Below are 576716 nucleotides of genomic sequence, written 5' to 3' on the forward strand. Positions count from 1 at the left end.
AACACCACCTTTCGATTTCAATTTACTTCTGAAAAACTAGTCACAATTATAAAGTAGGAGGAAACGAAACAAAATGCTTAATTTCCTGTTTTCAAAAGAGTGTTGTTCATTTCATACATTATCTACAAATATGCATACCATATTAACATACTTTACAGAAGACAGAGAAGAAATAAAACTTATTCATATATCATCACATAAATTGCATAACATATGCAAAATTTTCATTAATTTACTTCATATGTTTCTATTCAAAATCTATTTCACTACTTTCAAAACAATGTAAATAAGGACTCTGGGTTCAGGCAAAATGTAGTGCTCTTAAACTTTCCTGAAATTTAAAATGTTGTTTCTACTATCATAAGTTTGACCACCTCAGTAATATTTAATGCCCTCAACTGGAAACATTGGTAGTGATGTCAGTGTTTCCAGTTAACCATCATTTCAATATTTTCTCAAAGCATGGAATAAGCATAGGCTTTGTTTTCATTTTATAAGATATATTTTTACTAACAGAATAAATGGGGTGAAACTACTTCTGTTGGATGTTTGAAATACTCTCATAGAAGAAAAATTAATTTTAAATAACCATTCTGAATGATAAAATTACTACAGTGAAGTACAGACAATAATCTGACTGATAATACTTAAATATGACTCTGCTGAAATAATATAAATTAAGAGTTTTTCAAATATCTTCTACATAAAGCTCATGAAAAATTCTATATTCATAAAGTCTGAAAGTAGTTTTGTGTAGTGGTACATTTATGAGTAATTAATTATTCAATGATTGAATAAGAATAAAAGTTTGTTAAAAAAAGGAAACAAGTCAGTATGAATAAATGTTATATTGAGCATTTTCTTTTTCTAAAGCAGTAAAATACATATTTAAAAAAAAAAAAAAAAAAAAACTGAAAAGATATTGCAATGGGTATTCAAGTGGAGTGTCTGTCAAGCCTAAAAACATACTAATCCAAATAATGTTAATGATTTGTTTTATTTACAACAAAAATTGTGCATGTTATTTAAAATAAAAATTGACGTCATTTGTTGTTTGTCTGTATCATACAATTAACATATAAAGATATTGCCATTTTTCCATCACTTTATTCAAATATGCAACATCACTTCAAATGTCTTAAATAAACTCAAGCGGACACACTTTATCAACCAGCAAATGACGTTAATACGAAAGCCCGATTTGCTCAGCCACAGTAAATCCAACTTCTGTAATGTATCACATAACAAACATAACACCAAAATATAAATTATGTCTAATAAAAATCTCTGGAACATGTGGGTTTCTTCAAGACAGTATTCTATCATTATTCAGTGCGTATATTACATGTACAAGAAGAAAATATATATACACGATTTTATTTTTTTATATACTAGCTAAACCCGCCGCCATTTCTTGCCTGTCATAACCTCAGATGTGCATCAAAGTCTGATGGGTGTCCATTAACTTCTCGTCTATCTTTGGGGAAGTAAGATTCCTGCAAATTCAATACTGCAGCTCCTGGTATTAGTTTGTGGGGTGCCATAGGAGAAGAGGTTCGAGTAGTGGGAAAGCCTGTGTGATTTTGCATTGGAAAAGTGCATGGAATGAGAGGTGGCGGAAGTCCATTCAACATGCTTGGAGGCCCAGGTTTCGTCCTTCCAGATGTACTACACAGGCTGCTGAGATAAGGGCTCACAGGAGGAGAGAAGAAACTAGAAGCAGAGGCAGGTGGCAGTGTTGGAGGGGTAGTAAAATGAGATTCATTTGTCCTTAGTGGTGGTGGGAGGAGTTTAGAACGATCATATGCCGCAGCCACCGCAGCCCGCTCCAATTCTAAAGCATTTGAGATTTGACGAGAGAGTTCACTTCCAGCACATGTATCTCGTTGTGGGAAGGAATCATATCTACGCACATCATGTTCAGGTCTTCCTTGTAACATTTCCCGAGTCCTATAATGTTCTATAGCAGAGCCTGGAATTGTAGTAACTGTAGGACTAGGAGTTAGTGGACCCCACAGTGGTGATGTTTGAGAGTGATGGGCCAATGTTTCTTTTGCAGGAGAAGGTACCAAACCATGAGGACCCATTACCCGTGAATGATCAATAGAGTTCAAGCCCAAGGCTACAGAGTTATGTATCACACTCCTAGATGAGACTAAAGACACAGGATCGGATGTTTCAGACTGTGGAATGCTACCGGGTCTTTTACGTATTCTTTCATCCCCAGGAATGCTTGACCTGGAGCTCCTGGAAACTGGAACCGGTTCATCGTCTTTCCTTTCTTGCTTTATTTTTACTTCCATTCGAGGAGGTGGAGGTGCATAATGCCTTTCTAAGGCCCCTTCATATTTCACTGGATTGTTCGGAGGAACAACGGGAGATCGTGGTAACTCTCTAGAGTCTCTAGTCCTCTCCCATTCACGGGCAACTGTGTGATGTGGATGATGATGTTGAGTATGGTGAAGATGATGATCCCTGATTTCACCGTTCATTATGATAGAACTTTTCTGTAGTTGATGATGCAACCTGAGCTCTCGATCTCTGCAATAATTAAATAATAAAAATAAGATAGAGCAATTTTAGACATAAATTTCATACACTAGCCATCTAATCCTCACTTCTATAATATTTTCCAAAAATAATTATCATGCATAACACAAGTTTAAAATTTTCAGTAACAACAATTTTCCTTAATAATGTACAGAATAAAGCAGAGTTTCTCCTGGGTGAAAAATTATACTTAAGTATTTCAGTTGTTAAAGGAGAAGGGGAATCCAAGTTATATACTTATTAATATTAAACATCATGTTTATGTTTGATTTAACATTTACTCCTTATAGTAATATATATTAATATATTAAAATAGAAATTTTTGAAGAAGATATACCCCACACCAGTCTTCCTTGAAACATACAGTTTTGCTATAAACCACTACCACTTTAAGATTAATTTTTAGTAAATTTATATAATTTGTATATTATTAAATGAAAATTTTATTTTTTGCTACATAAAAATGTTTATGAATCTAAATACTTTCTATTGGATCTTAGTGGGTTTTCACATTTATAAGATAATTAAAAAATTAATGATTTTTATCTCTGCTTTAAGATAAACTATTCCACGAAAGTAGAAAAATTTAAGATCGATGCAAATATTACATATTATGTATTTTGAGTAGGATTCATTTTCATGCAATTATTTCCAAATACCATTCATTCACTGCTTATTTAGAAGATATTTTACTATGTGCTCCAAAAATACTCGGATTCATTATTTAAGAATTAACTGGCTTATAATTACTACAGAAACTTATTTACTACTATCTCAAATTACAAAGTTAATGGAGTTTATTATTTAAACATCATATATACAATTCAATAAAAATATTACATACACCCCCCCCCATTTTTTGAGATAATGATTGGTGCCTCACATGAATTTATTTCAAATTTTAGGTAAAAAATAAACATTTTAGCAACACTACAATAAAAGAATATGAATAAAAAGAGAAAACGTAAATTTTTAATATTTCAGAAGAATAAGTATATCTACAATTTTTGAAAATGTTGTTTATAGGACAAATGTACATTTTTCCTCATTAAGAATCTTGCTAAAAAATCTAATATACATGTTAAAGTCATCACATTCAACTTTAGAAAATGATAATAAAAACAAAAACTATTCTATACTAGAGTTGAATTTTAATAAGCAAAAATTGGAGAAATCAGAAAAAATTGTAGGTAATAAAAGTTTCAAATTAAAAAACACTTCCAACAAATTATATTTAAAAACATTTTCAGTTCTAACCAGATATGCAAAAATATAGTTAACAATAAAAAACACAAGTTACTGTACATATTAATGATAAAAATTACTTTAATGCATTACAAATGTTCTTCAAAACATTACATTAGAAACATTCTTCAAATCAAGATAACTGGATTGTTTTCGTTTTATATTGGTGCACAAAATAACTGTGGTATGAAATCATACATCAAAGTGAAACTCGAACATTTTTTTTAATATTTATTTAACGTATTTCTCAATAGCAGAATATTATATGAAATATTAATTGTGTAATAACAGTCGTATTTTTTAGATTTCTTAAAGGTATATTAAATATTTTAAAATATAAAATCTAAAACACCCGTATTCTTTAATTTAAAATAAAATACAGATTAAATTTCTGAAATTAATTACTATTTTCTTCAAAGTATATTTTTAAATACCTATATAATAATAATAATAATAATTAAAAAAAACACCTGTGCAAAGAACATAACAGCAGTATAAATTACTTTCCATTCAAGAAATCTACAACAGAAACTTCAAAATAATATCCAATTTCCCTTTATCAAGAAAGGTATGTGAAATAATATTTCAGTAGCATTCAAAAAAGAAAAAAAAAGGGGGGGGGATATAATGTCAAGATCAAGAAAACTATTACCATTTTGACTGTAAAATAGTAGAAGGGAACTTGAGTTACTGAAAATTCTGAATTACCAAAGCTTGAGTCTTATTGTATATTCCAGCAATAAAAAGCAAGCATTTTCTGACTGAACAACTGCTAACATTTTACACAAAATGGAAATTTATCTTAATTCAGTAACCTTCACTATTCAATTCTTGCAAGAAACAACAATATGTAGTGCATCCAAACAATAATATAAGAGCAAGCTTCTATTTTTTCATTTCTATTATCATACACTAGTTTAATAAATGGTTGAATGTTTCCAATATGAAAAAATAGTATTTTCATTAGTCATTTAAGAAACAATAAAACAGTTTTCATGCAAAAAAGGATTTAAGTAACATATTTGCACCTACTGAATGGCTGAGATCACCAGTTTTTAAGAAAATAACTCTAAAGCCCACATTATTAATTTTTAAAAAATTAACTTACTGAAAAAATAAAATTCACAATACTGAAATTTCAACAGAAACTTCAAAAGAACTGAGATCTTTTACAGATCTAGATACAAAATAATCAAATTTGGGTCTACAGACCTTTCAGACTAATATTTTATCTATATATTATTATGCTTTTTACTTCTGTACCGAAAACACATAAGTAATAAAATTTCTATTCTTAGAAATTTAAAGATCATTGGAGTTTGTTCATTTCATTTAAAATGAAAGGAGTATAATTTTTTTTTTTTTTTTTTTAAGTTTAAAATGTTTTTTTTTTTTTTTTTTTTTTTTTTTTTTTTTTTTGTGTGTGTGTGTGTGTGTGTGTGTGTGGAAGATTTAAAGCAAATCATTCTGGATATTTTTAATTAAATTGATATATATAAAAGGACATGTTTTAAAAAGTTTAATTTCACTCCATTCCTTTTATGATAACTGATATAAAAAGTGTACACAAAGAAAAATATATTTTTCTTAATAAATAATTTTTAAGAAACACAGATTGGGAAAGACTGAAACAAGAAATGGAAAAATCAATTAACCAAGGGTGGGCAAACATGTTTACTGCTGTGAGTAAAATATTAGTCTTAAACACTATCATATTTGAAATATAACAGATTGAAGCAACTGAGCTTTCTGCTAAGGTTACACAAAAATAAAGTATGAAGCATCATTAAATCCTAGGTTATGTTATTTGTGTATAGCAAAGCACATGAGGGCTATCTGCCTAAGGAGATGGCTGCCTTCCTTAGGGCAATTTCCATGTAAAAGTGTTACACATAGGGAAAACTAAAAAAACTAAGCAAGCTCATTTGCTGGGTTCGAGTCCAGGATGAACTGCCAGTATTCAGCAATCTAAACTACTTAGCTACTGAAGAGGTCCATTAAATTTTATTAACTTTAAATTGTTCTTAAAATTCTGGGATATGATGTGAGAAGTCTATAAAAATCTGGCAGCTGAAGCATTGTCCATCTTTAAATTAAGAGTTACCTGGCATATTCTTTTTATTAACTACTAATTCATTATTTAATCTTTAACAGTAAACCATGTTGTTAGGAGTAAACTACTGCTTTATAGAGAATGCTTTCATTGAGGATAAAAGAGCTGTCTTGTATTTAAGTTAAAAATGGAAAAAAAATAATCCAAAAACTATATGCAGGTAACCTATTCACCATAAATTGCAATGAGATGAGCTGTCAGTGTTACCTACTTTACCACTAGTAGAAAAGAACATTACAGAAAAACTAGGAGCACAGGAAATCAATTATTCTTTAATAGTTGCTAAGAAGAATTTTCACTATCGGGAGTATGTCTTGAAATGAAAGTTACAAATTTAATTTGGCATACTGAAAAGAATTATTTGTTGATCTGTATTAACAGTGAAGAAAAGGCAGATGATAAAGCTCTAAATTCATACTGCATAACAGAATTCAAACCAACAATAGAAAAATGGAATACTTTTAAGAAAAATAAATCATTTTAGCATGATTACATAACCACCACAGCTGCTCTTAAAGTACAAGATATTTTTCTTTACAGGATTACATGTACCAAATAATTTTTTTACAGAAAGAGTGTGACTGTTGTTTATTAGGCAGTGTTAAATTAAAGATGCTATTCTTATGACTTACAATAGTGTTCTTGTTTTCAAAGTAGATGTTGTTACATTTTTATTAAAGTGTGTCATATTTTGTTCTTTGTTTATTTAGATAATTAATATAAAAGACATAATTCTTATGTTTAGAAAAATTCTGCCTTGAATAATATGAGATAGCCATCTTTAGTTTGAATTTTTTTCTAAAAGCAAAGGAACAAAACATTTTTCTTTAAAATTTGACTGTATGCAATATGTTTCGCATCATGAAAAAGGTGTATCAACGTATGTGATATGAGTATATATATAAATCTGAGTCTAACAAAAAAACAAAAAAAACAAAAAAAAAAAAAAAAAAACTTTAATCAATTTAAAAAATAATAATTATTATTAGTAATGATTAAGAAAGAAAAGTTTTTATAATTTTTTTGGGGGGAGAATGCCCCAATATTCAAAATATTTGAGGCTGTGATTATGGAGCCAATATGGGTGGAGCATACAAAGGAAAGGAAAAAAACTGTTTGACAAAGAAGTTATCATTGTAAATTCATAAATTGTTCGCTTGTAGTTTAAATTGGTATGTAAAAAATGCCCCTTCAAATTCCAAAATGTTAACAATTCTTAGAGCTGTAGAGACATTAAGTATTTTTTAAAAGCAGGAGACATGAGAAATGCCCTAGCCGGTACTAGAACCACAGACCTCTCGAATACTTGCTGAGCGTGCTGACCACTAAACCACGAAGGCATGCTAAGAAGGCAAAAGAAATACGTTATAGAGCTATGCAGAGGATTTATAACTTTTTTTTGTATGCTCGCTGAGTTTACAGGATGCATAAAGTCAATATGCAGTGGACACTGAAAGCAAATGCTGTTAAAAACAACTGAAGCACATGGGTTACTAAAAATTTATGCCATCAAGTGATAAATCATTGCAAAGGGGTCAAAGTAATAGTATTTTGAAGCAAATCAATTTTAAAGTCTTATATACATGTACATGGAATTTAATACTACACGAAACAGATAAAGTATATGGAGTCTTCCAATAACAAGCTATAACTGTCTATATAAACAAAACATGTATCAAGTATGTATTATATCTTTTCTAGGAGCTGAGAGAGAATATTTCTGAGAAAATTCTTATTCTTGAAAAATGTGAAACTTTTCCTCTAGAAACAAATATATTGATAAAAAATAAATACTGATAAGTATAATGAAAATAAATAGAATTTGAGCAAAACTGAAAATAAAGATTAATAAGTCAGATTAATCAACTAATCAGAAAACTAATTTTTCATGAATATATTTCTTCATTGTGAAACATTAAAGAAGTATTAGATGTTTTAATCTCACCAGCTGCTGCCTAATTCATATAGTGGTTAACGACTCTGACTGCTGTGCCGAAAGGTGTGGGTTCAAATCCCGGGGAAGGCATGGATGTTTGTAAATATATAGTGGCATAGTGTCTGTGCGGCACTCTAAATATGTGGCGAGACAAAAGTCCTATCGAAAGGTTGGTGGTAGGGGGAGAGAGGTGGGGACCATCGGACTCCCCTCCCCTTCCAAGGCTGTCTCTGGCAAAAACACAACAATGTTTGAACTAATGGTTGGAACTGAGCTAAGTCAGGTTGTCAATTATATGGTGCTCAAGGCTCTTGCATATGACAGGTGCATTTGTCCCTTAACACAATGAGTGCTGTGGGCTTATGCACATGATTGTCAGACAACTGAACTGGTGATATGAAGCATCAATGTCACTGGATTTAGCTAAATGGAATTGTAAGCTATTGACAGGAGCTTGTAATTTAGCATTTAACTTTCTGAACATTATTAATATTGCAAAAATTCAACCAGAAATATCCAATATCAAAAACCACACTATTTCAATAATTCCATGTAGCTGATGAGATCTTTATTTCATCAAGAAAAACTTTCAAAGCATGGTCCATTTTCTATACAGAACATGAATAAAATAATCAAGAATGTTTTAAAAACCTTTTGTCAATTTTGATTCATTAAAACAAGAAAAGTTAAAAAAAAATGTTTGAAAATTAGTAAAATGCTTTTATATTATTTCAGTGTAATTTGCTATTTATTAAAAGGTAAATTATTATACATATTTTTCTAAACATATAAAGTTACGATACTATACTTCTAAATGTGCATAAATAGTTACTTTTATGACTATAAAAGTATGCAGCAATAATATTTATATAATACATATATGCATGTGTATCTGTGTATATGTAAACTTTTATTTGTAAAATTGTAAAGTTTATATATGCATATACATCTGAAATTTAGAAATTTCAAAATTAAATCAAAAGTGGCAGCAAACTACATAACAGGAAGAATAAATATAAAGATTTAAACTTAAAAAAAAAAGTATAACATAAAAATTCTAATATTAGAAAAGGTAAATGTGTGCGCCAGGAATGCAGTCAGCTGATCAATGTTCATATTTACAGAGTGAAAAGTATTGACATACTTTTCTTTTATACTCATTAAAATTTTTACATTCGGAATATTAATTAATGAAAATATCCGAATAATTTGCTCTTCATCTGCAAACTTCACCAAATTTCTTCACCTGTAAACATTATTACTGTTTACAGGTATTTTAAAAAAAAAAGAAAAGAAAAGAATTGTTGACTCCCAAAAACACAAATTCAGTATTTGAAAATATTAGTAAATATCAAAATGTTTAAACTAATTATTCTTTGCTTTGAAACTGCAGAGGCAATGATTTTGTTTTGAAAACAGGTAATATTTTTATACATGTAAAATTGTAAATTTTAAAATTCTAATAATACATTCCATAGGATGTTCTAAGCCTTATTATTATTATGGTCAAATTTTATGATTTGGATTCTGCGAACTTTTATGTTCTCAGTTTAAGATATTATGACATGAATGAGTCATAAGGCACAAGTTGCTTATTTAATTCCTATTTCCTTTAGCAATTATTTATTGTTACCTTAGTTATTATTCCTAGCATTAGTAATGATAAGTTAATATGATTCAAAATGGCAAAGAAAAAAGAAGGGCAAAGAGGGGGAAAAATGTGTGTGGTGTGGATATGCAGCTGCAGCTGGCAATATTCCAAAAATAATAATTGCATACTTTCTTATTTAGTAAAAAGAAACAAAGTAAAGAGATAAAGTTTGTAGGTCATTTTTAATTTAAGGCATTATTGGATTGATTCTTTACAGAAGAGGGGGGGGGGTCTTATTAGTGTAATATAACATAACAAATAGATGAAAATTCTTAGTCTTTTTTTAAGGAGGAGCCCAAACATTTTCAACACAGCCACCTTACATCTGGATTATTATCAAAACAAATTAATGAAATTAATCAAAAATTGAATCAAACAGAAAGTCAGAAAAGAAAAAAATTAAAACTGAAATGCAAGGTCATTAAATTTTTTTTAATCAATCCTCTTAGGATTTTCTTTTTTTTTTTTTCTTTTCTTTTTTTTTTTTTTTTCTTTCTTTCTTTCTTTCTTTTTTTTTTTTTTTTGGTGTGTGTGTGTGTGTGTGTATACATTTCTTTTTTCTCCCCCCTTTTTTATCTAATTTTCATTACATGTAGTAAGCACAGCTCTGGCATCAATTATATAAATAATCTATTTTTACTATACATTTTCTAGGGATATCAAAATAATCAAAATTTTGCTTCTTCAAAGTTGATATAAGAGCAATAAAATATGGCATATTAGCATCTGTGCTCAGAGTTAAGAAAGACTTCGCTTCCTGAAAAAAACAGCATAAAGTACTTTTGGGTTGCTAAATCTCACCTATTGTGACCTGTTCTCACTTGACACATGTTGGAAAACTTATAATTTATAAATGCTTATTTCTTTAATCTTCAAAAATATATTTCAGCTGCCATTAAAGCATGGACAACAGCAGATTTGCAACCACTACTGTAATGAAATTTATAGTGATGTATATTTGTCTGGCTCATGTTTGCTTTATAGAACAGTAAAAGAATTCCAGTAATCTGCAATTTTATACACAAGTACAAAAATACTTAAGGAATGCATATATTCACTACACAAATTTGCATAATAAAAAATATATGAAGCATTACATATAATTTTTTTAAAAAATTACCTGTCTTTCTGTCTTTCTTGTTCCCTTCGCTCTTGTTCTCTTCTTTCTTGTTCTCTCCTTTCCATTTCTCGTCGTTCTAGTTCTCTCCTCCTTTCCTGCTCCCGCCTTTCTTTTTCTTTCCGTTCTTGTTCCTTTCTTTCTTGTTCTTGCCTTTCAAGTTCTCTCCTTTCTTGTTCTCTTCTTTCTTGCTCTCTCCTTTCCCTATGAAATAAAATGTATTGATATTTAACAAAATTGCAAAATAATTTTAAAAAGTACAAAACTTTATGCCCCAAACAAAATGTCTGTAATATTAAAAGAAACATAAAAAATTGATTCTGGTAAATCTATTGTTCCAATAATAAAAAATAAACACAAAAATGAGAATTATTACAATAAGTTCTGGAATACATAACTTCAATACACTGTCATAATTTATTTTAATATTTGATAATAAATAAAAGAGAAGTTTTATTTGGCTCATTTGATTATAATAAAACACACAAGGGATATCTGTCTAACAGGAGGGATGCCTTCATGGAGGATTTTCTCAGAGAAATTTTCCCCATTACACATGGGGAAAACCAAAAATGCCCATGCAGCCAGCTTATTCACCTGAAACTGAACCTAGACTGAATTAGGAGCACTCAGTAATTTTACCACTTGTCCCATGGAGGGCAGAATAAAAGAAACAAAATATGTATTTGAATAATTTATGTATAAAGTCATTCTAATTATGAGCAACAAAAGTATTTAATTACTTTTATAAACAACTTCTAGATACCAAATTCAGTATTAATACAGTTCTTTTATTAATTCCTAAATGATAAATATCTTCTGGTTAAAGATAATCTTGCTTTTCTGTTTTCATATCTCCCGCAGCATCAAAACTTTTGAAAAACAAAGGAATTCTTTAATGATTGAAAATGTTTATAGTCCAAAGGAATGAAGCTCAAGAATGCCACAAAACTCTCCAACCAAAGTTGAATAGTTCTCTCCCCAGTGATTCCCTTTGTGACTGACAGGTGCTCACAGTTTACATATTAATTTTGTCTCAATTTATCTAACTGTTGGTAGTATACATTAAGATTAATGGTTCGGTTACATAGAAGGAAATCCCAATGGATTAATTCCTTCATATTCCACTATACACTTAACAAAACCATTTTAAGATATAATTCTTTCTTTCAAGATTGGTGAAGCAGGCTTTGATATGTAATACTCGGTTCTTCTACATTTGATATTAAGGCAAAGTACCAATTTCTCATTTCAATCTGTTCCAAAAATGGTTTACATCTAGAAGAAGAAAGCAAAGAAAGAAGGTTTTGGTTCTCACTTGTCACTACTTTATACTCACATCAATGTGCTATTTTTTAACAAGTATACAGTACAAAGTCCGAGATCCGGACTCATTTGGACACCGGTGGTTCCAGATTTAGGATTTTTTCTGGATATTACATCATCAGCTTAAATCTAGTAAGATGGCATGTAGAAATTATAAAATTAAAAATATGAAATTGTGATTTATGAAATAATGAAGCATTTATTATCTAAAGGATATCACATCAAAGTTTACAACAACAACAACAAAAAGGGCGCTTAATATTTATTTGTTAACTTCATTAAACACTTGAATGTAAATTGTTTAAGTTGCTCCATCTTTCTCTTTAATTCAGACATAATTTCTTGTTCAGTTACAAAGTTCTATTGTTCAAGTCCTGTAACTGCTGTGTTGAGAATTCTGACTAACTTGTCAATCGAATTTTTTTTTAAATTTACAATAACCTCTTTGTCACTTTCATCACTATCGGTAGCGATATTTTCTGGATCTAGAACCATACTACAGGTTTCACTATCCGTTAATTGATTGATGATTGGAGCTTGTCATCACAATGAAAAACTTCTGTTGTATAATCTTCATTAATACCGCTTCTCCACATTTCTTTACAAAATCCATTAATTGGAAAATTTCCCCCTTGGTTTGCGATATCTGAAAACTTTCAAATTTGCAGCTATCATCTTCATCATCCTTACCATGTGTGTGTGTGTGTGTATTTAATTATGGCAAAGCACACTAGGGCTATCTGCCTAAGGGGAGGGATGCCTTTCGTGGAGGACTTTCTAAGGGAAACTGGCTCGTATACACGTTACACATGGGGAAAACCACGAAAACGCCCATGCAGCCAGCCCGTTCGCGGGATTCGAACCTCGGACCGAACTACCAGTATCCTTACCATGAAATATGGTAGCTGGCCATAAATTTTTCCAAGCATTTTTTAAAGTATTCTGGAGGCACTTCTTTCCAAAATATTGTGATACTCCACACAGCAGATTTTATGCTAAAATACTGCAAAAATGTTTTAATAGTCTTGCCATTATTCAAGAAATTTTACATTGATTTTAAAAATGCTACTATATATTTGCATTTCAGTGCATACACTATTCCGATATCCATAAGCTGAATGACGAACATACAATTTGGAGAAAAGAATAAGATGGATACAACATTATCTTTCACTAACACTTTACGTGCAGGATCAGCGAAATAGTTGTCTACAATCAGGTAAATTTTTGCATCAACAGGTAAACCAACCAAATTCAAATGTTACTGAGCTTCAAGTATGAAATTCAATCATTAATTAACGCTTATATCATCCAAGCTCTTTTATTTGCACGATTTATGACAGAGAAAATCTTTAAATGATTGAGGTCATGTAACTTTTCCAATTACTAAAAGTTTACATTTGTGTGTTCTTCCAGCATTTGCACATGCTAAAATTGTTAGTCTCACTTTGGAATCTTTGACAGCTATTATTGTTGACAGCTGTTATTGTTGTTGAGCCTTTTCTGTAGAGGTTATCAAGATATTTCGGGGTACATTAATGCCAGAAAAGACCAGCTTCATCAGCATTAGCTTTTTCACCTGAAATTTTTAATTGCCTTTTACCATTGCGATTTTTAAATTTGGTTGACCAACCTATTGAATATGTGCAATCAGTTTGTCAGATAACTTCATCATGAAATATTTTGGCTTCAGCCATTAGCATTGTAACTGTCAATGGCTCATCCTCACTGCGATGCTGTCTGATCCATTCAATCATCACTTTTAGCATAACAAATACTTTTTCTATTATTCATTACGAGTGAAGTCCTAAATTCTGCGGCCATACGATCCCTGGTGCCGGTTCTGGGTTTATGTAAATAACAAATCAGTTATTCTTAATCAAATAGCACTAAATGTAAAATGTAATCCTTTGGGCTTATGAGTATCATTAACAAAATCTACTTTTAGCATAAAGAAAGAAATTTTTCCTTGTCAACATTTCTTAGTGCATTTAAATTAATTCTGTAACCATCGCCAAACATAACGTCAACATAAAAGGTTACCATAATTCTTTGTTATTCAATCACAATTACAAAAAAAAAAAAAAAAAAAATATTGACGCATTGATGCATGAGTCATTACTCAAGGTGCCATGTATCGATAAACATGTGGTGATGAAAGCAAAATATAATAAATAATGATATGCCAGGTTGGCATCAGGGATATAAAATATTAGTAGGTATAAAATCAATGATGTTTTGGTTTGAGATGCATGACAAACAGATACGCAGCCAAAATATTAATCACACAAATTTATGCTAAAATGATTGTTTCTTCAATAATGAGGTATTTTTAGTGCCAAAATGAAATTAAGAATCAGGACTCTCCACATGTTTTATTATTGGGGGGGAGGAATATCAGATTCACATGCATATTCCACCCCCCCCCAAATAAAAGTTGGTGACGACTTTGAGGTCTACATTTCAGATCATTCCCGAACATTGGACGTCCGGATCTCAGACTTTGCACTGTATTCCATTTTTAGAAATTAATAGATGAATTTCAAAGTTACATAAAAGTCATAATCATTTCAATACTCCCTCCTTAGTTTCAATACTCTGTTTTATTACTGGGGGGGGGGAATCCTGTAACATTCAAACATGTCACCATGAAGGTTAAAATGTTGCCAAGTAGATAAAATGGGTGGAATATTTCCCCATTCAATCGCTGTGAGTAAAATACTAGCTACAAATGATGACAATTTTAATTCTGGTAACCCCTATTTAAAGCTAGTACATTTTCCCCATTCATTTTCTCTTTCGCATATGATCTGTGGTATCTGTGTTAAGTGTTATTTCTGTGCCACATTATATTTTGTTTAAGATGAGTGGGAAGAAAATTTCTTATATGGCAAATTTCAAACTGCAGGTAATCATGTTTGCTGAAAATTCTGACAACAATATGGCTACCTGGCATTTCTCTGCAAATGAAAAACAAATTTGAGAGTGAAGAAAGCTGAAAGCAATTTTGGCCAACATCTGATCTTTCAGTGTGGCCATGACGTAATAAATCAGCATTACAAATGATATTGAAAATAAAACAATCCCTTTCATTTAAAATTCCTTTTTTTTTTATTCATTATCTTAAGGAATAAAAAGTGTGATATTTAGTGATTGATCCATTGCTTTCAGCTAATGAAAATGTATCTACATTTTTTGTGAGGTTAGCAGTTCTGTACATAAGTTTACCTTTGTCATTTAACTTATAAAGCTCCACAAATTCTCAGCTTATACCCAGAAATATGTTCTCTCACCTTTATAAACAAGCAAGTAATTATTAATTTAAGCTTGAATATATAGAAAAGGAAAGTAGTTTAGTTACCAGAATTAAAAAGTAGTGATGAAAAGAAAGGTTTCTTCATAATTCTGAAACAAGATATATTGAAATAACCATTTAGAAAGTAAATTTTTTTATGCACCCCAGTTTGTCTAATATTATGGAAGGTCAATCAGTGTTTTCATAACAAAACATCAGTTGACAATAATGTGCATTAACTCTTAAAGGAAAGAAAATAAACATTCAGATTCCAACTTTCAAATTTTTGAAAAATCAGAAAAAAGGAAAGGGGGAAAAAAAACTCACATGGTTTTTTTTAAATATTAAGTATGGCATTTCCAGCCTCATCTGAATGATAAATATATGTTTTCACTGCAGTTAAGAATTAACAGCAAAAATCAATAGGAATAGCCTGCTATAGAAATCAGCAATGAAAACCATTCTACATGATGTTGAATATATGAGTGAAGTATACTTTGAGCAACATTTTGAATAATATGATTTAATAATTTTAATTTAAATATTTACTAACAACAATCCTGACATAAAAATATGAATCTTGATGACTACAGAAAGGTAATTAGAGGGATATTTTACTTCAATAGTTATATCAACAATCCATACAAGAAAAATCTGATGTGTACATCACATGACTTCCTTGTACGGAATATTAAATTATACGCATTTTTTCTTGCATTTCATTTAAACTTATTGGATTGAATTAAATCTACTTCGTCGAGAGCGCATAACCACAATAATATAAATGCACTCTTTAAAATTCACTATATTTGTTTACCATAGTCACACTCTGGCATTAGGTTTACTTAACAGCGTTTCATTTCATTCATATTGTAACTCAGAATGCACAAAATTTATATCATTTGAAGAATTATCAAATAAGTTTAATAAAAAAAAGCGAGATTAATAAATATATTTCAATTAACATTGAGGAACTAAAATTTTGAGAGTTGATTTTTACAAAACTTGGTAGTTTGAAGTAATTTGAGTCGTAGAATTGAAATATGGAAAAAAATTGGTATGTTATTTCAGAAAAAGTCCAATTTTGTGTCAAAATACCTATATTAGAACAGTGCTATATATAAATCTAATACATATCCTAAGTCGCGCTTTCAAGACATGAAAAACACAAGTTGAATTTCGTCAATCGGCCCAGTAGAGCAGGAGATATAGAACTGCCCCCCCTTTTTTTTGCATAGTGTACAAGCCATGGACATAAAGCTATAGTTGCGGAGTATGGTATGCAAAAGTACCTTATATTACAGCTAATTCTTCCTTATCACCCATTTTCTACTGTTTGAAGAAATTTTTTAATGATGAGCTAGATGCAGCAGCAGAGTTTGACATTTCATGTTTATTACTAGTCATAGAACATTTAATATCTGTATATCTACCATGGCTTATTGAAAATTTTGAACAAAGTGTATTGCACTGTATGTTGGAATCAATTATAGTTTTTTCAATAAATGGGTATTCCTTCTGTAGGTCTTCATTAAATGTACACTTCCCCCTTTTTTACTTTTTTTTTTGGAACCTATTACTAAAAAAAAAAAAAAAAAAATGAATGGCCAAAAAAAAAAAAAAAAATTAAACTCAGGAAGATATACTCTTAGCACATATGTAACACACCATTGATAAATAAAAAAGACAACTTTGCTGTTGCCAAACAAGAAACGTCATTAAACAAACACGCTTCAGCAGATTAAAAAAAAAATTCTTTTTTAACTCTTCTAAATCAAAATGACGATGGAGTAAAAATTTTGCAATCTAAATGGAACAAAAGTAAGATGATTTTAGATGGATATCTCTACAATGAAATTTCAGCAAATGCAAAAGAATTATTCTTAGATGCTGCGATGTAATAATGTGTAAGGGGATGATACGAGGGCCATCCAGGAAGTAGATTATGTTTCTGTCTGTGTCCGCTAGGGGCGGGGCTAGCGCGGCCATCTTGGGGTCAGAGCGTTGCGCAGCTCAGTCTGCATCTAGCCGTGCTAGTGAGAGGTTCGTGCTGTGCTCCGTTCAGATACTGTGGCGGTTTGAAATGTCTGCGTTAATTGAAAATCCCGCGAGCTGCGAGGTGCGCTCAGTAATAAGGTTTCTGACTGCAAAAAACTGTAAACCAATAGAAATCTATCGGCAGCTTCGTGAAGTGTATGGGGACAACATTATCACTGAAGGTGGAGTGCGTCAGTGGGTCATAAGATTTCAAAATGGCCGAACCAATGTTCACGACGAAGATCGAAGTGGGAGACCCAGCATAGTGACCGCCGAACTTCTCGAAAAAGTCGATGCTAAAGTCCGTGAAAATCGAAATTTCACAATAACGGAACTTTCTTTGAGTTTTCCACAAATTTCGCGAAGTTTGTTGCACGAAATCATCAGCGAAAAGCTTGGTTACCACAAGTTTTGTGCAAGATGGATTCCAAAAATCTTGACAGAGGACCACAAAAATCAGCGAATGGCTGCAGCGTTGAACTTTTTGGACGCTTACCATAAGGATGGTGACTCTTTACTCGATCGCATCGTTACTGGTGACGAAACATGGGTGAAACATGTGAACTGTGAAACGAAATTGCAATCAATGCAGTGGGGGCACACAATTTCTCCCCAAAAACCCAAGAAATGCATGCAAACAATGTCGGCAAGGAAGATGATGGCGACTGTTTTTTGGGACAGAAAAGGTGTAATTTTGGTGGACTTCCTGGAAAGAGGCACTACAATAAACTCTCAAAGGTATTGCCAAACTCTCCAAAAACTCAGAAGAGCAATTCAAAACAAGCGCAGAGGAATGTTGAGCTCTAAGATCTTGTTGATTCACGACAACGCCCGGCCCCACACGGCAAATGTCACTCGTAAAGTTCTTGAATCTTTTAAGTGGGAGTTGTTTCCTCATCCGCCGTACAGTCCCGACCTGGCACCGAGCGACTTCCACCTATTCCCAGCAATGAAGAAGTGGCTGGCTATGCAGCGTTTTGATGACGACGCACAGCTGCAAGAAGAGGTAACGAAGTGGTTGAAGGCGCAGGCGGCCGAATTTTTCGACGAAGGAATTTCCAAGCTCGTACATCGCTACGATAAATGCCTTAATTTGTATGGTGACTATGTAGAAAAGTAGTATTTGAGTGTGGCTTTCATCTGTATATAATAAAATTTGTTTCCTATACTTTGTTTATTTTTTTATTCCAAAACGTAATCTACTTTCTGGATAGCCCTCGTAAATACTAATGTATGTAACACCGTTGAACACCTATTTTTTAATTTGCAATTACATACATGTATGTATTATGAATTCAAATCACAATCGAATTAGTACATCAATTAAAAATTGTAATGCCATCATTAAGTGAAAGTCTGAACTGCTACTATGAGCAGTAAGCAAAAATTCTGTGTATTTTGGGGGATTGGGGAGTGAAGGAATGAGAAATAGAACTCCCCCACTACAATTTTCTAAGGTAAATGTTAGATAGGTAATTGCATGTTTATGTGGTCAGTATGGGCTGCATTTCTTAACTTGTGCTTATATTCTCAGAAAATCTACACTGCTTACATAAATACATACATTAAACTTTTACCTTCTCAGACTACTGTTTATCAGAACAAATGAATTAAATTCGCTATAAATTCAGGAAGAAAAAATGAGCTGTAAAAAACTGAGTCAGGGACTGAAAATTCAGGATGTATGGTCACCTTAATTTAGATCAAAATGCAACTTGCAAACACTGATGTTCGCAAGTATTTACATCATTAAGATTATCTTTTATTTTTATTTGGAAGTCATTCTTGCATCATTTCAAGACTGTTTTCACCCATATAAAAAGAAGCCTCACTTACTACTTAAGAACTACTTAAGAAACTGAGTTCATATGTAATTAATCCCTAAATAGTTCATGACAAGTACATAAGAAATAAATTATTTACAGAGACTATATATATTTACCTTTCTTCTTTCTCTCTCCTTTCCTGCTCAGCTCTTTTTTGCCTTTCTTCTTCTCTTTTACGCTCTTGCTGAAGACGATCCCTTTCAGCCTCCTCTTTCAGGCCACCCCAGGGAGATCCGCCTGCAAAGGGGAGGGCTGTGCGCTGAGCCCATGGATCTTGTGTGAGACAACTTGTCCTTAAATCTGCACTCAACATAGCAGGCCCAGGAATACCTATATTAATTAATAGGAAAATATATATTTAATTGCAGAAAATACAAGAAATGAAAACTTGCAAAGAAAATTTATAATCCCCAACAGGAAAGCTGAAATACATAAACTTTTTTAACTGCTAAGTTGGTATGAGTTCTGATTTCTGCACAATTCTGAATAAACTTCAGATAGTAGGGAAAATTGATTGTTGTGATGAGGTGGTTCATTGTTTAAACATATAAGATGTCCTCCAAAACCAAATGAACTCTGCTTAGTAAGCTACCTTATTCGGAGTACACAAAATATGACTAAAGATGAAAATATGAGATATATTTCTGTTACCTTTAATTTTTGACAAAAATGTTAAGGGAAAAAATAATAATATCATATCTGGTATACGGAAAGTACGTTTTATAGAAAACATGAACATTTGTACATGCATGTGACAATATGTTTACATGAGAAAATGTTCAAAATTATTTCTAAATATATCTAGTTATGCTCATGTGCACCACGTTATGGTTAACTGAACACAATCTAGCAGTATAGCATCTATAAATATGAATGAAGCATAAAGGTGAACAAATAAGTTTCCTTCTGTAACATGGAAGGTTTGATACACCAATTCCTTTAGATGGTACGCATAAGAAAAAATCCAAAGGTCTGGCAATTATGTCAATTACACAGCTGGACTTCCAGTTACACGAGTATTTTGTAGTTACCTAGAGTTCAGCTGCACATGCCACCAGCTAATGTCATATTGTTTCACAGTAGCTGAGTGCACTACTAGCTCACAACACATTTTCTTTACCACCTGTTCTAAAACATTCGAGTATCATGTAGTTGGTTCTCTGTTTTTATAAAAACGTTGTATTAATAAAGTTCATGTTTTAGCAACAAGGAATTATAACTTGTAAGGATCAACACTGAATCACATCCAATACTCTTACAAGGGCACTATATGCATGAAGCTTCAAATTGGTTGTTTCAAGACTTTTGTTTTCTTTGCTTCAATCACTTACCATGGAGGAAGCAGCAGCAATAAAGATATCGATCTACAATCCTATTGATCCTGCACTGAAGTTTGCTATGTGCGAATAACTTTCATTTTAGCTATACTGAAGCATATTATAGATATTAAGATGAAATTCAACTATTGCATCCCTCATTTGCTGCCAGAGATTGTCTTTTTAGTTTGAGACATCATAGTCTGGCAGAGCACTGATGCTTCTTATCGACCAAAAAGGTGTCATTTTTTAGACTTGTGGAGAAAGCTGTACCCAGGATATCTGGAAATTACTCACCAAGAAGCAGCTTGGAGACAATAAACCTTCTGAATTGTTTCAAGTCATGAAAAGGCATGTGAACACAATAGAACAACGAAAAACACAATTCGTTTGACTCACTGATGATGGAATTCTTTCTTCAGCAAATGCTGGTAAATGTTCAACCTATTTCTCACATTTGTTGAACTCCTGGATTCTTCAAAAGCCGCCAGCATTGAAAATAGGATATTAGTTAAGCACAATTTCTTCACCTCTATTGATCATTGTATGCAATAATTCTAAAATGGATTCGCTGTTGGATAAGGTGTGCAAATTATCCCTTTAACTGTCAAGTTATTTTGATGATTTGGGTGCACAAATTGTCAAATTGAACCAAAGAACGTCTAACCTCTAACCTTTGAAATCTTCCGTAGAGTGCTGCCATCTATTGAATTGAGCACACATTAACTTTTCCCGAAAAACAGTCGGGTTTGACAAAGAGATGAAGCCCAAATAAACGTCTCCCGATATATATTCGGGTATAACAATACGATGCACTCAAAAAAAATTACCCCGAGTAATACTCGGGCGTGACATTTTCGAACACCAGTGCTGTGCCCGAGATTATCTCGGGCATGACAGTTAAAAGGTTAACGTAGTGAGTTCTTGTCTCTATGATAATTGCACAGTGTTCTTAAGAAACACTTTAACAGAAAACAAAGCCCTTCACCTAAAGCTGCTTCAAATTTTTCGTATTGCTGATACCAACATAAATATAATGAGAAAACACAAAAATGTATTCCTCCATGTACATTCCATGGAAATGAATTGGAGAAAGCATAACGATTTGTGCTTGACCCCGAGTCTAGTCATGTTTTTATTAGAGACAAACATATAACATCTCCTTGTGCAATACTGGCTCAGACGTTAGTTTCCTCTCAGCAACCAAAGCTAAAACAGGTCAGACACCTATTCTGATGTTTTCTGCCGATAACAATACTCCAATTCTAGTTTATGGACAAAAAACTAAGTCTTGACCTTGGACTTTGCCCAACTTTCATTTTGTATTTTATGTGTCAACAAATATTACTGGAACCAATTTCTACAATATTTTGATTTGCTACCTGATTTAAGAAATGAAAAATCTATTGGTTTAAAAACTAATTGTAGTAGCATTAACACACATTTGTATTCTATCAAAAAAAATTACTGTAAATAGTGTGTATAATAAAATACTTTCTAAGTATCCTTCATTACCATAGCTTCCTGATCTTAATAAGAGGGTAAGCATAATATATGCATTTCATAGTAACAGTAGGCTCTCCTGTGTCATGTAAGCCTAAACATTAGCTCTGGATAGAATTAAAAGCTGCTAAACACGAAATCCAAAATATGATCATTTAAGGCACATGCGACCCTCCACACATAATCACTCCTCTCCTTTACACATAGTTACAAAGAAAGGCACAGATAAATGGAGACCCATGGCAGATTTTGGAGGTTAAATGCTCAGGCAGTGAGGGACATGTACTCTATTCCCAACACTTGTGACTTTGCAGCACAGTCACAAGGAGCAAGAATATTTTCTCATATAGATTTGGTAACATCTTATCATCAAATTCCAATAAATCCTTCTGATATTCACAAAATGGCTATTGCCAGACCTTTTGGAATTTCTGAAAGCACAATAATGCATGCAGATTGGACTATGCAATAGAGCTGCAACCTTTCAGCGGTTCATTGATGAAGTAACTAATGAGCTGTTAGAGGTATTCACTTTTGTTGATAATATATTACTTGCATCAAGGAGAAAATGAAACATTTGACACACTTGAAAGCTCTTTTTGAAAGATTAAGTAATTATGAGTTAACAATTAGTATCCCTAAATGCATCTTTGCTTTTTAGATTTTCATGTATCTGAATAAGGTTTATCATTTTTACCACACAGACTGCCATTCAAAATTTCCCCCAACCAAACTCTTTAACACAGTTGCGAAGATTTCTTGGCATTTTCAACTATAACAGAAGTTTTGTTCCAAGAACTTCCAGATGTTTCAGTTCCCTTAAGTATGTTATTGAAAGGCTGCATTAATAAAAAGAAACCTTCACAGCTGAGTAAAATAAAAGAACAATCTCTTACGAATTATTCACCAATGTGAAAAAAGACAATTGCTGAAGCTACGATTCTCAGACACCCAGTTGCTTGTGCTACTTTTAAACTTTGCACTGATACATCAGATGTTATGGTTAGTAACTCATTAACATTTTTCATCCATTTACAAGACATGAAATGCAATAAAAGCATTTTCTAGAATTCATTCTGGATACGAAAGCATTCATCAGTTTATGCCAGCAGCATGCTGTCTTTATCAGATTGAGTGTTGGTAGTTAAAACTTTTCTACAAGAATGGCGAAATTCTTTGCCATGAATTTAGTATGATGTTTTGAGGAAATGGGAAGCTTGGAGAATCGTCCTACACCATCCTTGAGTACAGACTGCCCACATGTAATGCAAAGTGTCATGAAAAATTTGGCTGCCGACACGTCAACAGGCGGTAGCACTGCTCGTGAAGATGGGAGAATAACTAGAATTCCGGAATTGTTGATTTGATGTATTCTGTAATGAATCTCAAAACTGTATCTGAACAAAATGCAGGCACTTTAGGAGTTATTATTAGCACATATAGATAAAAGAAGAAACTTTACTGTGGGTGTTGCCACAAATGGAATATGACCCATCACATGGATGGATGATGCCCACTTTTCAATGCACTGTTATGTCCAGTCGCATCTAGGCCCCATCAAATACTCATGACTACCTGACAAAGGCACTGCATTCATTTCGTGTGACCGTTTGGTGTGGTTTCACAATACCTTTCATTCTGACCTTTTCTTTTTTTGAAGATCATTGTCCTATATCTGACTAGAAAACCTGTACAGTCACTGCAGAATGGTATGTTATGCTTCTGTATGACTATGTTGTGCATGCATTGCCTGTCAGCACCTTCTTGCAGGGTAATTCTCCATCCCATGCTTCACATGAAGCCAAGACTGTCCTGTTAAAAATTTTCACTGAAGTTATACGGATGTAAGTTAAAGTGGCCATTCCGATCACCAGAAGTTATACCACCAGATTTTTGGTTGATGAGTTTACTTAAAAGTCTTGTGTATACTACGGCTTCCCAGACACTTTGGTGGAAGTGAACGATGCCTTTTGATAGACTGATGAAGGCAGTGATGTCAACGTGCTGCCCTCAACTGTAAAGGCCCGTCCACACGAGGACGCTCCTGACGTAGTTGATGTAATTTTTTTGACGCTGGCGTAAATTCGCGTGACGCAGAAGACGTAAAACTGAGTACGCTCCTGTTCAGCTTTTCCGCCCGCGACGCGCACGTATAGCCAATAGCCGACCAAGTTCTTACCACGTGTCATAATCAGAAAACCTTCTTGCTTACCCGTTTCAATATGGTGCACAAAGATGAGTTTTCGCTTAGAAATATAACTGTGTACAGCAATAAAATAATCAGCATTGTTCACGCCATCTTCAGATTTCTCAAACCGTACATATTGGTATACATTTAAAATTCTCATTAAAGGGGAAAACTGTATATTTATAAAGCAATGATCCGACCAGTATATCCATATGCTTCACCTATTTATAACACTGTAAGTAATAGGAACCTAAATAAATTACAGTTTCTACGAAATCAAAGTTTCTGCCTTACAAAATACTCCTTAATTATTATAAATATTGGTTACATCATGTGTAATAAAAAGCTCTATAAATATTAAATATATTAAATAAGAGGGCTATCCAGAAAGTAGATTACGTTTTGGAATAAAAAAATAAACAAAGTATAGGAAACAAATTTTATTATATACAGATGAAAGCCACACTCAAATACTACTTTTCTACATAGTCACCATACAAATTAAGGCATTTATCGTAGCGATGTACGAGCTTGGAAATTCCTTCGTCGAAAAATTCGGCCGCCTGCGCCTTCAACCACTTCGTTACCTCTTCTTGCAGCTGTGCGTCGTCATCAAAACGCTGCATAGCCAGCCACTTCTTCATTGCTGGGAATAGGTGGAAGTCGCTCGGTGCCAGGTCGGGACTGTACGGCGGATGAGGAAACAACTCCCACTTAAAAGATTCAAGAACTTTACGAGTGACATTTGCCGTGTGGGGCCGGGCGTTGTCGTGAATCAACAAGATCTTAGAGCTCAACATTCCTCTGCGCTTGTTTTGAATTGCTCTTCTGAGTTTTTGGAGAGTTTGGCAATACCTTTGAGAGTTTATTGTAGTGCCTCTTTCCAGGAAGTCCACCAAAATTACACCTTTTCTGTCCCAAAAAACAGTCGCCATCATCTTCCTTGCCGACATTGTTTGCATGCATTTCTTGGGTTTTTGGGGAGAACTTGTGTGCCCCCACTGCATTGATTGCAATTTCGTTTCACAGTTCACATGTTTCACCCATGTTTCGTCACCAGTAACGATGCGATCGAGTAAAGAGTCACCATCCTTATGGTAAGCATCCAAAAAGTTCAACGCTGCAGCCATTCGCTGATTTTTGTGGTCCTCTGTCAAGATTTTTGGAATCCATCTTGCACAAAACTTGTGGTAACCAAGCTTTTCGCTGATGATTTCGTGCAACAAACTTCGCGAAATTTGTGGAAAACTCAAAGAAAGTTCCGTTATTGTGAAATTTCGATTTTCACGGACTTTAGCATCGACTTTTTCGAGAAGTTCGGCGGTCACTATGCTTCGGCGGTCACTATGCTGGTTAGTTTTAAAAATAAATGGGTGTTATATTATTTTTAAAGGTAATTTCAGAATAAAATAGTTTTAATTACACAGATCCATCAATCCAGCAGAAAGTATTTTGCTGCAAATGTGTGTTATCAATGTTTACATTAAAAAAATAAATAAAATCTATTCAACTTAAATGTTTTGGATTAGGTCCTGCAATTATAAAGATAAAAGAAAACATTTTTATAATAAGTAAATCTGTTTTCAGTTTCATTTACTGGCAATGCAGAAAATGAATTAGATAAGCTTATAAAGTGATTTGAGTTATAGTTTTCTACCTGAACCCATTCTGGTGAGCAGGGAAACTTTTAATTTATTATAAACTTTAATCCAATTCTGTCTTTATATGACAAGTCATTAAAAATGAAATAAAATAAAAAATAGCTTAATAAAAATTTTAGCTAAATATTGTTTTAATTATACAAGCTATACTTAGTGTGCAGAGAAAATAATAGAACAAAAATGTTTCTTCTAAAAAGGTTACACTGAAAAGAATAACAAATGACAATTATTATTGCAGTACAGTACAAAGTCCGTAATCCGGACATCCATTGTATTGAGAATGATCTATAACCCAGAAATCAAAGCCACAACTTTTTTTTTTGTATGCTTTACGTATGCACATAATGCATTTATGCATGCCTGTTTAGCACAAAAAACGAAGCAACTTAAACAACTTGCATTGAAAGAAATGTTTAATAAAGTAAACAAAAAAACATTAACCTTTCTTTTTTTTCTTTTTTTTTCTTTTTCTTCTTTTTTTTTTTTTTTTTTTTTTTTTGTAAATTTTGATACCCTTTAGATTATAACTTCTCTTCATTCACGTAATGCATTTACGCATGTGCGTTTAATGTTTAAGCATGCGCATTTAGCACAAAAAATGAAACAAACAACTTACATTGTAAGAAATGTTTAATAAAGTAAACAACTAAATATTAAGCTCTTTTTCTTTTTTGTAAATTTTGATACCCTTTAAATCACAATTCTCTTTATTTCATAAATTACGGTTTATATTTTTAATTGTATAATTTCTGCATGCCATCTTATTAGATTTAAATTGATGACCTATAATCCGGAAAAACCACAAATCCTTAATCGCCGAAGTCCCGACGAGTCCAGATTACGGACTTCATACTGTATTATGTTTTTGTATCCCACTTTTGAAATATCATCAAGTATTTAGTATAACATGCTAAATAAATAGATAATAATAAAGAAATCTAGGATAAATAAAAAAAAATTAGACCTCCAAGAAGTTTCCATTAGTTTATAAAGAATCAAAGCTAAAATGAAGCCAATAATTATAAATTATCATCAAATAAACTATCAAAACAAATTCTGAAAATGAATTACCTAAAGGGCCAAGACCAGCAAAACCAGGTGCACTTCCTGGAAAACTGGGATAACCAGGACGTGCAAATGGACCTAAAAAAATAAACAAGAATGTTATTCCTTTGTTTTACATGGGGGTAAAAAGTAGCTTATAATTACCCATCAACAATGTATTTTCCAGCAAGGCTGTGCTGCAAAATACAATATGCAAATCAGATAAATATATGCACATTTTTATGAAGTGTTACAGACAATAAATATACTTGTTTCATAAATACCATCACATTTCAGACATATAATGATAAAATAAATTTATATTATTAAATCTATAAATTCTCTAATTTTCACATTAAAAGGGAAGCATACAATTTTGAACAAAAGAAAATGAATTCAATTAAAAAGGATCAGCCGTAAAAAAACAAATTCAGTCACTCAAATAAAATGTAAGCTTACACCTTTTTATATGAGCTTTCAGCATTATAAATATAAGAGACATTTATAGAATGGATGATAATTTCAAAACAAAATGGAAAGCACTGAATTAATGCAATTTTTTAAAATTTTGGGGGAAAGGAGTTAAAAATACCACAAATGAGCTCATAATATATACAAAATAAAATCCTCAGTTTAATAAATTTAGAAATTAAATTAAGATGTGACTAGTGGTTTTAGCATTCTGATCGTAATAGCTACGTTTACAAATTTTACACAAGAATTAAAATTCAGAAGAGAAAACTATGAGCTATTTAGCTTCACCTAGAAAAAGTAATAAATGTGCAGACTGTATGTCTGTGTGTATGTTTTTATAGAAAATTATATTTCTTCATTTCTCAGATGCATCTTATTAGGATGGCATGAAATAAAAATATATGAAGTTTGCACATATAAATTTTTTTCACTTAGCAAATTTAATCATATTAAACAAAGTGTATGTCTATAAAAATTGACTAGTTTAGTAAGTTTTAAATGATAGTCCAAAATTTAATTTTTAGTCTTATTTCCTTTAAAGACTTAATTATTATTATTTTAATATTGTCTGATCAATATTTTGCAGCCTAATTACTGAGCTATAGATATATGCTACAATTTGAAAAATCTCTATTCATCTGACTTGAAGATATATGTTTTAGGGATTTCTTATAGTTTTCAGAAAGAATAGCTAAAAAAGCCTGAACATTAATGTGCTGATTCCACCATTTCATAAAATATTTAAATCAATCAATCAATACATTAGTGTATTCATGTGTATTACAGTCTGCATCTATTCAATGATTACTGAATCCTGTTGTCCAGAAAATTATTGGAACACCAAGTTATATGCATCATATTATGGAGACTCCTTCTAGAATAAATCAGTTTGACAAGAAATGAAATGAATGTTTCAATGAAGCTTTAACAAAAGTTAAAAATACTAATTTATTTAGTAAATTTACTACAGATCACTGTAAATTTGTAAATTTTCTTTGACACTTTTAATAGTTTCCAAGTTGTTAAATATTTTCAGTCATTTATAGACATGAGGCAGTTTTTTAAACCAATTCATGGAATGCTCAGAAACACATCATTACTATTTTCCATACATTATATGGGCATCTGGTGCAATTTTGTACTTTAAATATTACATTTAAGAATGTATACACTGAAGTATACAATATGATACATCTCTTATAAACTACACTTCAGAAGCTTTGAACCTTTTATTTACAATATTTAGATATATTTTCCATTAAATGTATCTATTTGTATAAAAATTAGTTGAATTTGTTTTTATTTCCTTACATTTACATGTACATTGCACACACACACACACACAAAAAAAAAAAAAAAAAAAAAAGGAGAGGGAGAGAGGAGGACAGTTCTATATCTCCCGTTCTACTGGGCCAATTGACGAAATTCAAATTATGTTCTTGATGTCTCGAAAGCGCTACTTAGGATATATATTAGATTTATCTATAGCTCTGTTCTAACATAGTTATTTTTACACATAATTGGACTTTTTATGAAATAACATACCAATTTTTTCCCCATATTTCGATTCTACGATTCAAATTATGCCCAAATACAAAATTTTTAAAATTTGGTGCGAAATTTACGGAGAAATTCTGAAATTTATGTTGGTTCTTTTTTTTTTTTTCAATTTGCGCTAAGAATAGTTCACCTGGCGAACTTCTTAATGTATGGCAACCTATTTTCCTTTCCCATGAGAGGAAAAAAAAAATCACAATGTTCTTTCTTTCAAATAATGTTTTTTACATTATATTTTTATGTTATTATTTAATTTTTTTTTCTTTTTCAAATTTCATTTTAATTGTTTATGTTGCATGGTTTCTTTCGAGTAACTGTTCTAAAAATTTCTATTTACCCAACCGAAATGCGTAGTTTAAATATAAGGTGCATCGTTTATTTTTTCAGATAGTTTTCTTTACAATTTTTTTTTTTTTTTTTTTTTTTTGGGTCACAGTTATTATTTTAAGTAATTTTTAAATTTTTAGACTTTTATTTTAATTGTTTGTGTTGCACTATCTCTTCGAAATTTCTATTCATTCATTGGAACTGAGCATTTTAAATATATTTATTAACATAAATTTTCCAGGATTTTACTTTATTTATTTAAATTGTGTTTCTTTCGAAAGAATACTTTGTCCCAGACTACGATGCATCTGAAAACTGAATATATTAAAAAAGGAAATACAGTAAAGCACAGTTAACACGGCTTTCATTGTTCCGTTCAGAAAGCATATATAAATGAGAAAGATGTATAACCGACATTTTAACATAGGATGCTTTAAATAGCTTTAACATTGTGCTCATTGCATTACACAATTTTATCATCCTACATTTAGTTTCTTAAAATGTTATTAATATTTTAGTCAAATGTTTGATTTTTGAAATGGTAAGAATCAAACATCATAAGATTAAAAAGTTTTAAATTAAAAAAAAATACTGAATTTTATGCAAAAATTTATTTTTTCTTCTTAATCGCTTGCTCTTTTTCTTTAGGCATTCTGCAAGCATATTAAAAAGCCTCCAACTTTTCGAAACATCTTAATATTTCTGATATTCATTTTAAATAAAGTTCTCACCTTCCATTTCATAAAGGCCAACAAACAGCCGAGCAGTAAAAGTTGCTGAACACTGGTAGCTCACTCCGGGGTTTGAATCCTGACGAACGGGCTGGTTACATGGGTTTTTCTCTTATTGTAATGTGTATGCCAGCTTATTTCTCTTAGAAATTTCTTCATGAAGTCATCCCTCCTATTAAGCAGATAGCTCTGTTTTGCTGTAGCTTAATAATAATCTAAATCCATTTCATCAGTATTTAGCCACAGCCTTTATCAGTCTTTAGAGGCTAAGCATTTTGAAGGCATGAGATGAAAGGAAAGACCGGTTTCATCAAGAGGGAAAACGTCTTTATGTGACATCCACGTACATCACTGGATAAATTCATGAATATTCAAATAATTTGACTAAGAAATCATGGGATTCTTCGTTTATGATATGATGTTCTATAACGTAATTTAAATTGGTGCAAGCATATAGTCGAAAACCAGTCGCTCTTCACTTTAATCTGCAATTATATCATTTTTGTCTTTTTCGTTAGCACAAGCTCAGTTGATGGTATTTGCTGGTGTACCAAGTGTTTTCTCTTTCAACACCCAAATTCCTTGAAGTATTCTGAAAGTATATTCAAAAGCATCCAACTTTTTGAAACACCTTGCTATTTCTGACAGCCAAATTTCCCTTCAAATTTTTGCTTACTTTTCTACCTAATTTTCTTCTTTCCTTCTACATTTATTTTCACTGCTCACCACAAGAAAAAGATTTTTTGATTTTTACACTTCCATAAATTTTGCATTCTTGTCAATCAAGAACAAAATCAGGGCATTCAACCAGTTCTGAAGAAATATATGTTTTTTTAGGCATACTCATTTGAGAAGGTATAACACTGAAACCTGATATTACACTTTACTGGTCTAAAAATAAATTGATCAGAACTCCATTTTAGGGATCTTTTTTATTATAAAAACATCATTTTTATTATACTTACATCTTTTTATTATACTTTTACTCTAAATAATTAAATTTTGTGCATTCAATTTTTTCTTTTACTCATTATTTTGCGAAAGTAAACAGTTTTTAGAAAGTAAAACTTGCACTTATTTTGCCCCTAATACATCGCATAACTACGCACGCCTGTGTGAAAAACCGCGGCACTGGGAAATGAATATTGTACGTTTTCCGCGGCAGTTAAGGGGTTAAAATTGAGGAGCTAAAATTTTAAGAGCTAATTTTTAAAAACTACTCGTACGATTTTTACAAAACTTGGCAGTCTGGCATAATTTAAGTCATAGGAATCGAAATATGGAAAAAAATTGGTATGTTATTTATTGGTATGTTATTATTGGTTAATTGGTAAGTCAGATTTTGTGTTAAACTAGCTATGTTAGAATAGTGCTATATATAAATCTAATATATATCCTAAGTTGCACTTTCAAGACATGAAAAACGCAATTTGAATTTTGTCAATCGGCCCAGTAGAATGGGAGATATAGAACTGTCCCCCCTTTTTTTTCGCAGTGTACCAACTATTATTCCATTTCTTTTAATAAACACTTCTATTTATAAATTTTCCCTGCTTAGGCAGTTCCTAACTTTTAATTCCTGAAGAATTTCTTAAAGGGCTGTACTGCAGTTAAAATCAACGTTTTTAATTGCCAGTAACAGATGTTTGCAAAATTAAACAATAACAGCTTTGTGTTTAGAAAGGCGTTTTTTCTTTTAGTGATCAATTTTAATGGATTTATAGATAATGTTAACTATGGTCAAATATGAAGCTGGATAATACGTAAACTACTGATCAGCAAAGTACAGGAAAATACTTTAAAAAGCTACAGTTTTAAAATTCCATTATTGCTAAGTTATACACTTTGTTTATAGGTATTTCTAAGGAGTGGGAAAATGTAACTGAAAACTGAAGAAATACAATATCTAATTTTCACAAAAATTCCATGTAAGCAGCCCATTTCAAAATCAATTAAAAAAACACACTACAACTAAAAATACTATTTGCAGCACATCTAGAAAATTTTAACAAATTATTATTCGAATAAGACATATACAGGGGCCAAACAAAAATATGGAAACACCTCGTAAAATGCATGTTTGAACTGAAATGTTTATTCTTCCAAAGCTGCTAGGTGGCACTGACGTGTTTGCTCACTAATGCACCTGTACAGCATGCTCAATACATTACAAGTGTCATTCGTTATCGAGAGTGTTCTGTGTAGTTGCGAGACTGGCTTATCCAGGACTGGCTTTCTATGCATGAAGGTAAACTTTCAGATCTACCATGGGCACCAAAACCATCAGATATCAATGTTATTGAGCTTTTGTGAGCTATTTTGGAGAGAAATTTGTGTGAGTGTTATCTACTGCCATCATCACAAACGGAACTTGCTAATGTTCTTGCAAAGTATACAAGACCTCTACTTATTCATTCCGAGAATGCCAAAGATTTTCCTACACCATATTAGTTACAGCAATATGTTTTTATTTCTGTGTATCCATATTTTTGTCCTATCCTTGGAAATGTCACTAGAAGCAATACATGCTCAGTTTACTAAAATCTGAGGAAACAGCTGGTAAGATGATGCAATTAAGTGGAAAATAAAATTTTTCAGATACTGCAGAATTTAAGCAAATAAAATACACCATATATTTAAAAAAAAAAAAGGCAAAATTAAAGTAGCCACTTATTTATTACTTTAGACAACACATATTATAAAAGATTTAATTTTCATAACAAAAGATTATTAATTAATTCCTTCTGAAAAAAAAAAAAGTAACATTTAAAAGTATGCCATACCAAGATGTGCTGGTGTTGGATTTAAGAATGTAGAATGATGAGAAGAGGGTTCAAATGATCGAGGATGTGCAGAAGCTGTAAACAGTATAAGCATATTATTATCAATAAAACAAAATATAATAAATGAAAATAAAAACTTGAGAAGTAAATCTTATGATAGTAACAAGAAAAGCACCACAAGCAAATTAGAGTGATTACTTTCTGCCCACTTAAAATATAAGTATAAAATCATCTTTTTTCATGTACAGGTTTGATTTCAAAATAGCGCTATAAACAGATATTGAAATTTCACTAATAATTGTTTAATTCATTAGGAATAGCAGATTTTTAAAACTGATAATCTGAACAATTTACAAACTGCATTTAATATAAAAAAAAACAGTATGGCACATTATTATTCAAAATATGCTATTGGTTACAAATTTGAATTAATTCACATTCTGTGTGATTAAATACTATAATATTCTATTAATAAACAATACTACATAACAAAAATCTGAATTGTTTTGTAGAATACAATCTATGCATAAACAATATGTCATTGATATGAAAGTAAATAAAGTTTTAAAAAACAGCAATTACTCATTTTTACAATAGATGCTTTTCATAAAAAAGAAAAAAACTTTTAGCAATTTTTGGATGCCATGTTATATTTTAGCATTACAATAAAGATATGTAATCTTTATCTGCTTGTTAGATATTACGTTACAGTCATAAAATAACCATCAGATTAATTTCTTTTATTTAGGCATTATTACGAGGGCAATCCCCAAAAAAAGGTCTCCTATATTTTTAGATATACAAAGAATCGTTTATTTTCTATAATTGCTACATCACTTTAAAGATTGAAGAATGCTTTATTTTTCAACATAATCGCCATTCCGGTCGATGGATTTTTGTAGACGCTGTGGCAGTTTTACAATGCCCATGTCATACCAGCTTGCCGCCATGCCCTTCAGGAAGTGTCGAGGAGCTTCAGGAGCATCCAGATGATCCTCCGATCTTTACGCATTTTACGAACTCAACAATCGCGAAACTCAAAGAATACGAACTCAACAATCGCGAAAGTTGAGGATTTGTCTTGTCGGCAATTGACGGCCTCCCGCTCCTTTCTTCTTCATGAATTTCAGTACGACCGGCTGTAAACTCTCTAAACTCTCTACACCACTTGCGAACGCTTTTGACATCCATGCACGACTGTCCATACACTTCCGTAAATAGGCGGTGAATTTCAACTGGTTTTAACGCCTTTTGCGTTCAAAATCGAATAACTGTGCGCACTTCGCACTTGGCGGTAACGTTTATCAGGAGCTCCATTTCAAATGGCTGCCAAGCCAAGACTGAGCATCAGAGCGAAGCGCCTGCGTGCTTATGTGGTAGCGGAGAAGGCACCACTCCCAACAGTGTTGCCAACAACTGTATTAAAACTTTCTCTACGTCCCCAAAAAATAGGAGACCTTTTTTTTGGGATTTCCCTCGTAATTAATATAGTATGGTTCAGTGTATTAAAAATATGCTCACAATACAAATAAATTTGAGCTTGAGTGCAGTGATCCTGTCTTCTTACATTATTATCTCTAGAGGAAAATTTGTTTTTAATTAAAGAACTTGAAATTTTGTAAAACCTTCAAGAAATACATTTAAAGTTTTCCAATGTATATACTGCCTTACTAGAAATGAATGTTTTACATTATTAACTTGAATGTTAAAAATTAATAGAGTCAAAAGTCTTTAATCCAGACATCCATAATCCGGAATGATCTAATCTGGACTTCAAAGCTACGAACTTTCTGCGCATGCGTAAATGCATAATGAGGTTATGCATGCGCAAAAATATGCATAATACCTTTATGCATGTGCATTTAATGTATAACGGACGGTATAAGCTAAGCTAAAATTATCTAATTATCTATTTTAGTTAATGTTGCAGATTCCGTTGTTCCTTAATCTTCTAATTGGATCCGGCTTATTATTTTTTGCAGACTGTTAGAGCAATTTTATAAAAGTAAGCTTGAACGATTATGTCAAAAAGAATTTCCGATTACCATTCCGAAATCTGTTTATCAATTTTATGCTGCTCTGCGGAAGGGAAGGGGGTCATGGCGTGCAATGAACTGGAATTTGATCTGTCAGCACTATCCTTATCTTCAGGGCAGATGTTTTTATTTTATTCAGCTTATAATTCCTTACTAAATGTAGTATTTCATCTTGATGTACTCCGTCTTTGATGTGATTTAAATCAAATTCCTCGTCATTTATAAATATCACGAATACACATCAAATAGTTTTCTGGTTGCAATTTTCTAATTTCGACTATGTATAATGTATGCTTTACGCATGCGCACGTTGAAAGAAATGTTTAATGAAGTAAACAAATAAATATTAAGCTTTTTTTCTGTAAATTTTGATACCCTTTAGATCATAATTGCTCTTTATTTCATAAATTACGGTTTCATATTTTTTAAATTTTATAATTTCTGCATGCCATCTTACCAGATTCAAACTGATGATCTATAATCCGGAAAAACCTATAATCCGGGATCGCCGAAGTTCCAACGAGTCCGGATTAAAGACTTTTGACTGTAGAACTAAAAGTATACTACATATCCAATCAGTCTCTATAAATTTTTTATGGAGACTATTGCAGGATTTACAAATTTAAATGGTTTATAAAATTAAAAACAAAAAAAAATTGTTTTTAATTATTTATGTTCCATACAAGCATAAAGTAGAAAATGTTTAATTATTTACATTAATTCATTTATTAAAAGGATGTATATGGGAAAATGAAACAACTTTCTCCAAATTTATACCTAATTCAACGAATATGGTTCCCTTTCCTAAACATACAGCCCTTTTCAAAATTTCAAATTCCAAGATGCTTAAATTCTACTCAACAAATCAACAATATTTTTCCCACCTGATTTTTTTATATAGCTTACAACTGAAATACCCATTATAATCTAAAAATATAACTTCAACATTATGAATTCTAATAAAGAAACATGCTTGCACTGACCTGCAGCAGACAGTAAAGAGCTAGAAAAAGGTGAGAGTTCATGTTGTCGTGGCATGGAACAAAAAAGATGATTTGTTGCATGTAAATGATCTGCAGGGGGCTTAACTGCTGCTGCTAAAGCAATACCAGCTTTGTGGGCCTCAGCCTGCTTTTGTTTTTGTTGGTGATTGTAAATTTCCCATGCTATTCGAACATGCATGGCACACCATTTCCCAGGCTTCTGAAAAGAAAAAGAACATAAAAGTATTATATAATTTATTAAAATAATTTAAGAAAAATATAAAAGCCAATATATTATTTAAAAGCAATAAAACTTACCATGCTTTTGGTTTTTGAAACTGAATTGATCTAAAGATAAAGAAGAAAAAATTACAAATTACTATCCAGCAATAAACAGGATTATCTCAGCAAAGAGAATGAATTATCATATATTCATTCTAGCAACATTATTGGAAATTATTAATCCTCTAACTGACCAAAAGCTAGGCTCCGAAAAGTCCAAAATTTAAAAAAAAAAAAAAAAAAAAAAAAAGACGACACGAAAAAGTATTTTGCTGATCTTAATATCAAAATGCTCTTACTACTTTATACCCAGACTCTTTTTCTTCTATAGATCATCCTTAATATTTTGGACACACTTCAAGATGCAGATACACATCATTCTTTAGAAGTATGAGTCAACATATTCTTGGATGTATATATACATCCTGGCCAGTTGGAAGGTTAATTGACATTTTACACAACTATAGAATTAAAATTTCATTTAAATCTTACCTTTGGCTGTAATGCTGCAAGATGGGCAGGTGGAACGAAAGGTGTGGATGCCCCTCCACCAGGTGCAAAAAGTGAAGATACGGTAGGATATCCAGAAAGACCGATCTAGAAAAACATAATATGTAAAATAATTTTTAAGTATATAATAGATCAACAGCAGTTTGTTTGATAAAATTTTTATCTCTTAATTTATTATTATTTTCTTCAAATAATATTCCTAATTCAAAACATGCAAGCCTCGCTGACATGTTTCAAACTATAAGAAATAAATTCTAAATTATGGAAACTTAACAGTTAAATCAAAATTATTTATAGTTTTTTAATTCTGATAAATCAGTAAAAATTTTTAATATAGTACAATAATTTCCATTTTTAAGTCATACATTAATACATAAAATTGAGCTACTTCCCCCCTCCCTCTGCTCCCCTTGTTAACATTATTTTTTTTGATAAACTTATTTCAATCTACAGGAATGTGTTCATACTCAAATTCTTCTATGCAACACTAACAAATTTTTGCTAATAAGTGCGAAGAATTATGAATTTATGTATTGAGCAAAAACAGTAGCTGAAAACAGAAGAAACAACATCAACTGACACTGATTTAAGATACGTTAAAAATTTCAGCAAAGAGCAAGTTAATTAATGTTGTTTTAAAAATATAATTTGCATACATCATTACTCATACTGAAGGATACAAAGACTAAGATATTTAATCTTCTGCTTTCAAGACGTTACACAATAATTTCAAACCACACTACAGTAACATTTCTGTGGACAAGCCCCCTATATAAAGTTGAATTCTATTTTTATTTAAAGGTGAATTCCTCTTACATTACACTTTTAATAAGCTTCATAAAATTATAATGCAGCATTTTGAAGATTTCTGAATAAAAGCTATATAACAGCAACTAAGATGAAATAATAGATCTTTGCATACGCTCGATAAAAGAATTGATTTATTTAAAATAATTTATTTTGTAAAATTGCTTTTAAATTTGATTTATCTTTGCAATAATAAGTATTTGTCACAATTAAAACATTTAGAAACAAGTGCCAAGTCTTAGAAGAGTATTTAGCTTTAAAGTAGCTGTATTACTAAAAATAGCTTGTAACCATTACCCCTTTCTGAGGTTAAAAAAATATACTCTTATGTACATAAACATACAACAAACAAATTCTTCTGTTTAAGATCATTGCTTTCACATCTAGAAAAGTAGGTGCTACATGGCAAACTTTGCCTAATCTAGTGCATATTGTGCGTGATTTTAAGAAAGTATCAGTTGAGGAATTCAAGTCCTGTTGGCAACATTATTTATGCATTTCCTTGATAACTCCAAAATGTTTGAACTTGATTTATTGCTTACAATTTCTTTAACTTAATATGGTTGACACCCCCCCACCAAAAAAAAAGAAAGAGTTACGGTTTGTCAACATTTTAAACAACTAATCATGAATTTTGTGCAAAAAAAACTTTATTGTTCATCAACTTTCTAAACAACTAATCATGAATCTTGTCCTTCATGACCCAAAGGACTTACATGCTTTTTCATCTACTATCTGAAACATATCCTTGAAACTTTTGATGTTCAGAACAGTCTAAGATTTGAGCTCAGCTTCATAAGTAGTGGATTTGAATTTTTCTACAGAGACATAATCGAGATGATAGTAAAAATGCTAGATCAGATAACAAAAGGATATTATTAGTGTTAACCAGCGGCCGAGACGTAAAGTCGCTGAACACTGGTGGTTCGGTCCGAGGTTCAAATCCCACGAACGGGCAGGCTGCATGGGCGTTTTCGTGGTTTTCCCCATGTGTAACATGTATACGAGTCAGTTTCCCTTAGAAAGTCCTCCACGAAGGCATCCCTCCTCTTAGGCAGATAGCCCTCGTGTGCTTTGCCATAACTCAACTCAACAACATTATTAGTGTTATCAGTAAATGTAGTGAAATAAAGCCCAATTAATAGAATATTTCACCTGCAGCACTTGATGTAGATACAAAAGAGAAGATTCAAGAACAGCACTTGATGTAGATACAAAAAAGCTTGGCATGAAACTTGATAGTGTAAAGAATATCAGAATCCAAATTAATGAACTAAAAGGGGAGGAACATTATGACACAATACAGTATAAAGATCTTTTGAAGAATGAAAAGCTTTCTTCAAAATGGAAGTCTAATGCATGTAACAACTATTAAACATTAGTCCAGTGAGATAATTTCCTTTAATGCAAATTAAAACAAAACTTTGCAATATTCTAGAAAGGCTAATGCAAATTTGAAAGCTCAAAAGCTCTTAATCTGTCTGCACAGCTTAACAAGTCCGAACTATTTATTTATATAATTTTTAACATTAACAATTCTTCCAAATATTAGTTAATATTAAACATTATATAAAACATTTTTAGGTTTACATATGCATGGGAAGGATGAAACATGATGTCTGAACAATTGAGGAGAAGGTAGATAAGCTAATTTCCTCTGATGAGTTGGCATAGTCTCACGGACTTTTCAGTTGTTCATTTTTCTAAAATTAACTAAAATGTTTACTCATTTTTAATGTAATTTTAATAGTATTTGCTTTAATTGCTCTTGCTTAACAGACAGGAGATTACCTTTGCCTAATTTACTTCCCTTTTTGATTGTTTTAAATTCAATTATTTTAATCATTCTAATTATAAATTTTATTAAATTTTGACCTTTATTGGAGTTGGTACATAAAGTGCATAGTTTATCAGGTTTAAGTTTTGATTTCAATTTTAATTCTTATCTTTTTTGGATAAATGTGCACAATTTCTTGAGAATTATATTTATTTATAATTTCATTACTTCGTTTATAACTTAAATAACATTTATACTAAAAGTATTAAGAATTCTTTAGGTTCCTCTCTTTAATATTGCTCAGAAAAATCAACTTTCTAGTTTCTAAATGTTTAAGTGTGTATGTTACTCAAATCGATTTTTATAAAATCACCAATTTTTATTTTCACATATATCCGACTAGTTTGGCAGATACTTAATCAATCATAATTAAATATGATAAATTTCTATTTACATTGTTTTTTAAAAGAAATGATGTAGGCATTTGAGATGTGAAGCAGCAAAGCATCTTGCCAAGAGGAAAGCTTAAGTGAAAGTGGATGCTGCAATTCAAATGAAGTAGGGAGGGAGTCAAAAAGTTTCAGTTCCGAGTTAAAAAGTTTTGATTCACAATTACTTTGATTGGACAAGAGGTATTTGCATTATGCGTTATGCCGGATCACATGATTAATTTGAATGATGCAGTTTAGACTTATAGCGCTATTTTTAAGACAGAGAGAGGAAGTTGCCAAATTAAATAAAAAATAAAAGAGGTTATAGCCAATTAAAATTAGAAGTTTTGCTTTCACATTTTTTTATCTTGCATACATATATTACTAAAGCCATAAATCTGGAGTTGATATTGAAGCTAACCTCTAAATCTTTAAGTGCTATTCTTGAGAAAGAAGTGAGGATGAGAAAAGTGCAAAGATATTCTCCGATAATTCTAGTAATTTCACTGCAGCCCCATTCTGAGATTAAATGTTTGTATAATTTGATTAGTATAATCTAATTAGTACTTAGCAAATTACTCTTTAGAATAAATATTTTGAGTGTTCCTTCCTCCTTTAGCTCCTTTGGGGAAACTGGAGTAAATATTTTTAAATATCATTTGAAAAAATGCACTACACACACAAAATTTTCATACATAAACATCCTCACTATCACACAAACTGAAGGAATCCTAAATTCTCGAATCAATTCAACTTTGTCCTCTGATATTAACAACTTGGAACCTTTAATATCAGGCCATATTTTGGTTGGTAAGTCTATATTAGTATTAGCAGAAACCAAACTTATTACTAAGTGAGATAATATCCTTTTGACATGCACCTACCTACAAAAGTAATATAAAGTATTTGGAAGCATTAGCCTCATGATCATTTACATCAATTAATACAGAGACACAAATTAAATCTTTCTAAAGCTAATATAAGAATTAAAGAGGAAAATTCTTCTCTTTGTATAGCTTATGTGGTGGATTGAACTAGATAAGTCAGGCACCAATGGTAAAATCAAGCTCTGATAAAAACAAAGACAGGTACATTGCTCAAAAAAAAAAAAAAAAAAAAAAGGGGGGGGACAGTCCTATATCTCCCGATCTACTGGGCCGATTGACATAATTCAAATTGCGTTCTTCCTGTCTCGAAAGCGCGACATAGGATATATATTAGATTTACATATAGTACTATTCTAACATAGGTATTTTGACACAAAATCGGACTTTTTCTGAAATAACATACCAATTTTTTTACATATTTCGATTCTACGACTCAAATTATGCCTAAATATGAAATTTTGTAAAATTTGGGAGCGAAATTTACAGAGAAATTCACAAATTTATGTTGGCACTTTTTTGTCAGTTTGCGCCAAGAATACTTCACTTGGCGAACTTCTTAATATATATCAACCTAGTTTCCTTTCCTGTGAGAGGAAAAAAAGTTACCACCGTTTCTTTTTTCCAAATAATATTCTTTATATTATATTTTTAATTATAACTTATTATTTTAAGTAATTTTTTCTTTTTCGAATTTCATTTTAATTGTTTAAGTTGCATGGTTTTTTTTTTTTTTTTCGAATAACTGTTTTAAAAATTTCTATTTACCTATTCGAACTGCGTAAATAAAGGTGCAGCGTTTATTTTTTTTCAAATAGTTTTCTTTATATATATTTTTTGTCATAGTTGTTATTTTAGGTAATTTTTAAATTCTTATACTTTTATTTTAATTGTTTGTGTTGCATTGTCTCTTCAGATAATTGTTTTAAAATTTTCTATTTATTCCTTCGAACTGAGCATTTTAAATACATTTATTAATATAAATTTTCCAGAATTTGATTTTATTTATTTGAATTGCGTTTCTTTCGGAGGAATACTTTGTAACCCAGACTACGATGCGTTTGAAAACTGCATTTAGTAAAAGAAAAAATACAGTAAAGCACAGTTAACATGCCTTTCAATGTTCCGTTTAGAAAAGATATATATAAATAAGAGAGATGTATAGCCGACATTTTAACTTAGGATGACTTGCATACACTGCTTTAAACAGTTTTATCATTGTGCCCATTGCTTTACACAATTTTATCCTACATTTGGTTTCTTAAAATGTTATTCATATTTTAGTCAAATATTTTATTTTTGAAATCGCAAGAATCAAATATCATAAGATTAAAAGATTTAAAAAAAAAAAAAAAAAAATACTAATACTAAATTTTAGGCAAAAATTTATTTTTTCTTCTCTTTTTCTTCAGGCATTCTACTTTATTCTTGCTCTTTTTCTTTAGACATTCCGCAAGTATATTAAAAAGCATCCAACTTTTCGAAATATGTTGATAATTCTGACAATCATTTTAAATAAAGTTATCGCCTTCCATTTCATAAAGGCCCATAAACGGCCAAGCGGTAAAGTCTCTGAACACTGGTAGTTCACCCCAGGGTTCAAATCCCGGTAAATGGGCTAGTTGCATGGGCGTTTTCGTGGATTTTCTCATGTGTATTGTGTATGCCAAATAGTTTCCCTTAGAAAGTTCTTCACAAAGGCATCCTTATTTTTAGGCACATAGCCCTGATTTGATGCAACTTAATAATCCAATTCATTCCATTTCATCAATATTTGGTCAGAGCCTTTATCAGTCTTTAGAGGCTAAACATTTTGAAGGTATGAGATGAAAGGAAAAACTGGTTTCATCAAGAGGTTTTGGTTTATTTAATTATGACAAAGCACACTAGGGCTATCTGCCTAAGGGGAGAGATGCCTTTGTGGAGGACCTTCTAAGGGAAACTGGCTCGACTACACGTTACACATGGGGAAAACCACGAAAACGCCCATGCAGCCAGCCCATTCGCGGGATTCGAACCTCGGACCGAACTACCAGCGTTCAGCGACTTTACCACTCGGCCGCTGTTTCACCAGGAGGAAAAAAAAAACCTCTTTAGGTGACATCCACATACATCACTGGATAAACTCCTGAATCTTCAAATAATTCGAATGACAAAATCATGGGATTCTCCGTTTATGATACGATATGATGTTCTATAACGTAATTTAAATTTATACAACAATATAGTCTAAAACCAGTCGCTCTTCACTTTAATCTGCAATGATATCGTTTTTATCTTTTCTGCTAACACAAACTCGATGGTATTTGCTGGTGTACACGTCCAAGTGTTTTTCTCGTTGAGCACCTAAATTATTTGAAGTATACTGAAAGTATATTTAAAAGCGTCCAACTTTTTGAAACATCTTGGTATGTCTGACGGCCAAATTTCCCTGGAAATTTTTGCTTACTTTTCTCTCTAATTTTCTCTTCTTCTTCTTTCCTTCTACACTTATTTTCAGTGCTCACACAAGAAAATTAAGATTTTTTGATTGCTAGACTCCCATAAATTTTGCATTCTTCTCAATTTTTTAAAATATGAATTACATGAATTCCCTTTCAGCTGAAGACAGCTTTTAATTTTCTAGTCATTTTAACTATAAATAAAGTTTAAAGCGAAGTCCAAAGGATAAATATTTTAATTAAAAGATTTTTGCTAAATGACAAAGAAATAAAACAGTCCAGCAGGGTTTATTCTGAACCACCGAGTGACCCGATTCTTATATCAACTGAAACAATCTAAATCATATTAAAGATCATGTTTTTTTATACAATCTATAATGCAAAAAAAAAAAAATAAGAGAATTAATATAAAAGATTATATTTATATATATATTTTTTTTTAAAGCTGGGACATAAACCAAACTGTCAAACTTTTAAATTTACATGGTGGTTATAATTAAAGTTCGAATTTGAAATGGTCATAAAAGGAAAACTACCGGACCAAATGTTATCAAACTTAGGAATCGTGTAAAGGAGGTTATGGGAATTTATTTTCCGCGGGAAAAAAAAAAAGAGTTCAAAAACTCACCAGCAGAGCGAAATGACGCTGTAAACAATATTGTTAAATGAAATAAGACATGAAAACATCTGTTTAAAATGTGTTTAATAGTTTCCGAAACGTGTTACAAAGCATGTTCAATGTAGCGTCCAGCATTTTCTGAAAGCAAGTTAAATCCTGTTACTGCATTCTCAACAGCAGCTCTTAGCATATCAGGAGGAATGTTACGGACATGCTATGCAATCAAATGCAGTAGGAGAATGCAATGGATCTAGGTAGATAGCATGAGAGACTTCCTTGGCCCAAATCGATTAAAAGCGTTTTGAATCAGTGTCTTCATGTTTTAGGGCCGAATTCAGGGTTCAAAAATTACAAATTAGCGATCTGTCAGAAAACGATTTCCAGATTGTACGTACTTGTGTGAGTGATTTGCGATCTCACATTTTCTAATCGCTAATTCGTGGTTTTCACAGATGAATTTCTCACTTACACGGATGGCGCACTCGACGTTTATTGAATTTAATGCCTTTAAATGATATATTGCTTAATTCAAAGTTTCTTAAGGGTATACAACTTATTAAACTCATGTAAAAAAAGGTTAAGTTAGATTCTGAGCCATATTTCGTTTAACAATATTGTATACAGTGCCATTTTGCCCTGGTGGTGAGGTTTCGAACTTCCTTTTTTCACGGAAAATAAATTCCCATGACCTCCTTTACACGATTACCAAATTTGATAACATTTGATCCAGTAGTTTTCCTTTTATGACTGTTTCAATGTGGAACTTAAAATTATAACTACTCTGTTTATTATTAAATTTTAATTTGAAGCTATGCATTATATGTATACCATGCGTCAATTTTTGCTTTTATGGAAAAATAAAGAATCGAAGCAAATATACTTAAGGTAATGGACCAAAACTGAAAAAATTTCCCTCTCTCCGAAAATCAAATATTGAAACTTCAACCTTGAATTTATTGAGTTATCGAAATATTTAATTTGACTAATTTCTAAGTCCTAGTTCGGACAACAATGCCGTCAAGAATTCTGAATTACTTAAGCTGAAGTAAAAGATTTAGTATATATTCGCTGTATGTTAATAATGTAATCAGAGTGTAATAAAAATAGATTATATAATTTACGCTGATGCAACTTTTTGTCTGACTGCACAACATGTAATGGAAGAGAAGGCTTGTAGAGATCTGTTTTTGACATGCCTCTAAAATTAGATGTCATACTCCTTTTGTCTCTTCAATATCAAAAAACTTTCCTTTGAGAGGCAACTTTAGTTTTTGGGAAAGAAAAAAAAAAAAAAAAATCACAAGAAGACAAATTTGAAGAACATGCAGGACGATTGAGTACACATACTTATTTTCGGAACACAAGCGGTTCTCCGACTGGTTATTGAATAATGAAAAGATGCATTGTCATGCAATACAAAACATTTGGAATACGTTTTCTGACTGAATAACGTAAGATTAAAAGTCATCTGCTTAATTCAGAGCCATTTACAAGTCAACTACTCGGCAACTACAGAATCGTTTTGATCCCGAGCTTGTAAGACAAACCTAATATCACTGGATTTAAACACTTCTTTAATCTTGCGAGAACATTCCTTCTTTAGCTCATATTCCAAGAATATTAAGTGAATACAATTATTGCAAAAAAAAAAAAAAAAAAAATTGAATATTCATTTGCACTACGGCTTGGCAGTTAACTAACGAATTAACAAAACTTAAATTCTGCTTTTTGTGTCTAAGAATACAACAATATTTTTTAAATATTTACAAATAAAATATTAAATTGGAGATTTACTTGGAGCCTCATCAGTTGCCTAGCATTTGAAGATTGTTAAATACTAATTGTTTGTTGCGACGTCTAACCCAGGCTGCATGGTTGGTTTTCATAGTTTTCTATGTTGTTTTCATAGTTTTCTATGTTCTCCTTACAAAAGTTCTCTATGAAAGCATCTTAATCAAATAGCTCCCATGTTGTTTCTATGTTCAAATAACCAACTTAGTTTAAGCTCGATTTCCAATTGAAGTTACTAGCAAAACTCGAATACTCATTAAAAATCATGTAGCTTGCCAGTCGGGAGTAACATGAAGATAAGGCGCCAATAATTGAATCGCTGTTATGGTACGCTGTTTCTAAACTTAGATGGTCATTCCTTAATTAAATAGCCCACCAGCGGCCGAGCGGTAAAGACGCTGAACACTGGTAGTTCGGTCTGAGGTTCGAATCCCGCTAACAGGCTGGCTGTATGGGCGTTTTCGTGGATTTTCCCATGTGTAACGTGTATACCAGCCAGTTTCCCTTAGAAAGTCCTCCACGAAAGCATCCCTCCCTTTAGGCAGATAGCCCTCGTGTGCTTTGCCATAATTAAATAATCCATCCAATCCAATTCAATCCTTAATTAAATATAATTGATTTGTAACTTCTACTAGAGTTGACAGTAAAAATTGAAGTGTAAATAAATAATATCGTGTGCAATCTTGATTAATATAAAATTAAAAATATTTGAATAGAAAAATATTTGCATTCAGACAGAAAGTTTTTTGAAATATTTGCAGTTACTTTATAAGAAGGATTTTTTAATAACCGTAATAATTACTTATTATACTACTGATGATCAGGATTCAGTTCTTGACAATTACATTCTAAATTAGAATTTTAAGGATTGTTCACAGAACCTGCTGACTTATCCAGCCATTAAGTAGCTGCAGATCATTTCTACATAACTATTGAACTTCCATTAATTCAGTCTCTAGAGGGTTGTATGTTTATATCATAATTTGACTTTTATAAAAATGATTATTCTAAATCTTATACTTCTATAAAAATACACTGTGATTTAAAAATATGAATGATAGTATCAGCCGCTCTTTCAGCCACTTCATAAGCAACAGTTTGTTTAGAAATAAATTATGCAGTTAATGTCATAAAATATTTTCATAAAATTCAAATAAACATCAAACGAAAATTCTCAGTTTTAGACGAAGTTAAAGTAAAGTAGCAGACGATAAAACGCCGAAGGTAAAAATTTACTCTTACAAAAATTTACTCTTATTTTTTTTAAAAAAGGAAGAAAGAGAGGAATTAAAAAAATAGTTAAAAATTTCAATAATATCATCTATAATTTAAAAAAATAGCTTTTCATATAGTATTAATAAATATTTATTACGCCTTTTTGAGAGAAACAATATCATTAATTCTCCGTAAAATTTTACTTGAAAAAGGTTAAAATTAGCTGTGGCAATTCACTGTAACAAAAATCCATAAACCACATTTGGCGTTATTATCGCTCAAAAAAAGATGCCAAATTTCAAAACGCGAAAATATGTAAATTCGTGTATATCTTAGAAATTTTTGAATAAAAAAGTCTAATTTTTTGCAGATATGCTTAAAAATACACCTACTTTAAGATGATGGTAAAACTTTTATAGGTTATAATTCAAAATTTTTTCGAAAAATTTATAAAAATTATTTAAAACTAGAAATTTAAAAAATAAAACACAAAAAATGGGTAAATTTTATTTGGAATGAACCTAAATTTCGAAATGTGAAAGGAAAAATCAAAAAAGTTTAATAAAAAAAGAGATATTAATAAATATTTGCCAAATTCAATTAACATTGAGGAGCTAAAATTTTGAGAGCTAATATTTTAAAAACTTCTTGTACGATTTTTACAAAACTTGGTATTCTGGCATAATTTGAGTCATAGAATCGAAATATGGAAAGAAATTGGTATGTTATTTCAAAAAAAGTCCGATTTTGTGTCAAAATACCTATGTTAGAATAGTGCTATATATAAATCTAATATATATCCTAAGTCGCGCTTTCGAGATATGAAAAACACAGTTTGAATTTTGTCAATCGGCCCAGTAGAACGGGAGATATAGCACTGTCCCTTTTTTTTTTTTTTTTGAGCAGTGTACATTTAAAAAACCTATCTCAAAAACTTGCACCTTGCAATTACTGATTCTAAAGCATAAAATTTCATATTTCTATCGTTAAAAAAACACAATTATTTATGTATCACAAAGACACATTATTAAAACAACTAATACAATACTTTTGTTCACACAGAATTATTTATTTTGAAAAGTATTTTATTTTGCATTTGCTTTGTTATGTATATTTTACATCGTACTTAAATTTGGTTTTCTATCAGTACGTATACTTTTTGTAATTAGCATGTTCCCTATATTTGTTGAATAATGTATATATTAAATGCAAAATACAATCAGTCTCTACTTTCATATCTAAAGCACTTGGCAAAGCAAGGATGCCATATTTAGCATGATATAATGTGCACTGCATACATCACTTAGAAAACAAAAGGAACAGATATTCTGTCAGCAACACCATACCATTGGTGCATCTACTAATAAATTTGAAGCATTGGAACGTCGGTTATTATTGTTTTCAATTTTTTCTTCCGATTAACTTGCTGTTAATAAATATTGTTTATATGAATATTTTGGTTCATCAAATTTTAAATGACTGAAATTAAAGTGTATCATGGCCTATGCAACCAATGAACAAAAATTTATATAAGAATCATTCATGCATATTACAGGCATATATGTGCCTCTTCCCATATCCTGATATATTAATATATTCATGCATATAACAAAGTAGCAAATGATGGTAGAGCGTGTGAGCTATCTAATAATAACATAGCTAAATTCAATATAGAAAAAACAAAAAATACTTGGTAAATAATAATATACTTGGAATGGTTCATACATGATTAGGACAAATTAATCAACATGATAGATCTATATCTATTTCATAATCAGAACAACAGAGAGTGATCTAGGCAGCAACAAAATGAATTACTACAGCACATATTAAATGATACAAAGGAGAATTTTCATAAAAGAGAGCTGTTTCATGATGGATATGAAAAAAACTTTTACACACACACACAAAAAAAAAAAAAAAAAAAATTTGAGCAGGAAAAAATTTGAGCCACGATTACATAACCTGGCATACGCATGTAGTTTGGCAAGTTGTTGTGTAAATGATTAAACTTGCAGCACCAATCAGTAATGTGGAGTGATATAGCATGCACCTGAAGTGCGCAGATGGTAGAATGTAAAGGGGCAAGTGCGGTGAGTGACAAGCATTTCCAACTGCACTACATGACATTATAATGAAAGATGATAGAAAGACACATTTGATGGCATTATGAACAGTTATCGGACTTTGGGAGGGGTTGCATTATAGGGCTAAAAGAGGCCAGTTAGTTGAACAGGTTGAAACACATGCACATTGGTTGAAATGATATGGTTGTTGTCCGTTGCTGGAAAGTGAAGACATAGTCAGCCACTATAGTGGCTAGAGCCTACCAGTGTGTGATATGATCACCCAATTAGAACAGCTGCCATGTCCGCACCAACGATTATGCTATTATTGATTCAACACCATTTGACAACTTGCAGGGATCAAAGGATAGAATTGCAGAAGACTAAATGAAGTTCGACAGATCTAAATACCTATCAAGATACTTGCACTGACCCTTCCCTATAAGCTGTATTGTCTTACACAGTCCCCCCCTCACTCAGACTGGACAATGTCTGATTGGAGAAATGTGTTCTTCAGAAATGAATCACGCTTTTCTCTCAATGCTGATGACCACCGCAATATGTCTACAGATGGATAGGTAAGTGATCCAATATAACATTTGTTTCCAAGTGGCACACAGCCAGAAGGCAGGGTGTAATAGCCTGGGGAGTGATCAGCTGGAACAGCTGTTGACCATTAGTCGTGCTGAAAGGTACTATGACTGATTGCAGGTATGGTGATGACATATTGCAGCCTATCGTACTGCCTATGCAGGTCATCTAGGTTCTGTTTTCCAGAAGGATAATGCTCAGTTACGTATAACTTTCCAAACAATGCCTTTGACATGCTATAATGTCCTCAACTGACCTGCCAGATCTTCAAACCTATCATTTAAGAACGTGTTTGGGACATGTTAGGCAGGCAAATTCAGCCATGGACAAATATGTCCCAACTCGCTGATCAGTTTGTTCATTTGTGGCACAATCAACCACAGAGGAACATCGGTAATTTAATAGACATCCTGCTGAACAGAGAACTGGCTTGCATAGCTTAGCTGCCGCTGTGGCTTTACCAAATAGTGATTTTCACATTCTTTGTATTGCTACTCTTTAATAAAATGATTTTTTCCCCCAATTTTTAATGCACAGTTACTATTTTAGTGTTTTCCCAGGATTATCAAATGCTACCCATACCCGACTAGGTGCAATAGAGTGTGGGGTGGGAAATATGGACACTCAGTAATTTGATACTGTCCATAAGAGAAATGCTTGTTAATTACAATATGGTATTCTAATATAAAGAAAATTAAAACATTACCTGAAAATTATATGACAGATCAATTCAAGTAATAATAATTACATTTCTATTTAATGAGTCAAAACAGTCATATTTTATTTATGAGTCAAAATGGAAAGCATTTCCATTTTCTTGAGTACTAATTCTATTTTACGAGTCAAAATGGAAAGTATTTCCTTTTTCACTGAATATCAGCACAAATTTTTCACATATTTTAACACAAAAAATGAAAAAATATTTTTTAATTCAATGACTGAGAAACTCTACTAATTATTATAACAGAAAAATACTCACAGAAGGTCTTCTATAAAGAGATGAATCCAATTTTGGGTACTTTTCATACTAAGGAAGAAAAATCAAAAATTACTTAATTTCTGCTAAAGGTTTAACCCTCTGAGCAGCACAGCTTTTTGCATCTGTTCATGAACAGCTGTGTTGAAACAGCACTTATTAGCTAGATTTATATAATTGCTTATATTACCGTCTATTTTCATCCATTTGAATGAAAAATTATTATTATTATTAGAGGAAATGAGAGGGGGAACTTTATATTATAAGGTAACATATAAAGTGACCAAAAATATCTCTAGTTAATAAAGGTAATCATGCTGCTCAGAGAATTAAGTAAAAAACAGAACAAAAAGTTATTCAATCTTTGCTCTTACTAATTAGAGAAACATTTTATTCAAGATAAGTTACAAAATTACTTAAAAATGTTATTTAAACTACACATGTATTCAAACGTTATTGCATTTGTAACATGTGATGGATTGTGCATTAATTAAAACATATACTTCTGAAAGTTTTTAGAGCATCCTTATTACCAGGCACATAACAAATATTATATAATGTCATGTACATTTTTCTGTAGCAAAGAAAGTTTCTGAAACATTAGTAAAATATAATATGCCAAATAAATACATAAAATGAAATAAAATAAAAATTCCAACTGGAAAGTTTAGGCTGAAAACTTTAGTGCTTCCTTTTTTAGAAACAGGTAAACTCTCAATTTCAATATGCTGCAGTTACAGTAATAACAGCTTTCATGCATAATTTACTTAGTTGCATAATAACCACAATCACATTTTCCCCCATAATACGGTACAACTTAAACTCTTCAGCTATCTAAACGTGACCAAATCTTTCTATGGTTTTGTAGAGTTTTAGGCTAGGTCCATTGAATATGGCAAAGCACATGGGAAGGCTATATGTGCCTAATGGCTGGGATGCTTTCATGGAATACTTTCTATGGGAAACTGGCTCAAATTCATGTTAAACATGGGGAAAACCATGAAAAATAACAATGCAGCCAGCCCGTTTACCCGAAAAATAACAATGCAGCCAGCCGTTAGGTTCAAACCGAGGACCGGTATTCAGAAGTCTTGAATCACTTGGCCACTGGCCGATTTATAAAATAAAAAAGTAATACAACTTATAGAATCCCAATCAAAATTATTACATTTTACTATTTCAAAAAATGCTATTATAAAATTTTGCTGTTTTCAATAAATTCTGGAAAATAAAATTTGCATTAATTCAGTCTTTGTGCACACGAGTTCTCATACTTGGTGATATTATTCATTGCAGTTTTACTTTTACAGATCACATTTGGGATTTAATTCGACATAGTTTATTATATTAGGTGTAACTGTATAAGGTATTTCTCCCACTTCCCTAGCGTGCCTTCGTGGTATAATGCTGGGACGGTATTCCAGAGGTCCGTGGTTCAATTCTCGGCGAAGGCAGTTGCATATTTTTCATCTTCGGCTTCCAAAAAATCCTAATGACTCTACAAGTGGCGCCTGAACTAAAAGGGTTGTGGATGATGATTCTCCGCACCCAGGATTTGGTGACTAGGTCCCATAAAACCCTAGTCACCCTTTAAAAAGGGGAGTATATGAGGTATTCCTCACGCATTCTGCACACTGGGCCGGTATTCCAGAGGTCCGTGGTTCGATTCCCGGCAAAGGCGATTGCTAATTTTTCATCTCTCCAGCTTCCAAAAATTGCCTAATGTCTCTACAACTGGAATCTTATACTGATATCATGAGAAACTAAGATGATGAAAGATACTTCTCTAAATAAACTTCATTATTGTAAATTGATTTATTTTGCTTTTCGAACTGCATGATAATTTTGTATACCTCAATCAATTAATAAATTACTTCTCATTATATATAACTCATGTTGTCTATATAATTTAGACTAAGCACCCAGAACTACACAACACTTACCAGATGGGAAGCTGGCTGTGTTACCATGGGAGCACCAAGAGGAGGAGGTGCAATAAAGGGGGCTTGTTGATGCATTTGGCTATGATGCTGAACCTCACTTTGCATGTATGGAGGAGGAGGTATAGGAATGGAATGGTCCTGAGAGGCTAAAAACCTTGTGTCCAACTCCCTTCTTAGAAGGTCGGGATCTGATATTAAGAACAAAATACATGTGATTAGCATTTTACTCTGAAACATGTTGTGATTAACCATTTGGGATTTTTTTTGGTACAGAAAGCTGAAAATCTACATGCATTTAAAACAAGGCAAGTATTATACAAATCAATTTTAAAGATTAGACATTCAAAAGACATAACAGATTTTTGTAATAGCAGACTATTTGTTAGATGCGCTTAAAATGCATTCACGCTATAATTCAGTAAAAGTAATGATAATATATTTAACTAGCTGTTTTAAATATCATTTTTAGTCAGTCCGTTGAGAACAATTGCTTTCCAAAATTTTTCCAAAAAGTTTTCAGTGTTTTCCCTCTAAACACTTCTTAAATTTTGCTTTAGAAAGCAACAGCTAAAATAAAAGTATAAGTTATGTTCTTATTTATTAAAAAAGTGAAACGCATATTTCCCACCAAAAAAAGTTTTCCCAACAGTCAGCATCTAATTAGTACTTCCAAGATAAAAATAATAATTTTAAACACAATTTGTTTTCCCCATTATCATTTGTGGGAAATTTAACAGATCTAAATTTCATTTAATTAATACCCATGATTATTAATGAATAAAATTTCTTTAAAACTAAAGAAAATAATGTTGAAATTAAGAAAGAAAATAATAAGATTAAAACAGAAACATTATCCCTGAGAATAATAACTACCTTAATTAATTAAAATCTAATTATTTTTGTCATCTTAAATTAACAACACTTTAACACTTCCAAGCTCTTGAGCAAAAGAAATCAAATTACACCCCTCCTCAAGCTTGCAGAGCATTCTACAATGTGTAAAGGTAGTCTAACATTTTCTTGTAGTATGTACAATATCACTTTCATTTGCAGAAGAATGTCCGCAAATGCCCCTTTCATTCTTCTTTTTAAGTTGCCCTGCACTACATGTGCTGATTCCTTGCATTTTGCATCCCCTATGATATCATGGTGCTGATACTTGTCTCTGCATTACCTTTCTTCCAAGTTGGCTTTTCACTGTACTGATCAAAGCCATTTTCAAGAATTTCTTGGCTGTATATTAAAAAACTTAATTCGTTGCCTAAGTGCATGACAGATATTGTCAATAAATCCATCTGAATGACACCAGTTTGATGCTCCCCATGAATGCTCTAATCCAAATCATTACAAGTTTTTCAAATTTTTCTTCTATTTCAAAATTATTTTTTTAATGTTTTAAAAATGAGAAAAAGATTAAATGATAGTGAAAATAAAAGAAATTCAGTTGTATAACAGCAATGCTGCAAGGCCATAATACAGAATACTACATACAAGGCATCATAATACACGGACTACCTCTAACTCTCTCAAAACTTTTAATAGTTTTGAATTAATGAAAAAGAACATGATGAGTTCTGATCAAATTAATATACACAAATGGTGTCTTTTCACTTGACAGCAATAAAAATTCTTCTTTCAAAATTTTACAATTATTTCAGAAGTGCCAAGAAGCTGACCATTTTATTTAATTATGCTGCTTAACAAAAGTTTCATTTTTTTTTTACTTATCAACTAATATATAAAAATAACCACTTATATTACATTTCAGCAATTAGACCTAAGATTGAAAAACTGCTAGACAAAAACTTAAAAATAATGCAATGCATATTTTAAAAGAAAAATACTTAGCTTTACAAAATACAAGACTATGTGAGAAGAATAAAAAATAAGGAAAATAAAATTTCAAACATTTTATTGCCCTCTGAACTCACGTTTCTTATACTCACTGTGCTGTGGAAATAAAGTCTCAGCTCTATATGGGGAAGGTCCAGCTGTGGATTCCAGAGGCAGTGTGGGTGTTAGTGACCCAGGAGTAAAAATGGTATGATGTGAAGCAACTGGTAAAAGTGGAGGTGGTGGAGGTCCAGGATGATTGTTGAATGGAGAGGTATGATGAGCTGGTGGAAGTGTAGGAGGAAGTGGCAGACTGGTGCTTCCACTGTTACTCAGAGCAGGTGATGCTTGAGGAGGAGCAGGAGATGAGCGAGGCGCTGAAGTTGATACTGTATTAGTTGTGCTAGAACTCCTGAAAAACCAATTCAATATACACATAACTATTATGATGAAAAAAATATTATGATTTATTTTTTTTTAAATAGGGTAACACAAATTTACTAGTTCTGATTTGGATAACAGAAAATTTTATTATACAGTACAAAGTCGGAGATTTGGAATCGCTGGCACTTTGGTGATTCTAGAACTTTCCAGACTTTAGATTATCAATTTAAATCTATCAGATGACATGTAAATATGGAAACACTGGGGTTTCACTTATTGTTTAGGTCAGATAGAAAAATGCTAATCCCACACAGACACTCAAGGGTTATAAGTGTACTCCCAGCCAATATCAACATATTGTCAATCAAATATTCTTATTGGTCTAGGTGCAAACAGACATGCAGAAATCTCAGAAGAAAATCTGCATTTGCAGCCCACCATCTATTTCTTTTAATTGAGTATTATATTATTTACTCCCAGACATTGTTGGAAGGGGAATTTTTTAGGGGGGGGGCAGTGGTCTAGATATTAGATCATTCCAGATACTGGACATCTCAATTTTGGACTTTGTACTGTAGTAACCCATGAAACACTCAGCCAAAATGGTTTTCTACATGCAAAACAAAATATCCAAATATTATGGCTAACTTTTTAAAAAACCCAATGCTTTTGTTAAAAGTGTAAAAACCCATGTTTTGTTACTTGCATGATAGAACACAGCTGATATAAAGTTTCCAAAAATACATATAATATTTCAAAACTTCTAAAAATTTTGAAATACTAAATAATACTTCTAAAAATACTCAGAAATGAGAGAGAGGGAGAAGTATGAAGAATAAAAAACAAACTTTTCAAAAGTAACTAAAATTCAGTGTTTAAATTTTAGTTTAGGCTAAAACACATTTAATACAACAAATCCTAAGAATATTGAAATCAGTTTTTTGACAGTATGCAGAATTCAAATGCAAATCCTCTATTTTTACCCATGAAAAATTATTTTAAAGCTAACTTATCAATTGCATGATTAAAAAATATTCATTTAGCAAGCATGGCACCTGATATACAGGGTGCGACAGCATTCATAGTAGGATATTAAAAACACACTTTAAGGCAGTAACTGTAATTTATTTATTACCTCTTATGTCAATTAATAGTTAAAGGTATGCCATTTCCTAATGTGTAAATCATTGCCCATTGCGTGGATTACTTTTTGAATATGATGCCTCCTCTGCACAGCACATTCATCTAGGTGGCGTTGGAAGCTTGCCATAACTCGGTGTAGAGTATTCCCTGGAACATTGCTGACAGCAGTTCTGATGCGACACTTCAACTCAGAAATGGTGCCACAAACGTGTTCAGAAAACTTCTTGCTTCGGGTGGCCCCAAAGGAAAAAGTCTGCACATGAAAGATCAGGTAAGCGAAGCAGCCAGGAAATGTCACCAAAACGGGAAATTACTCTACCTGGAAATGTCTGTCATAATGGTCCGGCCACCTGGAACTTTCCCATGATGTCCCAAGTTGAAATGCTGCCGAAATAGACACTGGGTAGCAATAACAGAGTAGTTATTCTTGAAATTGCTTTCAACAGCAAAGGCACGATACTGTGCACTCCACCGATCCATATCACTGTCATACTCGAAATGGCAGCTCATTAGTATACGAATGCGGCACGAGCTGGCGCGCATTCATGCAGTATGTCATTGTGCTATGCAAGTCAAATTATGCTATGAATGCTGCCGCACACTGTACAATCAATGCCAGACCTACAGCTATCTCCTTATAGCTCATTGTTGATCAAAGATTGGTTTCAATCAACTTAACTTTGAAAAGTTTCTTTTGCAAGAAGGAACTGAAACACATACTGTCAAAAAGGTCTTTTGTACGAAATATAAGCTCAGGGCTGATTCTTCGAAGTACCATTTCCTACATAAATTTTAACATTTTCAATGCAAACCACTTTTTAGTTTCACCCTTATCATCAACATCTGCAGCTTGAATATTGCATCTTAACCACTTAATTTTTTAGTAAGATTTCATTTTTTTCTACCTCATTAAAAGTTTCCATGAGACTTGAAATCAACTATGGAAGTTCTTCAATTTCTGCTTAAATAAGTTGCAATAATTGAATGGCTGCAAAACTTTTATGTATTTTTTACACCAGTTGGCCCATTTACACATAAACGTCCTCACAGAATAGAAAGATGCTTTTTTGTTTTCCTACATATCGCTACATATATTTAAAAACTTAAAGGTCCCACCCTAGTCAGAAGCCCACAGCAGTCTTCCCCCTCCCCTGGTACACCACACTGCATAGACAACCAGTGACACTGCCACATGCCTATATAATTATTTTTATTATGTAATTTTTATGTAAATTATTTTCATCCACAAGCCAAAACATGCAACTTATCTCCAATTATTTATGCAACAAACTTATTATTGTTAAGACTAGTTTACATTTTATAATAAAATGCAATTTAAATGGTATTCATATAAAATTATATTAATATTTTTACATACATTTTCTTACAATTTCTTTATACTATTTTACAGATGGAATTTCTTTAAATTTAACACAAACACACTCTATAAAGCTCAGTAATAGACATGAACTTGCCTAATAACTTACATCATATAGTTGTATGTGAAAATGAATTTAATTCTAACCAGACTGATGATATCAAAAACTTATTTACAACAAATACATAAAAATAACACTGAAAATAATGAAGCAAAATGTTTTTAGAGCTCTACATATTTTATCCAACAATAAAAAAATTATATTTTTGTTTTTAAACACAGCAAAATATACTTTCTGTCTATACAACTGTAAAACAAGGCATCTTCCAAGGTTAACTAAAACAAGTAAGCAAATAACACAATCTGAACATAATGAAAGGTTAGTGGAAAAACTTAAAGCTAATCTTACCCACTCCAGCACTGAGGTTTTGAGAAGACTAAACCTGCCAGACTGCTAGCAGAAGCATACACAGATGTGCTAGTTAAAGCAGAGCTTACAGAAGGTACAACATTACTTGAATTACTATGACTGCGACTTCCTCCTCCTTCTCTGTCTTTGTTCACTGGTGTACTTAACTGACTGAGACTGGACAAACTACTGTTGCTATGAGAACTGTGCGTATCTCTGGCAGGAACAGGAGTTGGTGTGTTTGGGTGAGAAGCCGCAACAGTTGGGCTACGACTTCTTGACGCAAGCACATGAGATGACGTGGCACTCGACACTGTAACAGATGTAGACACTGAAGTTCGCATAGAGCTGGATGCTGCTGAATTAACAGCTGCAGGAGAAACTGGCAATATGGAAGGTGCACTAATGACTGGTGAAGAAAGAGATGCCGGAATAGTCAGAGGTGACATTCTAGGGGAATTGGAATAGTCAGTTGCAGCATTCAGTTTTCGTATAGGTTGAGAGGTAGAATAAGGAATGCCATATGATGACCTTGATTGCCCTGGAGATGATTGAAGTCTAAGATCACCAGCCATAGCAGGAGGTAGGATAGTAGGTGGCGGTGGTTGTTCAGTTTTGCAGACAGAGACACCAGTTTTTATGCTCATATCCAAAGCACTTTTGTGACTATTTTGAATGACAGGAGCAGACAGTACAGGAGGAGCAGACACACAAAGATTTGTGGCATGGCCATTGCTCACTCCCATCTTGTCAGCTGTAGAATCTTTATTGACAGAGGCAACTGGTGGTGAGATGCCCTTGTGAAGAAATTTGGACTGTGATAAAAAAATCACACCATCAGGGGAAGAAGGTGCTGAATGGTCAGAAACAAAATCATACACATTAATAGCTGGTTTGCTTAATGTAGCCACACTCTCCCTGCATGAAGGCACTGCAGGAGCCCTCTTGTGAAGAAATTTACTCGGTGACAACAACTTGGTTGCAGTCACAGGTGAAGGTGGAGATGTATCTGATACAAATTCATAACCATTACTCAAAAGTTTGCTTCCAGAAGCACTTTCTTTATTATTTACTGCTGGAGTATGGCCCTTGTGTAAAAAGGGAGGAGGTGGCGGTGATGCAGGAACAACTCCAGAAGGAGGAGAGGCGGGAGATGAACAAGAAACTGGAATGACTGCAGGACTGCCTATCTGCGGTTCCCGTGGACTAGCAGCACCCACAACCATGGTTGAGGAAGTATTTGAAGGGCTGGCACTTGCTGTAACAGCAGCCACCGCAGTTGATGGTTCTGGATGATGAGTCCCATTCTGTACAGGATGAATAGGAGGCAACACTGGGGGAGATCGACAATTCTGAGAATGACCAGGGTTATTCTTCTTGGCAATAAAATTACCTATAATATCATAAAAAGATAGTTTTAAATACATAATAATAAAATATCTAATTAAGAAGTAAAAATTAATAAACAACATTTTTTATTAATTGTATTTAAATAATGACAATGAAAACTTTCTTACTGGCTTTTATTAATAATGAATGAATTCCTTAACACTTGTGTAACCCCTCTGCGTGTTTTTTTTTTTTTTTTTTTTTTTTTTTTTTTTGTTGAAAATGTTATAAAAAGTAATTCTTATCTCCACGCATAATACTTAAAATTAATCAATATAGAACAGTGAAATGAAATCATAATTGTACTTACTATCAGTAATTTTACTATTGAACAGATCACATTCTGGCTCCGAACCCTATAAAAATATTTTATGATATTAAAGGCATGGCAAAATATTTAATTACACAGAAATGTACATTTTCCTGCAGTCATATATTCCATTGAGAACTTTTTCATTAATATATTTAATACACTTATTTAGAAAAATACATAAGCATTGGTATTTGGATAAAGCATTATTTTGTATACATATTTTTATGAACTCCTTTATCTCGGACAAGTTAATTTGATGAAGTTATACAAAGTACAAACTATACTGAATGTTCTTCAATGCAGATAAAGCATTTTAACTCTACAAAGATAATTTTGTAAGGTTAAATTTGACAGTTTAAAATTTGTTTTTGAGTATACCATCTTCATACGTGGGCTCAGTTTGAAGCTACTGAAGCTCCATGTTGTCTCTAATGTTATTTGATATATATGTCATATCCATAAAATTACTCATACAGCTTTTATTTTTGCAATGATTGGTCACAGATATATACTTCCAATTATAAAAGTATTTAAAATGATAAAATATTCATATTTTGGCACTTAAAAAACAATATCACAAAAATTACAAAATCTAGCTTTTTGTATGGTCCTCCTGTTCCTCTAGTTATAGTTATTAAAAGTTTATACTCATTATAAAAAGTTAAAAGAAAGAGCTTCACTTCTGTTTAACAAAAACTGACTGAAGTATTTCATTTCAAAATCTGCAATTTCTGTCTTCAGGCCTTACTAACTAATTAAAAAATAAATTAGAATAATTTGAGATTGATTTTTTGCCATTTAGTATCATTTGGTGATAGTCCTCTATGAAGTATAAATAGCGTGTAATATTCCGCAATTTATAAATTTTTTTACATCTGGTATGACAAAAACATTTTTACACAAGCAATTCTAAGTTTTTAAAAGCTAAAATTGCATTAATAATATTCACATGCAGTTTTATTATTTTAGAACCATAATTTAACAGTCAAGATCAGAGACAAATTTAGACTTGATAAGGACCTAAGCAATTTGAGACATGGGGGCCCTTTATAAGTCTGTTATACAGTCAAAAGTCATTACTTCGGCGATTCCGGATTATCGATTTTTCTGGATTATAGATCATCAGTTTAAATCTCGTAAGATGGCATGCAGAAATTCTAAAATTAAAAATATGAAACTGTAATTTATGAAATAAAGAACAATTCTGATCTAAAGGGTATCAAAATTTACAAAAAAAAAAAAAAAAAAAAAAGCTTAATATTTATTTGTTTACTTTATTATACATTTCTTTCAATGTAAGTTGTTTAAGTTTCGTTTTATGCGATAATACTTTCTCTTTAATTCTATAAACAGACATAATTTTATGTTCCGTTACAAAGTTTCGCTGTTCAAGTCCCGTAATTGCTGTGCCGAGAATACTGACTAACTTGTCAATCGAAATATTTTCGTTTTCACTAACCTCTCTGTCACCTTCTTCATGTCTTTATCCATTATTTGCAGCAATTCCACTTTTTGTTTGATGAACATCGAAACATACTTTTGTTTTGTAGATCCTTTGGGAGCTCCAGCATCGGAAATTCTATTTGACATAATTGAAAGTTCAAGTTTACTTTTATAAAATTGTTCTTACAGTCTGCAAAGCTTATACCGTTTGTTATACATAAAACGTGCACGCGTAAATGCCTATGCGCATGTGTCAACACACCGCGTGCGCAGAAAGTTTTTAGCTTTGAGGTCCGGATTATGGGTGTCCGAATTAATGACTTTTGACTGTACTATATTTTAATTTTTGGAGGCCCCCAAGAAAGTGGGTGCCCTAAGCTATAGCTCGTATAACTTATATGTAAATCTGGCACTGGTCAAGATCCCCCTTTTGAGAAAAATACATTGATCAAAACATTTTACATTTCGGCATAGCTAACTATTCCCGTCTCTCAACCTACAAACATCAAAAATACTTTTCATCGTGTGCAAATTTAAATATTTCATACATCAATTTGTGTATTACCTTGTATATAACTCAAAACTGAAATATTTTGGGCAATTTTCATTTCTCCCCCCTTTCATTTTCCTTTCTGTCTCTCTCCTCTTTTTTTTTTTTTTTTTTTTTTTAAGAATAAGTGTAAACTCTCACTAAATGTAACTGCAGGTCCCAGAGAACCATTTAAAAAATTAGATTTTGTGATTTTAATAAATTAGATATTTTAAATTTTAAAATGTCATCTCATGGTTATTTTCCTCATTTAAAACACTTTTGTAAAAAAAAGTATATGCCTATGACCAATGACTCTGAAAAATAAAGGCCACATAAGGACTTGTGTCATGATGTACACACCTTTACTACAACCTTTAAGTTTACTCAGGTAAACAGTTATGGAAAGGATATAAAATTTGTTGTACAAAAATTCCAATACTGATTCATTTTATGGTTGTCATTTTGATGACATTATGGGAAAAGAGCAGAAACATTTAAAACAATCTTGTAAGAATTTTACTGTGTAAATATAGTACTTTTGCATGTTTTCTCACCTATGTCCGATAACTATTTTTTCACCTGAAACATCCTATTTGCTCTGCCATGTTAATGGTCCCAACAGAAGAGAGAAATGAAGCAGAGGAAAACAGCATGTCAATTTTCTTAATGTGAAATATGGTTTAAGATAGATGTTTTACAAATAAAGAAATTATGCAATTTTTGCGCGAATGAGACAAAAACTAGTCTGAATGAGGAAAAATATTTGAGGAAGATGTTGTTTCATAGAAACTTAAAATATCTGATAGTGATTTTGAAGTTGATTAAAAAAAAAAACTAAGCTTTTCGTTATGAAAGTTCGCAAAAACTAAGCATACAATTCACTCAAAGAACTATGACATCTCACAGTACTTCTTAAGTGGCATTTTCAAAGACTGAAGAATGTTATCTCTACAAGAGATGACACAATATGGACATACATGCCTATCAGCAGTCAATCAGGATATTTTCAATGTCAAAATATATTAGTGAAATCTGGTGTAACAGCAGCATATACAAAGACAAATGTGGGAAATGAAATAGTAATAGGTTCATTACAATTATTTTAGATGAATGAATAAAAGAATGTATTGAAACACAAAACTCCTAAACAACTTCAAGTAACAGTTAGTAATGCCACTAGATGAGTTTGATACCTTTCCAGTTCTTTTTTACACTTTAGGAACTCATAGTGGAAAAAGGAATGTCTATCAATAGTTTACGGAACAATATGTGGGGATCTATTTTTTTTTTAATGGTACAAAACCACATGAAAATGGAGGAAGTCAAAGAAGCCACAGTCAGAGAAATAATGAGAGTTATGAGATTCAACAAAAAATCCACATCACCTCAGAAACTTCAAACGGCTATTAAAACATAGTATTACAATAACCAGAAAGTGATCAGAGTCCACATTTGCTCCTTGGAATGTCCTTACATCCAAAAGACTACTTTTATGTCTCAGACCTATGAGAACATGGTCAATTTGGTTTTGAATTCTGCCATCAGGAGACATCCAGCATAAACCCTATCAAGAATATATGAGAATTCATTCTTCTCCTCATCTTTTTGTTCCAGGGAAGCATGAGTGCATATAATTGAAATATACTGTGCTTTACCCCTAATGTGTATCCTGTAAATTCTTTCATTTGCTGGTTTAAATTCAATGATTCTATCCCTAATTCACTTACTGACAATAAAACCAGTATTGAAACGATGTGTCTTTATATGACAGACAGCTAGCTGTAACAGACATTGCAATTTTGTTATCAATCACTCCTTGCCCAGTCCATTTCATTTTCTGGATGGCCAGGACATTCAACTTGTATTGGGTGAAAATGTAAATAAGCTTTTTAAAGCTCCACTTCCATAAAATTTTCATACATTCCATGTTCAAAATTTCAGGTCTGATTTCACAACAAGTCATCGAGAATGTATCAGTCTGTAAAGTTCTTTTCAAAGTTTCTTAATCGGGAGAGTTTTTACGAGGCAGGGTGGATTAGCCCTGAGCCCAACCCCTTACTTGCAGGACAAGGCAAATGGTATGCAACAGCTAAGTCTCAGACATGCTTGCCTTCTTTATACATTTCACAAGTTCATTTTTTCACTTCCATGGTGAATCCTAACAATTTTATTTATTGCTCGACTCCTCTCATGAACTTTCCAAAAACTCATTGATAATGAATTTGCAAAACACTTACAGGAAAAAAAAATCTCTTGAAAATTCAATGTTATAACATGGGCTGTTTATTGAGCAGTAGCAATGGCATAATGACATTTATCTGCGATCATAGCATTGTCTTGAAAGAGGTAACCAAGTGCAGTATCTGCTGTCATCACTCACTGAACTTATGTCTTATTCCAAACAAACATTTTTGCATCCAAACAGGATGTACACCAAGCTGGACATATTTTAGTGCGGATATATAGTGAGGGACCCCAGTATATTCATAACTTTTTTTAATTATGAATTAAATTTTTCTGAAAGTGAATTAATATGTGTCTAAAATTTTTGATATTAGTTATCACACCTAACTAGAATTATTATATATCATTTTTAAATGATTATCACACCAAGACACTTCGAAGTTACAGGACAGAACACGTGATAAAGCAACCAAATTTATTTTAAATACATTTAGTTTTCGAAGTTTTAAAATAATATTTTTTTTAATATCAGTGATGTACACATTAATTTTTTTTTAATAAGTACTTCAGAAGTATAAATGAAAATGAGAACCTGAAGTTTATATCAAAAATCAATTGTTTTTATTACCAGCATCAACTTTAATGCAAAATTTTGATTTAGTTGTACTCAAATTTCAAATAAAAGATAATTATAATTCTAAAAAACGTAGCAGTAATCGCAACCAACACTGCTAATGATAAGCTTGATACAGTGGTATTTATACTTAACAGCTTAATTTTGAGTAATTTTAAATTTTGAACACAAACTCATATTCCCCTGCCCCCTCGAGACAAGTCTTTACTTTTTTTTGGACAGAAGTTACTTCAGATATGAGAAAAAGAACTTTTATTAAGATGTAACTATTTACTTACTCTTTCATCCCCACTTTCACTATCACACTAAAAATGAAAAAGAAAAAAAAAAAATTAGTGCATTTTAAAAGAGAAAAAATATAAATTACAATATTGTAGACTGATTCCGGAATGTCTTCTACAGTCTTTGCTTACTGACCTGCACCTTTCACAAAGTATATAACCAAGAATTTGTTTTAACATTTAAGGCACATTATCTGGTGAAAGTTATTAATGCCAGATCTTATAAAGCTGTAATCTAGGAAAAAGCCTGGACATTGAAATAAATAAATAAATAAAGCATCTGACACATGTATACTGAAAAATTAATAAAATGGATTTTTTTTTTTTTTTTTTTTTTTTTTTGGTCAGTTTAAATAATAACAAGTACTGAAGAGATAAACTAAGACATTAGCAAAAAGTTAAAGGAACAACTATAAAAATACATGTAGCCTTAATCACTTTGCAATTGAGACCACAGAACATATACAAGGATCTTTATTTTGACATGTCAAAATGCAGAATTATATATTTCTGCAAAAAATAAATTTTAATAAGAATGTAGGAAGCATGATATAAAGTGGGGTAGAGGAAAGTTGGTTTTGCAATATTTTAAAGATATGTAGAAAAATTAATAAAGAATGTGATCCCTCCCCCTGACTGCAATGCAAGCTTTACAGGACTTTTTCCAGGATATGCATTAGAATGTCTACAAGTTCTTACAGTAACAAAATGGATTAATGATGAATAATACCTTGAAATTCAAAGATAATAAAAAGATAGGGGATGCAGTGATGCAAGTTTCATCCTAGTGCATCTTTGATTAGATTTAAATCCAGAGAATATGCAGCCCCCCTCCATCAAATGAATTTTTTCACCATCAAGATTATCAGTCAGTTGTGCACAGTTGGTATGAGTATTATTATCCATTAGGAGGAAATTATTACTGATTGTATCCCTGAACAACTTGACATACAGATCAAGAACCACATTTCTATATTATTTCAGCAGTCACAGTTATACTAACAAAAATGTGCAGCCATTCAGAATGATACCCACCCAAACCAGGATTCCACCACATTTGTATCGATTTCTTTCACAAATATTTTCAGGCTTACTGCATGCACAAATGTTTTCAGGCACTTTACTCCCTTCAGATTGCAACACTTCTCAAGTCACTCTCCAAGCAAAAATGAAATTTTTAACGAGAAATTATCTCCAATCACAATCTTTATAACACTGCAAATGGGCGCATACTATAACCTGAATTATTAGGACACAAATCATGGATTCTCTAGCATGTAGCCCTTTTTCAGCAACCTCTCACTCATGGTATACCTAGATAATTTAGTTCCTGCAGCTGAAGAATATGCAAAGGCTTGCAATATGGACTGATATCAACTATCAGTTTCTTTAAGCAAATGATGTCAAATAATGTCCATGAGAGTCTATTGTAGCCCATTTTCAACCTTGACCTGACTATTTGCACATACAGTCAAAAGTCGTTAATCGTCGGGACTTTGGCGATTCCGGGTTATCGATTTTTCTGGATTATAGATTATCAGTTTAAATCTGGTAAGATGGCATGTAGAAATTATAAAATTAAAAATATGAAACCGTAATTTATGAAATAAAGAAAATGATCTAAAGGGTATCAAAATTTACAAAGAAAGCTTAATATTTATTTGTTTACTTATTTAATATTTATATTTATTTCTTTCAATGTAAGTTGTTTAAGTTGCTTCGTTTTATGTGATAATACTTTCTGTTTAATTCTATAAACAGACATAATTTCTTGTTCAGTTACAAAGTTCCGCTGTTCAAGTCCTATAATTGCTGCATTGAGAATACTGACTAATTTGTCAATCGAAATTTTTTCGTTTTCAATAACCTCTGTGTCACTTTCTTCACTATCGGAAGCGAATTATAATGACGAGGAATTTGATTTAAATCATATCAAAGACGGAGTACATCGAGATGAAATACTACATTTAGTAAGGAATTATAAGCCAAATAAAATAAAAGCATCTGCCCTAAAGATAAGGATAGTGCTGACAGATCAACTTCCAATTCACTGCGTGCCGCAGAGCAGCGTGAAATTGATAAACAGATTTCGGAATGGTTAGAGAAACAAAGGATATGCCTTTATCCATTTTTTGCAGCAATTCCACTTTTTGTTTAATGAACTTCGAAACATACTTTCGCTTTGTAGATCCTTTACATATTAGTAAATATATATCGGAAATTCTATTTGACATAATCAAAAGTTCAAGCTTACTTTTATAAAATTGCTCTAACAGTCTGCAAAAAATAATAAGCCGGATCCAATTCGAAGGCTAAGGAAGAACGCAATATGCAACATTAACTGAATTAAATAATTTTAGCTTAGCTTATACCGTCCATTATACATTAAACGCGCATGCGTAAACGTATTACGCACATGCACACACGCATATTTGCAGCTGTAAAGGTCTTACGCAGACGCATGTGCAGAAATTTTGTCACTTTCAGGTACGGATTATAGATCATTCCGGATTATGGGTGTTCGAATTAACGACTTTTGACTGTATTATTAATGGCTTTAAACTATTTCTAGATTTTTGACATTTTTGGATATGTTTAATTCTTCAAACCTGTGTCAGCTCCTGTTCTGCTTTCATTTCCTCAATCGCAGAATTATTTCTCATAGTCTATCACTTTCTACACGTGAAAGTTTTGGAAATACTTTTGAAATTACAATTTGACACACACCTTGCATTCCTTTTCACACATGACAAAACAGTGGGAGCAAAAACTTGTAGATTTCTATTTAATAAAGATAACACTAGACTATGCAATATAGTTGACCTTCAGCTTTCAACCAACACATTTTATTGGAATTCTCTAAATAAATAGTATTTTATATGTGAACTTAAGCTTATTTTTTTATTCTCAGCTTTATGTTTAATTTAGATTCAACAATTAAGTCGTAAAATTTCTATATATGGACAAGAAGATATGAAGCTGTAACATATCTCTTAAGTATTTAATTTTTTTATGGTTATTAAAAGTCCTCAGCTCGCATTCCAGTTATGCACTGCAGTGGGCGCAAACGAACACAGCTCGCATTACAAATTTAGGACTGACAGACATCTTGCATATTTGAGAAGAAAGGATTAACCTCGCAATGACCAAAGAATTAAAGCTATCAGTATCTAAACTGGAAGAGGAAGAGATTACTTTTGCTTAGATTCATATAGGAAAAAACAACCCCAAATAAACAAATCTGATACATTATTAAAAAAATCTAATGTGGACACTACATGACTCGCTGCCATGGCTATTAATGTATACACATTTTTTTGCTGCATTTGATTTAAACTTATTTCCTCAAATTTCGTTAGAGGTATATTCCTCATTCAATTAACTCACTTCTCATTTCGCGGCAAAGCAGTGAAACATCTTCATTAAAAATTGTAAAATACAAAAAAACATAAAACACCAAATACAGTTGAAAAAACTGTTTTCTAGAATTAAAATTAGAGCTTCTATGCAAAAACAAGTAATTCGGCCAACAGGGAAGAAGGCAGATTTTTTGATGCACAAAACTGAAAGTTTACTTTTGGTCCCACTCAGCAAAAAGACATTAAAGGTGCAGAAACTTACTTTATTCACTGTTCAACTGAGTTTCAAATATAAACAAATGGCAGTTTGTTAGGCTTAACTCACCACTTAAACTTCTAAACTATTAATAATTCTACAGCCATTACATGCCTATTAACTAAAGACATAAAAAGCTTAACTGGAATATAAAAAGCACATTAATTCCAGTCACTTTTAAAACAAAAAATGCGCAATTTACAAACTTATAAGAATAAAAAACTAAACTCACAGAGCACGTAACAGCATAGATATATATATTTAGATAAGATTGGAGCAGCTGATTGCAATGGAACAGGAAGGTGCACAACTACATGTTACAGCAGTCCCATATATAAAATTTCAAAGTTCTTCTCTTTTCACTCTTGAGTTATGTGAGATACATACGTATATACGTATGTACAAACGTCAAAGGAAAAAAATCTCTTCTGAATCCACTTTACAATCCTGAAAATCCATTTTACAATCCTTTTTGGCAAAAGCAGTCCTTTATTCTGCCCGTACATACAGGTGAAAAGCAAAAACATCACTCAAATAGTTTTGAGAGCAGCTGAAAGGGATATTTTTGTTGGAATATGAAACCTGAAATTTTTCCCGATTACAATACTTTCTTTACTTCGTACAAGGAAGTAAAAACAATATAAAAATTTTAGAGGAATGAAAAATATCTAATTACACAATTATACTGAAAAGTATGTTCTAAGAAAAAAGTATGCGTAATAAGTGCAATTCATTTTTTGCACTATCAATTTAATATCTACCACAAAAATCTTGACTTTGGGTAAGAAACAGGAAAAAGATTTCAGAAAGATATAAAAGAAGGTTTTCAAGGTTATTGGAATGATGCCAAAAGAAATAATTTTTCTTGGCACCTCACAGAGTGTTCTAGCAATTAAGGACAACACAAGCAGGAAAGCTGCTAAATGTTCATTTGAAAGGGAAAAAAGAACAATTTAAAAGAGAGTTTAATGATCCCAGCAATTCTCTTTTTGCTTTCATTCTTTAATACGAGGGCCATCCAGGAAGTAGATTACGTTTCCGTCTGTGTCCGCTAGGGGTGGGGCTAGCGCGGCCATCTTGGGGTCAGAGCGTTGCGCAGCTCAGTCTGCATCTAGCCGTGCTAGTGAGAGGTTCGTGCTGTGCTCCGTTCAGATACTGTGACGGTTTGAAATGTCTGCGTTAATTGAAAATCCCGCGAGCTGCGAGGTGCGCTCAGTAATAAGGTTTCTGACTGCAAAAAACTGTAAACCGATAGAAATCTATCGGCAGCTTTGTGAAGTGTATGGGGACAACATTATCACTGAAGGTGGAGTGCGTCAGTGGGTCATAAGATTTCAAAATGGCCGAACCAATGTTCACGACGAAGATCGAAGTGGGAGACCCAGCACAGTGACCGCCGAACTTCTCGAAAAAGTCGATGCTAAAGTCCGTGAAAATCGAAATTTCACAATAACGGAACTTTCTTTGAGTTTTCCACAAATTTCGCGAAGTTTGTTGCACGAAATCATCAGCGAAAAGCTTGGTTACCACAAGTTTTGTGCAAGATGGATTCCAAAAATCTTGACAGAGGACCACAAAAATCAGCGAATGGCTGCAGCGTTGAACTTTTTGGATGCTTACCATAAGGATGGTGACTCTTTACTCGATCGCATCGTTACTGGTGACGAAACATGGGTGAAACATGTGAACTGTGAAACGAAATTGCAATCAATGCAGTGGGGGCACACAAGTTCTCCCCAAAAACCCAAGAAATGCATGCAAACAATGTCGGCAAGGAAGATGATGGCGACTGTTTTTTGGGACAGAAAAGGTGTAATTTTGGTGGACTTCCTGGAAAGAGGCACTACAATAAACTCTCAAAGGTATTGCCAAACTCTCCAAAAACTCAGAAGAGCAATTCAAAACAAGCGCAGAGGAATGTTGAGCTCTAAGATCTTGTTGATTCACGACAACGCCCGGCCCCACACGGCAAATGTCACTCGTAAAGTTCTTGAATCTTTTAAGTGGGAGTTGTTTCCTCATCCGCCGTACAGTCCCGACCTGGCACCGAGCGACTTCCACCTATTCCCAGCAATGAAGAAGTGGCTGGCTATGCAGCGTTTTGATGACGACGCACAGCTGCAAGAAGAGGTAACGAAGTGGTTGAAGGCGCAGGCGGCCGAATTTTTCGACGAAGGAATTTCCAAGCTCGTACATCGCTACGATAAATGCCTTAATTTGTATGGTGACTATGTAGAAAAGTAGTATTTGAGTGTGGCTTTCATCTGTATATAATAAAATTTGTTTCCTATACTTTGTTTATTTTTTTATTCCAAAACGTAATCTACTTTCTGGATAGCCCTCGTAGATGTCTTTTGAAAATAAAATACATTAATTTAAAATTTGATGGTAAGTCTTACTCAAAAAACAAATTATCCATGACTAATTTTTGAATAAATATTATAAAAGATAGAAAACTTGTATAGTATTATGTATACAAACTCTGGAACTAGAAAAAGAAATACTTTTGGAGAATACAAAATCTACATTACCAGTAGCATTACGGTGTTTTCTGTATGCCTAAATAACTATGATCAGCAGTCATTGTTCCCCTCCCCTTGATAAGACGTAAGCGTTATATTGTCATGCTTAGCAATCTTACTAGAATAGATCTCTTCCCTTGTATTTTTGAAAGAATAAGGTCCTTTTCTTTTTGAATGATTTATTGTGCCAATGCAGCTTATTCCTGAACTCCTAATTTCTTTTACTAATTTCAGCAAATTAAAAATTTTTTCATTTTCAGATTTCTTCCACTACTGTAGTAAAGTTACATCAAGTGAAAAGTTGCACGTTCACCAACTTGTTTCATCTTTTGACTGCACAACACAAAACAAAACTTACAAACAAAATCTTACAGACAAAACTTACAGACAAAATTTAATGCCGAATTTGTCCAGCTTTTTTGGTATATACTGAATAAATCGGCATCAGGTCTTCATGAAAAATCATTGTTCATCCACTGTTATCCTTTCAGGCAGCTTATAACAATTCAAGCAGTTTTCGAAAAAGCATTACAAATATTCAAAACAAGGGCAAATAGATCAATTTGTGGGATCTAGTTATTTCTGTCAAGCCAAAATATTTCATAACTTCCAGAAATCTGTCCCTAGCCATTGTCTCAGTCAGAAATGCTTGGCCACAAGATTCTGACCATAAACTCAAAATAGAAAGGCTTTTTGCAGCCAAAGCTCCATGAACACACAACAGTGAAATGAAAGCATTTAATTCATTGAGTGGAAAACTTCTATTTGAATTTTGCAATTTTTTACGTGCACTGCTGAATGTGACACAATATGTTTTTCATTGATAAACAATCTCCATGCACTACTTGAGTTACCATCAATTATTTTCCTATTTACATGCAAAGTTGGCCCAGTTACATTACTGTAAGACATTCTGCTGCAGTCGTCTCCCTGTAACACTTGTCGAAATATTTTCTATTTTCCAAACTGAGCCATCATTTTCTGTTTCTTCATAGTTTTGAATTTCCTTACTTTGGATACATCTTCCTCGTTTTTGAATTCGGTTTTGTTACCTTTCATTATTTTCTCGAGTTTGATTACAGCTGTTGATTTCACTTTTGGAAACTATACTAGTATAAGTATAGTAATAACTATACTAATATAAGTATAGTAAGGCAATGTAATATTTTCTTGATTTGAATTTTTACTTTCTTTTCTGTTTTGTGAACAGACGAATCACATTCACCTGTTTCAGCAGGAACAATTTAGTCCTTGTTGGATGTAATTTTGGTATGAAATTCTTCCTCAAGTTCAGTTTCTGAAGCAGAATTTTCATCAGAAAGACTTTCAAAACCTTTCAGCATATCTTCCTTCATTAGGGATTTCCTACCAGTGCTTGTACACGACATGATAAACAGGTCAGAGCAAAAAAACTATCCAAATGAAGTAAGGAACATTTGTGTCTACTGAAAAGTAGTCTTTCTAACACAAAGAAAATACGCAGACATGTGATGAGTAAAAATTCCAAGGTGTTTTTATTCCTCCTTCTCCCCTCTCTACTCACTTCTGGGAAATATGCAATCTTCCTTATAAAAAATACACTTGTTTATGTACCACAAACTGGAGAAGGCTAAAAAAGTCATAAAAATAACGAGAAATATATAATTTTTTGAATATGATGAAATGACCGATAGATGTAATTCTAGGTATAAAAAATAATATTGGCAAAAATTATTATTTAAAACAGACAAAAAATATTATGTAATATTCAGAAGTTTTTAGAAAAAGTAAAAAAAAAAAAAAAAAAAACCAAGGTTTAAAATAAAGAATTAAAAAAGTTATATCCAATTACAATGAAGATATGGTCAAAATGACTGTTGTTGTAATTCTAGTGTTAAACATCATATAAAAAAAATCTCAAATCAGAAAAGGCTATCCTTGCAACAGATCAAGACATCCCATAATAAACATTTCTAGATATGGCATTTTTTGGCTTAAAATAAACACCCTACTTATCTCAGTGTCATTAAACCAAATAATAATCAGCAATTAGATATCTCACAGGCACAGCATTCACAGAGCATTTCAATTAATTGTCAGAAATAGTGAGAAGATTTTTTTTTTTAAATGACAATTTTTAGTTACTTCCTTGGTGGCAAGAGGTGCTTAGATAGCATAGAGATTCCTGCATTTCTGACTATAAGTATAAAAGTGTAACTCATAGTAGAGAAGCAGAGTGCACAAAATTTTCTTAAATGTAACAGCAGCACATTTAATTGACATAATTCACCATTTTTCTAAAATTTATTATGAAATACAGATCTTTGGGAAGAAATATGAAACAGCTGAAAATTATTATAACTACATGGTTTTCCATAACTAATTTTAATTCCATGAATAACGTTTTATGAATATTTTGGAGATGTGAAATTTCAAAATGGCTTGAGATGGTAAGAATTTGAAAAAAGAAGAATAATTTGTATAACTAAGAAGATAACTTTTGTGTGTTTGTTTCATTATAGTTCTTTAAAAATGTTATGCTTATAGAGCATTAATTTTATCTGTCCTTTAATCAGATCATGACATCATTGAAAGTACTGTTAATGTTTACACATATAACAAAATGGACATCATTTAAACTAAGGAAAGAAAGATTTAACTTTCTGATCAGCCAGACTGTATATATACAGCCTGAAATATTTTTTGTAATGCTTTTAAAAAAGTATATACATTTGCATCTTGAAATATGTTCAGGAAATTAAGTCAATATATTAAAAGTGCATAAATCAGAGTATAACGTTACAGGGCCATTTTAGCATCAAAATCATGAAAACAGTACTTTTTCATGGCAGCTCTAGGAAATTTGAGGTTTCTTAGTGAAACCCTTTTCTTAGTGGAGAGTTAAAATAAACAGCTAAAAACTACAGAATAATGCTTATATTAGACTATACAGGATTTAATTTGATATATAACAATTTTACATGAATATGATTTTATAACATAATTCAGTATATGAATTATTCTAACTGAAAGCACATGTGAATTAGATGGATTGAAAGTTGAAATTTCTGTCAAACAATGCTTAAGTACTTTTAAATAGATAAAACAATAGGCACTAATGGAGCTTATACTAACAAAAACTCCCCTATAAAAAATTACGATACTATTTATAACCGAATAGTTCAATATCAAACACTTAAATTAATTACATTACAATGCTTTGCAGTGTATTATACAAAAGTAAACAAATCTTTATCATACATTTTAAAAACTAAAATGGATGACTAATTCATGCATAATTACCATTCATACATAATCACATATAAAAATTCATTTACACAGAATTCATTTCTAATGTTAAACACATAAAAATCAGAAGTTTAACAATTTATAAATAAATTTATAAACATTTATTTTTTGCATATAAATTTGTATTTTTTATTTTATCAATAATTTCAATAAAAAATTTACTTTTCTTACCAACGACGAATATATAATACATGCAATTTTACTTGAATTTACATTAACATTCTTAGAACAACTTAAGTGAAATAAAGTGGAAAACAAATACACAACTTACCATATAGCCTCTTTCTAAACTTGCATGACTGCTAGCCTGTTAAAAGGAAAAGGGAGGAAATATAGTTCACATGTCAATGCAACAAACTTTAATGTCAACAACAATATACAGAATTCATTTTCTAAAATTGGCCAATTTCTTAAAGAGTGTTATAAAATTATCAAACACCACCCCATGCCAAAAGATTTAAACTAGAACATCTCTAAATATTGTTAAGCACGTTCTTCATACTTAAACAGTTTATTACATTTTAATTCTGGAAACTTCTATTGCATTTCTCTCTTAATACATATCACACATAAAACTTAAAAGCTGGCTCAGTTTTTAATCAGAATTCATCAATTCTAGCTCAAACTGGGTAGCTCTGAATTGTAATTCATGAAACTGAATTGTAATACGAGCAAACAATTATACCATTTATGTAGAAGTTTGCTCAGTAATAAACAAGGTTTTCTGAGATTAACTTTGCCCTTCTTCATGAAAAAGTACAAATTGTTAAGCAGCTGGTAAACGTAGAACTGGAATGCAGCTACATGTTAGATAAAATATTTATGAGGCTCAATTTCCTATTCAGTCATGAAGTTTTAAAAAATTTAAAGTAAATAAAGAAACAATTTTATTTGACTAATTAGAAAATGACTACAGTTTATATATTTGAGTTCTTCATAGTTACACTGTAAATTACTTCTGCCTGCTTTAATATTACTGCAATCAACCATATCAGATGCAAGTCCATTTATGACTGACCAAATAAAATTTATCAAAATTTCAGTACCTAAAATGCCTAAAATGCACGAATAACAAGGATGCAATACTGTTGCTAAACTTTGACCAGAAATATCTTAAATGACACCAAATTTTGATATTTTTTTTTAAATGTACACATATATCTGTACATATTTGAGATTTGAATGAATTAATCTTTACGAATTTTTATTTACCTTTACTTATATGGAATTTTTGTTCAATATCAAAACTTGCTAAATGACTAGATACATCATATATGCTCTAATATAGATGAAATTTAATTATTTCCAAAATAATAAACAGCTAAACTTTCAGACTCCTTATAAAGCTGAGATTATGAATTACAATTAAACAATTTAAATAAAAAAATACAAAAAGACTAAAAATCCCAGTCCTATGGGGGAAATACAATGCAAAATAGCCTGAAAAAATGATAAATTGATTAGATTTTGACTGGATTCAAATTAGTCCCATCAAAGGAGAATAATGTGCAAGTAAATACTTTTTATTAAATAATTGTATACATCAAAAATGTCCATTTTGAAATAAGGTGACACTCAAGAGAAAATTACATCTAGCTTTCTATAATAACATCCTATGCAAGGGATTTAGGAGAGTAACTAACTCCTACATCCAAGAGAAAGTATCAACTAAGTCAGAGATGGGCAAACTATGGCCCGTGGGCCAACTCCAACCTGCCAGAAGGTTCTACCTGGCCCGCGGATAAAATTTTAATTTGACGGTCCGAGGCAAATTAAAAGATTTTTTTTTATTGACATTATGGCAAAGCACACTAGGGCTATCTGCCTAAGGGGAAAAGATGCCTTCGTGGAGGACTTTCTATGGAAAACTGGCTCGTATATATGTAACACATGGGGAAAACCACGAAAATGCCCATGCAGCCAGCCCGTTTGTGGGATTTGAACCTTGGACCGAACTACCAGTGTTCAGCGATTTTACCGCTCTCCCGCTGGTGGGGCACAAATTAAAAGAAATATATATTTATATGTTATATAGCCATCTCCTTTTCTACTTTGTTTAAATATTATTTTTTTCCTTCCCTTTTTTCAAAGGACTAATTATCTTTTTACTTCCCTATTTTTGTTCTACAAAACATAAGCTAATGGAAATAGCAAGCACAAACAGCTTTCAATCGGTAAAGTGTTAAAAGCGGAAGTTCTTTGTTAGTTATAGCTATAGATTGCTACCAACAAGCGTTATCTCTTTCTTGGGGAGCAGACATATGGGAATCCGATACAGCGACTTTTTCTTTTGGTGCGAGTTCTAATATTATTGATTGTGTATGGAGAGATTGCGCACCTATACCATAATTGTGAATAGTGGTAAAATTATTAAAAGTATAGCGTAGCTAGTGTTAGTTTGGGTTATTTGTAAAATATTTCAATTCCAAAATTACTACTAAAAACCATAAAGTTGATTCAGAGTGCTGTCCTTTTAACGATGAATGAATGAACCTGGAAATATTTTTTTTTTTTTTTTTTTTTGTTTTTTTGTTTACAGTTGTAAAAGATAAACCAGTGTGTCTCATCTACAATGAAGCTTTAGCAGTCTTCAAAGAATATAACATTTTCCGTCATTTCACATCTAAGCATAAGAATTCCAATTACAAAACAATGTTTGAATATGAAAGAAAACAAAATGCAGAAAGTCTTCATAAAAAATTATCAGGCCAACAAAATTTTTTCAAGAAGGTAAACAGTATCCAAGAAGCAGTTACATATGCAAGCTACATTACAACATACAATATTGTTAAAAATAAATAAAGCTCTCAGTGATCGAGGGTTCGTTAAATACAATGCATGCTCCAAGTTTGTGATGTTTCATGTCCAGACAAGAAAAATAATTTTGAGACTGTAAGCTTATCTTGAACAATGGTGACTTCTAGAATCAAAGACATTGATAAAAAATTTGACATCACAACTAGAGTCAAAGACTGGCCAATTTAAATTTTGCTCCATAGCTATGGATGAAAGCACTGATATAAATGATATTTGAATGTCAAAAGGCAAGGGGAAAATCAATTTATCGACGATATCTGGGCCCATCTCAAAGCTTTTAAACTAAATCTTAATCTGTTTGCTGGGCAGCTAACTAAGAACGACTTGTCTCATTCCCCGAGGTTAAACCTCAGTAAATGAAGAGAACCTTAAGAATTATGAAAATGGCTTGAAAAAAATGCATTTTGAATTCAAATGAAGATTTCAGTGCCATTCAAACAGAATTGGATATTTTTACCATTCTTTCAATGTAAATTGTAAAGCAACAAGGTCAGCTCTGCAGCTTGAATTAATTGAGTTGCAATCTAAAAATCATATCAAGCAGTTGTTTCTAAATATTCCAAAGTTAGAGTTTTATAAAAAAATTATCGAAAGTAAGTTTCCCAAATTTAAAATCTCACGCCCAGAAAATCAGTGCTATGTTTGCTTCATCTTATATTTGTGAACAAGTGTTTTCAACTATTAACTTTAAAAAGAATTATTTCAGAAGTAGACTGATAGATGAGCATTTAGCCTCGTTCCTTAGAATCAGTACATCTCACTTCAAACCTCAATTTAAGGAACTTTTAAAAATGAAATTGCAATTTCATTCATCTCATTAACTTATTTAAATTGTAATATTTGTATATTGTTTTTAGAAAAGTTTATCTTGGCCTGCCAAACATTCTTTTCAATTTTTGGCCAGGACCGAAAAAGTTTGCCCATCCCTGACCTATGTCATAGATGGCGACAAAGTAGGAAGTAAAAAAGACCATGTCCGAGTATGTAGTTAGATTTTTTATAGACTTATTATTAAAGTTCTTTTTTGAAATATGATCCACTGCAGCTACAATTAAGATATAAATCTTTCTTTGCTTAATTTCTAGAAATATTAATTATAAACTCCCAGCAAATACATATGTAGAGAGCATAGTTATCTCCTACATACATATACAGAAAACATAGTCATGATTTTTCATTATTCTTAATTTAGAAGAAATATATTAAAAGGACACTAAATTTCAGCTTACGTCACTAAGTTGGTCCCTCGACGTGCTCCTCTGAGTCTCGAGGATTTCTTCACCGGGTCTAGAGTTTTCATCATTAGACAGATTGGGCTCTTTCAAGTTATTTCGAATCTAAAAAAGATTTGAGAATAAAATATTTTACAAAAAATAATAGCATATAAAAAATTATCTCATGAATACTTAAAAAAATAGTATTTTCTTAAAAATAACTTGTATATTTAATTACAGCTATACAGTTCTAATGGCAAAGTTTTAAATTAGTATTATATTATAAACCATATCTCACATTATTTATGGAACATGAGCTTTAAATTAGATAAATTTATTGAAGACAGTTAATCATAATTGAAGGTCAATATTATTAAAATATAAATAATAAAAACTTCTAAGGTCTCTATAATGGGATTTAAAGATTAATCATTTATGGTGAAAGCCAGAATGCTCAGGACAATTACCTTATATCATATTTGCTTTAACCTTCCAGCACGCGCATATGCGCAAAATTTACGACAAATTCAGTTTTAAATGCACTCTTTTCGCATATCGAAGCTGAGACGTCTGAATGTCATTTTTATTCCTCCTTTCTACCCTTCCTCACATCATGGAATGTGCCAGAAAGAAGTCGTCATGGCAGCTTTTTCGTGAGAGTTACGAAACGCGCATATACATGAGTGAAAATATTTTTTTCTCAAATATTTTGTAATTTTGTGTTATTAATTACCGTGTATTATTTTAATTTAAATACATTTGGCTCTGCAAATTTTATATTCATTTTCATGGCAAAAAAAAAACATATGCAACCAGTTGATTTTCTTGGATTCTTCAAGAATTATCTGAGGAAGAAAAGGAAGACAAGGAAACCTTTGGATGAGAGAACAATAGTGATTTCCATTCCTTATTTTCTTTTATTTCCATTTTTTTAGAAATAAATAACAGTATTAAAGTTAGTTTAAAGTGTGTTTTTGTAACCAGTAAGAAGCAAATTTCCTTGCAGAAGTAAGTACTGCTAAGCTTACTTTTTCTCTACCAAGGTGTTTTCCTTTTTTATTTGTCTGTACTTGCCTTTGACGAATATTAAAATTAGTTCAAATTTGTTTTCTGTTCATCCTGGAAGAGGAAGAAAACACACTTCTGCAGAAACAGTATAGGAGGTTGCTTTTCAAGTGGTAGAGGACACAGCTTCAAACTTTCAGGCCCCATGTTCAACTGTCCATAAAATCTTGTGGAATATCCTCATATTATCCATCCAAATTTTTACTGGTGCAGCAGTTGCAGTTGCAAAATAAATTGTAGTGCGGATTTAAAAAAAAAAAAAAGGGGGGGGGTCTATTTTAATGAAGATATTAATTTAATTTTGTAATTTTCTTTTTGATTTCAATTTTGCTTTCTATTTAATTTTATTTCTTACTTCTTTGATATGAACAAAAATTCAGTTCCAGAATAAAAGATGGGGAAGGCATCTCATTGTGGATCAAAAACTGCTAAAACCACCACTACCAAAAAAAGGTTATTGCAGGAATACAAATGAGACCTTAAATTATACAGAAAATGAAAATATACTTAAATTAATAATATCAGAAACATACATAAAAACATAAACATGAAATACATTCAAAAATAGTTTCTTTAATTTCTTCCATAGTGGAAGAAACATATTTCTTCTTGCTGGCCCCGCCCATTATGGGAAAAATTTGTACACCTAATTTAATATGCAATGAAACTCTTTCTCCCTTTTCCAGCATTTACATTAACTGTAACATAAAAATAGCTATTATTCTTGAATACCTTAAAAAGCGTACTAACCAGTTAAAAATTAGAATTACAATGAACTACTGTAAATATAGAAATTATAATTACAATGAACCATGAAACATAAGCAGTAATACGACCATACAAAACTGGATATCCTGCTATATCAAATGGGGAAGTCAATTCTGCTATATCAAATGGAGAATTATTACGCAGACTGAGGACTTGCACTGCAGTTAGCAGACAAGTGCTATGCTAATATTTATATTCTCCATTTGCCACTTTCTTCTTTTATTAAGATTTATTTGAAAACAAAATAAATTTCATATATGAAATGAGCCTCTGTAAAGCATTAGTTTGTAAATTAATGTTCATACAGCCTGCTTGCTTGTATATCATTAATACCCTTTATAAACTGACCGCTATGCAATAGATCATAAAAAAGTCCCAACTGATCTTGTATCAGCTTAATGTAATTTACCTAAATATAATGATCTAGTGACTGACCAAAATTATATTACAACATGCACGAGAATAAGGTAAAATGTGAAAACATTTGTCACATTCAAGATACCCCCCTTTCTTCTGAAGGCAATAAGAAAACAAAAATTAAGTGCAATTATACCCAGCCATTTCCCAACACAACCAACATTAATAAGATATGGAGGCTGTTCGCACATTTTTTAGATGATTTTTGTTGTATTTACAGAAGTATTTTACCTAAAAATGTTTTATTTGAAAACTGTTACTCTTCTCTACCTTTCTGCACCATAATTTTCAAGATAATAAAGCTATTTGCAGTATGTGAAGGGATATTTTATCCCATTCTTCTTGAATAGCTTTCCAAAGTCCAAGAGGGTTATAGGTTGACATTTGGACAATATTTGTGACCCTATTTTTCCATTTCTGTCAGAAAAATGTTTTTCATAAAGAATTCTGCAGCCCAATCTGCATTTGGTGATATATCATGGACAAAGATGATGAATGCATATTTAAATGAACGTTAATTACTTTGTTTACAGTTGACGCTGAGCATTTTAATGATTTTGCAACTGCCCTTTGACATGGCGAATTTTTGTTTATCATTAACCCTCTAACCGGCAAGGCCATCTGCAAGAACATATATATATATACGTGCATATTAAAACATGTCAAAGTAATTAGTGCAATATATTAAAAGCACACAAATCCAGAAAAAACACCAGGAGAATTTTTACATTACAATCAAGAAAATAAATTTTTCTCATAGAAGTTTTGGGAAATGTGTGCTTTCTTAGTGTTAAATATAGAAAATGCCGTGGTTCGCAAAACAAATATTTGCACAGATAAATAAGTACAAGCAGAATAATACAAGCAAGCAGAATAATACTAAGCAGCGATAAGCGGTTACAGAGGTCATATATATAACTTCACAACAGATCATGGTTTAACAAATCATAAACAAGACACAATAAGTAACCAATCAAAAGAAACATACAGAATGGGATTTAGTTTCAGAATAACTCGGACCTGGCTGAAAGCTAATGAATGTTTCGGACTTGACAGAAAGCTATACTTCCTTTTACACCAGTAAGAATGCGATTACAAATATCTCAACACTTAGCAAAATCCTGGCTGGTCAGAGGGTTAAAAGGTCTTACTTTTACAACATCCAAACATTGCATTTTTTGCTTTGGTACGTATTTGGAACAATTTTTCCACTTGAAGCCAACATTTTTTTCCTTTCTTGTTGACAACAGATTTGCTCGTTCTCACCTGCATTCCTGCAACTTGTTTTGTAAAATACACAGCTCGACATTGAAAATGCAACACCAAGAAGAAGTTGTCAGAAATTTATGCAAATTTTAGAGTAGACGTATGTCACTGAGTTATGCAAATGATGTGAAATGTGCAGCTCTCCAACGCACATGAAGTAAGATATAAGGGTAGGAACGTGCAGAATGGGCAATATTCATGTCGTATTTTCTGCCAGATGAATTATCAAAGAAAGTTGGTTTTTGTCCCGGAGGATACATGTAATAGGAGAGAATGCCAGGCCTCCGTCAATGAAGGCACTTCCAGCAGATAGACGATTTTACGAGGGGTATGGTGATCGGACTGAGAAGGGCGGGTTGGTCCTTACGTCAAATTGCAGCTGATACCCCCATGGATGCGAGCATGGTGCATCGGCTATGGCGAACATGGTTGGAACAATGAAATGTGGGATGAAAGAGGGGTGCAGGTGCAGCCAGAGTGACGTCAGCACACGTGGAATGACGCATCCGCCGACAAGCTGTGGTGGTCCCACAAATCACTTGTACTGCGATTCTGCAGCATGTACAAGATACCCTGGATGTTTCTGTGTCGACCAGAACCATTTCCCATCAATTGGTTTAACGTGGCCTGCACTCATGGCATCCATTAAGAAGACTGCCATTGACCCCACAGTATAGACACCAACGTTCCGAATGGTGCCGGACTGCAGTGATGTGGATGACAGAATGACGAAATGTAGCGTTGTAAGATGAGTCATGCTTCTGTGTATTTAGTGACAGTTGCTGCATTCGTGTGTGGCGTTGACGTGGAGACAGATCTAATCCGGCAGTAACTGTGGAACGCCCCCGTCGTGCAACAACAGGGCATAATGGTTTGGGGCACTATTGCTTACGATTCCAGGTCACCTCTAGTTCGTATTACCTCTAGTTCAGGGCACTATGACGGCCCAACGATACTTGGATAATGTACTGCAGCCGTTGGCAATCCCCTACCTTCAGGGGTTGCTTAATGCAATTTTTTCAGCAGGATAATGCCCGACCACACAGTGCTCACATCTGCCAACATGCTCTGCAAGCTATACAGATGCTTTCCTGGCTACCGTACTCTCCTGACCTGTCACCTATCGAACTTTGGTGGGATGTGATTGGACACCGTTTGCAGACTCTGCCCCTGCCTCGTTCAGAAAACAAGTGTGGCAAATGGTTGAAAGGGAACGGAGAGCCATTCCTCAGGACACCATCTGCACTCTTACTGACTCTATGCCTAGACGCATTTCTTCATGCATCACCGTCCGCGGTGGTCCTACATCTTACTGAGCCGACGCCGTTCTCACTCTGTATTCTGGCTATCATTTTGAAATAAAGATCACTTATTGCTGCTTGCTGTCTGTCTTTTTTCCAAATTTCTTCACTTTCTGACTACTCCTTCTTGGTGTTGCATTTTCAATGCCGAGCACTGTATAAAAGTTGTTATGTTGTGAGGATGATTAGTGGTTTGTTAAATGAATTACTTCTCTTTCAGTAAAACGAATATGGGTTACGTTCCCAGTATATTAGAATGATGTACCTAATACAGCCATGCCTACATATTTTTTTCACCTAAAGTAAATAAGCACCCCTGTTTACAAGTGACCGATTTGGGGAAGGGATTGCTCCAATTCGTCTTCAAACGTTTCAAATTGCATACGGCTCTTTGATTCAATTTTTGATTAGAAATAAAAGAAAAGACAATTCTTAAATAAAATAAAACACCATTTGAATCATGCGTATAGTGTACATGATTCGTCTCCTTTCTATTCTACAGTGATAGAATGGGAAAAGTAATTTCACATTCATCAAGAATCTGTAGATGATTTTCATGAAGGTCGATCATTGGTAGCATTGGCATCAGAAAATACTATGTGCCCTTAGAATGAAATGTTGAGTGATAGGAGACAGCAGCAAGACAGGATCTATCTAAAACTGTTTTGCGCATCTCCTATAACACTTCATATGAATGGGTCAGTTAGCCTGATTTCTTTTAGCAATTCAACTATTTTTTTAGCTCTAGTTTCAATTTTCTTTTTAAGCAAAGAATTTTAAAGAAAATTAATTTACTCGCATAAAATAACATCAATGAATACTTAAGTTTTACAATACCATTATCTATAGAAAAAACTAGCATGGTTAATGATGAATAAATCAAAATAATTATTTAAAATGCATTTCAAATTTTCTTACAATTCGTAGTGAACCAAAAACTATTTACCTTATTGTGTAAAAAGTTTTTCTTTTTGACTTTGGGCAGTGTGTTGTTTTTCTTTGTTTTGGGCTTCTTATCAAGCTGAGGCAGCGATTCTTCCAGAACAGGGGGATGGTCTGCACTATTTTGACGAGGAGTAGCATCTTCTGTGCTGCCGCCATCACCTTCCGCCGCTTTCTTTTCATATTTATTTACAGTACGCTGCAAGCAAAAGAGATGTAATTGTAAATGTATGCAGTTCAGGATTTACGTATAAGCTATACGAGCTGTAGCTTAGGGCCCCCACTTTCTTGGGAGAGTGACCAAAAAAAATTTAAATATAGTATAATTATAGTATTAAAATATAGTATAACAAACTTATCTCAAACAGCTTACCTTATCAAGTCTAAATCCAGCTCTAAACTTATAAATACTAATGCTAACAGTACACAGTAATACATACACAATAAGTTAAATGTTTTGATGATGGATTAAAATGAGAGAGCTGAAACTCTGCTCAAAATGGTAAACATTTTTAGTCAAAGAGGGCTTACTTTCTAAAATAAATTCTTCACATTTCCTAATTCTCAAATGATGATTGAAATAAAATAATTATGAAAAACTTATGTTAGATAAAGATATTTGCCTTGAGAACTATCTACTGCAAGATGGATGGCTTTATTGAAGACTTAGGAGAATTGGCCTATCATAAAGGTGAAAATTAGTTCAATCCCTTGCAGTCTGCCTGCTTAGTCATCAATGGGAACTGTAATCCCTGATAGAAAATCAGTGTTTGGAAGTTTTATTTGCCCAGCTAATGATATCAGTTTAATTGTGAACTTAAAATATTTCTTTCAACTGCATGCAAAATTTCCCATCAGAAAAAGGCAGTAACAATTGAATTAAATTACTATTAAATTATAATTTTCATTATCATGTAGATATGCATTAATTTCAACAAAAACAAAGAAAATATGAAGCTGATAACAAAGCTTGATATTTCTTTATCAGTAGCAAATATCAGGCCATTTCTGATGCTATAATTCCAGTAGTTTGATATTTTTATTTATTTTTTATATTAATACTTTTAACAATGCATTACTGTTATTTTATTTTAAAAGAAAGCATATATTACAAGTATATTCATATGCTTAAATGCATAAAAAAGTTCACGTTTAAAATTCAATAAATTTTCCAAATAGATGTTTAATTCCCACCACCACCATGTTACACACCCTGCATTTAAAAAAAAAAAAAAAAAAAAAAAAAAAAACTAAATAATGCTCTTGCGTAAATCTATTTCAAAAGATAAAAACAACTAATAATTTATAGTTTAAAAAAATTGCAGCAAATTATGTAAGGAAGAACCGCTGCACATCAATTCAAACTGCCTTAGCTAAAACAATACAAAAATACAATACTTGCGAACCCCTGATTAAGTAGCGGAAGTATAAATTTTCAGCAGATAAAATTTCTATACCGAACAAAACTAACACATCAGTGGACAGACTAAACAAAAAAAGTGTTTTCTTATCCTGTGGCGAAAGCCCGCAGGAGAACGAAAAAATAAGCAGCCCAAATTCCATCTGCGGTCAAGAAAGGCAGGTTTATTGAGGCATTAGCGAAGCAACACGAACGAAAAAGAAGCCTTCCCAATAGCAGCGCGCAGCGAATCAAGGTCACTCAGTTAAAGAGCGCGATGCGACAGGAAGGTCGTTACACCCCAACCAGCAGGTAGGAAAAGGGCGCTTTTGGCTACGATCCAGCATCGTCGCTCGCAGACGACACAGGTGCGCCAAGAAGCTGATCATTCAAAACTGATGGAAAGTGTTACTTATAATAACAAAACAAGCGTCTTAGAATGCAGGATAAACAAATTCACTTCTTAAAATACAAATGTTATTTTGTTGTGGCTTGAACTTGCGCAGAAATTTAAATAATGGTTAATATCGTTTTATTTGTTTTTAGCTGTTTTTGGAATTGCAACGAAAATATTATTCAATTTTTGTTGTTCTAAAGAATTGCTAAGAGCTTTAAAAAAATTAATTTTGAATTAAAATGTGGATTAAAGTTATTTAATGAAACGGAGTTCAAATTATAAAGATTCATTTGGAGTCAGTAGCCAATAACTTTATATTTAATACTAGCACTTGAAGAAAAATATTGGCACTTGGGAGGTGCACAATGATTGCATGCTTTGGCGGCATTTCAAACATTTAATTTCTTTCCAATCATGTTTTAAAAATTATCCTAAATTGCAAACTAATTTTGCTTCGGTCCATCATAAGGTATACGTGCCCACGGTTATCCAAAACTAAATTTGAGCTATGTAAGATTCATCTAAAACCTGCAAATTCGTGTATAACATTCACTGCCATTAAACAAAAGTCCTGGTCTAGAACATTCGGTCACATGTTTCTGGTTTATTCCCATACCAATATTTTCATCAAATGTTGATAAACATAGAAAAAGCAAATGATGTATAAACACCAAGTTTTAAACATAAGAATTAACTGAAAATGACAAAATGATTTGATACAACCGTCCAGTCTTTCCCAACACTGGAGAATAAAACGATAGTAGCGCCATCTTAGGAGTGAAAGAAGGTTAGGTTAGGTTATTTAATTACGGCAAAGCCTCGAGGGCTATCTGTCTAAGGGAAGGGATGCCTTCGTGGAGGACTTTCTAAGAGAAACTGGCTTGTATACACGTAGGAGTAAAAGAAATGCTGTAATGTGTGCCATCGGGTGTGCTGAACCACTGAATGTCAGACTGCCTTGCTTTTGCTGTATTTCTAAAAAGTATCACCGTAGCAAAATACAGATAACGAACCAACTCTCTTTTTGCTTATCACTTAAACTATTAGCATACATTGCACATTTTGAAACTGTTCTGAAATTATTACATGCACAATTTAAACAAAAAATTTTATTTCACAGGTGATATCGAGCTTCAAACTGCATTATACTTGAGAAAGAACGCTTCATTTAATGAGACAAATAACCACAGTTTTGCTTTTCTTATATTTATGTTTCTTTCTCATTGCTTATTGACATACTTGAACATCCTTTTTAAAACAGTTCTAAGGGGCTGAAAAGGTCCATGTATTACTGTTGAAACGACTTGTTCAGGAAATTTATAACAGCATATTTATTTTCTGTGTACTTTTTATACTTATATTTTAGCTTAGCGACTTCTTTTGCATAGTTAAAAAGCTGCAAAACTGACCAACATCAAACAAAAATTAACGAATACATCTTCACAGTATTACGCTCAAATCTAAATGATTAAAATGTGTAGTATTTTTTCAGTCTTTTTTAATTACTATTTTGGGGAGAACGACGTCGCAGAGTATTTAGTAACATGTAGATCGCACAGAAACCGCACAGAAGCAATAATTTTGGAAATTTTTTATCAAGAATAAATTTTTCGTACTGCTTTTCTATCATAATTTATGCATAAATTGAAAGACTAAGATCAGAAATTAATATGTAATGACGTTACGGATCAGAGGAGAATGAATTTGAAACTAGAATAAGAAAGGCTCTTTAAAAACACTGTTATATGCACTGTTTATGAGTATTAACAAATAAACTATGATAGGAACTAAACAACGATAAATAAAAATTCATCATAGAAATAAATTTTTCAATTGAAGCTTATTTTTATTCATTATTATTATTCATAAGTTTATTTTTATTCATAAGAGAATGAATGCTTATGCAGCAATATACTGTATCTTAACATTATGAAAGCAATTTCGAAGGTTTAAAAAAAATATTTCTCGCGGTTCAATTTCTGTGAACAATTTCTCGCTACCCCCAAGCACATGCGAAATAGGCAAAACTGCATTCCAAGAATGCTACTAAAATCAAAGGTATTGATTGCAAATTCGAAATGAGTATAGTGCGACGATTTCAGCGACACCTCGCGAAATTTGCTGAAAGTTATTGATTCCAATGAAAAGCTTATACAAACGCTTTTGTAAGGACAGATATTGGTACTATTCTGTTTGAGGGCCGTAAAAAAATTGCAGCGAAAATGTATGCGCAAAAGCGCCAAATCTAGCAAACGCGCCCATTTAACAGCGCGCCAAATCTAGCGTACGCGCTGATTTCAGATTGCGTAAGTTTATATACTTCTATATTTCTTAAGACGCCATTGAAATACTAGCTTAATTTTTAAGTCCTTTTTTGATTTTAAATCCTTTTTTGATATGCTATGGATTTAACAATTTGGGAATCGCCCATGACGAAAAGTCGGCAATAGAATTTTGGGTAAAGTGCAGAATCACCCACTGCTTGAAGCGTTTTTAAGAATTGCACAAACTCGGTATCCATGTGCACATCGACCTATTTTCACTAAAAAAAAAAAAAAAAAAAACTCCTAGAATTGCACAAAAATGGCACTGCGCACGCCCTTGACTTTATCTATGTACACATAGACCTATTTTCACTTAAAAAGTAAAAGAAAATTGACAAAAATCCAATTGTTCTTACCCTTGTAAAAAGCGGCAAACAAATAAGTGAGCGATTCTGCACTTTACCGAGAATATTTTCAAAGAAAAGGCATCATTCATTGTAGAAAATTACGTTTGAATAACCAACGAGATGAAATTATGCTTTAGCGATAAGTCGGTAGCGAAATAGCGATGCAGGCATCCATTCAGTTATGTTTAGCAAATTTTATATAAATTATAATAATCTGAAATAGTTATTTACTCTTATGCTTCCATTCAGTCATGTTTAGCCTTTTTTCATATAAATTATAATAATAAAAAAGTATTATATGAAATTAACATTTCATCTAAATTAAAACATCAATCTTAGATAGTTATTTACTATTATACTTCCTTTCTTGCCGCAATTATTATAGGGTTGCAGCAATTAGTTTTGGCAGAATTGACATCAACAATAATTTGGCGATTTTTTACGGCCCTCGAAACCGAATAGTACCATATTTATTTAGTTTTTAAAATGTCTAAGAAAAGTACAACTATAATTTGATTAACTAGATTGCAGCGATACTCTTACGTAGGGCAAATAACAAGAACAACTGTCATGGCAAGTCGTCATGCTGCGTAGTTAATTGTGCAGTACGGCAAGGGCTATGGACGGTAATTTTTAGAGCAAAGTAATGCAGAAAATAGAAACTCCAGGGTGTAGATGTTAATGTGATATATATGAAAAAGAAAATTATTCACTTTACTGGTCCGATATAAAAGGGAAATCAACATGGGAAGGAAATGAAGAAACTGTAAATCATTAGTTTTAAGGAAAAAAAGGCCGAACAAATTTTGCATCTGCAATAATCCTGATGACGGATCTTAGGAAATTTCACAGGCGAAATTTGTTTGTCTATACTTTCTTTTTAAAATTACAGCTTACGAGTCAGTCTCTATAAACTGGCTGATACAAAAACTGAAAGCCAGATCTTTTTGTTGGCGACTTTTACTGGATACTGACTCTTCTGAGATTGACAAGCTAAATGGAGGAGGGAGAAGGGAGGAGAGCATGGCAAGTCGGTTCATGAAACGGAAAAACACATCAGGAATGCTTTCTTTGTAAGGAACAAAGGTGATGGCAGAATCTAGTTTTCTTGTTGCTGCGAAATAATAATAATGATGATAATGATAATTTAAAAAAAGAAAGTCGCGCTCAGTGAACCTTGAACCTCTAAATGAAATCGAATAGTCACAGCGTCGGTAACTGGAGCTCTCCCCCCTCCCCAAATTGATTACAATGATCAGCCCGATCGCACCTGACGTAAAATGAACAATTCATGATCGATTGATGCCTTCTTCGCACGCTAAGGAAGAACGAGGGAAGGGAGACAGACTGTTCCAAAAATCCGCTTATACAGCCCCAAGGGGATCGTTCCAAAAACTCTCCCATAGTAGTTATAGTTCGAAAAGTTCAGTCTAGTTCTTTCCGAAAGGAGACACATTACAGGATTACGCTCCGTGAGGGGGGGGGGGACCCACTTAGGTATCATACCAGCTTCTAATTATAGAAATTTAATCTAGCTTTAAAAGTAATATTTTATGTTAAAGATATAACTGCTCTGCAAAGAAATGCGAGGAGTTCTCGTAACCTTTTGTTAGTTTGTTAGTTATGTAGGCATTTTTTCATAGATAGCGAAATCAAAATGAGGGAGTATTTGCGAGATAAGTTTAGTATATTTTGATCTCATTTTGGGCATTCAATTCACTGAATCACACACCTTTGCAAATAATATTTCAAACTGACAAATGGAAAATAAAGAAGACATCCTACAATTTTGCAAACGAATTTTTCACCTAAGATCTGATCTTCCAAAAGTTCTAAGCACTATGGTTGTTTAAGTTTTTCATTTTTTTAACGAAAGATCAACATACCTTGTTATGTTACGCTAATATGCATTTATTACACTTGTGATTTAGCAAGTCTTGAGTGAGCAAGAATGAGATTTAAAGAGCCAATTCTTAAAGTGTTGTCAGTTAGTCAAGCATAAGATCTTCATTGTTCGAATTTCATCAATCTGTAAGTGCTTAACAAACTGAGTGACTTAACAATAAACGCTTTCTTAATTCAGATCTTTATCTTAGTCAACCAGCGACCGGGCGGTAAAATCACTGAATGCTGGTAGTTTGGATCCCAGCGAAAAGGCTGGTACAATTGACGTTTTCGTGGTTTCTTCATATGCAGCGGTTTCCCGTAAAATAGCGGAGTATCCCTCTCATTGGCGGGTACAATTGTGGCGAGTCGCCGTAATCAAATTAAAAAAATCTTCATTTTATTTGATGCTTTGGTTTTTTTTCCTGGCTTTTCCTGGCATTCAGCATGATAATTCGTTCCTGCTCTTGCCAGTATCCTCAGAGAATCCCTACTGGGCTTGATATATGATAAAGTGCGAAAGATGAGAGTTTTCCATACGATGTAGGATTGAAGAGGTGATACAAGAAGCACTACTTTTACTTCGATGTTTCGAAAGCAACGCTTGAGACTGATGAGGGGAGATGTGGTGGGGAGTCCGAAATGCTTAACTTGCCAACTACTGTACAAAGCATGCAGTATACAAATAGTAAAAGAAAATCAATCATCTTATTTACAGTATATCCAGCTGACATATACAGCACCACTGTAATTATTAATACAAAATGTTTCCAGCATTATATATTACGAATGTTGGTACAGAATAGTTATTTCGGCGGGGGGCACAGATTCTTTTATAATAAGACTAATACAAATTTAAATATATTTAATTATAGTAACATTTAACTGTCATTTTTAAGAATATTTGCATGGTTCTTATAATTTTTATAGCATGTTTTTCACTCGTATATTACGCGCTTTGTGTAGACTTTTTAAACCAATTAATTTGCTATCAGGTAGTTCTCCTTTGCTAAACTATTCAAATATAAGTTGTTCAAATCACTGATATAATCCCGTGCATAGAATTCGGAATATATGCAGGATCTGGATTGATCCTGGACTACCCTACGTAATTGAGAAGTTTGTTGTTTTGTTTCTTAAGCAAATATTCTTTCTCCCCTTTTCCAAGCGCAAGCATTTTTCCAGCGTGGTTTACAGCGTGCACGTTCTTTGAAGCAATTTTTATTCAAAAACTATTATCTGGCTTTTAAATGTACCGGAAAAATGGCTGAAGGAAACACCAAACATTAAATTTAAAAACTGCGTAGAATTTTACTCTGCAGAACAACTTCATAAAAAAAAGTTATTACGTATAACAAAATTACAATGAAATAAGCAATATCCCTTAATACAAATATTAATTATCCTAATAAATAAATTAACCAACTTCCCTTTGCAAAATCTTAAGAACTCAAATGGCATAAAGTTTGTTAAGAACTTTGTTTCCTTAAAAAATCACTCAAAACTTTTCAATATCTTAAAAACAGTGAAATGAGCAATAAATAACATAAAAGAATACAAAAAAAAAAAAAAAAAAAAAAAAAAAACTTCTGAAAAGCAAAGTATAATTAATGATATTTTATCTTATATTTTCAAGAGAAAAAAATTACAATGAAATAAGCTATATCTCTTAATACAAACATTAATTATCCTAATAAAAAATTAACCAACTTTCCGTTGAAGAAAAAAAAATCACGCAAAGCTTTTCAGTATCTTACAAACAGTGAAATAAGCAAAAAATTACATGAAAGCAACTCAAAAAACATAAAATGCTGCGCAGAATTTTACTCTGCAGAACAACTTTATCAAAAAAAGTATTATATATATAAAAAAATGACAACGAAATATGCTAATCTCTTAAAAACAGTGACATAAGAAATACGATGAAAAATTGTTGCCAAACCCATATTTCTAAAAAATGAAACTATTTAAAATGATGCGATTTCATTAAAAATCTATCAACAACAATAAGACTTGCCAAAATCACATTATTAAAGATGCGAGATGTGAGAAGTATACTCGGAAGCTTCATTTAAAAAATTCTTTAAAAATACAAAATATTATCATTTTTCCAAAATTCTTTTTGTAAAAGCAGTTGCAAGGATGAAAGTTTAAAGTGTCTAAAAATCAAAGAAAAATAAACTGTACATTTTTAAAAATAAACTTTTTTAGAAAAAATCCCGTTGAAAAGGTGTTAAGCTCCCTTTGTTGAATAAATTCGTATTTAATCGATTTATTGGAACAGGAAATTTATTTTAAGTTCGTAAAATGGCTAAGTGCCTACGTTTCATGACGATGTGAAAATGGAGTGTGTAGAGTAAAATCTCGCTTTCCTATAGCACATTATGTCTCAAAATGACGCGATTTCATCACAAAAACATAAAATTAAAAAAATTCTAATTCGAATTTCGAAAATATCGCTTCGAGGTGCACTGGCTCTTGTCTAGATGCACCTATTTACCAAATTTCGTAGTCGTGGGTCTATTAGCTTACGCGCAGCGCGAACGAAAGACACACACACACACAGAGAGAGACAGACTCTTTCTTTTATTATATGTAGAGATTACTTTCAGCTCTCATGCTCAGGCATTACCCATTTTCTATTACTCTACCCATTTAAAAAAATGCTTTATAACTATCGAGTTTATTCTAATCATGATAAGCTCGAGTAAATGAATTTGCTTTGAATGGGGAAAGGGATAACAAAAGCCTTGTCACTGACATATGCATCTATTCATAACAAGAGCAGTTATGTGAAATGTAAATAATAAATCACAGCGCAAAATCTCCTTTTCCCACTAAGACCAATCTTCCAAAATATGTTATGGCTAACCACAACTAAGAACTCGTAACTAAATCTATTTGTTTTCGAAGAGCGAAAGGCATGTTGCAATTTCTCCTCCATTAGCTTTCGTTTTGTTTCACAAACACTTTGCTACACTGCCTTCTTAGACTTGCCCAAAGAAATGATACACCTGGACGGTTGGTTTAACATCTTTTCGTGTAACGAAGATGGCTTTAAAAAGGGCTTACGAAGGAAGTATAAGGTTATTTATTTCGGTTAATAAGCATTCGAAAGCTGCTTGCATCGAAAAATGTCTTTGTAAAAGATTTTCCAAGACAAAAAAGACTTGCATTTATTATGTTGCACTAACGAAAAACAAACAAACAAAACAAAACAAAATAATAATAATAATAATAATATATATGTATTATTATTATTATTATATATTATTATTATATTATTATTATATTATTATTATTATTATTATTATTATTATTATATATGTAATAATAAAATTCCATAGTCAAGAATACACTTAAAATTCTAACTGTATGTTCTTTTCTTTTTTAATGGCGACGGTCTCTTATTTGAAAGTACGTGGAATTAAATTCACAGCCCCGTAGTCAAGTTGTTTTTCCCGCCTTTTCTACACGTACAGTTATAGAATGTTCTGGAAATATTTAAAGCGAACTGGAATGGCTGACGTCATTTCTTGGAAGCTCCGCCTTTCCAAAGGCTATAAAAGGCCTCGCAAAAGAATATCGGGGGCTTTTTCTTAAATGTCACGATGCAGTAAACTTCATACAAAAAGTTATCTGTTAGTCTTTTTATTTACTCCGGATATCTGATTTTGTAACTGCTATTTCTCCTGAATAATAATAAATGGATCCTGTTTTTTTTTTTTTTTTTTTTTAAACTTATCGTCTGATAATTTAAGCTACGACTAAAGCTGGTACATCACATATATATATATACGCAGGCAGCCCGTTCAACCGCCGGGAATTAGACCCGCATGAAGAAGCAGAGTTTCGATTATATCTCTTTTTTTGCCTGGGTCAACCATACGAATGTATGTAGCCAACACATCCTGCTGCCAAGAGTCGAATCCATGACATAGCTAACAATATTCCCTGGCTTTAGGCATTCACATAATTCGTGAAATCTAATTCTGCGACGAGTACTAAATTCCTGTAACAGTCAAATAACATATGCGTCAAAAAAGTAAGTCTAATACTATTGTTTTAGACTATAACTTACTTCTATTTTAAATAAAAATGGTAAATATGCTCCAAATAAAATCAGTCGGACATTTGATTTATTGATATGCGAGATCCGACATGCTGTGCTGTTGGCTTGTTAAACTAATGCTCACCTTAGGGTTTACAAAACTTTTAGCCCTGATGACCCATATACATCTAGCAACGAATTACATCTGCATATAACTGTTTTGGGGAAAGTTAAGACTCATAAGAAAACAATCATATATACGACAGGGACAACCTATACACATTATTCATATATACACACACAAGGTGTCTCACTAGAAACGGGCCCGACGAAAATAAGAGAAAAATCTTATAATAAGAGAAAATGAAACCAAATTTTTACATGATGCGCCTTATGTTTGAGAAATGAAAGTATACTACAAAAGGTGCTGGAAGTGACCTCCCCCCCCCACCTGTATACATAGTTCAAAACGGTGCAACATTTTCATGCGTGTTGCTGCCAGAGTACACGTGGTACAGTGATGAAACGTGGTTCGGCTCATCAGGATACATGAACTAACAAAACAGAAGTTAGCGTAGTGACAACCAGCATGCAACTGTCGAGGAACCTTTCATTTAGAGATGATAGGACTGATCCTAATTAATTTCTAATTATAACTTTTAAGAAAACGAAATTAGCGTATTTTATCCATTATTTTAAAATTAATAAATAAGTATTATTAACTTGTTTTAATGTTATAAATGCATACAGTTATCTCTTCTAATTCTAATTGTTTTTTCCCAGTGAAGTGTACCAGGCACTTTTCATGAAGTTTTGAACAAGTTGGATGATGAGGAGCTGAAACTTGACTGGTACCAGTAAGATGGGGCTACGGTCATACGTCTACAGGGAGTATGGCTGCGGTGCAATCATTTTTCCAGATTTAACCCTTCCACCCGACTTTTTTTCTATGGGGTTGCCTTAAAAGTAATGGAGTAGCATAAACAACCACGCACTATCGACGAGTTACGTCAGAACATCAGCCGTGAAATCAGGGCAGTGACGCCCAATACTCTGGCAGGAACATACGCGAAGATGCAATGCCGTGTTGAGCTGGGTGTACACTTTCAGCACTTCTTGTAATGCACTTTCATTTCTCAAACATAAAGGTATATCATGTAAAAATATGGTTTCCTCTTATTATAAGATTTTTATCACACTTTCCCGGGATCCTTTCGAGTAGGACACTCTGTGTGAGCGTGTGTGTATACATATATTGTTACGTTTTTCTTTTCTGTGACCCCAGTTGTTAGGTTATTTTCTTCCTTCGCGTTCGTACGGGGTTCGTATGGATTTGGAGTGAATAATGACGACACTACTTGATAAAGTATCGTAACACAATTTATTGGCCAATATTAATCAGGACAGCTCAAAAATCTCGTTTAGTCTTCGAACTGTTATAATCACGCTGACACGTTCAGCGACACAGCCTTCACACTGTCGGGCAATAACGGTGGAGACAGCTTCACTGCAAAGCACCCGAGTACAGCTCCCAACTCTGCTTGGTCGTTCTCGAACTCCACGTACTCTCGAGACTATCCACGCGATGCACTCGACGATACACAAGAGTATAGCTCTCGACTCAGCACAATCTAAGACAAAACTCGACGATGCACTAATTCGCGACGCACTAAAAGACTCTCTCGATGCACTCGACGACCAACTCGGGGCTAGACTTCGAGACACTCGCTCAATGACTGACTATCAGCTGGCTAGACGAGGCACACACACTCGCCCTCTCGACGAGGCACAATCTAACTGCGGACCAGCAGGGTTTATATAGCTTTCGGCTTGTGTTCGAGAACATTCTGGGCTAAACCGGTAAGAATTCGTTCCAGAAGGTTCTCCATCCGTCCATGGCACATCGCCAATTTTGTCGCCAAATCGGCGATTTCTCATCAAATAAGGCAACCCTGCCTTCCCTTGCCATTTTATGGCAACCCTAAAGCTGCTTTGCGGGGAAGCTATCTCATCGCTCCTGTACATTTTGTAACAATATGATTAGAAAACTTTTTATATACCATCTCAAAGGAAGAGAAATTCAATCAAAATATTTTTTCTAATTATAAATTATTGGTTTATTACTTTGTAGCTTTATCGCAGGTTATAAGCTTTTCAATTTACTCATAATTACTTTCATTTAGAATATATAATAAAAAGATAATAATTAAATCAAATGCGGTGGCAAAGTAGCTAACTTTTTATATTTACTCTATTTCGAAAATGTGTTTCGAAATAACAACACGTAACAAGCGTGAAATAACACCATTACGAAAACAACTGAAAACAACACTTGTTTTATTGTTATTACACGCTATTGTTTATTACAATTAGTATTTTAACTTCGCATTTATTTGCTTACAACTAGCTGAGCATTTTAAATAATTTATAATCGTAGAAAGCATCCAAGTGATTTTGCATAAACACGACATTCCTTCTTAGCCCCTCTTTTGAAAAATAAGTAATTCTCTTTAGCAAAGTTGTTTTGTCAAATTTAAGACAACGAGCTTGTATTTATTTAAATGTAACGGTTACGTATATGTATAAATGAGAGTGTAATTTAGACTATAATTTACGAAAGAGTTCTTATTATATCGAATAGGAGAGAAGCACGCCAATGTAAAATTTATAACCAAGCCCCTCCCTCAAAAAAAATTTAGATTTGATTAAGTTTTGAATAAAACAAATTCTAGGGCATTAGTTCTTCTTCTTTAGCAACAAGGGGGGGGGGAGAATGCCATATAGGTTCAAAAATATACCGATGTATGGTTGCTCTTCCCCCTCTCTTTAAAAAGCTGCTATTCTAGTTGTCTTAGAGTAATAGAATTTTCCCATTTAGTATGCAGACGAAGAAAAGACGATGAATACCACAGTTTTTTTTTCTAGCATGATTTAATAGTAAATGTGTGAGGGCTGCAACTTTTAAGAAAACGAAATTAGATTATTTTATCCATAATTTTAAAATTAATAAATAAGCATTATTAACTTTTTTAATGTTATAAATACATACAGTAATAACATCTTCTCTTTTAAATTGTAATTATTTTTTCACGCCCAGTTCATTTTAAGGCTAGTCTTTCAAACTGAAAACGTTAATTTCTTTGCTGTGAATTGCATCAACGCTCCTCCCTTCCGTTTTCACGGTAAAAGCTCTATGAACTAATCCTTCTCTTCTAAGTGTGTCTTCCAACAGCTTGTGTTGAGTACAACTTCTTGATTTAAACCGTAACCTTGACAAAAGAAAAGTAACCGCTCAGAGAAAATGAAGTAAATTAGGGTGTCAAGGTATTTTATTACATCTGTTTGCTTTAAACTAATCGCGAAAAAAAGTTTTTTTCCGCTTCTTTCGCAAGCAGCTGCTTTAAATGCTTTTATAGATAAACAGTACAACAAAAATATATTAGGAACCCGTTTTATAAATACTTACAAAGAATTATGAAATTACATACTTACGAAATTAAACTTCAAAGTTCGAAAACTAATTTTATGCATTCAGGCAGACAAATTATCTAAGTCCTCCATACTTAACCCCCTCCCCAGGTCACACGCATAATTTATTATGTTACACGGACTGCAATATAATGTAAAACACATCTTAGTTTAGCAATATAAAAATGAACCTTAATGTATCCAAATAATTTTTTTAAACAATTTATGCGATTTCATTGCAGCAAAACTTCTTAGGATTTTTGATAAATCCGGTATCATAAGTCGGTTTCGATGTAAGCTTTCTGTGTATTAATTCTACTTTCTGTGTTCTAATTAATAATATGTATTCTGTTAATTTTAGAACAGAACATGGCAACAAAGTCGTTATAATTACTATTAATTTTAACTAATCTTTAAATTTTTCTATGGTTTAGTTTTTGTAAATTACAGAAACTATTATTTTCAATCAAGGCACCTACAATAACATAGAGACACATGCTGTCAATTCTTAGTGAATTATATGATGAAATGATATAAGATTTCGTAAATACGAGTATTTTTTATTTCAATAAGGAAGAAAATTCCTTTAAAAAAAACCTCGTCAATGAAAGATATTCATAACTACACACATAAACTAACTTTTTTGTATCGATATTATTCTTTTCCAGAAATGTGCTTTTTCAAAAATATCGACATGATCTTTGACTTGATTTCGTTATGATTCTTCATAGGAAGTATAAACTACTCAAATTTACGTCCCCCCCCCACACAAAAAAAAGCGCTAGCTGTTTGTTAACCACTGCGTGAGTTAACTATTAGCGGCATTTCAAAATGATGTAAAGGTAGTTTTGAATTTGCATTTACGATGTATATATGCTGGAAGACGTGTGCGATATTGTTTATTTTAAGATGCAACTTCAATAAATATTATTCAATTCATCATTATTTATGGTTCCAATGTGCTAGAAATTTTTGTCGTGCTCTTGAATTATTTGCATCAGCAGTTTAAAAAAAAAAAAAAAAAAACATTGCTTGATAGCGGTTAAAAGTGCTTTAACTGATCTTGCTTATGCATTAGATGAAGCTGTAAATTCTCAAATAGGACTACTGATATTAAAAAGTTGATATAACAGAGTGAAGAGTCGGAAAAAGAGTTATTTAAAAATATGTTGCATACTATTATCTGCAAAATTAAGTCGAGGAAAAAGAGTACTAAAAAAATCTAATTTTTAGAATTAAAAAAATTGCAATTACTTAATTATTAATGTTCTTAATCAGATCGAAACTCATTTGATGTATCGCAAGCTCTCAACGTAAATTTCAGAAGTTAAAGCATACATTTGATTTAAAAGAAGTTGACATTAGCTTATATTTAATACTTTTTGATAGGCAAACTTGAAAAAGCACGTATTAATAAAGATATCTGAATATTGTCATCTTTAGGTCTATTACCATACAAGATAATACATTTAGTGGCGCCTTAACTGGATATCAAATGATTATGAATACATCAAGAATTTACAACTCAATTTTTTAACTTAAATTGAAATTTAAGTTAAAAAAAAATTCACGAAAAAAGTTGTCAGTCATCAAAGAATATTGAGTAATTCATGGAAGGACTTCGTACTTGTATTGCGTAATTTTTTTATAAAAACAGATTTCGAGGCTGATAATAACACAGTTTTAATTATTCAAAGGCATTACTCATAACGCATCAGCTTAAAAACTGAGCTCAGTTGCAATTAGAAATCATTTTGTTGATAATTGGTCTAAATTTTAAAATGCAAAGTAAACTCGCAGAAAAATTAGACGATTATGGAAGTACTAGAACTGATTGAGAAATAAATATAAATTGAACTACAGATCAAAGCCTTTATCCAAAACACGTTATCCTTATGAAAACCAATAAATTAGAAAATGAAAAGCAACTATTTAATGAACAGCAATTCACTTATGACCCAAACTGAAATAAATCAGGTGAAAATGCTCCCTATAATTGCTATGAAAAAAAAACATTACTCTAACGCATGGGTAGTCAACCTTTTTACACCTACCGCCCACTTTGTAGGCAGTAAAATTTCTAAATTGCCAACCCAGTAACTTAATATAGCGCAAATGCAAAGAAGTTTTTAAGTGTAAAAAATGTATAGTTAAATTTGTACATTTATTTACACTATAATTCACAATATTAAACTTTTAACAGAGAGAAAATTCATTAACAAACCAAAAAGCCGTTTGACTATACGGAAACAGGAGAGTACTGCGCGCAAGGGGTGGATATGTATCAACGTATGAATACATGTTTCGATTCTCATTCATCGTTATCGAACAAAAATCTCCATGCCCACCGTGAAAGCTCAAATCACCCACTAGTGGGCGGTAGGGACCAGGTTGACTATCCCTCCTCCAAGGGAAGCCCAAAAGACTAAAATTTTGCAATAATTGCGGAAACGCAGGCCATTAAACAAAGGAATATCCAAATAAATCCAGCCCTCCATTGGTCAAGGTCACTTATCCAGCCGTTTCAGTTACGATTATTAACTAAAAGGATTATTGGTAAAATACAAACTGAGGGGTAAAAATAGATATCGCCGCAGAAATATCTGATAGGAAGCAATTCCGCTAAAAAATTACTGTGGAAATATCTAGTTATGTGAATAATCCCATTCTAGGTATAGGAACACTTACGGAACGCTTTGGAATCGCAAAAACGAAACTAGTAATTGATAACCGTTGAGTTCAATAATGTTCTTGTTCCCGCTGATAGCACTCGTTGCTCCTCTCATCATAATGATGTCGCTGATTCACGTGATCTGGGAATGGTAAGGAAGAAAGGTAAATCTAAATTATTTCACTTAACAGAGAGTGGATTTTTGCTAAGATTCAGACTGAAAATTAACTGCGAATTGTTTTCAAAACGTGCGAAATGCTTGAACTCTAATTATTCATTACAGTTCAAGCATTTCGCACGTTTTGAAATGTGAACATCACAATGATTTTCTTTTGCAACAAAGAAAGTAATAATAAATTTTCTAATTCATTATGGCAAAATAAAAGTACCAATTATGTATACCAGTAATGAAAGCTTCTAACAGAATAAAAATCAACTAATTTTCGAGGACCATTAATTACTGAAAATATAAAAGGAAATACATCGCTAACTGAGGAAAATTGCAACACACTTAATATTTTAATAACAAAAGAAATTATTAGAGACTCTTTCGGTTTGTGACCAAATTAATACTGATTCAAAATTAACAGATCAAGAACCTTAACGTCTTTGTGGGCTGCTGAATGAATTCTGAGCACTAAAACCAGATGACCTTTGATGCATTAACACTGCGGTAATGCATACTAAAGAAATACTTAAGTAAACCAGCTGTATGGTAGCCATATCGTCTCCTGTACTTGTATCAATGGAAACAGGCGACTATCATGTAGTAATAAATTAGCGGCAATTAATTTCTCAGACTACTTGTTAAAGATAATTTCGATATCGATGTTTCGATGATTGATTTAATCGGCTTTTTAGATTTAAAATGTTTTGTGACCTCGACGCATATCAAAGATTTAATCAAATTTTGATGGATAACGAATCAGCATGAAAAACAACTTTTACAATATTTAATGGACATCATGAACTTATTCGTCTATTTTTTGGTTTAGCCAATAAACCAACTGTATTCTAAAAAGGCCATTTCTGTAGCCTTAAACGATTTATTATGGAAAGACAGTGATATGTTTATAGTTATATTGAAGAAGACCATCTGTTCCTCTCCATATACAAGCTAAAGAATTGAAAAATAGGATTACTACCCTAAAGAAAAATGCATCCAAGGAAACTTAAAAAAAAAAAAAAAAAAAAAAAAAAAAAAAACCAGTTTTTCAGATTTTAACAATCGCCTAGAAGTGTTTGTTAAAGTTTTTACCCTTTCGCTGAGCTCGCAGTCTACTAATGTCCTATTACACTCACTCCTGCTAACTTCCCCCTCCCCCCATTTTTGTCTTTTTAATTTTATTATTGAGCATTATTTTCTTTGCCATATATATGTTAACAGCAAAATTATTAAAAATTTAGAAGCAGCATAACAGTATACGTTTAGAATTTTCGATGTAGCGTTAAGTGTTGTCATACATTTTTCTGTCCCCCCCCGTCTTTTCTCAATTCATCACACCAATGTTCAGTTTTCTTACTAAAATAGCTTACTTATAGCGTACTTATTACGTATTTACAAAACTTCTTTTTCCTTGTCTTCATATTATTAACACTTTGCTAGTTTACTTTATCTATTAAATATCATGCTCTTGGCGCTTACATAAAATTCGATTCAACAGGAAAATGACAAACTATTAAAAAACGGCATATCTTTAAAATTTCCGATAGGATACAGTGTTGCCGCCATTTCTCGCTTTGAGATCATTCAGTTTTTTAATAAAAAATTTGTTTTTTCAAAACAAACTCGAAATTCAAAGTTCGAGCTTCCAGGTGCCCATGTACGGGTGGAGGACTACGTTATTTAAAACTTGACGGCTCTAAGTATCGCTGTTATTTTACAGTGTGAGAAACATACATACCTGCATACAGACTCTGCATTGTTTAATTTCTTTAAATATAATACAGTGCGATAATATTTTGCGTAACACATCTCAAAGCTTCCAAGTCATCTCGCAAAAGTAAGTATGATATTCGTTAATAAAAGTGATAACTATTTTTGACGACATTTGAAATGTCTACGGCTGAACGACTCACAAAAATGACATTTTTAAAGGACACTCCTTTTGTTTCGTAAAATTGGTAAAGGCCACTCATTTTGTTTCGTAAAATTGGTTTTAAATTTAATAGAATTAAAAATTTAATAGGTTATTAATTAATGCATGGAATCCTTTTCGTTTCTGTATTAATTTTTTGCATACATTTTCACATTTAAAATAGCGTTTAAGTGACGTTCTCTAAGAAATAACTGATTAAAAGCGGTAGATCGCCTACGACATCAATACTGAAATTTATATTTGGTTGATTAACGCAGCAGTGACAACAACTAAGACTGCCAACATTTTAAAAATCGCGAAAATATATTATTAATGGCTTCCTTCCCGATTCAACACACTTACGTGTTTCCATTCAATGGAACTTCAGAGAAATTAAATTTCTACGCCAAATATAACATAGCAGTGCCAAATAAAAGCCTTTATATAACGCAAGATGAATTATCATTTCTAAACCCTCGTTTTAATTGTGCGAGTCTATAATAAAATAACTCTCCAAAATCTCACTGATGAAAAAGATAAATTAATAAACAGTTGTGAACTTGGACGAGGCATTCGTGACAAAATTCGCAAGGTAATCGTTTAATGGTCATTAAACCTTTAAAAAATTAATTTCAAGAAAATGTTATTTTTTAATACTACTAAAATGCAAAGAGAAAATAACCAAATTAAAATGGAGAGTTGAGGGATTATTTCGAATTTTAATTTACATTATTTTTTATCTTATATATACATTTTTAGACGATCGGCCATTTCGCAATAATTTTTTGGAATGCTTAATTTTAATATAGTACATCCGATGTTACTATTGATAGTACGTTAATAATTCTCTTTTCTTTCAAATGTTGCTACCTACGATGCAAATATTGTCAATCGTTAAAATAGCTTCCCATTTCATTTTTACTTCCTTGTACGAAGCAAAAAGGAAGAACTGTAATTGTGAAAAGTTTCAGGCAGCATATTTCAACGAAAATATCCATTTTGACCGCTATCGAATGCAATTTAACGATGTTTTTGCGTGACATCTGTACGTAAGAACAGAATAAAAGACTCTTTTTCCTCCAAAAAAAATTATAAAACTGCTTTAAAATGAATTCTGAAGAGAATTTTTCGTGGTGTCTGTACGTATGTATCTCGCATAACTCAAAAACGAGTAACCTCAAGAACGTTGAAATTTTGTATATAGGACTGCTACAACATGTAGATGTGCACCTCGTATTTTGGTTGCAATCGGCCGCACCAAACGTATAATTCTACTAAAATTAATCTTAGGAGATAATATAATCAATATTTCTTCAGTAAGTAAATTATTAACTTACTTTGCAGCTATTGCGCAGGTAGTAGAATAACTTGATTTCGCACAAAGTGAATTTAAGATCATACAATATTTATACACATATATACACCCTGTGGTGTAGTGGCCGAAACCGCTATGCAAACCCTGGGTTGTGACATCAGGTTGAAAACAAAACACAGCATAATAAAATTTATTGAATGCTAAAAAAAATGGCTATATACAATTCTGCAGAGAAAAACCTATCTATTTCAAAAATTAAATTTTATACATTTTACGTGCGAGAGCAATACGTGGCTCTCGAGCTTCCGTTTTTAACATTGCCAACGATTTAATTATTTTAATAAAGACTATTTTAACAACTATTGAAAACGTGTTTGTAAGTTAAAAAATAATAATTTTCAGCTTATTCTCACGAGACATCCTTGTCCATATTAATCTTCAGTCTCTTCTTTTATGTGACCTTATCACAACCCACTCTGTTACTCGGCTCAATGATCTCAGTTTCTTAACTCTTATATGTTTGTATATTGTGCATTTTTTGCTATAAGAATGATTGAATTATGTTGTTCTTATCTTCCCGTTAAGGGTTTTATGCCTTTAGGAAACCTGCAAGCAATATTTGTAGAATTATCAACAATTTAAAAGCTGTTTAAGTGCGGTTAAGCCTAATTTTTAAATAACATGGCGACATGTTTGTTTACATTTGAAACAGCAGAACAGTAGGTTTGTTGTCAACCTAGAAAGAGTAAGCTTCGCAACAACAAAAATAACGCCTTCATTTATTATTGCGAATTAAATCATGCTTAATCCTTTTTCGAGGAAATAAAGTGTTTACGATTTACTTCGTAATTTTTAATATAGATATTTTGAGTTTTTATGTATTTTTGCTTTGGCAGGAAGGGAGAACTGAATTAATTGAATGAGAAATACTGAATCGTCTGTGAAAAACTGTTTCTTTTTTGTTTTGTTTGCTTAATTTCTTTTATACATCGTTCTAGATTTTTTATAGTATTTGAATAGAACATGTAGCAACGATTATATAATTCTTCAAATGATATAAATTTTGTGCATTCTGAGTTATAATATAATCAGAAGAATAATTTTTATGAAATTTTACAAATGCCTTACAATATGGCGCAACCAGGGCTCCTGTCAACTAAAATCCTTTTCATCCCTACTAATAGATGGCGCCACACCAGAGCCTCATTTGTTCAAGTTTACTTACCGTATTTATGCGAATCTAATGCACCATCGAATCTAATGCGCATCCCCATTTTAAAACTTAATAATAAAAAAATTGTCGGCGAATGTAATGCGCATCAATAGTATAAGGAATTTATTGAACCTTATTTTATACAACAATGGATTTGTATATAAACTATCAATCAATGGTATGATAATTTTATTTAAATTTAGATACCATATTTTATACAACAATGGATTTATACGTAAAGTAGCAGAACATAGAATTAACCTATTAGTAAGCTATTGTTATGTGAAACAATCATTGTTAATTACCACTACCGTATATATGGTACCTATCGTAAAATATGAACATGAAATAAATCGTAATATTTCTATCTAGCTAACAGTTTCTAGAATCAGTGATTAATAGTAAACGTCTTTATTCATTAATGTTTTCATCACTGGAATCCTCGCAGCTCTCTTCGTCAGAAGCAGACTCATTTCTTCTTTCCTCATCATCATCATCGTAATCCTCGGCGTTCCAGAGCACGTCATCTTCATTGCCATTCCTTGAATTTGAAATGCAGCATTTCTTGAAAGATTTCACAATCATTGGTGCTTCGATGCTTTTCCAGGCAGCAGAAACCCAGTGTGCAACAATGTGCGGTGCAGCACGCATATTTTTCCTGTCAGGGTCAATTCGCGGTTTGGCTCACAAAACCATTTTTCGTACTCCGCCTGAACGTACCCCTTAAAAGGTTTATTTATACTAACGTCCAGGGATTGTAACAGAAACGTCGTCCCTCCAGGAATTATAACAAGATCACTGCCTAGGCTGTGCCTTTTCTTTTTTACGTCGTCGGTGAGATGACCACGAACTGCGTCCAGACGAAACATTGATGGTGGATTGGAGAGCCCACCGAAACGGCGTTCCCATACATTTCGGAGCCAATCAAGCATTAATGATTCCGTCATCCACCCCTTCTCTTGGTTTCGAATCAGGACATCATCTGGGAACAGCTTTTCATTCTTAGGGGTTTTAGGGATGTTTTCCGTTTGAAGATTAAGAAAGGGGGAAGTTTGCACCCGTCTGCTGTTATTGCCAGCATCACTATTACGCGTTGTTTTTCACATCCCGAAGTTTTGATGATAGTTTCTTTAGTCCCCTTCTCCGTAATGGTGTAGTTACGAGCATATCAAACCAAATTGGCGTCTCGCCAGCCTTGCCAATTTGCCCCATTGAAAATTTTTTTCCCTTCCGAAGAAATGTTAGTAGTTTTCCCTCAAAATTTGCAGGAAGCTTTTGGCATGTTGTTGTACGGCGTCTTAGAGATAAGCCCATCCGCTTCATAAACTGATCCACCCATCCACGGCTAGCCTTAAACTCTTGTTTCGGTATTCCAAGAACTTCAGCCTCCTCTTTTGCTTTATTTCTTATGGTGTCACTAGTCACAGGTTGTCCATTCTCCCTCCTTTCACGTACAAATTCCAAAACGTTTTCTTCAATTTTAGGGTTTCTTCCTTTGCGAGGGCCAGTGAATTTCTTTCTACTAGATTTAGTTGCAAACAGTGCCAATTTCTGTTGCCGCCACAAGCGAACATTGCTCTCAGCTACGTTGAACTCTCTCCCTGCCTTTCTACTGCCATTTATTTCAGCATAAAGAATTACTTTACGTTTGAAAGTAGCGTCATATGACATTCTTCTCTGTTTGCCCTCCATTTCTTGACTACGTACTCTGCAGTTTGTATCCTCTATGCAATAATGTGTCAACGATAAATGTAACGGTAAATGTAGTCGAGAAATACAGTAATCCATTGTTACGATTTAAATTTGGTTGACGTCATCGGCAAACTTTGCACTCGAATCTAATGCGCCATCGAATCTAATGCGCACCCTAATTTTGAATACTGCATTTGGCCAAAAACGATGCGCATTAGATTCGCGTAAATACGGTATTTTATGGAGATTACTAGCGATGGAGATTACTAGGCACAGGAGCCTCCGTTGCTAGTAATCTCCGAGTTCTAGCTCAGCATGTGCACAAGTATTTCGATATTATTGGATACAACTTACTCTATTCCTCAAGCATTTAAAAATCAAGTATAAAATATTGGTAAAGGCCGTTAATGGCCGATTGCCTCTTACTAAGTGCTAAGACAGACACAGTTAAAATATGAACGAAATATAACGCTGTTAAGTGAACCTAGCTCCAGAGTGTCGCTATAGTAAACAAACATAGTGAATTTTAAAGACTGTATTTATTCCATTGTGGTTTACGCGCTATCGGCGAAGTAGATTTAATTCAATTCAATGAGTTTAAATGAAATGCAAGAAAAAATGCGTATAATTTAATATTCCGTACAAGGAAGTCATGTGGTGTACACATCAGATTTTTTCTTTTGTGAGAAACCTTTACAGGAATTCAAAACGATAGTCAGCAAAATGATATCATAATAATTGCAATAAAACCTCACTATAAAAATAAAACATAAGACTACTGCACCTACGTTCCAAATCTGTAGCCTAGCGTGTGACAGATATGAAACATAACACTATTTTTACTATTTATTATAAATCAGGAGAGATTACTAAATTCCTCATGCTAAACTGGGCCAAAATCTGGAACAAAACTCAAATATTTTTTAAAAAACCTCACCTTTACGTCAACAATCCTCACCACAAACGAACCTGAACTTAGTGCATCCGCAGATAACAGGGAAAGGAAACTTCTCTCAAAAAGGTTAAAAAATAAATAAATAAAAGAACCATGAAAGAGCTGCGGTGCAGCCTTCGAAGCAAGCATGGAATGAACAGCCTTTTTGAGAAAGCGTTATGCATTTTAGAATAGTTGCGGTAGTAACAACGTGAACCGAATTAAGTTGATAGATTTTCTCTTTGTTCAACACAATCCTTTAAAACGAAAAACGACAGATCGAACGCCCGTAAATAATTTCCATTCAACGATGTACTCGAAAGGCGTGTTTTTAAATTTTGCATTTAAATGTATTTTTAAATTGATACTTATAGTATACGTGAAGAATAAATTCCACTTGCTCATGAATTCAATAGTATGAAAGCTTCTCCTATAGACAAGTTCTTTCTTCAGTAATCGACTAAACTTTGAAAATTTTTCTTTTTATAGTTACAATGATTTTAATTATGGAAGGGGGAAGGAACCCACAACATCATTCATATCAACCCTTTCCTCCATTTGCTATTTATTATTATTAGCACTTAAATTTCAACAAATTTTGTTATTTTCTCTTCTTTTAATGAAATTAATTGTTCAGTACTTAAGAATTTATTTCAGATTTAATTCTTTGAGAATTTATAATACTCCTTGCCGTTATGATTACATGTAAGGCAATGATTATATGTAAGACATTATGCATTATGATTTATGTGTAAGACAACGTTAACATTTTCACTAAAAAAACCTGAATTTATGTCAGAAAAAGTGAAATAGCTAATCATTCTAATTTCATAGCTAATCATTGCTTGTCTCTTAACATTCTTGTACTACAGTTCCACTGATTTTACCTAAAAAACTTCTTCCGCTCGCAAATGAAATTCTTTGAAGGCGAACCAATTTTAACTACTACCTGATCCCCCCCCCACAGTTCTTCAAAGCTTTATTTCTGACATTATATACTCATTTTCTTTCTGCCCATCAGTGACCAAATGCATAAGAACGCTGAACATTGATGCTCCATATTTGATTCTCGACGAGCGGGCTGTTGCATAGGATTTCCATGACTTTCTTTCGCATGTAAAATTAATTAAAGCCTAGGGAAGTTCTCCTAGAACAGTTAGCCATTACATACTTTGCTTTAATCAACCAGCCAATTGTTTCTCTTTTATTATACGCCAAACTTTTAACTTAAATTATTACTTATTTCACATTTTGAATGAAGTAAATCCAGTTAATGACGCTGTCTCTTTGGAAGAAAAGTACAGAGTTCTGTAAAATCAATATCTATCTCAATCTAAGTTTCAAATTCACTTAAATTTTATACTGACGTATTGTTGTCCTGCTTATTATAATACTTAGGGAAGACAGCTGTTATACCGTGGGGTCTAGGTCCAAATTTCATGAAGAATTCCAAAAGGCGTGATTGTTTACAGCTATATAAGCTAGGTCATTCTTGACTGGCGCTAAATGTTCGTCAGCTGAGGGAAAATATGGAACGCTACCGAACAAAGCAGGAGGACCTATGAATACTACAAAAAGTTTCGCTCGATCGTCTTGAGTAATCCCCACAAATAACGAGATTTGTCACGGGGCACCGGCCTTTCTCCTCCTATTACTATGAGCGAGGAACTGCAAATACCGAAAGTTGTGTCTGTGGAACCATTGGTAAACCAGACCATTATTTGACCCAATGTCCTCTAACCGCACAGTGGCATGTGCAGCTTCCGGAACAGGCAGTTTCCCATAAGCGTTATCTGATCAAACAGCCAGCATTTCGCAGCAAAATATGCAAGATAATGCAGAAACTGTAGGAATTGAGAACAGATTTAAGCAGTGTGGAATAGTTCCCAGTCAATCTCTCTTCTCTCTCTCTCTCTCTTTTTTAAATTGTATATATTATAAAACACGTATGTAGTATTATAGCCAATGAAAATTATTATGAATTACAGATAGAGGACAAAATAATACGAACACCTGTGAAATAATAGAAAATCTTTATTAATAGGGAGTTGAACCACCCTTTGATTGAAGTACAGATTGAAATCGACGTGGGATAGATGCATAAAGATCATCGACATTAAATTATTTAAAGGAATATTAAGCCATTCCTCCTGCAGAGCGGTCTCTAATTCCAAAAGTCCGGATGGAGGTGGAAATCAGGAACGAAGTTTGGACTCCAAATATGCCCATAAATGTTCAATAATATTCAAGTCCGGAGACTGAGGGGCCAAGCGAGATGTTCAATTGCATCGTCATGATGTTCGAACCATTCTTGAATAATCTAGCAGTGTGGATCGCTGTCGTCTTGAAAAGTGGTCGCTCCCCAGGGAATACAGTCTCAAAAGGATGGACATGATCAGGGAAAGATTGCTTAGATAGTCATTGGATGTGATCCTCCCATACAGAATAACAAGTGGCCCAAGACCGAGCCAAGATATCGCACCCCCATACCATAATGACACCACCTCCATGCTTCACAGTCGGCAAGAGGCAGTCAGGATGAAACGCTTCTTTGGGCGTTCTCCAGACATAATTTGAAATAGGGTGAATGACGATTAATCTGACCATATTACCTGCTGCCACTGCTGTGGGGACCAGCCTTTGTGATCTCTGCACCATTGGCGTCGCTTGAAAGCATTAGTTGCTGTCACCAAGGAGCAACCATTGGAGTCAGGTCACTTTTCGACACCACCATACCTAACCATTCGTTCTCCGAACTCCTTCATGAGGTACTGCTTCACTTGTGACGCATTGCGCGTCAGGCGCGCCATCATTTTGGAACCATCCATTCCGGAAGTGAAGCAACGGCAGGTTCTCAACAAAATCGGGTATTGTTCTTCCAGGAATTCTAAATATTGTGCGGCCGTTAACGTACCCTGGTAAAATACTGGACCGATTAGCCTGTTATTATAAATTCTACACCAAACATTAATCGAAAGCCATATTTTATGTCGAATGTCGGCAGAACATGATGGATTTTTTAATGCACAGTAATGGGTGTTCTGCTTACTGTACATTTCATCGCGCGAAAAGTATGCCTAATCCGTCCACAATATATCTGCTTGGACCTCTATCTGATTCATGACGAAGTTGCACCTTGCGAAACGTCTCTCGGCATCCCCTTCATTAATGCCTGATTAGGTGTTGGCCGGTGTGAATGAACACCTAATTCATTTAGGAGTTCCCAAACGTGACTTTTTAAGAGGCCACAGTTTTCACCTATCTCTCTTGTGCTGCTGTTTGGATATAAGGGCGTACGATAAGAAATATGTTCGATATGTGAGGGCATACGATAAAAAAGTACAGCCGGAAGAGCTAGTCTGTCGGATCGAAATCGAGTTGACAGCCGGCCGGCGAGTGCCGACTGCATCGAAGAGAAGCAGTTCTTCGTTTCAACTGTGCGTATGCGGAAGTATTGAAGGAAGCTCGACAAAAGTTATATATCCTCAAGAGGAAGACCCAAGGAGTCCGTGGATATCAAATTTATTACTGTACGACGTATATGAAAATTTTTATGGAATTTTTTAGTATTTCAACGAATTCACGCATCGTCTAAACCTCGCACAAGGTCTTTAATTAGCCGTCCAGTGGCCGACGCCTAAAGGATTGTCCTGAAACTTATATCAATAGAAGCGCAATATCAGCAGGATCATTTTAAGCCCAAGTTCTACTCTGAGGAATAATTAGAACTCAAATTATCGGCTAATTAACTTATTTTCACGTGGAAATCTGACCTCTGACCTTTTGCTTCGACTCGACCCACGTCCGGTTCAACCCCTCCCCCTCCCGGGAAGCACAATAACATGGGACGGAAAGCCAGCTAACAAAGGATACTGGATAATTGTTTCAGGAGGCATCGCGGCTCTAATTATTACGCTTCAATCACAGGACCATATGCACATTTCCTTACGAAATGTGCGAAGCATAAGTTACTAATTTTCAAATTAATCGGCCCAGTAGTTCATTTTCTACACATTTTCGCTCAATTTTCCACACTTAGAATTTTTCTTATGTATTCATAGCAGCAAGCTTGTAAGACATCCTAATTAAGCGTGTTACTTATTATTGACTTATCCCAAGATTACGTGTTGTAACCTCTACCACGTGTTTTAGCGATCAAGTCTGTGGCTACAGTGTACAACTGTGTGAATTTTATTGTGTTGTGTTAGTGTTATAGTGATTACGTTGTGATTTACATCTTTAATTATCGCCACTGCTAGTTGGATTTAAAGCAGATGAAGAACTGCGTCCAAGGTAGGACCTCACTCTGTCTCTTATTAACAGTTGATCTATCATTATTTGCATATCCAGCATACTTATAATTAATATTAGATCCCAGTAATAGTCCCATTTTTTCAGTTAATTATTTCTTAAATTTACTACAGTTTTGTTTTACAACCAAATCCTCAGTCCTGATTGCTACATCTGTTATTATTTCAATCTGAAAAGATATGTTATCTATTTCTGTAAATGAAAGTTTATGTCAATGCACTCTTGCTGCCTTATTCTATGATTATTTAATTCAGTAAATTCATGCCTCACAATCTTACTATATTAATTATCATGTTATCTGTAATTAAAGTACCTATTGCTTTTAATTAAGCGTATAAGCGTCTGCTACAACATTTATTATTGAATTCAGTACTGATTAGAAATACTTCTGTTATCATATATATGTAATAATGTGTAATGTTCAAGTTTCTGAAGTAATTAATTTAATTCGTATATGTATATACGCATTTTTATATATATTCTCATTTAATTCGTATATGTATGTGCTATTTCAATGATTGCGGTTCAAGCTATATTCATATATGCATTATTAATCTCAAGTGTTTGTTAATAGCTTAAATAGTCTCTGCTATATTTCCAGTTTTTGTTGTAATATTACTATTTCTGTTTACACTATTCCACACACTCACCTACACAGCGTCTCACGATGTTACAACGAAATACATCCCTTCCACCTATTCTCAGTGACGACAATGAGAGCACTCCTGTATGCCAAAAGCCTCACAACCCAAGAGATTCTCTACTATGATACAACAGGAAGGCAACGGTACTGAAATTCCAACCACAGCAATTGATATTTACTCCCGTTGTGTTGAAATTGCCAACGCGCGGCATAGCTCCAGGTATGTCATACCAGCTGGTTTAAGAGAACTCGCTGCCCTCCTCACTGCTCTATTCAATCTAGCCTCAGATCACACCACTGATGTAACAACTGCCACTGAAAATAACTTCTGCCTCCCCAAAACAATAGCAAAAACACAAAATTGCACCAGACTAATGACAGGCAAACAGCAGTACGACCAACTAACCCGACAACTGCAAAATACCAGCAAAATAACTCCCATCCCAACTGTTCCTCAGTACACTGTCCAACAACTCATGCTGCAAAGCAACAACACCACAATGAAATCCCAAAGGAGCAAACTAATCTGACCCAGAATCCTCCAACAACGAGTATGCATCCAGCAGCCAACTTGCCTAACAAGAACGAGCCAACTCTGCTGATATACGCCAAGGACGCCAGAAGCGTAAACAAATTACAAGATATGCTCCAAGAGATTATTCCAATAGAAAACATCCAATCGCAAGTCAATAAAATTGTTCCAATAAAACAAGAGGGGCTAGCAGTTAAATGCCATGCACACGAAGATGCAATTAAAATCAATCAGCTGCTCAACAATTCAGAAAAGGCAAAACAACTAATTATCACCAGGATTCCTAAAAAGAGAACACCGAAATGTACAGTGCACCTATTGCCATCGCATATTACGGCTGAGGAAGTTCGAAATACCATTGCCAAAGCAGCGGAATGTAACCCTCAAGACGTCACCCCGCTATTTAAACTGAACGACCGAAAGAACACTATAAAATGGATAATTGATTGCACGCCAAATGTCTTCCACAAATGCATCTCTCTTAGGACTGTTAACTTTGGATGGCGATACAACCTTATCACAGAATTCATAGGAGCACATCGCTGCACAAACTGTCAAGCATTCAGTCACCGTACAAAAGAATGTGAATACCACTCTCACTGCGCTTACTGTGGTGGAAAGCACAAAGAAGGAGACTGTAATGCTAATTCCCCAAATTGCATCAATTGCGAAATTAATAACCTACACTACGGAACAGGCTATAGCTGCAACCACCCAGCGTATGCCAACTCCTGCCCATCTTACAAAGAGGAAACAACCAGAATTAGATCTAGAACACAATATCAGGAGTAGTTCGATAACATTTTCATAATATTTATCATGTACCAGCATCCAATTTCATTAATCAAGTCCACTACCTCTCCGAGCTTCAAAGCACTACAAATAAATCTTCAGAGGTCGAAAACTGCCACCGATACACTAGTACATTACGTCTCCGAGAACTACTATGATGTCACCTTTGCACAGGAGCCCTATTGCAACAACGGAGCCCCAAGAAATATTCCAACTACATGGAATATCTTCTCGCAACAGTACCTGACAAACCCCCAAGAGCAGTTATCTTTGTCATCAATAAATCATGGTCTCCTCTTGTGATCAAAGATCACAGAGACATTGTTACCATTGCTATAACAACAGCAGGCACGCAGCTCCTCCTAACAAGCGCTTATGCATCTCCAGCGGAGGACCTACACATCACACTGCAAGAAATCAACCACAATCTACAAAGCATGCAAGTCCCCCAAGTCATCTGTGGCGACTTCAATGCTCAGAACCGTCTATGGGGTTATCACTTCACATCGCCACGTGGCTTACAGATGGAAGACCTAATACACTCTCAGAATTTAATACTCCACAACAACTCTGATGACTCACCTACTTTTGAAACAATTAACGGTAAAGGTTGGCCAGACCTTCTACTTACAACCCACCATCTGATCAATAACATCACCAATAGAAAAATCAGTGACGACCACTCCAATTCTGATCATCACTACATCACCTTCGAAGTCAACATGCAAATTGAACAAATCCATACAATGCGCTTCAAAATCAATCAACAAACGGAGAAGAAATTCACCAAATCTCTAAGAAGGATCGCCAACAACATTCTGCAAGAACTCACAACATGCAACTCCAAAGATGAAATCAATGCAAGCGCAGAAAACACCACGCGACAAATCCAAGAACTTTGTCAAAATACACTAAAAATAAAAAAAAGCCAACCAGTCTACAAGAGCCAATTGGTGGACAAAAGATCTGCGAGCTGCAAGACAAAAAACAAGAGACCTCAGAAGACTTATGAAAACGCGCACCACAGAGGAAGAGCGAAAATCAGCATAGATTGAGTATAATAAACAACGGGCAGTATACAAGAAAATGATAATTACAGCTAAATTACAATCATGGAGCAAATACTGCACTATCAAGATACCTATGGAGATACCTATGGCACTATCAAGATACCAATCAAGATACCTATGGCACCCTCTATAAAATGGCCACATCAAAAATATTTAGACCTACGCAAATACATGCCACCCATCAAATCCAACAAAATAACAATGCAGATACCACGCTGGACACCCTCAATGCAATAATGGATGAAGTCTTCCTTAAAGATGACAGCAATCAAGACACCCCTGAACAAGCACAAATGAGAGCTAACGACAATCTCCCCTCCACTCCTGACGACATCCCATTTACTAAACATGAATTGAGGCAACACGTCAAATCCTTAAATAATAAGAAAGCCCCTGGCCTTGATAGCATACCGAACAAAATTCTAAAAATCATATGCAGGGCAACTCAGATCTTCTACTCACCCTCTACAAGTGCCTGGAATACAAATGTTTTCCAGACTGCTTTAAGATCGGTCAAATAGTCTTCTTTTCCAAGAACCCAGAGGATCCGCGCTCATACCGTCCGATCAACCTACTACCAGCAATGGGCAAATTACTAGAGCGACTGACAATTACAAGAGTCAAGTATCACCTCTATAAAAATAACAAAATCAGCAAGTATCAGTTCGGATTCAAACCTCATAGATCCACTACTCACGCAATTGACTCTGCACTCTCAGAGATCTCAAAGAATAAACAACACCAAATGTATTCTGCACTTCTATGCCTGGACCTCAAAATGCTTTCGACTCTCTCTGGCGGCCAGCCATAAAACAGGCCCTCAGAGAGATTGACTGTCCCAAAAATCTTTACCAATTAATAACTTCTTACCTCGACCATAGGAAAAGCATCGTCATTTACAACAACTCAACCATCCACAGAAATCAATCTAGAGGATGCCCACAAGGATCATGTATGAGTGCGGACCTCTGGAATGTCACCTTCAATCACATTATTGACCACACCTGGCCGGAGCACACCAAAATTGTGGCCTTTGCCGATGATGTTGCTTTTATCGTCAAAGGCTCCACCCGCGACCATCTCCAAGAAAATTGCAACGTTACGCTTGACATCTTCAATCAGCTGTGCCACAGGATTAAACTGCAAATCTCTCACTCTAAAAGCAAAGCCCTGATTATTCACAAGCTTGGACGCTCCATCACCAGATACCCAATTCTGAAAATAGGCAACAACAAAATAAAATGTGTTAAGTCCATTAAATACCTTGGCTTAATTATCGACCATAAGTTCAAATAAATCGAACACCTTCAACAGAAGAAACTCACCACCGCCAAAATTGCTCAATCCGTAAAGACTATGAGAGGTTACTCCTGGGGCCTCAACAGCAAAATCATGAAAATATTACTCAAAACTGTAATCAACAAAATCATCACCTATGCAGCAGCAATATGGGCATTTCCAATGACAGAGCGCAAAAGATTATTAAATTCAATTCAGCGACCATTCCTACTCAACATAACAAGAGCATATGTCACAACTTCAACAAACGCCCTGCAAACACTCGCCGGAGTTATTCCCCTACCAATAGAAACTCAAGTAGAAGCAATCTCGACAATACTATTACAGCTAAGAAAACCAGCAAAATCCGCAGATACCATGTTCCACCCTGATGAATATGAAGAAAAACCCCAAAAATACCAGACACATCCAGCCTTCAAACTCCATAACCTCCACTGCAACTTCAACGAACCTCCTCCTAACACCAATATAACAACTTTCACAGATGGATCCAAAATTGACAATAAAGTGGGCTGTGCAACAACAATCTGCATCAACACCAGTACACCTCAATCAGCACCAGCATCAGTTCACTCGGAATGGCAGGAGCACCTGAGATCAAATAACAGTGCCTACCAGGCCGAATTAACCGCTATTCGCCTCGCCATCAACCACCTGCTACGAGACCCAACAGACACCATTCATATCGTGACAGACAGTCAGTCATCTATACAAGCTATTCAAAGCTTCTACACCAACTCACCAATAGCACAGGACATCCAGAAGACCATAAGAACAAGTAATAAGCAGTTCATTCTCTCATGGACCAGAGGCCATAATAATTGCGAAGGCAATGAGAGGGCGGACTTCCTTGCAAAACAGGCAGCACTTGATCACGTCGGTGACGGTATAAACATCCCCTGGCCACAACCGGCATTAAAATCAAAGCTCAAACAACTTGCAACTGAGACATGGCAGCAAGACTGGGAAAATGGTACAACAGGACGACGTACCTGCAGCTTTATACCGAAGATAGACGATACACGCACAGTATCCAACTATTTCTTGACACAATATATCTCAGGTCACGGCCCTTTCCCTACATATTTCTTGGAAAGAAATTTTACTTCTACTGATTTGTGCGTATGTGGGGAAAGAGGCGACCTTGACCATTATGTCTTTCATTGCCCACTAACCGCCAACCTACACGTCAAACACCCTACTCAAGTGGGAATGGAATTTAAAAGATTCCTAATCAACCATCAACACACCTACAAAAACATTAAACTAATCATAGACACGCTACAACAACAAGGTAGAGAACTATGCCCCGCATAAATAACAAAACGGACATAATGATGAATACTTAGCAACCGAAGTGCCACCAGACAGCTGTCCAAAGAATCATGACTGTTTGCTCACTTCCTCTGAAGAATGACATCTAATCTGCAGCTTCACCATTTAACTTTCCATGGAAACAATCTAAGGTACTCATATGATTCAAATATGATATTCAACGGGGAGTGCTCCTATCCTAAGTCATCACTATTTATGTGAGTGATAATTATCAACTACCAGTGCCTTCAAACTACCAAAGCGCAGTACTTTGAACTTTACACTATTATCTGATGCCTATTATACAAAGTGCTCTCCATGCTGCTGCGCACAATTCTGTGCACATTGAACTCTATGCATAATGAACTCTGTGCAAAGTAAACTCTGGAAAATCTGTGCACAATCACATAATGATACCACCAACACAAAAATAACATAGCATTATAACTCACATCACATCCATCTTCCCATATGCTAAGGCATTCCTCCAAGCACACCAACAAATGTCAAACTGCAACAACTAATTAATTGTAACATGTTATCTCCATACTGATTCCTGTATACCAATATATCTGTACCTCGATTACCTGTACCCCAGTTTATCTTTATAATTGTTCTTCCTATGTAAATAACTTTTTACTTTAATGTAATTTATTATGTCAACTGCGTAATGTAATGACTTGTAATCTTTTGTCTTAATAAATGCCAGAAAAGGTTAGTGCAGTGGGGCAATACCATTTTCGTCTATGACGATGTCGTGGTGCCCCCTGCACTTTTTCTTGTCCTGTCCTGTCGGATCGAAATCGAATTGTCATGCACAGCCTGTCTACCTTAAACGTTTTACAATCTGTAGGATGGTTTTGTATGAAGGATGTGGCCCTGCAAGGAAACGTTGCCGATCGTGTTTTGCGCCCACATTCACCGTAAAGTAGGACGATCTCACGATAATAATTTTTTGAAATTTGCTGCATGACCATGAGCTTCAACATACAATCCCGAGGAGATATCTCTCTTATAGCTGTCTCAGATGAACAGGTGTGACGTTTCACACACTATTTGCATAATGCACAAATTCGCATGCCAAACTCAAGTTGCATTGAGTTGATGCGTTTTGCGATACGATTGCGCACGATCTGCATATTGTCAACTCTGTTTGTAATGACAGTCAGTAGAAGGATGGTCTGAATCACAGTCCTCTCGATTTTGAATTACAATCAGTACCACTGTGTCGCGATACGGGCTCGTGTTTCGTCCGAAAGATAATCTTTTCTCTCTTTGTTCAAGTTTTGTGACGTCACAATTTTGAAACCATGGACCTTATAAAAAATAGACTAACCCAAATGGGTTTTCTCCCTCGTCTGAGGCGTTCCCGGCTGTCACCTTGATCACATCCGGAGGAGTAGGGACGACTTGCAGAAATTCAACAGTGGTTGCCTATCGCAGCGTGTATAATTGTCAAGAAAAAGCTGGTTGTAGCGCCTCATTTCACAAATTACAATTTCTATATATTTTTATTTTTGAAATTGAGATTGATTTTTAAAAATTTAGCATATTTATCAAGCATAATTAACATTCCAAATAATTATAAAGCTATTGCATGCTTTCAGAGCTGGATATTTTTTTAGCTTTTCCTATGCTGTAAGGAAATTTGTAACTACTTCTTTTAGAAAATAATATTTTAAATCTGAACTAATAGAAAATTTCAAACAAGCAATTTTCTCTTGCAATTTTTATGCTTTTTATTGGTGTATATAAGTAAAAAATACTAAAATATTTAAAAACGAATTTTTGAAAGTTTTGTGTAAAATTCTAAATTGTGCTGCTTTCTAAAATTATAGATGAGTAATACAGCACAATTTCTATAAAAGAATTTTATTTCAACTATATTTCATAATACATCATAGGGATAAACACTTTTGACTCCTTAAAAATTTTTATACATTTAATTCTGATATTAAAATTGTATTTAACCGTAATAATTAATTTTTCTTGTATTTTATAGTGATTATTTTTTAAATTTATTTTTAGTTCTGCATAAGATTTTTTTTATTTACTGTTAATTTAATTTATTAGCTCAAAGGGGCGGTAGCCTAGAAAGGCTGTTAGTTTCGAAGCGGCATTTTGCGCTGTTTTACTATAAATGTCCGTGTCTCCTTGCAAATTGTTGTTACCAAATATTATCGCCCTGTACTATATTTAAAGAAATTAAATAATGAAGAATCTGCATGAATATATGTATGTTTCTCGCATTGTGACAAAAACGACAGTATCTAGAGCCATCAAATTTTAATGTAATCCTCCACCCGAACATGGGCATCTGGACGGCCGAATTTCGAATTTGTTTTAATCTATTTCTTATTTTGTAAAACTTTAAACGAATTTTTGATTAACAAACTCAATGAGTTCAGAGCGAGCACTGTACGGAAAATAACAGTTTTATCTCCAGTGCTGAAATTCTAAAGATACGCTGTTTTCAAATGTATGTGGTTTACGGGCGAAGAACATGATATTCAATAAACATAGATAACACACAAAACGTTAAAAAAGGTTCCTTTTGTGCGTAATATAAAATCTGAGTGCTTCTAGATTTTATTTTACTTTTTTTTTCCTTCATTACACTCAGAAAATTTTATGCTCGGAATTTTAAAAATTACTAAAATAAATATTCCACTAAGTTAATGATGATATAATCAAATAAATTATTGTTTTGTAATGTTATTATAGTTTTGAAAATGGTCATTAAATTAAAAAAAAATATCAGATCTTGTTTAATTTTACCCTATTTATTTCAAAGCATCACGTACTATCAATCTTATTTAATTCTAAGTTATTTGTACGCAAATATAACTTCATAAAGTTTGTGCTTAGAGTTTTTACCGTTTTACCAAAGTAAAGATGTTTGTACAATTGCGCGTGAAAAAAAAATGCGCGAAATGCAGTAAAAAAGTGCTTTAATGAGATATATTAAATACTATCTGGAAAAAACTGTGACTTTCATTATCTCATCACTATACAACGTATCACATTTAATAATTAAAAAGAGTTATGTGATACAAACGCCATAGGTTTCAGTGTTAAAGTAAACCAGATCGTCCCTACTCTTTCTTCCGGACATGTCGATGACGCGCGCCCCGCCCACTGGGTTAGTTTATTTCTTCCACTGGGTTATTCTAAGGTCCATGTTTGAATCTCGCGAAAGAACAAATGTGCGTTTCCAGCGTTCTGTGTTTAGCATTCATATCCACAAGGTGTCTTTTTGTAATAAATCGACGATGCTCTACAACTTTGTAATTCACTTTTGCTTCCTATATCGTATCGTTTTCGAGATAGAGACGCTAACTTCGTCGTTTTCCACCAGGCGGCGCTGTAAGCTATCTCATTCAGCAGCACGTAGCCACTTTGCTATACTTAGACACCACTTTTATGACTATAGTTGCAGCTGTTCGGTAGTTAAACGGGTAGTACCGGGCTTTAGTGGACACCCTGTATAGTATTCTCATACTGGGTGAAATATGGAAGAGAGAAAAGAGGAAAATATATATATTAGGACGTGTTAAAAGCTCGACACATCAAGCAAAGACTGGAAATAAAATCATTTAAAACAGGTAAAATTCTAATGAAAATCTGTTTGGATAAATATTAATTGAAATAAAGACTGAATTGGACTTAATTATTTTATTACACAAAGTGACTACGGTTACATGCCTATAGGGAAGAATGCTTTCAGTAAGGCCTAGTAAGGATACCTAATTCTTATTCATATGACACACAAGAAAAACAAACAGCCAACTCTTCAGTTTCCAGAACTACAATCCAGTGACAACTAGCAGTGCTTTCGAGTTTTCGAGAGGGACTTTGTTCGCCCTCGAAATCGATAGAGTTTCTATGCTAAAAATCTACGCCTAACACAGGTGTGTTGCTTCACTTTTATTACTGGCATTATTACTTTCAATTATGACATGCATTTTTTTTCCGCTAAAAATAAAGACAGATAATAATAACATGCTTCTTTAATATGAGTTTTATTTCATTACTCTTACTCTCGTATTATTGCTGTACCTCAATTTTTATAAATTTCATACATTTTAAGATATACCGACTATTACCAATGTCTCTTTCTCAGATTGGTAACAAATTTTAATTTGGAATTAATTTTTTATTCAATATTTAGCTTTAATTTTACTGCAATCACTTACTTATAGTAACTCTTAAAGCATTTATGAGGTCAGTGGTCAATGATTATGGAGATCTCGAGAGAAGGAATGTGCATGTATCGATCCTGTAATTTCGGCTTCCAAAAACCATAAAAAGTACGTTTCGGGCATACATGAAGCGTAAAGTACGAATTACTTTATAATTTTGAATTTTTTGCATTACAGGAACTACTATTTTCTATACTTCAGCAAATACTCTCCCAGATCAAGGAGAAATAAATGTATAAATTATAGCAATAATTCGTCTCCATAATTCTTAATTTAAATAGCAAGTAGAAATAATTTGTAAGTACACTAATAGTGAAGCATCTTCATTACTAATTTAAAGCTTAATTCGAATAAAATTTACACTGAATGGTTGCTTGTTTATATTCATTAACATTTAAATTCTGATACATTAGAGTGATCAAATTTCTTTATTGCCAGTTTTGGATGATTTCAGGGGGGGGGGAATCTTGCATTTTATTTCAGACAAATCCTAATAATATTACATAACACAAAAATAATAAAACAATCAACAATAAGTCTCAAATACCATCACATTCTAAAAGATTTTACTTAATATTAGCCCGCTGTATTTCTTTCAAAATTCTATACATTTTTTTTTTTTTTTTTTTTTTTTTTTTTTACCCTGGGGAAAAATCGCAAAGTTTTTTTCAGTTTCTTTTATGAATTCCACCAAGAAGGCAACCATTCTCATAAACATCTGCATGCTCTTCCATAATCCATAAGTCAAAACAACTCTCAAAATTATGACTTTTCCTTAAGGACTTATTAAACTCCATGCAAGATTCAGAAATAATACATGTCGTAATTACAGTAGCTTTCACAAATTCGACCTCAGCAGGATACCTCATCCTGCACTTTATAATGTTGAACATAACATTAACCCGTGCAGTTCATTCATTAATTTCGTGGGTTTGAATAAAGTACTATTATTCTGAAGGCAGGGAAAAAAATTAACTTCCTGTCCTTTCAATTTCTTCCTAGGTCTTGCTGAATCTTTTCCGTAGTTACTGCAAATACTTTAAATGTTATACTTCCTTAAATAATTCGTTATCAGATACTTAAAAATCCCTCATTTTTATATAAAAAATTTTACTTTTAGGTTATACAATTGTTATCAATAAATGCATTTATATTTTGCCTGCTCCCGAAAAATTGAAACCTCAACTCTAATATGGAGACTTGGGTTGGGCCGAAAAAACACCTTACTTTTTTATCGCTATACTTCGGAAAAGTTGTCTATCGACTAGCTGAGCAAAATGGGGAGAGAAAAAAAAAAAAAAAAAATCACAAATATAATTGTAACGATAGCAAATTTAGTTCTCAGACTTAATTGAACTTAAAAAACATAGATGAATTTAGGAAGTTGATACATTTTATTTTGAATTGTTATAGAAGGCTTCTCTGCTTCATAATCTAAACCAGCAAAAATTTCACACACTGTCCAAAACACACAATTTCACAGACGATTCTGGAGCGATCAGAACGTCACGATATCTAATTCAAAATTTACTGCAATGAACCCATTGATTCAGCGGAATGTTTTCTTCGCTCGTCCCGAAAATTTGATCATTGCAATGATTGTGGATGAAAAAAGACAAAACTTGAGCTGCGCCTATTGTTAAAATCTTTCCAAGCAAAAAATTATTCGATACATCACCACGCCAAAATTCAACTTCGAAACAACAGACTGTATCAATATCATTCGGTAGAAATCGTATGGTGGGATCTCTCCTTCTTCACTATTAAGGAACATTACGGATGAGGACATCGAAAATCTGTTAACGATTGGCACGTCGCTGCAGCTGGATTTACAAAGCTTCCCTTGTCACACCAAAGCTGTGGAATGGTGTGACAAACTTGTGATCGAATAATCTAAAAAGGCGCCTCGCGCTGACGCAACAGACGTCTTGATTAGGATGACCTCCTATCAAGATGTAATATTCCAGTATTTTACCGAAAAACTCTTTTTAATAAAAAAAATTTTAAATCATAAAAATATTCATTGTTTGTTTATTATGAAAGAAAAACAAAATTATCAGAAATTACGAAATGTTGCTGTTTTGACAAAAAATTTTGTTTTTGAGCATTTTGGACAAACAATAAACAATTTGAAATTACAGGTTTTAAACGTTTTTCGTGATCTTTATGCCCCAAAAATCACATTAGGAACAATTTGCATTTTGGCAGCAATGAGTCCAGTAATCATAAAAAGGACAAACAATAGCAAAATTTCGCCATTTTTCAAAACGCTAAGCGAAAGGCGCGAACGGAAAACATATTTTGATATGAAAATACTTCTTTCTTTCCATTTTGCATAGCTAGGCGATAGGCAACTTTTCCGAGATACAGCGATAGAAAAGTGGGTTTTTTTTTTTTGGGGGGGGGGGGCTAACCCAATATATCACTTTCTTTTGGTATAAAAAATCGTTTCCTTTTGATTCGTTATCGTATGCAAAGTAAAAGGTAGAGGTCCTATTTATGGCATCGTTATATTAAAACTGAAGATATTTTTGTAATCAGAGTAGGAAACCAAGATATTTAAACAGTTGTGTAATCATTAAAATTAAGGAAAAATGAAAAAAATAAATAAATCACTCCTGCTTATTGCTTCGAACAGAGCTTCTCAATGGGTAAGTATTTAAAATATTAAACCGGTATACTAATGATTACCGAACAATGTTTTTTGTTCCTTTCGACACTGTACGACTCAAAACCGCTGTAAATTTATTTCTTGTTTGATACCAAGAACAAAAAAATTTTTTCGTCACAAGATCTGAAATTAATTATTCACAATCTTAATTCCTACCTTGAACATAAAGAATTCGCAAAAAATGCCACTAAGCTTCTTCATACCTTTAAGGATACTACCTTATGGAACCTGATAAAAACAGTAAATCTACATTCTCGATGCTTCAAAATAGTCAAGGATCTGATTATAGACTTCTGCAATTTTAAACTAAAGAACAGTAATTTTTTTCACAAAAAAACTTTTTTGCACTATTCAGTTCAAACACCCTTCTAATACCTAGCATTTTTTTAAAAAAATTTCAGCACTTGCTTCCTGACCAACCACTCCAAATTAAACCCTGTTTTAAATTTGAAAAAACCTTAGGTCAACTAGTTATCAACCACCACGTTATACAAGATAATAGCAAATGTAATTGCCATTTGACTGTCTACAAAAAATATGTCGATCCTTTCCACCAACATATTATTACTGGAGATCTTAATATCATTGAAGATGTTGAATTACGTACCCTTTTGCAACTTGGCACCAAATTTCGTCCTACTTTCGGTATTAATAGACACGTCTGCCTCAAACAATTCAATAATGATCTTGATAAATTTATTATTTTAGCTAGTAATAGATCCAATTTACCCACTACAACTTTTCTTGAATGGAAAGCTGCACTTATTAAAGAATTTCAACGTTTGCTGTTCAAGTCACCTTGTTTCAACTCTTTACACAATAAAAAACGTCTGGAGGATCTAATTCAAAAATTGCAAGATCACTTTATCATCACGAAGATTGACAAAGCAAGCAACAATTTTAGTGTTATTTAACAACAATTCTACTTCAACCTTCTGCATAAAGAGTTAAATAACACCTGCACTTACCAAAAAATCACTACCAGTGCTCAGATTCTTCTCAATAAATTTAAAACACTCCATAAAAGACTAAAAATACAACCCCAGAAATATAACAACAGGTTTGCCAATCTCTATGCCTTACCTAAATTTCATAAGTCTCCAATAAAATTCAGGTTCATAGCTAATAGCACCAAAAGTTATCTCAAAGAAATAGATTATCTCTTTGCACAAAAACTTCGTATGATACGTGACCTAATTAATAACTATGATTTTGAGGGTCTGCATTGCAACTGGATGATCTCTAGTAACGAACTACTTCTTAAAACTATGAATTCACTTAAAATAGACCATATCCAATGCTATGACTTTGAAAACCTCTATACATCTCTACCGCTTCAAGAAATTTATACAAGTTTACTAGCTCTTCCAGATTTATTTCCTCAAATTTCTACCATTCTCAGCAACGAAAAATGGCAACTATTCCTCACCAGCGTGCTCTTCAATAATTTTATTCAATTTGACAATAACATCTATAAACAAGTACAGGGAATCCCTATGGGCGGTAATTTTTCAAGCTCTGTCTGTGAATTATTCCTGTTTACAAAAGAATTGACCTATGTCCGTACACTCAGTACAGAAGAAAGTATCTTTTACCAACACATCTATAGATATATTGATGATGTCATTGCATTTAATAACTACAACAAAATAGAAGTAGCTAATATCTACCCTGCATGCTTAAAACTAAATAAAAGAAATAATGTAGTCTACCTTGATTTACGTATTATAGATTACAATTTTATTAAAGTTTACGACAAAAGAAGAGAATTTAATTTTTCCACACTTAAATTAACTAACTGGAATTCAAATATTTCCAAAAGAGTCATACTCAGCATAATTTATTCACAGCTACTTAGAATAAACAGAATCTGCAATACTGCGAAACACTTACAAGAAGAAATACTATACTTCGTAACTATTTTGAAAAGTAACCTAATTCCTCATAAAATAATTAAAAATACCCTAACAAAAGCTGGCATTAGCCTTACCAATTTTTAGATTTTTTGAATTAGATAATGATATTTTATGCCTAAAGCCCGAAGGACGGTTTAAGATGGATGACTGATTCAGAAAATCTAATGTAAAAATGTACAGATAATTCTTGTTTATTCATTCTCTTTCCTCCAAAATTTTGGCACTTTACTTTTAAATACTATTGTGTAAATAGTTTTAAATTTCTATAATGGCCAATTTTACTGCTTTTATTAACAAATCGGGCCTTTTCGTTTTTTATAGTAGCTTGATCACCCGCTAGCTTGAAGAATTACGACCTTTTTAACAAATGACTGTTTTTACCTTTTACTCTTGCTTTTGTGGCCAAGTTTTTGTAGTTTTAGCTGAATTAGCCATTTTCACTTTCAGTCACAATTTTTTTTTTGCTTCCAACTACATGTCAGACGCCATTTTTGAAATATTTTCACGTTTTACCGAGTTTTCCGACCCCCTTCGATAATAGGAGACGAGTTGCAGATAACGGACAATCTCTTCGTATTGGCTAATGCCCACAGAACTTCGCTCCCCCCTACATACGTCATACGACTGAAGTACACAGAAGGGAATTACAACCACTTTTCTACTAGTTTTAAGAGGGAGAGCGCTTTGCATCGCCACAGGTCAGTTTTTTGTTTCTTTTGTTACAACGTTTTCTTGGTCTTAGCAAGACCCACTTTGTTGGTTATCATCTTAATTTTCTTTTATTTTAATTACAGATTTTCATTACAGATTTCTAAAATATATAAAATTGTTAATCTTTAAGCTTGCAGGCCCAGCCCGTATGTTTTTTTATATTTAGGACTAATAGCAGACCGCTATCTATTTTTGTTTTTATTTTTATTTTTATTTTTATTTTAGTCTAGATTTAAGATGTTTAGGTATAGTTTAACATATTTTAACACCTTAATGTGTCATTTTGTGCGGACGCGTCGGGAAATTGGAACAGAGAATTGAGACTATTAAAATTTTCCAAGACACTTTGTCTAAATTAAAACATTTTTGTAGCGAAAAAGTTTCAATTGTCTGTTTCGGCGAAACGCGTAATGGGGTTAGCTTGATTCGACGTTCAAACAAATTAAATTTCCCTTGAAAAGCCAGTTTGGAAGTCGAGTTGGGCTAATTTACCATTTTCCGCTTACTTTTTTATCTGATTCTGTTTTTTTTTAATGTTTTACATGTTTAATGATTTTCATATGTATTAATTTTATAAAACGTGTTGAACTTTTTGGAGCAGCAGCTCCTGGTAACTTTTAGGCGAGCTTACTACAATTTTTATAAATTAAACTAAAACATATACAAGTATACTAAATTACAGTAAACTGAAAGAAAACCTAGTAAAACTGTACATTACATAACGATTTTAATGATTGAACTTTTTTTCAACAGGATATATTAAAGCGGGAAACAGCCTAAAATTCAGATAATGAGAGGTGTCTAATCATCCTAATATAAAACGCTTAGCGCGTTCTCACACTTCGCTATACATAACAAATATACTGATACCACTCCTTCACAAATAATTACAGTCACAGACTAAGCTACTTAGTACATAAAATAACATCAATTTCATTCCAAAATGAAGGTAGTTAACACTTTATCGTAAAAATAACATTAACCCAACAAGCTTAAATTAAGAGGCAAATTCAACACGAGATAATTTTTCAAGTTAAGAAACAATAAAGAGATGAGAGAGCGAAAGAAAAAGCAGACGATTCTTCTCGCACAGCTACGCACGTAATGACGAGAGTAGTACTTATTATGTTAATTACAGTTGCGACGCGATTCCTTTCCGCTTGCATATTGGGGCCGTCTCCACACTGCGGCGCATAACCTTTCTCCAAAATATAAAATGGTACGAGCGAGAAAAAAGGGGCAGCCAGTTCGAAGAAGGCAACAAGCAGTAAATATCAGTTTTGATTACTGTAAACATCTTCTGACAGGACTATACAATTGATATAAATATCAGTTTTGATTACTGTAAACATCTTCTGACAGGACTATACAATTGATATAAATCTATATCAAGTGAAAAAGAGAGACAAAAATCAATCCTTTTAAATTAAACTAATAGTTTAAACAAAAAGGGCGATCCAAGTCCTTAGTTCGCTTTTCCAAGTTCTCCGTTCATCCAAGTCCTTTGTTCGCCAATAGGTGCGCAGCATCTCAGTAGTTCTGACAGTTTGGCTTATAAGCTCCCTTCAGTGACATAACTTAGCTCCAAAACGACATATTCTTATCTCGTTTATGTTTTCGTGCTGCATTAATTCCCTTGAATACGGAAGTCGTTAAGTTGATGAATTCTACAACTAGCGATAGTAGTTAAAAATTTTCAAGTGATGAAGAAAATCAATATGCGAACACTCAGAATTTATGGGGAAAGAGAAGGCAAACAAGAGTTTACATACAGTGTCTCACAAAAGTGATGGGACACTTGTGCTTTACAAAAGGAAACTGTAGTAAAATAAATTTAAAAAACATGTAAAAATGTTTTGTGGGTGTGTTTCATACTTAAATTTAGTAACAAATATTACATAACATACATTTTCTCAAAATATTAAAATATTAATTTAATAAAAAGACAATTGTATAGAACGGACCAAAAAATGGCTCACATAAGTGATGGAACACTTACTTTTCCATCAAATATTTATCCAAAAATTTTACTTTTTAAAAGGTTTTAATATTTTGTTGGATTTCCTTTTACTTTTAAAACATGATTTAATCTTCTTGGGATGGATTCGACTAATTTATTGTGATTTCTGGAGTGATTTTACTCCATTCTTCTTGAAGCACCGATTTTAATTGTTGTTTTGAAGAAATGGTGTGTTTGCGAATTCTTGATTCTAATTCTTGCCAAATATTCTCTGTGGGATTTAAGTCTGGAGATTGTGGTGGTGTTTTTATTATTTCAGGACAGTTATACAGCAGCCAGAGTCTAACGTTCAAAGCAGTGTGCTTGGGGTCATTGTCCTGGTAGAATTTAAAATCGTTATGAAGGTTCAATTTTCGAGCTGAAGATTTCAAATTTTGATTTAAAATGTCAATATACTTGTACTGATCCATTATACTGTCAATAAAAACAAGATTACCAACTCCAGCGGACGACATACACCCCCATACCATAACTCCTCCTCTACCATGTTTTACTGTTGGCACCAAGTTCTGTTTGCGAAATTCTTCCCTGGGTTTTCTTCACCCCAAGATTCTACCGTCAGAACCAAATATATTAAATTTACTCTCATCAGCAAATATAACTTCATTCCAGTAATCAGAATTCTTATTTATGTTGGATTTTGCGAAAGCCAGTCTGAGTTTTCTATTCTTTTCACTCACGAAGAATTTTTTCCTGGCTGCTCTACCGTGATATCCAGCAGATCGAATTACTCTTCTAATAGTCCCAGGATTAACAATTACTCCATATAATGCTTTTAAATCAGCAGCAACTTTATGAGCACTCATTCTTGGATTTTTCTTAATGCTTCGAAAGATAATTCGCTTTATTCCATTGGATAGCTTTGATGGTCTGCCAGGTCTTCTTTTATCCTGAAACATATGATTTTTTTTATATTATTTAATGATATTGAAAACTGTTGAATGACTCAAGTTAACTGTTTCAGCAGTTTCTCTAATAGATTTTCCACGTTTAATATGCAAATTAATAACTAATTTTCGAATTTCAGGCAAAGTTTCTTTTCGTTTAGCATTCATGGCTGCACAGAGCTAAAAAATACGAAAATTCCAAAACAAACTGGAGAGAAATACTGCAGACAATTTTATAAATTATTGCCAATTGCTTTTGAGTAAAAATAAAAACTCCAAAAAATATATTTATTGTAGTACTTAGTAGTATCTAATGGTGTCCCATCACTTATGTGAGCCATTTTTTGCTCCGTTCTAAACAACTGTATTTTTATTAAATTAATATTTTAATATTTTGAGAAAATGTATGTTCTGTACTAATTGTTACTAAATTTAAGTATGAAACACACCCACAAAAAATTTTTACATGTTTTTTTAATTTATTTTATTACAGTTTCCTTTTGTAAAGCACAAGTGTCCCATCACTTCTGTGAGACACTGTATTACATTATAAACATAGATTTTCAGTGAAGAAAGCTTAAAGGCAAAATTTCTAATGTTCAGAATGAACTGACATTCAATAAAAAGATTCCTACAGTTCGCCAGAAAAAGCAAAGCTATGCAAAAAAGTTATCTTGTAAACTTCTAATGAACACAAATCATTATGACAATATTATGATATGGAATGAAGCTTTTTTCTACAGAAGAAGCGGACTACGAAGAAGAAAGAACATGCTTTTCAGTTTCTTTAAATGGTAAATTCCTAATTTTGGGTTTAAAGTGCTGCTACAGTTTTTAAATAAATATCAATGTTGAAGTTTTTTATAATTTCAAACACCTTCTCCACTTGCCATCTCCGGCCATAATTCGGAAAAAGGAATTAAATCCATTATTTGTTTTTCATAATATATTAATTATTTTTCAAACTTGCCCGATAAAAGGGTTACCACTAAAGTAGAAATAAGATGATTTTTTTTTTTTTTTTACTTACTGCTTTAAGCAATTACTATTCAAATCAATAATAATTCTTATTTTTGCTAATACTCCATAAATTCATTAAACTAAATTAGCCTAATTTAATTATAAACGAATAAGGAATTATTAAACTAATACCATTAAAAGCAAGGTCGGTGAAGCCTTGAGCTCAATGAAAGAAATACAACTGAATTTTATTTAGCATTTTCTCTTCTGTTCCCTGATCTAAATTTCTTTAATCTAAGGCAAAAAATCTGTTTCGTAAATCTCTTCGCTTCAAGACTTTTTTCAAGTACCTTTGCCAAGTCAGTTGATTGTGCAGCACGGGTTGCGAAATCTACTGTACCACAAAAACTAGATCTTTGCTGGAATGCACTATTTATCTTGTCACCATGTACGTTAGCATGTTACTCAAAGCTCAAACAGCAAATTTATTTTTCCTGACTTCGATATGTAAATCTTAAAGTAGGTAAATGATATAAAGAAAAGCAAATTATATTAATATATATAAATATATATACATAATGAAGAGTAACTGAAATTCTGCAACGGAAACAAAATAACATTGCATTAGAACAATGTTTAGTGTAATTAAATTGTGGCCTCGTTGATCCATGTCTTAATATGAACCAATGCTAGAGCATGGAAAATAAACCAGTGTAATCTGTAAAAGTACTACAGAATTTCTTCAATATCGCCTCAGCGGTAATTAATTTTTCCTTCCTTCATAAATACAGTTCGAAAAAGGGGGAGAGAAGGTGCAAGACAATTCCATACCTTCTGTTGTAGATGGCCAACCGACAAAATTCAACTTGCATTTGCATGTAAAAGATTAATCAAATATTTAATTTAAATACTTTTCTTACATGCCATAACTAAAATTACACAAAACTGAAATATCTTATAATTAATTAAAAATAAGGTTAAATAAATATTAAATTACACATTTGTGAACAAACGAAAACGTAGTATCCGAGCACGTACATAAGTTACTTATTTTTTAAACTTTAAAAATTTAATAATGCATTGGATTTCTTTTCCTTTTTATAATTTCATTGAATCTTTTAGGCATTTATTTCATATATATTTTGACAATATTTACTTCTGCATTCCCCCATTTACGATGAGAGTTTTATTCCCCCTTCGAGTTCCTTCATGTTAGAGATTTTAAACTTATTCACTTTATCTTTCAAATGATAATAAATATGCTTCACGCATTTGAAGTCTGGACATTAAGCGGTTTGATTACAAGGACACAGTTTGCAAATATGAACATTAAACGTAGGTGGATCCCCCCCCAAAAAAAAACGAAAGCTGCAAGCATCAGCATTCGAAAAGTACCGTATTTGTCGACGTAATAAGACGCGGGTTTTTTCTCTGAAAATACGTCGGAAAAACGGGGTGCGTCTTATACGTCGGTACGCAGTTTATTAGGAGTTATGGGATTTTTTTCCCTTGTTTCCTTGCGGAGTCTGAATATTACAGTCACGTAAAGTGAATGCGCATGCGCTGTCATCGACGATCATAGCTGGGCTCGTTTAACTTTCCATTTTTTGTGAACAACTTTTGAGTGAATGAAATTTCTACTGCTCAATTTTCTTAAATTTGTTTGTTAATATATAAGTTACGACTTGCTCAAAAACAAGACAGCATTTTTGCCATCTCCAGCATACAAGCTACGTGTGATTGCGTATGATAAGAACATGGAAACAGGACTGCAAGATACTTCAATATTTCAGTTGATAGGACTGCCTGAGGCATTTCGGGGCCACTTCCAACTGAGAAAATGACAAGAACTTGGCAGAATTAGGAAGAGGTAGTAATACACTGGATGGTACAGAGGACAATTTGTTGTATGCGGTCTCAGATGCTGATTTAGAAGAAGTTTCAAGTGACTCCTCATTCAGCTCTGGAGATGAGTGTCTGGGTTTTGACGAAGAAGCTTAAAAGGTGTTCTTTTACAGATAGCTTGGGTATTTGGAGAAAGCATTGCTTTGTATTTGTATTACTTTATATTTAAAATACTGTAAATTCTCTATAATGATCAATAATAAAGTTTTATCCTTCAAAAATGTGTATAAAAAAGGGGCTGCGTCTTATAGAGCGGTGTGTCTGATACGCCGGCAAATCCGGTATTGTGGAAGGAATACTTTATCCACAGAGTGTAAGGCAGATGGTTATAGTTGTCCAGCAGCGGCTGTGCACATAAGTAGAGTATAAGTTCGCAGACGCGTCAGAGCGACTGAAATGGCAAGACGTTTAGGAAAGTTGCGAGACGTGATTCGTTGTCCTGATCCGAGTATCTGGAGCATGACGATATCGTTACTGCCGAACGTTATTGTGCCATTTACACAAGGTTACGTGAAGCCATCCGACGTAAGCCCCGTGGCATTTGAATGATAGTGTAATCTTCCTACATGGCAATGCCTGGCCCCATACCGCTCGCCAGACTCAAGAACCGCTGAAAAAGTGGAACGTCTGTAATCAGCCCCCCATATAACCCAGGCTTAGCAACAAGTGGCTATTTTCTTTTTACGAAATTGAGGGAACATTTATCTGGAATGAGGTTCTCTTCAGGCAGTGATATGAAAACAGCCACCAAGAACTGGCTCAATCGGCAGAGACGTGATTTCAACAAAGCTGGGTTAAAAAAGTTGGTCTTGCGTTCAGATAAATGCCTAAATAGGTTTGATGATCATGTGGAAAAATGATAGGCACGTATGCCTCTTAATTTCCTCTTCATTTTCTGTCTATTGTTAATAAATAACTTTTTATAATCCTTGTAACCTTTTATTTATTTTTTTTATCCACCCTCGTACTTGGTACTCTAAACCTGATAAAATTTGTAATGCGACAGTATTGCGTTTTGTTTTAAGTTGTATTTTAAAATATTTAAATAAGTACGTTTATTCATTCTATCATCAATAAAATATAGGTTCGAAATCCCAAAGTACTTTTTAAACTCCACTATTACGGAAATTTTATCGAAGGAGGAAGATGTTTTTTTGAAGATCAGTAATGAATTTTCGTCACATTACAGAAAAAAATCGTTATTGTGGCACTTACAGAAAAGAAGTTCAAATGATACAGAAAGAACAGAAAGGTGTTTAAATTACATAAAAAAGTGTTCAGAAAATGATGGCCAGAGTTGAGTATAGCGAAAATGCTGCAAGTACTTCGAAGCAAACTAACTTCGCTGCTAGACGCCATGCATATTACAGTCAATGCTGGGAGAGGGGAGAGGGGTTATATATAGAAAAAACTTCGAAGGAACTGCAAGCTATAGCTAATGTTTCAGATACAAATGACAAAAGTAATGACGATTTATTTTTAGAATATCTGTCAACTGACACCAATATTGAAACAATGTGTGTAAAAATGACTGTGGTATCATTTAATCTGCGTTATTAAGCATTAAAAGAAGAGCAAAAACTGACAGCGAAAACGATACAGAAAAAAGTGATGACATGCCATCATCAATCTAATCTGGAAGAGCACTGCAAGGTCTAAGCAAAAAAGAAATTTTAGAAGGAAATGTTTTCCATTCTTGAAATCTTCAGTTGTCCCCGGGGGCTAAAAACTCTAGCTACGGCTCGGGGATACTGTTGCGTGCGCACGGGTTCATAATGGACTGAATGCACTTAGAACACTGTAAAAAAAAGTTCGCTCTTTACAGGCAAAAGTTTTGTAAAGTTACAGAAATCAAAAAGTTACGCAAGAATTTTCTGTAATGGTAACAGGTTGAAAGCAAACCGTGGCTGGTACAGCTAATTTGCCTGTAACATTACAGATAATGTTTCAGTAGCCGCGCGGAAGAATCACGTGACTGACTGGAAATTAGCCAATCAGAAGAAAAGTGTTTGAAAGCTAGTTGCAAAAAAAAACATGGCTGAATGTATGTTGGTTGTATAGCGCAGGTAAGTAAGAAAATGTTTACAATTACTGCTTGAAATATTTTTTGCTCATTTTATGCAGATTACTCTCATGCACTTTGCACTGTTATATGTAGTGAGTAAGTATTTAAACGTTTAAGCTTTGCGATTAATTAATATCAGTGTTCGTAATGTCTAATGAGTTGAAAGAGTGCAAAATATTTATTCCAAATGCAGATCTAATAGTAGTATTTTGTCATTGTGCATCCGATAAATTACGCCTTAAATTGCCCGTACTATTATTTAAAACTAATTATTCCAAAATTTAATCACTGTTTGTGGTATATAATTGAAATGGTAATGTGGTTGTTGAAAGCAAAACTAATCATTTTGGAGTTCTTTTCCAATCGTCTGACCAAAGAACGTTCGACATCTTTTTCCCGGCAGGCCTTGCGAGAAACGTTTATATAAACATTTAGAATTCTGAATGTAATGTATATATTTTTTTGCTTACTAAGTTTAGTTTATTCTTTTTCTAGGATTATCTAATTAGTTATACCTGGTTTATAATTCAGTCTAATATGTTTATGTACGAGTGTGTTATGAAGTAAAATTACAAAAACTTGAACAACGCGGTCGAGAATCTCGTTTATTCCTTTAGTGTAATAATATTTTTTCAGTGATATTAATTTCTTACGAAAATATTATAATTCAAAAATGAAGTAATTATATTGATTAAAAATATGCCGTATCATACTTTTCGTAATGTTTTGTTTTACTAACTAGATGCAACTTAATTATTCCATATATTTTAATATACCAATATCAACAGGGGAAAAATGGAAATGACCTAAAATATTTTTCTAACAATTCGTTAAACTAATTATAAAACAAAACTAAAATTTTGTGCATTATTTCCAAAAATATCATTTCATTAATATTTTATAAATGACAACATATATTATATTGTATATATAACTACCATTGCATACTTATAAGTTTTTAAACATTTAATGTAGAATTTATGTTGATTTTATTTTGCCCAGTTTTAATACAGTTTTGAAGTATGATAGTCTTGTTACTAGGATAGCATGAATCTGCTAATACAAGTTTAATACATTTCTTGACAAATGTTTCTCTTATTCATGTAATATAATATATAAATCATAAAATAAGTTTTCTTAAAAATAAATTATTATTGTTTATTGGAATTTAAAACAATTCTGTATCTGTATGTTAGTATTAAAAATAAAATAATAATTAAATTTTAATGAAGCATTGATTTTAGCATTTAACAATGTAAATATATATACTATATACCCACATGAATAAATGGAAGTGCAAGCTACTTTTCCTTACAAAACCGCCCATGAATATATACTTCCCTTTAGGCTGATAGCCTTTGCATGCTTTGCCATATTCTATCAATCCAAATGATGCAAATATGCAGAAAATTTTACTTTCTTTGAAAGTTAATACCGGAAATAAAATTCAGTGCATTTGTAAACTACATTAGTTCTCTTATAGCTTGGCATTTAATTGCCCAATGATTTACTAGTCCAAACTAAGGCAGAATTCAGATATCCTTCAAACAAAAGAAAATTAATAAGGTCTCATTTTTAGACGTATATATGAAGATTTATTTTTTAAATATTATTTTAAGTCAACCAAATTAATTTCAAATTTAAGTAAGTATTCATGCCTTTCAGTAGCATTATTTTTGATATCTTAAATTAAATAACTGAATGCAATATTTCTTGTTAATAAAAGAAAAGCAATGTTATGAAAGACTAGCGAAGTGGATTTGCAAGTTCTAATTACGAAAGGTCCCATGCTTTAAGGGGTCATTTTTAAAAATACTTAATTAAAAAATAAAATATTTTACGTAAAACTTCCAAACTTCACACATGTGGAATATTAATTCTATATATTTTATCTCATTCTTATTTTATTAATTAATTTCATAGCATTTTGTGTGACACTAGTAGTAATTATTAATTAAATTTTATGCTGTTTCTGATCTATGTTTTGATTTTGTTATTAATTACGTTAGTTTACATAAGATTTAAAATTATGTAAGGTACAAAAACCTTCTGCATCTATTCATATATGCTGAAGTGAATGAAATTATGCCAGTGAAATTTTTTAAAATCAAAAACAAATTTCTGTGGAAAATTAAAGTTATAAATTCTAAATGCAAACAAAGGAGTGAATTTGAAAGTTATCAAATAAGCCAAAGTGTTGGTCATTTTTTCAGTTTTGCAGAAGAATTTTTATATATTGCAGAATGGGAATATGATGTTTGGTTTTGTTAGTATTAATTATTACAACTGAATTATTGCAACTTACATTGCAACACGTAATTTAGCTTAAAATTTATTTGAACTTAATTTTCTAATTTATTTTGATCATGTGTATTTCATGTGTCATAAGTCTTAGAAATGAACTTAATTCTATTTATTTACACAATTTTTTTAAAGAAGAAAAAGTTACATTTGGTTTGCTTAGTTGCACACGAAGATACATACCTATATATAGAGAGAGAGAGAGGGAGAAAGAGGAGTTATGTTTACTTGCAGACTTTTTTCTTCCTTTTTACTATAGTATGAAAATCAAGGGGGAAATTAAGCAATCAATTTAATTTTGAAGGATGTAATTACAATAAGATCATAACCAATCAAAAATATTCATGAATGAACTACTGGTAACTATCATAGTATTGTTATTTAAAAGAAACCTACATTCCAATAAGAACGCTTAGTAACATAACCATTTAAGTTATCTGATAAAAGTAATTTTCATTCCTACTTCCCTATACCTTGAATTTCACTCTTAGTATTGCCCACTGCTACTCCCTAGACCTCAAAGCATTTAATGCATCTGGAACTGCAATTTGTGTCTAATTCTACAGCATGCAAGTTATCACCGTTTAGTTTGTACTGCCACGAGCAATGATTTTCAGAATTACCGTATTGCGTTGCATATTCCACCCCACCCAGCTTTAGAACCAGATTCTGAAAATTAAAAAAAATATTTACATAATTTTCCCCCTTTTAATGCATTCAGAAAATGAATATCCCAAGATTTTAAAATGGATTTATCTACATAATGATTGTTTTCGTCATACTAACAAAGGCAAACTTTTGCACACTTAAGGCCCTGTTGAATCTTTCTCTTCTAACTGTTGAATATTATGTCAGCCTAATACAAACAATGATCTATGATAGTGAAAGCAAATACCAACTGCCATTCACTGTGCAATTTTGCCATATCAGCTGAATGTTCACCCTAGCAAGCATCGGACCACAACCTTCTCGAATTATTTATGTATGATCTGAGGCCTAAGGATTTGCAAGAACAACAATGAGAATGACAGAAGTTCAAATTATAAAGAAGAAATGAGATAACTTATTAGATGTTGCAATTATGTGTATTCTTATTGAAATAGAGGTTTCTTTTAAATAAATAATATTGTGATAGTAGTAGTTTATCCATGATTACTTTTCATTTGTTATATTCCTACTGTGACTGTGTCCTTTGGAAATTAAATTATTCGTTTAATTTTTCCCTCTTAATTTTTGGAAGATAAAATTAGTAAAAATAAGTGGGAATATGCATCAAGACCATTATATATCCCCATTTTCTTGAAGCTGTTCACTATTATTGTTTCATCAATGATAGGCCATGCACACAAAATCCACTAGCAAATCAGTTAGTAAGATGAAAATGACCACTATGCGAACAAAACATTTAGGGTAACTTGTTTTGTGAGCGCCTTAAGGAAGACAAATCTTTACCTAAATCTTTAAAACATATTCAGAATCCTGTGCTAAAAGAAAGCTAGGGGGAAAATGTTGTCCGAGTCCCAGTGATTCCTTTGAACGAATATGTAATATTGTTTTAGAAATTTAAGGTAATAAATATAATATTTTTCGAATGCTAAAACAGTTAGAGAAATTTATTCAAGTTCTGAATTCTGAATATAAGTATACTGTATATTATATTAATTAACTATGGTGGCTTCATTTATGAAAATATTTGAATATTGGCTGTTTTTGTACAATGAACCTTCTCTAAGCTAGCTATACGTGATTCCTGAAAATTTTGATCTTTAAATGATAGTGGGCATCCTAGAGAAGTTATGTTTACTGATTAGTTATTTTATGAGGAATGCTGGTTAAATTTAAAAAGTGATTGACTGAGGTAGCTTGTCGTAATGAGACGGTTCACTGTAATCCAATTTTTTAAAGAATTTAAGCTTTTCTTAATTAATTAAGCTATTATAAAGAAACATGATTAAAAGTGTTATATAAGCACATGTTTAAAACATCTATTAAAATAATTTTTATAAGCTTTTTAAGAGCATGATTATGATTTTAAAAGAAATGTTTTTTTTCTTTATTTAGGAGACATGGTTTACAACGAGGGGCAAAACCATTCATTTTTTCCAAGCAGTCGAAATGAAGTTTTATGAAATGTTTATTAAATTGTATTATGTTATTTTTTAATTAATTCTCTTTTTCGGGTTTTATGTAAAGTTTATGAATTAAGTAATAAATTATTTTTACTTCTGTATTTTAATTAGCATATTATTTGCTTCATAGTGTTTCACAATAAAATTATAAATTCAATAAACTTCTTAATTAACATGCTGTAATATAGAGAGAGCATAAAGTTTGTTTTCTGTTGTCACATGTTTATTTCACAATTTTGTATGCGAATCTCGAAATTTATAATAACTAAAAATACTTTTTAGTATCACTTTCAAAATGGTAAATATTAAGCTTAGATTTATTACATATTATGTTTGTAAAAAATTATACGTAAAATTAAAATGCATTAAATTTTAAGCTAAACTGAAGTATTAATTTTAGAAATAAATTTCTTAAAGGCATAATTGCATTAAGAATTTTAAGGGAACAAGGCTTTAAAAATTAAGGTCAGTTGGCAAAGTTTTATGCTTATTCAAAAAGCATGACATTAGGTTTTTAATGAAAGACTTCTATCTGTTAATTCAAAGGAAATCATTTGAAGGTAAGTAAAAACGTTATGCATTATTTCAAAAAATAGCAGACTGTTGACAAACACTGAGTGCAGATAAGAATAAAAAGATTAGTTAGACGTTGTAATTCAAGCGTATGAACAAAATTTTGAATTCCTTGTAGTAACAAAATGAAGTTCATTGCTATGTTGAATTCTTTAATTTACTGAAAATGTCATTTTTTAGAATGAGAGAATATATTTATGAAATATGAAGAACAGATGTTCTGAGTTCTTCATAGAAATATTTCACAAAATGTCTTTTACTGTAATAATATGATCATATCAACATGCAACACGTTTACTCATATAAGTTAAATCTAAAGCAACATGTGTCTATTTTAGCTAAAATTATACTAAAAAGAAAGTTCTAGAAAACATCTTATTAACTGACACTAAAACATGCAAATAAAACATACTATTTTTTTCAGCTATTTTACAGGGCAAATATAAGGAGTAGCATATCAATTTGAACTTTTAAATTAATCAAAATGATAATATGAAAGGCCTTTCAATAATATCAGACATAAGTTTCTCTTCATAAAACAAAAATACTCTGCAACAGACTAATGTTACTTTTTGAAAAACGAACATTGCTGTTGAAAGCACATCTTTTAAATTAATGCTATTCTGAGGTCAAATTGACTAATTTAAAAAGCCAAACTATTATGCTTCACTTGCATATATCTGTATAATGATATACACATGCAGATATTGTTTTACTCAAAACATCTTGATTTCAATATATTTTATTATAATAAGCATAATTTTAGACAAAAAAATCTATTACTTTTATAGACATATCCTTTAGTATTATCTATGAAAAATATATTCTACACACATAATTACTTAATGGGATATTAGGAGGAAATAATCTGAAACCTTTACAGATACAACCATTGGAATTTTACGTGAGAAAAGTATCTTCTACTCACATAATAACTTGCTATAATAATACAAGCAAATAACCTGTAACGGTTACAGATATATCTGTTGAGATTTTACATGAGAAAAACATGTTCTTTTTACATAATTATTTGCTGCAATATTACACGCAAATAATCTGTAACCATTACAGATATATCGTTTGGGAATTTACATGAGAAAAATATGTTCTACTTACATAACTATATGCTGTGATATTACAAGAAAAAGATCTGTAACCATTACAGGCAAAACTCTTGTAATGTTACAAAGAAAACACCTGTTTCTGTTACTCAAATAACCCATGGCATCCCAGTTTCCATGAGTTTTCTTAGTAACCTTACAGATTTTATTTTACAGTGAACCAATGACAGATTGATAAAATTTATTTTCCTAAAGAAACACTTCACAATTCTGGAACTTTTCGCGAGTACTTTTGTGAAAAGAAACTCTTCTTAGTATGGTAGAGCACAATCAGTACATACCATTTCAAACCACAAAGACCGTCAAAAACGCATTTAAAGAGCGAAACTCGCTTGGAGATCTCTCAATACACCCGAGTCAACGTTGAACTGAAAACAGAAGAACTTTCTGATACTTTGTGAGTATATTGGCATGCAGCAGGACACAATCAGCGCCTCTCCTCCTACCAATTCCTAATAGAATCATACGTTGGGCCTGGCGTATAAAAGTTCGTAATATTATTATTATTATTATTATTATTATTATTATTATTATTATTTTTTTTTTTTTTTTTTTTTTACGTGAGGTAGAACTGAAGGGATAAAAAGACTGAAGCACTGTGCTTCTTTACTAACGACCGATGAAGTCCAGAAGGCTGCATACTGGTCACGTGAATGTTCTCGACAAATCAAGAGATGCGGGATTTTAGCTTAGCAACTACTTCGTGATACGGGGAACACATTATTACAGCAATCAAATAGAAATAAATTAACTTATGCACATTATGTACAATAAAACTGTTCTTGTATAAACAAAACAAATCTTTGTAACTTGCAGGCGAACTGAGAACCGATGCTCTCTCCAGTTCTACATAGCTTTCTCCCGGCCGTCAAGAAATTTTCAGTTCCTTCCATTTCTCGAAATTACTGGAAAGCATAAATGGTTAAAAATTACATATATGGATCAATTACAGTTATTTTATTACAGTGTTTATTACCGCCATACAGGGGACCAAACCAAAATGTCGCCAAGTTTGGCGAATTCACAGAAAATTTGGTGACAAAAATTAGTGTCTAAAACCGTTCTCTAGCTTCGCGCTGTCTCTCAAATTTGGTAATATAACCATTTACCTCAATAATAATTAGCCTTCCCTCTGTAATGTTATTTTTCCGGCAAAGCTTGGCACTTCTTCAAGGCGTTTATGTTACATTATGCAAGAGATGCTACCATTTTAAAAATAAAGTCATTAAAGGTATTTGCATATATACAAAATTCATACCTATATAACGGGTGGCCATAATTAAACTGACAGTGCTGACAGTGTTCTGTAGCGCGATCTATTTGCGAGAATGACGCCACATTTTGTAGGAAGATTAAACGAGACGGGGGACGAAGGATTCCGCGAAAAAACAAATTAGTTCCAAAAGTCACCGCTAGGGGAATATTTGGCGCTGTGTAATAGAAAATAAAGTAGAAAATAAAATAAGAGTGTTAACAAATGCAAATTAATACGGAAAAAAATTACTTTTTATTATGCACATTTTCTGATTTAGTTCAAGTGCAATATGGCAACACTTTCAAAACAGCGTAAAATCTACATAAACACCGATATCACGTACACTGAGCAGAAGAAGAAGTTCTTTATTCAAATTTCACGTTACATCCATTCACACAGTGCCAGCTGTTTGGGTTTTAAAAGAAATGGAACTGTGAATACCCAGAACTGCCAAATTTGGGATGACAAATCACCACATGCAGTCACAGTTCCCTTACATTCACCAAAGGTAACTGTTTGGTGTGGGTTCACAGCGGAATTTATCGCAGGTCCATTCTTCTATGAGAACATTACCCCGACAGGACTGGAAACCTGTTCTGTTACCGGAGAGAAATATCGCCACATGTTGAACAGCTTTGTCATTCCGTCACTTCAGCAAAGACAATGCCTAGGGGAAATCATTTTCATGCAAGATGGAGACCCTCCACACGTTGCTGTACGGGTGCAACAGATGCTACGACAGAAATTCACAACAGAGTCATTAGCCGCTACTTTCTAACTTCATGGCCACCTCGGTCGCCTGATCTTACCCCATGCGACTTCTGGCTATGGGGTTACCTTAAGTCCAAGGTCTATCAAGGAGTGGTCCAGGACCTGGCTACGTTGAAGGATAACTGTTAGGTATTTAAATAAATTTAGGTATTTTTAGGTATATACATAAATTTAGGTATTTTGCATAGTGAAACTCGAAAGGCATACGAAACGAACGTGCGCCAAGATATATATATTGGCGAGAGAAAAGTACAGTTCATGAACAATGCAGTATATTCTATTCTCACCTAGCTACTTGTACCTGGCCAAAGGTCTAATCCAGTAGTACTTTCTTCTCTTTCAGGTACGATGTCGAAGTATGTTCTTGTTTATTTTTCTTATTGCCTAAAATAGGTAAGCCTGGTGATTTAGGACTGATGATGATTCTCTGTAAGTTATTCTTTTCAATACTTCAGTGTTTTAATGTCCTTGAACATTATTACTTTTGTTATGCTTAAGCTAAGCAGAATTATCCTATTTTATTAAATAAATATTTCGTAGTTAATCTTTTCACTTATGATTCTTTAATTCTGTGCTTGAGGAAACGTACTCATTACGCCTTTAGTGCTAATGCACAACCAACAAAAGATTATGAGACTGATAAATTTAAATTTTGTAATGTTGTAAGATTTCAGGCGCATAAAGTGTTAAAACTCTTTGTTGGGAAAAAAAAAAAAAACTAGTTACAAAGTTTATAAGAATAATTGTAACAAATAATAATGTCTATTCTAAAAAAATCAATTTGTATAGAAAAATTAACAGATGAAAATTATTCAGTGTGGAAATTTAAAATAAAACAACTTCTAATAAAAGAAGGTTTAGATGATGTTGTATTCGAAGAAAAACCGGAAACTGATACTGATATTTGGTTAAAGAATGATCGTAAAGCTAAAGCTTTAATATGCTTAAACATTTTGGATTCGCAAATTATCTATGTATTGCATAGTAAATCTGCAAAAGAAGTTTGGCAGAAGTTAAAATGTGTCCATGAACGTGTAAATTTAACAAATAAGTTATTTCTTCTTAGAAAACTATATTCCATTAGATATATATAATGAAAGTTCTAAAATGCAGGAACATATCAAAGGACTACTAGAATTGGCTGAAAAGCTGCGTAGTATAGGTGAAGAAATTAAATAAAATAACTTAATAAAAATATTACTATGTTCTTTACCAAATTCATACAACTCCTTACTAACTGCAATAGAAAGTAAATCGGAAGCTGAATTGTCGCTAGAATATGTTAAAAACAAACTAATAGATGAGTATTGTAGACGTGTGGAAACTAAGAAAGTTCAAAAGTACGATTCAGTTGCTTTAAAAAGTAAAAGCGAAAATAAATCAAAATATGTTACACGATATTGTAATTATTGTAAGAGAAATAACCATACGATAAATGACTGTTTTCATTTAAAACGCAACGCTAGAACTTCCCCGAAAACAGATGTAAATAACAGTAAAGTAAGAAATTATTCTCAAAATTATAAAAGTAATGCATGCCAAATAGCAAATACGCAAAGTGTAGAAAACACAACAAAACTTAAAGAAAATAAGTATCTTAAAAGTATTGAAACTGAAAATTCGCAGATTCAGTTTAATCAAGTTCTAAAAATGGAAAATAAACATGAAAACACGCAAACGCAAGAATGGGTTATCGACTCAGGAGCCTCAACTCATATGACGAGTGATAAGAATTTTTTCTCTTAGTTAAATGACTCTAATAAACAAATAGTAACCGTAGCCGATGGTGCTAAATTAAATTCTTATGGTATTGGTGAAGGCTATTTTAAAGTTCAAAACTTAAAGGGTCAGGTTACCCAAATAAAATTACAAAATGTATTGTATGTACCAGGTTTAGATAGTAATTTACTTTCTGTTCAATCTGTTACGAATAAAGGTTGCATTGTTACATTTGATAGTAATAAGTGTTACATAAAGCGTAACAATATACTCGTAGCCGACGGCAATGCTCAGCAAGGTTTATATAAATTGACCGTAAACTCAATTGACGAGAAAGTATACTTGGCTAATGATGTTTCATGTTCAAATACGAACTGTATACTAAAATGGCATCAAAGATTGGGCCACAGAAATATAGATGCCATAAAAACACTTGAGAAAAATGATTTGGCAGACGGCATTAAACTTGGCCAAATGCACTCATAGTGTGGAATGTTCTACTTGTGTAAAAGCGAAACTAACTGAAACACCTTATCCCAAAATTAGTTTTAGATCTAAAAATCCACTGGATTTAGTGCACACAGATGTGTGTGGGCCAATTGAAGTCAACAGCTTAGGAGGGAAAATATATTTCGTAACTTTCATTGATGACTATTCGTGTTATACTCAAATTTATTTTATTACTTCAAAAGATGAAGTATTCGACAAACTTAAACAATATGTTGCATCGACAACAAATAAATTTAGGAAGAAAATAAAGGTTCTCAGATCCGACAACGGTACAGAATACTGTAACAAAATTACTGAAAATTATTTAAAGAAACTTGGTATTTTCCATGAAACTTCGGTTCCTTATTGTCCGGCACAGAACGGCGTCGCAGAAAGGAAAAATCGCTCTTTAATAGAAATGACAAAAGCTATGCTAATAAACTCTAAATTACCGAAAGGATTCTGGGCCGAAGCAGCAGCTACTGCCGCATATCTTCAAAATAGGTTACCAACTAAAGCCACAGATAGAACACCATATGAATTGTGGAATGGTAGAAAACCAAACTTAAGTCACTTACGAGTATTTGGCTGTAAAGCTTTTTATTACGTGAACAAACAAAAACGGCGTAAATTCGACAACAGAGCTGAAGAAGGAATATTCGTAGGATATGATTTACGAAGTAAGGGATACAGGATTTATGTAGGTGGATGGAATATAATAGTAAGTAGATCTGTTAAATTTTCAGAAAACGCGTCTTTATCTGACAAACATGCAGAAAATAATGCTGAAGATTTAGAATTAATTCACTTCAATAATTCGCAAGAAGATGAAGAAAATAATGAAGAAACATCTCTTGGCGATGATTTTACAGAAGATTCAAAAAGTTCTGAAGAGTTAATTAAATGTGAAAAAAATGTAGAAAGAAGGGTTTCTAGCAGATCAACCAAAGGGGTCCCACCGGAAAGATTCTCTTATAAAGCAGAAGACGAAGAATCAATCTTACCTAAAAATAAAGATTCAGAAAGCTTTGAAGAAATTCTAAACTTATCAAAACGTGAACAAGAAGCTTGGATCAAGGCTATGCAAGAAGAAATACATTCTCTAAAAGAAAATGAAACCTATACACTTACAGAATTACCGCCAGGAAAACATGCAGTAGGCAGCAAATGGGTGTTTAAGACAAAATATGATAAAACTGGTAAAAATATAAAATACAAAGCACGCTTAGTAGCCAAAGGATTTACTCAAAAATACGGCAGTGATTATGATGAAACGTTTTCACCAGTAGTAAAACACACTACGATAAGAGTTTTCTTAGCATGAGCAGCGTATAATAATGCCAAGGTACATCAACTAGATGTTAAAACAGCTTTTTTGTATGGCAACTTAAATGAAGAAATGTATATGGAACAACCAGAAGGATTCGTAGTTCCGGAAGAAAGACATAAAGTTTGTAAATTACAGAAGTCGATTTATGGTCTCAAACAAGCAGCTAGGTGCTGGAATGCAGAAATTGAAAATACATTGAAGAATCTTGGGTTCAGACAAAGCAAAGCAGATCCGTGTCTTTTCACAAAAGTGGTTCGTGATAAAAGAATTAATTTAATAGCGTATGTTGATGACATCCTAATAAGTTCTACAGAAGAAGGACTAATTCTTCAAACAATTAATGATTTAAAGAAACGTTACCAAATAACGCATCTTGGTGAAGCTAAATATTTCTTAGGCATAGAAATAAATCGCAAGGAAGATGGAAGTTATCTCTTATCACAGAAAAATAAAATAAATCAACTTGTTAAGCAATTTCAACTTGAAGAAGCGAAACCCGCCAGCACACCAATGGAAACAAACTATTATAACCTAAACAAGGAAGAAAATCTCCTAACTTCAAATGATAAATTTCGCCAAGCTATTGGAAGTCTCATCGTCTATCACAAGACCAGATATCACAGCTTCAACTCACATACTCAGAAGGTGTAATAATCCACGTCAAAAGGACTGGAATGCTGTTAAAAGAATCATTAGATACTTAAATACGACAAAGAATTTATCCTTACAAATTTCGACGAGTGAAGAACCTAATATTACAGTTTATTCAGATGCTGATAGGGGACAAGATATTAAAGATAGAAAATCTACATCAGGAAGTGTTATTTTATTAGGAAGAAACTGTATTTCGTGGTTTTCAAGAAAACAAACTTGTGTTTCGTTATCCTCAGCAGAAGCTGAATATGTTGCACTATCGCAAGCTACGCAAGAACTATTATGGCTATTAAAATTAACAGAAGATTTCAATCTACCCCAAACTCTACCGATAAAGGTATTTGAAGATAATCAGTCTACTATAAGACTTGTAGAATCTGAAAAATTCAGTTCGCGCACAAAACATACTGATACAAATACATATACGCGATATACGTATACAAATACGTATACTGATACATATACGCGACTTGAATAACAAAGGAATAGTAAAACTTGCTTATCTTTCAACAGAGCAAATGGTTGCTGATATTATGACTAAACCAATTCCTAAAGCTAAATTTCAGTTTTGCAGGAATGAATTGCAATTGATACGAGTTTCATTAGCAAAACAGGGGCAATGTTAGCATAAATTTAGGTATTTTGCATAGTGAAACTCGAAAGGCATACGAAACGAACGTGCGCCAAGATACATATATTGGCAAGAGAAAGTACAGTTCATGAACAATGCAGTATATTCTATTCTCACCTAGCTACTTGTAATTGGCCAAAGATCTAATCCAATAGTACTTTCTTCTCTTTCAGGTACGATGTCGAAGTATGTTCCTGTTTATTTTTCTTATTGCCTAAAATAGGTAAGCCTGGTGATTTAGGACTGATGATGATTCTTTGTAAGTTATTCTTTTCAATACTTCAGTGTTTTAATGTCCGTGAACATTATTACTTTTGTTATGCTTAAGTTAAGCAAAATTATCCTATTTTATTACATAAAGATTTCGTAGTTATCTTTTGACTTATGATTTTTTAATTCTGTGCTTGAGGAAACGTACTCATTACGCCTTCAGTGCTAATGCACAACCAACAAATAACATATCACGGACTGTACGGGAGATTCCTGCAGACATGTTACTTTCTGCTGTTGCTGCACGGAATGCACTATGTGGTCTACAACAACGGCAGCCACATTGAACCTCATTTGAATGCAAAATAAAAGGTAATTCCCGTATTGATTTGCATTTGTTAACACTCTATTTTCTATTACACAGAGCCAAATATTCCCCTAGCGGTGACTTTTGGAACTAATTTGTTTTTCGCGGAATCCTTCGTCCCCCGTCTTGTTTAATCTTCCTACAAAATGTGGCGTCATTCTCGCAAATAGATCGCGCTATAGAACACTGTGAGCACTGTCAGTTTAATTATGGCTACCCTAAAAACGCTTAACGAGAAATTCAAATTAAGCACAAGTTAAAAAAAATAATGATAATTCTGATCATAGAAACCAGACGCTATTTTGCATTATTCAGTTAGCTTCCCCCCTCCCTCTGAAACCCAAAAGGGGCTTACTAGTCTAGAAATGGGATTTTGCGGCGGTTCATTATACACGCCATATCACTGCCAGGACAATAAGTGTACTCCGGCATGGAGCACTATCGGATGACTTGAGATAAAACTGTAAAGAATATCCCCATTACAATTTCTTCTTCTACAATTCTAATCACAGTGCTTCGCATTTAAATTACCGGCCACAATGGTCGGCATATCAGTAGGAAATACAAAATTAAAAAATTGAGAACTAAGGTTATTCTGCGAAGGGTTATTCAAATTGTTACCACCAAATCTTATCGTACCGTATTATTTTTAAAGAAATTAAAATAATGAAGAATCTGCATGTATGTACGCATGTTCCTCGCAGTGTTAAAGAAAAACGAAGGTATATTGGGCCATCAAATTCTGAATAACGTAGAACTCTACCCGAAGATATGCACCTGGACGACCAAATTTTTAATTTGTTAGCCCAAGCGGCTGTTAACTTCGTTTTCGTCTTTTGCGTTGGTTCACTATAAATGTCTGAATCGCTTTTCAAATTGTTGACACCAAATATTAGAGCCTTGCATTGTATTTAAAGAAATTACATAAGGAAGAATCTGAATGAAGGTATGTATGTTTCTCGCACCGCGAAAACAACGGTACCTAGACATCAAATTTTGAGTAACTTACTCCTCCACTCGAATATAGGCATCTGGAGGCCCAAATTCGAAATTTGTTTTAATACCTATTTTATATTTTGTAAAACTTTAACGAATTTTTGATAAACAAACTCAATGATTTCAAAGCGAGCAATGACACTACAGTACAGGGGGAGGATTTATCCCCAAACGCGCGAGACTGTGTATCGGTAATTCTGAAGATATGCTCTTTTTAAATTACTTTGATACTGTTGTTGAACTGAATTTTATGGTTTAAGTGCAAAACACGTGATATTTAATAAATAAAGGTAACACGCAAAAGGTTAAAAAATGCCCCTTTGCGTAATATAAAATTTTGTGTAAAAAAAATCTGATTTATTTCATATTTTGTAAAGCATTAATAAATTTTTGATTAACAAACTCAATGATTTGGAAGCAAAAGTAAGCGTGACAGACATTCTTACAAGTATTATGCAAGCGATGTGTTACCGCGATCGGAAATAAAATACTTTTATCTTCCACTCACCAGTATGTTGCCATTCAGTAAAGCCTAAGATACAATAAAATTTAACCTGAAAGGTTACTGAGTAAGGAACTATTTAAAAGCAATAAACACAGTTCTTAAGAATATTTGTCTTAAGAATATTTCATCGATTCACTACAAACATTCTTTTCCTTTCCAAATTGTTGCCACAAAATATTATCGCCCTGTATTATATTTAAAGACATAAAATAATGACGAACCTGCATGAATGTATGTATGTTTCTCGCATTGTGCTATCAAACCGCAACCGTACCTAGATCCATCAAAATTTGAATAATGTAATCTCCATAGAATATGGGCATGTGGAAGACCTAATTTGAATTTTGTTTTATTATCGATTTCATATTTTGTAACACTTCATCAAATTTTTGATTAACACAAACTAAACGATTTTAATGCCAGCAATGGCAACACTGTACGGGGAAAAAAATCTCCACCCCCCTTTTTTAAATCTCCAGCGAGCGAGACTCTGTATCGGAAATTCTAAAAATATGCTCATTTTAAAATTATTTTGCGATATTCTTGTTGAACTGAATTTTGTGGTTTAAGTGCGAAGGACATATGTTTAATAAATAAAGGTAACACACAAAATGGTAAAAAAAAAGTCCCTTTGAACGTAATTTAAAATCTGAAACCATTCAGATTTTATTTTTATCTGAATTTTTATGGTGTTTCTTTCTTTTCTTTTTTACTGAACATTTTTTCCTTCTATAATTCTTTTTCACTTTGGATAAAAGATAGTCCGATGCATTTGCAGCTAACCTTCCGAGATTTTTCGAACTCTGACACATACGTCGCTATTTAATATTTGATACATTAACTGTGCAAATAAAAGAAACCTAAATCTATTATTCTGAGACAGATCTCGAATAAACACTGTGTTTTATAATTAGTGTAAACATTAATTTCAATCTTGTTAACTTTTTCTAGATGAAAGTAAAAAAATAACATTTTAAAACTTTTCAGCATTTAATTTTAAGACTTCTTTAGCTATTATATACTGTCTTCTTGAGCCAGATATATTATTTGGAAATTTTTTTTTAATTTTGTTGATTAACGAGATTTAATTTATCGTAATAGACCAGTACTTAAGTTTTTAAAACATGCCAACACTGCGACTGTTTAAAAACAGTTTGAAATCCCATTCTCCTAATCGAGAAAGGGTTTACAGTCAAGTGAAACGAAAAGGCTTTCCACTCATCTCCGAATTTTGAAAAACCATTTATGTTCAACGTGAATACCTTTTGGTGGCATTCATTTATGAATGACAGTGATTGAAAATGATTGAAAACTAGCAGAATGAGAAGGTGCATGACCGATTAATGCATCTACAGAAGTCTCGGGGGGGGGGGGGGAAATGCACAAAACTTTTTATTCCAAACATAAAAAAGAATTAAACAGTAACTCTTACAGAAGCGATGTCGAATATTTCAACTTTAAATGTGGAGGAACAAAAATTATTAATCTTCTTTAAAGAAAGTAAGTTGACTAGAAGTTATAATAAATAAGAATGCAAAGTTTTTAATTTAATTAAACTAGCTATCTTATCATCGCATTTATTAACTTTCAGTAACTTCCACCAGAATGCAAATTAGTTGAAGCACAAACAAGCTTTTAGGTTCTGTGTTTTTTTTTAGAAAGCGTTTGGCAGCAAAGAGTGCCGCCTCCATGCTTTAGTTTCCCTGCTGTTACAAATTAACTTGTCGGCTTAAGCCTCTGCTAAAGAGATTGCTTCGCAAGCACTTTGTTAAGAATGAACTAAGTATTCTATTTAATTTTAACAGTTGTTCTGGTTGCCCGCAAGCTAATGGAGCTCTGTTTCTGTTGAATTTTGCGTTTTTCGTAATCCACAGATTAACATGTTAATAAACAATTTTATTTAAACTTTTACTCAAGTCATTTTAGTCAGTTTACTTAGTCATTATTTTTTGTTAGGAAGGCCGAGGGAACGGAAGTAGACTGGAAATATCTAACTGTTATAGATTTACAGTTACTCAAGAGGTTGTTTAGCATTTAAGGTATTTTGGGTAACAGTATTCGATTACTAACGAAACGCAGGTTTTGTTTTCAAAATTGAGCACCATCACATTGCTGAGTTAATCTTAACTAGCGAGATACATATTTAATATTCGTTTAATCAAATTTCAAAAAATCCAAAAGCAGAACGGGTTGTCTACAGTAAGATTCAGGCAAACCAGAAGATGATCAGGGTAAGACAGTGCCGAATTGAGTACTCAACGAATTACAAACTAATGCTTCAGTTACACAAAAATATTCAATATAATTTTATAATAGGTATGTGCAAATAGTACAGAATCTTTAATTAAAGCCCATGAAAGAAAATAAGTTACGAAGGCAATGTAACAGCTATTATCTGCACAACATCATGTTACTTAAATCCAAATGGAAAATATAACGATCCCTCCCTCTGCCCAGATCTAATAAAATAACGTAAATGGATGCATCACGCCAGATGTATTAATTGCTTTCAAGACAGGTACCTCATTACAGCGTACGCTTTAAACACATATGCAGAGAAATGAGTGAAGTTTCAAATATGAAGCAATAAGAAGATATCTCTTCTTGTATTAAGTCATTAAAAATTCGACATTACATATATGAACTATTAATACGCGCGAACCGCTTTTCGTAAGATAAGTCAGTAAATACATTGTCGACATCGAGAAAACTAGAAAGGCCTTCCGACACTACCTTTTAGTTAAAGTGCAGTTTCCCAGGCGTGCTGCATGCAAACAGCTTTTCATTAGATCAGTACCTTTCCGACATGGAGAAAAACCGGGAAGCCGACCAGCAGGTTATAACAAAATCTACAAATAAGCGCGTGGCCTGGCTCTCTAGGGAAGCGCAGGCGAGCGAAGTGCGATAACCCTTCTACAAGGCGCTAGCAGCGGAAGTCGTCGCTCTTTAATGTGATTCATAATCATACGGTACGTGAGAGGAAAGAGTTGTGACGCACTGGTCTGAGTCTACCTGCCCAACCATCCGCAAATCCGCTGCGCCTGCCTGTCCAGCGGCTGTTTCCACGCACATTCGATTAAAAGTGTGTACCCAGTGTCACCTCCTCCAAGGAAATCCAAACCTGAAGAATGTCTCCTTCAAAAACATTTTCATTTAATTTGATTTGATAGCAGAACTATGTCGGGGGACAGAGATTTTGAAATCAGTCTCTATTGTTTTCATCGAATTAAGACCATAAAATGATGCATTTGGGTAGCCCGTAAACGAACTAATGCTTTCATTATCTTCCGAATCACATATCATTCAAAACCATTACGTCATTCTAAATGTCATATTCAATAAAAAAAAATTTAAAAAACTTATGCTTCAACCAATTCCTTTCCAATTTTTGTACGTAGTAATTATGTACAGACATGTTTTGAATATGGCGAGTTGAAAATTAACATGAAACGAGAGCATTCAACGTTCAGAGAAGTACTCTGACCTCGGTCAACACAATCCGCTATCCTATATATTCCGTTTATTGGGGGCGGGGCAACACTCACTTCTCTTTTGATGAGGAAAAACTGCAAGAGGAATTACAGAATGATTTTGAAGTCCCTTAAAATCTGGGTTCTAGGCTCCGGCATTGAAAATCAAGGCAGTAATCACGGCTTCTTTTTATAGATGTTTTTGTTTTAAAGATAATATAACTAAAATACATCTTCAGCTAGAAAAGACAAAGAGGAATCTCAGTTTCCGTTCTTTGAGTGTGCTCTGGATCTAACTTGTTAAATAAATGGGGTGATGCCTGTATGAGATATTTTTAACAAAAGCAATTTAAACTATTTTAATGAATTAAAAGAAATCCCTATGCTTAAACGTCTCCCCCTCTTCCCTTGACTTCCGAGTGCTTTTAATGTTTCAATTTATGAGATGCTAACAGACTGATTTCATACTCAGTTCTTTTAATCCTTCGTGGAAAAAAAATAAATAAATAAATAAATAGCTTTACCAGTACTTACTGTACCAAATGAGATCATGCACGACGTCAGATAAATAAAAATTCTTCTAATTAACATCCTTCTATGCAATCTCCAAACTAACCTTACAAATAATCAGGTCTTAATTAATTCGTTTTCAGTCTTATTTTTTGTCACACACAGTTTTCAGTGTTTTCCTTTTAGGTTAACACACATTTTTATCTAGTTGTATTGTCCAGGATAGTAGTAGTCGAGCAATTAGCATGGCAGTTTTAAAATACAAGTTTGTTTTCCCTGTAGAGATGGCCTAAGGACTTCCGGGCAAGTTCATTTCATTCTTTCCTGATATACTACACAGCCTAAAATGCGCTCCATACCAGGTTTCGAAATCTGTTGAAACAGTACAATTATATCAAATTTGCGCAGGCCGTAAAGTAAATTATTATTATGATTGTCATTATTATTATAAATGAATAAAACAAGCTGAAAATTGCAACATTCACACACGTTCTCAATTTTAATGACTACAAACAAGTTTCCTAAAAATTACTCCACATTTTTGTTGCGGCCAGTAATAGATAAAATGCTTAATGACCTCTATTTTCTCTTAAAACACTGCATGAGATTATTCGCCGTGTCGTATCCATAAATAAGCAAGAAATGAAGACGGCTGACTGAAACTGTTAAAACCTCCCTGCAGATAAGCTATCTTGTCTTGCTCAACATTTTATCCGCCAAGCCTCAGGACTGCCTGGAATGGTTAAAATCGCTGAATACTGCGAGTTCGACACGGGCTAGATCCCAGGCGAACGGACTGGCTGCATGGTTGTTTTCGTGGTTTCTTTCCATATGTTACGTGAATAAGAGCTAGTTTCCCCTTAGAAACTACTCCACGAAAGCATACCTATCCATAGGCAACCCTTGCGAGCTTAGTCATATTCAGTTAACCTCACAAGATATTTTCTCCTGTTTTACATGTGCCGGCATATGAAAACCTTTATGGTGTAATTGGAAAGTACGTACAGCTAGCAATCGGGAGGTTATTTTAAATAAGCTCTTCAACCTAACCTGATAATCAGCCCATCCAAACGACTGCTATTTAGATACAACTCTCTCGCTTTGTAAGTAAACTAAGTTTGAATAGTGTGACTTTTCGTCACACTATTCAAACGCTTTTTAAATTTATCACAATTAAACTTTAGAAACATCAGCAGTTTGTAAAGGCATAAACAAGTTATTAATAAATGCCTTTAAATGAATCGACCATCATAATGCAGATATAATGGCAAGACACTTGTTAATATTTAGCATTTTAATAATGTATAGCATATTTTTTGAGAAGTTAACCCTTTCGCCCCGGTGGTCTAACACTGAAATCACTTATTCAAAATTTCATACAATGTAAGCGGGTAGTTTTCTTGCGCAACCTCATTCATGAATAGGTAACAAAGGACGCCAACTTTTGGTGTGTATCGGAAAATTCACGATAACATGCAGCGTTTTATCAATATTGGCATTTACTTAAATGTGATACCATTTGTAGAGTACCCAAACTTTGCGTTTTCTGTATTGTGCAATAAGGTTTACAATATCACTTGTGGAATGGCTGATAAATTATTTCTCTGAAATTTTCACAATCCGGAGGGGGCGACAACAGTGAATACGAGTTTTAAGGATGGATCAGAATCAGAAGTCGATTGCCCTGTCTAAGTAAAAGACTAGAATGAGAAAAAATGACATGTCGACAAAGATAACATGTTGAAATCTTAGTACTAAATGTCAATGCAATGTTGTATGAAATGTCGATATAATGTTGTATAAAATGTCGAAGTAATGTCACTATAATGCTTAGTTCTTCTGTACTACTTGAATGGATGGATAATTTAAGTGACAATCGTAAAATCGGAATTGTATACAGATATACTATTAATGAATAATACTACTTTAATAATAAAATATCACAGTAAACGTAGTTTAGTTTTTTCTAATAAAAGGCTTCAGATATGGAAAGAGCTGGATCACTAGCCAGCCGAATATGTGAAGAGACCCAGCATAACATTCGTTTTTACAAAAAGATTCTACATATGTTGTTGCTGTTGTTGTTTATGCTCACTTGTCTGACGTAGTCAGCCCAAGCCCACGAAATTCTTCGTGGCAAGGAGGGCTAGAATACGCTTGCCGTTGGCAACAGCCTTGTGCACCATTCAGGTGGCAGTGCGATTTAGCTCAGTTGCGCCCCCATTTTTGATGGAGAGCATACATACCCCATGGAGGCAGGAAAGGAAGGAGGGGCCAGTCGGCACTAGAAGTGAAGCACTACTTTGAAGCTTGGGTCACCAGATGGAGTGTTTTTTGTTTACATTCAGAAGCTCGCTTGACACGGTTCTGATAATATTTCGACACACGACAGTTCCATACAAATCGAAAAAGGGACACTTTCGCATGAAAGAAACATTCATAGTGTGATGGATAATAGCAATTTGTATAGTTTAGTGACATTTACGCAAAAATCACATCTTGGTTATTTTTCGATAACTAACAACAGCGCGATTTTGATTATGAATTTGTTTTATAAAATTCTAAGCTGTTGAACTACAAAAATATAGATTTTAAGAAAAAATGTTATGCTTAAAGAATGAAAAATACCTTACGGTACATTTAAAATTGTATACGTCTTTCGATACCCTTGACAGAGTATTCGCTACTTTTATTTTATTTTCCAAACACCAAAATGTTTTAAATAAAACAAATTTTTTTCACATCCATATATTATTGTTGCATATTATTGCAAAAAGCATGTATCTGCCTTTGACGAAATACATAAATATTCATTAAATTATTTATAAATGTATTTGAAATGAAGAATTTATTCACTTATAAACAACTTTGAAAGTACTGTGAAGAAATCTAATTATTAAATGTATCTAATTTATAATGATTATAAATGTCATCTAAATATATAATAACCTTAATATTGAATTGTAAACATAAATTGAAATATGTTGACAAATACGTTATAAAACTATTTAAGCAAGAATTGTTCGTATTGGAAAGCAATCTGTTAAAAGGTATTGTAAAGCAAATGCTATGAGATGCGCACTTAAGAACGTAATAAAGAGTTTTTGGAGTATGTATTGTTAAAATCAAGGGTAAAAAAAAATCTGAAAAATATAATTAAAAGAATTATTCCCCTTATTTATTAATTATTCCCCATTATTTTATAATAATTCAGTTACAAGTTTTAAATAATACTTTACAAAAAAAAACTTATTTTATTCCCTTTCAGAAATGTTCAGAGAAAGTCATGTACTATTTAAAGTATTTCGCTAATTCCTAATAATTCTCTAATTTAAAATGAACTGAATAGAGCATTAATTATAAATTGACTTACATTTTTCGATTTAAAAGAAGCCAAAAAATCATGTCATATTTAAGAAAGTATTTTAGGAAGAAGCTCTATAAATAGAAAAGAAATAATGCATAATTTTAATATTAATAATACAATAAACTTTGATCTTAATTTTTGTACCTTAACCGAATAAAATCGAATTACCTTAACTTTTTTTTCTAATGTAATTAACGAAAACTTGTGAAAATATTTCATTCAAATTAAACCATTCTGAGAAAACTGTTCTGTGAAAAGTATAGCATTTAATTCCGTTCAGAATGAAATGTTGTTTAAAAATATGTTGTTTTCATATACTTAGGACTCTGAAGTGTTGTAGAAAAAGAGAATATATACATTTATATGTATATTTACGACGTAATTACAAAATATTTACATCCGAACGCGTCAAATCCCATTGAACTCAATGGTAAATGACCCAATGTTTTGGTCACCACGTAGGGATCGCCGGTGCTTCAGAGCAGGGTACGGGAGTAACTTGTTTAGGGCAACTGCATCTTATTTCCTACCTCCATGACATACCCAGAGGGGGCGGGTCCTAGGGTCTTCCCTTCCATCAAACCAACCACCATGCCGTACCAACACTGTACATTTACAAACATCTATGCCTTCTCCGGGATTCGAAGCCGGGCCCTTCGGCACGGCAGTCAGCGAAGCTAACCACTATACCGTTTGGGCGGCAGATTCTAAATATAACACTGAGTATTTGATTAATAGCTATGTCTTCGAATGGCATTACTCCACCCATTTCGCTTATTCGTGTTTGTAGAAAATCTAATTAAAGTTTCAAAATAAAAACTTGAGAAATTTATTTGTACTTACGGAAGAGCAACAGGAAATCACGGAAGGATATAAGCATTTATGGAAAGATGTAGGAAACTGATCATAACTATAACAAAAACTAAAGACTGTTTCTTATGAATTAATTAATAAAACATTTAAAAAACTGCTGTCTGGAGAAAAATCATCAACCTGACGCAACAAACAAATTGCGCCATGCATTACTAAGCATCATTCCAACTGTTTCATTTAACTGTTTGGCTCCCCCAAAATAAGTAGCCAATAAATAAGTTTATTAGCTTGTCACAAGGTTAACATAATAGTAATAATTAATACAAAAACAAAGTTTTTATTGAATTTTTAAATTATTATGGAAAGTATGGTAGCTACACTACAATACCCTATACGTCTTAATTTATTTTTGATGAAACTGGAGAAAACATTTCTTATCGCGAGTCCAACATCGCGAACAGCGCCCTGCCATTTTGTGAGATGGGTTTCAACTTTTGTATTGCATAGAATACATTACAAAGATGTCCCATATATTGGCTTATGAGCTACTTCTTGTTAGTGGATGATGATGATGTGTCTATGGCAAAGTGCAATTATATAGCTCCGAAGCTGTCAAAGACAGCTTTTGCAACCTCGGCAGCTCTATCAGTATAAACAGTCTGGCCTGGATTGCTGGGCAGCTGAAGATGTGATGGCGAGACAGTGGGATGTCATCTGGGCAATGAGGACAAATGTTGGTGTAACTACGCTGTCCGTCTGCAGAAATCCTCATCCCTTTTAAGTGATTTGTCTTGTTAGTGAATCTCGGATAAATTTAGTTCCGTATTTTCCATCCACATTTTATGATAGTTATGATCAGTTTCCTACATCTTCCCATAAGTGATTTTCTGTTGCTTTTCTGTAAGTACAAATAAATTTCTTAAGTTTACATTTTAAAACTTTAATAGATATTCTACACACACGGCTAAGCGAAATGGGTAGCGAAATGCCGTTCGAAGACATAATTGCTAATTAAATACTCAGTGTTATATTTAGAATACGCGAGTTGTTGTCTTCACTTTTCCACCCACACTTCTGCAACGCTATTAATCCTTTCGCTATATTTCAGTCATAAAGACAAATTTTCACTCTTTATTATAGAACAAAGATGTAAGCATTTGTAATCGTTACGTCAGCAAAATGTCAAAATATATGACGTCACAAACATTTGCCTTTTCCTGCTATTTTTGTACAAAGATTTCAGCATGCTAGCGTTATCGACATGTTCTCACTGTAGACGTTTACTAAGACAGGGCTATTGACTTCTGATTTTGTTACATACTTAGAAATCCTGTTCACTGCTGTCACCTCCTCCGGATAGTGAAAATTTCACAAACAATTTACCAGCCACTGCATAAGTGATATTGAAATTACTGCACAATACACACAAAACCCAAGGTTATGGTACACTACAAGTGGTATCACATCCAAGAAAATGTCGATATTGATGAAATGCTGCATGTTATAGCGCATATTCCGCTAAGCACCAAAACATGGCGTCTTGTACTACCTATTCATGCACGTGGTTGTGCAACAAAGGTATCGGATTACATTCTATAGAATTTAAAAAAAGGTGATTTCACTGTTAGAAGACACGGAACAAAAGAGTTAAGCTCTCAAATAAATATGCCACACTTCTATAATAACATTAAAATGCTATACAAAAATATTATTTACTAAGTTAAAAAAGTTATTATAGCTTTATCTCTGTTATAATAAATCTGTCTGGTATTTCTTAGGGAAATTTACGGCTTTAAAAGCTATTTAGTTTCAATAGTAGTGACTTTCTCAGAAAACCATTATTTTTTAAATACAGTTTAATAGCTTTCTTTGTGAAGGAGAATTGCAAAAATGAAATTTAAAAAAAAAAGCGTTTACATATAGTTTTGAAAATTATTCAAGTAACTAAAATTTTCAAAATTCATTCTCGCTTAAAAAAAATCACAATAAAAGAATTAAAAGGGACTAATTTTTGAGTCTCCGAAGGTATTTCATGAATTTTTATTCCGATTATCAACTAGAGATTAACATATAGTATAAATACATGACATGGACACCACAAGACTTCCTTGTACGGCCTATTAAATTACACACATTTTTTGTTGCACTTCATTTTACCTTACTTCCTCGAATTTCGTTAGAGATACATTTCTAATTCAATCAATTCAGTTCTTTCGCGACAAGGCAAAAAATACATAAACACTCAATCTTCATTGAAAACTGTAAAATACAGAAAAGCCTAAAACATCAAATACAGTTAAAAATAGTTGAGAAACAAACAATTTTTACAATTCAAATTAGAGTTTCTACGCAAAAACAAGCAATTCGGCCAGCGGGCAAGAAGACAGATTTTTTGGCGCACAAAACTGAAAGTTAACTTTTTGACATGCGGAGCAAAAAGACATTGAAGCTGGCGGGCCAAATATTCTACTAAGAGTTTCAAATGCAAACAAATAGGGTCTCGTTAGGTTTAGCACCACTTTTAAATTGTTGATAATTCTACAACTACTGCACGCAGATTAACTAAGGCATAAAAACCTGAACAGGAACATAAGAACAACCTAATTTAATCACTTTTTAAGCAAAAAATGCACAATTTACCAACCTATAAGAATAAAAAAATTGAGCTCTCGCGTCGGGTAACAGAGTGGGTATCTATATATATTCGGTGTGGCTAATGGCAACCAAAAAGGGAGGTGCACATCTACATATTATAGCAGCCCCATATATAAAATTACAACGTTCTACGGCTACTCGTTTTTAAGTTAGGCGAGATACATACATACCTACATACGTAAGCACGGTTAAGTACAGACGTCACGAAAACTTCTCTTCTGAATCCATTTTAAATCCATATCACAATCCCGTTTTGACAAAAAAAGTCCTTTATTCTGTACCTACGTACAGATGTCATGCAAAAAATATGGTTCAAATTGATTCGAGAGCAGTGAAAATGGATATTTTCTTTGAAATATGATAACCGAAATTTTTCGCGATTACATTATTTGCTTTACTTCGTCAAAATTACTTTATTTTACTTGCCCATGAAATATTAACTTAAATTTATTTACTAGAAATACAATTTTAAATAATTTAAAATTACAAGGATAAATTCCCTCGAATTTTCATATAATCGAAATTCAACAAACTATCATATTCAGGGTTATAAGGAAAGAATCATCCGATTGCAAAATTTAATATGTTTCATTCGAGGCACTTATAAAGGAAAGAGACCAAACCAGTAAAGAACTCCAAAGCAACAACAGTGAGGAGATAAGACGTAAACTTATAGAAGTAAGTCAAAAGGTGGAAGAAGCCATCTCGGCTAGCAAACAAGACAAGTGGACAGAGCTGTGCGAAAAAGTTGACCCAAGAAAAGGAACGTCCCAATACTGAAACTTGATTAAGGCCCTAAACAACTCAAGCAGTCCAGCAGCCAACATACAGGCGGAACCTCGGTCGAATGTGATCTCCACAAACGGCTCGAATGCCAGAACAAACAAAAAAATAGCAAACTTACTTGCTATAAGCACTACGAAGCTTCTAGCAAATTGCAGTATACGATAGGAGACATATAATAAGTTAATAAAAAATACCTATCTGTTATTAAAAAAAGCAGGCAAACAACCGACAACAGCATTTTCACATCTGACTTTGATCCTGAGGAACTGGAATCTGCAATAAATAGTCTGAATCAAAAGAAATCCCCAGGACCAGACCTCATTTTTGGACAAATGATCACACATTTTGGTGCAAATGCTAAAAGAGACTTGCTGAATATCTTTAATATCTCATGGCGCTCTGGTAAGTTACCCAAATTCTGGAAGAACTCTGTAATTATTCTCATCCTAAAACCTGGAAAATCTGCAAGTAACTGCGCTAATTACAGACATATCTCGCTCACCTGTATTCCGTGCAAACTTATGGAGCGCATTATTCACTCTAGGCTGATTAATTGGATCACAGAGAACAACATTTTGTACTCATATCAGACTGCATATAGAGCCAATCACAGCATTGTCGATCAGCTTTTCTATCTTTGCCAATCGATTATTGACGGCTTTCAAAACAAACCCCATAAGAAAACCACCATGATTCTTCTTGATCTTTCTGCTGCATTCGACAGAGTCTAGAAGCAGAAACTGATCAACCTTTTACACGATACAGGCATGACATGTTATGCTCTAATCTGGATTAATGATTTTCTAAGGAAAAGAAGCTTTAAAGTCATGGTTTATGGCAGTTTCTCCACCACTCACCATACCCGGGCGGGAGTTTCTCAGGGCTCCGTACTTAGCCCTCTTTTTTTCTTCCATACATGAATACGATTGACCCCCCACATCAGTAAAGAAATCAAAGTTGCCTGTTATGCCGACGATGTTGCAGTCTGGCACACCCACTCAAATCTCGAAGTCTCACAAAAGGCTCTAAATATCTGTATGAAAGGCATTGAAATCTGGTCAAAAGATCTTAAAATTAATCCAGATAAAACAAACTTTTGTGTCTTCTCAACAGATAGAAAAAATAGAAGCTCGTTTCATCCTATTATAAAGCTATTAGGTTCTGATATCAAACAAACTTCTAACCCCAAGTATCTTGGACTGACTCTAGATGCAGAGTTGAGATTCTCTAAACATCTTGAACATGTTTCAATAAAGGCACTGAAAAAGCTAAACATCCTTAAAAGACTTTGTGGTACCTCTTAGGGATCAAGACCCAAAACCCTCATGAATACTTACACGTCCATCGTCAGGCCTGCTCTCGAATACGCAGCACCCATATGGACATCGGCAAGGCCTACTGTTAAAGGAAAGATCGACGCTGTTCAATATAGGGCCGCTAAAATCATCACTGGAGCTGTTTCATCAACGAATAACATCAAAATTGAAAACGAATGCGGTCTTGCCCCCTTGCAGAGCAGAAGAAAATTAATAACAATTAAATTTACCAACAAAATACAAACCCTTGGTGAACATCATATCTCAAGTAGAACCTTCAGGGCATGGAGTGACAATTGCAGGCTTAAGAGATCCTCAACCCTCCAACATGACCAAGATATCAGAAATGACATCAATCTCAAACATGAGACTCTCAAAATTTTCAAACAGCCTTACAACATTCTGTGCCCTCTCCCCCAAACAAAAATTTATTTAAATCTCTTACAGCCTTGTACCAAGAAAGATCTCACCGCAATAATCAAAGAAAAGGGTGACCATACCATTGAAGAACTCACGACCTTAACTCAAGATCTGACGATCGCCTACACAGACGGCTCTTCCGATTCCAATCTGAACAGAGGAGGAGCGGGAGTCTTTTTCATCTGACCAGATGGAGTGCAGAAATGCCACAGTATTCCTGTTGGGAAAATCGCCTCCAACTATACATGCGAGCTCGTCGCCATCAAAAGTGCTCTGGAGATTTATCTCTCTAAAGAAGACCAGAGTTCCAAGGGCATCATCATCTTTTCTGACAGCAGATCAGCATTGCAAGCGATCCAGAAAGGCAAATGTCAACTCAGTCATCAGATCATTGAGCTCACAAACAAAATCATTGCTGCCCAAAGATCCTGCATCTTACAATGGATACCGGCTCATGTAAATATTTTTGGTAATGAGAAGGCCGATGAGCTTGCCAAGGCATCCCGTGATTCTCCTCAGCCATCCAACTGCCTATCCCTCGCTGATGCCGTTTTGTTGGGTTGCCAGCCAAAGACTAATCGGTCAAGTTAAAGGAAACTCCATCCCGAAATTCAACTGTGAAAGAGCCATATCGACTATCATAACCAGACTTAGGACAAATCACTTAAAAGGAATGAGGATTTCTGCAGACGGACAGCTATATAATTGCACTTTGTCATAGACACGACATCATCATCATCATCAATATGTTTCATAATTACTAACAGTAAATTATTACTGTAAAGGAAAACGTTAAATTCTTAGTTTGTAACACTGTCTTTTCGCAACAGGTAGCAGCACTGTTGTCATTAAGCAGGTTTTGAAATTTTGAAAAAAGTGGAAATTGTATATAAGCAGAAAGCCTTCTTGTGTGTTTTCCTTTGCAAGAAGTCAATCAGGAATCACTCTTCAGCGTGAATTTAGGAGAAAGTATCATACAAATAAAGGACTAACATCTCAAAGTATCCCCAGCAAGTGGTATAACCAGTTCCAGGAAATTGAATGCCTATGTAAAGGCGAAAGTCCAGGGCAACCAGGTGTTTCAGCAGGTTATAGGTAAAAAACCCACGGGAAAAAAAGCTTACAGGAATATTGCTCACAGGAAAAAAGCCCACATAGAAAAATACATGGAAAAATGCTCACTTAGAAATATGCTCACATGGAAAAAAACCTCACATAGATATACGCTCACATGCAAATAAGCCAACTGATAAATGAAATACGTAGAAATATCCTTACATTAATCAGTCAATAATTAATCGATTTGAACATCTGACACCTACTTGAATTTTTTAAAGAAAAATTATTTGATCATTTGAAAAAATTATTGTACAAATTGCTTACATTAACCTTTTCAGAGGCGGTATATAAAATAATGAAAAACTATAGTAAAATTTCGCATGTACTGTAATATTTTATACCACTGCTCCCTGTACGACATTTTTTTTGTAACTGCCAATAGCTTTTTTATTATTATTATTATTATTTACTTTGTTTTTGCATACTTTTGATGTGTATCTATAGCAATTGATGTCTGAATGTAGTTATTTAAGTTTGGAGCTAAAAAAGCTCTAGAAGACCGCAGTTTTAATCGAAGTGTGGAATCATTATGAAGCAGCCTTCGAAAAATCTCCTAAAACAACAAATTATTACGAAACCTTTCATAAGGTACTAAATTCATTATTTAATTGTAGCCATCCTATTATGCGGTTTTTATTTGACAGACTGAAAAAAGATTTAGCCTGCCAACGTTTATTACTAGCCATTGTAAGTACAGGGCGTACTGAAGTAAAAGAAAATATTAAAACTTACATTTGGTAATCGCGAATCATGTAATAAACTATGACGAAATCGATGATAAAATTAGATATTTACATATATTAGCTAATATTCAATAAGTTTGTAAAGACATTAGGTATTTTGGAAGCAGGAGATGTGAAAAATGAGCAAAGCCTTCGTCGGGAATCCAACCACAGACCTCTGGAATACGCGCCCATCGTGCAGACCACCACACCACGAAGGCATGCTAAGAAGGCGGGAGAAATACCTTATAAGTTTATGTGAAATATACATGATTTATATACAACAAGGTATTTTACGTGATTTAAATAAAATAATTATCTCTATTTGCTTATTCTTCTAAATGTTTATATTATAAAATGTGTAACTTATACTTACTATTATTTTGTCCTGTTTTAACAATTAAAATTGTAATAATTTTTCGCTGTATAGTCCGTTTCATTTTTCTTCCTTCCTCCTCTCTTTCTCTTAATTCAAAACAGCCCATTTGTTAATCTTATATAGCAACTAAATCTACACATAAGTTATACAGTTTTATATAGGTGTTTTTGTAATTTAAATAATTTTTCCTTGAAAAATTCAAGTAGGTGTACGATGTTCAAATAGATTAATTATTGATAGATTAATGTAAGGATAATTCTACGTATTTTATTTATCAGTGGGCTTATTTCCATGTGAGCATATATCTATTTGAGCTTATTTCCGTCTGAGCATATTTCTAAGCGAGCATTTTCCTATGTGAGCTTTTTCTAGGACGGCATATTTCTGTGTGGGCTTTTTTTCTTGTGAGCATTATTCTGTGAGCTTTTTTCCTGTGGGCATTTTTCCGGTCACCGTTTCAGCAGAGTATACAGAGTGCACATTTCCTTACAATATTCTAAACACGCGGGCTTCGATGTGACTATAAATTCGTTAATTAGCTGCCCCCCCCAAAAAAAAAAATCGGGAACAAAATAGGACCCGTCTTCATTCTGTAATAAACTCACGATTTTATGAATAAACTGTAAAAGTTAATAATATACGTTATTTTGTAAATTTTACTATTTTTAGTCAATAAAAAGTCACGGAGTAATTTAATTTTATTTGAAACAAATATGTATTTCGTTTCACAAAGCAAATTTTTCACTATTTAATTTTAGCATAATAAAAATAAAAACAAGTTTAGGGTTTAGTTTTTACGGTATATGTACATAAAACTAGTTTCTGTACCTTAATTTATATCAAACAGAAATGTTTGTATCTAGTCAAATAAAAAATAATTTTATTCCTTAATTTTTGTCAATGAAACTTAGTATTTTTTTTCATGAAATGTAAATTACTTTTTTAGCGGTAGAAACATTTCTGTCGGCGTAAAATCGGATTAACCAAAACGAAAAATTCCTTCATTTGCATTGCAGTGAATATGTATCTTAGTTCACGGGAAAAGATGAAGGACATCCCAATTATCAGAAATTTTAGTAAATCAGGAGGTGCTGCGGTTTTAGCTCGTTCGGATATTGGCAGTTCTACTATATACAAATTGAAAAAGCAACTGAAACAAAATTATTCGGCGTATCATAAAGTGACTTGCAATAAACAAAAGAAATCTTACGGAAAGCAAAAGCATCTGAGAAACTGAGATAGATGACTAAATAAGCTAAACTGCTGAAATGAAGTATTAAAAATTATACACCTATTCTTCAAATGAGGAAACAAGTTTGGTGTGCTAAGCTTCTCATTCAGTACGTACTATAAATCGAAAGCAAGCAAAACTATCAACTCAGCGTTCTTCACCCATGAGAAGGAAAAATTTTGTTTGCACAGTAACTTGTCATGAACAGTACACATCAAAACATAAGCTTCGGTTCATTAGACCCTTCGATATACATCATTTACTATGCGAATTCCATTCTTCGCTGAGCGAGGATACAAGAGCCGCTGCGAATGGCATTGCGGTTAGAGGAAATTGGCCACCAATATGCTAACAGGCTTGAGTTCGAATCCTGAATACATATGACCTTATGATTGTACGAATCCTGAATACAATACATGAGCTTATGATTGTAAGAATCCTGAATACAACATATGAGCTTATGATTGTAATGTTTTAGCGGAACAAATGATTTAAAATCCGGCAAATTCGAACAGTTCATATAAAGTCACAAACTACGACACTTTTGATTTCAGTTAGTTGCTTTCAGGAAAAACTGGGTTTGACCATATGCAGTTCTCCTGGCCCTCCCTTGACTGAATAACGATTTTAACATCCTCGTTTAGTATCTTAAGAAAGACACCCTCTTGTTTTAGAAGATTATAAGAATTTTATTGTCATTCCTTTCTTTAAATCGATTAGCTATAAAACTCCACGTATTTTACATAAATTTAACTTTCGGGTAATTTTTTTTCTTCTATCAATAAAATTCCCAGCTCCCTACTTAAGGTCCCAATACCGGATATGAATTCCTGAGATATTTACAGGATTACTCGCTAGTATGGTTTAATTTACATTGGTCAAACTAATAGAGCTTTAAAATTTCGCGTTAAAGAACATGAGGCTTATGAAACACAGAAAAACAGAAACACAGAATGAAACACAGAAATCATCTGTTGCCAAACATTGCTGGTCAAAACAATCAAACTTTCCATTTTTCTGCTGCCGAAATTATTCAAAAAACATCTTCCATTGCTGAATTAGATTTGCTAGAGGCGTTTCGCATTAAAAAAAAAAAAAAAAAAAAAAAAACTTTCTGTTCTAGTTAACGACCCTAATTCCAATCTATCTTTATCTCAGCCTTTAAAGAACTTATATTTTAGTACTCTTATTTCATCAATAGATGATGAAAGTAGCTTTATTTTTTTTTCAATTATTTTTATCTCATCACCATATTTTCTCATTCATTTGCACTTAGGCAGTTGAAAAAGATGGTTCTGTATTTAAATCATTGAAACTAGTTTGAAAAATTTACAAATGTTGTGCTGAATTTTGTTGTTTAACTTTTCCAATGAACACTGACTTGTTTAAATATATTATTCCTAGGTACATACACAAATTTCTTGCCATAAAAGTTCGATAAAAAAAAAAAAAAAAAAACTGACTGTAAAACATACGAGATGTCGGCCAACTACATTTTTGTCTAGAAAAATTAATTCGTTATAATTCTAACCACGAAAACATTTTACGATACTAAACATCGATTTGAAGAGTCAATGCGAACACTTATGTCTTTCTAAGGGGAACTGGCTCGTATACACTTTACACATGGCGAAAACCACGAAACCGTTCATGCAATCAGCCCGTTCACCGGGATTCGATTCCTTGGACCGAGCTACCAGTGTTCAGCGTCTTTATCGCTCGCCCGCTGCTAAGCCCTCTAAAAAAATAAATAAATAAAAAGGTATTCGACGCAAAGATTAATATTACAGAACCTTGCGCGCTACTTTAATGACTTCTTCACATTTAAATCTCCCATCACATCTCATTCAAGTATTGAAGTATCTTAAGATCTACCCCAAGGTCACTGAAATGGGCTGTTAAAGTAAAGAAATACGAAGGTGAATAATACTATTTGATAAAAGAAACTAATAACCTAAATGACCAAAAAATACTGTTTTCCGCTATCTGACAATAATACATGGCAGCTAGCATTCTTTCGCAGAACGTGCAATCATGAGAAACTACAAGCCCAATATTTGAAATATAACAGAAAAACTGCAAAAATTATGCAAAGCCAAATTCCAGATAAGCATTTTCATTTTTCGAAAATTTTCAATTTTTTAAATCTTTTTGGTTTTTTTCAATTTTTGAAATTGTCTCCAATCTCCAAAATATTATTATATATTTTATTTATATCTTATTTTAGCTCGTTAATAACTTTTAGTGGAATAGAAGAATTTTTGTTCACATTAATTTGTATATAACTGTTTCAAAATTAATGTTGGAAAAAGAAATTTTTTTTCATTTGCAACAATACTTATAAATCAAGAATTTCCTGTTTCCAATTTTCGCAAAAAAAAAAAAAAAAAAAAAAAAAAAAAACACCCGATGGTCCCAAATTAGCTTATATTTAAAAATGCATTTTTGCTTCAGTATTAATGCCAATCAAAGAAAAGACTCTAATTTGCCAGTTCAAACTGATGTACAGCAGGGGGGGGAGAAAAGGAGGTGGCTAAGTAAAAAAGCCGATCCCGTATATTTTCCGTTCCAGTCGGCCAATCGACGAAATTCAACCTACGTTTTTGACGTCTTTGAAAGCGTGACTTAAGATATATATTTGATTTATAAGTGTATATAGCGTTGTTCTAACATAATATTACTGTAGCGTTATTATATTATATTATTTATACCTAGCGTTGTTCTTCTTGGTATTTTGATACAAAATCGGCCTTCCTTTGAAATGATAGGGCTTTGTAAATTTTTCGAAAATAATTCCGCAATTTTGCATATCTGCAAAAAATTAGAAATTGTTATTCAAAAAATCCGAAGAGATAAGTGAATTTATATACAGGCGGGTTTTGAAAGTTGAGATCTTTGTTATAAGATTTAAAAATGCCAAATGCGATTTACGCACTTTATTGCAATCGTCAATGAATTGCCGCAGTTATTAAAAAAATGTTACTAAAAATTATTCGCTTGGAATTTATTCTCATTTATATTAAAATGCTGCATGAAAAATATTTATTAATAACGGATAAAAAGCAAAAAGATTTAAAAAATTTTAAATTATTAGGAATGTTAATTAAATTTTTCATATGTTATTATTTCATATATTATTATTATATATTATATTTTAATACATTTATTATTATTATTTGTGAACGTAAATTTTTATCTTCGCCTTGTTATAGTTTCCCACTTTTATTTTAACTTATATTTAAATCGAAGTTTCTAAAACAAAAAATTGGTTAGATAACATAATTTTAAAAAGCAGTAGTTCAATTAAATGTTTAAGCATTTTAAAACTTGCAATACCAACCTAATAAAATGTTAGTATTTTATGAAATAAATATCATACCGATTATAGATAAATGAATTAAACTTGATTTGCAACGTAATTAATTTAAGGGCTTTATTGTATAATTATGCTTTTGTGCGTAATTAATATAAACTTCTATTTCGTTAATACAATCCATCTAAAATAGTCATTATGAAAAGAGAAAAAAAAATATTTTTTAATGAATTTCGCTAACACAGTTTCACGGGTTTTGTTAGTCAATAACAATTGAAGTGGATTGGATTGGATTATTTAATTATGGCAAAACACACGAGGGCTATCTGCCTAAAGGGAGGGATGCCTTCGTGGAAGACTTTCTAAGGGAAACTGGCTCGTATACACGTTACACATGGGGAAAACCACGAACCACGAACCACACATGGGGAAAACCACGAACCACGAACGGGCTGGCCCATGCAGCCAGCCCGTTCGCGGGATTCGAACCTCGGACCGAACTACCAGTGTTCAGCGTCTTTACCGCTCGGCCGCTGGTGGGCACAATTGAAGTGAATTTGCGCTTATTGCTTTTAATCGTTTAGTTTGTTGATTAATAGCAGAATAAATAAAATTTATTATCTTACTCTTCGACAAATAGTAACCAGCTGGTGAGTGGAAAATAAAAATATTTTGTATTAGAAAGCGGTAACACATTTCTTTTAAATCGCCGAGTTCTTTTATAAAACTCGAAAGACAAACATCTTATATTTTGACAATGGGCAACACACTTCTTTTGTATCGCTGAAATTTCTGCTTAAATCAAAGACATAAATATATTACGCTCTGTCGAGTGGCAACACAACGCTTTTGAGTTCGAACCCAGTACGACCAGTATTCAACAGTCCTTAACCGGTCGGCTAGTGTTGCAGTCCATTTAAATTAGAACTCAACTTATTAATCTCTAATTTACTATCAGATTTATAAATAGGTTTTAGCCTACAATTTACTATTCGATTAATACATATTTAAAATATTATATTCTCAAGCACAAAACGCACAGTCTAAGTTTTGTTAATGCGTTACTGTGTAAACTACCTACTGTCCCATAGCCGTAGAGCAAATAATGTTCAGCTAGTTACGTATGCTGTAATTGTATTCCTTTAGTGGTCTAGGAATCTAAGCTAAATGAGAGACGATAATTTCTTTCCGTTTGAGGAAGATTAAACAGGAGTTAGATTTTTAGATTAGTGACATTAGGTTTACCTTACAACATGAAGTGTCAAAACAATTCTGTAATTTTAAACGTTTGGCTAGCTGACTTAACAGCTCAGAATTAAGCAGACGATTTTTATTTTTACTCATTTAGTCGAAAATCGTTCTATTGCAAGATCATGCGACTTCCCACCAGTTAATAACCACTTCGCAGAGCCGCTCTGTCCTGAAAATAAGTATGTGTACTCAGTCATCCTGCGTGTTCTCCAGATTTTCTTTATTTCGCGTTCTTTTATTATTCGCGATACAAAATTGTATATGAATTCTGAATTATAGATGAATTTAATGGATTAGAATTATCTAATATATTATACCTATTAAACTAACAGAATTTTTAGATTAAAATTGAGAGATAAATATCTTAAATTTTACCGAATGGCATGCCTGGCGTGCTTGAGATAAAAATGTTTTATTTTGAATAGTTTTGCAATTTCTCGCTTTTAAAGCGTTGAATTTGTTGATAAAATAACGTATAATTGTGCAAAATGTGAAATAAACAAAACAAACAAACAAAAAATTCTAAATTCTAGCTTCGAGGTGCACATGTATAGGTGAAAGACTAAGTGTAAAATTTGGTGGCTCTAGGTGTCGTCGTTTTTTCCCCAATGCAAGGAACATACGTATGCCATCTTCATTATTTTTTAATATTATATGGTGATAACATTTCGTGGCAACAATTTGGAAAGTGAATCTCGACTTCGGATTGCAATAGTGCAGTCACCCGGGTACCTGTGGACCACGCACTATCCCTGTCGAATAATTCTTTTTACGAATCATGTTAAGTTTAAAGAATGTCTATCATGATAAGTCCTTAAATCTAAAAAAAAAATTAGGACGTTTCATAGAAGAAGTGATACGGATAAAACGTGAGTTTGGAGATTAATAACATCTCTGTTATACCGTATTTTTTACCAAATAAGAAATTCAATGAGAAGAAAAAACGACATCCAATCAATAATCCCTTCTTCAATCATGGAGATCATAAAATGTTGGCAATGATGGAAGCAACTACCGTATTTTGAGAAGAAAGAGGAGGAAGAAAATAAATGGAAATTTCACATCCCAGAGGTAGGGAATTCTGGCAGATTTAAAAGCAAAGAAGTCGGAGAGGGGGAGAGAATTTAAAAAATAAATAAAAGACTCATTAACGTAGAAAAGATAAGAAACACTGTTCAGAGAATGCTTACGAAATCTACTTTTTCTCCTTGTTAAAACGAAGACGCTTCCTTCGAAAAAGTTTCGATAAGCCAATGAAATCCATTTACTTATTTTAAATGTACAAAAATATGATTATCAGTTCAAGAATTGAAAGTGTACTTGAACTAAAATTGGAAAAGTTGGAACGAATCTGAATTCGATTCCTTTCATATACAAGGATGGCAAATAAAAGTTAATGCGGAAAAAAAAGCACCTCCATTTCAGGACCATCTCGTCGAGGAGAGGATACGCTCCTGCTGCGTAACGATGCCAGCTTATTATAATTGCTAATATAAGAAAGCACTTAAGAAGACTTTTAGTTGTGAATGACAGAACTTTTCTGTTTGATCTGGTTCTGACCGTAACCGTGAACAGGTGAGATTTTCATAAAGTGGATATTAAAAGTTTAATGTATTTCTTTATAATGTTTCTTGCTGTTGAAAAGAAACGAAACACTGCCGAACGTAATAATATTTCAAGAGTTTCCGCTATCACTTTCAAATAGACATTCGGTCATCTTCCAGAATTCTTCAGAATGGCACGATTGCATTCGACATTCGTTTAATATAGCCCTTTCTCAAATATAAATACATAATTAAAAACAAAAAGATTTGAATTACACTTCAGTATACCTTAAAACATAAAAAAAAGTATTATTGTATAAATTATTTGCAATCATGATGATTCGTGCCGGCCATCAAAATAAGGATATTATGACTGCTGCCCAATGTTCCATGAACACAATAAAAACAATCAGGCATGAACTTGCAATGGTGACTACGAGGATGTAGCAAGAAGAAAGATCCCTAGCAGACGATCTGATGGTTGTCTGAAAATTTCTACGACTTCACCAGTCCAAATGTTTGGCCTCCAAACTCCCCAGACCTTAACCCCATGGATTATTTTGTATGGGGCGCAGTTGAAAAAGACACCAATCGCACTTCCAGTAATACAAAAGTCCAGTTAATGGATAAAATTAAAACAGTTTTTGAGGCCCTTCCCAGGGAGACTGTAGCATCAGCTTGTTCGAGGTTTCGAAGCAGGATTGAAGCTGTGATCGATGCTAATGGTGGTTATTTTGAGTGAATCTTGTTGATAGTATTGTAATTTACTCTGCCTGTAATTTATTTTGTCAATTCATTAAATTTAATAGATACAAATCGGATTTTCTTTTTCCTTACGAAACTGTCAAATTTATCCCGAACACCCTGTATATTTATATAAGTATAATCCTGTGCGACATTACACACTAGCAACATTCAAGTAGAATTTTCAACTGCTTGAAACCGCCCGTGAGACATTATCCGCATGCAACATCTGAGTACAATTTTCAACTGCTTGAAATCTTTTCCATCCTACTCACATCAATTTCGGTAGCTCGACTATATATGTTATTTCCCTTTGCTTTAACTTCTACAAAGTAATATTATTTGAGAAAGAGATTAAATAAAAAACACAGAAAACTTACTGCTAAATTGTGAAATTCCTTTATGTTGATTGACTGATTATTTTATATGTTTTGAATTTTCACAGTTATTTCTCCCTTTCGCTTCGCCGCTGGAATGCACATTATTTCGCGTGTCTTAAAGGTTAGGGTTTTAGATTGTAAGACAGAGTTGTACGTCAATGCCATATAAAAGGGGAACCGGAAAGTAATGTCGCTTTCTTAAATTAAATTCAAACGAATAAATTTTTAACATGTTTTTATTTTTACTCAATAATGTAATCACCCTCTTTATCAACAACCTTTTGCCATATAGTGTGCAGATTTTCAATCCCGGATCGATAAAAATCAATTGAATTTTGTGTAAAATATCTCAAGATGGCATTTTGGACATCATCCAAATTTTTAGATTTCTTGCCACTAAGAAAATGCTGTAGGGATCGGAATAAAGGGAAATCCGAGGGTGCGATATTGGACGAGTATGGTGGGTGAGGCAGTACCTCCCATCCCAATTTATTAATATTTTGCAGTGTTCGTCTTGCACATTGCGGTCTAACATTGTCTTGCTGCATAATGACTCTGTTTCTGTTGACAATTGCCGGATATTTTTCGATTAAAGATTGGTTCACTTGATCCAATTGTTACAATAAAGGTGTGCACGAACAGTGTATCCAAGTTTCAGCAATTCATAATGAACTATCCCGCGAATACGCCAACAAACACACATAAGCGCCTTTTTGGGATGTAAACCCTTATTAAAACTACCTTTTGCGTTTTGGATTATCATATAGGACCCATTTTTCGTCTCCAATAATCAAACGATTCTGTATGGTGCCGTTGAAGCAATATGCTGCATGTGATGGATCGGTTGACTTTGGTTTCTTCGGACAAGTTATAGGGGACCCAAACACCTACTCTGCTTATTCTTCCAATATGCTTTAAATGCTCTTGAACAATCGGCCAAGGTTGGTTAAGGGTGTTTGATAGTTCCTCTATTGTTTGATATAGATTTGCTTCCTCTTCTGTGCTTAGCATGTCGTTGTCTAATGTTGTTGGTCTTCCGATAGGAGTCAGAGAGATAAAAAAACATCGCAAATGCTTTTGGTCGCAACTGTTGCGTTACTACGCTTGCGAAACTCAAAAAGCATACAATGCCGCATAAGCTCTTCTGGTATTTGGCTGGCCATTTCACCCAAAATTGCAAAAAAAGGTTTAATAGTGAATTATTTAGAAGTGAGAGAGTCACAATAACCTTAAAATGACTTTGGCACGCCTTCGAGATACACAATGAGCTGACAAATGACAATCAAATATCGACATGCGCAGAAACGACATTACTTTTTGGTCCCATTGTTATTTCGCGACGACGAAGATCTACAATTGAAGGACTGAGTACGTTCTGCTTCGTGGTTAAGTTTTGAGCCAACTTTGCGTTAACTGATCTATGCAGCCTTTGGCAACCAGCGTATCTGAATTAAAATTTTACATCTGGCACTATCCTTTAAAATGTTATCGCTAAGCAGTTGGCTGATTTGCAAGAACCAGGAATTCTTCATACATGAAGTCTAAAAAATCTAATGTGGACACTTCCTTGTACGGCCTATTAAATTATGCACATTTTTTGCTGCATTTAATTTAAACTTATTTCCCCGAATTTCATTTGAGATATATTTCTCATTCAATAAATTCAGTTCTCATTTTGCGGCAAGAAAATAATACATAAAAACTCAAAACATCTTCATTTAAAAATGTAAAATACAGAAAATTCTAAAACTCCAAATATCGTTAAAAACCGTTAAAAATAATTTTTACAATTAAAATTAAGAGTTTAAATTAATTAAAATTAGGCAGAGAAACAGAATTTTCGTGCACAAAACTTTTAGCCCCACTCGGCAAAAAGACACTGAAGTTGGTGCAGAAACTGACTTGATTCACTATGCTACTAAGTTTCAAATGCAAACACATACGAGCGTCGTTAGGCTTAGTAAAACTTAAACAACTTTTAAATTGTTGATAATTCTACAACTACGACAAGCAGATTACCTAACAGTTTAACCTTAACATAAGAACAATATCATTCAATCGCTTTTAAAGCAAAAAATACACAATTTACCAAAATATAAGAATAAAAAAAACTTTAGCTCACCAAACAGGTAACAGAGTGAATATATAGTATATACATCTATACTTCTTGTGCGGTCGATTGCAACCAAAGAGGGAGGTGCACATCTACATATTATAGCTGTACCATATAGAAAATTTTAACGTTCTGAGGCAACTGTTTTTGAGTTACGCGAGATACATACATATGTGCAGACATCACAAAAAATCTCTTCTGAATCCATTTTAAACCTATTTCACAGCACGTTTTGGGAAAAAGATTCCTTTACTCTATCCGTACGTACAGATGTAACGCAAAAACATCGTTCAAATAGAACCGAGAGCGGTTAAAATGAATATTTTCGTTGAAATACGATACCTGAAATTTTTTTGCGACTGCAAGACTTCCTTTACTTCGCGTACAAGGAAATAGAAACAGAATTTGATTTCTTACAATATATGAATACTGCGGGGAGAAGGGGGAAAAAAACAGTCCTATATTTCTCTCCGGTTCTACTGGGCAGATTGACGAAATTCAAACTGCGTTTTTAATGTTTCGAAAGCGCGATTTAGGATATATATTAGATTTATATACAGCATTATTCTAACATAGGTATCTTGACACAAAATCGGACTTTTTCTGAAATAACATGCCAATTTTTTCGCATATTTCGATTTATGCCTACATATTAAATTTTGTTAAATTTGGTGCGAAATGTACTGAGAAATTCAAAAATTTTGTCTTGACGCTATCTTTTCAGCTTGCGCCAAGAATAGTTCACTTGGCGAACTTCTTAATATATGGTAACCTATTTTCCTTTCCCTTTTTACATTGCCCGTGAGTGGAAAACAAGTCACGTCGTTCTTTCTTTCAAAAATTGTTCTTTATATTAATATTTTTAATTAAAATTGTTATTATTTTAAATAATATTTTTCCTTTTCGAAAATCATTTTAATTGTTTCAGCTGCATGTTTTCTTTCAAATAACGGTTTTAAAAATTTCTATTTACGCATTCGAACTCCATAGTTTAAATAAAAGGTGCATCGTTTATTTTTTTTTTTTTTTTTTTTTTTTTATCAAACAGTTTTCTTTATACTATATTTTTAGCCATAGTTATTATTTTAGGCAATTTTTAAAATTTTAGACTTTTATTTTAATTGTTCATGTTGCATTGTCTCTTCAGATAATTGTTTTAAAATTTTTTCTTCATTCATTCGAACTGCGCATTTTAAACATATTTATTAATATAACTTTTCCAGAATTTGATTTTATTTATTTAAATTGCGTTTCTTTCGAAAGAATACTTTGTGACTCAGACTGCGATGCATCTGAAAACTGCATATATTAAAAAAAAATAATAATAATAAATAAAAAAATAAAAAAACAGTTATCACGCCTTTCAATGTTCCGTTTAAAAAAGAAAAGATACGTACAGTGACTCCCAAAAGTATTCGTACACTTATGATTTTCATTGAAATAGGGCTCTATCCATTAATTAAAAGTAAACTTTCTGAATGAGATTTTAATAATAAGATCTATAATCTATTCGTAACAAAATTACATGAAATATTTTTTAAATATAGTGAATTTTTTTAAAATTAATAATCAAAAAATGACAAACATTTTATCTCACAAAAGACTTCGTACACTTCAAAAAAACATTGACATATTAGCAAATATTTTAATTTTTCGTAAATTAATATTTATTTTCGTTAAATTAATATTCCTTTAGCATTCACAACAACAGTTAAACGTCTTGGAATAGATTTTACTAGTTTTTTTATAATTCCTGTACCAATGTTCATACATTCTTCCATCATGACTGTTTTGAGTTCGATTTCGTTTTGATGTCATGTTTTCGTACTCTAACCCCCAATTCTTTCCATATGTGTTCTATGGGGTTTAAATCTGGCGACTGAGGTGGTGCTTTCAAAACTTGTGTACAATTATAGAGACACCACAGGCGAATGTTGAAAGCCGTATGCTTAGGATCGTTATCATGATTAAAAATAAAGTTGTTTCCAATACTCCAATACCCAAATTTTGGGCTGATAATTTTATATTGTCTCTTAAAATATTTAAATAAAAAGAATAAATCATTATGGCATCAATAAATACCAAATTACCTAGTCCTGATGCTGCCCTGCACCTCCACCTCCATGCTTAACGTTTATAAGTTCTTAGAATGAAGTTCCTCATTTTTTCTTCTCTGTACAGATTTTCTAAAATTCGACCATAGGAACCAAAAATGTTAAATTTGCTTTCATCAGCAAATAGGACATTACTCAGTACGTTTCGGGTGTATTTATCATCGATTTTGCGAATGAAACCCTAAGCTTTCTGTTTTTCTCACTAACAAAAACTTTTTTACGGGCAGAACGCCCATGTAATCCAGCTTCTCTGAGAACCCGTCGAACAGTTTCAGGTGAAATTGAAGTAGAAAACTTTGCATTAAATTCTGCAAAAACTTTTACAGCACTCAAACGTGCGTTTTTCACAAATTTTCTAATAATAAATCTCTCATCACGTCTAGTTAACTTTCTCGGTCGACCTTTCCTTACCTTGTTTTCAATCCGATTTTCTTCTTTAAAGAGTTTTATCACACACTGCACCATAGAATGGGATAAATTAACTAATTTAGCGATATTTCGAATTGATTTACCACTACTACGGTGAAAAATTACCATTTTTCGAATGCTGCTTGTAATTTCTTTCCGACTGTGACCCATTTTTCAATAATAAATAGAATATTATGAAGTAAACAATAAAAAATTAAAACAAACGATTTTTAAAATGCCACCACAATGTGAAAATTAAAAAAAGCGGCAAACGATAATTCTAATGAGATACATTCCGCAAGAGAAGAAGAGGAAGAATGACCTTGCTTGTTTGCATTAGATGTACATAAGTCACGTGATCTCTGAGGTCATCTGCCCCCCCCAAATTAATTTAATACTAAACTTTACATTGCTTATTTCTCAAAATACTTCATTATTGGTATTTTCCTTTAGACCTTTAATTTTTAAATTATAATTACTCAAGGTACCACTTAGTTGGTATTTCTTTTTCGACATACTTCACTATGTATTTACTTTTGGTTTTGACTTTTACCCTTGCTTGCATGAATGACGAAACACGAATTGAATGATTGAAGAGTTAGGTTTGGAGGCAACTTCTCCTTGATAAGTCTGTCTCCTGCCTGTTCAACAGCCATTCACTTATGCATTTTTAAAAATTTTTTAGATTAATTTTAATTTGCTAAATTGGTGATTTTATTTTCATGTTTTTGTTTTGCACTTGATTTACTTATGCTATCTGAATTCAAATGATATTGTAGATTAGTTCGAAAATTAAATCTTTTATATGTTTGCACATTATTTTAACTTTGCTTTTTTTACGTATATACATGTTTGTTTACCAAAAATATACATAAGTCACGTGATCAATGAGGTCATCGGAATGTATCTCATTTTGATTTTATCCAAAAATATTTCAGTGTAGGAAGACTTTTGTGAGATAATAATAAAAAAAATGGCAAACATTTTAATTTCTTAAAAATAAAGTTTCGCTATATTAAAAAAATATTTCATGTAATTTTGTTACGAATAGATTATAGATCTTAGTATTAAAATCTCATTCAGAAAGTTTACTTTTAATTAATGGATACTTTCAATGAATTACCCTATTTCAATGAAAATCATACGTGTACGAACACTATTGGGACCCACTGTAAATAAGAGATGTTTATCCGACATTTTAATTTAGGATGACTTGCATACCCTGCTTTAAACAGTTTTATTATTGTAAACATTGCTTTACACAAATTTATTATCCTACTGTAACAGATTTAAATATTATTAAAATCTTGTAGTTTAAGTAATTTAAATAGATGAACATTAAGGTATATGTGAATGGCAATGTTTGAAACCAGGCTCGAGTGCCACGTGCGACTCTCGCACGAAGAATGTAATTTATTTTTAAACGTTAGAATTCTTTTTTTTTTTTTTTCCCCCTCCCTTGTTTTGTATGTCGCCATTTTGAGTGCTAAATAAAGTTTTTTCTGTGTTTCATCATTGGAATTGCTTCATACTGCCAAAGAAGTATCACAGTCATAATTATTTTGGAGGCATTGACGAGATCGAATAATCATGCGTATTTTTCTTTTATTAGTTCATCACTGAACATAATATTAGCAATACCAGATTATTACTTCCTGTTAATATTGAATTGCTTTATTTTATTAGTTCATCATTGAACGCAATATTAGCGATACCAGATTATTACTTCCTGTTAATATTGAATTGTCTTATTTTATTACCGTATTGGGTATTATTTTTAATATTCATTTCAGCTGTCCAGACAGTAGAAATATATATATTGCTCTATGTAGTTATTCTTATTTTAGTCACAATTAATGTGGTAGAGAGAATGAGCTTCATATAATTTAAATATTTCATTTTTGAGGTATACGTATTTAACAGAGTGCATTTAATTCCATGAATCCTGACTGCATTAATTAATTAAAGTAACTGAATTGAGCTATTTGAGGAAGTATAAAGAACACAGTGTTCCTTAATTTTAAACATAGAAACAATGTCTTACTTAGGAAGAGCTCGTAAGGAAGATTTGCAAAATCTCGCGGCTGAACTGAGAGTTCATGTGACTGCACATTTCAAAATAGACGATTTAAAACAGAAAATTGTTGAAAGTAGGGATTATGATGAAGTATTCGTCGAAGGAGTCTTAGACACAATAATAAAAGAACGGAAAGAGAGGGAGGAAAGAGAAGAACGGAAAGAGAGGGAGGAAAGAGAAGAACGTAAGAGACAGGAAGAAGCAGAAGAGCGGAGAAGGAACGAACAGTATGAATTAGAGAGATTAAGACTTGAAGCAGAGACAAAGTCTCAAAATACCGGACAGATCCGGCCGAAAACGTCAACTTATGCAGAAATTCGATGACAAGAAAGGAGATATCAGTCTATATTTGCTATTGTTTGAAAGGCAAGCAGAATGGGCTCAAATTAATAAAGAATAATTTGTATCTCATTTACTAGGACTACTTCCTTACGAAGTAACCTAGTTAATAGCTAGAGAACCCTCCAATAAAGCTAAAGACTATGAACACGTGAAGAATTTATTGTTAAGACGGTTTAAACTAAGCCCGGAAAAGTTTAGGCAGAAATTTATGAAACATCAAAAGAGTACCGAATCCACATGGGTGGATTTCAATTATGAAATAGAAAATTATTGCAAGGAATGGGTGACTGGTCTAGGAGTTAAGACTTTTGATCAGTTGCTAGATTTGATGGTGATTGACCAACTTAAACGTCGAGTTCCTCCTGAAATTCGAGATCATTTTCTTGATGAGTGGGTACAGATGATTTCATCTGAAAAATTAGCTGAAAAACTTGATGCCTATGAAAACGTTTGTGGAAACTTTCAAAAAAAGGCCTGTAGTGGATCGGCAGAAAGAAAGACACAATGCACTAACGCAAGGTAAATTAAGTTTAGATAATAAACATAAAACTGAAGGAAAAAAAAAAAAACTGTCATCAAGATTTAATTCGCAAAGCTGGTTTCATAGACCTAGAAGTCCACATCCAGATGATAACTATGAAAAACGAAAGACGCCACAATGCTATCAGTGTGGGTCCTATCAACATTTAAGACCCTAATGTCCAAAACTTAAGAATAGTACTGAATCTTCTGCTAATCTTAACAGTGTGCAAAACCAGAGGATAAATTTCTATTACCTTATACTAGTATGGGTTACGTAAATGGTCATAAAATTCTTATATTAAGGGATTCAGGTGCTAGTATTGATATAGTTTGTCGCAAATACATCACTCCGGAAATGCTGACAGGTGAAAATGTGCGGGTGCAACAGCCATTAGATTTGAATCCAAACTGTTTACCATTGGCTGAGATCAAACTAAATTGCGATCTTGTTCGAGTAATAACTAAGGCTGCCATTATTAGAAATAAACTCGACAAAGGAAGGTATTTATTAGGCAATCGAAACTTTTGCACTGTTGAATAAACAAAGAAAGGAACCTGATAGTCATCCTCACCAAGTTCATGCCGTCTCTACTAGAGCTCAAAGGAAAAGAAAAATAGCTGAAGAGAAGATCTTAGACCGATGAGGAAGAAAATAAAGCATCCAGAGATGTCTTTAAAGAAGTTAAATCACCGGAATGAAACGTGGAAGATGCTCGCGAAAATTTGAAAAACTATAAAGAAATTAATATTGTGAATCATTTTGCAATGCAACGTTATCATCATCTTTCGGCTTTTGATGTAATATCAAAGCCACTACTAATAACGAAGAAAACAATTGTCGAAAGCAAATGACATTTGAATATTATCCGAAAGGCACAAATGAACTGAAGAAAAGCTTTCCTGTGAATTATAGCCGAGGAACTGGTCCAACATGAAAGAAGAGACCTAGGCGCCGTCAAGGAAAAAAAAAAAAAAAAAGAAGACTAATTTGAACACTGTCCATTTTCTTCCTATTTAAATGTGGTGTAAAAACATTTGTTTAAAACTTTAAAATTTTGGCCTGAAGTTTGGAAACTTATCAGAAAAGTTACCTTTTCTCTTTAAGCAAATGAGCAAGCCGAGCTTATAAACTTTCGAATTTTACAGAGAACTTTTCCCTTCGGTAAAGTCTCTCCGTTGGGGGAGAGGTTGTAACCAGCTTTAAATATTATTAAAATCTTGCAGTTTAAGGAATTTAAATAGATGAAATTAAGGTGCATGTGAATGGCAATGTTTGAAACCATGCTCGAGTGCCACGTGCGACTCTCGCACGAAGAATGTAATTTATTTTTAAACGTTAGAAATTTTTTTTTCCCCCCTTGTTTTGTATGTCGCCATTCTGAGTGCTAAATAAAGTTTTTTCTGTGTTTCATCATTGGAGTTGCTTCATATTGCCAAAGAAGTATCACACTACATTTAATTTCTTAAAATATTATTCATATTTTAGTCAAATATTTTATTTTTGAAATCGCAAGAATCAAATTTAATATAATTAATATATTTTAAATTAAAAAATACTAAATGTTATGCTTTATTTTTTCTTCTTAATGGCTTGTTCATTTTCCTTGGGCATTCTGCAAGTATATTAAAAAGCATCCAACTTTTCGAAACATCTTGGTATTTCTGACATGAATTTTAAATAAAGTTATCGCCTTCCATTTCAAAATGGCCCACAAACGGCCGAGCAGTCGCTGAACACTGGTAGCTCGCTCCGGGACTCGAATCTCGGCGAACAGGCTGGCTGCAGGGGCGTTTTCGTGGTTTTTCTCATTTGTAAGGAGCTGGTTTTCTTTAGAAAGTTCTTCACGAAGGCATCTTTCCTTTTACGCAGATAGCCCTGCTTTGCTGTAACTGAACAATCCAATTTAATCCATTTCATTAGTATTTGGTCAGAGGCTTTATCAGTCTTTAGAGACTAGGCATTTTGAAGGCATGAGATGAAAGGAAAGTCTGGTTTAAAAAAAAAAAAGGAAACGTCTTTAGATGGTATCCGTATACGTCACTGGATGAATTCCTGAATCTGCAAATAATTCGACTGAGAAATCATATGGTGCTCCGTTTATGGTACGATGTGCTGTTTTATGACATAATTTAAATTTATACAACCATATAGTAGAAAACCAGTCTCTGCTCGTCTCAGATAATTTGAAAGTGATTCAATTCAAAGAGGTAATTACGCACGTAGATAAAAAAAAAAAATCTATAAATTTCCAATTAAGTTAAAGTTTCGAAACATCCACTTGAATGAATCTTAGAAGTGACGAAGGTAAACTACATACAAAACGGCGTACTCAACTAAACTGCTTATAGCAAAAATTCAAGAGAACTGCGTGGAACCAGGGGGAGATCCAACCCCATGTAGTGAAAGTTTAAAGAGAATCATCCGGATTCTGTGCTGCTGAATGAATTATCCTGATTCTATATTGTTGAATGAATCATCCTAATACTGTATTGTTGAATGAACCATCCCGATTCAGTGAAGGTTCGAAAAGAATCATCCAGATTCTGTGTTGTTGAATGAATCATCCCCATTCAATGAAGTTTGAAAAGAGTCATCCTAATTCTGTGAAGTTTTCAGTGAATCATCCAGATTCCATAGAGTATGATGAGAATCATCCTGATTCTTTGCTGTGCGATGAATCATCGCGATTCAATGCAGTTTGAAGTGAGTCATCCCGATTCAGGAAGTTTGGAGTGAATCATACCGAATCAGGAAGTTTTGACGGAATCATCCGATTCCATGAAGTATGAAGAGAATCCTCCTGATTCTATGGAGTTTTGAGTGAATCATCCCGATTCCACGAATTTTAAAAAGAATCACCCCAATTCAATGAGGTTTGAAGTGAATGATCCCGATTCAGTGAAAGTTTAAAGAGAATCATCCTGATTCTATGCTGTGGAATGAAATCATCTCGATTCAATGAAGTATGAAGAGAATCATCCCGATTCTATGCTGTGTGATGAATCATCCCGATTCAATGAAGTATGAAGAGAATCATCCTGATTCTGTGTTCTGAAATGAATCATCCCGATTCAATGAAGTTTGAAAAGAATCATCCTTATTCAGAAATGTATAAATGAATCATCCTTATTCAATGAAGCTTGAAGGGAATCATCCAGATTATATGTTGCTGATCATCCCGATTTAATGCAGAGTATAAAAGCACAAAAATATATGATCATCGACGTCTTACGAACCAACTGATAGAGTATAGGAGACGAGGCAGACCAAACCAACATATTTCTGGCTCTTCGCAGAGACATCGTACGAGCCAGAGGGGGAGAGACACTGCAACCCCACGGTTCAAGGAGCGCCACCTAGCGACCGCCGGAAGAAACACCGCCCAAAAAAAGATAATAGCCTTCAGTCGATGTGCGGGAGTCATGAACCAAGCATGCTGTTTCCTCGAGATGTTGTTCCCCGAGATTTACTTTGTAACTTAAATGTATAATTATAACGCCCTTAATTGTAATGTTTTATCTTAATTATGTTTTGTTAATTAAAACTATTTAAAAAGGCCACGTGAGTCTTTGTTTATGTTAGTTTTGGTTGTACTTTTAAATACGGTGAAAACCTAATTAATAATTAACGTACATACTGTTGTGTGCGTACGGGTTCGTAATAAGTTGAATGCACAAGTCCGATGAAAAATGAATAAAATTTATTCTTATCACAACAAATAAGAACAAAATGCTTAAATTTCCTTAGAGATATTCGTACAATATCCCAGTATCTCACAATAGTTATCTTTTAAACTACTAAAACGTTCAACAGAACGTAATTCAAACAGAGAAAGCTAATGCGATTTCACCGCGAATTCGCTACAGTAAACAACAACAGTTTTCCTAAATGACTGAATTGAGAGGTTTTGATACCTCTTTTATAAGCTTTTTAAAAAGCACGAGAATATTCTGGTATTTTCTCGATTTCTCTAGATATTAAAGAGTACAATTACGAAATAGCTATTATTAAAATGTTAAATGCCCGTGCTCCTGTATTTTAATTTTTCCGCCGTAGCTTTCTCTTCAACTAAGTCGCGTGCAGCATTGCATGAGGAAATGAAACAATTTAATAACAATTATATCAAAAATAGCATACTAAATAAATCAATACAAAAACCGTAACAATACTAAAAATAATAAAGTACCATTTATTGGTATAAACTGAAATTTAAAATAAATTATTAACTGATTAAATATTGGTTGAATTTTTATAAAATGTTCTGGAAATATCTACAGTAAATTAAAACATTTTATATCAAATAAAATTTAATAAGAGCTTTTTGTATTCTGCAATCGATAAAATATTAGCCTAACAACAGGAAGTATTTTCACTTTAAGTAATCAAAGGCTTGACTAGTTAAGTTTCAAAGCATATCCTTACGAGCATGCTCTCAAATAAACATCATTACACATTTATAAAATGGACAAAAATATAAATATCATACGATTTGTAAAATCTTATGCCCTAAGCATAGGGAATCTGGATACCTCGCAAAATTTTAAGTTCAAAGCCTGAGAATGATTTGCAAAATCAAACATTCCACACTCTGGCACAATCAATAAAATCTTATATTCTAAAACATCCATCGATTTGGGAATCGAAAGAATATTATTTTTGCATTCTCTAACTTTTAGTGTCCGCTGTTTCAAAACATTTTCATGATACTTTCATATTTGCCACTAATAAAGATGAGCATTAAGTAACCAGCTTTAACTCTGTTCTATTATTTGAAAATACATAAAACAGCGTATTTTATTATAAATTACATAACCAAATCATATAAATACTCCTTTGATTTTGTTAATGAGATGTAATTCATGATCTTAAAAAAAAAACATAACTAAGTTTTTGCAGATTAATTACATTTTGTTTGTTTCGACTTTCATTTTATTTTTCTGCCTTGGCCAGCATTAAGTATGGATCAATAAAACCATTTTAAGACATTAGGGACTTCAAGGCCTCATCCCAACAGTAATAAAGTACTTAACTTACTAGATCTTCCTTCCATTGAAAAAGCTTCCAGAAAAATGCTTAAATCAACAACTGATCTATGTAAAGAAAGGAACTTACCTAAAAATAAGAAAAAGAAAATTTTTCATTACATTTTCCAGGAAAAAATGGAACATCATATTTTTAAAAAACACATAAATAGAAAAATACAGTTTATAAAATAGCAAATAAATATTTTCGATAATTCCAACAAATAGTTTTAGTATTTTTAAAGGTCATGCCTTCATAAACAGGTTTAATTATAATCTTAAGATGAGAATACCTTTCATGCTACATTTCTCCTATAATAACAAATAACAGTACAATCTCTTTCTCTTCATGGTGAAAATAAAACTTAAAATTAAAAACAACAGTAAATAGGAAACTAACCTATATTAATTTCTGAGTTAATTATTTCCACTGAAATAATATTATTTCCTTATTATTACATCATGAAAAAGAGATATTTCATTCAAGGGAAAAAATTTAAGTGAAAATCAAATAGACATAAATAAATAAACTTTTAGCATTTGTGGACAGGTAACATATCCACAAAAAAATTCATTAACTTAATTCAGAAAAATACAATTATACACATGTTTCAATAGTTGTACAAGAAGCCCCTGCCTTATGAAAGACTTAGCTCTTACCGGAAAAAAATAAATAAATAAATAAATACAAACCGAAAGAATTTTGCTTTCAAGAAATATAACAAAAAAATGCGATATGATAAGCAAAATGCACTTTAAAGAAAGTGTCACAATTTCGATACTTCGCACTTTTTGATGACGTGTAATCTGAAAAAGGCTTCTCGTTCACATGCAAGATACAAAATATATGACAAAATATGATTTTGGAATCTAAATGTTATTATTAACCACAGGCAATTTTTTTATTTATTATATACATATTATTTTATTTATTATATATTATTATAATTATTATTATTATTATTATAAGTAAGGTTGTAAGAACAAACGAAAAAAGACCAATTTAGGTCAAAATTTTGCACATTGTGCAGCAAAATTAAGGAAATTGGAAGATAAAGTTTAGTAAGCTCGCCAAAAAGTTACCAAAAACTGTGTCTCCGAGAAAACTCCAACATAAGCATATTTAGTTACTATGAAAAGTGTGAAAGAGGAGAAAAAATATTTGAATATATACAAGTTAAATTAATAAAAAAGCTATATGCTAAACAAATTAGGAAATTTTAACACAGTAAAAAAAAAAAAAAAAATCAATTGAATGAGGTAAAATAATAGGCTATATGCTAAATATGTGGTTAATTATAAAACACAGTAAAATACTAATCAATTGATCAAGGTAAAACATTAAAAAAAATATATTAAAATTAAGAAGCGGAAAATGGTTAATTAGCCCAATTCGAAGTTCATTTTGGCTTTTCAAAGGAAATTTTTTTTAAATGAATTTCGAACCAAGCTAACTCCATTACGCGTTGCGCCGAAACAGACAACTGAAACTTTGCGCGACAAAATTTTTTAATGAATTGAATAAACTATGTCTAAAAAACTTTAGTCTCAATTCCCTGTTGCAATTTCCCGACGTGTCCGCATATATTGACACATTAAGGTGTAAAAAATGGAAAGGCAATTCCGATGTACAGAAAAAATAAATAGCGGTATGCTATTAGTCAAAATATACAAGAACTTAGGGGCTGGACCTGCGAGCTTAATTAAAATTTTGCAATAGAACCGTAAATTATATTTAAATCAAAAAGGAAAAAATAACAAAAAAGACGACAAGAAATATGGGTCTTGCCAAGACCTAGAAAAACTTTTAGAGAAAAAAATTATAAAAATCAGACCTGGAACAATGCTGTCTTCTCTGTTGACGAGGAAACTCGAAAAGGGCTTGCACATCCCCTTGCGCTTCCAATGCCCTCCAACTTGTCGTATGACGTAGAAAGGGGGAAAACAATGCCACTGGGCAATAGCCAATGTCAAGTGACTGTCTGTTGGCGGTTATATATATATATTATAACAATATTATAATTTTTACTTAAAAAAACCCTGTTAAACTAGAAAATAATACTATTGGAGTTTTGTGCGTAGATGAAAATCAAGAAATTAATTACTTAAGTAACGTTCAACTTTGGATATGCACTTGTTAAAAATATTGCTTCTCTTTAAGTTTGGTAGTTTATTCTTCCTAACTTGTCTCCAGAAGATGGTTAAGAAAACAACATTTTATAAAAGTAAAGGCATTACGATAATTCACAACTAACATAAAAGAATGGATCAGCTGAAAATTAAATATTTCACCTTCATGTATAACGTTCACATCAGAATTTTAACAATCAAAATGAAATTTTTGTCTTCGTCAATCATTTCACATAACTAGCTTTATCTGCTAAGAAGTGAGAGAGAAACGTCAAATGAGTAATAATAAAAATATTTCAAAAGTTAAAAAAATTGAATATTATGTGTTAACAAAAATATTTAATGGTATATATATATATATATAATACGAGGTCTCTAAACCAAACTGTTTATTTATTTATTTTTTTTTAATCTACTTATTTTTTTAAAGGTTACGTAAGCCAGCAGAAACGAAGTTCACGGTTAACCTAAAATAACAGTTAATGCAAAAGCAGTTTAAAATAAATAAATAATCTGAAAGGTTTCAGTGGGTTACCTTTATTTATTAAATATCACGTTCTATGTACTCAAACTATAAAATTCAGTTCAACAGCAATATCGCAAATTAATTTTAAAATGAGCATATCTTTAGAATTTCCGAAACAGAGGCTCGCGCGCTAGAGATAAAAATGTCACGCCCCCCTCGTACAGTTTGCCATTGCTCACTTTGAAATCGTTTAGTTTTCTTATTCAAAAATTCGTTGAAGTGTTACAAAATATGAAATTGATATAAAAACAAATTTCAAATTCAAAGTAGGGCTTCAACATGCCCATATTCTACGGAAGATTACGTTATTCAAATTTTGATAGCTCTAGGTACCATTGTTTTTTATCATAATGCGAGTAACATACATACATTTATGCAGATTCTTCATTATTTAATTGCTTAAAATATAAGACAACGCGATAATATATGGTGGCAACAATTTGAAAAATGATACAGCCTTTTAAAGTTTTCGACGCAAAATGGCAAAATGAAATTAATAGTTCTTCAAGGCAAACTGCCCTTTTGAACTTAAAAAAAAAAAAAAAGAAAGAAAGAAAGAAAAACCTGAAAGATTTCAGATTTTAAATTACGTCCAAAGGGGCGTTTCTTAAAACTATGTGTGTTACCTTTATTTATTAAATATCATGTTCTTCGCACATACACCATAAAATTCAGTTCAAGAGCAATATCGCAAAATAATTTTATATTGACCATATCTTTAGAATTTCCGATACACAGTCTTACGCGCTGGAGATAAAAATGATTTTCTGTACATCGTTGCCATTATTCGCTTTGAAATCCTTGAGTTTGTTAATTAGAAATTCGTTAAAGTTTTACAAAATATGAAATCGATAATAAAACAAATTCCAAATTTGGGCTTCCAGATGCCCAGATTCGCAGTAGGATTACGTCATTCAAAATTTGATGGATCTAAGTACCGTTGTTTTATGATAATGCGAGAAATATTTATGCAATAATTATTATACATTTATGCAGATTCTTCATTATTTAATTTCTCCAAATATAATACACGGCGATAATATGGCAACAGTTTGAAAAGTGATACAGCCTTTTAAAGATTTCAACACAAAATGTCAAAACGAAAACAATAATCGGCCCACCAGCGGCCGAGCGGTAAAGTCACTGAACACTGGTAGTTCGGTCCGAGGTTCGAATCCCACGAACGGGCTGGCTGCATGGGTGTTTTCGTGGTTTTCCCCATGTGTAACGTGTATACGAGCCAGTTTCCCTTAGAAAGTCCTCCACCAAGGCATCCCTCCTCTTAGGCAGATAGCCCTAGTGTGCTTTGCCATAATTAAATACACCACACCACCACACCGAAAACAATAATCCCTCACGGACAGCCCCTTTGGACTAAAAAGAAGAAAGAGAGAGAGAGGAATCCATATTACTAACAAATTACCGGCATTTTTAAGCAGTTTGATTTGGAGAATAGCTTAATTCAGTTACATAAATTAAATCAGCACTCAAAACAAGAACAACGAACTTCAAAAGAGAAGAACGTTTTTGTTAATTATTATTTTATAGTTACAACAATAGATTAATGGCTGTGCGCATAGTTTATTTTTAAGGTTGAGCAATTTATTTAAATAGATAAGTTAAATATGTTAATATATTTAAGATTATGTGTAATTATATTATGTACTGTTATGCATAAAAATACTTCTCAGACACTGTGATTTATTGACTATCAATACTGTTCTTCCGTGCATTTTCTACACTTTTTTGCATTTCCCACAAAAGTTTTGCATTATTCTGATAGCTTGTGACGATAATTTTTTTCGTCCTTCTACAATTAATAAACCTAACTTTTTTTATACAAGGCCCGGTTAATCCTCTAGATGGTCAATAAGGGACTGACTGCATTTCCCTTTCAGCACTCAAGTGTTATTAGTCTCGAAACTCACTTTTCAAACTTTCACTTTTAATGCATATAAGCCTGCACCCGAACATGGGCACCTGAAAAACCGAATTTTGATTTTTTTTTTAAATTTTGATTTTATTATTTCATATTTTGTGTACATTTAACAAACTCAGCGATTTGAAGCAGGAAGTGAGGACATTATTTGAAATAAAAAATTTTTTATCAGTTGCCATTTGGCAAAATGTATAAAATTTTATCTTCCAATTTTAATTCACAAATGAGATACATTCCGCAAGAAACGAAGAGGAAGAATGACCTTGTTTGTTTGCATTAAGGTATGCATAAGTCACGTGGCCTCTGAAATCATCTACATCGTTAACATTAGCTACACATCACTCACAAGATATCTGAGGTTATCAGAATATATCTCATTCGGCTAATAAAAGCAATGTGTTGCTACTGCCTCAAACAGAATACTTATCTCCACGCACAAGCATGCTGGCTTTAGTAAAACATAAGGTGTTTTATTTTCAAATTTAATCCTTCTCTTATTAAGTAGCAAACCAAGTGACTGAACATCAATAAAGACAGTTCTTAAATGTTGGAATTTGCATTCCTCTTGTTTGCGGCTACGTTGAGCAGAAAATGTGAAATATATAAGCAGTAGTAGTAGAATCCTCTTGACGGAGAAAGAGTGTGTAGTGTCGACCAGGAAAAAAATAGAAGTCCTGGTGGACTCTTTTTAAGTCCACCCAGACTTCTATCCAGGACTGGTGTCGACTGTGTCCTTCCTGATGTGCCTATCCGGAGTGTTTGTCGACGGGGCCAGCAGCCGTGATTCTCTCGAGCGTGGTGCGGCAATGTGATGCATGGAGTCCTGACATGGAATATCGCAGTGGAAGATTACATTGTAATAGCAATTTAGGCCAAGTATTCCTGATAATTTACTACATCGCCAAGTACCTGCCTGTCTAAAAGAATTATTAAGCAGACTGAACTCATGTCGTACCAGTCAAGTACGTGTATGTTCTTCATCGTATGATTTTACTAACGTGTTTATAGTCTGACATATATGTTCATCTATTTTGTTAGCGGAGATTATAATTTCTTAATCTCCGATTAAGGAAAGCACCGATTAAATCTTATGTTTTCAACTTACAGCAAATGTACTCCTTTAATAGAGAACCTCGGTTTTACAGGTACTACTGCGTATAACTCTCAAGGCCCTTAAAAGAACAAAAATTTCAAAAACAATATTAAGCAATTTTTTCTACTTTTTAATCTGATAGATTTAAATAAAAATACATTTAAATCGTGAGATGTCTAATTAGAAATATTAAATATTTTAATGAAATTATACTAATTAAAATCATTATAATTTTCTTCTTCTTTTTTATAATAACTCATTTAGGCAGCTGATCGCTCAAACGGATTGTTTTCAGAGAAATAATATAACAAATATAAAAATAAGTACGACAGCTCCTAACACTCTATTGGCAATTCTAAAGCTATCTTGTTTTTTAAATAGTCTGCTCTTGAATTTTATGTGGCGTACGTGAGAAGAAAGCGATGATAAAAAATAAAGCTAAAATGACAAAAAATTGTTTTGGCAGGACTACGCCCAAGAGCAGACTGATAACTTACGATGCACAGCGACAGCATTAAGAAACTTTAAATTCTCTGGCCCGACGGTAAAATCTAAATCTTTCCAGATTTTCTTTCCCTTTGGGGGGAGGAGAGAGGGGAATCTTTGTTGAGGATTTAAATAATGTAAAAAGATAACACAATGGATTAAATTTCTTTAGAAGTTATTAACTTGGATAAATACGTACTTCATGCAGATTAGCTTACAATTTTGCATATTTCTATTAAAAATCAGACAATTCTTTCCCATGTTTTTTCGTAAAAATCATAAATTTAATGTCATAAATCTAAATGCATCTTGCACTTTAAATATTTTATGCCAATATAAAAATAATGTCCCGTTTTAATTACAGGTGAATTCAAACAGGTCAGTAATTTTACTTTACAGTTAAAAGTTACTTGTTTAATTTCAAAGCCTACATGATCAAAAATTTATTTCATTGGTTTTGTTTTAGTCTAATGCAACAAATTTTACACTGAGTTAAAAAATAAATTTACCCTTTAATTTTGTCTAAAATTCGAACTTTTAGATAAAACTTTTAGAAGAAAAAAAAGGGAGCGATTTATTTAGTTCCTTTATGAAAGAAAAAAAATATTTTACTTAATGTATTACCTTTTATAATAAAATATAATAAAAACATTTTCTCACTTCCATTACAAAAAAGGTAAATACTTGATTTACACAAAGTAAATAACCCAACATTTAAAAAGCATTTTATGTGGCTTAATGATAATATCTATAAAAATTCAACTGATGAAAGACTGGGAACTGTCTTGGTTATAAACATTTTCTAAGGAATTTTCTGAGATCTCCTATAGAAAGAACTGTAGCCATAAATTAACTGCAGAAAAAATTTAGAGTAAGAACATAAGTGATGATGTTTGAAAATGATAAGATGTAATCCAGTAGCAGTGCGGTAGATACGGTAGGTACGTGACGGCATGAACAACTATGTATTATAGTCATGTAAAGTGCATTAAAGTTGCAGATAGACAAAAACTAGAATTATTTTTATGAATATACTGTCTAGCATTCCTCAACACAAAACTGATACGACGCTTAATTAAAAGGATTATGGGCAAATTTTCATAATAATTCATTTCATTCATAAATGAAAAATTTCCGTTCAACATGTAATGCAAATTCTCTAAATACGAGGGCAATCCCAAAAAAAAAAAGGTCTCCTATTTTTTGGGGACGTAGAGAAAGTTTTAATACGGTTGTTGGCAACACTGTTGTGAGTGGTGCTTTCTCCACTACCACATAAGCACGCAGGCGCTTCGCTCGGATGCTCAGTCTTGGCTTGGCAGCCATTCGAAATAGAGCTCCCGATAAACGTTACCGCCAAGTGCGAAGTGCGCGCAGTTATTCGATTTTTGAATGCAAAAGGCGTTAAACTGGTTGAAATTCACCGCCTATTGACGGAAGTGTATGGACAGTCGTGAATGGATGTCAAAATGTTCGCAAGTGGTGTAGAGAGTTTACAGCCAGTCGTACTGAAATTCATAACGAAGAAAGAGCGGGAGGCCGTCAATTGCCGATGAGACAATCGCGAAAGTTAAGGAACTTGTGCGTAAAGATCGGAGGATCATTCTGGATGCTGTCTGCATTTTGGTTCCTGAGGTTTTCAGAAGCACCATCCACAGGATTTTAAAGGAAAAGTTGCAATATCGGAAGGTGTGTGCAAGATGGGTGCCGCGTATGTTGACAGAAGACCACAAACAGCAACGGGTTTATTCTTTCCGCGAATTTCTTCGCCGCTGTGGAGACGAAAAGGACAACTTCTTGGACTTCTTGGAAAGATGAGGGTCAACACTTCCTGAAGGGCATGGCGGCAAGCTGGTATGACATGGGCATTGTAAAACTGCCACAGCGTCTACAAAAATGCATCGTTTGAAATGGCGATTATGTTGAAAAATAAAGCATTCTTCAATCTTTAAAGAGATGTAACAATTATAGAAAATAAATGTTTCTTTGTATATCTAAAAATATACTGAGACCTTTTTTTGGGGGATTGCCCTCGTAATTCCACAATTTGACTGCAAGACGATGAATGAGGCGAAGAATAATTCATGCAATAGTTTGGCGGATGAGTTTAGCAATGTTTCTCACCCTGATATTCACAGGTTTAAAAAACTCAACTTCCGTCTACTCACACAGCAGCTGGAAGCTCAAGAAATAAGAGCGGCTCAGCAAACGCCACATGCTCTCAAAAGGAACCTTGCACTTTTGTGGCTTATTATAGCTGCTGAGTTTCCCCTCTTCACTTTCTTTAGTGGAAAACAGGAAGGGGGGAAGACGAAAGGCATGGGTGTTTCTCAATCAGATCCCAAAATTACTTGTTTAATCAACTCGAGAAACATGACGAATACCTTATACAAATTACACGTGAAAAGATCTTGAAGTTACGTGGGTAAGATTTTCTGCTTCTTAATTTCGGTAAGGAAAAAAACAATACAAGACGAACCTCACACATTCTTAGGTACACATTTCGCACTGTTTACCAAGCAAAAAAATCATTCGTTTCCCTGCTCTAGAGTAACTTAATAAATGAGCAGTGCATTTTAATTAGTTATTAAAACTGCTTCAAATCCATTCAAAATTCGGAAGTTTGGTAAATTCATACACTAATTCCTAATCTTGAGAAACATGCATGACTATTCTTTATATCCCCTTTGTGCCCATTATTTTGTTATCTTCTACTTCCTCAATATAAAAAGGAGAAATTTTTTTTTCCGCCGGGTGGGGGGACGAAATCCATATTCAAGTCCTCTGTTTGTTGTCTCAAGATAACACGATGATTCGTAACCTTTCATGCTGCATTAACATACTGCAAAACAAAGTAACAACTAGTTTGCTGAAGCACTTAGGCGACCCAATTAACACATTGGTAACAAAAATTCGATTAAATTTGAAAATAAGAGCAACATTATCACATCTTCCTCGCAACTCGATCCACTAGTGGCTGAATATTAAAATCGCTGAAAGCTGGTTATTAGGCCCGGGTTCAGATTTCTATGAATGGGATAACTATATGGGAGGTTTTGTGATTTTTCCCATATATAATGTCAATACGACAGTTTCTCTTAAAAAATTCCTCCATGAAGACATCCTTACTCTTAGGCAGATAACCCTCGTGTGTTTTGCCATAATCCCCCTTTCCCCGTGGAAAAAAAATATCAACTCTTCAATGGAAGCTGGTTAATAATAGAAGATTGTCTAAAATCAGATAATTCGTTCATATTTTATTTAGCTAACAGACAGATAATGAAAATGTAATAGGAAAACCACAGAACGAACAATATTGTAGAAAGGTGGAATCGCAAACTCAACAAGTTTACTGAATATCTCAAGAAGTTTATGCAGCTCGTTAAAAAATTCAAAGGAGAGTCAAAGCACAATGACTATCAAATCGATTGTACAGATCTTAATTTTTCTGGAAAGAAGAATGCGTTCAGATTGACAAGATTAAAGTAAATTAATTTAGAAGCAATGAATGATACTAAAAAAAAAGGGTATCAAACGTTCTATATATGTATGAAATATATGTATAGACAATAAAAAATTCAAGAAGATAAATGATAGTTTACGCTTTGAACACAAGAGATTAATCGCTTAATAATTTCAAGGGGAAAAAGTTTTAAATTTTCGTTTTAACGACGAAGAGGAAAATCCATTGATAACTGTGAATGAAATACGCCAGCATTTTTGCTGCCAGTCTGAAGCCTGGATAAAAGATGAGAGAAATAAATGATTGCAAAAGAGATTTAAATTACGTTGACAATGCTGATAACTACAATATATTGTTAATAGCGATGTTTATACATTTTAGCAAGCAATCAACGTCACCAATTCAAGTTTACTATAAGATAATCAAGAGAAAATGTTGATTCTGCGCGAAAATCACACTTTATGCAAATTACGATTACCTGCCGATCAATGAATATTTTTGTGCGGAAATAACCCTGATTTCGATTTATGCAGGAATGCCACGTGAGGAAGACCCCATAAATTCGCTCCTTTTAAGCGGGAAGGAAAAAAACAAAAAGCTATTGCAACAAATTAAAATATTCTTTTTATCGCATCGTTTTAAAAAGCAAAAGATCTCCTCCTCGCTGACATACATACATGAAAAATAGGTATTGATATTTCAAAGGTCTTACTAGCTTCAATTTTACACTTCTTCAAGTTTCTTATTTAATAATACGTTTTGTTAAAAAGAAGATAACTACAAATATAATTACGATGCATATCAAGCTTGGAAACTTACGAGTTATCCTCGTCATTTACAGTGAATGTCGGCATAAGAAAATAACTTTTTTCCCCTTTTCAAGAAGACAAGATTCAACGGCTTCAATTAAAAATTTCAGAAAATAAAAAGGAAGTAGATACCACAAAATATTCACGTGCTACTTCTGCTCGGGGGAAAAAAAAAAAAAAAAGAAAAGAAAAAGAAAAAAAAAAAAAAAAACCTGCTTTCGCGAGTGATTTAAATCTTTTAGTGCACCGCGATATTTAGACAACAATAATAAAAATGAGTTTGTATGATTTCTGCGATTATCTTTATTTTTTCTCGGGAATTTTTTTCCCTCAATGGCAGATTGTGTACAGTTACAGTGTAACACATTCCATTAATCTATAAAAGACCAGATGTGGTAGTCTCTTTATTATGGAGGCACCTAATAGGTAGGCCAACATCGCCTATGAAGAGACGGACAGTTACAACCATGCTTTCTCCAGGATTCGAACCCAGGTCCTTCAGTAGCGAGGTCAGGCTTTCCTAACCACTATTCCGTCTATGCGGCTTTTCTCGCGAATTTAACAGATATATTTAACGCTGCAAAGTGATCTCGGTTGCAATACCACTACTGGCCACCCTTCATTTCCTTTGCTGCTCACGAAGTCATCAGACTTTAAGCCCTTTCAACCCTAAATTTTTTTTAGACTCGCGCTCGCGCGCAGACACACACACACGAAAAAAAAAGTTTCAAAAAATTTGAAAGTTTTCAGATTTTAAATTACGTCCAAAGGGGCATTTTTTAACGTTTTCTTTATTTATTAAATATGTTCTTTGCACTTATTCAGTTCAACAGCAAAGTCGCAAAATAATTTTTACATGAGCATATCGCTAGAATTTTCGATACACAGTTCCGTGCGCTCGAGATAAAAAGGTCCCCCCCTCTTAGTGTTGCCATTGTCCGCTTTTAAATCGTTGAGTTTGTTAATCAAAAATTCGTTAAAGTTTTACAAAATATAAAATTGATAATAAAACAAATTCCAAATTTCGGCTTTCAGATGCCTATATTCGCAATCATGGACCTTATAAGAAATAGACCAACCCAAATGGGTTTTCTCTCTCGTCTGACGCGTTCCCGGCTGTCACCTTGATCACATCCGGAGAAGTAGGGAAGACTTGCAGAAATTTAACAGTGGTTGCAGCGCCTCATTTCACAAATTAGAATTTCTACATATTTTTTATTTTTGAAAATGAGATTGATTTTTAACAATTTAGCATATTTATCAAGCATAATTAGCGTTCCAAATAATTATAAAGCTATTGCATGCTTTCAGGGTTGACTATTTTTTTAGCTTTTCCTATGCTGTAAGGAAATTTGTAACTACTTCTTTTATAAAATAATATTTTAAATCTGAACTAATAGAAAATTTCAAACAAGCAATTTTCTCTTGCAATTTTTATGCTTTTTATTGGTGTAAATAAATAAAAAATACTAAATATTTAAAAACGAATTTTTGAAAGTTTTGTTTAAATTTCTAAATTGGGCTGCTTTTTTAAAATTATAGATGAGTATTATAGCACAATTTTTTAAAGGAATTTTATTTCAATTATATTTCATATAGTGATAAACACATTTGATATCATAATTTTTATACATTTAATTCTAATATTAAAATTGTATTTAACTGTAATAATTACTTTTGCTTGTATTTTATAGTGGTTTTTTTTAAATTTATTTTTAGTTTTGCATTAGATTTTCTTTATTTACTATTAATCTAATTTATTAGATTGGACCCATCTACTATAATATCTACACGAACGATATCCCACAATCACCACACACCACCCTGGCTATGTACGCCGACGACACGGCAATTCTCTCGAAAAATGCATCTCCTGGTCCAGTTATACAAGCACTCCAAGCTCACATCCACACACTCGAGTCCTGGCTCACAGCCTGGAAATTCAAGATCAACGTGGAAAAATCGGAGGCGATCTGGTTCACAAAAAGAGTCACAATAGACTCGGAAGACTCGATCCGGATGTATAACACCCCTCTGCAGTGGACTAGGCAAGCCCGATACCTAGGCATTACCTTAGATAGGCGACTCACTTGGACCCCACACATTACACAGCTTATTGCCAAGTTCCGTGCTCGTAAACGAACACTTACCCCCTTAATTAGCCGGAACTCCGTTCTCTCTATTGATAATAAGTTGCTCATTTACAAAAGCCTTTTACGTCCCATACTTTCTTATGCCTGCCCTGTTTGGGGATATACCAGCCGCACAAATATAAACAAACTGCAAGTCTTGCAGAATGTAACGCTCAGACAAGTCACCAGCAGCCGTTGGTTTATCAGAAATACGGCTATACATGAGGAGTTGGAAATTCCAACTATCTCAAACTATTTTGCACTCCTTGCTGACAAATTTTTCTACAATATTCCAAATGTCAATGATAGTTCCATACCTGTGCCTCAATACACATGATGTAACACAGGATGTAAACAGTAAACGGCCGCTTGCGGTACTAAGGTACCTTGTTTAATGCAACCTTTAAATTATACTTAATTAAACACTCTCTCTTTCTCGTGTTTTGATTTGACTCGCCGCCTGCTACAATGTCTGTATATAGTGTATATATCTCTCATTATGTATTTTCTCTCTTAATGTATCTTTAATTATTTATGGGAATGTTATGTATTTATGTATGTATATATGTATTTATGCTGAGTGGTCACATGGACTCCAATTCAGAGTAGAGATAGGCAATTTCTTTTCACTTATGCCACTGCACACTTATCTCCGCCTAAGGCTGGAGTTTCTTCTGGACTCATTCATCGGTTCGCTAGTTACGAACTCTATGTGTATTCGAATTTTCTCTCCAACTGTTCGACTCAAACTCAAAGACTCGAAAATCGCACATCTCCTATGCCGGGATAGCGTCGTAACGCGGGGACCCTTTTTGCGATAAACTCATCGAGTTTGCCTGAGCCGAGGATCTTCCAGCTCTCTTTCCCAATCATTAACCTCTAGAGAACATTTTAGGTTCGCCGTGTATTCTAAGTACCCCCTTCCGCGCGCTTACAAAAACCCATGCCTTCTACGGCACGCTTCTGATGTTTTGCTGAATTCCTAAGACTGGGGGCGCGGGGTGAATGCAGCTTGTCTGCCCGGGGCGGTCAACCTGTATAAAGATGCACGCACTTTTTTTAAGCTGGCTCTTGTTCGCTAAGATACAAAAGTGCTCTACTTCATTATGAAGATCAATTTATACGATGAAGAAAAGAACGTCAATATCCTGGGATGACCGTGTGAAGGAAGATCTTAATAAGGATTTTGATAAAAGATTTTTTATTTTTTAAGGTAAATAATCGCCTACTTATATAAAGGCTTATTATGAGATCGTCGGAGCTGCGGGAGGTGGGACTAGAAGCCAAAGAATATGTATACATAGAGATTCTTTGCTAGAAGCTTCCCTTTTTACGAGGTAAAGAATCAGAATTACTAGATCCAACAGCTAAAAATTTGCGACGAGCTGACAAGAATTGGGTTAAGCGATGAGTTTAATACGGTTACGAGTACTTTATATTTAGATTTTGTTCCTTTAAATATCATTATATATTTTCCTTCCAAAGAGTGCATTTTTTGGAACGAATCCTACAGTTATGATTAATATTTCATTCATTTTAAAACAATCGATATTAAGTGACAAGACGGCCCTATGGTAAGCGACGACCGAATTCCCAGTAGCACTATCCGCCCCTGACTGTCTCCGATTGCAATCTACTTCGCCTTGACGGCGTGTTGACAGCGAATTCAGTGAATTGAAAATATAAACTCGGACTTCAAATAACTAAAATTCGCGGGCCGCCAGTTAAGCACACAAGGGATATTTATCATCATAACTCCATCCTAATTTTGACTAAGAACATTCCATGGAATTGAAAACATTTTAACCTTTCTTGCCCCACCACAGATCTCGCAAGAGGACGTTCAACAGATATTATTAAGTGACGCCAATCCGTGTAAAGAAACATTTGGAAGGATCAAGATTTGAAGCTAACAGAGTAGTATGTATGCGTAGTATAAATATGCACTAATCACCATATTGTCAGGGACGACCTACTCTTCAAGAGATCTTTTATTACATAACATATCCACAAAAGTCCTTACCCAGCCTTTACTTTTGCAACCGTTGATCGCAGACGTAATTTCCAGCTACAAGAATGTTTTAAATGACGCAGATTCGTGTTTTCGTACTTTTAAATTTTAAATCTAACTTTTTATACATTCGTTCGGTCTCTATAGTTACGTTTAGAACAACGTTATTATCTCTACATACGAGGTGTGACACAAACATATAGACACACACAAAACCGAGACTGAGTGTGTAGCTTGAAAACAAAGAGGAGTTATTAACAACTGTTTTGGTGACGTCATGCCACACACCTCCTCTATCCATGCGTCTAGTTTTGACTTAATTGACCACGCCGATGGGGAGTACTGCGTCACTGAGTGAACACGTGCAACTACATTCTACCGGAAAAATGACTAATGTCAAAACGGAATAGAGAATCAACATTAGATTTCTTGTGAAACTTAAGAAATCAGCAACGGAGGAAACATTTCAAATGTTCATGTTTAATGCTTATGGAAATGAAATTTGTCTGATGCACATGTATTAGAATGGCAAAAGCGGTTTTCAGGGGAAAGGGACAGTGTAGAAGATGATGAACGGGTGGGGGCGCCCAGCACATTCATCATGATTGAAAGGGTTTCAAGTGTTAATCAACACTACTATATTGAAGTACTTGACTTCATGGCCATAGTTGTGGAGTGATGGATGGCTGTTGCACCAAGACAATGCACCCGCTCACACGCTCCATCTGTCAAGCAGTTTCTGACGAGCAAAAACATTACTGTAATGGGGCATCCTCCTTATTCACCTAATTTGGCTCCATGCGACTTTTTTTTTTTATTTCCTAAAGTTTAATCTTACTTAAAGGGAACCAACCCATTTTACCTCAGCTGAAGAGGTTCAGGCAAAAACTGAAAATCTCTTGAAGGGCCTTCCAAAAACCTCGTTCCGGAACTGTTACCAGCAGTGGCAGCACCGAATGCAAAAGTGTGTGAATGCTGAAGGGAACTAACTACTTTGAAAAGATAATGTCACGGAGAACTGATTCTTTAAGTACAATGATTTATTGGGACAATCTTTTGTTTGTGTGTGTGTGTGTCCCATCTTGTACAATAAAAGAAAGAGTTTGTCAGTGTGTGTGTCTTTTGTTCGTGCTGCGCGTAAGCAAATAGACCCAGGGCTACGAAATTAGGTACATAGGTGCATCTAGACAAGTGCCAGTGCACCTAGAAGCGATTTTTTCAAAATTCGAATATCTTTTTTGATGAAATCGCATCATTTTGAATAGTTTCATTCTTTTAGATATGTGGTTTTGGCAACAGTTTTTCATTCATTGCTTTGTATACTGGACTGCTGAAAATATGAGGATAAAATGCTGCTTATTTTCTTTTGATTTTTGGACACGCAACACGCACATCGCGATCTTCTTATCCTGACGCGCATGCGTCTCGCGAGGCACAACAGAAATAAGTTCCTTTTTCTTTTCTCTCTCTTTTTATTAGCAAATTGCAAAGAATTTTCTATATTTTGAATTATGTCATCCACAAAGCAATATTTTGATTGGTTATTGCTTTCTGATGATAGTTTCATTCTTTTTAGAAATGTGGTTTTGGCAACAGTTTTTCATTCATTGCTTTAGACTGCTTATATATAATTTTAATTATATAAAAAGTTTTTTTTTTTTTTTTTTTTTTTTTTTTTTTAAGAAAACACTTCATTTCCTTTATACCATTTGAATTCTTAAGATTTTGCAAAGGAAAGTTTGTTAATTTATTTATTAGAATAATAAATATTTGTATTAAAGAATATTGCTTATTTCATTTTATTTTTTTTTATGTAATACATTTTTATTGATTTTTTGTTTTGTTTTAATTTTGATATTTGATAATGTTGTTCTGTAGAGTAAAAAACTCTGCAGTTTTTAATTTTAATGTTTGGTGTTCCGTTTAGGCATTTCTCCGATACATTTAAAAGCCAGACGAACAAAAGACAAAATATTTGATTTTTGTACGACAAAAACTGAGATATTTAATATAAAAATTTGTGATGTTTGACGTTAACTAGCCTCAAGGGGTCGATTAATAAAAAAATTAGTAATAATTCTAGGTTTGATTTTTCCCTATCCTTAAAATGTCATTCAGGGATATTTTATTAACTAGAGTGTAATGTTCTTTAGTTTAAAACTTTGTTACAACTGATATACTAAAGAATTTTCAAACAAATAATTTATAAGTTTTGAGACGTTAGAAATAGGTTATTACTTAAAAACTATTAAAAGTGTCAAAAAAGAAAATTTACAAATTTAACAGTGATCTGTGGTAAATTTACTAAATAAAGTAGTATTTTTACTTTTATTAAAGCTTCATTGAAACATTCAATTCATTTCTTGTCAAACTGATTTATTCTAGAAGGAGTCTCCATAATATGATGCATATAACTTGCAGTTCTAATAATTTTTTGGACAACAGGATTCAGTAATCATTGAATAGATGCAAACTGTAATACACACTAATACAGTAATGTATTGATTGATTTAACTATTTTATGAACTGGCAGAATCAGCACATTAGTCTTCAGGCTTTATTTATACCCCTGGATCATGTAAATCTGTCACTAATATCCGCTTTTGTTTATTCTTTGCCACTGATTATTTTTTGTGCTGTATGCTGATGTTATAATTTATTTTTATACTGCAACCCATGCCTCTGTGCTTCTGCTTAAACTTTTTATGTAATTATGCTTACATAACAACTATGTAATATAACTTTTAATCTCTTTATGTTTGCTGTCATGGATTCAAGATGTCACTACTCACACTTAACCTTACATAATGTGTCACTAGCCTGTTTATTTCAGACAATCACCAGCTCAACGGCCCTGTGCCCCCATACTTCACATCTGCTATTCCCACTCTTCATTTAAAAAAAAAAAAAAAAAAAAAAAAAAAATTGAATCCTAAACCTAAATTCAAAAAGTTATGAAAATATTTAATAATACAAATACATTATAACCTGCGTACGGATTAGAGAGCTAACAGACAATTAAGCATTAAAAGATTGACCTCTCCTTCCAAGGAAACGATAATGATTTAATTTTTTATGCATTAATTTTATTTATTATCATAGTCAGAAAAAAGATAATACTTCAGTTTAATTTCGGTTAATTAAAAATAACGTTGCATTTTATAATAAAAACTCTGTGTGTTTATATTAGAGCTACGGTTAAAAACAGTTATTTTTTTTAATGGTAAGCTGCATAGGATACACATCTGAAATTTTTGAGAAAAATATTTTATTGCATAAAAGCACATACAACCAGTTTAACATATCAACTACTTCGGAATAATCATATGATACACCCTTATTTGAAATTGATTCTGTTTACCAAAAATATGTGCAAGTTTTGGTCTGAAAAAAAAAATGTGGTATTTTATTTATCTAATTTAGTTGAAAGGGAACGGACAGTGTCTAGGCAAGCAAAACAAACAACTAATTTTGTTGGGATGGAGCATTTTGTATTTTGCTTCATATAAATTTCCCTCACAAAAAATTTCTTAAAATATTCGATTAAAAAAATAACATCTCTTAATTGTTTTACCTTCAGAAGTAATGGATTTTTAATTCACTAAAGCTAAAGAACATTTAAACTTCATATCCTTTGCTGAAATGTAATATGATAAGCACTAAAACCGAATTTCTCCGTGTGCACTAGATATATTTAGCATAAAGAAAAGGTTTCAGATCTTAATGGTCGCCCAAAAGAGCTCTTTTAATAGTTTTATATGGTTTATCAGCAGAAATTATGAACAGAAATGGCCCAGCGAAACATTTTATAGGATACTTGATGAATATACAATTAATAGAGTCCCATCGGAACGTTAGATATCTTCTGCATATTTGAACAGTGAAAAAAAAATTATTGTTGATTAACGTTTTTTATTACATATACCATGAATCAAATGTATTTTTCCTGAAATCACATTATAAAGTTAAAATATAATCCTTTTAAGAACTGCACCTATTGATTTTAAATAGCTTAGTTTGTTAATAAATAGCAGACTGATCAAATTTGAAAAATAGACTCAAAGGGGGAAAGGGGGAGGAATTTGAAAGCTTTCAGATTTTATATTACGCACCAAAAGCGCGTTTTTTTAACGGTTTGTGTGTTATCTTTATTTGTTAAATATCATGTTCTTCGTACTTAAACCACATAAATTCAATTCAACTGCAGTACCACAAAATATTTTTTAAAAACCCATATCTTTAGAATTTCCGACACACAAAAAATTTTCTTTTCCGCACAATGTTGTCATTGCACACTTTGAAATCATTGAGTTTGTTAATCAAAAATTTATTAAGTTTTACAAAATCTGAAATAGATAATAAAACAAATTCGAATTTCCAAGTGCCCACGTTCGGTTGGAGGACTACGTCCTTCAAAATTTGATGGCTCTAGGTACCCTCCCCCTCCCCATGCGAGAAACATTCATGCAAATTCTTCATTATTTAGTTTCTTTGAATGGCGATAATATTTAGTGGACATCTAAATTCATCGTTAGCCCTTTGGGTCTAACGATGAATTTACAGTGTACGACGTTACTCCAAATTAACGCAAAATTATGTTTCGAAACACCCTTTTAGGTTTAAAAAGTAATAATAAATAATAAATAATCGTAATTAAATATCCGTATGGGATGTGGTGCCATCAGTCCACATATATAGAATTATATGTTCGAAATTTAAAATATGCATACATAATCCACGTATTTTTCTCACTAGATTATATCCAAGTTCAGACATCACATAATTTGACAAGTACATTTTACTGAAAAATGCACCAGTCATGACAGTTGACCTAAAATATAAGGACAAATAAAAATCTCAGAACTAAACTTTTGGAGGAAGATTACTCAGTACAACTCCCTTATCTTTCTTTACATTTGAAGAAATGGGGACATTTAATATAATTTCATTTGAAGGAAACAGAACATTTAATATCATTTCTTGGTGTTTATGACGGAACAGTTAACTCTACATGTTCATCAGCGATATTCGCGGTTTAATGAATTTTAAAACACAATACAAAAAGCTTAAAAGAAATAATAATGATAAAAAAAAATTAAAATTCCAGATAACGCATTTCAAAAACCATGGGAGGAGGAGAAGGGGGTGAAAACGCTGAAGGAGGGGAGATGATGAATATACTGATTCTTCTACACGGAAAGGCTCCCTGCCGCTTTTTTATGATGGCGCAAAAGCTGAAGCGTTGCATAAACGCCGCTTAACCGCAGCTGAAAAAAGGTCAAGGTTGTTCATGTTCAAACCCCGAAACATTTGATGTATCAGGAAGTTCATACACCGGTGAAAACGTTCTTAAGAAAGGGATAAAACTTAAGAGAGTTACGGTATTCCAAATTTCACTTAACTTTCTTTCGTCATAAACCATACTACTGCCTATACTTTTTACATACCTAACGTATTAGCAACGGTTAGAAAATTTTATCCATCATACATGTTGAGAAATGATAATGAAATGAACAAAAATGAACAACATATTCAGCAAAAAATAACTGTAGAAATATTAATCCCTGGCACTCAAAATACTCCTTCCAAATACAAACAAAGTATTCCTTCATTATTTTCTACGCTTCGCGTTGTATTCAAAGTTCGCCTTTGAACACACTCCAACTAAAAATCAAAACATTTTGCTAAATTTCTTACATGCAAATCCCCCCCTCCTTTTTACTTCCTTGTACGAAGCAAAAAGGAAGTATTGTAATCGCGAAAAGCTTCAGGCAGCATATTTCAACGAAAATATCCACTTTGACCGCTTTCGAAAGCAATTTAACGATGTTTTTGCATGATATCTGTATGTAAGGACAGAATAAAAGACTCTTTTCCTCCAAAAAACTAAAAAAACTGCTTTAAAATGAATTCTGAAGAGAATTTTTCGTGGCGGCAGTACGAACGTATGTACGTACGTGCGTACGTACGTATCTCGCATAACTCAAAAAGGAGTAGCCTCAGAAAGTTAAAATTTTGTATATAAGACTACTATAACATGTAGATGTGCACCTCGTATTTTGGTTTCAATCGGCCGCGCCAAACGTATATAAATATATTTATAAATATATGCACTCTGTTACCCGGTACAGTGACCTCAGTTTCTTTACTCTTATATGTTTGTAAATTGTACATTTTTTGCTTTAAAAGTGATTGAACTATGTTATTTTTATCTTCCGGTTAAGGGTTTTACGCCTTAAGTAAATCTGTATGCAATATTTTTAGAATTATCAACAATTTTAAAATTGTTTAAGTGTTGTTAAGCCTAATTTGATGGCGGCCATTGCTCTTGTTTACATTTGAAACAGGAGACTAGTGGATTTGTTGCCAATCTAGAGAAACTTAACTTCGCAACAACAAAGAGAACGCCTTCATTTATTATTTAAATCATGCTTAATCCTTTCTGGAATTTTTTCGAGGAAATAAGCGTTTAAGATTTACTTCGTAATTTTTAATACAGATATTTTGAGTTTTTATGTATTTTTGCCTTGTCGCGAAGTGAAAACTGAATTAATTGAATGAGAAATACTCAATCGTCTGTGTTTCTTTTTTGTTTTGTTTGCTTAATTTCTTTTATACATAGTTCTAGCTTTATTATAGTATTTGAATAGAACATGTGGCAACGATTAGACAATTCTTTAAATGTTATAAATTTTGTGCATTCTCAGTTATAATATGAACGAAATATAATACGGTTAAGTAAACCTAGCGCCTAGAGTGTCGCTATGGTAAACAAAGTGAATTTTAAAGAATGCATTTATTCTATTGTGGTTTATGCGCTGTCGGCAAAGTAGGTTTAATTCAATCTAGTAAGTTTAAATAAAATGCAAGAAAATATGCGTATAATTTAATATTCCGTACAAGGAAGTCATGTGGTGTACACATCAGACTTTTTTAATGAATTTTTAGGCACATTAGCTTTTTTAATGATAGTCCTATTACTCTACCAGCAGCTGCACGATCATAACCAGGTTCTGGTTAACAAAATACCCATAGAAGAATCATCAGAACGTTGCTTTAAATATTTGCTTTGCTCAAAACTTTAGCGTCTATCAAGGAACAAGCAATAAAGCTAATGAACACTGGTAACTCGACCCATTTCAAATTCCAACGAACTGACTGGCTATGTCTGTTGGTTTATTTTCTGGCAGACTCGTCTTTTTCAAGCATTTCACGTTAGATTATACAAAAAATACTACAATTTAACATATAATTTCACTAAAATTATTTACATATATACAAAATTCGTATCAATATTATGCTTATATTCAGTTTCCAAATCAATAGCCGGAACACCTGCAAAAATAAAGTAGCCTACTGTCCGATAATTTCTGATAATACAAAGAAGACTTTTCCGTTGACTCTTTCCGAGATTCAGTGTTAATCGTTCAATAAGAACTTAAGCACAAGAGCCATACGAAATAAATGACAAAATATACCGCTTGCTCATACAAATTAATACTTCGCAGCTTACATCAAAAGTATTTTTGGCTTTTCGGTGAAAACAATTAATAATTTTTCACATTGTTCTGCTAATCTCATGTTTTCAAAAACGACTGTAGCTTTATTTTTGAAAGGTTGAAGGTAAGCTTGTGAAAGAACGCCCAATAAGAGACAAAATCCAATAACGACTGTGTTCTAAAAAAGAATACCAGCCAAAAGTTTCTTTTCTTAAAAAATTAAAAGCAAATCATCTGCGAATCCAGTTTTCACACAATCGTATAATGGTATTTGTTATCACTTTTTTGCGATTACTGAAATTCCAGACTCCAGCATTCTTTGGAATTGCGTAGTGATTATCGCGTGACACACAAAAGGCCCTCTCTTCAGGAAAAAGTTTATTTTGTTTCGTCAAGCTAGCTCATTTAAGTTCTGCAGCAACTGTAAATTATTTGAAATAAATTTTATCCACGAATAAGTTCAATGCGTTATTCAGATACTCGAGATAATTTAGAACAGAATAAACAACTCATACTTTAAAATTTATACCAATCGTAGACAGCTATACAACTTGAGAGTAATTATGTTCCTGAAGTTTAATCGAGATTTGCGTTGAAACACAGTAAGATTGCATTTTGTGGAATACTTTCGTTCGTCACATTATGCCATGAATATCGCAAAAATTGCGATATATCCGGCACAATAAAAATGGTGGCGTTGTCGTGTCTATGATAAAGCCTACTCAAATAGTGCCATGGGGCCAAGATGACAGCCCTGGCAATTTGCAAAATGTTATCATCGTACAGGAATAAAAATGGTACGTCTAGTTCAGTAAAAAGGTACGAAAAAGGTGCTTAACGTAAGGACTGCTTCAACTGAAATTCGCAAAACAGAAAATTAAGAAAGATTAGACAGTAGGAGAACATTTTCTTCTAGTTTTGAAAAACCAAAACAGAGTCATAATGAAGTGGAGTATGCAATGAAAGTCATAATACAACTGCAAAATGATACACAAAATACGAACAAGAATTTGGAATGGAAACAAAATATAAATAAGTAAAATACATGCAAATGCATGGGTGCATGTGCTGCATTTACTTCGGAAAGTCAGTCAAAAGCTGTGCAGCACATATGGACGTAATATTTTGTTCTGGAGTATTTCATATTCAGACAAGGTGAAGTTCCCAAGATGATAACAAATAGTAAGTTTCTCGTAAAAATTAATAGTTATTTTATTTAGAAACCTATCAACTGTTTCAACAGTTGTTCTATCGTTATGCAACGTCCAATTAGGCACAAAGACATGTGCATTAGTAATGACAGGAAGATATTTGTCCTGCACTTTGTGAAATATGACCAAGCCCTTTTTAATAAAAGCAGAATACTGAAACCCTAAACGCCTTATACTATATACATACGTGGCCTTTTTTTTAAACAGAAAAACGTGATACGCAGTGATCACCTCCGCCACTCAAATGGAATGCAGCAGCAGAAACTTCATAACTTTATGCGCATATCCTTTCAAACTTCATGGCGCAATCTTCCACGGTGCTTCAACACCCCCTCCCCAATAAATTACAAAACTGCGTACTTTTATTTTTTAATAAACCAGAATTGCACTGTTTTTTAGTAGTATAATCTTCGTTGAAACCAATATGATAAAGGTCACTATACAATTTCTTTGTTTGCATTAAAGCAAATACATATTTGGTCTAAACGAGAAAAACAACGTAATTAATTGAATTTTTCGAATTTCTGAACACCCACACGGTTCTGGTCTAGTTAGTTTAGATATCTAGAGTTCTATTGTATAATAAAATATGGTTGGAGGGTAAATTAAAAAAATGATACCTCGTCCAGCATACAGCATACAGTTTTTCAGTACTGAAAAATTTTTTTAATCACATAAACAATGTGATAATCGTGACAGTGCTTGACATAGATAGCAAAGCACATATAATTTAAATTGGTGAAGAAGGTGTGTGCCCACCGTTTTCAAAATTAAAAGCATGCGAAATCACACATCGATAGTTGCACATTAGAGCTTAAAAGGGAAAGAGCTAACCTGAAAGGCTTAAAATTAAACTAAAGTAACCTAAGGTTTCATTCCAAAGGCTGTTATTGTCGCGTTACGTATTTACGATATAATCGATTACGATCCGCACTTTTTAATTCTTACCATTTCGTTCAAAAAAAATTCCACTGAAAAGAATGCGTTAAGGTAAAAAATGTCAAAGGAAAAGTACATTATCTTCAGGAAATCTTACTCTAATACAGTAGTTTCTTAAATCAGGCTATTAATAAAGAGTTAAAATAGGCAATAATACGACACCACAACGAAATTGCTTAAAATCGTTACGACATACCCCCCCCCAAAAAAAATATCTAAACGGAGGTAAGCAACAGAACTTCCATCAAAAATACAGGCTGCGTAGAGTTATTTTTTAAGGCTAAGAATTTGAAAATTTTGGATTTCAAAATTAATTTTAATCATTTACTACACGGTTTTTTTACAGAAAATTTCAAATATAGAACAAATTCAAACTTTGTGATTAACCGCCTTGCTTTATCGCTATACACTAGCGACTAAAAATAGCTTCTCGAGTAAAAAGAAATGAACATGTATTTCACAAGCGAATTTTACACACCTGTAAAATAACACATGAAATCAACAGTAATTTCAAACTAAAAAAAGCTGTAAAAATTTAGACACACTTGTCATAAACTGGCGGGGTAGTTATTTTTGCACTTACAGCAACAGGACTCCTTTTACACATTTCAGAACAAGCGGAAGGCAAAATTTAGTTACAAGTTATGTTTCGCATTACTTGCTGTCTTTAATAGGTTAGGTTAGGTCATTTGAATATGACAACAAAAGAGGGCTATTTGCTTACAGGTGAGTGTGTAATTATGGCAAAGCACACTAGGGCTATCTGCCTAAGGGGAGGGATGTCTTCGTGGAGACTTTCTAAGGGGAACTGCCTCGTATACACGTTACACATGGAGAAAACCACGAAAACATCCATGCAGCCAGCCCGTTCACGGGATTCGAACCTCGGACCGAACAATCAGTGTTCAGCAACTTTACCGCTTGGCCGCTGGTGGGCCCTATTTGCTTACAGGTAGGTTTGCCTTCGTAGAGGACTTCTTAAGGAAAAATGGCACAATTCTTCGAAAAGGCTTAACAGGGAATGTGCATGAACAGTATTCCAAACATTTTAGAACTATGAACTGTAGGGTCCTACTTAGCTTACTAATAGTTATTCTACTTTGTAAGCCTTCCCTGGATTCTCTTATCTCCCCTCGCATTTCCTCGCCGAGAGTACTTAAACTTTTGGAATGAAAATGTCAAACACAGCATGATTTCGCTAATGAAGCTCCCGTTTGCTATTTTGTTCTCCAGCTGTTAAAATCTTATTAGCAGCTATGCATTCTGACCGTCTAGTTAGTATAACGGTGAAGTAAGTTTAAGTTATCACCGCAAGTGTTTTTTTTTTTTTGGTGTGTGTGTGTGTGAGTGTGAGTGTGTGTGAGTGTGTGTGTGTGTGTGTGTGTGTGTGTGTGCGTGCGTGCGTGCGTGCGTGCGTGCGTGCGTGCGTGCGCGCGCGCACACAAATTCGTACCTTCTGTTAAACAACACCATTCTGTTGTGTTCGTCTTCACACCTGTGCGCGAATTCGCAAGGCTAACACGCAAGTAGGTTTAGTTACCATTTCATAACAACAAAACATACTAGATCTCGCAGAATGTCATAAATTTAATCCTCGATGGCTTGATGTGCTAGTCGCATGGAAAATTTCCCCAGTTTTCTCTAAAAGTAAGATACCCGAGCTAGTTTCTCTCGGAAAGGTCTTCTCTAAAGCAGAGTATCAAAGTAAACAATCATACCTACTTTCGGTAAGAACTTCTTGCATACCACCATACAGTCACGGCCATTCTCTTTTTCATTCGATTAAAATACAATCCTAGAAGAGCAAGATTTATTTTACACATTTACTGCTTTTACATAATCATATGCATTTCGCCATTCATCCTCATTTCGCCATTTACCATTCGATAAGAATAATTTCCTATTTATGCATATATTTATTTTAGGTACTGATCTGGCCCAAATATAAGACGATACGTCATTATTAAGGATGTTTTAATAGAAAGTAAAAGGGTTTTTCAGGAAAGATGGTCTGATTACGTGAATTTAATCCACTGAAACTGACTACAAGAAAGATAATTATTTGGTTTACCTACCATAACTTGAGATAAAAATTAAGATTTTTCTGGGGGGGGGCGAACAGTTAAATAGAAGAGATAAATTACCTAGAAACATTTTTTAAACGCTAGACAGAACGTGTACGATGAATATAATTAATATAAATTTCAAAAGAGCACTTTACCAAGGAAAAAAAAAGCTGATGTGTACACCACATGACTTACTTGTACGAAATATTAAATTATATGCATTTTTTTTTATTTCATTTAAACTTATTGGATTAAATTAAATCTACTTCGCCGACAGCGCATAAACCACAATAGAATAAATGCATTCTTTAAAATTCACTCTAGTATTTGTTTACCATAGCGACACTCTGGCACTAGATTCACTTAAAAGTATTATATTTAGCTCATATTATAACTCATGCACAAAATTTATATCATTTAAGGAATAGAATTATCTAATCGTTGCCACATGTTCTATTCAAATACTATAATAAAGCTAGAATGATATATAAACGAAATTAAGCAAACAAAACAAAAAAGAAACAGTTTTACACAGACGATTGAGTATTTCTCATTCAATTAATTCAGTTCTCACTTCGCGAGAAGGCAAAAATACATAAAAATGTAAAATATCTATATTAAAAATTACGAAGTAAATCTTAAACACTTATTTCCTCGAAAATATTCCAGAAAGGATTAAGCATGATTTAATTGGCTATAATAAATGAAGGCGTTATCTTTGTTGTAGCGAAGCTAAGTTTCTCTAGATTGGCAACAAATCCACTAGTCTGCTGTTTCAAATATAAACAATCAATGGCCGCAATCAAAAACAAAAGACTTAGCGGCACTTAAACAACTTTAAAATTGTTGATAATTCTAAAAATATTGCATACAGATTTACTAAAGGCATAAAAACCTTAACCGAAAGATAAAAACAACATAATTCAATCATTTTTAAAGCAGAAAATGTACAATTTACAAACATATAAGAGTAAAGAAACTGAGATCACTGAGCAGGGTAACAGAGTGGATATATACATATTTATATACGTTTGGTGCGGCCGATTGCAACCAAAATACGAGGTGCACATCTACATGTTATAGCAGTACTATATACGAAATTTCAACGTTCTGAGGCTACTCGTTTTTGAGTTATGCGAGATACGTACGTACATACGTTCGTACAGACGCCACGAAAAATTCTCTTCAGAATTAATTTTAAAGCAGTTTTATAATTTTTTTTGAGGAAACGAGTCTCTTATTTCGTCCTTACGTACAGATATCACGCAAAAACATCGTTAAATTGCATTCGATAGCGGTCAAAATGGATATTTTCGTTGAAATATGCTGCCTGAAACTTTTCGCTATTACAATACTTCCTTTTTACTTCGTACAAGAAAGTAAAAACATCGCATCACTTGCAATTTAATGCATTCGCCTGGAAGGGCCAATACCCATGCACATTTAGCCTCTTCATCAACGAGAACGTTGCCAAATGTGCACCACAAGGGGCAATTGATTTTACATTCGCGACAACAGACAAATTCTGTCCTAATTTTGGTGAAGAATACCTCGAGATATGGATCCGAAAGTGTTCCTCTTCTCCGATCAACAAGACAGTCGAAAGAGCTTTCGATTCGCGAGAATTTAAAATGCCTCCCTGATGTCGCACAGACATTATAAATTTACAAACATCAAAGCTTTCTCAAATAATCGAACCCGGGCTTAACCATAAAGCAGCCAGCAGCGCTAACGACTATACCGATCAAAGTGACACTTAATGAAGTATTTTATACAAAATAAAATATATATATAGTATATTGGAATCTAATACAGTGTGAATAATAAGCCAATGACCGTAATCTGAATCATATCATCTCTAGTGATTTTATAGTTTAAAAAAAAGTGTGCCAAAGGATATTTCTCTTTTAATTTCATATTAAGAGACTGCCTTGCAACTTCTCTCTTTTGCATTCAGAACAAAAACCACTATTAAGCAAATCAACTAGCTTAAACCAAGAAAAGTCTTTCGATTATCTAGATAAAGCATTTTTGTCTTACATAAAACTGCGCATAAAAATAAAAGTTCAGAAATATATTTTCTGATTAGAATAAATTTTCTAATTAGGTAACATATTTTAGCACTTTATTAAATTTGTAACGCAACATAAGTATATATGCGAAAACCAAAAATATATAACCTTAATTATTGTATGCATTTTACGTATTTATTCAATGAGAATGAAAAAAAGATTTTTACGGATTTTATTTTTAAACTGGCAAATTTTATGGGCTTCTTAACTAAGTTTTTTAGCAACTTGCAAATGGTTATTATTCCGTTTCACAATCGTCATCTGGAAAAAGGTCTGATTATTCACAAACCCATATGCTCTGGGCCTAGAAATTCAGATTTTAGGGGCTGAAAATTATTCTGTTATCCCTCATTATCTAGCTGAGTAGCGCTGTGATGAAATGATTAGTAGTCAGACTCATTAAATTTTGATGGTTTTTATTATCATTAGAAAACAGACTCACTTTTAATTATATATACCAGATACATTTAAGACCATTCTCCATCTCTCTAAAAAAATGCTCAACATAACGCAACAAAAAATCTTATCAATTCATCTATAATTGAAACGAGTTTGTTCAAAGGCTCTTAGATATTTTAGGATTACTTCTGAAGCTTTAGGAACTCAAAAAGTTCCTACAGCTGAAAGCTCTCGTCAAACAGCGGTATCTTATTCCGCGAGTAGTTCCGACTTTTGCTATGCTTGACAGAAAAAACTCGTCGAAAACCGATTCTCACGTCTCACATCTTAAAGATCCTATCTCATATCCGAACAGCGATAAAGAAATCACTTCGCGACGGATGTAATACACTATCCCACGGATGATGGTTTGCGTTCCAACAGTTCTCTTCATCACAGTTGATGCCAATTCTTTCGTTACAAGAACAGAAAACAATTATTTATGATAGCAATTACGACAGGAAGAAGAGAAATAATAAACATGATATACAGAAAAGTATCGACAACATGTATGACAGAATTAATTGCACGCTGTAACAAACGATATCTGTCTTAACACTCTGAACACGTTCTTCACCTTTGTTGCAACACGTGGTGTAGATACAGCTAGTAAAGAATAGGATACGAAAAGAAGTAATGCTTCTGTCTGACAATTTCATAAGTCACAACTTAACCACCGCTATTGAGAAACGACAATACCATAGTATAAATATGAAATTTGCAATAACATCAGGTCTGAGGATAAATCGAAATTAATAAGGATTAGTCAACTTCTTCCACAGCTAGGAAAAATCCGGATTTAAAACTTTTAAGTTCAAACTACAATATTTTATTTTAAAATAGACTAATATTCTAATTATCTAAATCCCTAATTGTTGATTAAAAGTCACGCAAAATTAAACTTGCTGTTAATATCTTTAATTGTCTGAGTGTATAATTTTTTGGTTGATTTAAACAACACAAGATGGTCATCTCTACATATAATAAATGAAAGACTCTGTGTGTCTTTCGTTCGTGCTGCGCGTAAGCTAAAAGACCCAGAGCTACGAAATTTGGTATATATGTGCATTTAGACAACAGCCAGTGTACCCCGAAGTGATTTTTTCAAAATTCGAATCAGATTTTTTTTTATTTTATCTTTTCAATATTATCGCATCATTTTGAATAGTTTCATTATTTTAGAAACGTGGTTTTGGCAACAGTTTTTTATTCAATTGTATACTGGACTGATGAAAATCAGCACTGTTGCCACTGGGAAAATGAGAGCGATAATCCTGTGCAGTTTTTAAATTTAATGGTTCTCTTGGATACTGGACGTTTGCTGAGAGAAGGCAACGGGAAGTTGATTAATTTATTCATTAGGATAATTAATATTTCTATTAAGGGATATTGCTTATTTCATTGTAATTTTGTTATATGTAATACATTTTTTTTAATGAAATTGCTCTCCAGAGTAAAATTCTCCGGATTTTTTTAAAATTTAACGTTTGGTGTTCCTTTCAGGCATTTTTCCGGTACATTTAAAAGCCAGACGAAGGATGGTAAGTAAAATAACACAAGGATGGTATAGGAAAATAACACATACACTAAGACGAACATTCATTAATATAAACCAACGTCTTATGACATGTAGGTTGTCCTATAAATATTCGAAATGCCACGGAATGTCGTGACTCGTCAAACTAGCCCTGACATCATAGCCCAAACTTCACTGTAAATAACTTATTTCGAGTTCAATTCTAAAAAAACCTTATGCGAATATCGACATTTTATATCACATGACAAAATTCACATCCAGTTTCAGTAACTAATATACATATATGTAATAATAAAATTCCATAGTCAAGAATACACTTAAAATTCTAATTGTATGTTCTTTTCATTTTTTAATGGCAACGGTCTCTTATTTGCAAGTACATGGAATTAAAATCACAGCCCCGTAGTCAAGTTGTTTTTCCCGCTTTTCTACACGTACAGTTATAGAATGTTCTCGAGATATTTAAAGCGAACTGGAATGGCTGATGTCATTTCTTGAAAGCTTCGCCTTTCCAGAGGCTATAAAAGGACTCGCAAAGGAATATCGGAGTCTTTTCTTTAATGTAACGATGCAGTAAACTTCATACAAAAAGTTATTACTAATTCTTTTTTTATTTACTCCGGAGATCAGATTTTTGTAATTGATATTTCTCCTGAATAATAATAAATAGATCCTGTTTTTTAAACTTATCGTCTGATAATTTAAGCTACGACTACATTTATGATTCTTCACCAATCTATTTTAGCAAAATCAGTTTTTATTGACACTCATTTCAAGATTGAATCACTCAGGCACTTTCTGGCATCAAACATACTAATCTTCTTTAAATTATATAGCAATTATAATTTAGAACATAGGCCAGAGGATATGCAGGACTTTTGTACGCCATGCTAACTAGTATGTGAAAACTACTACTAAAGCACTTTACTTCAGAAGTGGTTAAGAAACATTTTGTAACAAGATACGGAAATGAAATTGATATGAAAGAAATATAAAATGAATAGGATAGAAATCAATGAAATACAACATCCGGAATTTTTCGTGATTAGAATACTTTCTACAAGAAAGTAAAAAGGAATCGCTTCCGTATTTAGGCAAATAAAAATAATTTAATAAATTAAATATTTCACCTTTTAATTTTCTTCGGGAAAAAGATTTTCGTACTTTTTAATATTTTTTAACAAAGCGCTAATAAAATAAATAATAAAAAATAAATAAATAAAAAACTGAAAGTTTTAAGATATTAAATTACGTCCAAAGGGGCGTTTTTTTAACATTTTGTGTGTTACCTTTATTTATTAAATATCATGTTCGCACTGAAACCATAAAATTCAGTTCAAAAGAAATATCGCAAAATACTTTTAGAATGACCATATCTTTAGAATTTCCGATACACAGTATTCCGATATACATTTTTTTTTTTTTTTTCCTTTTCTGTACAAGGTTGTCATTCTCGCTTTGAAATCCTTGAGTTTGTTAATTATAAATTCGTCAAAGTTTTACAAAATATGAAATAGATAATAAAACAAATTCCAAATTTGGAATTCCAGATGCTCATATTCGCAGCAGGATTACATCATTCAAAATTGGATGGCTCTAGGTACCGTTGTTTTATCACAATGCAAGAAACATACATACGTTTATGCAAATTCTTCATAATTAAATTTCTTCAAATGTAATACAGGGCGATAATATTTGGTGGCGACAATTTGAAAAGTGAAACGGGCATTCAGAGTGAAAATCGCAACAGGAATAAAGCCCCTTTGGACTAAAATAAAAAACAATAATACTACTAAAAGAAATAAATAAAATGCTCTCATTCTTACATATTCAGCACACAGAAGGGAAAAACAGAAAGCAAAAGGGAGAACCCACAAATATCTTCAAAATTCTTTAACAATTACCTTGTACTTGCGTTTAAAAAAAAATAATAAATTCTGAAAGATTTTAAACTTTAACAATTGCCAAAAAGGTTTTTTTACAATTTGGCTGAACTCGCAATATGTAGTGCTCGCAAGTGCAAGTATGCTCTTGCACTTACTTTTGTTAACTCCCTTTTTTATGGGGGTGAGTTTTATCATTATTATGCATCGTTTCTTTGCACTTCCGACACATACAACAATAATCCCAAAAATTTTAAAAGTTGTGTTACAGCATATATTTAGACTTCCCGATGCAATATTAAGAGTCGGCATATATTTTTATATACATTTTTTCTTCGGTGTTTTCTCAGTTTGTTATATCAATATTCAGTTTTCTTGGTGAGATGCCTTACAAAAAATTTTCGTCTTTTTATTATTAACTTTTCATGCGTTAACTTTGTTTAATATCATATTATTCGCAGTTATACCAGAAAGAAATTCAAATAAACAGCAAAATCACAAAATATTTACAAACAGCATATGTTTAGAATTCTTGATGGAGTATTGGAGGGTTTTTGCATACTTTTATATTTGCATGCTATTTCTTTAAAAACTAACCTAAAATAGTTATTATAAAAAAGAAGAAGTATTTAATGATTTTAATCAGTCCAGCTAATGGAATTTCACAAAAATATTGAATATTTCTACTTAAATCAATCACATTAAAAAGTAGAAAAAAATAGTCTAGTCTTAAGAACCGTATTTATAGTTTTTAAATTGCTTAATCATTTCTCAATGACCTTCTAAATTAAGGCCCACCAGCGGTTGAGCGGTAAAGTCGCTGAACACTGGTAGTTCGGTCCGAGGTTCGAATCCCGCCAACGAGCTTGGGTTTGGGCGCTTTCGTGGTTTTCTCCATATGTAACATGTATACGAGCCAGCTTTCCTTAAAAGGTCCTCCGATAAAGCATCCTTAGGCAGATAACCTTCGAGGCTTTGCACTACTATCATAAACCAAACCTAAACTAATCTTCTAAATTAAATTTGAAAATATTTCAAGTTTTACTGAATGGCTACACGATGGCGCGTGGAAGATAAAATATTTGATTTCTAGCCCGATTTGATTACTTTCAATACAGCCGAGTGTGTTAATTAAAATATCTTATAATTTTTCAATGGCGACAGTCTGGAACATTGAAGGTAAAAATGTTTTATTTTGAAGTGTTGCCACTGCTCGCTTTAAAATCGTTCAGTTTGATAACCAAAAATTCATTAATGTTTTATAAAATATGAAATAAATAATAAAATAAATTCGAACTTCCTGATGCATATGTTCGGGTGAAGGACTACGTTATTTAGAACTTGGTAGCTCCAGGTACCGACGTTTTTTCGAAATGAGAGAAACATACATACATATATGCAGATTCTTCATTATTTAATTTCTTTAAAAATAATACACGAGGAAATTATTTGGTGGCAACAATCTGAAAAGAGATATGCCGTTCAGAGTGAACTAATGCAAAATCCCATTTCCAGAGAGAGTATTCCTTTTTGGGGCTAAGAAGGCTTAACGTTCCAGTGAGTTTGAATGTTTGAGATTATTCTGTATTGTTGCATGTTTCCGCCAGGTGTGACACGTTTTTAAAAATTTACTTATTCAATTTATTATTATTTTATTTGTTTATTTTATGAATAGGACAAAAAACAGAAAATATCTGCTTCCCATGTACATCAAAAGCTGTTTGGGAAGTTCGGCAAATGCTTGCCTGCAATCGCACTCAAGTTTTTATTATCACAAAGATACAATCAAAGTTTTCTAATATATTGAAACGATATTCAGGTTGTACAACTGATCTAATAAACTAAGATTAAAATCCCATAAAATTAATCATAAGTAAAAAATTCAATATACAATAGTTTTGTAAATGCTCATCACAACTCATTCAAGAATTCTGTTTTTTCTGACGATCATCAAATTATAAAACATTTTCAGACTATTTTTCTGCAACAATGATGCTTTTCACATTACCTGAATATACACGAACCTTACAGGAATTCCTACACATTGATAATTTTTGTTAGCTTTAAGTACGGTGCACCAGAAATAAAATGTAAAACTTTTTTTTTTTTTTTTTAAATCGTGGGAATGGCTGTTAATTCTTTCCGACATCTTTTAAAACAACTCATTTTATGCTTCTCTTCTTCAGTTTTTGCTTCAACTCTTGTGCATTTCTTATCTGACCAATCTGACCTGTCTCGTCCGTGCTTATTAAAAATACTTCCATCGCAATTGTGGAATAACCTAGTTTCCAATAATTAGTTCCAATTTCATATGTTTCAATCGAAAAATTTTGCCATCATAAACTAGGGTTTTCCGACCCTTCGAAGTTTCAATATATTCCATTTTTCCTGCTTATGTTCCTTCTTAAAAGAACAAACATAAGCAGTACAGTATACTGAACCAAACTAACAAAAGAAAAAAGAAGAGGCAAAGCTGCTACCACAAAACAGTCTTTAACAAAGATAAATGCGAAAATAGGCTGATGCGAACTACGTCACAGTTTTGGTATAACGAATGGAGGCTGAAGTGTTGTTATAAACTCACCTTCCGTTACGTTTCTATGGAAGGGTGGAAAACGAACGCTAATAGCGGAATGATGGTCAAAAGCTATTTCCGGTTCCAGCTAAATCAGGAACAAAATCGTCTGATGAGATCTGATACTTTATTTATTACTTTTATTTTCTAGACATTAACTATAAAGATCTCTTAAAAGTATAACCACGGAATGTTTTTAACCAACACACAGTAGAAAACTGAACGTTATAATTTTTGCATCATTTATCGGTTCATTTTATCTTTTCCAAAAATAAATGGCATTCTTTCATCTCTGTGATCTACATTCGATATTAATTTCTTTTCTAAAAAATTAAAACATATCACCTACGGCCGACTGATGCAACCCTGGAATACGGCGCCTAGCGATGCTGGATGGCTGTGACTCATTGATATATCACGTCACCCAACATAGATACAGCTTGTGAACCAACGGTGGGTTATGCCTGGTTGAACGCCTTTGTTAGTACGAATATTAATAATGCTATAGAGATGTTTATACATATCGTTTTATAACACTGTTTCATTACAAGCAGTGTGATATTATAATCTGAAACACAAATTTATAAAATTCCATAGCGCATGAAACAGCGACATTTTGCAGTCCTGATTAATTAACAGCAGAACGATATCAGATAATGTAACATAACTTTAAACAGATCTTAAATATTAACGGCAATTTCATAAATAGCAATATAACGCTAGATTCCACGGAATAGAAAATCGCAGAATCAATTTCTTTATTATTTTTGGTTATAAAAGGTTGAAAGGCTGATACGAAGTTAAACTGCACATTTTCTGATCTGAAACTGCCATAAAGACACACACTCTTTATTTGAATAATCTGAAATCAATATGAATCCGCGCAGAAGATAATACATGCCTTATTACGAGGACACATTTAAACTAGCACTTTTAAAGTCATCTCACCCTATTGAAATCTTTAATGCCGTTAAGTTTTGCGTTTTCTAAATTCACACGAAATTATTAAACTGGACATATTAATAACATTTTTCTTAATAATTTCATATTTAAAACAATATATCACAGAAGAAAATGACAGGAATGGACGAAAGTTAGAAGAAATTATAATACAAAACGAATGGAGATCTTCAAATATTCTAAGCAGTGTGCACAGAAGTTTTTAAAAAGAACTGTTGGATTTATGTATTCCTCATCTGTTACGAAATTTAGATTTAATTAATTAATAAATACTTGACATAAAGGAAAACTGAAATCTTGAGACTAAAATGTATGATTAAATTCAATATAATCTCAACGCTCCAAATAAAACATTTCGTAAAACGTTAATTAACAATTCTGGAAAATAAAGCATTTAATCCGGGAGGGGGGAATTCATGTATTGCATACTTCAAAGACGGGAAAATCTCTGAACTATTTGCGACAAAGCACAGAAGGACAATAAAGAAATTAACCCTATAAAACATTAATTGCCAAGTACATGACATCTGGCGCCCGAAACGGTTTCCCGAAAACAATCACATTATTATCTGAAATAAATAAGCTTCTACATTGTAAAATCATACAGCTGTATATTTGCGAGGAGATTCGGAAATCGTATCGCTTAATTGTATTGACTCTATTTTTACTTCGTTGTACGAAGTAAAAAGGAAGTATTGTAATCGCGAAAAGTTTCAGGCAGCATACTTCAACGAAAATATCCATTTTGACCGCTATCGAATGCAATTTAACAATGTTTTTGCGTGATATCTGTACGTAGGGACAGAATAAAAGACTCGTTTCCTCAAAAAAAATTTTAAAACTGCTTTAAAATTAATTCTGAAGAGAATTTTTCGTGGCGTCTGTACGAACGTATGTACGTACGTACATTTTTTGCTTTAAAAATGATTGAATTATGTTGTTCTTCCGGTTAAGGTTTTTATGCCTTTAGTAAATCTGTATGCAATACTTTTAGAATTATCAACAATTTTAAAGTTGTTTAAAAGTGCCGCTAAGCCTTTTTTAGATGGCTGCCATTGATTGCTTACATTGCAAGCAGACTAGTGGATTTGTTGCCAATCTAGAGAAACATAGCTTCCCAACAACAAAGATAACACCTTTATTGTTTATTGCCAATTAAATCATGCTTAATCCTTTCCGGAATTTTTTTGAGGAAATAAATGTTTAGGATTTACTTCGTAATTTTTAATATAGATATTTTGAGTTTTTATGTATTTTTGCCTTCTCGCGAAGTGAGAAATGAATTAATTGAATGAGAAATACTTAATCGTCTGTGAAAAACTGTTTCTTTTTTTGTTTTGCTTGCTTAATTTTTTTTATACATCGTTCTAGCTTTATTATAGTATTTGAATAGAACATGTGGCAACGATTAGATCATTCTTTAAATGATATAAATTTTGTGCATTCTGAGTTATAATATGAACGAAATATAATACTGTTAAGAGAACCTTTTATGCGCTATTGGCGAAGTAGGTTTAATTCAATCTAGTTTAATTCAATCAAGTTTAAACAAAATGCAAAAAAAAAAAAAACGTATAATTTAATATTCCGTACAAGGAAGTCATGTGGTCTACACATCAGATTTTTTTAAATCGTTATTATCTTAAAAGACGACAAAAGATAAGTTCATAAAGCAAGATATTTTCACACAGTATATAAAATAAATTTAAAACTATTATATGTTACTGCGAGGGAGGAAAAATATGTTTGGAATCTGTTACGAAAAATTTACCTAATTCAGTAACTTAAGTTTAATTTATGAGATTTTTAATATATGAATATTTTCAGGGTTTTTGAATATATGAATTTGTTTCAAAAATCACTTGATCTATCCGAAAGTGTAAAAATTAAATTTGCGAAGATTAATTCGGTCGTTAAGCAAAGACGTGAGAAAAATCCGTAAAAATAGCTTCAACATTATACAAAAACATCGTATAAAATTTTTGATACGTATGATCAACACCAAAAAAAAATATATACATGCGGAAATTTCATGACTTCCTGCCTTTTTGCCTTACAGCTATGCGATACAAACCATTTCTTTTTGCAATATATTTTCTTATATATTTTACATAAAATTCTTGCATTCAAAAGCTTCAGCCTTTCTGTATTTACGCACACATGAACTTTTTTTTTTTTTCGAGTGTGTGTTTTTGTGTTAGCATTATAAAGCTTTTGCATTCAGAGATGATAAATACAATGAAAGCCATCACATTACTAAAAAACAGTACAAATAATTGCACATACCTTCGGCATTTTGAAAATGTTCAACCTTTGTTATATTTCTAAGAATTTATCACTCACAAAGGTATCACTTAAAAAGAAAATCTTCTAAAATTAATTATTATAATTTAAAATTAAAAAACATTTAAAATCTAAAGATAATATATATTATTTATGAGGAAATTCATACTTTGAATTAATTTACAAAAGAACAGTGGTTTCCATTTCTTCGAAAAATATTTGCAAGGTAATATCCCAAATACGGGAATACACTTTATTTCAAGAATATGTAATATAAGCACTATTATTTCTAGCAAAATGAAACACCTTCTCCCTACAATCTAGATGCAAAACCTAGAAGACAAACGAAATGGCTGATGAGGGAGCACTGAATATTCCCTGTCTGAATCAGATTTCAAGGATACTCATTTTTTTATAAGGAAAACACGGCAAGATAAGTTATGGTACAAAACCCATAGCGGTCAATGAACTGAAAACAGACATTCAAGAGAAGAAGTCAAATACCAAATAAAACCATCCGCTACGCTTGCATTTCCAATGGTCTGCGTTTTATTAAAAATGCCTAAACCAAAATAATGCCCAATTAGAAAACTTGCGATAAATTAAAGTAATTTGCATTTATTTTCTTTAAAAATAGGTATACAAAATTTTATATATATTAATAAACAAAGCAATTTTCATAATCATTATTTTTTAGGGGGGGGGACTATAGTACCTGCTTCAGTTATTGAGCACGTATAACGGTATACATCAGGGGCGGTCGAACTTCATGTCAGTAAGAGCCGCATGCTCGAATTCAGGTAAGTTCGGCGGCCGCAATTTGATTTTCAAAAAGCCATAAGTGCATATTTACATCTAAAATGTGTTTAAAAGAGTACGCTTCTTTTTGCACTTGTTTTTAAAAAGAGTAATATAGGTTTCAAATGGAAAGACACGTTTGATTCTAAACAGTATGTCAATGACAATTTGCTTTGCTTTCTTTTCGAAAATGAGTTAGTTCTAGTTTACCATATTTCGTATATATATTTTTTTTCGCATAAGAACCGCACCATTTGACTGTGAGAACTGCACGCGGCTACCTAGCCGCGTTATGGCCATCCCTGGTATCTATGAAATAATAGCAGCTTCTTCATGTCTGGTTTCAAATTACTGAATAGGAGTATAAATTCACTCAAAAATTACAAAAAATGGAACTCTCGTAACGACTCTCTACTTAACGCAGAGTATTCACAAAGTAATAAATAGGACATCGTTAAAACTTTAAATCCAAGTCCTCTAAACAGGCCTTAGTTCTGGGGAATGGTGAGGGGTGCAACAAATAAGCTAAGCTGCATTCAAATTTTTTAGCCTCGTAAAGCTAATGGCAATCCCGTATGTCCTAACATCTACTTAGCAAATTCATCTAAAGTATTTCGCGATCGGTAATATTTCATTCAATAGAGCAAAATGCTATGCTGGACATAGCTGATTGTTTTTATCACCAATTATCCTGGTGAAACAATCCTATGTAATTCGCATATAAAACATCAGTGCTCTACCTCGTGATCATGCTGTTCTACCAGTGACCAAATGGTTAAGACCGTTGAATACTCATAATTCGAACTAGTGTGGGTTCGATTCCAGGCGAACGAGCTAGCTGCATGATTTAATTGCCAATAATAAATGAATGCATTATCTTTGTTGTAGTGAAGCTAAGTTTCTCTAGATTGGCAACAAATCCACTAGTCTGCTGTTTCAAATGTAAACATCAATGGCCGCCATTAAAAACAGGCTTATAATTTTTTTGAAGGAAAAGAGTATTTTATTCTGTCCTTACGTACAGATATCACGCAAAAACATCGTTAAATTGCATTCGATAGCGGTCAAAATGGATATTTTCATTGAAATATGCTGCCTGAAACTTTTCGCGATTACAATACTTCCTTTTTACTTCGTACAAGGAAGTAAAAATGTACAATTTACAAACATATAAGAGTAAAGAAACTGAGATCACTGAGCCGGGTAACAGAGTGGATATATTTATAAATATATTTATATAGGTTTGGCGCGGCCGATTGAAACCAAAATACGAGGTGCCCATCTACATGTTATAGTAGTCCTATATACAAAATTTCAACGTTCTGAGGCTACTCGTTTTTGAGTTATGCGAGATACGTACGTACATTCGTACGCACGTACGTACATACGTTCGTACAGACGCCACGAAAAATTCTCTTCAGAATTCACTTTAAAGCAGTTTTTTAGTTTTTTTTTTTTTTTTTTTTTTTTTTTTTTTGGGGGGAGGAAAAGAGTCTTTTATTCTGTCCTTACGTATAGATATCACGCAAAAACATCGTTAAATTGCATTCGAAAGCGGTCAAGTGGATTATTTTCGTTGAAATATGCTGCCTGAAGCTTTTCGCGATTACAATACTTCCTTTTTACTTCGTATAAGGAAGTAAAAAGGTATTCCTGAAATGCTACTGATTTTATTCCAGAATATGACAGATGCATGTTGCTGCAAGACCAGCCAGGTCTTACTATCTGTTAAGCATTGCTCTAATTTTGATGGGAGAACAAACACCTTTAGATACACACCCTCGAAGTTCTAGGGTGAGTGAAAGTGATTTCGGCAACTGACAATATTGCTGGTGAGCTAAGGAGAAATGGTTTACTATCCGCGTTCTGCTTAATCTATTTACTATTATTTATTGTCTTGTGATTAATTCAATTTTATAATAAAATATTTATTTCTTCTACAGAGATACGAAAAAATAGCAGCCTACAACAATACTTTCTTTCTTCAGTAATATAATTTCTATGGAAACTGCTTCCTATTTTTATATAGCATGAAATATTCTATTTTTTACAGTATATAAGTATACTTTATATATTTAGATAATCCTGCTTAAAACTGCGTGCCATCTTTTGCAAGCTTTCGGTAAGCTCTCAAGCCCTCCCTAAAATAAAGCTGCAGGACCTTCGCGGAAAAAATTCTTTGAAGGAAACACTGATTTTCTTCCCAGAGATTCGGCTTTTCATTTAGGATTTAATAGTGTCTTCCTCCCCTCCCCCCAATCATTAGCATAATAATCTTTTTTTCGTCTCCATTCACAATACGCCTTAAGAATTTCAACCTTTCACTTTTCATGTACAAAGAACAGCAAATCGATAATAGTTGCTGAAGTTTCTAATGGACACAAATATCAGCATAAGCAAAATTTCTTATTAATTTCAAATGATCTATTGCTGTTGCTATGCGCAAACTTATCTGCTGGAAATATGTCAATTTGACTTATTTTTTAATTCATTACCTTCCACCCCTCTTCTTTACTCACTTTTAAGCATTTTCTAAAGATTTTTGAATTTCTACTTTCAGACTCCTTAAATTAGTCTTAGCATCTGGGTATAACAAAAATCTTCCGACTGGCTTCGGCAGCATTTCAACATACGTGAAACTTATTAAGCATGATATGGAGAATAACATCTTCCGATATAATTTACCTATTAATAAAATTAATGAAACATTAATTCAGTGAAGTTGGGAAAGTAAAGGCATGGTATCAAATTATAATAATGTGTAAAAATTTCATTCGCAAAACAGTCTACAAACACACAAATTTAGCAAGCCAAATCCTTACTTCTCAATAGCTTTGCTAGAAATCTTTTAATTTCTTTTTTTACCGCTGGGAAGAAGGCATTGTGACAAATAGCAAATAATTAGTCAGTGGTTGTTGCCCTCCACCCTGAGAGGGAATACCGCTCATTTTGGGAATTTCTATGTTAGAAGTGCATCAACCAGTAAGTGATTATTAAATAACATGCATTATTTTTAGCTCTAGAGGGAGTGGAAAACAAAAAGCATTTCTTATATCCTTAATTATACAGAGTAAAAAAATTTCTTTGCAAAATGTTATACTATAATGATTTTCTAAAAAAATTTATAAGTCTTTAAACGAACGGATCAAGGTATTATCAGAATCATAACTTCATACTGTTAAAGAAACCAAAGTATATCGAAAAATACCAACTGTAACATGTGTGCCTTCCACTTTTTTTTTAATGCATTTTTGAAATCAGTAGTAGAAATCTTTGAGCCACCAACCTGGAAATTAATATAATCTCAAACATGAGTGACTGAATTCCATAAAATGAGGAAGCATGAACACAATTCAAGGCTTTTAGTGACTGGGTAAAAACATTTCAAAAAAGGAAAAAAAAGAAAGAAAAAGAGAAGGTATGAAGACAGCCGATAATGATTTTAAAAGCAAAGAGCGGAATGTACCAATTAATATCAGTTAGAGGGATTCAATACTGCTTTCCCTCTAATTATTTGCCCCTAGGCGCAAAAAAAGGAAAAGAGGAAACTACTTTTTGTTTGTTTGTTTGTTCCAAGTGCGTTTAAAAGGGAAGACACCTCAATAAGTTAATGGCCGATGAAAATTTTAAATGCAGTAAAAAGTAACCGAAATAACAAGTATAAAATAACATAATGAACATCACTGTACGCAGAGAGGAGAACTACAGAAATTATAGGCAACTACATAATATTCCGATTTTACGAAATGTCTTTTTATTAATTACACTAATGGTGTAAATGCTCATAAAATAACTGATGGGGGAAGAATTTTTAAATATGAAATTATAGCGCGGAAGTTACGATTCAAATGGTAAATACTCTAAATCTTTCAGCAATCAATAAAAAAACACCGTCTTCCTGTGGCTAACTTTATTACAATGGTAAGCAAATAATGCAGCTATAATTATCCAGATAAATAATAATTTTTTTTTCTTCTTCGATTTTAATGAGATGAGCTAATAATGAAATCATGAAACTAGTCGCGTTGTACGTAACGGAAAAAGAGGAAATTAAATTACTAAACAGAGCAGCAAAAATTACCTGATTAAAATTGTAAAATAAAAATTAAAAAAATAAATAAAAAAAAACTGAAAGGGCTCAGATTTCAACGGTCGCTCAAAAGAGTTTGATAAGGTTTTTCTACGCTTTCGCTGAGCTCGCAGTCTACCGGTCTGCTGTTAACTCCCGCCTGCTAACCCATTTCTATTATTATCTATTACTTTTACTATTAAGCATCATTTTCTTCGCACTTACGCTAATACAATACCAAAAAAATTTTAAAGCAGCATGTGTTCAGAATTCCCGATGAAGTATTAAATGATAGCATACATTTTTATATACTTTTCAATCAATTCTCAGTTTATCAGATGGATGTATAATTTTCTTAGTAAGATGGCATGAAAACTTTTTTTTTTTTTTTTTTTTTTTTTTTTTTTGTCTTATTATTAACTTCTTGCCTGCTAAATTTATTAATTAAGCGTCATGTTCTTCGCAATTACGCCACATAAAATTCCGCTCAATAGCAAAATCAAAAAATATTTTAAAATAGAATCTTTAGAACTTCCCATATATAGTCTCAAGCGCTGGATATGACAGATGTTTTAATCCGTACAGTGTTTGCCAACGCTCACTTTCAAAATCCTTGAGTTTGTTAAAAATTCCTTAAAGTTTCACAAAATATGCAATGTAAAATTCGAATGCAAAATCTCGGCTTCCAGGTGCACATGTTCGGGTGCAGGACTACGTCATTCAAAATTTCATGGATCTAGATACCGCCGTTTTTTTCACAGTGTTTTTCTCATTCATGAAGATTTTTCATCACTTAATTTCTTTAAAAGTAATACAGGGTGATAATATTTCGTGAAAGCAATTTGAAAAGTGATTCAAATATGTAAAAGTGATCAATTTCAGAAAAAAATGAAAGAAAAATGTAAAACCTTTCAATTTTAATAACAAACTATGAAAGCAATGTGTCGCCGCGCCCGGAAATGAAATACTTTTATTTTCCACGTGCCGGCATGTTTCCATTCAGTAAAGCCTAAGATACTTTCAAATTTAATCTGAAGGTTACTGAGTAAATAAACTAAGCAATTTGAAAGCAAAAAATACATGTCTTATAATAAATTAATATAAATTTTAATTCCTCTATCAGCAAACTATTACTTTAAATATTTCCTGATAGGTAAAATTAGTTAAAACGTACAGTTTCACTCCACAGCGAAAAGAGTCGCAATTAGCCAGTTTTCCATTATTTTCTGCGAATGCCAAAATGATTCTCCACGCCGTTCGCGGAGGGTTAAGGTATCACAATTTGTGCCCAAAGCCTTACGGCAATGTTTATAATTACTTTTACCAAAGCAAGCAAGTGCTGTCTTAACTATATCGATCACATTTCGAACCTAACGAACAGAATGACTACATGGATGTTTTGGGTTTCTTTGTCCACGTTTAAGATAAATGCAAGTCTCACTCGGAAACACTTTCAAAAACAATTTTCCAAGAACACATCCCTCCTTTTACACAGATAGAACAAAGACTGCAAGAGTTTCGTTAATGCAATCGATTGAACATCCAATGAATATCGACTGAATAACTGCGGAATGGAGCAGATGGAAATAATTTTTATTATTAACAGTATGTATGGTGTATTTAATTATGGCAAAGTACATTAGGGCTATCTGCCTAAGAGGAGGGATGCCTTTCGTGGAGGACTTTCTAAGGGAAACTGGCTCGTATACACGTTACACATAGGGAAAACCACGAAAACACCCATGCAGCCAGCCCGTTCGCAGGATTCGAACCTCGGACCGAACTACCAGTGTTCAGCGACTTTACCGCTCGGCCGCTGGTGGGCCTTTATTAACAGTACGACTCAAAAGCAAAGGACAATGCTGATATATTTATATACTTCATACTTCGATGCATATCCCAAAGAAATATTTCAGGCCCGAGTTTCGGACTAGAACTATACAACTGAAGGCCGCAGAGCAATGTTTTAATCACAAGAATCATGTGTTAATCATCTAACTTAACCACTACAGAATCGTGAAAATAATGTTTCCAATTCTCGTGCCTCCATATTTTTTTTTAGAACTCAAATTGATAAGAAATATTTGAAAACAACATGTTTTCTTAATTGGCAAATTGGTGATGCAATCTCGCTAATATTTTAAATATTTTCCAGGGGACATTTCATTACTAATGCCTGAAAGTGCAAACTTTTTAATATATGCTAAATACGTGATTTCATATTTAGCCTAAATAATACACATACACATCACATTCGGGAAAATTTTTATAAGCTTCCCTTTTCGTATATGAGGCCTACCAGCGGCCGAGCGGTAGTCGCTGAATACTGGTAGTTCGGTCCAAGGTTCGAATGGGCGTTTTCGTGGTTTTCCCCGTGTGTAACGTATATACGAGCCAGTTCCCCTTAGAAAGTCCTCCACGAAGGCATCCCTCCCTTTAAGCAGATAACCCTAGTGTGCTCTGCCATAATTAAATAAACCAAACCAAACCCTTTTCGTATATGTTTACTTTTTCTACTGAACCGAATATTCACATAGATTTCACGATGACTGAACAAGTTGCAATACATTGTTTAAATAGAAAATTATTTTTTCTATATGACAGTCAACAAAAAAAAAAAAAAAAAAAAATCCTAAGCCCACTTCAAAACAAAATATCACGGATTCCCAGGCACAACGAGGTTATGCAAAGCAAAAAGTGCGGAGCTTAGTATGTTGAGGTTATAATCAGCCATTAACAATCACTGCGGCCATAATAGTGGATAAATTTTCAGTTCTGGTTATTAAACGAGTTATTGAATTTTAACATCATAAATTTATCAAAAAACCATCAAATATGAGTAACAGACTTTCGAGGTTTTGATGTGTCGAACGGCAACATGAATCTGCGTATTTATATATTATACATGCATAATAATATTGACACGTTACACATGGGAAGAAGATAATGATACATTTCTATATTCAATTTAATAAACGCATGTTTGAAGCCGCCTGTAAACTAACTAAGCAGCAATGGTACCGCTCTATTTTTCTCAGTTGACACCTAAAACATTAGAATACTTCCAAATAGTATTTTAGGGCTAAAAGAATTCTAAATGTAACGTCTAAATGTAATGTCTTAATTTTTTAATAATTGCTCATACAGCCCTTGTGTGCTTTACCATTTTCTAATAACCCAGTCTAACAGTATATAACTGTGATAAATTCTCTACCCACACAGACTATAAGTGATTTAATGACAATAAACTTAATATCAAAAATCTAAAAAAGAATTTTACACTGCTCTGCTTGTTAAGTGAGAAGAGAGTAAAAGAAGTCTCCCTTGTTGCTTTGCAAAACCAAAGACTGATATATAAACCGTTAGGGTAAAGTTTTTATACTATTACAAATTCGATATGGAGGTAAAAGTACGAAAAAAAAAGAAAAAAAAAAGTTTCTAAGCATTTCGTACATTGCCTAGGAACTGAATTACCATGCGTAAAATTTAAAAATAGTGGTTATAAAAAACGAAATGTTATGAGGCTGTTAAAATTTTCGTTACACCGTGATTACAACACAAAGCCACATCCATGCGTTAAATTCGATACTTACATGCTACAAGCAACATTAAATAACATCCTCTGAAAGGCAAAAAGAATAAATGTGAGCTTGACGCTCTTAGATCTCTTTTCAATTCGAAGTAAAGCTGACAGAATCACGACAGTAAACAAATTGGAATAAAACGTTAATTTGCTACCTACATTACAGCTGTTGTCAATCAGGGAAATTGCATTTAAACTACAGGCCTTTTCATTATGACCTTTCCAGCTGTTAAAACATACAGAAATGAATAAACTATAGAGAAATAAATAAATACAGAGAAAGAAGGGGAAAAAATTCTTTTGGTAGGAGGGTTCATCGGGGAAACCTCTACCATGCTCACTAAAGCAGAAACAATCACTTTCGTTTTTTAATTCTCTTAATTTACAATCACAATGGGGAGGGGTGAGAAAGATAAAAGTAAAATATGCAACATACAATTAAAAATATGCAACATACAATTAAAAAAACAACGTACAATTAAAAAAAAGCGTCTAGTTAGGTAACCATTTCAGTCAGAAAACCCCAATTATTAATGAAAGAAACTTTGAAGCTCAATCAGTTCAAAGTTTATTCATTGCTAAGGAGACAGGTACTGAAAATAAAGATTTGCAATTAAAACTCTCCTTACTGAATAACACTAGACAAGCTTTCCAACTGAAAAATCCACATATTTTAACATAAGACTAATTAAAATGGAAATATAGCGCAGTAATTAGTTCATTAATTAATGAATCGGGAGAAATAACGAAGATGATGGTTTCATTCACAGAAATAACTCAGAAAGAAATCTTTTTTTTAAAGAATTATAACACACAGCTGCATTTTTTACATTAAATTTAATTACGTAAATAAACGAACGGTAATAAATTATATTTTATTTACATAATAATTATTATGTAATTTATTATTATTATTATGTAATGATTATTATTTAATTACATACAAAATTAACATAAATTTAATTTAAAGAATGAAAAGTGAAGAATCGAAGTTTTCATATGATTTCAAATTTTATTACAGTTTGAGAATGTCAGAAGCATAAAAATTAGCCATTTTATACAAACACAGAGGTTACACAATTAATCAAAATTTTTTAGAATTTTAATTCACCACTTCGCTGAAATGTAAATATAAACAAACTCTCTGGCTCTTTAAATCGCAAAAGCTTAAACATTGATTTTCATAGTCTCTCTGAATGCATCTGACCTCTTAACTATGTCTTGCAAGCATTTGTAATTTCCTTTCACTCTATATCCAAGTTTCAAACTAATAGCTAAATACAGGCATGTTTAAAAATTATCAAAGGATTATTTACTTTCTCGTTAAAGCAAAAATTTTTTAATCTTTTCTGAAATCATGAGCACAGCCTTATTTCCATAGGAGTACACAAAGCACATATCGCACACACTTCCACTTTTAAGAGGGCCTTTAAATCCTTATACAGTATATAAGATACGTAAAATATTATGCAGCTTTTTAATCCATGCTTCATAAATATAAAATTAAAAGCAGGAATGAGATGTCAAAAGTCGAATTTTACTTTTTAAAGTTTTTCTTTAAAAATCAGATTAAACTACTGAGAAAACAATTAATTTTTTTTCATTTAAATTCAAACATTATTAAATTATTTAAAAATGGTCAAGATAACATAATTTTTTAAACAATTCCAAAATTAATCCCGATGGTTAGGACATATAAATACCACAGAATGGCACATTCAAAAGAAATGTTTTTACTAAATTGGAAAAAATTAAATTTTTAATTCTACCTTTCATGCATATGCCTTGTTGTTGATTGATAAACAACTAGTATATTGACTTGGTTACATCTATATAATTAAAGTCTGTTGCAAAATTAATAAGAATTCTTCATTAATAAGAACTGTGCGAAAATGCCCCTTATGCAGAACTGCCATGTGCACAAGTATCACATCATCCCCAAGTTTGAGGCAGCGTTTCAAACAACTGGAATGTGTTATCAATACATTATCGGTGTTTATACTTCGACGATGATTGAATAAGACACCACCGTCTCGAATAACTCCGATCTCTGCAAAATCTAAAAAACGCTAAACAAGACAGCTGTTTAGTGATAACATTTTTAAAGACGATTCAGTCTACAATCGGATTCTAAATGTCAATTAAACTTTGCGTGAAAGTTGGAAAATGTACCAGCCGCTAAGTAAACAAGAGAGGTATAGTTATACTGATGATATGAGGCGGCATCATGGCTGATGGAATTGAACTTGTAAGTGCTAATAAAGGCACAATGATCGTCGACCACTATTGTGAAGAGGTTATTTGAAATGAACACCCCCCCTTTTTTTTTTATGAATAGATAATGCCACGCCTCACCAAATCACAGCAATGCAGAATCTCCTACAGAATGGATATTTTCCATCGAATCGACTAGCCTGTTTGCTCCTCAGCATGGAAGGACATTATGTGGACTAACTAAAGATCGCAGTCTTGGCTGAAAACGAGCAAGGTCTCATCCATGCTATAAACGAAAAATGGAACAAGCTAGCAATGGAGTTCCTAAATCACGTCCTAAGGAAAGCGCCACGATGTTCTTATTGGTGCATCACTGTTCACGGTAAACGTATTCTCTACTGAAAAGTCAAATTATTTGGGTATATACACACACTGGCCAATGAATTAGAAACCTTAGAGATTTTCATTTGAATGCGTACTAGGGATTAAGTATGCAATTTTTTTTTATGACGAGGGTTTCACGTGGTTAGAATGCTAGTATAAATACGGTGGAAGAGTGCTTTTCACGATGAATGAAATAAAATGGGAAAAACGACAGATCTTTCACCATTTGAAAAAGGGCTTGTTGTTGATACCCGTTTGGCAGTGTCGGTGATTTCAAAATCAGTTGGAATCATAACCCACTGTCCTTTTCTAGAAGACGTAACTGCAGTTCAAGCACAGTTTTCCAAGAAAATGATTGGCGGCATCTCCGACGAAATGTACGGCAGAACAGGGACTCTACTATGCTTCAACTGGCACAGATCGTAAGCCAAGGCTCTTCCCAACAGATTTCAGCTCAAACCATGCGCAGAGAATTACAGAGGATAGGAATGCATAGTCATGCCTGTGATAAAAACCACTCATTTCTGCCCGACATGCAAGAATTCGTTTGCAGTGGTGACGGGAAAGAAGACACTGGACATCTGAGGATTGGAAACGGGTAATATGTTCGGATGAATCACGCTGCACCTCATTTTGAACTGATGGTCAATTTGGCGAGAACCCCATGAATACGTCTTGCCTTACTCGCACTGTACAAGGGTCTGGTGGGAGTATCATGATATGGGGTATATTCTGCTGGCATGGAAGTGATGCTCTGGTGTTCCTTGAGAGTAAACAAATAGCCATGAGATACCTAGATATATTGGGAGATCAAGTGCACCCTGCAATGTTGCATTTTTTATCCTGATCGCGGCGGATAATTCATGGACAATAATGCAACTATAAATAATGCCAGACGTGTTCAAAGTTGGTTTGCTGAACATCAGTTTGACTTCCAACACCTTCCCTGGCCACCGCATAGCCCGGATCTTAACCCCGTAGAAAATGTGTGGGATATGGTGGAAAGACGCATCCAACAGTACTCTCCTCTTCCATCTAATTCACAAGATCTAAAAAGCTGCATAGCTAATGTATTCTCAGGACATAAATGTACTCCAGAAGCATGTAGACTCGATGCTCAAATGAATCAGTTTTCCGTTCAAAAGGTGGTCCAATAAAATACTGATCTTGGGTTTCTAATTCATTGGCCAGTGTGCGTACTTTTTACCTATCTTTCACCGGAGTGCAACTGCTATATCAGGGCTGTCCAACTGGCGGCCCGCGGGCCGTATAAGCCCGCCAAATTATTTTTACGGCCCGTGAGTACATTTTACTATGAATAAATTTATGTTGTTAAATTATTATTAATAATATTAAAATTATTTTACTATGTGAAAATTTAAATCTAATTTGTATTTAAAGTACGTACTATTTAGTTTGCGTAACTTCGCTTAACCTGGCTGAGTACAGCAGCAATCCATTTAACGTCTTATGATGGTTGGCTCAACGTTGGAGCCACATACTATATTTGTGGTTGGTTGTTGTTTACCTACGGCTGGCGCACACTACACTGCGCTATTTGGTTGATTCATGCAATCGTGCGAGTGCAGTCTTATCTAGAATTTGTTGAGGAGTGACTGTGTTATAATATTATTAACTTAATTTCATATTTATTTATTTATTAAAATAATTACTGAATATGAGTGCTACCAATAAAAGAAAAGTAGACCTCGAAAATCGAGTATTTCAAGATCGCTGGGAAACAGATTATTTATTTATTCTGAACAAGAATGGTAAACCACGGTGTTTGGAATGTTTACAAATAATAGCTGTGTATAAAGAATATAACTTGAAGCGCCATTATCATCCCATGCATGAAAAAAGGTATCATTCGTACACGCGAGACATGAAAATACCACTAGTGAAAAAAATGAAAAAGCAGCTGGATCATCAAACGATTTATTTTAATTAAGAACCAAAATTTCAAGAAGCATCTTTAGCTGCATCGTTTGAAGTTTGTTTAGAAATAGTAAAGGCAAAGAAGCCATTTTTGGATGGAAAATTCTTTAAGGGGTGTTGGAACCCCAAAATCTTCAAAAAATTGTGATTTCGGATTTTTGCATTTTCAAATTCCCTACATTTTTATCTTTCTAAAAATACCATTCTTTAATCTGTATGAAAATTAGAAATGTAAAAAATCTAGTTTTAATATGTCATCGACTGCTTTGATCAATGAGGATTTTTACATAAAAACGCGTTTTTCTCCAAACGTGATTGTTTTACACTTGATGTACCTTTTCTCAGGAACTACTGCTCACAGGTATCTAAAGTTTTTATGACTTATTTATTAGGTTTCCTAATATTAACTGAAATGACCTTTTTGTGATAAACTTAGAATAAAAAATTTTAAAAAGTTTTTTCTGTGAGGAAAGTGCTAAATTTTACTATGCCTAACAAAATATTCTGTAAATTACTCTAAAGTTCAAAATGTTTCAAAAGCTTAATCAAATAGGTATACTTTAATTATACAAAAAATTTCAAGCGTGTATCTACAGAAGATTTTGAGAAAAGGAACATCGAAAATGGCCAATTTAACATTGTCGGTATAGGGGTTTCTGATACCCCTTAAAAAATGTCATTTATTTTGTGATCCAATTAGTATTGATATCAACTCCGTTGATCTTAAATATCAAATAGAATTATGCGACCTGCAGGCTGACCCATTTTTTAAATCTCGTAGAGTAACTGGAATAGAAATATTCAAAATTGAGAGATTTTGGACTTCAAATTGTATCAATGTTCGGAAGTATATATATATATGCTAGCGTGCATACTCCGATATGAAAAATATAAAGTCAAAATATAGAAACAGTTTCAAAGATTCCGCTCTTGAAGATATAATTAGACTTGCCACAACAAATATTGATGTGGACATACAAGATATTGTTGCTAAATTACGGCCACAATGTTCTCATTAATATATTACGAATATTTTAAAGTTTTCTTTTTACTATAAATAAAATATTTTTTTAATTAACATAAACTGACTTTTCCTTTATCAACCTTCTTGGCCCCCGAAATGTTTGGTGAAGAAAATATGGCCCGCGGGCTATGATAAGTTGGACAGCGCTGTGCTATATAAAACTTTTCTGGAAGACTTACTAACACTAACTTATTATTTCCAATAGGCTGCTGGTTACTATCTTGAGTTAAACAGAGGAAAATAGTTTGTCTTTCTACTTCCTTGTACGAAGTAAAAAGTATTGTAATCGCGAAAAGTTTCAGGCAGCATATTTCAACGAAAATATCCGTGTTGACCGCTATCGAATGCAATTTAATGATGTTTTTGCGTGATATCTGTACGTAAGGACAGAATAAAATACTCTTTTCCTTCAAAAAAATTATAAAACTACTTTAAAATTAATTCTGAAGAGAATTTTTCGTGGCGTCTGTACAAACGTACGTACGTACGTACGTATCTCGCATAACTCAAAAACGAGTAGCCTCAGAACGTTGAAACTTTGTATATAGGACTGCTATAACATGAAGATGTGCACCTCGTATTTTGGTTGCAATCGGCCGCACCAAACGTATATAAATTTATATATATATATCCACTTTGTTACCCGGCTCAGTGATCTCAGTTTCTTTACCCTTATATGTTTGTAAATTGTACATTTTTTGCTTTAAAAATGATTGTATTATGTTGATTTTATCTTCCGGTTAAGGTTTTTATGCCTTTAGTAAATCTGTGTGTAATATTTTTAGAATTATCAACAATTTTAAAGTTGTCTAAGTGCCGCTAAGCCTTTTTTTTTTTTTTTTTTATGGCGGCCATTGATGTTTACATTTGAAACAGGAGACTAGTGGATTTGTTGCCAAACTAGAGAACTACGTTATTTCAAAAACGTAGCGACAATTATATTGTCGTAACGTTAATTCACAATAATAAATGAATGCGTAATCATGCTTAATTCTTTCTGGAATTTTTTCGAGGAAATAAGTGTTTGAGATTTACTTCGTAATTTTTAATATAGATATTTTGAGTTTTTATGTATTTTTGCCTTCTCGCGAAGTGAGAACTGAATTACTTAAATGAGAAATACTCAATCGTCTGTGAAAAACTTTTTTTTTTTTTTTTTTGTTGTTGTTGTTGTTGTTGTTGTTTGCTTAATTTCTTTTATACATCATTCTAGATTTATTTGAATTTAGAATTCTAGATTTATTAGTATTTGAATAGAACATGTGGCAACGATTAGATAATTCTATTCTTTAAATGATATAAATTTTGTGCATTATGAGTTATAATATGAACGAAATATATAAGTTAACTCTTATATAATTATTGGATTATATAACAGTTAACTTAGTTTCCGTTATATAATTATTATATAAGTTAACTGTTATATAATTATTGATACTGTTAAGTGAATCTAGTGCCGGAGTGTCGCTATGGTAAACAAATACTAGAGTGAATTTTAAAGAATGCATTTATTCTATTGTGGTTTATGCGCCGTCAGCGAAGTAGATTTAATTCAATGCTGTAAGTTTAAATGCAATGCAAGAAAAAATGCGTATAATTTAATATTCCGTACAAGGAAGTCCTGTGGTGTACACATCAGATTTTTTGTTTCTATTTTTGTACAGTCTTTTTTATATATTCAAAAATGTCACTCTAAACTATCTATATATATTTGAAAATGTTGTTCACCCTAAATTTTGGAAATGAACCAAAAAAAAAGGACTCATCAGAAAATTATTACCTTAAAAAGCAACATTTTAAATGTTATCAATCAACGTCATGAGAAATCCGGAGAATGAATTCGAATACGTGCACTGGAACTAATACCAATAACACACATAAAGAATTACAAATAGAAGAAAGTATGATGAAATAATATTCACTGTCTAAAAAAGAAAAAACCAGAACAAATTTTCTCTTTCATATAAAGAATCACTGCCAATTATGATCACGACAGACAGATGTCCTATTAATGACACCTTACAGTTGTTCGGAAAGCAAATACTGTTTTGTTCCTCAAAAAATAACGCCACATGCTTTTCTGGACAAAATTATATAATGGCAGATACTTTCGAATATAAAGTTAGCTGACAACTATAACGGCATAGTTTTATTCTAACAAACAGAAAAATGATCAGCATAAGAAAATATTTTATTGTTTTCTACTTAACACACATAGAATAATTACAATGCAGAGCGAGTCGAAAATGTTCAGGGTCGTTGTGTGCGCAAAATGCCATTCACAGAAAAAGAAAATGAAAATGCCACTCACATTCTTAATTTTTCCCTCGATCTTCTTTCCTTACATTTCGCACAGGCAAATGTGAAGAGCGAATTAGAATTTTGCAGGTATCCTGCGTGCGCTCTGAGATTGAAAATGTTGTCAAACGCTTAATGAATTTTTCCTAAAGGAACAAAATAATGCCGAAAATATAGTTGTTGACGGAACATTTCATGTCAGGGAACCGACAACATACTTATAGGCAAGTAAAGTAGCTTGAATCAATTAAGCTGAATGCCGGTTGTATTATAACTATTTTTACTACTTTTTCTTTTACACTTTTTAAACTTCTGAAATTCAACTACTTTCCATTTTAGAATCTTTAGATCCTTGCGAACAAACAGGAAATTTTTCTTTAACGATTTCACAAGCTACATTCGCAAAATTTGGACACAATAGATTATAAAACCTTCGAAAAATCAACGTGCAGCTGCTTTAGTACAGATAAATTTTCATCAAAAGTACAGCTTACTATGCATTGGGACTACATGTATTAAGAATGGGAAAACTGAGCAATGTTATTCAAAATCAAGAACATGCATTTTAAAAAGAATTCCCTTTAAAATTCATATTAACGGTTTATTTCTCCGTTTTAATTAAACAATAAATAATATTTCTATAATTATACAAGTATTTCCGTAACTTCAAGGGGTGTAAACTGGCTTTATTCAATGACGTCTTTCTCTTCATCCTCCTATATACTTCTTCATTTTCAAACACCGACGTACGTTTCTTCGGGGTTTGGTTGATTCCAGTTTCTGAAAAAAAAAAATGCCCATACTGTCCATGGAATTTAATTTGTGACAACAAGTGCCAGGAAACTGTCTTCTTTTGAAAGCAAATGCGGTTAATAATATCAAGTTTAAGGGCATGTGTAATTTTCAGAAAGATATAAAATTATATCCTTTACCCTGAAAGTTAGTAAATCAACAATAAAAAGGGACAATAATTAGCAAAATGTCCCCACAATGGCTAACACTAAGCTAGCGTAAGTTGAGCTTCTAATAGTCTTTACAAAAGAGAATACTACAAATTTCTAGAGTAACTTACCCAGTATAAAACAATCCAAGGAAAAGAAAGGAACTGTATTAAATGTTCTCGAGTTTTTAACCCTTTCGCTATAACAAGCAACTGCAGTCGCTGACCACAAGATGTCTTCGTTGTACGACGAGAAGACATACCAAAGATGGCTACTAATCACTTCAGTCAAATCGTTGGGCTTTTTTATATAACATTCAGGATTTCTACAGTATTTTATCTTTTTATGATGGATGGTTCTGCAGTATCAGTAGCGAAAATAAAGATAAAATTGTAAGTCAGGGACTATACTAATTGCACAGTTTATTAAAATCTTACTTAGCTACGGACTATATACTGTCTATAAATGAAGCCCAACTTCAGCTTTTTTTGTACTTTTCTACACAAAAATGGTACCAATGCTTGTAGCTCATGAAAAAGAGATGGAGAGGTAATACCGTAAATCAATAGTAAATTTAAAAAGGGCGGAACGACTTTCCACTCCTCGTTGAGAGGAATAGTTAGACATGGTTATAAATGTTAATCATTCACAAAAAAAAGTTTCAAATTGCATAAGAATTATTTCTTTTATTTACTGGACCTATGCATCTGGAAAACTTATCCCTTATTCAGGTTAAAATATATCAGTACCAAAATATCATCTCAAATTTATTCGGCAAATTCTAGAGCGTTATCAACAATCGAAGATTACAAATAACTGCAATAAATCAAGAAATAACACTAATTCGTTGCGTTTTACAAGGCACTTCTCCTCACTTTATACAAATGATAAGACAAAAAGAAAACAAAACTGAGAAATTACGTGATAAATGCAAAAACTAATAGGAACGAAACCCGATTACCAGTACCTCATCTCAGATGTTGGGCTATGTGTGTATCCCAGCTTCGAAAAGTATTATACAGAATATTACTAATAAATATTAATATACTGTAAAATTACTAATGGCTATTGCTTTTGCGTGTATTTCTAAGTTTGTTTAAAAAATATTTATTTTAATGTATAAATATAAAAACGAACTTAGTAAGTCTTAAAAAGCATCATCAAAAACAACTTATATGGGAGTAAATCGCTCGCTGACTATCCGTGAGTAATGTTTACACTTTTCGTAAAGACTTCCGTTCAAAGGTAGCATCTCGGTGTACATGATGCTTAAAACCAATTTAAAAAAAAAAAAAAAAAAAATCTTATGTGTACGCCACATGACTTCCTTGTACGGAATATTAAATTATATGCATTTTTCTTGCATTTCATTTAAACTTATTGAATAGAATTAAATCTACTTCGACGATAGCGCATACACCACGATAGAATAAATGTGCTCTATAAAATTCACTATATTTGTTTACCATAGCGACACTCTGGCGTTAGGTTTACTTAACAGCGTTTCATTTCATTCATATTGTAATTCAAAATGCACAAAATTTATATCATTTGAAGAATTATCTAATCAATGCCACATGTTCTATTCAAATTCTATAACAAATCTAAAACGATATATAAAAGAAATTAACCAAACAAAACAAAAACTGCTTTTCACAGACGATTCCGTATTTCTCATTCAATTAACTCAGTTCTCACTTCGTGCAAGGCAAAAATACATAAAAACTCAATATATATATATATTAAAAATTACGAAGTAAATCTTAAACACTTATTTCCTCGAATAAATTCCAGAATGGATTAAGCATGATTTAATTCGCAATAATAAAAGAAGGCGTTATCTTTATTGATGTGAAGCTTAGTTTCTCTAGATTGGCAACTAATCCGCTACTCTGCTAAGTTTCAAATGTAAACAAATATGGCTGCTATGTAAAATGTATGTAAAACCGCCTTGCTGGAAATAATAAATTATAACAGCTGTGAAGAGTATACAGATGATTAGGATAGTCAAGTTGCGACATTAAATTAATAGTGATGGAGACATAACTGCTCTCGTCTCAATGAGCTCGTCAATGCAAATCCATACACAACTGAGCCATACTACAATTTAGGGTGGATCCGTGTTTTATAAAGATGGAGATACGTTCCACACTCTGCATCCTAGGATGTATTAGCTAAGACTTTAAGAATATTAAAATTATTGAAACATATTTTCCTCAAATATAGGGCATGTGAAAGGATCACTTTAAAAATTTCATTTCAGGTGCTAATGTCATTAATAACTCTTCAAAATTCATTTCTAGGAGCAGACTAGGCGAGAATTTACCATTTTACAAACAACTTGCACGAGTCAGCGCGATGGACCGATAGTTAGAGGGATCTTCGGGTCTTTGCATGGCTTCGCTCCAAGAATAACAGCTTTCTTCCATTAGTTGGAAAAGCTGTGCTCCTTACTGCACTCAATTGTAAAGAAAGGACTTATAGGGGAAATGCTTCAGCATTTCGTAACTGACACCACCTGGATTGGGATTGACCTATGTGTCTGCAACATAGCTATTCTTAGCTCAAGCGTAGTAAAATCACTATTATAAGGGTCAGAATTAGAAGAGCTGAATGCAATGGGATTTCGCTCAGAACGTAGCTCAACAGAAAGAAATGCTGGTGGGTAACTACTGCTGGAAGAAACGCCAGCAAATGTCTCACGAATAGTGTTCGTAATTTCTTTTGTGGTGCTAATCCCTCGGCCACCTTTTTCCTTTAGTGGGCTTGGTATATTCAGCATGCTTTTTTACCTCCTTCCAAACCTTTTTATTTGGAGTTGAAGATGTTATTGACGACGCATATGATATACACTAATCCCTTCGTCTCTGACGTCTTACATTTGCTTAGACTTGAGAATAAGATTTGAACCACGACAGTTTCAGGATATGAGGGTGGCCATTATGTAGGATGTTCGTCTTTCTAGTGCTGTATTTTGTTTTACACCGGAGCATACATTTTGGGATGTTTAGTCCGTCAATAACCGTAGAAGATAACAGAAGAAATTGATGTGAACATAGAAGACACTACCTGTTATTTAATGTCTTCTATGGCTATTTCAGTCCGGATGTACACAGGTTCTTTACAAGTTTTGTAATTTTCTGCTTTACTGTAAACTTTTAATTTTATTATGTTTTGTTTCTTTAGTATTTGCAACTTTGGTATTAATGCTACTGAGGCATTAATGCTGCTGAATTTTCTTGTGAACTTTGGACTGGCTATTTATTCTGTCAGCAAATTATTTTAGTGACTATTGATCTGATTGATTTTGTGGCATTTTCTAGCATTAAGCTGAGTAAGGTTTCCTTCCCGGCTACAGTTCTGTTACCAGTCGTCTTGCTTCCCCATGTGAGATATTTTCAGAGACTTTGCTGGCCTGCACTTCTTTCTCAGTTTTTCATTTTGGACACAGACGTGAGAATGCCACGTGATCCCCTTTGAAGTTTGCACATTGTGGCTTAGTACCGAGTTATCGCTGTCGTGGACTTCTTCAGAACAAAGTGCACGTGTGAGTTTAGCACGACAGGACATTTTTGAGCTAGCACCGAAACGCTAGAACTGAAAGCATCGCAAGGGCTTTGGTATGTAAAGCTTACGAAGTAACGTAAGCACTGAAGGTCAGGATTACGGGTTTCTTATTTATCAACTGATCTTTCTTGCGCATCCTCATCCGCTTAGCAGCACAGACATTATAGTTGGAGGGCTCACAGACAATGTTTTCCTCTTTTGATACGAAAAGAAGGTCAGCTTTCGAAATTATGCCTCAACAATAATTGAGTGTCTTGTGCTCCGAGATATTTATATCAACTATCCCCAGCTTTTTTACTCCAAGAAGTGTAACTGCTTGAGATGGAGAAGCAGTTTCAATGAAAAGGTCTCCAGACAGCAGTCTTTTAATTTTCTTGGGTTCACCTATAGTTGCTTGTATGTCTTTGCGTATGAGGAAAGCTGGTATTATTTGTAACCGCCTATTGAATTACTAATAATGAGAAATCGAGGTATATTTTTGTCTTCGTTTGCACTTACATTTATCTTTTTTGAAAAAGAACGATTTTCAGTTGAACTAGTTGAATTTAAATTTTCTATTTTATAAGAAAGAAAATGTGAACCCGGCGGCCCCACCCACCAAGGAATCAAACATAATAACTTAGAATCTCTGGCCAGGGCTAACCAGGTCTATATACAGAATGAAAGTCTATATACAGTCAGTGGCTTGGAGATAACACTTCGAGAGTCAGCTTCCCCGATAACAGCAGACTTTCGAAATGTTAGCTCTAAGCCACTGACACAAGGACTAGTGAGCAGCCGATTGCTGCTAGTGGAGACAACCAAATGCCTCCCGTTTTGACTGAAGCAGAGGCCAAAGCAAAGTGTTGGGACAATTAACTTGCCCCTTCTTCCCAGCCATACCGGTCACCACCCACGGCAAAAGCATACCCAGCTTTCTTTCTATGAGAAACTACAAACAAAGAGATGTAATAACATCTCACTTTGAGCCCCAACCTCCGATGGTTGGTGGTAACAAAAGGGTAACATAAGGGTGGCAAAAAACAGAAAAAGAACAGATAACGATAATTGAAAACGAAATGAGGAAAGATCACTAGGGCTTCAGGACCGTGACCCTCCGTTTCACGAAGAGAGTGATCTCTTGAAGGAGCAGGGCACTACGAGGTTTCAATGTGTACGTTTTGCACAAACAGCGCTTTCTCTTTGAATTTGACTAAATTACAGAAGTCACACATACTTCAATGTTGGCGTAGCTGGTGAAATGCAGAATTTTCTGCATCATTTAAGTGATCTGCACACTGGCGAGATGTATGAGTGCAGCTGTTCAAATCCTTCGAAACGTTTGTCAGCATTTTTTAATCCAAAAGAATCACTTTTTCAAATTAAATTTGAAGTTCTAGCAATCCAGACAGCTAATGAAGTGCTTGCACCAAGAAAGAGTTCAAGTATTTGAAACTATGGCAAAGGTGCACGTTTGCGATAGCGCTAAGATATTTTGTTCACACGAAGCAGACCAAGCTGGCGTTGTAAACTATCTGCTCCCAACTAATTGCAGTTAGATAACAATGGCGATGTCTTCCAACAGATCCGACACCTATGAAGGCCGCTGCTCTTTGCTGCTATTCTGTAAGGCCATGTTTAGAGCTCGGGAATCCAAGTACCACAGCTTGATCTCAAGTTGATCAGATCATGTTAAAAAAGATTGGATTGGAGTACTTTTGGCGGTATATTTCCTACGCGATTAGCGCAGCCCCTCGAAGTTACGTCAAATAAATGATTAATTATATAATTACGAAACTTAAAGTTCACATATACTGATTACTAAATGCACAAAATTGCATTTTGTTAGGTGGCCGAATACTTTTATGTAGCTAGTTTCTCTTTTTTAATATTTATTGATATTACTTTCTTGAATTTTGTTGTTATACATAATATAGGACACAAAACAGATATTTCTGCAACAAAACAGGCGCACATAAAGTTGTTCTGAGATGTATAATATTATTATGGTGTATTATAACAACATACTTGACAGTTTCCAAATATTTGACAAAGGTAACACTGACGTAAAATGAGTTCATGCTTTTTTAAATGAACTAAAATTCCTTTTCACTCTCAGATTACCCACATTTTCTGTATTTAACAAACACCTATTGTAAAAAGCTGCGTGATTCCAAAAGACTTCGCCAAATGATAAGCTATATATAAATGTTTAATATAAGCTATATATAAATGATAAGCTATATATAAAGGTTTTAATGGGTAATGTGCTGGGATATAAATCAGTCATCCAAGAAAAAATATAAAACCACATGCTGCCATAAATGTAAGCATCTACTGATTCATAAACGTCATAACGAAGAATAATTTCGGCCAAATATCACCTGCCATGTACTCAAAAAGATTAAATAGTTTGAAATGACAAAAAGTTGAAGTTGGATGATTCCAACCTTTGGAACTAATTGGCACGATTGTAAGAAATGAAATTTTACTATGTTCTAGAGTCATCAGGATTTTGAAAAAAAAAAAAAAAAAAAAAGGACATGTTAACCCCTTAACTGCCGCGGGCGTATATATACGCCTTGCTCAGCCGATGCGTTAACTGTCCCAGGCGTATATATACGTCCTTCCAAACTGCTATCATTTGCTTTGCGCTGCTACACCTAAAATTATTCGCAAAGTTAACGCATCGGCTGCGCATCTGGGGCAGTTAATGCATCGGCTGAGCAAGGCGTATATATACGCCCGCGGCAGTTAAGGGGTTAAAAATGAGCAATACCCTCCCCGGGAATTGAACCTGGACCTCTGGAATACGCGCCGAGTGAGCTTCCGTTACACCATGATGGCATGCTGGAAGGAGAAAGAAAATACCTTACAATGTTTAGTCAGACAAGAAGAGAATTTAATTTTCTTGAGAAGAATATTTTTAGAGCTTTCAAAGTGCAATGCAGTGCAGATTTAGAAGCATCGAAGAAGAAACCTTACATCATTGCAAGCAACCTAACAATTGCTTACAACAAAGTGGATCATTCATAAATAAATCTTTTTTATGTAACATATAGTCAACATTAAAGGTGAACAGTAGCTTTATTATAAACTTTCAATCAAAGCTACAGTTAATCTTTTAACGCAGTTCACCATTAATTAACACATTAAAGGCGGGGGATTTTGACGAAAGTAGACGGATCAATTTTATATCGTGGAGTCAGTGCCGAGTTCGATGTACCAGGTTGTAGCTCTTCAATGTCCATCAAATCGTCTGCATACATATCTTTATTTTAACGTGAAACCATATTGAAGGATTTTAAAATTTAGTAGAATTTGAACAACCGAACAGCTTCAAACCACAAAACATACTAAATACAAATGTAAAGTGGCGCATGGATTGCGCAATGTGGTTTATGCGCTAGCTACAGTCGAGATAAATCGTATTCCTACGACTCCTGCCTTTAAGCTACAGTCGAGATAAATAGTAGTACTACGACTCCTGCCTTTAAGCTACAGTCGAGATAAATCGTAGTACTACGACTCCCGCCTTTAATGTGTTAACATAAAGCACAAAACAGAAGCAACAAAGCTTACTTGCTGTTCACTTCCTTTAATTCTACACTGTAAGAAATAATTGATTTAGTGACAATTTCTTCCGTTCCCAATTCAGCCTCGATATTTTTTTACTCGTTTCACCCTTAGAGGGATAGATTCAGTAACGTACACCTATTTGGCAAGCGCTTAGGATCTAAAATTGCTCATTTCACATCTCTCCTGCTTTTCAAAAATTCTAATGATTCTACAGTGAAGCCCGAACTAAAAGGTGGCGAATGATGATTCTTCACCACCAGAATTTGACCATGACGGAAAACAATTCCAAGATTTCAATTCCAAGAACCATGACGGAATTGAAAACTGCCTTGCTCCAGGTGTGAGATCGACTGCCACAAGGCTGCCTCAACTGCTTCCTTTCCAGTATGCCATCTCGCTACGCGACTTGTCTGGCTGTGAGAGGAGCATAACCGATATTAAACTTAGTTCGATAACACAACGAGGATTTTGGACATCCCTGCACTACGAGCCTTGCTTATAATCATGCGTACATAAAATGACTTTTGAAAGGTGCATGATACATCTCTTTCTCTGTTATAAATGTATATTCACACCAAATTTCATTAAACTCTGTCCATTAGTTTTTCAGAAATTCGACATAATGTGCGGATGTTCTTAAGTACGAGTGTACTTTACCTGTTCATTTGTGGCTTCATTCGATGATGAAAATTACTAAATAAAGTGAAACCAAATTCTTCTGCAACCAAATCAAGCGAATATGGAGAGTACGGCAGTATCTCTAAAGTTTTATTATCAAGGCACTTCGTGTAAGTTTCCAAAGACCAGATTCCACGTCTCTTTTTAAACCATTTTTCAAGCAATGAAAAGTACGCAAACATTCCGCTGTAAGATCGTTTTGTGACTTCAGTTTTGTTATTCACAACTGGTCATTTTTAGAAAAAAAAAAAAAAAAAAAAGTTGCACTCTTTCGTTGCTTTCCTTGTTTCCAATGGCGATATCTCATGAACAAAGCACATAATCATCAACGGTTCATACGTATACATATATAAAAACAGATCATATAGCTCATTTTTCTTAGAGATAGACAAATATACATTACGTCACCTGTATAATTTCTGGAATTCTTCGACTTCTGTTACTGAAGTATATTTTGAATATAAATTTGCATCGATTCACATTATTCTCTTCGTACTTGTTAATGAGAAAATGGGGGAATACTTTAGATAATTAACTTTACGAAATCAATTCATCATGAAGATTTTAGTTTCCTCGTTATTTACATAGGTGATACGTCAACTTTTAGTCAAAAAATTTTTTATACTAACATTTTCTCCGGTAGCTGGAATAGAGAGACGGTATCGTGGATCAGGAATTGGCTTAAGTGTCTTCAACTCTGGTGAGTAGTCTTCTTAGAAGAAAACACATTTTTTAAATACTATGGCATACCCAGGGGCTCCTTAACATGTTAAATGCTTATGACATACTTCTGGATTTCGATTCATTTTTATTCATTGGCACTGTTTTCTAAGGATTATGAATGTCACTGATGCTTTTTCTGCATCTGTTTAAAATCGTTTTCAAATCACGAAATTACATCATCAGTATACCTAGAGTGCAAATTAAAGGGACAGGATGATGGTTAGAATATAAACCTTCACAAAAACTTTTTGAAGTCCTGCCTAGAGAAAATCGCGAATCCAGATTGAATTATCAACGTCGTAAGGTGTATTCAAATATCCCACTAATACACTTATAAACAGACTATATAAAAATTTACTTTTATGGAAGTTTAACGAGTTACTACAATTTTTCTTTAAACATTCTGCTCCTGTTAAACATCAATTTAAACCAAAGACAATTCCAACCAAATTAGCTTCAACAAATCATGAGTGTGATCAACCAATATATATTTCCATGGCAATGCACTTTCATTGCCCAGAAAAATTTCTACTGGAAAAAATATTACATTTGATAACAAGAACTAAAGCCCAATATTCCAATTTATCTCTCCACTCAATGTGTAGCCTTAGCAATAATTTACACCCCACTTCGGATCACTCAAGAGGATGAAAAATCATGCGGCGAGGGTGGGAAGGCTTTTCCGAATGTCATTCGAAGGGGCCTTAGCAACTGGCGCTTTTCGCTTTACTCTCACCCCTCTGCAGGAGGTAAATGGAATCCGTCCATCAGCGGGTCGGTCGTTCCTTGCCGTACGAGATGCAGCAGCAACAAGGATGGAAATCGCAAATACTGAGGAAGGATACAGGATGTTTACATGCATGTGAATGGCAATACTTCTAATGATGCAAGAACTTTTTGCATTCGTGACATGGAGATGTTAAATTGTCGGTACATCACAAAGAGTTACGAGGAAAGCAAAATCGCATTCATACACAGGTGCGGAAAGATGATCTACTTGACCTTAAAATCTTAATAATAGTAAAGTTACTTCGGCATAAAAGACAGACGGCACAGCATAACAACATATTTTGAAAATGGTGTCTAATAATATATAAATATTAATAATTCTATAACAAAAATATTACTTTATATAAAAATTTTTAAAATACTTCTTATATGACAGCCGTTACTAAATAATTGATGTTACGTGCATAGCATTTATTAAATTTTGTATTCACTAATGTATGGCTTATTATTTTGAAAATATTTAATCCAAAAGTTACCAGTTAATACAATGTTTCTCTGCCGAATTCTCTATGTATTTTAAAATTATTATACTTAATATGGCCAGGCTCGACTTCAGACGACTAAAGGTAAGCTGTCTAAGTCCACTGATTTATGTAGGGAGTCAGCCAAATTTTTTTCATGAGCCAAATTCTTCTCTTGATGAAGCAATAAGGGTAATATGTTAAAATACTTTATCGTGTGATTAAGCGTCGTTAAGAAACCAATGTCTCGACGTCTGGCCCGAAACACGGGGTGCTGGGTATGAATGTTCGTAAGTTAATGTTGAAATAACTTATTTCTTGATTTCGTCTTTATAAATTTATTAGTCTAAAATATTTTAAATTTTAAAATACATAAATTTTCTCATCACAAAATCGTATCTGTGCTTTTAAATTCCTTTTACATCCATGCTACTACAGTTTTTGCATTATTAAATTTGTACATTAATTTCGTCAACTAGCAGCCGAACAGTGAAGTCGGTGAACATTGGAAATTCGGCTTCGGTTCCACTAGGGACGAATAAACTGGCAGAGTGAACGTTTTTACGGTTTGTCTAACGTGCAACGGGGATACGCGCCGGTTTCCTTTAGAAAGTACTCTACGAAGGCACTCGCGAGCTTTGCCATAATAAAAAAAAAAAAAAAAAAAAAATATCAACAAAAAAAACCAAACCATTATTAACTTTCTTTCGTATTTTAACCTGTATTCAAAATTATTCGAATTCGACGGGGAAGAGACCAGGATCCCTCCTGGTGAAATACAATAAGAGGGAAACGGATGGATGCACTGAACATTAACTTTTGGATAGCCCTATCTGAAGATGCAAGGTACGCTTACAAAGCAAATTACAGGTTTGAGAGACTCCATACACCCGCCTCTGCTTTAACATCTAACACTTTCTTTACTTAAACAACAATTTGAGCAGCTCAACATGTTAAGCGTACAATGATAGGTCATTCTTTTAAGACTGAAAAATTTGATAGATGTTCATTAACGGAAAATTGCGTACATTTGCAACGTACATTAGCGCAAATGAAGATAGAATAAACAGATGAAATTAATGCTTGAAAAATTATCATCAGTCTGACATTAATGCATAAAAAATTATCCTGGAATTATTTTGCTTGACGGACCTTAATCCTGGAGAGGCACAAAAAATATGAAAAGAAGGTGCTTTGTCAATTCACATGCATTCTTTACAAAGTAATTATCCTACAGTATGATTAGGATTATGATTTTTCTTTTGTGAGGGGGAGGGAACTCGGGTATTAACAGCTGCAGCGGTGGAAAGGCGTTTACCTACGCTGAAGTAAAAAAATATTTTTAGAAATCACGTTTAAATTAGAAAAAATTGTATTTTCGTCGCTAAAAAACGAGACTGCTGAAAAATTACAATCCGATGATGACACCTCATGATTTAAGAAAAGCACGCATAGTTCATTTATAATAGGATGCAAATATTAGCAGTAAGGCATTTTTCATTAATTAAATAAAAATATATTTTGCATTGAAATATTAATAAGTGCAATTTATATGGGGCACTCAAAGCAGTGGTCAAGCGCCGAAAACGTTGAAGTCGGGCCTGATAATGGCCATTTCTTTCACAGAAGGCTGACCAGTAGTATATCCAAGTGATTCAAAAAAATAACCATATAAATGAATGAAATCGCTTAGTAAAAATTCCAATGAATACCAAACAGGATATTACAAAAAAAACTAAACACAGTGTTGAACGATGCACAACTCGCGAATCACAAAACAGCTTCTCGCCGGAAATGCGGTTCACGTGATATCACTCAGCACTTTCACTTTAAAAATAAAATTACAGTTTGTAACATATATTCAACAGCAACACTTTTAACAAGTAGTAATTTAATTTTTTAAAATCATATTACGTGTTTACTATTTACTTGCTTCATTTCGTAACCATAGAAGGAAGACATTTCTAAAATTTGACACAGCATTAAATTTTATTGTAATATAAAAGAGTATTTTCTATACACAAATTTATGCATCTCCAAAGTAAGTATACTAATACACCTGCGTCACACATTTGATAACGGGTATGCACACATCTGTTACGTCATGCAGCAACCGCATTTCTCTCCCAAACCTGATTCTTTGGTCACTTTGCACGCAGCCCTGAGCACCTACAGGGAGCTCGCTACCTGCGCTTTTTAAAGCGAGGGGGGTACTAGGCATTACAATACGCACAATAATTTCAAAAGAATTTCGAAGTCTGAGACATGCGCTAGTAACATACATAATGAAACAAAGCTAAATAATTTTGTTAATGTGACTTACTTGAATCTATTCTGAGAACAAGTAAAGATAATCAGGCGAGCAGAAAAGAAAAATATTATATATTGGCAGCAAGATGTCTTAATGATGTATCTAGTATATTACAAATAGAGTAAAAAAGAAAATACATCACATAATCTACTTCATTTAACGAATTAATTGAACGATTTAAAATCTCTGCTAGTTGCTATATTACTAAGTATAAAAAATGAATAACTTTTATGCAAAAATTTTTTTCACTAAATTACTTTCGAATTTGGATTTCAATTTTTCCACGCGTTATCCTACCACATTTATTTTTATTATTCGCAAACAGTGCTACGGGTTAAAACAAAAATCACTGGTCCCCCTTTTTAAATAAATTACTATACCATTACTTTTCTGTTAACGGAGCGCCACTTAGAGCTAAACATAAATGTTGGATCAAAATCTAAAATGTCGATATCCTTAACGATATGCAAAGCTTCATAAAAGAATAATGATTTAGGAAATCCAGAATAAATATAAAAAATACGCACAAATACAAAACAGGTTTTACCCGATTTTATTTCACACTGCTTAAAATGTTTCTTTTGCTTTTTATGCAAATACCGCTCCACGAGTTCGATAAGACAGGAATACAGATAGTAACGACCAGTCATTATCTAGCCACTATCCAATGATCGGGGGACTATTTCACCATTTTGTACATGGTGCCCAGCATCAGAATCAATAACATTTTATTTGTGGTTAACTTACAAGTGAGCATTTGCCAGCTGCCAATTCATCTGCTTAAACAACTGCAAATCTCGGAGAGAAAAATTCTTGGTTTGACGTTCATTCCTCCGGCTTATTCGCAACGAAATCAATGCACAGCTACACATGATTAGAAATAAACAAGGTACTATATTTAGCCCACATTTGGTGACTGGCGCCCCGTTAACGCGAAAGTACCCATTATTTTCTATTCGAGTTGAAAGTTTCTTTCTTTAAATATTTTTTATAACGGTTGCCTGGTAGCCTTTTATTTGAAAATGGAATGACAGTTACACTCAAATAACAATGCTTTGTTTGTTATATGGAAGAGGATGTATATTCTAAACACACGGCCTACTGAAAGTTACGTAGAGCCTATTCTGGTAGACATATTTTGTTCAAACTTTAGTTGGTGTATTTAATTATGGCAAAGCACACGAGGGCTATCTGCCTAAGGGGAGGGATGCCTTTCGTGGAGGACTTTCTAAGGGAAACTGGCTCGTATACACGTTACACATGGGGAAAACCACGAAAACGCCCATTCGGCAGCCAGCCCGTTCGCGGGATTCGAACCTCGGACCGAACTACCAGTGTTCAGCGACTTTACCGCTCGGCCGCTGGTGGGCCGTTCAAACTTTAGTATATACGATATATAGATAACGGTGAAAAGAAAACTGCAATAAAAATAACAGTTCAAATTCGACCACCTAGTGAATAAGAAGTGCATGAAGAATAAAAACACAAAACTTTAAATCACAGCATTAGTTCAATGTGCATTTCATTTGTGTCAATCATACATTCAAAGTGTGTTTACAGCGTATTCAACCCCAGTAGCGCGAACGATTTCTCGATCACCTGCAGCAACATGACGTCTTATGCTTGCTTTCAATTCAGGCATAATTCGTATACTTTCCTCCACAGAGACGATTTTACAGAAATCTTCACAACCCTAAGTCACAGGGATTCAAGTCCGGAGTATTAAGAAATCAAGTAGTCGAAAAACTTCTCGAAATGATCAGATCAACTCTAAAGAGTGCACGAAGCAGTGCCTTCGCTGGTTCGGCAATGTCAGGTGGTGCACCATCTTATATAAAGACAGCAGTCTCTAAACATTCTTATTCTTGTAAGATAGGTATTACTTGCAGCTGAAGACGTTTGCAGCAACGGATACCCGTAATGGAACACCGCTGAGGGTCTTGACACCACTGAGGGTCTTGAGGAATAATCTTTTCAAAGAAAAAGAATGAAATCAGCGGCAAAACCATACTATACGGTAATGTACTCAGGATGGAGAAAACAATTCATGCACAACACTAGGACTTACAGTACCCCACATGCGACATTGAGTATTAATGCCTCCGTCTAGGGTAAAATGCGACTCATCCGACCACAAAAGTTCCAAGGCCATATAATGTTTAGCGCTTATTCTAGATAGCCAAAAGAAGGCTAGCATAATCAATGCTTTTCTCAGGTCTTGCAGAACTTCGATCTTAATTATATACCTATTTAAAACGGACCATAGGATCTTTCGATCAAGGAAGAGACAAATCACGTTACACCGCTTGAGCACGTGTTGATGAACAGTTGAAAACTAGATGCTCTTACGACCCTGGCAACAGCGACTTCTTCACAGTTTCATTTGAAGTCCGTTTCCCTACCCTTCCTTGCAGCTCACACAACTCCCTAGTGTCTTCAAATTTAGCAGTCATCTTTCTCAAACCCTGTAGGTACTTTTGGAAGCAAGCAGGATGAAAAATTAGCAAACGCCTTCGCCGGGAATCGAACCACGGACCTCTGGAATACCGGCCCGCCGTGCAGAACTACTACACCACGAAGGCACGCTAGAAAAGCGGGAGAAATATCTTATGTATACTCCCCCCTTTTAAAGGGCGATTGGGGTTTTTAGAGAAACCAATCGCCAAATCCTGGGTGTGAAGAATCCTCATCCAACACCCTTTTAGTTTGGGCGACAATGTAGAGACATTAAGTACTTTTCGAAGCAGGCAGGATGAAAAATTAGCAAACGCCTTCGCCGGGAATCGAACCACGGACCTCTGGAATACCGGCCCAGTGTGCAAGAACCACTACACCACGAAAGCACGCTAGAATGCGGGGAAAAATAAAAGCGGAGGAAATAACTTGTAACCCTACCTCGAAATAGTTCCTTTTCGTCCCCTCAATGCAAATGAAAAATGACCGCCCGTTCTGATAAAATAACTTGATCAGTAAAGTTGTATCTTTCTTCTCTGAAAGCATCGTGAAAAATGATTTTACGACATTGACTACTAGCTTTTTGAAACGCTTCAAATTTGCATAATGTCTCTTCTTCACTGCATGAAAAGTGCCGCCTGTCGGTCGAAATTTGAACTATTTTGTATTGCAGATTTTTTTCCCCTAATAGTCTGTTTCAAGCATATACCAACGAAATAGGTCTGCCAGAACAGTCTATACGAAGGTCTAAATAGCATAACTTTAATTATAAACACCCTGTACATAACTTTCTTGGAAACAGCACCAGAAGGAAAAAAGAACAGCTTATTTATGTTTGTAAATTATGGAAAAAAAGGAGAAAATTTTTATTAATTTATTAAAAAAGTTTCTTTACTCATTTTAAGCAATTTTTCTGATTTTAAAATGATTAAATATTTACAACTTTAAAATCTGTTGCAAGGCTTTTAAATATTTCTGAACTTGATTATAACATTATTATGAACTCTTACAGCCTTTTCCGATCATACTACTACTTAAAAGGTTAAGATCTTCCAAGACTTGGTATTACAACAGATTAATTCATAAAAGTGTCAGATGTTATGGATACAGATTTCTTTAGCAAAGTGGATGGAAAGTGACAAATAAATTAAATTCGTAATGTTACAGTTTACAGTACTGCTTCCTTGAAATGTTTCCAATAGCATTTCCCGTTCTCTGAAACTGCATACTAAGCTTCCGCACTACAGATATTCTCTTTTACAAATGGGAAATTCTTAAACTGAAGTTATACTTCACTTAAAAAGGAGAGTATTTCTTAACAGCAAATCCTAAGATAAGTGAAACCCGAATACATAAAATACTTGCCTATGCTTTAAAAGAAATCTATATTTAAATATACTAAACTTATGTACTTAAAATGCCTACTTACTAGGTTACTTTTCTTTTGTTCCAACTCTAACAAAGCAGGCAGAAAATTTAACAAACCTTCAAAACGAACACACACTTACCTAAAAAAGAAAAAAATTTCTTCAGAATCACATAACAAACACATTATACTTAATTTACATAATAAAAAACTTTAAAAGGAAACAATGGATAGGATACAAAATACTAAATTTATAATTAAATACATCAAATATGATATTATAAGTTAAACATTTTGCTTGTATTACGTATTATTACATTTTTCACGCTATTTTTAAAAATAGCCAGCTTAAGAAAATTCACATTCATGTTTAACAGTCAGGTGAGTTACTATAATCCACTTCCATTCGAACTTTAAAAAGATCCACTTGCTCGCGTTTTCCAGAAACAGCGGATAAGCCGATTAGAAAAGTTAATTAACATTTAGAGCTCAAAAGGTTCTTCTATAAAGTGATTACTCTATTTGTGAATAAACTGGCCAAAAATTAACTATCACACTTTGAAGCACTTTCATTATTCTACTGCATTTTTGTAAGCTTTTATTTATCTTACTCGTTCTGTTTGTCGCTATGTCAAAAGATAGTCATCGCTTTTTAAACTACTCTCCCTGAGAAGCTTTCGAGTTTAGATGTAGACGTTTTTCTTAATTTAATGCGGAAAGGATTTTTCGCATATATCTCCGCTAACAAACAAACAAACTAAAATCGCAGAATTGTATGGCTACGCGACCAGCCTTCGTATGGCTTTTAAATGTACCGGAAAAATGCCTAAAGGGAACACCAAACATTAACTGCACAGAATTTTATTCTGCAGAATAACTTCATAAAAAAAGTATTACATATTTAAAAAATATACAATGAAATAAGCAATATCTCTTAATACAAATATTAATTATCCTAATAAATAAATTATTCAACTTCCCGTTGCCTTCTCTCGACAAAGGTCCAGTATCCAAGAGAAACATTAAATTTAAAAACTGCACAGAATTATCGCCTTCATTCTTCCGAGTGGCAACAGTCATATCAGAAAAAGTTGCGTGCTATTGTTGCTGATATAATGATAGAGAATTATCGATTTTGAAAAAAGTTGCTTCGAAGTACATTGGCTCTTGTCTAGATGCACCTTGTACCAAATTTCGTAGCTCTGGGTCTATTAGCTTACGTACAACACGAACGAAAGACATATCCAAACATACTCTTTCTTATATTATAAGAGAGAATTAGGGAAACTGAAGAAAATCGCTTAATTTCTCGACTACTTGACGGCCACTTTTTAAAATTTCAATATCTAAAATTGTATCGGTTACAACATTTTAAAATTTTCACACAATATTAAACAAACTCTACTTCTACTACTACAAAAATGATAAAAATATATAAATCGGGAGACTTTCTACACTTTTTAAAAAATATGCAATAGAATGAAGCAAAAAAGTAAGTATCGGTTGTTCTTCCTTGGGGGCACTTGAAAACAGTTTTTAAGGTTATGATGTCATTACGCTAGGCTGTTTAAATATGAAAAATTACACGAGAGTTATATGCTAAGATGAGGAATGCTCTTGCGGAAACTGGCTTGTACTCATATTATACATGAGGAAAATCATGAAAACCAGCTTGTTCCGGATCGAATCTGGGTCGAACTCGCAGTATTGAGCGGTCTAACAACAAGGCCATTTGGAGGGCTTTTATACCATCACGTCACACTTTTTTCCCTTGGTTCAGTACAGATTTTTATCAAATTGATTTTATTTATTGATTTATTTGTCTCACTTCCCTTGCTACAAAAAAAAAATTCAGTTTCTACAGAAGTCGTTTGTCACTTTATAAACAGCATTCTCCTCCGCCTTTTTGTGGATAAATTTTGCATTTAAAATCATTAATTTTTGTTAATCCAAAAACCAATTGAGGTTAAGGATTGGTTAGAGTTTAAAATTATTTGCATTATAATATATGTCATCTTCCCCTCCAAAAAGAAAAAAAAAATCATAAAATTATACACATTTTGTTCAACTTTTCACTTCAAAAAAATTGATTTTCTTAATTTTATTGTACTGCATAATATTATCTTTGTTCATGGGAGATTTAATTTCTAATCTCCAAAAATGTAAGCTGTAGATTTAAAATCTTCCAAGGTATAAAACTAACGTTTTCATAAGTTTTAATTTAATCCACGGTATCTGTCACCATGTTAAAACGTTATCATCGATTTTTAAACTATCTCTTGATAAATTATTGGCTCAAATTAAAATATTGGCATACGCTCATTGTGGGTTACAAAGCAATGTGGTGCAGCAAGTTTTTCAAAATTTGATTCAGATTTTTCGCAAATATCTTCGTTTAATGAACAAACTAAAATTTTACCTTCTGCATCGTCAAACATTAGACCTGAAATAAAAATATCTTTTAAACGAAGTTTATATAAGATTTTGCTCATAAAAATCCGTGGATTTTTTCCACCATTTCAGGCAACAGACTTGTTGGTATTAACAATGATTATTCATTGTTGAAATTCGATTTTTCAGTTGAATAATTTGTTTCATTTTTCATCATAAATAACTTTTTTCTTTGCCTAATCTGTTCCTAATTCATCAATTTCTGAATAACTGAAATAAATAAATTTGAATTTTAATAAACTGGTCTAATAAAATAGATAAAGAATTTTAATATTTAAAAATTATTTTATTTAATGAAGGTCAGTTAATTTTAAAGTGATTAATAATTATATTTATGAAATTATTTTAAATAAGAGATTATTATTTAAATATTTGAAATTTTAAGAATTTTGTAATTATTTTAAAGAACGAGAATGAAATAATTTTAAATATGAGTAAAGAAAATGGGCATAAAAATTACGTTTTGAGTATAATATAGAAAATGTGCAATGTTTAGAAAAATGAGCATTGTTGTGATTACTAAAAATATTTAAAAAATGAATAACTGCATGCAAAAATTGAGTATGCTTAAATTTTTCATAATTAAGAAATAATTAATAATAATTAATTAACATTATTTTGAAACTTAAACATGTAATACTGTTTTTTTATTTTTTTATGAAAATGAAAGCTTAAAATTTTTAAGCTATTAAAATATACATTTAAATAGCTATTTTTGAATTAAGTAAAGAATTTTAATATTTTTTCCAAGGAACATAATTAAATTGTACTGTCATTAATCATTATATTTTTGAATTATTTTAAAAATGTTCGAATTAATGTTAAGAGTTTTATAATTATTCGGAGAATGAAGTGAATATTAAAAAATAAATAAAATTAATAGATTTAAGCAATTTTAAATTATGGTAAATGAATGATGAAAATTTACGGCTGATTGCGTGTTAAGTATAGTCGAAGAAGTACTGGTTCAAAAAGAGAGAACCTGTTTTTACCTCTTTTGTTTCTTTTTTCCCTCTGCTTCAGGTTACAATATAAACTTAGAAGGCTCCCACCTTATAATTTTTCATGTATAACGATTATATTTTAAAAATATATAAAAAGTATGGTTTTAATTTTTTTAATGTATGATGGAATGTTTAAGTACTGTTCACAAAGGCCAGTTACCTTATGTAATGAACGAAGGCCTTTATAAGTAACCACCAGAGCATCCCTTAACTACTGATGTCATACATCACTCAGTTTAAATGGATTTGCCTAAGAGACTTGATTTAATGATTTAAATTTGAATAAATGGATTAAATGGATTTGCCTAAGAGATTTGTATTTGGAAAAAGCTGTGGGATCTCCCAGTATTGTGCAATATAAGAAAATTAGAAATGCAATAACAACAGTAAAAAACGTTCTTTCGGTAATATTATTATAAAATTTATCATGTTAAAATATGAATTATAATAATGAAAATTAATTATGTTATGGAATTTTGAAATTTGTTGTGATTGTTCAAAATAAGTAATAAGTGTATAAAATTTTATAATTGTGATACTGTGTGTAAAGCCTGAAAAAATATGATTATGTGGTCTCTAAAACGCAAATACTTTTGGACTGGAATTTTCATAGGATTCTAAAATATTATAAAAGTATATTTTTAAATTATTTAAAGAATTATTTTGGACAAAACTTTATTTGAATTTTCAAATTATTTCCCTTCCTCTGCTAATGCTTTCGCACATTATATCTTAAAAAGGCTTATCTCTTGCCAAGCCTTTTTCTTCTTGAAGGGAGGCAATTTGTAAAATATAAAATATCTACCTCTCTGGTAATAAATTGACAATAGTCTTTAACTCTATGCTCCCTTCTTTATTCTAAAAATAGTAAAGCCTTCCTTCATAGAAGGTAACGGCTGCCCACCTATTAGGTGCTTCTACAATAAATTTGTCAGCGCCAGTAGTGGCCAAGATTAAGGCCGTTAAGTGATGACCGCCAATGGAAAATAATAAATAATATATATAATCAAAAAATAATAATTAAATGAAAATTAGTGGTTAGCTGTCCAACATGAAGAATATACCTTAGAACTTGGGGGGGGGAATAAAATTAATATAAGAGCAGCCAAAGAATTTTAAACAGAGCCATCTTTCTGAATTATAACTGTATGGTTATAAATTCATTAAATAAGTCAGTAAAAATGTGCCAAATAAAAAGAAATTAATTTAAAATAATAATGTATGGCCAATAATTTTTATACTATACCAATAAAGAAGGCAAATAAAATAAATAAATAAATCTTTTTAATAAATCAAAACGTAATCTGCTCAGACGTGATCTGAAACAAATAATACTGTAAAAAAATAAACAGTATAAAATAAGAATTCTCGAAATTAGGAACCGGAAAAAACGTTGTGCAAATTAAAAGTAATCCGCTAAATTCATATCTTTAGTAAATGTTGAAAAAAGGAAACTGCGAAACTGCCAAAAAACTTAAAGTAAATGAATTTTAAAGCCAAAATTAAAAGAGAACTTGGGGGGGAGGACAAATGAATGTTGCAATCAAAATAAATTTTGAAGTAAAATTTAAAGGATATGAAACTAATTTATTTTAGAAAGTTATTTATTTATTAAAAATAAGCTAAACTTTTAAAACACTTTTTTTTTTCCTATGTTGAGTAAAAATTGGAAAAACCAAATAAAAGAATTTAAGAAAAAATGAAAAAAATTAAATAAAATATGTAATAAAATATTAAAATGAGAAATATTTTAAAAAGCAATAGGCCTGAAACTGGGGAAAAGTAAATTACAAATTAAATTGAATAAACTAAATAATGAATCGAATGAAATCAAGATTGGTAAATTTGTTAATATTTGCAAGAAGGACGTTGAATTAAACAAATCTGAACTAAATGTTTTGAGAAGTATCCAAGTGCCCCGTACTCTTGCTTTTTACTGCAAAAACAGTCTTCGAAATGAACATTTACGACATGCTTTTATAAACGAACGCGGTTGCTTAGACTACTTTAAAACAGACAGCAACACTATTCATCCCTTGCAACTGTTTTAATATTGCACCAGCGGAATCCCCAAATTTAGATGTCTATATGCTAGCGAAATTATTAAGGAAAACAGAAGACATTCCCAGTTTTGGTAATATGCTCAGGTACCAGAATTTCAGACAAACATATTGCTTAACACGCAAACAGGCAAAAATCTATTAATCAATTAAGACAGGCAAGGGCTGGGGAGAAAACTGTTTCGCTTCTCTACCCCCTTCAATTTTCTCGCGAAATGCATTTTTACAACCTGTGAAGTAATGTCCCACAGGTGTGTACCCCATTCACTTCTAGCGGTTGATATGCCAAAGGCAATCGGCAATAAAATTAAGTTGAAAGTTCACGTTAATGATCTGCTTGACACCAAATATACGATATTACTGTTTGCTCCCAGTACCCGCACATTTCTTTTTTATTCATATTATTCAACAGGTGCGAAAAACGCAGCTGATTTTGAGAGGTCTTCAAGGGGGAGGTTACAAAGTACACCAGACGTTGTGAACGATGCTCGAAAAAAAAGGTCTATTTATTGAATTCTACTCTGTAACTTCATAATATTGTTATTTAAAAAAAGTAACCTTATTTATTTCATAAGCTTCATATCATCAATAAACATATTTTCATATAAAAGAAACAACAGCATTTCTAAAGCTCGGTACACTGCAGGTTTTTTTTTTTTTTTTTTTTTTTTTTTTTTTTACGATCTTCCGGTAGATCACATAATTTTTCGGCTTTTAATTTTAAGACTTTACTATAGGAAACTACCATGAAAAATGTTTCCCAGCAATAAATTAAAAGTATCGAAAAAACAAGCAATAAATGGAATTTACTGAAATTTTGAAAATAATTTTTAGAAAATTACAACGCAAAAACAATTCCAGCCCTAGTGATTTTCAGCATAATTTTTTCGTACTAAATTTCGTTTCATATGGATTGTTTACTGTAGATATTTGTCGACTTTTTATAAAGACTCAAGCAATGTTTAATCATTTCATATTTGCATTTAATTACGTTTTACATCAATATATGGAACATTACTAAGATCGTTCGCAAAATATTTACGTACACTGCCCCCCCCGCCCAATAAGTATTGAGGTAGGAAGTTCTTTCTTACCACCATGCATGGACATGGAGGTAGGAAAGGGAGGAGGGGCCATTACGCGCTAGAAGTGAAGCACTGCTTTGAAGCTTGGGTCACCAGACGGGGTGTTCTTTGTTTACATTCAGAAGCTCGCTTGACAAGATTCTGATAGTATTTCGACACACGACAGTTCCATAGAAATCGAAAAAGGGACACTCTCGCATGAAAGAAACATTCATAGTGGGATGGATAATAGCAATTTGTATAGTTTACTGACATTTACGCAAAAATCACATCTTGGTTATTTTTCGATAACTAACAACAGCGATTTTGATTATGAATTTGTTTTATAAAATTCTAAGCTGTTGCACTACAAAAATATAGATTTTAAGAAAATTGCTAAAAGAGATCTGCCAAAATTTATTTTCTAGAAGATTTGAAAAGTTTGAAACTTGATGGCTAAATGTAAATATAAAATTACGTATGTTAAAATATTTGTAATTAGGCACATAGGTCAGATTAAGTTTTTATTAAATAGAGTAACGCATGCAAGGGCTATCTGCCTAAAGAGAGAGATGCCATCGTGGAGGAATTTTGAAGAAAAACTGACCTTTGAGTGGGTATTAAAAATAATACTTATAATTTTCATTCAAATTATATTCATATATATTTTTTATGTAAAACTTTCGGGTGTATGCTAAATTAGTGTAAATTACTTTACACGAAAAATATAGTGAATGCACAGAAATTAAAGATTTGCACATGCCGGTAATTATAAATAGGAAATATGTATGGGTATTTATGCATGTGCTTGCAAAAAGCATGTATCTGCCTTTGACAAAATACTTAAATATTCATTAAATTATTTATAAATGTATTTGAAATGAATTTATTCACTTATAAACAACTGTGAAAGTACTGTGAAGAAATCTAATGATTAAATATATCTAATTTATAATGATTATAAATGTTATCTAAATATATAATAACCTTAATATTGAAACTTGTTTACGGCGACTCCGTCTTACTTCCTACCTCCATGCCACCATGCCAATAAGGCCGGGGGGGCGCAGTTCTATAGCTTCTGTTCTACTAAGCCGAATTGCGCTTTCCATACAGGAAAGTTCTACTAAGCGCTTTCCATACAGGAAAAACTCAATTTGAATAAGCACGATTTAGGCTATGTATTAGACTTATATATAGCATCATTCTAACATAGGCGTTTTGACACAAAATCGGACTTTTTCTGAAATGATATGTCGATGTTTTTCAATATTTCGATTCACTACGACTAAAATTATGCCTAAATATTAAATTTTGTAAAAATTGGTGAAATTTCCAATTTTTTCAGTTTTTGCCAAGAATAATTCACTTGGCTTAATTTATAGCAAACTATTTTTCCTTTTCTTTTTTTCATTACAGATGAGCGGGAAAAAAAGGTCATCGTTCATACTTTAAAATAATTTTAACAAAGTACGTAAACCACATTTAGCGATATTATCGCTCAAAAAAAGATGCCAAATTTCAAAACGCTTCATATATATCTTAGAAAATTTTGAATAAAAAACAAACGGATTTTTTGCAGGTGTGCCTAGAATTACACCTACTTTAAGATTATGTTAAAAATTTTATAGGTTATAATAAAAAAATTTTCGAAAAACTTATAAAAATGATTAATAAATACAAATTTTAAAAATAAATCATAGAAAATGGGCGAATTTTATTTGGAATGAATCTAAATTTCGAAATGTGAAAGGAAGAATCAAATAAGTTTAATAAAAAAAAGATATTATTAAATATATATCAATCCAATTAACATTGAGAAGATAAAATTTTTAAAGCTAATTTTTTAAAAACTAATCGTACGATTTTTACAAAACTTGGCAGTTTGGTATAATTTGAGTCGTAGAATCGAAATATATATATATATAATAATTTATTTCCTAAACAGTATTGATTAATTGATTATATTATCTCCTAGAACGAGATACGAAACGGTCTTTACCCCTCCCCCCGCATTGTACAAGAGTATAGCTTCGTCACTTACTCGTCTCTAATAAGCTCTCAGAATTTCCTGGTTAATGGCGATATTGTTATGCTACCACTTTCTACCAGACGTTTTACAAGTATTTAAAATACTTTTATGCGTCGGATGCTGATTATTGAAAAATTTAATTGAATTCTGTCTCGCGGATGCTCATGTATTTCCATTACATTGACTGTATAATCATTTATATATTTATCGCAACAACAAGTAAACTGGCTACTTGAAATTATTTTCGACTGCCAGTACAATTCAAAAATTCTACTACGCAATTTTGGTTTAATATAGAAATGAAAAACACTAAACGTAAGTAAAATGAAGATAACTTAAAGACTCTACCTTTTGCAGTACGCGTTCTCGTTGTCATGACTGAAGCCTTGAAAGGAGGCAGAACTGAAGTTTGAAATGTTTATTCGAAAGTAACAGACTATACCTGAAGACAGAATAGATAAAAAGCCCACCGTTTGCTAAGTAGATACGGCTGCTGAACAGTTCGACGTGAATTCGAAACAGGTTGGTCGCATGGATGTTTTCATGACTGACGAGCTATTTCCCTTAAATGCTAGTTTCCCTTAAAAAGTTCTCCATAAAGGCATTTCTCTTCTTGGAAGGACAGCCCTCATGTCCTTTACAGTATTCTATCAAACAAGCACGAAGGGAAGGAAAAAAAAAAAAAAACTAAGATATATCTCATTCTTTGGCAAACTTCATACAAAAATCTTGTAAGAAACTGATGGTGACATATTTCATCTCATCCTTGCTTGATTATTTAATGGTTAAAATCTCCTATACCAAACTCGGTAACGTCTGAATCTGTAATGTTATTCAGTTGATGGTGGTCTTTGAAAAAGCATTCTAGGTGCGGTGTAAATTTACCCAATCATAGTTTTATTGCGTTTTCTTACAATGATACAATAAAACTACAGTTCCGTCCACGAAGTAACAACCAAAGAATCATTTATATTCCTGGCATGGCGTTTTCTAATTATGTCTCATATATGTAATTAATTACCTTCATGAACCAACCTCGATATATTAGTCCCTACAACAAATTTTCATCTTAAATACCAGTGTACGCAATACTATGAAAATGAAGTGCATATGGAACAAATCACTGTAATTTAATTCAGCTGCCCTTAACTCGAACTTGTTTTCAATACTTAACTTTTTATTAACTTTCTTGGAATTAATGGAAACTGCACTGTAAAAATTACGAATTAATAAAGAATTTTGAAAAAAAAAATTTGCTTGCAATTGTATTTTTATAATGGAAGAAGTAATATCACAACCCAATTAATTCACATTAAATAATTTTGTTGTTCATTACCTGATAGTGTAATGAGTCAAAAATATAAGGGGGGCCGAAATAGCTTGGGAAACTTGGTCAATAGAAATTAGGTAGTTCGGCCATATACAGCCAGAATGAAATGCAATATAAACGAGTTTTAGATTATTATAAAAAAAAAAAAATACTGTTAATAGCGTTTTGTTACCTTGAGTATGGTATTTTAAAGCGAAACTTTTCCGTCTGTTTCAAAGTTGCAAATTTTTTCTCAAATGAATGTCTAATTTTTCTTAGCTAATTCTGCCGTTAGTTTTAGTTACTCACCCGAGGCAAATGCATCATTCATCTCTCTCTCATCTCCGCTTTCCATTTAAAGTTAGATCAATGTTATTAACAAACATTTGTAAACGAATTTTCCCATAGCAGCTAGCGTCACGAACTTTATTATGTGTATCAAATGTGACGTTACCCATGAGAACTAAAGCTTATCTTGTAAGCAGTTAACATTTTCTGTGACTAATATTGCAAAGATGTGAGCTTGAGGGAAGGCTGAAGCTTAATCCCATAAAAATAATAATCGTTGACAAATCAAGAATTTCAGTAGTCAGAAGCGAATTAAAACCAAGGTGGGGTGTTCCGCAGAATACTATGCTAAAGAAAGCTAACGTAAAATCCTTCATGGCAAACCGTGCAGTCAGTCCACAAATTTGGCTATTTAAAGACAATGTGCTGCCACTGCCGAAAATGCAATACTTTTACTTTCCACCGCCAGCGTGTTGCCATTCAGTAAAGCCTATGACTATTAATTTTCAGGTTTAATCTGGTAAGTTACTGAGTAAAAAAACTACGCGATTTAAAAGCAATAAACACGTTCCTTAAGAATATTTTTTCTACTTATTAATATAATAGATTTAAATAAAAATGCGTAAAAATCATGAGATGAAAAGCGTTGCCATTCTACAAGTATCTTTAATTTATCATTGATTCTGCTTGGCGGCCCACCAGCGGCCGAAAGGTAAAGTTGCTAAACACTAGTAGTTTGGTCAAAGGTTCCAATTCCGCGAACAGGTTGGCTGCATGGGCGTTTACGCGGTTTTTCGGATGTGTAACGTGTATACGAGCCAGTTTTGCTTAGAAAGTCATCCACGAAGGCATCCCTCCCCTTAGGCAGACAGCCGTCGAGTGCTTTGCCATAATTAAATATACCAGATTCTGCTTGGCTAACTGCTGTATCTCAGGATCTTACCATTAACTGTGGTATAAGATCTTTAATTTGCTTTTCAAATCAAACTTTTATTTAGCTTAACTAGTCCAAGCAATTAAAAAAATAATGAACATGTACTTTTAATTTATTTTTAATACTATCGCTGATGTAATTTGCAATACATTTAACTCATAAGAAAAAATATATCTAACTAATAATTTTTAGAAACATTCGCATCGTTACTCGCATCAATTAACAAAAAACATTTCTAGCACACATTTATATATACAATTCGAATAATCGTTTGCACACCACTTAACTATATTAAATTTGTCCGTGTAGTTCAGACTTCATTGCTTAAAAAGATATCAAATTAATAATAATTTTAATTGATGTAATTTATAAGAAATCTAATTCATATGCTTTAGAATTACTGCATTTTTATGAGATTAGAAACATTTGCTCTATTATTTTAATTAATGAAAAATGTTCAGAATGCCAGTGTTCGTATTTACAGATACATTTTATTTTTATTTATTTCCCTCCCCCCAGTTCTTGCGTTTTTTATTGTTATTCCAATTATAAGTCTGCTTATTAACTATAGCGTTACTTACTGTTCTTGTGTTTGGCAATTATATTTCTGTTTTACGCACTTTGGCTACTACTTGGTTTTAAAAAGCAGAATTTTTTAGTAACCCAACAAATTTTTGGAATGGGAAAACTTTGTTAAATGTCTACTTCGGAAAGAGTGAAGACCCTTCTGGAGTCTGAGCAGGAGGAATACTTTTTTTACGCGCAGTTTTCGGTTCACGAGGTTATAAATTTCGTAGCACAGTTGGATCATTTTCACCCGTCTAGTGCAATCGGCCTATGCACATTAAAAAATACCTTAAAAATAAATACATACGTAAAAATTCGTAGATTGACCTTTGCTTTTTAGCTTAATTCTGTCTCAACTGAAATTAAGTATATTTCAGCGTTCATGTTTTTCGCGGTTTGCATTTCAATTAATGCACAGAAAAACGATTTAACATTTTGTTAAGCTTTGTAAATCACCGTTAAGTTCAATAGCTTCTCTTGCGCATTTTAAATCTTTCGCCTTCACGCTGCTTGCAGACTATATAGATAATTAATTAATCCTGAAATCTCTAAAGATTAATAGAAATAAACTAATACAAACTTAGAAGAATAAACTCAATGCAACTTGCAACAAAATAACCTATGGAAATGGCGCTAACAAACGCAGATGCCAAGCTGCGTACTGGATATGAAGCATTTATTGCATTATTATGTTGCCATATTTTTAGACCAAAGAGGCGGTAGCGCAAATAATTAGTTTTCGTCCTTCGTTTCGATTCCTACCTCCATGCTACATACAAAAAAAAAAAATTTTTTTTGAGGTAGGAATGCAGGAAAAGATTGAAGCAGGAATAAGTAACTTTATTTATATCAAACTTCGTTCAGAACCAGAAATGATGCACGATATAAAGGAAAATGGTCGTTCACGAATGACAGATCCAAGTTCTCCTCGATGTGGAAAATAACTTTACAATCATTAAAAATTAAATATTCTTCGCAAGTAAATTTTTTTTCAAGTTACAATCTTCATACAAATATTCAAGTATAAAATCTGTTTCTAAACTGGTGATAATTTCCAGAAATCGGTTAGCAGCAACTTTTGCACCCTCCCCCCCCCAGGTCCAGAGATCAAAGAGAAAGTCCAGAACCGTATATTTTCAAAAAAGAAATCTTTTCTGTCATCCCTCCTCTGAAAGTAAGCAGTTAGTATATTTTTTCGTCAAGGGGAAAAGAAATCAGTTCCGACCTGATGATTTGATACGGTTGGTCACTCCATGCGTCTAGAACAACTGCACCTTCTAATCATAAACAGTTGGACCAAAACGTCAAAATAAATATCAAGATTTGGAGGCGATTTTAATATAATCAAAACAAATCGTAGCTAGAGTTTCAGTCTAGCTACGATTACAGTAACTCGAATTTTATATCATTTCGATTCTGAAATTATGTAAAAGCGCTGTCAACTGAATAATTGGCCAATGTTTAATATTTAAAGCATAAATGGAATAATCTGCCATTACAAATCTCTAATATACATCGGTTTAAAAAAAATTCTTCCCCAAAAATAACTATCTTATAATATTTTCATAATGAAGATGGAGGCTCGTTCACATCATGTCTTTTCACCCAGAAGAAAACTGGCCTCATTAATGCTACTCTGGAAAGCAAATCTGGATTATTAACAGCCTATTTAAACGAAGGAAAGAAATATTAACAGAAACGCGAAACCAAAGCCTCAAAAAGGTCGCAATTAGCTCAGGAAAATGGACTACATTTATTATTAGAGTGGTAGACGTCAGGTTTTTAAGGAATATACATATTTATAAATAATAAGATTTCGAAATGCTCTTTAAGGTAAGGAAAAGATTAACCCTATTTCATTCAGATAAGAATAAATGGGAAGAAAAAAAGAAAATTAAGTTCGTGTGGGGTGGAAATATGGAATACATATAAGAAAATCCTGGTCCTTTCAGCTTCAGTCTCTAGAGAAAAAGCTTCGCAGCATCTGGCAGAAGTAGCATCAGGGGTAGAACTACACAGGCCCGAAATTTTAGCCAACTGGTTTTATTAAAGCCCTATATATATGAATAATAAATAAGCCACGATCCTCAATAAGCTAAATGCATGAATTATAAATAATTGTGATGGGTAGCAATCAGATACTTTAGTAATAAAGAATCAGTTTGTGGACAATCCGAGGATCATAAGCAGCAAAGATGGGTTTAATAAAGTTTAATTGCTGTTGATTAGTAGATATTTGTTTTGATTCTCGAGATTTGGAACGTAATAAGCGACTGATTTTATTAACCAATGGGTTTAATAACTGGCGGGAACTCTATATCGGTTTTCACCTACAAAAAGAGAGATTCAAGCATGCCCCCTACTCACTCCGCACTTACATACCGCACGTGACATTTTGTAGGCAAAGCCTTAGCTAGGGTTTTCCCTCCCCCCGTTTTCCAAGATTGGAAAACATTTCATACTAAAATTTTGGAAATTTGGCGCCCCTTTTTGGCGGATGCTGCGCCAGAGGACAGGTGCTTGCTCCCCCTAGCTACACCACTATTTGTATCATTTCTCACCCCCCGGCTCCATTATAGCAATTTTATTTCATAATCAACATTTTCTGACAAACGAAACTATTGCAGTAACAATGAAGATTTAAATTGTAATAATAATGACGGTTTAAATTCTTCTGAAAATTAAATCCATAAAACAATACTAAAAAACTATGCACAGAATTAAATGTATTTTTCAAACTAAAACCAGTAACAGATGATGCTTTCCTCAAATGAAAGGTAATATATTGACACAGATGTGTTTGTCATTTATTTACATCTCTATTTGTACGAGCTATCAACGCCCATACTGGGATAGATACACCCGCCTTTTTCTTCCATCAACCGGAAGGAAGCCAAGACTTCCGGTTAATCGATTTCCTCCAAAACTAATGTATTCAAATGCAATTTTCACAATACTACATGGTGCAAACCACACTACACAGGTCCACGGCTAAATTTAAATATTAGAGAAATCACTAATATCAACTAGCCTTAGTTCTCATTAGATGCTTCTCAGAAAGAAAAATAATTAGGGGAGGCTGACAGCAAATCAAAAGCACATTATTTATTTCGACCTACATGTTCGAAACAAATAGTGCAGTTTCGTTCTAAAATTGTTACTTATCAAACATTACTTAATCATTATACTTATCCCAAAGACTTATATGAGCTCTCACAATATTCAAAAGGTAGCTCAGCTAAGCTATATTACCAAGCTCAATCATACAATACCTATGTTGAGCGGGGGGGGGAGAGATAAAAGTCTGTTTAATTTTAGAGAAATAATTTTACATTCGCTCCCAAAAAAATTAATGCTTTTCAATGTAACTGACATCAGTGTTGATGATCTTCTTCAAATGACGGATTACTGTCCGTATCACTTATTCACAACCGAAATAATCCTGGCTATCTTCAAAATCACTTCTTGTCCCCTCTAATTGCAAAGATTTTGGCAGCAGGGATTTCTGATGAGGGGTATAATAGCGAATGAAAGGCACGATTTTGACAAGACGACAAAAAGAGAAAGGACGAAATGGGAAATGCCCATAACATTAATTACTTTTGTCTTTACCCTAAACAAAATGCTATGATGATTAAGATGACATCAACAGACTAGTCCAGATACAATAACTGAGAAGACTTTTAGTAATTCTAATAGCAAACCCACCGATCGAAGAAATGCATCAAAATTAACGATTACCATGCAGTAACATATCGAAAAACAAAGCTTTCAGATTTGGAACGGGAGGACTACCTTAAATTAGCTCTGCAAAATTGAAAGGATTTTTCCATGCACATCAGCAGCAAAACATCGATTATAATAATCTTGCCAACAATAAAATTATATTATAATTACCAAAAGTTCTTCAAGTTATGTCATATTCAAAAGAAACATATAATTTACTTTTTAGATCCTGAAAAGGGGGTAAACATATTAAGAGAAGTCACATCATGATTTTTGACATAATTGCCAACAGAAATGGTACGAGAGAGAGTAAAGTATGTCGCCATCTTCGCCCAAACTAAAAACTTCGCCCCACATGTCTGGAATGACAAGACAGCAGATCTCAGACTTTCTTAAATGCAGTTTTAGGAGTTTCATACACTTAAAAGCATTTTAAAAGAAAAAGTGAATTTATCTTACAGTCCACTCCTACCGTCTTTTTAAGTGGGATAATTTTTTAAGCATGTCTACTGAATATCTAAACGTTCATCACGTCTAAAAGTGTTTCTATGAACCGGTGTTTATCTAGTGAATCGGAATTATTGAAGTCGCATCTTTCATCACTGGATTGCATCGTAAGTTTCTTACTAAGCATTCTTATGCAAATGTCACTACTAAATATTCCTGATGAAGAGCGGATATGTTATTCTATGTTATATTACAATGCTTAAATGCGATCAAAAACAGAATTTCCAAGAAAGGAAGGCACATGATACTGTCAGCCGAAAAATCATAATTTCACACTGACGACTGTTCCTCTATTACCACGCAACACAGAGGCCTTGAATGCTTTACATGATCAAATAACAAACCAGTACTCAATCAAAAATTAGAAGCTATTAATATGCTATCATAATACTCACAGCATGCGATGCATACCGTAATATGTATTCTCAATGTAAACACTTGACTCAGTTTTACTTATGTTCCTTTGTATGTTTCTCGCATTCTGATAAAACAAGCCATCAAATTTTGAATAACGTAAACCTGCACTCGAATATGGGCATGTGGAAGCCAAAATTTGGAAGTTATTTTATTATCTATTTCGTATTTTGTAAAAAGTTAACGAATTTTTATTAACAAACTCAACGATTTCAAAGCAAGCAATGACAACACTGTAAGGGGGAAAATTATCTCTAGCGCGCAAGACTATATATCCAGAAATTCTAAAAGTATTCTCTTTTTAAATTATTCTGTGATACTGTTATTGAATTAAATTTTATGGTTTAAGTGCGAAGAACATAATATTTAATAAATAAAGGTAGCACAGAAAACGCTAAAAAAAGGCCCCTTTGAGTGTAATATAAAATCTGAAAGCTTTCTTTAAATTTATTTATTTTTTATTTATTTTTTTTTTATTTATTTTATTTTTTTATAAGTTGTTGGTTTTAAAATACGTGCGAAAAGTTTTAAATTTTTCTGAGACAAATTCAGAAAAGAGGTTGATCATGTGAAACTACATTCCACTGCCTGATGAAGAGTTACGGTTTTCAGAATCTTCCTATTTTTCCCATTTTGTTTTAGCCTACTATGAAGGATTAAAAAAATTTCTTATTTTATTGCATCGAGGGTGCATGTGACACACAATTAAAGAAATTTACTTTTTTAAATTTTGAATTTTCATAAGGAGGCGTTCCGTACGAATAGTTCAGGCAAGGGGACCGATGATCCAAAAGCTTGATGCATGCCTCTACGTGCTTGGAAGCAAGAAATTATAATGAAATCTAAATGAGACGTGAATCTGTAGCACTATGTTTTGAAATCCTCTGATATCGCCAGCTTTTAGCCTTTTAAAAATAAATCTCAATCCTTCGTAACCTTAACAAAGCAGCGTCATATGATTTGCTTAATACGCCAACTCACATAACCTTCCGATCAACTCGTCTGCTGATAACTGAATAAAAGGAATTGCGCCGTCCATACAGCAGACGGTCAGAGAGGGGTTCATCGTACTCTACTTTCTCATTCTTGCTCAAACATGTCTCTCATTTACGGACTGATCTCTACAGTTGTGTGACCTACTGAGATTCGAAAACGTATGCATGCTGTTTCTCGTTACATCAGCTACTATTCACTGTATTACCAAAAGAAGCATATCTAAAGAAATTCAACGCCCGAAATCTTCGAATTACATCACAATAAACCATTTCTTTTCCCAGGTTTCGAATTTCAGTTAGCGACCATCAAGAATAGAGGTAGTCGCACTTTCAAGACAACAGATTAAAAAATATAAAAAAATAAAAAACTAGATGGTGCCAGTTGTAATGTTAGTCAAATAAACAGCATTTTATTTACATGTTTCCATTACTTGGTCTATCACGTTCTTGTCACGCAAAATAGTCTGAACATGCAAACAATTTTTCCTTTTACTGAAACTCCAATTCAGAACTCATCAGGGTGAAATAAATTAAAGCTTCATAAAAGTCGATTAATATGTTTCGAAAACGTGTTTCGATTTCCTGGTTCATTTGAGATCAAAAACCGGAAAAAGAATCAATTTTTCATTTAGGACATTAAAATTCATATAAAACCGAAAAATCGTAAAATTCATATAAAAGCGAAAAATCGAATCTCAAATACACCAGAAATTTTCCTACGCGCCTTCTAAACAGATGGAAAAAAGAATAAAACATAGTATTGTGCCATATTGGCTACTCAAAAAAACCACAAAACTTTATGTACAATGACCATTCTTAAAAAACAAATTGGTCTAAAACCTATATGCAAATCCTACATTCAAAACGCATATATAAACAAAGGTTGAACAAATATAATTAAAACATAAAACAAATATTAATATAAAACAAATATAATTTAAGTCAAATTCTCATTTAAACAACACTCAAAAATTGGGTGGTCCTCGATTATGCTAAACTAAATTTTTGAATACCACACAAACTTACTGAAATCTTAGGATAATCTTCTAAATGAAAATTTACTGAATTCTTCAGACAACCAAACTGTGTCCATTGTAAAATCCCAAGCTCCTCTGGAGAAGCAAAAAATGTTAATTCTTGGGAAAAGTATGCGATAAGATTCAAAGTGTCCAACAGCAAAACTAAGTATTTCATGTGTTCAAAATGTCCTATCCTGTTAAACTTTGTGTGCGGGGGAGGGTGCAAATCGTTTGATTTCATTATTTATTATTTTATTATTATTTATTCTTATTCAATTAATTCAATCCTCATTTCTCTACAAGGCTAAAATACATAAAAACTCAAAATATCTAAATTAAAAATTACGAAGTAAATCTTAAACACTTATTTCCTCAAATAAATTCCAGATAGGTTTAAGCATGATTTAATTCGCTATAATAAAGGATGGCATTAACTTTGTTGTTGCAAAGCTTAGTTTCTTTAGATTGGCAACAAATCCACTATTCTGCCAAGTTTCAAATGTAAACAAACATGGCTGCCATGGCAAAAATAATTAGGCTTAGCCGCACTTAAACAACTTTAAAATTGTTGATAATTCTACAAATATTGCATACAGATGTACTAAAGGCATAAAAACCTTAAACGACAGATAAAAACAACATAATTCAATCATTTTTAAAGCAAAAAATGCACAATTTACAAACATATAAGAATAAAGAAACAGATCCACCGTGCCGAGTAACAGAGGAGATATATATATATATATATATATTTATATACTTTTGGTGCGGCCGATTGCAACCAAAATACGAGGTGCATATCTACGTTATAGCCCTCCTATACACAAAATTTCAACGTTCTGAGGCTACTCGTTTTTTGAGTTATGCGAGATACGTACGCACGTACGCACAGACGCCATGAAACATTCTCTTCAGAATTTATTTAAAATCAGTTTTATAATTTTTGGGGGAGAAAAGAGTCCTAGCGGTCAAAATGGATATTTTCGTTGAAATATGACACCTGAAATTTTTCGAGATTACAATACTTCCTTTTTCCTTCGTACAAGGATGTAAAAATAAGCCTGCCTCAATAAAATGCATTTTTAAAATTACAGACGAACATGACGATCTAGTTTTTCTTGGTTAAACCCTTTCAAATATTATATTACAAAAAAAGTGCTTGCCCATAATTAATCAAGTAATTACCAAGAAAAGAAATAACAGCTTAAATTAAAATTCAGTTCGATTTATATACTCTACCTTAAAATGTAGAATTTGGCGTCACATAATCGCTAATTTTCTGAAGTTAAAAACGAAAATTACAAGCACAATACCCAGAGAAATTTCTAATTAATGCCTTTGCGATAAAAATTTTTGTGCCAACTGTGACAAAACTTTCATTTCTTATTTGAAAATGCATTATAATCAACAATGCTGCTTAAATCCTTCATTTCAAAAATCAGATTTTTCCATTTACAATAGAATCTTCATTACTACGTACCTTCCAATAACAGTTAAATATAGGTTTTGCATATTATTTCACGTACTTTGAAACTAACTTTTCAAAGAAAAAATTTTCAATGTACTTGCAACTAACAGAACACTGTTTCTTTATTTTCTATGACATAATTGAGTGCGTCTCAAAATTTATTTCATTTACGACAGCACAGAATTCGCATTAGAGAGCAAAGATATCCAACTAATCCGTAACATCCCCTTCAAATTCAGTGGTATATTACATAAAAATGTTAAGCTTATTTTAATGCACATTTAATACTTCTGCATATTAGAATCAAATCTATTAGATACCTTCGCAGTGGTTAAAAGTTATTAGGAAAATGACCCGAAATACTAGGCTTATTAGGAAGCTAAATTTGATTTATAACAAAAATTGATTTTCGTGAAATATGAAATTTTAAAATATATTTTTATTACACGTACACTTACTGACTGAAATAAAATTGTAAGGAACTGAGTATTTTCCTTTCACGTGTATTATCGTGTATTCACAGCATTTCAAACTGAAAATCCGAAGGTTCCCGCGTTGAGTGTAGGTAAAAGCAACTAAGGTGCTGACGATATTTTGTCAATACGAATCTTTATTGATCCCTGAAATAAAAAGATAATATATACAATAATTCGGCACCCAGTTGAAACTGGCCGATCGTTAAAGAGTCTTTTGGTCTGCAGCAGTGATCTTTAAATATAGAAAAAATGAAAGGCATTAAAATATTCTCTTTCGATCCGTGTGCTGGAATATGGAGGTTCAAAGTTGGTGGCCATACATAAGCTTGGTCTATTTTGGGTTGATATTTTATCAGTTGTTACTTTCTACAAAGTAAAAAAATAACTATCTTTTTTTTTTTCTCTCCCTAGGATTTATTACACTAAAAAGTACTTTTCCCAGTTCCATTCTCGGTGGGCTATATCTTCATTCAGCCGTGCTCTCAGTTTCACATCGCCCTCCAAAAAGAGAAATACACTCTTTTCCAAAAATTCGAAGCACCAAGAAGGACTTTTACCATCGTGACGAAATTTGGTATGCAGAAACATGTTGATCGAACATGCTAATGATTAAAGTTTCAAGGAAAATGAACATGAATTGCGATCATAGCCCGCATTTCTAATGCGCAATTCGCAAAGTATAAAATCAGTAACAGAGGCGGAAAATTGATCTTTTTTTGTTGTCGCCATTGTAATTCCGTAATAGAAGCAACTAAGGATACCATTATGACGATACGGAAGACCTTACAGACAACTAAACGATTTCGAAAGTGATCGCATTCGAAGCTGTGTAGTCATACCGAGCAATAAGCCACCTGCAGAGTACAGACACTGCAGTGCAAAAATGTTGGCAGCAATGAAACTCCCGACGAAATGAAGGCTCTGGAAGGCCAAGGAGCGCAAATGCGAGGCAAGATAGGACGATTGTTCGCCATAGCCGAACCGCCCCAAAGGTATCACTGTCGATTATTCAACGCACTACAGCCACGTCTATATCTCCCTCAGTACCGTCCACCATCACACGGCGCTTGTCTGAGGCAGAGTTACGCTCACAGAGGCATTTAAGACGTTTGCCTTTGACCCCACAACATCGGCGGAGTCGTCTGAAGTGGTGTCGCAACCAATCATCATGGCTGCCATCAGACTGGCATCGTGTTAAGCGATGAATCCCGCTGCACTCTTGAAGCAGATGAACACGTATTCGTGTCTGGAGAGGATGGGGATAGAGGTCCTAATTATCCTTTGTTTTACAAAGGCATACAGTCAATAATCCCTGGAGTGAAGGTGTGGGCGCTATTTCTTCTTATGACAGCAAGTCATCTTTAGTCATCCTCAGTACATCTTTAACGGCTCCACGATATGTGGATGATACCATCTTACGGCCGGTTACCTTACCCTTCATGGCACGTCATCCTGGGGCCATTTTCCAACAAGATAATGCCAGGCCACATACCGCTCGCATATCTCTGCACTGTCCCTGTGCTGTTGATATTCTTCCTTGGCCAGCAAGGTCACCAGACTTTTCTCCAATTGAGCATGTCTGGGGCATAGTAGGCTGCCATATTAGAGTACCACAAAATATGGCAGATCTGGAGCGACAACTGATGAACACCTGGCAGGATAAAATTAGGAACCTCTACCACTCCTTGCCTAGACGAATTCAAGCCTGCATTGCCGACAGGGGTGGTTCGACCAATTACTACACTCCATGGGTGATTGTGAGTCGTGAACAGGGACTGTGGACCTTGATTTTTGAATCATTTTATTATCTGTGTATGAGCTTACACATATTCAATTTCATCAAAAACAACCACTTCCTTCACAGTGCTTCGATTTTTTTGCAAACGAGTACTTTAGTAATAATTTCAATGTGCTGTATTTTACTCGAAACTGTGACATTGTGTGAATATCCTGTATTCCACTATAATAATTAGCATTAATACCAAAACAAAAGGCAGTAAAAATCTCGTTACAAAATTTTATAGATGATCACAGTCTGTGGAATAATACGTCCCAATATTATCGTCTCGCCTCCTTAAAAAAAAAAAAAAAAAAAAAAAAAAAAAAAAAAGATGCAAGTCAACATTTTGACTCAACATAGCGGGTGCATTCATGCAAAAGTCATGTAAAATTCTTCCAGTGATAATACGGATAAAAGTAAAACAAGAAAATTACATCAATAATGAGAGAGAAAGAGAGAGTAGTAGTTTCGGAGGTGGGGATATCGATCGCGTCCGTCGCTGGTTTTTTCGTACTGCTGCTACAACTACGCTTACCAAAGTCTCGACTGAATATCGATTGAGAAACGGCTTTTTCATTTGATGGAAGTTTTTTTATTACCTTCATTTTTGCCTCCTTTTCTTTAAAGGGCTTAATCACAATACTTATTGGCTGCAAAAGAAACGCAGTTTATCAAAGTCAATATCTAAAAGACATTTTACGTCATTTTCTTCCTCCTAGCTTTTTAAAGTGCAATGAAATTCATGAACTTGGCTAACAATCTAATTTACTTTCCGCAGAAATCCAATTCACAGTTAATGAGTATACATGGTATTAATGATCTTTTATTATGATATTGAGAATTAGCCTTTTGATTACTAAACTAGTTCGATGCATAAATTAAACAAATTCTGTTACTTGAATGAAAGTTTTGCAAACTAAAACTTTTTAACTCTTACTTTTTCTCATTCTTAAAGCTGGAAATTACAGAAGCCGGACGCCCGTAACTTTGCAAAATACCTTAACAAACCCACTAACAGGCAAATGCGCTAAAGCTGGAGAACATGGCAGTTTGTCCCGATTTTTCAGCACTAATGTGACACATGGCAGTTTCGCACACCATCTCTGTGGGAACATAACATTACCGTTGTTCGTAGCTTTAAAATAGTCATGCAACTAGTTGGTTTTTACTTGAATTTAGGAGAACTATAGGCCGCTGGCTTTATGTAGACATAAGCGCAAAGCGCCGCGGTAATTGGCGAAAAATTAAACTTTATGGCAGATTACTTTTCTTCGATCCCAAAGCAGAAGTTGATACTAGTCCGAGCTGGTGAATAACAGATTTCCGACAGGTTGAATGAAGATTTACTACAATTTGTCAGCTAGTAGCTGTAGGAAGCATGAAATGGAGAGAGGAAAAAACCATTGAATTGATGTACACATTGTAACAGATTTAAATAATATTAAAATCTTGTAGTTTAAATAATTTAAATAGATAAACATTAAGGTATTTGTGAATGGCAATATTTGAAACCAGACTCGAGTGCCTCGTGCGACTCTCGCACGAAGAATGTAATTTATTTTTAAATGATAAAATATGTTTTCTTTTCTTGTTTGTATGTCGCCATTTTTTTTAGTGTTAAATAAAAGTTAATCCTGTGTTCCATCCTTGGAGTTGCTTCATTTCGCCAAAGAAGTATTACAGTCTTAATTATTTTGGAGGCACCGGCGAGATCGAATAATCGTGCGTATTTTTATTTTATTAGTTCATCACTGAACATAATATTAGTGATACCAGATTATTACTTCCTGTTCATATAGAATTGCTTTATTTTATTAGTTCATCACTGAACGCAATATTAGCGATACCAGATTATTATTTCCTGTTAATATTAAATTGTCTTATTTTATTACCGTATTTGATATTATATTTAATATTCATTTTAGTTGTGCAGACGGTAGATATATATATTGCTGTATGTTATTATTCTTATTTTAATCACAATTAATGTGGTAGAGAGAATGAACTTCATATAATTTAAATATTTCATTTTTGAGGTATATGTACTTAACAAAGTGCAATTAATTTCGTGATTCCTGACAGCATTAATTAATTAAAGTAATTGAATTGAGCTATTTTGAGGAAATATAAAGAAAACAGTGTTCGTTAATTTTAAACATAGAAACAATGTCTTACTTAGGAAGAGCTCGTAAGGAAGATTTGCAAAATCTCGCGGCTGAACTGGGAGTTCATGTGACTGCAGATTTGAAAATAGTCGATTTAAAACAGAAAATTGTTGAAAGTAGAGATTATAATGAAGTATTCGTCAAAGGAGTCTTAGACACAATAATAGAAGAACGGAAAGTGAGGGAGGAAAGGGAAGAACGGAAAGAGAGGGAGGAAAGAGAAGAACGGAAAGAGAGGGAGGAAAGGGAAAGAGAAGAACGTAGGAGACAGGAAGAAGCGGAAGAGCGGAGAAGGAAAGAACAGTATGAATTAGAGAGATTAAGACTTGAAGCAGAGACAAAGTCTCAAAATACCGGACAGATCCGGCCGAAAACGTCAACTTATGCAGAAATTCGATGACAAGAAAGGAGATATCAGTCTATATTTGCTATTGTTTGAAAGGCAAGCAGAATGGGCTCAAATTAATAAAGAATAATTTGTATCTCATTTACTAGGACTACTTCCTTACGAAGTAACCTAGTTAATAGCTAGAGAACCCTCCAATAAAGCTAAAGACTATGAACACGTGAAGAATTTATTGTTAAGACGGTTTAAACTAAGCCCGGAAAAGTTTAGGCAGAAATTTATGAAACATCAAAAGAGTACCGAATCCACATGGGTGGATTTCAATTATGAAATAGAAAATTATTGCAAGGAATGGGTGACTGGTCTAGGAGTTAAGACTTTTGATCAGTTGCTAGATTTGATGGTGATTGACCAACTTAAACGTCGAGTTCCTCCTGAAATTCGAGATCATTTTCTTGATGAGTGGGTAGAGATGATTTCATCTAAAAAATTAGCTGAAAAACTTGATGCCTATGAAAACGTTTGCGGAAACTTTAAAAAAAAGCCTGTAGTGGATAGGCAGAAAGAAAGATACAATGCACTAACTCAAGGTAAATTGGGTTCAGATAATAAAAATAAAACTGAAAACAAAATGTCATCAGGATTTAATACGCAAAGCTTGTTTCATAGACCTAGAAGTCCACGTCCAGATGATAAATATGAAAAACGAAAGACGCCACAATGGTATCAGTGTGGGTCCTATCAACATTTAAGGCCCCAATGTCCAAAACTTAAGAATAGTACTGAATCTCCTGCTAATCTTAACAGAATTAGTGCAAAACCAGAGGATAAATTTCTATTACCTTATACTAGTATGGGTTACGTAAATGGTCATAAAATTCCTATATTAAGGGATTCAGGTGCTAGTATTGATATAGTTTGTCGCAAATACATCACGCCGGAAATGCTGACAGGTGAAAATGTGTGGGTGCAACAGCCATTAGACTTGAATCCAACCTGTTTACCATTGGCTGAGATCGAACTAAATTGCGATCTTGGGCGAGTAATAACTAAGGCTGCCATTATTAGAAATGAACTCGACAAAGGAAGGTATTTATTAGGCAATCGAACTTTTGCACTGTTGAATAAACAAGGAAAGGAACCCGATAGTTGTCCTCACCAGGTTAATGCTGTCTCTACTAGAGCTCAAAGGAAAAGAAAAATAGCTGAAGAGAAGCTCTTGGAACCGATGAAGGAAGAAAATAAAGCATCCAGAGATGTTTTTGAAGAAGATAATTTACCGGAACTAAATACGGAAGATGGAGCTCTCATGAAACTGGTAAAAATTGACTCAGAAGAAATTGCACAACTTCAGCTTGCTGATAAGGAACTGTCTAAAATCATCCAAGAAGTTAAAGAAGGTACATGCAAAAATGAGAACTATAGTCTGACAGGAAAAGAACTTTTAGTTAAAAAAACGACGGATAAAATGGGCTTTGAAAGACAGCTTGTCGTTATACCTGAAAAACTCAAGCCGTCAATTATAAAGATGTGCCACGAAGGAGCTTCTGGTCATTTGGGTGTCAAAAAGACCAAAGACAGACTTGCTAGATATTTTTACTGGACGAGGTGTTACAAAGAAACTGAAGATTTTGTAAGAACCTGTGATGCTTGTCAGCGCGCTGGAAAAGGAAATGACAAAAAGAAGGCTCCAATGACACTAGTACCAGTAATTTCCGAAATATTCACTAAAATAAATGCCGATGCCGTTGGTCCGCTACCTATTTCGAAGACTGGAAAAAAATATATTATTGCAGCTCTGTGTATGTCGTCCAAATATCCAGATGCTGTAGCGGTGACAGACATTTCTTCGCCATCTGTGATTGATGCTTTCTTACAGATTTTCAGTCGTATGGGTTTCCCAAAAGTGATCCAAACAGATCAGGGGACCTCTTTCGTCAGTGCTTTGACAGAGGAATTTTTGGAGCGTTTCGGCATTAAACATGTAAGAAGCTCTGTGTATCATCCACAGAGTAATCCCGTTGAGCGATTCCATAGAACGCTAAAAAGGGTGTTAAGAGTCGTATGTATAGGAGCGACTTCGGATTGGGAGAATTATCTATCATCAGTTCTTTTTGCTCTCAGAACAGTCACACACGAAAGCACTGGTTTTACACCAGCAGAATTAGTTCATGGCAAAAACCTACGAACGCCAGTCACTTTACTTTATGAGCAGTGGCTAGAACCGATTGAAGAAAGTAATAATGTTGTCAGTTACGTCTTCGAACTTATTAATCGAATGAAGAAATGCCAATAACTTGCCGTGGAAAACATGAAAGAAGCTCAACAACGGAGGAAAACATGGTACGATCGAAACGCAGTGAAAAGAGAATTTGCTAGAGGAGATTTAGTTCTTGTTTTATCAACGAATCGTCAAAATATAAACTAGAAGTACAGTGGAAAGGACCTGGAAAAATAGAGCAGAAAATTTCAGAAACCAATTATATTGTAAGTTTCGAGGAACAAAATGAGCCAAATCAAGTATATCACATTAACATGCTTAAACCATATTACACAAGACCAGATATGATTAATATGATAACTGAAGTGGAAGGAGACTTAGAAATGGACATTCCTCGTTTACCTTCCAATCCAAGTATATTAAATTTCTCGGACATCATAGAGGAGAATGAACTCGAGAAAAGGTTGAAATCCGAGCAAATAGAAGATTTACGAAAGATTTTATGGAAATATTCTGGTTGTTTTTCAAATAATCCTGGACTAACAAACTTAGTTTGTCACGATATTGAGCTATTAAATAACGAACCAATACAAATAAAGCCATACAGACTGTCACCCCGACAGACTGAAATTCTCAAAAAGGAAATACAGAAAATGCTCGATCTTAAAATTATAGAGCCGGGAGAATCGGACTATACATCTCCCATGATTTTGATAGAATCTTCATCAAAGGATCCTCGGCCTTGTATTGATTATCGTAAACTCAATGCTGTTACTAAAACTGAATACTATCCTTTGCCTAATATTGAAGAACGTATCGAAACTGTAGCAAAAGCAAAATATATTACCCTATTAGATTTATCTAGAGGCTACTGGCAAATTCCGTTAACAGAAAGAGTCCAAAGATATGCAACGTTTGTAACTAGTTTTGGAAGTTTCAGGCCTCTACGTTTACCCTTTGGATTAAAAAATGCCCCATATTTTTTTAGCAAAGTTATGACTAAAGTCCTGGCTGGATGCGAAGGTTTCGCTGTACCATACCTGGATGACATTGCCATTTACTCAGAAAACTGGGAAGAGCACCTTAAAAACTTAACTTCTGTTCTAGAGAGAATACAGAAAGCAAATTTACGACTAAAACCATCAAAATGTAAATTTGCACAAGGTCAAGTGAGATACCTAGGCCATGTTGTGGGACAAGGACAACGAACCCCGGATGAAGTAAAGATCCTGGCTGTAAAGGAGTATCCTACACCTAAAACCAAAACAGAAGTATGTGCTTTCTTAGGACTGGTAGGGTATTATCGCCAGTACATACCGAGATTTTCAGAAATTGCTTCACCCCTCACGGACGCTTTGAAGGGGGTAACAAAAAAAGGAAATATACAATGGTCTGAAATATGTGACAGAGCTTTTAAAAATTTAAAAGAGTTGCTATGCAAGAAACCAATTCTGTATCCTCCCGATTTTGATAAAAGGTTTATTATACAAACCGATGTCTCAGACAATGGCATGGGTATAGTACTATGCCAATTAGATGATGAACAACGTGAACATCCTATCTTGTATATAAGCAAAAAATTTACTAAGTTTGAAAAGAATTATTGTACTACTGAAAAGGAGTGCGCTGCTATCATCTACGCTATCAAGAAACTGCATTTTTATCTGGATGGTCAGCAAGAATTCTTGATTCAAACTGATCATAATCCTTTGGTCTGGCTACAATCCAACGCCAAATGTAACTCTAGATTGATGCGCTGGGCACTCTCATTACAACCTTATAATTTTAAGGTCATTCATCGCAAAGGATCTTTGCACAAGAACGTAGATGTTCTGAGTAGAATTAAGTAATGTAACTCTTAGTGTATGTAACCACGTTTAGAATTAATTTTATTATTCAATGTATGCTCAACTAATGTATTTGAAAGTTCTCCATTTCTTTCTTTTTAAATGTGGTGTAAAAGTATTGTTTAAAACTTAAAATTTTTTGGCCTGAAATTTAGAAATTTATAAGAGAAATAACCTTTTCTCTTTAAGCAATCGAGCAAGCCGAGCTTATAAACTTTCGAAATTTACAGAACTTTTCCCTTCGGTAAAAGTCTCTCCGTTGGGGGAGAGGTTGTAACAGATTTAAATAATATTAAAATCTTGTAGTTTAAATAATTTAAATAGATGAACATTAAGGTATTTGTGAATGGCAATATTTGAAACCAGACTCGAGTGCCTCGTGCGACTCTCGCACGAAGAATGTAATTTATTTTTAAATGATAAAATATGTTTTCTTTTCTTGTTTGTATGTCGCCAGTTTTTTGAGTGTTAAATAAAAGTTATTGCTGTGTTCCATCATTGGAGTTGCTTCATTTCGCCAACGAAGTATTACAACATCAAAGATGTAACCACTTATGCACAATAAATGGCACCTCCACACAACCTGCCCGAAATAATCAATCAGCCTTATGATTTATTAGCACGATTTTCTCATAGTGTCAATTCCTGTGTTCTGATGTTTTTTCTGAGTGTTTATCGTGTATTATTAGTTCTCCTCCCCCACTCCAAATACTTATTAGAACACCTGCATAAAATGAATTTCACTGTAACATCTAAATGCAAACTATGTGCAAGCTGTAACCACTATCGGTATGGATGCAATAATGTTTAAATGTAAAATTATGCCCTATCTCCTACAATCAATGTGAACACGCCTCCTTTAAAGTGTACGTATAAAATGATGTATGATATACTCATACTTTGAAGTACCTTACAGTAGAAGTAGGAATAATAAATTTTATTATTAAAGAGAAACTAAATCCTCCGTTATTGAATCCGCTCCATCTATTTTTAAAAACTAGTTCTTTCACCAGGCTAACTGGATCTTGGGTAAATGATAGACATTTATGCTAATGAAAAAAGAATCATTCGGTTTAAAACAAAGTGATTACGACAACCTTGGATCTCACTAATTTCATCCAAATTTTGCTTAATTAAGAAGGAACTTAAGTCGATATATATGCTAAGGGAAAGCAGGCACCTCTCAAAAGTAAAAAATTAAATTAAAGTAGTCATATTACTTTAATTCCTTTTTTTTGTAGCAGTAGGCAAAGGCCTACTCATTAAGCCTAACAGTGAAGAACTAACCAATTTATTTATATATATTGGTTACAACACTATAAAATTTATACAACAATGAGCACTATAAAAATATCGCACAAAACGCAATTTTTGATTTATTTTGTTTTAACTTATTTTTCCCACAAAATTATTTTCAACCGACAGATGATAAATATCATAAAAGTGTAAAAATATAAAATACTCATATTGGGAATCCAAAGATAATTTACATCAATTTAAATTTTTATTTATAAGTTTGTGAAACAACATACAGTGATATAAAAATGAGGATCCACTGAAGTTGCAGATGATATACGGTTGACATTATTGGAGTTCCAATACACGAAATGCTTCAAAAAAGGTAGTAGCGACTTTACTTCTTTAAATACTAATCCTTCTCCTTTACCTTTATAAGGAAAATTCGTAAAATTATCAAAAAACAAATTTGTAGACTTTGACCACTTTGTGAAATATATTTTTGACCGAAATCCCTTAAGAAAAAACTGATTTTTCTCTAACCTTCATGGAATGCAAAATTAAAGAACTCAAGTAAGTGATTAATAACTTCGAATATTAAGTGGAAAGCATTGCTTAGCATTGTAGTTGCCGCAATAAAATATTAATTACCCATAGCTCATTGTATTTGGTACATAAACCTTCAGAAATACCATTTACTTTGCAATTTCCTATTTAATATTTTGTTTAACTGTGGATTTAAAGCACATTTAGTTTTTGTTCTATACGGATTACATAAATGATAAAATTTCATAAAACTATTCTACATCCAGTGCTGAAAAAAAATATCCAGTTTTCAAAAAGTTCTCTTGTTTATTTTGAGAAAATTTACATTTCAAAGAATATGTCTAGGAATCCTATTTCAAGCTCTAGATACATTTTTAATAACTTCCACAATTCTGTTTTCTCGCTGATGGACGTAACGCAAAAAATAAAAAAGCATATAAACAAGCAAAAAATAAAAAAGCATATAAACACTATCTTTAACGTAGCGCAAAATAAAAAAAAGTTGCATAGACAAATCATTCGATCTCGGCGGTCACTTCAAGTAAGCATATGTCATTTCTCTGCACTCTTAATCTACCATTTGAGCAAATTTTATAATTAATATCATTGGGGAAAGAGGCAGAAATATTTTTTCAGATGGTTAGATTATCACTATAATACCCGTCGCTCTTTTTGTAGAATAAATTGTTAAGAGTGCTCCCATCGCTTTTAAACGCCCTGTATTTGCAATATCCCACTCAATCATACACTGAAAAGCACTGTCGAGCACCATTTTATATTCTTTCATATCATTTCGCATTCAGTGCAAACAATGAATACTAAATCTTCTGAAAAATATGAGAACGTTTTAAAAAATATATTGTTTTTAAAATGCCTGATCATATAATACTGATAAGCACTACTCTTTAACATCTTGAAAGATGAAATGCTGCAGAAAATGACAAAATGTTTTGTTTAGTCAAATAATCAACTCAACGCTCACTAACGAAAAACTAGTTCAGGCATAGCTAAAAGTAGGCAGCCATGAAAACACTATTTCAGGCATTGGTAAACTAAGGGTAGCGTGCAGCATGCGGCTTTTAGGTATCTAAATGAGGCTTGCGCTTACTATCATTTGTTTTATTTTTGAAGTAATATTCCAACTTGAAACAGGAGTCGCGCTATGGTCAGCTTAACAGTTAAAGGTATTTCTCCGGCCTTCTTAGCATGCCTTCGTAGTGTAATGGTCAGCACGCTCAGCGCGTATTCGAGAGGTCTGTGGTTCAAGTCCCGGCGACGGCATTGCTCATTTTTCATCTCTGCGCTGGGCAGTTTTCTATAAGATGGATGATTCTTCACTTCGTTACCCCATTTCAAAAGCAAAAAATACTTATATCAGCCACACTGAGTAATTCTTAAGCATCGGAGATTCCCCCTCCCCGTTAGCATATTTCACAAGTGCACATCAGCGAAGCCACTGAGGGAGAGGTTTCGAAAATGAGCTTCTATTGCTCTTGTGACGCGAAATCTTCGAGCCTGTGGGCATATGTTGTTTACGTTTTAATTTGCATTTGTTGCGCAGTTATAAATGTAAGGCGTATTAGTAGAAAATCTCGTAGCGATTTCGTTTTATGAGTTTAATTAATCGCTGCCACTTCACTTTTACGATTTTTATCACTCATTAATATTTAAATTAATCGCTGACGTTTCACTTTCCGGAATTTTTTTTCACGCATTAATATTTGGATTGATGTTCACGGCATTTTATCGCTCTTCACATCGAGAAAATGACTCAAGCTACAATTAGCCCGAATATTATGCATTTACTAACACCTATGGATTAAGAGAATTCAAGTGTATAGTTTTTTGGACTGAAGGTGTTACAATGAATTTAGTGTTTTCTTATTTCAGTGCTTGCATTCTTTTGATTTTTAGAGTGTAAGATTCAGAATACATATTGTGTATGATCTGATTATATCCATTGTTAACATTAAAGTTAATATGTGAATAAATTGAATATATTCGTTGTGATATAAAATAAATTCATTCAGTTTGATGAGTATTTCTTGTGTAGACAGTACATCTAAGAGAGAGCAGTTATTAAATGTGAAATTTAACACACTAAATGTATACGAATCCAAATTAGTAAAGTTCACTTTGAATAAAATTCTGCATTGGTTATTAGAACATGTTTTTCATATAGACTGCAATAAAAAGTCCTGACTTCTATTTACATAGAAATTGGTATAAATATTTTTCTCATATGCATAGTTTTATGTAGATAGCATTTGGGTTCAGATGTTTATCACATATTCCTTTCTTCATCTTATTTACCACTTATTCAGTAATATTTCACATGGATATTTTTACGGAGTATCCAACATTTGTATTTTTGTATTTTTTTCAAATCCTTTCAACCAGGTAGCGAAATCTTCACAGTTGCATATATTTGATCTAAGTTCGCAATGAAAAGTTTCTGAAGAAATCTACGATGCTTTAATTATTTTGTACAGAAAATTGCGTAGCAGAATATTTTCAACCATCTTGCTTAAATCTTAAAGCACACGAAAGGTCATGTGACATGACAGAAATATTACTGGATGCCCATTGGTCCATCCTAGAAACCACTCCCTCGGTGGCTACACAGATGTGCACTTGTGAAATATGCCCCCGCCCGTTACTAAACTTTTTCTTTTTACATAACTACTAAACTTTTTCTGCAAAGTAAGCTACACATGCACAATATATTACAAAGTTTTCTAAAACAAACAATGATATTCTCAAATCGCGTAGAAAAGTAAGGAATACAAAACAACAAGAACACAAAATACCTGCTGTTGGAGATAGCAAATCGATGTAAAAAAATTATTCTAATTAAAAATAGAGCAATGCGAGTTCAGAAACGGTGGCGATATAAACACCAGACATGCTAATAAATCGATCAACTATAAAAGAATTACTGAGATAACTATTATCTTTTTATGGGAACTTATTTTTATTTCCTATTAAATACAACATCTATTAATTACTCCTTTTAAAAACATAATTTATGACGAATTTTGTTATGTCTATGGCTAAAAGAATATTTGTGAAAATAAAAGCGGTTTGGTTTGCTAAAGTATGTGAGAAGCTATTGATTTTTTAAAGTATGTGCTTTTAGCAAAGCTCAGATCACATAAATTTACGAGTGTTAGAGGGAAAAACTTAAACAGGATGTTGGGTTATTTAATTTTTGAATTGAATAGTTGAAAATACTGTGTTTCTTTACGTACCATTTTTCTCTTTACCACCAGTGGTACGCGTAACACCACTTGAGAATCGCTGGTGTACATCGTTTAAAAGTTTAAAATTTATGTTTCGTTGGAACATACTTTCCTGATTTCAGTGCAAGAGCAACAAAAATTTATTTACTTATATTTAAAGAATCCGACTGAATATGAAATGTCTTTGTTAAATTACTTGAATCTTTTTTTTTTTTTTTTCCCCTTCTCGAAAAACGTCTTTTTAAAATTATTTAAATACAAGTTTTGGCTCTTCAGCCTCGAATTCTAATAAGCGGTTCTTACTGACATAAATTTTGGTTACCTCTCCATTTTTTTTTTGTTAAAAAGCTAATGCGGCAGATACTCTTTTCATTAATATAAATATATATATATAACCTTCTGAATAATTTACTACATATTTTTAGAGTTATTTTGAGATTTAATATCTTCACAAAATAAAGAACTGGTTTAGAATATTACGAAAATTCAACAATGAATCATTTCGATTAATAACTTTGTTGAAATTAGTTTCCAAAATTTTAAGCTAGTCTTTCCTACCAAATATTTCAAAGAATGCCTTTGGCAGTGGGGTAATTTATTCACTCAAAGACACCGCCTTCCATACCAAGAACTGTCCAGAGGGTTATTTGCAACGCATGAACAAGTAACAGAAACGCGGAAGCAAAGCCAGGTAAGTCCTTACACGAATAACAGAGAATAATAGAGCTGGAAAGGACCCGAATAATAAGAATTTGAAAGCATATATTTTCAATGCAAATCGGCCAAAGTTTTAATGATTTAAAGCATTACTTATTCAGGCTGCTATTTTATTCATTTGGTTAAGAAAATAAAAGAACTAAAACAATTCTTAATAGATATGCGATTATGTATACGAGTATTATGGTCATCAAGTGATACACTTCAAAAGTTTAATATATATTTCTTCAAGTCGATTGCATCAAATCCTAAAAAATGACCATACCACAATCGAGAATTTGGAGGAAGGGGATTAATCCAGAATGGTTGATCGTCCAGTCACTTAATTATGGCAAAGCCGTCTAAAAGAGGGCAGGCTTCCTAAAATACTTTTAAGCTGATATAGGATAGATACTAAAGGATTTGCTTATCACTTAGGAACGACATATATAGATTTGATTACAGTTAATAAACTTCTTATACAAAGGAAAAAATAAAATATTTCTAAATAAAAATACTAAGCTTTTAAATGCATATTTTAATAAATTTTAAATCGTTTAAATTGAAACTTTTTTCAAAATAATAATTATAAACTCCACGGGTGAAATTTATTATTAATGACCCTTATTTCAAGAAAATAAAAAAATTCAGATGATTTTTGGATTAAATGATTTTTGGATTTATTACCGCACAGTACAAAGGGCACCTACACAAAAGTAGAGAAGTATGTTAAACAAGGCCCACTTTTGCTATTTACTATATGAAAATTGTTATTACAAACATAACTCTCTCGGATTTGGCTCATACTTCATAAATAACCAACTCGTTTCGTAAAAATATAAAGCGAAATTAAGAATATAAAGCGTTCACCAATTCGTCATCACATCATTGGCAATCCTCGAATACTAACAAAAAAACTTTAAAAGGAAAATTCTATAATTTTAGATAAAGAACGATGTAAAATTTTAAGTATAGATTAGCTATTAAATTTTCACATAAGAATCCCATTCAAATTGCATACGAAAAATCTACTTACATAAAATATGATTTTCCTCATTCGCCTTCTTATAAACTTGATATAAATTATAAAGAATTTATTTAAAGCCCTTATTAGTTAGAACTCTAGGTTGCGGTTCAAAACCATCGTTACCGTATTTACTCAGCAAATACCAGAAGCCATCTTTATCTTAGTATAGTTATTTATCGCTTTGAAGTACCACTTAAAATTAAAATGCAAATAGTAAACATTATCAGAGTTGATAGCGTAGAGACGCTCACTGCAATAGTAAAAGCACCTTATAATTCCCAATAAACTTTTAAGCTTCTGTTTTCAGTAAAATCAAAATCTGCATTAATAGCATAAATAGCTTTAATGCGATATATATATGGTAAGAAACTCGTAAGTATTTCTCAGAAATTAATTCCGTCTTACAGATAAAATCATCAACATGTAATTTTTATTACCGCAAAAATTCAAAGCTTTAAGGAGAGCGTCTCTTAAATCTAAGTGGATAGCTATTCAAGTTTACGAACTTATAACAACATTTTGCTCCCTAACAAATAACTATGATGCGTAAATAATGAAGACGACATTTAACCATACTACCAAATTACGTGCAATATTTCATACACAAGCTACTAACGGCCTGCTACTTTGACTAAATAAAATGAAAATGAAAATATAAGTATGTATTGCTATTGTTTTTGTAATCACGGCACATCAAGAGTGGAAACAATTTTAAAAAATTCTATGCTGGCATTAACACGACATGAGGCAAAAATAAACGGTAAACGACATGAAACTCATTAGTATGGCAAAAGTAAATTAAAATGCAAGCCGTACCAAGCAAATTATGTGGACAGCATGTACTCACTAGAATAAATTAAAAAGGCTATACGTCACAGCAAAACAGAAAAATAAACGGATTCGAATCCCTCAAGCAAAATAATTACAACATGTACAGTAGACATTACGTTCAATTATGAGCCTGAAATGTGCAACATCTAAAAGGTGTCATGGTTAATTTCCTAACAGTTAACAGCTAAGTTAGGTCACGACTGCGCAGCGTAAACAAATGAAATCGCGACGAAAAGAGAAGGGAGGGAGAAATTAATAAACAAAGAATAAAATCGGCGATCCACAGAAAAACGCCAAGAACCAACACCGTCTCTATCTCAGAAGTTGATGTAAGAACGCGACCCTTCGACAAGCAGCTAGCTGTATCTGACCTAGTTTCCTATACGGATCAATATTTGGCGAGTTATCCACCTTTCGCAGAGTGAGTTTCTTCACCTTCCACCTCCTCGCGCGCAACCATCTTTTCTGTCTTTCTCATTCGACCGTAAATAACTGCACGCACGTTCGCGGAGGATTGATTCGCAATCGCTTTTTCAATTCGCGTCTCTTGCCTTCTAAGGACACGCACATTACTACTCTCTTACTCATCAGAAACTGATAAAAGGCAAGTTCATGAATGGTAAACAAAAGTTTCAACATCTAAAAATAAATGCAAACTGTAGAATGATTTGTATAGTCTAAAAAACGCAATGAATAAAACATATAATTTATGACCTTCATAAAATCAGCTACCCATGACAAAGCTGCTCACTGTACGCTGGACCCATGGGCCGAAGAACAGGCTGGCTACATGAATTGGTTTATTAGATATCTGCCTTAAGGGAGGGATGCCTTCGTGGAGGACTTTTTAAGGGAAACTGGCTCGTATACACGATACACATGGGGAAAACCACGAAAACACCCATGCAGCCAGCCCGTTCGCGGGATTCGAACCTCGGACGGAACTACCAGTGTTCAGCGACGTTACCACTCGGCCGCTGGTGAGCCGCTGGCTACATGGAATACTGGTGGTCTTCCCCAAGTGTAATATTGTAATATTGTTAACAGCAAACAACTCTCAAGCATTTTGCCGTAAAATTAGTTCGCCACACAACAAACTACCGAAACTTCACAGAACCGGAGCTAAGGCAGCAGCAAATTTTATTTAGACTTTTAACCAGCAATTTATTTATTTATTTATTTAAAAATGTATAACGTACCATCACAAAATAAGAGAATCCAGAATTTTTTGCTATTATCGTTATTTTGTTTTGTTATCTTCCATGTCATTTTTCGATACCAATTAACACCATAAAACATCCTGTGGACTATTTCTGCCCCCCTTCTCTATTACAACCGGCTACAACAATACAATCAATTCTATAATTCGAAAAGCTGCCATAGCACTATTCGCTGGCATACTTGAAATGCTGTTCTTCGGTTCTAGTAAGTATACTTACTTCTTCATGCACTTTTCAATCAGAATACAAATTCAGCTGCTGTTCCCAAACAAATCATCATCTGGAACAGCAGAAAACACTACCAACATATTACACATATCCGATTACCATATCAACATAAAATTTCTTGTTGACACAGGTAGTAACATTTCTTGTATTCCTGTGGCAAGCGGAAAGCATATCAGCGGCCGATTTGTATAAAGGTGCCAGCACCTTCATGAGGTGGCACCGTTATGAGGGTGACCTATTTGGCTGTTTAAACAATAAAAATAAAACAAGGAAGCTGAAGATGTTTGCACTCAAGAGAATATAAGCAAGGATCATGTGCAATGAGAAAAAACTGGAAAAAATGAAGAAATCAGTATCAAGGATATTATTATTGTGTATATTTCTAGTAAACTAAAACAGTAAAAATATTGCAGATGTTTAATATTATACTTTTTTTCTTCAGTTGCATTTCACTAAAAGAAATATTAGAAGCTATGTTTATGTAAATATTCCAAAATTCGGAGTAAAAGAAGACATTCAGTTCAGGCATTTTGGGACAAGAATGGTGTGGTGGTGTATTTAATTATGGCAAAGCACACTAGGGCTATCTGCTTAAGGGGAAGGATGCCTTCGTGGAGGACTTTCTAAGGGAAACTGGCTAGTATACACATTACGCATGGGGAAAACCATGAAAACGCCCATGCAGCCAACCCGTTCGCGGGATTCGAACCTCAGACCGAACTACCAGTGTTCAGCGACTTTGCCGCTCGGCCGCTGGTGGGCTTTGGGACAAGAAATAAGCATTTCAATTTCGTATTATCAAATACATAAATAACTTTACGATAGTTTTCACTAAACAGTAAATTTTGAAAAAAAAAACAATATTTGCAACCAAGAGCCTTAAATCTCTAAAAACTTGATTTTTGATTAACATTAACTGCAGAACTTTTTTAGAATGTCTACAATTGAAAAATTAAGGCTGATTTCAGATTCCCCACCACCTCTCCTCAGTACCTTTGCAATGCAGCAGTAGTTTGTGTTTCATTTGCCGAGTATCACTGAGTATACCGTCACTGAGTATATCGCCGAGTATACCGTCAGTCAATAAATTTTGCACATCAGTGCGCTTCCGTAACTGAAGCCAAAGCCTCCAAACTCCAACATAGCCAAGAGCTATTAAAATGTCTTAAAGTCAAATCCACTTGGCAGAATTAAGACTGGCTGAGGTATGTACAAGAATCAAGTATCCAAATATACGTGTAAACGCGAAAGGAAAGAAGAAAGCGAGAGTTCTTTCCAAATATTCTTACACTAATACCAAATGAAATAGCAAATTTTTTGAAGACTTTAATAGAAACGTAAAGCTAAAAACATTGAATTTGACTTTTTTTTTTTTTTTTTTTTTAAACATCTGTTATTAAGGAAAGAATTCTGCGAAGACTCGCAAAGAAAACGGAAACGATTGATGAATGATGTTGAATCGTTATCTTCATAGATTGCGAACTCAAATTACTAGGGTCCTTTTTATTTTACAAAAAGGAAACTTAGCCAAGCAATGTTTGAACCTGTAAAAATTCACCTGACCTACGGAACTGACAATGACAAAATCGAGAAAGAGAGAAATTGATGAAGCTACGTATAACCAGATGCTCAAAAAAGCATACCTACGGACAGCTGTTGATCAAAAGTGATTGCTCCAGACACTAGCAGCTGCTTTTCAAGAGCAGCTGAAACATGTTTTTAGAACAATTTTTTCGTCTTGCAAATTTTTTTGAATAAGTTTACGAAATCGCAGACGGCAAATGACCTCGATTTTTTTCTAAAATACTTAATGACAGCTTAAAACTTCGTATCATATTTTCCGAAATTTCTGGCTCCCAAAGAGGAGCCAAAAAGAAAGGTATTAACTTCTGGTGATCAGTGGAAGAACTCTTTCTCCATTTATCTACACCGTTTGTATGTTCGGTACACCCATTGTACCGAACATAAAACCAAAGCACATACCGATAATCTGCAGGGCAGGCTCTCTTTCGAACAGAACGGAAAGAAATTGCTTATGTTTCATATTGAGACCCCACTTAAGCAAATTTTTCCTTCTCGTGATATCCAGCAAATTCCCCAGATGTTATACCGCCTTTGGGGAATGAACATGACAGTCGGAATTCAGAAATAACTTGGTGTATGATTTCATATTTAAAAATTAAGCAACTGCTAAGAAATAAAAACTCTTTTATTTCCTTACTGCTAACTAAAATACATTCGTTTGAGGAAAAATAACCAAACTTTTGCATATTGTTAATACTCCCATACATACGGTATTATGGCAATACAGCATTTAAGAAAAGAAAAATCATTCATATATCAGCGCTTTCTTATGCAATTGCTCTTTGTAGTTGGACCCGCGATGAAATCTAAGTGCACTAATAAAATTGCTTCCAGTTTTGTCAAAACATGTACGCGTCTGTCTGTTTGTTTGTTTGTTTGTGGCATTATCTCCTCCAGAATTCCAAAAATTCGAGGGAAGCGATTTCGAACATTTGCATCTTCGTACGCCTTTCATTAGCAGAGATATTAATTAAAAAATCTTAAAACGCTAATTTTCCCCCATATTTTTCTGACTGGCAACGGTTTCGCAAGCTCAGCTTGCGACACTGTTCGCTTTCAAATCGTGTAAAGAGATAAAAATCTGCTTTATTTCGAAGAGTGTTCCCACTGTTCGCTTTCAAATCGTGAATTTCTTAGTAAAAAATTTAATAAAATTTTAATTAAATAAATTTAATAAAATTTTAATTAAATAAGTTTTACAAAATATAAAATAAAAATTGCATTGCCAAACATTAAATATATTATTCCGGATTCCAAAAATTCGTGAGAAGCCATTCTCACTTTTGTACGACTTCAATCAGCCAGATATTAAAAACTTTGAAAACGCTAATTTTCGCACTTATTTTTCCAAATGGCAACAGTCTCGTGAGCTGGAGTAAATGTCGGCTTTATTTCGAAAAGTGTTGCCACTGCTCACTTTCAAATCAGAGTTTGTTAGTTAAAAATTTGTAAGTTATCTGAAAGAAAAATAGCACTGAACTTTAAATATATTATTATTACATAATGGCACATTCTGGACATTGAAAAAAACACGCGCTTCCATGTGACGGCATGGAAGTTGAAAATGTTTTGTTGATGTCAGCAATTTAAAATTTTGTAAAAAGCCAATAAATAAAGACAATAAATTTGTAAAAAGACTTTAATTTAAAATTTACTATGCTTTCACGGTTCAACATCCTGATTCGCCAGTTGATATCACGTGACCCATGGTGATCTCATCTCACAAAAATCTAATTCCCTCAGTAATTATCTACATTAATTTCAAGTTAAATCTTAATTGAAATACAAGATTAAATGCAAGAATTATTTCAATTCGTACAAATAGCTTACTCAGAAATTACGTAAAACCGCAGTGCTTTACTTCGCTAGTGCATTCTGATTAGAATTGATGAGTTTAACCCTTGACTTTGCGATAGTTTTGCTTTCGGGTGAGCGGTGTGATTGCATCCTAATTGACTTAATTACCGCGAATAGTCTTAGGGCATACAAATTGATCTATCTGATAAAAATTCTATGTAATTGTGTGCCAGTATTGAAAGAAACAATCTGATAAGAAATGGCTGTTACTTGTTTTGAAAATGAGGCCTAAAAGGTTACCAGCGAGGATATTCCGTTTGGCATCAGTTGTACCATTATTGGCGACTTTATCGCTTGCGCCGGCAAAACTGAAAAGTACCCATTATTCTTACAAACTATAGTCTTAAACTATTATCTTACAAAAAAAAAAAAAAAAAAAAAAAAGCCCTATATTTAAACTGAAACAAACTTCGAACTGCGCGAGTCCAAGTTTGAGATTCATTGCATTCATTCATTCCATTGAACCACTTCGATACAGGAAGCCGAACGCGTAGGCTGGATGTTTGAGCTCCATTTTGTACCTCGTGTTTTTCGACTGCTACGGGTTTGTGTTGCTCTCGGTGTTTGGTGATTGTGCTCTTTTTGAGATTGCGTGCTTACATCGATTCTACTGTGTTGTGTATTACGGATAATGGAGAGAAATGATTTCCCCCCGTTAACGAATATGGATACCTCTAACACTGTTCACCTTCACCATATATAGGAGGCAAAAAAAATTACATTACTTTAAAATTTAGTAAAATTTAAACCTATCTTAACATTAGTTTCATTAAAAAAAATCTGATGTCTACACCACATGACTTGTATTGGAATATTAAATTATACGCATTTTTTCTTGCATTTCATTTAAACTTATTGGAGTGAATTAAATCTACTTCGCTGACAGCGCATAATCCACACTAGAATAAATGCATTCTTTAAAATTTACTCTAGTATTTGTTTACCATAGCGACACTCTGGCGCTAGATTCACTTAACAGTATTAATAATTATAAGCAGTTAACTTATATAATAATTATATAACGGAAACTAAGTTAACCGTTATATAACCCAATAATTATATAACAGTTAACGTATTGTTACGAATTTGGTATTTAAAAAGCTAATGTTAGTTCAATTATAAATTAAATGGTTTTATTTCTCGCGCAGTGCAGCGCGTGACGAATATTAAAAGAAAGCTAAGCCAGAAAATTGAAAATACAAGAGCGCGTGCATTAAATAAATAAATATCTCTTTTTGATTTCGAGAAAGTACTGGAAAATTCTAGCGCGTGATTTTAAAATCTTATAAAAGGAGGAAAGCATCTCAATTTGTAGTAGTTGCTTAGTTTGTTGTTGTTTAGAAAACTGCTCTTGTTGATTGTAGCGAATTCGCGGATTAGCTTTCTTTAGCTGTTTTGAATTACGTTCTATTGGACATTTGAGTAGTTAAAAGATAACTACTGTGAGGTATTGTAATACTGCATGATAATTTGAGAAGATTTAAGCATTTTTGTTGTGATAATAATAAATTTTTGTTCATTTTGCATCGGACTTGTGCATTCATTTCATAACGAACCCGTACGTACGTAACAATTTTTGGTGTCAGAAGTGGGATTTGAATGCCAATAACAAGAGCGATGGAGGAGCAATTGAGACAGCTCATCCGTGCTTTTGCTGCATTTAAAGAAGAAATGAAAGAAAAGATGGATGCTGGTCAGGAAAAGATGGAAGATTCCGTTAAAGGAGAGATGAGATCTGTTAGGGAGGAAATGAAACTGGGCCAGGAATCCGTTAAGGACGAAATGAAAGCCGTTCAAGCTGGTCAAGAAGAAATGAAAAGAGAAATTACCTGCATAATAGAAAATAAATTTGAAGCTATGGAAGGCAGAATTGACACAGTTGAAAATAAAGTTGGACAAATTGAAGAAAAAGTTTCTTTCGTAAAAGATCAAATTGAAGAAAGAGTTTCTTCGGTGAAAGAAGAAATAGAAGAAAGAGTTTCTTCTGTAAAAGAACATATAGAAGGAAGAGTTTGTGCAGTCCAACACCAAATTGAACAACAAATTGATGATAGGGTTTCTGCAGTAGCCAAAGAAGTGGATATTTTAAAGAAATTCGTAGCGACGGCAGGGAACAATAGTGATGGTTTTAAATTTTTACCCATGCCTGCTCGTTTCTCTCTGAAGTTATCCACTTATGATGGGAAGATCTCCTGGCAAGTGTATAAAACACAATTTTCTATAGTGGCGGATGCGAATGGATGGGATTCCCAAACTAAGGCCTGCAGACGGATATCCTGCAGACGCTTCCTGAAAACCAAAGACTTGACTTCGAAGCTCTATCCGGCGCATTGGAGTTGCGCTTTGGCGAGAAATGTTTAAAAGACTACAGCAGGCTTCAATTAAAATCCCGTCAACAGAAGCCCACCGAATCACTCCAGGAACTCGCAACGGATGTTGAAAGGCTGTCCCACCTCGCCTTTACGGAGTGCCCGAGAGAAACGAGGGAAATCCTGTCGCTGCAATATTTCGTCGATGGCATCCGGGACTCTGAAATACAGAAAGCACTGCGAATGGCGGATGTTAAAGATTTGAAAAGCGCTCTAGTGTACGCCATGAAATTCGAGGCAGCCCAGCAAGCCACTCATCGAGACCGCCACCCAGTCAGAGCTGCTCAAGTCCAGGAGCCAGGGGATCAAGTCACCGCTCGTCTAGACGATTTAAATAGACAACTGAACGCCTTGAGACGGAATATTGGTGAGAAGAAACCGACCGTTAAAAGCTGGAACTGCGGTGCTGAAGGACACATACGACGAAACTGCAGAATACCCCAGGGTACGGATGTTAAGACCGCTCCTAACAAACAGCAGGGAAACTAATTAGTGGCCATCTCGCGGGGCGGAGGTTGCCAGATAATGAAAAGCCCCAGTTTAAAGCGTTTCAGATTTCTGCAGTGAGAGGCGGCAGTAATGGACTTTTTATAATAGGACATATTAATGGAGTTCCTTGCAATATGACGATAGATACAGGAGCCAGCGTTACCATCATCCGAAAAGATTCGGCTCAACAACTGGGAAACAAACTTATCTGGACGCCGCCCTGCGTTACCCTCCAGACTGTGTCCGGTGAGAAGATCAACATCGATGGAAAAATAAACGTTAACATTACGTTTGGAAGTGCCGCTTACCATCACACGGCATATGTAGCAGAGATCACTGATTCTTGCATACTCGGATTGGACTTTCTAAGGAAATACAATTTTTCCTTGGACTTAAACAATAACGAATTGCGTTCTACATCTGAGGACATAGAACTATTCGGAATTAATGATGGAGTGAAATCTATCCACAAAATTATAGCTCAAGATGATATCACAATTCCCGCAAGAACCGAGTTTTTACTTCCTGGATCCATAGCCGAAAATAGAAATTTCCGCTACGGCATCATAGAATATCCCGATAACTGTAATATCCCAAAAGGAGTACTAGTAGCCTCAACACTCGTCGACCTATCCAGAACGGTTATCCCGGTGAGAGTCGCCAATGTAACTGAGAAGGCGAGAGTTATTAAGAAAGGTGAAGTGGTTGCAACATGTACTCCAGTAACCACCGTTGAAAGAAAGAGTAACATCCAAGAATCCGTTTCTTCAGAAAGCATTACATCAGAGTTACTTCAGAATGCGCAATTAAACGATGAAGAGAAGAATGCTGCCGATCGCGTCATTAAAGATCTTCAAGTTGTTTTCTCCCGCTCGTCTTCTGACGTGGGTCGAACTAGTTTGACACAACATAGAATAGATACCGGCGATCATCCCCCGATCAAGCAACATCCAAGGCGTCTAGCGTTTGCTAAACAGGAAGAGGTGCGAACACTGTTAAAAGATATGGAAGAAGGCGATGTCATCGAGCCTTCAGCAAGTCCATGGGCATCTCCCATCGTTCTCGTCAGGAAGAAAGACGGCTCAACAAGATTTTGCGTTGACTATCGCGGGTTGAATGAGGTTACGAAGAAAGACAGTTACCCTCTTCCTAGAATTGGCGACATTCTAGACACTCTTTCTGGAAGCAAGTGGTTCTCAACGCTTGATTTAAAGAGTGGGTATTGGCAGGTAGAAATACACCCTCATGACCGAGAAAAGACGGCATTTACTACGGGACAAGGGCTTTGGCAATTCAAGGTGATGCCGTTTGGACTGTGTAATGCGCCGGCAACATTCGAACGCCTCATGGAGACTGTTTTGAAAGGACTTTCCTATGAAGCCTGTCTGATATACCTGGACGATATCATCATCGTCGGAAAGAGTTTTGGAAAATCTTAGGAAGGTGCTTCAGAAACTGAAAGAAGCCAATCTGAAGCTGAGTCCCGCTCAATGCAAATTGTTCCGAAAGGAAGTGACTTACCTGGGACATGTCATCTCTGCAGAAGGTGTGCGCACGGATCCTGAAAAGGTATCAGCGGTTAAATCCTGGAAACGTCCCGAAAATATCCATCAGCTGAGAAGCTTCCTAGGGCTTTGCACCTACTATAGGAGATTCGTGAAGGACTTTTCTTCCATCGCAAGACCCCTTCACAAGCTGACAGAGAGCAACCAAAAGTTCTTGTGGACAAAAGAATGCGAGGATGCATTTAACAACTTAAAGGATGCTTTGACATCTGCTCCAGTCCTGACGTATCCTCAGCTCGACAGACCATTTATTCTCGACACGGATGCGAGCAATGAAAGTGTCGGTGCTGTTTTGTCCCAAGAAATAGACGGCCAAGAACGTGTAGTGGCGTACTGGAGCAAGTGCCTGTCTAAACCGGAGAGGAATTATTGTGTCACCAGGAAAGAGTTGCTCGCCATAGTCAAAGCTGTAGAACAGTTCCATCACTATCTATACGGCAGAAAATTCCTGCTCCGCACCGATCATGCATCATTGACCCGGCTTTTAAATTTCAAGAATCCTGAGGGTCAAATAGCCAGGTGGATACAGAGACTCCAAGAATATGACATCACTATCCGTCATCGTAAGGGATCATCACACGGAAACGCCGACGCCCTGTCTAGAAGACCTTGCCAAGAAAACTGTCGATATTGTTCCAGGGTGGAAGCGAAATACGAGCTGCTGACTCCGGTCGCAAGACAAATTACAACATCAACATCGGCTGATCGAGAACCGTGGAGTGATGATGAAGTCAGGAAAGACCAGCTGGAAGACCACGACATTAAACCCATAATTGATTTAATGGAGTCATCAAACAGAAAACCTACTTGGCAGGACATTTCTATCTGTAGTCCTACAACAAAACAATACTGGGCACTCTGGGATTCACTTCACATTCGAAACGGCGTCTTATACCGGAAATTCGAATCGGATGATGGGAAGACGTTCCGATGGCAACTGATACTTCCAAGATCACGGATTCCTGATGTCCTTAAAGAACTACATAACAGCCCTACAGGAGGTCACTTTGGAATTATGAAGACCTTACAGAGAGTTCGTGAGCGCTTTTACTGGAATAATGCAAAGGATGACGTGCAAAAGTGGTGCCGATCTTGCGATGCCTGTGCAGGTCGGAAAGGACCGAGAAAACGCAGCCAAGGCAAGCTGCAACGTTACAACGTAGGTGCGCCGTTTGAACGTATCGCCTTTGACATCTTGGGACCTCTGCCACGAACTGCTGATGGCAACAAATACATACTCGTTGTCATTGATTACTTCACCAAGTGGCCTGAAGCGTATCCTATTCCTTATCAAGAGGCTGTTACAGTAGCTGAGGTGATGATACAGCACTGGATTCCCAGGTTCGGAGTACCTCTTCAGTTACATTCCGATCAGGGAAGGAATTTTACCTCGGTAGTAATCAAAGAACTATGCAAACTACTCGGCATTGACAAAACCCAGACGACGCCATTACATCCCCAGTCGGACGGCATGGTAGAGAGGTTCAATCGAACCATCCTTAATAACCTCTCATTAGTGGTTTCCAGAAACCAGCAGGACTGGGACAAGAAATTATCGCTGTTTTTACTGGCTTACCGCAGTGCTGTCCACGAGACTACCGGCTATTCCCCATCACAGATGCTCTTCGGTCGTGACCTTCGTCTGCCTTGTGATCTCTTGTTTGGTCGCCCTCCGGATGCTCCTTCATCATCTGAGGAATATATTCAAGATCTCCAGGCCCGGTTTGAAGTGAAGCACAACTTTGCACGAGAGCGAGTCAACTTGGCGACGGAGAAGATGAAGACCCGATATGACACAAGAGCTACTGAACATCAATTCCACGAAGGAGACAAGGTGTGGTTGTGGAATCCGAATCGACGGAAAGGACTTTGTCCGAAATTACAGTCACCTTGGGATGGCCCGTACACAGTCCTAAACAGGCTGAATGACGTCGTGATTCGGATTCGTAAGTCTTCGAACTCTAAACCTAAAGTCGTTCATTACGACAGGTTAGCTCATTACTATGGCCATAGTACATAATGTAAATAATTGTAAATAGTATCAGACCATGGTCCTTTTTGTTTTTAAATTTGCATTTAGTATTTGATTTGTATTTAGTATTTGTTTTGTATTTAGTATTTGATATGCATTTAGCTTTTGATTTGTTTAAGTTAGTTATTGCATTTATTGTTCATGTTGTTTGATATTGTAATGTTTATGCCTCAGTTGCATTTATACCACAGTTGTAAGTTTAGCTTTCTGTCCAGGGATTGTACTGCCCGGGACGTGCAGTCCTTGGGAAGGGGGCAGTGTTACGAATTTGGTATTTAAAAAGCTAATGTTAGTTCAATTATAAATTAAATGGTTTTATTTCTCGCGCAGTGCAGCGCGTGACGAATATTAAAAGAAAGCTAAGCCAGAAAATTGAAAATACAAGAGCGCGTGCATTAAATAAATAAATATCTCTTTTTGATTTCGAGAAAGTACTGGAAAATTCTAGCGCGTGATTTTAAAATCTTATAAAAGGAGGAAAACATCTCAGCTTGTAGTAGTTGCTTAGTTTGTTGTTGTTTAGAAAACTGCTCTTGTTGATTGTAGCGAATTCGCGGATTAGCTTTCTTTAGCTGTTTTGAATTACGTTCTATTGGACATTTGAGTAGTTAAAAGATAACTACTGTGAGGTATTGTAATACTGCATGATAATTTGAGAAGATTTAAGCATTTTTGTTGTGATAATAATAAATTTTTGTTCATTTTGCATCGGACTTGTGCATTCATTTCATAACGAACCCGTACGCACGCAACAGTATATATTTCGTTCATATTATAACTCATAATGGACAAAATTTATATCATTTAAAGAATAGAATTACCTAATCATTGCCACATGATCTATTCAAATACTATAATAAAGCTAGAATGATGTATAAAAGAAATTAAGAAAACAAAACAAAACAGGAACAGTTTTTCACAGACGATTGAGTATTTCTCATTTAATTAATTCAGTTCTCACTTCGCGAAAAGGCAAAAATACATAAAAACTCAAAATATCTATATTAAAAATTACGAATTAAATTTCAAACACTTATTTCCTCGAAAATATTCCAGAAAGAATTAAGCATGATTTAATTGGCAATAATAAATGAATGCGTTATCTTTGTTGTTGGGAAGCTAAGTTTCTCTAGATTGGCAACGAATCCACTAGTCTCCTCTTTCAAATGTACACATCAATGGCCGCCATTAAAAACAGGCTTAGCGGCAATTAAACAACTTTAAAATTGCTGACAATTCTAAAAATATTGCACACAGATTTACTAAAGGCATAAAATCCTTAACCGGAAGATAAAAACAACATAATTCAATCATTTTTAAAGCAAAAAATGTACAATTTACAAACATACAGTGGGTACAAAAAGTATTTGCACACATACATTTTTGTTCACAATTTATAAGAAAATGCATTAAGAAATACAAAAATTGGCATTTAAAAAATAGAATAAGGTTATTAATTTAAATTAATTACAAAAAATACAATAATATTAATAAAAACACTTTTTGCAACAATATTAAAATAGCTTATGTCAAAAAAGTATTTGCACACTCAACTCAACTTTAGCACATTTGCATTTTTATGCTATTATTTGACAGTCATCCCGCAGTAAATAACATACGTAAGAAGACTATAAAAGGAGGTGTTGTCGAAACGTTATCAGTTGATTGTCGATTCAAATTGTAATGTAACCTAAGAAATCTGAATTGCGGATTTCGTTGCGAGAAAAAATTGTTTCTCTACGTGAAAATGGCCTAAGTTATCGAGAAATAGGTAAAAAAGTAAATGTTTGCTTCTCTACTGTTCGGTATGTTATAAAACGTTATAAAGAAAAGAGGATCTACATTAAACAACTTGCGCTTTGGATGCCCAAAGAAACTTTCACTGCGAAAAATCATAAGAGAAGCATAAAAAAATCCATTTGTTAGTGCAATTACTTTAGCAAAGATGTCGCTTCATCATCTGGAGTTCAAATCTGTGCCCAAAGTGTTCGAAATGTCCTGCATGATGCACACATTTATGGGAGATCATCAAGGAAAAAACCTCTCATAACTGAACGAAATAGACTGAAGAGACTTGAATTCGCTAAGGAATATATCAATAAGCCAATTGATTTCTGGAAAAATGTCATATTCTTCGACAAGAGTAAGTTCAATATCTTTAAATCAGATGGCAGGAAATTAGTTTGGAGAAAACCTTGTACTGCTTTTCATACCAAAAATGTGTTACCTACAGTTAAACATGGAGGAGGTTCTGTTATGATTTGGGGGTGCATGGCTAGCAAAGGAGTTGGTAATTTGTGTTTCATTGATGGGAATATGACAGCTCGAACCTATATTGATGTGTTGCGAGATAATTTGCCACAAGGTGCAATAAAATTGTGTATTAGTAATTCGTACTATTTTCAGCAAGACAATGATCCTAAGCACACTGCCGGTATAACACGTATGTGGTTGCTTTATAATGTACCCAGAAAACTTGCCACTCCACCACAATCACCAGACTTAAATCCTTTGGAAAATTTGTGGAATTCTTTGGATTTAAAAATAAGAAAAAGGAAGATTTCAAGCAAATCTGCTCTTAAACAAGCCCTTATTGAAGAGTGGTCGAATACTGACCCTACTGTTACAGAAAATGTAATTAAATCAATGCCAGCAAGATTACAAGCAGTAATAGATGCTAAAGGAATGTATACTAAATATTAGTTATTTGAAATTTGCTTACATATTTTACTTTTTTTTGTATTCATGCAGGTGTGCAAATACTTTTTTGATATGAGATATTTTAATTTTGTTACAAAAAAGCATTGTTATTTATATTATTGTAATTTTTCTGTTTGTTTTGGATGATTAAACTTATTCTGATTTTGGCAATACCAATTTTTTTATTTTTTATTGCTTCTTTTTATGAATTGCAAACAAAAATGTAGGTGTGCAAATACTTTTTTTACCCACAGTATAAGAGTAAAGAAACTGAGATCACTGAGCCGGGTAACAGAGTGGGTATAATATAAATATATTTATATACGTTCGGTGCGGCCGATTGCAACCAAAATACGAGGTGCACATCTACATGTTATAGCAGTCCTTTATACAAAATTTCAACGTTCTGAGGCTACTCGTTTTTGAGTTATGCGAGATACGCACGTACGTACATACGTTCGTACAGACGCCACGAAAAATTCTCTTCAGAATTAATTTTAAAGCAGTTTTATAATTTTTTTGAAGGAAGAGTATTTTATTCTGTCCTTACGTACAGATATCACGCAAAAACATCGTTAAATTGCATTCGATAGCGGTCAAAATGGATATTTTCGTTGCAATATGCTGCCTGAAACTTTTCGCGATTACAATACTTCCTTTTTACTTCGTACAAGGAAGTAAAAAAGGAAAGAAGGAAAGAAATCTGATAAGTATCCCTCTTTACTATCTCTAGAAATTATATAATAAAATACAATATTATATGATAAATTAAATATTTATAATAAAAATAATATGTATAATAAATATAATTGTGTATATATACATACAGTTAGTCAATAAAGTCTGCGAACATCAAGAAAAGTAATATCAAATCCAAATTTTATGGTCCGAAAAGGGTAGTTTCTTAAAGTTTTATTTTTTAAATATTTAGTTTCAATAAAGGGCTTTGAAATTATTTAACTGTAATATTTTTATATGTTATAATTTATGCACACTAATTTTTAAAAGATAAGTGGCCAGAAATCAAAGCCAATAAAGTTTGCGTACAACGCGAAGGAGGCGGGAGATTTCTTATCAAACTTGAGAATGCAAAGAAGGTTACACTTTTTAAGGTCATCGACTTCCGAAGCAAATTTCACGTTGATTGGAAGTTGTTATTTCTATTTTCTTTGACGAAAATGACAACCAATTAAGAAATTCCTTTAGTTACGAGACAACTAATTATCAAATTGAGAGATGAAGGTGAAACTCTTCGTTATATTGGTAAAACCATTGGGAAACCATTTTCTAGTGTGCAAAGAGTTATTCAAAGCTATCGTGACACTGGTAGTCTTGCTGTAAAACCAAGATGTGGGAGACCGAAGAAGCTAACGCAGAAAGAAGAAAGAAAAATTCTTTTACGAATTAAACAAAATCCTAAACTTTCTGCTGCAAGCATTGCAAAACATTTTTTTAACTAGCAACAAGGAAATTTCTTCTGAAACTGTACGAAAAGTGCTGCGAAAAGCCGATTATCATGGACGCAAACCTAGGTCTAAGCCATACATTTCCGAGACAAATAGAAAGAAAAGAATTGCTTTTGCCAAAACATATTTAAACTCTTCGCGGGACTTCTGGAGCAATGTAATTTGGTCAGATGAAAGTAAATTTACAATATTTAAAGTTAATGGCTAAATCCAGCTGTCAAACATGGAGCTGGCGGTGTGATGGTATGGGGGTGTATGTCGTCGAAAGAAGTTGGAAATTTTCACATTATTGATAAAGTCATGGATAAGTATGTTTATCTGGATATTCTGAAGAAAGATCTACGAGACAGTGCCCGAAATTTAAACCTTTCTAATACCTTTATTTTCCAACAAGACAACGACCCGAAACATACAGCTAAAATTGTGAAGGAATATCTCCTCTATAACACTCCAAGACAGTTGCGTACTCCTTCACAGTAACCAGACCTCAATCCAATCGAACATTTGTGGGCAAAATTGGAGAAACGAATTCGAAAACACAATATTACGTGGCGAAATGAGCTAATTAGTAAATTGCAGAAAGAATGGGCGAAATTTACGTCGGATGACACTGAAAAACTAGTTCAGTCAATTCCCAGACGTCCGCAAGCTGTTTTGAAGAATAAAGGATATCCTACAAAGTATTGAAGTAATGTAAAAAACTTATATTTTGCTTTTTTTTTTTAAAGTGTACGCAGACTCAGATTTCTGAGTTTTTTTGACAAAATATATTTTTGAAAAAATTTAAAAAGTATTACGCTGATATTGTTTACTTTTTACTTAAGCTTACAATTTTAGCTAATAGAAGAAAAAAATGCCATGATTAAAATACATTTTTCTATGCTTTATAAATAACCTATACTTAAAATACTGACTTAAATTTATTCCAATAATTCATAGCAAATTTCTGTTCCTTGGAGATGACATATGAAAAATCTTCTCTAATAATAATATATAATATATAATTTTTATATTACGTAATGTACGTAATTTTTATATTAACAAATTATTCATGGCATAACTTTTCAATTAAGTTTTAAGCAAAACTCTGCTCCTAACAGTGAATTAAGTAAGAACGAAATATTAACAAAATAATTTAAATATTCACATCAGACCTCTACCATAACACAAAAATAAGCACTGCACTTTTGATCAAAATAAGGTTTTAGTTGAAAAGAGCTGGAGCATAAATAAATACATTTTTAAGAAAATTAAGAAACGATCATTATGATAATTACCTAAAATAATAATTGAAAAGGAACGCAGTTTTAAAATTTTTATGTGTGTGTGATTATGGCAAAGCCTCGAGGGCTATCTGCCTAAGGGAAGGGATGCCTTCGTGGAGGACTTTCTAAGGGAAACTGGCTCGTATACACGCTACACATGGGGAAAACCACGAAAACGCCCATGCAGCAAGCCCGTTCGCGGGATTCGAACCTCGGACCGAACTACCAGTGTTCAGCGACTTTACCGCTCGGCCGCTGGTGGGCTAAAATTTTTATGAGATGACATCATATCAAACACCTTTCAAAGCATTTCAAAAATTTATTCATTGTGCAATATGAAAAATGAGTCAATCTCATTTTTCATATTGCAGTACAAAACGTTTCATACTGTTCAAAAGCATTACCTAACAATCCCTATTTACATTTGCTTTCACAAAGTAGCTTAAATATTTTCATTTATTTCATATCCTTTAATTCAGTATAAATGTCAAATTCTGATTCGACCGCAACCTTCACACATCCTTTTACTTTCCTTATTCATTTACAAATATAACCATAACTAATTCTTTAGAGTCTAAATAGACAACTATCAAGAAAAAAAAACTTTTGTTTCCATCATCTAAATCTCCCATTCCACTATGACACATTAATTGATTTCACTCCACGCGTAGAGAGGTTGCTGCCAAAATACAACGATGCAAGATAAATGTCGAGAAGGGAGAGACTGAAGAGTAATTCTGACCGGTTTCCCGCCTCCTAGGAGTTCTCGACCAACATAAAAATGCGGCCGCTGATTATACGCTACGATAACTAAGAGCAACTTTTGCATGGATTTTTAATTCCTTAATTTTCAAATAACAAAAAAATAAATAATAAAATAAACAAATAAAAAAGAACGTAAATTCTATCTATTTTTTAATCATGAAAAGTTATTCTATTACTGAAGTAAAAGCCAAGCTTACTTATGCACAGTGAGTAAGACAGAATTTCCGGACGGAAGCCAAAGTTACGAATATATTAGCATAATTTCTAATCTCTGCTTCTTACCTTCAGTAACTACTGAAATGTACTTAATGAGTCTTTAAAATGAGTTTATAATACATGAATGTTTTTACAAAAGGCAGCAACTGTTTTAATTGTAATATTTAGGAGATACTGCGAATTGTCTTAAGGAAATGCTTTCGGACGCAATATGGCAATTAATCCTGACGTCTTTTACAACTGAGCCACACTAAATTTTCGAAAGCTGATTGTACGTAAGCGTCACGACAGCAACAGATGATCATTTCTAACTTGTACACTACACACACACACACACACACCAAAAAGAAAAAAAGAAAAAAAAAAAAAAGAAAAAAAAAAAGAGGGAAGAGACAGTTTTATATCTCCCATTCTACCGGGCCGATTGACGAAATTCAACTTGCGTTTTTCATGTCTCGAAAATGCGACTTAGGATATGTATTAGATTTATATATAGCATTGTTATAATATGGATATTTTGACATAAAATCGGACTTTTTCTGAAATGACATGCCAATTTTTTTTTCCCATATTTCGATTCTACGATTCAAATTATGCCAAACTGCCAAGTTTGGCAAAATTCACACGAGTAGTTTTTAAAAATTTAGCTCTCAAAATTTTAGCACCTCAATGTTAATTGAATTTGGTATAGGGGAGAGTAGCCTAATTTGAACCAATTTTGTATTTTTCACTATATAGAAGGACGGAAGAAGTGCCAATAAAAATTAAGTAGTAGAAAATAAACTCACTAAGTGTACCTTCAAAATAGAACCATTTATTAAATTTTAAAAATTATTTATAACGGTGAAAAATGAATTCAAAAAATCGTGTCATCGGTTCTATTTAGGAAACCGGTTTCCTTATTTAGACCGCTAGTTTCCTAAATTTGACTATAAATTTTCTTAACGGCAATTACAACAAAAGAACTTTTTAATTGCAGCGCTAACTCCAGCACATCGAGTATGTATCCAAGCGTGACATTTCATGCATTGTATAGTTTCTTCACATAATATAACAAAACCATGAATCACCAGTTTCCTTTTTATGTTTCTGCATTTTGTTAAACTTTGGCGAACTGATTTTTTTTTAAAGTTTTGGTATAACAGCGATTTGTAAGGGCTGCTTGTTATTTCTATTGCTTTCTGGGCTATTGGTGCCCTGCGAGAAGACGAAGGGCCAGTTGGATTTGGATTTTTTTTTGCGCAGGGTAGTTGAGCGTCTTAAAATGGAAGTTTCTCTATTTTGGTTTCACCATTTTCATTTAGAAAATGCTCATATAAACCGCATGGCAAGCCTGAATATTTTATATTCCTCAGCGAAGATCAAATTTTGTCTACCATTTTCCATTTATAACAAAATGAAAAAATACCCATTTTTCTGATATGTTTTTGACTTCTAAATAGCATAAAATGCATAAGTAGTATATATGAAAAAGGCGTGGTGCACTTGTGTATTGCTAAACAATGTTTGGAAAATAATAAATGGTTAATTAATACTGTCTGTTTTTCTTTAAAACTTCCCTGCTTGGCTTCAGTATTTGCTTTATTTATCTCGAGTGGGAAAGGCGAAGAGAAAACTCATCATCATGATAATTTTAACGTACTCAGTTACATGTACACTAGAGGGACAGAAATACGAATAAGGCTTAAGTACAAATTGATGAAAAGCTGTTAGCTCACTGATATATAATTTCGAAAAATATATAAAAGGCTATATATAGTGTGTTGAGAAACTCGACCACTGCCTTGCATATGAAAAGCTTTGCATGAGCTTAACTTACGTTAGTACTAAAAATACTCAATATCAAATATCGACCCTAACATAATTTATTATAATCCTGTAAGTCCTAAGGCCAGGATGAAAACCGTGCAAAATTTCTTTTCCCAAGTTGATGAATCCTTCAACACGACTAGGGAAATCTCAATTAAAATCAGTAGGTCTGAATGGCCGAGGCAGAGGGGGGGGATATGCACTTTGACAGGAGCTTCTACAAGGTAAATCAACCATGTCTTAATAAGGGTAAGAAGAAGAAAGACATGAAAATGCGTAGAATCACTGAAAAAAAGTAAAAAGAAAAGGAGAAGTAGCATGTTTCTATACTCTTCGTATGGTTTGGCTATGCACAACACATCAGGCAAGAGTAAATGGCAACAAAATTGCATTTCAATTTTATTAAAACTTTTATACTGTTTTGGTATGATGACCTGCGGTGTTCAGGAAAGGAAGAACGTGAAAGTCGTCCCACTGTTCACGACTGTTCACGTTGTGCAAATATTAATTCGATATATTTTCACCTACGATATATTTAGCGCTAAAGCAAAATGCATTAAATCTGAAATAGTCTGATTTTTTTTAATGTAGTACAATAAATCATACGCGCTGAAAAACAATCAATACCATTTACCATTAAGAATTTAATAGGCTGAACGTTAGTGCAAGAGAACCAAAATATGATAACCCTCTTAGAAGTTCGTGTCTTCAAGAAATTGCCGCTTTTGTTTACTAAAATTTCACCCATAGTAATTATAATTTATTGATAACAAGAATTTATACTTTTACAAAATTTAAATAATTTAGGACAATTAAAAGACGTGCATAAAAATTTCTTTAAAACATTTTATTTCTTTGGATGATGAAAGATCCCTTAAATTCCTACTAAGTGCTGTTTACTCAGCAATAGATATAATACCCTAGAATGAGAAAAATTATCTATTCACGTGACTGTGAGGTTATGACAGACGTCACACTGAATTAAAAATGATAAGAACTACAGTCTACTGCGCCTGCCAGCCTCAAAGAGAAAAAAATGCAATTGTATTGTTAACAGGATTTTTATAAGTAGATAAATAAATACAGTATGTGGAAATTTATTACGTTAACTTATGAATGTTTGTGAATGCACTACGATCTTATTGTTCTGTTGGTGAAACTTTTTCGCTTTATCAAAACTGAATACTTTTGTTCTCAAAAAAAAAAAAAAAAAAAAAAGGATATACTGTTAATTTAGTCTTTCAGAATGAAGAGAGTAAACAAGACATTACGGGATCTCACTTCGGATATTTTAGTTTCCTACTAAAGCACATGAGTCAACGCGATAAAAACCTACATTCAACCTAATTTAACATTGCTCTGGAAAATATGAATATATCCACATTTGAATTTAATAACATGAAGAAAATGAATTAATAAAGACACAAATCTTAAGATATTATACGTACAAACATATCAGTTAACATATCAGTCCATGACGACTTCAAGTTCAGTAAAGTTTCAGATTCACAGAAAGAAATGATTAGGCATCTTATCGCTCATAATGTGAAATTCAATAATAAACCTTTGAAACCAAATCTAACTGCGAGAGAAAGAGCTACAATGCGCGAGATTCATTCTAACCCGGATATTGTCATTTCAAAGGCCGACAAAGGTGGCCAGATAGTCGTCATGGATAAGAACACTTACATCGATGGTGTCACTAAACTCTTAAACGAAGGACCATATAATCCGATCCCTAAAGATCCTTCACCTTCGGACTTATCCAAAATAAAAACTGCGATCAAATCTTCGCAAATCATTTCAAGCAACTTAAAACATTCGCTTATCCCATCTGTTGCGAATTGTGCCAGATTATATGCTCTTCCCAAAATTCATAAAAGTGGTATTCCTTTCCGCCCTATTGTATCAAATTTAGGTACTGCCTCGTATCCATTAGCTAAATATTTAGTTTCTAGATTTTCCACTCTATTAGACAATAACATTTACACCATAAAAAATTCAATAGAGTTTGTAAAAAAGGTTAAAAACATTTCTCCTCGTAATTTACTCATGGTTTCTTTTGATGTAAAATCATTATTCACCAATGTCCCAGTGGAGGGTGCATTAAGATGTCTAGAAACCAGACTTCGCGAATTTCATTTCTCTTGCATCGAAATTGATGAGCTAATTTCTCTCACTCAACTCTGTTTGAAACAAACACATTTTGTTTTCCAAAATAAATATTACAAGCAAACTGAGGGATTAGCCATGGGAAGCCCCCTCAATCCCATCCTGGCTGATATCTACATGCATTATTATGAATCAAAATTGTTTGAAACTTTAAACTTCCCGGCATGGTTCCGCTACGTAGACGATACTTTTACCCTGTTTGAAGGTAATAAAGATGATTTAAATAGAGTTCTTTCAACAATGAATTCTATTGATCCTGCTATTCAGTTCACTTTTGAACTTGAGACTTGCAATTCTCTTCCGTTTCTCGACATTCTGGTCACACGTAACACATCCAACTTCAGTACTACAGTTTACCGTAAACCTTCATCGGTTTGCCTTCCACCACACTTTAAATCATGTCATCCGACTAAACAAAAGTTAGCTTCATTTTATTCCTATGTTTTCCGTGCTCTTCAAGTTTGCTCCTCCAAACTAGCCCTTGATGAAGAACTAAATTATTTAAAAGCAATAGCTATTGACAGGGGCTTTTCACCCAACATTATTAATCAAGCAGTTAAAAAATTCTCATCTCAACACACTAAAAGCCACACTCTTATTTTAGGAGATTATAAAAATTCTGTTGTCATTCCCTTCTTTCCATCAATTAGCTATAAAGTTGCACATATTTTGCAGAAATTTAACTTTCGGGTTGTTTACTCTCCCATCAATAAAATTCCAACTTCTATACTCAAGGACCCCATTCCGGATATGAATTCCTGGGGTATTTATAGGATTCCTTGCCAGTGCGGTTTAATTTACATTGGCCAAACTAAGAGAGCCTTAAAATTTCGCGTCAAAGAACATGAGGCATATGTTAGAAAAAAGGAAACACAGAAGTCTTCTGTTGCTCAACATTGTTGGTCCGAAAATCACACTTTCAATCTTTCTGCTGCCAAAATTATTCAAAAAACATCTTCCATTGGAGAACTGGATTTTCTAGAGGCATTTCACATTCATAAAAATCTTTCTGTTCTAGTTAACGATCCTAATTCCAATCCAAATTTCGGCTTTTAGAGAAATTATGTTTTAGTTCTGGTTTCGCCAACAGATAGCGCTACTTGCTTATTCTTGTCCAGGCTTTCTTATCTTATCTAAACATTATTTCCTATCTTGTTCATTTGCGGTTTTGCAGCTGAAGATGATGGTTCGGTAAAACCATCGAAACTAGTCCTGTGAAAATTTTGTAAATATAACGCTGATTTTTGTTGTTTGACTTCTGAATTAGTATTTATTCGGCGTGTTATTGTGTCTTTATTAAGAATGTTTTTTGGCGAAAAACTTTCGTTACAACTAGATATTAATATTTCAGGTTGACATATATTTCAAATAATTCGAATATGTTGAATTAACCATTAAATAACTTACACAAAAATAAATAAATTAAGAAACCATCCTAAGTTTTCAGATCAAAATTTCCAAAGTGGGAAAAAACTTGAGAATGAATAATGGCAACCTAGTCCCCTTGCATTATTTGGTAAATTTTTCTTTAACACAAAATTAAAATACACATGTTTGTATGCATATAATTATGAATTTTGCACATAAATACAAAATTTGTTAATATAATATCCGTACATTGAAGAAAAATTACTAGATTATTTTATCACGGATCGTAGATGCTTATCGGTTAATCAGGTTCTTTATTGCTCATTTCTAAGAATAATAATAAAAAAAAAAAAGCTGTTCACATATAAATGTATTCCCAAACAAAGCGATTATTTATTTTTACTGTAAAAATTCGTAACTAAGCGTACTTATTTTTTTGACAATATGAATAAAAATTAATCATAAATAATTTTCAAATCTTTGAATAAAATTTATAGTACACTGTAAATTAATTAGCTCAATTTATAGTTTTTTTGTGCGTTATACATATTCATTTTTAATAAATAATGAAAATAATGTTAATTCGGACTTCAAATAACTAAAATTTTGAAATTTTTGAACACCGCATTTACACATACATAATTGAAATGCATTTGCCGATGGCATAAAATTGCTTCGAAGGCCGTTAGTTTGAGACTATTCATCTATATTATCTATACATAGCCTAAGATCATTCAAACGGTTTCTATTTCAATATCTGCATATTTATTTAACAAAATTTTGAGGGTTTTTTGTGGGGCGGAGGGGGCAAATGAAGTAAAACTAAGACCAACAATCATTAACCAAATGACGTTTAAACAACTCTGGAACTACCAGAAAGTTGAAGAATCAGTGCAATAGTTCTTCAATGAAATAATAACAAATCTCTATCCTTACGAGTTAAGTTGCTAGATATTTTAGTTTCTGTGTATTAAGTCGGCGGCGACTGCGGCAACAATTCTTAATTGAGCAATCGCTGCAACACAGCATTTGGACAACTGTCCTGAATAATGTGATTTGCAGCTTATACGACATAGTAACATGAAATAGTTCTGATAAGTAACTATTATTCCTAAGCCGTGCCGAGAACAATTTCTTAAACAGCAGCTAAAATATTTAAAAATAAAATCTTAGTAAATTTATATTTCAGTACTCTGAACATAAAATAAGATAGCTTAGACATTCCAGATATTTTTTAACAGAAAACTCGAGGAGTAAATCAGAAATTACGTGACACAATTGAGATTATTTGAAAAGGGGGAGTAAATACCGAAGTTTCTTTCAAAAAAAAAAAGACAAACTGCCTACGCTAAATGAGGTTATGTGTGCTTTTTTGAAAGGCAGATAAATACCATGTGGCTTAGTCCTGTCTACCTGCTCCAAAACAAACAAATATACTGTACAAGTCAAGCCAACAGATTAACTTACGCCTGACACATATCGCGTGACTCAAACTGGAACACAAAACTCTCAGAATCCTACCAGCTTCACTTCAGGTTATTTCAACCCTCTCATGAAATAATCACCGATTAAAACCATAATACCGAAATCACTTTTTTTACTTATGCTTCCGCTCATAATCTATCAATTATTAATTGAAATTGATTATAAGTTACGAATATCACCTAGTATTTTAAAATTTAATACCTACATTTCACTAAAACAGCGTGATTTAGTAAACATGCTGAAAGCGTGCAGACGTGACAATAGAGTAATAACTGATGCAGAAAATGGAATTAAAAGGGAAAAAATGCTAAACAATCGATTCAACAAGGTCTCCACCTTCCTCTACCACCATCTCGAGAGGCCTTTCGGCTCGCCGCATATTTAGAGTGCCCCAATGCCTCACAGGAACCATACATTTACAAACATCCATGCCTTCTCTGGGATTCAAACATGGGATCTTCGGTACGGCAGTAAGTGTCACAATGTCAATGTAATAAACATAAGTAAATTTTTGGGGAAGATAAAACAGGTTTATGTTTTAAATAATATAAATTTATACATCGAAACCTAAACGTACCTAAATCAATGAACATTAACTTAAACACCGCCCCCCGTCAAAAAAAATTAACACCCCTATGTCCACGAATCTCTTACTCTCTTTTCATCTTATCCCTGAGAGGCAGGATACGCAGCCCATTCGATGTTTGAATTTGGCAAATCGATACGACAGATCACTTCTCTTATTTCTCACTAAGATTTTAGATTACACGATACGGCTTTATTTTTTTAATTAAACTTCAACTCACAAAATATTAAAACTATATGAACAGACGTCACAAACCAATTTAAACATCTCAAATTTATTGAGAATATAGTTTACAAAATATAATGTCAAACACCTTCTTTTTTTCTTTCCATCAGATGAGTTAAAACTAGAGATTGCACAGGGTTACTACTTCATGTGTGAGCGGTAAGAGTCGCCAATGAACGCTGATTGTTCATCGTCTGTCTACTCTCAATTTTAATTTTCAAATCACTCTTTTAGCAAAGCATAAAAATTTGTAAACTTGAGGAAATATCAGTTCATTCTTTGTCAGTATGAGGCGCAATAGTATCGATCCCCACCCCCTTTTCCCACCTATGATGCTGTACGGCTGAACCTTTAGGAGAGTTTACTTATTAACACCGAACAAACGTAACTTGTATTTCATACGGGTAAAGGTAAATTCTGGTCTTTCATTTCTTATTAGAAGAACCAGATTAGAAACACTACTTGTATGCTATTATAATCAAGTATTTCGTTACTAGCAACCTAATTACTGCCAGTTTAAAAAAAAAAAAGTTTTGCTGTATAGCTACATAGTCTAATGGTAAAGATTGATTTTCTAGAGCATTGCCCAAGAGATGCCGGCTCGTACTTGCGTTATACACGGGATAAACTACGAAAACCATCCAGACACCTTTTTCGCTAGAATTCCAACGCAGATCGAACTACCAGTGTTCAGCGGTTTGAATGCTCTCCGGCTGGTGGTCAGCAGAAAAAAAAAAAAAAAATTATTACGGTTTTCCAGAAAAACTATCGGTACGAAATTCAAAATACTTCAACTGGTGTAAATATCACGACAAGATTTAAAAAAAAAAAAAAAAAAATGCACTAACAATTATCTTGGAATTCAATCAGTAATAATCTGATTATTCAGAAGTCAAACAACAAAAATCAGCGTTAATTTACAAAGTTTTCACAGGACTAGTTTCGATGGTTTTACCGAACCATCATCTTCAGCTACAAAACCGCAAATGAACAAGATAGGAAATAATGTTTAGATAAGATAAGAAAGCCTGGACAAGAATAAGCAAGTGGCGCCATCTGTTGGCGAAACCAGAACTAAAACATAATTTCTCTAAAAGCCGAAGGCAAATTTGGATTGGAATTAGGATCGTTAACTAGAACAGAAGGATTTTTATGAATGTGAAATGCCTCTAGAAAATCCAGTTCTCCAATGGAAGATGTTTTTTGAATAATTTTGGCAGCAGAAAGATTGAAAGTGTGATTTTCGGACCAACAATGTTGAGCAACAGAAGACTTCTGTGTTTCCTTTTTTCTAACATATGCCTCATGTTCTTTGACGCGAAATTTTAAGGCTCTCTTAGTTTGGCCAATGTAAATTAAACCGCACTGGCAAGGAATCCTATAAATACCCCAGGAATTCATATCCGGAATGGGGTCCTTGAGTATAGAAGTTGGAATTTTTTTGATGGGAGAGTAAACAACCCGAAAGTTAAATTTCTGCAAAATATGTGCAACTTTATAGCTAATTGATGGAAAGAAGGGAATGACAACAGATTTTTTATAATCTCCTAAAATAAGAGTGTGGCTTTTAGTGTGTTGAGATGAGAATTTTTTAACTGCTTGATTAATAATGTTGGGTGAAAAGCCCCTGTCAATAGCTATTGCTTTTAAATAATTTAGTTCTTCATCAAGGGCTAGTTTGGAGGAGCAAACTTGAAGAGCACGGAAAACATAGGAATAAAATGAAGCTAACTTTTGTTTAGTCGGATGACATGATTTAAAGTGTGGTGGAAGGCAAACCGATGAAGGTTTACGGTAAACTGTAGTACTGAAGTTGGATGTGTTACGTGTGACCAGAATGTCGAGAAACGGAAGAGAATTGCAAGTCTCAAGTTCAAAAGTGAACTGAATAGCAGGATCAATAGAATTCATTGTTGAAAGAACTCTATTTAAATCATCTTTATTACCTTCAAACAGGGTAAAAGTATCGTCTACGTAGCGGAACCATGCCGGGAAGTTTAAAGTTTCAAACAATTTTGATTCATAATAATGCATGTAGATATCAGCCAGGATGGGACTGAGGGGGCTTCCCATGGCTAATCCCTCAGTTTGCTTGTAATATTTATTTTGGAAAACAAAATGTGTTTGTTTCAAACAGAGTTGAGTGAGAGAAATTAGATCATCAATTTCGATGCAAGAGAAATGAAATTCGCGAAGTCTGGTTTCTAGACATCTTAATGCACCCTCCACTGGGACATTGGTGAATAATGATTTTACATCAAAAGAAACCATGAGTAAATTACGAGGAGAAATGTTTTTAACCTTTTTTACAAACTCTATTGAATTTTTTATGGTGTAAATGTTATTGTCTAATAGAGTGGAAAATCTAGAAACTAAATATTTAGCTAATGGATACGAGGCAGTACCTAGATTTGATACAATAGGGCGGAAAGGAATACCACTTTTATGAATTTTGGGAAGAGCATATAATCTGGCACAATTCGCAACAGATGGGATAAGCGAATGTTTTAAGTTGCTTGAAATGATTTGCGAAGATTTGATCGCAGTTTTTATTTTGGATAAGTCCGAAGGTGAAGGATCTTTAGGGATCGGATTATATGGTCCTTCGTTTAAGAGTTTAGTGACACCATCGATGTAAGTGTTCTTGTCCATGACGACTATCTGGCCACCTTTGTCGGCCTTTGAAATGACAATATCCGGGTTAGAATGAATCTCGCGCATTGTAGCTCTTTCTCTCGCAGTTAGATTTGGTTTCAAAGGTTTATTATTGAATTTCACATTATGAGCGATAAGATGCCTAATCATTTCTTTCTGTGAATCTGAAACTTTACTGAACTTGAAAGCTTTTTCGATAGGAGCCAAAATCTTTGGAATCGAGGGTTTACAGGTTTGTGAGAAGTTAAAATTATATTTTAGAATTCTCTCTTGTTCTTCTGAAAGACTAACATTAGAAATATTAACTATTGGCTTGATGTTTACAATGGGAAGATTTTTTGAACTACTTGAACTGGAAGACTGTAAAAGAAGTTTTTCGAATTTAACTGCAAGGGTGTTTTTATGACGGTTAACTGCATTCTCCGTTCTAGACCAAGACTTTTGTTCAAGGGCAGTGAACTTTGGATATGTTTTAGCGAGTTCCAGATGAAGCTTATAGAGTTCATGTTCAATTTTGGACAATTGTTGACGTGTATCCCTTATCACGGACCGAAGTAAGGCAAGTTTGCAATTTAACAGAATTCTTGAAACGCGACTCGAAGGTTTTTGATTAGATTTGATTTGAATAAAATTGAGGATCAATTTTTTACATTTACATTTAAGTAAAAAGTCAAGATGATTCAGGAATTTTTGCCGTTTCAGGCGTAATTTAGTGAAACGATTAACGGATGAAGGCATGATAAACAATGCAGAAAATCAAACTAAATTAACTGAGCAATAATAAAGTACACACAAAATAGCAGAAAAATCCCTCACTGAAATGAATAGAAAACAAAATGTTTGTAAGCAAAATGCATGAAATCAGACAAGCAAAGCACAATATTCAAATGTACAAAACATAAACATAACTTGAAAATTGCAAAAATGTACTCACCGAAACTCCTACAATCACAAAATGGCGGCCACACCACGTGCAAAAAAAGAAAGCAAAATGTAAGCCTGTTTGGGGCTTCTATAATTAAGACACAATAACACGCCGAATAAATACTAATTCAGAAGTCAAACAACAAAAATCAGTGTTCATTTACAAAGTTTTCACAGGACTAGTTTCGATGGTTTTACCGAACCATCATCTTCAGCTGCAAAACCGCAAATGAACAAGATAGGAAATAATGTTTAGATAAGATAAGAAAGCCTGGACAAGAATAAGCAAGTGGCGCCATCTGTTGGCGAAACCAGAACTAAAACATAATCTCTCTAAAAGCCGAAGGCAAATTTGGATTGGAATTAGGATCGTTAACTAGAACAGAAAGATTTTTATGAATGTGAAATGATTTAGAAAATCCAGTTCTCCAATGGAAGATGTTTTTTGAATAATTTTGGCAGCAGAAAGATTGAAAGTGTGATTTTCGGACCAACAATGTTGAGCAACAGAAGACTTCTGTGTTTCCTTTTTTCTAACATATGCCTCATGTTCTTTGACGCGAAATTTTAAGGCTCTCTTAGTTTGGCCAATGTAAATTAAACCGCACTGGCAAGGAATCCTATAAATACCCCAGGAATTCATATCCGGAATGGGGTCCTTGAGTATAGAAGTTGGAATTTTATTGATGGGAGAGTAAACAACCCGAAAGTTAAATTTCTGCAAAATATGTGCAACTTTATAGCTAATTGATGGAAAGAAGGGAATGACAACAGATTTTTTATAATCTCCTAAAATAAGAGTGTGGCTTTTAGTGTGTTGAGATGAGAATTTTTTAACTGCTTGATTAATAATGTTGGGTGAAAAGCCCCTGTCAATAGCTATTGCTTTTAAATAATTTAGCTCTTCATCAAGGGCTAGTTTGGAGGAGCAAACTTGAAGAGCACGGAAAACATAGGAATAAAATGAAGCTAACTTTTGTTTAGTCGGATGACATGATTTAAAGTGTGGTGGAAGGCAAACCGATGAAGGTTTACGGTAAACTGTAGTACTGAAGTTGGATGTGTTACGTGTGACCAGAATGTCGAGAAACGGAAGAGAATTGCAAGTCTCAAGTTCAAAAGTGAACTGAATAGCAGGATCAATAGAATTCATTGTTGAAAGAACTCTATTTAAATCATCTTTATTACCTTCAAACAGGGTAAAAGTATCGTCTACGTAGCGGAACCATGCCGGGAAGTTTAAAGTTTCAAACAATTTTGATTCATAATAATGCATGTAGATATCAGCCAGGATGGGACTGAGGGGGCTTCCCATGGCTAATCCCTCAGTTTGCTTGTAATATTTATTTTGGAAAACAAAATGTGTTTGTTTCAAACAGAGTTGAGTGAGAGAAATTAGATCATCAATTTCGATGCAAGAGAAATGAAATTCGCGAAGTCTGGTTTCTAGACATCTTAATGCACCCTCCACTGGGACATTGGTGAATAATGATTTTACATCAAAAGAAACCATGAGTAAATTACGAGGAGAAATGTTTTTAACCTTTTTTACAAACTCTATTGAATTTTTTATGGTGTAAATGTTATTGTCTAATAGAGTGGAAAATCTAGAAACTAAATATTTAGCTAATGGATACGAGGCAGTACCTAAATTTGATACAATAGGGCGGAAAGGAATACCACTTTTATGAATTTTGGGAAGAGCATATAATCCGGCACAATTCGCAACAGATGGGATAAGCGAATGTTTTAAGTTGCTTGAAATGATTTGCGAAGATTTGATCGCAGTTTTTATTTTGGATAAGTCCGAAGGTGAAGGATCTTTAGGGATCGGATTATATGGTCCTTCGTTTAAGAGTTTAGTGACACCATCGATGTAAGTGTTCTTATCCATGACGACTATCTGGCCACCTTTGTCGGCCTTTGAAATGACAATATCCGGGTTAGAATGAATCTCGCGCATTGTAGCTCTTTCTCTCGCAGTTAGATTTGGTTTCAAAGGTTTATTATTGAATTTCACATTATGAGCGATAAGATGCCTAATCATTTCTTTCTGTGAATCTGAAACTTTACTGAACTTGAAAGCTTCTTCGATAGGAGCCAAAATCTTTGGAATCGAGGGTTTACAGGTTTGTGAGAAGTTAAAATTATATTTTAGAATTCTCTCTTGTTCTTCTGAAAGACTAACATTAGAAATATTAACTATTGGCTTGATGTTTACAATGGGAAGATTTTTTGAACTACTTGAACTGGAAGACTGTAAAAGAAGTTTTTCGAATTTAACTGCAAGGGTGTTTTTATGACGGTTAACTGCATTCTCCGTTCTAGACCAAGACTTTTGTTCAAGGGCAGTGAATTTTGGATATGTTTTAGCGAGTTGCAGATGAAGCTTATAGAGTTCATGTTCAATTTTGGACAATTGTTGACATGTATCCCTTATCACGGACCGAAGTAAGGCAAGTTTGCAATTTAACAGAATTCTTGAAACGCGACTCGAAGGTTTTTGATTAGATTTGATTTGAATAAAATTGGGGATCAATTTTTTACATTTACATTTAAGTAAACAGTCAAGATGATTCAGGAATTTTTGCCGTTTCAGGCGTAATTTAGTGAAACGATTAACGGATGAAGGCATGATAAACAATGCAGGAAATCAAACTAAATTAACTGAGCAATAATAAAGTACACACAAAATAGCAGAAAAATCCCTCACTGAAATAAATAGAAAACAAAATGTTTGTAAGCAAAATGCATGAAATCAGACAAGCAAAGCACAATATCCAAATGTACAAAACATAAACATAACTTGAAAATTGCAAAAATGTACTCACCGAAACTCCTACAATCACAAAATGGCGGCCACACCACGTGCAAAAAAGAAAGCAAAATGTAAGCCTGTTTGGGGCTTCTATAATTAAGACACAATAACACGCCGAATAAATACTAATTCAGAAGTCAAACAACAAAAATCAGCGTTAATTTACAAAGTTTTCACAGGACTAGTTTCGATGGTTTTACCGAACCATCATCTTCAGCTGCAAAACCGCAAATGAACAAGATAGGAAATAATGTTTAGATAAGATAAGAAAGCCTGAACAAGAATAAGCAAGTGGCGCCATCTGTTGGCGAAACCAGAACTAAAACATAATTTCTCTAAAAGCCGAAGGCAAATTTGGATTGGAATTAGGATCGTTAGCTAGAACAGAAAGATTTTTATGAATGTGAAATGCCTCTAGAAAAAAAAAAAAAAAACATTGTTGGTCCGAAAATCACACTTTTAATTTTTCTGCTGCCAAAATTATTCAAAAAACATCTTCCATTGGAGAACTGGATTTTCTAGAGGCATTTCACATTCATAAAAATCTTTCTGTTCTAGTTAACGATCCTAATTCCAATCCAAATTTGCCTTCGGCTTTTAGAGAAATTATGTTTTAGTTCTGGTTTCGCCAACAGATGGCGCCACTTGCTTATTCTTGTCCAGGCTTTCTTATCTTATCTAAACAGTATTTCCTATCTTGTTCATTTGCGGTTTTGCAGCTGAAGATGATGATTCGGTAAAACCATCGAAACTAGTCCTGTGAAAACTTTGTAAATTAACGCTGATTTTTGTTGTTTGACTTCTGAATTAGTATTTATTCGGCGTGTTATTGTGTCTTAATTATAGAAGCCCCAAACAGGCTTACATTTTGCTTTCTTTTTTTGCACGTGGTGTGGCCGCCATTTTGTGATTGTAGGAGTTTCGGTGAGTACATTTTTGCAATTTTCAAGTTATGTTTATGTTTTGTACATTTGGATATTGTGCTTTGCTTGTCTGATTTCATGCATTTTGCTTACAAACATTTTGTTTTCTATTCATTTCAGTGAGGGATTTTTCTGCTATTTTGTGTGTACTTTATTATTGCTCAGTTAATTTAGTTTGATTTTCTGCATTGTTTATCATGCCTTCATCCGTTAATCGTTTCACTAAATTACGCCTGAAACGGCAAAAATTCCTGAATCATCTTGACTGTTTACTTAAATGTAAATGTAAAAAATTGATCCCCAATTTTATTCAAATCAAATCTAATCAAAAACCTTCGAGTCGCGTTTCAAGAATTCTGTTAAATTGCAAACTTGCCTTACTTCGGTCCGTGATAAGGGATACACGTCAACAATTGTCCAAAATTGAACATGAACTCTATAAGCTTCATCTGGAACTCGCTAAAACATATCCAAAATTCACTGCCCTTGAACAAAAGTCTTGGTCTAGAACGGAGAATGCAGTTAACCGTCATAAAAACACCCTTGCAGTTAAATTCGAAAAACTTCTTTTACAGTCTTCCAGTTCAAGTAGTTCAAAAAATCTTCCCATTGTAAACATCAAGCCAATAGTTAATATTTCTAATGTTAGTCTTTCAGAAGAACAAGAGAGAATTCTAAAATATAATTTTAACTTCTCACAAACCTGTAAACCCTCGATTCCAAAGATTTTGGCTCCTATCGAAGAAGCTTTCAAGTTCAGTAAAGTTTCAGATTCACAGAAAGAAATGATTAGGCATCTTATCGCTCATAATGTGAAATTCAATAATAAACCTTTGAAACCAAATCTAACTGCGAGAGAAAGAGCTACAATGCGCGAGATTCATTCTAACCCGGATATTGTCATTTCAAAGGCCGACAAAGGTGGCCAGATAGTCGTCATGGATAAGAACACTTACATCGATGGTGTCACTAAACTCTTAAACGAAGGACCATATAATCCGATCCCTAAAGATCCTTCACCTTCGGACTTATCCAAAATAAAAACTGCGATCAAATCTTCGCAAATCATTTCAAGCAACTTAAAACATTCGCTTATCCCATCTGTTGCGAATTGTGCCAGATTATATGCTCTTCCCAAAATTCATAAAAGTGGTATTCCTTTCCGCCCTATTGTATCAAATTTAGGTACTGCCTCGTATCCATTAGCTAAATATTTAGTTTCTAGATTTTCCACTCTATTAGACAATAACATTTACACCATAAAAAATTCAATAGAGTTTGTAAAAAAGGTTAAAAACATTTCTCCTCGTAATTTACTCATGGTTTCTTTTGATGTAAAATCATTATTCACCAATGTCCCAGTGGAGGGTGCATTAAGATGTCTAGAAACCAGACTTCGCGAATTTCATTTCTCTTGCATCGAAATTGATGAGCTAATTTCTCTCACTCAAACACACTGTTTGAAACAAACACATTTTGTTTTCCAAAATAAATATTACAAGCAAACTGAGGGATTAGCCATGGGAAGCCCCCTCAGTCCCATCCTGGCTGATATCTACATGCATTATTATGAATCAAAATTGTTTGAAACTTTAAACTTCCCGGCATGGTTCCGCTACGTAGACGATACTTTTACCCTGTTTGAAGGTAATAAAGATGATTTAAATAGAGTTCTTTCAACAATGAATTCTATTGATCCTGCTATTCAGTTCACTTTTGAACTTGAGACTTGCAATTCTCTTCCGTTTCTCGACATTCTGGTCACACGTAACACATCCAACTTCAGTACTACAGTTTACCGTAAACCTTCATCGGTTTGCCTTCCACCACACTTTAAATCATGTCATCCGACTAAACAAAAGTTAGCTTCATTTTATTCCTATGTTTTCCGTGCTCTTCAAGTTTGCTCCTCCAAACTAGCCCTTGATGAAGAACTAAATTATTTAAAAGCAATAGCTATTGACAGGGGCTTTTCACCCAACATTATTAATCAAGCAGTTAAAAAATTCTCATCTCAACACACTAAAAGCCACACTCTTATTTTAGGAGATTATAAAAATTCTGTTGTCATTCCCTTCTTTCCATCAATTAGCTATAAAGTTGCACATATTTTGCAGAAATTTAACTTTCGGGTTGTTTACTCTCCCATCAATAAAATTCCAACTTCTATACTCAAGGACCCCATTCCGGATATGAATTCCTGGGGTATTTATAGGATTCCTTGCCAGTGCGGTTTAATTTACATTGGCCAAACTAAGAGAGCCTTAAAATTTCGCGTCAAAGAACATGAGGCATATGTTAGAAAAAAGGAAACACAGAAGTCTTCTGTTGCTCAACATTGTTGGTCCGAAAATCACACTTTCAATTTTTCTGCTGCCAAAATTATTCAAAAAACATCTTCCTTTGGAGAACTGGATTTTCTAGAGGCATTTCACATTCATAAAAATCTTTCTGTTCTAGGTAACGATCCTAATTCCAATCCAAATTTGCCTTCGGCTTTTAGAGAAATTATGTTTTAGTTCTGGTTTCGCCAACAGATGGCGCCACTTGCTTATTCTTGTCCAGGCTTTCTTATCTTATCTAAACATTATTTCCTATCTTGTTCATTTGCGGTTTTGCAGCTGAAGATGATGGTTCGGTAAAACCATCGAAACTAGTCCTGTGAAAACTTTGTAAATTAACGCTGATTTTTGTTGATTTTGTTTTTTGACTTCTGAATTAGTATTTATTCGGCGTGTTATTGTGTCTTAATTAATCTGATTATGTTAATGCCACAAAAATCCTACTTTTAGGAAATCCACCCTCGTTTACTATCTTTTCATACATTTACCACGTACCTTTAAAGCTATGAATATACTGCGTTACAGATTAAATAATTAATTCTGAGCAAACATTATAAATATTCTTTCAAATTTTTTTAATTCTACTTTCTAAGAGTTGCGTGCAAAAAAAAAGGGGAAAATACAGCTAGAGAATTCCTTTTTCACTATTTTCCCGTACAGTATATAATTTATTCTATGAAACAATGAGGCCAATGGTCAAATAAGAACGTATAGGGGGGATGGAAGTGCATTCCCGCTGCTAAAAGTTGGCTGCATTTCCAGAATAGCTAGCGAATACCAAGCCACAACCGCAAATCAAGACATAGTATGGCCTTGGGAATTCTGCGGTTTAAACCAAGACGAAGCATAAAAGGGTCGCCAGTTGCGGTCAAGGGCTTTTGCATCAGCTAAATTTTTAAAAGCAAGAGAGCGAAAAATTGGATATAACTGGCAATGGCAGTTACATTTTCGAAAATATATGGAACAGAAAAACTACTATTCTGAGGTCGGATGATATTCAAATTTTTCTTCAGCTCGTAAATTTTCGCACACACATAAAGTAAGAAACGAGAAACTTACAGTAAGAAACGATGTAAACACTTATTTGCTATGTTAAACATACACAAGATTGCTATGAAAAGAATTCTAAATCATAATATGAATTCCCTCTCAGTTTCTACTTTCAGTGACCTTTCATTCAATATCTATTTTGACAGCTCTCGAATCAATTTAACCGATTTTTTTTGCGTGATATCTGTACATACGCACAAAATAAAGAACTCATTTTTCCAAAACGGTTTGTAAAATGGATTCAGAAGGGATCTTTTCGTGACGTCTTTGCTTAGTACGTACGTATCTCGCATAACTCAAAAAAGAAGAATTATTGTGTTATGTCCTACGAAAAGAAATTAAATTAGGAGACTTAATAAAAGGCAAACTTTTATGCTACTGTAGTAAAATATGTCACCAGTATCTTCAAAGGCCGCAAATATTTTTAATAGATAGCACTTCGTGCTGTCGTGTCTTGTCTAATTTTGCCTCTGTATGCTGTGTGAATACAAGCATCGTTAACTAAATAGCATAGTTTTTACAGGGAGAAAAGGAAAAGCTCTTTCTCTTTTTCTCCTCCCGCAACATAAAAGCGCATTCAAAACTTTCCTAAATGCATGCGGTACTTTTATAGCATTCAGATGGACGAAATGAGTATTCGTCGTGAATTTGATGCAATTATTATGTTTTAGGGAATATTATTAAGCAAAGGCGAGTATTCTGCATCGATGTTTTGCAATGTATTGTATAATTAGTTGGCTTTTTTTTTTTTTCTTTTTTTTTTAATTTCTTGGCTTCTTTCAGAGTTTCCTATGATAATGTAATCAAAATTGCAGCGCGCGATATATTTATGGTGTTCCCGAAACAATTTTATGCGGTATGCAAATACATTTATTCTAAACTAATTAGCATTATTATAATAAAATTTGAAGAAAAACATTTTAATAGTTTAGAGGCCAATTTTGCATTATTTTCAGTACCAAAAATGAACGCAACTCTCCGGAAAATAGAGAAATTAATAAATTGACACTGTGACATAATTAGTATTCAAAATTTAAAGATTCAGATTACTTTTATAAATACTCGCCGAAAGATAAATATTCGCAGTTACGAATTTTTGCAATAAAAATAATCGCTTTCATTAGCGCTTGAAAATAATAACTTAAAAATTACTTTAAAATAATCGAAGTACATTTATATTTGAATAATACTTTTTTGTAGTTGAAAATTAATAAATTTATGAACTGAACAATATTGCAGATGAGCATTTACAATTTGTGATGAAGATACTTTCCAGTAATTTTCCTTCGAAATTACAAACTTTATGAGCCAAATTAAACTCCATGAGGGGTTGTAGCTGAAAGGTCTCGTAAGAAACGAAGAAATTTATCTTTATTTAAATACAAATATTATCTTTTTCTGTACGCATCATAGAAATCTCTAATAAATAAAATCAGAGAATATATTTCATTTTTGTCCTCAAGTTTTGTCCCTTCTGGGGAAGTTTTCCCATATTTCTTTTTAGTTTGGAGTGAAAAGAAGTTATTTAGTAGTAACTTCAGTATATTACACACATATGAATAAATATCAATCTAAAAATCTTAATAATTTGCTGTCAATGAGTTTGAATTACAAATTGTAACCAAGAAAAATTTCTTGCCAGTTCCAGCTTTCAGATTTCAGGCAGAAAATGACTATATATATATTTTCCATTATTTTTATGTGTATATTTTGAAAAATACATAATAAAAAAATTTAAGGTTTGTTAACAAAAAGCTATCTTTCTTTGCCACCACTCCCCCCCCTTTTTTTCTAATTGTGGGCAGTCTATTGCTTTTCATACCGTGAATTTGGCCCACGTGCAATTTGAGTTTGAGATCATTGTGATAGTTTATTAAACCTAAATTATTACGTGAAGCAATTTTTTTTTTAATTTGAAACATGACTGAAAATGTAACAGACTTTTAAAAGGCTCACTGCTACCGATAGTTAGATTCTGATCGTCTTCTAAAAAATAAAAAATACTTAAGAGATGGTAAAACACGTAAAGAGAATGTGCATATAAAGGTCAAAACACAAGGCATATTCATACTGTACATAAGTATAAACTTGTACGTAAATTTATACCAAGCAATAAATACTAACAGTATTCGTATTTAAAGTAATAAGATTAGTAAGAGTAATAAGATTTAATAAGATTTTAGAGTATTTCTTAAAACTGCTCGCTTGAAAGCCCCACAATAACAGCAGAGACATCCATTTGGCCTCGCAGTCAACATTTTTGTGAGGTTAAGCGCACACAACATAACGCACTTTCAGAGTAAGCTCACACTCGTCCGAGGAATGATAGAAATATTGGCCCAGTTCACCTTTAAATCTGTACCAATCTATCGAAATATTAAAGCAGGTTAGATATATCATAACTTTCAAATACGTTAGCTAACTGTACCTGGATAAGAGACACAAGTACTCTAGTTTTAAATCAATATATCAGGTATATTTTCAACACAAAGAAGCTTTCGACAAATAACTTTCAAATACGTTAGCTAACTGTACCTGGATAAGAGACACAAGTACTCTAGTTTTAAATCAATATATCAGGTATATTTTCAACACAAAGAAGCTTTCGACAAATAACTATAAAGTCTCATCTTTAAAACATCTTTCGAGTCGATTAACAATACCAGATTTTATTAAGTTGTTGGTCACTTATTTCTATTTTATTTCTTTATCAACATCTTCATTAAATTTTGAAAATATTTTAAATAAATAAAGAAAGCAAACGATACATAAACGCGAAAGTTTTGAACAAAGGACTACCTAATAATCGCAGAGAAATGCGGCTGCTGAGCCTTCCGAATTTGAAGAATGCAATGCCAATAGCACCACCACATTACGCCAAAAATATGAGGGAAAGGGCTAGGGATCATCGGGTGTACTGAACCCCCAGACGCCAGATTTTCACAATTTTACTATAATAGGTTTTCGTTCGCTAAAGGTAAACACTCTGAAAAAATTTAGGAAAACTCACAAAGTCGTAAAAAACCATTTACTGCTAACTATGTTTATATTTTTAACTGCATATACTCACATTATGAAACCTTGGAATTATCAATTCTACCTAAGAAAATAAAAATTTAAAGTTTTAAAACATTGAAAACAACTCAAAACTGTGCTTTATCGCTAAATAATACTGTTTCACAGCTCTTAATCGCATATTTACAACACTCCTACAACTATTTTTTGCATCATTATGCATTTTTAAAACAGCAAATTCTTCTCTCCTCAGAAACTATTACTCACAAGAGTGTGAATAACTGTTTAAAATTATTCAAACTACAACTAACTGCGTTAAAATATTCTGAGTTATAATTATTATTCTACTCAGATGATCACTGACAACAATTTAATCAATTTAACAATTATGAAGTTATAATTGTTTTTACAAGGGTATTTTCATGCAGGCTGAAAATCATTTTTAAATGTTATTCCATGATTAAAATACTGAGATTTATTGCATGACCTTACACTTTCATGATTTTAATATATTTTCGCATGAAATTTCTTATCGAAAATGATTACAATACCTCAAAATCTTTTTAAGTAAATACAAAATTATATGAATTTTGCTTCCATAAACAACCAAATGACTCGATACTGATGATTAAAATTGAGGATCAGATGTATGCACATTTTCCTTCCATAAGATAAAACTGTAGAAGCTAAGTACTAGTTTTCGACCATGGTACATTCCAAATATCTAATACAAGCGCGAAGGAAATAAGACCAGTTAACAGTGCTTTCCTAATTAACTGCAGTAAACTCGTTAAATAGAAGAAAGCAATAAAAATGCCTGGGCAGCCACCCGTTAATGATAAAATTTTTGTCTCTACTACTAAACGTTCCACAATAATCTCTTCTGTTCAACTCTATTCTTTCTTGACTGAAGTAAAAGCCAAGCTTACGTATTATGTACAGTGGGTAAAAAAGAATTTTCGTACGGAAGCCAAAGTTACGAATATATTAGCTTATAATTTCTAATCTTTGCTTCGTATCTTCAGTAACTACTGAAATGTAATTAATTTGAGTCTTTAAAATAAGTTGTAATAAATGCCTGATTTTATAAAAGGCAGCAAGTGTTTTAATTGTAATATTTAGGAGATACTGCCAATTGTCATAAGAAAATGCTTTTGGACACAACAGGCCAATTAATCCTGACGTCTTTTACAACTGAGCCACATTAAATTTTCGAAAGCGGATTGCACGTAACTGTCACGAAGACATGATAACAATAAATGCTTAACGCTAGATTGTAGCTGATCGTCTTAAAATAGAAGCTTCTAAAGCTATTCGTGAGTTAGTGACTTAGTTACCAAATGATGGATTAACTATGAAAAATACCTGATGTGGATACCACATGACTTCCTTGTGAAACCTAAAATTATGCACTTCATTTAAATTCATTTCCTCGAATTTCACTACAGAAATATTTCTAATTCAATCAATTCAGTTCTCACTTCGAAGGGAAAATGAATAAAAATTTCCAATATTCATTAAAAACTGTAAACTATATAAAAACTAGAAACAAAAAATACAGTTTAAAACAAATGAGAACAATTTTTACAATTAATATTACAGTTCCTACGTAAATTCATACGCAATTCGACTAGCGGGCAGGAAGACAAAGTTTTTAGTGCACAAAATTGAAAGTTAATTTTTTGTCGCAATGGGTACAACAGCACTGAATTTGGTGCACCAACTGACAAGTAACAGTTTCAAATGTATGAAAATGGCGCTTATAATTCTATAACTGTTGCATACAGATTACCTAAGGGCACAAAAACCTTCAGCTGACTTCAGCTTTCACTGAAGTGACATCTCAAATTGGGAAATGCCAAGCACTTTACAATGCACATGCGGCCTATAAAAAACCTTTCATAGGTCTTCGTAGCACAAAAAAAAAGGGGGGGTGGACCTCAGTTAAATTCCTACGCAATTCGACTAGCGGGCAGGAAGACAAAGTTTTTAGTGCACAAAATTGAAAGTTAATTTTTTGTCGCAATGGGTAAAACAGCACTGAATTTGGTGCACCAACTGACAAGTAACAGTTTCAAATGTATAAAAATGGCGCTTATAATTCTATAACTGTTTCATGCAGATTACCTAAAGGCACAAAAACCTTCAGCTGACTTCAGCTTTCACTGAAGTGACATCTCAAATTGTGGGAAATGCCAAGCACTTTACAATGCACATGTGGCCTATAAAAAACCTTTCATAGGTCTTCGTAGTACAAAAAAAAAGGGGGTGGACCTCAGTTAAGAAGCCTTTATCGATATCCGGGAATCGGTCCTTTTTAGTGATGAATCAAATTATAGTAGTAGGCAGCTCCTCAGTCTGAGATGGTCGAATTATGGTCTGAAGGAAACCAAATCAACAGATACTAGGAACGTGGAATTGTGAAACATGGTAGCGGAGGGATTATGGTTTAGGGGTGAATGTGTGCTTGCTGGTATCGGCAATTTACATTCCATAGAAAGAAATATGGATAGGTACTTGTATCTTGGCATTCTAATGCAAAACGTCTTAATCAAAACATTAAATAGTCCCTTGTATCTGCTACTTTCCAGTAGGAAAACGATACTGAACACACCTTGAAGATTCGTCAAGAATAGTGCATGTATCATATTTAACAGCAGCTTCAAAGTCCACCCCACTCATCCGATTTAAATCCAATCGAACATCTATAGAAAGAAATCGAAACTCAAAAAAAAACACGACACTAAGAACAGGATTAAATTAAAAAGCGCTATTCAGGGCATTTGGAGCAACATTTCATGTAAAAAAAAAAAAAAAAAACTCACGGAAGTCATGTAACAACGTTTGTGAGAAGTAATAAAGGACAAATGAGAGCCTACCGACTATTAAATATAATTTGGTTAACATGAAAATGATCCTGTATGTACTATGCAAATACTGTACGCGAAACTTTTTTAGTTCCCCATTAACATTTTTTGTTTCTTTAAATTTATTATTTAATTACCTCGATATTCTTCCTTTACAATATTCACAAATAATATATGCAATTGTATTGAACAAATTTTTTTTTCTTTCTTTCTTTCTTCTTCTTCTTCTTCTTCTTTTTTTTTTTTTTTTTTTTTTTTTTTCTTTCTTTCTTTCCTGCAAAGAATTGGATTTTGAATGACAAATGAAACTTTTATTTGGGGTCGTAACTGCGTACGGGAATTTTTTTTTATCCACTATTAAACTTTGTCTAATCAACACGAACAACAACAAACTTTGTCAATCATATGCAACTTCATGCATATTTAATGATTCCAAATCAGTTTTAAAACCTTCCACTGTAAAACCTAATTACCACAAAATAAATTTAAAAAATAAAATATTTTGAAGGCTTGATGTTTCCAAAAGCCAGTATTTGCAAATATAGCATATTCTAGGTATTCGGTTTTTCACTCGCAAATCCCGCGTTATGACCTTAGCATCAATTTCACTGCACAAGCTAGGAATAACAAAAGTGGCTAATTACAAAAATACGGATCACATCTCGTGGATCGACACGCTCGCTACATAAACAAAGTGCAACTTCTGGAAAGTTTCCAAACACGAGTTCATGAAATGCTTCTAAAGCTTATAGCAGTTCAGCAATTCGTGGAATGGGCAATTTTTCAGCCATTTTTCACGCCTGAGTACCAGAATTGTGGAAAATCTACATCCGCCAAGTACAAAGAAAATGAACTAATTGACACAAATTAGCATCAATTAATCCTACTAAGACACACCTAAAATAATCAAATAAAAAAATAATTTAACAAAAAAAAATTTTAAGGGTGAAACTCAAGGTCGTCAAAGATATCGTTAAAAAAAACTTCAACAGCAGGAAACATTATGCTTTTCGGTCATAAAAGGAGTTTTTATTTCCTAAATGATATCGCGCAGCGTGGTACTTTAAAAATCTTAAAATACTATAAAATATCTAAGTATTTTGGGTAAAAAAAATCATCTTAACTGTTACTGCTGTTTATCGTAAGCCAATTAATTTTACCCAAGGATTATATGAGTTGAACAATAATGAACTCTCAAATTTTTAATGAGCCACGCTGTGGTGAATCGCATTTCATAAAACAATGTAACAAGCAATACAAAAAGTAAGTTTTCCATTCAGTGGAACTCGCATTAAATTTGTATATGAAGCTGATGAAATATTCAAACTCATTCTACGGTACCGCTAGACGAATTTTTGAGCGTTAAAAGTTCGCTTATATATCCCCATTCACACTCCTATCCCGACCCTTAGAAAGGTACGCAGACGACTAAATGATAAACTATGGATTAGTGGCAGAGTGGTGCCAAGTCAGATATTCGCATTTTTAACTATTTAAAACTTATTACTGCTTATTTCAGAATATCTGATTCTTAAATAAGAACTTGCAGCTTAAATAATTATTGATTGCATTTTAATTTTGTATCATATTACATACCAAAGTATAGAAATATAATTGTAAAAATGATGATATAGAATGATTTGGCTTTCAAAGCGGTAACTTCTTTAGCCCTCAATAACAGCAGAACAATAATGGCAGATATAATACCTAGTCATTGTTCTCATCAAGAAAGAGCATTTAATGAGCTCATCTTTCCGAAGCTGCTACTTTCAGCTGCATAGGCTCGTGCTCCGGGATATTATACCGGGCAAGACTAATCGAAGAAACATCATTACCGCTACACACTGCTGAGTAGAAATTAAAAAGGCCATTTTTACTGGACCGCTTGGCTTTAAAATAAAATAGTGTTACTTCGTTACTGCGTCTGAAAAACGCACGAATCGCATTAAACGACAATAGAATAGAAATAAAAAATAACTTCTGATCAAAATAAAAAATACCACATAACACTTAAATAGCTTTAATCAAGTAATGAAAGCTCTATTGCTTTCTAGTCCGCATAACTCTTTTCTTTACCCCAAGTAGCCTATTTAAGCATGCATTGTTAAGGACCTCTAAAAAAATGCTTCTCAACAGTTTTTTTTCCCCCTTTCCGAACATTAAAACTAACTACATAATATTTTTTAATTACTGATCAAACTAAACGACCATTTACTCTTCATATATCAGATTTTTACCCATCAACTACTGTTAGCGATTAGCGTCATTTCATTTCAAGCTAAATATTTGTTAACAGTTCACTATTATTACATTGTTTTTTCAAAACTTTCGTTTTTAGTCAAAAGAGGCAATTTGCCCAGATGGACTATTAATTTCGTTTTGGCATTTTGCGTCGATCCACTATAAGCTTTGTTTCACTTTTCAAATTGTTGCCACCAAATATTATCGCCCTGTATTATATTTAAAGAAATTAAATAATAAAGAATCTGCATAAATTGCACGTATGTTTCTCGCATTGTGATAAAACAACGGTACTTAGAGCCATCAAATTTTGAATAACGTAATCCTCATACGAATACTGGCATCTGGAAGCCCAAATTTGAAATTTGTTTTATTATCGATTTCATATTTCGTAAAACTTTAACGAATCAAATAAACTCAAGGATTTCAAAATGAGCAATGGCAACGTTGTATAGAAAAAACATGTTTATCTCCAGCGCCCGAGACTGTGTATTGGAAATTCTAAAGATATGCTCATTTTAAAATTTTGTGATACTGCTCTTGAACTGAATTTTATGGTTCCAGTGCGAGGAACATGATATTTAATAAATAAAGGTAATACACAAAATGTTAAAAAAAACGCCCATTTAGACGTAATTTAAAATCTGAAACCTTTCAGATTTTTTTTAATTATCCTAAAATTATTTTTAACAAAGCAAAAATTTATATGCAGTCATTATTATTTTCAGCTCAGTAAATAATATACCACAACAATAATTCATGTAAATAATTCTATAAAACCAACGTCAATATCAGATACAATTTTGCCAAAATTTCTTTGAAATAATGTAATAGTTTATTTTTAAATACTACTGTATGACATTTACGAATGAATAATCATCATTAGAATCTGACCCCAAAAAAAAAAAAATGCTTCCGAATGCTGACCGCATTCCTACCTTCACTGACTATTTCTTAAAATATTAATCACTACCCTACAAACTGCATCTTTAAAACTCATATCCGAAACTTCAGTCGCTATTCTCTACCGCAGATACACGACCAAAAAGGAAGAAGAGAGGAGGAAAGGAATAATCGATCCAATAATTTGATCATCGGTTTCTCCAAAACATTACGACACGGAGTTTTTAAAGCGAAAAGATTTCACTTTATCTATTTTAACTTCTGCGCAGCAATTCAAGCATATCTTTATCAAAAGAAATAAACTGATTTTTCAACAAACAAACAAAAGTTAAAGCACACTTTATTTTATTTTTATTATTCCCTCTCCCGTAATTTTAAAAAACTAGCTGCTGATTAGCAATCAGCACTTCAGAGTTCACCAACTATTAAAAAGTAATCGTCCAAATAATCAGGCCCTGGTATGAATATATGAACATGGCAAAGTACACACGAGATATCTGCTTAATAAAAGAGATGACGCTAATCGGATTGCCTCGTCGTTAAAATGCTAAGAATGTTATAGCAGCACTTTAGAAATTTAATATACAAAAAGATGTTAGTAAATTTCAAAAAGATGTTAGTATCACTTACCACAATCCTCTTGAAATCTGAGAACAGCAATACGGGATAATGCTTGCAGAAACTGATTTTGGCTTTACTAAATTAAAAAAATAGCTATAAAAGTAGAAGTTAAGCATGGCCAAAAATGTTTTGGCTTTTTAAAAATAAAAAATGTTAATTTATTACAGAAAAGATGAAAATGGAAGGAACCCAGACACTCTCTCTCTCTTTAAAGGATTATTTGATTACAGCAACAAATTATGATTATCTGCTTAGAGGAAGGAAGGCTTTGTGGAGGACTTTTTAAGGATAACTTGGTTCTTATTCATGTTTGCACAGAGAAAATCGTAACTCTGATGCAGCCAGTCTGTTCGCTGGAACATGAACCCAAGTCAACCTATCAATCAACCTTACCGCTATCTCTAAAGGCACACTTGTGATTAAAAAAAAAAAAAAAAAAAAAAGTGCTAATTGTTTCAGAAAATATTGCGGTTTGTTCATTTTTTACGTTCTAAATAATTTGCTCAGCTATTATAGCATTCTTTTGTACCTCGATATCGGAAAATAGACTATACTCGAGAGTGAAACAATATTTTATACTTGTAAATCAGAAAAATTGTATTTTTACTGCTTCCCCTTTATTTATTTATTGATTTAACATTGAATATTTCTCAGAGATCCTTGTTTAGCAATCACCCAAATCATCACGAGTTTCGATCTTCCAATCATTGAGCAGAGAAAAATAATCTTCCAAATAAAGACTTTCAGAATAGCTACACATAATTTAAGGAATTTTGGCGGTTTTTTAAAATTGTATATTTATATTTTTTATTTATTCAGTTATTTATTTTTAATCCTGCAGCTAAAAACCAGGATTTTATGATCTAAAATCCGTTTTAAGCAGCCCCAGGATTTTAAGTGAAGATGAGATCACATCTTTAAATCAAACAAAATTTATTCAAATACAATCTTACACCAGTGGATTTATCAAAAAGCTCTTAAAAAAAAAAACTACCAGAAAGGGAAAAACACGATTTTATCTAAATGCACTACATTTATTTTAATGAAGCAAAAAAAGCAGAGTGCCTACAAAGAAAATATGAGAACATTAACAGAATTTTAAGGAATAGTATGACATGAATTCACCTGACATACGAATAAAAGTGACATGAATATCAAGGACCAGCAGACGTGATAAGAATTGCATACATGAGAATTGATTATAAGCAATTCGCCTAAATTTCTGACCGTTTTTAGTGAGTTTAATCACATTGCGTTACTTTAAAATATTTTTAAATACATTTCATTCAGTACTTGATTTTTAGCACTAACTAAAATGCAGTCTTCCTGATATAGCAGAATTTCTGTAACACAAAATTTATTTCTTCATTCGTCGGTGCTAATCCCTGCTAAATGATTAAAAAAACCACAGAACGCTGGCTTAGTCCGAAAATCCTGAAGACAGTATTTGTCTACACAAGCTTCAAATTGAACTGCTGAGAGGGGTTGACAATTTGCAAACAGAACTGGTGTTATCAATTACAAAAGCTGAAAATGTACATATTTACTAACAAGACCATTTATTCATAACAATGCGAAAATGCAATTAGTTTACTGTCTGAATTACTGCCAAATAAGTAGCAATTGGTAATTGGATAAAGACAGATACGGTTCCAAGCATAGATAACGCAGACAGCCGCTTAAAGCACTCTTTACGGAGGTTTCAACAAAGTTCCTGGCACGAACGACAATATTTTTGCAGAATGACAAGGGAATATAATACTGATTTATTTGGCGTGTTATTGTGTCTTAATTAAGGGAATATAATATCAAAATACTGTGCGAAGCAACAAAAGAAGTGCAATCTAAAATTAACCTCTTCACCCGATCGAACCTTATTTCCCCAATTAGAAACTGCATCTGTGCTTTTAATTTTACTTTGCACTGCTACAGTTAATTTGCGTTTGTACTGTAACTTGTATGTCAAACCGTTAGAACTAAAGAAAGTAATTTCTGATTAAGAAAAGTATGACGAAGTTCCACTAGATCCAGAAAAGTAATTTCCAAAATATTTCTCAAAGATTTTTCCGAGGTTTAATTCCGATGTCGAATTACCAAAGCATGTCACTGTAACGATGCCGATTGAGTCCAGACACCAAAGAAATGCAATAAATTATTCGTTAAAAAAAATGCACACTCCAGAAACAAACAAATGATCTTCATTATTCATTCTGAGTTAAGAGTAGACCGTTTTCAATTTTCGAAATAATTTTCGAATTTTTAGTCCTTTGTTAGCTAACGCAACGCGTATATGGGATTATTGGTAATTACAAATCCTCTACAAAAGCAAACTCCCTAGTTAAATAAATCTTACTTGTTTCCCTCTTTCAATAGTAACTGTTTTGGATCTTCATTTCAGATTTTTTCAATCATAAACGTTTGTTTCCAGGATCCTCCAGTGACCTGTCCGATAACACTGACATTCGACAAATTCAAATTCTATGAAATGGATGGTTGTATGGATGTTTCCGTGTTTTTCCCAACGTATAATGCATATATATACAAGCCAGTATTTCTCAAGCCCAGAAATTCATTCACGCAGACATCCTTCCCTTTAAGCAGATAGCCCACATGTGCCTTATCATAACAGATTAAGCAAACTTTCACTGTTTTACATTTAATTAATAATTAATTATACATTTTGCAATGACAGACGTTAAATTTTGATTTGGTTTCCTTTGATTACCGTAAAGCACACTAGGGCTATTTGCCTTGAAGGCAGGGATGCCTTCGTGGAGGATTTTCTAAGGAGTATCTATGTTATACATGGGGTAAAGTGACCACACGTCCCGATTTTTGGAGGACTGTCCGGCGGATTTTTTAAAATGTCCCGCTTTTTAGAAAACATCTGCATTTCTTATTTTAGATGTACTGTAAAAATATATAACCTATTATTTATTAATTATTATAGTAAATATAAAGAAATAAAAAATACATAAATAAAAAAACCCATAAACTAAATCAGGCGATGTAACGAGTTAGACTTACTCGGTGGTGTTCGATCATTAACGTTACGTCTCGTCAAGGAATACGTATTGTTAACGGTGGAACAGCTAGCATTAGCTGAAGGGCCATTTGCTTTCCACACCATAAACCACAGTCAGAAGTTTCAAATCAATTGATTGTATGTCGCAAATGATCAAAACATTGTACGACAAAAAAACTTGCATGTGCAAGGACAAAAACCGAAGCAAATATTTGTAATGTTTTTCCACTATATTCTTTTTCACAATTGCAGAAAGCTTTGTGATGCTTCCAACCACATAGATTTAATATTATTTCCCACAATTGTTAGACTTTTTGATCCACACAGAGAAATTAAAATTAGAATATTAGATTTTGTTTCATTGCCGGGTGAAAATCCACAAATAATTTTTGATTCAATAAGTACTATTTTAAAAAAATAATAATTTGAACAATAAAATTATTGGCTATTGTGAGGACAACACTAACGCCAATTTTGGTGGAAAAGCTAGAAGAAGCATCAATAACGTTTTTACGAAACTTAACGAACATTTGAACCAATAAATTATTGGGGTAGGTTGTGTAGCGCACATTCTACACAGTACTATTCAAACAGCATCTGACTTACTTTCAGTGGATCTTGAAAATATTAATGCAAAAATTTATTCGTATTTTATATATATACATTGTGCGTGTTGAATGTTTGAAGGATTTTTGTGAAAGCGCAGAAATCGAATATAAAAGAATTATTGGTTACAGCAAAACATGACGGGTAGCTCTTTTACCATCGTGTTCAAATCGTGAAGTGTCAAATGAAATCAATAATTTAAAAACAAAATTGCAAGAAAGAATTGATAATGATTACGTTTCTTTAGTAATTCGAAAGTACATTACTAGGTTGGAAGAACAAGGTGCCATTAAACGACCTGATTTTCTGAAAGAAGTCAGAAATTTTTATAACTGCTTGGAATATCTTGAAGAACGGACAGTTCAATTCGAGGATATTAAAAATGTTCATTAGGTGACATTAAAAAACGAGATTTTATGGAAATATGTGGCAAAATCTTTTTAATATATTAGTAACCACTTTCCAAAAAATAATATTTGCGAGAATGATCTTTTTGATGAGATTTGATTTTTAAAAATATATACATTACCAAAGAAAAAATTAAATGTTCGTTGTCTGCAAATTTGGAAACAGACAAAAGAATGGACGGAGTTATTCCTTCTTTTTAAACAGAATAATATTCCTTATGAAAATATTTTGACAATTGTAGAGCATGCGCTCTCCCTTCCAGGAACAAATGCAGCAATAAAACGTGTTTTTTCTAGTATCGATAAAGTATGGACAATTGAAAAAACGCAGTTGAACATTAAAACTTTAAAATATGTATCAAGCGTAAAATATAATTTGATTAATTCATGTGAGTAATTTCACGACATTTTAATAAATAATCCGAATCTATTGCAAAGTATTTACTCGGATAAAATATATGGCCGTGAAAGAAAACCATATATTTTTAATAAAATTTTAAATTAAAAAACATAATATTCAAATTATAGTTTTTCACACATATTTTTAGTTACCAATAGTTAATAATCAATATATTTTTGCATATTTATAGAAAAGTACATGAATGTATACAATAATATGCATTTTTTTTTTTAATTATTGGTCTGCTTTCATACCTAAATTACAATTTTCATTTCATTCCATTTGTCTCGCTTTGTCTCGATGAAAATGTGGTCAATTTAACATAGGGACACAAGTGCAGCTCCATTCGCTTGGAATCGAACCCAAAGCAAACTATCAGTATTCAGCCACTTCGCCCGAGAGGTATTAAATAACAGCGCCATTAAGTTACCGAATCCAATAATCGTATATTAATTTGCTACACTCCATGTATTCCTAACCTCAATACAATAACTGCATATTAAAATAGAATCCGTGCTTTTGAAAAGTATAATCATAAATATGCGTTGCGTTTATTTTTCGATCTGTTAAAACAGAAAAGTCTAAAACGAAGAGACTGAACTTATCAAATTTATAGATTTATTTACTATTTTACTACGGCAAGACGTGGTAGTTTTGCTGCCGCCGTCAGACCTACTGATCTCGTGGAGCCATCTGTATTTGGTAATCAGTACAATTTGTTATTGGTCTACGCAGCTTGGAGTTTGGCGGTTTTCGCTCATACATGCCGCCAATGAAGTTTCGAGTCCTTTCTTGCTCTGCTAGGGTTGAGACCCGAACTAGGAATGCACTGAAACGTAACAATGATCCAAACAATCAAGGCAAAAGTGCATTCACTTCTACATCAAGCACCATTCGGTCCTTCGCATCCGTGACTGTAGGTTCCCGTCCTATCAGTGAAGTAGCCGAATGACAAAAGCGACTCTAATACACCTACCTGAGAGCTGCGCTGGAGTGGCCTGACCCACAGATGATCCAGCATCACAACCTCAAGACTTTATGAGAGAAAGAATTCAAGAACTGAATATGATGATAGACCAGATGAAAGCCGTGGATGCATCAACAACGACGTTTGGCGGCAGTTATAGACGGAGTCACCGGGTCACTGATCAAGTACCTACACAATATAAGGAATGAAGCCAGCGAGTTAAGAGGTAAGTGTAATCTTCCTTGCTCGTTAGGCATTGCACTCCCTAAACCCTTTTCTTGCAAAAAGAAAAAACGATGAATCTAAAAGTAAACGTAAAATTAATCTTAGCAATCCTAGTGTTGATAGTAAATGTTTTCAAATAGCAATTAAAACTGGTAAGCAACTTAAAATTAAAAAATTCCCAAGTCAACTGAAACTGTACACCAGTTTATTGTATTTACTGTTAATAAGTCTAATGATACCCCATAATGCAGCAGCAGCCGACCACAAGCCCTCCCCCGACTAATTCCTCCTATTATGGTTCCGGATGTCTAACATTCGAGGAATTTCTGAAAAAAACTAGCCAACAGTATTTATGCTAATTCTTAGGAAAACTCCAGCCAAGTGAATTTTCAACTCTTGCCACCCAGTGCAGTTGATCATCAAAAACTAAGTGCCTTATTCTGTGATTCTAACATTGAACATTACGTGGTGAATGCGAAGTACGCTCGCTCGATAAAAGTTGTGATTCGCGGACTTCCCACCAGTGCCAACAAAACTAACATCGTTGATGATCTGACTGAAAAAGGTTTTTTTGTCAGTAAAGCTGACAAGACTAACTAGACGTAAAACCAGTGCTTCTCTACATGGTTCAGGTAAGCAAGACCGAGACTACAAAATCTATGAACTTCAAGATCTTATGTAATTCTCTGTTAACCATTCTTTGAAAAATTGTTTTTTCAAGCCACATTCTTTGACACGCTCGCTTGAGCACAAAAGTTTGCCCTGTTCAATTAAAGGATGAACAGAAGAACCCAAGTGCAGTAACTGCCAAGGAAATCACGTAGCATCATACCGTGGATGTTCAGAATAACCCAAAAATAACGTTTATCAGAAAAAAAAAAAAAAAATTATAATTTAATTACGAAAGGAATTTCCTATGGGGAAATCGCTAAGCGACAGGGTAAAAACCCCAATTTCAAGCCAGTTAACAATCCCCCAAAGTAGACTACTGCTGCACAAACTATTGTAAATGATGTAAGAATGATGTTAATGTATCTGAAAATATTAATTATTGAAAAAAAAGTACTCCAGTAACTAATAACTTGCATAACTCATTCGGAAAACCTCAAGTTTAACACTCTTTTAATTTTTTAAATATTGATGAAATTGAATGAAATATCTGGGGAAAAATAATAACTATTCTGAATAATATACTCAAAATGTCCGTTCTTAAATTAAAAGTATTAACCGATCCTACTGATAATTTCAAACTTTCATCCGAAGAGTTTATGAGCTTAAACATGAGTATGCTCTCGATCTTCTACAGAAACACATGCTTGGCCCGCATAATTCAAAGCCTACAACTTGGATGCTCATCGACGGAGGGCTATGAGCTTAAACATGAGTATGCTCTCGATCTTCTACAGAAACACATGCTTGGCCCGCATAATTCAAAGCCTACAACTTGGATGCTCATCGACGGAGATGGAGACGACGGAGAAATTTTGATTTTAGCTAAAACGCTTCATTTCTCATCATATCATGACATTACCACAGCTTTTAGCAACTGAAGTCTTAGCTATCACCCTCACACCAAACACTTCACTGTGAATACTGATTTGCATGCATTATTTAACACCAATAATTGAGTCATGTTAGGTGAAGATTTTAATGCACACCATTGCTTTTAGAACTGCTGGGATTTTAATCCACACGGACGAGCAATTTATAAATTTGTCCAAGCGGCTAACATTACTATTGCAACTTCAGACAATCAACTCACTGTGGACAGTGGAGTAGCGAGCATAACTGGCGCTCGGGGCAAAATACCTTTTTGGGCGTCCCCCTCGGAAAAAACACAGTGATATGATGAAAATCTTGTTTGGAGACCATTTGGCGCCCCTTTGCGAGTGCCGCCCGGGGCATCATACATCCTCTTGCCCCCCCCTCGCTACGACACTAACTGTGGTACTTACTGGTCGTCCATCTACCATTGATTTTTTTCATTTTAAAAAATATCATTGCTCCGAGTTATATCAAGAATATGTGTGACCTTTCGTCAAACCATAATCTTGTAATGGTCGAAATCAATGCCAATAACTACAGACCGCACAAGGCCACCCAATAACCACACCAGTAGAGTCCTTATTACTAACTGGGCAGGATATGCCAAAGCTCTGAACACCTTCAGAACGATGCATACAAGAAATGAGCTAGATGGTTTAACTAATGAATTAACAAAGGAACTACATCATGTACTACTCCAAAGCAGTAAAGTGGCGGTTGGAAAAAAAAGTATAAAAATGCTTCCATTCGTGAACTTAATTGACGTCGCAACCATGCAAGAGAAAACTGGCTTAAGGCAAGATGCCCGGACGACAAACGAGTTGTGAACCACCAAATTCAGGAGATCAGGATTTCTTATTAAAGGACATGCACGACTTGACTGGACCAGATACTTGGGATCACTTTCATTAAATGATAATTCCGGAACTCTGAATGCTATTTCTAAGTACAAAAGAATTACGCAACACTAATATTCCGTCTCTTAACGGCCCCAACGGGATTGCTTACACCAATTTTGAGAAAGCTGAGTATCTCGCAGGTAACTTATGCTTCTCAATTTCGCACGCACAACACTTCCCACCCACAAACAGGAAGCTTCAGTCTCAGCACTCAACTCACAGCTCTTATCAAAAATATGCACAAGCAATACCCTCTTAATTACACCATTAAGGGTGAGTAGACATCGAAACGAGAAAAAGTCTTGGAATTGACAGGGTCAGTAATAAAATGATCAAGGACACGAGTCGGAAAATTCTGTGGGAATTCACGAACATTATCAACTGCAGCACTTTACAACCAATTGAAAGACTACTATTATTTCACCAATGCTGAAGCCAGGTAAAGACCTAACTGATCCAACCTCCTACAGGATCCAACTTCCTTCAGCATTATATCAGCTCTTTGCTGAAGCAGTGATACTACCAGAATCACCTGTTTCCTGGAAGAAAACAACATCCTGATTGCACAGCTTCAGGAAGAAGCACTCCACCAGCCACCAACTTTATCGAGTTACGGATTTCATCAACGACAGAAGCAACCCCCTTCACAAGGAAAATTCGACTCGATCTGAGTAACACCCTCAACATGTATAATATTGCTATCCCGTGAGCCCAGAGAGTGAAATATTAGTACTATTTTAGACCAAAACTTCATATGGACCCAATCATCACAAATATTACTAATAAGTTTCGAAGTACTCAAACCTTACTCAACCCCTTAATTGCCTGATTTCTCTAGAAAACAATTTACTCGTTTATAAGACCTTATTGCTTCCCATTATTAGCTGTGCCTGTCCTGTCTGAAGTTATCTCTACAATACCACTTTAAAGAAACTTCAAATTATGCAAAACGTAACTCTACTAATTACCAAAATTGAATGGTTTATCAGAAACGAAGCCATCCACGATGAAATGAATGTTGATAAAACAGGTAAACATATTGCTAAAATAGCAAAGAAATTCTTTAAAAAAAAGTGAATCACCACGTGAATAACAACTCGATTCCTTTGATGAACACTGACTATAGAGAAAAAAGTAACAGAAAATGGCCCGTAGAGGTTTTGCTCTCCGTATAAATTAAGACACTTATTATAATGGTAGACGAGCTTGTTAATTCCATCGTCACAGAATGCTGCCGCCCGAGACTTCAAATGCACGGACGCCAGCATTCAGTTCCTCGTCATCGTCGAAGCTCTGTGTTTCAAGCCAGCCACACACAAGTGTCTTACAAATGACGAACTTTACCCAAATCTCATCTCCTGTTACGAGACGGTCGAGAAGTGATGGTACATGATTCGTGGTACGCCTCGAGAAATGTCAAAGTTCCTGCCAGGCGCTTCTTTTTGCGGTCTTCTGACAAGAACTTTGGTAACCATCTCGCACAAAACTTGTGATAGCCTAGTTCTTGCGTCACCGAACAAAGTTCATGAAATTTGAAGAAACTCTAGTGAGAGCTCCGAAATTGTTAAGTGGTGGATTTCGTGAATCTCTTCATCGATTTTCTCTACGAGTTCAGCATTAACAATGCTCGGCCGGCCACTTCGCGCTTCCTAGGGAAAATTTGTGCGGTCATTTTTAAAGCATGATGCACCATTGTCTCACTCATTACGTCGTCTCCATACACCGTACAAAGTTCCCGATAAATTTCAATTAGTCTCAGTATTTTTGTGAACAAAAATCTAATCATTGATCGCACTTTACAACTGGCGGGATTTTCTATTGCTGCACATATTTTACATGTTCACAATGAACAAAGCAGAGGAAATACGTGCCGTTAACGATTACAACCCGGATGCGTAAAGATTAAGTACAATTCAACACCAAGATAGGGATACTAGCACTATCTCTCACCGCGCAGCAGCGAAACTCAAGTTACTTTGTGAATAGCCCTCGTACATGTGTGTGTTTATTTCCTCATTTGTCTTTCAATTGTTTAATGTATTCTTTGATGCTTTACATATTCCCCTACCTATTTCGGCCAATTATTCATGCTGGCTTCCTAGTTTTCAGTTACAGAGTTGTGGTCGGGATCGGTTCCAGTTTAATAGTTGCAAGTTTGCTCTCCCAAATTGCAGCTTTGTTTACCTCCCGCAAGCCTTTAGCTTTTGCCTTGTATATGTGCGGAGACTGTACGGGGGCATTTGTGCTTCCTTTTTTAATCGATTTTCTTTTAGGTGAGTACGGGTGGCGCATGGTATTTTTAGTTCTATGTGTTTTGAATGTGCCCACCTGTTTGGCTGCTGCTGCGTTCGAGAGGCCCGAATTTTATTTTGTCGAAATTTCCGAGGAAGTGGAAATTAAGAATCCTACGGAAGAAGAAAGGCCAGAAATGGTTGTTCCTGTTCCCGAGGTTCCAATTTCAAGTTCCTTGAAATTATGGCATAATATCAGGGACTCAACAGGGTTGACGCTCCTGAAGAAATGGGAGTTGTGGTTGATGTTGGTGGCTATTGCTTCTCACGGATTTGGCAGTGCAGGCTTGAAGTCCATTTTTGAGAATGGCCTGAAGGAACACGAGTTCCCGATAGGACATACGTACTGCTTCTTGATGACGGTGTTTGTTCGATTCACATACGGCTTGTTTAGTGGGCAGTCTCGGATTCCAAGGAACTTGGAATACTTCCTATCGTCCTTGGCCAATGTTGGTGGCGCTAATTTAATGCTGGGCGTAGGTTGCGAGACTGGCTCACTATCTGGTCGTTTTGTGTCTAATGGCTATCGGCAATGGGATTTGGTTCTCAGAGAGTCTCACTTGCATGAAGTTACACTTTACTTGTAAGGATCCTAAGTTTTACTAACGTTTATTTTATTTTAAATCTTTACTATCACTTCTTATTTTCTACTTCTGGCCAGAATTAAAAGCTTTAACTTATTTATGCAAATTTGTCTTGCTAACGCCAAGTACTTAAGTTGTGACTTTTTGCCAAGCAAGAGAGAGAGGAAGGAGTTATTAGAAGCAGGCCGCTGGCCATAGTAGTTTTACTCGTTTGCTGGTTGCCTTCAAGGCCAGAGGTTTAATCCTCTTGATAATTTTAAACATATCGTAGTGTTAGCAGCTCTCTGTACTACATACGGATTTTGTTAAATAACGGCCAATCTTAAAGTTAGGCACTTGTATATTAATCCAAAGTTAGTTTTAGTTAAAGTTTTAGTTAGTAGTTTTATATTCTTACGTTCAGACCACAAGTGGTTGGTCTCTGTATTCCGAAGTACGCTGTAAAGATAGAAAAATAAAGGGTTTCGTATACCCTTCCTGTGTGTATTGTCTACTTCACAATTTATTGAACATAGCTTGAGTAAGCTCCCTGTTCCGAGTCAGGACAGTTCATGTTTCCAAAGCAAGTAAAGAGGAATACAAGTCCTGATATACTTACCATGAAATTAAGCCTAGCATTTTTTCCTATGTTAGCCAAAAGAATGTTATGGCCATTTCCACCACTATCATTAAGTGCAGGATGGGGTTCACCCCAAGGTGCCTAATTTCCGTTAACGAAGTTCACCTAAGTCAGTGATGGCGAACCTATGGCACGCGTGCCACAGTCGGCACGAGATTAAAATATTTACTTCCTTAATCAATAATCACAATAAAATATTATATAATTTAAACAAGTGTTTTAGACTGTTCTTGAACGTTTCACTTACTTACGTATCGCATTATGCCACTGGAATAGGGCCTAAGCCTAGGTATAAGATTTTCATACATCCCCATAGAAATGAGATATATATTTATTGACTCAATTTAAGACGTTTCAGTTTTTTGGACCAATCATATTACTTGTTGCATGGCACAAAATACACCAAAGTTGAAGCTAATGTTTGCTAAACGAATGCAAATTTATTGCAGACTGCCGGAGAGTTTTAATACTTCCATTGTTATACATTCCAGTTTTCAGATCTAAGCATTTTGAGGTAAATTATGAATAATTCTAATTTAATATCTTAAACGGAATGGCACGCGGCCATTCCCTTTTGAGCACGCAGCAACGAAAAGGTTCTACCACTGGCCTAAGTCCGCCTCAAGCGTTTTAGAACCCTGTCTTTTTCTCTGCGTTGCGCTACATACTGTGTTTGCTTTCATGTTTTCGATTAGATAATTATTTATTTTTACATATATTATTAATAGTTTTAATAAAATATGCGAGGAACTGACTTTATCATTCACAATGTTATATCTATGTAATGAACAGTTATATCCATCAAACACGAAAAGTACTTCCCAATGTTAATCTTGGTTTTGTTTTAATCAAGATCTGCATTTTTTAGTTGCATATCATAAAACATACTTTTTATCCAATTTATCACCCCTGAAAATAATCGTAAAATACGATAACATGCGAAAGCAAAATTCACTAGATTGCATTATTTTGATTACGACAAAGAACACAAAGATACCAGTCTAACTCGCATCGAAGTCGCCTCAAACGCCTGAGCACTCAGATATCGGCTGGACGCCCGAATAATTTCCTACCTAGTGCTTTCCTCCCTCACGTTACTGCATTACTCATTGCTTTCAGATGTTGTTAAGTGACATGTAAATCATTCTTTTGAAGCTACTAAAACTAGTTCTATTATTTTAATGCTCCTTCTCTTTCCTTTGTTTACTGTCAGTGTTTAGCTTTTGATACCCAAAGTTGCAATCCTGTCCCAAGGGGGAACTTCACACAGGATGAAAGTGTCCAAGAAAGAAGTTCTCGCTTTACTTAAGTAGGTTATTGTTAGCGCTGTAGTATTCAATTTGTCATGGGGCAAGGAAAAGCAATCCAGGAGAAATTTAGACACGGGCGTTTTCGATGTTCGGGAAAAAGAGATTTTGCACTCTCTCGATGCGAAAGACAAGGGACGAGATGCCTTCCTAGAGGGATTTTTATGGGAAAATCGGCTTTATTTACGTTACGCATGAAAACGCATCGTGAAAAAAACGATAACTGTCATGCGACCTGCCCATTCGCCCGGATTTGAAACAGAGTCAAACTACTAGCGTTCAGAGATATTTTTACCTCTCAGTTTGTGTTGGGCGTAAGCAAAGCGGAAAAATAAGGACTTTAAACGGCAGTAGCGCGTTAAAAAAAAAAAAAAAAAAAGGGAGAGAGAGAGCACTAGGACCATCTCTAATCTGTTACTTTACGCACTCCAAGGTAGTTTTTTCTCTCTTGGCTTGCCCCGTAAATACGATAATGACAACTGCAGAAGACAGTCGCATTGCCTAAGTTTTTCCGCCGCTTCATTTACATCAAGCCTATTTAGCTTTGTGAATAGCACATAAGAAGGCGACTTAAACTAGTCTCAAATGCCGTGGAGAAACAAATGCTGTGTGGTGATGATTTTTTCGATAGCCAAAGGTCACGAGAAAAGGGTTTTCCTAGGCCAAAGCTTTAATCCTGAGTAACCAATGATATTTGAAAACATAATATTTGAAGATCCAGGTGAGTTCAGCGAAGCCGAACTCTAAGAAATGAAGAATTTGGCCAGAAAGAAGAGCAAAGAGCTCGGTCAGAGATGGCTAAGAGTAATTCTACAGGTACAATGAGGATTTGCAGGGGAGGAATAAGGAGGGAGAGCTCTTTCAGTAGCCATATAAATTTCGAGGAAATGCCAAAAGTTTGAGAAGAAATTAAATGAATTTAATGTAAACACAGCGGTGTTGACGACACGCTTTACGATCGTTAAAGAGGGTGGATTAAAAAAGCCTTGAAATACCTTTCTGACTGTAGTTACGTATCTTCACATGCTAGGGTCTATTTGTTGTTTCTCTTACCTGCAATTCACCATAAAGGCCACTTCTAAGAGATTACGCATGTGAGGTAGCCCCAGATTGGCGTTAGTTGATGGTGCCTATAACATCGAAAATTTTTTTCTCTGATACAGCTCCAACAGCAGTATCGAGGATTTATGTATTTGCTTCCAGGTTAAAACCCTTTTCGGCACAATGTGCCTAGTTTCCCTCTGTACACACAGAAAAATAGAATGGAAAAGGCTTTAAGGTTACTATACATTACTTTTAACCTTCTTCATTAATAATAGATGGCAGCACAAGGCAACCGATCCATGCATATCACCCATTTTTAGTTTCTAAAGACCCTCATTTTCAAAGAAATCTTTCAGACTTTTTTAGGATATAAAAGGAGTTGCTTGAAAAGAAATTTCTATGTTAGTTTCTTGGCTATATGCTTATCTCTTTGTTCTATATTAGTTTTAAAATTTTACCTTAACATCTTGCCTAAAATCGGACGATGAACATCTGATGTGCCCAGAGTGGGATCACAGAAACAACAGACCAACAACTGTATCGTTATTTCACAACAGAATTTTCTTCGGTCAGCCCATTCCCAACAAAAAGGTGGGTGCACAACTGTTTTTTTTTTTTTTTTTTGTGTGTGTGTGTGTGTGTGTGTGTGTGTGTGAGGACGTTTGACTATCAATTAAGGAATTGTTGGAGTGTTTTTCTGAAGCTCGTGGGGAATCTTATCAACTCGCTCTTTGAGTTCAATAGAGCATTTTTTTCCCCCTCGGTTTTTGTTGAAAGACGTTTTATTAGCTTTACGTCTTGACAGTTTTAAGTTGTAGAAGTTTACTTAATTTTATTTTACAGTTTATATATTTGCAGATATGAGTTTATTTTTTTTCTGATTTCTAATTAATTTGCAAATGGATCGGAAAGAGTTGACCTTACTGTACTACCAAACAACAGCCCCACAGATCCCGGTACATATGCAAAACATGCAATTTTGGGTTGTGCTTCTTTAAAGGTGGTGTCATTTGCTTCAAGCAGTACCACCATGAAAAACATTACAGGAAAGTATAAATATGAAATGAAAATAGCATACTGCCAAGTTACCTTTTTTTTTTTTTTTTTTTCCCATTTATACGCATGTAATCATCATATAACCAAGAAGTGCTTTTTTGGGGGGATAGAGTAGCAGGCCTCCCCGTGGTGCACCCAGGGGTAATGCTAAATCTGCTACCGTCACCAGAATCTGGTGTTTTTTTTATCGTAGGCAAAATCTCTTATTATATTACGCGCTTCCCAGCAATGCTCGCTTCAGCGCTTCTTTCGAAGCTCTATTCATTCAGTGAGTTCGCCTCGAGCACACACCGAAAATTAAAACGGTAATTGCTATCTTTACAAAATTTTACCTGTGTATTCCTCTAGACCTGATTAAACTGCCTATCAATTTTTTTTAGTCCAAAGGGTTTTTCTCCCTGAGGGACTATTGTTTTCGTTTTCCGATTGTGCATCGAATCGCTCTGAATGTTCGTTTAACTTTTCAAACTATTGCCACCAAATATTATAGCCCTGTATTACATTTGAAGAAATTAAAGAATGGAGAATCTGCATAAATGTATGTTTCTCGCATTATGATAAAACAACGGTACCTAGAGCCATCCAATTTTGAATGACGTAATCCTGCTGAGAATATGAGCATCTGGAAGCCCAAATTTGGAATTTATTATCTATTTCATATTTTGTAAAACTTTAACGAATTTATGATTAACAAACTCAAGGATTTCAAAGCGAAAATGACAACCTTGTACAGAAAAAAAACATTTTCATTTCCAGCGCGTGAGACTGTGTATCGGAAATTCTAAAGATATGGTCATTCTAAAAGTATTGTGCGATATTGCTCTTGAACTGAATCTTATGGTTTAAGTGCGAAGAACATGATATTTAATAAAGGTAACACACAAAATGTTAAAAAAAATGCCCCTTTGGACGTAATTTAAAATCTGAAACCTTTCAGATTTTGTTGTTGTTGTTGAAATTCCAACTTTAAAAGGTAGCGTGCCAAAAAGGGTTAGGATGGCACTGAGAAGAGCATTTGCCGATTGTCACGTTTAAAGCAATGTTTTTTGACAAGGCTTATTCATTTCATGAAAAGCACAATCAAGAAATACAATAACGAATGCTACCCGTACGTCTTTATTAAATACAAATATGAATGCACCCTGCTTTTGAGGTTATGGCAATACTGATTTAAAAACCAGGTTCCCCCCTTTTCAAAAAATTTTTCTAAGAAAGATTCACAACCTTTGGTCCACCAGTCTAAATTGAAGCAAGTTGCCAAGTGGAACAACGGTTATTGTCAAAGACCAAGAAAGGGTATAATTTCTATTCTTTCTATCACAAAAATTTTTGTTCACAAGTTTACAGATGAGAAATATATAAAAAACCCAAAGAAAGAGAAAACAACTATCTGATTTCGCACAGAATATAATCTAGAATGTAAAAGTTCATGTTCAAATTATTCCCTTGGCCATTAGAAACCAGAAAATAGTTTCTAAGCAGAAGCCGCAATCATAAATAGCAGCAAGATAATTTGCTTCGTATAAAATTAAATTTGGAAGTACTATATATATATATATATTACCTAATACCTAATCGATGTCCCGAACTAGTGGCCGAGTGGTTAAGACCGCTGAATAATGGCAGTTAAACCGGGTTTGATTCCAGCGAACAGACTGGTACCATGATTTGTTTCTCTTGTGTGTAATGTGAATATGAGCTAGTTTTCCTCAGAAAATCCTCCACAAAGGCATCCCTTACCCTGAGCAGATAGCCTTGTGTTTTTTACCATATTAAAATAATATAACCTTCCCGAATCAATGTCTCATATAAAAGTTACTGTTACCTATAATCATATTTCCGAAATCCAGTATTTCCGATATCACAATCACGGCAAACTCTTAATTCAATTTAAGCACTGCAGTTTTATTTGCATTAATACCAATGTTAGAGAGGAATTTTCACATTATTTATTGAACACGGTCCTTAATTCCCCTCAGCCCCCATTTTAAAGACTTATCGGTTTTGGATGTGTGCCATCAAACTTCCCTTCTTCCTCTTCGTAAAGCTGGCGAGATGCCAAAATATGAAGCATTGAAAAACAGCGCTGTGTAAAAAAAAAGGGGGGGTTATGTTTAGTTAAATAAGATTGCATAGTATAATAAAACTTTATGAATTTCCAACTCATCTCGAATACACTTACCGAAGAATAGCGACCACATTCATAGTAAGGAACACTCACTGATGATAAAAACTTTACCGAGCTAAAAATAGTTAGTATGAGTTTTCCACATTAAAAATTTACGGTAATTACTTCTATTAAAACCGTAATGCCCATTCCCAAATCATTTAGAAATTTCAGCATCTGAGGAAGTAAGGGCATATTCTAACCTGTTAAAGAAAATTATTCCCGTGCCTGTTCTACAGAACCTCACAACAAACCAGTTTTCATCCATAATTCAATGCGTGCGGAAGTGGTGGGGAACGCAACTGAAATGCATGAAGCAATCTTTTCTACATGATTTAATCAGCAGAGGAAATGGATAATGCGAATCATCAAAGTTAAGCAAAATTTGATAACAATATTTTATAACGTAAATGTGGCTTACGCAGTCTTATCTACACGCATAAGAACATACTGCAATCATCCCACCATCTTAAATTTGACAAAGTTCTGTGATACTTTTTTTTAAAGGAACTATGCGTAACTTCAAAGGCACAAACAACAGAGCAACAATTTAGCAGAATTTTATATATATATATATATATATATATATGGATCTCATTTTAAAAATGCCAGCTAGAAAACTTCTAATTTAAAACATTTATTTTTTGCAGTTATGTTCATGATTTCAAAAGACTTTTTTTCCTTTCGAAAGATGATTTCTTAAGAAATTCAAGATAAGTTATAGAGAAATAATTTATGGACATTTAAATACAGTAGAGTTCCACAATTATTCGACATAAAGTGGACTGAGAGACTCTCAAGTTTCCGAAAAGTCGAGTTTTGTGGACTAAGGGGTGGGTTTTTCAGAAATCTTAATATTTAACTGTAAATTACTTTAGATGTTTGTAGCTCAATAATGGACATGGAAAAGTACAGAATGCAATTAAAATTAATGTTGATTTTTTTTATGTCAAGTTCTAGTACAACAGGAGTTATAAAAAGAACAAATATCCTAAGAACTGTAAAAATGCTTACATACAAGAATGAAGAAAAATTACTAGTAGTTCTTGGAATCATATATATATACATATATATGGAAATAGGAAAATATCATGTGATGGTAGATTGTCTGTCACACGCATATTCACAAAGCCTACAGACAATTTCGCTACGGGCTGCTCTCATTGGAGAAAACATCTGCTTGGCGGTCATATTTGGAATGGCGAGTTATCGCCCTGTAGGAGTGGTAATTAACAGCAAACAAACGGAAACAGCGTTTATTTCATTCAATATTTTTTTTAGTTTATGAATGAAAGCTTACAGGAATTGTGGGGAATATATCTTAAATAACCTACTGATCTTATTAATAGTTTATTTGTATTTGAATTTAAACTTTTAAAAGTACGTAATTGTTTTACAAGAAAAGGTGTTTATATCGAGACAGCATATGCACTTTTTCGTTATTTCACTTAGGAAGAGTCTTGTGTAAATTTTCATAGCGCATTAATTTATACAAATAAAGGAATATTAAAAAATTAACCTAATGAAAACATTCAGTAAACATTTAAGGGTGTCGGATACCTATTCTTTTTACGAGTAAGTATAACTAAAATTATATTTTATTCCATTATGCGCTATATCTATTGAAACGCTTTTCGGGATCTTGGATCGTAATCTTGCTTACTGGTACCTACTACAAAGAGTACAAACCAGTAAATAAAAATAAGAAAAATTAACATTAACAAAAATAGAGAAAATAAAGGCGTTTAATTTTTAACATCGTACCCGAAGGCGAAAAGACAAATAATGGCAAAGTCATTGAATAAAGTTAAAATAAAAATAAATCCGTATAAAGCAGAGTTTATGAAAGTTACGAGCGGGGATAGAACCGGCAACCTAGAAGTCTGATAATTATTCTCGCGCTCGTTACCACTGGGCTGCGGTTTCTCCGGTGGGTCATGCTCACTTTTTGGTACACGACGCTCAGATACAAATTGTAAAGGCGATGAACCAAAAGTCGCCAAGCACTAGATTCTGTAACCCTACCTCTTTTAACCAATCGGAGCAAACAGCAGAAGAAACGGTCTGTAGGCTTTGTGAATAAGCCTGTCACACTCATTTTAAAAAAGCAAACAGTGTTGACAAGTGTTATAACATACTTTGAAATGTGTTAGGCAGTTCCAAGAATTGATGGCACAATGAAAAAGCAGCAAAAATTACAGAAAAAGAACACTCAAATCTTTGAAGAAAACAGGAATCTGCGTCATTTCGAGAAAAATCCATGTCATACAACTCTTAAATAATTCTGATGATGTAAATGGAACTTAAAACTCAACCAGCCAATAGTAATTTTAGAATATTAACTAGCCAATCAAAATGCTTTGAGAACCAAAACTAAGTCAGTCTTACTTAAAATTTCATCCTGAACATTATACACTTGCTTTCCACGCTTTGGCCTGGCCGCACTGCAGTCTGCCTGATCTTTCCTATTGCAAATTTATCTAAAATGTAAAATCTCTTGGAATAGGCACAATTAATGTGCCGACTTGATTGTCACCGCAAATGTTGTGAAAATAAAACTGAAGATTTAATCTGCTTTCGCCTCCAATTTCCTAGTCATTATGGATCAACACCGCTACACAATCAAAATTCCTGTTCCTACTCCTGAATATATCACAACTGCTTCTAAGTTCCTAATTTGAATATATTACAAGCATAAATAATAATTATATGTACTGTATGTAATATTTGCTTGGTTTTGCCTAGAGATATCTTAAAAAAGTTCCTAAAAAGCTGTCAAGTTATATGGAATGTTGAGATATAGGAAGTCGAGTTTGCAAGATTCTACTGTATATACATACTATAGTTTTAGCATACTGTTGCTTCACTTTTGTCAAATTTTAAGCAATCTGTAATGGATTAAATATTTCAAACAGCAATTTAAGAAAAAAATAACTACATAGAAAAATTTTTATAGTTAATACTATTCTGAGCTTCTTCATGATGGTCACTGTAAATCATTTGAGTCAACGGTCAGTCCTATATTTATTTTCTGGTGCAGTCTCTGCCATTCCTATATTCTGCTTCCCAGTCCCTAAAAAAATTTCACTGCTCAGCATATAAGGTTACTTTCACCAACTCTGCTCCAACCGTCAACAGATTTATATTAAATTCAATAATTTGTTAAAAATATATTATGCATTTAAGCTGCATATTACACATAAACTATGATGTGTCTGACAAAAGAATCATAAAATTCTATTTAGGATTATATGCCACTGCCTCCCTGAATGGAAAATGTGCCTCCCTGAATGGAAAATGTAATTTCATTTAACCTTGTTTGGATATATATACACATTTCTTTGCTGCACATCAGATACACTTTACATATGGAAATGAAACACTAACTAATCAGATGCCTACTCATGGTTAAATAACTAAAATTAAGAGCTCATGCCCTTCATTTTACTCACCTTAATTCTTTTCCTGATTGTCCGATGTCCAATTCTGACTATATATTTTCCAACATTTTCTTCATACGTACTTAAGCTTCTCAATTTTCTTTTAAAATGTCTTTCCTGAAGACATCCCCCTTGTATAGATAGCCCATAAATGCTTTTCATTAATCAGATTAATTTTTCACCTATTATACCAGAAAGATTATTACTGACTCCCCAGGGCATTCTCATGATCAAAAAACAATCTGACTAGGAATTAACTGTGTGCAACTGAAACTGTAAGTGTAAAAGCACATCAGCATTTATAACACTGCATGTTTGTCAATATGATAGCTTCTGTCAATCAACTAGAGATGTTAAATGCAGGATTGTAAGCCCTAGAAAACAATGATGGACATTATATAAATATGTATGAATAATTTACAAATCTACTTAAGAGATCTCTTGCAAGAAAGGAATTCCCATCCAAATTAACATATTGTTTTAGCCAAGTAAAATTGGTTTGGACAAACTTCTTAACACAAAGGGCCTTGGTAAATTAAAAGTAAACTTGCCAAATTCTCAGTAAACTGAGATAAAATAACAGTTGTAATAATACAATAGCTTTATAATAATTGTAATAATACAATATAGCATCAAGAGTCTAGAAAATTAGGAATCCCTAGTCAAAATTTGACTTACTGTGTGGCAGACATTTGTCATATATGAAAGGGAACAGCATTCTCCATATGAACACTTTACGGACCAATAGCCTATTAATCAGCCTTTTGTCACCAACACTTACCAACTGATAGCCTATTAATTGGCTTCTTGTTCCAGATGTTTCATGATCAATAGTCTATTAATCGGTTGCTGCTGATGGCAAAAAATAGAAGACACTGTTTTAATGGCTACTGAACGATATAAGAACATATGGCATCAGATTAATCAAGATAATTACTACAACAGTGTTAATATGGCTAAAATGCTTATGAAAAATAAAGTGCGAGTGTGCAGAACCATTAAAAAGAATAGAGGGCTTCCTTGATTACTTCAAACAATAAATACAACTTTCAAGATGTCAGCATGAATTTTGTAGAAATCGTCAAATTTTGTTAGACATATGGAATAATGGCAGACAAATGTCAATATAATATCAACTATACATTCTGCACAATTAACAAACCCAGATGCAGACACCAAAGATCAGATGGCCAAATACAAAAGCCTAATTCAATGGTAAATTATAACAAATATATGAAGGGCCTAGATTGTGCAGACCATTTATCTATCATATTATTCCCTTTTTAGAAAAACAAAAAACTGGACTCAATGAATTGCAATGTTTTTTATAAACTGTGCACTTTTCATTTAAAGCATACACAGTTCTAAACAGCAAAAATATTACATACAAAAATTTCCTGCACAAAGTGGCAGTTTCATGGATAGAAGATTATAAAACTAATTGCATAGAACAACATGACAATCTACCTAATTCTGAACAAAAGGGAAATACTCAGATTAGACCATCATGGAAGACTGTCAAATTTTGGAAAACATAAACTTATAAATATAGTTATCAGTGGTCGAAGCTCCAAAGACAATGCAGAATTTGTGCAGTTCAAAAAAGAAAAAAAAAAAAGTAGAACATGTTTTGTCTGTAAATTTTGCAATGCTCCACAAAGACGTTTACACAAAGATGGCCGTTTTGAACGATATGATACTTTAAAAAACATTAAACTATTTCTGATTTGAAATATGTCAATATATGGATTATGGTATATTTCATAACTATCAAACTGAAAAACGAAGTAATAGATCAAATAAACGTGATTTATTGATAATATGAAAAAAAAAAATTTTATTAAATCTGATTACCCTATAATAACAGAAAGCGGGCAATTTTATCTCGGCATACGGAAAGCACAGATACACCCATGCAACAATCTAAACCAGAACAGAGGCGAGTGGCCAGTCAGACATGCGTACGCTGTTGAACCACTAACAGTCAGTAAAGTGTTCACATTCATTGCCAAAGCTGATATGATATCGTCGATTAACATGCACCAAGATCCTATCTGCATTTGATGCTTTTAAATTATTTTTTGTTTTATCATCTAAATATAGATATAACAGATCATTCCCACAAATATATTATTTGTAGTTCAGCACAGTCAAATTTTAGCATTATATAACAAAAATATCTTATATGTCACACTCTTCAAATTATATCAAGAATAAATATACTTTTGTGTTCTAAACATTTAGTTTTATCCATGCTTTGAAAAATGAATGATTGATTTCAATATGCCAAATGCATTATTTAGTCTCTTTATAAGGCATTTCTCCCACTTCCCTAGCATGCCTTCGTGGTGTAATGGTAGCACGCTGGGCCGGTATTCCAGAGGTTTGTGGTTCGATTTCCGGTGAAGGCGGTTGCTAATTTTTCATCTCGCTGGCTTCAAAGAAATCCTAATGTCTCTACAGTGGCTCCCGAACTAAAAAGGTTGTGGGTGATGATTCTCTGCACCCAGGATTTGGCGACTAGGTCCCCTAAAACCCTAGTCACCCTTTAAAAAGGGGAGTATATAATGTATTTCTCCCACTTCCCTAGCATGCCTTTGTGGTGTAACGGTAGCACGCTGGGCCTGTATTCCAGAGGTCCGTGGTTCGATTCCCGGCGAAGGCGGTTGCTAATTTTTCATCTTGCAGGCTTCCAAAAAAATCCTAATGTCTCTAGATCTTAATGTATGCCACACACATAAACTCTGTATGCATTTGCTACGCAGTAACTGGTACTTGGTGACTTACGTAAGGTGAACCACTACAAGTATTATTGGCCAAGTAAACATCCACTACAGGTATTCTCATAGCTGACAAGTAAACTCAGTTTGGCAACTATAAGTATTCTCGTAGATAGCAGAAATTATTTTAACTGCAAGTTTTCTTTGAACTGCAAGTATTCTTTATTCTTCTTTTGAACTTTACTACCCCTGAGGAAAGCAAGGATCTTTTCTTTCCTTAGAGACAAATCTGTTCTTGATGAAATATTTAGTTGTTTATGAAATATCATGGTTTGTCTGATGGATAGTTTTATACAGCTTGCATTTCCCTAATGTGCATCAGCAAAATTCTAATAATTATGGATCACTGTAAAACAATGAATTACTGTAAAAATGAATGATGTCCTGCCAAATATGCTTTTAATTATTATAGATTGGTGACATAGTATATTTATATACAAAATATCAATTGCTTTATTTACATTTTATATTGCTTTGTAAAAAGGGTTTGGTTTCTTGCATAATGGTTACTTTTGTGCAAAGCACTTTGATATGCACACTGACCACATTTTGAAAACAATTTTCAAAATGCTAGTTTTCCTCCATAATCTGTTATAACTTTTCCTACTATCAATATAATATCATTTTACCTAGCCTGATTATGTAAAATCCTAATAATTTTTCCAATACATTTTTTCCCAAGCACTATAAATATACTTCAATAAACAATAAAGTTTCTCAATGAAAACTGTGGTTCTCTCACTAACTATGTTAGTCATCAAAGTTTTCAGATGTTCTGTTTTATGAGAATATTCCACACAATATGTAATATAGTGCATAACCCTTACACATATGGCTAAAATACAAACTCAACATGACCCACATGTGGTTAGGCAATAGAAAAATTCAAATAAAAAAAAATAATAATAAACATAAATCACCACTGTTTGTTAAGAGGAGAACAAGCACAAAAAACTGCCCCCTTAGGCCCCAATAACTAATCAAGATGTGAAATAGCAAACTATTTCCTACCACTTTCAGATTAATTTCCTTAGACTACAGTGGACTTACCTTAACGAAGCTTCTTGCAAAAAGACAAGCATCCTCTCTGACCTTAATAAATATTTTCATAAAATGGCTTCAAATTCACCATAATAATTTCATTGCTTAAATATGAAAAAAAAATATTTATTCATTTAATTTTAATTTTATAAAAATTAAAGTTTTTCAAACAGAATTATATTATTTATATTAAGAAAAAACAGCATTTTGGTTTATGTGAATGAATCCAGTAAAATGTAAATTCACAAAAAGTATTTAACTATTCAACGATTTCAAAAATATACTTAGAACTGAAAAATTACTTTCAAATAAGTAAATGCTAAAAAATTCCAAGTGGTTTTTATCTTCTACATCATATTTAACCTTTTACCATTTTTAACCATTAATTTTGTATTTTTTCTTATTCCTAACCCCTCTAACACTAATTGATATTTAAAGAGGCTTTAAAAAGAACATTTCAAACACGCAAATTATGCAGATCAGAAGTGCCAGCTGTTACCTGCAAATTTCAAGGCAATACTTGTTTATGTAATTAATTTTAATTATTCATGCATGGAATATCAAATTTTATAGGCCACTGAAAACTGCTTCACCCATAAAAGAAAAGTTTGTTTTGTAATCAGAATATTTGAAACTGCAAAAAAATTATGTTCCCCCCATACTTCAATCTCTTTTATTAAGGTGTGTAAAGATAGCATTTCAGACTTTTCAGTAATCAGAATATTTCCTCTTAATTTGTTTCTATACTTTCATTATAATTCATTTCTAGAAAATGATTAGGAGGAGCATGAATATATAAATTCCCTTCTTTTTCATTATATGTTTCATGCAAAATGTTATAAAAAATACATCTTATTACAGTTTTTGCCCAAACTATTAACAAGAAATAACACTGCAACATTATATTTTAAAATGCTTTTTGCCAAAAAATTAAATTATTTTTAAAGAATAAGGGAATTTTATTGAAACATACCTGAAAAATCAAATAACTGAACTGGAAAGTTTTTTTTTTGGGGGGGGGGGCTTGTTTTGAATGAAGCCAGAGAATATTCCCCACATTTTGATCAACTTTTAGAGAAAATGATCTCATTTCTTGAAATTATGGTAAAATATTATTTATATAACTAAAATATTAATAATTATAGAAAAGCAATCAAATGTATTTGAAATCTCATGTATACTATTTATCACTTTTCCAGGATATACTTAGCAAATACATTAGTAGTTACAAGACACTGATATATAATGAAAAGAATCTTTCAATAACTATCTCCTCTTTACAATCACTTCATAATACAGGTGTTGATAAATTTTTAAGAGAAAAATTCTCAAATACAGTAATTCCAAAATGTTTGAAAGTAATGCTAGTATATTTCAGACAGAAAACTGCTTCAGTATTTCAACATTCTCTTTGTAATGTTTTGAACGTCAAATGTCCTTCATTGAACTATTTTTTCCATCATATATCTAGGTTCTTTCAAGAAAGTAAATGAACACAATAAAATAATCATATCTGATCAATCAAAAAATATGATTTAATTCCCTGGGTGGGCTCTCAGAGATTTCTTATAAATTACCATTACTCTTTTTTAAACACGAGTTACTATTACGTCTGACCGAACATAAATGTTCTGACCTCTTCTTTCAAGCAACAAAAACAAGAGCCAGTTCGACCACTTTTTTCTCCTCACGCGTTACGCACGGTTTGGCGACGGAAATCCAAACTTTTCCGTACTTAACTATTCCAGAGCGAACAACTACGATGGGGGGAACATAATAAATAATGCAAGAATAATGTCTATAGCTATCCTGAATGCCCCTTTCTAAATATATGGCACTTTCTACATTTAAATTGTATGTATAACCCCAAGAATTGTGTGTATACACACGCACTCTTCCTTTGCTTTTTACCCTTCTCACCGCTTACTCTCGAGATTTTACAACTATTACGTTTATTTATAATTATTCGCAGATTGTTATGACTTGCGAGAACACTTCAACTAAAATAACGTTTTCACCATTTAAAAAAAAAGTTCCGAAGTGTAGTGTTTTGAAGTGAGAGCGCTAGTTTTCAAAACACTGCTAGTATTATTTAGATAACATTTTGTTAATGGTAACATAAGCAGTTTCTTTTCTATGTTTTAAATTTACTTTGAAGGGCTACTTCCTGACACAAAGTTTATTTTTTTAAAAATGTTTCAATAAATATTGAATGATTAAAGTCAAAGCTGTTTTAAAATTACATAATAATTTTTTGGATTATTTGCCATCTACAAATAGGATGGTTACATGGGTAAATACGAAATCTTGATTTATTGACCTTCAGGAGAAGGCTTTTTGTACTGCAAAATAACAAAAATAAAATTTATAAAATGCTAAACAATTAATTGATGAGGGTAGATCTATAAAATAAAAGAAAGAACAGCTGTTCAGCTCATTACTAAAATATTTTCTGTTTAAAACACATAAATACATTTTGAACATAAAAAAAAAAAAAAATCAATTAATTATGGTGTGAGCTTTCTACCACAAAAGTAGTCTCTAATGGAGGGTTTTTTAAGCAGACTTTTCCTATATATAGCATATACATGAAAAATCAAGTAAACAGATCTATACTGTTCCACAACTAGAAATCAGACATGGTTTTAAAAAAAATCCATGCTCAATAGTTAATCGCTTTGTCATACACAGACTCAATCATACATAATTAATCTTCAGCACAAAGAGATAAAGCATGGATGAAAACATTAATAACCACTTCCAATGGTTATGAATGAAGGATAAAAATCTAAAAATTTAGCAACTTCAGGTCATGTACGTGTTACTAAAACTACCAGTATCTTATCTGTATTTTGTTGTCTAAAGATTTCCAAAAGCCTTGCACTGAAAATAAATATATAAAAATAATATTAGGGCTGTCCAAATTAATCAATAATCACAAGCAAATGTGTAACTACCAAAACACTACATTACATCAGCTATCTTTTTTCCACATGATAAAACAACTCACATCAGTTGTTTAAACAGTTTCACTATTACCAATATTTTTTAATTACCATCAAACACATATTAGTAATGTTTAAATGCCAAAATAATGATGCCCACCTCTTAACGTATATAGCCAGCTAGGCATAAAAATATATTTTTTAAAATCATTAAATATTATATAATGCAGAAAAATGGTTTGAATTAAAAACCTATCTTAAAACTACCTCCCATATTTTAACATGCTTCTTTGCTGATGCATATATGTAAGTTCAAACAACATTTTTACGTGCAGCTCTACAATATCTTTAAAAGGTTAAATCCTTAATTTAATAGGCAGATTAAATAATTTTTTGCATAAATATGATCTGCTTAAATTACATTTTATGTCTAAGATTTATCACATTTAAAAACGAAGGTCATCACAATAAGTAACAAATTTCCTGTAGTAACTGAAATAAAAATTGACTCTTCCAAGAAATTACTATGACATAACTAATACTTGTATGTTAAATACTCAATAAAATTTAAGAACTGACCAATTTCAACGCAAAAAACTAAAAAATATTAAAACTGTCCCATAAAGAAGGTTACAGATGAATGAATAGTTAATTAATCATATTAAATAGCCTAAAAATTATCTTATTAGACAAAGAATGAGTGTTAAAAAGGAGGAAGAGAGAGAGCCAAAAAAATACCTTGCAAAACGAAAACTTCAGATTACATTCTAACCCCTCACTAACATTAAAATGTTTAAAGCTTAAAATACATAAAAAAATTATACAAATATTTACTTCTCTTTTTAAATAAAAATAACATCTACTGTTTGCCATCTCCTAAAACTTCATATATTTTACTAGCGAATAAAATTTTAAAATTGAATTCAATAACCAGTTTTAGAAACGTATCCGGTATATGTTTCTGCATTGCCTTTTTTAAGTAAAATAGCATGTGCACAAAAATATCAAAATATTAAAAAGGTATATTATTCTTTAAATAAAATTTTAAGAACAAAGAAAAGGGAGAAACAATATGTATAGAGAGAGGATTGTGATCTATAAAATATTAAAAAAATTTTATCATCACATTCTGGATGCAGACAGAAGAAATTTTACGATTTAAGTACAGTACGAGGAACTTATTTATCATGAAAAGACTACTTACACTTCTGCTTTGAAATAACATTCAATGCAAAACATTACTAAAAAGTACAAATAAAGTAACTTTTCAAATCATTCACTTTATTACACTGATGAGAAGAGCACTTTAATAATACTGATGATAAGAGCTATTGATAATGCTCTCACAGCTCTGATCTTTATCTGTAATGAACAGGAGTTGAAAATAATGTTACTTTGGGATACTGATAAAATCTCTTAAATACCATTGAAACAAACTGAATACCAATTCATAAGAGAAATATGAAACAAATATTGAGTACAGATTGTAGACACATTAGGTACTTTTGAAGCAAGTAACATGAAAAATGAGCAATGCCCTCACCATGACTCGAACCTCTCGAATACATATCAAATATGCTTCCAATTACAATACAAAGGCACGCTAGAAGGTGGGAGAAATACCTTATAATATCATGAAAATTCATATCATAAGCTTTTTCCATGAGATATTCATGCAAGACAAAAACATGTGTCCTGTGTTAGATTTTTTTTTTATTCAAAAGCTCAAATGCATGACAATATTTAATATGGTAAAATAAAAAAGTACTTTCTTCTCACTGAGAGGTTCCCTTATGGAGACTTTACTAACAAAACAGGTTCAGATTTATTGTAGAAGAAAATTCTAAAAACACCCAAGCACAACTTATTCTGCTGAGAATCAAATTCTAGACAAAACTAACAATGTTCGATAGTTTCAGTCTCATTACTGGGAGACTTCATTAAATAATCTGAGAAAGGAAATGGAATACAAAGCATTCACTTCAATGATGATTATGTTTCATGACAAATTCAAAACATCTTTCAAATTCATTTTAATGATTTATGACTACAAAACCTACTCAAACGATTTAAAAAATAATTAATTTTACAGCAACATCATATTTTTAATAGGAAAGATAGAGTCAAGCTAGAATCAAGATCTTTCAAATTTTTATGAGAATTACATAAAAAAATTAAATACAAACTGCTTTTTAAACATATCTAAAAATAACAGATGATTTAAACATCAGTAAAACTTGAATCTTATATTTGAATCAAAATTCTTAGATATGCTAGCTATGTTTGCTTCTACAAAAGTAAAGAATAGCATCACATTCTCTCAAAATATAGTATTTTTCTATTCAAAACTAATAATGACAATTTTGCCCTGTCCACTTTTTAAGGACTTAGAGCGCAACACCTTTGAGTGACAAAATTTGAACAAATATTTATCCTAAATGTAGAAGGGGGAAAATATGATCTGCTGTTGGCTGACTGAAAATATAATAGAGAACAGATTTATTCTCCATCATCAGTATTTGAACCATGGAGGTAGGAAAGGGAGGAGAGGCCATTCCGCCCTAGAAGTGAAGCACAGCTTTGAAGCTTGGGTCACCAAACGGGGTGTTCTTTGTTTACATTCAGAAGCTCGCTTGACAAGATTCTGATAGTATTTCGACACACGACAGTTCCATAGAAATCGAAAAAGGGACACTCTTGCATGAAAGAAACATTCATAGTGTGATGGATAATAGCAATTTGTTTACTGACAATTTATTTTGATTAGTTATTTTAATTAGTTTACTATTTAATTAGTTTACTATTAATTAGTTATTTTAATTAGTTTACTGACATTTACGCAAAAATCACATCTTGGTTATTTTTCGATAACTAACAACAACGATTTTGATTATGAATTTGTTTTATAAAATTCTAAGCTGTTGCACTACAAAAATATAGATTTTAAGAAAATTGCTAAAAGAGATCTGCCAAAATTTATTTTCTAGAAGATTTGAAAAGTTTGAAACTTGATGGCCAAATGTAAATATAAAATTATGTATGTTAAAATATTTGTAATTAGGCACATAGGTCAGACTAAGTTTTTATTAAATAGAGTAACGCATGCAAGGGCTATCTGCCTAAAGAGAGAGATGCCATCGTGGAGGAATTTTGAAGAAAAACTGACCTTTGAGTGGGTATTAAAAATAATACTTATAATTTTCATTCAAATTATATTCATATATATTTTTTATGTAAAACTTTCGGGTGTATGCTAAATTAGTGTAAATTACTTTACACGAAAAATATAGTGAATGCACATAAATTAAAAATTTGCACATGCCGGAAATGATAAATAGGAAATATGTATGGGTATTTATGCATGTGCTTGCAAAAAGCATGTATCTGCCTTTGACAAAATACTTAAATATTCATTAAATTATTTATAAATGTATTTGAAATGAAGAATTTATTCACTTATAAACAACTGTGAAAGTACTGTGAAGAAATCTAATGATTAAATGTATCTAATTTATAATGATTATAAATGTTATCTAAATATATAATAACCTTAATATTGAATTGTAAACATAAATTGAAATCCTTTTGACAAATACGTTATAAAACTATTTGAGCAAGAATTGTTCGTAATGGAAAGCAATCTGTTAAAAGGTTATTGTAAAGCAAATGCTATGAGATGCGCACTTAAGAACGTAATAAAGAGTTTTGGAATATGTATTGTTGAAATGAAGGGTAAAAAAAAAAAAAATCTGATAAGTATAATTAAAAGAATTATTCCCTTTACATTTTATAATAACTCAGTTACAAGTTTTAAATAATACTTAAAAAAAAAAAAAAAACGTATTTTATTCCCTTTCAGAAATGTTCAGAGAAAGTCAAATACTATTTAATACCTATTTAATTACTAGGAATTAGTGAAATACTTATTTAAAGTATTTCGCTAATTCCTAATAATTCTCTAATTTAAAATGAACCGAATAGAGCATTAATTATAAATTGACTTACATTTTTCGATTTAAAAGAAGCCAAAAAGTCATGTAATATTTAAGAAAGTATTTTAGGAAGAAGCTCTATAAATAGAAAAGAAATAATGCATAATTTTAATATTAATAATACAATAAACTTTGATCTTAATTTTTGTACCTTAACCGAATAAAATCGAATTACCTTCATTTTTTTTTCTAATGTAATTAACGAAAACTTGTGAAAATATTTCATTCAAATTAAACCATTCTGAGAAAACTGTCCTGTGAAAAGTATAGCATTTAATTCCGTTCAGAATGAAATGTTGTTTAAAAATATGTTGTTTTCACATACTTAGGACTCTGAAGTGTTGTAGAAAAAGAAAATACAGTCAAAAGTCGTTAATTCGGACACCCATAATCCGGAATGATCTATAAATCCGGACCTCAAAGCTAAAAACTTTCTGGGCATGCGCCACGTCGACACATGCGCATAGGCGTTTACGCGTGCGCGTAAGACCTTTTACCACTGCACATATGCGTGTGCGCAAGCGCAGAATAAGTTTTCGCGTGCGCGTTTTATGTATAACGGACGGTATAATCTAAAATTATCTAATTATCTGTTTCAGTTAATGTTGATGATTGCGTTGTTCCTTAATCTTCGAATTGAATCCGGCTTATTATTTTTTGCAGACTGTAAGAGCAATTTTATAAAAGTAAACTTGAACTTTCGATTATGTCAAATAGAATTTCCGATGCTGGAACTTCCAAAGGATCTACAAAACGAAAGTATGTTTCGATGTCCAACAAACAAAAAGTTGAATTGCTTCAAAACATGGATAAATACATGAAGAATGTGACAGAGAGGTTAGTGAAAACGAAAAAAATTCGTTTGACAAGTTAGTCGGTATTCTCGGCATAGCAATTAACGGGACTTGAACAGCGGAACTTTGTAACTGAACAAGAAATTATGTCTGTTTATAGAATTAAAGAGAAAGTATTATCACATAAAACGAAGCAACTTAAAATAACTTACATTGAAAGAAATGTTTAATAAAGTAAACAAATAAATATTAAGCTTTTTTTTGTAAATTTTGATACCCTTTAGATTATAACTGTTCTTTATTTCATAAATTAAGGTTTCATATTTTTAATTTTAGAATTTCTGCGAGATTTAAACTGATGATCTATAATCCAGAAAAATCGATAATCCGGAAAAATCGATAATCCAGAATCGCAGAAGTCCCGACGAGTCCGGATTAACGACTTTTGACTGTATATACATTTATATGTATATTTGCGACGGAATTACAAAATATTTACACCCGAACGTGTCAAATCCCATAGAACTCAATGGTAAATGACCCAATGTTTTGGTCACCACGTAGGGATCGCCGGTGATTCAGAGCATGGTACGGAGAAACTTGTTTAGGGCGACTCCATCTTACTTCCTACCTCCATGATTTAAACTAGGGGGAAAAAACCTTTTCATCAAGTTTCATACCATTTTTCTAATTTACTAAAAGCAGTAACTTTAAATTGTTTTCAACTTATTGCAGAAATAAATTATAAAGAAGTTTGCAGTTTGGAAATGTTCGCTGATGTTAATTCAAAAACTGCTTTCATCCGCAGTCTAAACTTTAGCAGATGCCACATTAGAGATTTTCAGAGTATAAAAATTTTAAATAACCAAAAATTATTGCTGCATTTAATTTTTCTTGTTTTGAATAAAAAAAATCATTTTCATATTTTATGAAATGTAATTTATACAGACAAACAGCTGAGACGTAGTAAAATAATAACATGATATTAAAATATTCTTAATGAAGATGTAACATTTCAGCTTTATTATTAAAAAGTACATTTTCTGTGCAGCAAAATCTTCAAGAGTGCAAAATGTGGAGAGAATTTCATTCATATTCAAAAACCTGAATAAGAAGTGAAAAAATAACAAATGGATGGTCAGATGCTTTAAGTAGAATTAATCTCTGCCTCAAATTCTTCAGTAGTGCACACTGCAACATAATCCAAAAAATAAAAGTTTTGTAATTCTCTTATCACTCTTATTTTTCAAAAATATATTGATATAGATATATTAGACATTTAGACATTATTACAAAAATACTCCATTTTACTAATTGCATTTTTTTGGTGTACTATTTAATTCAGCCTTCAAAGTATATATAATTTTAAACTGTAGATTTGTAATATAAACTTTTATTGAAAATAGATGTGCTGCATTAAAATAGCAAGTTTTTGATTTTGTTGGTTTTGATTTGGTTTTGGAATTATTTGCATTCTCTCATTTTTGCATCAGCATCCACACTTTTTAAACAGTTTGTGAACACTTAGAAAAGAAAATAATTTCAGAGAAGTAAATGATTTATAGCAGTCATATTGCCTCATCTTTTTTTTTTTTTTTTTTCTCTTTCTCTCTCTCCCCTTCTACCCCCTTTGCTGTTGTTGTTGCATTTGAAATATTTCTTCAAATAATAAATAAATCCCATCTTTTATTCTTTGCAGAAAATACATAAATGCAAAAGATCTTTTTTTAACGACTTTATTCTCTTGTTCAAAAGATTGCATTACTGTGGATTAAACTATTATTACAAATCGTTTTTAATACATTTTAGTATCAACAGTCACTGAAAATCCTGATTCTGACAGTTAACAAGTTTAAAGCTTTTTACAGTGCTTGAAGTACTTCAACTTTGGACTTCAGTTACATAACACAGCCTGTTATTCTAATTCTTCTGCATAATAGTAATTTATAACAAAATAATGCAACAGAATTTTTTACTTTATTTTTAATATATATTTTTATTGCTTGTAATTTACAGGAGAAAAGGGCACTTTTCAGTTTGGAAGATATTCAGCTCTTAGAGGAAGGCAAGTACATTTTTCTTTAAATGAAATAGGAAAGCACTAGACACAACAATTTTATTCAATTTGTTAAATCTCTATGCAAAAATTTTATTCAAATTATATATTTCATATGGATATATCTATTTACACAACTTGATGTTACGATGTAATCTGCAACTACTAATACAAGACAATAGATACCACTGACACAGCCATGACAACAGTTAAACCACCAATTTGAGAAAAATTTATACAGTCAAAAGTCGTTAATCCGGACTCGTCGGGACTTCGGCGATTCCGGATTATAGATCATCAGTTTAAATCTCGTAAGATGGCATGCAGAAATTCTAAAATTAAAAATATGAAACCGTAATTTATGAAATAAAGAACAATTATGATCTTAAAGGGTATCAAAATTTACAAAAAAAAAAAAAAAAAAAAGCTTAATATTTATTTACTTGCACTGTTGAGGACCAGTGTCATGTAAACATTTCTTTCAATGTAAGTTGTTTAAGTTGCTTCATTTTATGTGATAATACTTTCTCTTTAATTCTATAAACAGACATAATTTCTTGTTCAGTTACAAAGTTCCGCTGTTCAAGTCCCGTTAATTGCTGTGCCGAGAATACCGACTAACTTGTCAATCGAATTTTTTTCGTTTTCACTAACCTCTCTGTCACATTCTTCATGTATTTATCCATTTTTTGCAGCAATTCCACTTTTTGTTAGTTGGACATCGAAACATACTTTCGTTTTGTAGATCCTTTGGAAGTTCCAGCATCGGAAATTATATTTGACATAATCGAAAGTTCAAGTTTACTTTTATAAAATTGCTCTTACAGTCTGCAAAAAATAATAAGCGGGATCCAATTCGAAGATTAAGGAACAACGCAATCATTAACATTAACTGAAATAGATAATTTGATAATTTTACCTTACACCGTCCGTTATACATTAAACGCGCAGGCGAGAACGTATTCTGCACTTGCGCACACGCATATGCGCAGTAGTCGAGGTCTTACGCGCACACGCAAAACGCCTGTGCGCATGTGCCAACGCGGTGCATGCGCAGAAAGTTTTTAGCTTTGAGGTCCGGATTACGGGTGTCCGAATGAACGACTTTTGATTGTACTAATTTTCTAACTACATTTTTAATGCCAAAGATAATTCAGAGATTCCATAAAATCAGACACAAGGTGAGAAATAACTAATATACTTTTATAGCTATAAACATTATGCATACAATTATAAATATTTATACCCATATAATACAAAAACTGCTCGTATTACTTGCCATGATATTAAACTGTATGAGATGTTTCATTGAAAGAATATTTACTCATTTTCTAAAATATCTCGCAATGTCTTATTGAGTGATGTAACGCATACACTAAAAACATTTGTATACATGTATAATATATATATTGGGGACCACAATAGCTGATGGAGATAACTTGATATAGACTGAATGCAGCCTTTGAAAATGATCAAATCAGTATCATGCCTCTCCAAACAGTTATTTCTCCTCTTATCAATTGCTGAAATGTTGAATACTTGTATAAAATAAATCTTCATAAACAGCTATCAGATTCAATCGAAAAAAAAAGTTACTGTAATTTTCTAAGTAATATAAAACATTGATAAAAGTATGAAAGGAAGCATTCAAAAAGCATTTATAATTGCTTGTGCATTAACATTGCATTGACTATATAAAATATAATTTTGTATAACATCAATAGCAACATTTTCATACAAATAATTCAAGCAAACAAATGACTTGAATCAAGCAAAATTGATGTTAAGAAATATCACTTAAACCATAATAATTTTGTAAAAGTAAGTAGCCTACATAAATAAATATCAACCAAATATTTAAAAACTATACTCTTAAAAAAATTGCTAAACTGCTTGATTTTGCTCCAGAACCTATTTAAGTCTGTCCTGCAATAATGGTAGCAATATACATTTTCGAAAAAATATTCATAAGAAAAACTTTATCAAGGAAATAATTCCCAAACTTCTAAGAACAGCCTGAAGAACTATCTGATCAGTTTATTTTTTAATGGCATATAACAATCAATATGTTTAGATTATTACATCTTGTGCTCTGAGAACAAAAGCACAAATTTTATCAAAACAATCCTAAGTAAAAGAAATTCTACTCATTAGGCTCTTAACTGGAATAAAGCCTAAAATCATTTGACCAGAGGTGTTCTTTTTTAATAATAATCAAAATCTTCAGCATAATGCAAATCCACAATTATCTTATGCACTTTAATGACCTGAAAGTCTGTGAATTATTTTAACGTTAAAATTGAGAAATAGATATAAATGGATAAATGGTCTCCTAAACACATGCATGGAAGAATAACTTCCCTGACATTCACCTTTGTCCCAATGGCTTTTACCTTTTTTTTTTTTTTTTTTTTCCCCATGATATGAAATCCTAAATATTAAATTCACACCATAATTAAAAATTCTATGACTGGATATTAAGATCATTAAAAACCTAAGATATACTACACTACATAATGAGAAACAAAATTTCACTGCTTCGAATTATTAAAATGAATTGTTAGATTTCCAGTTCCATATTTAAATGATTCAATGATTACATGCACTTTGCAAAATATCTGCAAATACTCAGACACATTAAAAAAAATTAAATAAGAAGGTTCTCATATTTTTTCCTTAAATTAAAAAAAAAAAAAAAAGAGTGCCTTAAATGTTACATGAGATTATTCTTCGGTACATTTATTCAATTAATTTATAAATATTTTCATTTCTTTGCTGATTAAAACATACATCTGTAAATTAAATGTATTGTGTAAAAGTCAATCTCATTAATTAACTGTTCCCAAAAAGTTCATATATTTTGTAAAAAAATAAGATTATACATTCATTCAAAATACAACACTATCATAAGCTATGAAAAATAAGCATAAAAGATAAAATAAAAAATGCAATTGCTAGAGAATTATTCTAAGAGCAAAATTTTTACAGTTTTTACCTTCCATAAATTTTTTATTTGCAAACTGATGTTATCAGTGACATGAAAATTATACTATTATCAAAGGTATAATTTTACAAATTACAAAGATAACGGGCCAGTCAGCAAGTGGATAATGCCACTGAATGCAAGCAGTTCATCCTGAATTTGGTTTTCAGAGGCTTGAATTTTCATGGCTTTCTCATATGTAATAGAAAAGTGTCACTTTCTACATCAATTATATGGCAGATGGCTACTACATGAAACAAATTTCTTTCCCAATCATAAAAAGAATATTTTCCACATTAAATAAAACAAAAATATTGCTGACCATCAAATAATGCAGAAATATTACAATTAACAACAGAATTTTAAAATACATTTTTGTAAGAAATACATGTAACTGATAACCACATTTAATAGATAATGAGACTTTCCAAATGACTAATAACCTGTAAATATATAAAAGAATAAAAACTGAGATATAAATTTGCAGATTATTAAAAGAATTTACAAGGTCTTTGGAGTTAACTAAAAGAGCATCTATAAAGTTTTAGGAGGAAAATTTTTAACCAATCATAAAAGACCTTCCAAAAAATACACATACATTTTATTAATGTGCCTCTACCCTTTTCTTTTGAAATAATTATTTCCTTGAAGGGAGTTTAAAATGGTGTCCTTTGCTTGAATTATGCAGCTGAATCCCATAAACACACGTTCAAAGACTTTAAAAAATTCTTCTAATTTGAAATGCAAACAGTAATCTCAAATTTTTTAAAGAAATCACATCTAATTATAAAAGCTGGTATTTAACTTAAACCAAAGAGAAGACTAACAATCATCTGTAGGTATAAAAAAAACCATCCGATTGACCAGAGAAATTTTACTTTTAGAAGCTATAAGTGAAAAGCATACTGGAGCACTTTTGGACCATCACAAAACAATTTATAAGGAAAATATGACTGCATTCTACAAAGAAAGAACAAACCCAACTTCAGTCAAAAATTCATTCTCATTAGGCCATGGAAGTTCAATGAGGCATTTGATTTTTGTTACTCCTTCACACAATGCAATTATTGTCGAGGCATTTATTGCAAGGAAAATAGTAACATTTATTAATGATCCACTATTTCACCCTACTTGGAACCTTGTAGACTTTCTGTTTCTAAAGTGGAATCTTGCATTAAAGAACACAATTCTGATATTTCAAAAATTCAGAAAAATGTAATAAGAGAATGAAACAGAATTATAGTACTGGCTTCTACAAATGTAATCAAAAGTTCTATAACATACTTAGAAATTTGCAACATTAAAAGGAATGAATGTAGAAGGGTAAACAGGATACAAATATGTCCTTCAAACATCAGATGTTTATGCATTCAGTTCTAATTTCTTTACAGAAGATATCTGTGCATGTTCATGATATTTTATTCTAGTTTTTAAATGATAAATCAAATACTAATGATAGGTATTTCGGTTTAGCGTTATGAAAACACAAGTTACGAAGACATACACAAGTTCTGAAGCATTTACCAGATCAAGCTTGGAAAATATTGTCCCAATGCCAGCACATTATGCCTTAGCGGTGAACATTTGAATAAAGTATAGTACTGTTACTCCTATAGGTACAGATTTCCAACCCCCTCCAACTGAATTCAAATAGGAGGAAGAAAAAAATGATACACAAACATAATATGCTGGGGAATATAAATATACAATTTAAAATGTGAATAAATATAATCATGTAAGAAAGTTTAATCAGTATGTTTAATGCAAGAATAAGATGTTGCATACTGATACGAAAAGGAATTAAAAAAGTGCACAGAGTAACCTAACCTAAGTTTTTAAAAAAAACTAGACATATTTACTCAAGAAAATAGTCTGGAAGTTGGAACCAAAAGAAGAGCACATGCAATTTTCTTCAAACAGTTAAATCTAACAGGAAATGACATCTGAAACTTAAAATACTTCTCGATTTACTATTAGAGTTATCTTCCAGAGTTTTTTACAATTCATAAATTTTGCTTTCTATAATTCTGAAGATGTTAAATTAATACGTTCAATTTCAAAATTATCAACCTTCATCCACTCAAGAACTTGACAAATCTGAAAGGCTTATTAATGGGTCTATAAAATTTGGTTTGACTAGGAAAGAAAATAAGCCGTATAAGCAGTGCAAGGTTTAGTCTAAGCTATAGCTTAGGGCCCCTGCCTTCTTCTTCCCAAAAAAAAACCCCTCTAGGTTCCAAAAATCATATTTGGCACTGACATATAATATCTGGACTTATAAAGGGCCCCACATCTCAAAAAGCTAAGGGCCTTAAAATCAAGTCTAAATTCGGCCCTGCATACAAGCTTCAAAGTCTCTGCATCTTTTGGAAAATTCATCCTTAAGTGCTTCATTCAATATATGTTTGAAGTTCATCTTTATCTATGGTCGATGTATCTGCAAGAGCTTTAACATCTGGGAAGCATTTATAGGTATTAGTATTTGTTCGGTGTCTGAAAGAGTATTGCTTGGCAGCATTGTTTTATGCCAAGCAGAGTTTGGCTTTAGTGTAACCCTAAAGTTATTTCGTTTTTGCTGTATTAGTATGAATGATTTCTGACTTGATGTAAGAGCATATGGTTGCTCGCTCTTTAGCTAAGTTACATAGGTAACTATAAGCACATGCGTGTGCTAGTATTCAATAATGTTGTTTTTGTTAAAATAAAATTGTTATTGTTAATATTACAGTCCACTTACTGAAGTTAAGTATCATTAAATAAGTTCGAGCTATCTTCGGCAAGAACAGTTTGGTCCGTCGAGCCGGAGAAGAAAATGGCTACTAATATTGTTTCATTGAATCGCCAACGCGGCGTAGTGAAAACGAAACTCGGAGCTTTTATAAAATTCCTTGATGAGTATAAAATGGAGGAGAATAAACTCAACCATGATGTTATTATGAAGACTAAATTGGATTCTTTGTTGGAATTAAAATCTCGGGTTAAACAACTCATAGTGGAATATACCAATTTGCCAGAGGAAATTGACTTGAAAGATAATCTAAGCATTACACAAGAATTGGAAGAAAGCATCGAAGAGTTCGAAGTAAGATTTAGAATTTTTCTTTCTAATTGTGAAACAAATAATAAAGATAAATTTGAAACCAAATGTAAAAAATTATGACTTTAATTATTGTTTTTTGTCAACAGAGATTAATTCGTTAAATAACTTAGTAAAGTCATTCTGGGAAGTTGAAGAAGTAAATGAAACTAAATCTACAGTTAATTCTGAATTAAATTATTGCAACGAACTTTTTAAAAACTCATTTTACCAGCATGCGGATGGAAGATATGTGGTTAAAATGCCGTTCAAGCCAGATATTGGTGAAAACATACAATTAGGGGATTCAAAGGAAATCGCTGAAAAAAGACAATCAGTTGTGGAAACGTTTGTCAAGTGATTCTGTAATGAAAGAACTTTATGTTTCATTTTTAAGGGAATATGAATCATTAAATCATATGGAGAGGATGGAAGACTATTCTGAAACTGAAGGAGGATATTTTCTTCCTCATCATGGCGTGCTGAAACCTGATAGTAAAACAACAAAGTTACGCGTTGTGTTCGACGAGAGTGCCAAAACTACTAACGGTTGTTCATTGAACGACATATTATGTAAAGGTGGAATGATTCAAGAGGAACTTTTTTCCATCATGATACGGTTTAGAAAGCATATTTATGCATTTACTGCCGATATTGAGAAAATGTTTCGACAAATTGAAATATTGCCATCGCAGACCAAATATCAGAAAATACTTTGGAAGGAAGATGAAGATAAGCCTATAGAACTATACAGACTCAAAATTGATGACGTTAAGCTCCGGTCAGATTCAAGCATTGCTTTAGCCTGGATCAATACATCACCGCATCTTTTGAAAACCTTTGTGAGTAATAAAGTCTCACAAATTCAACAACTTTCTTCTAACTATCAGTGGGGACATGTGTCTTCAGAAATGAACCCAGCCGACATCATTTCCAGAGGTGCAGATGCTACAACTCTTGGATCTAACAAGCTGTGGTGGAAAGGTCCTGATTTTTTAAACAAGGACAATTTTCAAGATAAAAATGGACTTAGTGATGAGCTTTATTCTTCAGAACTGAAACCAGTTACGACTGCCTTGTTGACTTTAAAAACTGATTCATTCTTTGATGACTTCCTAAAAATAACTAATGATTTCTTGAAACTAATACGAATTCTTAGTTTACTTTTCAGATTTATCTACAACTGTAGGAACACAAGTGAGAAACGAACAGGTAGTATTAGTATAGATGAAATGGAGCTGTCAAGGAATACACTCCTTAAATATGTCCAAGGTAGGTATTTTGCAGAAGAAATTTCTTTGTTGCAGAAAGGTCTACAGATAACATCAAAGAGTAAGTTAAAATATTTTGATCCCTTCTTAGATGAAAAAGGTCTGTTAAGGGTAGGTGGTAGGATAAAGAATTCTAATTTAAGTTATAGTCAAAGACATCCCATTATTTTGCCTGCCAAGAATAAGTTAACTGAACTTATATTTATTTATTTTCATGAAAAAGATTTTCATAATGGTCCACAATCACTATTAAATTCTATTAGACAAATTTATTGGCCCATCAATGGCAGGAATATAGCTAGAAAGATAGTCCAAAGCTGCACAATTTGCTTTAAGGCAAAACCAATAATTTCTCAACAACTAATGGGAGAATTACCTAAAGAGAGAATTAATATTAACTTTACATTTAATTGTTGTGCTATTGATTACTGCGGCCCATTTTTGATAAAGTACAAAGGGCAACGCAAGGGTAACTATCATAAGATATATGTTTGTATTTTTGTTTGTATGGTGACAAAAGCAATTATCTAGAGATTGTCAATGACTTAACCACAGAAGCATTCATTGCTTGTCTGAAGAGGTTCTTTGCCCGACGAGGTAAACCAAAAAAAATATTTAGTGACAATGCAAAAAACTTTGTTAGTGCAAATACAGAAATAAAAAAATTAATGAGTATTTTTCTAAAGCAGAATGGAACTTTAGCTAATTTTCTAGCCGAGGAAGGTATACAATGGAAGTTTATACCCCCAAGAGCACCAAATTTTAATGGTCTATCTGAAGCAGGAGTAAAATCCTTTAAATTTCATTTTAAACGAACAGTAGGAAATTCAGTATTAACCTACGAAGAATTTTTGACAGTAACAGTTCAAGTAGAGGGAATCTTAAATTCTCGCCCTCTTACACAGTTAACTTCTAATATTGATGATTTAAATGTTTTGACCCCTGGTCATTTCCTTATAGGTCGACCGATCAATTCAATAATTGAACCCAATTTAACAGAAGTAGATAATAACAGACTTAGTTTATGGCAAAGAACTACAAAAATGGTACAAAATATATGGAAGAACTGGACTAATAATTACTTGAGCACTTTGATTCAAAGAAATAAATGGATGATTGCTAAACAAAATATTAAAATAGGGGATATGGTAATGATCAAGGTAGAAAATCTTCCTACCTGTAAATGGTTGTTAGGGAGAATTGTAGATGTGTTTTATGGGAAGGACAACCTTGTGCGAGTTGTCTCTGTCAAAACCAAAAATGGTATTTATAAACGAGCAGTTACTAAAATTGCTGTACTGCCAATTGAGAAATAATGTACGAATTTTTATGTTTATTTGAAGGTTTGAATTGTAATCCATCATATTTGTTCTTTTTACAGTGTAATTACTTGTATTATAATTTGTGCATTAATTTACATTGTTTCATTTTGTATTGTATGAACATTTATTACTTTTTTGAATTTTACTTATTGTATTGAAATTAATATTTCAACGCCGGGCGGGATGTTCGGTGTCTGAAAGAGTATTGCTTGGCAGCATTGTTTTACGCCAAGCAGAGTTTGGCTTTAGTGTAACCCTAAAGTTATTTCGTTTTTGCTGTATTAGTATGAATGATTTCTGACTTGATGTAAGAGCACATGGTTGCTCGCTCTTTAGCTAAGTTACATAGGTAACTATAAGCACATGCGTGTGCTAGTATTCAATAATGTTGTTTTTGTTAAAATAAAATTGTTATTGTTAATATTACAGTCCACTTACTGAAGTTAAGTATCATTAAATAAGTTCGAGCTATCTTCGGCAAGAACAGTATTAATATTACAGGAAAATACACTTAATTCTGTAGCAAAGCCTTTAAAATATTCAAAACGTTCAAGCACTGTTCAGCCCTTTCTTTGCAATTCTTATTTGAGATGTTTAGTTATATCAGTCAGAAACATTAATTTGCATAACCATTCTTATCGTTCAATTCGGGAAATGTAGATTCTTCTCATTAAGAAAAACTTTAATGTACTTCATGAATGACACAAACTTATTCAAAGACATTACCTTAACTATATCAGCGGACATAGTTGTATAAGGCGAGATCAACAAATTTGCTTTCCATTTCTTATAAGAGATTTAAATTGCCCTTGTATCAATGAAGAATAATACATTATGAAATTTGCTATTCTGACAACAGTTTTTGTAACAGAAATTCAGCGTTATGCCAAATTTTTGCAACGAAACATTCCTGATGGCACAGAGAAGAGAGACATGGCTAATTTTCTTGGCCGCCAAATGTGACATGTGTGCCATTATGCCGTGTACCACAGGTTGCCAACACCTGCTATTACATTGAATAAATATACAAACATGCATAACCTTCAAAAAGATAATTTGAGAGTTGTTTAAATGTCTCCAAAAGTAAACTATTCAGAATGTTACTTATTTTTTAACACTTCGCTTAATTTTAAATGTCATTTTTGTACAAAGCACATGATTAGGATGCTTGAACTGGTCAAACTGTACATATATCTATGAAAATTTGTACTGACACTTGTAAATAATTACATATATATGACATCTTAATAGTTGGCCAAACAATATCTGTTATAAGAAAATCCACATATAAAACAGCAAATGCATTTTAAAACTATTATCGAAATGGCATTTTTGAGAACTCTGAACTTTTAAAGCTAATCCTTAAGACAGTTGAAGGGCAAATTAAACACTTTAATTACTACTCATAGTATTAAGTGCGTGAGTGAATGAAAATTTTTCATCAATTTACATCACAAAATAAAAGAAAAATTAAATGAAATTTGCAATTTTCTTTAAATAATTGATAAATAAAAAGGCAATGAACATATTTTGTCACAAAGACCTAAAGGCCATGACTTAGATAAATTTAAATAATACAAACAATCTATTTAATTCTTAACTTTAACAATAACTTAAGTCATGAAAAAAAAAATTGGCTCTGTTAATAATAGGTTCAAATGTTACTCAACAGTGAACAAAATTCCAAAATAATTTAATAGTTCTGTACAACTCAAGAATCCTAAACAATATAAACAAATCAATACTGCTTTTACACTAGCTGTGATGTCATAAATCAGTATTTCTCTACAAATTAATCAAAAAAACTTAAGCTTACCCCCTTAATGAAAATGAGAGATTTAAAACTATTTATAAATAAATACTGTTTAACTTTGCATAAAGTGAGCAAACAGTCCCCATAATAACTTAAAACAAGCTTAACTTAAAATAATAAAACTCACAATTTAAAAAAAAAAAAAAATTGAAAATCACAGTTGTGTAACAGAAGAAATCTTTCACTTTTTTAAAGAATAATATACATTACATAACCATCACAAAAGATTATTCATCTCATTCTGTTCAAAGAACAGAAAATACTATATATTGGCTAAGAAGATAAAACATCAATTAAATAGAAAATTTGCACTAAATAATACTCTTGCATTAGAAGAAGACCTTTAGACCATTCTGAATTCTCTTTCAGACTACTTCAGAAAAAGGAAAAGTCCATTTCAGCACACAATTTAAAATATCTTGAACTTGTACAGTAGTATGGGAAGTTAAATGAAAACTTAATAGGAACATACATAAACAATTGCATGTTTCAAATTACAGAAAAGCAACATATGAAACACAAACATATTGAAATCTTAAATGAAACCTGAAATTTTTTCCCAATAAAGTCTTTAAAGAAAAAAAAAAAATGCTTGAATATTTATTATATAATGTGAACAAAAAGAAAATATGTAAATAGAAATTTAGAAATTACATATATATTTAATCAATAAAACAGCCTACAGTATCCAATATTTATACATGTATAATGTTATGCAAAATTATTCATGGAACTGCAAATAAAATATTTCCTACTGCGAGATGATTGTTCTCAAGTAGCAAAATCCTTAAGCAAAACAAACAACAGCACCAGAAACACTAACTATTGTGTTTAAAAGTAATTTATTTAAATTTTAAACAAATTGATAAAACTGCTTCATACATCATTAACGTATATTTTGGGTTAGCTGCAAAGCCTACAGAAAAGCAGTAATAACTGGCCCAGTCAATAATAAAAAATTATTTTAGCCAATATTTTTAGCTTAAAAAAATGGAGGGGGGGATCAGTATCACAGGTATATTTTTACCTTAAAAATAAATAGTCCAAGCATACTGCAAGCAGCCTGTGTTCACAAAGTTATTTGCTTGCTTTTTTTTTTTTTTGAAAGTACATAATTTGCAATGGGAACAGCTTCACAGCTTCAGTAACTAATTAAGTTCATTGCTTGTGATTATCACAAAATGCAAATTTTTTGTAAGAAATTAAGCAATTTAGATTGCAAAGAAATGATCAATCTTCAAGTATAACAAAAACAGTAGATGATTACACAAAGATAATGTTAAAAAGAAATAGCATTATTTTATAAAGATTAACTGATGGATTTTCTTTCTTGATAAACAAGAATGTGTATTAGAGGTCAGAGAAAGTCACAGTCATGGACAAACAGGTGTCGTAAGTTTTAGCTACCTATTATCCTATCAAAGTTAATCATTTAACTAGTGATCATCTGCCGTGCAATACACAGTGATATTATTAATGCGAGTGTGCTAGAAACATTTAGGATATATTTTATATGAATTTTGATTGGTGAAATAACGTGCAACAAAACACAATTATCTACTGCACTATATGTTATGACTAAAGAAAATTATTAAAAATGCATTTTTTCTGATTTCAATGCAGACAGAACTACTCCAGCATAAACAAAGTTCTGGCACAATGCTACACGAGACTCATAAAACTGGCAAGCGATGGCAATGAAATGTGGAAAAAAAAATGGTAAACGAATTTTGTTCCAAAAAAGAGCTGCAGAATTACAACTGTTAACAGTTGCAAAATTACAACTGTTGACAGCTGCAAAATTACATCTTATACCTGCAACATGCATCTGTAAATTATCTAACTAAATAAAGTATGACATGCTTCATAGTTAGGCAGAATCTCCGCCCATAGCAAAGGGAAAAGTATGTAAATACCAAAAATTCTAACAAAGCAAATGCACTTTGTATATTATTACGCAGTGCTGTAATTCATTAATACCTTTAAGTAACTCTGCATTTAATGAATTATAATACAATGTGCTTAATCGATATAATTAACTCGCAGATTATACAACTTCTGGATGACCTAATACACATGTTATTGTTGAACTTCAAAGATAATATAAAAAAGGTGTTTTTTACTAATATTAGGACTTCTAACACTAGTTAGAAATATTCCATATATGTATATACATATAAAACATAAAATATAGTCAAGCTTTAGAAATCAATCTAGAAATTAATTCTAAAAAAAATCTTTTAAAAAGGTGGAAATTCATGATAAAAATACATGTGTGTGTATGTATAATAATAAAATTTAGATGACTTAGCATATATGTAGATGATGGTCAAATATTGAAACTCGCGACTTACTTCAAAAAGAACAGGTGATTGCGTTCTACTTTAAGCATTCTATTTTAAGCACAGGATAACCGAGTCTTGCTTAAATTTCATAATTTTATGTTCACAATCATTCTTTATTTTAGTCACAGTTCTCTACAGCAATATTTAAAGTAGCATTATACACCTAAACTAGCAACACAGGCACAAAAACTCATTATGTGCATGTTTACTTAACAAAAAATTACGTTCACACTTTCCATGGAAAGCCATGTTCATACTTGTTTGTTGAAACTGGCTCTTTCTTGACTGCATTTTTTCAGAATCCGTTCTTTATAGAATAAAAACTGACACCAAGTGACAATTCCATTGTCGCAAATAAAGTTAAAAGTAAATATAAATATTTGTTTTTAGAACATATATATATATACCAAGCAATCCTACAGTTTACAAACCTTCACAGAAAATAAATATTTACATTACTTGTATCAAAAAGGAAGCTGAATGATAATTATCCCATCAGTGACCAGAACCACTGAAAATGTTAATCAATCAAATCATATGCACATTTATATTTAAGTATATGGATATCTCAAGATACTTATACACTAACACTTAACACTGTTTTGACAGGTTTACAAGAATGGGATGTTACTGATTCTGGGCCAAGAATTACCCAAGATGACCATATCTATTCTGTAATTGTAATCTTAAGATTATCAAATATATACACAGTTAATTTAAACAAACAAAAAAAAAAAAAAGAATCAGTTTCTTTATGTTAATATTCACTTGTGATAGAAAAATTACTGTTAAAGAAAGGCAGAAGGACAAGACTGAGCCAATCACAAATCTAAAAAAAAATACCTCTTAACTGCTTTAGAACAATTTACTTGTACATGATTATTAAACAGGATATCATAATATTGCAGGAATATGACAAATTTATACAGCAAACCATTTTACAAAACCAATAGCTTCAAGATTCAACTCAACTCCTCACAAATTAGTAATTTTATAACCAGCAAATTTTTAAAGTTTATAATTCATCACACAACTTGAAAAATCTTTTAACACCTTTTTTGAAGCCATGCTCTCTCTATTCTCTCGTTTTAAAAGGTTAATTCTTTATTAATTTAACAATTTACTTTTTAATTATTATTATACTAATTCAAAAAATATTTGAATAAAACATTTACACTTTAGAAGTCATGGATCTAGTTGAAAAATTTCATCCAATTCCATTTTTCTGTAATAAACAAATGCTTAAATTTCTTTTTAATGTGCCAGAATTCCTTTAGCAATAAAATTACCTACTTGCAAATTAGAGATGCCTACACCCCAAATGCTTCACTAAGTTATCAGAATGTCTTTCCGATTTTTAGCAATCCTACACCACAACTTAAGTTATAACATAACACCGCAAGTATCCACAAAATACCACTCGACAACAAAAATGGATCACTCAAGAAGCAAAATTTATTAGGACAAAGAATTGTACATGGCATTTAAACATCGTTCGAGTCGCTAACGAATAGTTACAGAGCAAATCAAAAACAAGTAATTTTGCATCTAATATACCAAGTTTATTTTCCGTTATAATGAAATTTGCTCATATATTCATAAGAATTTTATGCACAGATGACTTATACAAGGAAAAATACTTTAATTGAAGCGGTAAACATGTCCTTCGGAAGAATACGAAGTTAAGCCTACATCTTCGAAACCGATGATCGGTTAAAACAATTTAAAACCTAAAAATTTCATTGAATTAATTGTTGCTGCGCTTCAAAAATGCATAATTTTAATAATCTGAAAGATTAAAACTTGTTTTTTAAATTACTGAACAAAGCTAGAATTTAAAGGCCACTGCGTATGAATACGCGTAAAAAAAAAGTAAAAAAAAAACCACGATTAGAATAGAAAAAGTTCAATAAAACCAAACCTACAGTGGCCTGCCACAGTTTTTAATATATGCTTTTTATTTTACTTTCCTTACAAGGAATATAAAAATCAAAATATATTAAAAAGTAACAACAATGGAATTAAGTTTCAAACATTTCAGGTCAGTACTGAAAATGTAAACAATACAATATGCAACATTTGTTTTGTTAAAATGAAACAGGTATAAATCAATACTTAACGTCCACAATAAGATTACAAACATGATCATTTATGTAATTCCACTGTATAATAATAATATTATTTAGGTACCTATGTATAGTATACCCAAGACGTATATTTAAATGGACGCATGACACCAATGGCATCAGCGGAAGAAGACACAGAGTCTCATCTACAGATACATATACTAGTATAACAGTACACAGTAAAAGCTGCAATAATCATAAAGAGTATATGATTTCGATGGGGGAGGTACAGGGGAAGGGGTAAGCACCATACACTGACTTACCTCTAAATCCTCGTAGGTTTTAAAGCACAGAAAAGCGAATCCATCTACTATATCCTCTTGAAATATGGGTTCTTTAATTCGCTTTTTTCTGGTGGGAGGCCTTTTTTGTCGTACTGGAGGAGACTCATCATTTTCGCTGACCTCCTCAGCCGCAGCACACTGCCGTTGTTGCCGTTTTTGCATCCGCGCTGCGCGGTCGCGGCGGCGTCTGTTGCCTGTCCCCCCATTTCGCTGCTTCGTCTCCATAGCTTATCCACGACTCACAAAAAAAAATATCCTCGATTATCCATGCGGCACTTTCGCATAATCCATCCTGCACACACTTGTAGATCACATCACACCACAAACACTAATCATCAACTTCCGAAATCGTTACGATTCGGAATATATTTTAGTTTAATAACACTCGATGACCGTCGTCACCAATGCATACACTGTCAAATTCCCCCTTTTCTTAGCAATGGCGGCTGCACACAGAACACTGATGCCGCGTCACTCAGAACCTGACCCGGATGCTATTACTCCAAGTTCGGAGCTACAATATAGAGTGCGTAATACAGAATTTAATTTTTCCTTCAAACCTGAAGATAAAGGCTTTATGAAGCTTTTATTTGACAATCTGTTTGTTTTTAATTATTTTATTTCTCTATTAATTCCTTTAAGCTTTTAGAATTGAAAAGAACTTAGTCTCTTGTTTTGGTTATCAGATCAATACACTCTGCATCTGCCAAGGTAACTGTTTAATAAAACTGTTTTAATAAATTATTGTTGCTATTTCATTCTTAATGAATGCAAGATTAAGTAAAAGCTTGTAAGCCACATATATTTTTATATTTACATCAAGCTTTAAATAAATGCATGAATATATTTGTCATTGTCGATATATGAAGTATGTGCTAATGTGCAACATGCAATATATACAAGAACAACTCCAAAGGGATTCCACCTAAGTCGTTTCATATTCACTCTCTGAGTATTTTAATAACCTTAAATTTATCTTTAAACAAAATCAATTATTAAGTTATTACTATTCAATCAATTTCTTAAATATTTTTTGTACTCCATATTAGTCATTCTGTACTTCATATTATACTATTACATTTTGTATTAATTTGCGATCTTCAGATGTAAAGCAGTAGTGTATTTAAAATACAACAAATTTTAATTTTTAAAAAGCTTCCCATAAAAAAAGAAAGTTTCTTAAAAATTATTATTACAGTAATTAATAAATCTGCTATTGTTGAAAAATAAATCTGTGTTCATTAAAATAATTACAATCAAATCATGAAAAAGTGTGGAATTCATACGTTTGCTTGTACTAATGGCTAATGAATTATTCATGGAAGATTGTCACCCTTTCTGACAATAAGAAACCACTATTAAGTGAAAATTCGTAGTTTTAAGTAAATAAAGTTATCTTTTCAGGGTTTTTATAATTACTTTTATTTTTAATTTAGTCTTGGAAGAATGTACAAAACCAAGTCTATTTGCTATCCTGCATTTATTAATCTTTGCACTTTCTATAGTTTGCGCCAAAGCCTATGCAAACGGTGCCGCTGCACCGAAGGAGAAATTTTGAAATTTTTTTAGCCCTTGGGCAACAAAATTTAGAAAGCACAGAGACTGCATTTTGCGGGTCAAATCCTAAAGCCGGTCCTGATATTCTCCATAATTTGAATGCAGATATGAAAACTGAACATTTCTTACACATGAATGTTCAAAATTTAAGTAAAAATCTACACTTTCTAGCCTTTAGAATATTTTCATTTTTGACTGTTGTCACTCGGCTCAAGCTAAATCTTCGGTTATCTTTCTTTTTATATCTCAGCCCGCCAGTGGCTGAATGATAAAAGAACTTGCTATCCGCTAGTAGTTCGAGGGTGAAATCCCATCTTATAGATTGGCTGCAATGAATTGTCATGGTTTTTGCCATGTATCGTGTGAATACCAATCGGTCACCCTTAAAAAAATCCTCCATAAAAGCATCCTTTCTTTTATGTAGATACCCTCGAGTACCTTGCCAGAATGAAAATAATCTTGAACATTTTAAGTCTTTACATTTTATTATATCTTTTAAATATCTCCTTACCTCATAAAAAGTTTTTTTAAAACATTTGCCTTGCATCATTAACGCATAAGTTCATTTTAAAGTTAGTCAGTAGTTAATAAGGAAAGAAAGTTAATTTTAGGATTTTAGTTTACTCAATGTGACCATAATTAACTCAATTTATTATGTTCATGGTATTTTCATTTTAGTCTTTCAGAAACAAAAGAAAATTAATTCTTCTGTTCATTTGTTTGCTTTTAAAGTAAATAGTAGCCACAATTAAAACGATATCTTCGGATTTTCGGATGTTGTTTGATTGCAGAGTGAAACAAGCAGGTTTACTAAGGAAAAATATTTACATAAATTACAAAACAGTTATTTGCAAACTACATAATTCCATTTTAATTCATCTGCCTGTAGATACTGCTTGTATCAAAGATAAAATCGAATAAAAAAATTATATAAAAAAAAATTAAAATCTAAAAGGTTTCAGATTTTAAATTACTTCCAAAGGGGCATTATTGTAACGTTTTGTGTCTTACCTTTATTTATTAAACATCATGTTCTACGTACTCAAACCATAAAATTCAGTTCAACAGCAATATCGCAAAATAATTTTAAAATGAGCAAATCTTTAGAATTTCGGATGCAGAGTCTTGCGCGCTGAAAATTCCCTTTCCCATACAGTTTGCCATTGCTAGCGTTGAAATCGTTTAGTTTGTTAATCAAAAATTCGTTGAAGTGTTACAAAATATGAAATCTGTAATAAAACCAAATTCAAATTAGGGCTTCCACATGCCCATATTCTATGGAAGATTACTTTATTCAAATTTTGATGGCTCTAAGTACCGTCGTTTTATCACAAGCGAGAAACATACACACATTCATGCAGATTCTTCATTATTTAATTTCTTTAAATATAATACAGGGTGATAATAATTGGCGGCAACAATTTCAAAAGTGAGTCTCCGTTTATAGTTTTCAACGCAAAATGCGAAAACGAAATTAATAGTCCTTCAGAGCAAATTGCCCCTTTGGACTAAAAATTATATAGCATGGTACAGAAAATCTGTCTTTACTCATATGGATTCTGATAATCTGTTTACTGTTTTTAAACTTATTTTAAAAGGGTTTATTATTATTACTATTGAACACTTTGAAAGAAAACTGCTTCCAAGTTATTCAGTGTTTACCATATGCGGACTTGGGATGTGGGTAAAATAAAAAATATTACTGCTTTAGGAATTTATTTATTGCAAACCTCTGCGCGAACGATCGCATGAAATAAACGCATATGATAAATCAGATGAGAAGATTCAGATGCTTGATCGATAAAGTTACAATTTTCTTTATTCTTGAAGAAGCACATTCCTACAATGAGTTGCACATAGTATATGCTCTCGTATTGTTCAAATATTTTACCATTTTTTATATCTTATGGTAATACGGTGAATGAACGAGACTACGAGAGATGTAAGCAGCGGCATCTTAAGAGGACAGAAAGCAAGAGCAAGAATGCGTCGTACCCAGAAAAAAGTTAAGCACAGAGTGTAAAAGTTATGTCTTCCAAAATAATTTTCATTTTCTTCATCTGGTTTGGATAATATTTAAGCTTCAAAATTATTATTGGAGTTCCTGCTTTAAAAGCTTGTAAATATTAAACAAAAAAAAAAAAATAATTGCTTCCATCAGTAGCGTTATGAAAAAAAAACATATGGCAACATTAGTTTAAAAATGACGCAGTTTAAGAAGATTTACTTAAGCAGTTACTATTTTTAGAATAGTAAGGGGAAATAGCTAAATTTGAATCTTTTCTTTGTGAAAACTATGCACATGGTTATAATTCGTGATGAAATAATACCAGAAGTTTTGATATTTTGCATTACTGTATGTAGATAGCTTGAAAGCTATTTTTCAGTTCAATTTAGTTTGAATTTGTTAAATGTCTTACTGCAAAAAGAGTTACCTGCCATTTACATATACTCGTACATATGTCTTCTGTTTTTTCGGAGTCCAGGTTTCAGAAAATTGCGCAAGTGGTGTCTTTCTTTTCAGCATGCGTTTTAAGCAGTCTGTGGCACTAGTTCTTCAGTAGTGATATAATATCCAGAAATATGATTACTGGTCTGTAGCTTTGCTGGATGTCTTTGTTTACAAATAGAGCTCCCCCCCCTTTTTTTTGTTTAATATTTACAAGCTTTTAAAGCAGGAAACGAAATAAATTTATTTCTAGCTTTAATTGCTATCTGTATCGTTAAATAATGAAGATTGTGTATCTATGTATGTTCCTTGCATTATGGAAGAGTCGGAGTACCTGCAGAGACCAAATTTTATGCATACATAGTCCTCCACTCAAAATGTGCATCTCGAAGAATAAATTTTGAACTTCGAGTTTGTTTTTTTACTTATTTCCTATTTTACGCGAAATTAATGAATTTTTTACTCACTCAGATATTTAAAAGCAACATGTTGCGACTATGCAAGACGTAAGATAGTTATGATTTAAATTTAACTAGAAGACTCATCGAATTAAAAGAAATGTGTTGCCCCTTCTGAAATAATTTTTTTTTTTTTTTTAATCTTCTACTCGAGAGTGCATTGCCATTCGGCAAAGATTTAAAATATTTAAGTTTATAAAGTAAAATTATAAATATTTATTATAAAGTAAAATATTTAAGTTTTCCTTAGAAATTAATCTGTCTATTAGTGATAAACAAACTATGCGATTTAAAAGCAATAACGCAGTTTTCATCTCTGTTATCACTAATCACTAACTGACAATATGAAGCTAGATTAGTGGTTCTTAACCTTTTTTCCTCCATACGTTCCTTTCATCAATGCTAGACGATCATCCCCAGCTCTTTTATAAAGCTAAAAAAATGCATGTGCATTTATTTAAATTTAAATTATTTTTAATGCGTTGTATGAATTAAACAGAAAAAAAATAAAGAAAACGTTGATAAATACCAAAACTTCAATAAACATTATTTTTTATAGTCATAAACTAAAACTAAATACTTAACGGATAAATAAAAGGCTGACCACATTCCCCCACTACGAAATTCCCCCCCCCAAACGGAGAATTCTGCACTGGTTAAGAACACCTGAGCTAGACTCATTAATAAGACTTTTGTCTCATTGTATATATTGCTATTTTTTATAATACCTAATTTAGGGGCTAGCTGCGCAAACGGCTATAAGATAAAACTGGCGAGCGGTAAGGTAAAATTCACCACCAAACGGATAGTATAAGATAAAATTCACGAGCGGTTCATAAAGCGTTCGCTATGGAGGACATTTTTCATCCCGCACATACGTTCCTTAAGCGGAACATCCAAAATGCAATGGCTTACTGTATAAACATGATTATCACAAAAGATGTTAGAGAAAGTTCGTTATAAATATTATTTCTTTAAATATTGAGTCTAGCTAGGACTTTATAAACTTTCAACTCCTCAAAACAGTATTAATAAAATTACTTTGATTAAAAATAATCAAAGTAATTTCAGTATTTTAGGAGGGTCCTCTTTTTACGAAATCTGAATTTTATATGGGCTTCATACAGCATGAAGTTCAGTTAGCAAAGACGTTCATTACGTTTTTCAAGTCAAATGCAAATATGCCTTTATATTCGCTTACAAAATTCAAGGACAAATTAGTAAATATAGTTTCATAAAGCGAGTCACAAAGTTAAAAACAAATGCTATTTACCCAGTACGAAGCCACTAATCGCCAAAACGAGCAATTTTTATTCTATAAATTCTCCTAAATCCAATGTTCAGCTGGTAGACAAGCAGTAGCACTGCAAGATGGTTTAAGCCATTAAATATGCCATCCAATATCTCTGTGAATTTTGTACACAAATGAATGGAACTTTTCATATTTAGCTTTTCAAAATATAAAGTATATTTTAATGCTTGAGGTTTCAATTGTACGGGAATAATGCAAAAAGTTAAAATTAATATTTACAGAGCTTTCCTAACTCCGATACTTTAACTGTTTTCATAAATATTTTTGCAATTAAAAATACATTTTTAAAATCTATACTCAAGGAAATAAAGCCTATAGCCAACACTTCCGAATACCTCGTTCGCGCTGAAATGTCAAAGGATACATGCAATCCATTTTATGTTTATTTAATGGAGTCATCCTATATGCAATCTCCTGAAAACTTTCAAAGGATTGAAAACATCCTAAATTACCTTAACAGAAGAAAAAATTATGAAAGCCCTTGGGAGTGTTAGTGGAAAAAGGAGAGATACAAACCCAGTCACTTCACATGCATTTAAAAGGAATATTTGCAATGGGAAAATGTTTTTCAAAAAGTTACTATATTCTTTTTTTCTATTGGAAGACAGACAAGAATAGGAATAATTTGCCACGCGAAAACGAAAATTTAGTTGTAGATTTATGTTTATAAATCAAGCCCCATCAACGAAGTGAAATACATACAAGTATGGAAAGGTGACTTCTAAATCGTTTAAGTAAAAGTGACTGTTCCATAAGAAGTGTTTTCCTTTCGATTCGGATTCCTTCTATAAGTACTTTGACTAAAACTGGCCGGTACATTTCGACACATCCCCTCATGTAGCGAGATAAAGTAGCTCTTGAGGAATATCAGTTACAATAGCCAAACTTCTTACTATCCATTCCTCTCCTCTTCAACAGTTAACCTCTTTGCAAATTCTATTGCATGCACTGGAAATGAAGATAAGTGTTATCAGATATTTTTCCCGTCTTCTTAGCATGCCTTCGTGCTGTAGTGGTCAGCACGCTCGGCGCATATTCGAGAGGTTTGTAGTTCGAGTCCTGGAGAGCACATTGCTCATTTTTCATTTCTCCTGCTTTCAAAAAGTATCTAATGTCTCTACAGTTTTTTTCAGTTAAGGTGAAGAGAAACATCACTGATTGTCCAAGACCAGTTTTGAGAACAGGAGAAGACAGAGTTCGTGACATTTTAGTTTAAATAATTACAAATTGACGCAAAAATAAGTTAAATGTAGTCCATTATCTCTGTTATCAGATATTCCACTTTAACGGACACGTTCCAGATCCTCAAAGTAGAATTCTCTGATCCTCAAGGTAGGAAAGCAACGCATTTCTATTTAGTGGACACTCCTTTCCTGCTTATGGACGAAAGCCTTAATCACCCGAGAGACCGCTAGCCGGAAGTTCGAACTCTATATAAATGCTACAGTATGATTATTACGTCTCGTAATATGGATTTCTTTAACATAAGCTGAAAATAAACTGAAACTGTTATTTTTAATTTTCAGTCTTTAATTATTAAATAATATGACTTTTATATGCAATGCAATTAATATTTATCAATAATCAATGAATATAGTATCATCCTAATAGTAAAAATTTCATTGACAGATAATAAGAAAAAGGATATTTTACTACAGAAATATTAATTGTGATGATGTTAGTATTGAAAATGAGTGTTAGAGGCATAAAAATTTCCTTGAATATTATTCCTAGACATGTCTACTGCCAATTAAAAAGTTTCGTAAAAGATGCACACAATTTTATTGAATCATTTCCAAAATTTAAATGGGAGAATTCCTTAAAAACAGACGTCTGATTTTGGTATATCCCTTTTAGAGTAAAGTTTTCACTCGATAAAATAATCATTATTCTTTAAAGAATTACAAACTAAAACGTTTCTTATTTATTGTGGGCAAATAGTGGAGGAGATTATTAACAAACGAATTGACTGTAGTCATTTTTCATACTTGTTATAGAGACATTAGGATTTTTTCGGAGCCAGAGAGATGAAAAACGAGCAACTCCTTTGCCGAGAATCAAACCAGGGACCTCTGGAATACGCGCCCAGCATGCAGACCTCCACACCACGGAGGCGTACCTTATATTGTCACTTACTTAATTTTGACTGTTTTATAACAACTTTAGAGAGCAACTATATAGAAAAAATATAGCTTTTAGAAATCAATTTCTTCCTCCTGAACAGAACAGTCGCTATTATATTTGTAGCTAATTATTCTAATTTTCCACACAAAGTAGGAAATTTTTATTTTTTAACTCACTTAAGTATTATGAATATTCTATTAATTGGAAATTTTTGTTTCTTTTCATGCCGTTAGCAACAGCTGGGTATTACCATACCGTCATTTCTCTATTTACCAGGATAATATCGAGAACGACTTCCACAGTTGAATGACAGTTAATCCGAGTATAGTTAAAAAAACAAGGGAAGGAGGGAACAGTCTAACTAACAGAAAAATATTGCTGACAATTTACCTGAATTTTTAAAATATGTAGTTACTTATGTAATACTTTACATTTGGTTACTTTAATTAAATTAGCATTCAAAATTAAAAGTAATAATGTAAATGATGGAAGACTAAGCATCATTAGAAAGGAAGAAACTAAACTATTTAAATGCCATTAAAGAGCGGTATTTAACAAAAGAACTTTAACAAATGCCATCGTGCTCAAACTTGCATAATAAAAAGTCGATCAGAACTCTTGCTTTACATTGTACAATGTTTAGACATTCCAGCTAAGATGCATGAACTGTGGTTGATAAAACATTTTCCTACATGCTATGACTTCATCTGCTATGATTACTGTTTTCCCACTCATTTTCCTTTTCCTTTTCGCATTTTCCGTATTTTTGTTTATGCTGATGGTTTGTGATATTAATTTTCCTTTGTTCCGCAATAGAAAAACTTAACTTTTATTTATACAAAGCTCTATTAATGGAGAGTTGATTACTATGATTTAGGTAGACTCCATAAATGAAGCTTCATTCCAAGATCAGAATCAAACAAAATTTTCTTATTATATTCTCTATGAATGAAAACTAGTTCAAGTTCTTTTGCACTTAGTTTCTTTGTCTCTCTACATTCAGATTTGAAACTGGATCAAAGAATATTAGCGAGTACTTTTTTTTTTCCCCTTAATACAATGGTTCTTAATCTGGGGTGCGAGATAAGTTCCTAAATTTCCAATAGAAACTTCCGCTTGAGTGCTAACGAGGAACCAAGGAGAGCTACATAGACGTTTGGAGCGAAGTTTATAATATATTTAGAAACACAAGATTTGTCCGAGTGTTCCGTAATTGAATGATAAAAGTAAGAAGAAGTATAAAGGTTTTAAAAAAGGCAGTTAAAATATTCACTAAAAGGAAGATACACAGTGTGTGTCTCTAAATCTAAATTATGTGAAATCTATGGAAGTATTAACAAATCCCGTATTTGTTTTTTGTATGAATGAACTAAACACAGCAGTGGAAGGATTTTTGTAAGAACATGATAACAGCTAGTAACAAACTATATTCATTTATAAAAAAAAGATAAAAATTTGGAGATGTCAGTTTGAAAATGGGAATTTTGCAAACTTTCCTATGCTTGATTCAGTCATCCTGCAAAACAAAAAATTAATAATTATATACCTGAAATTGCAATACATCTTCAACTAACTGAGTGAATTTTTCATGGATATCTTATCACGAGATCAATATTAATAAAGTTAAGAGATGTATGCTAGATGCAGTATAATCTGACCTCCAATTCGACGGACGATAGCGGTTTAATAAAAAACGATATTACCGAAATATGAGCCAATGCACTTATGCAGTGGAATTTAGAAAAATTGAACTTAACAAAAATTCTGTTCTGCTTAGTTGGAACCTTATCCAAGCATTGCAGACACATTTGCTATTTGCCTGCTAGCTGCATAATGAGATTTTTTATTACTTTTGCACACAAAAAACAAAAGCTAGAAATCACTAAATACAAGATATCACTTACTCATGGCTCTTTCAGAACAGGAGTCTTATTCAAACGCATTACTATTATGATTATAATATAATAACAACGCAGATATTAAAATTTTATGAATTGCTCTTTTTTGTTAGTTATATAAATGTATGTATGTATTTATTTTTCAATAAATAAATGATCTTGCAATAATTATAATTTTCTAAATAAAAAATAAGTAGTAACATATTTTTAAATGGCTGCAAGAACTTATTTTCAGATTCAAAGTGATGGAGGTCACTAAATAGGTAAGGCCTTTCATTTTTCTTAAAGTAACTGTAAAAACATATGTTCAACAAAATATGATAAGAATTTTAACAAGTTTTAACGAGAAAGAAAAAAAGTTAACAAGAATTTTAACAAGTCTAATAAATATCTTATTCTCCTTTAACTAAGCTGTTGTTCGAAATGATGGTGCTTTTCTGGTTTTTATTGAAAATTCCTGACTATACATCATGAATATAACGCTTTACCTAGCAATTTTTCAGACATATATATAATATGCGTGTGAGTGGGTGTGTGATAATTTTGTAGATGATGAAACCAGCAAACGCTGCAGTGATGGCCAGAGTGGTGATAGAAGTGGCATACATGCAGATTTCAATCGTAACTAGGAATTTTGGGAAATATACAAATAGCTGGATAATCGCAACATATCTTTATTTCTTGAGGTATTTATAAGCTCGGCTCCTTTGTTTCAGTTTTAAATGGTTATTACATAAATGCTCACAGCATTGCAGATAAGATAGTGGCGCGAATTGTTCAGAACGGATTTTGAAGGAAGATGTATTTAAATTAACGTACACATACACACATATGTGTGTGTGTATATATATATATAGAGAGAGAGAGAGAGATTTCAATTGATTTTAATGTTCCTCCCCCCTGACGAAGTAGCATTAAAGTTGATTCAATTCCTCTTCTGTGTTTTCTGTTATTTTCAGATTCAAAGTGATGGAGGTCACTAAATAGGTAAGGCCTTTCATTTTTCTTAAAGTAACTGTAAAAACATATGTTCAACAAAATATGATAAGAATTTTAACAAGTTTTAACGAGAAAGAAAAAAAGTTAACAAGAATTTTAACAAGTCTAATAAATATCTTATTCTCCTTTAACTAAGCTGTTGTTCGAAATGATGGTGCTTTTCTGGTTTTTATTGAAAATTCCTGACTATACATCATGAATATAACGCTTTACCTAGCAATTTTTCAGACATATATATAATATGCGTGTGAGTGGGTGTGTGATAATTTTGTAGATGATGAAACCATTGTTCATTTTTCTTTAAATTTCATTAATTTTTTTAAATAGGGTTTTGCTTGTTTGAAATGTTTTGTTTTTAACATTTTTTAATCATTTGTTGCACTTATATGATTATTTGAAATTTATTAATTATGAATTTCAATTTTTGGTCTTTGTGAAATATTAATTCTAAATTTCTTACTTTATGTCTTTAATGATAATTTTTCTTCAGCTTAATACGCGAAAATACTAGACATGTTTAGATTTTGTTTTCAAAAGAAGTATCTTGTAATTATATATATATATTTGAATTTAACAAATATTCTCTCATTCATATAAAACTAATTTAAATTTTAAATTATGAACATTCAATTGTATACAAATAAAAGATTATTTATTGCTGCGAAATAATTTGCAATATCATTCAAATTCAGAAAGCATATATAAATTAATTTGCAAGTATCTAAAAACCTGAAAAAATATTTAAAATCCAAAAAATTAATCTTAAAAATTTTTTAAAAAATTTTAAAGGAAATTAAAAAATTTTCGAACTTTATTAAATTAAATTAAATTAGATTTTTTTAACTTTATTTCAAAACATTTTTCTAACTTTCTTTCAAAATATGGAAACATTAAGAGGAATATTAACATAATTTTTCACTCATTACTTACATTTTTTTCAATCTTATAGCAGTTATCAAGATGTTTTTCATACATAACAAGCATTTAACATTTTGCATTAATTTAGAGTTTGCAGCTATGTTTTTACAATAGATTACACAGGTAGCAGCTTAATACGCAACTTTACATAGTATAAACGCCCTCTATTTACACAGTTAGCAGAAACAAACAGCTCAACTTCACTTTGTTTAGCAAATGCTGCTCCACTCTCCCGCGTACAAAAATATGTAGTTACAAGGTAAATTAAATTAAAAACTTACTATTTACTTGCCTTTTTTTTTTTTTTTTTTATAGATTGTATTTATTTAGTTTATTTTGGCTTACATGCATAATTCGTTTCGGAGAAGTACCAGTATAGGCAAGGGTTTCTAAATTACTTTGGATTTATACTCTTAATTATTTTAGCAATGCACTTTTAATTAATAATTTTGTTTCCTAGTCGATCTGCTTACTAAATTTCTCGAAATTCATTTATAGTTAAATTTCTTATTTAAGCAATTCACTACTTTTAGTTTTGAATAATTCTTTACCCATATCTATATAGATGACGAAACATGAATTGAGTAATTGAAGAGTTAGGTTTGAAGGCAACTTTCCCTTGAAAAGATCTGTCTCCTGCCTACTCAACAATTATTCACTTTATGCAAATTAATTTAATGTTAAAAAATTCTTTAAAATTTTTAGGATTAATTTTTTTTAATTATTTTTTCATGTTTTTAAAATTTTTAGCATTAATTTTTTTTGATTATTTTATATTTTTTCATGTTTTTAGATACTTGCACTTAATTTACATATGCTTTCTGAATTTGAATGATATTGAAAATTAGTTCGCAGCAATAATTAATCTTTTATTTGTATACAATTGAATGTTCATAATTTAAAATTTAAATTAGCTTTATATGAATGAGAGAATATTTGCTAAATTCAAATTTCATGCCTTGCAGCAATGGCGCAAGAGAATAATTTAATTTTATTAAACTTTAGTATTAGTTTCTTATGAAACAATATATGCAAGGAATGTTTCCAAATTTCTAGGAACTGAGCTCAGTTCCTAGAACTTCCAGGCCAGAAACAGGCCTTGACATGTTAATGCAGCTATTCCGTGCAATATTATTTTTTTCGATTCAGTTTGGCTGATATAGGCGCATTTTTATAACACTGTTTTTGCAAATATTGCCAAAGGAAGGATTGCCAAAGGAAGGTATTCCTCGTAAGATGCGAAGAGGAAGAAGAGGAATCATCTTCTTTTTGTGGAAAGAGGGTATGAAAACTTCAAAAATTCTTCAACGTCTGCGAGGAGAATTTCGTTTCTACACCTCTTCTCGTATATGAAAAAAGACCATTATGGGTTGTTTGATTTGAGAGTTTAATCCTGCCATAAATATTGATTGAGGAGACATCCAAAACGCTCTTTGAGGGCGGCTTTAAAAAAATGAGTTTTCTGTTGAAATAAGCGAATTCAGTTAAATGGGCATTATATTGAAAAACATTAAAAGCTGACGAATTTAAAAAAATATACTTAAATTCCTAGAACAACTTTGAAAATACCGTGCGCATATTTTTTTATCATCTAACATTGCTTATTAATTTGTTTCATGCCTTTGGAATGCAGATAAATAAATAATTATTTTAAATTATATATATGTAGATATATACAATATAAATGTAATATAATGTAATATAAATGTATATAAACAATATAAATGTAGTAATTGCAGTAATTCCGCTTCGTTATTAGAAAATTTAATTTTGTCAAGAACTAGTAAAACCTACAGGTTTTACTTTCAGATATAGATGACATAATTGCCATAAACAATATCAATAAAAATGAAAAATAACACATCTTTCCCAGATGCTTTATCAAAATTAACGCTAATGACAGAAGAAGATTATTTTGAACTGCAAGTTTACAATCTCAACAAAATAAAATTTTTTGACAAAGACTCGTCAATTTCAATAGCATTAAACTAATTAATTAATAATCAAACGCCTCCAGAAAAATTATAGCAAAATTTATTATTAATCAAACAAAAAGAATTAAAAATATGTGTTGCGACAGTCATTTTTCAAAAGAATTTAAATTATTAATGAACCTGCAATTGCTTTCGAACTTTTAAATCTTGGGTCTCCATTTTGTCATAAATCTTTTCGTATTCCTCGAGCTTCATAAAAGTACCCTATGCCTTTTAATAAACGTAACTTTTTAATTCTATTATATTTACAATTTTAATATGAAAATTGTAAAATAAACATAGTAGTACAATAATGCAATAATTAGTAGTACATAGTAATAAATAACACATCTTTAAGTAATACAATGCGTAAGATACACGGCATATAATACGCACAACTTCTCCTTAACTCCACTAAGTGAGAACATGTTACAAAAGAGTATCCAGCTTACAGTTTGAGAATTTCTAAGTAGTGTCTGGAAAGAAATTTTGTGACCTGGTTACGAAATGTATGGCGTTAGATATGTCTTTTATTAATCATGTTAAAAGGAACTTCGTATCCCCCCCCCCGTTCATACTCTATGGGTGCCAACACGTAAATGCCCGAGCACGACAACGTAAAGTCATAGGAGAAAGACCGGCTGCTCCTGATTCACCCCTTGTTTATCCCGTTAATTTACTTACATCCAGCTTATTCTCTATTTATTTCTCTCATTATTCAAAATTTATAAATTATAGTAAAATCGGAAATTTTATTTCCCTCACACATGATTCATGATTCATCACACACGATTCATGATTTATAATAAAATTTGAGATGGAGTTTAAAAATTTTAATCTTTATTATTTAAATCTTTATTTAAAAATTTCAATCTTTATTATCCAGAAAGACAAGATGATTTCTTTGCTTTTTATTACACTGAAAAATATACCTGACGTCTTGTTTACACCTCCATTATCATACAAATTTTAGTTTATGCTTCACCTGCATGTACTTCTGCTACAAAAATTGATCTTCTGAAAATTACAAAAAATATAAAATCGTCTCCTATGGATTATCAGTAATGCACATTACTACGTTAGAAATGTCACACTTCAAGAAGATCTCAGGCTTGACACTATTGTAACCTACAGGTATCTTAACAAGACAAACACAAAATTCTTCGACAAAGCATTTGAATGTGAATAAAGTTCATTTAATATCTTCAACTGTAAAACGCTTGAAGAGGATTATGATTTTAGGCCATTTGCCTCACACCACCATAAAGATGATTTTTCTACCACCTAGTCCCTTTTCACATTTTCCTTCCATTACTGTTTTTACATTTGTTTTGTGCATTGTACTCTTTTACTCTATACGGAAATTTTCTCACTTTAAATCAGTGCCAATTGAATTATAACTACACTTATTGACTTGCTTACTTCACACATACTCCAGCCCTACCTTAATTTTCGATATCCGTCATTTATGATCCTCATACCTTCGTTTCCCTCTGCGCCTTTATGGCAATATATGTCAACGATCCGGACAGGTCGCGCTATGCGAGATATTCGCGAAATATTATGATTACATTTGATTCGACTTCCGTAGAAGAGCTCAGTTCTCAGTACAGCGTGTTCTGCCTTCTGGCTACGTCGTTGATTTAAACCAATCTTACTACATTCCACGGTGTACTAGTATTCCCCGGTGAGGTTTAAATAAAGGACAACTCGGTTAGTTATTTCTGTAGAGCTTCGGCAAAATTTTAGTTAGAATTAGGTTAGTTGCTTAAGCCCAAATGGAGGCTTTCTGTAAGCTCGAGAGAAGCAGTCTGTGAACATTATCTGAGTTAAATAAAATGGTATTTTAACCCTTCTTTGGACTTTATTCTTGTCGTTTTCAGAAAGAGCAGCGAATAGTTGCTACACTCTTCTCATATTTTTAGTTGCTAAGGAAAATCCATTTAACTAGAATCCTATAGTCTACTTTACGGAATTTGTCATTCCATGAATTCATCGACTTACCTTTACTTGTATCATTGGATAACGGAATATTACTAGCCACTTTTTCGTTGAATAATGTTAAAAAGATATCTTTAGCTGCTGATAATATAAGGTTTTCTTCAATAGTGTGAGCCTGCCCAGTCTTGGCAATTCTTAGGCTTACTAGGTGTAGGTAACTAACTTCCTAAGATTTTTCACTTGAAAGTACAAGATTTTTCATTAATTTCTTGCTATTTTTGAACTCTGATAATTTCCTCTTAAAATATTCTTCAGATTCATCCTTTAAATTGACATGCTTAGATTCAAGATGTCTTTTAAGAAACGGTGGTTTCATACTTTGACTGGATAATAGTTCACCTCAAACAACACATTGAGTTTGAAGGTCTATTTCATCTCCACTCCACGTAAATTCTAATGATAAACAAATTTCATTATATTTTCTATAAACAATTTTTCTTTTCTTTTCAATATTCTTAGTGCTAGTAGATTGTCCTGGATCCATCACCAGTAAATCATCACTTTTCCTCTTAATCACTCTAAGCTATTTTTCCATTTTCAAAATCTAGGTTTGTTTTATTATTTTTTCACAAATATTTAAATGCACAATAAATCACGAGTTCTTCAAGAACAAACGACGATATTTTCAAACCAAATAGAAAAGTAAGGAATGCAAAACAACGAAAAGACAAAATACCTGTTGAACGAAAAGACAAAATACATTGAATAATAATGACGATCAAATAAATGAAGTAAATAATAGTTGAGAAGTAAAGTCCTTACAGGTAACTCAATTTCCAGCGAGTATTTTGGGAGTTAGAGCTCGGGAGGAAGGCACTTTCCGCTGCATCGTCTGTCTTCTGATCATGACATCACTGACCAGTCAGTCGCTCGCGCTTAGGCCTTATTCTGCGAGACGGTGTAGCACGTTCAGCTAGCAATTAGATTCAAAACCCAGCGACAGCATTGCTGAGTTTTCTTGTTTTCAGTTTCGGGGGGGGGGAGAAAAAAGAATCTGACCTAAATTGGGAACCGCCTGGATTTGGTACACTAGTTTTCGTGCCTATCCCCAGTCGCCCTTTAAGTGGAACAGAATATAAGAATTACCATGTGCGTGCTGTCATGTTGTAAATGGTAACAAACACACTTAGCTAACAATTAGAAGATCCGTGGTTCGAATTCGGCGAGAGCACAGTTGATTTCCCGTCCCAAAAATCTTAACAATCTCTACAAGCCCCGTTGGAATAAATATTATGCAATCTACAGCTATCGAAAATTACCAAAATATTATTAAACCATGCATACTATTTTTAAGTGGTCTATTTTGTTACACTGACAAAAAGAGCCGTAAAAGAATATTATGCCATTTGAATTGGCACTTTTTCTTTTTTTTTCATCATAGCTGTGAGTATTCTGATTAAATAGCTGAGCGAAGTAAAAATCGTAACTCTGGAAAGAGTTAGGTATTATAAATAAAGTTAGTGTAGTTTTGAATACGCCATTGAGAAAAGGTACGAAATGGAAACCCTTCGATAAAGTGCAACGAAATATTAACAAGTTGCTTCACGAAAGAAGATAAAGCCCAAGCGATAATTTAGATAAAAATGAAGTGATGACGTAAACAATTTACACCACTTTTAGATACTAAAAGTTACGAAAAGCGGTGTTATTTCTTGTTCAATTTAACGTCAAAAAATAACACATTTTTTTTTAATATCTTTTAAGGGAACAAAGTGGTTGTGGTTACTACACGTACTCCCACTTTATCTGCAGTCCTTCCAGTTATCTTTCTGAAGGATGAATCAGTGCTAAAAAGTGCTGATCGGCCATTAATGATAGATCTTACTAGATATGATAAAGGACAAATGACAACTAACGAAAGACCGAATTGCAATAATGTCAGAAACAAGTACTGTTCTCTTTGTTGTTAACTACGTGATTTTCATGAAATGTCCATTACCATTGTGTAACGTCAAAAATCAACATTTTCTTTAGAAAATCCGTCACAAAAATATTCCTTCTAATAACACTCACAAACTTTGTAGTAAATAAATTAACCTGAAAGCTTTAAACAGGCGCAACAGCGAATGACGTCTGTCATTGAAATTGCGAACATATTAGTTCTCCTTTACTGCGTGTTCAGTATTTACTGAGGTAAGTCTTCACTTCAAGAAAATGCATACCATTAAAATCTGTGTGCATTTGTTTGCTTGTTTGTGGCATTATCTCCTCCGGAAATGCGGGGAGTTGAGTTTCGAGAGACGTACCACCCGTATTCCAAAAATTCATGGGAAGTTATTTCGACCATTCTCATCTTCGCACGGCTTTAATTAACCAAGATATTAATTTAAAAAACTCTGAAAACGCTAATTTTCGCACTCATTTTTCCGATTGGCAAAAGTTTCGTAAGATGGAGATAAAAAAAAAAATCTGCTTTATTTCGAAGAGTGTTGCCGCTGTTCGCTTTCAAATCGTGAATTTCTTAGTAAAAAATTTGCAAGTTTTACAAAATATAAAATAAAAATTGCATTGCCAAACATTAAATATATTATTTCGGATTCCAAAAATTCGTGAGAAGCCATTTCCAACCATTCTCACTTTTGTACGACTTTAATCAGCCCAGAGATTAAAAACTTCGAAAACGCTAATTTTCGCACTCATTTTTCCAAATGGCAACAATCTTGTGCGCTGGAGATAAATGTCTGCTTTATTTCGAAAAGTGTTGCCACTACTCGCTTTCAAATCATAGAGTTTGTTAGTAAAAACTTTTGTAAGTTTGAAATATGAAAGAAGAATACCGCTGAACTTTAAATATATTATTATTACATAACGGCACATTCTTACATTGAGAAAAGCAAGCGCATCCTAGTGACGGCATGGAAGTCGAAAATTTTTTGTTGATGTCAGCATTTTAAATAAATAGCTACTGTTGGGAACTTTTTGTTTCGGATTCGGATAACGGACACGATATGTTATTTCCACGTTCTTTTAGTAATACTGAGAAAAAAAGATTTTTATTAAATCATGACGTCATTCGCATTAACCTGAAGTGTTAAAAGTTTTTATTTCCTAGTATGTTAAATGAATTGATTTAATTCATATTAAAATGTTTTTATGCATTTTTTTTTTTTCAGATGCACATAGAACATATAAGTTTTTCTTTAGCCGCAGCCCGCTAGTCTATACTATTAAAATTTATGCGCGTCGTTTGTTTCTGGCATCATCTCCTCTGGAATGGCACTGAGTTGAGTTTCGAGAAAGACACCCTCGGATTCCAAAAATTCGTGGGAAGACATTTCGACCATTCTCATTTTCGTTTGACTTTAATCAGCCGAGATAATAAAATTCTGAAAATACTAATTTTCGCTCTCATTTTTCCGAGTGCGTGCGTTGGAGATAAAAATCTGCTTTATTTCGAAAAGTGTTGCCACCGCTCGCTTTCAGATCGTAGAGTTTGTTAATAAAAAATTTGTAAGTTTCACAAAATATGAAATAAAAAAAAATTGAGTAGGTATAAAAAAAATATGTAAGCTTTCAGATTTTATATTACGCCCAAAGGAACGTTTCTTTAAAGTTTTGCGTGTTACCTTTATTTATTAAATATCATCTTCGCGCTTAAGCCATAAAATTCAATCTAGCAGCAATATCGCAAAATATTTAAAAGAGCATATCTTTAGAATTTCCGATTCAATATCTAAGTATAATTTGCAGCTCAGGTAAGGGGTGGGTGGGTATTACGATTTTATAACTGTGCTGTTCAAAAACTGTAATATATTAGATTAAAGATAATGAAGAGATCCCAACTAATATTTATTTAAATTCCTGTATTTGATTTAATGTTTCGTTTTCGTGACTCACAGTTTAAGAAACGCTCACCTAGACCAGCTCTTCTTAAATTTTGCATTCCTAACCTTTTTTTTTTTTTTTTTTTTTTTTTTTTTCCAGAAATTCTTTTTGCGACCCCAGGTATTAAACATAAAAGATATAAAAATAAACATTTTCCCATGAAAATTTCTCTGTTCATTAAACATTCGCGAATGAAAGAAAACCACATCTTAATGAGGCGATTTTTTTTTTCTTATAACAAATTAAATCACCCAGCGATATTTAACGTTTCAGCGTTAAACGATGTTTTTGTTTAACAAGCGTTAACGCTGAAGTCGTTTCACATTAAGTATGTGGTGCTGAATGGCAGAAGAACATTTAATGCCATTTCAGAAATTGTGGGAAACTGAGTTCAACCTCCGATTCAGAATTCAATCAAGGATCTATGTGGAAACTCGAATTTTGAGTCATTCAACAGCTTGACAAATTCTTCTTGTACTTTATATAGCTAGTGATTAATCTCATTAACGTCAACTAGAAATGCTCTCTTTATCCAAGATAACTTTCTGAAATCGAGATTCGATATAAAGCATTAGCAAAAGTGTGTTTCTAGAGATTTTAAGTGATTTCTAATATGTTTTGGAATTGAAGTTTAACACCTATTATTTTTAGTTATATATATATATATATGTGTGTGTGTGTGTGTGTGTTTATACATTTAAATCTCTTGTATCCGGCACCTAATTAACAGGTAATATCAAAATAACGGCACTTTTGAAAGTCTAAAATATCAAACTGTGAAATTTATACGTATAAAATAGAAAAATATATAATGGCTAATAATCTGAAGTCTTAAGTGTGGAAAACATTTGTATTACATTTCTGCCGTCCAGCATAACAAAACTTATCCAACTGCTAGGCCAAGGAATTTTCTAGAATATAAAGATGAACTACCGGTCCATTCTTATGTGTCGATGCGTGATCTTTGAAGGTAGTGTCCATGATTTTTAGTAAAGTTCACACTGAAGGAAGCCATATTTTTTTCTTGCATAGAAATATGTAAAGAGCATTACGTAGCTGCTGGCGTACACTGTGGCTTAGGTTCATATTCGCTGACGAAGTGACGAAGATTCTCTCGGTTTTAAAACACGTCAGGTGCTGTATACGACATCTTGGATTTACTTGTTCTGAGAAGGTTAGTGTTACTGAACAGACAGGCTTGAATGAATGCGGGCAATTCCTATTAAAATCTCTTAAATACTGCATCTGTTAAATACTGCATTCTTTCAGTACGATGACGAAATAATCTATATGTACTGGGAAAAATGATGAGAAGGAGAAGGAGGAAGATGAAGATAACACGCAGAGCAAGAAAATTATATGGAAGGAAGCTCGCGGACTGAAGCAAAAATGCCTGGTTTCAAAAAGTCTTTAATTTTTTTTTTTTTTTTTTTTTTTTTTTTTTGATGGTTTTATACTCTCATAGCTAAAACGTGTCGCAAATTAAACACAATCTTTTTCATTACCATTACAAATTAAGCCAAACTGCAGAAATGTTTCATCATACTTTCTTTTTTGCATTTTAAATATAAATCGGAGCGTTAAATTAAACGGCTTCGACACTTTATTTACGTAAATGAAACACAGCTTCAGCGGACAAATTTTACTTTAAAAATAAATATGCCTTAAAAATTAATTTTAACATGCGAATAAATATTTCTAATAAATCTGAAATTTCTAAATTTTTCTAATAAATCTGTCTTTCTCTGGAAAACAAACTCTTTGGCGGAGGTTAAGACTTTTGAAAAAACTAAAGTCCCCATCCACATGTCAAAGATTTATTCTCCAGGTAATGCAATGCATTATGCGAGCGGGTAAAACGTTTTGTCCCCGAGAGTAATAAAAGTGATTGCCTTGGTCCTGCACGTCCAGCGCTAGTGCCTCCTCACTGCAAAGCTCTGGCAGACTTGAAGTATATAACAAAACACGGAAGATTTTTGCAGACCTTACCTTTGTTATTATGTTGTTATCGGATAGGATTCGGAGGAAATTTGTTTACCTAATCGCATTCTGCTTGACAGCTAGCATTAATTATATTGGCAGGGCATAGTGGTCTGAAAGCGTTGGACTATTGTCTCTTTATTTTCGAAGCTACTCTTCTCACTTAAAATTTCTTTCTATAGTCTCATATTATTTCTAGCATTTTCTCTAATCTCGTTAGTGACGCTTTCGTTTTACTTTTTTCCGCTGCTGTGCTGAAAAAGTTTTTTTTTTTTTTTTTCCCCCTCTCATCTCTTGAAGTAATACGTTATACCGTACATTCAGGACGCAAATTAAACTGGAGACCGATTAAGCTATTTCTTAGTTTTTGAATTAAATTGTAAATCCAACCGGAGTCCCAAATAAGATTCCTTTATTTGACTATTACCATGAATTCAATAATTTATCAAATTTCTAACTTTATTTTATATAATTTTAATTTTAATTTAATTACCTAATTATTTTAATTATTCAATTATTAGTTATTTTATTTATTTATTCATTTATTTTTCTTTTTTCTTTCTTTCTGACAGCATTCTATAGTGCTCCGTCACTTCTGATTTCAGAAATTAAGCCCTGACTAGGTTCTTCTTGAACAGACTTTGAAACATTGCCATTTATGTCATTAGCTCTGTTACTCCATATCACGCTTTATTCACAGGTAAAAAATAATTTTTTCCTAAAATATAAATAAATAAATATAAAAATATTTTTTCCTAAAATATAAATAAAAAAATATAAAAATATTTTTAAAAACCTGAAAGCTTTCTGATTTTGCATTACGCCCAAAGGGGCGTTTTTAAACGTTTTGTGTGTTACCTTTGTTTATTAAATATCAAGTTCTTCGCACTTAAACCTTAAAATTCAATTCAATAACAATATCACAAAATATTTAAAACAACATATATTTAGAATTTCCGATACAGTCCCGCGCGCAGGAGATATTTTTTTTTTTTTTTTCCCTCGTATAGTACTGCTATTGCTCGCTTTAAAATCGTGGAGTTTCTTAATTAAAAATTCATAAATGCTTTGCAAAATATGAAATAGATAATAAAACAAATTCCAAATTTAGGATACCAGATGCCCATATTATGTAGAGGATTACGTTTTTCAAAATTTGATGGCTGCAGGTACTGTTGTTTTATCACAATGCAAGAAATATGCCTACATTTATGCAGGTTCTTCATTATTTAATTTCTTTCAATATAACACAGGGCAATAATAGTTGGGGGCCACAGTTTGAAAATTGAAACGGTCATTTAAGGTTTTCGAAGTAAAATGCCAAAACGAAATTAATAGCCCTTCTGGGCTTTGGTGTAAAAATAACATCTCTCACAATAATTATTCAAATAAATACCAAACTTAGTAAAACAGTAAAATAAAACACTGTATTGTTTTGGCGATGAAACAGAACAGACCGGAAAAGGCGTGATCACTATACTTATCGCAGCAGCCCTCATCTTACTCTCGGCATACTTCTGTGACGTAGGGTGTTTGTTACGTTTGTGGCCCCAGAGCATTTGGGCCATACTTTAATTCTGAAATAATTTATATGATAAAACTGCAATGAAACCGCAGTTACGAGTGGTATTTTTCAACATGTAAATAAAATTTACTATACTTCAACTTGACCAGTATTACGTGTTATAACTGCGCTTTACAGAAAATGTAATACATTAAATTAAAAATAATGAAGGTATTGCAACTAATTCGTGTCTCACAATTAGAAAAATGCTGATCTAGACTAATATTTTCTTTTCTTTTTTTTTATTTAATGTATATATATATATATATATATTTTTTAAACCATTCGAAACTTCCTATTAAACTGAGCTTTCTTTCACAATTAAAGTTTTATTTTTTCCCTGTTATTTTATCAAGCATCGATATTGTCGATAAACAATATTTTTTTTCATCTCTTTTCGTGAAAGCAAAATTCTTTTCCGAACAGTGAAAAAGCTACGTGATTCACAAGAACGAAGTAACGTAAAAAGAAACTCTTCGAAGACGAAAAATCTGGAGTTACAACAGAATTACTTCTAATTACAATAGATGCCAAGAAATAATATAAGCTTACATGAAAAATAAAAACTTGGCAATTTCCCAAAATTGATTAAAGAAGCAGAATTCCGATAAAAAATCCAAAACTATTAATAAAAATTATTATTTTTTTTTTAAATCAAGTTGATTTGTTTAGTAATAGTTCATTAGAAACACCGAGCTATAGATCAGCGAATAAAATTTTTGACAATTGTATTTCTCATACTTGGAGAGTCAGAAATTTGCCAGAAATCTTATAAGAGGAAATTTGTAGTTAAATTTTAAAAGTTTTTACTTTAAAACTGGTTAAGGCAACCAGTTTGGTTAAGGCAACAACAACAACAAAAAAAAAAAAAAAAATGTCGATGAAAAATCGCATAGGCATTAACAAACATTGCAACTGATTTAAACACGTAATAAGCGGGTAAAAAATAAATATGAACCAAATAGCTAAACAACATACACACACGCATACGCATTAAAACAAATATCAGCATGATAGTTATCAGTTTGTCAATCATTAAATCTCCATTTATGTTTTTAAAATCACAGATATTGGTTTTCGCTTATAAAAAGTTAACGCGTTCTTTGACTGCAGTCCCGAAATAAAAAAAAAGTGCGATTCAAAGTGAAGATAAGCGTTTCGCAATTCTGGGCAAGGGGCAAGAAAAGATAATATTCCAAAGTTTATGTTTCGTTATTAACCTACATTTTAGAACAGTGGCAATAAGCATGCACTTGAAAGTATGTATTTCTGAAGAGTAAATAAATTTTCTCAATGCATTAAAGAAGTATGTTAGGATGATGTTCACTCGGCATTCCCAAATTATGAATCATTCTACTTGTTGTTATGAAAAATCCCACTTATCTGGTAGTAATATCAGCACAAGCCCACGAAATTCATTATGGCAAGGAGTGCAAGACTGCGCCTGTCGTTGGCAAAAGTCTTGAGCACTTTACAGCTGACAGTACGGCTTTCCGCTCCCAATTTTGATAGAGAGCATCCTAGGAAACGGGTCAGAGAGTCTCGCACCCTTTTCCCTTACCGCCAAACTCTCGAAAAGACTTTCTTTAATGTGCCCCCATGTCGCACAGACTCTATACATTTGCAAATATCCATGCCTTCTCCGGGATTCGAACTCGGGCTCTTCGGTACGGCAGTCAACGTCGCCAACCACTATCCCGGTTGGGAAGCGTTGTTATACTTATCATAACTATAATTATTATAAAGTTATACAATCAAGTGTTATATGAATGTACAGAAAAAACGTTGCACCGTTTTACTGACCCAAATCTTATTATCATATTCGTCACCCTGGTCTCAAATATTCAGTGACATGTCCCTCCCTATATCCTCGGTATCAATTACTTTATTAAAAAATACCGTTTTGTGAGCCCACCAGGAGCTGAGCAGTAAAGCCACACTGAACACTGGCAGTTCGACCCGGGATCGATTCCAGGCCAACAGGCTGATTGCATGGGCGTTTCCGTCGCTTTCCCATGTGTAACGAGGATACGAGCCAATTTTTCTCAGGAAGTTCTCCACGAAGACATCCCTGCCCTCAGGTAGACAGCCCGAGCGTACCTTGCCATAACCAAATAAACCAAACTTCATTTGTAATGTAAATGCGAGACATTCTTCCTTAAAAAGTTCTTCACAAAGGCATCCCTATATTTAGGCAGGCAGCGTAAATATCTCTATTGTTACACCCAACTTCCCTTGTAGATTTGGCAGCAGACATCGATTAATAATAACTTTTTATTACTTTTATAGTTTAATGTTGTATAAGAAATTAACTTAATTTTTGGTTTAAAATTATCCATTTAAAAAAAAATTAAGCCATATTATTTGAAGCACTGATAAATTTTGTGTAAATAGCAAACACAAATGATATCATGGGTTTTGTAACCAGAATAATCAGTCATGAAAGTCTGCACCTAGTTCGGAAGTTTAAATTGTTCGTAGATATAGAAACTGTCTTACTATCTAGATGATACCTCATAACCTTACTTTATATCCTGACGATACCTTATATCCTTACCTGAACTGTTGCTTACTGAATCTGCTGCTGACGTTCAGATGTTTTTTAAATACTTATTTTCAGATTGTTTTCGTTATACGAAGAAAAAAAAAAATTTTTAAATTTTTTTTAGGTTTCAGGTTTTGAGATTATTTATAATTTCTCATCCATTATATATCTGCGATCTGTTTCCATTTGAGCCATATTATTTCAAGCACTGATAAAGTTTTGTGCAAATAGCAAACACAAATGATGTCATGGATTTTGTAACCAGAATAATCAGTCATGAAAGTCTGCACCTAGTTCGGAAGTTTAAATTGTCCGCAGATATAGAAACTTTCTTACACTATATCTAGATGATACCTCATAACCTTACCTTATATCCTGACGATACCTTATACCCTTACCTTACATCCAGATACCTTACTTTGTACCCAGATGAAACCATTTTTCTTAGCCTGGCAGCTGCGTTATTCTACAAACTCTTACAAGGGATCTGCAGAGCTTAAGAACGGGTAAAAGATTTTATATTTTTATTTTTTCATTTATTTTGCTTCATATCTTACTCTCACCATTGTAAGAGAATACATTAAACTTGTTTTCATCATTAAAATATATACTTGTAATCCAAAAATATATAGCACATTCTTATTTTAACTACTATCTTTGAAATTAACCATAATGGCCTCCAGTGATCGAGAGATTAAAGATTGCTGAACACTGGTAGTTCGACCAAGGTACAAATGGGCTCCTTACATTGACGCTTTAGTCACCTGAGTAAATTTTCCTTGGAAAGGAAGCGAAATTGACATTCGGCATAGGTCGATGTCCTCGGGTGCTTTGCCAGTTTCCAACAAAGAAATTAAACGAATTGAGCTGAAGAAGATATCAGTGTTTTTTTAATTGGTATTCTATTGTGATATCCAGAAGATCTCTAAATGATTTTAAGGCGAACAGCTTAGTGAACTGTTGCTTACTGAATTTGCTCCAGACGTTCAGATATTTTTTTAATACTTATTTTCAGATCATTTTCGTTATGCGAAAACGACTGCAATAATGCTCAAATTTTTTTAGTCCAAAGGGACTTGAGTCCCGAAGGACTATTACTTTCGTTTTGGCATTTTGCGTCGGACGGATAAATGTCGGTTCACTTTTCAAACTGTTGCCATAAAATGTTAGAGTCCTGCATTATATTTGAAGAAATTAAATAATGAAAATCTGCGTAAATGTATGTATATTTCTCACATTGTCATAAAATAACGGTACATAGAGTCATCGAATTTTGAATAACGTAATCCTCCAACGAATATGAGCATGTGGAAGACCAAATTTGAAATTTGAAATTTGTTTTATGATCGATTTCCTATTTTTTAAAACTTTGACGAGTTTTTGATTAACAAACTCAAGGATTTCAAAGCGAGCAATGGCAACGTTGTGCAGAAAAAACAATTTTATCTCCAGCGCGTGAGTCTCTGTATCGGAAATTCTAAAGATATGCTCGTTTTAAAACTATTTTGCGATATTGCTGTTGCACTGGATCTTATGGTTTAAGTGCGAGGAACATGATATTTAATAAAGAAAGGTAACACCACACAAAATGTTAAAAAACGCCCCTTTGGACGTAATTTAAAATCTAAAACATTTCAGATTTTTTTTTTTTTTTTTTTTTTTTTTTTTAAGGTTTCAGGTTTTTGAGATTATTTATAATTTCTCATCCATTGTCTGTATATATCTGCGATCTATTCCCATTTGAACATATTATTTGAAGCACTGATAAAGTTTTTTGTAAATAGCAAACACAAATTATGCCATTAGTACGTTTAAAGTCAATAGTTGACTTTAAACGTACAGTTCACCCCATTTATGGACATACTTCGAATGTATTTGTACATTTGTGTCATTTGGTTTAATAATTGTTTATTTTTCCTAAACTCATAAGTGTTATTTTACTATCTTATTTATTTATTTTGCAATAAGAATTTTATTTATCCATTTATTTATTTTGCAATAAGAATTTTATTATTGTTTTGGGAGTATACTTAGTTTTCATTTGTTTGCTTTTTAAAAAGGAACTCGTATGAGGAATTAGGCAGGTGAGTCTAAAACTGCGATTCACTGTATATAAACAATTTTATTTAAAAAAGAGAAAATCTATTTACTTCCTTTCCGAAGAAAAAATTTTAGTAATTGATTAGTATTAAATTGAATAAATGTTTCACTGAAAACGCACTATTTAAAGAAATAAATCCTACGGCATTTATTTATATATCAGATAATACAGTAAGCATTTTGGGGCAAATTTTCTAATACCAGAGTACCCTTGCTGGAAAGCTGTTGATGGAGGTTTATTTGTTAATATGTATAGTATAATTAATCCAAATTTTCAGGTCTTTTTTTTAATTTTAGCTTAAATTTAGTAAAACTCTACCCCAAGAATTAGGATGAATTTTATTAAAATTATCATGTTTTTTATTTTTATTATTATTACTATTATTAGTGTTTTCCAACTGCTCGAACTAAGCACAAAATTGCTCTTTCTACAAATCGTAATGTAAATATATAAAAAGAAACCTTGGAAGAAATAGGGTTTGGTAGAATATTGAAAAAATCAAATCCGATGAATTTATCAGTCTCGCCGAATACAAATTTAGAGCTAGGATCCGAAAAATTCCACTTTTAATTTTTTTCTTTTATTAAAAATCAGTTAAGTCTACTATTTTTTCCCGCTCTTTTTTCCATATATTTGGACGTGTTATGCCAAGTGCGTGATTTCACATATTAAAATCCTTCAACAAAATCTTACGTAATTTCAAGAATTCATCAATTTTAGCTTGCGTAACATTTTATGGATTTATAAATCTGTTTTATAACAAAAGCAAGCAGATTTTGCAAAGCGCGAATCTATGTGAAATTATATGGCGAAATCTGATTGGAAAGTTTTGAGGTTAACATTTTAAAGATAATTTCTTTACCTTTTTTTACATTAATTTTAAAAACAAAATAACGCAGAATATTTGCTTTATGGAGATGAATGCAATATACGAAATGTTGCGGTTTTGCGTCATTAACATTTTTATTCGTGAACGTATTTTATGGTATTTGTATCTTCATTAATATCTATATTTATTTTAATCTACATGGTAGAAAATAATTACGTAAATGAGACGAAGACTAATTCTTTTGAACCAAAGCAGTTACATATACAATCGAAATTCTGTTATCCGGACCTTAAATCAACTCTGTTAACCGTTCCGGCAATCAATCTAAAGAAATCATTGGAAAAATAGTAACATTGAAAGAAATACAAGAAAAATTAAATTTATATTCGCGAATACTGTTGCCAGTGGTCGATCTTTTGGCCTTTCTTATTAGTTGAAGAATCATTTAATGGGCTTCCCGTTGTGAATTACGATAAAGATGAGACTTACATACAAAGATGAAACTACCGCTAACAGTCGGAACACCAGTTGATAACGAATTCTTAAACATATTTCATAAGATGGGAATATATCACTCAGAATGACCTTTCGGAATGGATTAATGTGGGAAATAGCAAAACCAGATTTTAATGACGAAGAACTCAAAGCAGCCACAAGTCAGGAGAACAATCAAAAATTGTAATGATGAGAGTAATGTTCACGATAACAATGAAAACTGAAGCATACAAATGTGAAAATTTGCGTGATAGGGTTATAAATTTACCCCCCCCCCAAAAAGTAATTGATTTTAAAAAAATCTAATAAAAAATAAGCGTAAGCAATTTGAAAATATTCCAAAAATACGTGTAGTTTGTCCACTTTTTGAAAATTTGTAGGCAAATGCAGTTTTTATAATACATGGCCTTATCAATTCGTATTATATGCAGTTCTGAGTAAATAGAAGTAGGAATGGTTTGGATTGTTTTTATATGATTATAGCAAAGCCTCGAGGGCCAGCTGCTTAAGGGAAGGGATGCCTTCGTGGAAAACTTTCTGAGAGAAACTGGCTTGCATGCTCGTTACACATGGGAAAAACCATGAAAACGCTTATGAGGCCATCCTGTTGGCAGGATTCGAACCTCAGACCGAAATACCAGTACCGAAATACTTTACCGCTCGGTCGCTTGTGGGCCAACTAGGAAGAGAACAAACAACATTAGCAGGACTGTAGATATAACCTGCCAGGTCTACCTGTTTTAAGCCACAAACTTTGACTCTTGGGGAATATTTGGGAATTTCTCGTCAAATCTGGCTTCATTTTGAAATGGTCGAGAGACGTTTCATGAGTCTAGAAATTCGTAGAATGACATTTTTTCAAAATATCTTAATAGTCTTTTTCCTGTTACTTCTCTCTTGAGGGATTAAATCAAGAACTATTATAAGAAGCGATTTGACTTAGCTTAGCTAATTCACTGGAATTTCAGTCTTTGTTAGTGATTCAGCTTGCAATTCTGATGTATCGTTTCAACTTTAAAATTGTGAAAATTCGACTGCAGAGATACTGCCTTTTTAGGATCAAAACCAATGCACAAACAAAGTTAGCTCTTTCCAACGTTGATGTCACTGACTTGATACTGTTAAATAGGGAGAAATGGAGATATAAGAGTAGGGAACAAGTTGCTTATGGGCAGACTTAGGAATCATTGACGTCATAAAATAGAAAATCTTGCAGTATACTAACCTTTGAACTTATTCGCTTTTTACCTATTGCGCATGTTTCTAAATGCAATGTTTTCTTGAATAATTAGTTATGAGGCAATTTTTCTTCGTTAAAACCTTTACTTCTAAAAATTGCACTTTTTACATTTTTCGTTTTCGAAGATTATCCGTTTAAAATATGTAGATGATTCATTTGGAAGTGGCGGTTTTTTTGAAGTATGAAACATACTTCGAAAAGAAATAAAAAAATTATCTCGCGAGTTATTCATTTTGCGAACCTTGGGACTTTATCTAAACGTGCTACGGAAAAATGATTATTTAATTGTTGAACATATTTATGGTGCCACAAATTTATCGCCATGATCTCAGGGAGCATTGCCAATAAAATTTGTGTAAGTTATTCACAAAATAAAGGACATATCTTGAAATGGAACAGTAAACAAAACCTAGGAATGTTCGATAGAATCTTGGACTTCTAGCTGCTTTACCCTATTACATAATTTTTAGTATTTAAAGTAGTAATGTCATCAAGAGTTCATAAAATGCTTGTGGGGTAAATTACATGTCTTTTCGAAAAAGATTACGTTTACTTGCAGTTAAAATTTTTTTTTCCCCCGCCAGTAGACAGATGCAATTCGTCAAAAAAGGTCTAACCCAGCGGTTCTCAACCGGTCGTATGCGTACCACTGGTGGTACGAAAGAAAAAAATAGGCAGTACGCAAAGAAGCAAAGTATTTTTAATTATTAAATTCAAAAATTAAAATCCCAACATTCTCATTGAGTTTTTTTCTCTAACACTCGTAAATTTATGCGATCTGAGCTTTGCTCAAGAAAGGTGGTGGTAGTAGTACTTTGTAGTGGTGGTGCTAAAGGTGTTCAATTTTTGTTGAGTTGGAATGCATTAGTCAAAAGGTTGAGAACCGCTGGTCTAACATATCGGTGTTTTAATTGCTTTATCACAGAGAATGTTTCCCATGGGGTGGATTGATATTGCATACATAAAAAAGGATTAAAGGACAGAGACTAATAACCAAGCTTCATTTCATAGCTTTGAGTGTAAATGAATTAATAAATAAAATCATATCAATGTTTGCAGTATATTTTGTAGTGAAAAGTCTATGGAAAAGAATTGGATCTATCATCACCAAAGAACTTGATGAAAAAAATTCTCATAAAAAATTAAAACATCAAGCCAACATTCGAAACATTTGTCAGATGATTCTTAAAGGAAATTTTCTTAATTTGCAGATGTACGACAAATCTATTAGAAAAATCTCAGCGACTACATTCAAAACAACCCAATAAAAATTTCAATCTGCAATAATTTTTATTCAATCTGCTTTTATTGCAAACCCGTCGCATCCATTGTCTGCAATAAAAGCACCGACTTGAGAGGGAGATACGAGTAAATGGCAGATATAATATTTACGAGATATTTCCGATTGGTGAAAAATGTTTTTTATTATGCTATATGTGGCGTAGATTTATTTACCAAAATTATAAAAAAATAAAAAAATGGAAGAAAATTTATAAGAAAATAATAATAATGGTTCCAAAAGGTAAATGGAAGTTTCCAAAATGTATCGATGTTAAAGAGTTAATTTGTTGTCTTATCTTGACATTGTACGAAGATGATTAATAAAATGTCACCACAAATAACTCTCGATTAAGCCAGCCAGCGACCCTACGTGTAGCGAGTGATCTTTAGGTGACCTCCGAAATCCACTTTTCTTGTTTTTAAAGGTGAAAAAACAGGTTTATAAGAAACTATAGCATGATTTTGGGATTATTAAAAATACGGGTCCTTAAGCCCACGCTTTGCGTGTTTAGGTGATAGCCTTTGAACATGACAAGATCTTCAGCGTTTATGACGGTCGATGCCCCAAGTTTTGAAAAACAATTATCAAGAAAATCAAAATCAATGCCGTCCCTTTAGTTAAATCGTCCCTATTAAATTTTTGCGAGCATCCTCTCGCGAATGTACTTTTTGCTTAACGAAAAGAGCCACTGGAAGATGGCTGCTATCAATTAATATGAAGAAATATGGAAGCAGTTGTGTCGCCTTGATTTAAACTTGATATTTTAAGAAATTCAAGTTTGAAATCTTAGAAATTTTAGAATCACCATTTGGACACATTTCAGTTTGATAATCTTCTTTCATTATATTTTATTTTATGAATACAATCCCACTGTGATAGCACTCGAGGTTTTGTCATAATCACACACACACACAATTCCGCTGCACTAAATATTCACGCGGCTTGGTAAACTGGTAATTCTATTGCCAGTCGATGAACGTTTATTAATGTTTCAGCCTGTTGGAGCAGACACTGCCTATAACGTAACAAAATGATTTAAAACTACCGTACATGGGTTTTAATAGTATTATTGATCTGTTACTCTAATTGTAATTAATACAGAAATTCCTAATGCATATTATGCACAATCACCCTAAATAGTGTGGTTTGCCGAGGCTGACTGCTAGTCCAAACACCATCATACAAGTTCAAATTTTTTGACTGAATGTTTGTGTGTGTATTTACTCTTTCTCATGGGTGCCATATCTGTCTACCCCCTACTCTAGGGTAACATTTGTACGGTTCTACACTACTTTAAGGTGACAAAGCACTGCAACCGTAAAGTCAGTCAAACTTGCACTTTGTTGTTGCGTTTGCTCTAGTTGGTAGGTAAGATAGGACTCGTCCTAACTTACCTACTAACTAAAGCAAACGCAACACCAAAGTGCAAGTTTACAGTAAACCTATTAATTAACACGTTGTAGAGATATTAGGTTATTTCGAAGCGGGAGACATGAAAAAATGTGCAGTGCCCTCGACGGAACTCGAACCTCGGATCTCTCGAATACGCACCGAACGTGCTGACCATTACACCACGAAGGCATGCTAAGAAGGCGGGAGAAATACCTTATAACGTCAACCTGACGGTTACGCACAACTCAGAATACAACAGAAATGCAATATATGCTACTTGCGGCAACTCAGAATAAGTGTTCCGGTCAAATCAAAATGTGAAGTATAATTTAAAACGTGCCTAAATAAACTTGGGCTTCGCGAACGTGTCTTGCCGAATCTAAAGACGATAAATGAGTTCAAAGAACAGAGGGGCGTAACAGAGTAATGGTTAGCATAGGTCAAAGGTTAGTCTTCAAATTCAAGAATTCTACTCTTTTGCTCTGAGCTAAGTTGAACGCTCTGCGCTTAAGGTTGCGAACTATGCGCTAAGTTACTTAGGAAGTTACTTATGTTACTTATGTTGCTTAAGTTACTTCTTTATAGTAGGAGTTGATGAAAATAGCAGTTAAAATGAAAAAAAAAAAAAAAAAAAAAGATAACTGGGTAAATTAGCATAAAACTGTATACATTTTCGGTCATGAGACGGTTAAGAGACTGATGCTTTTCGGCTCTCGACAAGTGCTGGTAAGTGGTAAGAGCTATATATTATTCACATCTATTGCAGAATTGTTTTCCTCTGTTTATTGTATGTAAAGTTAGCAGCGAAATCGTTAATTACAAGAGAACCAAATACTTTATTAAAAATAAAATTAAATTAATTACCAAATACTTTATTAAAAATAAAATTAAGATAATTAAAAAATATTTTAATTAAAATAATAATAAAAAAAACTCAAAACAAATCGCTTTGCAAAATAAAAGTACTCACGTAAGAAAAGAAGCATAAGCACACCATTCAAAGCGACGGAAACTTACTGGGCTGCTTGAATGGAGCGTCGTTTTGAGTACTGCTCTGAAAAACCTCTTTTAAATTGCAAGAGTTAGTAGTAGTTAAAGTAACGACTGGCGGAAAAGTATAAAATTTCATACCGTGAGCTGAAGATAATACTAAATAAAGATAATAAAAAATAAATTACTTCAATTTTGAGAAAATATAGACGCTCTTAGGTACCATATTCACATTTTTCAAATGCGGTCTAAAAAAGGATCCATGCGTATAACTTCAATTTCAAACCGCCAACCAAAAAAAGCAGGATGAATATTAGTGGCGTATCTAAAACCGATACTTCAAGTTCAATGGTCTCCCTGTCCATTGTCATGCATTATGAATGAAGAAGTATTCTTGGTACTTACAAGTCAAATGTGCCAGGAGTTGTTTGACCGCATTATAATCAATAGATAGATAAGACAGATTAAACATGTTTTTAAAAAATGTCCATCAAAGCATTTATCGTAATCGCTTGACCTTTAGTTGGAGATTTTTGTAGTTAAGTTTGGCAAGATGTTTTTAATTTTATTAAAGTATATCACACAACGATAACAGAAATAGATTAACAAAATAAACAAATGAGATAAAAACATGCAAGCTAACAAATGAGATGAAAACTTGCAAGCTTGATCAGATTCCAGTCTAACGCCCGATACACATTTAGCTTAATTTGTGTTTGATGTCAACATATTGGTTCAGTTTTTTAAATTCGCGCAAAAAGTTCCTACACTAAAATATTACTTTAGGAAATAAAAAAAAAAATAAATAAATAAATAATATAAATAAAACTTTAAAAGCGTGCAAAATAATGACACGTATGCATGTGTATATCGGAAAAAAGAGAGCTTCGTCCTCCCCCTGTCAGATTTGTCTTTACCAGATTTCGGCCCACCAGCGGCCGAGCGGTAAAGTCGCTGAACACTGGTAGTTCGGTCCGAGGTTCGAATCTCGCGGGCTGGCTGCATGGGCGTTTTCGTGGTTTCCCCATGTGTAACGTGTATACGAGCCAGTTTCCCTTAGAAAGTCCTCCACGAAGGCATCCCTTCCCTTAGGCAGATAGCCCTCGTGTGCTTTGCCATAATTAAATACACCACACCACACCTTTACCAAATTTCGTTTTACTTTTTATTAGAAAATTAGCAAAACATTAGCAGAATGTTAATATTTTCCCCATATGGCTGGACACTTGCTCGTGAGAAATTCATCAGAAATGGATGAGCCAACATTCTCTGAAGTAAAATTTTTATGCTCTTCTATATTCCATTTAACATAATTGTTAATAATCACAATACGATTGCTGCAAAAGTAACATAAATTTAATTCCTAAAATGTAATGTGTAGCATCTTCAATAAAAAGTTAGTGCTGTCATTTATCAAGAAATTTGTGGACAAATAAAACTGTAAAAGGCATTTTATGTTAGTTAAAAAAGTGTTAAAAATTAAAGAAATTATAATCATAGTGTGTTTAAGCGCATATTTTCATCAGCTTAATTCGAAAAAATAAATACAACAAAAAAATTTTTAAATACGCAGAAATTGTATTATTATTATTATTGATTGGTTTCTGTTATTCGTCTCCAGGCATTTTCTCACAATACAGATTTGTTACGAAAAATGCATCGATACTACGTTATATAAGGGATAAAATTGGAATTTAGACTAAAACTCGTATAAGAAAACCCTACTTTATTAATATAGCATAAAGAAAATGCATAATGAATACGCTGGTCATTAAAATGGCTATAGCATGAACGAAGCGCACTACAAACCTCACTGTCATCAAAGTTAGACCAATAAGAAGAAGGAACTCACACCATCGCGTTTCAAAATTCGATAAAGGAAGAATCACAGTCTCTGAGACTGCAGATTATTGTGCTGCGCAACTACTACGCGTATTCTTCGAGATTCAACGACTATTATGAGAATTCGCAGTCGGTGGGTACAGGGTCATGCACAGCAACCTACGGGACATTAATGCCTCCACTCTCCGATGCCCAAGAAATCAGATATCTAGTCCTCACCGCATCGTTCTTACATATCGTACAGCCATATCAGCTATCCTTTCCCAGAAAACTTCTGTAATCGGATCAAAACCGTTCGCTCACTAACCTGGATCAGTTCTTTTTTATGACTCAGCGCTCACTCATAAACACCTTGATGAAAAACATCGGAAAAGAGGAGTGAATCAAGAGAGATTAGCGGAAGCGGGAAGCATCGAACGAACAGTGGGATCGGGAACGGTTAGCGAGGTTAGAGCGAAGAGCGAGAATAATCTAAAGAGCAGTGGGATCGGAAGAATCGACGCAATCAATCGCTAACTCTCTGATGAACTGATTTCTTTTTCAACTGTACGTTAGACATTCCCTAAAATCTCCTTTCCACACAGAACTAACAATAATATCCCAAAATAAAAATTTTTCAAAAAAGGTAGCAAATAATGAAAATTAAGGTCACTTTTAGCATGGGAGAATAAATATTCTTTTCTTCTCTAGCATGGGAATTGAACTTTACTGGCACGCTTCCGACAAGAACTCTCATGGATGAAAAGAGCTCCTCTCTTTCTTTGCGAATCAGGCTTTCGCTCGCTCAGTACAATGATTCAGTTCGTGATCGAATAACACATCTCTATTCTTGGTAAGCTTCCAGTAAGAGCTCTTCGTGAACTGTAAAAGAGCTATTACTCCGTTTTCTGAAATCATCTATTCTTCCGCTCAGTATCGATTCTTTAAATCAGTTCCGGAGCGAATCGTCCAACTCTAGTTTTGGGTTCTATTTTCTGCATGGGATATTGCTTTTATACCTCAAAATTATTGAATCATTGTATCCATCCTTTATAATATATTTTTACAATAAATATGATTCTGCTAAGTGTGTCCTTTTATGATGCAGTGATTTTAATGACAAGCAACGTTAATTTTTTAAAAGAGGAGACGAAAAAAGTTTAATTTGTAAATTCGTGTTTTTTATGAAAAAGGAGTAAGAATCAACTTCGTTTCAATAGATCTCAATAGATTTTGTAATTTACGACTTTTAGCCAGAAACTAAGGCGAGCTATTATTTTTTTTCACTAGTTTTCTTTTCAATGGAAGTCATAGATGATAAACAAACAATTTATAGATACTTTTTTCTCAAAAAGAATAAATATTTAATTTGTTTACATGTTTCACATTCGAACCCGGGTCCTTCGTTACGGCAGTGTCAACGTATGTTATTTTGCAATTTTTGATGTCTTTTCAACTTGCCTCGATCGATTAATTAAGTTTGAATAATTGGAAGAAATAAGTTTAAATGATGTGCGGCCAAAAATGTGTATAATTTAATAGGCCGTACAACGAAGTCATGTGGCGTCCACATCAGATTTTTCATTTGGTTCTCTGCATATAAGCCGGGAGTTCCATGGTTTATTGCCATAATTTAGTAATATTAGCTCTAGCTCAATCATCTGAGAACTCATTCTGGGATTTCTGCTAATTAAAATAGTTAAATATTCGAAATGAAATTATGTGTCATTTGTAATATTTTTCATCTAGAATACTTGTGGCCTTTTTAAATTTATGTAAATAATTTTAATGAAAAAAAGATGTTTCTAACGCCTGTTTCATACCAGGGTACAGAATAATCGTTTGCGAGGTACTCGACAGTAAATTTTTAACATACAAGAATAAATTTTTCTAAAACGCACAGTAGAGAACGAGAGAAATATAAAAAAAGAAAGAATTTTCTGAAGTTCATTAAAATATTTTTAATGATAACACTAAATGAAAATTAAGTGATATGTGTATTCCCCCGTCTAGCTCGTAGGACTCAGGTAGTGGAGGAACTGGGGAAAAGACACTTCTCCGGAGATTTAATGGGAGGAGGAAAATTAGATCAAAATTCAGCTGAGCGAAAAGACTACTAAAACCATTTAGTCAAGCCTTACCCTGAACGTTTAGTTTCGGGCTAAATATAAACCTTAGCTAAACCAGTATATCGAAATACCAGGGCATCTTGAAAGAACATAAATACATAACTGCAACACTGAAATTTAAACTAACACTTCATGGAAGACGCTGATCAAATTAAGAGGTGTTTAATTAACGAGTTGTCTCAGTTGATAAAAATCAAAATGTTAACAAGGACTAACTTACGGGATGACTGTGTCTCACTGATTAAACAATAGCTATTACAGTTCGAAAAATGCATTAAAGATACTCTGTAGCTGGAAATGATTCCTCGATTTCCTCTTTCACCATTTTATTTTTGATTTTCTTCGTGGCCGAAAATAACTGTCGTGACATTTTTAATAAAGTTCTTTATATAGCGATAGATACGGTAATGTAGTAAATTCGTTTTAGATGGCTCGCTGTCGATTATTCTGTACCCGATGGCATAATTGAATTAGAAACAATTTTTATTGGTTAAATAATTGATTTAAATGTATATAAAGTATATTTTCTTAAAGAATAAAATAAAAATAATTTTTTTAAGAAAGACTTATGTATTTTAAATTGTTCAGTTTGTTACAGTGAGAATTTTTAATAATTCGAAAGATAAAGATCTTATGGAAGATTGACAATAGCAGCAGCTCTTAGAACTGGGCTAAGCGTCTCGGCAGGCTATGTGTTTCATAAGTACCATGGTAGTGTAAAATCATGCAACTTGAAATAGAACGAAGTGAGCATATGTATATATTTTTAACCTAAAAATAAAAGGCGGGATGTAATTCTTTGCAAATGCTCCTCTCTTATCGGCAGAGTTACTCTTATCGGCAGAGTTCTGGCCGAAATAGATTACAAAGATCGTTCACTGTGGATCATAAATGCAAAACTGTCAAAAGAGGGTGCATTAGGTACCTACCGATTAATCACATTAAATATTTGATACGCAAATTCTTCAAGTATTTAGATTAGCTTTGACCATGAAAAAATAATATTTCTTAACTATTATTGGAACAAAAGTTATTCGGGATATTCGGGGAAGGAAACAGTACTTGAATATACGATCGTATATTTGTTGTAATGCAAATAAAAGTATTTTTCTTTTTCATTTTTCATATTTTTTTCAGTAGAGACTTGCATAAAAAAATGTTACGTTTTATTATTAAGAATTATTTATCCTCAAGAATAAAAATATGTGTCCAGAAAACAATGATGCACACTGAGAAAAAGAAGTAAAAAGTAACTGATTGCATTTATATTTAATATTTAAAGAAAATAGTGCATCTATGCTTAATATTGTAATTCCTTGTGTGAAGAGGTGATTAAAATAATTGTCACCACACTTATTTAATCTATTTTAGAAATTGACCCTTTGCCCTGTGATGTACCTTGGGCAACGTTCTGTCTTGATGATGAAACACTAAAAGTCCTCCTTGGTGATGTTTATGACAGATGCATATCGGCCATTTATGACAACAACTACATTTATTTTTAAAAAAATAGTTCTTGTTATCGCTAAGCATGCTTAACAGTGACTCATAGTAAATAAAAAGAAATAGGGTATAAGGTTACTATCATTTTGCATTAACTATCTATTTATAATTTTAGTTTTTACTATAACTTCGCCTCTCCGTTTCTTACGAGAAATGTGAATGTGTTAGAGAACATTTAAACAGTTAAACTGAGGTTTAAGGATTGTAAGACAGCGTGTTTTTGCCTCTCGGGGCCACGTTGCTTAGTTTTGCAAGCTGTGATAAGATTGTAATTATTCCGCTTTGCGTTATAGCTGCCGTTATTTAAATTGTTGCGCCAGTGAGAATTCTGAGCCAACTTATAATTAAATTAAATAATGTAGTCCTTGACTACTAAGTTAAGTTTTAACATCTGGAATTTGTCTGTTACTTTATTTTTATGATATAACATTATCCAAATGTAGAGTTTAATTATGTATATTTGTAATGAGCACATTAATGCATGGGTGTAATAATGTAAGCATGTGCATATTGTAAATAGAATAATTGTACAGCGTATTGGGAATAATGTATTGTATACTATATTGTGTACAGTACCTCGTAAAATGTGTAAGTGCCCCTAGCATGTAGAGCTATGCTTTGAGCCTCAGGAAACGATAATTGTAGTACTATAACTTAATGTATTCAAGAGCATAGAATGTAAATATTATAGCGTGTATGGCAAGTATAGTATATAATTTATCTAGTATATGTAGAGTAACGTTATTAAAGATATTGAGCAAAGCAATTGTGAACATTGCTCTATATGGAATGTATTATGCTTCATGTATAGAATGTTGTGGGTTGCCAAACAAGGCAGCCGTACTTTGTGTGGGATATTCACAGCAGTAAGTAATGATTGCATGTTTTCGCATTCTGTATTTTTTTTCAATGTGTATTTTTAACAGTATGTTAAAGCTCTTTTTATTAAGAATTATGTTGCATATAACGAAGAGTTATTACCAGTGTCTATGTTATATAAACAAGAGTAATATTCAATGTAATATATAGCTAATACTCACAGTATATTAAGTGTAGAAATGAGTTTTGTAAGGTGTCTTAAATTTTGTGCAGTGTTCAATGTAATATGTATTATAAAAATTTTAGTGTATTGAGTGTTTTATATATAGCAATGTGTTAAAGTGAAATGTGACCAGTAGAATGTTTAATTGCAAAGTTATTTTTGGTATGTTTCCAGAATACAGCAAAATGTATGCCACAGTGAACTTTTAGCATAATGTTATTTAATCAAAAGTAATATGGGCTGTACTGTGTCCTCAAACCTGTTATCTGTATTTTGTATATTATATTATAAGTACAGCGTAAAGTAACCAACGTGTATTTCTGTGTGTAATGTGGTAATTCGTTTGTAATATATAATTTTGCTCTTTATTTAAGCCTGTTTTATAAACTTATTTATTTTAGCCTGTCTTATATATAACCAAGTTATGTATTATATAATCAAGTTATGCCTTATATAATCAATTACATTACTCGGATTCTATATTGAATTGTCAAGAATAATGCTAAGTATTATATGTTGCAAAGAATGTATAGTGTATTAAGTCTAGCACTGAGTTGTAAATGTGCCTTAAGTACAGCGCAGTGATCAATACAATGCATATTATAAAATGTATAGTGTAACGTGTATGTGTAGCAATGTGTTAACATGCGATATAACCAGGAGAATTTTTAACTCCGCATGCAGAAAAATCGGATACTCTGCCTTTGTATGGCCATGTACTGTCTTATCTTCGGAGTGTAGCTTCAGATAGTTGCTGAACCCGGACAAAACCTCATTAGTCTATGCAAGCCGCCCTGGTGTCCGAACCTGCTCTCGCCTGTTACTTTATGTTTCACCCAATCACTTTATGTTTCGGCTACGTGGGACTTGACGTCGAAAGGGACAATTCTCAGAACTCGCACAATTTCAGGAAACCCACATAGCTAGGTTACCATTTTTACTTAATACAAAGATTTGAACGCCAAACACTAATCGATTATCGCTCAGATTCGGATCACGTGAGGCTTCAGAGGCAGAACTTTCGTCTGATTGGTTGTCTCTACCCGGGACTGAGGTCCAGCCGAGACATTTTCGGTGAGGTTTGAAAAAAATCCCGCGTAGCCGCAACATTGATTCCGTAGCTAGGCGGCACTTCGTTTCAGGCCTCTTTTTTCTAGGAATCCTCCCGTTTAAACCAGTGCTACCAGAATCTCGTTACTCAGGAAAGTCCCGTCTAGCAGGACTCCTAAGAACAATACCCGTTGTTCATCAAAACTTGTTGACTAAATATAACTGAATATTGTTTAAGGTGAGCTAAAGGTGGTGAATGGGGAAGAATCATAATTCACCACCTTTTAGCTCGGGCGCCACTGTCAGGACTTCTGTTCCCTCTAATAGCCTTTGGAAACATCACCACTGGAGTCCTGAGTAGGAACAGGGAGTTTAATAAAAACTATGTTCGTGCAAGTGTAGAAGATACAGTACAAATGCGAAGGGTTAAAATTACCCTTTATTTCTCACAGCGTACAGCCGATCCCATTGTTCGTGACACAGAGACCAGCGCTTCTGGTCTGAAACGTAGAAATTAAGAAATAGAACTAACTTAACTAAATAAGAACTAAACTTAGAGACTTCACAAAGACTAGTAACGCGAAGATGTGCCTTTTAAACTCTACGTATGTAGTGGGCAGAATGCGGGAAACTACAAGTCTTCAAGTATCAAAGAGAACTAAGTTCTGGTCTTAAAGGCAGACAGGAACTGACTGAAAAGCGCGCGCGTGGTAAGGCAGAGAGAAGTCTCTTTGTAACTCTCTCTTTGCTAAAAGCCATGTCTTAAATACTTAACAGTTTGCAAGCACAATTTGCATAACCAAATCTGGCCGTTTATTCTGGCCGGAAATGGAAAATAAGAGAGGATAGCAATGTTTTAAATTAAAATAAATGTTAATAAAACTTAAAATAATTACAATGTGTTTAAAAATTCTATATAATAAGCAGAAATTTCATTTGAACTGATTCCCTTTCCCTTCCATTTAAAAATGAGATCATATTTGACTCAGCTCATTATTCTACTTAGCCAGCTTATTCGATTCTGATATTTCGCATGAAAATGCATGAGAAAAGCAATTTCCTGATTCATGAATAAAATTTCATGAATTTTCAGATCGATAAATATAAGCAGAAAACTGCTGCTTATGAAAAGGCACATTTTTCTGATTGAGTGCAAATAACACTGTATTTACAGGAAAAGTCTTCGAATAAAATATAATTTAGGGAAATAGAAATCTGTGTCTTGGTCTGTTGGAATACGCTGATAAATTTTGACATTATGCCGAAAAACATTTTTTGAAACACTAAGATTTTGTATGTTCAGGAAATGTATTTTATTCTGAATCTTAATAATTCAACAGGTTTTAAAACTTTTCATTGTTATACGCGTGTTGGTGAATTCTAATTTTTCATGAAATATTTCACTGATATAAATAATTATTTTTTAGATAGTTTCAAATTAACAGCCACGAACAAAATCTGAGAATTTATCAAAAGAGTATCTTTCATTGTTGAGCTATGGTTTTTTTTATTTTGAAGCAATAAAAGTATAATGATTATTTTATTAATGTAAATTTAGAGGGAATGGGGGTTGGCCAAACTTCATGTCAGTAAGAGCCGCACGTTTGAATTCAGGAATGTTCGAGAACCGCATCTAGATTTTCTAAAAGCCACAAGTTCATATGTACATCATTATAGAAGTAGTGGAGGAGGCTGTAAATAAAAAGAAATCCCTGATAAATTTGTAATAAGAGTCTAAACTAATTAATTACTTCTTTTTGGACACTGAATAGTTTTAATTTACCATATTTCGTGCATATATTTTATATGCACGAGCCGCACAAATTGCCTGCGAGAGCCGTATCAGGCTCGCGAGCCGCACTTTGGCTACCCCTGCACTGTAAAAAAAAACCTCGAAGTTTACAGACAAAAGTCTTGTATAGTTACAGAAATGCGAACAATTACGAAGGAAATACCTGTAACGAACACAGAACCAAACGAAACTGTAAACTCTACAGGAGTTTTTCAAGAAGTATTGCTTGGATTTTGTCCGTAGCGTGTGATCACGTGGCTTAAAACGGCTGAGAGAGAAGAACCAATCAGGAAGAAGGTGGAAAAACAGCGTCTTAGCGGGAGAGTTCAACGATAGTCGCCATGTTAGCCATTATTTTTGCTATGGTCGAGGTAAGTTCAAAATAGTGTTTGACGTGTATTTTACTAATTTTATGTAATGTATTTGTTATGTTCTTTACACTATCTATAATTAAATTCTTTTAATGTTTAGCTTATAATTCTAATGCTTCTAAATAAACCTGTGTTGAATTATTGTTAGAGTTCAAATCACAGAGCTTGTGTTCCATTTAGTAAAATAACAACTTTTATTCGTTACATCTGCAGGTGTCTGCAGTTAAACTGCTCATATTTATAAACAGAAACAAATTTGTTAATATGTTAGTTTAAAAACAAATAAGCTTAATATTAATGTTCTATCTATAGTCTAATAATTTCTCATGTTAAATATTTATGTATCTTTTAAAACATATCGCGTTAGAATATTCATATTTTTCATTTTGTTGACAGATGTAACATTATTATTCCATACATGTTATCATTAATCCCAGCGTGAGCTGCTTTAGAATATTTTCCAGAGCATTATTACGCTATGTATGTTATTATTAATCTCAACGAAAAAGAAAAAATAAATGTAATATATTTAAAAAATTCGACAAAATAACTTAACATACATTAAAAATGGAATATCATTTCATAAATACATGCGATAAGTTCGCCTTAAAAGATTATACAGTCGGATAGCAATTACATATTTGTAAAAGTATTCAATGTATATTATTTTTTGTGTTAAAGATAGTTTTAATCCAGGACAGTCTTTACCAACTTATAAAGCATCTATTAAGTTACATTATAACCAACATTTACAAAAGGCAATCGAAATGCCGTGACTTTGACATATTTTTAACTATGATGTAACATACTAGGAATATTAAAGAAAAAAAAATTCTATTTTTTCCTTTATGCTTGTTGAAAAGTAAAATATTAATAAAATGGTACAACATTCATTCTAGTACTTACAATGTAAATTTACATATAAATTTACTATAAATTTTGGTGCAAAGTTCATTATAAAATGCATTTGCTAATATTTAATAGTTATAGCATTCAATATCAAATCATGGAAATATTAGTAATGATACGTCAGTTGCATATATTAATTTCAATACACAGCTCAATGCCAAATTTCTTCTATATCTGAGATAACATGTATTTTTTGAGAATAATTCTTTTGTGTCATCTTTTCATTTTAAAATCTCTTTGAGATATATTTTAATGTGAATTATTTTCAAAATTATCCTCATTAGAATGAATGTTGTTCTCTTTATTATGTTTGAAACTGCCATTACGCTAAAAAAATATATTCAGAAAACTATTTATTGCTGAATGTTTAAAATAAGTTCTACTGCTCCTTTTTGACAAAGAGTATCCATTTGAATTGCAGTTGGTTTTAATTAATCGTTGGTTGTATTTTTAAGAACTACTTGATAAAATTCAACAAATTAGTTCAATCTATGAGTTCATCTGAAAAACCTAAAATTTTTATTCCAATTCTGTCATGTGTATATATTTCAAGAATGAAAAAGAATTACAAATTCACTATCCAACAATACTGAGTAATATGTTGTTGATATAGCCAAACTTAAAATGACCCATTTTAAAACCAGATTAAATAAATCATCGCGTATCGGTCATCGAATTTCTTTGGCGTTAAAAGTGTCATAGATTTAGTAAATCCAAGGGTCAAGGTAAGCTCAAATATTTTTTTTCATAGTTCATATTTGCTAAGTTATAAATTTTGCTGATGCAAAAATTATGTAACTTATGCAAACATATGCTTAGAGTATTTGAACTAGTGTTGAAAAATCACTGGAATTTAAAATGTAATTGACAGTATGCCTTAAAACTTGTTTTGGTAAAAGCATATTTATGGGTGCCCCTTGGCAAAATTTGGCGATTTTTGGCAGTACATGGATACCGAGTTTGTGCAATTCTTTGACCATGTTATTTTGGCTTGTGTAGCGACGATTTGTGTGCCAAAAACCGCCGTTACACGAAGACAGATTGCACATATCCATGTACACATCGACCTATTTTCACTTAAAAAAAAAATCTGTGAATTGTACAAACTTGGCATCGCGCACTCCCTTGACTTTATCCATGTACACATCGACCTATTTTCACTTAAGAAAACATCAGAGAATTGCACAAACTTGCTCTCCCTTGATAATACAGGGAGCACCCTACAATATACTCTAACTGCTGTTTTTCATAAATTAAAACATTTTAGGCATTTAAGATATCTTCCTGTAAGTTACAACTAAATAAATGACTCTTAAGCATAAAAATTTCAAATTTTTATGCTTAAGAGTAGAAGGAGTTATACACTTTTTAAATAACAGTGTCAGAAAAATATACTTTTTAAAATATGTAAACCATTGTTTGAAGTATAGAAAAACCTTCCTTAGCAACTATACCTCTTTAAGTGATTATGTCAAGTATTCTGGTGATACAAACATTGATATTAATTATCACTGAGAACCATGCTTTGTGAAGTAACCACCTCCATTAAATATCAAAATTGTACAAAATTATGGAAAAGTTATAGAGTGGTTTTACTGTATACTTAAAGCATATCATATCACTGTTAGATATTGATGATGTAAAAGATATTATCTAATCATAAATATTTCAAGCATTAAATAGCTTAGTATAAGTCAATAAGTTTTCAGATTCTGACTTTGTACCCTGTCTTTCACTACGTAATATTTTTCTAGCAACTGTGTTAAGTACCAGTAAGTAAGTTTGTCTTAAATACCACTTAATGTAATCAGGTATCATCTGTTCTGTCTGTAAAACTTAATCGTAATAAGTGAACAAATGAATATCTGTAAAACTAAAGATGACACTCTATGTAAAAAATACAAGTATTAAAATGTGTATGAGAGGAACATTTAAAATATTAAATCCACGATCAATTTTTGCGACATCTAAGATAGAAAATACCCAAACTGACTAGTTAATTCAGAGGATGAATGCATGTAACATCATTGTTCATGTGTTTGTTAATTGTGTAAGTATTGAAGTTCATGCATTAATTGTTGATAACTATATTATTGGCCTTATATATATATACTTGCATTTCAAAATTTTGTATATTTTGCCAGTGAGCTAAGTATTAAATGCTGTTACGTATAAGTTCATATTATGTGGAAAAGTAGTTTTTGATCTAACACTTTCTGAGAATTTTTTAATGTTGATCATCAAGCTTAAAGCATATGGCTGAAATTACCAGTATTAACCATAATTTAATTATTCTCCTGTTTCAGCGTTTCTCAAACTTTTTTCGAATAGAGATTATGTGAATTATCATAATTTGTGAATCACCTTGCTGCTGTTCCCTTCGAAAGCAATTTTTTAGCATATATTACTACTAGTACACTTATATTTTAATATATAATTAAAATCCGTTATATTTCATAATTAAGTCCATTGAAGAAAAGTTCTATTTCTAATATTTCAAGATTATTAATGAGAAGGATGATTTGTAATTCTTGCATGGCTCTTCTATATTTGGATATATGATGGTAAGACCACAGTCTTAGTGGATATATGATAGTATATTTGGATATATGGTGGTAAGTACCACATTTATAGTGCTTTAAATCCATCTTTTACTGCTAAGACTGAGTGGGAAGTCTGTAAGTAGGGTAACCAATAATAAATTTCATAAAATGTCTATCTTACGAGAAAAGGTGATAGATGATTGTCATATGTAACTTTTTAAACTCTGAGATTTTTCAACTAAATTTTTTTGTCTCCTTTGGGAACTTCGGAGGACCATGAGGGCAAGCTGTATGATCCACAGATTGAGAAGTGCTACCTTAATACATTTCAATTTCTAGAGAAATTAATCTTAAAAAAAAATCTGATCATTATTAAAACTACTTTCCAGATTTATTTTATATTACAAATAAATATAGTAAATATCTAATAAACCTCAAATTATTTTCTGCAAAATGAATTATTTAAATTTGTACTGTTTTTGTTTCAAAAATTTATGATACATGCAATTTATGATTTCATGAAAGGACCAAAAGGAATCTTGTTTGAAATTTAATTATTTAATTTAAAAAAAGATTTAAATCATTTGGAATATGTGCAAGTGCATGCAATTATTATGAAGAGATTCTAAATTAAAATGTCACATAACAAATTTAGAATATGTTATATACTTCTAACGAATGTGATTTTTTCTTTATTTAGGAGCCATGCTTTGAATCCTAAGAAGAAGAGGACTGCACCTTCACAACTAGTTAATTAAAAATAACAATAATATAAATTTTACCTATTTTTTATTTTATTTTCCTTTTGGATAGTTTTCAAATAAAAATAAGCCTATTTTTGTTTCTATATTCTGTGTATTGGAATAAAGAGTCGAAATCCATTGCAATATCCAATATTTTCAAAATATGATATTTTTTGAAATAAAATATATGATTATGGAATATTACGTTAAAATGAAATGGTTCCTTATGTAACCTGTATGTTACACTAAAAGGCTTCATCGAATACTTGTAAAGTAATGAGCAAATACTAAGTTAATATCTTGTGTGAATGAATATTATCTTACAGAATTTTTTATTCCATAAAAATCTATCTAAAAATATAATTTTGTTGAATGAAGATTTAAACATTTTTCCCGAAGATTTAAAAAGTCGTTTGAAATAATGATAACAAAAACATTAATCTGAACCATTTAATAAATTAATAGAAAATTTTGAGAACAATTAAATCATCCACAGGAATTTTGAAATAATCATCGTATTTTTGACATCAGTTAAAGAAAGAAAATCTGAGTCATTTTGATTATAGTGATAAATTAGTTCCATTAATAGTAGGATAGAAAATTAAAATTTTAAGGAGCCATTATGCATTATCAATTTTTCATTAAAAAATTTTTAGTTTATTACTACTATCATATCAATTATTAATGCTGAATTTTATTATCTTTAGTTTTTACATTCTTTTCTTAATTTTCTAGGCATAGCAGAGAAAAATATAATTATAGGATCAAGGCATTTCCAAATACATTATATTTTCTTCCTTAAATTTTTAAGATCATTCTATATTCATCATGTATTATAGACACAGTATCAGGGGATTCTGTTCAATTTTTCAGTTAGAATTTGGGACGAAGTTGTGAAGTCATACCTACATTAAATGCTTGAATTGATTATTTGAAATATGACAAAGCAAGAGAGGGCCGTCTGTCCAAGGAAAGGAATATTTTAAGGAAAACTTCATGTTACACAAACATTTACACAGGCAGCCCATTCTCTAGGATTTAAATCTAGAGCCAAATGCTAGTGTTCAGCTTACTGTCTGGCTGCCTGTAGGCAATATATGTTTTAGTAGAAGGAATACTTGAAAAATTAAATTTAGGACTAACTAATTCTTCAATTTTGTATTCAATGAGAAGAATGTAATTTATTAATAAAGTTTTAAATCTGGGAAAATACCTGTACAACTGTCCGATTAATTAATCTATTATTTCAATTAATGGTCAGTAGCAGAAGAGATTAAAAAGCATTTATGCCTAAAAGAATTATATGTTGTAATTAAAATGAATAATGCAATTAAGCATGAAAATAATTTGGATAACTTGTGATAATTGAATTTAAGTTCATTGTTGAGTTACATAAGTAATTTTTTTTAGAATTTGAAAAAATATTTAGAATTGTTTATTGAAACAATTTCATTAAAATATTTTTTTACTGTAATCATATCCAATTGCAGTCTCTTTAGATTACACTGTTGGGTATAAGGAGAATGATTTGGTTTAGTTTACTTAAGTATGGCAAAGCACACTAGGACTATCTGCCTAAGTGGAGAAATGCCTTTGTGGAGGACTTTCGAAGGGAAACTGACTTATATACATGTTACACATGGAGAAAAACCATGAAAATACCCATTCAACCAGCCCATTCGCGGGATTTGAACCTCGGACCGAACTACCAGTGTTCAGCGGGGGAATTCTAGAACATTACTAATTTATTGCCAAAAAACCATTAAGTCTAATACACAAGTTTTTTTTTCCAGCTATTTCGTGATGCATATGTAACTTTGAGATGTCTTAAAATTCAATAAAGGAAAGTAATGCAGATGTAAGAAAAACATAAAATTTGAGCTTCTTTTTAACATTGGAAATATTTTGAAAGAAAATGTTGTATATCTTTTAGAAAATCTAAGGTATTTTTCCTTAAAAAAAAAAAAAAACTTAATATTTAAAGTTACATAACTTCCCTTTCCCCATAAATAAATAAATGCAGCATATTTTGTTACAAGCAGTAGCTGTAGACATTTCACATAAAACATATGTTCTACATGTGTAATTATTTATAGTAATATTATAATCAAAATATTTAATATTTAGGAATACATCATTTTTGTATTTTGTATAAGACAAATATGTGCTATATGCATAATTATTTGGAAGAACTTTTAAGTTAATTATCTGCAACTTTTACATATATATATCCTTTAAAATTTCACATGAAAATACATGTTCTTACATAATCACTTGCAATAACCTTACAAGCAGAACACTAGTAATCTACAAATATTCCCTTTAATAATTCACATTCAAAAATTACGATCTACTTACACTATTATTTCCTGTAATCTTTACAGATGTTTACATTGGTAAATCACATATGAAAAACATTACACGATAATTTCCTGTAACATTACAGATCTTTGATCTGTAACCTTTACAGGCATATGCTTCGGTAATCAACATACAAAAACTTTGCCTACGGAATAACTTCCTGTAACATTGCATGTCAAACATCTGTAACCATTACAGGTATAATCTCTGTAAAGTTACTAAGAAAATTCCTGTTTTGATTACTCAAATAATCCATGCCATCCCAGTTTCCACGACTTTTCTTAGTAACTTTACAGATTTTTTTTTACAGTGTGGTATATAACGTAAGATTTGATTTTTACAGAATCCTCCCCACCTTTGAGACTGTTTTTATAAAATTTTTCACATTATTTTAAAACATTTTGCAACTGAAAATTTAGAATCATATTTTAAACCAACTTTACATAACATTACATAACATTTACATAGCATTACATAACGTTACATAACATTTACAAAACTTTACATAAACAAGAGTTCATTATTTAGTTAAAAAATTCCGAATGTTCAATAAGAAAAAAATTATACGGGGTAGTCAAAAATATTTTATTTATTTAAGCACTAATTTTAGGCACATACTTCGAATTGCGAAGTTTCTTAGATTAAATGAAAAATTTTCATTCTAAATATGAATTATTGTGCAAGTACTCAGGGGCGGGATTCTGATACTAGAATCTGGGTCTATACTAGAATTATATTAAGTCTAATTGCACATATACATTTAAAATTCGCAAATATAGGAATTGAACAAAAATATGGAACCACCTCGTAAAATGCATGTTTGAACTGAAATTCGAACGTAGGCAAATTGTTGAGGCTCGTATTGTGGGTACTTAACCAAGGTAGCTGAAGTGTTTGGTGTTTCAAGAAGCACAGTATCTAAGATTTTTAACTCAACAGGAAAACCAGAAAAACCGCATCCGCTAAATCACAGCACGGAAGAATATGTGTGTTGAGTGATCATGACAGACGTTCATTGAAGAGAATTGTAATGAAAAATAAGAGGATTACAGCCACAAAAATGACCGCGGAACTGAATGTCGCACTCGCAAACACTGTCAGCACCAAAACAATACTAAGGGAGCTCCACAAACAGGGGATTTTGGGGCGAGCTACAATTCAAAAGCAACTCATTAGTAATCAGAATGCCTGCAAGAGAAAATGGGGCCAATGGTCATAAAACTTGGATTGTAGATCAATGGAAGGCCATTTGGTCGGATGAGTCTTGTTTTCCACTATTTCTGACTTTTGGACGGGTTTAGGTGTGATGAACGCCATCCCAAGCGTATGATACTGTTTGCTGCCGAGAGTGAAACATGGCAGTGGTTCGGTCATGGTTTCAGTCATACCGTGCTATTCCAAAGAACCCATCATCATTGTGCAAGGTCACATTACTGCCACTGATTATGTGACCATTTTGGCTGATCACGCCAATCCCCGTGGTACAAATTTTGTGCCACAAAGATGATGCCGTATTCTAAGACGACAGAGCTCCTGTTCACTCAGCTTGCACAGTCCAGGAATGCTTTTCTGGGCATGAAAGTGAACTTTCATGTCTACCATGGCCATCACAGTCACAAGATAGCAATATTTTTTAGCCTTTGGGGGCTGTTTTTGAGAAAAATCTGCGTGAGCGCTATCCACAGCAATCATCGTTAACTGACATTGCCAACGTTTTACAGGAAGAATGGTACAAGATCCCCTTGCAAAGCATACAAGATCTCTGTTTATCCATTCCAAGAATACTGTAAGCTGTTTTGAAGGCCAATGGTTTTCTTGCACCGTATTAGTCATAGCAATATGTTTTTATTTCGGTGTTTCCATATTTTTATCCAGCCTCTCTAAGAAAAAGCTTAACAATTCCAGGCTTTACGATATTTAAGTGAATTTTGTCGTTCTAACGTATAGTTTTGTCGTAGTACAATTTTCGTTATCTTGTCGTTAGGGTTGCTAGCTGCTATATCGATGGACCTGTGCTCGAATCGCGAAGAAGGTTTGGATGTTTAAAAAAACATAGTGTCTGCGGCATTAGGGCACCTAAAATGTGGCAAAGTAAAAGTCCTCTGGAGTGACTTGGTGATGAGGAAAGAGAAATAGGATCCCTCCGAATCCGTTCAACGGAGAATTTTGCTTCAGAATTGGAACGGAGCTAGGTAAAATCGTTCTGTCGCCTATAAGGCACTCAAAGCCCATGGTAACGACAGACACAATTTTAGTACACTTCTCGCCGCAATGATATTCATGGATTTGTTCTGGTGTTGCTGCCTGATAAGTCATAACAAGAACAAGTGAATTTTAGTGACGGATCAAGGAAAATACTTTGCTCATTAAACATGTTTTATTATAACTGCAAACGAATTCGCATTTTCTTAGCGTTTGTAATAACCACGAATGAAATCCATGAGTAAGATTACTGCCGCGAGTAAGATTTATGTATGAAATAATAAGCGTTTGATGGTGATGAAATTTGATTTCCTCTTCATATTGATCGTTTATTTTCTGTTTCAGTTTGTAAAATAATCTGCGTCAAAACTAGCAGTTGCGAAAACGCTTAAAGCATTAATGTTATGAAGATATAAAGTGAGGCGAAAAAAAAAGAGAAAAAAAAAAAAAAGAGAGGAAAACTAACTTTGTATAAGAATCATATGACAGGGATTAATTTGGAGATTATGCAGTTTAGAGAGATTTATTATAAGCAGTTACAATTTTTCGGACAGAAAGGGGAACTATACTTTCTGAAAATATTTAAATGCACGCAGTCAAAGGACTGCTGAATACATAAGGTGCGTAATGGCATTAGGTAAATCTATATACGCAAAGAAGAAAGGTTTATGTGTTTCTTCGCTAGTAACTCAGTCACTACTATAGCTATCGTCACCAAACTTTCTACAATTTTTTTCTGAGTCCTGGAAAAGGTCGACGTCCACTACAGAAAAAAAAAAAAAAAAAAAAAAAAATAATAATAATGCTAAAATCAGAGATATTAATTAAAAACTCCGAAAAACGATAACTTTCGGTTTCATTTTTCCCAGTGGAAACAGTCTCGCAAGCTGAAATAAAAATCTGCTTTATTTCGAAAGCTATTGCCACTGCTCTCTTTCAAATCGTAAAGTTTGTTAATAAAAAATTTTGGAGTTTTTGCCACAAATAAAAGTAGCATTGCCAAACATTAACTATATTATTTCCGATTCCAAAAATTTGTGGGAAGCCATTTCGACTATTCCCATCTTCGTACGACTTTAATCAGCCGAAATATTAAGAACTCTGAAAGCGCTAATTTTTGCACTCATTTTCCCGAGTGACAAAAGTCTCGCGCGTAGCACATAAAAATTCTTTATTTCGAAAAGTGTTGCTACTGCTCGCTTTCAAATCGTAGAGTATGTTATTCAAAAATTTGTAGGTTTTACAAAATCCCTCTATATAAAGAATGCCTGTTTGTTCGCGTTATTGATTTCTGATCAATTATGATAAATTTTTTGCCACGTTTAATCGACTAAAATTGAATATAGGTGTAGTATTGGATGCAACTTGAGCTTTTACGGGCCATTTGATTAGAAAGACGAAAATCATTAAAAACATGCCTTTCATTGTTGCTGATATAATGAGAGAGAATTAGTTTATTTTTCTATCGAAATTTTTTATGTGGGTTTCATATCGCATGAGACTGAAAAATTAATCGTATTTTTTGCATCGTTATTAGAGAAGGATTATAATGTTATCGTTCTCTCTGTTGTTAGATGCATTACTCTCAATCTAACTGGCATCGATAGTCTTGAATAAATTACGCTAATGATGTAAAAAAGAATAAAAATTTTCAGTTTAGACTGTGCACGGACAGAAGTTCGACATATATTATTACAAAATTAAATGGCGATAATTGCTAATGGAAATATATATTATTTGTAAATCGATTAGCTTTTCTTTACATTGATTTATAAGGCGTCGTTGTGAATTTATGCCAAGGAAATGATGGCAGCTGTCAAAACTGGCAGTTGCGAAAACGCTTAAAGCATTAATGTTATGAACAACATAAAGTGAGGTGGGGGAAAAAAAAAAGGAAAATTTAGATTGCAATCTTTTTAACGTTACGATCAAGGCTTTATTTCATTCGGAGCCGCACCAAAACCGGCTCCGTACAACTCAGTTTAAGCCAAATTGTCATTCGAGCCAGAGCACCAAATAAACCTGGCTTGAGTATTTTAATTTATTATTTACTTCTTCTCAATAATTTAATTTACTGAATTTTTATTTTTCCATTTTGCTTAATTTTAATTTTTAATTATTTATTATTTTATTCATTTAATTTTGTTCACGTTTCCTGATAACCTTGCATAGGACTCTAGAACTTATACATTTAGAAGTCAAGCCCAGTTACTATAGGTACCTTTCTAACATTTGTATTCAAGAGAACTTTGTCAGAGACAAATGCAGAATGCGAATAAGTTTAAAGAACTTTCGGTGCGTTCGATTTTATAAGCCGCATTAATGTTTAACATTTCTGAAAACGAAGAATATTTTCGATCCAACAGCAAACATTTTCTCCTGGAATTTACATGACAAGAAAACATTTATTCTGCGTTCCTTTCTTTTTCTTCTTTTTTTTTTCCCCCTCAGCGTGTTCAGGGAAGCTAGCGAGTAAGACAGATGTATTATTCTCTTTCTCCCGAATGTTAACAATTTTTCGCTTGATATTGACAGCATAGCTTTTCAAAGCTTTTATGTGTATTTGCATAAAATTCTCTTAAAGTAAAAATTCGAACAAGAAATTCGTATATTTGTCTTTGCATAGACACATATTTATTGCCAATATAACACAATTTTCTTCACGTCGAGTTAGTTTAAATTTTAGCTCGCATTTCTTGTTCCATTATTTCACATACGTGAATGCTATCAAGTGTCAGTAAAATAACTTAATATTCTGCGGGGACGGGACCCATAGAACCAGCCCAAGAGCCCCTTACTTTCCTGCTTAGCAGACGTTACAAAATTAAAACCTATGGCTATTTCTAAGAGAAAGATGATGTCGAAATGTAATTTCCCAAATGGAGTTTCCATTCATTTTCCCGAGAAAACTTAGATTGAAGAAAAAAGAGTGAAATTGTGGATAAGAACTGTTTGGGAAGAGCGTTCTGTTCTACGCATTAAAGAATTCTCGTATTAAAGAATCCAGAAAGTCTTTTAGTTTGGGACATGTTCATATTCTATCTAACGGAGAGTATAAGAAATTGTTGAAAAAGTATAATACAGTCATGGCAGTTATTCCAGGCGGATTAACGCCATTAGTTCAAACTTTAGATGCGTGTATCAATAAACCGTTTAAAGAAAATTTAAAACGACAGTGTAATACATGGGTGCTAGAAGGGGAAAAAACATCTACGAAAGAGTCATGCCAACCTAATAAATAAAAGCACTGGATGAAATTAAACTTGACATAATTCAAAAGTCATTTAAAAAATGTAGTATATCCAACAATATAGATGGAACGGAAGATGATTATTTATTAATGGATCAGATTAAAAGATGAAACAGAATTCGATGATGTGCCTGAAGATATAAGGGAAGACGAAAGTGACGAATCTTTCATATTAGCCGATAATAGAAATTTTTAAGTTCATAAGGTATGACATTTCTTTTAAATTAGTAGCATTTACATACATATAAAAAATCTTATTTTTGTATGCTCATCTTTCCGGTATTTTTAAATTTATCATTTTTATATCCAGAGTATAACGCGCACCTGTAAATATGGGTGTCATTTTTTGTGTTAAAATTGCCCATTATATGCCGGATTATATGGTATATAATGCTTGTAGACTACACACGTTTCCGTTTAGATTAGAGATAGTCAACTTGGCTCCTGCCGCCCACTGGTGAGAAGTTTAAGTTTTTAGTAGTAGAGGTTTTTGTTCGGTAATGAAGAATAAGGAAGATAGAAACACACTCACACAATACATGGAACATTTATCCGGAGTGCAAGAGAGAAATATAGAAAGAATTTTAAGGAAGATTTTAAAAGGAACTATTCAAATTTGAAAGTCATGTGAGCTGTGATAGCCTGACTGATTTGTATCTAATTGGCTTTGCGGTTATATCACTTGTTATTTCGTATTAGCTACGACTGTCGGAAAATTTCAGGCGCTCCGACCTATCAGCCATGTGCGGAAGTGTCACATCTCCATAACGGATTTATATTCAGCAATTATTTTGAATAACCTTCTGACAAGGAATAAAAGAAAGTATTTTTTGTCTATTTGTATTTGGGTTGTATTGTGTACGGACAGAAAGACTCTGAAATTCAAATTTTTTAGTAATGTCTATATGCTTTTCGAGTTTTTTTCCCCCTTTCAAAAATCAATTTTGATTTTCCCTCCCCCGTTTAATAATTAAATCACATTTTTTTAATAGAACTGAGTATCGCAGAGCTTCTATCCTTACATAATTGAACAACAGATCAAAAAATATTTTTTCAAACGAAGTTTACTGCAAATCTATAACGCAATTTGGCAATTTTTCTGAAGAGCGTTTCAGATTTTTGATCGTTATATTCCCAGCGCTTTTTAAATTCCAATACTGGAAAACATTTAGGTCATACCTTTTCAAAAACTTTACAGATTATAAAAACGTAGCCTTGCCTTCTTTTTAAATAAAAAATATCAATTAGGTGATTTTCTGCAATTTTTGCTTATTTATTTAAAAGTGTTATTTACCCAAGCGCAAAGGAATGAGATTTTGTTCTTTTATTGTTTCATGCGACTTTATTGCTTGGAAATGGCATTATGTCACTTACTTCGGGGCTATGCTAGAGGAAGTTGCTTCCTAACTTTCGCTCTGAAAATGTGATTTTCTTCACAGTTAGTAATTTCCCCCCCTCACTTCTACGGAGTTTTCAAACAAAAAAACTTCGCATGCTTAATATTATGGAATGCGCCACAGAATTTTATTTTATTTTATTACTCACTGCATTGGAAGTTCTGATGTTTTCAACATTTGACTTCTTTTACATACTTTTCACTTCCAGGATACAAATTTCAATGAATTTTTTATACAACTGAGTACTTATATCCAGAGTATAACGCGCACTATATGAGTACTTAATAATAGTTTTATTTTAGAAAATTCTATATGCTCAGTATTTGAAAATTTTCGGTAATGTTTCCTAAAAAATCATGAATCGAAGGGGGGGGGAAACTATGTTACCTCTTGCACCCGGGGAAAAAAAAATCGGAAAGAAAGGAACATGATATACTGAAAATAAATTATTAATAAAATAAAATTTCTGTTTTATTAATTATTACGCACACAAAGGTGATTTAAAACTCTTGGGCATAACTTTAAGGGGAGATATAGCGCACCTACACAAGCACTTTTCTTCACATACACAGTGTCTCAAATTGTACACGAGGCGAATGCCCAATATGAAAACATCTGACAGGTCAGATTCTTTTCTTCTAACGAAATAAAAAAAATTTATTAACAATTAAAAAAAAGGTTTCAGATTTTAAATTACGTCAAAAGGGACTTTTTTTAACGTTTTGTGTGTTACCTTTGTTTATTAAACATCATGATCTTCGCACTTAAAGTATAAAATTCAGTTCTACAAAAATATCGCAAAATAATTTTAAAAGGAGCATATCTTTAGAATTTCCGATACAGAGTCGCTGGAGATAATTTTTTTCCCTCCGTACAGTGTTGCCATTGCTCGCTTTAAAATCGTTGAGTTTTTTAATCAAAATCTCATAAATACTTTATAAAATATGAAATAAATTTTAAAAAATTCCAAATTTGGGTTTCCAAATGCCCATATTCGAATGGAGAACTCCCTTATTCAAAATTCATGTCTCTAGCTACCCTTGTTTTTCACAGTGCGAGAAACATACATACAATCATGCAGATCCTTCATTATTTAATTTCTTCAAATATAATGCAGGACTCTAACATTTGGTGGCAACAGTTTGAAAAGTGATTAGCCATTTATAGTGAACCAACGCAAAATCGCAAAACGTAAACAACAGTCCTTCAGGGACAAAGCCTCTAGGACTTTAAAAAAAAAAAAAAAAAAAAAAAAAAAAAAAAAAACCCAGAAAGAAAGGAACTAGAAATAAGGGCAACCGGAAAAAAAGGAACGTTCGACTCTCGCCAAACTCAGAGGGGAAAAGCAGCCAAATTCTCATTATTAAACTATAGCAAGGCTACAGCCGACCTTTTTGAGAGAATTGCTTATGGTTTAGACGTTAAGTTAATCAAGGCCATCTGGAAAGAGGCTATTCTGAGATAGGTTTGGGCAAATTCATGTTCTTCCATTCTTGTTCTTAAATAATAGCTTAATGATTCGTGCCGTTGGGGAAACAGACCCACATTAAGGTTTCCCAACTCGGTAACATTTCTAAATATGCCATTATTTTCACAACTGAAAAATAACGGTGCCTTCTTTTCTTCCCTATCCCCTCCGTATTCATTTTTCTCCAAGTGCCATCTCTTTCTACAACAAACAGTTCAATCTTTTTTCAGTACGTAGCTTGTTTTTCAGTCGAAAAGGGGAAGAGATCCTTTTAAAAATAACACGCTTCTTAAAAATGTATGTAAGCAATAGTAATCAAATATTTATATATATATATATTGTTTATTATGCCTTATAATGCTTGTAAAACTGATATTCTTTACAAACGTCTTCTCCATTAGTTTAAAAGACAATAGACGACTTTCTAATACTACATATTATTTACCTAATAGTCATATGCTTATATGAATAGCCCATTTCCGAAAAAATGCACTGCAGCAATTTGAAAATAGCTCATGACTCTCTACTGACTCATAAACTGCGTAAGTTCTTTGACAACTTTTGGCTTCAGATACCTGATTTTGTAGTAGATTTTAATTTTTAATAGTTTTTTTTTTGGGGGGGAGAATAAATGTTTCTCTTTTTAATAGGAATTCATGTTAAATGTTCTCTTTTTAATAGGAATTCATGTTAATTTTAATAGGAATTCATTTAAATACATTTTTCCTGATAAAAAACGCTCAAAGATCCGCTACTGTTAAAATTCGAAACTAGAGCAGCGTGCCGCAGCAGCTTGCGAGTCGAGAGAGAAGAGGCCCGTTCTTTCTTTCTGCTCCCCCCCCCTACCATTGCCTGCAAAGTCGCCGAGGGAAAGGAAGCAGTTTTCATGGTTTTACGGCCAACTGTGATTCTTCTGCCTTTCTTTACGCAAAGCTGCCAGTCGCCTTTTGTCCTTTCCTTCTCTTTGTGGATGAAAGGATGCTTCAGTGACCCCCCGAGTTACGATCCGGCCACACAGATCGGAGATTTCAATTCCCTCCGGCGAGCGAAAAGAACGAACGGGAGTCAATTCTCAAGATTGTCTGCATAGGTCATTCTTTCTCACTTCTGTTATGCAGGGGAAAGGAAGGGGAAAATCACTTTCGCTTCTAGTTTTATGAGTTGTTAAGAGCCAGAATACTCCTGATGTGTGACGAAGTGTACGTAGACCCAGTGTGATAAATATTTATTTATTTATCACATGCTGCGGGCATTATGCAATGCCTCATATTCTGCAGGAATTTTTTTTTGGTCACAAATATTTCGTTGCTTACAATTATGTTAAAAAAAATTTCATTGCTGCTGAAGAAGTAACTAATGCAAAAATATCGATTGAAGGGCAACTGTACCATCAATTTCTGAAAGGCGAGAGTACAGTAGTGTGTGAATTACAGTTCTGTTAGATGCAAGTATCTTAATTTTTAATAGTTTTTTAATAATTTAATAATTGTAATTACATTAAGAATTTTATCTCTCACCCAAAAAATATACAGTAGAAATTCATTTATCTGGATTATGTCATTTTTCTTTCTAGCAAAAAATAATCTTCTTGTTAATTTATTTATTTTTTTCCAATTTTTTCCAGTAAATTTAGTATCACAGAAGGCTAAAATAATACAATAAATATTTTTAAAAACTTAAATTAATTTAGATCAACGTATGATAAGCAGATGAGCCTTCAGTATTCGAAATGTGGGAGCTGGATTATGTACTTCACATATTCTTGGTGTTCCTTTTTTTGCTTCGAGTCATTCGTAGCCTTAAGAAGTGCCCTTTTTCTAAAAATAGACTAAACAGTCTTGGTGACATTATTTCAACTCTCTTTTCAGGACAAAATATTTTACCTTACCATATATAGAAAATTTTCAAACAGATATTTTTTACTTATCACAATTTAAAGTACTTTTACTAAATTTTATAATTCTATGCTTATATCCTACTTTTATGACGATAATAACCTAAATTCTGCCTTATGGTCAAACTTTTCTTGCGAGCTAGTAAAAAATAATTCCATAATTTAATTCTGTTGATTTTGTTTATTCATTTTAAAGAGAAAATGAAGTATTTTACTTTTTTTAACACCAAAAGTTTTGTGAAGATAATATTTGAAACAATATAAACTTTCTAGGGATAAAATAAATATTCAAAGGTACAGAAAGGTAACTTAAATTTTAATTACATTAAGAATTTTATGTATCATTTTTTGAAAAGGTCAGTGTAAATAATAAGTTCGCTAAAATGTGCTTTTTCATGTTGAAAGAATTCGTAGAATACTATGTGTTTAAAATTTAATAAAAGAATATGTAAATTAAATGTTTGATTCTTCTTAATTTCTAACTACAGTTGTAGAGACACTAGATTTTTTTTTTTTTTTTTTTTTTTTTTGAAGCAGAGGAGGTGAAAAATTAGCAATGCCTTCGCCGGGAATCGAATCACGGACCTCAGGAATACGCGCACAGCGTGAAGACCACCACATCACGAAGGCATGCCAAGAAGACGAGAGAAGTACCTTGTATAGTTAATTAAAGATTGAACATTAATTTAAATATACTTAATATTCAGTTTTTAATATAAAGTTGTATTCATTCATATTCAGTAATTATTACTGGTTGTTGCTTTTGGGGTTGTTGAGAGGGCTTGCGTACTGAGAAACGTGGTAGCCAGGCAAAGGAGAGTAATGGATGCAAATAAAAGATTTTTAACTAGTCTCTTCCTTGAACTCAATAAAATAGGTGAACAGGACATGCCAACCTATACATATATGATGGATAACAAAGTGGCAACTTGATTGGTATAAACCTGACAACGATAACTGCTGCGTTATATTAATCGGGTCCACTTGGCTACGAGTCAATGCGTTCGCTGCTTTATAGCAAATTCTGTCCGGGACAACCTGTTAAATTTTCTACGCCCGTTCTTGTCTTCGACAGTTAAATTCCTTATCAGGATTCCATGCATAACATCGTTGCACCACACTGGAGTGAACCATGGCTACCCTTGTTGCCATTTCGATGCTGCCAACAAACAATGCCAACAAACAATTTCGAAAAACAATGCTGCCATTTCGATGACCTCAAGGGATAATCCAGGAAAACACACAGTCTTGGCCTCCACAGGCAAGATTCCCTCTGGAGATGTAAACGCAAGCGAGAATGCAAATTTCCCAACAATTCGAAAGTAGCTTCTGGAGGAAAAACATTGACCGGAGAGTGTAAAACGTCACACTTAATGCTCGGTTGAATAGATTAAAAACATTTTGTATTACGCCCAAAAGTTTTTTTTTTAAAACGTTTTAAACGTTTTTATTACCTTTATTGATTAAATATCACGTTCTTCGCACTTAAACCACATAAAATTCAATTCAACAGCAATATCATAAAATATTTAAAAACAGCAAAACTGTTCATCTTTAGAATTTCCGATTCACAGTCTCTCGCAGTGGAGATAATTTTTTTTTTTTTTTTTTTTCCGTACAATGCTGCCATTGCTCGATTTGAAATCGTTCAGTTTGTTAATGAAAAAAAAGTTAAAGTTTCACGAAATCTTAGATAATAAAACAAATTCGAAATTCAAAATTCGGGCTTCCAAGTTTCCATGTTCGGTTCGAGGACTACGTCATTCAAAATTGGATGGCTCTAGGTACCGTTGTTTCTTCACAATGCGAAAAACATTCATGCATTCATGCAGATTCTTTATTATTTAGTTTCTTTAAATATAATACATGCGATAATATTTGGTGGCAACAATTTGAAATTTGAAAAGTAAATTGACGCAAAATCGTTTTGAAATTAATATTCCTTTGGGATTAAAAAAAAACTTATCATTCTGCCTCAGAGCTCCGAGCAATTTGTATAATGATCTCTTGAAACCCCAGGTATTATTTATAGCGAAATATTAATTATGTTATCCGTAATATATTACAGGCACTGAAAAATCGTTCTTGAAGGGGAAATTGGTGATGTTTTGTGAAAAATATTGCCATGATGAAAAAATTATTCCATAACTCTTTTACATTTCTTCAGAGAATATGCAATTTTCCCTTTCGACTTAACAGGAAAAAAAATCCCTCCAAATACGTCAAAAGTATGCATAACTGAAAACGATATAAAATGCAGATTCATGTTTATACCTACGATGTATAATTTTTTAAGCTTTTAATTTTATGTCTAAATTATTTGTTTGCCTTTATTTTAAAATATTTATCTACGTATTCCCACCTTCTGTTTCTGTAGTTCGCGAACTTAAATCGATGAGAATCACGGAAAAAAGACACAAATCAGAAAATTCCTTTTATAATGCATTTATGAATTTTGCGCTTAAAAGGAATAATTTTTGTGTATGTTTCCTAAAAGCTAATGCTTATTATGCTCTGCGATAATCATTTAAAAAGTTCTTTGTTTTATTTTCACTCTCCACCCACGTGTCCGAAGTGTTTTCAAAAGTTCTTTATCCTATTTTGAGAAACTTTGTAATTGGAAGCATACACCTAGGATCAATATTTGAGGAAACGTAGCCTGGAGTCACCTTTCTCGCTGCCATGTGTATACAGCTGAACGATTACTTACCTGTAGTGCGCACGATGATTGGAATGTGAAATAGTTATCATGTGACGAGCTAGTTTTTTTTAATGTTTGGGAAAAGCAAACATAAACAACACGCAAATACGTAAGAGCACAGTTTTAATAAAGTTGTTGTGCATTCGTTTAAATTAAATGACCCGAAATCGAAGTTACATAGTTCTTTATTTTGCTTATTTTATTTTACACTTTTAGGCTTGTAACTAATTTGCATTTGAAATTGTGAACAATTCAGAAAATGCCGGTAAGCAAAGCATTGCTTGAAGGCAGGTCAAAAGCTATATAAACCCTGCTTGTTCGCGGAGTAGTCAGTGTATCGTGAGTTTTATCGTGAAGAGTGTTTTGAGTGTGTTGAGCTCGAGAGCGATCGACCGAATCTGGAGCTGTATTTAGTATTTTGCCGTGAAGCTGTCTTCACCGTTATAGCATAATAGCCCGAAGGCTGTGTTGGTATATGTTTCAGCATGTTTATCGTAGTTTTTCGAAGGCTGTAAACGTGTCTTTGGTACTGTCCTGTGAAATACTGTGGAATAAATTGTGTTTTGATTCTTAATCAAGTGTTGTCATTAATCACACTAAGTCAACGAACCCGTAGAACGCAACAATATCTTATTAAATTTTATGAAGCCATCGGCATCGGAATGACTACGTTTTAACCATATTTATTTTGATATTATTTTGTATTGATATGTATGAAAACAACATTCTTTGCGACATGCTTTTGATCTAAACGACTGGTTTAGAAGCCTTTAGTTTTTTAGCTCTTGATCCTATTTGACTAGAATGGAAGTACAAAATTCAATCCCCCTCCCGATTTACGCTTTCCGTCGATACACAGGTAAAAAAAGATGAGAACTTCTGCTGTAAACAACAAGATGTTCCTATTATTGTTGTTGTTCCATCATATTGAAGATCCTGTGTGGGAGGATATGGCTCAAAACCGTATTATGAGAAATCAGATGGGGGAGGAGATTGTCGAAATTAAAAAAAAAAAAAAAAAAAAAAAAAATTATACAGGAAAAAAGCTGAAGATTTTGAAAGTCAAATACAAAATTTTAAATTCTTTGATTTCTAGAAATCATTCCCTCACAAGTGCTATTAATTTAATAGAAACAATTGTTTAAATACTTGGACAAAGAAAAATGCAACTGTTTCTTCAGACTACATTTAAAGTTTTTAAACTTAAATTTAAAGCGGAATTTCACAAGATAAATTACTCCAAAAATTTTGACTATACAGTTCTACCAGGGCCCGGCGCCAGAGCGTGTGCAAACAGTGCGACGGCACCGGGAGGCAGAATTTTGAATTTGCTGAGTCTGCACCGGGCGGCAAGACGTTTAGTGCCGGCTCTAGTTCTCAGACTCTTTGTGACGGCTCCTCGTGATTGACATTTTTACAGATTTACGATATTGCCTTTCTAATATGTTTATCATATTTACCAATCCCCCCGGGGGATCGACGTAGAGAATTCTGCGAAGCTACTGGCTAGGATCTGTACCTAGGCAATCTCGGCCACGGGGATATAAAATTTATGAACTTGGTGGTTCTGAAGGCTTTGGGAAAGGTCACTCATTGGCCGGCCTCGGAGTCTGGCATGTCTTGAGCGGTTGGATCCGTAGCCGGGGGGTTATCCCCCCCGGTTTGTTGGATAACGGCCGTCTGCGACAGGCTCGCCCATGCGACTGGCAGGAGCAACTGACGATCAGTGCTGCCTGGTGTCGTATCCAGGTGGTACGCTGCTACCCTGGAAGGGTAATAGTGGAAGTTGAACTTCCACGAAGGGCCCAAAGGGGGAGTGGACCTTTAGTATGCTGAGTTCACGGAACAGGGCAGCCAAAAATCTTATCATATTTACCAGAGTCGTATACTTGGATCCTTTCTTCTGACACTTTTTTGAACTGGTGTTAATCTAACGCTAAAATTTTTATAGATTCTCACCCTCTTTGATAACATAAACTAAACGAGAACTCTGGAAGACGTAAGACGACTTATCGCTATGTCTTGGAAATTGTAACAGAGACTTGAAAAGAGTGTAAAAGACCCTTATTAAAATCAGTAGATTAATAGAAGGCACTGCTCGTGCTTAACCAGCCAGCATTTATGGTATAAATAAAAAATAAGGCATTGAAATTAACTAAGTAAATTGAAAGTTAGCCTAAAGGTTATAACTCAGAATTTGAGCGCAAGCTGGATTAAACATACGATCAGAGTGACAAGTTTAATGGTGAGAATAACGCAATGCCGCAGCTAAACTTCTACCAAGAGAATCAACAAGTAACATGGCTTTCTTTTGCGAGCTCCATGATTTATATTTGTTAACGATATTCAACAGCCTTTGTTTTTCTTTTATTTTAGACGGAGTTTTGTTTCTGTAGTTTGGCAACAGTAAGAAAGATTAGAATAATGTTTTATGAATTTCCTTAAGTGTGTAAGCAAATAAAGTTTTGGCTTTCTTAAGCAAGAAAATGTAATAGTTTAATTTAAAATATTTCTTTTCAAGTGTTATAGAATGGAGTCAGATTTAGTTTAAAGGCGAGAACGACTGAATAAAATAATATTCTGGTAGATTCAACGCAACAACTTTCAGCAGGCAGAACACGCTATGATTCTACAATCTAAAACCTTTCTTTAAATACTGTCTCTTTCTACCTCATTTGGATAACCGCGAATTAGAAATTAGCATCCTGGCAGGCAAATGGAAAGCGAGAAAGATAGTAAAGATAATTAATGTAAAATAACTGGTTAGTTAAACTAAATAAATCCTTTCAACATACTCGAAAAAATATTCATCTAAAATCTCTGCATGCGTAGTTACTTCAGCAGTATCTAATCTATATATTTAGTTTCAAAAATCCCATAATTAATGATATTTCAAAAAATTTTAATCGCTTAAAGATGACGTTTTCATCTTTTATGGATGTTTAGTTAGTTGGACTTTGCAGAGCATTTCTTACTGGGACTTTTCTTCTAACTGACTTGTGTAAAAATTTTAATTTAAAACATTTTTATTTAAAAATATCAAGCGATCAAAATTTTCGTAATCTGAAGGCTCACTTTAATTTAAATCAGAATTATGGATCTACCACCAGTCAATGAAAATGCATTCATGCAAGCTTTTTTAAATAACTTGTATATTTCTAAACTTTTCTAACCCCTCCTTACAGAATTAGGCGAATTTACATCAAGAAGATTTTAAAATTTCTTATATTATACTCATATATTTTGGTAACCAGGTGAATTTTCTTGGAAAGTATCTAATTTTTGATAAAATGTCTAAAAAAAAGGCATTAAAATTATAAAAAACAGAATATGAGAAAGGGAAACGAAATCAAATCTTATTATATTCTTTCTTTTCTTTTCTCTTCTTAGACTTCAATCTGCTTCTCCCGCAGGGGCTGTGATCCGCCATCGGATCCCAGCCTCTCGGGACCAGTAGGTTCGACGGTGATGTCGCTTGATCTGGGTCTTCAAGTAGGATTATTATTATTTTTTTTTTTTTTTAAATCTTTTCACCAATTATTTTTTTCCAGTTGATTTCATCTGTCTAATAAATAAAAATATTTCATGAACATTGGAAAACTTACACAGATTTTTCTTAATTTTTATTTTTTGTCACATATTTCATATTGTGAGAGGATTTTTATTTTTACTAAAAACTTTTACTTATGTTACTAAGCACTGTTAAAAGAATAAATTTTCACTAGTTTAAAAACTATTTCCTTTATAAAAGATTTCCCTAAATATCTGACATTTCTTTTTTCAAATGGGTTTTTGCGTCATTTATAGTTTGTTTTTATAAAACATATCAACTTTCCTATAACATGAATTACGACAGTCTCTTAAGGGTCACCTCTAATTCCTCCACTCCCGCCATTTACTTAAGAATGAGCTTGTGATATTTTAATTCTATATTCTTTTTTCATTCTTTCATCGCTGTTTTTCTCTTACAAACTATACGAATATTATTACGAATTATATTACGAATTTCACATTTCTTTCAAAGGGTTCTTAGATTTAAACAGAAAATAAATTCTAATTTTTAATAAGGTATTATGGGCGGAAAAAGATGGACTAATATCAGCAGACTATTAAAGAAATTGGGCTGAGCTAACCTTATTTGCTTAATTAAAATTTAGATTTTTTTTCTGTGTGAACTCTTCTCTGATAATTTCTTTGCTCATAGGAATATTTGTTCTTCTCATTTATAAGAAAAATTGGCGGAAGAATATTATTCAGGCCCCTTTTGAAAGCTTCATAGAGACCACTACGGCCAGGATTAAAATTTAGATCTTTTAACGAATGATGAATCATTAAAATTATTAAAGGTTTTGCAATGTGGAATTTTTAAATTGTTGGTACCATCCCAAATATTAGCTATTTTTACCGAATCCTTCTACATCTAGTCTTAAAATTGTTCTTATAAAATTTCAACGCATAAAATAAGGCAGTAATTTTCAATCTATGGTAACGTATTCCTTGGGTTTAAACGGGACATGTTTTGGGACCCTTCTTGCACCAAAAGCCACGAAATCTAATAAGAGAACAGAGCTATAGATTGATTTTTTAGATTTATTAGCCCATACGTTGTTTCATTTTTCATTCAAGTCTGTTGCCATTCGGAAAAATGTAAGAATTCGAGTCTGTTGCCAATCGGAAAAGCTTAATATTATTTTTTCATATTTAATCCGTCTGTTATTAAACTAACAAACTAAACAGTTTAAAAGCTGTATATGTATATCTTAAAAATATTATTTTCTAATCTTGATTGATTTAAATAAAAGTGCATTTAATTCACAAACATAATTAAAAATTGCTGTAGAATTTTAGAGTTATTAGGGTTTTTCAATGTCAGAAAACTTAAGAAATCCACAATACCCTCGCTAAGATTCGAATTCCGGACCTCTCGAATACGCGACGAGCCTGCTTCCAATTACACCAAGAAAGCATGCGGAAAGATGGGAGAAAATTCTTTAAATCGAAATTTACGGGTGCACGCTATATGGCGGATCAAAAAAAAAAAAAAAAAAAGAAAAAAAGAAAAAAAAAAAAAAAATGGTAGATTTAAAAATAAGGGAAACATGAGCATACAAAAATTAGATTTTTTTTTTACATGTACTTAAATGCTAGTTATTTAAAAAAAAAAAAAAATGTATACCTTATGAACTTAAAAATGTCCATCATCGAATAATACGAAAGGCTCGTCGTATTCGTTTTCCGTTAAATCTTCAGGCACATCATCGAATTCTCATTCATCTTCACCAGTACTATTATTCTAATCCATAAATAAATAATCATCTTCCGTTCGATCCAGATTGTTAGATATACTACATTTTTTTAAATGACTTTGAAATTATCATAGGTCAAGTTTAATTTAATTCCATCCTTTTATTGTCCACCCACACACTATTTCTAGACTGGCATGAAGCATCTGGCCTCCTTTTGAAAATGTTTTTTCACCTTCTAGCATCCGCGTATTCCACTGTCGTTTACTTTGAAGAGTTTATTGATACACATATCTAAAGTATGGTGGTAATCAACCTGGAACAGCTGCATGTTTGTATCGTACTCTTTCAACAGTTTCGCCGTATTATCTGTTAGGTAGGATCTGAGAAGGCTTTTGCCAAACATTTCCTAGCCACAATTTCACACCGTTTTCGTCCATCCATTCTTTTTCGTGAACATGAATGGAAACACAATTTTGGAAATTACATTTTTGGCATCGTCTTTCTTTTAAAAATAGCCTTGGGTTTAAATTTTGTATCGTCCGCTAAGCTCAAAGCACTATGGTGAGGTGAGGTTTTTTTTTTTTTTTTTTTTTTTTTTGTGACTTGTTGATTTATGCGAACCCTTTTTGTTCCTTTCACATCAATTGTTTTATTTTCCTATCATATTAAACACTACTGGTGTTTCATCCATATTTCCAGTATGTGGCAGCAAATAATTTTTGTGGCTTAGTATGTCAATAACATATTTCTGAAAACTTATCAATTTGCTGTCCAAATCTTTCGGAAGCCTTTGCGAAACTTTTGTTGTTTCTCTTAGAACTAAATAATTCCGTGCTATAAATCGACTATATCAGCTCCAAGTTCCTTGAAAGTTTTCATTTTCTTTTGTATTCTTTTTTGTCCACTTTAAGGCAAATAAACGTGCACTGTTTCTTGTTACAATTAATTCATTCTGGCGACTTTCTAGAACTCACTTCGCAATACTTTACTTTCACATAGGCGATTTCGTTACTCTTTTAAGTAAACCACATTTATTTTTTGGCATATTAATTACTGTGATTTTGTTTTTCTTCCATTCACGTATGGAGCTTTTGCCAACACCAAACATGCTTTCTGTAGCACCATTTCTATTTCCTTTCGTAAACTGAATGACTTTACATTTCGCCAAAATGGAATTCAAACCAGCATTGTGTTTGTTTCATTTGACAGGAGTCATATTTACTACTAAAAGGAACACTAGATCAAATATATTTCAATTACAGCAAATGCGATTTACTAACGCGCTTGATGTTCACTTCAAAATTGCGGCTTCAAATGGCTACAGAAAAGAAGAGTAAACATCTGACTTCTAATTCCGCGTATCCGTTATGATCGCAAGTGCATTCTTACCCTATATTATAACCCCTTTTTTAGAAACCCTAGAATAACATTCTTGTGCACACCTGCATTTAATACAACTCACCCGTTTTTCAGAATTATTTACTCCCTAAGGTATCGCCCCCCACACACATATATTGTTACCCTTATGGCTTGCCATTTCAGTATAGCATTGTTGGAAATCTTGGGGAAAATCATTGAATGAATGACTTCAAAAGATAGAGCAATGGCACATGTGTCTTTATCATGTTTCTTCGTAAAGAAAAGGTTGCGCGTTACACTGCAAATATTCCTAAAAATTAAAAGATGTAGTTTTAAATTATGTGTGCGGGTTATACACACTTATACGCTAGAATATATGGTATCTGAAAGAAATCAGTTTTGCTAGATAAAAGAAATTTTGAATTTTTAAACTTCTACAAATAGAGCCTTGATTGAAATTTCTATAGTGATAATAGACCTCTTTTAAAAATTTGCATTCAAAAACTGTTGTAGATACTTTTAGTAATATGAAAATAGGGCAAAATTTTTCTTGTGGTGTTTATTTAGGGTGGAATAATATCATTGTAGAATAGTTTTCTTCTATGGCTAGGAACTGCTAGTTTAATCTGTTTGTTTGTTCCTCCTATTAGATATCTCGCAATTAACTCTTAAAGTTTCTCAGAGCTGCTTAGCTTAAAATTGCTTCAGGTATTAAACCTAAATGTGAATAAAAAGATCAGATAGCAGTTTTTGAAAAATTATATCTAAATGAATATATGCAATTTAAATTTATTAACTTGATTTAATAAATTTATCATTTGCATTCGTTAAAATATTAAGTACACGGCATGCGTATTTATAACACTGTATACAAGAAAGAAAGTAAAAGTCAGTATAGTCTCTAAGAATTCCCTTATGCGGACGTACTGACTGGTCAGCACGGAAAACAGTTAAACGGTACACGTTGAAAAGGGAATGAGACTAATAATACGGAGGGCGTTTCTTGAGACGTCTCAACAGAGTGAGCCGGAAGGTGAGCGACCTTTGCTCAGTCTAGCGCTTCACTAACGTGCAAGTTCCTAGCAAAAGGAAGAAAGAGAACGAACGCGACAGAGACAGGTTTTGTTTACTATTTCTTTCCTTGAAACCCTTGCTGCACCTCGCATCTGCAGACAGCAAGCAGTAAAGAAGAAAGGAAGAACACACCGATCGAATGTGGAACGCAATTGTTACTGCTGTCAGTTCCTTTTCTGTCTGAATTCTCGAGCTGTGAAAGCAAGAAGAAAAATTCTAGTAGCGTGCAAAGACTGGACGCTATTGTCCTGTTATCTGTCTTTCATGTTCTTTGGTACTGTTGGCAAAACTCAAAACAGCTGTATTGAGAAATTTTGATGAAAATCTGGTTAAAAATTAAAACGGATAATTTCATACTAAAGTGACCGCATTGTTTGTTCTGAACGTACTTAATTTAAAGCTTATAACACGTGTGTAAGTATACTTATATTAATTGTAATGATTTCAAAGGGAAATAGGTATAAATTTCTAAAAATAGGATAAGTACTTTGTATTCAAACTTTTGTATGTGCTCTAAATTCTTTTAGGTATTAATAGATTTATCTTTCATCATGTCTAATAGGAAATAACTGCTTCAAATATTTGAATTATTACGTTTACCAAATAACTGTATTTTTTGTTGCTTAGAAACGAATTGATTTTCATGAAAACCAAGAGTTAGAAAAGGGGTCGATGAAGGCTTCGATGGGGTCACAATATTTTACTAAATAGCTGAAGTAAGAGTCTACTTATATGCTTTAACTTCATTTTTACAGATGCTGAACAAAACAAGAACAACAAAGACAAAAGGCTTAAGTTTCAGCATGTTTTGCCAAGTGATAGCGGTATGTAACAAAGTAAAATACAGTGCTCAGAAACTTCCAATACGCTGTCTTAAGAAGAAAACATGCAATTTCATGTTCGTTTTGGACAGTTAAATTTTGTTTAGGGCCCAGTAATAGGTAAGTGGGCGAGACCACTCAGTACAAATAGTTCGATCAGAGTTCAAATCCCTTCCAATGATTTCGCTTTGTGGTCTTCCTCACATGTAACATAAGTACACTTTGGTCATAAGAAAACTTCCCCGGCATATGAACTTCTATGCTTTCGAGATTGTGATGCTTCAAAACAATAGAGCCCTCCCGGTTAAGGTTTCAGTGAAAAAATTTCGAAATTTTCGAAAGGCAACACTTTTTTTTTTTTTTTTTTTGCACAAATTGATTAGAGCATTGAAAAACTATAAACAGCATTGGGACGATACACGTATGAGGAAAATTGCAGGTGTAAAACATTTCCAAAGAAAAGCATTTTAAAGGACAAATGGCAATACAAGAGAGGTTACAAAGTATTTTTTGCCTCAAAATGGAAAATTCCATAATCATATGAAAACCAAATGATTCCTTTTCGAGATATATGATATATGGTATTAATAACATCTTTTATAAAATCCAAAAGTTGAAGATATTTATAAAATTTTTCAATTGGATATAATGAATCATAGCATTTAAATTACATCAATTCGATTTAATATTAAAAAATAAGTTAAGTATTGAATCAATAAGGAAATGCTTTATTCTTTCGAATTTATTTCATTCGTTAATCAGCGGCCGTGTGCTAAACACTGGTAATTCCAACCTGGGTTCGAGTCCAGGCGAACGGGCTGGCTGCATGAGCGAATGTGGTTTTCCCCATGTTTAACGTATATAAGACCTAGTTTTCCTTAAAAAAGTCCTCCACGAATGCACCTCTACCCTCTGTCGTGTGTTTGGCCATAATTCAGTAAACCAAACTTAACTTTTCAATATATTCAAAAAATTTCATTATACGGTGCTTTTACTCGATTGTTCATTTTATTTGTTTGTTTATTTATTTTTAAAATTTACTCGTTATTTTATTTACACAAAATCATCATTTCACTTTAATAGCTCATTAACTTTCTATGACTGATATGCTAATGTTATATTTATGATGTCTACGGGCCTTTTAACATATCTTTGGTTAATGTCATGCTATTTATTTTTTTAATTCTCGAAAGATATAATGTTCAGTTGGTCTAAATTTTGCCCAAAAAATATTTCTTAAGAAGTTTAGCACATGAGTTAGAAGTTACAGCGCACGTGGGCTATCTGCACCAGGGGAGGGATTTCATCGTGGTGTACTTTCTAAGGGAAACTAATTCGTGTATATGTTAGACATGGAGAAAACCCCAAAACGCTCACGAAGCCAGCCCATTCGTCAGGATTCGAACCACAGACCGAACTGCCAGTGTTCAGCGACTCGGCCGTTGGTGGGCCCTCCTGGTTGGAAATATCTGGTTTATATCACGATCATGAATTTATTGAAATTTAACGTGGTCATCCAATGCTGATTTTGAAAGTAGATTATAAACATTAAAATGAAATTCAAAAAATATTACTAAACACTGGATCTGCATAAGAGCTTATGGAACTTGTTGTAATAATGTTGACAAATTCTAAAGAAAATGATGTGCTTCAAACAAAAAACTATACTTGCATTCCATTCCCAAGATAAAGAAATATAAAGTGGAAAAAAAAAAAAAAAAAAGATTTAGGATTCGATTTCGTTACAGAAATCCCTAAATTTGAGTTTTAAGTTGCAGTCTTGTCTTTGAGAAACATAAGCGTATGCAATAGGAAATGCTAAAAATCTATCATTTATGTTTGTAGTTATGTAAAACATACATGTTCATGTTAGAAAGTGGTGATAAATATGCATTATGTTATCACTGTTTTTAAAGAAAACGGATCATAAATGCACATGTAATAAACTTCTAATAAAATTTTGTAGCAATATGCATACATGATTAAATGAATCGTAAAATTCAGAATTTTGTGTGTTTCGATTCTAGCTGCATTTAATATTACTTAAATTCATCATTCGTAAATAATATTATTATGAATAATAACAGAAAGATATTTTTAATTATTTGTTATGTAGATATTGTATATTTCTTAAATTCGCATAGTTATATATCAGTTATATACAATCAAATGTATGGGGGGAATTAAACTAACAGTTGATTGTAAAAGATATATATATAAATCTGAAAGTTATCAGATTTTATATTACACCCATAGGGGCATTTCTTTAACGTTTTATGTATTACCTTCATTTAAAAAATACTGTTTTTCGCACTTAAACCATAAAATTTAATTCAACAGCAATATCACAAAATATTTAAAAAAGCATATCTGTAGAATTTGCGATACACAATCTCGCTCGCTGGAGATAAATTTTTTTTTTTTTTTTCCCTGCGCAGTGTTGCCCTTCCTCGCTTTGAAATCGTTGAGTTTCTTAATAAAAAATTCTTTAATGTCTGGCAAAATATGAAATGGATAATAAAACAAATTCCAAATTAGGGCTTCCAGATGCCTATATTCGGTGAAGGATTATGTTATTCAAAATTTGATGGCTCTAGATACCGCTGTTTTATCACAATGCCAGAAACATACATACATTTATGCTATATTATTTAATTTCTTTAAATATAATACAGGGTTCTAATATTTGGTGGCAACAATTTAAGAAGTGATTCGCCGTTTATAGTGAATCAACGCAAATACCAAAGCGGAATTAATGGTATCTGCCGAAAACCTCGCGGAGAAAACAACGCAATGCGAAAACGTCGTGGTACATACAAAACATCATGGGAGAAAAGAAAGCAAAGGGGAAACATCACAATTCTAAAACATTGTGGTACAAAATATTGCAAAAATAAAGCAGTTCAAAAGCTTCGCAGTTTAAAAACATTGTCGTTGAAAATATCGTGGTAAAAAATAAAATACCTACAAATCATCACGTGACGATACATCGCACACATGCGTTTTTCAAATCTCATACTGACATATTATATGACTGTCGTCATAACTAACAAATCGGCAATCAAAAAATTGCACGCTATATATGAAAATGTTAATGGCACTTTAAGAATAAACGGAAACAAAACAAATATAATTTTCACTAAAACGATATCAGATTAACAAATGTGAAAGAAACTAATTTGATAATTAACTAGGTAACCTCTTGCCGTTTATTTATCTTCCTTTTTCCAAGTATTTTTAGACAGTAATCTTCATGAAAAAATTATCAGTAAAACTTTAAAAAAAAAGGTTAAGTTATTAATGACCTTTGCTAATTAACTACGTAAATTTAAAATTCTATTAAGTTCTATAATTTGCATTAATTCTCTGCTCATTTTCAATTTTTAAATGCTGAAATTTCCTTCTTATTGTTTCAGCTAAAATTTATTAGTTCATTCCAAAATATGAAACATAGAATTAAAAGAATCCATCTTCCCTTCTTGCGCTCCCAAATCATTATGCGAACCTGCATTTGCAACTTTTAGAACCTGAAAATGCATGTATGCGATGTTATAGTCACGCGATGATTTCTAGGTACTTAATTTTTTACCGCGATATTTTCAACGACGATGTTTTTAAACTGCGAAGTTTTTGAGCCGCTTTATTTTCGACCATGATATTTTGTACCTAAAGCCCGACTTAGCCTAACTGGGGCCCGGGTCAAAAACTTTTTTGGGCCCCCCTCTGCTTCTTTATATTAATAATGAACAAGCGAACTTTTTGGAGATATTTAAATTTTTATACGAGTAATAATAAACTTTCTAATCGATTTGGCCGCCCTTCTATTATGAGGAGGTCCGTGGCAACTGCCCCGTATGTATGCCTTTGCCAAAAAAGCGAAGTTTTGGTCAGGCTCTGCCTGTGCCACGATGTTTTCTCTAGCTTTCTTTTCTTGCACGATGTTTTGTTACTGTCACATTTTCGCCTTACGTTGTTTTTCCGCAACATTTTCGTCCTCGATGTTTTCATCTGTAACCAAATTAAAATGCCCTTCTGGACAAATTGCCCCTTTGGGCTAGTAATATTGCTTTTAAATCTTTTTAAATAAACAGAATTTTTTTAAATGATACTAGATTAAATTAATTCCTTTGGCTATCAGAAAATAATCAGTAAACCCTCTAATAGTAACAGTAAACCCTCATTTTCCTAAGGCAACATTAGTAGTGAGCGTCATCGCTCTAAGACTACCACATCCACAGAGCATCTGTCATGAATTATAATTATTAGGCAAATGTTTATAATAATATAAATTAGGTACTTATAAAGCATATAGGTTAGATTTATTATAAATAGCAATATATTAATATATGGCGTCGTTATTTATATGTAATGTAACTGAAGTGTTAATTTGACTACAAAATTTAATATTTTCTGAGAATGTTCAGGCAATTAATTATGCGGTATCAAAATATATAATAGAATGTTTGGAATATTTTCTAATTATAGTAATGATGCAAATTCTTAAAAGTTATTTGCTGAATATAAATCGCATGAAAACAATACAACAATATATTGTTAGGAATTTTGCACATAGATAGATGATTTTAGTGCAATTATATGCGAAATTGTTGTATTTTTCTGTACAATGTAAGACGAAAAATTCTTAAAGAGACAACTCTGCCGGAAAAGTAAGAATACAGGAGGAAGCCCATTTAACATTGAGTAAATGGGTATCCCAGTAATTTGGCGAGATATCGCCAAGCTGGCAACGGTTATGGCGAGCTTTAGGCGAAGTTTTGGCCCAATCCCTGTATCACCCTAATAGGTATTGTAATTGTTCAGTATATTAACTGTAACCGTAATTCGACTCTCATGACGCCTTCCAGTAAATTCGAGAAGCAGAAAGTACTAGAAATAGCTCGGCAGCCGAGTGAAAACTATATAAGAGAGAGATGTTAACTATTAATTCAGTGTGAGTTCAGATTACTGAGATATCTCCAGGTTAGCTTTGCTCTTTAGATGCGCTTTGCATTGTGTTGTGTTTAAAATTCTTAGTAGTTGGAAGCATAATTACTGATTGTCCACTGTGAAACTGTGAATACCTGTACGAGTATTTTTGCGGAAAGCTCCAGATCTCTGAAGCTTTCCACAAAAATACTGATCTGATAGAAATAAATTTTATCAACCTGCCATCGGGCCTGTGTGCAGTCAATCTATTCCCAACCCGTGTAAGAAATTAAAAGTCCCAAGTACATAATATACGGCGCCAGAAACTTTACTTATGATAATACTGCGAACATTCATAATTATCAGCTGGGCATATTAGAAATTAATTTTTTTTTCAAATTATGTTAGTCAGAAAAATAGTTGAAAAATGAAATAGATATTTAAATTACTAAAAAGTGATTTATTCTTTTCAGATTTCTCAATATCTTAAGCGGCGTTAAGAGACATATCAAAGTGGAAACCATCTGTCAAGCCACACGTGGAAAATAAGTTAAACACCTTACGTTTCATGCAATGGCGATACTTGTCAAGTTATGTTGATGATAAAAATTCTATTAATTAATATAAAAGTTTAAAATTTTTAAAAACTCCGCTTTAATCATTTTTAATGTCGAAATATGGAGTCTGTTACAAACTAAATAATTTTAAAATAGCATCAAGTAGGGCGGAAAAAAATTCAAAAAATAGGTTCAAATAGAAGTATTACGGTAGCATTGGTCTGAATTCAAAATTGCTTAATAAACTGAGCTTCCAGATTTAATAAACTAAATTTTAAAAATTAAATGAGAACTATTTACATAAAATAGCAATAAGTTAAAACATTTCTACTAGCTAAGAAGATTTCAAATCTTTACCTAAAGAGAAGGAATAACATAAATTCCGAAACAAACTGATATCAGTATCTCCTGTCAGATTCAATAAATGATAAGTTTGTAGTAATATGATAACATAAAATTATACTATCGATTTTACATATATTAAAAATACTGATCTAATGTATATAATAAAGAAATAGATAAATTGCACAGAATTAATTTTATCATATAGTGGTAATCTTACTAACAGGAAAGCACCAAATAATATCATCTGTAAAACAAAACTCAAATAGTTAATTTTTTCATTTTCTGATCTATCTACCTACATTTTATAACTCTCTCTCTTTCTATATATATATATATATATAAACTCAAAAGTTAGTAGTCAAAGCTTCCTTAAAAGTTTTTTTTTTTTTTTTTTTTTTTTTTAAATAAAGAAAAGAAACTAGTTGGAACTTAAATGCAAGTTTACAGTTTCAGTTCTAACCATTTCGTACCTCGAAGAAAGTTGTACACAAAGGTAATACATATAAAAATTAAAATATGGAAAGCATTACATATTAAAATGAGAAAAATTGAATACTGATCTCCTCAGTTCAACGCTTCAAATAGAACATATTGTTACGTTTTTCTTCCTTTACGTAACGTACGGTTCGTGGATTTGGAGTGAACAACGATGAAGTATCGAAACACACTTTATTAGCCAGTATTATTCAAGACAGTTCCAAAAACATGTTCATAGTCTTCGAAAAACTACTACAAACACGTTGAAACAATCAGTGACACAGCCTTCAGACTGTCAAGCTATAACGCTGAAGACAGCTTCCCGGCAAAGCATCGGAGTACAGCTCCCGACTCTTCTCGGTTGTTCTCGGAACTCTACGTACTCTCGAGACTCTCTACGCTACAACTCGCGATGCACTTGACGATACACTCATGTCGCCTTCCAGTAATTCCGATTCGGTACAGCTCCCGAATCGGTTCGGTCATCCTCGGAGCTCAACGCACTCTAAGGTAAAACTCGACGATGCACTAACTCGCGATGCACTAAGAGATACTTTTCTCGATGCACTCGACGACCAACTCAGCACTTGACTACGAGACACTCGCTCACTGACTCTTAGCTGACTCGACTAGGCACTGCAATGACTGGCTATCAACTCAATGGACTCTGCACTGACTGACTCTGCGCGTACCAGCAGGGTTTATATAGCTTTTTGGCTTTTGTTCGAGAACATTCTGGGCTAAACCAGTAAGAATTCGTTCCAGAAGGTTCTCCATCCGTCTATGGCATATCGCCAATATTGTCGCCAAATGGGGGATTTCTGGCCAAATGTGGCAACCCTGCCTTCCCTTGCCATTTTAACCCTTGCCATTAACCCTAAACATGCTTTGCGGGGAAACTGCGGCTGGACATTTTGTAACAATATCAAGGAAAAAGTGTTTTGAAGCCCGGAAAGATACCTTCATTAAAAAGTCGTGCTGTTGGTAGATATCCGTTTTGAACAATGGTAAAGCTGCCATATCGCGTGGGAGATAAAGTCCTGATATCGCAACGCCAAAAGAACAGTCCAAAATTTTTATTAAAAGTTTTTTAAGACGCTCTAACGTCAAAATCTGTGGCGATATTTTGAAGTTGATGGATCAATATGTTTTTTTTAGTTTTATGATTTATGATTTCTATTTTTCAACGTTATCTTCAAAATGATTCCAGCAATGATAATAATAAAAATCCATACATTGTTGTGGTAGTTAAACTTCATAAAAAACAATATTTTTTTCATTAAATTTAATCATTTAACGAACTTTTCTTTACACTTTAACTTGTAGCGACTTCCTTTTTGAGTTAAAAAAAAAAAAAAAAAAACTATGCTAGAGTCTTACCGTTATCCACTAATTAATAGCAATCAGTTTCGCATATGAAAGGTAAAAATATTAGATTTTATAAATATCTTTAGAGAAGTGTTTTCAAAATTTATGGAATTGCTACGCTAGGCCACCATACATTTACTATTCACGCGCCTTGGCATGTGCGACCATTGTGCAAACCACAAAATCTTTAACGCGGCCCAATGCTCAGCCAAGGTTTTAGAGTGTTTGTTGCTATTCAGCAAAGTACGAGATTTTTAAATTTAAAATTTAATGTCTGAAACTGCTTAACGAATTGAGAGATTTAAAGGGAATAACCGTATTTCTTAATAACTAAATTTTAGTTTTAATTTTGAAATAATGTATCTAATTGATACAAATTAAAATTAATTTAATTTATAACATGCTCATATCTGAATTTTTATAAAAATTTGCAGCTTTTTTATGATTAATAAAACATGTTTCTAGCGCTATATGCTACGTAACTGATGCAGAATCACCATCATTAGTTTCTTTCTTTCTTTCTTTTTTTTTTTTTTTTTTTTTTTTTTTTTAATTTTTTACATCATGCTAGGTCAAATTGTCAAGTGACCTGTCATTTGTAATCGCTTTGCCATTTTTGTCACTTAAGCGGCTTAGCCAGTTCTCACGTCATAAGATTTCTAATTTATCTTCAAATAACAGCAATGTATTTGCCGAATCAACACTGTGAATGTAGACTGAATCATTTGAAAACAGAATAATATTTTGACGCAACGTGTGCGTTTCAAAATTATAGATTGTGCATTTCGGCTACAGAACTATTTGAATTAAAAATGCCTCAACATATCAATTACAGTATAAAGTATACCGGCGAAATTTAGATAACTTATATGTAATTTTTTAACCGAATAAATGAAACCTCGAGTAATATTTTACACAAATTATATTTATTTACCCTCTTGGTAATCTGTCTGTAGATTATGCGCAGTTCGTCCATTATCAAATCTTTAAGCAGAAACTTAAAGGAGCAATGCACGCTAATAAAATGCCAGACAAGGCAAAAGCAACTGCTACTGTTCTTTCAAGCTCTCATTTGGAAGAACATTTCATTTACTTTATAAGATATTTCTCCCGTCTTCCTAGCGTGCCTTCGTGGTGTAGTGGTCTGAGCCGGTATTTCAGAGGTCCGTGGTTCCATTCCCGGCTAAGGCGATTGCTAATTTTTCATCTCTCCGACTTCCAAAAATCCTAATGTTTGTACAGTGGCGCCCGAATTAAGAAAGCGTGTTGGATGAGGATTCTCCACACCCAGGATTTGGCGATTGGTTTCCCTAAAAACCCCAGTCGCCCTTTAAAAGGGGGAGTATACATAAGATATTTCTCCCGCCTTCCTAGCGTGCCTTCGTGGTGTAGTGGTCAGCACACTGAGCAGGTATTTCAGAGGTCCGTGATTCGATTCTCGGTAAAGGCGATTGCTAATTTTTCATCTCTCCGACTTCCAAAAATCCTAATGTCTCTACAACTTGACAGATGTATCCAATTCCAACATGAGAGATAATTTCTTTCAGAGAATCTTGTGGACACGGTAAAATGCACGGTTTAAACTAATTCTTTATTGTACAGATTGGCATTTTTTAAGTTCTCTCTTCCTGTCATTCCAGCTTCTTGAATCCCAGCCGCATGAGCTCAAATTTGATACTTCCTCTGTTAATGGCTTGGACGTGTATACGAGCCAGTTTTTAGAAAGTCCTTCACGAAGGCATCCCTTCCCTTAGGCAGAAAGCTCTCGTACGCATTACCGTAGTCGCAATAAAAAAAAATAATAATAATGGCTTGATCTTCACGTCAATACGTTCTCAAAGTTCAAGTAAATCATTAATTGTTCAGCCATGAATCTGTTATCACTTGAAGTTAACAAACCTTGAATTTTGCTACTTTCGACAATTTTCCCATTTCGCGTATACTCACGCATAAATCAGTCACTCATTATCAACTGCCCGAGCCATACGGTCTAAGAACCTCTGGAAATGTGTGGACTGGCTTAATGCCATTCGAGCTCGTTCCTTAAACAGCTTATACAGTTTTTTTTCCCAATCTGAATCCTGGAGGGGGTGATTCAGTAATTGTATTCCCATTTGAGCCTGAACGAAAAATATCCACTCATTTCTTTTCATTTGCAGTGGGATGTTTTTTACACCCTCTTCTATAAATAACAGAACATGAAGTCAGTGCTTTCAACAGCATAACACATTTTTTATCGTTATTTGGAATATGATTATACATAAAAACAATATTTCATAATCATTTTAGTTTTATTTTATATTATTTCAGTAGCCTTTTTATAGTAGTAAGCTTTTAATATCATTTTATAGGCTTTCATCTTTTCCATTTAACATGTCTATGGTAAAAATAGCTGTTAATTCTTCTGCACATCTTTTAAAGTAAAATAAGACCCCGCTTAACGCGGGGGATACGTTCCATCAAAGTAGAGCGTAATGCGAAACAGCGCTACACGAGGCTATCTTTACATGTAAATATTGGGGTTAGGGGAAGATGGCTAGGAAATTGGTTAGGTATTAAATTTAAATGTATGTTTTTTTAATAAAAATAAAACCAAACATTTATTTCTTAAAGCCCAAATTAATACCACATTATTATTTTTTGCAAAAATAAAAACAAAATATAAATAACAAAACGAATATTCTTAAAAAAAACAAATAAAATTCTCAGTCATATTTAGTTGCGTTTTCAGTGTTCTGCCTTTTTGTGACAAAAGCATCTAATGTTGTTTGCCTTTTTCTTTTGCGTTGTTCTCTTAAAAGTTCTTCATAAACGGATAGAGCATCTCTAACACCACGCCTTACTTTTGAGCTCCTGTCAAAATTCGGATCATTTTCAATGAATTGATCCATTATTTCAGTTATGGTAGACAAACTCATTTTTACAAACGCCATCGAAAGTTCTTTTTGCTATTCTTCTGAATCACTGCTGTCAACATTTTTGTTTTCTTCTTGTTCAGTTAATTCCTTGAGCTCATCATTAGAAAGACTAACCGCTGCTTCTTGAATTATTTCTTCGACATTTTCCACATTTACCCCTTCAAAATATGTCTGTACAATACCGCACCAAACAAGAAATACAAGTACACTCTTTCGGATATGTATTTGAAACCTATCGCTACATAATATTTCGGGGAATCCCCGTATGCTGCGAGCGATTTCGTGGAATTCCCGGGTTGAAATAAAAGAGCGCTAAACCGAAACAGCGCTAAACGAAACAGCGTTAAGCGGGGTCTTACTGTAACCTATTTTATGTTTATGTCCTTCAATTGTAACTTAATCTTTTGTACATATATGAATTTCCCGGTCAATGACCTTTCCCGCTTGTACTTATTAGAACACTTCATAAGGTATTTTATGTTAATTAACCCTTTTTTACAGTGTATCTGTACTATTACTTCTCTTTTCGGTCAGCCTTCACCAGGGTGCAAATGAATTAAGACTATTGAATGTTTCACTTTTTACAACTTTTGGCAGTGACGCTCGTAGTATTTACTTTTTTAGCCTAGCTCTGACAGTCAGTATTCCGGCATTAGCCATTTTGCTGGCTGAAATTAAAGCGTGCCATTACAAGTTTTGAGCCAACACTTAGTTAGGCAAATTTGTGTAGTCTCAGCTATGAATACATTTTAGACTATATGCTCAATTTAAAATTAATTTAATTATTTAATACCCGTAAGTGGCGGAGTTGGACTGTACGCACAAATTGCACCTCCTTTTAAACTCAAACGTTAATGAAATGGATTATATAAAACCTTCATTGGATTTTGTTATATTTCCACTGACGAAACAATAACTCGCTTGGCAATCTTGGACATTAAGTTAACATTACACAAGTCAGGACCCTCCATTGCAAAAGTGAAAACAGATCGGCGAATCTAATGTCTGTTTTCACTTTTATAAGTATACTTCAGTTTAAAAGACCTACCATACTGAACTAGGGATTTTGGGCCCTTCTGAGTTTAAATATATTCCATTTTCCTGAGACCTTGTTTAAAAGAAAAGAACTCCTAACGTAACCAGTGCAGCTTCATACGTACAACAAGCTAATAATAATAATAATAATAATAATAAATTAAATTTTAAATTACGTCCAAAGGGGCGTTTTTTTAACGTTTTGTGTGTTACCCTTATTTATTAAATATCATGTCCTTTGCACTTAAACCGTAAAATTCAGTTCAATAGCAATGTCGCAAAATAATTTTAAAATGAGCATATCTTTAGAATTTCCGATACATAGTTCCGCGCGCCTGGATGTAAACAGGTTTTTTTTTTTTTTTTTTTTTTTCCCGCGTAGTAGAGTGTTGCTATTGCTGCTCGCTTTTAAATCGTTGAGTTTGTTACTCATATTCTTTAAGTTTTACAAAATATGAAATCGATAATAAAACAAATTCCAAATTTCAAATTTGGTCTTCCGCATGCCCATATTCGTAGGAGGATTACGTCATTCAAAGTCGATGGCTCTATGTACCGTCGTTTTATCTCTATGCGATAAATATACATACATTTATGCAGATTTGTCATTATTTAATTTCTTCAAATATAATGCAGGATTCTAACATTTGGTGGCAACAAAAATTTGGACGCAAAATCGCAATACGAAAACAATAGTCCGTCAGAGACAAAACCCGTTTGGGCTAAAAAAAAAAAAAAAAACTGCTGTTAGAAATTAGTGTTTCAGAATGTGTGTGTGTGAGTGAGTATGGCAAAGCCTCGAGGGCTATCTGCCTAGGGGGAGGGATGCCTTCGTGGAGGACTTTCTAAGGGAAACTGGCTCGTATACACGTTACACATGGGGAAAGCCACGAAAACGCCCATGCAGCCAGCCCGTTCGCGAGATTCGAACCTCGGACCGAACTACCAGTGTTCAGCGACTTTACCGCTCGGCCGCTGGTGGGCCTGTTTCAGAAGGATGAAATGCGAAGATAGGCTAATGGCTAATGCAAAGCACGTGATTGTTAGGGTATAACGAACGGAAGGTGAAGTGTCATAAGCTTATCGTCCTTTACATTTAACATGGAGGTAGGAGGAGGTCTTACTTCCTACCTCCATGACATTTAAGAGGGGGTAGAAATAAAGGTTAGTATGGAAATGATAGTCAAAAGCTATTTGCGGCTCTGGCTTAAGTGGGAATAAAATCTTGAAGGTTGTTTTGGGATAAGGCTACTTTTGGAACATCACCTTATGAGCTTAGCAACTAACCGGAATCCATCAACTATTGCATCCCTACGGACCTAACGTTTCACGTTCTTGCGATACGCATTGTGATGCGATACGCATTCGTAGGTAGTTTGAATGCTTGACATTTCCTTAGCAGAGCTTAGTGCTTATTCAGCCATATACCTATTCAGCCCCCCTTGAAAGATGCCCCCCTGCCATTTCAGCCTTAGAGGGAGAGATTCAGTAATTTTATTCCCAACTCAAAGCGACCTGGAAATAACCACTCCTTTCATTTATAAATAATCTGCATTGTTATATTCTTTTTTATAAATAAAATAGTGTAAAATCAGTATAAAACTGTTTTGTTTATTTGTTTACCTTCTTAGGATATGATTATATATGAAAAAAACGTTGCATAAGTATTTCGGCTTTGGTTTTGTGTTAATTTAGTGGAATTTTCCAACCTCATTTGATCGTTTATGAAAAAGACTACTACAAAAAAGATTTGTATACCAGAACTTGTACTAATTCAAAAGATAATTCAGCTCTGCAAGATGCTGCCATTTTATATGGAATAAGACATCTGAGTTATCTTTCAAACGATAACAGAACTTGACCTCAGAAAGTAACTTTTAGCAAACTGGGAGGTTTAAAAATTATATTCATACTTAATAATCATACTAAATTTCATAAGGATTCATTTTAAGCTTCTAACAGTTATAAAATTCCATGTATTCACCAGAAATTCAATTTTCAAGCCATTTGCTCACCTATCAGTAAAATCCTTAAGTTATTCCCTCTCTGATTTTAATTATTGAGGAATTATAGCATACATTGTTAGTATGGTTCAAAATACATTGGACAAACTAAAAGAGCATTAGAATCTTATGCCCGAAAAGGAGAAATAAACAAATCTTCAGTAGCCAATTACAGTTGGAAACTTAATCACGCTTTTGATTTCGAGTCTACAAAAATTATTCTTAGAATTTTAGTTGGTGAATTGCATTTCCTTGAAGTTTTTCACATTCACAAAATTTTATCTGCTTTAATTAATGATATTAGCTCCAATCTAATCCTTCCTAAGACTTGTTTCGTTCGGGTAGCTTTGCACCGATATAAATACGGCTGTCGCTACTCGCATTTCGCAGATAATTTAGGGCACTGCTTTTCGCATCTTCATTCGTGTACTTAGTATTATTTTATTTTTGCTGAATTTCTGCATTATATTTCCGTACAAGTGATATGAACATAAATATTGATAACTAATATAAAGACAACTCGCCTCTCAGACACTGCCAAAAGCTTCGAGAGTGGATAACATGCATCCTATCTTAAAATTCACGAAAGGTTCCTTGAGAATGCAAATAAAGATTCACCATTTTTGTCATTCCCTATATTGGGGCTATCTAAGTTTACAGGAAAGAGATACTCAAGGTAGCTAATGCTAATGCCTATGCAATAGCTGAGTATCCGAGTATCCATTTTGCAGAATGTTGCTCCTGGGCAAGAGGAATCTGTATTTGATCGCTCTCAAAATCGATACAGTTTTATTCCAAATTTATGCTAAAATAAGGTTGCTGTTTTATCTAATTTTAAACAGATTATTTTTCTCCACTTTTATCGGTATATTCCAATTTAAAAGACCTGCCGCCGTAAATTAGGGCTTTTTGGCCTTTATGGGTTTCAATATATTCCATCGCTTTTCTAAAACCTTTTTAAAAGAATTCTTAATGCAACCAGTGAAGTATGATGCTACAAGTTAAAAACAAGAAATGATAATAATCATAAATAAATAAATATATAATAAAAATAAAACAAATAAGAAGGGGAAAAATATATTATCAGAAAATAGTCTTTAAGGAAAGTTAAATGAGAAAATAGACTAATACAAACCACGTGATTCTTTTGGTACAGTAGAATACCTTTTCACTGGCAGCAACGGAGCTTCACTCATACCGAATATGAGGTTTTCCCCAATATATTTCTAGAACTTACTTGTTTATAATTTGCGATATCAGTTGTAGAAATTGCAGCATGCGAAGTCAGTGACCAGACAAAACCCACTGGACGAAAGCGCACACGACAAAAGCCCACAAAAATGACCCCACTGTGATAATTGCCTATGCGACAAATACCCATACCAATTAAAGCGCACATTGATAAAAGCTCACACAGATAAAAGCCCACATTGATAAAAGCCCACATAGATATAAGCCCACGCCCTCACTGAGAAAAACCCACATCGATGTCTATGCTATGTTAAAATTAATATTTTTTCCCAATTTTTTTTAAGCTGTGCAAAGCAAATTCATAAAAAAGGATAAAATAAAAAATAAATTACATTAATAACAAATAATTGAACAATGAATTTAAGTAGTGGAACACATTTTATTTTGGGCTGCGGCTGAATTAAAACCCTATATGCATATAGAACAGAGAGTCAATCAAAATATTGTAATTAAAAACATAAACATGTATGTATAACTTTGTTATCATATTTACGCGACAAAGGGACATTCTCTCGTCTAAGTCCGACAAAGGGAGGTGAAAGGGAATACTGTCCACACTGCTTCTTTTAATTCTACAAAATATAAGGTGTATAAAATGTATGTAAATTTTCAGAGATTAATTTATGAATTATTTAACAATTCAGAAAATTTTGTATATAAGGAATTTAATATAGAGAATTAAAGTACACTGTAAAAAAAAACCTCGAAGTTTACAGACAAAAGTCTTGTATAGTTACAGAAATGCGAACAATTACGAAGGAAATACCTGTAACGAACACAGAACCAAACGAAACTGTAAACTCTACAGGAGTTTTTCAAGAAGTTATGCTTGGATTTTGTCCGTAGCGTGTGATCACGTGGCTTAAAACGGCTGAGAGAGAAGAACCAATCAGGAAGAAGGTGGAAAAACAGCGTCTTAGCGGGAGAGTTTAACGATAGTCGCCATGTTAGCCATTATTTTTGCAATGGTCGAGGTAAGTTCGAAATAGTGTTTGACGTGTATTTTACTAATTTTATGTAATGTATTTGTTATGTTCTTTACACTATCTATAATTAAATTCTTTTAATGTTTAGCTTATAATTCTAATGCTCCTAAATAAACCTGTGTTGAATTATTGTTAGAGTTCAAATCACAGAGCTTGTGTTCCATTTAGTAAAATAACAACTTTTATTCGTTACATCTGCAGGTGTCTGCAGTTAAACTGCTCATATTTATAAACAGAAACAAATTTGTTAATATGTTAGTTTAAAAACAAATAAGCTTAATATTAATGTTCTATCTATAGTCTAATAATTTCTCATGTTAAATATTTATGTATCTTTTAAAACATATCGCGTTAGAATATTCATATTTTTCATTTTGTTGACAGATGTAACATTATTATTCCATACATGTTATCATTAATCCCAGCGTGAACTGCTTTAGAATATTTTTCACAGCATTATTACACTATGTATGTTATTATTAATCTCAACGAAAAAGAAAAAATAAATGTAATATATTTAAAAAATTCGACAAAATAACTTAACATACATTAAAAATGGAATATCATTTCATTAATACATGCCATAAGTTCGCCTTAAAAGATTATATAGTCGGATAGCAATTACATACTTGTAAAAGTATTCAATGTATATTATTTTTTGTGTTAAAGATAGTTTTAATCCAGGACAGTCTTTACCAACTTATAAAGCATCTATTAAGTTACATTATAACCAACATTTACAAAAGGCAATCGAAATGCCGTGACTTTGACATATTTTTAACTATGATGTAACATACTAGGAATAATAAAGAAAAAAAAATTCTATTTTTTCCTTTATGCTTGTTGAAAAGTAAAATATTAATAAAATGGTACAACATTCATTCTAGTACTTACAATGTAAATTTACATATAAATTTACTATAAATTTTGGTGCAAAGTTCATTATAAAATGCATTTGCTAATATTTAATAGTTATAGCATTCAATATCAAATCATGGAAATATTAGTAATGATACGTCAGTTGCATATATTAATTTCAATACACAGCTCAATGCCAAATTTCTTCTATATCTGAGATAACATGTATTTTTTGAGAATAATTCTTTTGTGTCATCTTTTCATTTTAAAATCTCTTTGAGATATATTTTAATGTGAATTATTTTCAAAATTATCCTCATTAGAATGAATGTTGTTCTCTTTATTATGTTTGAAACTGCCGTTACGCTAAAAAATATATTCAGAAAACTATTTATTGCTGAATGTTTAAAATAAGTTCTACTGCTCCTTTTTGACAAAGAGTATCCATTTGAATTGCAGTTGGTTTTAATTAATCGTTGGTTGTATTTTTAAGAACTACTTGATAAAATTCAACAAATTAGTTCAATCTATGAGTTCATCTGAAAAACCTAAAATTTTTATTCCAATTCTGTCATGTGTATATATTTCAAGAATGAAAAAGAATTACAAATTCACTATCCAACAATACTGAGTAATATAAGTTGTTGATATAGCCAAACTTAAAATGACCCATTTTAAAACCAGATTAAATAAATCATCGCGTATTTTCGGTCATCGAATTTCTTTGGCGTTAAAAGTGTCATAGATTTAGTAAATCCAAGGGTCAAGGTATGCTCAGATATTTTTTTTCATAGTTCATATTTGCTAAGTTATAAATTTTGCTGATGCAAAAATTATGTAACTTATGCAAACATATGCTTAGAGTATTTGAACTAGTGTTGAAAAATCACTGGAATTTAAAATGTAATTGACAGTATGCCTTAAAGCTTGTTTTGGTAAAAGCATATTTATGGGTGCCCCTTGGCAAAAATTGGCGATTTTTGGCAGCACATGGATACCGAGTTTGTACAATTCTTTGACCATGTTATTTTGGCTTGTGTAGCGACGATTTGTGTGCCAAAAACCGCCGCTACACGAAGACAACAGATTGCACATACTCGGTATCCATGTACACATCGACCTATTTTCACTTAAAAAAAATCTGCGAATTTTACAAACTTGGCATCGCGCACTCCCTTGACTTTATCCATGTACACATCTACCTATTTTCACTTAAGAAAACATCAGAGAATTGCACTAACTTGCGCTCCCTTGATAATACAGGGAGCAAGCACCCTTCAATATACTCTAACTGTTGTTTTTCATAAATTAAAACATTTTAGGCATTTAAGATATCTTCCTGTAAGTTACAACTAAATGAATGACTCTTAAGCATAAAAATATCAAATTTTTGTGCTTAAGTGTAGAAGGAGTTATACACTTTTTAAATAACAGTGTCAGAAAAATATACTTTTTAAAATATGTAAACCATTGTTTGAAGTACAGAAAAACCTTCCTTAGCAACTATACCTCTTTAAGTGACTATGTCAAGTATTCTGGTGATACAAACATTGATATTAATTATCACTGAGAATCATGCTATGTGAAGTAACCACCTCCATTAAATATCAAAATTGTACAAAATTATGGAAAAGTTATAGAGTGGTTTTACTGTATACTTAAAGTATATCATATCACTGTTAGATATTGATGATGTAAAAGATATTATCTAATCATAAATATTTCAAGCATTAAATAGCTTAGTATAAGTCAATAAGTTTTCAGATTCTGACTTTGTACCCTGTCTTTCACTATGTAATATTTTTCTAGCAACTGTGTTAAGTACCAGTAAGTAAGTTTCTGTGTTAAATACCACTTAATGTAATCAGGTATCATCTGTTCTGTCTGTAAAACTTAATCGTAATAAGTGAACAAATGAATATCTGTAAAACTAAAGATGACACTCTATGTAAAAAATACAAGTATTAAAATGTCTATGAGAGGAACATTTAAAATATTAAATCCACGATCAATTTTTGCGACATCTAAGATAGAAAATACCCAAACTGACTAGTTAATTTAGAGGATGAATGCATGTAACATCATTGTTCATGTGTTTGTTAATTGTGTAAGTATTGAAGTTCATGCATTAATTGTTGATAACTATATTATTGGCCTTATATATATATACTTGCATTTCAAAATTTTGTATATTTTGCCAGTGAGCTAAGTATTAAATGCTGTTACGTATAAGTTCATATTATGTGGAAAAGTAGTTTTTGATCTAACACTTTCTGAGAATTTTTTAATGTTGATCATCAAGCTTAAAGCATATGGCTGAAATTACCAGTATTAACCATAATTTAATTATTCTCCTGTTTCAGCGTTTCTCAAACTTTTTTCGAATAGAGATTATGTGAATTATCATAATTTGTGAATCACCTTGCTGCTGTTCCCTTCGAAAGCAATTTTTTAGCATATATTACTACTAGTACACTTATATTTTAATATATAATTAAAATCCGTTATATTTCATAATTAAGTCCATTGAAGAAAAGTTCTATTTCTAATATTTCAAGATTATTAATGAGAAGGATGATTTGTAATTCTTGCATGGCTCTTCTATATTTGGATATATGATGGTAAGACCACAGTCTTAGTGGATATATGATAGTATATTTGGATATATGGTGGTAAGTACCACATTTATAGTGCTTTAAATCCATCTTTTACTGCTAAGACTGAGTGGGAAGTCTGTAAGTAGGGTAACCAATAATAAATTTCATAAAATGTCTATCTTACGAGAAAAGGTGATAGATGATTGTCATATGTAACTTTTTAAACTCTGAGATTTTTCAACTAAATTTTTTTGTCTCCTTTGGAAACTTCGGAGGACCATGAGGGCAAGCTGTATGATCCACAGATTGAGAAGTGCTACCTTAATACATTTCAATTTCTAGAGAAATTAATCTTAAAAAAAATCTGATCATTATTAAAACTACTTTCCAGATTTATTTTATATTACAAATAAATATAGTAAATATCTAATAAACCTCAAATTATTTTCTGCAAAATGAATTATTTAAATTTGTACTGTTTTTGTTTCAAAAATTTATGATACATGCAATTTATGATTTCATGAAAGGACCAAAAGGAATCTTGTTTGAAATTTAATTATTTAATTTAAAAAAAGATTTAAATCATTTGGAATATGTGCAAGTGCATGCAATTATTATGAAGAGATTCTAAATTAAAATGTCACATAACAAATTTAGAATATGTTATATACTTCTAACGAATGTGATTTTTTCTTTATTTAGGAGCCATGCTTTGAATCCTAAGAAGAAGAGGACTGCACCTTCACAACTAGTTAATTAAAAATAACAATAATATAAATTTTACCTATTTTTTATTTTATTTTCCTTTTGGATAGTTTTCAAATAAAAATAAGCCTATTTTTGTTTCTATATTCTGTGTATTGGAATAAAGAGTCGAAATCCATTGCAATATCCAATATTTTCAAAATATGATATTTTTTGAAATAAAATATATGATTATGGAATATTACGTTAAAATGAAATGGTTCCTTATGTAACCTGTATGTTACACTAAAAGGCTTCATCGAATACTTGTAAAGTAATGAGCAAATACTAAGTTAATATCTTGTGTGAATGAATATTATCTTACAGAATTTTTTATTCCATAAAAATCTATCTAAAAATATAATTTTGTTGAATGAAGATTTAAACATTTTTCCCGAAGATTTAAAAAGTCGTTTGAAATAATGATAACAAAAACATTAATCTGAACCATTTAATAAATGAATAGAAAATTTTGAGAACAATTAAATCATCCACAGGAATTTTGAAATAATCATCGTATTTTTGACATCAGTTAAAGAAAGAAAATCTGAGTCATTTTGATTATAGTGATAAATTAGTTCCATTAATAATAGTAGGATAGAAAATTAAAATTTTAAGGAGCCATTATGCATTATCAATTTCTCATTAAAAATTTTTAGTTTATTACTACTATCATATCAATTATTAATGCTGAATTTTATTATCTTTAGTTTTTACATTCTTTTCTTAATTTTCTAGGCATAGCAGAGAAAAATATAATTATAGGATCAAGGCATTTCCAAATACATTATATTTTCTTCCTTAAATTTTTAAGATCATTCTATATTCATCATGTATTATAGACACAGTATCAGGGGATTCTGTTCAATTTTTCAGTTAGAATTTGGGACGAAGTTGTGAAGTCATACCTACATTAAATGCTTGAATTGATTATTTGAAATATGACAAAGCAAGAGAGGGCCGTCTGTCCAAGGAAAGGAATATTTTAAGGAAAACTTCATGTTACACAAACATTTACACAGGCAGCCCATTCTCTAGGATTTAAATCTAGAGCCAAATGCTAGTGTTCAGCTTACTGTCTGGCTGCTTGTAGGCAATATATGTTTTAGTAGAAGGAATACTTGAAAAATTAAATTTAGGACTAACTAATTCTTCAATTTTGTATTCAATGAGAAGAATGTAATTTATTAATAAAGTTTTAAATCTGGGAAAATACCTGTACAACTGTCCGATTAATTAATCTATTATTTCAATTAATGGTCAGTAGCAGAAGAGATTAAAAAGCATTTATGCCTAAAAGAATTATATGTTGTAATTAAAATGAATAATGCAATTAAGCATGAAAATAATTTTGGATAACTTGTGATAATTGAATTTAAGTTCATTGTTGAGTTACATAAGTAATTTTTTTTAGAATTTGAAAAAATATTTAGAATTGTTTATTGAAACAATTTCATTAAAATATTTTTTTACTGTAATCATATCCAATTGCAGTCTCTTTAGATTACACTGTTGGGTATAAGGAGAATGATTTGGTTTAGTTTACTTAAGTATGGCAAAGCACACTAGGACTATCTGCCTAAGTGGAGAAATGCCTTTGTGGAGGACTTTCGAAGGGAAACTGACTTATATACATGTTACACATGGAGAAAAACCATGAAAATACCCATACAACCAGCCCATTCGCGGGATTTGAACCTCGGACCGAACTACCAGTGTTCAGCGGGGGAATTCTAGAACATTACTAATTTATTGCCAAAAACCCATTAAGTCTAATACACAAGTTTTTTTTTTTCCAGCTATTTCGTGATGCATATGTAACTTTGAGATGTCTTAAAATTCAATAAAGGAAAGTAATGCAGATGTAAGAAAAACATAAAATTTGAGCTTCTTTTTAACATTGGAAATATTTTGAAAGAAAATGTTGTATATCTTTTAGAAAATCTAAGGTATTTTTCCTTAAAAAAAAAAAAACTTAATATTTAAAGTTACATAACTTCCCTTTCCCCACAAATAAATAAATGCAGCATATTTTGTTACAAGCAGTAGCTGTAGACATTTCACATAAAACATATGTTCTACATGTGTAATTATTTATAGTAATATTACAATTAAAATATTTAATATTTAGGAATACATCATTTTTGTATTTTGTATAAGACAAATATGTTCTATATGCATAATTATTTGGAAGAACTTTTAAGTAAATTATCTGCAACTTTTACATATATATCCTTTAAAATTTCACATGAAAATACATGTTCTTACATAATCACTTGCAATAACCTTACAAGCAGAACACTAGTAACCTACAAATATTCCCTTTAATAATTCACATTCAAAAATTACGATCTACTTACACTATTATTTCCTGTAATCTTTACAGATGTTTACATTGGTAAATCACATATGAAAAACATGTTATACTTACACGATAATTTCCTGTAACATTACAGATCAAAGATCTGTAACCTTTACAGGCATATGCTTCGGTAATCAGCATACAAAAACTTTGTTATGCCTACAGAATAACTTCCTGTAACATTACATGTCAAACATCTGTAACCATTACAGGTATAATCTCTGTAAAGTTACTAAGAAAATTCCTGTTTTGATTACTCAAATAATCCATGGCATCCCAGTTTCCACGACTTTTCTTAGTAACTTTACAGATTTTTTTTTACAGTGTGGCCGCTGGCTATTCAGGCGGAAAACCATTGTGTTCCTTTTCTTTGTGAAAAAGCAGTTAAAAAGAGGACAGCCTTGCTTAATTGCTTTAACCGCTAACGAATCTGGGGTGGCAAGAGAGCTATTAGAGGTTGGTGAGAAATAAATTAAAGAGGATTTTAGATATTTACACTATTTGTAGTTACTAGAAAATAACAATATCTGAAATTCCGCTTTTAAATGAAGAGCCCCTTTCTCGCATTTTCTTTAGTCTATTTCTTGGATTATTTTTATCTAAGGATTTAACTAGAATTTCAGATATTTTAAAAATTTTCAATAACTGGAAAACGAAAAGAATTAAATATTACTGAAGATGATTTGAAAATATTTCTTAACTATTTTAAAAGGATAATTCACTGTTTTAGCAATAGAACTGCAAAGTGGAATAACATGCTAGTTTCTGATTAGACAGTGTCTCTAACAACTTTTTGATGAACTAATTAAACACGTCTGTTATATTGAAGCAAAGCCATCGTTTAAAAGCAAAACTATTGAACTATTTCTAAAAAAAATCAATTATTACATGTATTAAACTTTACGTAAAAGTAATATTTTTCATTTTAACTTTCGCATGTTTGAAAACGAATTTATACCATTTGAATTGTTTAAATAACGAAGGATTCTGAACTCAGGAACAAGAGGATTTAAAGACCATTAGCCCAGCATTGTAAGGAAAGCAATCTTGCACATTAAAAATAAATTTTATTTCAATAAAAAATTTTATGTTATTCGATTAACTGTAAACGGTTAAAAAACAGTTAATTTTACTTACCATAGTTATTTATATACAAAACTTTCAGTGAAGCAAATTTAAAGAGCATTTAGGAATTAATTTGAAATTAATTCCTCGAAATGGAATATAGTTCCTAAAAATTATTATACCCCCAACCAAGGGGTCGTTGAGAGGAAAAATTCGGCACTTAATGTATTAACTTCTTTAAAACAACTAATGGAAAGCAAGTAATTTTTGGTTTATTCCAAAGGGAAAAGTTCAGATTTTAATTATGAAATTAATTACATTTCTAAGTACACTTTTTTAATCACCACAAGTAAGCACATTTTTCTCCTAGATCACCCATCAGATCACGGGTGAACAAATTGTTTCATATTTCAAAATTTCACTTGGACATTAGGAGCATAGGATGGGGATATTGCCTGATTTGAACTTGTAAAGAAAGGAAGATAACGAAAATAATTTTAAAACGGTTCGAGAAAACTTCCAGTTCAAGAAAATTTGAATTTCACGAATTTTTGAGAAAGATGAACAATAGTTTATGATAAGTTTGTAATACATAATATTTTTTTTTTAATGCAAACTTCTGAAATGTTCAGTTAATTGACTTCGAAAAACCACACGAGGATTATCACAGACATGTCGAAAGTAACTATCCTTAAAGTCTCAATTGTGATGAAAAGACAAACACAGATAAACTCTAATGGCTAGACAAAAGTTTTGTTACTGCCCAAATAAATAGATTTATACTCATCTTCCATGAAGGCACCTCTCCATTTAAAAAGGTAGCCTTCCTGCGCTTTGTCTAACTCCATTAAGCAGTAACAACGGTAAAGTTTGAAAATAAATTAATGGAACTTTTTAAACAGATTAAAGCATAATATTTTGCTGATTTTTGTTTTTCTGTATGAAAGCTACAGAAAAAGTCAAATGTATTTTACCAAAACTATTCCCTTTTTATAGTTTACTGTCTTCAAATTATTGTAAAAAACTCTGTAACTGAAAGAATGTATCTCAGATCGGCATTCAAGTCAATAAAGCTAATATATCAATTTTAGTGTAACCTTATTATATACCAAAAGATCCATAATGAAGAAAATATGCTTATAAATAAACTGGAAGCGTTTTCTGGAATGTCTTCAGCAAAATTAAAACACTTCTTTTCTGGGTTTTATGCTGTTATTACATGTTAAAGACTATTTCGCCTAGATTAAGGAAAAGAAACACATATCATGTAACAATTTATTATTTAGAAGAAATATCAAATTAAGGTTCTTTTCTTCATCTCGAAATGCGTTGTTTCCTCTATACGAATTTCATATTCTGACTACACAGACATAGTGGCCACATAACTTGCAGGAAATATTTTTTATAAAACCTTGTGTGTAGGCGATCCAGTAGAAAAAATGTATAATTATGGAGCTACGTTTTGAATAATATTTTTCGCTTACTGAATGAGTTCAAAAGTTTCTAATATTTTGTTTTCTAGCATGAAATGTTTCATCAGTTTTTAAGGTTCGTTCCTAAGAATAATTAATTAAACAGAAGTTATTAAGAACGAGTAAGGTATAATTCAAATTTGATCTCTTAAGTTCATTGGGTCTAGCTACAAAATAAACGTTCTTGAATTCAACCTCAAATTTTAAATATATATATTTTTTTTAATTTGTGTCTTAACTTTTATTTTCAAAAACATGCACGTAATCCGAAGTTTTATATAACAAAAATTAGTATAAAAGAAGTATGACAAATTAAATGATCACTACATTCAGTCACTATTAAAATATAATTTAGTCTAGACCAGGGTTTCTTAAACTGTGGGTCGCGACGCCCTTGAGGGTCACGGGACCTGCAGCAGGGGTCGCCAAAAATTTTAGCAGTTTTGCTATTTCTTTAACTTATTATAATAATTTTACAATAACAAATATTTTTACACAATTTATCTGAAAATAGATAAAGATAAGATAATACAGACAAAGAAAAAAACGAAAACGTTTCGACGCATTCTTTTTATAATATAAACGTTCATTTTCCTTGCTTTGCACGTTACGCTGTCATTTCGTCTGTCACTTATTTTAAATTTCCCCTTTGTTTTATGTCTTAAAATTAGAAATTAAAGTTAATGACCTAAAACTGCAATAGTATATTACAGTACAAGTGAAAAAATTGACAGCTTTACTCACGCGTGTGTCGGATTTGCGCAATGCTTATGGGGTCCCACAAAATTTTTGTAAATATTATGGGGTCCTGGGTGTCGCGAAAAAATCTCAGTGATAAAAAGGGGTTTCTACTGAAAAAAGTTTAAGAAACCCTGGTCTAGACTATGGGTTCTCAATCAGGAGGAATACCCCTAAGACGAATTTCATAGCTTCAGGGGGTAATCTAGTCAACCTTTTGTTTAGCTGTTAAGCATTTAGTTTGAGTTTATTAATATAAAAACCACTTTTATTCTAATTTTGGTATTTATCAACATTTTTGTACTGTTACTTGTTTAATTTATAAAACGCATTAAAATAATCTTTATTTAAATAAATGCATGTGTATTTTTCCAGTTTTGGAAAGGAAGGACTGAATGATCGTCTAACAATGGTGAAAAGGGTACACGAGGGAAAACTGTTGACAACCACTGGTCTAGACTGAGCCAACTCGAATTAAATATAGATAGAATTTTACACTTTCCGGATGTTTAGTTCTTACTGTAGAGTCATTAGTTTTATATATATATATATATATATATATATGTGGGATGGCATCGTTCATTATAATCAGATGACGCGACAAGCTGTGAAAATAAATCGTTTACTTTTCCGATGATGGAAGGCAGACGATTCCGCCATTAAGACGATGACGCGATTCAAAGATGTTTCCTTATGAAATACGATTCCTTCTCTTCGTTTGTAAATAATCTCACCTATTTCCTTCTACGTATTTACTTTGTAGTTTGTTGCAACTATTCATGTTTCATTAAATATTCAAGTTATTTGTAAATCGGACTAGTTTATTAGCCCCTAGACAGCCACCTAAGAAGTAAGTTTACAAACATCATATTCCTAGACAGTAAGTTCCGATTCTACAGATTTGGGCGCTCAGGCCGCGATGAGCCTAGGAAGAAGCATTATGAATATTACAAAATAAGAGAAGTAAGTTTTGTTTCGATTATTTCCACATTGTTACTTCTAAGAATAGTGTTCTATGATAATGTGAATTAAGATGACTACCTTAAATTCTCTTCCTAGAATTTCAAATTCTTTAAAGACTGGGCCTACTAAGTCAATTAAACTTTTACATCAAATTGTGTTTGGAACTTTGGGTGATCGAAAAAATAGAGCTAGATTGCGTAACTTTTGTGGTTTTCCATCTGATTTTAATATTGAAGAAACAAAACAAAAATTACTTAAAACTCTTACTGCAAATGATTTTATTTCTGTGTGTAATTTGTTACATCTTAATTATGATTCAAATCTTGATAAAAACTGTGATTTAATATTGAATAGTCTTTGTGATTTTAAGCTCTTAAAATCCGAAAGTGATGACGATGATGAGTTATCTGAAAACGAAAGTGTTTATGATTCTGATAAAAGTGATGATATTAATTCTGTTCGGTCAGAATCACCTCCCATAAATAACTCAGTGGATGAAAACATTATAATGCCTAGCAATATTTCCCTACATTTTCGTGATATCTTAGAAACTATTTCTGAATTTAATGGCACTGATACATATCCAGTTGAATCCTTCATTGGTGATTTAGAAGAATCTTTTAAATTATTTAAGTTATCGGAATTACAGAAAATTGTGTTTGCTAAAAAATTGCTTACTGGTTCTGCTAAAGTATTTATTAGGTCTTTGAAAGGTATACTATCATGGGACAAATTAAAAGAAAATCTTTTATCTGAATTTGGTTCTAAAATAAACAGTGCACAACTTCATAATTTGTTACAGAAACGACACTTAAAACCTGGTGAATCACTTTCCGAATATTTAATTGTCATGCGTGAAATAGCCAGTCGCGGTTCTGTTGATGATTCATCAATTCTTGATTACGTAATCAATGGGATACCAGATCAGAGTAGTAACAAAATTGTTTTGTACGGTTGTAAAACTATTTCTGAATTCAAAGAGAAATTAAAAATTTATGAGAAAATTCACGTTCCAGATACGAAAAATAAGGGTTATTCAAGTACTAACACACAAAATAAAACACGCGCTGTATTTACTAAGATTAAAGAGCCAAGGTGTTATAATTGTGGAAGTTTAGGCCATAAATCGAATTTCTGTAACAATAAGAGTAAAGGATTTAAGTGTTTTAAATGCGATTTGTTTGGACACAAAGCCGTAGATTGTTCGAAACCATCATCTAAAAATATCCAAGATGCCAAAGCTGTTACTTCAATAACTCAGACTTGTCAGAAAGAAATGCATAAAACTGTTAATTTGGGTAATTTGCAAATTGATGCTGTAATAGATACTGGTAGTCAAGTAACGCTAATCAGAGAAGATATACATAAAAAGATAGGTTCTCCTGAACTTAAGTCGGCAGAGCTACAGTTAACAGAATTTGGCAACAAACCTATAGAGAGATTTGAAGGTGAATTCCAAATTGATGGTTCTTCATTTAGATCAAATATTTGTTTTATCGCAGAAAACAAGAAATCTGAGAATGATTCTGAAGAGCAAAAAAATGCTTATTGCAATGGAAATGGTTCTGAAGAAGGATTTGAAAAATTATGTTAATTATGGTTTTTTACTTCCAAAACCAGAAACTGATCCCGTTAGTATAGCTCCTGTTACAGTACAGAATGTGATCAAACTGGACACTTCATCTACAATCAAAGCAAGTGGCAATGATTTCCTGATTGTGAATTCTGACGATGTCCCGAGTGATTCAGATTCTGCTGTAAATGAAAGTGACGCTGTGAACCATGAATTATTGGAAGAAGCTCTAGAAGACACAATACACTCTGATTCGAAACCAACTAGGAGAAACGCCACTGCAGAAGGAGATTCTGAGGAGAATCATTTTCACGAAGAAGAGTTAGTTGCTAAAGGTGATGAATCAAATGCGAATTCCACTAGAACAATTTCAGTGAAATACCTTATAATAGAGAAGCAAAACTTCAGAAAGACGAAGAAACTCTTGAGATCGCCGAAGAAGAGAAGATTGAAAAGGAGAAATCGATCAGAAAACCTGATCACAACGACGCTGATACGGAAAGCAAAGACGGAACAAAAGAAATTAATGAAGGTGAGAAAAAAGAAGCGAAAAAGCAGATTCAAAAGATCCAGGAAGAAAACCAAAAGGTTTTGACAATGAAATACCGATTTTGATGATTCCTGATTATAGACTTTTCCCAAGTTGACAAATTTCTCCCGATTTGACTAATGGACTATTATTTTAAAGACGTGAACTAATTTAAGAAGACTGAAGACGATGTCTAAGGATGAAATGTATGAAGTAAGACGGCTTGAAGAAGACGATTTTAAGAAGACGCATTCGAATGACGGATCTTGAAGATATCTAACACGCATTCAGAAGACGTATCCAGACGGTATCTAAGAAGACGCATTCAGACGATATTAAGACGTATGTAAAGACGAATCCAGACGAATTGTACCAGACAACATCAAAGAAGACGTGTTTGTGAAATGTATGTATTCAGATAGACTGTTAAAGATGAACGAACACTGAAAGAGCATTGAAGAAGAGATAAAGCCGTTATTTCTGTAGATGTTAAGAGGATGAGAAAAGATGGCTGAAATAAACCTTTTAAGACGACTTTTCCCTCAATAGTAACTAAAAACTTTTTTTTTTTTTTTTTAATTTTATTTTTCAGATCCCTAGATGTAGATGGTGGTGTTACGAGAATGCGAGGCCGCATTCCATCAGGATGGACGAGCATTTGTGGGATGGCATCGTTCATTATAATCAGATGACGCGACAAGCTGTGAAAATAAATCGTTTACTTTTCCGATGATGGAAGGCAGACGATTCCGCCATTAAGACGATGACGCGATTCAAAGATGTTTCCTTATGAAATACGATTCCTTCTCTTCGTTTGTAAATAATCTCACCTATTTCCTTCTACGTATTTACTTTGTAGTTTGTTGCAACTATTCATGTTTCATTAAATATTCAAGTTATTTGTAAATCGGACTAGTTTATTAGCCCCTAGACAGCCACCTAAGAAGTAAGTTTACAAACATCATATTCCTAGACAGTAAGTTCCGATTCTACATATATATATATGCAGGAGATATGAAAAATAAGCGATGCCCTCGCCGGGACTTGGACCTGGACCTTTCGAACACGCGTCGAGTGTGCTAACTGTTACACCACGAAGGCATGCTGGAAGGAGGGAGAAAATACCTTATATACTCTCCTTTTTAAAGGACGACTGGGAATTAGGGGACCCAGTCGCCAATCCGGGTGGTGAAGAATCATCATCCACCACCTCTTTTTTTTTTTTTTTTTTTTTTTTTTTTTTACTTTGAGCGCCGTGACGTGAAAAATAAGCAATGCGCTGGCCGGGACTCCAAACTGAACCTCTCGAGTACGCACCGAGTGTGCTAACAGGTATGCTGGAAGGAGGGAGAAAATAACCTTTCAGTTGACGTTGTGTGCTGTCCGCCTCGCCCGGCGATTGGTGAGACTTCGTAACCTTATATTACTATCCTGTTATGTAATTTTTCAACCTGTACTGTTAATTCTACTTTCCGCTTCAAATATCTGAAAAAAAAATTATATGAATAAAAATTAATAAAAAATGAAATAAAAGCTGTACATTAAAAAAGCGTCAGTCATGGAGGTCTTAAGCTTTCCTGGTCAAGGCTCACCAGCAGACAAGCGCTAAAAACGCTAAACACTGGTAGTTCGGTCCGGCGTTCGAATCCCGGTGGAAAGGCTGACTGCATGGGCGCTTCCGTGGCTGTTCCCTTGTGTAACATGTATACAGGCGAGTTTTCCCTAAAACGGCCTTCACGAAGGCATCATTTTCCTTGGCTTAGTTCCATTTCTTCCTTTTTCTTTTCATACTTACTACTTTGAGCTTTTGAGTTCTAATATTTATTAAACATTTTCCTTAGATAAATTTATTCCAAGCAGAATAATGAATTTCAGGCATGTTCAAGAGGTGTGTTTTTGAATCTAGATCCATTTTTGTTATAAAGCATTCCCCCCCCCCTTTTTTTTTTTTTTTAATTTTACATACTTCTAAAGCAATAGAACCAGTGTCAGAACCAAAAAATCAAAATGTAGCAAATGTATAAGATGTAGATGTTTTATTAAAAAATATAGTGAGCTCTCTATAAACGCGACCATTCACGGTTTTAAAGGAGTCTGGAGCTCTGTAGATGTGGTGCTCTTAGAAATGTGAAATTCACTGTCAATGTTTGTTTATGTTCTCAAAAAATACAGGTCTCTTTCAAAAGGCTACCTCTTAGAAATTTCAATAGATATGATTCATTATTGGGTGATAGAATTAATTTAATCTAATGTCAATTAGAAAACGGCTATTTACTCTAGGAAGATTTTTTTAAAGAGCAATATATAAGTGTTAATCATGTGTTCCTTTATTCGTTATATTCTTATTCTGGTTTCTTATTTATTTACATTATTTCTGTTAATATTGAGCAGAAATTTTCTTATTGTATCCATACGTTTTTAATAAATATACAGCAAATGCAAGACAAATTATTAAAAAATTACAATGTTAAACATTAATACTAATTTTCTATTACTATACATAATACTATCGATGAATGATGAATTTATACAATATGTATACTTAGAATCTAAAAACGCTGAACTTTTAATCTGATGACTATATATTCATGTAGTTACAAATTTTTTTAGAAGTTATTATATGCATAGTTCTTTATAATCTTCACAAACTCTAATAACTTGCTACATATTTATTATTACAGTTTGAGGTGATTGTACTTAAATTTGTAGATATGTTGAATTCTAAGAGATGTTCCCTCCCCTCCCCCCCAAAAAAATGAATAAAATAAAAATAAAAAACACTTATATTCCAAAATGCTGTAGTTGAAAGATTAACAGGTTACACTTGGAAGACATTTTCTAACAGGGTGTCAGCTCACACTTTTAATTTATTCAGAAGTTTAAAAGAAAATATCTCTAGAAAATCGCCAAATTATAATTGTTACATTCAAAAAAGCTTTCCATCAGAAATATGTTTAAACTTTGATAATAAGCTCAGGCTAAACTAAAGAATAAAATACGTTATCTCTTAGCCTAGTTTTCATTGTGCTTAATTATTTCAAACTTGAAGCACCTTGAAGAAAATAAAATTCAAGTATTTTTCAATTAAAAAGTTATTAGTTTTAATAATGAAACATAATTATATTTAATCTCAGCCATATTATCTTAAAAATAGCATGTGAGGAACTTCACAATAAAATTTTGCATTTCCACATATACACATACCAGAGTTAAATAAGTAAATAAATGATAAAATGCATTTTCAGATTTATCATCGAAACATTATAGCTAATCATTTAATAAGAGATCAGAAATATTGTTTTCCACCTAATAAAATAAACAAATAAAGTAGTGATAAAAAAAGACATAGTTTTCAGACATTCAAATTCAGATCTACTATAATTAAAATTATAAATACGTTTTATTAGTGATAAAAACCATATGTTCTTTTGTTATGTTATCACTGTGGGTTTTTATCAATGTGCGCTTTTATCTGCTTGCATGAGCTTTTATCAATGTGCGCTTTCATCGCTGTAGGTATTTGTTGCGTGGGCAATTATCACAGTGGGTTTCTTTTTTTGTAGGCTTTTGTCGCGTGAGCTTTCGTCCAGTGGGCTTTTGTCTGAGAACCGCAAAGTCTGTCGGTAGGGTTTTTGATCCATTGGCCATAATTAAATAAATAATATAGTGCATTGTAGAGATCATTTAAAATTAAACAATTTTATATTTCAGAAAAACAAAATGCCCACCAGCTGCCGAGCGGTAAAGTCGCTGAACACTGGTAGTTCGGTCCGAGGTTCGAATCCCGCGAACGGGCTGGCTGCATGGGCGTTTTCGTAGTTTTCCCCATGTGTAAGTGTATACGAGCCAGTTTCCCTTAGAAAGTACTCCACGAAGGCATCCCTCCCCTTAGGCAGATAGCCCTCGTGTGCTTTGCCATAATTAAATACACCAACAGAAAAACAAAATTAAACAACATTTTAAAATTACATATTATGAAAGTGCTATTCTTCGTTACCTTCTTTTCACTTAACTCTTTTGCTCTACGTATAGTCTTCATCTTCATCCTTCTCCACCTCTTTATCATCTTCCTTCTTTCAGAGTACATGTCCTATTACTTCGTCGTCATCTTGAAAGAATGCAATGAGAACACAATTGCTTACATCAGTCCAAGCCTGTACCTCCTGTTCATTAACTTCTCCAAATATGTAAGTGAATCCAAGATGCCTGACGCAGCGCCAGAAGTGTTTTAAACCCAAAAGAATCTTTGTCACTCGACTCGTCATCTACGAATATGATCATAGGCCACAATGACGCCAACAGCGACCTAATGTCTTTTATATTTTTCTAGGAAAGAAACAAAGTAAATAGCAAGTTAATATAACTAATATAAAAAGAAATGTATGGCAACACTTAACACTCTAAGGAGAATTCTGAATAAATGCTGTTTTTAAAACTTTTGTGTTCGCTAAGTCATTGATTTAAGAGTTCGAAACACTATATGACCAGAGGATATACTATAATCGATGTGATATTTTTAAATCAAAACTGATGTGTATATGAGCACATGCAGTAGTTATCAGTGTCTCCAGTTTAATTTTATTTTAATGAACTTTCTGAAAATTCTGCATTTTCCATCACCGGTTTCACACGTATTTTAATGTCATCATCAGTTTAATTAATTTTAATGATCTACCTAAGTGATATAATTTAAATACGTTTAATTTATGATATGTAGGAATGAAATTTTTTCACAGCAAAGATTGTTTTAATTAATAAAATTTGTTTCGATTGTTATGTATTTGTACGTAGTCTAAGATAGGCCAAACGATTTTTACCCAGGAAATGTTTCAGCTTTTTTATATTTAATAAATAAAGAAAAGATTCAATTATTCAAGATATGGTTATGCGTTAATTTCACTGGATCACTTGCACACGAGCTTATAATAAATATTTATATAGATGCTATCCATTTTGTGAGCACACCACAACCGCGAATAAAAATAGCGAGCACCTTGAAGAGATTTCTTTTGAAGTGTTAAAAAAGCATTTACATCGATTGTCAATTCCTCTGTGAAATCGAACACTTTTTTTGTCGGAAATACCTGCGCGTTGTATTAGGCGTGAGAATTTTTCCTTAAAATTATATGTATTGAAGCTATTTGAAGTAACTGCTTTCTCAAAAGGAGAACTAATAAGCTTATTTTGGTGGTTTGGGGGGGGGGAATTCCGTAAAGCTAAGAACTAAGAAGAAGAAATGGAACAGGTAGTAAAATTCAACACAAAGCAGGTTTTTCAGTGTGCCTTTTACTTTGCTTGAACATACTTTTACATGCTTGAACAAATGTTCAGATGCTGATATATCACACGCAGAAGAAATTCTGTTTATGAAATATCTATCGATAATACGCTTTCTGGGAGTTTCAGTTTGATTCAATTAAACTTTTAGGCCTACTTTATTTATTTATTTTTTTCCAATGCTTCTGCCAAGTCAAATCTAGGGCACTGCGATAAAATTTCTTACTACAACCGTCATCTGGAGGTTTTCGTACTTCCTGATTTCAGAATAAAGCGCGCTTAGTATTTACGTTCCGTGCCTGGCCGCAGTCGGGAAACACTTTTTTTTAAGCTCATCTTGAAACGCGCATTGAGTAAGATTTTCGGGGGGGGGAGGGGGCTGCAAGCTACCTTGCATTAGTAAAGACCGACAGCTGATCATTTTAAGAATGAAGGGGGGAAGGGTCTGTTCACCCCCACTTTTCTTCACGGTCGTGCCTCAGGTGAATGTCGAGCAACAAGGGCTCGTGAGAGAGGAGGAGGTGGAAGGGAATTTTCGGACGGCGTCTTTGTTCAGATGTCTGCTACCTTTGGAGGTCGCGTCAAGGTCGGGGGATCGTGAGGTTTTCACGCAAGCATAACCTCACATTTTATTCCAGCAAAGTTTGATTTCAAACAGAAATATTTATCAAGAAATGTCGATTCACACATGCAAATTGCTTTGAAGATAAAAATTTTACTCGGAATCTTCTATTCTTCTAAAGATGTTCAGATGGAATTCTAATCGTTAAAACTTATTAGTACTATAGTTACCTGTTCTCTAATTGATATATCTATTATTTTGTTTATTTCAATGGCGTTCCCTGAATTCTGTGAAAAATAACGCCATCCCGAAATCAAGCTCCTAGCTGTAAAAACAAGCGAGAAAAATTTCTGAGTATAACGAGGACAAGTGGAAAAGAAAGAAGAAATGACATCTCTGAAGCAGTAGCCTTCAGAGGCTACACTTAACCACAAATATGTACATACAGTTGAAAGTTAAAACAGTTGAAAGGAAAACAGAAATGAGTCCATTTGTCAAATATAATGTCGTTGCGAGCTATGGGTTCCTCTACGTCTCTAAATAATCCCTCCAGATAAGCAGAAGAAATTGGCAGTTTATTATAAATAATAATGACACGCAGCAGAATAAATGCTGTAATTAGCTCAAGGAGAACGCGAGAAACAAAAGCAAATTTTTTATATTAGTTACAGAGAAGAGTCTTTCATGCAATTCATCTATAACTAGTCAACTATTTTATAACTGTCTTTGGACCGCAAACTCTCAGAACTTGTTAGTATCTGATATACCTCCTGGCTCTTGAAGTCGTATTTATACGGTGTTGCACGCTTTTCTGGAAGGCTTGGGAAAATCACTCCTCAAGCTTCGAAAATACGTTTTTTCTTATATTCCAAAGAGTCGTCTTTAGTTTAATGAGAAATTGCTAAATATTGTCAAAATTGTCGTCAAGGATGATCAGGAACGTTTTCTTTAGTAAATCTCGCGGTCTAATTCAGCTATTTTTATAACTTAAATGTTGTTGAATCAAGAATCAAAATATCTACAATTCTGTACAAGAAGTAAATATTTATATACAAACCTCGTAGCCATAGATAAAATTGCACACAAACCGTAAAACTATTACAATAAATATAAAAATGTAAACAAATAAATATATATAACAATTCACTATATCATAGCAATACACAAGCACAGTAATGCAATCAAAATGATTTAAATAATTACAGGAATTATTAGCAGTATTTATCTGGTTTTCCATTGCTTTGCTTTTCAGTATAAGTTTACATACGGTCTGTATTCTGAAAGTAAATAAATTTTAATAACGGGTTGGTCTCTTCCATTAACTTTTATGATTACAAATAGGCTCGCTGGCTAGGAGTTCACAAGATTTTCTTTGTCATTCTTAATAAATTTTCGTTTATTCTACAAACAGAACATCTCGCAACTCTGTTGTGCAAGCAAAATCGATATTTTGAACAAACTCCTTTTTGGTTCATCGCACAGATGTTTGATCGGGTTAAAGTTCAGTGTTGTTCGAAATTGATTTTTAATATGATATGAAAGCCATTTCAGTCCTTATAAGACCCGAAGTATGCTTCGGATCGTTATCTTGTTGAACTTGTATTTTGAGGATAAGCCTAAATCAGCCACAACTACGAAAATGTATGTTCAATACATTCAATACATAATTATTTATTATTTTATTTTCAAAGTGCAATTTTCTAACACCATTGGCAGCCATGTTTCCTCAGACCACGACAAAACCCTTTCCTTCCTCTTTTTTTACAGTGGGCGTCATGCTTTTCGTTTTGAGATCTACATCCGGGTTTTGTCCAGTTTAGTTTTTCTATAGTTTCCGAGCGTACTAAACTTGCACTCGTCGGCTTCGGCTCTCGTTGTCTCTGCTCAAAGTAATTTTACACTAAAGATTAACCCTACAGGGTTCATGTTAACTTTCCTTATAAGGGATCTCTTTTTTCCGATCATTTAACCACGAAGTGGTGATCTTCCACTTCGTGGCTTACTTTTAAAAGTTGGAATCTTCTGAAAATTTCTTACTAGTGTGCTATTTCCACAACAAACTTGATCAATCCAATTTTTTAAATTTCTTGCATGGAATTATTTTTAATTCGCAATTTAGTTATCACTTTCCACATAAGAGTCGGCCCTTCTGCCCCTTTCTTGCTCACATTCGCCTAACAACAGAAAGATTGGCTTATTCGGTTCACATCCAAAGGCTTCGAGGGCTATCTGCCAAAGAGAAAAGATGCCTTCGCTGAAGACTTTCTAAGGGCAAGTGGCTCGTATACATTTTACGCATGGAAAAAATCACGTAGAAGACCGTGCAGCCAGTCTGTCCGCCGAGATTCGAACCCTGAACCGAACTACCAGTATTCAGCGACTTTACCGTTCAGCCGCTAGTGGGGCAACAACAAAAGGATACTGGAGCTTCCTTAACTGAAACAAAACTACCCTTAACACGGTACATGGATAAATGAAGGTACCAGCCTTTTTAGCCCAAAGAAGCAATTTGCCCAGAAGGGCTATTAATTTCGGTTTGGCATTTTGCGTCAATTCACTATAAACGGGGAATCACTTTTTAAATTGTTGCCCACAAATGTTAGAACCCTGTATTATATTTAATGAAATTAGATAAGAATCTGCATAAATGTATGTATTTTTCTCGCATTGTGATAAAACATCGGTACCTGGAATCATCCAATTTTGAATAACGTATGTCTCCACCCGAATATGGGCATCTGAAAGCCCAAATTTGGAATTTTTTTTATCATCTATTTTATATTTTGTAAAGCATTTAGGAGTTTTTAATTAAGATACTCAACGGTTTCAAAGCGAGCATTGGCAACACAGTACAGCACACAAAACGTTAAAAAAAACGTCCCCTTGGGTGTAATATAAAATCTGAAAGCTTTCAGATTTTTTTTTTTTTTTTTCCAGATTACTTCAATATTACTCAGCCATGTGTAGACTTAGCCAGGTGTGACACAAGAATGCAATCTTAAATTTTACTATATTTTTAAAATGTAAAATTATTTTTATGCTAATCTTTAAGCATGCATGCACATGTGGTAAAAAACCTTAACATACACGTTTTTACCTTCCAGTTAACCGAGCCGTGAAGCAGATAACCCGAGGGCTGACTAAGCGGTTTGCGGATTAACCAGTTCCTCTCTAAAAGAAACGTTTAGTACGTTTATTGCAGAACGACGGAAAAACTATGATAAAAATAATTAGCCTAAAAAAAAACTGTTTACGAAAAATGCAAAAAGGAAGAGAAAATTTTGAGGGATAACAACAGTGAAAAGAAATAATGTCGTAATATTTGGGAATTGTCTTTATCCACAACAATGTGTAATTTAATTCTACATAAGCCATAATATGAAAATATTCCACAATAAAAATGGTTAACCTAAAAAAAAAGGAAAAGTTTTAATTGTCTATTTTAAGTGAATCTGAACTTAATGACATTGATCTCTTGTAACTGTTGCTCTTTATACTTATAATTTATCTGTAGATCCTTCCTTCCTAATGAAGATGTAAGACTATTAAGTTTTCAGAGAACAAAAAATGAGACAAGTCAAACTATGTCCTCGCCAAGATTTGTGTCACAGATCTTTTGACTGCAACTGGATAGGCTACTAGTTACACCATAAGAGCACGTACGTATGAAATGGTATTAAAGAAGAGTATTCTATTATATACAGTGTTTCTGTTGGTTATAAATTAGATTATTCTTCTTTTCCGTGTTTATTTAAGCGTCCTCGAGTTAACCCTTGACGTCGTCCTCTTGCTAACCAAGTCCATCTTGATGGGAGATGATGGTCCATCTTGATGGATCTCTCAACAAGATGGCCGTGTTGCTAACCCGGTAAATCATTAGCTGACTGTATATGTTGAAACTCATTAGTAGTCTGAAACTCAAAATGTGGATTCTATAATCATTCAGATAAGGTAATCATCTAAGATTAAAAACTAATTTTGCAAGAGTGAGAGGGAAATGAAACGGCCGGTCGTCAACTGAAAATTATAAGAATGCTTTTAAAGAGACCATTAGAGAAAATATTTATATATGCTCTGAATTTTATTTGCGTATGCGTTTACGCATATGTAACTACATAACGTAGTCATTTACTTTCTGTGGACAGTGAAGTATTGTATTTCATAATTTGCATAATTTGTTGACCGAAATGGATAAAAATAATGTCTGAAGTTTATAATTAAATATATCAGTACGGCATTCTCTCCATTAACCGTCATCTGCGAAGCTGAATTTTAGGTTGGATAAGCGAATAACATTAATCCGATAAAGCACACAAGAGACTATAGTTTTACCCTTTTTTCAAGCCAAATTTAAAAAGTATATATGTGTATATTATAAATAAAATTTGTTTATTTGGTTAGAAAATTCTTTTCATTGACAGTAGGCGTAGCTTAATGGTTTCATGCAATATTTTTAGTCAAAACGGATAATTTGCCCAGAAGGACTATTATTATTATTTGAGGGGGGTGGGGGATATTTTGCGTTGATTCACTATAAATGTCTCACTTTTCAAATTTTTGCTACCAAATATGACAGACCTGTATTATATTTAAAGGAATTAAATAATGAAGAATCTACATAAATGTATGTATGTTTGTCGCATTGTGATGAAACGACGGTACCTAGAGTCACCCAGTTTTGAATAACATACGTTTCCACCCGAATATGGGTATCTGGAAGCCCAAATTAGGAATTTGTTTTATTAGCTATTTCATATTTTGTAAAACTTTAACGAATTTTTGATTAAAAAAATTCAACGATTTCAAAGCGAGTAATGGTGTACGAAAAAAAAAAAAAAAATTTCTCCAGCGCGCGAGACTGTGCATCGGAAATTCTAAAGATATGCTCATTTTAAAATTATTTTGCGATACTGCTGTTGAATTGAATTTTATGGTTTAAGAGCGAACAGCATGATACTTAATAAATAAAGGTAACATACAAAACGTTAAAAAAAGCCCTTTGGGCTCGGAAAACTTTCAGTTATTTATTTATTTATTTATTTTTCTAAGGAAAAAGAAAAATTCTGCGGAATTTTTCTTGCTCCTGAAGAAATGATGTGTCTGATTGCTCTCAAAATCGTTAGATTTATTGAAAATCTTTTTAAAAATATTTTCTTCAGAAGGGGGGGGGGCTAATTTTAAATGGTTGATTAAAATTGAAACCAGGATTTTTTGCGACTTAATTGCTCACTTGGCAATATTTTTCGGGAGGTAAAAAGTGTTGTAACCTCAGAAATGAAATATATACATGATATATAAAAATGGCAATGTACATTGGCAATTTCGAGAATGCATTTTTAACTTAATTAACGACTTCAATATTTTGATCAATTGTTGGTTAAGTAACCCTTTTTCCATATACAAACGATCAGGACTTCGGCAGGTCGTTAACAATATCCAAATGATAATAACAACCACGATCACATTAAACGGCGTCTACTGTATTAATATTTTGAAGAAAGTATGATTGTATTCACTATGGGAATGAGAATGGTAGAATTACAAAGTAGAGAATAATCGAAATTTTTTCCATTTTTGAGACTTCGCGATAAGATTAAACAAATATTAAACTACATTGAATGATAAAATAAATAATGTTAAATATAGATTAAACGAAGGCAGATCAATTATTTCATTGTTTCATTTTACAAAATAACTCAAACTTTGCGCAAGAATGAGCAGCAAAGTTAGCAAAATAAATCAACTCGTGTAAATAATCCAAAATTTCACTAAACACGATGTTTCGTGTAAAAGCATCGTTAAATATTAATGTACATGTAATACACATGCACAGTATTTTAAACTAAATGTAAACTTCCGAAGCAGAAAACTCGCCTTTGCTTTAACCGAATCATAATAATAAACTGTGACACCATCAGTGCTAAACAATAACCACTCACTTTTTTCCGCAGATAGACAAAAATTCGTCACGCTTTCGTGCTGCAGAAGGAAAGGAGGGTAAAAGAGAATCCCTTTGACCTTGATCAGCTGACTGCCTTCACGGCATATGCGTTCGCCTTAGTCCAAAAGTCTTCCCAGGGCGCTAGTTATAAAAAAGCTAACATGTCATTATTTCTTCCTTCTTCTTTTGACTAATTCGTTCTAAGTAAATGACAATGATCCATATCTTGAAATCTAAAGGATAATTCTTAAGCTAGGCTTATTTTAACGATTTAGCTTTAAACTGTTCCGAAGTTAAACTGGAATCGAAATACGTGAAGATAAGGTAGAATCCCCCCCCCCCATTTTTATTATACTTATTAGCCCAAAGGGCGTTAGCCCAGGAGGGCAATTAATTTCGTTTTGGCATTTTGCGTTGATTCGCTATAAATGTCGGTTCACTTTTCAAATTGTTGCCACCAGATATTACAGCCCTATATTATATATAAAGAAATTAAATAAGGAATAATCTGCATGAATGTATGTATGTTTCTCGCACTGTGAGCAAAACAACGGTAGCTAGAGACATGAATTTAGAATAACGTAGTTCTCCATTCGAATATGGGCATCTGGAAACCCAAATTTGGAATTTGTTTTATTATTTATTTCATATTTTGTAAAGCATTTATGAGTTTTTGATTAAGAAACGCAACGATTTCAAAGAGAGCAATGGCAACACTATATGAAAAAAAAAAAAAAAAAATTTTATCATCCGCGCGCGAAGCTGTGTATGGGAAATTCTAAAGATATGCTCTTTTAAATATTTTGGGATAGTGCTGTTGAATTCCATTTTATGGTTTAGACGCGAAGAACATGCTATTTAATAAATATAGGTAACACACAAAACGTTAAAAAAAACGCCCCTTCAGGCTTAATATAAAATCTGAAAGCTTTCAGAAATTTTTTTACTTATTATGTTTTTTGCTTCCTTTTGTTTTGTATTTTAATATTTTTGAATTTCTTAAAGGTTTAATGGTAAACTTTTATAAGATGTTAGATTTAATTTTTTTTTTAATTGCATTTCTTGTTTTGAAGTAAAATCCCGCAACCTTTTTTCATACAGATAAAATACCAATGGCAAATTAATTGTTTTGCCGTTATGTGTATTTCATCACGAACTTTTAAAGAGCTTTCATTCCTTCCCACTGACTATTTCGTAATCTCTCTCTCTTGCTCTCTATTTTTTTTTTTTTTTTTTTTTTTTTAATTCTACCTAACTTACACATTCTCTGTTATCAGTAAGTTTCATTTTTTTTTTTTTTGTTTGTTTTTTGTTTTTGTAATGTCACTTCATTGTGAACATGTTTTGTTCCGCTTTTTCGAATTCGTCATTTCAAATTAAAGGGGGGGGGAATACTACTAAGAATTAATGATTAAAATTACATACACATGATCCAGAAATGTACAGATAACAATCACCAACTGAAGCGTAAGTTCGACAGCTTTCAAAATTATAATTAGCAAATGTCTTGTTTAAATTTACTTTGTTTTCTGGAGGAAGTAATATTTTATCTCAGTACGGTGCACCGTAATTTGGGTAAGAATTGGCTACAGGAATTTGATCGGTAGAGTGGGACATTACGTCTTGTAAGACTTAGCCTTGTAAAGTGGAGGCCAGTTAAATCGATACCGGCGGGAAAAAAAGCAGATTATTGCACATAATTTCTATATTACTATGCATCAATAATCGACTGTTTCATAATCTTAAACTTCAATTAAAAAAAGCTTCAATTCTGGCATTACCAACGGCATTACAATATCTGTAATTCAAATATTTCTACCAGGTATTAGATTTGACAACGTCCATGCTCTTATTATAGACAAAATTGATTGGATTTTGATGACAGAACAATCTAAAAATTGCGTAAATCTAAAAATTGCCTCACTGAATTTGTAAAGATGAATAATCATTTACATTCTTTAGAAGCAAATTATTCTGCGCACGTGCATTTGATCTTAACTCAGTGGTCATTCATTGCATTCTATTACGTGCAATAAGACTATGATGATAAATAAAAGGCTATGACGTAAGATGTGTAACTAATGGTATGTAAACAAAAAGCTTTATAGTAGTATCTTTTAAGACTATTATCTTTTTCTATATTTCTTTTAAAGGGGAGGCGTAGCTAGGGTAGGACAAGGGCTACATCTGTACCCGGGCGCAGTATCAATGTTGTTGTTGTTGTTGTTGTTGTCGTGTCCATATAACATGGAACAATAGTTGCCAGAGCCTACTCCGAAGAGATGTTGGACTTCTATTCCCCCCCCCAATTTTGAGGGAGAGTACCCCCGCATCCCCCTTCCCAACCCTCTCTCCTTCCCCAATTCCACACGAGAGACTTCCGGCGCGCCGCATATTTAGAGTGCCGCCATGCCGCACCAACGCTATGCAATTACAAACAACCATGTCTTCCCCGGGATTCGAGCTGTGGACCTTCGGTACCGTAGTAGGCTCCCCTAACCACTTAGAAAACAGGACTTGGGATTTGCAAATGGTGTTTTCACTGATGGCTCTAAAACTCCAGGGGGCACGGGAAGCGGATTCTGTATACTTTCTGGAGGAGCTTTAACGTATGAGTGGAAAAGAAAGCTCGCTTCTGAAAACTCTGTCTTTCAGACGGAGCTCATAGCAATCAGAGAAGCTCTTCTCTACCTGAAGAATAATCCCACAGTGCCCAATATCATCTACACAGAGTCAGCCTCAAGCCTCGCTGCGATAGCTGAAATTCGTTCTCGCAGTCTTATCGTCAGCAGCATTAACACACATGCCTGCTTCGCAAAGACCCTCACTCATCTGGATGCCCGCTCATACCGAAATAGAAGGAAATGAGAGAGCAGAGGAAGCAGCGGATTCATCCACTTTGCGAGAAGTCCCGACCCTTAGGCCAGTCTTGGACCTAAAGAGTCGGATATTCCATCAGCTTCTAAGAATATGTCAAGAACGTTGGGATCAAGCCTCCGCGGGGAGACGTGTTTACAATCTCATTCCTAAGGTCAAGACAACAATCCAAACTAATAGTAATTACATGACGTATTTCCTCACTGGTCATGGGCCCTTTCCTTCATACCTCTGCCGCTTTGGCTTGAGAGAGAATGGTAACTGTGAATGTGGGGAGGAGGGTCATCCAGATCATTTTGCATTCTCCTGCCCACCCACAGCACTTAACAGCGTCAAGCAACCAGGAGCCAGATTCTGGCCAAATTGGTTCCAGAATCTACAAAGTAACAGAGTTGCCCAGCGGAAACTGAAAACAATAATTGCCTACTGTACTAGCAATTACTCTTCTGACACTGGAAGATAGTAGTCATAAAAATCTATATAAGCTAGTTCAATATGTCAGCAACAGAGTATGTGATATGTATGTTCAATATGTAATTTTGTATTTATGCTGTGCCAGGTTCTCATACATAAAGTTCGTACTGTATCTGAATGCTGTAATTTCTCCTGCCCACACACAGCACTTAACAGCCTCAAGCAACCAGGAGCCAGATTCTGGCCAAATTGGTTCCAGAATCTACAAATTAACAGAGTTGCCCAGCGGAAACTGAAAACAATAATTGCCTACTGTACTAGCAATTACTCTTCTGGCACTGGAAGATAGTAGTCATAAAAGTCTATATAAGCTAGTTCAATATGTCAGCAACAGAGTATATGATATGTATGTACAATATGTAATTTTGTATTCATGCTGTGCCAGGTTTTCATACATAAAGTTCGTACTGTATCTGAATGCTGTAATGTATCTGTACATGTTTATATCTTTTATTTATGGCACCTAATTTATACTAAGGATCACGCGTACCTCAATGGCAAGCTTCTTGTAAACTTTAACTTTCATGATAACGTTAGATTCGCAGTTGTGTTTGGAGGCAAATATTCAACTTGTATGGAACTCAGTTCTGGAAGGTTATTGTCGCAGGTTGCATTTTCCACAAATAGGAGAATTTCACGGTTTTCCATCGAAAACTGCTTACTTGTTCCATTTAACTAGTTACTGAAGATGCTTCGTGTCATCCATGCTTTTGTATTGGATATATAATCAACTGGCAGTGTTCGAATTCCTTTAAAACACAGTGGGTTCTTGGCCTTTCCAATCATTAATATTTTTCGCTTTTCGCTCCCATAAATGTTAGCACAAACTAAAGCTGTAATCCTCTGTTTACTTCTTTTACCTCCTACGCAAGCATTCCCTTTAAAATCTAATGTCTTGTTTAGCAAGAGTTTATAAAATGCAGTTTCGTCCGCATTAAAAATATCTTTCGGTAGGTCCTGGCAGTTTCCTACCGAAATTAGTGCTTACGTCTTCGTTTACATCAGAGCTTTGGCCACATACACTCTGGTAAGAAATCTTGTGCCTTGACTTAAATCGAGAAAGCTATCCATCACTGCAATTAAAATCTTCAGTACCCATTCGACTTGTCATTTCATCAGCATTCGTCTTCACATCCGGTCATTCATTCGTCAGGGTCCATTTATCGGAAAATTTCGAGATCTTACCCTCTGAAATCGTAGTACAGAGCTTTTTCTAGATCTTCTTGAGACGCATTTAGGTATTTTTTTAAATTTCATGGTCATTTGCTAACTTTGTTTTATATTCGCATTCTCTACTTTCTTTAAAATTTTCTCCAAAGTTAGAGTTTTGTACTTTCCGCATGTAAATATCCTAACTTTTTACACATTCATACCAAATACTGAGGAACAAAAACTAGAGCACATTAACTTTTCTGCACCGCAAGGATAACTGACGCAGCCCTGTGAAATTAAGAAAATTGATAGCAAGTAAACAAATGATTCTCCTCCTACTACGACCGGTTCACTAAGGGTTCTGAATGAATCCAAGGAAACAGGTTAGGCCAGGGAGCTTTGTCCATTAAGCACTGATATGAGGTGAACAGTAGGACAATAGCCACTAACGTTTAGTGGAAATGTTAGGGTCTAGGAATTAAAGAATATGAAGGGGAATACAATTCAAATTCTCTGTAGAAATGCAACTTTACACAGAAATGCTTTACAAAGAAAAGAAATACAGATGATTTTGATACATAAAATAATAAATACAGCGTGTATTTTTTCAGTTAAATGAGGAAAAGAATTTTTTTGTGTCAAATTTTTAGTTCGAATTAATGAGATATTTTTAACATTAATTCCAATACAAGTCGAAGGTGCGAATTAAGGAGCGTCCACAGTTTGAAATGTAAGTACTGACAGTACTCAGTGATGCTGTGAAGAGCTTTACTAGTACTTCTCGTAGAAAGTTCCAGAACTCTAAAATATTTCTTTTGATATCATCAGTCCTGCGTGCATTTAATGTTTTACGAACCGCTATGCACGCAAAAACGTGCGTATAATTACAATGTTCTATATCATTTAGTCAAGTCTTTTCTGAGTAACAGAAATTGCCCTTTGTTCAGCATGCTTTTCAAAAGCATTTAGTGCATGATAAGCTTCAATCGCCTTTATTTGTACTTTCAAAGATTATACTAACAATGCTTGTTGTTGCTCTTCTTGCCACAGTATAACTACCGCCCTCGTAGAAAATTTATGAATTCCCGATCATTCAGATTAGAATTTTAGATAAAGCAAAAGTGTACAAGTTTCTACAAAAAAGTATTCATATTTAATTAGGGAGAAGGAAAAGATTTAGTTACGTTTTTAGATTTGATTATGTTAGTTATGTTTTTAGATTATCTTTTTAGATTAAAGATTTAGTTTGATTAGTTTAGTTATGTTTCAAATTAAATACAAATATAATTGCGAAAAGATGTGATATATAATGTTCATCACATTGTAAATTAATATTATTTACATCCTGTCATCAAAAAGCTTATTTTTTAATTGCTGTAAATTTGCATTATTTATATACTGTTGTCAAAAATTTGTTTTACAATATTTATCATTTAGTACCTGAAAGTAATGAAGAAAATGCATGTACACAAAGATTTGCCATTTTTGTGAAACATAATCTCTTCGGTTGTATTCGTATAAATTGAATGTGTGAAAAGATAGCTCCTCTAAAGATAAGCAAAACTGGGCAAAGTGTAAATAGTTAAGCTTCTTTTGAATTCGGATTTAACATAAAGTTCTTAGAACACCATAAAGTTCTGAATAAGTCATTTAGAACAGAAAAGAAATTAATTTATTTTGAAATGCATGTAATGGAAATACTAAAGTACAGTATATTAAGGGAAGTATAGTTTATTAAGGGATTTTAAAGTACAGCATATTAAGGATTTCTAAACTACAGTATAATTAAGGGTCTCTAAAGTACAGTATATTAAGAGTATTCCCAATTTTAACAACATTATTCCATCATAAATTAAAGCCACATGAAGACTTGCTTACAACAACAACAACAAAAAAACAAAACAAACAACAAAAAAAAAAAAAAAAAAAAAAAAAAAAAAAAAAAAAAACGACTTCACTGTTCAGGAGATATACACTTTATTATTGCATTGTTTTTGCAGGAGACTCGAAACAAACTTTTCTTACACGTAAAACGGCGACAATTTCCATTTTGCAAGGACATGAAAATTAATGTACAAAATCAATAATACATTACTCAAGTATTAAACATCTGCGTAAACAACACTACATGATTTCCCTTGTATGGCCTATTAAAACATACACAATTTTTGGTGCACTTCCTTTAAACTTATTTCTTCTAATTGTTTTAACGTAATTTAACAATCCTAAAGACAAGTTGAAAATGATGTCAAAAATTATAAATTTGAAATGAAATTTTCCGATCCATTTTTGTCTTACGGAAGCCAAAATTCTAATTTTATTTCTTCATAATGAGCATAAAACTCTTCCAAATATAAGTATAGGAATCAGGAGACCGCATTAACAGTTAGCTTTCGCTTATTTGTCGAAAATTTCTTTTTTTTTTTTTTTTTTTTTCCTTTCTTTTTTTAAATTTGGTATTGTACAACAATATTTTCGTCCTTTTAAAAACTTCTGCAATAAGTACAAGACTATGACCAACGATTGCGAAAATAAAGGCTGGGTAAAGACTAAGCCAGGTAAGGGGGTGATTATATGTTGTTGTTGTTGCAAGGGGTGAAATCCGGGTTTCCGGGCCGAAACAAGTTCAGCTGTCAGGCCATAAAAGGAGCCAAACCGTCAAAAAATAACGGAGAACAGCCAGTCAGCCATGTTCCATCAAATTATCCAATCAAATCATAATCCGTATCGCTTCTCTGTTCTGATTAATTCTCATTATAATTTCTTCAGCTACTTGTTTAAATTTCTCATAATTTTCAAAATCCCCATTTATATCAAATTGGTGTATCTGAACTATGTATCTAGTAAAATTACAAGATTCAAGGAAGTGGGAATTATTACATTTTTCTTTACAAAATTGACAGTTTTCATTTTCTTAAAGACCAAATCTCTTAAAATATGCTGGAAACCGTCCATGACCAGTAATAATTTGGTTAGTATCTATATTATTAAATATCTTTTTCCTTTATTAGTTTTCAAAAGTCTGATCTAACCATTAATTTTTCCAAACAATTCCCAATTTTCTTTCCATTCCACAAATATCTTCTTTTCCATAATATTTTATAACTTTCTTTTCGAATACAACACTTTAATATTTTTCTTTCCTAGGCCTTCAGCACCTTCCTTTGCCGTCGTGTCCGCTCTCTCGTGACCTATGTACCCAACATGGCCTTGATCCAGTGTAAATTTATATTATGTATTTTAGCCAGAAATTTGAAATCGTATATGTATATATATATATATATATATATATATATCAATAAAGACATAAAGTAAGAAATTTTAGAACTAATTTTTCAAAAAGACCAAAAATTGAAATTCATAATTGGCTAATTCTGGATATAGAAAAGTAAGGATTTTTGCAGAGGAGAGATTTCAATTGATTTCAATTATCCTCCAACCTCTGACGAAAAGACATTGAAGTTGATTGGATTTCTCTTCTGTTATGTTCTTTTTCCGATAAATTCCATTAATTTTTTTAATTGGAGTATTGCTTGTTTAAAAGTTTTGGTTTTAAAATTTTGAAATTCTTTGTTGCATTTATATAATTATTTGAAATTTATTAATTATGAATTTAAATTTTTGGTTTTTGTGCAAAATTAGTTCTAAAATTTTTTACTTACTAACAATTTTTCAATGCGCGAAAATAAGGTATGTTTATATTTTGTTTAAAAAATGTTTTGTAATTATGATGTATATATATGTGATGTACCAGCTTTTGTCAAGAATAAATAGATTGTTGAAGAATCATAAATGTAGTCGTAGCTTAAATTATCAGACGATAAGTTTAAAAAACAGGATCCATTTATTATTGGTCAGGAGAAATAGCAGTTACAAAATCAGATATCCGGAATAAATAAAAAAGAACTACTATTAACATTTTGTATAAAGGGTTTACTGCATCGTGACATTTAAGAAAAAGCCCCGATATTCTTTTGCGAGTCCTTTTATAGCCTCTGGAAAGACGGAGCTTCCAAGAAATGACGTCAGCCTCGTCAGCCAATCCAGTTCGCTTTAAATATTTCCAGAACATTCTATAACTGTACGTGTAGAAAAGGCGGGAAAAACAGCTTGACTACGGGGCTGTGGATTTAATTCCACGTACTTTCAAATAAGAGATCGTCGCCATTAAAAATGAAAAGAACATACAGTTAATATTTTAAGTGTATTCTTGACTATAGAATTTTATTATTACATATATATATATATATATATATACACGTTTGGCAATGCCAATTGCAATAAAAAAGAGAGATGTACAGCTAGAAGTTATAGCAGTCCCAAAATTTCAACGTTCTGCGGTTAATCGTTTTCGAGTTACTATGCGAGATACATACGTAATTACGTCCAGACGTCACGAAAAATTCCCTTTTGAATACATTTTACAATCCGTTTTGGAACAAAAGAGTCCTTTATTTTGTCCGTACGCACAAATGTCACGCCAAAAAATTATCAGAATAGATTATGGAAGATTAGAATATCAGTCGCAAAAAATTAAATTGGCAAAATAGATTGTAATAATTATTTTGCAACGAAATATGAACTTAGAAATGTCTTTCAATTACGATGCAAATGTTTATACAAATTACCAACTAGACAAATAATAAACGACAGGAATTTAATGCATTATAACTTATATTATTTAGAGAAATTATTAATAAAATAAAGATGTAAATTATTAAGAAGATCGTTCCTAATTGTTTAAAGTCGCTAAATTAAAATATTTTAATCTGAAAGATAGATGAAAGATTTTTGTGGTTCGTTAAGGCAGCAGTTCTCAGAACTGTCTATTTTTCAAGCCGCATGAATGATAAAAAATTCTTAATAGCGTAATGTAATAAAAAAGAAGGATAAAATTAAACCACAGACATAAGGTTCTAGACCAAGAAGCCAGGTTTTAGCCTAAAGAAGAAATTTTACATTTTTCACGATTTCAACAGTCAAACTCTAACAAACAGAACAAATAGATAATTGTAATTAGTAAATTTAAATTGTGATAAAAAAACACACGGCAAAGATCAGTAGGAAACCGGCTCGTGTATATCGGGAAAACCACAAAAACGTCCACCGTTTGTTGGATTCGAACCGAACTACCAGTGTTCAACGACTTTACCGCTCGGCCGCTCGTGGACCTACAACCGAGTGTTGAAGACCTCTGAATGTTGGATGCGATCCCAGGAGAATGACTAGTTGCAGGGTTAGATTTCGAGCTTTATCCGTAGGTAACGTGAATACGAGCGAGCTTTCCTTAGAAAGCCCTCTCCTTAGGCAGATAGCTCTTCTATGCTGTGTTGTATTTATGTAACCCAATCTAACCGAAAGGCTTTTGGAATTTGCGATAAGTTATCTAATTTATGACTTGATTAGTATTTCGAAATATATTCATTTATTTATAAGTTGAAAACAATAGAAAGGAAAAATATTATAATGATGCAATCTCAAAGTAAGGCTCACCAGCGGCCCGAGCGGTAAAAAGCCGCTGAATACTGAGTTCGGTCCGGGGTTCGAGTCCCTGTGAACGGGCTGGCTGCATGGGCGCTTTCGTAGTTTTCCTCATATGTAACGTGGATACGAGCCAGTTTTCCTTAAAAATGCCTCCACAGGGCCTCCCTCCTTTTCTGTGTAGTGCCTAATGGCGGAGCACGTAATAAGTAAAAAAATCTGGAAAGTAAAAATATGAAACAATTTTGTCGTTCTAAGGTTATCGTTACTATGACAACATTCGATAAAGTTTAATGGTTGCCACAGGGTTACAAATTTAAGAGAAGACGTCAAGTAAGTACACCTAAACGTTTTCTTTTTTGTGTTTGGCAAAAATATTGATAATATATCTCGTTGCCTGCAAACCGAAATAACGAATTTGCTTTTTCATTGTTTTCACTTATGCGCTCTTTCTGCGTTATTTTTTTAATATTTGACACTATTTTAAAAGGAAATGCGCATTCTATGAGATTAACGTAGGAGAATTATTGTGCAGAAATCGTAATTCGACATTTATCAAATCAAGAGTGTGTTCCTCAAAGGAATGATTTTGCAAATTCTAACTTAAGATTCTGATATTAATTGATTATATAAATATGAATTTATTAAATAACATAAATCTTACCTTCACATATGCACACAGAATACGAAAATATTCATAATTTTACTTGTTACCTGAAATGGAGAAAGATGAATTAAACATCTTAAACTTAGAGGAAAACAAATCTTTTTTTTTTTTTTTTTTTTTTTTTTTTTTTTTTAAGAAAAGATCTTATTTTATGAAGTTTTACCTATACTCGGCGGATTAACACTTCTTTTACTTTTAGTTGTACTCTCCCGCTAATTTCAATTATCTGAGAGTAATTTTCATTTTCCTCTTGCACTATTTTGTGGTAATCTTAGAAATCCGAATTTGTCTTCATTATTTCTCAATGGAGCTCCGGTTTGTGTTTTATTTGCTCTTCTTAATTTGTTATATTGGCGTATTTGAGTCCCTCGTCTCATATTTGAGGTTGCGATTTTCTTACTACCCCCTTTTTTTTAATTATCGTCAAATAAAAACATAATTTCATTAAACATTTTCCTGAATCTTTTCCGTGTTTGCATTTCGTAAAAACGGGCAGAAAATAGGAGATATACTTCATAGTTTTATTCACTAGAAAGCCTTTTTTTTTTTTTTTTTTTTAAATTTCATTAAATACAATTTTCTGAATTACAGTGGTGTTCCGTCATTTTCTTTTGCACATCCGTAAAAGCAAAAAAAAAAAAAAAAAAAAAAAAAAAAAAAAAGGCGAAAAAAATAATCCGAAAGAATCTTGCAGCCCTTGACGTTTTGGATTCTGGTAATAATTTCTGTAGATAAACCGTAGTCACACTTATTGGCTTCGTTTCTTAATCTCGCCAAAACGATCGCCAAATTAAAACGTAAACATACAATTGTTGGGATTCATTAAGCGACGAAACGCTTTTGCTAATAAAATTTATCGTTTATACAACAATAAAATAGTTTGTTGCCGTAGCTTTCCCGTGCACCGATCATATTTCGAAAGTAGTTGGACTGTACAAAACTGCATTCAGTAACGAATTATTTAGGTTTCGAGACAACTTGCATCGATAACATCAAAACGAGCTTACAGCCTTTGTTGAGAATAAAAAAGAGGTTGGTTTTATTTTTTCGCTGTTGATAGATAATACCTTTTTTTTTTTTTTTTTTTTTTTTTTTGCAACCTTCGTTTCAAGTGGCGCTCTTGCTTGCATTAAAAAACGATGTAGCTGCGCTTGTAAGCTGTTTGCTAACGCAGATAAAGTCAATGGTATTATTCATGACATCAGTGTCTGGTGTTTCTGTTAAAAGAGTGGATGACTAATAAGTACACATTAACGAATAAATTACGTTCTTAACGGTGTTCAGCATTTAGTTCGTTTTTCGATAAAAACCAGATTTGTTAACTTAGCGACCTTGCTGGCATGGAAGGTGAAGGAAAGTTCCAACGGTATACAAGTTAATTGCTGTTACTATATTAAGGTAAGAGATGCTGAGCAAAGAGGAAAAGGCTAAGTTCACCGGGTTTAAATTTTGTTTCGATTTTTATTTGTGGCGTATAGTAAATTCGATTGAGATTCTTTGATCCATTCTGGAGTGTGGAACTGGAAAATATTGATTGCTCTGTAAACTTTAATTATTGGAGAGGAGGGGGGGGGAAGGAAGAACGCTTGTTTTTTGTATAATATGTAGCTAACTCTGTCTTACATAAGCAGCGTAAGCTTTCTTATGATGCAGCTTAATTAACACTACAGTTGTTGCAATTTCGCCGCTTTCCTTCACTTTTGTAAAGAACGCCCAGTTGTAATTACAGAATATATATATACAGACCTGAACTGTATATTCTACAATACACTACAACTATAGATTATCAACTATACACGCAGAATTCTAAAGCATGATTCAAAACTGACAATTTTAAAAGCATTCGCATAATTTCACCCTTACATAGTTTTCCCTACTAACGGTTATTTAAATGGTTAACCGTAGCCCCTTGATTATTTTTATTCAATGTCTTCAATTTGTATTTGCATTTTTGTATTAGCATTTCATCTCTTTTAGTTTCCCTTGTATTTATAATATGAAACGTATTGAATGCAGGATCTTCATTCAGCTGCCTAGGACGTGGCAGTTATTCTCATACTTAAGAACATGTGATTTCACTTTACTTCTATTATTTACGTTTCAACTCACTGTTACCTCACCTACTGCTGATGTGTTCTATCTTTCGAAACACAGGTCTCTTGTTCGCCTCCTTCTCCTTTGTTCCTCCGATTCCCTCTTATGAACTGCGGTCCAGACTAATACTCCTGAGGCTTTACACGGTAACTGAACCAGCGCGACGTGTCCGGGTCAATTACAGTTAGATACCGGCTCAGTATCCATCAGATATTGTAATGTTAATATTATTATGTATTCTTATTGAGGCGTAGGTTTGTAGTGACATTAGGTATTTTTTTTAAAGCAGGCAAGATGAAAAATTAGCAACCGCCTTCGCTGGGAATAGAACCACGGACCTCTGAATACCGGCCCGGCGTGCAGAACCACTACACCACGAAGGCACGCTAGGAAAGTGGGAGAAATACCTTAAAAACTCCCCTTTTTAAAGGTTTTCAGGGGACCCAATCGTCAAATCCTGGGTGTGGAGAAACCTCATCCAACATTCTTTTAGTTCGGGCGCCAGTGTAGAGACATTAGGATTTTTTTGGAAGCAGGCAAGATGAAAAATAGCAGCCACCTTCGCCGGGAATCGAGCCACGGACCTCTGGAATACCGGCCTAGTGTGCAGAACCACTACACCACGAAGACACGCTAGAAAGGTGGGATAAATACCTTACAGGTTTCTTTTAAACAAATAATATTGTGATATTTACCACTTGTTTATACTCGACTCCTTTTAATTTGCTGTGCTCTTACTGCTGCCGCGTTCATCGGAAATTAAATTATTCGCATAATTTCCCCCCGATTTTCAGGCGGTAAAATTAGTTTAAAAAAAGGAGGAAAATATGTGGGGAAATATGGTAGTTAATTTTAACTTGAGCTATGTACTAACAGAAATCTTTGAAAAACTAGTTAATATATGCAACCGGCAGACTATTCGAAATGTTCGGGTTAAAAAATAAAACATTCGGAAGGCAATATTAATAAGGTCACTGAAATTAATTTCAATAATAAATCAATCAATAAAAAATCCCTTTCTAACCTTGTTCTAAAATTGAAAATTGCCTTTTATGAAATTTACTGTAATCCAAATGCAATCTCATCTCCCAAGACGAGAGTGATTAAGTTCTTATGAACAAAACTGCTTGCACTGATGGAGTCACAAGATCTGTGAAAGAAGGCTCATACTCTCAAAGATTCTTCAGCTTCTGACTTCAAAAATTAAATCCGCTGTTAATTCAACTAATATTCTATCTATTCATTAAAAACCATTATTATATTCATTATCACTGATGTCTGTATACGCTGTGCTGTTTTCCCTTCCCGAATTTCAGCAAACTATAATTTTTTCGCTGTTTCCAGTTTAAGAACTTTTCATTCCTATTTTTAACCAAATATTCATTTTTACTTCTTCATCAAAGAGCTGAATAATTATTTTTAATAAACTCTAATATTTGGTTTAACACTAAATAGCAACCAGATACCCACCAGAAAGACATCAGATGTAAGAAACTAACTACTCATTTTATAATATAATGAATGACAACATTTTACTAAAACAGAATAACATGAAGCACAAAATTTACGTGTTAAAATTAAATACGTTAAAATTTATTTCTTCTATCATAATTTGCATAATATTCTTAACAATTTAAATCCTATCGGCAAACAGCTTCAAGATAAAACTATAAACATATTAATTAGCTGTTAAATCCATTGAATAAGCATTTTCAGATGAAATTCTAATATATTCCTATTCATCCATTCCAATAGGAAATAGGAATGGATGAAATAGGAAATAATGGTATATCATTTCATTCCTATAGGAAATAGGAAAATATATGAAATTCTGATCAGAACAATAAGCTTAAAACCGCTCTCCCTCCCATCAGAAATAATGATAAAAATATTATTGAATATGTAGATGGGGATTTTGGGGATTTGCAGTTAAAATCCAATGAAGGCAAAAGACACATCAGTTACCTTTACATAGACTGCAAACACATGAAGACAGTTTAGAATTATGTATTCTATACGTTTAACATTAATTTTAATCTCCTATTAGTAAATTTATCAGAAACTGATAAGGAAAATCTGCGGAAAAACTGCAACAGTTTTGTGGGAAAATTCTACAAAGATAACTTTAAAATCTTTTGACATTCTGCAGTTAATCACATTTAACTATTTATCTTTTATAACTTGTCCATTTCATTACGATTATTATTAGTTTCGGCTATTGCTCTTGCAGTTGTTAAAAGATAATTTTCCAAATTAAAATTAATTACTTACGTATAAATACGTATGTCGCAAGAAAGTTTTCCGAATCTTACGTTAATAGCAGTTGTAAATTATGTATGTGTTGAATTAGACATAAAAGAAGTAATTTGATTCATTTAAAATGTAACAAAATAAAAATTCAGGTATGAAAACATTTATGTATTTTTTAATTAATTATATTTTTATACATAAATATTTCATTATGTATCCGTGTATACAGAGTGCCAACTGTTGTTATTACCTAGAGTACCCCGAAAATGTTAGAATCGAACTTGCTTCGGTGCAATAAACGTAACAATTTTATTATTTATTTATTTTTCAGCACGTGAAACTTTACATTTGTTTAATTTTTTTTTCCCTTCCGTATCCTTTGGGGTAGAAGGGGAAACCTCTTTCATGAATTCACATTTTTCTCCATCGCAAGTATTCTAAGCTAATATTTTTGCAGCATGATTACAGCAATAAAAAGTTAAAGATAATGTTTTTGATTAAAAAGCACTTTTAATTCTTACTATAGAGTTCTAGAACGTGATGTAATGGCATAATTGTTGTTTAGAACAACGTTTCCCAAAAATGTTTTCAAGTGGAGACCACTTTTATAAATTAGTAAGTTCTATGGACATCTTTATTTTTAAGCCTTTCGAAAATAATTTTTTCACTCATGTTACTACCAGTGGGTGTTCACACATTTTTTGTAACGATTTTGATTTCCTCTTTGAATTTAAATATTAATTTTAAAATACAAACGTTATTGGCGTCAAATTGGAATAAGGTTTAATTATCATCTGCAGCATTAAAAATATTCTTTTCTTTAAAATGTCGCTGAAAAATAAGCAATGGATCGCAGGCTGTGTTTTTGCGCTGTCCGAAGAGAAATACTCTTATTCTATTATTAGAAAAAGAGGTGAAAAATCATGGTTTTAATATTCCTGCACTTAAAATAAGTAACATAATTAATATGAAAGGGAAGAAACGCCAACATTTACATCTGACTGGGGAAAAGGAAAAAAAAAAAAAAGGCATACCCGACAAAAATACGCACAGCTCATAAAGTCGCATCTCATGTTTTAAAGGTAAATCCAGCCACTCAACATTTATTATTATTTGCAAAATCTTTAAATATTATTATTTAATTTAAATCTTAATTTGTAATATTCATAATGCTTCTTCCTAGGCTCATCGCGGCCCAAGCGCCCAAATCTGTAGAATCGGTACTTACTGTCTAGGAATATGATGTTTGTAAACTTACTTATTATTGCAAAATTTTAAGTGTAGGAGTTATTGCAAAATCTTTAAATATCTCTGTAGGAACTGTTAACAAAATTATACAATCGGATTTAAAGCTAATCAAAACAAAAAAACAAGATGTTCATCTCCTAGCGCCGATGCATGTTTCTCAGCGTGACTATGTGCAGGCTGTATGAAAATTATTAGGCGATAAAAAATGGAAATATATAGTTACAATTGATGAGGCTTGGATATATTTATCTGATTTCAACAGAAAAAGACATTTATTACTGAAGAAGAGGGAAAAAAAGACTTAATATGTTGGTTCAGAGAAAAGATGGAAAGTTTTTCTAAAGGTTTTATGGTTATTATTGGCTTCTCTTATAACGGAAAACTTAAAATAAGGAAAGTAGGAAAAAAAATGTCAAAATTAATAAGAATTACTATCAGAAATATGTTTTAACACCTATTTTTAAAGAAGAAATTCCATGTCTTTATCCAAGCAATCTTCACTATGTTTAGATCTATCGGGATAAGGTTCCAAGCCATGCCTCTAAATCTAAAAACAAGAAATGAAACCGGAATCGAAGATATTCCCTTTAAACGCATCCAACCCAAGTCCCACCAAATCCACTAAGTCCTACTGTTCATATGGACTTTTAAAACAACCTCTTTATATGCGGCATCCCAAAATATTAGATGGACTCTGGAAGATTATGAAGAAGGCGTGGAATAAAATCAACCTTGATGTTTTAAAAAAAGGACTTTTATCTTGGAAATCAAATGTAATATAGTAGTTCAACTAAAGGGCTATCAGAATGAACATATTAGCAAATAAAATTCTAAGGTTTGATTATATATATATGTGGGATGGCATCTTTCATTATAATCGGATGACGCGACAAGCTGTGAGAATAAATCTTTGACTTTTCCGATGATAGAAGTCACACGATTCCGCCATTAAGACGATGACGCGACTGAAAGATGTTTACATGTAAAAAACAGTCGATTCTATTCATCTGTAAATAATCTCATCTATTTCCTTCTACGTATGTAATTACTTTGTAGTTTGTAGCAACTATTCATGTTTCATTAAATATTCAAGTTTTACATAAATCGGACTAGTTTATTAGCCCCTAGACAGCCACATCGGAAGTAAGTTTACAAACATCATATTCCTAGACAGTAAGTACCGATTCTACATATATATATATATATATATATATATATATATATATATATAGCTTTCCAAAATCGTTACAAAATGTGTGGGCACGCTCTGCTACCAGTATACTTACAGTATTTTTTTATATGATTAGTTTGATTTAAATTCATTTAATTTCATGTTAGCATTAAGTAAATATTTATACCCCTTTTTGATGATTCAAGTTTATTCAAGTCTGGATAACATTTATCTTATCAATTAAAAATTAAATAAATTGTGTTCACGTTAATGAGATGGATGAGCATGCCGATTCTTGCATAGCTGTTTTTGTGTTTGGCTGTAGGCTTTTAAGCTTAAGTCTGAGAAGATGATACATGTATCAAATCGAATTTAGGTGCAGAAATTAACCATACCTGGAATTTCATTCTATGCCCGGTGCCATTCGGAAGTTCATTTTCATGTTCATGTTCTCTTTCATTCAATGACAGTTTGCATTTTCAACATCTCAGTGAAAAGATCCCGAAACTATGAAAATTCGTTAGATACAAGGTAGTCAGAAATTAGAAAATTAGTTCGTTGTGAATTAGAAAATTATTAAATTAAAAATTAGAAATTAGAAAACTAGTTTCGTTGTGACCTTCGAGTTTCGAAATGTATATATAAATGCATAATTCTTTTCTAATAAGAATAACATTTTCTGCTAAAAAATTTCTGAGGCTGAAAATGATGAAAAATGTGTCTGTTTCATACAGATAACCCACAAAACAAGTTTTATCAATATCTCAAACTATCTATTTTATGGTTAAATAGTGTCAAATTAAATAGACTAATAGCCTCAAATTATTTAACCATAAAATCTGCGATCTACAGATGAACGCAATACCTTACAAAAGCAGTAAAACGAGGTATTTAATAATTTAAATTGTTAAGAAATACATCGGCGCATTAAAGCACTTCATGCATGTTCATTATTTTACCTGAATCCACATTAAAAAAAGAACATGAGATTATCTGAAATTGATCGTTTCATTTTAACCCACACAATAACTATACGCGACAAGACGATCACACGCACGTACTTACAAGAGGGGGAAGAGGGGGGGGAAAAGACTAGAAAATTTGTTGAAGTTAATACCAGAGTAAAAAGCTTAAGAAGAATGCGTAAGAGTTTTTTAATCGCTTTTTCCTCCTCTTGTGCTTTATCTTTTTTTTTTTTTATTTTATTAATATCTTTCTTTTTTAAAAAAAAATCTTTTACGGTGGAATAGAAAAGAGAAAAATAAAATAAAGAAAAAGAATTCTACCATCGTTTCGTTCATAGAAGAGGGTCAGAATGTCTAGGTTTACAGCAATCTCGACAGAAATTCTTTCCTGTCGACTAGCTTGGCAAGTTTCTCGCTCTTTTTTTCTCATCTAGTTACTACAATGTATTCAAGACCATAATTTTGCAAAAATTACTTAAAACTTAATAAATTGTCTTCTTTTTTTAGCGTGGTTAAGGTAGAGAATCTGAAATTTTATAATAAAGAAATTGGTAAGTTAGTAAGTGAATTTTGTTTTTCCTTTTTATTTATCACTTCTATTTCTTTATTAGCCATTTTCGTAAGATAGTTTTATATATGCATGTAATATAGAAGATGGAAGGTTCCCGATAAACCGTGCTGCGGATTAACCAGAACCTCTCTAAAAAAATATCAGTTTGTTTTATTATGAAAAAACAATAAATTATAGCAAACCATCAATTAACGTAAAACAAAACTGTCTGTGAAATTTAGGAAACAAAAAATTACTTAAGGTAATAGTGGTGCTAGCAAATGATGACAAAATTGGGAATTATGTTCATCCGCGACAATAGGAAAATTAATAGCACTTAAGTTCAAAGAATTAAGAGTTGTATAGTAAAATTAAAATGTCCTAAGAATTTTTATTTTTTTTAATAGCCCAAAAGGGCTATTAGTCTCGAAAGGCGATTTTGCGTTGATCCTCTTTAATTGGCATCCACTGTACATGCGTTGTTTCATTTTCCACTTTAGTCTGTTGCCATTCGGTGATATGTAAGATTTTTCAAATTTAATCTGTTACTAATTAACAAACTAAGTTATTTAAAAACAATAGATGCAATTCAAAAGAATATATTTTTAAAATCTTTTGAATCTGATTGATTTAAGCAGAAATGCATTTAATTCATGGTAGAGTTAATTGAAAACATTAAATATTTTTATAGGATTACATTATACATTTTTTCACTTTTTCAGTATACAGAAAATATATAATGCTCCTATATTAGTCTAAATGAATCTGTTATACGTATCATTTAGTGTATACATATCATCTAATGCATGCTCATATACATATCATCTAGTATCCTACAAAATCTTTTATTATTCCATTTGGGCCGTCTTTATCGATAATCTCTGCTGATAAACTACATTAAACTTTAAAAGAGCCCTTTTAAGCAACGTTAAAATCTGAACCCCTTTGATATATATGTGTGTGAATCTGAACCATTGTTGAATTTTTGTTTAAATATTCCTTTTTTAATGCTATTTATGAATTAGTTTTTTGATTATGGTGGCAAAGCACTCAAGAGCTATCTGCCTAAGGTGAGGAATACCTTGGTGAAGTACTTTCTAAAGGTTTCGTTTAGTTTTTAATGGCAAAGCACGCTAGGGCTATCTGCCTAAGGGGATGGATGCCTTCGTGAAGGACTTTCTACGGTAAACTGGCTCGTATACACGTGACATATGGGGAAAACTACGAAAACGCCAATGCAGCCAGCCCGTTCGCCTGAAATCGAACCCAGGTTGAAACTACTAGTTTTCAACGACTTTACTACTCCTGGGCCACTTTCTAAGGGAAACTGGCTCGTATCCCAAGTAGCACATGACGTTGCAGACTGGTCCGAGAGGTTGCAAAGTGGTCGTGGTAACTTTTACTACGTCTTTACAATGTTGCGAAGACGCAAAATATTTGCCGTTGCATTTGGCAATTTGTCGACGTTGCTGAAACCTCATGATATGACCGCTTTTAGACGTGGTCGTTTTATCATTTTGTTTATAGTTTATCAGCGTTACTTTTAGAATGAAAAGAGACTAATTCTGCCCTTTCAAGAATCTGAAGTCAGCATTAGATTTATTTTGCAATGTTTCATTACTTTATTTCATTTAAATATATTAATCTAAGGTAGATTCATCTAATGAAATATAGATTTAATTATTAAATTTAATTAGTACTAAAAATACGTGCTAAATTATTATTAAAATTTTGTTAAAATAATTAATATTTAAAATATTTTTTATAAATATTAAAGCAAAATATTTTTAAATGAAACTAATCTATAAAGTAAGTTATTAAGTTATGCATTTTATGTATTTTAAAAAATCATATTTCCGAAATCAATGCAAATGACATGTCAGCAATTATTTCACTGCTGAAATATGACTTTATTTATTATTTTTGAAGTAAGGACGAATTCATCTGAATTAATACGCTGACATAATACGAAACATTTTTCCGCATATAGAGCAAAAAGTACAATTTTCGCGAAGATGTGATTGTGCGTGAAGATGTATTCATGGATAAAAATGGGGCGATTTTAAGAATTCCGAGAAAACATCCAATATTAAAAGACAATGCATATCTATGCATATTTAACGGCTGTCCAATATATATGACGGAAAACTCATCGACAGTCAGGAGAAGCAGAACGGAAAAAGTAATGGAAAAGGAGAAAGAAATATTAACACTTTTAATGGAAAAAGACAAAACTAATGGCTTTGATAAATTACTAATAAATGTTGACATCAAAATGAGAGAAACTATGAACAAAAATACGAAATTTATTACCTATAAAAGTTCTGATGACCTGTTTGTTATGTTTTTACGCATTCAAAAGTGCTTGGTTTAATCCTAGTATACGGTACACTCGGGATTTAGAGACATTGACATTACAAATGTTTTAGCGAGCCCGATAAATATTTTTGTGTAAATATAATCTTGTGAACATTGTTCGTAATTCTATCCAGTTAAAATAATTCTTCTAGGCCATTTAAAAAAGATTCTATTAAATTATCAGAAGAACCATCGAAAGGTTTAATGCAGTAATATAAATCGCTGAATTCTGTTCGACCGATTGACGTTCCATGTATATTATTTACTGGATAATTATAAAAACGAACATCTGAGCTCGAGGCTTGCGCGCTTTGGGTAGTGGCCAAATTCGAACAAGTAACTGCGTAATTAATTGAGATTCTAGGAGTTTTTTCAAGTAATTTGGTAAAGGTGCCATCTGTAAGGCATCTGAAAAGACTGACTTCATGTTTGAAATTGAATCAATCAATGACTGATATAAATAATATTGCTCATATTAAAAATAAATGTAATGCACTGTCAATCAAAGAACGCACTATGAATCTTATCATTCATTGTTCTGTCCCTATTTACTTACTTCAACTGAGTGAATTTGCATTGCTGTGATCTCCTGTTTGGGAGCCTCTGAATTGAGGAGAAATCATCGTTGAAATGCCGAATTTGTGTTTATTTTGTTTCTAAATATCTGCTCTACAAGAAGACACCAAAAGTTTGGATAAATCATTTAGAAAATACTAATCTTGCTACAATGCTAATGGTGAATATAGTGTTCGTGAAATAGTGTTTTGTTTTGGTGTATTATGTGTTTCCGTAGTTGGTGTTTTCCAATCTTCTTTGTTTCCAGCGGTGCAATATTTGGAACACGGATTAGCGATTTGGTTATAACGTCCTAAGTGCTATATCGTATATCATTCACATTAAATGATTTTTGTGTTAGTGCTCAGAATTAATTCATGTGAAACCAAAAATAACATACAACAAGGGTAGTGCATTTTCTGGTTTTGCTGAAAATGCATTCAATGTAGAAGCAACAACAATTCAAGCTGTTATGTATGTTCATTAGTTTCAAAATACAAAAATAATTATTGGACTGGTACCAGTACTTGATATAACTGCTGAAGATGAATTAGATATATGTAATAACAAGAACCAATACATTAAAATTAATAATAATGCACATTCTATAGTATGCAGAAAAGGTTAATGATTTTTAGTGTATGATGTATGATCGAAAAAATAGTGTTAAGGAGACATTAGCATTACTATGAAATATTGTAATCTATAATTATGTGATATTTAATTGTGTAATATTAAAAAACACTAAATATTTTTTATTGATTGCAAATTGCAGTTTTATTACTTTTCGTTTGGTTCGTGTGGTTCCAAACACTGTGTAATTCGCGTTTTTTTTAATACTTCCGTTATGTATGTTTATTAGATTATCTCAGTAAATGAATGTTAGAAACTAGGTTTTATTTTTTATTAAATTTAAGTATATTCTTTTTTTTTTTTTTTTTTTGCTTACTTTTTATGTGCTTGTGATAACAAAGAAATTCATAATAAATAGAAACAAAAAGTTTCATCGTGTGCTATTTAACCAAGAGCTTACTTTACTTAGCTTACTATCGTATACTATATTATTTAAATCATTTTTGTACGGTATTATAAAAGTGTATGTAATCTACCACTATTCTAAAATGTAAGAAACTAAAAATAAGTAAATACATTAACATATGATCGAAAGAAATGATGTTAAGGAACATCAGCATTACTAGTAAATACCCCAATCCATAATTATTGCACTTTTAATTGCTTACTATTTAAAAAACACAAATAATTTTTCATTAATTGGAAATTTTGGTTCTGTTACCTTCCTTCTGCTATTTATACTTTCACACTGCTAGTTCATGTTTTTTCTTAAATAGTGCTGTCATGTATGTTATTTATTAGGTTATTATTTCATTTTAGATATGAATATAGGAAGTTTTTTTTATTATTAGATTTAGGTATATTTTTGTATGAAATATTTTTTATCACATTTATTAACTACTTTATACAGTGTTTCATTTGCATATCTTGGAAATATAGAAGTTAATGGTTATATTTTTTACTATGAAACGCAAATAAATGTACGAGTATACTTGAGTTCAGGTAAAATACTGATTATGTTACCTTAAGAACCGCCTCCTAATTTATCATGACAGGGACAATTTTCATTGTCTCTGAGATTTAACAGAAATAAATGTGATAATGCTGCTATAATTAGAAACGCTCTTTTTTTTACCAGCTTTATTCTTATTTATGTCTGATTGAGTTTTATTTACTCAAAACCTATTATTATTGTTATGTATTTATAATAACCAATTTCATAATTACTCTCACTTGCATACTAAAGGATTAAGGGAAAAATGATGAAATCTTAAATAATCGTGACTTGGAATTTAAGTTATTTAAAAAATATAGTTTAAAGTATTGAAAATAATTAAAGCTATTATTAATTATGCATAATTATTCTAAAGAGGTAAAATTGTATTATCTTCTGGTTTTCAGGAAAAGAAAAATATTTAAACTTTATAAAAATACAAGGAATACAAAATCTTAAAGAAGAAGAAAAATACATTAATTATTAAGCTTATTTTTCTGCATAAATCAATATGTAACACAAGGACATAATAACAACGTTTTCACAACTGTTGCAAAAAAGATTGAACTCTGCGAACATTTAGGCGTCGTTAAGACGTCGTGGTACGATGCTTTCACAACCGAAATATAACCTAAGAAAGACGTAATAACGACGTCTGTGCGATGAAAACCTCATCTGCAAAGACATAATAAAGACGTCTTTGCAACGGTTGCAAAACAGTGGAGTTTCGCGGACATCTGGGCGTCCCAAAGGCGACATATTGCAACGTTTATGCAACGACATCCGCGACGAGTTTGCAACGTCGTTGCTGTGCTTCTTAAGATACAACATTACGCATATTTATGACTTAGTTTCTTTATTTCTTCGTTTCTAACGTATCCACCAGACCGAGCACACTAAAGTTACGGAACACTGGTAGTTCAACAACGGCTCCAGTCCCGGCAAACGAGCTGGCTGCACGGATGTTTTCGTGGTTTTTCCCATGTGTAACGTGGATACGGACCATTTTCTTTTAGAAAGTCCTCCACAAAGGCATCTCTCCTCCTAGGTAGATATCCCTCATGTGTTTTGCTATAATCGAAAAAACAGAACCAAACCAGTCATTTCTAACGATGCTACTGTTCCGCTATTTACAATCGTATTTTCTTTGTTTTAAATGCTGATTTAATTTACATAATCAAATGAATATATTCTCAAATTTAAAATGCTTAGAAATACAGATAATTGGTTAATAGTCATTTTTTGTTAATTGTAATATGTGTTATTTCTTCTTTCTATGTTTTTTATTGCTCTTGAATAAGCTGTGATTTTATTCGTGTGCGCCATCTCCAGTATTACCTCGGTTGATCAGAAATCGATTGTATACATTAACGGCTCTAAAACTTTTTAAAAAATTTATTACTGTAATGGTGTAATTTTTAAAATTTTACAGTGAGATACAGGATCCTTTTATTTGCAAATTGTACAATCAAAATTTATCATCATTGTGAATAGCCCTGTACTTGTTAAATCCTTGATAAATATCGATGTTCTTTCTATTAACTAATCTCAGACTTGTCAGAGATGTCAGAAGATCAGAAGAGAAGATACTTCAATACCTATAATCTAGCTATTGACTTATGTAGCATGATTAGATTCTGAAGGCATATTGCGCATCCAGCTATGTATATTAACGCTGAGCACCCGTATACCGATGTTGTTTGTACAAGTGGTGCATTATTCAACAAATTAAATTCAGCACTTACTATAAAATCAGATTTACGTTAAATAAATTTGCTTGATGACAGGAATGGTGCAGATCTTCTGAACTCATATAATGTGAGTTACGTCCACGATATTGTGTGGGTGTGAAGTATATCAGAAGCCAGAGATTAACCTCAAATATATATATATATATATATATTTTTCTTTTCAGTTACTGAAATATAGTTCAATTGATTAATCTCATCATTTACGCAGCGCTCTTCATTCATACGCGTTTGAAGAGCGAGCAACCATTTTAGTTTTTATCACCTCAGCTCGGAAAATAAATTTAATGCTTGTATTTACTCTCTTAGTAGTAGATGCATAGTTTCCAAGCTCAAAAACTTCTGTTATTAATGTACAATGTGTTCATGAATTCCTTCATTTAAATCCGCCAACTGATGTTCCTTTGGGTTTATTTATTCCGATTTTATTTTTTTCATCTTTTTATCGCTCGGAAGTTGCGGTTGTGATTGCATTTGAATAGCGCGAAAAGAAATGACGCATTGAGCATGCAAACATCTGCTCGGTTTTTGATAAGAATAAATACACTGCCGAAAAATTTTTGGAACTGATGCTATATTTATTAGCTGAAGGAAATTTCCGATGGTTCTAAAGTTCGTGGGATGCATGTTGAAATTTTAAATTAAGAATTTCAAGCAAAAAAAAAAAAAAAAAAAAAGAAAGTAACAAATTAAAAAAGAATAAATGTAAATTTAAAATAGAATGGGATACAAAGAAAGAGAAAGATAAACCATCACATGATTACAAATCATCTGCTGGCAGACGACCTAGAATTATTCGTCTAACGTCAGTCTTTTTCCAAGCTTCTACACCTTTCCTCATCAATAACAGGAAAGTTATTAAATAGTTAAGCAGTGTTAGTTTCGAGTCTGTTTTTCCACCTGGCGTAAAATGAGACGGTTAGGCATGTACGTGACTTTCGGTGGCGTAATAGAAAAAAAAATAAACAACTACTCCAAAAATAAATTTTTGGGAATAAAACAAGAACTATTCTACATATTTGACTGAAATTTGCATAATACGTATATGCAAACAAACTACGCCGGTCACCAAAGGAAACGTTGTTAGGAGGATTAAAAAGTATTTTCGAACTGTGCCTTTCACGTTCTGATAGGCCAAAATGTTCAGCGAAAATGTTTGTTTATTACCGTGTATCATGGTCGAGAAATGAAATGAAATTTACACGATGACATTCCATAACAATTTTAGTTGAATTAAGGTGTAGTAGTATTTCTTCATTCTTGAACACATGTATATCGAAGCTCAAGGAAAATATTGCAATGTCTCCTTAACTAATTTCAAGCTTATTGTATATGTTCTATGAGGTGCAGTATAGCAATCTAGCTGTAAGGAATCATCTTGTTTCGTCGTTTCCTTATGGCAGTCTCCTAGTATAAGCGGCTAGGCCGTCTAGCTAGCAAATGAATGATCCGTAGTTCCAGCTACAGAGAGGACACCGTTAATTTTCAAATTTCCCAACTTGGAAAGACCACATGATCTCTATGGCCATTGCATGTGAAGAATTGTTTTCATGTGCAGGTTCTTTTAAATAAGAATGCTTTGTGCACTCTATCATCAACATACACGGAATTTGAGCCCACAAACACATGAAACCCAATACGGCTGTTCAATGCTATACCTCCCCCGCTCTAGAAATCTCTTCCTCTGTAGTCTCTCATTCTACAAACTTTTACTTTGCAGGATGTTTGTAACATAGCAACGAGTCCTGTTCACGGCAGAAGTCGAAGAAAACCAGTCTAGAGATTAAATCATTAATCATCAGTAAAAAAGATTTGACTGCATCAGCTTAGAATGTAGTTCACCGACAAGTTCACGAACCTGACTGAATCGATCTCAGAATTTAACATAAGGTCTGTATGAACATTTTGTAAAATAGGATAAAAATAGCTGGTCTCCTTACGTATAACACATTTGGACACTTGGACAGTAACACACTTGGACACACTTGGACGTATAACACACTTGGACACTCTTCGCACACTTGGACATACTGAGGTTCCTATGGAAACGGACACGTTCAGTTCAGCTGTCGAGAAATACGTGGTCTTATACTTTGATTTAAAAAAAAAAAAAAAAAAAAAGTTTTGGCCGGGGATGTAAATTTCCGTGTTCAGAATTATATATTTTGAAAACGTCTGATTCTTTAGACAATCATTTCCGGCATATTCAGTAGACGCCAATTAATATGATCATTTGGGTATTGTTTTCGATTTGCCGAAGTCCCGCCAACACGGAAAATACGTCTCTTATTCGGTTAACATGTAACGTTGCGCGCCTCCAACTTGCACGCAACCAAGGGGTGACTGTGAAAACAGGATAAAACACAGAGTCTTGTAAAGGGTTTAAGTCCCTTTTTATTCAACGTAATAAATTACAATTGCGTGCTCTTGACGCTTACAGACGGCGCCAACTCGGCGGTCAAATAAAAATAATAACCTGAAAAGAACTTAAAGACAAGACTCTAACTACGAGGCTCTCTAAAATAACTAACTCACCGCGTTTTACAATACCGCTGCTAATTCAGCAGACTTGAAGCTCACTTGAACGATTAACACTACTTCCCGCCAAGCACATAGGCCGAAACGCGGGGTTCTTCAATTTCTCGCTAACTACCTCCGCGCTCGTGAAGTAAGAATATCACACCGAACTCGTTTCCTTCTATTTAAATCAGAATACTTCCGCTGATAATTTGAATCCTTGCGCGTTCTACTAAAATTTACATATTCTGGCATTGGCAGTTGCAGGGGAAAGTAAGGCTTGACAGGAAAGTTAGTTTAAACTTAAAATAAATGTTAGTTAAAATAAATATAAACCCTACATTTGCCGCTGCCAGAATTTGGAAAACTTGGAAGCAGGTCCTACAAACGACCTGTTGTAAGTTTCTCTAATTCTGAACTAACTGGCGAGAACCTCGTTTACACAAAAAAAATCTTATGTAACAAATTGTACACTAAAATTCTGTTGCTCGTTATAAAGCTCTCTTCTTACAGCAACTTTTCCTGGACTGCATCAATCAATCTTCGTCTTTCCTTCCAGCATCTGGAAGGAATAAGTATCAGTATCTTTCTAAATACATTATAATTTACACTTTCTTGACACAATACATTTTTGTTTTTAAACGATTCGTTTTTCTTAGTTATTGCTTACTTCACATTCATTCAATTTTTCAAGCATTAATTTAACTTTACCCTGGCTCTCCACCGTGTGTGGTGTCAAACGGGAGTATTCGTGTTTTAGTCTTACAACACTTCCCCTAACCACCATGATTTGTTAGAATTCAACGACCAAATAGACACACCTTACTCGACATTCTACAACTCAATGAGCTACTTTAATATTCTTAAAAATTCAAATGTAGGTGGAGAACCCTACAAAACACATTCATTCTAACTTCCCCCTCATTCATCTTTAAACATGCAGGCTTTCGCTCTAAAGCATGACTTTACAGTTTAATACTTAAATTTTGACTTCATTGCTTTTAAGCATTCACTTTTAGCATCTACAATTTTATGCTTCTAGACTAAATTCTACTTTTACATAACATTCAAGTATTTACGTACATTTACAAAATTTTAATACATATGATTTTTACAATTTACCATAAAATGAATAAGAGAAAATAAATTTTTACTTTACTCATTCTTCGCCAAGCTGGCGGCACTGAAACTAAAATTCTTATTAATACAAGAATACGAAGTTATTTTTATCTTGGGCCAAATTTTGGCTTTAACATAACAGAATTAGTCTTTCGACCAACAGAAAATGCTTGTTTTTAGCTTTTACACTTAAAGAAAATAATAGTTTTGCCTTAGCTAAATAAAGTAAAACAAAACTAAGTCTCAACCGAGACATATTGACTTTCGTCAAAACATAGAACTTCGTACTTATGCATAACATTTCGGAACAAAAGAGAAAAGAAATTTATAGAAGGTTTTAACTTATCTTTGAGTTTTCGATGCTTGAAACTCCGTCATTCGTTTTTGGCAATATTGGTCCCAAGTTAGAGGTTTCATGGATGTCAATCTTCTCCTTATTGATCTCCGAGTGTCGTCCACGTTGCTTTTTCTTTTGCGTCCTCTACATGCTGGCCTCTTGGCGGAGTAATCGTCTGGTTGTTGGCATTTCCGTTTTTCCCTGGGACGGCTGGTCTTGACGTCCTCCGGTCTGGAGTCCTTCTTGAATTTCTATTTTTCCTCGTATTTTTGTGCCTCCTGTTGCCGTTTCAGTTTCCGGAACGGCGGCCTTGCTGGCACCTGACTCTGTGGCCGTGTGCGCGTTCTCCTTGATATATAATTTTTCCTGCAATCCTTTGTAGGTGGTGTTTTTCTCTTTACCACGGTTTCTTTACCCGGTGCATCTGTATTTTTGTTTTTCTTAAACGCCGGCGTTTGAAAATTATTTTTTCTTTTTGATACCGACGTCCGGGTTGTAGAAGGGCTAGGTCTCTCTTCAGTTCTCTGTTTCTTGGGTGGTGGAATAGTTGTTGTCTCTGGACCTTCTATTTCGTTTAGACTTGAGTCCTGCAAGAAACTTTTAAGGATTTCAAAATCATTTGGATTATAGTATTTTTTCACCTGGTCGGGACTTGCTTTACAGATTTCCCCTCTCTCGTTCTTAAGATATAAGACTACTCCTTTGATTTCCTGAATTACATAGGGGCCTTCAAACTTTGGAGCTAGCTTTGCCGTAAAATTGTCTGGGGCACTTGATAAAGAAAATTTCCGCTTCAATACTTTATCCCCAACTTTAAAATCTGCTTCACGGCGTTTTCTATCATAATATATTTTCTGCCTATTTCTTGCCGTATCCGAGGTTTTAAGCGCCTGATCAATGAACTTTTGCACATCTTTTTGTTTAAACTCCTGCTCTCTTTGTTGCACAAAGAATAATTTATCTAAAGGCGTAATTAATTTTCGGCTTAAGAATAATTCTGCTGGAGTTTTTCCCGTAGTATCATGATGTGCCATTCTTAAAGCATAAGCTAATTCATTTATGTAGCCATCCCAGCGCTTGTGATGTGTGTTCACGTAACTGCGAATTATTTTTACTATATTTTTATTAACTCTTTCTGCTATGTTAGCCTGTGGTCTGTACGGAACCATTTTGATATGGCGTATGCCAAGTCCATTGCATATGTTTTCAAATATTTGACTAATGAATTGTTTTCCGTTATCGCTAATGACTTTTATCGGTGCACCGTATTTTAAAATGTATCTGTGTAAGAATGCATCTGCGACTGTTTTGGCTGACGCGAGTTTAAGTGGAACAATTTCTGTCCATTTTGAAAAATGATCTACTATTACTAAAAGAAAACGATTTTTATTTAACTCGCTCTGGGGGAAGGGACCAAGAAGATCTGTGCCTAAAATTTCATTCGGAAATGTAGCGCGAATGCTATTTAAGTACCGGCCGGGCTGTAATTAATATCATTTATTAACTGACATTGATTGCAGGACCTGACATACGCCGTTACTATATTGTATAAATGCGGAAAATATACCGCCTCGCGTACCCTTTTTAAAGTCTTTCTGACCCCTAGGTGGCCCGCTGTTTTTGCTTCGTGCAACTCCTTCAAAATGCTTAATCGAAGCGAGGCTGGGATGACTGGTTTGTACTCAAGATTTTCGTTTGTTGTTTTCGTATAAAATAATAAATTATCTATTATTTCATAGTTTTGTGCTCTATTTCTTATCGCATCGATATCTGTGTGCTCAAAGCTTTCGGGGTCTTTCAAATAAGCATAGATATTTCCAAATTCAGGATCAGCTTTCAGTTCAGTAATAACCGTATCTCTAGAATCTAAAATTTTTGAAGTCAACACAGCGCATTTAAGTTCATTTCCTTCATCGTCCAGTTTTATACGAGAAAGTGCGTCAGCTACATTGTTTTCCTTACCCGGTTTATATTTTATTGTGATATTATATTCTTGGAGTTTTAAAGCCCATCTTATTAACCTGGGCGTTAGATTTTTCCCCGAGTAAAGTCTACCAACAGCCGCATGATCCGAAAAGACTGTTACTGGCGATTTGCCGAAATAAACTCGAAATTTGTGTACAGCCATTAATACGGCTAATGTTTCTCTTTCTGTAGCTGTATAATTCCTTTGTGTCTGATTCAATGTTTTACTAAAAAATGCCAGAGGATGATTATTTTGCATAAGAACCGCCCCACCGCATAGTCTGACGCATCTGCTGCAATTTCCAGGTTTTCGTCCCTCTCCGGAATTTTAAAACAGGGGCATTAATAAGCGCTTCTTTTAATCTTTCAAAAGCTGTGTTAGCTTCCGCTGTCCACGTAAATTTAGCCCTTTTTCTTTTGATTACTAAGAGTGGTTCAACAATATTAGCGAAATCTTTTATGAAAGATCGATAGTAAGAACATAACCCAAGGAAGGAAGAAAGTTTCTTGGCGGTGTTTGGCGGTGGGAAATTCTTAATAGCTTTTATTTTTGAATCTTGCGTTTCTATACCCTTTTGCGAAATTTTATAACCGAGATATTTAAGTTCTTTAGTTGCGAACTTGCATTTTGAGGCGTTAATTGTAAGACCGGCCTCTTTTAATAATTTAAAAACTTGTTCTAGGTCATTAATGTGTTGTTCCAACGTACTACTCGTTATAATTATATCATCTAGATAAATTAAAGTTGATTTTCCTAGGACAGGCTTTAGAACAATGTCCATAGCTCTCTGGAATGTTGATGGGGCCCCACACAACCCAAAAGGCATGCGTAAAAATGCATAAGTGCCCGATTTTGTTATAAGCGCGGTTTTATGTATATCTTCGGGTCTCATATCTATTTGATAGTAGCCAGACGTTAAGTCCAAAGTAGACATATATCTTGTCGATTTGATCTGTCTAATGATCTCGTCTATAACCGGCAAAGGGTAAACTGGAAATTTGGTAATACTATTTAGTTTTCTGTAATCAATAGCAAACCTCCAAGCCCTTTTATTCGAAGGAGGAAACTTGTTCTTTTTCCTACATAGTACGACTGGACTCGCGTACTCACTATTTATGGGCGTTATTATTTTATTCTTTAACATCTCCTGAATATGTTCCTCGATGATTACGTCTTTTTGTTTGTCATAGCGATAAGGTTTAGTCCTACAAGGTTTTTCGGCATTTAATTGAATCTTATGCGTTACTATTTGGCAGTTTCCTGGTTTTTCTGAAAACAAATGAGAAAAATTACTCACCACTTGCTGTATTGCTTTCCTTTCATGGTCATTCAGATGGCTAAGGTCCACTTGAGGTGTCTCCACAGGTTCCACCACCCTCTGGTCCATCTCCAACACCACGGAACTATCTTGGAAATTTAATTTGGCCCTCGCGGCCCTTAAAAACTCCATACCTAAAATAAGAGAATGTTGCAGATCTTTCACCACAAAAATTAATACTTTGAGACTTTCCTCTTTTACCTGTAAGTTTAATGATAATTTCCCGATGCAGTGACATGTTTTTCCTTGCGCCGCTATAATTTCCGTATTTTTGGTTTTAAATAATCGTACCCTATAAAAATTCTTTTTGAAGAAATTTTCACTCATAAAATTTCCTTCAGCTCCTGTATCGATGAGGGCTTCTACTGGTACATCGCCAACCAGGACTTGTATAATTGGTAGCTGTGAGTTTTTTACGATGACCGTATTTAAATGTCTATTTGAGGGTTTTTTTAAAACTTCCGGGGTCTGGACCCTCCCTTTCACAGGCCCCTCTACTCGTTTAAAGCTTTCCTTTCAATCTGTGTCTTCTGGGTACGCGGATGTTTATTTTCAAATTTTCTTTTTGAGCCTTGACCTTCGAATTTCGATGCGTTAGCTTGATAGCTTTTTCCCCCATAAGAGCGATTTCCATTTCTGGTTTCCTCCTTTGAAGATTTCCTTCGGGTACTTTGAGAATATGTTTCCCCTCTCGCTTTTCCCGCTATTCTGCTATTTTGAAACTTCACCGCCAATTCGAAGAGTTCCTGCAATGTGCTTGGGTTTCTAATTTCAAAGTAGTCTTGAACAGCGGGTAACAATCTTGGTAATATTATTTCAATAATCTCCGCATCGGGTTTCTTTCCATACAGCATATCCGTTAGCTTGATTTTTCGTAGAATAAAGTTCGTCAATTCTGCTGTATCCCGTTGATAGAAACTATATAGCTCGGCTTCCAGCCGTGCGCGATCTTTCACAATGGGGAAGGCCTTTACTAACGATTTTTTGAAATTTTCAAATATATACGTCTGGCTTCCAAATTCCCCTAATAAAAATTTGCCTATGTTTTTCCACCATAGCGCGGCCTGTCCTCTTAGTGCTGATGTGGCGATGGCAACTTTTTGTCTTTCGGGAACAGGGTAGAGCTGAAAGTGGTTTTCTAGACCTTCTAGAAATACCGCCACCGAATTTTTTCCGTCGAAATGGACGTTTGGCTTGATTGACGCTCTCAAAGTCTGGACCAGGTATCCAAATCCTTCTAACTGGCTTGTCATTTCTTGGTGTTGTCCAGCGGCTTCCATCCAGTTTTCGGCCATTTCAGTTCGATAAGTGTTCGGGCGCCAATGTAACGTTGCGCGCCTCCAACTTGCACGCAACCAAGGGGTGACTGTGAAAACAGGATAAAACACAGAGTCTTGTAAAGGGTTTAAGTCCCTTTTTATTCAACGTAATAAATTACAATTGCGTGCTCTTGACGCTTACAGACGGCGCCAACTCGGCGGTCAAATAAAAATAATAACCTGAAAAGAACTTAAAGACAAGACTCTAACTACGAGGCTCTCTAAAATAACTAACTCACCGCGTTTTACAATACCGCTGCTAATTCAGCAGACTTGAAGCTCACTTGAACGATTAACACTACTTCCCGCCAAGCACATAGGCCGAAACGCGGGGTTCTTCAATTTCTCGCTAACTACCTCCGCGCTCGTGAAGTAAGAATATCACACCGAACTCGTTTCCTTCTATTTAAATCAGAATACTTCCGCTGATAATTTGAATCCTTGCGCGTTCTACTAAAATTTACATATTCTGGCATTGGCAGTTGCAGGGGAAAGTAAGGCTTGACAGGAAAGTTAGTTTAAACTTAAAATAAATGTTAGTTAAAATAAATATAAACCCTACAAATATAAGCAAACTATTATAGCCTACATTTTTTAAGCTAAGATAAAGTCACCAGTCGAAAGATAAATTCACCAAATAAAGTCTAAAATTTGTCAAGTGAGGGCCGTCAAATAGCTTGGTTTCGATTTCAATCAGCCATCCAAAATTAGGCAAAAAAACGACTTTAGTCTGAACTAGATTTTGAATAACTCTATCGATTTTGAGGGCGATCATGCACAAGTTCAGATTGTTCCATCTATCACAGTTTATTTACAGTATGGTTTCATCTCATATTTCACGTGGCACTCGAAGACAGATTTCACATACGAGTGAAAATAAAGGTCTTCTAAAGTTGCTTCGTTTCAATTTCAGCGTTTCTGTTAATGCAAATTTCTTTTGCGTAATTGAAGGCAGAGGCACAATATAAATTTTAGATTTAATTCCAATTATATATTATATATAGTATTCCAATTATATATCCAATTATATATAGAATATAGGGAATTTAGAAATAAGTTTGATTTCTGCTTCATATTTTGAATGTTTCTTATAGCATTTTGCTTGAATTTAAAAATAAAGTATTATTTCCTGTATAAAGTTTGTCTCCGTTCGGTAGCATAAACTAGAATCAAACTCTTAACAGATGTTAAGCGAATTATCGCTAGACCTGGGTAGAACAACAAAGTCTTACGAAGGTTTTAAAACAAACTTTTTATTAAGTCACAACTTTGAACATAAATGAACAATTAGTGCTTACAAAATCTGCCAGCTACTTGTGGCGAGATAACTTAAAATAACATTTAAATTCGAATTAAAATTTAATAAGTTAGTACTCCAGGACTACACAGTTCAAAGTATCGCGAAGTTGGTTCAGAACTTCTTACCGGCGTAACAATTTAAATATCAGCTACTATAATGCAAAGCCGAATAATACATTCTTATCTGAGCTACCTAACCTAGTCACGTGGCCTTGAGAGGCAGAACACTCTCGAAACCAACTCGAAAGGCTCTGAATTAAACTCTCGAAACCTTCTTTTAAATACTAACTCTCTCTCCCTCACTTACATTCTGGTAGGGAAACGAAATCGAGAAGTGATCGTCAAGATCCAAAACATAAAAAAACTAGATAGTGAAAAATAATAGTAATAATCCTACATCTCTTCTATTTTTCTATCTTAAAACGCAAGTGAAGTATGAGTATCAACTACAGCATTCTTAAACATACTACATACGATTTTCAAATCGATTATTCGAGTTCACTGTTAAACAGTGCTGTGATAATTTATGAAATATGAACATTTTTCGGTGTTTATATCAAAACGAGCGAATAGGCTGTTTGCGTGAGACGCAAGTTTCCCTCACGTGTAAAAGCATATTTCCATTACAGAGCGCTCCTCGAACACTTCTCTTACCATAGAGAGATAACACTGGACGATGTAGCAGTTAATTAATTAATAGAACCATCCAGATTCATATTAATTCTATATTCTATCCATCTAGATTCATATTATCAGAGCGTCTTAAAATAAATAAAATAGTATTTATTTATAAGTTATCAAATATTTTCTCTCAACCAGTTCAGTTTATATTAATACATATTTATTCAGTTTATAGTAATTCATTTACATGTCTTTTTACAAAACATGCAAAGAATTAATATAAACTAAGCATCAGGAATTTTATTGTTTGCAGCCATAAATCTTACAGTTAAAAGAGTAGTTTTCAAAATTCCGTGCAATATGGCATCTCGTAAAAAATAAACCAATCTTTGCGAACAAAAATCAAATCAAAGGGAACTGTCGTTTTCTATTCTTATTATTCTTCTCTTATCATAGAATTTCTCCGTTTTCCTTCCGTGAATTCTTTTTAAACAGGTAAAATAAATGTTTCATTAAAGGATTACGCTATAATCAGAAGTGGTAACATTCTTTATGTTCACTTAATTCTTTATTCATGCTTAGATGTAAAAGAGCGGCCTATGTTAAGATTTCATTTCAGTTTTATTTAATTAGCAATCTTATTTAGCAGTTAATACCTTTCTTTACAAACAAGTAAACCTTTAAGATTGCCTTTGAAAATCATTTGTAAAAGACACAATTGTTAAACACACAATTTATATATTTGTTAGGTTAAGTTCATTTGCCTTTCATTATTTCCATGTATTTCCCTTTTCATATTAGATGCATCTATAGTCTAGGCCAGGGATTCCTAAGGATGGCGATGTAACAGTGTAATTAAAGTAACAGCCAAGTTAAAATTTAAATAATCCTCAAAGACTACACAAATGATTTTAAATTCTAAGTTATTTCTGAACTTCTGACCGGCGTAACAATCAAATGCTGGCATCAGTAACGCAAAGCCGAAGAATTATATTATTAACAGAGCTGACAAAACCTACTAAGGTGGCCTCGAGAGGCAGAATCACGCTCTGTCTTATAGTCCGAAATCCTCGACTTAAAGGCTCTCCCATTTACATTTCTGGTGAAGAAACAAGGAAGATATCTTATAGTAAAGGTCTGAATTGTAATATGTGGTTAATTAAAATAATAACGATTCTACAAAGTCATTGAATATTTGAATGTTACACCATGGCTGATTAGAACCGCTGAATCTGTATCTGATCTTGATATTATGTGCTCTGAAGGAGGCTGTTCAAGCTCAAGTCTTTTTCGAAGACCATGGGACGCTAAGTTTGAGGATTTAAAAGTCATCCGAGAGAAATATCCGAAAATAAAAGGTGTCGTCTAACCAACATTATTGACTTTTTCTCTTCTGAGTTCACAGAAGCAAACTTTAGTCAAGTGAATAATTGACTTATAAAGAACAAAAAACGGGTCGAATATTTTAGAACGAGGTGATTTAAGAATTATTCTAAGCAGTTTTATGCCAAGTATTAAAAAACATTGCATCAATACATCAATCAAGCGTAGCCATCACATTCTTTAAAATCAAACTTTTGTGCAATTAAAATCTGATTTCCCCCCTCGAAAACGTGTTAATATTTTTTTTTAAATTAAAAATAACAATAATATGAAAAATAATGAAACATTAATCTAATAAACAATTTTAATTGTTATCTTGAAGTTATTTATGCTATATGTATTATGATTATGTTATATGCTGCATGTTATAGAGAAAAATGTAAGCGGGTCGATGAATAAAATCATTCTTTTAAGATGGCTCGATGCAAGAAAAGAGCAGGGAATCCCTGGTCTAGTCTTTCCTTTGTTTTTGCTTTTACGCAATACATTGCACCTACACATTATTAATCAACCTTTCGCTCTGAAAAAGAGTTATCTATACATTACAATGCTAATAAAGAGTCAATTATTGCCATTCTCTGGGTATAAGATGTTTCATATATGCTTTAATTTGCAGCAGAGCACTGAACTCGTAAGAGACATTAGGTAATTTGGAAGCAGGAAAGATGAAAAATGAGCAACCGCCTTCGCCGGGAATCGAGCCACGTACTTCAGGAATTCGCGCCTAGTGTGCAGACCACCACACCACGAAGGCAGTCCAAGAAGGTGGGAGAAATACCTTATAAACTGACTAATTTTTCAAAAAAATACTTCTTAATACTTTTAACATTTATAATATTTCTGTTGTTGTTAGGTTACAGTTTTATCAATTGTGTGTGTGGGGGGGGAGTTTATTAAAAAAGAATTATTTAAAAACGATGTATACTAAAAATTAATATTACAAGGTATTTGTCCCGCATGCCTTCGTGGTACACTCGTCGCGTATTCGAGAGGTCCGCAGTTCGAGTTCCGGCGAGGGTATTTCTCATTTTTCAACTCTCCTGCTACGAAATAACGTAATGAATCTAAAATATAACTATCCATAATCAAATATTTAAAATTTTATATACTGAAAGTACTGGCGAATTTTGGATGCATCATTCATGTAGAATAGTTAACAAAAGTTTGGTTACTGCATGTATTAGTGCCTCGACTAAGGAATGATTTAAGAAACAGATGTACAATAATTTAAAAAAGTTCGTTTCATTCCATTACAGTTTTTACGAGGAATCTCTGCTAGCATCGTTTTCGGTAAATTTCTTGTGTGTGGGAAAAACTGTTAATTGTGTAAGATTTTTACAAGTTTATAGCAATTCTGTAATATGTTTTGATTCTTTACAAAGAGCTCTGAGTTAGAAAAATTGTGTCAATATAAGCAGTCAGACCTACATTACTATTTCAAGCTTCTGAAATTAGCCAGAGCAGAAGACAAACACTGACTTTTGTCATCGGAGCAAACAAAGAAACTGTACACGCAGTAATTTGTTGGAAACAGGCAATGAAATTCTCTCTCAAAAATTCTAGTTTTCTGAGTCTTCTACTTACCAAATATCCGATGCGTCAGCTTAATGCATCATTTTCCCCCCTACTAAGAAAGTAAGTAAGTAATTTTATATGTATTCCGCTAGATTATTTATCCGCATTGCACGCCTTCTTGGTGCTCTCCATATTTGGCAGAAGACACGGGTTTAGGAAGGCTCGGAGGTCATAAAGCAACAGATCCCCAGCCGTGCGTCCCGGACCCCCAGCCTTTCCTCACAGGATTAAAGAAATTTCCCATTTACCCACGAAAGGTGTGGGCCTGTAAATCTGGAGCTAGCTTGATCTTCAAACTTGCCACCCGCCCGACTGAGCTTTCGACATCGGTTGCCCTCTGGGCTCTCGAATTAAAGGGGTTTTATGCCTTACCCCACTCCCACAGGTCACAGGAACCCTAGGCTCGTTTATTTTATGTTCCCAGAGCCGAGATTGTCAGAGTACGGATCTCAGCCAGTACAATAAACGACCCGGGGAAAGGGTCCCATAAGAGTAGCTGTTTCTTCAATTTACGCCATTTCGACTTACGAGAGTATTTCCATTTTCTGCTTTCTCAGAGCGAGAAAAGCTGTATTTATGTAAATAATCCACGTGCTAATATTATTTGCCTTAACTAAAAATAAATCCAGAAAACCCTCTCTAAGACGAGCACTCATGGTTCCAAATGATTTTCGTAGGCTGTGGAAGTGGTCATTTGAGAAGAGATAATTATCACTGTTGATGATTATTGATTTGCATAAGAACAAGACTTAGTAAAAGAAAATTAATGCTATAAAAGTACAGTATATGGATTTATTAATGGAATTACGAATTAACTGTAGAAACTTAGGGAATAATGTAGCAAATAACATATTCATCCATTGAAGTCACTCTACTTTGTTTTTCCTTCCTCTTTTTAAAACGATTTAGATCCCACAAAGTAAATCAAGCACTTTCTCGAGATAACGATGTATTTGTTTCCATTTATTTACAGAATTTAGAACTTTATTTAAGGAGTCAATTGTCGTTTCTTCACTTTCTTTCTGTAGGAGAATTTATTCGGTTTCGTAAAGTAAGTAATAAAAGCATCGTTAGGCGTTTTGTTTTTTGATCTTTAGCACTATAGTTAAATGTTGATTTTTGATATGTTAGCTTCGCAATCAGGATATGACAGCATTTGCTTTCAAACCACAAATAAACATCGATATCGACACTTTCATATTATTTTCTAAACAACCATTCAGTAACCCTATAGAAACCAGTGAATATATTTGCTAAAACGACGACCAAAATGTCTAATTCCGGTATTAACGTAAAATATCTTTAGTACTGTAAAAACCAAGAAATGTAACTTTAATTCTTACTGTAACAGAATAAAATGTTTGTGTGAAAAAAAAAATGGTAAATTAGGTACTTCATTAATGGCATCCACATCTATCATCAGCATGGCGCAATTTGTCACACAAATCGGTTATGAAACAGCAATCTGCAAATAGTTCATAATCATATTACACACAGCTCGTTATACGTTAGAAGTAAATGCGCAAATGGCGAAGGAAGCCCAAAAAACGCCTCAGAAATATAAAGATATAATTTAAATAAAATTTTAAAAAATTACAATTCCACTGCTGTTGTAAAAAGTGGACGAAATTCTAATGAAGGAAGACAATAAAGACATCTCAGCTGTTCTCTTAATAGAAGCATTTTGAATTCGGTAAACAATCAGGCTGATAAGCTGAGAAATAATAACATAGTGTTGAATATGTTGTGAGAATAAGTACTCAGTGTTTTTGAAGTTACTTAACAAAAATTTATATTGTAATGTTTTTAATTTTTTTAAACTTTATTCCGTAAGATCTATTTCCCGTATTTTAAAACATTATCACTTACAGTGTTTAGGAAAATTAAGTACGAGATAAATTGTTTCATTGTTATATTACCAATTAATCACCTTGGTTAAACCAGGTGTCGCGATCCTATTTCAGTACTTTTCTTGAATACTGAACTAGAAATCAAGAATCTTGAATGACTAATAATCATTCTCATCAAGGAAATGATTATCTCTGAGATCTCTGACTCATTAATGAAGTCATCATCGCTAAGATGATCACAGAAGACCAAAATCATCTGGAACAGTGAGTGGTTGTCTTAGAGAGGGTTCGCTGCATACACAAAAACTGTTGAACTTTTTTAAGCATAGCCACTTCCGGAATTCCAGAAATCAGTAAAATTTCCCGCGAAATATTCAGGAAGTTCATGGAAAGAGAAATTTGTCGATATATTTGAAACGCATTCGTTTGGATCCATATTACGATTTAAATGAACGCATTGTAAATACGAAGTATCTTTTCTTCGCATGATAAGTAGCTCGTTTCCAAAATAGCTGTCGTACTACCACCACGAATAATGCAGTGATAACACAGAAGTGCACAGTTTACTAATGATTCGCTTGTCATTCATTGCATTAAGTAATAAGTAACTGTTTGACCAAAAAAATGCGGCTGTGTGTCTCAAGCTAAATTAGTCATTTCTCAAAATAAAGGAGAATAAGAATTCAGTGCTGAGAGTTAGTAAAACGTAATAAAGCTTAATCAAGTATCTCGTAAACAAATTATCATTAAGTTTGCTATCCTTAGAACTGTTTATAATCGTATAGCAAACTTCCACTAGATTCGTTCACATTGCATCAATGGCAAGCCCAGTACAAATAAGCTGAATGCTGTATTGATTGCAAATATGATTACGCAGCCTCACTGAGATATAACCAATTATATGCCAAGGTTTCCACACTGACCTTTCTTGGGCCAAATTACAGAAATCTGCCTTTTTTCAGCATGTTATGCTTCAGAATGTTTCAGCTCAGTTAACTATGTTCAGTTGATTAAGTTCAGGTTATATTTCTGCTGACTGATATCGCATTGAAGAGAAGCACATATATTTCAAATTAAGCAAAAATTACTCTTAGATTGTCGCTCTTTTAATAGAAAACTTAACACATTTTGAAAAACATTTATCGGGTATCTCATTTTGAAGAAGCAAAATTTTACAGCATCGGGGGAAAATTGCATTATATTTTGTTGTCTGGTACAGATATGATGTAAGTGGAAATGAGTCATAAAAAAATCGCGTATCTTGGAATCTATATATAATCCGTGAGGTTGAAGGCCGTAAGCATGAAACAATGGTTAAGAGTTGCAATTCGAAATAAAAAGCCGTAAAATAAGGCGCGAAGTCCTACTACTCCACTTTCGATATCAATTCTCGTGGTAGCTGGATTCGAAATATGTAGCTTAGGTTTATCTTCTTTCAAAACCGGGTCGTTCGAGGATATTGTTTCTCAAAGAGAACGAAAAGTTTGACCAAAATAGCAATAATAACAGTTTTGAAACAGTGAATATAAAATTTTAAATTAACATAGATACAAATTTTTAGTATATTTCTAAAGTGCTATTATGTTGTAATTATAAAAAGAAAAATTGAAAACAGAGCGTAAATATAGCGTTATCCCTTCACTAACGAGGTTTTTTAACTTCAAAAATAAACAGCACGCAAAAAATTTTCAAATCGTAGCAGTCTCTCATTAAGAGTAAAATTTTTTGCCTGAAAATTATGATATAAATAACAAAAAATATGCAATATTGATTGTAATTTGATCAGAAGACTTTGAAAACGGATTCTAAAATCTCCAAATTTGATTACACTTCAAAGTATTTGCTACTCCATTCATCCTCAGGTAACATCATAGTTAGATGCGAACTTTGAATATAAAGATTTACAGTACATAATGTAAAGAAAACTAACTATTATTCGAACAGCTTCAGAGGACGTATGACATAAAAATTTACGAATTTTCAAATTTGGGCTAAAAAATAAAATAGACTGAGACGAATCAATAATATATAATTTACGCATGTTTCGAAATTTTAAAAGACCGAAATCTTATATCAAAAAGTGTAAACAAGCACTAACAAGCCCACCAGCCTCCAGTTTAAAAGGGACAGATGTTTGGTGTGCGGCCACAATAAAGCTAAGCTATATTAGCTGGTAAAAAGTATGTTTATAAAATTTTTTGTCAGAACCTGTTTTATAAGCTCTTGAAAGTGTGTTTAGAAGTCTCTCTGATACATAAATTACTATAAATTCCATTAATGGAAGAACTTAGAAACTCAATAAAAGTTTTAATAATAAATCGCATCCGGACCACGCATACCAAAAACTGTTTTTGTGAGTGTCATTACTTTAAAATTAGGTTTGTAAGATGCAATAATATGTTTTAATGATGGTGTATAAAGTTGCATTAAAGTAATGGAATTATTAGGAATAGAACCAGGATTTTATATTGTTATTTAAGTCTTTGCAAAGAATAGATTGGGGTAGCTTTTGGTGAGGCCTATTTCCCTCACCAAAAGCTTTCTGAAATGGCCAGAAATATACATAAATTAATAAAACAGAAACAGCTTGATATAGAAATGTCAATTCAAGATGCATATGGTGCAAGAAAATATTAAAATGATATTTTTTATAAATTATTAGTGTTTAAAATGTTTTTTTTTCAGTTTTTCTCAAGATGTGTTTTTTTAACTTTCGGTACATTTTTCTTGAAAGCTCTTCAGCCTGAAAGGTTTAAATTTTCCGCAGGTGTTTATCCTAGCTATTTCTTTGAAAATATGCAGGATATAAAATTTACGATCATTAGGTTTGAATACATTAAAAATTGAATATATTTTTTTTTCTATGTTTTTCAAAACATTTTCCCAATTTATTTTTAATATTTTTGTATTTTTAAGTAAAATATAAAATACTGATTATTATTCTTAAATGATATGTTTTTAACCGTCATGCAACATTTGAAGAAGTTTGGTGCAGTATTTTTTAAGAAAAGTGTACCGAACTAGCACACTGTCACAAAAGATTTGTTAAAGGTAAGAGAAATAAAACAACTGGTATTTAAAAACATTAGGATTTTTAATTTATATTTTATGTGTTTAATATTATCTAAAATATGTCTACTTTAAATGAAAAGAGAATCTAGAGTATCAGTTTATTTTTTGAAAAGTTATATCCTAATAACTTTTGTCTCGAAATAGTTGCATTTCGCCTGTCGAGATGTCGCATGTCCCCTTCAGTCAATCCGCTCACCGATCCATCACCATTAAATGTTACAGGAAAAGTTTCTGATTTGGGTCAGTGGGCTTCGCGCGAACTATAGGATCTGACTATTGATATAACGAATGGATATTATGATTTCTCGCCTCGATTCTAGGTTAAAAAAAAAGAAAAAGAACCACCTCTTTAAAAAAAAAAAAAAAAAAAAAAAAAAAAAATCTAAACGCCAAAATGAAGCCTTCATTAAAAAAAAAAAAAAAAAAAAAAAAGTGCTGTAGTCTGGAATGGTATTGTTAAAATATTGAAGAAATTATGAATTATAAGCTGCTTCCTGAAAATCCGAACATCATGAAAGAATTAAGAATATACTGAACGAATTAATATAAGGAATAAAAGAAACTGATGATGAAAACCAGCCTGAACTAGCTAATACGAATCGCGTGGATTATCATAATACATGACTTCATTCGGCATGAGAGGCATCTCAGAAATGAAGGTAATTTGAACGGGAAGTCAAAACTCATCAGTTATATTCTTCCGATATGACACCTGGCAATTAACCGTTTTTCTAGACATTCAAAATCATCATAATGGAAAAGGTTTGAAATCGGAATATAATATTCGAATAAAGCTAAATTCATTCTTTTCACAAAAACATAAGAGCTCTTCGGCAGTCAGCTTATTACTGAACTAAAAGTTAAGACGAGAACGTCTTTGCGGTTACTATATCAGACTGAATAAACAGGTATTAATTAAGAAGCAAACGCATTTCTGTCCAACGCAGTAGAGGTAATAAAAGTAAGCACTAAATTCATTTTCGGCCTTTGGTGGCGAACTTATGGATTGCCGGCCAGTCTAACCTGAAATTTCGGGAAATCCTCATCTCAAGACAAATGTACACTTTTGGATCGCTTTTTTATATTTTTTAGACCAGAAAGTTATTTGGGAAGAGTGGCGTAAATAGGAGTATGCCAGGAATGCTGCCGCATAAAAACCCTTAGGTATTTTACTCAAACATTTAAGGAGCTTATATTTAAATGTTTAAATTCAAAAAGAAAATGAAAACACTGCGGTTTTATCTTCCATTAAAAACATTTATATGCAGAGTCTGGGCTAAGCTTTATGTCTCTGAGTGCAAACTCGCCTAACTAAATTTTAAACTTCCTACCTAAATTAAGAAAAAAAAAAAAAAAGTCAGTAAATTCCACCAATTTGGTGAAGCCGCACCATTTGCAGAAATCGACCCTGCCTATATGATGTATATAAGGAAGGAACTTTGAAACTACACAAAAACCGAATTGTAAGACTTCAAAGCGAAGTCGCATATAAAGCAAAAGAGACTGTATATTTTTATTTCTAATTCACTGCAAGACGAGCGCTTTAAAGTCATTCATGATAAGGCCCATTAGTGATAATCTACACTGGTGACAAACTGGTTCTCAGGGTTTTTCGTGAGAAGTGAATTTCTGGAGGCTAATATGTTGTGACAATGGTTACAAAAACCATGGAGGTAGGAAGTAAAAGGAAGAATGCTTACCTTACTTCCTACTTCCATGAGAAAAACGAACGGACGGGGAGACAGGACTCTTTGTAAATCATTAGATCTTCTAGGGAGGGGTCCAGGAAAAGTTTTATTATTATTAATATCTTTTCGTATCAGATATTAATAATTATTAATTTTCTTTAATTAGAAAAAAGAGGAAGTTAGCTTAGGTTAAGAGAAACTAATCCCCTGAATATTCCTGACAACATACCCATTCTAACTTTGAAAGCTTGGTTCGATAGCTAAATTTGCATAGCTCTCATAGTAGAGATGTAACACTGAATCAAATTTTAAAAATAATAAATTTAAAAAATAAAAAACTGGACGTTATCGCGGCTTTTCCAAAATACTACTTCAACGTTTAGGAAGTCTACGATCCACCGTTTAAGAGTTGCAAATGATGATGCTTTACTTCCTAACGTCTACAGCTTGTTCACTGAGGCCCTACCGATAGACTTATTGAATGATGGCCCTGTCAGTCAGCCTCCATCATCATTCATTTTCCAGTTGCCGGGGGGGGACATGTCAAATTTATAATTTCATCATTTCTTTCCTGTGAGCCTTAAAACTGTTCATCTAAGAATATAGGTACTTTCTTCTGCTCTCTGTACGTTCAATGAACCCCACAATCTATATCATAGAAACCTTACTTTAGTATTTGTTTTACATAATTATAATATTAATAATAATAAATCCGTTTTTTACGAGAAAAAATTAATATATCATTCAGCATTTATTTTTTGCGATGACTGCAGAAGATTACATCTCTAGAGAACACTTAAACTTAGAGATGGTTTTTTAAAGGTTTTGAATGCCTTTTGAAATCTGTGTAATAGAAAAATGCTTGAATGTGAGAAGTCAAATTTACTATCATACATCAAGCCATTTTCCTCATCTTCTGCAGAGAGAAAACCATTGGTCTTTGACACTGAGGCAGTTAGATATAGAAATTATCGATATCTGATCTCTAAATGAAAATTACCGCGATAAAATCTTAACAGATGATCTTGTTCTTCTCTCCCCTAAACCTTGTCTACTGTATCTCCAATAATCTTCACTTCCCGCTAGACACCATCATTCATTCCTAACACCTCCGACTCTTTGTTTTTCCGGTTCTAGAAGGTGAAATTACGCATTATTTCTATTTTATGATAGTTGATGTATTTGCTAGAACACACCTGCTTTTGCTAAATTTGCTGTAATCTATACTATGCATTTGGTATTATTCTACAGATAATTTGGGGACTTGCTAATGGCAAAAAATTTTCTCGCAGAAATTCATTGCAATTGCTTCCTTATTTTAAACATTTCAGCATACCTGTTTGTTTTACTTTCGAAAATGTAATAATTATTTAGAATTTATATTTCATTAAGCTAAACAGTCAATCTCGCTAATCAGAGATAACATTAACTTCGATACCATTAAATTAAAATTTTCAGCACCAGTGACAAGGCGAAAATTTGTTGCGAGGAAAGAGGATATCTTTTTTTAATTCAGAAAAGGAACTTGTTTTCAGAAGATTGTACAGTTCACAAATAGGAAATTTTTTATAAATGATCTGCTGCTCAAAATTTAACCCCCCCCCGAAAAAAAAAAAACCCACAGAAAAAAAATCTATGCAAAGGCAAAAAAGAAAAAAAATCACGTAACCAAATGAAAAGGTTCTCTCAGAGAAAGGATTGAAATCTATCTCCAAATTGCTCAGGAGATTCACTTTCCAGTCATGCTTCTCAAGTGAAACAATTTGCCACTATCAATGATCCTGATTGAAGTATCAATCGAAAACGCTAACCTCATTTCCCACTCTCTGTCAACATAACTGGCAACACACAGAATCTTCACTAGAACATTTTTTATAAAATCCATTCATTTTTTACTGTTTCAAATTGTTGTTTTCTATCTATACGAATCACATAAAATTCGCTAGCAGCGCCGAGAATTCGTAAATGTAAGTTGTCAAAGTACCAACGTTTACAAACTAAAGTTTCTACGATGAAGTACTACATATTTTACCGTGTGCTATCAAACTTTTTAACACAAATTCAATAATAATAAACAGTTTTCATGGTATGGAATTTTTCATTTCGGTTTTCACATAAACTACTCAAAAATGTTTACTCATGCTCGATATGAAGCAAGCTGCAGCAACTTCATTAGGAAGAAACTCGCTTTTAGATAAGTAATTCCTACAAGAAATTTCAATCCAAAACTATGTGTATAACCAAGGCGTATTTAGATAGAAGGTTAATGGAATATTATATCGCTTCCAGCCATAAACAGTCAAAATCGCACATAAGGAATATAAGTCTAAAGCAAAATATAAGTCTCGCATACAAGTCTAAAGCAAAATGAAATAGACTGTCTTTCCTATCCATTCGTCAGAACATCTACATAAATGAAGAAGAAATCGTTGATAAAGTTGCTAATATATCAAGAAACCACGATCCTCTTTTTGAAAGGAAAAATGCTTGACCTTAGTGAGTAGTTAAACGAATAATTAGTTTAAAAATAATAAACAATTAATTTTTGGTACATAGATTTAGTTCAATTATCTGCTGTTAAAAATGTTTTAAAATTTTTTATCTATTTCAAATAATTTAGCAAACTCAGTTGTTTCCTTTCATTTCAATACCGTTAATTCAAAAGTTTAATGTATTGTAAGGATTTTTTAAATACTACTTCAGTAATGCTCAAATTGCTTGTAAGCTTTCGAAAGGTATTACTAGTACTTTGTTTTTTTTTTTTTATTGCTCATAAATGTGCATTAATTTTACATTTAGGTAACGTTAATCAAAATTTCGTGTCATTATTCACAATTTTTCCTTTCTTTCGACCCTTCTATAAATCAAATTCGATATACTGCTCTAATTAAAATTATTCATCAGTAAATATATTTATCTTCCTTATAACTGTTTTCTAAATCCAAACGAAATAGAAGTCAAAATCAACTATACTGACTTACAACCCATAAACTAATTAAAGTTTTAAAACATAATTTATATCTGAAATTGTAATTCGTGAGATAAATATTAAAATAAATTTAAAAGAAAGAAAGAGAGAAAGAAAATTTGAAAGGATTAAGATTTTAACGTCGCATCAGAGGATTTGTAGTCATCTTTTATGCTTTCGTTAAGCATCGCTGATTACCAATCCTGCTGTCGGAATTATTCCTGCTGACACTTTTTTTTTTTTTTTTTTGTCAGTACGTGTGTTTATTATTAAGCATCGCTTTCTTCGCATGCCGAGGAGCAGAATCACAAAATATTTAGAAACAGCATGTCTTTAGAATAATATTTTCAAATCAAAGGATGAAAAAGATGAATATATGAAAACGTATAGGTTTCAGTATCTATTGAATGGGAAAATAAAATAATAAAAAATTAATAGAGTTCATAATTTGTACTGAGCCATAAAGTTTGTAACGAAATTAGATTTTATTTAAAAATGACCAATAGGAAGTGATCATTTATTAAAAACTCGTTGCTATTCCATCAGTTCCATGGGCATATACGTCTTAGCATGGAATTTTATATACATCATTTTAAGTTGTATGTGTTGAATTTATGAGGATTAATTCTTAAATTAGTTAGTCTCTAGTAATTGCTTAGGTTACAGTTATTTCAGGAGTTAAACTTAAATCTGAATATGAAGATTAGATTGTACCGTTTGTATGAAATTTTATATCTATTAGCCCAGAAGGGCTGTAAACGGCGAATCATTTTTTTAAATTTTGCTACCAAATATTAGAGCCCTGTATTATATTTAAAGAAATTAGATAATGAAGAATCTGCATAAATATATGTATGTTTCTCGCACTGAGAGAAAACAATGTACCTAGAGCCATCAGATTTTGAATAACGTACGTATCCACCCGAATATGGGCATCTAGAAGCCCAAATTTGGAATTTGGAATTTGTTTTATTATCTATTTCATATTTCGTAAAGCATTTATGAGTTTTTGTTTAAGAAACTCAACGATTTCAGAACGAGCAATGGCAACACTATCGTAAATTCTAAATCTACGTTCTTTTAACTATTTTGTGATATTGCTGTTGAATTGAATTTTATGGTTTAAATGAGAAGAACATGATATTTAATAAATAAAGGTAACACATAAACGTTAAAAAAACGCCCCTTTTGGAGTAATATAAAATCTGAAAGCTTTCAGATTATTATTTTTTTTTTAATTTACTCAATTTATAAAAAAGCGTAATGGTAAATTATGTTTTTATTTGTTTAGTTAGTACAAGATGTTTGTCGCTACGGTCTAAAGTTTGTGATCGATTTTTTAAACGACTCTACCATTGAGTTCAAATTGCATACGCAAAATCTTTGTGGGAGATTGTGAATGACAATACAGTTTAGTGAAGCGATCTTTTCAAAATTCGGCTCAGATTTTTTTTTTTTTTTAATTTAATGTTAGAAGCTATTTTTCTCAGCTTCGTTTAATGAAGAAACTAAAAATCGTAGATTTTATTGTTTGCACTATAGGATGAAAATAAATTAAATTTGTATATGATTTTTAACTGATTTTTTTTGCGAATATTTGAAGTCTATTGCTTTAAATTTTCAATATTTACAAATGTACTGGTTACAAGTTTTTAAAATTTTTGCATATTATAAAACAAACATTTCGTCCTTTTTTAAAACAAGAATTATAAAGAAATTATTAGAAATTGGGCGCTTTTCTGCATTAAAAAAATTGCTGTAAAGCGGAAGAGGAACTATTGCTTGCTCTTTCGGCTTTGAACAGTTTCAGGTTTATTTTATTTTTACGTCACACTAATCGGTCGGTGATTTTAACTTGTGTTCGTATTTCGAGTAAATAAGCAAAAGGTATAAATCAGTGATCTGATTTGAGAGCAATTGTTTGTTGTTTATAGTTTAAAGCGTCTGTAATTGCTAAATGAAAGAATGACGAAGTAAAATTCGTCGTTGAGGCACTAGATTCAACCAATATCGGATGGCTCGAAAGTTGTTGACCTAAAGAATCTAACACAAAATAGTAATGTTTTCAAAACTTATCTTGAAATGGTTAAAAATGTAGTATGCCCAACTTTTTGCGGATAACAATACAATTTGGCCAGCCAGTTTTTTTCAGAATTGTTTTTACTCGTAGATGTTTTAAAATTTAATATCGAACTGATTTTGCGCCCACATTTTCGTTTAACCAATAAATTGAAAATTTCAGAATTTTTGTGCTTCCACTACAGAATATGGCGCAAAAAAAGTATTTTAAATGAAGTGTTTAAGAGATTTTAAAGTAATTTTTGACTGTTTGGTTCAATCGCTGCAATTTTCAGTCATTTAACGCAAACATTCGTTGAAAATAAATGAGTGATTATTCACTGCTGAAAACTGATTTTTCAATATAGTAATTGGATATCATTCAGACTAATAATATTAAAATAAAAAAAGTTTTATTAAAAACTATTATTTTAAACTAACAAAATAATCAATAAACTGGGGGCCGCATTGGTCAGTGGGAGTAAGAGATTAAATAATTATCTTCACAAAATTCCTCTGCAATTTTATATCACGAGTAGTATAAACGGGGGCGGCGCCTTCGATAAATTTGCAAAGATAATACTTTATACTTTTGACAATGCAATTCGATTAATGGTGTTACGAAACGCTCAGCTACGGTAAGATAGCGTCTCCGCAAAGCGGGTTTAGAGTTGCCAGAACGTGGCAAGTTTACTAGATTTGGCGAGAAATATCTTATTTGGCGACACAATTGGCGATATGCCATAGACGGAGCGAGAATATTCTAGAACGAATTCTTACCGGTTTTCTCAAGAATGTTCTTGAAGGCAGGTCAAAAGCTGTATGTATACCCTGCCTGTACGCGAAGTAGAGAGTATATTTAGTTCAATATTAGTGTCTTAAGTCCAGAGATTAGCTTGAGAGCTATTGACCAAGTCGGGAGCTGTACTTTAGAGCTTTGCCGTGAAAACTGTCTTTACCGTTATAAGGCTGATAGCCTGAAGGCTGTGTTGCTGATTGTTTCCGCGTGTTTGTCGTAGTTTTTTGACGACTGTAAGGTGTCTTTTGGAACTGCTATGTGTGATACTGACGAATAAATTGTGTTCTGATTCTTCATCAAGTGTTGTCATCTGTCACTCCAAATCAATGAACCCGTAGAACGCAACAATAGATTCCGTTATTTGGGTGTTTACACTTTTTTTATTCGTAATATAAAATTATAGATGAATTTTATAAAAAGAACTACTTTTCCTATTAAACTGTATGATAAATTATTTTTATACTTTCAGCTGATTTAATTTTTTAAATTTTAGATAAAAGCTTATTTTATATTTAAAAAAAAACTTTTATTTATTCATTGATTGATTGATTTTTAAGTATTAGACTAATCTGAAATTCTCCAGGCTGCAGTTTTCCCCTCATCTTACTACCCCTCCTTCACATATCCCGGATATGTAAATGCAGTGTTCCAAGTAATAATAAACAGTTGTATTGCACATTATTATAATTGTTATTATTATTATTATTGCAACTATTCGTGCATTTAAACTGGAGTACAATTAAATTTCATCCCCATCTCAAAAAAACACAGATGCACATTATTTCCGTTGGAATAATTTGCATATTATATTATTGAAAAGGAAGTCTTTGATAAATATTCATATAGGAAATATTTGAACGAGAAATTTAGATATCAAATGTTTGAAATGTGATCTTAAAATCGCAGCGTGGGGAATAGGACTATTCTCAGTCACCGTCATGATGTTTCGTCTTTGGCCCAGTTCGCCTTTCGGCCAATACGCCGTCAAGACATGTTTTTCTTTATATGCCTATATTATGTCTTTAGAAGCCTATATTATATTTATTTGTTTACCTATTATATACCTCTGACTGTGTTAAATTTTAAAAGAAAAAAGCTATTGTAATTAAACACATCTTGTAGAACTACTAAAATAAAAAAATTCATTAATGCAGTACTTAGTTAAATTCAAATCAGTAACTAAAAGCATTCATAATTAAGATGAACTATAATACAATTAAAAATTACATGTAATAATTAAAGAAAGCATAATATTAAACATAACATAATATAACGTTCATAATAAAAAAGGAAATTATTTTGAGATTTCAAAATAAATCGACAATTTTTAAGATAATATTCAAGGGGTTATTATCTTTACATAATTTTTAAAAATGAATTTTTAAAATTTTATATTAAAAATCAATTTTTTGCAAGCATTTTAAAACAAATTGCATATAAAGTTATAGTAAAACATCTTTATAAACTTTTTCCATTTAAAAAATCGGATGATTTAACGTTTATATTTCAGTAAATTTCTCGTATTAAAACCTTTTGAATAATATATAGAATGCTTTTGTATGTAATTTTGTACAAATATATCGCTACGCATGACATAAACAAGAACTTAATAGCATATCTATCAATATATTATTAATTTTAAGAGAGTAATGTGCTAACGAGATTATAAAGTAATCCCATTTTCAATTAAGATTTCATAAAAATGGGAATTTCCTGCTAAGGGATTCTCAGAACTGGATGATTAAAATTTCAAGACATTTTGTTGAATCGTGTAAACACTGTATCTGCATAATTTTAGAAACGATAATATAGCAGAATATCTTAGCGATTTAGGCCGTAATTTTAAAATGTGATAAATTTGTTGTATTTGATACTAACATAATTTTCTAATTACCTATGTGTAATTTCTCTATATCCTATATTTTATTAATTATGCGTATTATAAGAAACTAAGTAATTATATACATTATAAGCTGTCTTTACTACGTATTTCATTTCTACTTGAAAGAGAAATGATCTACAGCGAATCAATTACCTATTTCCTGTCGGCGAAAGGACGACGACGAGAAGTCTTAGATCCTGATGCCAGTTTTATTGCTTGTTGCAGCCTGCTTTAGTTGCAGCCTGCTTTAGTTTTATTTCTGGATATTTAGATATAATACAAAATCCATTACCTAAGGCACATGTTAGGATCCTTGTTAATTTTTTTTTTTTTTTTTTTTTCCTTGGAAAATAACATGGCTACAAAACATAATGTGTCGCCCTCCTCTCACCGGGGTGAAAAATAAAAAAATAATTTAAAAAAAACTGTTTACATCCTCATATGAAAACAAACCTAACTTCGAGTTATCTGGAAAAACAGTCTTATTTGAAACGGCTTTTCTTCGAAGTATTTCGGATAAATAACGGTCTTCTGTATGTTAGAATAAATTGAGAATTAAAAGCAGATTTATACAATCAGTGCTCAGCCCAATTATTCTATCCGTTTCCGAATGCAAACGTCAGGCATCCGAGTAGGATATCACACAGGAAGAATAAGAAACTACCCCTAATTCTATTGTTATCTCTACTGTGCAAGATATCTTTATTTATATGCCAAACGTCTTTACGTTAAACCATAAAGCTACCAGTTCCCACGAAGCAATATGGACTTGAATGACGAAAAGCTCAAATAATATATAACACTCCAGATATCATAAAAAGACACATACATCCTTATTCAGTGATAGACGAAGCGTAGATAATAATAATAATAATCCATGCGTAAAACATTGGGAAAATAATAAAAAAGTAGCATAAGCTGTCTTAGAAGATGCACCATGAGTATTCTTGGTTCAAGCGCTTAAGAGCGAAAACTTGTGAAAATAATTTTATTAGTTTTAAAAACATAGAAAAAAATCTTCCGCATTACCTGAGTTGAATTTTCAAACACACCGCACAATTTGGATCTTTTCCGTGCTAGGACAATACGCGCCAATTTTCAGTAAAGAAAGATACTATATGCTCCAAAGTTAAAGTAAATTTGTTGTTTTTAGCTCTAGTAACTGTGTTACATTTTTTAAAGCAAGTATTGTCAATAAAATATTTTAAATTGTGTCATTCTATTTTATTCTTAGGTCACTAAAATAACTAACCCGGCAGGTATACCTCTAACATTTAAAAAGAATATTACTATAGTCGAAATGAACTGATGAAAAACATATTTTCTCGCTGGAAATGTAAAGTTGGAGTACGTAACCTTTCTAGAGAAAAATGTTTGGTGCGTGTTGTCTTACAGCGGAAAATATACTATATTTCTAATAATTTCTGAAAACTTTGACATTATTATTGTATGGAGTGCGAAAGAAATCCGTGTTTTCTCATATAAATAATCTAAATGAGGAACACTGAACCAAAGAAGGGAGGAATTGCTACAAAGCAGAAAAACATTTGAAGACAACTTTAAGAATATTCAAAATGATAAGGCAGATTATAAAAGGATTTATTTTTGTTACATTTATCATTTTACCTGTAGTGTAATATTAATCATATTTATATTATTATCGAAATACACATTTGAAAGTTTATGCTATTTAATAAACTTTTATTATTGTATAATAATTATATTCTGTATTATCTAATAAAGCTAATTTTTATAGTCTAACCTAGGTTGGACTATAAAGATTAATGGATACGTGCGTATTCTTTCTTGTATTCATAAAGAATTAAATTTATCGAGGCATGAAAAGGAGCTTACGAATGCTAATGTAACATACCAATTGGAGGAAATATTTTATTACCCTAATTTTGTAGTTTTTCGATATTGCTTTACATTATTTTAAATAATTCGAACTTTTGAAAATCTCTGAGTAGAGAATGAGGAAATATAAGTGTAAAGTTTTTGTTTTTTTAGTCGAAAAAGAAAAGATGCGGAATTTTTTTTCAAATGAAGTCGATATAGAGAACTGCTTATAAATAAGTTTATATTTTTATTTCGTGAGAGGTAAGAAAATGGTTTCAGGTATGCGAGCTTTTTATATTTTGCAGTACAGTTTATCACATTCTCAAATTTAATTTAGGGGCATTCTGGAAAATTTAATTTTAGACAGGGAAAAAAAAAGTTGGTAACTTTGTAGTTATAACTCTTTTATTTCCTTTTACGAAGTAAAGGAAGTATTGAAAACGCGAAAATTTTCAGGTATCATATTTCAAAGGAAACGTCTATCTTCACCGTTATCGAATCCATTTAAACTTTTTTTTTTTTTTTTTTTTTTTCCCGTGACTTCTTACGTATACGGATAGAATAAAGGATTCATTTTTCTAAAACGGATTGTAAAGTGAAATTAAAATGGATTCAAAAGAAATTTTTTCGTGATGAACATTACATCCATGCATATGTATGTATCTTGCATAACTCAAAAACGATTAGCCGTAGAGCTTTGAACTTCTGTAGTGGGACTGCTATAACATCTAGTTGTACAACTCCCTTTCTTATTTCAATCGGCAATACAAAACGTAAATATATATGTAAGATATAAAATATGTGATTCAAAATTATAATTTTTACTAACGGTAAAACTTTAATTCTCCCTCTCTGTTTTAAAAATCGTAATAACTTCCCTGGATTGCGCCATTTCTAGATCATTCTATTTTGCATGCCTGTGCAACGCTGATGACATAATAATTGGGAACTGAAACTTTTTGACTCAAACCAAAACCTTTCTTTTTGTGTGCTTCCATATTGCATAACTAGCCACTTCAGCTTTACTCCCTACTTTGCTGGGATGTAATTTCTCCGTCCTCGCTTCCTATCGCTATAATATTAAAAATGTAAATGTTCTTGAATAAGCACGATTAGACTGCCAAGTAAACTGTGGCCACAAACGTCAACTGGAAAATAAAAATGGAATTAAAACTGCCTCGACTGCCAAGTTTCTTAGATATTATGAACTCAACATATTAGCATACTACGCAATCAGAATTCTTCAATATGGATCAAAGCATCAACAGTGCTGTGTCTTTTCCTTGCTAGTATTACAATTAGCAAGGAAAAGACAAGCAATTATTTTGTCAATCGGCCCAGTAGAACGGGAGATACAGAACTTTGTCTTTTTATTATTTTTTTCGCAGTGTACATATTAATTGTACATTAATTTATTCACTGCATAAGTCCAAAAATATCTTTTACTCTGTTTTTGTATTATATTAAATTCTAAAGTGTAAAGAGAGACTTAAAATGATAATGCACACTATAAATTGGTTAAAATTTTTATACCTTTGAGTTTTAATCCGAAATGTGTACAGTCCTCAATACTATCCAAATTCCAGCTACAGAAAGTAACCCCGTTTTACGTTATTTCGGATAACTGATATTACACAGAATGGAAATACTTAAGTGCATGTCATACCACTGCACACACTCATATACAATGTAAAAATAAAGTAAATGTGGGCGTATAAAGAATCTAAGAAAGAATAGTATTTGAAAGTGCAATCAGTCTTCCAAAATAACAAAATAGAAACAAATAAATAAATAAAAACTAATCTCGAGAAACGTGAATTGAATGAAAAGTGAAGAGTGGAAAAAAATTGGCCAATTATTCTTTTATCATCAGAGAAAACATGTGACAGAGCAACTTGCATTGATAAAATTATGTTTAAGATGCCTGAGATGAACGAACATTTAAAACGAACGAACGAAGATTTAAAAACAAATCCAGAGAATGTTTATAAACGGTATTTTTTTTTCCGGTATTTTTTCTAACTTCAGCTGAAAGAATAAAATAGAAATAGATAAGCAAATAAGGCTACAGCATGTAAATTTGAAATGAAACACTGCAAACGAACGAAAAAATCGTGTCGAGCGCTTATAGCGTTTCATTTTAAAATTTCATGCTTAACTTACGCTGTGATTAAGTCATGCCCTTTAGTCCGGCAATTATAAAAAAAAAAAAAAAAAAAAAAACTGAAGGCTACGCAGATTTTAAAATGAATGGTATCAGTTAAGCACGAAAGATTTATCAACAAAACGTTGCTCAAGAATTTCCAAGCATTAAAAAAATCACAAGCCGTTTCTTCGTCTGCTGATATAGAAAAAGATCATGGAATTTTTTTCAAAATAAAACAAAACACACTAATATTAATGGAAAATTTTGCTTTTATGATTATACGGCAGTTCATTAAGGTAGTCAGTGCGTAGAGAATTTATCCGAAGACCTTCAAATTCTACACATTCTACTTTCAATAAATCGTTACGAGTGATTTTTCCCGATGAAGTTGTAAAGGAAGAATTAAAAGAAGAATGCTACTTTTCAATTAAAGACGCAATTAAGAGTATTACAAAAAATTTGTTCCATTCAGAAGAAAGTGCCTGTGTATATTTTACATTAACTTTAAAAAAATGGGACGTTTCAGTGTTCAGGATATCTCATTTTTTATTTATATTAATAAATACAATTAAGGAAAATTTTCTAATACTATACTTAAGCATATAAATTATAATAATAATTTAATTCTTTTTATTTAAATTTTAATATTAATCGATACTTTCGAGCAAAATTAAACGCAACCTCGGGAAGCACTTTCCCTCCCTGCAGTCGAGTTAAAAATGGGTTTCACTACTGATGTATCACTACTGATACATACTGATGTATGTATTAGATATTGCTATAATTCTGTATTCTATAATCTACTTGTGACACCCGTCCCAAATTAAAAGACTTAAATAAAAATTCGCTGATAAAACTATTTGTTTTGGACTTTTGGCTTCCGCCTTCCAAAATTTTCTGTGGACGCCCATGTATACAGTAACAGTTTGATGTAGCTCGCTTACCCCTTCTTTAGAGAAATTATGCAACCCTGTTATATATCAAGAATTGATCATATTATATAATGCCTCTCCTTAATAATTTTTACACATTCACCTCATTCCATCATAAATAGCAATTAGTCAAAAACGGCTCTAACACTTCTATATACCTCATCTATGTGATAAACATTTGCTTTAATATGTTTAAATTAAAGATTTCTATTTCCCAGCGAAAGCGATTTGGTCGCGACAGGTAGTTTAGACCTCTGATGACAAGTTTCTTAATGGTCTAATATAAACACAAAGATGCATGCAATTCATAGCATTTAATTTACAGTATTTATATAGCTCAAAATAATGTATTTGACACCATTACAAAGCCATAATACAAATTAATAATATCCTTCAATTTATGTTTCATAATCGGGAATAGATCTCTATGCAAATCTCTTGTCAAGAGAATCCCTTTATGGCCATAGTTAGATGATTAGTTTTTCAAATGAGTTTTTCATGGTTGATACCTCCTGCGAATTTTAAACGGCTTCCCGGGGTGCGCCGAACAATCGACGGGTCCTCCGAGGAAGCCTGACCGGTCACGCGTCCGAATTTCCGCACGATGGGGTGCCCAGCAGTTCATCAAAAACGCAGTACCTGGTTGTTCCACTTTGTGCAGCCGCAGGGTTTGCGGGTTTATTCAAGGGTTTGGGGGTTATGCTCAACGGCTTTTGTCGCGGAGAGTTCTGACAGGTGAACACCACTTTGACTAACAACTCTTATTACTCCTTCCAAGTACTCTTCACAAAAATTTGTAACCTATATGTGATGATTTATTTTGTTGTAGATAATTTTATATTGGATGTGAGCTCGATTAGGGAACTCACCAATTAACTTTTTAATGATTTCTGCGAACAGTGTTGCGTAGGTGACTGGAAATTGAGGTGTATTGGATGACCGGATGGAATTTTGGAAGAAACACTACCAGTTGCTAAATAAACGTCATTTATTTCTGGATGACAAATTTCTTATTTTCATTTTTTTAATTGATAGAACGCTGCGCGTGCTAAAGTTTTAGATATGTAATTATACCTCAAGCAGCGGAGAATAGCTAGCAGAGGCTAAGCAAGACGTTGCCAGCAGGAAGGAGAAGAGACGAAAAATGGTGCAAAGCGTATCGTTGAAGGGGGATGTGTTTAATTAGAATTTATAAATTTAAAGGTCTATTGCCAGTTGGTTTCAATTAAGTTTAGTAATTGTGTTTCATATTTGATATTTTCCATATATATATAAACAATATAATGATGTTAAAAATAAATATAACTCCTTTTAAATTGTGCATATTTAGCCAAAAAATTAAGAATTTCAATTATTTATCAAATTAAGTATTCAAATTTAATCAAAAGAAGAATTAATTTTTTTTGGCTTGGCTAGATATGCGCAACTTAATAGGAATTGTATTTATTTTTAATATCATTATATTGTTTATAAATTAAATCTTTGCAGCCAAGGCGCAGGATTCTAAAAATTGCCCTACTTTCCATTTTTGGATTATGTTATTAGATATATGTAAAATATAAAATCTATCTTTCAAATAATAAATTAATAGTCCTTCAACTTTTTTCTTACTGCAGTTCTGATGCGCACTTATCTGAATCCAAAATACTGTACATTAAAAGTGTCATATGATCTGAAATTGAATTCGTATAAAAGCCATGGACCTTATAAGAAATAGACTAACCCAATTGAGTTTTCTCCCTTGTCTCGCGCGTTCCCGGCTGTCACCTTGATCACATCCGGAGGAGTAGGGACGACTTCCAGAAATTAGCAATGGTTGGCTATTGCAGCGCGTACAATTGTCACGAATAAGCTGGTGGTAGTGCCTCATTTCACAAGTAAGAATTTTTAAATATTTTTATTTTTGACACTGAGATTGCTTTTTAAATACTTAGCATGTTTTTCAAGCATAATCAACGTTCTAAATGATTATAAAGCTGTTGCATGGTTTCAGGCTTGTATTGATTTTTAGCTTTTCCTATGATGTAAGCGAATTTGTAACTTCTTCTTTTAGAAAATAATATTTTAAATCTGAACTAACAGAAAAATTCAACCAAGTAATTTTCTCTTACAATTACTAAAACTATAGCTAAATACTAAAATGCCTAAAAATGAATTTTTGAAAGTTTTTCTTTAAAATTTATAATTTTTTGCTGCTTTTTTAAATTATAGGTAAATTTTAATTCCTAGCATTATAACTAATCAAAAATAAGAATATTTAAGAACGAAAAATATACATCTTATATAGCTGGTTTTGTTGTTAAAAGCTTAGCTTATAAAGTAAAATGTAATATCAGTTTCTCAGCTTTAGTTTCAACAGAACCATATGATGGTTTGCTAGGTTTCAAATATTATAAATCTGGATGTAAAGGTTTGACTTCTCCTTCCAGTGACGTCCGAATGATCTGCAAAATTGCAGAAATAATTTTTAGGCAGACTGAAAAGGAGTTTAAATTGAATAAAAAAAATTATAAATTTCATGACTCTAAAAGTCTTAAAAGCGTTAAAAACACATATATTTCCTTCTCTTCAAGACCATATTTATGATGATGAGCCAGATAAAAACCACCTGATTAAATTAATTAAAGCAGTGATATTTCAATATTTAAAAATCAGAATGCATCATGCAGTTGCATGTTACAATGAATCTAAACAGAGAGAAAATATTCGAAGCAGATTTACTAAATTAATTTTATTTAAGCATCAATAAACCATATTATCTGTTTCTCTTCCTCTCTCTCTCTAAATATATATATATATAGGTGTGTGTATTTACATTAATAGATAAATAGATATAATCTTGTTTTCACAAATATTTGAAATAAAAAGTGAAGTAAGCGAATTTTTCAATGCAACAAATATCCTAAATTGTTTACTTTCATACATATGTATTTATGGATGTATAGTCATTCTGCTTAAAGTGTAAAAAACAGGTATATAAAATTACAAGGTTACTTTAGGCGCATTAATAAAAATTTAAGATTGGACTTATAATATCTTGTATTTTATAGTAATTATTTTTTTTTAATTTATTTCTAGTTCCGCATAAGATTTTTTTATTTACTGCGAATTTTTTTTTAAATTTTTCATTACACTCAGAAAAGTTTATGCTCCGAATTTTATGAGTTATTAATATTGTCATAAATGATCATCTTTTAATACCATAATAATTTTGAAAACAGAAAAATAAATAAAACAATCCTTGGTTTCTATAAACATTTGAAATGATAAGTATTTGCTACTACTGCCTGAAAATGTTCATAAAATTAAAACAAAATTACCAAATCTTGTTTAATTTTACATTATTTGTTTCATAGCATCATGTACTATCAATCTTACTTAATTTTACTTTATTTGTAGGCAAAAGTAAATTCATAAACTTTTTGTTTAGAGTCTTTACCGTTTTATCAAAGTAATGATGTTTAGACAAGAATTACGCTTATGGTCAAAATGCAGTAAAAAAAATACTCAAAATGCACTAAAAAGTGGTTTCATGAGATGTATAAAATCTTATTAGCAAAAACTGTGATTTTTATTATCTCATCATTTATACAACGTATCACATTTAATAATTAAAAAGAGTTATGTGATACAAACGCCATATGTTTCAATGTTACGATAAACTAAATCGTCCCTACTCTCTCTTCCCGACATGTGTGTGACGCACGCCCCGCCCACTGGGTTAGTCTATTTCTTATAAGGTCCATGATAAAAGCTTAATTACGTCGTAACTTCCTGTTCTCTTCGCTCGTCTCTTCTGCTACTTTCCGCTGGGTCACTAGCAACTCAAAGTTTACATTTTTTTAATTTGTCCATTGTTTAAGATGTAAGCTGAACAAAAGTTGGAGGTGCATACCTCACCCACAGTGATAATGTGCATTATCGGAAATAAAATTATGTGTGGAATTTACCGCTATGTGTGTTCTTCGAGTGTCATCTTGCTAACTACGCAGTAAAGTGTTCAAATAATGATGCAGTCCTCTCCGACGCCTATCCGTTGCAACTGTCATTAAGTCTTCTTATTTTAAGAATTTACATTACATCTAATGGAGCAGTTTTATTACATATATATGTAATAAAAACAAAGTCAGAAATAACTGAAGAACAGGAGCAGGAATTTGGATGGTGAAGGCAGATTAAATCTTCAGTTTTATTTTTAGCAACATTACGGCTACACACAAGTCGGCACATTAAATGTACCTGTTCCAAAAGGCTTACATTTTTGATAGATTTTATAGCAAGAAAGCAGCAGCAGACAGAAGCTGAAGTCTAGCTAGGCCAAAGTGTGGAAAGCAAGTGCGTAATGTTCAGGATGAAACTTCAAGTTAGACTGAGTTAGTTTTGGTTCTCAAAGCATTTTGATTGGATAGTTAATATTGCTGTAAAATTATTATTGGCTGGTTGAGTTTTAGTTCCATTTACATCATCATAATTACGTAAGAATCATATGACATAGAATAATCTCGAAATGACGCAATGCAGAGATGGGTTACTAGTTTTAGAATTGAGAAGGGAAATTAATTTACGCTGCTAATTTAATCTTTTACATAATCTTTATTTTTCTTACATATCCCCACCCCTTCAAGGAGAAAAAGGCTTAGCAACAGAGAAGCCTTTTTAAAGAAAAAGCACTAGCAAATGGGGGGGGGAAATCATAAAATTTTGACCAGCAATAACTAAATAAATAACTGTAAATATAATTTATAAATATCAATTTTTAAAAAATAAATTTAATTTTTAGATTCCTATTAATTTTTTCAGTATTTCAGTCCAAAATTCTCTGTTTGAGAGTTCATATATCATAATTCTTCAGGGTAGGTACTCGTTATCACAGAATATCACAAAATAAAACTTTTATATAAGCATTACTTATAATTAAATGTAACGCACATAAATATTTATGATACTAATTTCCATACTGATAAATTATATTTTAACACCATAAATATAATAGGAGTAACAGTTTCAGAAATTATGGTTTCACCGTTATTATCTTTCATTTACAATTCCTGATTTTCCCAAACTGGGAGGCCTCGCAATACTTCTAAACAAAACATATCCATCAATAGGGCTGTCCTCTTCAGCTAACTAGTGTGTTCTCTGCACTGGTGGCCCAGGGTGTCTAGGCAGTTACTCGAAAAGGTCTCCTACAATACTAGAGGCCAGTTACCTCTATTAAGGAACAGAGGTTTCTATGTGTAATTAATTGTATTTAAGCATCCCACAACCATCAACAAGTTGTCACGCTAATTTGCATTGTAGAGGATTTACCTATTTTTATCAAAGTTTATATTGTTATTGCGCTGAATTTTTTACTTACTATGTATTAGGTTCTAAATTCTATTTTCCATTGCTTTACAATTAAGAAAATGTGGATTGTATCATAAATAATCAATTAAAATTTCATGTATCTGTAAAAGAAAATTTTGGTTTGATATTGGCAAGATCAATTTTTATGAAAGACTTTCAAGCTAAGGACTGCGAAATATTGATTATGATTAATGTTTAAGCAAAGATTTTACAGAACTGTGAGCTTTCTTGAGAAAAATTAGGATATTCTTTACGATGAACTTTTAACTTTAAACTTTTAATTTTCAATAGAATTTTCAATTTGAATTTATTGTTAAAAATGATATTTGTAAGGTTTTTATACTTAAAAAAAATTATCTATATCAAAATTTTGTGATTTTTTCTCACTGTTGTATTGACTTAGTTTTGCTAATAATTCTGTAATGCTTTCTTCTAAAAAGGCTTTTTTGTCACCACGCCTTTTTCTCTTTGAAGCGAGGGAGAGGGATATATAAGATAAAAAATATGTGAATCAAAATTATAATTTAAACTAACTGTAAAACATTAATTCTCCCTCTCTATTCTAAAAATCGCAATAACTTCTCTGAATTGCGTCATTGCTAGATCATTCTATGGCCTGCGCAGTTCTGATGACGTAATAATTGGGGACTGAAACTACCATTGTAAACCAAAACTTTTCTCTTTCGCGTACTTCCATCTTTCATAACTACGCACTTAGCTCCTGTCTGTGCTTGGACGCAATTTCGCTACGCTGCTTCCTATTGCAATAATATCAATAATGTAAATGTTCTTGAACAGGCACGATTAGGGTGCCAAGTGATCTGTGGCCACATAATGTCAATTGGAAATAAAAATGGAATCGACTGCAAGTTTTATTTACGAAGTCAACACATTAGCTTACGACGCAATCAGAATACTTCCTCTTCAATATAGCATAACTACCCATCAACAGTGCTTCTTCATTTTCTTGTGCTTTTATTATGTCATATGTATTTTATATATATACAAGTGATATTGAAATTAAGAATTCTATAATATTTTTTGGTTTTCTGTTATTATTTCATAGTAAATCATTTTATTGTTTCATAATAAATATTTTATACATCGAGTAGGTGTTATTGCTTTCATTATCAACAAAACCTCATTTCTGTTGTTTCATTTTCAGTTAAATATAATATACGTTAAGAACCCCCCCCCCCGCTTGCAATGATTGCTGGTTAAAAGAAACTCTGTGGTGTAAGAATCGAAATCGAATGCAAAGGCATCTATTTCAATGTTAATTTTTCCGCTTTAAAGGGTCAAACCACTGATTTTAAGAATCGAGCGAAGATTAGTTCGTAAGAAACAGGTTTCTTTCATTCCAAGAAAGCAGCATTTTCTTATTCGATCAAACAGAAGTGTTTACTGAATTGCAGAGGAAGATTAATAAGTTTTTAAGGAACAGAGGCTTGAGAGTCCATTTTACTTGATCCGTCTGCCCCACAATTGTTTTCTGCGAGTCATCCGAAGCGAGCCACAAGTAGGTGGTATTTTCAGAACTCAAACCTGTTTCCAACAATCGAATTCCTTATTTAGATACGTAGAAAAAAAATCTGTATTAGCGCAGATTTAATATACTGCTAGCTGCGGCTCAGAAATATCGCATATATACACACATATACATATAAAAAAAGCAAAATTTACTCAACAATTATTATTCCCTTCTAGCTCGCAGGGTTGTAAGAGTCAAACAGAAGGGCCTACTTTGTGTAAAATTCTAAAATCTTCGTTTGAAATGTTCACGAATATTTTTAATCGCGAAAATTTTCAAATGAAAACAAAAACAGAATGATAAATTTCTTCATATTTGTTCCAGCCAAAGCAATGAATGCACGTATAAGTAGAGCCATATTATTTACAGCAAAAGTCTGACGATTTTGCCAGGAAATTACTGAAAAACAATTTTCAATTCAACCGAAGTTTTCACCAATTCCGGAATAATAAAGTTTCTATGCATAAATGTGAGATTAAAAAAAAGTATATAAATAAAAATTGTAATTGCAGTTTGAAATGATCCCTTAACATTCCATTTTAATTTGGCTATTTCCCTACCTGTCGAAAAAATAAAATAGTAACTGCTTATAATAAATCTATCTAAATTGCGTCATTTCCAAATTACTCCGTCTTACGTTCTTATAAAACGCTGCTGATGGGTACTTACATAAACACTGCCAATCATTAGCGCCCCAATTGAAACTAAACTCGCAAACCATAATTTTTTTTTATCCACACTTGTTTTTGAATGCGTACTGCTTGCTTTCAGGCAGACAGTGCCGCTGGCTTCTTTATATCGATAATCGTTATGAAAATATGTATAAAACGCGAGGAAGAATGGATGCAATCTGCACCCATTGTGATGTATGATTCATAATGGGAAAATGGGAAATTGCTTCTAAAGAATGGTTTGTCCAGAAATAAAAAGAGTGTTGAATCGTCACGACGGCTCCATCTGACTACAATTACGCATTCTACACGTCGTCTTCATCTACAACCTCGGCCATGACTGAAATAATTTGTGTTTTTTCACATTCTAAATTATTACATATGTATCTAAACAGATTAAAATAGGATGTGGATTATCAATGAGTTGAGAAAAGCGGCTTCACCTTCGGTTTTAAAATAGAGATTCCCTGATAAAATTATAAGTACGGATGAAAATGGCCTAAACTTTACAACGTTGCCTGATCGTATGATGATGTTTCAAGACTAACTTATCTTTTGTTAGCAAGAAGCAAAGAAAATATGTATTACAGCTCGTCTGACTGTAAATATAACTGGAAACGTAGGTAATAACCTTTGGTTTAAGGTACCTTTGTTAGAGAATAACCTTTGGTTTAGATTTCTAATAACCTTTGGTTATTAGAAAAAGTGAAACTCCGCGATGTTTCAAAGGGCGTTAAAAGGCTTCCTGTATCATGAAAAAATTCAAACAATGCTTGGATATCTAACAGATCATTTTGAAAATTTCCTTTTTAAATGGGATAAAGAAATCACTGCATAAAAAACTATTCTATTGTTTCAGTTTGCAGAATTACATCTGTTATGAAATCACTTGTCTCTCAAACGAAGAACTTTATTTCTTATCTCACAGTAGCAATAATAACACTTTCTAAAACACTTTATCACTCAGATTTGCCATAACGAAAGTCTATGTAAGAAGATCAGCATAAAAAATGAGTTAAAAATATTTGCTTCATAATGTACACATGGATTGCAAATACATGCATGCCAAATATTTTAACCGTTTCCAAAAAGTAGGATTTTTTTAAAAGATGAGTTTTATAATCAATTAAATCAAGTTGAAGATGTCTTTGATGATTTATTAAATGAATGGAGTGAAATTGGTGAGAATATCCGAACTTAAAAGGGGGAGGGGGCGGCGAACAGAAGATAAACCTGGTCGATGAAATAAAACTTTACGTTGTCGAGGGAAGTGAAGATGAAGTGGTTGATCAGGTTCCAAAGAAACCACCATCCTCGAAAAAATAGATAGAAATATTAAACATTTTGAGATTTCTTAAATACACAGGCCACCTAAAAATTTCAAATTTTATGATAAAAAAAGGTATATAAATAATCTTCGGAAAATTACAGTGCGTCAGACGAATTTAGAAAATAATTTCAAATACTGTCCATTTAAATGAAATTTTCAACAAGTAATTAAGCACGGAAAATTATTTGAACAATTTATTCTTTTAATTGATTTATTGTTCTTAAATTGTATCCATGATGTTAGATTATTTTGCCAAATCAACAAAAATTATAAATCAGCTCAAATATAATTTTGCCGTTCCACGTAAAACGTATTATCATGTTTAAATGTGATTACATGAGAACGACATGTTAGATATTATCTGTATGTACATTATCATTATTACATATAATAACTAATATTAGTCACTAATATCGCAGGTTTGTTACAAATAAGCAATATCATTTACTTTGTGACGAAAATTTGTATCCAAATTCAGGGACTTTACCAGTCTAATAATGCCGCTGCGCCTAATACTAAAAATTACAAATATCACGAAATAGTAAAGCAATTAAAGTCTAAAAATGTAGTAAGTATGTAGCTATTAATAGTTCCAAAGCACAAATTAACGATAAAAATTATACACTCATACAATACACAGACACAACCACCAAAAAGGGGGGGATACGAAAGAAATGAAACTGATACTCAACAAAATAAAAAAGTAAGCAAATAGTTATTTCTTATGTGTTTACACAAATTACAACAATAAAACCTGAACATATTGTATATCTTTATTATAATTTTAAACTACAACTCTTTATAGAAAGGAAAAAAAAAAAAAAAAATATGCGTTTTAAATCGAAGAAAATTATGTCCAATATTTATTCGAAAGTAAAACCGTGTTCACAAGGTACATAATACTAAATTATTTTCAACTTACATACATACATAATTTTAAAATGTGTTATTTTAAACCTCTAAATAATTAAGAAGATTATTACAAACTCCTTCGTTTAAAATAACTATGTTTTGATATATGACTAAAAACAATTTATTTAAGTTAATGAATTTTGTTAAAAAGTTGAATTTGTTTCATTATGGCATAAAAACAAATAAATGTTGCGCAAACAAACACGTTAGATGGTTCAGTATGACTGAACGGTTCGCTACTAAATCGTGTTAAAAGGATTTAGAACTTGTAAACAACGATTTTATTCCCGTTGTTTGCCGATGGCATTGAACTTTGAAAGCTGTTGGACGATGCCCAACTTTCCCTCGAACGCTCGTCAGATGCACGAGTGGCCAAACACTTGAAATCTGTACACAGGGCTTTCCGTTTTATTGACAAATCGAAGGATAGGTAACAATAGCAAGGCGTTCAGCTGCGTTTTCGACTTTTAAGCCTAAATGGTTAGAAATTTAAATAAATAAATCAGTTTAGAGCCCTTGTAAATGAATGAAAATTAGTACAAAATGGAAGCTGGCGCACCTACTACAATTTTATTTGTTTGGTGGGGGGAGTGCAATTACCATCATATTAGCAAAACTACAATTTCGCAATTTTTTAGACCCAAAGTTCTACTCTCGAAATAGGATTTTGCGTCGAGTCACTGTAAATGCGTCATTTCGCTTTTCATTCGAGTCTATCGCTATTCGGCAAAATGTAAGATATCTTTCAAATTGGATCTATCTATTGTAGATTAACAGCAGCTATTAAAGTACACTAAGCTATTTGAAAGCACAGTTCTTAAGAATATTCGTTTCTTGCTTTTGAAACGGATTATTTAAGTAATAAAATGATCTATCACTATCTATCTAATTAAAAATCTAATTAGATTATCTATCTAATGCGTTTCATGATCTATCTGATTAAAAATATTCAAATATTTCATAGAATGACGTTATACAATTTTTTTATTATTAGTTCAAAGGAGCTTTGTCCCTGAAGCATTATTGTTTTCGTTTTGCGATTTTGCGTTGGTTCACTATAAATGTCCTTTTCACTTTTCAAACTGTTGCCACCAAATGTTATATGGGGCCCACCAGCGGCCGAGCGGTAAAGTCGCTGAACACTGGTAGTTCGGTCCGAGGTTCGAATCCCGCGAACGGGCTGGCTGCATGGGTGTTTTCGTGGTTTTCCCCATGTGTAACGTGTATACGAGCCAGTTTCCCTTAGAAAGTCCTCCACGAAAGGCATCCCTCCTCTTAGGCAGATAGCCCTAGTGTGCTTTGCCATAATTAAATACACCACACCACACCACCAAATGTTATATTTGTTCTGCATTATATTTGAAGAAATTAAATAATAAAAAATCTGCATAAATGTATGTATATTTCTCGCATTGTGATAAAACAGCCGTACATAGAGCCATCGAATTTTGAATGACGAAATCCTACTGCGAATATGGGCATGTGGAAGCCCAAATTTGAAATTTGTTTTATTATCCATTTCCTATTTTGTAAAACTTTAACGAACTTTTGATGAAAAAACTCAAGGATTTCAAAGCGAGCAGTGACAACATTGTACAGAAAAACATATTTATCTCCAGCGCGCAAGACTCTGTATCGGAAATTCTAAAGGATATGCTCAATTTAAAACTATTTTGAGATATTGCTGTTGAACTGAATTTTATTGTTTAAGGACGAAGAACATGATATTTAATAAATAAAGGCAACAAACAAAATGTTAAAAAAACGCCCCTTTGGAAGTAAACCTTTCAGATTTTTATTTTTATACATTTTATACATATTATTATTATTATTATACATATTATTATTATTATTATTAGTCCAAAGGGATTTGAATCCCGAAGGACTATTAGTTTCGTTTTGGCATTTTGCGTCGGACTCATAAATGTCGGTTCACTTTTCAAACTGTTGCCACAAAATGTTAGAGTCCTGCATTATATTTGAAGAAATTAAATAATGAAAAATCTGCATAAATGTATGTATATTTCTCGTATTGTGATAAAACAACGGTACATAGAGTCATCGAATTTTGAATAACGTAATCCTCCAACGAATATGAGCATGTGGAAGACCAAATTTGAAATTTGAAATTTGTTTTATGATCGATTTCCTATTTTTTAAAACTTTGACGAATTTTTGATTAACAAAATCAAGGATTTCAAAGCGAGCAATGGCAACGTTGTGCAGAAAAAACATTTTTATCTCCAGCGCGTGAGTCTCTGTATCGGAAATTCTAAAGATATGCTCGTTTTAAAACTATTTTGCGATATTGCTGTTGCACTGGATCTTATGGTTTAAGTGCGAGGAACATGATATTTAATAAAGAAAGGTAACACACAAAATGTTAAAAAACGCCCCTTTGGACGTAATTTAAAATCTGAAACATTTCAGATTTTTTTTTTTTTTTAAATTTTTATTCATATTTTTTATTTCATATTTTTAAAACTTTAATGAATTTTTGGCTAACAAACTCAATGATTTCAAATCGAGCAGTAAAAACATTGTACAGAATAAAACATTTTTATTTCCAGCGCGGAAAATATTCTATCGGAAATTTTAAAGTCATGCTGTTTTAAAATATTTTGTGATTTTGCTGTTGAATTGAATTTTATGGGGCCTAAGTGACCTAAGTAATTTTATGGGGCCTAAGGATATCATATCTGATAACTAACGTTAACACGCAAAACTCGAATAATAGAAAGAAAAAGAAAGAAAAAAATCTGAAAGGTTTCAGATTTTAACGATCACCCAAAAGGATTTCTTAATGTTTTTCTATGCTCTCGTTAAGCTCTCAGTCTACCAGTCTGCTGTTGCAGTCACTCTGCTAGCCTATTTCTTTTTGTCTGTTTAGTTTTATTATTAAGCATCATTCTCTTCGCACTTATGCAATATACAGTTCAAGAACTAAATTATACAAATTTAAAAAATAGAACGCATTTAGAATGCCCTATGAAGTGTTGGCATACATTTTTCTATTTTTTTTTCAGTCTTTTCTCAGTTTATCATATCAATGTACAGTTTTTTTAGTAGGATGGCTTGCAAATTATTTTTGGTCTCTTTATTATTAACGTTTTGAGTCTTAAATTTATGATTTAAATATCATGTTCTTCGCTATCCAAAATTTGATGGCCCTAGGTACCGTCGTTTTTTCACAGTGTGAGAAACATACACACATTCATGCAGATTCTTCGTTATTGAATTTCTTTAAAAGCAATACAGGGCGATCTCCTTTTGTGGCAGCAATTTGAAAAGTGATTTAGACATTTAAAGTCAAGGAAGTTAGAAGGGACGGGGTAAACATGACGTCACAAAAATGAAGCCAAGGAAATGTGAATAGCTTGACGTCACGACTTATGGCCATCATACAGCGCGCGAATAAGAAAATGGAACATACTGTTAAATAAAATTATACTGACTCTGAGAGCAAATGTCAAAGTCCGGAGGCTCAGAAATGTGTCTTTAGACATAGTTTGCATAAAATACCGTTGAAACTTCCACAGGTTTCTAGGTTTTACCATGCCGTATATTTACCATTTGCACATATTCATGTACTTAGACTTTTATTGAACCTGAAATAGTTATTTGCAGTCCTTGCATAGAAAATCATTTTTGTTAAGTATGAAAACTAAAACACAGAACGGGAAATTTAACGACCATTCAGTGACGAAAGCTGAACATAACATAGCCTTACTTTCCCCTGGAACTGCCAATTCCAGAATATGTAAATTTTAGTAGAACGCGCAAGGATTCAAATTATCAGCGGAAGTATTCTGATTTAAATAGAAGGAAACGAGTTCGGTGAAAAAGATTCTTAGCGAGCGCGGAGGTAGAAATCGAGAATTGAAGAACCCCCCGTTGCGGCCTATGTGCTTGGCGGGAAGTAGTTGCAATTGTTCCAGTGAGCTTCAAGTCTGCTGAATTAGCAGCCGTATTGTAAAACGCGGTGAGTTAGTTATTTTAGAGAGCCTCGTAGTTAGAATCTTGTCTTTACTTTCTTTTTCAGGTTATTATTTTTATTTGACTGCCTAGTGGGCACAGTCTGTAAGCGTCAAGAGGACGCCATTGTAATTTATTACGTTGAATAAAAAGGGACTTAAACCCTTTATAAGACTCTGTGGTTTATACAAGCTTTCACAGTCACCTCTTGGTTGCGTGCTAGTTAGAGGCGCGCAACGTTATATTGGCGCCCGAACACTTATCGAACTGAAATGGCCGAAAACTGGATGGAAGCCGCTGGACAACACCAAGAAATGACAACTCAGTTCGAAGGATTTGGATACCTGGTCCAGACTTTGAGAGCATCAATCAAGCCAAAAGTCTATTTCGACGGAAAAAATTCGGTGTCCGTATTTTTAGAAGGTATAGAAAACCACTTTCAGCTCTACCTTGTGCCTGAAAGACAAAAAGTTGCCATAGCCACATCAACACTAAGAGGACAGGCCGCGCTATGGTGGAAAAATATAGGCAAATTTCTTCTAGGTGAATTTGGAAGCCCGTCGTATACTTTTGAAAATTTCAAAAAATCGTTAGTAAAGGCCTTCCCCATAGTGAAAGATCGCGCACGGCTGGAAGCCGAGCTATATAGTTTCTATCAACGGGATACAGCACAATTGACGGACTTTATTTTACGAAAAATCAAACTAACGGATATGTTGTATGGGAAAAAACCCGATGCGGAGATAATTGAAATAATATTACCAAGATTGTTACCCGCTGTCCAAGACTACTTTGAAATTAGAAACCCAACACATTGCAGGAACTTTTCGAATTGGCGGTGAAATTTCAAAATCGCAGAGTAGCGGAAAGAGCGAGAGGGGAAACATATTCTCAAAGTACCAGAAGGAAGGAGGAAACCAGAAATGGAAATCGCTCATATGGGGGAAAGAACTATCAAGCTAACGCATCGAAACTCGAAGGTCAAGGACCAAAAAGAAAATTTGAAAATAAGCATCCGCGTACCCAGAAGACACAGATTGAAAGGAAAGCTTTAAACGACTAGAGGGGCCTGTGAAAGGGAGGGTCCAGACCCCGGAAGTTTTAGAAAAACCCTCAAATAGACATCTAAATACAGTCATCGTAAAAAACTCACAGCTACCAATTATACAAGTCCTGGTTGGCGATGTACCAGTAGAAGCCCTCATCGATACAGGGGCAGAAGGAAATTTCATAAGTGAAAAGTTCTTCAAAAAGAATTTTTATAGGATACGACTATTCAAAACCAGAAATACGGAAATTATAGCGGCGCAAGGAAAAACATGTCACAGCATCGGGAAAGTATCATTAAACTTACAGATAAAAGAGGAAAATCTCAAAGTATTAATTTTTGTGGTGAAAGATCTGCAACATTCTCTTATTTTAGGTATGGAGTTTTTAAGGGCCGCGAGGGCCAAATTAAATTTCCAAGATAGTTCCGTGGTGTTGGAGATGGACCAGAGGGTGGTGGAACCTGTGGAGACACCTCAAGTGGACCTTAGCCATCTGAATGACCATGAAAGGAAAGCAATACAGCAAGTGGTGAGTAATTTTTCTCATTTGTTTTCAGAAAAACCAGGAAACTGCCAAATAGTAACGCATAAGATTCAATTAAATGCCGAAAAACCTTGTAGGACTAAACCTTATCGCTATGACAAACAAAAAGACTTAATCATCGAAGAACATATTCAGGAGATGTTAAAGAATAAAATAATAACGCCCATAAATAGTGAGTACGCGAGTCCAGTCGTACTATGTAGGAAAAAGAACAAGTTTCCTCCTTCGGATAAAAGGGTTGGAGGTTTGCTATTGATTACAGAAAACTAAATAGTATTACCAAATTTCCAGTTTACCCTTTGCCGGTTATAGACGAGATCATTAGACAGATCAAATCGACAAGATATATGTCTACTTTGGACTTAACGTCTGGCTACTATCAAATAGCTATGAGACCCGAAGGTATACATAAAACCGCGTTTATAACAAAATCGGGCACTTATGCATTTTTACGCATGCCTTTTGGGTTGTGTGGGGCCCCATCAACATTCCAGAGAGCTATGGACATTGTTCTAAAGCCTGTCCTAGGAAAATCAACCTTAATTTATCTAGATGATATAATTATAACGAGTAATACGTTGGAACAACACATTAATGACCTCGAACAAGTTTTTAAATTATTAAAAGAGGCCGGTCTTACAATTAACGCCTCAAAATGCAAGTTCGCAACTAAAGAACTTAAATATCTCGGTTATAAAATTTCGCAAAAGGGTATAGAAACGCAAGATTCAAAAATAAAAGCTATTAAGAATTTCCCACCGCCCAACACCGCCAAGAAACTTTCGTCTTTCCTTGGACTATGTTCTTACTATCGATCTTTCATAAAAGATTTCGCTAATATTGTTGAACCACTCTTAGTAATCAAAAGAAAAAAGAGTAAATTTACGTGGACAGCTGAAGCTAACACAGCTTTTGAAAGATTAAAAGAAGCGCTTATTAATGCCCCTGTTTTAAAATTCCCTGAGGGGGACGAAAACCTGGAAATTGCGGCAGATGCATCAGACTATGCGGTGGGGCGGTTCTTATGCAAAATAACCATCCGCTGGCATTTTTTAGTAAAACATTGAATCAGACACAAAGGAATTATACAGCTACAGAAAGAGAAACATTAGCCGTATTAATGGCTGTACACAAATTTCGAGTTTATTTCGGAAATCGCCAGTAACAGTCTTTTCGGATCATGCGGCTGTTGGTAGACTTTACTCGGGAAAAAACCTAACGCCCAGGTTAATAAGATGGGCTTTAAAACTCCAAGAATATAATATCACAATAAAATATAAACCGGGTAAGGAAAACAATGTAGCTGACGCACTTTCTCGTATAAAACTGGACGATGAAGGTAATGAACTTAAATGCGCTGTGTTGACTTCAAAAATTTTAGATTCTAGAGATACGGTTATTACTGAACTGAAAGCTGATCCTGAATTTGGAAATATCTATGCTTATTTGAAAGACCCCGAAAGCTTTGAGCATACAGATATCGATGCGATAAGAAATAGAGCAAAAAACTATGAAATAATAGATAATTTATTATTCTATACGAAAACAACAAACGAAAATCTTGAGTATAAGCCAGTCATCCCAGCCTCGCTTCGATTAAGCATTTTGAAGGAGTTGCACGAAAAAAAAAAACAACGGGCCACCTCGGGGTCAGGAAGACTATAAAAAGGGTACGCGAGGCGGTATATTTCCCGCAATTATACAAAATAGTAACGGCGTATGTCAGGTCCTGCAATCAATGTCAGTTAATAAATGATATTAATTACAGCCCGGCCGGGTACTTAAATAGCATTCGCGCTACATTTCCGAATGAAATTTTAGGCATAGATCTCCTTGGTCCCTTCCCCCAGAGCGAGTTAAATAAAAATCGTTTTCTTTTAGTAATAGTAGATCATTTTTCAAAATGAATAGAAATTGTTCCACTTAAACGCGCGTCAGCCAAAACAGTCGCAGATGCATTCTTACACAGATACATTTTAAAATACGGTGCACCGATAAAAGTCATTAGCGATAACGGAAAACAATTCATTAGTCAAATATTTGAAAACATATGCAATGGACTTGATATACGCCATATCAAAATGGTTCCGTATAGACCACAGGCTAACATAGCAGAAAGAGTTAATAAAAACATTGTAAAAATAATTCGCAGTTACGTTAGCATACATCACAAGCGCTGGGATGGCTACATAAATGAATTAGCTTATGCTTTAAGAACGACACATCATGATACTACGGGAAAAACTCCAGCAGAATTATTTTTAGGCAGAAAGTTAATTACGCCTTTAGATAAATTATTCTTTGTGCAACAAAGAGAGCAGGAATTCAAACAACAAGACGTGCAAAAGTTGATTGATCAGGCGCTTAAAACCTCGGATACGGCAAGAAATAGACAGAAGTTATATTATGATAGAAAACGCCGTGAAGCAGATTTTAAAGTTGGGGATAAAGTATTGAAACGGAAATTTTCTTTATCAAGTGCCCCAGACAATTTTATGGCAAAGCTAGCTCCAAAGTTTGAAGGCCCCTATGTAATTCAGGAAATCAAAGGAGTAGTCTTATATCTTAAGAACGAGAGAGGGGAAATCTGTAAAGCAAGTCCCGACCAGGTGAAAAAATACTATAATCCAAATGATTTTGAAATCCTTAAAAGTTTCTTGCAGGACTCAAGTCTAAACGAAATAGAAGGGCCAGAGACTGCAACAACTATTCCACCACCCAAGAAACGGAGAATTGAAGAGAGACCTAGCACTTCTACAACCCGGACGTCGGTATCAAAAAGAAAAAATGATTTTCAAACTCCGGCGTTTAAGAAA

At 32.9% G+C, this 576716-nt stretch overlaps 1 protein-coding gene, 1 long non-coding RNA gene and 1 other non-coding gene across 5 annotated transcripts; 2 read left to right on the plus strand and 1 right to left on the minus strand.

The window, feature by feature from the left end:
* Nucleotides 1-978: 978 nt before the first annotated feature.
* On the minus strand, nucleotides 979-388992 carry LOC118197860 (uncharacterized). 3 transcript variants are annotated; one of them, XM_085817409.1, is made up of 18 exons: nucleotides 388519-388992; nucleotides 83175-83369; nucleotides 77427-77534; nucleotides 73652-73687; nucleotides 63953-63979; nucleotides 58879-58924; nucleotides 57180-58572; nucleotides 53979-54277; nucleotides 52033-52220; nucleotides 50093-50140; nucleotides 36474-36578; nucleotides 36018-36047; nucleotides 35700-35919; nucleotides 32681-32755; nucleotides 26836-26907; nucleotides 19213-19426; nucleotides 10616-10816; nucleotides 979-2541 (listed from the first exon to the last, which is right to left on the minus strand). In XM_085817409.1, the coding sequence occupies exons 1-18, from the start codon at nucleotides 388762-388764 to the stop codon at nucleotides 1422-1424; spliced, it is 4623 nt and encodes a 1540-aa protein (XP_085673535.1). In that variant the 5' UTR covers nucleotides 388765-388992; the 3' UTR covers nucleotides 979-1421. The 3 variants fall into 3 exon arrangements, with proteins under 3 accessions (XP_085673535.1, XP_085673534.1, XP_085673536.1); XM_085817408.1 differs by having other exon boundaries at nucleotides 53964-54277; XM_085817410.1 differs by lacking the exon at nucleotides 63953-63979 and having other exon boundaries at nucleotides 53964-54277.
* TRNAT-UGU (transfer RNA threonine (anticodon UGU)) lies at nucleotides 362305-362376 on the plus strand. Its single transcript has one exon. It is a non-coding gene; the product is annotated as a tRNA-Thr (tRNA).
* A 10145-nt stretch (nucleotides 388993-399137) lies between the features above and the next one.
* On the plus strand, nucleotides 399138-436501 carry LOC118197861 (uncharacterized). The gene is made up of 3 exons (XR_004759667.2): nucleotides 399138-399324; nucleotides 410606-410733; nucleotides 436332-436501. It is a non-coding gene; the product is annotated as an uncharacterized LOC118197861 (long non-coding RNA).
* Nucleotides 436502-576716: the final 140215 nt, after the last annotated feature.

The sequence above is a fragment of the Stegodyphus dumicola genome, chromosome 5, assembly GCF_044657685.1.
Source record: "Stegodyphus dumicola isolate Sdum_Otavi_A_Nest chromosome 5, ASM4465768v1".
Classification (NCBI taxonomy): Eukaryota; Metazoa; Arthropoda; class Arachnida; order Araneae; family Eresidae; genus Stegodyphus; species Stegodyphus dumicola.

Excerpts from the sequence above, each read along its gene's own strand:
- LOC118197860 (XM_085817408.1), bottom strand. The coding sequence starts at position 388,764 with ATGGAGACGAAGCAGCGAAATGGGGGGACAGGCAACAGACGCCGCCGC. Across the intron at positions 73,688-77,426 it reads CGAGGGACCAACTTAGTGAC|GCTAGCAGTCATGCAAGTTT; the intron begins GTAAGCTGAAAT and ends TCCTTTTAACAG. Across the intron at positions 2,542-10,615 it reads CAAGAAAGACAGAAAGACAG|AGATCGAGAGCTCAGGTTGC; the intron begins GTAATTTTTTAA and ends TAATTATTGCAG.